At 41.5% G+C, this 423656-nt stretch overlaps 6 protein-coding genes and 2 long non-coding RNA genes across 21 annotated transcripts; 6 read left to right on the forward strand and 2 right to left on the reverse strand.

The window, feature by feature from the left end:
* Positions 1-61005: 61005 nt before the first annotated feature.
* Positions 61006-130839, reverse strand: AKAP1 (A-kinase anchoring protein 1). Of its 9 annotated transcripts, XM_087957008.1 has the most exons (13): positions 130610-130839; positions 125805-125854; positions 123429-123549; positions 100443-102078; positions 95352-95485; positions 84366-84492; positions 83148-83275; positions 79959-80136; positions 73072-73222; positions 71189-71256; positions 67795-67868; positions 65832-65897; positions 61006-62582 (listed from the first exon to the last, which is right to left on the reverse strand). In XM_087957008.1, exons 4-13 carry the CDS (start codon positions 102052-102054, stop codon positions 62520-62522), a joined length of 2601 nt encoding a protein of 866 aa, XP_087813134.1. In that variant the 5' UTR covers positions 102055-102078; positions 123429-123549; positions 125805-125854; positions 130610-130839; the 3' UTR covers positions 61006-62519. The 9 variants fall into 9 exon arrangements, with proteins under 9 accessions (XP_087813134.1, XP_087813162.1, XP_087813139.1 ...); XM_087957036.1 differs by lacking the exon at positions 125805-125854 and having other exon boundaries at positions 123490-123549; positions 130730-130839; XM_087957013.1 differs by lacking the exon at positions 125805-125854 and having other exon boundaries at positions 123490-123549.
* Positions 130840-155700: 24861 nt separating this feature from the next.
* Positions 155701-356982, reverse strand: NF1 (neurofibromin 1). Of its 5 annotated transcripts, none has more exons than XM_087957081.1 (59): positions 356548-356982; positions 343597-343740; positions 340752-340835; positions 332018-332208; positions 327565-327671; positions 327195-327262; positions 323980-324055; positions 322987-323144; positions 320267-320440; positions 319436-319558; positions 319037-319111; positions 318004-318135; positions 316345-316479; positions 314818-314931; positions 314343-314422; positions 307238-307361; positions 305663-305818; positions 303477-303723; positions 302981-303054; positions 302797-302880; positions 301315-301755; positions 300146-300285; positions 297828-297950; positions 296369-296452; positions 295484-295600; positions 294714-294895; positions 294412-294623; positions 292244-292405; positions 291487-291590; positions 289726-289861; positions 284048-284110; positions 279729-279887; positions 278078-278175; positions 277077-277223; positions 275674-275820; positions 274724-274834; positions 213782-214214; positions 211135-211475; positions 208947-209149; positions 205739-205932; positions 203986-204126; positions 200805-201084; positions 192818-193032; positions 188869-188930; positions 188650-188764; positions 185934-186035; positions 183483-183623; positions 181354-181480; positions 179773-179904; positions 178487-178622; positions 176775-176932; positions 175705-175827; positions 174822-174949; positions 173544-173644; positions 169913-170055; positions 167923-167969; positions 165573-165789; positions 162788-162839; positions 155701-156372 (listed from the first exon to the last, which is right to left on the reverse strand). In XM_087957081.1, the coding sequence occupies exons 1-59, from the start codon at positions 356605-356607 to the stop codon at positions 156294-156296; spliced, it is 8502 nt and encodes a 2833-aa protein (XP_087813207.1). In that variant the 5' UTR covers positions 356608-356982; the 3' UTR covers positions 155701-156293. The 5 variants fall into 5 exon arrangements, with proteins under 5 accessions (XP_087813207.1, XP_087813198.1, XP_026536219.1 ...); XM_087957072.1 differs by lacking the exon at positions 162788-162839 and adding an exon at positions 165245-165286; XM_026680434.2 differs by lacking the exon at positions 162788-162839.
* On the forward strand, positions 215192-222530 carry EVI2A (ecotropic viral integration site 2A). Its single transcript, XM_087954608.1, has 2 exons — positions 215192-215284; positions 220927-222530. Exons 1-2 carry the CDS (start codon positions 215192-215194, stop codon positions 221710-221712), a joined length of 879 nt encoding a protein of 292 aa, XP_087810734.1. The 3' UTR covers positions 221713-222530.
* EVI2B (ecotropic viral integration site 2B) lies at positions 232795-237404 on the forward strand. 2 transcript variants are annotated; one of them, XM_087957055.1, is made up of 3 exons: positions 232814-232926; positions 235182-235252; positions 235642-237404. In XM_087957055.1, the coding sequence occupies exon 3, from the start codon at positions 235662-235664 to the stop codon at positions 236511-236513; it is 852 nt and encodes a 283-aa protein (XP_087813181.1). In that variant the 5' UTR covers positions 232814-232926; positions 235182-235252; positions 235642-235661; the 3' UTR covers positions 236514-237404. The 2 variants fall into 2 exon arrangements, with proteins under 2 accessions (XP_026536222.2, XP_087813181.1); XM_026680437.2 differs by lacking the exon at positions 235182-235252 and having other exon boundaries at positions 232795-232926.
* Positions 250861-253767, forward strand: OMG (oligodendrocyte myelin glycoprotein). Its single transcript, XM_026680436.2, has 2 exons — positions 250861-251041; positions 252031-253767. Exon 2 carries the CDS (start codon positions 252037-252039, stop codon positions 253378-253380), a length of 1344 nt encoding a protein of 447 aa, XP_026536221.2. The 5' UTR covers positions 250861-251041; positions 252031-252036; the 3' UTR covers positions 253381-253767.
* LOC113420503 (uncharacterized) lies at positions 259676-265296 on the forward strand. The gene is made up of 2 exons (XR_015747902.1): positions 259676-259816; positions 263414-265296. It is a non-coding gene; the product is annotated as an uncharacterized LOC113420503 (long non-coding RNA).
* A 41-nt stretch (positions 356983-357023) lies between the features above and the next one.
* LOC113420504 (uncharacterized) lies at positions 357024-369469 on the forward strand. The gene is made up of 3 exons (XR_003372061.2): positions 357024-357261; positions 365213-365421; positions 369077-369469. It is a non-coding gene; the product is annotated as an uncharacterized LOC113420504 (long non-coding RNA).
* An 8644-nt stretch (positions 369470-378113) lies between these two features.
* WSB1 (WD repeat and SOCS box containing 1) lies at positions 378114-394421 on the forward strand. The gene is made up of 9 exons (XM_026680433.2): positions 378114-378266; positions 381330-381498; positions 382465-382733; positions 385273-385404; positions 386138-386238; positions 389074-389246; positions 390330-390443; positions 392502-392609; positions 393847-394421. The coding sequence occupies exons 1-9, from the start codon at positions 378227-378229 to the stop codon at positions 394004-394006; spliced, it is 1266 nt and encodes a 421-aa protein (XP_026536218.1). The 5' UTR covers positions 378114-378226; the 3' UTR covers positions 394007-394421.
* The last annotated feature ends 29235 nt before the right edge of the window (positions 394422-423656 follow it).

A 423656-nucleotide genomic window follows, 5' to 3' on the forward strand; every position in this document is an offset into this window, starting at 1 on the left:
GCACTTGAGCTTCCTGTTCCTGTGCAAGAACATGTATTCTATTGGCTGTTGTCAGATTCCCATGGGGACATGTAGGGGTCATAGCTGGCTCTATAGGCAAAGGACAAATCTTAGGTGTTTGTCTGAGCTAACTTTGGTTGAAGTTTGGGCTGCACTGAGGGTGATGCAATAAAGGCTTGTGTTCTGAAAGGGTGCTGGGCAATTCCTACTGTGGCTTAATGTCTTTTTCCTGTAGGATAATCCCATTATCCTGGAGCTGAAGGTCTTTTGTTTTGCAAATAGGCTGGCCCAGTCTTTCTTCATGGGCACAAAATATCTGCTGTGGGCTATTAAGACTGAGTCTGCTTCCTGCCTCTTTAAAAACATGTTTCTCCATTTCTCATTTAGGGAAATATAATATTCTGCCTTTTTTAATATTCCTCAAAACATTTCATTCTTCTAGGAGAGTGGGTGCTGACTTTCTACACTGTAGCAAGGCAGCAGAAGGTGTGACAAGGCCTTGTGTGACAAGGGTGACGTCACTGCACAAGCACCTCCTTTACCTGCCTGTGCACTGATGCCACTGTGGGGCAGCACCGCCTAGTGATGTCGCTGTACATTCTCAGGTCTTTTAAAAGCACATCTTGTTCCTTGTTCACCCACATCAAACAGTCCCATCTGCCCAAGCCTTGGCTTGGGTTTTTTTTTCCTGCAATTTGCCAATTACTGACCGAGAACAAATCAGCTACAGCCTCCTACTGGTCTGTTTGTGAGCAAGGAATAAAGGTAGCCCTCAATTTACAACCATTCTTTTAGTGGCTATTCAAAGTTACAGTGGTGCTAAAAAAAAAGTGACTAAAAACCGGTTCTTACCCTTAGGACCGTTGCAGCATCCCCACAGTCATCAATCAAAATTCAGGCAACTGGCATCTATTTATGACGACTGTGGTGTCCCAGGATCACGTGAGCGCCATTTGCAAATGTCCTAGTCAGCTTCCAACAAGCAAAATCAATGGCAGAATCCAGATTCATTTACCAACCATGAGAGTCACTCGACAACTGTGGGGATTTGTTTAACGATAGAAGCAAAATAGTCCTAAAATTGGGCATGACTCACTAAACAACCACCCCGCTTAGTGATAGAACTGTGGTCATAAGTTGAGCACAACCTGTAAAATTATTCCCCCCAACCCACCCACCCCAGCATTTTTATAAATTATTTTCTGGGAATCAAATTCTATGCATTGATTTCATTCACTGGCTATCACGGAGATACCCTTGTGTGATTATATATTTGTGTATACAGGTAGTCCTCGACTTACAATCATTCTTTTATTGACTATTCAAAGTTACAACAGCACATTAAAAAGTGACTTATGACAGTCCACTGTCAACACTGTCCAACTATTTGCAAATCCTGCACTACTATTACTATTAATCTTCTCATCACTCCTTATCACCCATCCCCTCCCACTTGTGACTGTATGGCTGTAACTTTGTCACTTGTATCCTTATGATTTCTACCGACTATTTCCTAGCATGATTTGATTGCTTATTGTACCCTATGACTATCACTAAGTGTTGTACCTTATGATTCTTGACTCTTGACAAATGTATCTTTTCTTTTATGTACACTGAGAGCATTTGCACCAAGATAAATTCCCTGTGTGTCCAATCATACTTAGCCAATAAAGAATTCTAGTCTAGTCTAGTCTAGTCTATTCCAAGCAGACAGTGGAAGTCCAACCTTTCTTTAACAGGACACACATATAGGAATTCAAAGCTAAAGTTTTCCTCATGGTGAAATTTAATCTAATTATATATTGCACATGACCACAATTGAGCCCAAAATTTTCTGTAAGTGAATTTTCTCTCATTATACAACCTTTGTTGCCACAGTGGTGAAGTGAATTATTGCAGCTGTTAAGTTAGTAACATGGTTCTTAAGTGAATCTGTGTCCCCCATTAACTTTGCTTCTCAGAGGTTCACAAAAGGAGATCACGTGACCCCAGGACACTGTAACCGTCATAAATACATGCCAGTTGCCAAGCATCCGAATTTTGTTCCTGTTAGGATGCTGCAATGGTCTTAAGTGTGAAAACCGGTCATAAGTCACTTGTTTCAGTGCTGTTATAACTTCAAACAGTCACTGAACAAATAGTTGTATGTCAAGGACTACCTGTAATCCAGATCTCCTCCTACAACTAGGAGGTGGTCAATAGAACTAAGTTAAGTTTTTGGGGTTTGCACTTTAAGAGCCGGTAGAGTTTCAACTTGACCCTCCAGGAAGTTCCTGCAATCAAGTTTGGTCGCTTTGGTCGCCTGTGTTATGGAGCTGAATTCATTGGTGGACTTGCAAGCCACCCGAGGTTTTCTAGTTTTAGGTTAAAGTCCACAAGTACTTAAAGTTTGAACACTCTTCTTGTAAGTTGGACACCCCTGCCCTACAAAATGAGAGTGGGTAAATAAATTTAGAGAGACGTGGGGAACAGAATGCAAGATAAAGAGCCATATTAACATCTGTAGGCTTCACAAACTTTCAGTTCACATGCCACATCAGAGAAATTCTACACAAAAAGAACAGTTTGAAGATGCGCCTTCCGTGTTTATCTCACATCTCTCCATACACCTGTAGGAAACATACATCAAGCAATCCTCCAAATCACACTAATGTCAATCGACTTCTCCTGGCTTCCCATTTTCAACCTCAGTGAATTGGCTGAAGTGGTTGTGGAGGGGGGGTGGAGGGCCATTTTTACAAAGAAGTGTGGGGGGGGGAGGAAATGGAAGGGAAATCTCTGAAATGGCTTGATCCCCATCTGCCACACCGCGGGATTCGCACTTTATTCTCCACAGGGCAGTTTTTCTCTCAGGTGATTCTGCCAATGAAAAAAACTTAAAAGGGGCTCTCATGCTTTAATAAAAAAAAAACCTTCTTTTGTTTCCCCTTAAAATCTAATTGCGTTCATCACCTTCCCCCTGCCCCTAAATAAAATAATAAAAATAAAAATAAAAATAAAACTTGCTGGATTGGAGACAGTTTTCTTCAAATGAGCAGAGGGGGAGACAGAGAGAAAGAGAGAGAGAAAGGAAGGGGGGATATTTGTAATACCTCCAACCGAATGCCATTTCAAGGTCATGATAGGACATTCAGAAACAAGCTGCAAATTCTCCTTTTCTTCAATTGAGATGATACCTGTTTGTTCACACCTCCTCTGCAAATATTTTACACAATATGAATTACCTTATGAATTTTGTGAAGGAGGGGAGGGTATCTTGCAAGGCTATGTTGATTATCCATTAAGGGAATTAACACAGTAAACAATTTAAGGATGGAAGTCTAACCTATATTTAATGAGAAAATGAGTGTCACTAAATATAACAGGATTTACAGTAGTACCTCAGTATTGTTAAGCATGATGACTACCAAAATCTATGAGTACCAAACCATTTTTTCCCATACAGAGTAATGTAGTAAGTCACAAGGAGCTGACAGTGACAAGTTCTAGCTTATCCGTTGAGACCAAACAAACAATGAGTACCGGGACAAAATTTTCACATCAGAATGCATTGAGTACCGAATTTAATGAGTTTCAAAGCCAACTGCTTTGAAACACATTGAATTAGGTACTCAATGCATTCTGATGTGAAAAGTATCAAGATATCACTATACTTTGGAGTAAATATTAGAGGATTCTTTTGAAAATATAGCCAGAAATATCTCTCTCTCTCTCTCTCTCTCTCACACACACACACACACACACACACACCGATGTATGGAATAGCAGGTCCACATATTCCACCATACAAAATTTCACTTTTTTTCACGTTCCATTGATTTAAGACTGGTTTTACATAGCATGCTAATTGAGCAAACTTCAATTGGCTGGGTTTACAAAACACACTACACCAATAAACAATGGAATGCAGACCACAAAGGATGACTTCACACAACATTGTAATTTGATTAGCCTTTGGGGACCACTAATAATCTCTGAAGATAATGCAGGTGTAATTAATCTTTAGCATAAAAAAAACAATTGGAGAGCCCTATACTTCATATTGTTGAGCCCAGGTTTATGTAATTGTTTACAGTAACACTGTTGACACTTCCCATTTATTTTATGCTAATGACTTGAATGACTTTTAGCCATTTTTGGATTCCAGGCAACTGCCTTCAATTTTCTTGGTAAGAATTAATAAGTGGTTTACCATTGCTTCCTTCCTAGGGTTGAGAGCAAGTAGCTGGCCCAACGTCACCCAGCTGCTTCATTCCTAAGACAAGAGTAGAACTCACCAACTTCTGAGTGCTAGTCTGATGCCTTAACCACTGTGTTGGGAAAAAAAAATCTTGCCTGGTTCCAAGCCGGGAGAAAGGCACTGGAAATAAAATGGAGGCTGATTGGAAAGAAGGGCTCTATTTATTGATGAGCAGAACCAACAACAGCATGTAGTTCTGGGACAGCTGACAAATTGGTTTGATGAGTACATGGACTTTTAAAGGGTTCTGAGATACTCCTGCGGGTTGTGCAAAGTAGTGAGCCTGTGCCTTTTGCTATTCTAATGGTGATGGGCTAATTCTGTTATGTCCTAAAGGTCATGTCCTGTTCTTAGAATTTGGGTGGGATGTAAATTTTAATCCCATCAGCTGGAGCTGAATGTGTTTTGTTTATGAATAGGTTGGCCCAGTCTTTCTTAATGGGCACAAAATATCCATCTCTAAAGATTTCAGGCATCAGCTGGAGGTTGTTGGTGCTGCTTTCTGCCTTTGGTAATATTTTTTTCTCCATTCCTCCTTTGGGAAAATATAATATTCTGCCTCTTTTAATATTCCCAAAATATTTCATTCTCTAGAGCAGCGGGGGTAGGGGGCTTCCCACAACTGTATTAAATTGCGGGGGCAGGGGGCTTCCCACAACTGTATTAAATTGGAGGCCTTAAAATAATGACTTGAGGAAGCCATAATATCTTTCGTCTGGTTTGGCATACTGTCTGGACTCAGCAATTGTGATGTGTGTGAATTCAGATAATTGACTGAGGCACAATTGGGTTAGAAGTTCCGTTGCTAATTTTGCATCCTTCCCCCCCCCCCACAGTTGTCAAGTAAATAACTGCAGTTAAGTTGTTAAGTGAGTCACATAGTCACTAAGCAAATCCAGGTTCCCTCATTGATTTTTCTTGTTGGAGGCCAGCTGGAAAAGTTGTAGATAACAATTATATGACCCTTCCAAGTCTCTGCAATGATCATAAATACATGCCAGTTGCCAAGTAACCAAATTTTGATCATGTGACCCCCATAGGGATGCTATGACGGTTGTAAGTGCGAGTGCCAGTTATAAATCACTTTCTTTTTTAGTGCATTGTAACTTTGAACAGTTGCTCAATGAATGGTTGTAAATTCGAGGACTATCTGTATGGATATTACTACATTTGTCCTAATAAACTAGGAAAGCAAACTAGTAACCCCAAGTAGTTATGGTTTATTCATAATTTCGCATGATCACAATGCAAAGTGTAAATCAGGTCTTAATTCTGGTAGTCTTTCTGAAGCCTACAGTACCTGAAGGACCAATCCAGACAAAAGTTCAAGAGACGTTTGGGGCACAGTCCCTTTTGTCTGCTACATATCCCTATTTTGCCCATGGTTTCCAGAGACTAAGTCCTGCTGAAGTAGATTTAATTCAGAACTTATTTAGGATTCAGCTGCAATTTGAAAACTTGCTCTGGTATTTAAGGAACAGAACCGAAAGTCAGGAAAAAAAATATCAAAGGTTTTCATTTTATAGTTTTTAAAAGTATTTTAATAGATACCCTGCTCTCGTTAGAGAAAAACAAGTGACAAAACAACTAGTAATAAAAACTATAATGAAAGCGTTACAAATAAAACAAATTACACAATTAATTAAATTGTTTCTGCAACCAGAAAACCCACAAAAATAGACAGGAAAAAGCTGTCAACCATTGCTAAAAAGCTAAGTGTTATTTTGCAATCAAAAGTTAGGCTGCCACATTTAATCGAATAATTGGTTAATCTTCTTTTTAAAGATCTCTTAATTGACTCTAAAGGTACTGCAGTTAATTGGGCCACACATTTCCTGTAAAGACTTTATTATTTAATACAAGTGCTTTAAAAACTGTAGATGGCAAGGGTTTTGAAAGGTCTTTTGTACAAGGAAATGTCCTTTTCAGGTTGATGTCCCTCTTGATGAGTGAAGGCACTTTTCAAGAACAAATAATTACCCTGCTTGATTCAGAAATAATATTTTTACCCAAATGCAAATTTAATGGGAGACTAATGGATGACCTGTGCTGAAGAATTCATTGATTGCAATGTTCATAATCAAGAATGGCTCTAGGAAGAAGCCAACAGACAAAACTTTGGGTAAGACCATTGTGCATTATGGTGGCAACAGGATTAAGAGACATTGTTTCCCCATCCTTCTGAACCAATTTTAGATTAGATTAGAAGAAAATTGGTATTAACCTAAAGCAGAGGTGGCACCTTTTTACCCCGAGCCAATTTGGCCTCAATCAATGTTTCTCAACCTTGGCATGTTTAAAACATGTGGACTTCAACTCCCAGAATTCCCCAGCCAATCATGCTGGCAAATATGAAGAACAGTTGCAGGAACTGGGTTTGTCTAGTGAAAAGAAGGACTGGGGGGGGGGGGTGACATGACAGCAATATTTGAGGGGCTGCCACAAAGAAGAGGAGGTCAACCTATTTTCCAAAGCACCAGAAAGCAAAACAAGAAGCCATGGATGGAAACTAATCAAGGAGAGAGAAGCAACCTGGAACTAAGAAGGAATGTCCTAACAGTGAGAACAATTAATCAGTGGATTAATTGCCTTCAGAAGTTGTGGATGCTCCATCACTGGAAGCTTTGAAGAAGACACTGGACAGCCATTTGTATGGAATGGCATAGGGTTTCCTGCCTGAGCAAGGGGCTGGACTAGAAGACCTCCAGGGTCCCTTCCAACTCTGTTATTCTGTTATGTATCTGCACAATTTAGTATAAGATGTATCTGAACAATTTAATAAAAGATGGAGGAACCTGTTGCTTTCCAGATGTTGTAGGATTCAAGCTGCCATCCGTTCAGCATGAGCAATGATTAGGACACAGGGAGTGGTAGCCCACCATCTGGAAGGTTAAAGACTACCACCAATTAAGAAAATAAAGATACTAACCAGGCATGCCAAAATCTGATGTGATTTGTATTCAGGATATAGAAACCAGATAAAGTAGAATCACCTTCAAGCGAAGGACGATTCCCAGAAACTAATATGGCCATATCCATCTTTACACAATAGAGATCAGCCCAATTTTACGAGCTTTTTCGGGCCAGTCAATAATCAAATGAGTGGTCATAAAGCCACTATCACGGTCATTAAGTGAACCCATAGTTCGCTATGGGGCTGCTGTCAGGATTCCTGCAGTTATCCCTATTTAAATCATGAGTCTCGAGCCAAACTTCAAAAACTTAAAAAAGATTTATTGAGAGTTAACATGTCGGCGCTGCCTGGGTGTAGCCAACTCTGAGACACATCATTCATTGTCACCCTTGACCCTGGTTTTTACCCCACCCCCTGGGTGTATCGTAATTCATATTCTCCAATGGGACACATCCATAGCCAAGAGTCATCAACCATACTCTCCAGTTAGAATTTTGCATGGAAGAAACTTCGCTTTTATTTTCTGTGGGAAACGGATCCAGATGACTCTTTGAGTATTTAAGGTTGCAGAAACAGGCAGCCAAGCTAAGTGCCTGAAGGACCCCATCCTATCATTGAGAGTCCAGGCACTTCAGCGAGCGGCATGCTGGATTCATATTAGTGGTCTGCGGGATTTAAAATTATGAATTTGGTGGTGCCTGAGGTCCAAAAGGTTGGAGACCTCTGACCTAGTTACTATCTTTGAAAACATTTATGGAATGCAGTTTTGGTTTCGCAAGCTGCTGCACTGTTCCCCCCTCCCTTTCTATTGGCAATTCTAAAAAGGCCAGATAAATATTTTATGAGTTGACAGCCAGTTTTGCTGAAAATAGTAACTGCCAGTTTGGGGCAAAACTGCTGTAAAACACGGTAAAGTGACTGCGGGACACTACAACCAGCCATAAGTGTGGTCCATTTGTCTGGTGCTCAGAGTGGGAGTTCAGGTAACTGCAAAGTGCGGGGACAGAGCTACCATCAGAATCCAGGTCACAAGTAGCCCCCAGGTAGAGCCTTGAGAACTTGGAACAGTTGCTAAGCAACCAGTCATAAGTTGAGGACTATCTGTACTCTTTACCTGCAGTCAGACAAAATGTTTAACCTTACTGACTAGCATTTATCCTCTACCTTTGGTGTGTACACAAGACATCCTTACATTGATCAAATAGTGAGGTCTGCAGTGATTCCATACCACCAAAACCAACCAGCCAAGCCTTAATTGAGGTTACCGGGTTGTGCTACTAGCTCTTTACTTGATCTAGTTAAGCAAATTGTACAAACACAGCCTTTCTGTTTCCCCAAGAGAATATATAACAGGATTTCTCAAGTGACTCTACATTTCATGGATACTCATTTCAGAAGGCCTAGTGTCTACATTCATTAAAATCAGCCGGTACATCTTTTCCTAGACTGTGCCTAGGGAGGAACAGAATTAACTTATTTTACATAGAAAAATAGGACATCAGCCAAGATTGAAATGTTTTCTCAGCACAGTCTTTTTCCTTCCTTAGACAGAGCTGCTTCTTTACCTTTCCTTTATATAGCACCCTCAGAAGGATGGCTACTTAGATGTTCTTTGTCCCCCTCCCCACACAAAGGAGGCCACCTATAAACAACTGTCACTGGTTGACACAACATGGGTGTACACTGATGTATATGAACACCGATTTATTATTCAATCAGTCAATCAACCAATGCAGATGCCTGCCCATTTACCAAAGGAATTCTGGGCAATAAACAAGAACAAAAACACAATAGAAATATATATATTTAGAACATAGATTCATAGGGCTGGAAGGGATCTCAGAGGTCCTCTAATCCAACCCCCTGCTCAAAGAGTTACACCATCCCAGTCAAATGGTTGAGTCTCTCTTTGAAAACCTTCGGTGATGGAACACCCACAACTCTGGGAGGCAAGCTATTAAGTGTTCTCACTGTCAGAAAATTTCTCCTTACTTCTAGGTTGGATTTCCCTTTCTACCTGTTACTTCTTGTCCTGCCTTCAGGTGCTTTAGAGAACAAATCAACCTCCTCCTCTCCACGACAGCCCCTCACATATTGGAAGACTGCTATCAAGTCACCCCTGGTCCTTTTCTTCCATAGGCTAGGCATACCTAGCTCCCTCAACCATTCCTCGTACAATTTTGCAGGCCCCTTATCCTCTTCGTTGTTCTTCGTTGTAACCTTCCCGTTCGCTTAACAACCCTCATGAAAATAGTCATAACTTTGAATACAGTCATGTGATGCCTCAAATCACATAAAGTTATGATCATAATTCTAGGCTCAGCTAAGTCAAGGATTATTTGTAATGAGCAGCATTTCTCACTTTTCCCTCTGATTTCCATTCAAGAGTTAATCTTGAATTATTTCCCCACCAACCATGGGATAAAATTCTGCCTGTTTTTTTTTTTTTTTACACGCACACCCTTACACTTCCAAAAGCAAATAGGTACAAACATACCTTTAAAAAGGATAAATGTCAGAAACTGATTTGAAATGTACAACACAGAATCATTGCATAACATGCTGGATTGGTTTGTTTGTCTATTTATTCTCAAATTTATATCACTACTTGTCTCACTTGAAGTCACTCCGGGTTGCATGCAGTAAAGGAATTTCTCCCTTGTTCCTATTGATTTATTAAATAAAACAGAGCTGGCAAAACGTGGTTTATGTCATAAAGGGGAGGATCACACAAGCCACATTGCATTTTAGACAAAATATGAACCTTGCCACAGAACCTAGAATACATAGGTCATGCCAGGACTATTGAGAGGGGCAATGCCAAAAAGCCAAGATGGCGGCCACAACTAGAATGGCTATGGTTGCTATCTTGACATTTCTGTTCCTATTGCAGAAGGGATCTTGGAGGACTTCTAATCCAATTAAAAAAAGGACTAATCAAAATTAAAAAATAAAAGCAAGCAATCATGTGCTTGCAACCCTATGGCCAAGCCCCACCAGATGGCAATCATGTTGGGAGGAATTGGTCCTCTTCAATCAGTTGGATGGACAGATAAATATGGGATGGGAGTTTCTCAGCTGATCAAGTCTCGAGCCATGTAGAACTTTGAATGTGACAGTCAGTACCTTGAACCAGTGGTGGGATGCTGCCGGTTCGGACCGGTTCAGGTAAACCAGTAGTTCCAACGATCAGCTGACTCCACCCCTGACCTATCCTGTCCTTTATTTCCTGCTTTGTAGCTCATCTCAATCACGTGGCACAGCTGATTTCACCCCCACCCCTCGCTGTTCTGCTTACTGAGCTTCTAAAAATGCTCCATTTTCAGCGCTGCGTGCAAGCATCTTAGGCATGCACGCTCACCAAACGGGTTGTGAAACCAGCAGCATCCCACCACTGCCTTGAACCACACCAAGAAACTGGCCAGCAGTCAGTGCATCTCCTTAAGCAGTGAGGTCATCATGAAATATCCATAGATATATCCCCTTACTGCTTGGGAAGCTGCGTTCTGTACCAGATGTAGCTTCTGAATGCTCTACAGGGGCAGCTTCATGGAGAATGCATGACTGTGATCCAGTTGGAAGTGACAAGGGAGTGACTGTGCCACCATGTACCCTGGTCTCTGATCTGACTACTAGAGATCTCTCTAATTTGCTTAACAGAATAAGAGAGTTGGAAGGGAGGTCTTCTAGTCCAACCCCCTGCTCAGGCAGGAAACCCTATAACATTTCAGGCAAATGGTCGTCCAATCTCTTCTTAACAATTTCCAGTGTTGGAGCATCCACAACTTCAGGAGGCAAGTTGTTCCACTGATTAATTGTTCTAACTATCAGGATAATCTTTCATCTCCTTCTCTCTAACATAAGTTGACTTAATACATCCATTCCAGGTTGAATTTCCTGATGAGCCATGTTCTTGTGTAAAGATGGGATATGTTTCCTTTATGTCAGCAGATCTCAGTGATTAAAGATTTATCTCGAGGTATGAATTGCTGATGATGCTGTCCTGATAGCTGAAAATGTTATCATACTTTATTTTAAACCGAGAAATGTTTAAGCTCTCAATTTTAGTACTGGTTTCATCTTAACTTAATTTTCTTAAGGGCAACTTCTTTATTATTCTGTTCTTCCTTTCTCTTTTTCTTATCCTTACTAATTGCTTTATTTCTTTTATCCTCTGTAATTTGGTTGTAACCTATGGTCACAACAACAATAAATCTATTGATTGATGGTGCTTGTGGTTTTTATGTTTAGAAGTCATGGCCCTGTTTTTATTATGCTCATGTTGATCATGTTTTAATGAACTTACACTTGTGAACTTTTGCTTTCATTGTTGTGAGCCACCAAGAATGTAAATATAAATATATAAAATTCAAATAAAATCTGTAGGGACTGGATTCCACGTTTTACAAAATGATTGTAGGATTGTGATACAAATTATTACATAAAGGTGATCTTCGGCGGGGGGTTGGACTAGATGACCTGCAAAGTCCCTTCCAACTCTGATTATCTGTTATTTATTTATCTGTTATTTATCTGTATCAGCAATTCCTTGGGCAATCTGAGTCATCTAAAATGTACACTATGGACATGAAGCAAACACATGGACATTAAGTGAAACATTGTTCACTATGGGGCGTTTTTTGCTGGAAATGGGAAGTATATGCCAGCTTCCAGAAAAAAATGTCATAAATCATAGTCACATGACTATAAATACCATAAATACAGGCCAGTTGCAAAGCCCCCAAATTGCAGTTGTGTTCTATTGTACAGATATTGGAGTGCTATAACTTCGACTCTGGGTGGTAAGTAGCTTTTTAAAGATCTGTTGTAATTTCTAACGGTCACTAAGCAACTGGTTGCAAATCGAGACTACTTGTACTCAACAGGGCCTAGTCAGAAGAAAGAAACATTACTCACAGTTCCAGGAAGTTTCAACTAACTCTATTCATGCCACACTTAAAACTTTGGGAGGGGGGATGAGAAGCTTTCTAGCTTTTAATTAATTAAATTTGCTTCATTCTCTTTCATTGTTTGTTTAATCTGAGTTTTCTGTCTTACTCGGAGTGCTGGAAGGATGGAGGGATTCAATAGTTAAATTGGAAAAAAAACAAAAAACCCTGTGCTTCTAATAGCAGCCTGAGGTAGCCAAGTACCTTTCAAATGAAACGAAATAAAAGTGAGAGAATCTTTTTCAAAAACAACACCTAGAGGAAACATCGAGACACACAGGAGTACATCAGTCTGTGATTTACACCAACAGCTCACAAGGATGGAGGCGATAGATAAATTGCATAACTAAATAAATAAAATAAACCCCATGACAAGGTCCTGTCTGCTTGCAGCCTTTTCAGTAGCAGTGGAGAGAAAAGATTTAAAAGGCAAGGAAATGAAAAAAACGGAGAGATGTTTAAGTTAGTCTCGGTCATATGTCTCAACGTGCTACCTAATTAGCTATGGGTAGTTCTTAGGGAACAGGTTTAAACCTACTTTAATAAATGATTGATTCATTTTTTTAGGCTTGATTTTAACATGACAATGGCCGATTATTTTATATTCATGTATGTATTTTTTTTAATTCCAAGAAAGCAGTGCCTTAGCATCTTGATGAAGCTTTGTGCTTTTCAAATTGCAGTGACTGCCATCTGAACTCTCCCAGAAAAGGAAAAAGAGCTCCACTCAGTAATTTAATTGTGTTTACATCTAAATTACAGCTACATATCTTCTTACTACGGGGAATGAACTTTTTTTTTCCTCCTTAACTTCATATCACAATATGAAAGAAATGCATCTTCATAAAAGCGTGTGCTTTTCCCCCACTTCCTTTTCACAGCTATAGCACTGACCCTGAAGGCAGTTTCTACCTCAAGAATAATTCAGAGGAAATATCTTCTAAATTGTGGGACTCACTACAGGGTGGTTTTTTTTGTTTTTGTTTTTTTGCAATCTTGGAGCCTTGAAGATGTTGTGGACTTCAACTCCCAATATTACTTAACCAGCTTGCTGGAACAGATAAAATGTGCAAAAGTAACTTTTATCCTATCCTTTCTTATAAAACAGGATTTGTTAGTTTTAATTTTTTTTAAAGTGAAAAAAGTTTGTCCCTCCCAAAAAATTGGTGGCTTTACACCAAATTTTAGAGGTAGGTTCTGGCAGACCTGAATTGCCCAGCCCAGCTTACTGTATACTATTTAACAAACTCTGGAAAATATGGAACTGAAGAAGCTTCTTGGATAAGAAGCAAAACATCTTTAAAGAAAAAACAGAAAGTCCAGTTGCCTTTTGAAAAAGCACTTTTGGGTCTGGCAAATATTGCTTACACAGTAAAATATAGTTAAAAAAAAAAAAAAACCTTAGCATTCTAGTGCTGAATCTAGTGAATGTGGTGAAATCTGAAATGATTTTATTTATTTATTTATATCCTGCCTTTATTATTTTTACAAATAACTCAAGGCGGATGAATCTAGAAAGAGTGCAGAAAAAAGCAACAAAGATGATTAGGGGACTGGAGGATAAAATATACAAAGAATAGTTGCAGGAACTGGGTAGTGTAATGAAAAGAAGGACTCTAGGGGATGACATGTTCCAATATCTCTTGCCACAAAGAAGAGGGAAGTCAACCAATTCTCCAAGGCACCTGAAGGCAGGACAAGAAACAATGGATGGAAATTAATCAAGAAGAGAACCAACCTAGAACTAAGGAGAAATTTCCTGACAATTAAAACAATTAATCAGGGGAAAGACTAGCCTCCAGAAGTTGTGGGTGCTCTAGCAATGGAGATTTTTAAAAAAGAGATTGGACAACCATTTGTCTGAAATGGTATAGGGCCATGATGGCAAACCTATGGCACGCCTGCCACAGGTGGCACGCAGACCCATTTGTGCCAGCACTTGAGCCGCAGGCAAACTTACCTCACTGCGCATGAGCACCCCTCTCCGCTGATTTTCGGCCTGTTTGAGGTCTTTTTCAGCCTCCCAGAGGTCTGAGGAAAGCCTCTGCAGCCCGAAAAATAGGCCCATTTCATCACTTCCTGTATTTCCGGAAATAACGGAAGTGATGAAACGGGCCTATTTTTTGGGCTGCAGAGGCTGCAGAAGCTTTCATCAAGCCTCTGGGAGGCCGAAAAAGGCCTCAGATGGTCCAAAAATCAGCTGGGAGGCGCAGTGCAGGTAAGGGGGTGGGGGGGAGAGGGAATTGCGCATGCATGTGCAGGGGGTGTGGAGGGGCACGCATTGCCTTCTAGGTGCTGGCACGTGAGCGTGCAAGTGCAAGTGCACGCACAATTTTTGGTACAGGAGCCCAAAAAGGTTAGCCACTACTGGTATAGGGTTTCCTGCTTGAGCATGGCGTTGGATTAAAGAACTCCAAGCTCCCTTCCCATTCTGTTATTCTGTTATATTCAACACATCTTCCTCCTCCTATTGTCTCCACAACAACAACCTCATGCGGTGAGTTGGGCTGAAACAGAGTGACTTGCTCAAGGTCACCCCGATGGCTTTCTTGGTTAAGGTGGGAGTAGAGCAAAACAATCTGTTGTGCCCACGCAACACAAGCGAACCACGGGGTTCCGATGATGGTATCGATCTGGATGGGTTGCGATTCCAATGCACGTTGTCATGGCTGCACACAGCTGGCATTGCGGGGTGACAAATCACCAGCAAAGATCCTGGAGTGTACATACGAGGACTGTATGAATGGAGGGCCGTTTCGTTGCGGACATATTGGTGGAAATGTTGTGGTGGTGGATTTCATTGTATACTGGTTAAATATAACATAGTAAATGTAGATAATTATGGATTAATTAAGCTACGGGTAGTACCTACAATGCCTGTGATTGGATAATGAGGGGTAATAATGGATAATACCAGGTAATAATGGGAAGTCTTCATAAATACAGTGTTCCGTTAAACTCAGTTTAGAGCTGACTTTATTTATGTTGCTTGACTGTGTTCTTGGTGTCCTTGCACGAGAAGGAATTAAAACCTTTTATTTTTCAAACAACAAAGAGCCTCGGTTTTCCTTTATCCACGCATTTGACCCATAGGGCGGTTGAGAGGAAAGTCAGCTCTAAACTGAGTTTAACGGAACACTGTATTTATGAAGACTTCCCATTTTTGTTTTCTAGGAGAAATTTCCTGACAGTGAGAGCAACAAATTCATGGAATTGCTTTTCTCCTGGAGTTGTGCATGCTCTATCGCTGGAGGTTTTCAAAAATAGACTGGACGACTGTTGGACTAATTGATAGTACAAAGTTCTCCTGCCTGAACACCTCTGAAGACCCTTCCAGGCCTATGACTCTATGTTCAGATTTGTCTATGGTTCTAGCCTTACATTCATGTACAGAGGAATTTCCAGATAGCACCATTCCTCTCCCCCCCCCCCCACCAAATAATCCCCATTGTAGGACAGGGATTTTTCTGATTACATTGCTGGAAGTCGCATTCTTCCCGCCACCAGCTTACCCTTCCCTCCCCCTGCACATTTTTCTATATGGGAACTCAACCATCTTCCAGCCTAAAGGGTTGGGGATCCACAGACAACATAAAATCCGCCTGGAAGCTTTTCATTAGCAAAAGGGAAAGTAAACAAACCAATCAAGTATCTAAGGTCAGTCAATAAACACCAGCAATTATGAGTTGTCATTTGCATAGCATCACCAAGAAGCACCCACCGCCCCTTGCATGCAGAACGCAACCGGCGAGGTTGCCTGCCTGCAGGATCTTACAGCATGAGGCACAGTCGCGTTGAGACAGCCTTTGAAACTTGGGGGAAGGTTGGGAACCAAGCAAGTTTCTCCATTAAGCCTCAGGCTTACAAATTAAAATTCTGGAATAGTGCTTAGTCACTGGGTTTCACCCTGAACACTCAGTGATTTCTACAGAAAGAGGCTTATTATTGGGGGCAATTTAAACTGATTATACAGCTCTTTTACCAAAGCACAAAGCTCTTAAAGCCAATATCCCTGGTCAAGCCATATCAGTACAATCTTTTCCTTGCTCACCATTCACCATTGTGACCTTGAGACCAATGAATTGGAATCCACAATCGAGCCCAGAACTGATGTTTGCTAAGTAAGAAATGTGTTAGGTGAGTTTTGTCCCATTTTACGACTTTGCTTGCCTCATTTGTTAAGTGAATCTGGCTTCCCCATTGACCCTGAGACATTGCAACCTTCATAAATATGAGACAATGGTCAAGCATGTGTATTTTGATGATGCAGGGGTCATAAGTGTGAAATGGTCATAAGTCACTTTTTTCAGGACTGTTGTTAACTTCAAACAGTCACCAATTGAACTGTTGTAAATCAAGGACCAAATGTAATAGCAATAGCATTTAGACTTATATACCTCTTTATAGCCCTCTCTAAGCGGTTTACAGAGTCAGCAAATTGCCCCCAACAATCTGGGTCCTCATTTTACCCACCTTGGAAAGGATGGAAGGCTGAGTCAACCTTGAGCCTGGTGGGATTTGAACTGCCAAATTGTAGGCAGCTGGCTGCAGAAGTAGCTTGCAGTACTACACTCTAACCACTGTGCCACAGAGGCTCCCTAATGCTTTGTCCCTACTATTTTCATTTCATTCCCCTTAAATTTCTCCCAGGCTGGCACAGGAAAGAGTTGTCCAAAGGGAAGTCTACAAAAAATACCAAGATGGTGGCTGTGTGATAAAAGCCCAACTTTTTTATATAGCAATATCTCTTAGACTTATATACATCTTCATTGTGCTTTACAGCCCTCTCTAAGTGATTTATAGAGTCATCCTATTGCCTCCAATAATCTGGGTCCTCATTTTACCAACCTCAGAAGGATGGAAGGCTGAGTCAACCTTGAGCCTGGTGAGATCCTATTATACATGATAAACAAACATTTATCTCACTCCTTAACACAAGAAGGCTGGGTGGGCCATCAAAGGAAACTGAATGAGGGGGAAATTCGGGGGAATAGAAAGACAGAATTCTTTGCACAGCCCAACAAAATGGGATTATTTATTGTCTGGTATCAATAATATTCAAATGATAGGCTACACCATATTGTGGTTTGTCTTATCATGTTCTCCAGACTCAAAAACACAATTATTTCCTGGGAGATGGTTAATCACAATCACAGTAGTGTGCTCAGGATATGGTAAAATATGTCAAGATGGTAGTTGTGATAGTGTGATTGAAGCTGGTTTTTTTTATGTTTGTTAACTTTTGTTAAACCACAACAGGTGGATATCCTTGTACAATCAGAAATTAGAATGTTCTCCTTGGCTTGGATAACTAGTATCCTGTACAGCGGTGGGATTCAAAAAAATTTACTACTGGTTCTGTTGACGTGGTTGATGGACATGGCAGGGGAAGAATATACTGCAAAATCTCCATTCCCTCCCCATCCCACTAACCTGCTTTCCAGCTCCGTTCTCCTGTGCAGGGCAACAAAAGAAGACCCAGCCAATCAGCTGGGACTCGGGAGGCAGAGAAGAGATGGGGGTGGGGCCAGTCAGAAGAGGTGTTTGCCGGTTCTCCGAACTACTCAAAATTTCCACTACCGGTTCTCCAGAACTGGTCAGAACCTGCTGAATTCAACACCTCTGATCCCGTATATCTTACTATCCAAATGAATCGGAAGTTTACAGTGAAAAGGTCATTAATCATCCAGGAAATTGATGTAAAGACAGAAACGCCTGTAAAGGAGATGTGTGCAGGTAGTCCTTGTCTTACAACCACAGTTAGGACCAGATTTTCCATTGCTAAGCAATTCGGTTGTTAATTAAGTTACACTCTTTTGCAACGATTATTAAGCGGATAATGGCAATTGTTATATGGGGCTCAATTGTGTTTGTAAGTCAAGGAAACAATGCATGGAAACTAATCAAGGAGAGAAGCAACCTGGAATTGAGGAGAAACAGTGAGGGCAATTAACCAGTAGAACAGCTTCCCTTCAGATGTTGTGGGTGCTCCATCACTGGAGGTTTTTAAGAAGAGACTGGACAGCCACCTGTCTGAAATGGTATAGAACTTGAGCAGGGGGGGGGTTGGACTAGAAGACCTCCAAGGTCCCTTCCAGCTCTATTCTGATTCTGACTACCTGTATGTTGTTGCTAGCATGCCTAAGTAACTGGGTCTTGTCCAAAAGTCCTCAATTGATGTTCTTATGATTTAATTCACATTTGAGTTGCCTAGGTTTAATGCTTTTTAATTGTGTTTTATTGTCATTGTTTGTCATCTCTCACGATCACCACTTGGTGGGAAGATGGAATAGAGATATAAATCAAAAAAGCAAGCGCGTAAGGATTTAAACTCCTTTGGGCACCGTTCTATAATGCTGCAGGCTGAGTAAGAAAGCGAGTCTTGCCATCTGGTTTAAATTCCATCACAAAAGGGATAATTGAGACAGACTTTTATCAAGGAACCCAAGCAGGTTAGATCCACAGCCATTCATTTCTCCAGGCCCCCCAAAAAAAGGCTGTCCATGGAGGGAAAATTAATATATCACGGAAGAGGCTGTACATTTTCAATGCCACACGCATACCGGGCCTGGGAGAATAAACACCATCAGTCTTTATTTTGGGGCTATTCCAGCTTAGGTTTATCATCATAATGGATTGGAAGCATCAAAGTCAGCGGTCTTAATACAGAAAAAAGAATTTGGAAAAATGTCTTCTCTTGGGCATTCAAGCAGCCGTTCTGCTTAAAAACTTGGCTGAACGAACGCCTCTTGTTTGTCAAAAGCCGGGGTATCAAGGATGGTTTAGCAAGCTAGCCGCAATGATGTATTTATTTATTTATTTATTTATTTGTTTGTTTTATCCACTCAGGGACTATTTAGCCACAGTTGCTCCTGGAATTGTAGGCTGACATGGGATGGCTGAACCCAACAAGGAAGCGAAGTAAAAAGTATCTTTCTGAAAGAAGTTTAAAAAGAATTCCAGTGAGACCCAGTATGTTCAGATCTTAAGCCCAATCTCTCAGAGGTTTCTAACTTTTTCAAGATAAACTGCTAGGTTTAATAGAGTAAACCCACTAGATCAGGGGTCACCAACCTTTTGGACCTCAGGGACCACCAAACTCATAATTTTAAATCCCGCGGACCAGAGACCCTGGGAAAATCCCCGAAGAAGTCTGCAGGAAAATTTTCCATCTGTTTTCCTACCGATCGATTATTCTTTATTTGGGATCTCAGGATACCGTCTCCAGCTCCGTTCTCAGGGGGAGAGAGAGAGAGAGAAAGACTTTTGGCTTCATGCAAGGAAAGCAGCAGAAGTCTGTGTTTCTCTCCCCCAAACTCTGCTAGAAATGAGTCTTTGCCGGCGCAGCCTCTTGGAGCAGGATGCCTTGCAGGGGCCCAAAGACTCATTTCTGGCGGAGTTTGGGGGAGAGAAAGAAAGACTTTTGCTGCTTTCCTTGCGTGCAGCCAAAAGCAGAAGAAGCAGAAAGAAGCATCCCAGTGGCCAGGTGAGGCACATGGGGTGAGTGGGGCAAGTTCCCCACCGCCCTTTCCCTCCTCCCTTCACTACCCCTTGTGTTGTTCACAATGCAAGTGACGCAATCCTTATGTTCCCACGCAGTCTGGATTAATTGCTTTGGGAGGTGCTTTGCGGGCAACATTTCCCTGCGGACCACCAAAATTTTCTCAAAGACCAACAGTGGTCCCCGGCCCACTGGTTGGCAACCACTGCACTAGATGTCCTATAACAGGGGTGTCAAACTCAAGGCCCAGGGGCCAGATCCAGCATGCAGGGTGCTTAGATCTGGCCCGGGGGCGCCCTGGAAACAGCAAAGGTTCGGCCCGCGGTGCCTCTGCCAGCAAAAACAGAGCTCTGTTTTTGCTGGCAGAGGGTTGCAGGAGGCCATTGCAGCCAAACTTGGAGCTCACGAGAACCATGGGTGGCCCTCCTGAGCTCCGCTTTCGCTGGCAGAGGGTTGCAGGAAGCCGTCTCAGCCCAAAATGGAGCTTGAGAGCCCTCTTTCACTGGGAGAGCACTCGAGCTGCCACAAGCGCCCCTGACATGAATGATGTTGAGTTGACCATGCCCACCCCAGCCCCCTGAAGTCAAACACAACCCTGATGTGTCCCTCAATGAAATGGAGTTTGACATCCCTGACCTACAAGGTCCCTTCCAACTGTATCTGTATCTGCCTTGGCTGGATAGACTTTGGGTAGACCTTTTTCCCCCCAGCTTCACAGTCCTCAACTTATGACCAGTCCTCAACTTATGATGATAATTGAGCCCCAAATTTCTTTTCCTGAGTGAGACATTTGTTAAGTGAGTTTTGCCCTGGCTTTTCTTGCTGCAGTTGTTAAGTGAATCACTGCAGTTGTTAAGTTAGTCACACGGTTGTTAAATGAATGACTTCCACAGTTGACTTTGCTTGTCAGAAGGTCGCAAAAGGGGATCACCTGATCCTGAAACACTGAAACAGTCATAAATATGAGCCAAGTGGCTGAATTTTGATCACGTGACCATGGTGATGCTGCAATGGTCGTAAGCGTGAAAAACAGTCATAGGTCACTTTTTTCAGTGCTGTTGTAACCTTGAATGGTCGCTAAACAAACTGTTTTAAGTGGAGAACTACCTGTATTGCAAACTAATATCTATTTGTTTGTTAAACTTAAGGCCTCCTATGAAATGACAGGAGGTTGACTTTGGGCACTAATCAATACTTTGTTGAATCAAAAGTTTCTCTCCCTCTTCAATAAACTGTTGCTCAGTGGTGGGATTCAATTTTTTTACTACTGGTTCTGTGGTGTGGCTTGGTGGGCATGGATGGATTGGTGGTGTGGCTTGGTGGGCATGGCATGGCTTGGTGGGTTGGCTTGGTGGCATGGCATGGCTTGGTGGGTGTGGCTGGTGGGCATGGCATGGATTGGTGGTGTGGCTTGGTGGGCATGGCATGGATTGGTGGGTGTGGCTTGGTGGGCATGGCATGGATTGGTGGGTGTGGCTTGTGGCATGGCATGGCTTGGTGGCGTGGCTTGGTGGGCATGGCATGGCTTGGTGGCGTGGCTGTGGGCATGGCATGGATTGGTGGCGTGGCTTGGTGGGCATGGCATGGATTGGTGGGTGTGGCTTGGTGGGCATGGCATGGATTGGTGGGTGTGGCTTGGTGGGCATGGCATGGATTGGTGGGTGTGGCTTGGTGGGCATGGCATGGATTGGTGGGCGTGGCTTGGTGGGCATGGCATGGATTGGTGGGCGTGGCTTGGTGGGCATGGCATGGATTGGTGGTGGGCTTGGTGGGCATGGCATGGATTGGTGGTGTGGCTTGGTGGGCATGGTGGCTGGTGGGTGTGGCTTGGTGGGCATGGCATGGTTTGGTGGGTGTAGCTTGTGGGCATGGCATGGCTTGGTGGCGGGCTTGGTGGCTGGCTTGGTGGGCATGGCAGGGGAAAAATACTGCAAAATCTCCATTCCCACCCCCCACTCCAGGGGAAAGTTACCACCGGTTCTCTGAACTACTCAAAATTTCCACCACTGGTTCTCCAGAACTGGTCAGAACTTGCTGAATACCACCTCTGCTCTTGCTTGATCAGGCAGCTCTAGATATTTCAGATTTTTCTCCAACCTTTTCTTTCTAGGAAATGTTGTAGACAAAATGGGTGGTGACGGATTTCCAGAGAGATCTAGAAGAAGTGTTAATACTACTCTATAATGCCTTGGGAAGACAAAACTTGGAATACTGCATCCGGTTTTGGTTGCAACAATGTAAAAAAGATGCTGAGATTCTAGAAAGAGTACTGAGAAAAGCAACAAAGATGATTAGGGGACTGGAGGCTAAAACTTATCAAGAACTATTGCTGGAATTGGATATGTCTAGTTTGATGAAAAGAAGGACCAGAGGTGACATGATACCAGTCTTCCAATATCTCAGGGGCTGCCACAAAGAAGAGGGAGTCGAGCTATTCTCCAAAGCACCTGAGGGTAGAATAAGAAGCAATGGATGGAAACTGATCAAGGAGAGAAGCAACCTAAAACTAAGGAGAAATTTCCTCGCAGTTAGAACAATTAATCAGTGGAATTACTTGCCTCCAGAAGTTGTGGATGCTCCAACACTGGAAATTGTTAAGAAAAGATTGGACGACCATTTGTCTAAAATGTTATAGAGTTTCCTGCCTGAGCAGGGGGTTGGACTAGAAGACCTCCAAGGTCCCTTCCAACTCTCTTATTCTGTTCAGCAAATTAGAGAGATCCCTAGTAGTCAGGGTACATGGTGGCACTTGTGGATGATCCATGGTACTTCTTATAGTCACTCATTCCCTTGTCACTTCCAACTGGATCACAGTCATGCATTCTCCATGAAGCTGCCCCTGTAGAGAATTCAGAAGCTACATCTGGTACAGAACGCAGCTTCCCAAGCAGTAAGGGGATATATCTATGGATATTTCATGATGACCTCACTGCTTAAGGAGATGCACTGACTGCTGGCCAGTTTCTTGATGTGGTTCAAGGTGCTGACTGTCACATTCAAAGTTCTGCATGGCTCGAGATTGGATCAGCTGAGAAACCCCCATCCCATATTTATCTGTCCATCCAACCGATCAAAGAGGACCAATTCCTCCCAACATGATTGCCATCTGGTGGGGCTTTATCTGATGCCGGAGGAAGGGACAGCTTGATTGCCCATAGGGTTGTAAGCATGTGATTTCTTGTTTTTATTTTTTAATTTTGATTAGTCCTTTTTTAGTTTTTAACATCTTTTTCTTTTTATTTCTGTTTTTATTTATTTTACAACAACATTATTAGATAAGTAGACCCTTCCAAGATTGGGCAGCATAATATACACACACAAATAAATCCAGGTTTTCCTCCAAACGATGCCATTTATGTCTAAGCAGTGATTTCAAAATGTTTAAAATTAAAACTATCTTTTTGTTCAAATTAAAGCCAACCAACTGGTTGCACAAAGGTAAAAATTAAGATATAATTTGGTAGAAAAGAGAAAATACAGCACAACCATATTAAATAGATTCTTCCTATATTAAAGGTAATTTTAATAGTTCTTTGTATGAAAGCAGAAGCCCAATCATTTTTTTTCCTTAAATAAGGTCAAGCTGTAATTTACCACTGAGCTAGTTCTGAAGCCTGCCAGAAACTTATTTTTCTCAAAGAATATAAAAGCTGGGCTTTATAGGAATTGATCCATGCTATATTATGAACATGCAAAAAGAAGAAAAGTTTGTTTTAAAAGACATCAGCAGACAAAATACAGAGTCCAAAATAAAAATAACTACACAATTACTTCCACTCAGTGCAGGAAATGTTGGACCTTCTTAAATAGCGACTCCAGCTGCATAGAAAATGGCTTTGAAATTAAATTTAAAAGAAATTAAAAAGCTATTTGCAATAGGTGAGAGAGTTTTGCTATAGAAAGACAGAGAGAGGGCACTGCTTATGTCTTAATTCCAGAGACAAACGTAAGAAGAATCCCGCAGGATTATACCACATGTTCGGGTGCCTAGTAATCCATCACCAACTATGGGAAGACCTCGCCAAAAATAAAAAGAGGACCCCTTGCTGAATAACAAATAGGATAACCTAAATTCATTGCTGGAAATTTAAACTGTAATTTAAACACAAGGATCTCTCTTTAGGATAGAAATTTGTGTTTGGGTTCTTCTCACAGTCATTCACTACCTAATGACTGTAACCCTTACAAGGTAGTCCAGAGCACAATCAGAAGTATTAACTCTGTCTTTATTGTAAGGTTACATTAACAGAATCTTGCAAGACTGAAAGAGCATCTCTCTCCCCTCACCTTTACAATCCAAGAAACTAGGGGGGGGGGTCTCTTCTGAGAGGTTTCCCATGCTCTCATTTCTTAAGGAATACCTCATTTAATGACCACAGTGATTTGCTGTGACAAGAAAAGGCTTAAAATCAGGTGTGGTCACACGACACTTCACTTAATGACCAAACCACAAATTTCCAGTCCCTGTTGTGGTCATAATTTGAGGACTACCCATAGGTAATTTTTTTCCTATAAAGATCTACCCTTAATTTGGTCTTTCAAGTTTTCCAACAGCGAAGATTAGATAAGGTAGGTAAGGTAAGGTAAGATGATCAGATGAGAGGAGAGTTAAGAGGTCCTTAGGATCAGAGGTGGTATTCAGCCAGTTCTGACCAGTTCTGGAGAACTGGTAGCGGAAATTTTGAGTACTTCAGAGAACTGGCAAATGCCACCTCTGACTAGCCCCGCCCCCATCTCTTCTCTGCCTCCCGAGTCCCAGCTGATTGGCTGGGTCTTCTTTGGTTGCCCTGCACAGGAGAATGGAGCTGGAAAGCAGGTTACTGGGGTGGGGAGGGAATGGGATTTTGCAGTATCCTTCCCCTGCCATGCCCACCAAGCCACACCACGCCAACCAAGCCACACCCACAGAACTGGTAGTAAAAAAATTTGAATCCCACCACAGGACAGGACAGGACAGGACAGGATAGGAAGGAAAGGAGGAGAGAGGAGAGGAGAGGAGAGGAAGGAGAAGAGAGAGAGAGAAGAGAGGAGAGAGAGAGAAGAGAAGAGAAGAGAAGAGAAGAGAAGAGAAGAGAAGAATCTTTATTGGGAAGACAAGAGAAGAGAAGAGAAGAGAAGAGAAGAGAAGAGAAGAGAAGAGAAGAGAAGAGAAGAGAAGAGAAGAGAAGAGAAGAGAAGAGAAGAGAAGAGAAGAGAAGAGAAGACTTTCTTGTCATTTTTTACTGTGAACACACTGGCACACATTAAAAACAAAATTCTGTTGATCCTGACCATACTACAGACCCTGCTCAAGCATCCGTATATGCCCTGCCCTGGATAGAAGGAAGTGAAGTTCCAATAATCTTTTCTGCCGTCCTTACCACTCTCTGCCCTGCCTTCCTGTCCGAAGCAACATCACCACTGCTGGGGGCGGGGGGAATCCTCAAAGTATCATTAGGAGGCCAACTGTGGCTTGCACCTCTGGAGTTGAGAATCCCAGACGGACCAGTCATTCTGGGGAAGAAAGTTTGAGAAAGCTCTGGATGAAAAGCTCCAGATACTTTGAGGCTGCTCTTCCGTTGTTTCCCAGCCCTCTGCGTTCACTTGCACTCCACAAATGGAGTCGTGTGGCATCCAACCTCGTCCTCTCCATTATCTACATCAGCATGACCAATTGCTCAGAAAAATAATCATGGCATTTAATAAAATAAAAATACCCCCCTATTCCATTTCCCCTGCAGCTCCTGGCTGTACTTCTCCTTAATAACAGCACTCACTGAACATTTGTCAGGTGCAAACCGGAGCTGAGTACGAGAGCAAGCAGGGAACAAGACTCTGCAGACCTACCAGCCAATCAATCTTAAGAAGTTGCTAAGTGAGAGATGGGATATAATGTAAGCCATTATTTCTTCCTTATGCATGAAAATGAATTATTCAGTAAAGATTTAGACTCCTTTTTATTACCATGTTGAATTTATGCCGCATACAAACCGTAAAGGCAGGCTGGAAATTGCTTTGTGCCTCCTCCTTCTCCTGCCGCTGAGCTTGGCCATGGCTTGCTCTTCTTTTGCACCTGTCTGAGTGCCTGGCCAGGATCAGGGAGGGCCTGCAAGGGGGTCAAAAAAGTCAAGATGGTGGTTACCATTGAGCAATCTAAGACCCACCCTTTCTTACAGGGGTTTAATTCCTTCCTTTGCAGGTACACCTGCAGAATTGAGGGCCATTCCCATACTACACCCAGAACGAGATTAACCCTTGCCCACCTGAGTACCTGTTTACTCCTCTTCAGGGATCAATGCCTGCTTTCATCTGACACCTCTGATCCCACCCCCCATTTTATGGATGGATTACTGAGTTTGCATTCTCTTATACCCAGTGAAATATCATGAGCTCAAAACAATTGTATTTTCCAGGCTTACTGAACTTCCTTTTTAAGAAAAAAATCATTGCAGTTTATTATAAGATAAAAATATAAAATGAAACAAAAGTTTGAAAGCTAAGAGAAGGAAGAAGAGAAGAGAAGGAAGGAAGGAAGGAAGGAAGGAAGGAAGGAAGGAAGGAAGGAAGGAAGGAAGGAAGGAAGGAAGGAAGGAAGGAAAAAGAGGAGGAGAAGGGAGGGAGGGAGGGAGAGAAGGAAGGAAAAAGGAAGGAAGGAAGGAAAGAAGGAAGGAAGGGAGGGAGGGGGGGGGGAGAGAAGGAAGGAAAAAGGAAGGAAGGAAGGAAAGAAGGAAAGGACTTCCAATTTTCTTCACTGCGGTAGAATACAAACAAAAATTAGAACCCTAATCTTTCGCTTTATATTTCTGAACTTTTCAAGTGTTTAGAAATCATTTTAACCATCCATTCTTCAATTGTGGGAACAGGCTGACTCAAATTTCTGACCCTATGCCTGGGTGAAAATCCTTCTTTCAGATTATTACAAGTAAAGAGTCCTCCAATAAAACTGGTTTATGCATTGTGGTTTAAGGTTTGGGCTGTGGTCTGAACCCAGCTGATGGTAGCTTACTCAATAAATCACAACAAAGGCTGCTGTATACTAATGCAACCATGGATTCAGGACCGGGGTCAAGGTGTGAGAAATTTGGAGAATTTCTTAAGAAATTTCTAGAGACTTATATTTTAGAAGGATATGTTGGGTCTAGACTGGCCCACAGCCCCACTATTTAATGTGGCTTGAATTTGGAGCAAGAATTGGTCAGGTATAGCAGAAGATTACTTCTGCTTTGGGATGACCATTCCAGAATCAAAGTAACGTTCAGCAAGCTACGCACCTTTTGGAAATAAAAATCTGCCTCAGTTACCCATTTGCAGGAATTAAAGTAGAATTGGGTATAAATTTGCTCAGAAAAAATTCCCTTGCTTCAACCAGGCCCTTCCATTCCCTTCTCTTCCCTCGCAATGTTTGAATGACTAATGCCCAGTACAGTGGTTTTGTGTTAACTTATTGAGTCCCAAATTTCTGTTGCTAAGTGAGGTAGTTGTTAAGTGAGTTTTACAACCTTTCTTGCAGTTGTTAAGTGAATCACGGCAGGTATTATGTTAGTAACACGGTTGTTAAGTGAATCTGGCTCCCTCATTGACTTTGCTCATCAGATGGTCATAAAAAGTGATCTCATGACCCCGGGACACTGCAACCGTCATAAATATCAGAGTTGCCAAGCATCTGGATTTTAATCTTGTGACCATGAGGATGCTGCAATGGTCATAAGTATGAAAAATGGTCATAAGTCACCTTTTTCAGTGCCACTGTAATTTCAAGCGAACTGTTGTAGGACGAGAACTACCTGTATGAAGGTGCCACTGCATCTCTTCTGAAGCTTTAAAGCCAGATTAATGGGTGAACATATTTCCTTGACTGGCATGAAGAATGTAGAACAATCCTTGCGAAATCCATGCCTCCAAATCCATAGACTTCTTCATCTCTTTCTTTCTCCTCAGACCCCGCCAAATCATCCTGATAGCCATAAAAAGCCAGGGAAATCTGACTGGAGAGATATTTAAAATGCCGGTAAAGTGAAATAATAAAATCAAATAAATCAAATTCCTCATTGTGCCTGAGCATGCCAACGGAGCTAGGACATAAATCCTGTTTTTCAAAACCACAGTGTCTGCATTCCTCCATTTTGTTAAACTAAACACGCAGGATGGCTTAAGAGTAGCTTTATTAGGCTGGCGTCCATGTCCTTTGGTAGTTGTCCTTTGGGAGGGCAAAGGTTATTTCCAACCAAACAGACATCTCTACCTGTCCTGAATATTCATAAAATATCTCTGTCAGACTTTTGCTGAGGCCCCCTTGGCCAGAGTTAATGAATCAGAGTTTTAATTCATTATATAGTTCATTATATAGAACCCAGCCCTGGGTTCTCCAGATTCTTTCTGGTGAATTGGGACCAGAACAGAAGTGGTATTCCGGCAGTTCTGACAGGTTCTGGAGAACTGGTAGTGGAAATTTTGAGTAGTTCGGAGAACCTGTAAATACCACCTCTGGTTGGCCCCATCCCCATTTATTCACTGCCTCCTGAGTCCCAGCAGATTGGCTGGGTCTTCTTTTGTTGCCCTGTACAGGAGAACGGAGCTGGAAAGCAGGTTAGTTGGGTGGGGAGGGAATGGGGATTTTGCAGTATATCCTTCCCCTGGAGTGGGGTGGAAATAGGGATTTTACAGTATCCTTCCCCCGCCATGCCCACCAAGCCACACTGCACCCACCAAGCCACATCACACCCAGCAAGCCACGCCCACAGAACCGGTAGTAAAAAAAAAATTGAATACTATCACTGGACCAGAACCTTCATTGTTAAATAATGCCCTCATTAAGTGAGTCAGTATATGATTGCACCCAATTTTACAACCTTTTCGCAGTGGTCATTAAGCAAATCAAGCAGTTCTTAAGTGAATCTGGCTTCCACCATTGACTTTACTTGTCAGAAGGTGGCTGGAAAGGCCACAAAAGGTGATCATATGACCCCAGGATGCTGCAACTGTCATAAATACATGGAATGGAAGCTGCTTCTTTATCACTTTTTTATTTCTCTTTCTTTGTACCTGTTTTCCTTTATTCCTTTTTTAAAACTTTTTTTCTTTCCAAATGTATTGTTTTTATTGCCTTAAATTTTTTTATGTAGGTGGAATCATTTGTTCGTGGAGCAGCTGGTGGTTGATTTGGCAATTTGAAGGATGCTAAAATGTATTTCCAAGAATTCTCTAGGAACTGAAGGACTTGCCACTCTTCTGAGACAGAACATTTAAGCTTGTCTGGTATTAATCCAGGTATTTTTTTTAAAAAAAGATATGTATTGACATGTTACCAGTTTCATTACAGTAGATAATGCATTATATGAGTCCCTCCAAAAAGGTAATTTGGTATTCAGAATAAATCTGGTTCTGTATGAATGCCAACACAGAGGCTGTTATTACATGTGACTTGATAAAATCTCTTTTGAATTAAGCTGAGCTTGGCATGTTATGGACACACCATGCATTTTTCTAGGCAATAATAAAAAAAATAGTTTGCCATAACCTTCCTTAACAGTTTTTTTAAACCCTTTTTAGTCTACCAATTACCATTCTGATATTAGTGTAGGTTTGCCATCCAAGGACTAACCAGATCTGGCTCTGCTTTAGTTTTTGAAGTCAGCCAAAGCAGTCTAGGGACTGCTACCTGGGTGGGCATTGCAGTTCATACTAGATTTAAAATGAATTCGCAAGCTGTGTGAATTTTAAAAACAATCCATTTGTTATACATATTCTTGCAAGCCACTGAATGTATAATATGGTTTTGATCACCATATTATAAAAAAGGTGTTGAAACTCTGGAAAGAGTGCAGAGAAGAGCGACAAAAATGATTACAGGGCTGGAGGCTAAAACATACAAACAATGGTTGCAGGAGTTGGGAATGTCTGGTTTAATGGAAAGAAGGACTAGCAGTGACATGTTAACAGTGTTCCAATATTTTAGAGGCTGACACAAAGAAAAGGGGAATCAGCCTAGTTTCCAGAGCACCAGAAAGCAAGACAAGAAACAATTTATGGAAACTAATCAAGGAGAAAAGCAACCTAAAACCAAGGAGAAATTTCCTAACAGTGAGAATAATCGCCAGTGGAATGACTTACCTCCAGACAGAGGTGGTATTCATCAGGTTCTGACCAGTTCTGGAGAGCCAGTAGTGGAAATTTTGAGTGGTTCTGAGAACCAGCATATACCATCTCTGACTGGCCCCATCAACCCCATCTCTTCTCTGTCTCCCAAGTCCCAGCTGATTGGCTGGGTCTTCTTTTGTTGCCCTGCACAGGAGAACGGAGCTGGAAAGCAGGTTACTGGGGTGGGGAGGGAATGGGATTTTGCAGTAACCTTCCCCCAAGAGTGGGGAGATGTTAGGAATGTAAGTCACCTAACAGCTATTTGGGTTGGACAATATATAAACCAGGATAGACATTTTAATACTGTCTCTTTAAGAGAATCCTAAAAGTGTAATTGGGTGTGGTTACTCAAACGGCCATAAGATGGAGCCAGAAACCTGGGTTGTTTTAGTCTTAGTCTCAGAAGAAGTCTCAGTGAGTCTGTTTTCCTTCTGTTGGAGAGTTTTGCCGTTCCTAATAATTGACTGCTATTCCTGGGTTTGATGTAAGTCTGATACTGAACTGTTTTTGACACTGGACTTTGTTATTGGATTATACCTGGATGAAAACTGACTGATTTTACCTGTGAATGACTTTGGACTGTGTTTGAACTTTGGTTAAACATTTCTGGAAGTAAAAACCTACATTTACTGTACAGTGTATCTGTGTGCTGTGTGTGTATTATTCAAATACTACTCTCAATGCGTCTCCCTGTATGCGCTCATTCTCCTAACGGGGAATTACCTCAACAGGAGGAAATGAGGATTTTACAGTATCCTTCCCCTGCCACGCCACCAAGCCATGCCCAGCAAGCCACGCCATGCCCACAGAACCTGAGGTAATTTTTTTTTAATCCCATCGTGTGGAGCCATCCTGGAAACAGCGAAGGACCAGCCTGCAGTGCCTCTGCCAGTGAAAACAGAGCTCGGGAGGGGCCCTCCCCAGCTCTGTTTTCGCTGGCAGGGGGTTGCAGGAGGCCATCTCAGCCGAAAACAGAGCCCAGGTGCCCCGACACAGGTGACGTCAATCTGGCCACGCCCTCCCTGGCCATGGCCCTCCAGTCCCCCCCCAAGGTCAAACACAACCCTGATGCGGCCCTCAATGAAATCAGGTTTGACAGCCCTGATACAGGACTTCTGAGAAAATACATTCTGCATTATAAATTTGCAGATGTGTAGGTAGTCCTCAAAGTACAGTTCATTTAGTAACCATTCAAAGTTACAGCATCACTGGAAAAAGTGACAGGCCCATTTTTTCACACTTACAACCGTTACAGCCTCCCCATGGTCACATGATCAAAATTCAAATGCATGGCAACTGACTCATATTTATGATGGTTGGAGCGTCCCAAGATCATTGGATCAATGTGGGGAACCCGGATTCACTTAACAACCATGTTACTAACTTGACACCTGCAGTGATTCACTTAACAACCGTAGCAAGAAAGGTCGTAAAATGGGGCAAAATTCACTTAGCAAAAGTTTCGCTTAGCAGCAGAAATATTGGGTTCAAAGTCATAAGTCAAGGACTACCTGTGTCAGATTTAACCTTTTCTTGCAAGCTGGAGGCCCCCATCAAAAGTGCTTTGTGTCTGTTGAAATGAAACACACATTTTTTGGATTAAAAGGGCGTGTTTATTTATTGTTTTCTTTTTTTCATATCCCCTCTTCGTTCTAAGATGCCTGAGAAGCAAAATGAGAATCTTCCCTTATTTTATCCTTGGAGCAAGAACCCCACAAGAAAAGTATGGCTGTGAGAAAGTGTCCAAACTTACACAATAAACGCCAGGGTCAAGTGGAGACCTAAATCTGCATTTCTTTGTCCTATTAGAATGTGGAAACACTTGCAGGGAGAAGCACGCAGCCCGCAGATAAATCAGCACCGAGCCGAACACGGCTGCCTGGTGCAGATTACGTGGTTTCACAGTGCAAAAATATACTAGAAAATGCACGTCCCTAAGATATCGTGATGGGCCTACAGCCTTTAAAAAGGAGAAGAAACGATTCAATGGTAGAAGAAGATAAAATTACAACATGATTCCTTTAGCATCAAAGCAATATGCTCTTCTTAATGGAGTTGCAAGAATACTTTCACCCTTCCAGTTTCCTCTTTGGGAAGAGAGTAGATTAAACAGGACTTTGATCTGCTCTTCCTAGGCACTCTCCAGAACTATTTTTCAACAAATATAGCTCAAACTTTCATCACCGGAAAGTAAAATTAGCTCTTTGCAGAATTCTCCTGGATGTTTCTCATCTGTGCTTCTGAGGCAAGCCTACAAAATATTCCGGACTTATTTCAAATTATAGTCTGAACCTAGAGTACGGCTTTCTGAATAATCTTATTTGATTTTACAATCCTTGTTTCCTATGTTTCTGAAAACAGATATGTAGAGTTGTAGAGATGTGTAGAGATCAGCCAAATAAACTTTTAGAATGTCTTAATGCAGACAGAAAAACATGAAAAGGGAATACAATTCTAGTTTATCTGGGTAAGATTTTAAATCTTCTTGAATCTGGTAGCCTTCAGATACAACTCCCATTAGCAACTCCCATTAGCTGGGTGGCAAAATAACTGAATTTTAGCAGCAAAAATTTCTTTTTGCCTCCTCCACCATCATCACGAGCCTAAATTAGGGTGGAAATGGGAGAAGCTCCCCGAGAAGCAGTTACCCCTATTATACCAGCCCTGAATCTGATATCCCTTACACTGCCATATTTAAAAAAAAAATTAAATCCCAGCTTTATTATTTTCATAAATAACTTAAGGCATGAACATATCTAATATTTCTCACTCCTCTTATTTTCCCTATAACAACCACCCTGGGAGGTGGGATGGGCTGAGAAGGAGTGACTGCCCCAGTCGGTTTTCATGGCTTAGGTGATGCTAGAATTTACAGTCTTCTAGTGATTGATCCAAAGCCACCCATCTTTAGACCAATCACGCCTAAGGCGAGACTACAACTCACAGTCTCTCTGGTTTCTAACTGGGTACCTTAACCACTGGACCAAACTGCGTCTTGTGCCATTACTGTATCACTGGATAGCCAGCTGATCAGATAACTGAGTTGCTGCCCTGTTAGGCAATACCTATCTATGATATCTATATATATAAAAGCAAAATACCACTCACGCGTCATCACAAAATCTCCAGAACCGTAAAGCCTATAAACTTGAAATTTGGCATGTATGTTCCTCTTGGCTTCTAGGTGCTTACTAAGAAAGGATTTTTCGAAACGACTATCGGAGCATTAGTATTTCCTATATTATTATTAACACGCTCTGATGCTAAGGAGTTCTACTCCCCTTTCCCACCTGAAAAGAAATCTGTTCCAAATGCAAAATACAAGCAGAGGAGAGGAGTTTCAGTTTCAGTTTCACAGCAGCAACTAACTGTTACTTTACTAGCTTGTTACTTTAGTACAGAACAATTGAGTGAAGCCACCCCCAGGCTCCTTGCTATCTCCTTCTCCCTCACACAGCCAATACTGCTTCAGTTTCCAAACAGCACTCAACTCTTTCACACACTGACAGGATGCTTGTAGGCAGAATTTTTCCCCTTATTTTCCTCCCCCAAAAGTAAGCCCAATCACATAATTTCGTAGCAAAGCACGGGTATCGAGCTAGTACTGAATAAACCACGATTGATTCAGTTTGTATACTATGTGGATCATATGCTATGTTTAAGAAGCCAGTACAACTGGGTTTGCACAACACCCAGTCCAAAACAATGGGTGACTATGACTGCATGTGAAAGGGGACATCCAGCCAATAAACACTGTATAGTTCAGCCTTTGGGTACATGTGAATTGAGCCCAAGACTAAGACAGTTTTTTTTTTTTTTACACATAGATTTATTTAAATTTGTATCCTACCTTTTTCTCAGAAACAAAAGGCATTTGCCATCTGTTGCCACAATTTGTTTGCTGATAGAGCGTGGAAAGTTGCAAAATACGGCTTGGCCTTGTGGGATGGGGTTCCCCTTGAGATCCCCATGGTTCCCCATCCTGTTAGCTTGGGTGGCCCTTTCACTGATATCATTCATTGGTTGGATGTTTGCAGGATTTCCGTATTCACTTTTCCTCCTCCCCATCTTCCAGCAGGATGTTATCCATGACCTCCCCACCAAAATGACAAGGATGCCCACAAATTTTTTATGTCAAATTTTTACAACTTGCTGCCTCACCTCCCATTCATTTCTGGTTGTTCTTTTCCATTTTAATTACTTTCCCATCACCGAGTGCGGCATGCCAAACTTATTGGGACAGTTCCTTCTCTGACAGTTATATTTTCATAGCAGGACGCAAAAACCACATCAGTTCGGTTTTCGCATTTCAGCATATTCTTCCAATTTGAAGCGCAGAGATACAGAAATTGCTATAACTATTCTGGCTTCCAAAATATCTGATGCCAGGGCTTCATATTATACTGCAATGTTGCAACCATAGACCCACTCACACCCACCGCTTTTATCACTCTGCAACGTGCAGCTATTTCCTCACCTTTGACTTGCAGATTTCATGGCCAGGAAAATAGCAAGTTATTGCCATTCCTGATGGACTTTTTCCTTCTGGTTGTAAAAAATGTTAATTAATTGTTGTGAAGTACTCATCCTACTTCTGCTAAACCTCCATACAAGTTTCCCTGTTTTGCAAATATTGTCTCTTTGGGTAGTAAGCAACTTTTTTGTTTTCCTGGGCTTGTTTGTTTATCCAGAAAAATCAAAACAATACCGATAACCTCCTGCGAACTGCCATTATTGTTCTAAGAAGTAACAAGGGAATGAATTTAGGTCAATATCTGTGTCTGATAAGATTGTCTTTTTTTTTTTTTTCCTGGTAGACTTTGGCTTTAGCAACTATTTTGGGCTCTGTCAAGTAATAGGCTAATGGCAAACAAGGGATGGAGCTGCAGTTATGGTCTCTGTGTTCCAGTGATGCTTTTTTTTTTAAATTTAAACATATTATAATAGCCGTCTTTTTAGTCCACTTTGAATTTTGAGGCTCTAAACTTGTGGGAATAAAGCCATGAAGATCAAAGCAGACTAGAAATGCTAGGTGATAGTTGGGCTGTCTAATCTTTGTGCTCTGTAATAATTTGGCAGCTTTTATAACACTGAAATCTTGACTTCACAAATCATGGGGAGGAAAGGCCCATTATTAAAGCCCCCTTATTGGCTACATCCAAATTGGTGCTGCTCCAACATTTGCATCCCTTTAGATCCATTCCGATGCAAATAACATAAAAATGTCAATTACTTCATTCCACAAATTATGCAAACAACAGGATTACATCAATTATTTGGCCGGCTTCAGGGACAACAGACCTTTCTTTGCTTTAGAGCAGGGGTGTCAAACTGGGTTTTTTCCAGGGCTGGAGCAGCATTGTAGTTCTCCTCCGAGGGCCAGTCGGGGGAGGGGGGAGATGGGATGGATGCCACCTGCAGCACCCTGCCAGCCAAAAAGGGGTGCAGGGGGGGCACCCCCCATTTTGGCCAGCAGAGCAGAGGTGGTATTCATCAGGTTTTGACCAGTTCTAGAGAACCGGTAGCGGAAATTTTGAGTAGTTCAGAGAACCGGCAAATGCCACCTCTGACTGGCCCCGCCCCCATCTCTTCTCTCCCTCCCAAGTCCCAGCTGATTGGCTGGGTCTTCTTTTGTTGCCCTGCACAGGAGAACGGAGCTGGAAAGCAGGTTAGTGGGGTGGGGAGGGAATGGGGATTTTACAGTATCCTTCCCCTGCCACCCCACCAAGCTACGCCCACAGAACCGGTAGTAAAAAAAATTTGAATCCCACCACTGCAGCAGAGTGCTGCAGGAGGCCATCCAGGCTGAAAATGGGGCGCGGTGAGGCTATGCGTGGCTTCCCTGCACTCCGTTTTGGCCGGCAGAGGTACCACAGGCCAGTCCTTTGCTATTTCCAGGCCGGCCCCGCAAGCCATATTTAAGCACCCCACAGTCCGGATCTGGCCCGTGGGCCTTGAATTTGACACCCTTGGTCTAGCAGAAAGTTCTACTTGCTTGTTGGCCTCTCTTGATAGATCTGTTCTTGGAATGACTTTGTAGGAGTTTTGACACCTGGAGTAGACGAGAGCAGAATTATTATTTATATGTTGCTGTTTGGGGTGGACGGAGAACGAGAAAGCTTGGGCTGCGAAAGGAAGAAGGATTAATGAATCATGCAATAATTTTTTCAGATGAAGGGGGAAGAAAGAAACTTACCCCCCAATATATCATGTTATTTTTAGCTCCTTTTCAGAATGGAATATCCCATTTGCGAAGAAATAGCTTTGGCAATTTGTGTGCGTTTGTGGGTACACACACACTTTTTCTTTTTTTACATGCGGAGCATATTTATATATAAATAGGCCTGTAAGAATCGTAGATTAAGGAATCTATTCATCCAAAAAAAGAGTTATGTTCCTGTCATCCTGCATAATGGCTGCCTGGTTCAGGGAGAAAAATGCCTTTTATGAGGATGTGCCAAGTGTCACATGGCGAAGGCATTAGCCAAGGGTTCTCTCCAAAGTTTCGGAGCTGTTTTCGAAGTCAGTCTTGTGAAATTGAGTAAAGGGAGATTGACTTTCCCCTTGAGAAAAACTGCAGAAAGACTACAGCAATAACAGACCTTGAAGTTTTTCCTAACCTCAGCAAGCTGAAGATGCGTGGACTTCATGCTGGCTGGGGAATTCTGGGAGTTGAAGTCCACACATTTTCAAGTTGTTATAGTTGAAAACATTTATCTGTATGCAGCCTCCGGCTTCCTCTGCATGCCTGTTTCTCAGAAACATCATAAAATTAATCCTGATTATTACAGAGCATAAAAAGTAGATCCCATAAATGCTTTTTAGTTACCCATCCTCCCTTTGAAATCTTTAGTATAGAGATAGATACTGTTTTGGGCACAAGGGTACCTGGAATTGGGGAAGGATTGATGGGTATTCTCACAAATGGCTGATGATAGAGGGCATTGCAGCAATATAAATTTTAAAATACTCCATAAAACAGCCCATAATAAACTTTACATTGGGCACTTCTTGATTGCACGCAGAAATGTGTCTGCAGGCAAGTAACAGTTTAATCATATTTTAATGCAGTAAATACAAGAGTAGACTACTGCACCCCTTGGAGTTCCCTATACAATGAACTGTGGTTTTACAATTAATTATTTTTTTCTCTTCTTTCTCCTCTTCAACTTCTTCTTGCCTTCTTCCTCCACTTCCTCCTCCTCCTCCTCACCTCCTCCTCTTCCTCCTTCTGTTCTTCACCTCTTCCTCGTTATTTTCCTTCTCTTTCTCTTTTTCCCCTTCTTCCTCCTCCTTTTTCTCCTGCTCCTTCTTCTTCTCTTCTTCCCCCTCTTTCTCTTTCCCTCCTCTTCCTACTCCTTCCCCTTCACTCTCCCCTCCTCCCCACTCCTCTTCTTCTCCTCCTCCTTCACTTCTTCCTCCTACTTTCCCTACTCTTCCTTCCCCTCTTCCCCCTTCTCTTCTTCCCTTCTTCCACCTTTCTTCCTCTTCTTCCTTCTCTTCTTCTTCTTCCTCCTCTCCTCCTCCTGGTGTCTGGTTTGTTTTCTATTATTTATTTACTAACCTATCTGATTTCTACAGCTGTCCAACTCAACCAAGTGACTCTGGTTATGTTGCTTTTAATGTTATTGTATCAATGCTGAGCATCCAGTCAAATAAATAGTTAAAAAATGAAAGCCCCCTCTCCTTTCCAGCAATTTTAGAACTGTTAAATATTTCTTTCTCAATCGGATTTAATTAATTACCTTGGCTCACTGCAGATGACCAAAAACAGAGCTGCTGCCTTTGAGCTGTCTTTTCATTTGAAGTTCCTGTTTGCTATTTCTGTATTACACTCTGAGTTCAGAAAAGACTCAAACGGCAGCCAGCAATGCTGTGAATTGCAGCCCCCTCTCTTCCTGTGATACATATCTTGTTTTACAGTTGCTTCTCCTTTGATAGTGGGACTAAAACCCAGGGAAAAACGAATTACCTGCTGAAACTGAAAGACCGCAGAGCCTCACAGCCTAATTGAGATTCTCCCCACCCCTCCCTTAGCCCTGAAAATTATCTTTCTCCCTATTCCTTCCAAGATTTCAGAAATTATTATTTGAGAAAGAGGGGCCTATAGTTTTGTTTGGTGAGAAGAAGAAGAAGAAAAGAAACAAAACTTTTCACGGAAAGATCCGAATGCCATTCTCACCCGGTTCCCCTTAGCCAATGATGCAGAACAGGAGACTTGATTTGATAAAGCGATGAATATAAAATTTGGAACACCAGGGCGATGCTGATCGAGGGACCGGCAAAGGCCTGGCATGAGATGGGAATACAGGGGAAACAGCTGTGCTCAAGGAGAGACATATGAGGTGTTAGGGGAAAAACAGAAGGTCATCATGATCCATGAAAGTCTCAAAGAAATAATGACTGTAAGAGAAAAGAGCAGAATTGCTGAAGAGACCAGATGTTTCGACACCAAGACAATGATAGAACAGTAATTACCGAAAGACAGAGCATCCTTCAGATTCACAGAGCGGGAGAAGGAAAGAGATGCATGGCAGGAAGCTGAGGCCAAACAGGCCATAATAAGTACATATCCTGGGCTATTTATTTCACAAGCAACAGGTCATCCAGGGGAGAAAAAAAACATTTTTTTTTTTAAAAAAAAACTGAATGGCAATGTTACTAGGTTAACATGGTTACTACAAGTAGTTCTCGACTTACGGCCACAATTGAGCCCAGTATTTTCTGTTGTTTAGTGAGACAATTGTTTAAGAGAGTTTTGCTCCATTTTACAGCCTTTCTAGCCACAGTTGTTAAAGTGAATCGCTGCAGTTGATAAGTTAGTAACTGGGTTGTTAAATAAATATGGCTTCCCCACTGACTTGTCAGAAGGTGGCAAAAGGGGATCACAATGACCCCGGGACACTGCAACCATCATAAATATGATAACAGATAACAGATCATCAGAGTTGGAAGGGACTTTGTAGGTCATCTAGTCCAACCCCCTAGCAGGAGACCCTACACCATTTCTGACAGATGGGAGTCCAATCTCTTCTTGAAAATCTCAAGTGATGAAGCTCCCACAACTTCTGAAGGCAACTTCTGTTCCATTGGTTGATTGTCCTCACTGTCAGAAAGTTTCTCCTTATTTCCAGGTTGAATCTCTCCTTGTTCAGTTTCCATCCATTGTTCCTTGTCTGGCTTTCAGGTGCTTTGGAGAATAGTTTGACCCCTTCCTCTCTGTGGCAGTCCCTCAAATATTGGAAGACTGCTCTCATGTCTCCCCTGGTCCTTCTCTTCACTAACTAGCCAAGCCCAGTTCCTGTAACCATTCTTCATATGTTTTAGTCTCCAGTCTCCTAATCATCCTGGTTGCTCTTCTCTGGACTTTTTCGAGAGTCTCTTGAGTCAGTTGCCAAGCATCTGAATTTTGATCAAATGACCCCATGGGGATGCTATACAAGGTTGTAAGTGTAATAAATGGTCCTAAGTCATTTTTTTCAGTGCTGTTGTAACTTCGAACACTCACTAAATGAATGGTTATAAGTCGAGGACTACCTGTACAAGGATCAAAAGTCCTGTAAAACTCGATCAGTGGGTAAGTACATATCATCTTCATCATTCTGGGTCTGGCGTGATTTTTCCATACAGGTAGTCCTCGATTTAACAACCCCAACTGGGACCAGAATTTCCATTGCTAAGCCAGGCGGTTGTTAAGTGAGTTGCACCCAACTTTACAATCGTTAAGGGTTGTGTTGATAAGGGAATCAATGTAGTTGTTAAGTGAGTCACACTGTTAAGTGAATCCAGCTTCTCCCACATTGACTTTGCTTCTCGGAAAGCTGGCTGGGAAGGTCACAAATAAGGATCATGTGCAGGGGTGGGATTCAAATTTTTTAACAACCGGTTCTGTGGCCATGGCTAGGTGGCTATGGCTAGGTGGCTGTGGCTAGGTGGCTGTGGCCATGTGGCCGGGTAGGTGTGGTTTTTTTTTTGGCAGCACTCCCCCTCCCATTTTTTTGCCTCCTGGACCTCAGGGAAGCCTCCCTGGGGCCCAGGAAGACAGCGAGGGGGATCCTGGCATAGTTGATCATGGGAACAGCTGATCGTTGGGAGGGGAAAAATACCTTAAGGAGCGACTGGGTGGGGGTGAATGCAGTCAGCAATGTTGGGCATGCACACGATGTCATGCATGCGCGATAAGGACTGACTGGGCAGGGAGAGGAGGGGCAGGCATGGAGGGGAGGGGCCAACCAGGGGCACGATTTGCCAGTTCTCCGAACTGCGCAGAATCATAACAACCGGTTCTATAGAACCAGTCCAAACCGGTAGAATACCACCTCTGATCACGTGTTCCTGGGACATGGCAACCATTGGAAATACACACCAGTTGCCAAATGGCTGGACTGTGATCACGTGACTGTGGGGATGCTGTGATGGTTGCAAGTCACTTTTTCAATCACTAAATGAATGGTTGTAAGTCGAGGAGCACCTGTTAGTCAAACCATGAATGAATTCATTCAGTGCCCCCAGCTGTCAAGAAGTTTATTTAGCTTTGATCTGCCCCGTTGAATACACTCAGTCATTCTTGTTTACAAACATGGATTATAATTTAGCACCATTTATTGGTTTATAATTAAATGTTTATCTTGTTTTCCTGTTTGGTCCAATGCTCAAGGCAGCTTGTGACAATTTTAAATTGAGACTAAAATTCATAGAAATTTAAAAGAACAAAATTAAAAACTGGTCATTACCATGCTTGGCTTTTAAGGTGTTTTGACCATCTTCCTAAATGACCCAGACAATGGTGGTCCACACAACAAACCATGGTTAAGTGAACTGTGGCTTAACACAATTAAACTGGATTCATCTGGGCAGGTTTCCAGACTGGGCCATTTCCCAGGTCCTTCTGTTACATAGAATAAACATCATTTCTGGCTCCTGATGATAGATGAGGATCACATGAAGATAGCCGAAAACCCAAGATTGCTTTCTCCTTTGAAAGCCACTACAGAATCTTATGCTAATCTTTCTATTATGGTTGGTCTCATAATCAGCCAGATGTTCTGACTGGATATGCCATTTTGTCGACATATTGAGTAGCTGACCACATAGAGTTGAGAGTGGGGAGTATTTATACCTTCTCTTGGGCTTTGAACTTGAGCTTCCTGTTCCTGGGCAAGAACATGTATTCTATTGGCTGTTGTCAGACTCCCATGGGGCCATGTACAAATCCTAGGAGTTTGTCTGAGCTAAGTTTGGTTAAAGTTTGGGCTGATGCAATGAAGGGGCTTGTTGGGTAATTCCTATTGTGGCTGAGGGCTAATCCTATCTTTGTTCAGACCTTGCTGCATGGAATTTGCTTATGAATAGAGCTATCTATCTCTTTATCTCTTAAGTGCTGATATCTGCTGAGAGCTATTAAGAAAGGTGGTGGCTGCTTTCCAAGAGCATGTTTCTCCATTTCTCATCCAGGGAAATATAATATTCTGCCTTTTTAATATTACCTAAAATATTTCATTCTTCTAGGAGAGAGGTGGGTGCTAACTTTCTACAGGCTGAAATAACCAAAGGGGCCTTTCTTTGGGACTGTTTATGCTAGTTACCAAAAGGCATGATTTAAGGAACTATGCAAAGTTCTCCATTCTTTTGTTATAGGTATTTAAATACAGTACATTCTTGCCTGTGGTTTATGTGTTACTCTGCCTGTTTTTGACTGCATTTTATTCAGTTTTTGCCAGTTAACACTTTCAGATATTTGTTGATGTTTAATAAATAAGAACCCAGCTCTATTTTTTCCTAGCTGCATGGGAAAGTGTCTGGGCTCGTTCTGATTTGGAAATAGGGACTGACTGGGAATGTGCTGATGCAAACTAAACTGGAAATTATTCGCCATAATTTTTCCAACATTGCATTGTACTGTTCATGCTCAAATAGATTTTCAAGCTGGCTGTTTGAAAAGGAGAAATTAAACCCAGCCGTTTCTTGAAATCCGCTTTGCTTTGAAAAAGATTTCTCCGATAGCTTAACAGAGAAGTGATTGGATATCGCAAATCTGCTGAAGAAAACAGAAGGAAATTTGGTTCTTGGATGAAAACACTGCATTAAGAAGCTAAGGGCCATTAGCCCAACATGCTAAGCCTGGCTTAGTTAAGCCAAAGTTACATATAAGCCTGGATTGGTGATTATGTGCCATTAAATCCATGCCAACTCTTAGCAAGCAAACAGGATTTCTCCAGAATGATCTGGAGAACTTGGTCTACAGTGGCATCATCACCATTGTAACTGAATCCCTCTCTCCCCCTGGTCACCTTCTTCTTCCCTTTGTCTGGGGATGGGTAAAGATAAAGGTAAAGACTTCCCCTGTCCAGTTGTATCTGACTAAGAGGGTGGTGCTCATCTCTGTTTCTTATCCAAGAGAACCAGCTTTGTCCAAAGACATTTCTGTGGTTATGTAGCCAGCACGACAATACACCGAGGCTCACAGAATGCTGCTACCTTCCCACTGAAGTGGTACCTATTTATCTACTCGCATTTCAATGCTTTCGAACTGCTAGATGAACAAGAGCTGTGGTAAGGAATGGGAGCTGACCCCATTGTGCAGAACTCGGGTCTCAAACCCATATTGTCAGCTTTGCAGCATCTTTAACCACTGAATCATCATCCCTCCTGGAGATGGCTAAAACTGCAGATTAAATGCAGTCCCTTCTGCTTACCTTAGCTAAACATTTGTCCCTTTCTAGGTCAAATTGTCTTATGTGAAACACAGAAAAGGAGTAAAAGACAGTGAGCCAAAAATGTCAGAAGCATGAGATAAGAAATGGAAATATCGATAAATCTAGATTGGCACCAACACCATTCACTGTTCACCTAACTTAATGCTTCCCAATCTCAGCAACATTAAAATATGTGGACTTCAACTCCCAGAATTCATGCTGGCTGGGGGAAGTCTGGGAGTTGAAATCTTTTCAATCATAATATTTTTCCAACCAATCTTTTTTTTTAAACACATATTCTAGTGATAATGTAAAACCAACAGTGGCACGTTTTTCAAATTGCACCATAGAAACATTTGACAGACTCCTGAGATCAAAAATTTGAAGTGGCTGGATTGAAGCTGAATTTTGGAATCAAGAAACAAATGAAATGATGTAAATGTAGTCCCTCAAGTCTGTTGATGGACAAGGGAAGAAAGAAGCAGACAATTTTGAGAACCAGTTTGGACCAATGGCCTAGAAACCAGGAGATTGAATTCTAGTCTATATAAAATCATACATTGCAATGTCCTACCTGTCAATGAATACTTCAGCTTCAACCATAACAACACAAGAGCACACAATAGATACAAACTCAAAGTTAACCGCACCAAACTTGATTGCAGGAAATACGACTTCAGCAATAGAGTGGTCAATGTCTGGAATACTCTACCCGACTCTGTAGTTTCTTCCCCAAACCCCAAAAACTTTAACCTTAGACTGTCTACTATTGACCTCACCCCTTTCCTAAGAGGTCTGTAGGGGGCGTGCATAAGCGCACCAACGTGCCTACCGTCCCTGTCCTATTGTTTCTCTTATTCTTCTTTTATTTTTCTTATATGTACCCATTTCATGTATTCACAACTATGTATACACTTATACTTATTATCTTGTAAACAATTGGCAAATAAAATAAATAAATAAATAAATAAATAAATAAATAAAAATAAATAGTCTCACCTTAGGTACAAAAGCCAACTGGGTGACTTTGGGCCAATCACCAGGAGACTGTGAGTTCTAGTCCCACCTTATGCATGAAAGCCAGTCACTTTGAGCCCAACCCACCTCACAGGATAGTTGTTGCAGGGAAAATAGGTGGAGGAAGGAATATTAAGTATGTTCGCTAGCTTAAGTTAAAAACAATAAAGGCAGGATATAAGTAAATCTATATATATAAAAGTGAAATACCACTCATGTATCATCACAAAATCTCCAGAACTGTAAAGCCTACAAACTTGACATTTGGCATGTGTGTTCCTCTTGACTTCTAGGTGCTCACTAAGAAAGGATTTTTCAAAATGACCATCAGAACTTTAGTATTTTGTATATTATTATTAATACACTCTGATGCTAAGGAGTTCTACTCCCCTTCACCACCTGAAAAGAAATCTGTTCCAAATTCAAAATACAAGCAGAGGAGAGGAGTTTCAGTTTTAGTTTCACAGCAGCCACTAACTGTTACTTTACTAGCTTGTTACTTTAGTACAGAACAATTGAGCGAAGCCACTCCCAGGCTCCTTGCTATCTCCTTCTCGCTCATACAGCAAATACTGCTTCAGTTTCCAAACAGCCCTCAACTCTCTCACACACTGACAGGATGCTAGCCAGATGAATACCGATGGATGCTTGTAGGCACAATTCCCCCCACCTCTTATTTTCCTTCCCCAAAACTAAGCTCGATCACATAGTTTCGTAGCGAAGCATGGGTATCGAGCTAGTACATAAATAAATAAATGTACAAGGTCACCATACACAACCGTTTGAATGATTTCTGTTGTGAAAATAGTCCAGAAAAAAGCACACCCCAGAACCCTTAAAAAGCAGGACAATATTTGATTTTAGGGTTATGCCTGCCAGGCAGAGGGAGGAGGTAAGGACGAAAAAGAAGGCACGTAGGGGACTTTGAAAGTAGGCTTCCTTACCCAGCTGAAAAACTTTGCGTAGTTTCACTCCTTGCAAAGTTGCTCAGGCACAAGGTCTCCATTTTTTTCTGGTTTGAAGGAGAGGGACAAAATGAATTGTTTTGCCTGCATAAGGGGAAAACAATAGTGGCTTGGGGACAGACGGGACAATGCCTTTGCAAGCAACAACCAATATTTGCTTGCACTGCTTAATCAAAGGAAACTGGTACATTGATTTAAGACCTTTAAAATATCCTGTCTATCGAGCGAGTGCAATATTTGCTTTATCTTGATTAATTCGTCAATTAAAAGCAGGGCACAATCTGCTTCAGGGGACAAAAGAATTGGTCAAGAGACAGAAAAACAAAGCCAAGGAAAGGGCTGGTTTTTAACCAGGAATGGAGAGTAATGACGGGTTAATCAAACAACAGCTCACTCTTGGCGTTTTCATGATATGTGGGGCGAACTATGTGCAAGATAGACATAAAATATGTCGGTTGAATTCTTCCAATAAGTAAAAATGCAAGGAGCATTTGGGGAACGTGTGAAAGGAAGAGTTGGCATTTTGCTTCCATAAGTGGACTCAAATTGCCTGTATGTATAGCTGAGATATAGAAATGCTGACATTCTAGCTATTTGAGAGGCAATTTGGTGTAGTGGTCAAAGAATCAGGCTAGATACCAGGAGACGTGAGTTCTAGTCCTGTTTTAGATGTCAAGCTACTTAGGTGACCTTGGATGAATCCTCCCCCCTCTCTCTCAACACTAGGAAGGAGGTACAGATAGTCCTCAACTTACAACCATTTATTTAGTGATTGACGTTACAACGGCACTGAAAAAAAGTAACTTGCGACCACTTTTCATACTTAGACCATCGCAACAACCCCATGGTCACATGATCAAAATTGGGAGATTTGGCACCTGGTTCGTATATATGACGGTTGCAGTGTCCCAGGGTCAAGTGATGCCCTTTTGTTACTTTCTCACAAGCAAAGAAAATGGGGAAGCCAGAATCACTTAACAACTGTATTAATCACTGAAGGGTTGACGCCACTTTGTAAGGCCCTGGTAAGGCCACACTTGGAATACTGCATTCAGTTTTGGTCACCACGATGTAAAAAAGATGTGGAGACTCTAGAACGGATCTCCAACCTTGGCGACTTTAAGCCTGGTGGACTTCAACTCCCAGAATTCTAGAACGGATCTCCAACCTTGGCAGCTTTAAGCCTGGTGGACTTCAACTCCCAGAATTCCCCAGCCAGCAAAGCTGGCTGGGGAATTCTGGGAGTTGAAGTCCTCCAGGCTTAAAGTCGCTAAGGTTGGAGACCCTGCTCTAGAAAGAGTGCAGAGAAGAGCAACAGAGAGGATTAGGGGACTGGACAGAGGTAGGATTCTACCAGTTCGGATAGGTTCTATAGAACCGGTTGTTATGATTCTGTGCAGTTCAGAGAACTGGCAAACTGTGCCCTTGGCTAGCTCAACCCTTCTCCACCCACCCCCTCCCCTCCCCGCCCAGTCAGTCCTTATTGTGCATGCGCGACATCGCTGACTGCGTTTTGTATTTTTCCCCCTCCCGACGATCAGCTGTTCTGATGATCAGCTGCACTGGGATCCCTCTCGCTATCTTACTGCTTTGCCCCTTTTTGCTTCCTGGACCTCAGGGAAGCCTCCTGAGGCGGCGTTTTTGCTCCCAGGAAGCTTCCCTGAGGCCTAGGAGGCAAAAAGGGGTGTGTGGGGGAGGGCTGTGCCTCCCTCCTGCGGTGCTCTATTTTTTTTGCCTTCCTGGGCCCCAGGAAAAGTTCCTGGGAGCAAAAACACCCCCCCGGGAGGCTTCCCTGAGACCCAGGAGACAAAAAAAAAACCTGGGGAGCAGGGGTGGGATTCTACCAGTTCGCACCTATTCGCTAGAACCGGGTGTTAACTTTCTAAGCAGTTTGGAGAACCGGTGGTTAGAAGAAATTACTGGCCTAATCCTGTAAGGAAGGCAGGAAGGAAACATTCTGGTGTTGCTTACAGAAACTGCCTCTGCGTTAACCCTTATTACATTCTTGGCAGGACTAGACTTCGTCTCAAGAACTTCTCTGGAGTTTTTTCCCCCTCCTTTGCTGCTACTTTGCTTGTGTGGAGTGACCATTCAAAGTTACAATGGCACTGAAAAAGTGACTTATGACCATTTTTCACACTTACGACTGTTGCAGCATCCCCACAGTCATGAGAGGCCAGGCGAGGAGATGTGTGCCTCAATGTGAATGATATTGAGTTGGCCATGCCCAGCAAATAACATGACCACCAAGCCACGTCCACCCAGACACATGACCACCAAGCCATGCCCACCACCTAAGCCATGCCCATAGAACCGGTTGTTAAAAATTTGAATCCCACCCCTGCGGGGGAGGGTGCTGCAAAACAAAGAGAAGCCACGCCCACCCAGTCCCATGGCTATGCCCACCTAGCCATGCCCACAGAACCAGTTGTTAAAAAATTTGAATCCCACCCCTGGGACTGGAGGCTAAAACAGTTGCTGGAATTGGGTATGTCTAGTCCAGTGCTGGATAACCTTTTTTGGCTCCCATGTTGATAATTGCACATGCGCTCGCTTGCGCCTGCTCACGTGCCAGCACCCAGAAGGCAATGCATGCTGGGGGGGGGCCACGCCCCGTGCATGCACAAGAGAACACTCCTTGCGTGCCGCACATCTGTGCATGCATGCGCAATTCCCCCCACGCATGCACTCATACACGTAAACCTCAACTTACAGCCATTCATTTAGCAAGCATTCAAAGTTACAGTGGCACTGAAAAAGTGACTTATGACTCGCACTTATGACTGTGTAGTCATGTATGTGCTCATGATTTCAAGCACTTGGCAACTGGCATGTATTTATGACAGTGGCAGCATCTTTGGGTCATGTGTTCACCATTTGTGACCTTCCCAGCCAACTTCCAATAAACAAGGTCAATGGGGAAGCTGAATTTGCTTAATAACTATGGGATTCACTTAACAACTGTAGCAAAAAAGATTGTAATTTCAGGCATAACTCATTTAATAGCTATGTTGCTTTCGCAAGGAAAATTCAATTGAGGTCATAACTTGAGGATTACCTTTATATAGTATATATATGTATCTATCTATATCTGTCTCTCTGTCTCTGTCTGTCTCTGTCTCTCTCTCTCTGTGTCTCTGTCTCTGTCTATCTATCTATCTACAGGTAAAACTCAAAAAATTAGAATATTGTGCAAAAGTTCAATTATTTCAGTAATGCAACTTAAAAGCTGAACCTAATATATGAGATAGACTCATTACATGCAAAGCAAGATAGTTCAAGCCGTGATGTGTCATAATTGTGATCATTATGGCTTACAGCTCATGAAAACCCCAAATCCACAATCTCAGAAAATTAAAATATTGTGAAAAGGTTCAATATTCTAGGCTCAAAGTGTCCCACTCTAATCAGCTAATTAAGCGATAACACCTGCAAAGGATTCCTGAGCCTTTAAATGGTCTCTCAGTCTGATTCAGTAGGAATCACAATCAGGGGAAAGACTGCTGACCTGACAGTTGTGCAGAAAACCATCATTGACACCCTCCATAAGGAGGGAAAGCCTCAAAAGGTAATTGCAAAAGAAGTTAGATGTTCCCAAAGTGCTGTAACAAAGCACATTAATAGAAAGTTATGTGGAAGGGAAGAGTGTGGAAGAAAAAGGTGCACAAGCAGCAGGGATGACCGCAGCCTGGATTTTCCTGATTGTCAGGAAAAGGCCATTCAAAAGTGTTGGGGACTTTCACAAGGAGTGGACTGAGACTGGAGTCAGTGCATCAAGAGCCACCACACACAGACGGATCCTGGACATGGGCTTCAAATGTTGTATTCCTCTTGTCAAGCTGCTCCTGAACAACAAACGTCAGAAGCGTCTTACCTGGGCTAAAGAAAAAAAGAACCGGTCTGTTGCTCAGTGGTCCAAAGTCCTCTTTTCTGATGAGAGCAACTTTTGCATCTCATTTGGAAACCAAGGACCCAGAGTCTGGAGGAAGAATGGAGAGGCACACACTGCAAGATGCTTGAAGTCCAGTGTGAAGTTTCTACAGTCTGTGTTGATTTGGGGAGCCATGTCATCTGCTGGTGTTGGTCCACTGTGCTTCATTAAGTCCAGGGTCAACGCAGCCGTCTACCAGGAGATTTTGAAGCACTTCATGCTTCCTTCTGCAGATAAGCTTTTATGGGGATGCTGACTTCATTTTCCAGCAGAACTTGGCATCTGCCCACACTGACAAAAGCACCAAACCCTGGTTCAATGACCGTGGGATTACTGTGCTTGATTGGCCAGCAAACTCGCCTGACCTGAACCCCATAGAGAATCTGTGGAGCATTGCTAAGAGAAAGATGAGAGACATGAGACCGAACAATGCAGAAGAACTGAAGGCCACTATTGAAGCACTCTGGTCTTCCATAACACCTCAGCAGTGCCACAGGCTGATAGCTTCCATGCCATGCCGCATTGAGGTAGTAATTGCCGCAAAAGGGGCCCAAACCAAATACTGAGTACATATGCATGCTTATACTTTCAGAGGTCCGATATTGTTCTATGTACAATCCTTGTTTTATTGATTGCATGTAATATTCTAATTTTCCGAGATTGTGGATTTGGGGTTTTCATTAGTTGTAAGCCATAATCATCACAATTATGACAAATCACGGCTTGAACGATCTTGCTTTGCATGTAATGAGTCTATCTCATATATTAGTTTCACCTTTTAAGTTGCATTATTGAAATAAATGAACTTTTGCACGATATTCTAATTTTTCGAGTTTCACCTGTATATCTAATCTATCTATCATCAATCTATCTATCATCTATATCATCTATCTATCTCTATCTATCTATCTATCTATCTATCTATCTATCTATCTATCTATCTATCTATCATCTATCTATCTATCTATTCTATCATCTATCTACAGTATCTTTCATCTATCATCTATTTATCTCCATCTATCATCATCTATCTATGTTAGTATTTGTATGTCAGTATCTATATAAAAATGGAGAGAAGCTGGAGAGAGAAGACTTAACTTTCTTTCCTCATTGTCTTGAAACTTTTCCAATCATCCTGTACTGGTGATTTATCAACACTAGAACATGTTTTGTATAAGTGTGGATTAGCAATGTTTGGCTGACTCTAGATGATCTCAAAACTCTAATCTGATTCAGACCCAGTTAATACAGTACTTGCAGTAAAGATCACGAGGAGATCCCAGGGCTAGAGACTAAACTTGAATTTTAAAAAAAGAAACAAAACATCAGAAGTCAGTCAAGTACTTCTACTGCCAATAAAAGAACCATGAATATGACTGTGAAATCACCAGGAATCATATTCAATTCAAAGGCAATCTCATTTCACATGTACGTATTATTTTAGTTATTTCTTTCTTTCTATTCAGCTTGACTGCAAAACAACTCTGAGCATTTTGACTGTTTTGAACAAGCCTAGCTGGAAGTCAGACATTTCTATGGGAGGTAGATATAGATATACACACATACATACAGTACATACACAGTATATTTTTCATATACATATACAAATACATATATACATCTATACATAAAAAGGTAAAGGAGTCCCTGAAGATTTTACTCCACTAGCCAGCGCTGTCCAAAGACATTTCCATGGTAATGTGGCAAGCATGACATCACGGAGCGGGGTTACCTTCCCAGCAAAGTGGTACCTATTTATCTAGTTCCATTTGCATGCTTTTGAATTGCTAGGTTGGCAGGCGAGGATGGAAGCTCACTCCATCACGTGTTGGGTCTTAAACCCAGACTCTCAGCGTTCCAGCCAACAATCCCAGCATCTTAACCCCTGAGGCATCTTGACACCCATATTATTATTATTATTATTATTATTATTATTATTATTATTATTATTATTATTATTATTCACTATATATGTTAATAGATATATGGCGTCTGTGTATTTATACACACACACACACATAAAATTAGAGAGAGAGAGAGAGGAGAGAGAGAGATGTTAGATAGATAGATTGATAGAGAGATAGATGATAGAGAGATAGAAACAGAGACAGAAATAGAGATACGAAGATATAGATATGAATATAGTATAGTATACTTTCCCACCTAGCTGGGATGCTCCTTTCTACTTTTCTTCTTAGCTGACACATATAAATCAAGTGAGCCTATACATGTCACAGTGCAAAATTTGGGTGATGCATTATGCCTTCACAGCATCAGTAGCTTCCCAACAAGCAGAGTTTCTGTCAGTGTCAAAACTGGGAGGCAAAAAAACCTCCTAGAATCTGCCCTATGTCTAAGATATAAATAGGCCGGGGACGGAAAGGAAAAAGGCAGCCTTTAATTTATCATTACTGTTATTTTATGACATTTTGAAAGCATCGGAATGCAGGATCTTTTTGAGTTTTTGAAAGCATCAGAATGCAGGATCTTTTTGAGTTTTTGATGGCTCTGCGTGTCTTTTGAAAAGCATAAATGCAGCCCGTTGGTCTTTCTCAGCAGAGGGAAAGAATATACGTACTTCTTGATTTACAACCAATTCATTTAGTGACTGCTCAAAGTTATGACGGTCCTGAAAAAGTGACTTACTATTAGTCCTTGCACTTATACCCGGCATCCTCACATTACATGATCAAAATTTGGACACATTTTATTTATTTATTTATTTATTTATTTATTTGATTTGATTTGTCAATCGCTGACAAGATAATAGGTATAAGAATTCTTTGTATGGAAATGAGAAAACCTGGAATCACGCTGTTCACTAAAAAAAGATGTTTCTAAAATGTGGAAAACTGAAATAAAACTTTTTACAAAAAAAAAAAAAGAATAAACATGAGTATGAATACAGGAAATAGGTACGAATAAATGGGGACAATAGGAGAGGGACAGCAGGCGTGATTGTGCACTTATGCACGCCCCTTACAGACCTCTTAGGAATGGGGTGAGGTCAATAGTAAATAGTTTAAGGTTAAAGGAGTGGGGGTTTGAGGATGTAACAACAGAGTCAGGTAGTGCATTGTATTGTTGTAATACTCTTGTATTGTTACAGTTGAAGCTGAAGTAGTCATTGACTGGTAGGACATTGTAGCCGATAATTTTGTGTACTACACTAAAGTCCAACTGTAGGCGGTGTAGTTCTAGGTTGTCCAAGCTCAAAATTTCTAGTCTGGTCGTGTAGGGTATTCTGTTGCGAGCAGATGAGTGTAGTACTCTTCTCGTGAAACACTTCTGGACCCGCTCAATTGTATTAATGTCCGATACACAGTGAGTATTCCAGACAGATGAGCTATATTTGAGTATTGGTCTAGCAAAGGTTTTGTATGCCTTAGTTAGCAATTCTATATTACCGGAGGAGAAGCTTCGTAAGATTATATTTGCAAGTCTTAATGCCTTTTTGGCAATGCTGTTACAGTAAACTCTGGCGCTTAGGTCGCTTAATATGAGTATTCCAAGGTCTTTGTCATCCACGGGGTCATAACTGCTTACAACAGTTGCAACATACCGGGGCCATGGGATTACCATTTGCGACCTTCCCAACTGGTTTCTGACAAGCAAAGTCAATGGGGGAAGCTGAATTTTCTTAACAACTGCATGAATCGCTTAACTGTGATTTGCTTAACAACCTCAGCAAAAGAAGATTGTAAAATTGGACACCACCCACTTCAAAACTGTCTTGCTTAGCAACTGAAATTCCAATCCCAAATTGTGATCATAAGTCATCATAACCATGGGGCATGGTTGGCAACTTTAAGCTGCATGGATTATAATGTCCAGAATTCCCTGCCAGTACACAGTATCCTGCCTTCCAGGGATATGTTGGAAAAAAAGCCATACGAGGGTCTTTGGGCCAATCACCAGGAGACTGTGAGTTCTAGTCCCACCTTAGGCATGAAAGCCAGTTGTGTGACTTTGGGCCAATCACCAGGTGACTGTGAGTTCTAGTCCCGCCTTAGGCATGAAAGCCAGTTGTGTGACTTTGGGCCAATCACCAGGAGACTGAGAGTTCTAGTCCCGCCTTAGGCATGAAAGCCAGTTGTGTGACTTTGGGCCAATCACCAGGAGACTGAGAGTTCTAGTCCCGCTTTAGGCATGAAAGACAGCTAAGGGCCAATCACTAGGAGACTGTGAGTTCTAGTCCTGCCTTTGGTGTGAAAGACAGCTAAGTGACTTGGGGCTGGTCATTCTCTCTCAAACCTTTGTATCACTGTCACTGATATAAAAACACACCCTTCCCAAACTCAAGAGGGAAGTCCTTTGCTTAAACCTGTGTTATATTTTGAGATCTTTAAAGTCTGAACTTCACCCCATCTCTCTTGATGCCCCCTCCCCAAAACCATACAATGTCATAGTTTCCACTTTGACTTTTGGGCCAGTTCCTGCAGACCCCTTTGCAATCCTGTCAAGCATAAAATGGATTTGATCCAGCAGGCCAAGAGATTTGTGTATTCACTGATCAGCGTTGCCAATAGGTTTTGCAAAAGAGTTGTCAATTGCTTCTTGTGAAATATTTTTTTTATTGCATCTTTATGCTATGGCTACTGTGACCATGTGCCTTTTATTATAAAGGACAGCCCTTTCTTTCCTAAAGCTGCCCTTTAGATTTCTTTATTTTTCAAAAACTCACTTTTGCCCTTTATTTTAGTCTTTTAATTTTTACTGCACAAAGGGCACCCCTTCATGTGCAGTCTTTCGCATTCATGTAATTCATGAATTCACTCAATGCATAGAAACTGAGTGGCCTTTTAAAAATAAAATTATATTCAGGTAGTCCTCAACTCAACACCACGACTGAGATTAGAATTTCCATTGCTGAGCAAGGCAGTTGTTAAGTGAGCCGTGCCTGATTTTACATCCTTTCTTTAGCCATGGTTGTTAAGAGAATCATTGCAGTCATTAAGGGAATCATGTGGTCATTAAGTGAGTTGATTTTCCCCATTGATTTTGCTTAAAACCCGGCTGGGAGAATCACAAACAGCACTTTTCAGCAAAACTATGCCATAGTGAAAAATGGGTTCACACTTACGACTGACACATTTACTTAATGACTGCTGCAGAAATGTCATAAAATGACCCTGGGATGTTGCAACTATCATTAATCCTTGCCAATTGCCCAAATTTGACTACGTGACTGAGGATGCTATGATGATTGTAACTCTGTGGCCCAATTATTAGTTTTTTGTTTTTTTGTGTGCTGTTGAAATGTTATTAAACGTTATTAAACCAATGGTGGTAAGTCTTTGGGGTTTTAGATATTTTTATTAGCATGTGCATTTTTGTAAAGGTTTTCTTGGCTTTTTTTATTATAATTTCTTTCATATTTGCCTTTTTTCAGCTTTGTCCTTTATCCTTTCCAAGAAAATATGGTCAGTGTGGCAACAGCAGATCCTGTATTGGGATATTCCACTCAGATGGGGTTGATGAATCCCCACAAGAGCATTCAGCCTAAAAAGTTTGCCCTTTCTGGGTTCATAACATAGCACGTTGTGTGGACCCACTTAGAGGGACTTGGCCACCGTAGATACTTCAACCATTGCTGTTTATGAGTTAAGCCTCCATTGCTCATAACAATGGACCCGGCTGGCTGGAGTGTGAAAGTTTTGCTCTCCTCTGTGCCTTCCTGGGACATTCAAAGTTTAGCTGCATTTTGAAGGGTGTTTTTTTTTCTGATTCTTCCATGTTTCTGAGGGCACAATAGCTTAAGTACTGGTAAATGAGGATTATTTTATTTTATTTTTATTTTGTTATTTATTTGTACCCCACCTTAATCATTTTTACACATAACTCAAGATGGCATACATATCCAACGTGTCTTCCCCTTCTTATTTTCCTCACAACAACAACCCTGTGAGGTGAGTTGGGCTAAGAGAGAGTGACTGGCTCAAATTCACCCAGCTGGATTTCCTAGCTAAAACGGGACTAGAACTCACAGTCTCCCGTTTTCTAGCCTGGTGCCTTAATTGTTAGTCCATACTGGTTATGGGAAACTGGTCGTTTTTGAGGTATAGGAGAATTGCCTAATTTGAAGTCCCTTCTCCTCTAATAAACAGGAAGAGAATCAAAAAAGGCAAGATGGTAGCCACAGCCAATTCAGTGGAAGCTCTGCTGCTTTTTGCATGCAGAGGGACGCACATAAGAAAGGGCAGAAATCAAAGAAGACTAGCGAAAAATAATAAACATGTGAATAAGAATTAAATATATTAAGAAGGGGATTGTTATAATAATTAGATATATTATGCATCAGAGGTGGTATTCAGCAGGTTCTGACCAGTTCTTGAGAACTGGTAGCAGACATTTTGAGTTCAGAGAACCGGCATATACCACCTCTGACTGGCCCCGCCCCCATCTATTCTCTGCCTCCCGAGTCTCAGCTGATTGGCTGGGTCTTCTTTGGTTGCCCTGCACTGGAGAACGGAGCTGGAAAGCAGGTTAGTGGGGTGGGGAGGGAATGGGATTTTGCAGTAACCTTCTCCCAGGAGTGGGGAGGGAATGGAGATTTTGCAGTATCCTTCCCCTGCCATGCCCACCAAGCCACGCCCAAGCCACATTATGCCCACCAAGCCACACCCACCAAGCCACGCCCACAGAACCCGTAGTAAAAAAAAAATGATTCCCACCACTGTTATGCATAGTAGTATAAAGTAAATATGCTGATATTATAGTAATGAATATGTATTAATTGCAATTGTTATTGCACAGGGTATTTGTACCCAGATGTCACACTGTTTAAACGGAAGATGGATTGTTCGTATAAAACAAAATAAAAAATTATTGCAAGAAAAAAGAAAGGTCAGGGCTCCAAATTGCCTTTTTTTGCCCACCCCACATGGCTACATCACCCTCTGAGTACAAGATGTCCTGTCCCTTGATACGTTTGTGGGTCCATTGGTGGATTTCAGATGCTAGTTTTCCAAATTCCAAGAGTTCCACATTTCGCATAAGGTATTTAACAAGGTTAAGTGTTAATCATTCCTTTAAAAATGTTTCAGTGCAACTTGTAAAAGAAATAATATACTCTCCCTTTGATGGATGTCAATCTGTGGGGAGTCGAGGATCAGGTAGTGTGATCTTCTGTGTGGTTTTCTAAATTGGCTTCCCCCCTTTCTAAGGTAGCCTCTTTCAGTGGTATGTCTAGTAGTCCCAGGCCTGATCCTGCTTAACTCTTTTTGTGGTCAGCCAAGGTCAAGCCTGAAAAGTCTTGGAAAATTAAAATTAAATTAGTGTGAAATAGACAGCTACCACAGAGCAATTTTGCAGTGACAAGAAGCTCGTTTGCTCATCCATCTCTGTCTGTTTCATAATCGCACTCAAGGACAGTCAAACAAGATGAAACTGTGCTGCTAAAACCATTGATTTGGGGAAACTTACTAACTTTGGTTTTAAAAAAGCCAGATCTTCAGCTTCCCAGGTTTGCAGATGGGTGCCTCTAAATTAGGCATGCCAATCTCACAGAATAACAGAGTTGGAAGGGACCTTGGGAGTCTTTTAGTCCAACTCCGTACTCAAGCAGAAAACCTTATACCATTTCAGACAAATCACTGTCCAGTTTCTTCTTAAAAACCTCCAGTGCCGGAGCATCTTCTGGAGGCAAGCCATTCCCCTGGAACCCCGTCTATGATTAAATGAATCATGGTTTATTGAATGAAACTGATCCCATTCTACACCCATAAAACACAGAGCCATAAGTAACCTCACTGTACACCTCTGCACATTAGACTGATCCTCAAACTATCCTGTTTCATTTTGGCTTTAAAAATGCATCTAGGCCAGACCTGGTCATTTTATGCCCCCACCTAGGCCACATCTGTCTCTTTAGCTGTTTCTGCACAGCCCACATGAGGTCAGTTGGAAATTAGAAATCAAATGGAAATAACATTTTCTTGTAATTTTTAAAAATAGTTTTTAAATAGTTTTTTTTTAAATTTTAGTACCTAGAGCCTGGAAACAAGTCTTCACACTGAATCCACATGAGAGATCATACTGAATATTTCACCTATCCCAAGATGTCACTTGAAAAAAGTGGTTCCCAGATGACAAGCCAGCCCCTTCAGGATGCTTGAAAAGTGGGCCTTCTCCTTGCCTAGTTTGGAAGACGACATAAACATAAAGACGCCCTTCTAGCACTGATGATGTTATCTAGTTGGGCCATGAAATGTCTGAAAGAAAACAACCAAACTCAGAGAACACCAAGTTCAACTCCATGCTATAGACATTCCCTTCTGTGGCAGCTTGGAATCCGACCGATTATACAGGGTTGTCCAATCAAAAGACAGCAACTGCGACAGTGTAATTGAAGCAATGGCCATTTTTTGTGTCATTAAAAATAGAACTTGGATCACACCACAGTGGCTTCCATCTTGACTATTTTTTTAAATTATAATGTGAAGACATTGATATAATAACATGTACTGTTATGCACAGATTCAGAGACTTTGCTTTTTCTATGACCTCCAAACCACCAAGAATCTTTGGATGAGATGCTCTACAAATCTCTGTAAAAACACATAAATATATGAATATTGACCATTGAAGAGTTAAGACAAAGTAAGGCAAAAAGACACCAGAAGGGGCATTTAAAAGTTTAATATTTGTGTCATTACACAGAAAGCATTTTTAACACAATTTATCCAATATATATTTGGATAATAATTTTTAAAATGTTGAAAAATCATTACTAGTCAGTTTCTCACTGAATTTTCTTGCTGGAAGTTGGCTGGGAAGGTCACAGAGGGCAAACACTTAATCCTGAGATGCTCCAACCATCCTATAAATACATGCTGGTTACCAAGTACCCAAATTTTGATCAGGGGAGGCTGCAACGTTCGTAAGTATGAGGACCAGTTGTAAGTCACATTTTTCAGTACTGTCATAACTTTGAACGCTCACTAAACGAATAATTATAAGTTGGGGTCTTCCTGTAATTAAGAACCCAATTTTGTTTCGGAGCTGATGGTGAAATGCATTTCCAGATGCTCCATTTACTTTTGTGAGACTTGGAAAACTCAGCAAAAGAAATAGAGTTTGATCTCTTAGGCTGTATTGCCATCTACTGACTGTTTCCTTTTAGTGCTTCAAATTGTCCAAATTCTTCCATTGGAAAGTGTTGTTTAGACCCGAGACTTTGCTACTGGTTTTCACAGGACTTTAAAGTCTAGTGAGGATTTGGTGGGCTTCCCTGAAAGACCCCAAAAATGAAGTCCACTCAAATCTAGACAATTTTCTTTCATTAGAATTTTGAAATTCCTTGGTGTAGGGCAGAATATCTCAACCTTGGTGACTTTAAAATGTCTGGACTTCAACTCCCAGAATTCTGGGAGCTGAAGTCCAGATATCTTAAGGTCTCCAAGGTCGAGAAACGTCGGTGTAAGCTATTGAATGTGACTTCCTGTCAATGCAAATCTCAATGCAAGTAACTGTGATGGATAGCTAGCCAACCTCTGCTTGAAAATACAGGAAAGCACATTTTTCTCCAGTACTCGGTTATTTTGCAAATCTGCTCTTACTATTAGGAATAACATTGGACATCAGTCTTGCTCTGATTCCAAACCACTCTTTTGTGTCTTTTGCAATCTTTCCATCCTTCCACCCTTTAAGTCTGTGTTTATACAGTATGTCTATATGGTTACTGAATTAATATTCTCTGTATCGAAAAATTAAATGAAGAGAGATGTGTTTTTGAGTTAAATTGATAGGCACAAATTAATAAGAGAGAAAATCATATATAGGCAGTCCTCAACTTATGGATACAATTAAGCCCAACATTTCTATTACTAAGCGAGACAATTTTAAGTGAGTTTTGCCCCATTTTAGAGCCATTCTTGCCACAGGGGTTAAGTGAATCACTGCAGTTGTTAACATGGTTGTGAAGTGAATCTGGCTTCCCCATTGACTTTGCTTGTCAGAAGGTTGCAAAAAGGGATCACATGACCCCAGGACACTGTAACCATCATAAATATGAGCCAGTTGCCAAGCATCCAAATTTTGATCACGTGATGCAACAGCCGTGTGAAAACCAGTTGTGTCGTTTTTTTCAGTGCTGTTGTATTAATGTTACTCTTGTGTGCAAAAGTAGGTTTCTGGGAGAGAGTTCTGCTGACCCCAATCGTTTAAATAACTAATTATTCAAATAATTACTTTTACACGATCTTGCCTTTGAGGGTCTCTTTGGCTAGAGAGACAAAATGCTACTACCACACTTGTTCTTTCTCTAGAGAAAATCAGAGACTTTCTCCAGATGAAGGCCTTATCACAAGCTGGCTCACTCATTTGACTAAAGCACACTATCAATTACTTTATTTTAAAAAACAGGCATGGAGTTAACTAAGTCTTGGAAGAGGAATACTGTATTCACCATGTTTCATTGATTACATGCCATCCAGTCACTGTCAACTCTTAGCAACCACATAGGTTTTCTCAGTTATGACCTGCCCCCAACCTGGTCTTTCAGATAGCCCATCATTGCCTCTGTGAGGGTCCCTCCTCCCCCACACTGGTGACCCTCTTATTGCCTTACCTTCCATCTTTCCCAGCATCCCAGCCTTCTTCAGAAAGCTCGGTCTTTGCACTGAGTCCAAAATAGGACGATTTCAGTCTGACCCTCAATTGAGAACTCTGGGATTGATTTCACCCAGTTCCAAACGCTCCTTTTGTGCACCAAAGCCTTCGACTTCTGCACAACACTGATCCTAGAGTGTGAAACCAGGCTGTTTTTGAAATCATGATTTTGTTGTTGAGGTGGTCTGAACTTGACATCAATTTTGTTCTGAAATCAGCTCACACTCCCTACGGGTCCAAAATGATCAATGTCAGTTGCAGAGGTGGTATTCGGCAGGTTCTGACCAGTTCTGGTGAACCGGTAGCAGAAATTTTGAATAGTTCTGAGAACCAGCAAATACCACCTCTGACTGTCCCCGCCCCCATCTATTCTATGCCTCCCACTGAGTCCCAGCTGATTGGCTGGGTCTTCTTTTGTTGTCCTGCCCAGGAGAACGGAGCTGGTAAGCAGGTTAGTGGGGTGGGGAGGGAATGGGGATTTTGCAGTATAACCTTCTCCTGCCATGCCATGCCCACCAAACCATGCCCAGAGTCGGTAGTAAAAAAAATTTGAATCCCACCACTGGTCAGTTGATCAGTTTGTCCACTTGTCTGGACTGGTATAGGATCTCCTGCTCATGCAGGGGGTTGGACTAGAAGACCTCCAAGATCCCTTCCAACTCTGCTATTCTGTCAACCTTATTTTGCACTTGAAATAGAAGTTGAATGCAGAGCTGAAGGTTTATCTGGAAGATAATCCCCATCTTTTAAGCCTAATAATTTTTGCTTGCTGGCATTTTCTCCTATGCACAAAAGCTCATAAATCAGATCCTTAAAGAGTTTAACTAGCATCATTTTGGCTATACAGGTAGTCCTCGACTTACAACTATTCCTTTAGCACCATCTGAAGTTACAATGAATGAAAAAGTGACATATGACCCAGGTCCTCTTAAGTCATAACATCCCCCTAGTCACGTGTTCAAAATTCAGGAGTTTGGTAATTAGTGTTTATGAGAGTTGCATCATCCTGGGGTCATGTGATCATCTTTTGCGGCTCTCCCAGCTGGCTTTTGACAAGCCATGGGGAAGTTAATTTGCTTAATAACCCTGTGGTTCATTTAACAACAGCAGTGGCTCACTTAAGAGGGCCTAAAAGGTAGTAAAATCAGGCACGACTGACTTAAGTATCTTGCATAGCAACAGAAATTCTGGTCCCGTTTCTGATGGTAAGTGGAGGGCCATCTATAGCAGAGGTCTCCAACCTTGGCAATTTTAAGCCTGGCGGACTTCAACTCCCAGAATTCCACAGCCAGCAACTGGCTGTGGAATTCTGGGAGTTGAAGTCCGCCAGGCTTAAAGTTGCCATGGTTGGAGACCCCTTGATCTATGTTCTCTCTGGCTCTTCTCAACCTTTCCTGATTAACCATTAGTGAAGGCCGGGGTAGCAAAACAAATAGGAAGGCTTTATACAATCTTACCCCTTTCCTTTCTGGTTCTTCGGCGACTCACTTCATGGCAGCCATTTTGTGACTGCACTTGCTGCTGTAAGTTTACTTACAGTTTACATATTCGTAATGGTTGCAGTATGTCATGGATATTTATACCCACTGATCTTGTGATTCTTTTTGTACACCTTTGAGTTGCAGTTGTGGCAATTAAAAAAAAACCAAAATAAAGACCTAAACTCTGTTATTAGGTCAATGTTTCTCAACCTCATCACCTTTAAGATATGTGAATATGTGGAAATGAGGTAGGTAGTATTGCAGGCTACTTCTGCTGACTGCCAGCTGCCTGCAATTTGGCAGTTAAAATCTCACCAGGCTCCAGGTCGACTCGGCCTTCCATCCTCCTGAGGTTGGTAAAATGAGGACCCAGAATGTTGCTGATTCTGTAAACTGCTTAGAGAGGGCTGTAAAAGCACCATGAAGCGGTATAAAAGTCTAAGTGCTATTGCTATTTCAACTCCCAGAAGTCCCCAGCCAGGGAACTTTCACAAAGAAATGAAAAATTAGTTCCCTTACAAAATTTGGCCAAGTTTTTAAATCAAGCACCTTAATCATACAAAAGAAATCCATGACACTAGTCCCTCACATTTAGAGGCATTTAATTGCTGAAAATCTTAAAGGTCGACTGATTCACACAATACTTTTTTTTTTCTACATCTTTTGAGGAAAAAGGTTTTGCCATACACTCCATCTTCTATATAAGATCAATATTTCAAAAAATCTGTAATAGAATTGACATACATACAAGACATTTTTACATTCTCTCCCTTCGGTAATAACTCCCAACTCAGCAACCATGTTTTAAATTCATTTATATTTTAATAGTATTAAATTAGCTTAAATTACTTGATTCTTTTTTTTTTTAAATTCCACATTTGAAACCAATCTAAAAAGGAGCAAAAAGAGAAAAAAAAGACGTCACTGCAATATTAATTCCAAATGTTACTCGTTTTTCCCCATTCAGTCAGATCTGTACAGCGAAAAAGCAATAAGAATTTGCTGATTACTCTTCCTACCATACAGCAAGCAGGGGAAAGAATCATGCTATACAAAGATCAGAAAATTTTTCACGCATTCTAGTGTTTTAAGATGTGTAATGATACATCCTGAACTATTTCTCTACAGAGGACATTTTGGTATGGAAAAAAAAAATCATTTCATTTGAAGTTCCCTTTTTTAATTCTCCAGTATTTTTTTTTTCTCTTGTACAAAATATTACAATGATTTTTATATATATTTACATAGGTTTTTTTTTTCCAAACAGCTAGAAAACAGTGATGTCTTACAATCAGGCTTGGCGATCCATTTTTCTTTTCTCTGTGTATTCAACATGACTGAGAATTTTAAAAACGCCGCAGCTGTAGTGGTTGAAGTCAAATTCATTGTTTCAGGTGGTCTGCAAAACGTATCCTGGTTTCTTGCACAAACCAAGCCTTAATTAAAAGTGAAGTCACAATCAAACAAGGGGCATTGTGGCTTTCCCTAGAACCAAAGGGAAGGCAGCTAGCTTTTGCGGTTAGAAACATGGATATGCCTATTATATCGGATGTGCTCCCAAGTTTCAAATATTTTATTCATTTTTTTGGGGGGGGGGGATTTCTGAATCAAATTTATCTCCTATATTTCAAGTCAGTTTAATGTCAAGGCAGCAGTCACTTTAGGAAATTCAACACATGCCTTAAACCATACACAGCCAACCTGGTACAATTACAACCTGGTATTATTACAATTATTATTTTCTTCTCTCTCTCTCTCTCTCTCTTTTTTTTAACAACTTGACATTTAACCAGAAGGGAAGAGCCAAGTTTTAAAGCTGTGGTTTGTTTCTGTTTAATGGCTTATGGTACAACTCCCTGCCTTTTCAACAAAATGAGGTATGCAATACAAACTGTGGTCAGTCAGATGAATTCATCACAAATCGCTGGTGGGAATAATGACTGATTTGTGTGTGGGGGGGGGGAGGTGGGGGGAGGGGGGAGGGGCAGGAAGAGGGACTACAAAATCCTAATTTTGAAACAGTGCCAAAAACAGGAAAGAAAGTCAAAGGGACAAGGGAAAAGAAGAGAAACAGTCCAGAAGATGGGTTAAGGGGTTTGCTAGTAGCTTTCCACCCACTGAGCAAATCCTCGTTCCACCAGTGTTCGGTTGATGGACACCAACTGGAAAAGAAGACAAAGAGAAACTTTAGTGAGTGATGCCAGCAACAGTAGAGGAAATGAAGTGATCTTGCACCGTCAGATGTCAGCATTCCAAGTGATACGCCCATAGAAAGCAGAACTTTGAGGCAGGTAGATTCCTCAAAGAACACATTTATTGGATACATCATATTGGCACAACTGGTGAAAACCGACTCTGATAAGTTCCCGCAGTTTTCATCTAATTAAAAAGTGAAAGTATCCCCTTCCCCCCAGGTCAACAATCACATTGTCCAATAGAGGTGCTGGCAGGTTGTTTGGTTACTTCACTCCTCCTCTTCTCAGCCACCTGCTAGAATGATCTTGGTTCCCACAAGAAAACTTCTTACAGTGGAACCTCGGGTCGTGACCGTAATCTGTTCCAGGACTACGGTCGCCATCCGATTTGGTCGTAACTGGAAACACACCCATCTGTGCATGCGCAGACCAAAAAAAAAAATGGCACCGAAGGAGAAATCGCTTCTTCGCAGGAAATCGCAGCGATTTTCAGGTTTACTTGGTCACCACCGGAAGATCTGTTTGTGACCAGAAGCAAAACAGAAGCAAAAATTCTGGTCGTTACCAGATTTGGTTGCGAACAGAAGCGTTCGTGACCCGAAGTTCCAGTGTATTTTGACTGCAAAGCCGAGCTATCTAATTTCCCCGCTCCCTTTCTCCCCCTCTGCCTTGTGGCAACCATGTAGCCTCGAAGATGGCCTCAGCCAGGTTCGCTTCAGGGTTGACATCAGATACATCATGGCTACATGTCTATGGAGAATCTCAATCATCTAGGTCAGTGTTTCTCAACCTAGGGCCTCTTGAAGATGGGTGGATTTCAACTCCCAGAATTCCCTAGCCAGCATGCCTAACTAGGGAATTCTGGGAGTTGAAGTCCACATGACGCCAAAGTTAAGAAACACTGATCTAGGTCATGGTTGTTGCAAAGGTGCTTTTCCAAAAGCCAACTGGACTTTGTTTTTTGTTTTTTTCCTTTGAAAACCTTTCACCTTTCATCTAAGAAGCTTCTTCAGTTCTTACTTGGTGGGGAATGGAAGGATTTATATTCTTTGCAGTCATCTGGTCATTACCGCTCTGAGTGTCAGTCGTTAGGTCTCTGACAGATTCTCGAAGACAGACTCCCTAAGCCACCAGGGTCTTATTTTGGGGGGATGTCATCCACTGACTATCCTCACTTGCGTGCGTCACCCCGGCCTCCTTTTCGCTGTCAGAGGCCTTCAGGAACTTCTTCTTCTGCGGCCGGCAAGGCTTTCCTGAAGGCCTCTGCAGCCGATAACAGAGCTCCGGATCGACCCGGAGGTTTGTTATCAGGGGCATTGCCAGCCTAGCCAGCTGCAGAAGAAATGGGCCAGCAAGGCAGGTGTTGGGGTGTGAGATGCCTCACCACAACTGTCCAAAGGTAAGTAGTAGGGCAGCTCCACCCCCTCATCCCCATCCTAGCTTAATTTTTACCCATGCACTCTGGAGTGGGTGGGATCTTAATTAGGGCTTATTTTAGGGGTAGGGCCAATATAAGCCCTACCCCTAAAACAAGCCCTAATTAAGATCAAGCTAGGACTTACTTTCAGGGTAGGTTGTATTTTCAGGGAAACAGGGTATCTTAAGTGGAAGGACAGCACAGGTAGCCCTTGCTTACTAACCACTCACTTAGTGTCTGTTCAAAGTTATGACAGCACTGAACAAGAAGACTTATGACTGGTCCTTGAACTTATGGCTGTTCCCCCCAGCCATGTGATCACCATTCAGGGTGCTTTGAAGCCCCCATACTTGTACGACAGTTGACCTGTCCCATTATCACGTGATCGCCATCTGTACACACCTGATAAGCAACATCACTGGGAAGCCAGCCGGAGGTCACAAGGCACAGTTATAAGTTGACTCACTGAACAACTGCAATAATTCACTTAATAACCGCAGGGGAAAGTGACACAAGTTCAGCAGTCACACAATGTCTTGTTTAATGACCATGTTGCTTAGCAACAGAGTTTCCAGTCTATGGAGGTTAAGGGAGGACTACTTAGGTATACATGCATTTCATAAAAAGTGCGGTTTATATTTTAAACCAAGTCTCTCTAATTTAAATTAAAAAAAAATTCCCCATCCTTTTTGCCTATGCATAATTGACGTGCTCTTCCACCAAAGAATACTGGTAATTTTTTAAAAAAATATTACTAAATTTATCTCTAGCAATAAAAATTCCATGGCAGGCAGCTTTAACATGCTACACACTTAGCAGCTGATTTCACTCAAAAAGGATACGTTCTCAGTTCAATAAATAATCTCATTGTAAATAAAAGATTTTGTATTTTGATTAAAAGTCCATTAAGTTAATGTTAGAGTAACTCTCACCTGGAAATACTAATCTCCTTTGCGGGAGCGTCTAAAATCTGGAAATTGCCACTCAATTCCTGCCAAACATGCGCCATTTGAAGGATGAACAGAAAGACTTATCTTTGTACCTCCTGATAGAGCACTAATTTGTGGATTTTCTCTGTTTTAGCTTTTGGACAGGGAGGAATTTGAAGAAACCCCAAAATGGGATCTATCATTCCTGAGTGTGACGAGCAGATGGATTTCTGTATGTGTGTGCACGAACAATATATTTTTTTTCCAATTGGGCTGGCCCGGTTGCTTTCCTTTCTTTTATGTTTTGCAAAAATGTAATAAGAAAGAATTCCAAGAAAGGCATCAGTCAGGCTCCATCAAAGCAGCTGGGACCCTGAAGAGTGAAACAAAGCTGGCTTAGTTTTCCCCACATTGTTTGGTGCTGTCTGCGTGGATAAGGTGGCTTGGCATATCCTGTGAAGGGGCTTACAGACTCTGTTGCTGTCCACCTAAAGAGATGCAACTAAAGAGGAGACCATCTGTCCATACACCAAGCTGGACTGAAGGCTGCAGAAAAAAGTTGGTGATGTCCACCTGCACTCTGGATGATTGGAACAAGGCCAACCAAGAGCAGGCGGGACATTTGACTGAGATCCAACATCTCTCTGGAGTACGAAGTCTCGTTGTTACTCTTTCTATATCTACGCAACATCCCCAAAGAAGAGCACCCTACTAGGAAGTCTACTAATGCACATTTTATGAAGGACCTCTCCTGCTTTCAGTTCAAAATCACCCAGGTCATCATAACAAGTGCACTGGTGATTCAATTCCGGGATCACTGTGGCACATTATGGGCCTGTTCTCCCAAAATTGATTGGATAGTCCACATACCTCATCTCCTATCATGCTCCACAGTTGTATTAGTGGCAAGCCCGTTGCACTGTCGTAATTTGTAACCTACAAATAGAAAAGTCAGTTAATACCTACCAACAGTGAATGCATGACTGATGTCAGACACAAAGAATCAGGATCATTTGTGAGATGGCAGCATAGAAGATTACTTCAAGCCTCTACTGAAGAATTTGGTCAACTAAAGTTTGATACTAAATTGGCACAAGTTAAGGGTCAATGGAATTCAGGAGAGGTTGGACTTGGGAGTGCTTGTGGGAATGCCACAACTCTAAGCTGATGACGCATTTAATTCCGCCTCCCCTCAGCTCTGCCTGCTCTTCTCCTACAGGTGTCTCCTTGAGCCACAATGTTAGACAGGTTGCAAAGGATCTAAAATCTTCCTAGATTGTCACTAACAAGGCCACTAAGATCTTTTCACTGAGCTCTGGACAAGAATTTGCCTAGCTTATAATTTATTTATTTATCGTATTTAAGAAGCGCCCATCTCCCTCACAGAGAGACTGTATACTGAAAGCACAAAACACAGGACTTAAAATTTTAAAGCAGGAAAGAATGTTAAACATTAATTAAAAGACGAGAGGAGGGCTTTCAGGGTGCTAACTAGCCCCATGACTGCATGTTCCTCTGCACGACCAAGCAAGGTTGTAGGGGCCTTCCACTTTTCGGAAGGCCAAAAGGGTGGGAACCCACCTCACCTCTGGAAAGAGAGCGGTCCACAAATTGGGGGCAACGGTGGAGAGGCCCATTTCCTGGATCCCAGTCAAAATTCTTTAACTGATAGAGTCTATACCAGGGGTCAGCCACCTTAAATACTCAAAGAGCCACAAAGGTCCTAACCGGAAGCCCACCGTTCAATTCTGGAGCTGACCGGAGTCCGGTTCCCCCACCATAGTGTCTCCTCTCAGCACAGCGTCCTTTTTGCTCTGCTGACTGGAAGTCCGGTTCTCCCATCCTAGAGTCTCCTAGCGCTGCATCCTTTTTCCTCCACCTGTCCTAACCAAAAGCCCTATCAATTGTGGGACCAACTGGCGACAGGGAGCTGCAGCAGAGGGATGAAAGAGTCACATGCGGCTCCAGAGCCATGGGCTGCCGACCCCTGGTCTATACCTTTCCCAACTGACCAGGTGGATTGGTGTAATGGATTGAAGATGGTTCATAGTCCGTAGATAACCATATCATATAGGGCTTTATAGGTCACAACTCACACCTTGAATTGGACCCCGAATCAAACTGGCAGCCAACACAGCTCATACAGCAAAGGTGTTATAATGCGCCATTTTTTGGGCACCCAAGATTGCCCACACTGAAACTTCCAGATACTTTTCAAGGGTAGAATACATTGCCATAGTCCAAGTAGTAGTTTTGTGAAGAATAGCTTATTTATTTATTTGTTTCCTCCTCCTATTTTCCTCACAACAATGACTCTGTGTGGTGAATTGGGCTCAGAGAGAGAGGGACTGGATCAAAGTCACTTAGCCAGCTTTCATGGCTAAAGTGGGACTAGAACTCATCGTCTCCCACTTTCTATCCTGGTGCCTTAACCATTTAGGACAGAGGTCTCCAACCTTGGCAACTCTAAGGCTTGTAGACTTCAACTCCCAGCCAACTCGAAGCTGGCTGAGGAACTCTGGGAGTTGAAGTCCACAAGCCTTAAAGTTGCAGTGGTTGGAGACCCCTGAAAGTTTAAAGTTTAGAGTAAACTTTATCAACATCAAGCTGAGTTTGAACAAGCCAAGGGCAGGCTTAATGGCAAATGCTGTGGAACATCAACTCTGATGACTGAGAAATCAAGAAATCTGGAGTCTACACAATTTCTTATTTGTTTGACATTCACTTCCTCACTCATTAATGGGGAGAAAAAGGGTTTCTCACCACAAACACTTTTTCCCAGGTTTCATCAAATCAAAGCAGCTCTAAGCAACCCACCAGATGTTGCACTTACCTGTGCAAGTAAGGGTGTGCCCCTGGTCATTTCACTAACAGCCGTGTCAGCTTCAGATGAGAAGTTATCATCATCTTTCATAGAAAAGGAGAAGGAATAATTATTCAAAGAACAAAATCAAGCAATACAGAAACTCTTCCTGAAATCTTTTTACTGGGTTTCATGCCTTTTATTTGGGGGTAGGGAGGGGAGAAGGGAAGAGAGGGAGGAACAAGAAAGAAACAGCTTTAAAAAATTACCCAAAGAATGAAAATCCCTGAAGAAAGCAGAAAAGGTGTTACACAGAGCGTACGGTGCTTGCATGTAAGCCCATCTGTGCATAATCTGAGCCTCAACATTTTCATATGCTTTAATTTTCATAATTGGCTCGGTGGTGGCTAATTGGATTTTCATAGCATTTTGGTTAAAAACTCGAGGGTCAGCTTATGCATGGATGGGCTTATATGCAAGTAAATGCAGGTACTTTTAAAAAGTATTACCAAATACACTTGCAGGTTAGCAAAACCCAATTTTGGGGGTATATTTTGGCACCTAAAATTCTCAGTTCATCTTCAAGTATATATGGTAAGTTCTTGAGTTCCTCTAACTCTTAAGTCTGAGCAGAATCCGAACTTAGTCCCTCCTATCATTCTCTACCAATGCACTTTATTGATTGGCTGGATGAATGGAGTTGCGTTTCAGTTGTTGGGTTATGGTGCTTGGTTGCCACTTTAAATTTTGTGTCCTGTACAGCTAGTTGTTGCGTTATGACGGTAATGAAGCTTGCCAATCACAATTGTAACCCATGATTGGTCATAAAGCACTCAATTACATGACCAACTGGAATTTTTTTTACTGTAGTCATTAAGCAAATCGATGGTTTGCTATAGGCCCAGTTTTGCTAAAACCTGGAAGTAAATGCCAATTTTCAAGAAAAACATTGTAAAATAGCAGTAGGAATAGCACTTAGACTTATTACCACTGTATAGTGCTTTACAGCCTTTTCTAAGCCGTTTACGGAGTCAGCCTATTGACCCCGACAATTTTGGGTCCTCATTTTATCCAACTCGGAAGGATGGAAGAGGCTGAGTCAACCTTGAGCCAGTGAGATTCGAACTGCCAATTTGCAGGCAGCCGGCAGGCAGCCGAAGTAGCCTGCAGTACTACACTCTAACCACTGCGCCACCATGGCTCATAAAATGCGATCATGTGACTGCAAGATGCTGCAAATGGCCCTAAATGCTGTTTCTAAACACCTAAACTGCAGTCTTGTGATCACCAGGGGGACAACAACTGTCATATCCTCAAATCCAGTTCATAAATCCTCCCTCAAGGTAAATCCGTTATAACTGAATAGTCGCTAGGTGACTGGTCGTAAGTCAAGGACTACCTGTATGATATATTATGTCTATTTTAACCTTATGTGGGGGGGGGGTGTTTATTATCTGGGTCTACTTTTGGTATGCCGGCCACACTAATTGAGTTGGGCAGCTTTAGTAAACTAGTTGATCAATAAACCAATGGGGAACAGAATGTAGAAGGACAAGCACAGCCTGGGGGGTGGAGTCAAGACAGTAATCAGCCCAGAGTCCTTACATTCTCACAAACTATGTCCAACCCCCTCCTGAATTCCATTGACTTTTATCTAGTGCCAATTTAATGCTAAACCATTTGTTGACTAGCTTCTTGTTTATAGGCATTAGCAATAAATCAGCTTAACTAGAGCTTAACGTGCCTGACACAGATATATAATCACTTAAAAAAGGACTTCTTCTCTTGTGGCTTTCTCACTTCTTCTACCTGCATGTCTGAATGTTGTCCTGCCCAACACCCAAGTTTTCCTTGCATGCAGAAACAAGTAGAGATGCACTGGGAAAACCCTCTTTCAGAGGGTTTTAAGGTGACTGTACTCCTGTTCCCCATTTGTTTATTTATTAACTAGTTTCATAAGGCTGCCCAACTCAAACAATGTAACTGTGGGCCTTGTACCACACCAGAGGGGGTGAATTCAGCAGGTTCTGACCACTTCTGGAGAACCGGTAGTGGAAATTGTGAGTAGTTCGGAGAACCAGCAAATACCACCTCCGACTGGAGATTTTACAGTACCCTTCCCCTGCCACACCCACCAAGCCACGCCCACAGAACTGGTAGTAAAAAAAAATTGAATCCCACCACTGTACCACAACCCAAAATCAAATAACGAACCCAAAAACCCACATAACATGTAACCATATATAATAAATACAGGAGAAAAAATTAAAAATTGTGACTAAATGTCCCTATAACCTAAGCAGCTCCATATCCAACTTTGTGTTATATAGAAATATGACCACTACATCATTTTTCTGTTCAGAGACCTCACTGCAGGATACATTATCTCTGGAAGTATCTGCCAGACTTTAGAAACATAGAAAACTGATGGCAGAAAAAGGCCCAGTGGCCCATCGAGTCTGCCCTTGGAGTTGTTTTCTTTTTTAAAATGTTGAATTTGTATTTACCACCAAAGAAATAAAGGGAGACTAGTATAGATCTATTTCAAGTTATTTAGCTCGTCAGCTAGCCATACCCCTCTGGGATTCGAACCCGGGCTACTTATATATTAGGTAGATGTATTAACATGGGCTCTCCTTTCTTTGTCGGCTATAACAGGTGAGAAATTAAGTGCTTTTTATCAGGGCAACCTGGTCTACCCAAATATGGGACAAAGCATACTGGAAAAAGCAGAAGCAGTATGCTCCATCCCATATTTGGGTAGACCAGGGTGCCTTGATGAAAAACACTTAATCTCTCCCCTGGTATAGCTGACAAAGCTAGGGGAGCCCATGTCATGCCCCTGTCGGAGTCTGAATCAGAGGAGGAAGACGAACAGCTGACAGGGAGTGGGAGTGTGGCTCCGTTGGCTGTGGAGGAAACTGGGGAAGGGCAAAGTCCGGCTGGGCGGAGCAGGGGAGATGTAGAACAAGGGAGAGGGAATTCAGAGGAGGACCTAGGCCCATCCCCTCTTCATCCTAGGGACGCAGGGAGGAACGGAGAAGAGAGCAATGACAGTTGCATGGCTTACGGGGGAGGATAGGGCCCTGATTCCCATCTTTCCAACCATGTTGAGTTTTGCCATGCCTTCACGTCTGGAATTCTTGCTCCTGCTTTGCCAAACTAATTACCTCAATTTGCCTTGATTGGACATATAGTTACAGTTTTTGTTGATCATGTTTTGCACTTGATTCTCTGCCGTCAAAGGCTGTTCCTAGGGGAGTTTTTCTCCAGCCAGAAGGTAACCAGGACATTGGAGGCACAGCTGGAGCTAATAAAGGGACTCCTCCTGATAATCTGATTGTTTTGCCTTTGTGCCATGCCCCGGGTCATCACAGCCCATGGCTTAGAGGTTAATGCATCTTAGGTTTCTAGGGGGTATTACCTGGAAGTGGCACCACGTTGTCCAAAAGAACCTCAGCTCCTTGGAACGGCAGGGTTACAAAGTCAGACCTTTAAAAAAAAAAGATAATAAGGTAATGAATTAGAAGAACACAGAAATGTCTATGTTTACAATCTGAGACCCAAACCTTCCTTCTCTCTAGTTCCTTTGGGCAAAAAAAATGAGAATATTTTGGGCAGCAAACTACTGGGCTTTGACCAGAGTTCCCCAAAAATGACTAATACTAACCCTCAAAGTCCAATTGGACTATCTAAGGAGTCAATGTTATTTTTGCCAGGAGTCCTTCATTTACAAACTCAGTTGAACCCAGAATTTTGCTTCCCATTGCAGTTGTTAAGCAAGTCATTGCATGATCTGACTCAATTTTACAGCTGTTTTTACAGTGGTTATTAAATGAGTCATTGTTGTCATTAAGGGGATCATGGGGTTGTTAAGCAAACCATGTGACTGTTAAGTGAAACCAGCATAACCTGTGACCAGCTCTTGGTTCAATGCGGCCTTAAACTTGGTCCCCTGACTACTTTTAGCTGTGTCTGTGTGTCTGCCCAACTTAAGAATTTTTTGTATTATCAGAAAGATATTTATTGCGAATACAGCAATGTACCAGAATTTTGGAAGTTGGCCAAGCAGTTTTCAAGATCAACTAACACTTAGCATGACTAAGCTAGAGTTCATTTATTTAGCTATTTATTTTTTTATTCCAAGATCAAGTCACAGAATTTAAAATTCCTATATATATATGTAGTGTCAAACCCTTGGTGGAGACTGACTCTCAGGGAGAGGAGGAGGGAATGGAAGTGTGGCTCCGGAGGTTGTGGAGGATGAAGGGCAGAGGCTGGCTGGTCTACTGGGGAGGAGAGGGCCTTGATCCTCTTCATGGGCTGCAGTTGTGACAACTGGATAAGAGGACGGACATGCGTAAGGGTGAATGCTGGAAACAAAGCATGGAAATATCTCTAGTTTATTGTTCCTCCTTATTTATTGCCAGGAGTTTGGCATCCTTCCAGTGTGTGTTCTGATATCTGTAGATGTCTTCAAGCCCTTATCTTGCCTGGTTTGTGTTGCTTTTTACTCTTTATAAATTAAATGGCATTTCCTCCTCCTTGTAACTGCTTGTGTGGGAGTTTTTTGTCTCCAGTCAAGGATATTTGGAGCTTGGAAGTAAAGTGAAGGAATGAAAGGGGCTTCATCTGTTTTTTGTGACTGTGTTTATTTTGTATCCCACCCTGGGCCATCACATGTAGGAATACATACAGGTATTCCTCACTTAACAACCACAACTGGGAGCAGCAATGATGTTGCTAAGCAATATGGTCATTAAGAGAGATATCAGGTAACCATGCCTGGCAATTTTATTGCTGGCTTCTCCATCGACTCTGCGTGTCGAGACATGGCTGCGAAGCATGCGAATGGCAATCACTTGAGTAGGGGGTGCTGTGAGTTATAAACATCTGCCAATTGTGAACCCTTCGAATTTCAATCACATAATTGTAAGGATGGTTCAGCCAAACTACCCACCCAATGAAAGCCAATGTTCTAACCACTACACTGTGTTACAATTGACTCTTTCCAGCTGATTCTTCCAGACCAATGATGTTCATCTATAATTCAGGTATGTCCAACACTGGCACTTTTAAGACCTATGGAGTTCAACTCCCAGAATTCCCCAGCCAGCCATGCTGGCTGGGGAATTCTGGGAGTTGAAGTCCACAGGTCTTAAAGTGGCTAATGTTGGACACTCCTGCCTTAATTGCAAGTTGGAGAACCTGGAAAGAGTCTGCAAGGATGAACCCAGGCCCATCTATTCCAGCATTCATAGCATTCAGGATGCCAACCACTCAGAGAAGAACTCCTGGTCACCTCACCTGATTTGTCTGAGCGTGTCAATCTTGACTCGTTCGTATCCACCATAATCCACATATCTGATTTCCACTTCGCTGGCATCTTTGAAGTAGCCAATCACTTGTGCCCGCCACCATGCGCCTTCCACCCCCGGTGCGGCACAGACAACGCCAACTGCAAAGCAGAGAAATGGGGAACAAATCAGGTTGGAATGCAACAACTTTTTGAAAATTAAGAAGAAAAAAAAGGTGGTGGTTGCTGTAGAATAGTGGTGGGGAACAACGACCCCTTTATGACTTGTGGACTTCCAGAATTCCTGAGCCAACCAGGAATTCTGGGAGTTGAACTCCACCAGTCATAAAGGGGCAATGCATTGTTCTCCATCTCTACTCTAGAACAGTCTGCCTTAAGTCTTTCTTTTACTAAGTCTTTCAAATTACAGGTAGTTCTTGACTTATGGCCATAATGGAGCATGCCCAGTATGATTTTAAGTTGTGATGGTCATAAAGTGAGTCATCATGTGACCCACCCAATTTTACAATTTTTTTCGCAGTGGTCATCCAACAAATTGTTATAATAGTTCAATGAATCTCTGGTCATTATACAAACCCATTGCTTGCTATGGGGTGTCTTGGGTGAAAACCGGAAACAAATGACAGTTTGGGGCCAGAACAGTGTAAATTCCAATCCCATGATCGCAGGACACTGCAAATGGCCATAAATGCCGGCCAATGGCCGACCATCCAAAATTCAGTCTCCATAACCATGGGGGAGAAGATGTCAAAAACTTTTAAAACCAGGTCATAAATACCGTCTGGTAAGGGACCATCAGAATTTTGGAAGGTTATTAAGCCACCTTTGAAAGGTTGCTAAGTGACCTAAAAGTTACTAAATCGTAATTCAAGGACTACCTGTAACAACTCCAAATAGTATTCCTTTCTTTTTTCAGAAATAATCTAACCTTGTACGTGGTTAAGACAGTCTCTGCCCCAAATGGAATCTGAAGAGATGTGCTCAACGTTTCATCGAATGGATGCCAATGCCATGGACTCCATGCCAATTAGCAACATTTGTTCAATGATGCCCTTAGGCAAGTTACGGCTATGATTACCCCAAGGACATGTATCAGCGAAACTGGGACTTATGGGTGGGAATGTTGTAAACCAGGGGTGTCCAACCTTGGCAACTTTAAGACTTGTGGACTTCAACTCCCAGAATTCCTCAGCCAGCAAAGCTGGCTGAGGAATTCTGGGAGTTGAAGTCCACAAGTCTTAAAGTTGCCAAGGTTGGACACCCCTGTTGTAAACTGTTCCCACCATCATTGGGAGATTAAATAATGTGCTTCCTGCGTTAATGTTATTGATGTATTCTGTACTTTATCTAGGTAGTCCTCGACTTACAACCACAATTGAGCCCAATTGTTGCTCAGTGAGAAATGTGTTAAGTGAGTTTTGCCCCATTTTACGACCTTTCTTGCCACACTTGTTAAGTGAATCACCAGAGTTGTTAAATGAGTAACATGGTTGTTAAGTGAATATGGCTTCCCCGGGGAAATGAAACAAAACGTTAAGAAGTTATATTTATGTAGTTACTTACCAAACATATCTAAACTATATTAAAAGTAACCAAAATATATTTCTATATATTAGAAATATGAACTGGCTGTCAAGCATCCAAGTGTAAATCACGTGACCATGGTAACAGTCCTGAGTGTGAAAAATGGTCATAAATCATTTTTTCAGTGCTGTTTTAACTTCAAAACAGTCACAAAACAAACTGTTTTAAGTCACAGACTACCTGTAATCTTATTTACATAAATCAGGCATGATATTCCCCTCTGAAAAAAAATAATCTGAAAAGTAGCCAGGGGTGCAGGGGTTGCCTCATCACCCACCGCGGTCCGCGCAGCGCCCCGGTGGGAATTAAATTGGCAACGCCCCCTTGAAGCTTTAGCAGAGTAAAGTAATCAAAAGTGATTTTTCAAGGTGAGTCTGCATGATAGTTTTATTATTTGACAAAAAAATAATAATAAAAAGCACCATGAGAATGCTCTCGGGCAAAGGATTTCACATTTAAAAAATAAAACAAGCAAACAAAAACAACAAACAAACCCTGCTTAACAGACAGAAAAACAGCCACAATGCTTCATCTCTAATTGGACTTTCTCTTTGTTCCCTTTCCTTTGATCAGCATTGCTTCTCTATGCTTCTTTCTAGCTAGCTGAGCTGATAGCATAACTTTGAGTCTGGCCTGTCTTTTGGCTACAGTTGTCTTCCTCTTCAGTTCCAGATTGGCCCTCTTTGCTGCAAGCTTCTGTTTTATTGTCTTCAGTTCTTCCATGTACGATTTATGTGCCCTTCTCATATTTCTTACAAGACTTGGATTCACTGGGTCATGTTCAAGGTCCTTCCTTGGATACTGCTGTACAGCAGACTTCCCTGAAGCCTTCAATGAGTAAATTTAACACTTTGAAGAGCATCAAATGTCCTTATGCCAAGGCGAGATGTCTTGGAAGTTATAATGTTACCCATTAGGCTGAAAGAACTCTCAACTTGGGGTCCATGGAAGCAGCTCGTGATTGCTTTCATCATCTTGAAGAGGCAAGGATACTTTCCTGCTGAAGCAATCCCAGTCCACCAGTTGTCTATCATTGCTTGGTCTGCTGCACTAGGTATCCTGGCATCGCTGTGATACCGGTGAACCTCTAGTATGTAGGGCTCTACCCCTGAAGCTTCCAAGACATTTGGTAGAAGCTGTGGAAGTGCCTTCATGCACTTCAGTGCTTGGGAGTGTCCTCTCACAATGGGGTCTGTTGCTGAGAAATGAGCAAGTAATTTGTTCTTGATAGGCAGTTTTTCCTGCAAGCATTTTCCAGCTGAAACATAGGCAGACCTTGACCTAGTAAGGAATCCGTTCTTCACCTCTTTCTTCTCTTTCTTGAGAATCTCTTTCGCTTCAGGCCCAACAAACATGTCTATACATGGTAACAAAGAAGTCTCAGCTTGGACATCTACTGCACTCACTTTACAGTCACGAAGTACTTCTGGCTTCACAAAGCATGCCAAGAAGTTCTTTGTCAACTTCATCATGCAGTTTGTGGATTTTTGTTTCCTTCTTCTGAAACACCAGAACAAACTTCTTCAGTAGAGGCAAGGAAGCACAGTAGAAATGAAGGAGCAATCTTTTGTAGTTGCGATTCACAAACAGCTTCTGTGTGATTCTTTCTTTTCGTTCTTTCCCCTCTCCTATCATCTTCTTCTCTCTGAGCTTGACTTGAATTGCTCTGATAGCCCTGACAGCTTCGTCTCCAATATCCTTTGTGTTGAAGATACCCTTGCACAAGAAGAAAAAATGCTGACGATCGAATGAAGGTAGGAAGGAGAAGTAGAAGATAGTGTATACTTCAAACAATCTTAGAGTGTCAACTGCTACATCATACACACTAAGCCACCTGGTGGGAACGTATCTCTCTGGCATGGTGAACTTTACTCCAAGAATGATGCTCAGCTCCTCCAGGTACTGCTGAAGATCCGTAGACCATTTGAAATCATTGTAGATGGAGGTGAATAGCTCTTCTAAATAATGTTCAAAAGCACTTGAGAACTTCTTGCAAGAATTGTGTACATGATGATACACATCTCCATCAATGTCCAGGAGATGAGGAGCATGCTTTGTCCTTACCCGTGTCTCCAATCCAGCCTTTGAGCCCCTCATAACATTGCAGAAATCCATGAGAATAGACATGACATTTTCCCACGGTATGTTGTGTTGTTTTAGCAATGCATCGATTTCTTTTTCAAGATTCTCACTGTTCACCACTATCAAACTAAGTGAGGCAAAGTGCTGAATTATAACCTTCTTCAGAGAATCAGAGTAGTACCTCACCAGGACAGTCAAAATTTTCTTGTTGCTGTCAGAGGTTGCCTCATCAATGTTCATTGAGAACTTGCTGCTTTGCAGGTCCTTCACTAAGTCATCTTTGATAGTCTTCGCAAGGCCATGTTGCATTTTATATGATGCAGTATTTCTGTCCATGGAGAGTTGACTTAGGACCTTGGGATCTCCAGCAAGAGCCTGTGACAAGCTGATCAAATCTGGTGCCAAGCTGAATGGAAGCGATTTCTCTGCAAGAAATGCCAACAGCATGGCCTCGTGGTTAGTAACTCTGTCCACGAGAGGAACCGAGGCTTGAAGAGGTGGACAAGATGGTGCTACGTTTGACTTGAAGGAAGGACGCAAGCCATACGTTGAGCTGGAGGTTGATGTTGAGGGAGCAAATGCAGCTGTAAAAAGAGAGAGGGAGAGGTAAAACAAAGTAATATGACATCATAATAATGATGATGGTGATGGTGATAATAATAACTACAATTATAATTATATTATTATTAATAACAATGTACTACTATAAAATTCATGATACTATGTACTGACATTTCCTATATAATTAATTATTACAGGAAAGAAATAATTTTTGAAGATATTGTGAGATTTGTCACGCTTTAAAACATTTTTAGAAGTACAATTTATGACGCATTTATTTCATGTTTCAATACCAAAATACCTTGAAATTATTTACAAATTTATCTTCCCTAAAGTCATAAATTTCCTCTGAGGCAGATGTTGAATTGGAGGCATGATTTTTCTCCTGATCTAAACTTGCTGAGTTCACAATGGGTTATTTACATGTTGTTTATTCAAAATTGTTTGTGATCAAGTCTAATTATATGTTTATTCAATTATTTTTTGTTTGTGATGCTATATTAATTAATATGCAGGGCCTTCACGTACAGTAAACCAGTTTATAATAACCACTGATAAAGCTACCCTGGGTAAAAAAAAAGACTAAATAAATAGAATAAATAAATAAATTGAAAAATAAGTTTGGATGCATTCACTAAACACTCCTTCAATCACTTAATCTCTAATTAAATTTCATCAAATAAATCAAACCAGCATAAAAACCCCATTCATAAAATATAAAATAAATGAGATCACGGATGAAACTTACCACTAAGGCTGTAATTTGTCTTCCTAAGTTTCTTCACGACCATGTGTTTCTTCTTTGTCATATGCCGCTTTATCACAACGAGGCCACCCTTTGCATAGGTGATAACACTTTCACACCAGACACAAAATGCTTTCCCTGGTTCCGCGACTTTTCTGATGCATTCAGATATCATGGTGCCATCAACAGTTCTCTGGGTCCATTCCCAATTCCACTTGTCACGGACAGTTCCATCAATTTTCCTGACAAGGGCTTCATCCTTTCTTTCCAAAATTTTCCACCGAGAAGCCATGCTGTTTTTGCTGTCTTTAGGTACGGGAGGCCAAATCCAGCATGTGCATAAAGCAACGGCGATACACGGCGTGTTGTAAAAGTAGATATTTTCGCGCTAACTGTCTGGCGTGAAATGCGTGAAAATTTCCACACCTCGACTTTTGGGCATGCGTATGACTGATTGCAGGCCGGTACACACGCCACCAGCACGCGCCCCAGCGCTCGTACACTAGTTCGCTCTCAGCCTGGCTGGCGCGGCTCATGGCCGTGGAGCTAGCTCTGATCGGATCGGATTTTTTTTTTTGTTTATGGCAAAAACGAAAAAAAGTAGGAATCACTGTTCGGAAAAGAAAAAAATCAGAATTCCGATTTTAGTCGGAAGAATATCATGCTTGATAAATACAGTAGGTAAACTGTTGGTGGGTATGTAAATCCTATGAAGAAATGAATAAAATGAGTAGGTAACAAAAATTATGCTGAGGGCATGTTTTTGTAATTTTATTGGTTTTAATGCTTTTTAACAATTTCTTCCTCTTTTTTTGTGGTTGTCTCTGTGTTTTGCATTTTTAATTCTGTAGGCCACCCAGAGTTAGAGCAGTGAATTGGATGGCTATATAAATTTAATAAATAAATAAATAAATATACAAGGAGTTCTTGGCTTACAACCGGTCATTTAACAAACGTCTCAGAAAGGGTGCTTTATGGAGTGTAAAGCCCTTTTGACCATTATAAAATGTCAATGCCCCTCCCCCCACATAGCCACATTTTGGGGGCTTGGCAACTGGCTCTCATTTATAATCGATTTCAGTGTCCCACAGTCATGTCACCATGATTTATGACACTTTTCTGATAGCTTGTCTAATAATTAAAAAAACCCATTTGGGAGAAAGAATTCAGACATATGACAACATGATATACTTCACCACCACCCTAAAAACGGTGGTAACATTGGATCTAGTCATGTGGATGCCTTGACTTATGACTGTAATTTCAGTCCCAATTGTGGTAAGTCAAGGATTACCTATAAAAATCACCAGAGGTGACTTACTCTCCAATTTAGCAGTATTTCAGTAATAATGAATATCTTCCCTTTCACAAGATTTCACTGTTGGTCTAAAATTGTTTAACTGCAGGAACAGTGAATATTTTTTTTAACAGTACTCACACCACCCAACAGCTTCTCACATTCCCCCCCAAAAAAATATTGGAAGAAAGATGCTAAGTTTCAGGCAGTCACTCACTGCACTGACTAGAACTCACCGTCTCCTGGCTCAAAGTCACCCACCTGGCTTTCATGCTAAGGCGGGACCAAAACTCACCATCTCCTGATGTTTGGCTCAAACCAGCCAGCCAGCTTTCATACCTAAAGTGGGACTAGAATTCACCATCCCCTGGTGAATGGCCCAAAGTCACCCACCTGGCCTTCATGCCTAAGGCAGAACTAGAATTCACATTCTCCTGGTTTCTAGTGTGATGTCTTAACCACTTAAACCAAACTGGCTCTCCTAATAATAGCAAAAAGCTAGAAGGCTGAAGAATGATTCTTTTCTGGTTCCATTTTGGTAATAAAACCAACATTATCGCTCGACCTGTGGTGCAAAGGTGCATGGAGCCAAATCGGAGAAGACTTACCCTCTACTGGGGTTGGCATCGTAGGAATCCCAGGTTGGGAATAGCAGAGATACATCTGCTGATCTAGGCTACGAAGGACGTGGAAAGTGGGATGCGTATGTTGTTGTACGAATAAGTGCCCGGCGTTGACTTGATTAACCACAATAACTTCTACTGTAACTCCATCAGGAAGCATGAGCTGCCACAGAAGGATGAAGAGAGAAGTATTTCCATGCACAAGTAATGGCATTTAATTTCCAAACTACAGATTATAACAGTGTATGGAAATGAGAACAGAGTTAAGCAACTTGCTACCCATTGTAGTGCATAGATTACAACATCCTAAGTTAGCATAGTAACTTGGCTCAAGGGAAAGAGATACTGAACATTGTGTAAATCACTTCAAGGAGACAAAAGTTGCTCATCCCCCTAAATACACTGATCTTATCACCTGGCACCTTATGCTTGCTTGTGCTTCGCTTTTATGTGGTGGCAGACTGGGATGAATTGGGGGAGAAGAAATGAAGAGGAAGAATGCTTGGGGAGTTGAAAGTAAGTGCTGTATCTCCTCTAGAAGCTACCTCAAGGTCACCCAGCTGGAAGGAGGAGGGAGCTGCATACCAGACTACACTTGGAGTGATCACGATGAAAACATCTTGCTTCTAATTGGTTACACTGGGATGTGGGTAATGAGAGATAGTTAAGGAGGAAAAAGTTGAACTTAAGAGACGTTGGCACACAATTCTCAGTTCTGGTTTTGCAATACTGCAATACGCTTGCCTTCTAATAAAACTATGGAGCTAAGGATCATTTCTCTTTAGAGGTTTAAATTGTGGCAGGTCTGACGGATCTAATATTTCTCAAAATGAGCAACTTTGAAACGTGTAGACTTGAATGCCCAGAATCCCCCCTTGCCAACAAGCCATTGCTAGGAATTCTGGGAGCTGAAGTCCATATGCTTCAAAGTGGCCCAGGTTCAGAAGCTCTGATTTATAAGACCGTGGGACACAAATCATCTTTCAGCCTAGGCTATTTCTTACAATTGTTATGAAAGTATGTAGACCCCTTTGGAAAACGCAACGATTTCTCTTTATAGTGGCTTGCATTGGATCACTTTAATAAGCTCAGTTAGAAAGATTCTGCTTGAAATACTTTGCTGTGTATCAGTATCAGTTCCGAGTTGCTTCTCAGGAAACCCGAAGATAATTTCACAACTGTGCAAAGTATGATTGTTGATTAGGCGTGAGAAACCTTTGTTCAACCAAGAAATACCTTTTCCAGGGCTGCACCTTATAGAGGGAGCATAGATTCAAGCAGGCTTTCAAAGGCTGGTGGGGACCTCCTTTTTCTGTGGAGTCCTTGGTACTCTCTGAGTTTGGTTGTTTACACTACCTAAGTAGGCAACATCATCAGTACTATGCTGATGATGCTACCTAGTTGGATAAGGAAACATCTGCAAGAAAACAACTAGGCTCAGAGAGCACCAAGGACTCCATAGTTCAACCCTAACCTATCTTCTGTTAATACCACATATGGGTGTCAAACATTTCAGAAAGTACGCAAATAGGAGAAATTTATATACAGGCAAACGTTCACTAAGGAACAACTATTCTTTCTGTATGAATGTGTACGGAAGAAACAAACCTCCAACCAACACTGATGATGTTACCTAGTTGGGTAATGAAACACCTACAAAAACAACGATCACCAAGCTCAAAGAGCAGTTCTCTTGTTTTCTCTCTGATCGTTTTATTCCCTCTCTTTCTTCCCACTTCAACAGAACAGGCTGTTCATGCTGTGGGTCTACACCCTGGCAGAGTGTTTCTGAAAACAGGTCGTGGGTGGCTGTTAAGACTACAAGTTCCCAACCTCTGCTATGCAGAGAAAAACTTTCCAAATCTGCATAAATGCATTATAATCTTAAGATCAGGAGCTCTCAAAGATACAGGTCAACCCATGACAGGTGAAATCTGTCATGCCCCTGGTGGAGACTGACTCTGAGGAAGAGGAGGAACAGCCAACAGGGAGTGGGAGTGTGGCTCCAGAGGTGGTGGAGGAGGCTGGGGAAGGGCAGAGGCCGGCTGAGCAGTCAGAGGAGGATCCAGGCCCATCCCTTATCCATCCTAGGTCACGCAGGGAAGAGAGGATCAGGGAAAAGCGAGGTCTACTCAAAAGGAGGTTACCATGATCCTCCTCGTGGCTTGCAGCTGGGAGCTATGTATATAAGTTTGTAACTGCGCAGTCAGAATTGCTGGAGTCAAAGTTTAATGTTTTTCTTTGAAAGAAGTTTATCTTTGCTGGCGTTCTTCCCATGGACTCTCCTCGGTTATTTTCCTGGAATGTATGATTAATTATCTTGGCTTGCTTTGGAACTTTCGTCAATGCGGTTTGTTTTGGTTTTCTTTTTGCCTCATGATTTACTTTTGTGACTTTAAATTGTGCCTAATAAAACAGTGAAGTTAAGTTTAAGGCATTACCGGACTTTAATGTATGTTTTGGGTTATTTTGAGAGACTACAGGTCATCACAAAATCAGTGTTGGAACAGATGCTCGAGCTCCTTTAGTACACGTGTCTAACTTTACACACGTGTTCAAACCAGTTGGAGATTGTTTCTGTATCAACCTTTTGACCAAAGCTCTGGATCCTGCAGATGCTTCCACCTCCAAGAAAAAAACAACTACCACCAAGAAGACATCAGGCTAAGATGCTTTGAAATGGTCATTAGAGAGATGGTGGCAAGAAAGCAAGGGACCACATCCTAGTGCAAGGGTGTCAAACCCAAGGCCCTGGGGATGGATCCGGCCCACGAGGTGCTTACATCTGGCCGGCAGAGCTGCCCTGAAAACAGCAAAGGACCGGCCCATGGTGCCTCTGCCAGCGAAAACGGAGCTTGGAAGGGCTGCTCCGTTTTCGCTGGCTGAGGGTTGCAGGAGGTCTTCACAGCCGAAAACAGAGCTCGGGAGCCCGTTTTCACTGGCAGGCTGCTTGGGCCACCATAGGCGCCCCCGACATGAGTGATGTCAAGCTGGCCACGCCTACCCAGCCACACCCACCCCAGCCCCCTGAGGTCAAACATAAACCTGATGCAGCCCTCAATGAAATCCAGTTTGACACCCGTGTCCTAGTGCAACCCAACAACTGATGAATCAAAGTCAGCAATTTCTCCAGTTCTACTAAGACGAGACCCAGATTTTTGACTTTGTGCTTACCCAGGAGGTCATGGGAAGGGAATGCAATGGCAACGGTGGGGGTGGGGGAGAGTAGATATTGGTGAGACTCAAATCCTTGAACTTCTTTCCAATCAGGGTCAGTGCTTTGTCAACGCTTTGCTGAGAGCCTGCGGGGAAGGCAGGGGGAAGAAAACACAGATTTTAGAAAAGCAAGAGACGAATGATTGTGCTTTGCATCCTGTAAAGGAGCAGCCAGGACAATATCTACGTGAAAGGAAGAATTCAATCCATCATAATCACGACAAACCCAACCGTTTTCCATCTGGACCAATGTTTCTCAACCTCAACAATTTCAAGATGGGTGGACTTCAAGTCCCAGAATTCCTCAAAACCAGTATGGCTGGCTGGGGAAATCTGAGACTTGAAGTCCACCCATCATAAAGTTGCTCAGGTTATAAAATATGGATCTGGACCATTCTTAGCAATAGCAGTTAGACTTATATACAACTCCATAGTGCTTTACAGCACTATCTAGGCCAGTAGTAGCTAACCTTTTCAGCACAGAGTGCTGAAATGGGAATGCGTGCGCCGAAAATCAGAAGAGCAGCTCCCCGACGCATGCATGCGGGAGTGCCGGAAACCGGAAGCTTAACTTCCTGGCATTCACATGCATGCCCCACCTGGTCTTCCGGTTTCTAATGCGCACACGCAGATCAGCTGGCCGGCGCACACATGTGCACTTGGGAGCTGCTCTTTGGGTTTCTGGCACTCCGTATGCGCTAAGACAAGCTGGCCAGCATGCATGCGCATGCCGGAACCCACAAGAGCAACGGGTGATGGCTGGCATGCCAGGAGAGATTGCTCTGCGTGCCACTTCTGGCATGCATGGCATAGGTTCGCCATCATGGATCTAGGCAGTTTACTAATATCAGCATATTGCTCCCAACAATCTGGGTTCTCATTTTAACAACCTCGGAAAGATGGAAGGCTGTGAGTCAACCTTGAGCTGGTCAGGATCGAACTCCAGGCTGTGGGCAGAGTTTGCCTGCAAATCCTGCATTCTAATCACTGCGCCACCACGGCCCCACTCTTCCACAAAGTCTTACTTTGAGTGTCACTCCTTATCCAATCGATGTGGAAGGGAGCACCATAAGGGTGGAGAATTCTCAGATTCAGTAAATCAAAATCAAATGGGCCATATTTTAAACTTGGGGTGAACTATCCATTCAACATAGCCGTCCAGCAGGTTCCACTCACCTTCTATATGGCAGATCTGGAAGTCCTGGGTGTAAGGTAGTGTAGAAATGTAGATTTTGGCACCAGACACTTGCTTCAGGAAGCTCACATATCTCCCTTGTTTGCCTATCAGCCGTCCTACTAAGTGCTACGGGGAAAAGAACAAGGGAAAAAAAACAATAATAAATGGAGGGACACATTTGCACATTTCTGTAGATCAGAAAGCACCAAGTGTATCAACTCTGGAACTGCGTCAACTTATTTTTCAAATTAATGTCCAGTAACTTTTTGGGCAGCATTGACAATGAATATTTGCACTGTGTTGTTGCCTGGCTGCTATTTTATGTTACGTATGCATGTAGTCCTCGACTTATGGCCAGTTGCTTAGCAACCAAAGTTATGAAGAATCCCCCAAAGGTACTTCTTATGACCAAAGATCTGATGGCTGCCCATCTGGTCACAGGATGACATTTTGGATACCTGGCAACTGATCTGCATCTAAAGCCGTTTGCAGTGTCCCACAGTCACATGACTGCAATTATTGTGGTTCGCCAGCAGCCTGTGCAGACGGCAGCGGAATCGGACAGTGGGGAAGAACAGGGACCAGTCTGGGAGTCTGGGGAGGACTCGGACAAAGGTCCTGCATCCGATGCAGAGATGGGGCCAGCACCATCTGGGAGTGGGGTGCTGATTCCGGCGCCTCCGGAGTCTGGCAGCAGTGAGGCCGAAGTACAAGGTGACCCTGTTCCCAGTGCGAGTGTGTGCAGAGCTGCTAGAAGGCAAGAGCAGCTGAGACAAAAGAGGCGACTCGGGAGTAAGGCTTGGAGGTGATTGCCCCTCCCATAAGGTATAAAGGAAATGCAAAGGTAGGGAAACCTTTGCAGGAAGCAAAGTCGTTCGTTCTGTTCAGATTAAACCTTAAAGCTCTGTGTGGACTTTGTACTTCGGTTGGTTTTTTATAGTTACTTTGGCACTTTAGTTGTTGGCAGCAATTCAAAGGCGAGAAAGGTGGGTGCTTATCTTGAGGGACTGTTTGGGACTCATTACAGGCTGGGAATGAACATAATTCCCAGCATTTTAATAAAACAAGAGTTATTTTAACTAAGTTTGCATAATTACGGTCTCAGGATGCCTTGGTCAGAACAGCAATTTATGTTTTTTTACTGCAAAGTGGTGTTTACTTGTGTTTTTTTTTAGCAAAAATGTCCCATAAGCAAACACTAGGTGTGCTTAATGACCACTGGGGGTGGGGGGAAACATTGTAAAATCAGGCTGGTGACATGATGACCCACTTTATGACTGTCACAACTTACAACCACAATAGGCAGGCTCCATTACAGTCATAACTCAAGGACTATTACATGAGTTGTAGCACTGTTTTTATTTTAATCTGTTAGCCACCCAGAGTCATGCACTTAAATTGGGCAGCCCTGCAAATGTAATAAATAAATAAATAACGCTGGCTTGCAGCAGTTTGCAAAGCTAAATAATAATAAAACCTTTAGTTCAGGGGTGTCAAATTCAAGGCCCACAAGCCACATCTGGCCCGCGATGTGGTCGGATCTGGCCCACGGGGCCATCCTGGTCTACCCAGTGTGAAGAGGAAAGATCGGGTCAGCCTGGCTTCGGCCTAGTCTACCCGATGCGAAGAGGAAACATGCCAGCAGTTTGGGGAGTGGTGTCAAGTTGGCCATGCCCACCCAGTTGGCCACATCCAGTCGACCACGCCTGGCCAGCCCCCTGAGGTCAACCACAGCCCTGATGCGGCCCTCAATGAAATTGAGTTTGACTTTAGTTAAAACAAGTGCACTTAGCAGATAAGTAAGAACAGAACTTATGAAAACCTTAAAAAGACATCCAGGAGGATATAACACAAGTTACAAAACCAGTTTTTAGATTTCATTAAAAATGAGGGCAAAGAGTGTACATCAATGGGTAGGGAAGAGGCTACACTGGAGAAGGCCCTGACTAATTCCAACTGGTGACACCTTCCAATGACTCTTGATTGCTGAGAGGAACTCTTGGTGAGGAATACATGGGAATAATTCCTTTAGGTAAACTGCCTCTTGAGACGTAAACTAATTTATCTATTAAAACAAAAATCTTGAATTTATCTCAGAAAACAATACAGAGTCAATGTAGTTAAGTCACCACACTACAAAAAAAAAAAAAAAATGCTGAGAGTTTGGAAAAAGTTCAGAGAAGAGCAACTAAAATGATCAAAGGCCTGGAGAATAAGCCATATGAAGAACGGTTGCAGGATTTGGGTTTGGCTAGTCTAGAGAAAAGAAGAATTAGGGGTGGCATGATAGCAGTATTCCAATATTTGTGGGGCTGCCACAAAGAAGAGGGGGTCAAATTATTCTCCAAAGCACCAGAAGGCAGGACAAGAAAAAATGGTTGGAAACTAATCAAAGAGAGAAGCAACTTGGAATTAAGGAGAAACTTCCTAACAGTGAGGACAATTAACCAGTGGAACAGCTGGCCTCCAGAAATATGGGACACTCCATCACTGGAGGTTTATAAGAAGAGACTGGACAGCCACCTGTCTGAAATGGTATAGGATCTCCTGCCAGAGCAGGGGGCTGGACTAGAAGACCTCCAAGGTCCCTTCCAGCTCTATTCTATTCTAGTATTCTATTCTACTGTCCTGTGGTACCACAGGTTCTTAACGAGGGATATACCATAATTAAGCAGCAGTTTGGTCTTGTGATTAAGGCACCTGGCTAGAAACCCGGAGACTGTGAGTTCTAGTTCCACCCTAGGTTTGAAAGCTACTTCGGGAAACCTTTGAGTCAATCACCTGGAAGCACTGAGTTCTAATCCTGCCTTAAACATGGGAGCTAGTTTGGCTGACTTTGGGCCAGTCCCTCTCTCTCAGCCCAATCTACCTCATAGGGTTGTTGCTATAGGGAAAATAAGAGGAGGAAGGAATATTATGTTTACCCACTTTGAATTATTTATAAAATAATAAAAGTGGATTAAAAAAAGATCTTTCAAAATCCCCTTGCCATTCTTTAGACAACTGTCAGTTAAGACCAGCTCTTCTAATAGCTTGACACTTTCCCAGAAAAAACTTTTTCTGTGGGGGATGAGTCTTCTTGCCACAATTCAGGGACAAGGAATATGATGCCAGCGGCTACATTGGCTGGGTTCCTTGGTTCTTTTATTAAAATAAATAAAACAAGCTGACGTAAGTAAATGCCCTCCAGTTAAGCTCTACTCCTACGAGACACACCCTATGTAGTTGCTTGGCATCCAGACAAAAGTAGTTTGCCACTGTCTCCTCTTCGGAATTTTTTGATTCCAAATCTGGCTACAGTTCTGGGATTATCTGGCTAACTCCTCTCTAACTACAGGTAGTCCTCAACTTACAACAGCTCATTCAGTGACCATTCGAAGTTACAACGGCACTTTAAAAAGTGGCTTCAGGCCGTCTTTCATACTTATGACCATTGTAGTATCCCCCACAGTCACATGATCAAAATTCAGATGCTTGGAAACTGACTCAAATTTATGACGGTTGCTGTGTCCTGAAGTCACATGATCCACCTTTTGTGACCGTCTGACAAGCAAAGTCAATGGGGAAGCCAGCACTGATGATGTTACCTAGTTTGGGTAATGAAACGTCCGCTAGAAAACAAGCAAGCTCAGAGAGCACCAAGGATCCCACAAGCCAGATTCATTTAACCGTGTTACTAACTGAACAGCTGCAGTGTGGTTCACTTAACAACTGTGGCAAGAGAGGTCATAAAATAGGGCAACACATGACTCACTTAGCAAACAAATTTTGGGCTCTCAACTGTGGCCGTAAGTCAAATGACCTGTAGTAACTAGCAGAGCTCCTGCTTAACATTTTTTGTTTGAGCGGGATGTTCATCCAAGATCAGCCAGACGGATTACAATTATGCAGTCACCTTATAGCGAATACAGGTGGAGAAAGAAAGAAAGAAAGAAAGAAAGAAAGAAAGAAAGAAAGAAAGAAAGAAAGAAAGAAAGAAAGAAAGAAAGAAAGAAAGAAAGAAAGAAAGAAAGAAAGAAAGAAAAGAAAGAAAGAAAGAAAGAAAGAAAGAAAGAAAGAAAGAAAGAAAGAAAGAAAGAAAGAAAAGAAAAGAAAAGAAAAGAAAAGAAAAGAAAAGAAGACAAGTGGTAAATGTCTATGGAAATTCCCAGTCATCCAGCTCGTGGTTGTCCCAAAGGTCCTTCTTTTTTCCCCAAAGGGAAACTGGATTTTCTGGTTTTTCTTTAACGACGTTTCACTTCTCATCCAAGAAGTTTCTCCAGCTCTGACTGGATGGTGGGGAATGGAAAGGTTTATTTATTTATGTATTGAAAAAGCATCTTTGGGACAGACAACTGGTAACTTCCAACCTCATTTTCATATCCAAAATATCTCTCGGCACCAAATTTTATTTTTTTGTTTTACTTTTTTACCTAAAAAGTTTTTTTTTATTCATATCCTACTGCATAGGAAACCACAATGGTAAATCCCTATTTTGCTAAGAAAACCACATGGAGAGACAAGATACAGATAGTCCCTGACTATATTTATTTAGTGACTGTTCATAGTTACACCAGCACTGAAAAAAGTGATTTATAACAGTTTTTCACAGTTACAACCTTTACAGCATCCCCATGCTCACGTGATCAAAATTGGGAACCAGCATGCATTATATGACGCTTTTACTTTCTGAGGTAATGATCACCACTTCAAACCTTCCCAGCCGGCTTCTGACAAATAAAGTCAAGTTAAGCCAAATTCGCTTAACAACTGCATGATTCAATTAACAACTGCAGTGGTTCACTTAACAACTGGGCCAAAAAAGTTCTATAATGGGGCATAACTTAACAACTGCCTTGCTCAGCAACCGAAATTTTGAGGCTCAACTGTGGTTGTAAGTCAAGGACTATCTATGCTATTTGCTACTCAGGACATAAAAACCAAATATGCAACGCAGCTACTTTCATGCAATGCAGCTACGGAAGGAAAGATTCAGTAATGACAGCATTTGGATACAAGTTAATGACTAACTAATATAAATCAGATTTCACACACAATCCTTTAATACTATAGGACGGTATGTTTGTGTTTATGCTCCAACCACTGGTGCAAAAAGAGGAAGTTTGATGGGTTTTATGATATAGTTCTGTGATGGCGAACCTATGGCACGCATGCCACAAGTGGCATGTAGAGCCATTTGTGCTGGCACGCGATCTGCAGGCAAACTTACCTCACTGAGCATGCGCGCGCCTCACAGCTGATTTTTTTCAGTTGGTTTGAGGCCTTTCCCGGCCTCCCAGAGGCTTGGAAAAAGCCTCTGCAAGTCTTTTCAGGACGAATGATAGGCCCATTTCATCACTTCCTGTAATACTGGAAGTGACGAAACAGGCCTATAATTCATCCTGAAAAGCCTCGCAGAGGCTTTTTCCAAGCCTCTGGGAGGCTGAAAAAGGCCTCAAAGCAGCTGAAAAATCACCTGTGCGGTGCAGAGCAGGTAAGGGGGTGGTGGTGGGGATTGTGCATGCATGCACAGGGGGCGTGGGGAGGGGGGCGCACACACAATTTTTTGCACAGGAGCCCCAAAAGGTTATCCACCACTAATATAGTTCAATCAAAAAATCAACATCATGCGTGCAAGATGTGCAACACATGAAGAACACGGAAACCCTTTCCAAAATATCGCTGAACTCCGAAGGAGGATCAAACTCAAAACTGATGTGCATGGACAGATAGTAACGGATTCTAAGTAATCCAACAAAAATGGAACAAGTATTCTGACATTTGACACAGCAGAGATGTTAACTTCTAAAATACTTTATAACAGCACTTATCAACCTTAGCAATTTTAAGATGTCTGGACTTCAACTCCCAGAATTCCGCAGCTGGGAGTTGAAGTCCAGACATCTTAAAGTTTCCAAAGTTGAGATACACTGCTTTGGAAAATATTCCTTACTTACAAGAATCTCTAGAACCAGATTATTACAAAAATGGAAGGCTATAGGAGTGGCAAGCAAGATAAATAAATATGGCAAAAATACAAAAATGTGGCAAGGAAGAGAAGAAAAATCAGTAAGAGTTCGAATTAAGCTATGACAGCAAATCTGGAGATGACACAGTGGACAATAGGCTGGAAGAGGTCAGTCTGCACACTACACCCCAATACCAAAGAAAGGGGATTTAACAGAATACTAGACAACCCAAGATCCCGTGGGTCATTGTTTCAGAGATATTTCCACATCAGATTCCTCCAAGACTTCAACAATGGCAGAACCTCTAATGTGCTACCTTCATGGGAAAAGCTGGGATATATACAGAAATGTATTTGCCTTGAAAATACATTGGATTGTATAGCACAAACATCAGCACAGGAAATGTTTTGTGACATTAGGTATTTTTATCCTTTACTTTTACAAATAACTGAAGCAGGAGAACATATTCCTTCCTCCACCTATTTTCTCCACAACAACCACCCTGTGAGATGAGTTGGGTTGAGAGAGTGTGTGACTGGGCCAAAGTCATCCAGCTGGCTTTCATGGCTGAGGCAAGACTTGAACTCATGGTCTCCTGCTTTCTAAGGCCTGTGATGGTGAACCTAGAGCACGCATGCCACCTGAGAGCCATTTGTGCGGGCACAAGCCCCAGGCAAACTTACCTCACTGCGCATGTGCATGCCTCCCAGCTGATTTTCGAGCCTTTTTCGGCTTCCCAACCTTTGGAGGTTGAAAAACAGGCCCGTTTTGTCATTTCCTGTATTTCCAGAAATACCAGAAGTGATGAAACAGGCCCATTTTTCGGCCTCCAATGGCTGCAGAGGCTTCCCTCAAACCTCTGGGAGGCTGAAAAAGGCCCGAAAATCAGCTGGGAGGCATGTGCATGTGCAGTGCAGGTGAGGGGGCGGCAGGGGGAGAAATCACGCACGCATTCACCGGGGGCATGGGGGGAGCCGCGTGCATTGCCTTCTGGGTGCAAGCGCGCGCACAATTTTCGGTACAGGAGCCCAAAATGGTTAACCACCACTGTTCTAGGCTGATGTCATAAACTATTTTATGATGACTATTATGTCATAAAACATTTTATAAAATTTGTTAAATTTCAATTCCATGGAAAGTTTTTGGATGCATTCTGTAAGTTAGCCCATAGCTAACCTTAGTTCAAAGGTTGTTGCCCTAAGACGTACCGCTTTGCCCAGTTAATGGTTACAAAAATGAGGGTATATAGATACAAACCATCACACGATAGCCTTGATTTCATATGCTAGCAAAACATTGCTTAGAATCATTATTCCAGCCAGATTGGAACCCTACGTGGAAAAGGAGGATGACAGATGTTCAAGTTGGCCTTAGAAAAAGGGTAAGGAACAAGAGGCACAACTGAGAAAGCGGGAGAAGAACAAAAATAGGTCAATATGTGCTTCATCAATTATAGAAAGGTCAACGATTGTGTCAACCATGTCAAGCTGTGGAATATGCTTAGAAAATGAAGAGCTCAGAATAACTCATTGTCTGCATGCAAAACCTATCCACAGGACATAGATTCCGTCAGGATGGAAGATGGTGAAACTCCAGAGATCTGCAAAGGGAGTAAGAGAAGCTGTATATTCTCTCTTCTTATTTCTTCAACCTTTATGAAAAATACAGGGAAGCTGGAAGAAGATGGCCTGCAGATAAAGGAGAATATTCGTAGCTCAGCGTTGAAATGAGATTCCCTGGGTGCTCTTGGTTGTTGAGCTTGTTTTCTTGCAAATGTTTCATTATCCTAACTAGGTAACATCATCAGTGCTAATAGGGAGTAGGGTCTGCTCTCAATTGATATTCTAGTGCAGGGGTCTTCAAACTTGACAGCTTTAAGACTTGTGGACTTCAACTCCCAGAATTCCCGAGTTAACATGACTGGAGGAGGAATTTTGGGAGTTGAAGTCCACAAGTCTTAAAGCTGTCAAGTTTGAAGACCCCTGTTCTAGTGGCTTGCCCTATCAAATGTTGGTGGGGATGGTTCTTTGGTGCTTTATTGTAAGCTTGTTTGGAAGTTCCTTGATTGAGGTATTGTTTATTTCTTGATTGTTGCTCTAATGTTAAACTTGGTGTTAACCTATGCTCATCTGAGTGTTGAAGATGGGTTAGTTAAAACTGAAGGAAGAAATATCATTACCCTGGGCTATGCTGATGACTCTGCAGCAGGGGTGTTAAACTCAAGGCCCGGAGGCCAAATCCGGCCCGTGGGGTGCTTAGATCTGGCCTGCAGGCCCATCCTGGAATAGCGAAGGACCGGCCCGTGGTGCCAGAGCTCAGGGAGGTCGTGCGCAGATTTTCGCTGGCTGAGGGCTGCAGGAGGCCGTCGTGACCGAAAACAGAACCCGAGAGGGCCGTCGTGGTCGAAAATGGAGCCTTGATGAGTGACAGAGCTGGCCACGCCCCCCCTCAAGTCAAACACAACCCTGATGCGGCCCTCAATGAAATCGAGTTTGACACCCCTGGTCTACAGATAGCTTAAAAAAGAAGCCCAGGATGCGTAAGCTGTGGCAATAAAGTCAAAGACCATGGTGAAACGAAAATAGGATTAAGATTATAAGGAAGGAAGACCAAAGTGATGACACCAGACATAGGCCTTAGAAATGACAATGAAAAGTGGGGAATTGGCATCTGCCTTTGAGGATCCACTGTCAAGGAATCGGCAGACAAGAAATACACCACAAATTAGCTGTCAACTCATAAAATATTTCTCTGGTCTTTTTAGAGTTGCCAACAGAAAGGAAGGGGGGAGCAGTGCAGCAGCTTGCAAAGCAAAACTGCATTCCATAAATGTTTTCAAAGATAGGAACTGGGTGACCGAAGTTTCTACTGCACAAAATTCTAATTGGAGAGCATGATTGATGACTCTTGGCTATGGATGTGCCTCATTGGAGAATATGAATTACGATACACCCAGGGGTGGGGAAAAACCAGGGTCAAGGGTGACAATGAATTATGTCTATCAGAGTCAGCTACACCCAGGCAGTGCCGGACAGTTTAACTCCCAATAAATCCTTTTGAAGTTTGGCTCGAGACTCATGATTTAAACTGCCGGAATCCTGACGCTACCGTTTGGTAGAGCCACCATGAAGGCCGTGGAAAAGACATTCAAATGCTGTGATGTGTCTAGAGCTACAAAGATCAGAATTGTGCGAAACCTTAGTAAAAGTAGTCCTCGACGTACGAAAATTGGGCAGAAAATTTATGTCATCTAAGCAAGACAGTTCTTGACTGATTTTCCCAATTTATGACCTTTTTTGACACAGTTGTTAAGCGAATTACTGTAGCCCTTAACTTAGTAACACGGTTTAGTGATTCTGGTTTCCCCATTGACTTTCCTGGTTGCAAAAGGGAATCACATGACCCCCCAGGACACTGCAATCGTCATAAATACACGCCGATTGCCAAGCGGATGAATTTTGATCACGTGACCACAGGGATGCAGCAATGGTCATAGGTACAGTCATAAACACTTTTTTCACTGCTGTTGTAACTTCAAATACTCATTGAACAAATTGGCTGTAAGTTGAGGACTACCTACTTATTCTAGTCTGCCTCAAAAGGGTGACACAAACGGTTCACAGAACAAATCTATCTTGAGTCCTATGATTTTTTTTCCTGCTAAACGTTTCCTGCTAAAACGTTTTAATTCATTACTACTATTATAGTGGCGAAATGTTTCATTCAGTGGTGGGATTTTTTTTACTACCGGTTATGTGGGCGTGGCTTGATGGGTGTGGCGTGGCTTGATGAGCATGGCTTGATGGGCGTGGCAGGGGAAGAATATCGCAAAATCCCCATTCCGTCCCCACCCCACTAACCTGCTTTCCAGCTCCCTTCTCCTTGTGCAGGGCAACCAAAGAAGACCCAGCCAATCAACTGGGACTCGGGAGGCAGAGAAGAGATGGGGGTGGGACCAGTCAGAGGTGAGATTTGCCGGTTCTCTGAGCTACTCAAAATTTCAGCTACCGGTTCTCCAGAACTAGTCAGAACCGGCTGAATACCACCTCTGGTTTCATTGTTATCTTAACGTTCAGGAAGCTCTCAGCTGCACTGCATAGAATGGCAGCGTTTTAGGGCTGGAAATGACCACAAAGATGATCTAGTCCAACCCTCTGCAATGTGCAGGAAAGCAATTTAAACCATTCTCAAAAAGTGGCTGTCCAACCTTTTTATAAAACATATCGGAGAACCCACAAATTCCATAAATAGCCTTTCCCACTCTTATTTGTCTCTTGCCATCAAGGAAGCATTTCTTTATATTTATTTTACTTGCAGGCGGTTCTGGCTAGTCTGCCCTGTTTAGCAACCGTTTGAAGTTCTGACAGTCCTGAAATGCTCATACTTATGACAGTCGCAATGCCCTGAAGTCATATGACTGTCTTCAGGCACTTCACAACTGGCTTTTGACAAGCAGGGTCAACAGAAAAGTTGGCAGTGAAATCACAAGTTGTGATCATGTGATGTCTCACTTAATGACCAAATGGGAAGTAAGGTTATAAGCCCAACAGAATCACATGATGCTTCACTTAGTGACTTCCTTGCTTAGCAACAGAACTGTCAGTTCCAACTGAGGTTGCTAAGCGAGGACTACTTGTATTTAGATGTCACTTTTATAGACCCAATTTTGAACGACTCAGGATGGTGTACAAGTAGACACAAATACAATGTAAAAAGAAGGCCTACAACAAGGAGGCTTAACATAATCAGCATCATAACAGAATAACAAAACTGGAAGGGACCTTGGGGGTCTTCTAGTCCAACCCCCTGGACTGGATTTTATCTTAATTTTATCTTTAAATGTATCTTAATAAAATTCCCATAAAGCCACCATCCCAGGAAAAGATCCCAGTTTCTAAACCACGTATGAAGATCAGGAGAATGTTGACATTGGAGGACTCAGATTAAAGGGCAGGCACTAGGACCAAGAAGGTGCACAACTGAAAAAGTTGGGAATTCCCCATTGAAGCAAAATCAAGACAATTTTCTGGACCTTACCTTTGGTATTTCAATTTCCCAGATAACAAGCTCTGCCTTATTGCAGTCTGTTCCCATCTTAGCACTCAGGCAGCTGTCATTCTTGCGGAGGGCACAACCGCTGTCCACTGAGTCCATGCTGTTCACGTCAGAGCCTAAAAAAGAAAACCAGCCACGTTCCTTCACTTACAGGGTGCTGAAATGCTGGGCAACGGGGCTGCAGCAAACTCACTTTCCGAAGCCCTATCATTCCACTTTCTCCACTTACATAAGGAGCTACAGAAGTGGGCAGAACAAACTCCTCTAGCCAGGTGATGCCTCCCAGTCAATCAATCACTCAGTCAGTTTTTCAGTCATCTTTATCATCTAATCTAATCTAATCTCCTATCTATCTATCTATCTATCTATCTATCTATCTATCTATCTATCTATCTATCTATCTATCTACACCCACACATACTATCTAATCTATCTAATCTAATCTATCTAATCCAGGTCTCCGTTCCCACTAATCTAATCTAATCTATCTATCTATCTATCTATCTATCTATCTATCTACACACATACACCCACACCCACACCCACAATCTAATCTATCTAATCTAATCTATCTAATCCAGAGGTCTCCGTTCTTATCTATCTATCTATCTATCTATCTATCATCTATCTATCTATCTATACACACATACATACACACATATATAATCTAATCTATCTAATCTAATCTAATCTAATCTAATCTAATCTAAACTAATCTAATCTAATCTATCTAATCCAGAGGTCTCCGATTTAATCTGTCTATCTATCTATCTATCTATCTATCTATCTATCTATCTATCATCTATCTATCTATCATCATCATCTAATCAATCTACCTACCTACCAATCATCAAATCTATCATTAAATCTAATCTCTCTCTCTCTCCCACACACACACACACACACACACTCATCAAATCTAATCTAATTTATAGGTCGTCCTTAATTTATGATCGTAAAGGAGCCTGCCCACTACGGTCATAAGTAATGATGGTCGTAAAGCAGGTTACCACCCAGTTTTTCAACTTTTTTTTTTTGCAACGGTCATTATTCAAATGCCACAGCTGTTAAGCAAGCCCGTCATTCAATATGGGTTTGTCTTAACTTCATTCATAAATCAAGGACTATCAGTATGTTGATTTATGACTGTTTTTTGCACTTATGTGTTGCAGCAACCCCATGGTCATGTGATCAAAATTTGGCTATTTGTCAACTGGCATGTATTTACGATGGTTGCAATGTCCCTGAGGCATGTGTTCACCTGGTTTGACTGTCTGACAAGCAAAGTCAACAGGGAAACCAGATTCACTTAACAACTGCAGTGTTTCACTTAACAACGACAGCAAAAAAAGGTCATAAAATGGGGCAAACTCACTTAACAATGGCCTTGCTTAGAAATAGCAATTTTGGGCTCAAGTGTAGTTTGAGGACTACCTGTATAAAGCCAGATGTCTGGAAGGTACTAGATTCAGAAAGGTGCCAATAGAAGCTCAGGGGAGAAATAACTTGGATAAGAAGCATGCAGGAATAATTCTTTCTCATGTGGAATCTAGGCCAGGAAATCTCTCTAGGACCCTCCTACCTCAAAGGGTTGTCACTGGGGGGAAAAGTGGGAAGAATAACTATGTCTGCTCTCCTTGACCTTCTAACTGAAAGTTGAATATAAATCTGATAAAGAAATGCATAGACTTGGCCAGTTTGTTAATCTTCCAAAAAGGAACATTTGTCGGCCCACAAGAACCATAATTTATTAAATGTATATATTGCCCATCTTGCTATCCAAAGCAACAGAGGTAGCTTGAGATAGAAAATACTGACACTCTTCTCATTATTACAGTACAAGATGATAAATTCTCTAGAATGTATCTAGTTACTATCTCTATCAAGATCCTTCTTTCTTCCTTCCTTCCTTCCTTCCTCTCTTTCTCTCTCTCTTTCTCTCTCTCTTTCTTTCTTTCTTTCTTTCTTTTTCTTTCTTTTTCTTTCCTTCTTTATTTCCTTCCTTCCTTCCTTGCTTCCTTCCTTTCTTTCTTTTCTTTCTTTCTTTCTTTCTTTCTTTCTTTCTTTCTTTCTTTCTTTCTTTCTTTCTTTCTTTCTTTCTTTCTTTCTTTCTTTCTTTCTTTCTTTCTTTCTTTTTCTCTCTCTCTCTCTCTCTCTCTCTCTCTCTCTCTCCTTCCTTCCTTCCTTCCTTCCTTCCTTCCTTCCTTCCTTCCTTCCTTCTCTTTATTTTTCTTTCTGTCTTTCCTTCCTTCCTTTTTCTTTCTATCTCCATCCATCCATCCATCAAAGAGGGTCTCTGGGCAGGGTACAGTAAAATATTAAAACTCAGAAAAGTATATAAAAATCAAAATTGAAAAAGAGACAAAGATGATTAAAAGCCATGTTAAAATTAATTAAGAAATGAAGGGAGGGCTTTCACTTCCACGGTTGCATGTTCCTCTGCGCTCCCCAAGCAAGACTGCAGAGCCATGTTTTCACTCCTTTCTGGGAGATTTGGAGACTGGGGACCTGCCTCGCCTCTAGGGGGTAAATATTATGAGCCTTAGGAGGAAAGTTGGGGGGAAAAAACTCTCCATTTTTCCTATCACAATTCCTTAATCCAAGCACCTAGTTCTCATTGGGGCAGCAGAAATTAGAAAAATTGGTACGTTCCAAAAAGACAGAAAATTCATAGTTTAGGCTTCTCTAAAGCCAACTTTAATGCTTTGCCTGGATTCACATTTCATATTTTAATTTGTAGACCACCTGACTCCCAACAGCTTTGATTGGTTTTTAGTTTTTAGTACCTATCATTATATGTTTTGTATATTTATAACTTATTTATATAATATTTACATGGAAATTATAGATTTATATTTAGTGGATGTTAGGGTTGTTATCAGGGGTGGGATTCAAAATTTTTAACAACCGGTTCTGTGGGCATGGCTTAGGTGGTAGGCGTGGCTTGGTGGTCATGTGACTGGGTGGACGTGGCTTGGTGGTCATGTGATTGGCTGGGTGTGGCCAACTCAATATCACTCACATCGAGGCACGCATCTCCTTGCCTGGCCTCTCGTGACTGTGGGGATGCTGCAACAGTCGTAAGTGTGAAAAATGATCATAAGTCACTTTTTTCAGTGCCGTTGTAACTTTGAATGGTCACTCCACACAAGCAAAGTACCAGCAAAAGAGGGGGAAAAAACTCCAGAGATGTTCCTGAGACTTCCAGGAAGTCTAGTCCTGCCAAGAATGTAATAAGGGTTAACAGAGAGGCAGTTTCTGTAAGCAACACCAGAATGTTTCCTTCCTGCCTTTCTTACAGGATTAGGCCAGTAATTTCTTCTAACAACCGGTTCTCCGAACTGCTTAGAATGTTTACCGGTCTAGTGAATAGGTGCGAATCTGTAGAATCCCAGCCCTGGTTGTTAGTAAGTATTCTATTAAACCATAGTTTAATTAATAAATCATACTGACAGCACATGTACCACTCACGTCTGAGCTATAAACTCCAGTTTATAAGCCACAAGGACTCAGTTCATAATTGTATCAAGCCAAAATTAAAGAAACCTAATTATGACTTAAAAAAAAAACCCTGGCCTATAGTTTTCGACTTACATCCATTCATTTAGTGACCATTTGAAATTACAACAGCACTGAAAAAAAAAAAGACTTATGCCTCTGGCCAAGTGCCTAAATTATGATCATGTGACTATGGCAATGCTGTGTTGGTCATAAGTGGGAGGACCAATCATAAATCTTTTTTCAGTGCCATTGCAACTTTGAACTGCCACTAAACAAATGGTTGTAAGCTGAGAACTACCTGCAGTTCCAATTTCCTCCTTTCTCCACTCCCCACAAAGACAAGTTTGATGCTTACTCAAAAGGATCAAATCCAGAATCAAGGCGCTTTGACTCTGGCTCAAAATGGGTTTGCTTGGATTTTTAATTCTGGCTTATAAGCATTAGTCTTAACAATATCTGGGTTTGTTTTTTTTAAGGTAAAGGTAAAGGTTCCCCTCACGCAAATATGCTAGTCGTTTCCGGCTCTAGGGGGCGGTGCTCATCTCCGTTACAAAGCCGAAGAGCCAGCGCTGTCCGAAGACATCTCCGTGGTCATATGGCCAGCATGACTAAATGCCTAAAGGCGCACGGAATGCTGTTATCTTCCCACCAAAGGGGTCCCTATTTTTCTACTTGCATTTTTACATGCTTTCAAACTGCTAGGTTGGCAGAAAGCTGGGACAAGTAACGGGAGCTCACTCTGTTACGCAGTGCTAGGGATTCGAACCGCCGAACTGCCAACCGACAACAATCGACAAACTCAACCTCTTAGCCACTGAGCCACCACGTCCCTGTTGTTTTCCTTTAAAAGCCCCCAAATCAAAGGGGTCAAGATGTGTTTGAAGTCACTCCTTTTTTCTGTCAAAAAAAAATCACGATGGTGGCATATGACTGAAGTTCCTTTTTAATATGCATTTACAACTGGGGGCGGTTTGACCATCCCAATTTTTTTGACACATACATACACCCAAGCTTCCATTTCCCTGAACTTCACTATAGGTTTATTGGTGCTCAGATCGTAATATTTCAAAAAGTAAAAAAAGAAATATCTCCTAAGTGCTCTGAGGAAGTTACTCCACCTTTTACCACAGAAAAATAACAGCAGGACCTACAGTTAGTCCTTGACGTATGACCATAATTGAGCCCAAAACATCAGTTGCTAAACAAGATGGTTGTTAAGTGAGGTTTGCCCCAGTTTATGACCTCCCATGTTGTTAAGTGAATCACTGCAGTTGTTAAGATAGCAATACAGTCATTAAATGAATCTGGCTCCCTCCTCATTGCCTTGGCTCCTCAGAAAGCCGCAAAAGGTGATCACATGACCCCAGGACCCTCCAACCGTCATACATACATGCCAATTGCCAAGCATCCAAATTTTAATCATGTGACCATGGGAATGCTGCAATAGTCGTGTGAAAAATGGTCATAAGTCACTTGTAATCTACAGTGCCCTTGTAATTTGAGAGGTCACTAAGTGAATGGTTGTAAGTTGAGGACTACCTTTACCTAGTTAAGGTGAAAGAGAATCCTCACCTCCTGAGTGGTCTGTATCGGTTTCCGTGGGCCACGGCTGTTCATGGCTCAGAGGCGGAAAGTCCTCCTTCAGCACGCCATTGCTGTAGGGCACCCTGTTTTCCGTTGTCATGGAGGAAGGTGGCTTCTGGATCGATGCGGACTTGTTCTCTGAGTCTTTGATGGTGGATGCATTCAACAGATCCAGGTGTTGCGGAGGTGGAGATGAAGCACTTTTCAAGAGATCCTCGGCACTAGCCCCATCTTCTGAGGTGCAGGCGCTGCACCCAGAATCTTCCATCACTATGTGGCCATCCTCAAACTCCTCCTCGTGGTTCATACGCGGTGTCAGGCTGCCAACTGACCGCCTGGTGGGACAACTGGAGTCCCTGAGCCGGGTGTGACTTCGGTTGACCAGTAGGCCGTGCGTCAAACAACTTGAATACGTAGCGTGACGGTTGACGTTCTCCTCCAGGAGGGGAGATACTTCGACAGTAGCAACATTCTGGCTCACACAGTCATCACCCTGGCTGGATTCTGCTTGGCCAACACCTCCAGTGGACACCTTCTCACGTGGACTATCCACCCGGCTTGCTATTTGGCATATCCTCTCTGACACATCACTGACCGACCCTGATAAAACTTCTTCAGTGGCTGCCCGGATGACATTGGAAATGATTTGCATGGCCACCTGCTCAATCTTCTCTACTTCTTGCTTGTCCAAACTAATGGCTCCTATCCTCTCTTTTTCCACACCACCCTTGTACCCAACTTCTCTGCATACATTGTGCTTCGACATGCTACCAGTCTTTGAACTGGACGTCATCCCTTCCTCAACCATCTCCGATCTAGCAGGTTCAACACACTTGGTCAGTGTCCCCACTGCAGTCTCTCCTTCGCCACTGTTACTATCACTCCCTTCTTCCACTTCAACAGGATCCTTAGGGATCCCATCTGGAACTTCTTCAGTTATCTTTCTGGAGCAGGTGGCGGGGACAGAATCCGTAGAGGTGGGTGCAGAACACTGGTCTTCTTCCAAAGACCTCTCGGATGAACCGATCTGGACCATCACATCTTTGCTACTGTCCTCCCACTTTTCAGAACCAGGAGATGCCAACAGCCCTTGGTTTGATGCTTGATTGGAATCAGGCTTCCCTTCATGGAGTGCCTCATCAGTTTGGGAGTCATCAACTCTTTGTACATCCAGAAGAGAGGTCTTGGGTGAAGGGGAACCAACGACACCTTGAGGCCCCACCACTTCTATGTCTCCGCTGTCGTCCTGAAGTGAATCCGGGTGGAGGGTTGGTATTGCCCCAACGGGAAGGTCTTCCCTCAATGTTTCTAAGCTTTGGGCTCCGTCTTCTGTCAGAGGTATCTGCTGTTCTTGAAAGGGTGAATCGCTATGCTGCTTGACCTGAAGAGATGGAGAAAGTTCACTGTTCGACTGTTCAGTTTCCCAAGAGCTGGGCTCTTTCGGAGGAGAACATTTCTGGCGCTCTTCCAAGCTGGGAAGATCTTGCCTGTCATGGTTACTGACACGCTCCTTTTTACGCGAAGAAAACCACCACCAGCCGATGAGTGCCAGCACCCCGGGGATGGAGAATGGCAGCAAATTGCGGAAGTGCAACGCCATTTCATGCACCCTCAGAAATTAAATCTGAAAGAGAGAGAGAGAGAAAAAAGGGCCATATTAAGACTTCAGTTGCCTAACAATGTTTAGAAAAGGTAGCTTTCCACGTCCTATTCAAAATAAACCACTTTTTCTCAACGTTGGCAGCTAGAAGAAGATGGCTGGGGAATTCTGGGAATACAACTTCAAGGCACCCATGTTGAGAAACACTGACAAACAAAAAATTAATACACCACGCCATTTCCATCAAGAATCTCATCTTTAAATTATCCCTTAATTCCTATCAGTCCTGGTAACCATAATAAAATTCATACCCATTTGAATAATTACTTAATTTATATCCTGTTTTTCCTTCTAAAAGCAACCTCTAGCCCTGCCTTCTTCAACAAATCTTAGTTAAAACAAGCCACAGTGTAACACAAGGAAGTAAGGGAGAGTGAGGAGAGAAAGAAAAGGAGACAACTAATAGAAGGTAGTCCTCATTTAGTGAACACAGTTGGGACCAGCAACTTGGTTATTAAATTGGACACTAAGTGAAACTGCTTACATCCTCACTTCAGCTTTCCTTGGCTTTACAGACCTGCAAAGGTTGTAAATGCGAGGAATGAGTTATAAAGTTACTTTTTCACCGTTACTTTTTCACACTAAATGGGGCATTCACTAAATGAGGACTCCCTGAATTCTCATAGTCAAATACAAAACCATCTTGGTAGAGAAAGTAATAAAATGCAATGTGAAAGCAAATCTAAATTGCATTAGAAAACAGAAACCAAAGGCAGGGCGTTACTGAGTTTGGTATCAATACTTAGGGAAAATTAAGATTGTTTGCAAACTGCATATAAGCCAAAAATCAGATGGGACATCAAACATTTCAAACATTTCCAAATGACAATAAATAATGGTTTGACTGTGTTTTGCTTCCCACATTCAGTCCTTTGCTCACTTCTCGACTTAAAGGAGGATTTATTTCAGAGAAACTGGAACAGGTTCAAAGAAAGGAAATCAGGATGATCAGAGGATTATGAACTAAGTCAGAGAGGAGAGAGACAGACAGAAGTGGGTTTAATTTAACCTTGAGGAATGATTGAAGGAGAACACAATAGGCTCTCTTCAAATACATGACTGGATTTCATATCAGAGGTCCAGACCTTTCTCTTGTTCCAGAATATGAGATATTGGATAGCAGATTTAAATTACAGGAAGCTACATTCCCAGTGAATATCAGAAAAACCTGAGCAGTAAAAAAAAATCCCTTGGTCTTCTCTTTACTGAATGTGTTCGGGTAGAGCAGAGGTGGGGAACTATGGCCCTTTTATGACTTATGGCAGTGATGGGTAACCTTTTTGTTGTGTGCCGAAAGTGTGTGCATGCACCCGCTTCTGCACACTTGCCTGCACCCATAATGCAATGTGCATGCGCCTCCCCCCCGTGCCTCACGCATGCGCAGTGGATCTGATCTGGGGCGATGGCTCGCGTGCCGACAGAGATGGCTCTGCATGCCACTTCAGGCAGCGTGCCATAGGTTCACGGACATGTGGACTTCAATTCCCAGAATTCCCGAGCGGTGGGCTGGCGTCCATGTGCATGCACATACAGCTTGACTGCAAGTGGAGCTGCACATACATGCACGCTGGCCTGTCACTCGTATGAGTTGAGTCGTGCGCAGGGGTGGGATCTGACAGGGTTAACTACCGGTTCGGTGATTTACAAGGTTTGGTGATTTACGAAGTGCTTCCCTGCATGCTGCATGCTCGCCTGTAAATCGTCATCAGCTTGGTGCCTGGACAGCTGAGCAGTGCTGCGTGCAGAGAAGCAGCCTTTGAAAAAGTCCTTTTTTCCTGCTTTTTTAACTGCAGCTGTGCCTCGCACGGCAGCTGAAGTTGAAAAAAAGCAGGAAATAAAGGTCAGATAAGAGCCGGGGTGGGCGGGTAGGCAAAAACATCAGCAGACATAGAACCGATTCTATGTCTGGTGCTCTTCAGGGCTACCGGTTCTACAGAGGTGGACAGAACCGGTAGAAACTCACCCCTGGTCGTGCATGTATGTCCATGCATGCCAGCCCACTTCTCAGGTTAAGGACCCCTGTTCTAAAATATATTCAAAAATTCCTGTTAATATAGAACTTGATGAAATTACCAATGGCAATTGGTTGAAATGACATAAAAATCACTCAATGGTAATATTGTTTTCATAATACAGATAGTCCTCAAGTTATGGTCATTCATTCAGCAACAGTTTGAAGTTACAATTGGGCACAAAGCCAGCTGGGTGACCTTGGCCCAGTCACTCTCTCCCAGCTTTAGGAAGAAGATCACATCAACTGCTTTTTAAAGTCTTGCTAAGAAAACTCCAGCAACTGGTCCAGAAAGTAGCCAAGAGTCAGACACTGACTCAAAGGTAAGTCTTTGACTTATGACCACAATTGAGCCCAAAATTTCCACTGCTAAGTAAGACAGTTGAATCTTACCCCATTTTACAAACTTTCTTGCCCGGAGTCGTTAAGTGAATCACTGCAATTGTTAAGTGAGTAACACGGTTGTTAAGTGAATCTGGCTTCCCCACTGACTTTGCATCTCAAAAGGGAATCACAAGAACCTGGGACGCTGCAACGGTCATAAATACATGGCCGACTGCAAAGGGGTCAAATTTTGATCCGGTGACCACAACGGTTGTTAAGTGTGAAAATAGAAATAGACTTATATACCACTTCATAGTGTTTTACAGCCTTCTTTAAGCCAGAGTTCCCCAACCTTTCTGGCTTTGTGGACCGGAATGGCAGGGGAGAGGTAAAGGTTCCATGTGAGCGGCTAGCAAATGTGCACACGCCCATTGCTTGCACAAATGGAATGCATGTGGACGTACTTGCCCACTGCTTGATGCTTCTGTGGACCAGTTCGGAACAGTTCATGGCCGGGGGACTGGGGACCCCTGCTCCAAGCGGTTCACAGACTCAGCATATTGCCATCAGTGGTGGGATTCAAAAATTTTTTACTACTGGTTCTGTGGATGTGGCTTGGTGGGCGTGGCGGGGAAAGATACTGCAAAATCTCCATTCCCTCCTCACTCCTGAGGGAAGGTTACTTCAAAATCCTCATTCTCTCCCCACTCCACTAACCTGCTTTCCAGGACCATTCTCCTGTGCAGGGCAACAAAAGAAGACCCATCTGATCAGCTGGGACTCGGGAGGCAGAGAATAGAGGGGGCAGGGCTGGTTAGAGGTGGTATTGGCCAGTTCTCCAAACTACTCAAAATTGCCACTACCGCTTCCCCAGAACTGGTCAGAACCTGCTGAATACCACCTCTGATTGCTACCAACAATGTGGGTCCTCATTTTACCAACCTCTGAAAGATGGAAAGCTGAGTCAACCTTGAAGAGGTTAGGATTGAACTGCTGGCAGTCGGCAGAGATAACGTGCAATGCTGCATTCTAACCACTGGGCCACCATGGCTCATGAAAAATGGTCCTAAGTCACTTTTTTTCAGTGCCATTGTAACTTTGAACAATCATTAAACGAATGGTTGTAAGTCAAGGACCATCTGAAAATGTATCTATTTATAAATAATATACAAGTATTATTGAGCATGTGCTAAAAAATTAAAATGGACAAGCGTTTGCAATCAAAAAAGTTTGGAGACCACGGATTTAAAATCAAAAGAAAAACATACTTTTATTTTGCAGGACACGCTTTTTCTAACAACTGCACGGAATGAAGAAGGATGTGCAATGCAGCGACCGGCTTATTGCATATTTGCCAGAAGTCCAATCAGTATCAGGAAAATGTGCGAGCTTCAGGGAGGTGCGTGTTTTATCCACGCACCCTGCACCAAATGTGGTTTTTCAGTTCTGGACAAAATTAAGGCCCATTTCTCCAGATCTACAGTCAAGTCCAAGATGAACAAAAGGAGGTTCCTACAGCCTTCTTTCTGCCCAACAGTCACTGCTTGTGCACAACTCCCTTTGAGTTATAAAAAGACAAGGCTGGCATTCCTTTCCTTGTGGAGAATAGATGGGGGCCTTTTTTGGAATGTTGGAATAAACAGCTGTCCATTCTGACAGCAGCTTGTTGCAGAACATGCTCCCAAACCCAGCCAAGGTTAGAGAGGCTCTCTAGGAACTCTTCACAACCTAGTTCTTGCATCTCACTAGCAGAAGGAAGACGCCCATTACACTAGGTTCACCACAAAAAACCCCGAACCCTCCTTGTAGAAAAAATAGCAATTGAGGTGGGAAGGGTAAACCTTTCGTCTGCATCTGCTACTTGTCCAACATTCAGGGAATCGTGACGCCCTCCCTCCTGGAATAATTCGAGTGGAATAGCGTAAATACCATTTGCCCTACGTGAGAGCGGGCAGAAATGATGACCCGAGGCTTGCGAAGAGAAACACAAACACGCATTAAGTAATATTGGGAAACCAAAATGCAGCTAGTCCTCAAGTTACGATCACAATTTGAGCCCAAAAATTTACGTTGCTAAGTTCTAGTAAGGCTCTGCATGGTATAAAGTTCCTAGAGTTTGCTTTTTCCTAGCGTCATGCAATTATAGCTGATCCTCAACCTTCGACCACAAGTGAGACCAAAATGTGTGTTACTAAGAGAGACGGTTGTTAAGTGAGTTTTGCCACATTGTATGACCTTTCTTGCCACAGGGGTTAAGTGAATCGCTGTATTTGCTAAGTTGGCAACATGGATGGGACGTGAGTCTGGCTTCTCCATTGACTTTGTTTGTCAAAAGGTTGCCAAAGGTGATCAGGTGACCCTGGGACACTGCAGCCGTCACAAATACGAGTCAATGGCCAAGCATCTGAATTTTGATCATGTGACCATGGGGATGCTACAATGATCGTGTGAAAAACGATCAAAAGTCACTTTTTTCAGTGCCGTTGTAAACGAACTGTTGTAACTTTAGGACTACCTGGCTATGCATGGTGGCGGAGGTAGTCCTTGACTTGCGAACACAATTGGGATCAGAATTTCCATCGCTAAGCATGGCTGTTATTAAGTGAATCACACCCAATTTATGACCTTTTATCCCACAGTCAAAAAACAAATCACTGTAGTTGTTAAATGAACCATGCAGCCATTAAACAAATCCAGCTTCTCCCAATGACTTTGCTTGCGGGAAGGGAAGATTGCAAATGGCGGCCAAGTGACCCTGGGACACTGCAGACATCGTAAATGCATGCCTGGGGCCAAGAGCCTGAATTTTCATCACATGACCCTGGGGATGCTACGACAGCCGTTCAGTGCAAGGACAGGCCACGAGTCACTTTTTTCAGTGCGCCTGAAACTTCCAATGGTCGCTAAATGAATCGTTGTAAATTGAGGACTGCATGTATTTTGCAAGAAATGGCTGCATCAAAAAAGGCTGTGAACATTTTAAAAAATGATCTGGAAAAAAGGAGGTTCATGAAGCGCTAGCGCCACATTATAATACCTTAGGGTAAGGCCACACTTGGAATATTGCATCCAGGTTGGCTGCCACAACATAAAAAAAGATGTGGAGACTCTAGAACAGGGGTCTCAAATACAAGGCCAGAAAATGTAAGAGGCCGCTCCGTGTCGCTTTGGCCCGGTCTACCCAAAGTAAAGTGGAAACATTGGGCCAGCGTGGCTTCGGCCTGGTCTACCCAATGCGAAGAAGAAATCTGCCAGCAGTTTGGGGAGTGGCATCAAGCTGGCCACACCCACTCAGTCTGCCATGCCCACCCAGGTGGCCACGCCCAATGAGTGGCATCAAGATGGCCACACCCACCCCGTTGGTCCCGCCCACCCCGTTGGCCACGTCCCCTCCCCCCTCCTGCCCTGATGCGGCCCTCAATGAAATTGAATTTGACACCCCTGGTCTAGACTGAAAAGAAAAGAAGGACTAGGAACGACATGACAGCAGTCTTCCAATATCTAAGGGGCTGCCACAAAGCACCTGAGGACAGGACAAGAAGCAATGGATAGAAACTAATCAAGAAGAGAACCAATCTAGAACTGAAGAGAAATTTCCTGACAGAACAATTCGTCAGTGGAACGTCTTACCTTCAGAAGTTGTGGGCGCTACAACACCAGAGGTTTTCAAAGAGAGATTGGATAACTCTTAGTCTGAAATTGTATAGCGTCTCCTGCTTGAGCAGGGGGTTGGATTGGAAGACCTCTAAGGTCCCTTCCAACTCTGTTATTCTCTCACCTGAGGGTGAAATGAGAGCAGGAACAAATTTGGGCTGCTTAAATGAAAGAGTGGGAAAGTAGTTCACTCACACTAGATCCAAAATCCTTCCTTTTCGATCATTTTCAAAGCATACCCAGCCCTAATATTTATGATTTTTTAAAAAGAGAACCCAGGATGGCAATCTGACACCATGGAATGAAAAATTAAATTAAAAAAAAAAAAAACTTCACAAGCTGCAATATGTTTAAAGCTAAGAATTTAGCTGCTGGGGTTATCTATTTAAAGCTTTCAATATTGGCATCTACCTGTTCCTTTCAAGTTTTTCTGTGAAAAAGGAAGACACAGAAATTGTTAAGGCTGAAAAGCTTTCAAAGTCACTGATCCTCTATGGTAACTTTGGGGTGGGGTGGGCGTTACCTCTGCGCCTTTAACAAATGCAGAATGCAGAATTGTTCTGAAATAAAATGAATCTTGGAAGTGCAAATTGCTTTCATGTGTGATGAAAAGCCATAATTAGCTGGATTGGCTAGATTGGTGGTTTAAGGCGGTATTTCTCAACCTTGGAACTTTAAAATGTCTGGACTTCAACTCCCAGAATTCTCTAGCCAGCATACCCAGAAACTTCTGGGAGTTGAAGTCCAGACATTTTAAAGTTGAGGGGGTTGCATAATGCTGCCTCTTAAGCCTCTAATCCTGCTTTACAAATCAGAATGGCTGGGTTTTAATGATTTAACTAAGCCAAAACCCAACCTTAGTGTGATGAACTCACGCTGTAAGAAGGGGTTCAGTCATGTCTAGTCCTACACCAATTATTACTTTAATTAAGAACATAAATATATGCTACAGCAAAGTGTTCTTTAAAAACAAATTGGCCCCTGAAACTCCAAAGCTGGTAATAATGGCAAAGTTATCTAGAACCGTTTGCCATACAGGTAGACCTCAACTGATGACCAAAATTGAGAGCCCTGACTTTTGGTTGTAAGTCAAGTCACCACATGACAAGACTCGATTTTATGCCTGTATTTATGATGGTCATTGAGTCACCACAGTCATTAAGCAAGTCATGTAGTCGTAAGTTTGAATCCAGTTTATCTAATGGACTTTTTTTCCTTGGGAAAACAGCACAAAAATAACAAAAGCTTGATCATATGGACCACGGGAAACTGCACCGGATCATAAATGGCAGCTGGTTGCCAATGATTAAACTGTGATTAAATGACCAAGGGGATGGTACAAGCAGATCAACGATGGGGCGTTAAGTACCTTTTTTTGACTCTGTTGTAACTTCAAATGGTCATTAAATGACTGGTCGTGAATAAACAGGGATTGTTGTGCATGCCAGGGCAAGCTTACTTTTACAGCTGAAACTTTCCATCTTCATCTGAAATGACTATCGGCAGTCCTTGACTTACAGCCATTAGTTTAGTGACCAGTCAAAGTTACAACGGCACTGGAAAAAAAGTGACTTATAACAACCACATGATTCATTGAACTGGGATGATTCATTTAACATCCTTGGCAAAAAAAGGTCGTAGAACTGATCTCGAACTACTAAACAATCACTTCGTTTAACAACAGAGGTCCCCATCCCAATTGTGGTTGTAAATCGAGGACTATGAGCCGTGGTGGTGCAGTGGTTAGAGTGCAGTACTGCAGGCTACTTCTGCTGACTGCTGGCTTGCCTGCAATTTGGCAGTTCGATCCTGACCGGCTCAAGGTTGACTCAGCCTTCCATCCTTCCGGTGTGGGTTAAATGAGGGTCCAGATTGTTGGGGGAAAGAGGCTGACTGTGTAAACCACTTAGAGAAGGCTGTAATAGCATTGTGAAGCGGTATATAAGTTTAAATGCTACTGCTATTGCTACCTGAATGGACAGCTTCAGTAAGCAGAATAAAGAACGTCTCCATTCTTGAAAGTTGAGAAATCTTGAATGGCGCAGAGGTCCTTCGAAGAAAAAGCCAGGAGACAAATCTGCCTTAAGTGAGGATCCTGTTTACTGTAACTAGCTTACAGAATGCATATATAATATTCTCAAGCAAGTTAGAGTTTTGCACGTTGGCAGCAACCTTTTGGAATCCTTGATGTGACTGCAGGTAATTTAGTGATTAAATGAATCTCTGCTTGGCAATCTTGGTCCTGGGAAGCCAGAGGCATTTGCTGGCCTGTCTTTTCTTCTGGGAAAAATCAAGTTGCTAAATCATTTCACTCTTCCTCCAAAACTCTCTCAACAGTTAAACCAAACCCAGAAGTTTGGGGGATTCCCTTAAGAAGCACTCTTTGCTATTTGGCTTTTATTTCAGAAATGAGATTTAAAATCTACCCTGACCTGAGTTTTAAAAAAAAAATTTTTCCCCAGAAATTACACAATGTAATTTCAAGGTGCAAGGTAGTCCCTGACTTGCAACTATTCATTTAGTGACTGTTCGAAGTTAAAACAGCACTGAAAAAAAGTAACTGGCAACTGTTTTTCATACTTACAACCATTGCAGCATCCCTTGGGATCCCAAGATCAAAATTCAGATGCTTGGCAACTGACTCATATTTATGACGGTTGCTGTGTGATAAGATCTTTTGCAACCTTTTGATCAGCAGAGTCAATGGGGAAGCCAGATTCACTTCACAACCATATTACTAACTTCATCACTGCAGTGATTCACCTAACAATCTTGGCAAGAAAGGTCGTAAAATGGGGCAAAACTCACTTAACAACTGTCTCACTTAGCAACATACATTTTGGGCTCAGTTGTGGTCGTAAGTTGAGGACCACCTGTAATTGTACATGTTACATTTGTGTGCTGACAAATGCCCATTATTGGTGTGGTATAAACAAATTCATTTATTTCTTCCCTTGAGTAGAGAGTTGCTTGCTGGGGGGGCTTTTTCATTCTTGCATCTTTTATTTCATGACATCAAGCTGTCCAAATTTCTTGTCGATGCCAAGCTTATACCAGGCAATGAAAGCTGGGCCACCAAGGTTGTGGGGTACCAAGATATAACTAAATGGGATGCCCCCAATAAAAATGCACAGCCTCTCATCCCAACACAGCAATATCATTGCATAATACAGCAGAATAAGAAATATGGAATTAGGATAGGCAGCCAGCCTAGCGAGGAAGCACCCTGGGCAGGACCTGGTTGCTTTAAATCCTAAATCAAAGAGGCCCAAGGAATTTTTTTCCAAGCTAAAAATAGATACCGTAAAAGGCACAGGAGCTGCCTTATAAGCCCACACAGAAGGCTGGTGATTTCGAAAGAGAGAAGCCACTAGCCTACTCAGAATTAAAAAACAGGGTACTCTGATTTAGTCTATAAAGAAATCCAGCTTAAAGTTCAGGTCAAGGCTTGAGCTAAAGATTCTCCCTCTCCCATAACGCAGCTAAATTTAAAATTTGGAATTCAACTGTTTGATCCTATAGGAAACATTAGTAAACACAGCTGGTGAGAAACAGTTTTTCCCCCAATCTATCCCCCAACAGACTTCAGTTCCCAGAAGTCCATAGTAGTGTTAGTCTAGGCTAGGGCTCTTCAAACTTGACAGTTTTAAGACTTGTGGACTTCAACTCCCAGAATTCCTCCTCCAGTCATGTTAGCTCAGGAATTCTGGGAGTTGAAGTCCACAAGTCTTAACTTGCCAAGTTTGAAGACCCCTTGGTCTAAGCTCTAGAGATTCTGGGCAGTTAAAGTTTAATGGAGCTGAAGGACTCAAGTGTAGGAGAAAGCAGACTGAACAGGAAGAAAGAAACTGAACATAAACAAATCAAGAGAACTGCATATGACAGCAATTACAAATTAAAACACAGCATGCTAAAATGTTGACAAACTTTGCAGTTGGTTTTCAACTTAGCACCATAGGTAGGATTGGAACATTTATTGCTAAGCAATACTGTTAAGTAAGTTGCACCCGATTTTAGGATCTTTTTCCTGTGGTTGTTAAGCAAATCACTGGTCATTAAGTAAATCATGTGGCCGCTAAGCGAACCATGCATGTTAAGTGAATCTGGTCATTGTCCCCCAACTGACTTTGCTTGTTGAAAGCTCCCTAGGAAGGTCATAAATGGTGACCACATGACACCAGGACGTTGCAATCATAGAGCAACTATTTATATAAATATATCATAATTAATTAATAAACCGTCATAAATATATGCCAGTTGCCAAGCTCCCAAATTTTGACCACCTGATTGCAGGGACTCTGTGATGGTCATAAGGGAGAGCATCAGTTGTAAGTCACTTTTTTCAGTACTATCATAACTTCGTCAATAAACGAATAGGGGTTAAGTCAAGGACTACCTGTACATCAAAAACATTTCCACAAAATAAAATTCTGTACAATCCCTCCCTCACCTGAGTTTATACAGCCTTGTAACCCTCGTGGAGATAACCTGGAAATGGATAAATTCCAATCTCAAAAATAGTTTTTTTTTCCAGATCCCTCATCAAGCAACACCAAATGAAGAGATTTGTAGGCAGAAAAAGTGAATCTGGACTCAAGTTCCTGAATTCTCTCACTTTACACAGTTTAGTAACAGTATCTTATGAATGCCACCATTATGATCCTCAAAAGATGGCTTATAGTTCCATCGGTTTCATGAATCTAGCCAAATGGGGTTTGATCAGTAAACTATGGTTTAGAGCAGGGGTCAGCTCTAAACGTGACAGCTTTAAGACTCGTGGACTTCAATTCCCAGAATTCCCCAGCCAGCTTTGAAGTCCATGAGTCTTCAAGTTGCCACGTTTGGAGCCGACCCCTGCTTTAGAGTGGAGCCCTAAAAAGCTCCTCTACAATCAGGCTATTCATCCACTGGCCCCAATGTTTTTCATTCAAAAGGTCTCTAATCTAGTTCCCTTCAAACATGTTCAAATTACAAATCCCAGAATCCCCAGCCATGCCCATAATTGTAAAAAAATCGTGCAGGAAACACAATGTAATGGTACCAGGTTGGGGAAAGATTATTCTACACTCATTCAGTTCAGCTGTCGCTCGATTTTAACCAGTAAAGACAAGAGATTTGAACTCGGGATTTTCTGCATGTAGAACAGGTATCCAACCTCTAAACTACGCTGCCAAGGGTCTAACTCAGATCTTTTACCTCACTTTAAAGTAGCAATGCTTCCAGCCTTTACGAGCCAGAGACAAAGAATGAGATACCAGTGAAATTCTGCATGCATTGTGTAAACCAGAAAGGATGACAAATTTCTGGTCTTGAGAATTGGATCCAGTGTGTAAACATGATTTTAAGGTGCTGGAGAAACTCATGTTAAAGTCCACCCCCAGGCATGGAAACTCACTGATTGACTTCTGCATAGCCAGTCAGTTTAACATAGATGTTATGGGGGGAAATTGGAAGTATGCTACATGCTGCCTTTTGCTCCTGTGAAAAAAGGCAAGGTATCAATTTTAATAAATAAACAAACTAGAGATATAGAAAAACAGATTGATTTGAGAGCTCACTCTCCTAGAAACTCCAGAACTTTTGTTTTGTTCCAAACCATGGTGAACCTCCTCCGTACTACAGGTAGTCCCCGGACTTGTGACCACATTTGGGTCGGGAATTTCTGCCTTTTAAGTCTTTGCGATCGTAAGTCAAGTCAGGCCCAGCTTTATGAAATGTTTACCTCAGTCGTTATGGAAATCCAGCTTTCTCAAAGGCCTTGTAAATGTGGATGGGTTTCCACAGGGGTGGGATTCAAATTTTTTAACAACCGGTTCTGTGGTTATGGCTTAGTTGGTGGGCGTGGCTTGGTGGTCATGTTATTGGCTGGCCATGGCCAACTCAATATCACTCACATCGAGGCACGCATCTCCTCGCCTGGCCTCTCATGACTGCGGGGATGCTGCAACAATCGTAAGTGTGAAAAATGGTCATAAGTCACTTTTTTCAGTGCCATTGTAACTTTGAATGGTCATTCCACACAAAGTACCAGCAAAGGAGGGGAAAAAACTCCAGAGAGGTTCCTGAGACAGGAAGTCTAGTCCTGCCAAGAATGTAATAAGGGTTAACAGAGAGGCAGTTTCTGTAAGCAACACCAGAATGTTTCCTTCCTGCCTTCCTTACAGGATTAGGCCAGTAATTTCTTCTAACAACCGGTTCTCCGAACTGCTTAGAATGTTAACAACCGGTTCTAGCGAATAGGTGCGAACTGGTAGAATTCCACCCCTGGGTTTCCAGGCACCCAAATTGTGATCACGTGACCATAAGGGTGTGGCGGATGGTTGTAAGTACAAGTACTTTTTCAGAGGCCATCGTAAATTTGAACTGCTGTTAAATGAATAGTCGAGAACTACCTGTATAACATTCTAGGACCCTGATGGCAAACCTATGGCACACATGCTGGAAGTAGCACACAGAGCCATTTCTGCCGGCACATGAGCTGCTGCCCAGAAGAGATGCACTGCGCATGCGCCTCCCAACAGCCAACTGATTGTCGGGTATCTGCCGTGCATGGGTGGGGGGGCGGGGCATGTGTGCAAGTCACATGTGCATGTGCAGGTGTGCGGTGCACACAGGGGGGTTGCATGCGCATGCAGAGGTACATGGTACATGCGCAGGGGTCATGGGCGCATGCACAGGGGGCGGGGTGTGCGCGCACACACTGCATTATGGGTGCAGGTACATGCACATGCACTTTTGGCACGTGAGGAAGAAAAGGTTAGCCATCACTGTTCTAGAAGTTGGGTGATAATTTCTAGAAATAAATCTAGAAGTGGCTCCATGTGCACTGAACGCGCTGTTGCAGAACAAACAGGTATGCTTCATGAATGAACCATTCCAAGACGACTTCAAATCACACCTGGCTCAGGGGAGGTACAGGTAGTCCTCAACTTACAGAAGTTCATTTAGTGACCATTCAAAGTTTACAACAGCACAGAAAAAAGTGACTTATGACCATTTTTCACACTTACAACCACTGGGGCATCCCCATGGTCATGTGATCAAAATTCAGATGCTTAGCAACTGGCTCATATCTCTGACGCTTGCTGTGTCCTGGAATCATGTGATCACTTTTTGCCACCTTTCTGACAAGCAAACTCAGTGAGGAAGCCAGATTCATTTAACAACCATGTTACTAACTTCACAACTGAAGTGATTCAGTTGTGGCAAGAAAGGTCGTAAGATGGGGCAAAGCTCACTTCACCCATGTCTCGCTCAGCAACAGGAATTATGGCTCAATTGTGGTCATAAGTCGAGGACTACCGATACTCGATACCACAAGTTACCAAGTTAAAACACTGAAAGGTTTAGGGTGGTCCAGAAAAAAAAAATGGAGCATTCTGTAATTCTCCAAAACTGTAGTTCCCTAATTGCCACATCTGTCCCTTCCTCAAAAAAGGACAATATAGGACAAGGGAGAGGAACCATTGCCCTTTTATGGCTTGTGGACTTCAACTCCCAGAATTCCTGAGCCATCAGAAATGGCTTGAGCCATAACTGGCTCAGGAATTCTGGGAGTTGAAGTCCACAAATCATAAAGGGCCATGGGGGATAATGGTGCATTTTTTTAAACCTCTTTCCAACCACCCCCAACTTCAGCATTTAAACAATGAATAAATCTTTCAATTAAGGCTAGTTTTAGCCACCCAGTTCCACTGATCATTAACAGTTCTAAGTATTCTACAAATATATTTACTCAGGCTCTTAGCCAAATAAGTTTTGTAAATGCAACCTTTGAATATTGCTTTGAATAGAAAACCCTCCTTTGACGATGAGCTTTGTCAATCTCAGGCTGAAGTTATTTTTTAAAAAATAATAATAAAAGGCTTACCCAATGACTCAATTGTGCCTCAGATGCACTTTGTCCTGAATTATATAAATGAAACCCCAGGCAATGAACAAATATGGCAGAGGAGAGGAGGCAGGAAGTAGACAAGCAAAATGCTTTAATAAATCAGCATGCTTTAATAAATCAGCATAAATAAGAGTTTGGGATGTGGCAGGAGGGAAATGCAAAAAATTAAAAGTAAGTAAATTTAAACCCAAGGGAAAATTCCTTTTCCACTCCCATCCCCTTCTCATTGGAAATAAAAACATTCCAACTGTAAGTGCCTCAAAATGATCTACAATTCCTAGATTTTCTGATGTGCTGAGTTGCCACACCCCTAATCCCCAGCCAGGACAACTTATCACCCCAAAGAAGTGGAATGAAAATCCCACAGGGCAACCTCTATGGCAGTGATTCCCAGACTTCACAACTTTCAGGAAGGTGGACTTCAACTCCCAGAATTCCCCTAACCAGCTAGGAAATTCTGGGAGTTAAAATCCATACACCTGATTAGGGAATTGTCAGGCACAAAGAATCAGGACCATATCTTAAGCAAAAGTCAGAAGATTTATTGCTCAAGCATCTAGTCAACTAAAGTTCAATGCTAAATTGGCACCAGATAAGAAATTCAGACCATTTGTGGAAACATAATAATTCTAGGCTGATGACTCGTTTAACTCTGCCTTTCCAGCTCTGTCTGTTCTCTCCTGTAGGGATTTTGGAAACGTGGCTGCGGAATTCTGGGAGTTGAAGTCCACCTGCCTTAGAACTACCAAGGTTGGGAAACACTGCACTATGGGAAATACATGTTAGGTTCGATCAATGGACTAAGCCAGACACTCACTGTTGTGTGAACCCAATCGTGCTGTTAATCTCTGGATTATGGCTGGGCATGTGACGCACACAGAATGGTCTTCTTTGCCAAGTGCCTCTTTGGGAGATATATTACTCATCCAGGGAGAAACCAATTCAATCTATTAAATGCACAAACCCCTAATTGGGTTACTACAATGACACCCATTTAAGCGAGTAAAATCAGCTCTACTACCTGTACGTTCAAACTGAGTGTGTATAGACAAATTGCACTCTGTACTGGTGGACTGAACCACATGGTTTCACATGGTCAGAGTTTCCTTTCTAATTTAAAAACTGAACTGTAAAACTTTATATGAATGCTATAGAATAGTGCCACTCGATAGCAAAGAATTGTGATGGGGTTTTTTCTTCTTCTTCTTTTTTCTAATTTTATTCATTCTCTCCCCCCCCCCCCAATATGAAATACAAAATATACTGGGGGGAGGGGGAGAGACTCCTGCCCCCCCCCCTGCAAAAAACTGAAAAATCCACCCTCTACATGATGGATTTTTTTCAAGTTTTTTTTTGGAGGGGGAGGCAGGAGCTTCTGTTTCACCCCACACCCTTTTAAAATTTGCACTGCAGTTTAATTTTTATTATGTAGCCTATTTAATAATATTTTAAGTGCAATGAAATGTATTGGAAATATAGGGGGAGGGGAGAGAAGACTAGCAGCTTCTCTGTCCAACTACCACTTTGATTATTATCACCTGATAATATAATCAATCCCAAATGCCCATATTCTTAAAAAGTGGATTCTCCTTCACGTTCAACTCAACATCTGGTCATTTGGGCAACACTCTGGAAGCTCTCAGCCTCAACTAAATCTGAAGATATCCCCCCCTCCCCCCAGTTTTTCACTCTCATCTAGCCCTGGGATTTAATAGTGGTCTCCTGTTCAATACCAGGTCCAACCTGCTTATCTGCTACTGCCCCAGTGGAGGGATTCAATTTTTTTTACTACCGGTTCTGTGGGCGTGGCTTGGTGGGCGTGGCTTGGTGGGCATGGCAGAAGGAGGATAGTGCAAAATCGCCATTCCCTCCCCAGCCCACTAACCTGCTTTCCAGCTCCGTTCTCCTGTGCAGGGCAACCAAAGAAGACCCAGCCAATCAGCTGGGACTTGGGAGGCAGGGAATAGATGGGGGCGGGGCCAGTCAGAGGTGGCATTTGCCGGTTCTCCGAAGTATTCAAAATTTCTGTTACCAGTTCTCCAGAACCGGTCAGAACCTGCTAAATACCACCACCTCTGTACTGCCTCCACAAGGGGCACGTTATTGGAGGGACTGTGTTGCTCCAATTAAGTTTACACGTCACACCAGATCCAGCAGGAGAGGCCTGCTTTAGCTATCTACAGGTAATGCTCATTTAGTGACTGCCTCATTTAGCAACCGTTTACAGTGATGGAAAGTAATTGTAATCCAATCCTTGCATTTACAACCTTTGCAGGTTTGTAAAGCAAAGATAAGCGTACATTGATAGCTTGGTTTTTAACCTTTGCTACCATTTATAAATTTATTGGGGTGTTATTTTGTTTTTTAATCTGCTATTCGCTGCTTAAAGTCACAACGTTGAGATAGGATGGTATAGGAACTGAAATAGAGGCACAGCTACAGTTACCTATTAACGTCTGGCTGTACTCCCCAAATCTTACTCCAATGCTTTATGTCTGGGCTCCACTGAAAGCAAAGATACAGCTAAAAAACTTACGGCTGATTTTTAAAGAACTAGCTGGATACCCGTGCTTCGCTATGAAACTTTGTGATCGGGCTTAGTTTTTTGCGGAGGAAGATAAGGGGGAAAAATTGTGCCTCTGCCTACCAGCATCCATCAGTATTCATCTGGCTAGCGTCTCGTCAGTGTGAGAGAGAGTTGAGGGCTGTTTGGAAAGTGAAAGAGTATTTGCTGTGTGAGCAAGAAGGAGATAGTAAGGAGCCTGGGCGTGACTTAGCTCAACTGTTCTGTACTAAAGCTGGTTGCTGCTGTGAAACTAAAATTGAAACCGAAACTCCTCTCCTCTTCTTGTGTTTTGCATTTGGAACAGATTTCTTTTCAGATGGGGAAGGGAAGTAGAACTCCTTAGCATCAGAGCTATATTATATATATTATATTATATTAATAGTATAGGAAATACTAATGCTCTGATGGTCATTTTGAAAAATCATTTCTTAGTGAGCACCTAGAAACCAAGAGGAACATATGTGCCAAATTTCTAGTTTGTAGGCTTTACAGTTCTGGAGATTTTGTGATGATGTCTGAATGATATTTCGCTTTTATATATATAGTTGACCATCCACATGTTCACAACTTAATAAAACCCCCTACATGCCACTTTTCCCTAAATTGAGCTCACCTCAACCACAAATCAAAATAAATAAAGACCACATGGAATTCCAACCTGAAGTAAAAAAAAACAAAAAAAAACCACCATGCAGGAATTCCTTTCTAATGCCCAGAAGAATAGTATTTTCACTGAATTAACGAAAGAGCGTGTCCTTAGGATGCAGAAGATTAGGAGTATAACTTCCATCTGCAAATAAGACTTGGAAAAGCACTAACTTGAAATCTGGAAAAGTGGTGCCAGTTGGCAACTAAGTTTGTAAAACATGCTTTGTTTAAAACAGGGATGTCAAACTCAAGGCCCGTGGGCCAAATCCGGCCTGCAGGGTGGTTAGATCTGGCTCGCGGAGCCACCCTGGAAACAGCGAAGGACTGGCCTGCAGTGCCTTGGCCCAGGCCAGGCTGACCAGGTGCTGATCTACGACCTGGTGGCAGCTGGCCCCAACATCATAGATGAAAATGGAGCTCGTGGTGGGTGGGGGCGCAGCCCTTCCAAACTCCATTTTTGCTGGCAGCATACTGGAGGATGCTGTCGCAGCCGAAAACACCATGAGCAACCTGGCCAAGGAGAGCGAGCATAGCAGCAGCAGCCTCGAGGAGGTAAGGGCAGCCGGGCACCCCCTCAGGGAAGACGGGCTGGGCTGGGCTGTGGGGTCCCGGTGCCCTGGGAGCTTGAGGGCTGGGCTGGCCCTCCTCTACCTAGGGCTCTGGACAGCCTGTGCCGCCATCCAGGAGTCCTCCACGTGGCCCGAGAGGGATGGCAAGGCTCCTCTGGAGGACAAGGGTTTGGCCCTCTTCCAGGTCTCGCCTTCCTCCGCTGGAGACAATGGATCCCCGTAGCCCCATCCAGGCTGCCACAAGTGCCCCTCACATGAGTGACATCGAGCTGGACACGCCTACCCCAGCCACACCCACCTGACCTGAGGTCAAACACAACCCACATGCGGCCCTCAATGAAATCGAGTTTGACACCCCTGGTTTAAAGGAAACTAGCTAGTCTGCAACTCAATGCAATCCAAATATATTAGTTCTTAGTATTTTATGCTATATTTTATGCTACCTCAGCCATTGCTATGTTTCCTCCTAGGAAGAGATACAGCTGCTTTAAAGAGCTGGAGGGCAGCTCACATACTCCTGTGATTCATATACTTCTGTGCAACAAAGTACAGTCTTCGTATCTAATCCTAGCACTGCACAGCTTACAATTTGGCTAATCATGGCTTAGTACTACCCGTATTTGCACAACTCTCTGAGTGACTAACGAAGTAACCAACCACATTGAAGCTCAGTGTGAGGTGGGTAGCTTATTGTATTGCAAAAATGTAGGCAACTGTCTTGACTCAGTGAAACATAGTTTATTTAAAGCATGGGGTGTGATGACTCAGCAGTTAAGATAGTGGGCTTGTCTGCCTTTGGAGTCGGACAGTAGTGAGGCAGGGGAGCAGCAAGAGCTGGTTCCTAGCCTGTGCATGCGCAGAGCTGCCAAAAGAAAAGAACGATTATGAACTAAGGGTTGACGTGGGAGTAAAGCCACAAGTGGATGGTGAATGGCCCCTCTCATAGGGATTAAAAGAGGAGCAAAAGGGGAGGGGCCTTTTGCAGGAAACCATTCGTTCATTGCAGCAGTGTGAAGATCTATCTGTACATCTCAGATACTCTGTGCTGAATCCTTCCTTGTCAGCACTGCGTTTGAAAATATTTACTTGGCAGCTCTCCAAGCTAGATAAGGTCTGTGCTCCTAATTACACCCTTGAAAGGCTGTTTGCCAGGCCTTTGGCTGAATGTGAATGCAAGCAATTCACCTTCGTTTAACAAAAAGGGTTTTGCCAGGACAAAGAGTCTGCTTAGTGCTTTTTGGGGAAGCCTAGGTCAGAACAATAGTACCACTTTGGTGGAAAGGAAACAGTGTTCCATGCACCTCTGGCGTATAGCCATGTGGGCCACATGATCATGGAAATGTCTTCAGGCAATGCGGCTCCTCTGGCTAAGAAACAAGAGATGAGCATCACCGCCTAGAGTCAGACACAACACTTTACTTTTACCTTTATTTAAAGCATGGACAGATTTGCTGGATGGACATGCACCACAATCATATTTTTAGGCAACCCAAGGACCTGGCCCAGGAAAAGTTTTTGAAGTGCAATATTTCTCCCTAGAAATATTTTTAATTGGATGTAGTTTGCATGCCAGCATTACTATATACAGGTAGTCCCCAGCTTACAACTGTAAAGGAGTCTGCCCGTTATGACTATAAGTCATTATAGCCGTAAAGCACGGCTGACCCAAGTTTATGACGTTTTTTAAACAGCAGTCATTAAACAAATCATGATGGTTAAGTGAGTCCACAGTCATTAAGTGAACCCATCATTTGCTATAGGGAATTTTTGCAGAAAAGCAGATATAAACACCAGTTTACATTATAAATTGCGGTTATGTGATGTAGGATGCTGTAAAGTGCTATAAATCAGGGTTGGTCACCAAGTGCCCAAAATGTAGTTATGTGACTGAGGGGAGGGGAGGAATGGTGACAATCAGCCACTGGAACTTAGGAACCACATCATACATACACTTTTTGGGTGGGTGGGGGAGTGTTCATCTACCTTCAAACAGTCAGTAAACAACTGATTGTAATTTGAGGACTACTTATACATTTGTTTTCTCTAGGTCCGTGATGGCGAACCTATGGCACACACGCCAGAGGTGACACGCAGAACCCCCTCTGCAGGCATGCGAGCCATCACCCCAGCTTGGCTCTGCCGCGCATGAGCACACGACTCCCACTGGCCAGCTGGTCTTTGGGTCTCTGCCGCGCATGCACAGGGGACGTATGGACATTGCATTTTGGGGGTTTGCACGCATGTGTTTTGGGCACTCAGTGCCGAAAAGGTTAGCCATCACTGCTCTAGGTAATGCTAATAAATCACAATTCCTGCAACAAAATACATTTCTCCTCTTAGACATGGGAAACTGGAGGAAGATGATTTGTTTTAAGGGTTTTTTTAAAAAAAGGTAAAGGAGCCCCTGCAGATTTAACTCTGCTAGTTGTTGCCAATTACAAGGGGCAGTGCTCATCTCCATTTCAAGGCCATTGAGTTAGCACTGTCCAAAGACATTTCCGCAACCATATGGCCAGCATGATGTCACGAAGCACTGTTCCTTCCCACCAGTGGTACCTATTTATTTACTCGCATCTGCATGCTTTCGAGCTGCTAGGTTGGCAGGAGCTGAGGTAAGGACAGGAGCTCACTCTGTCGTGTGGCACTCAGCTCTCAAACCTGCACTGCCAGCTTTCCAGCCAACAAAAACCAGTGAGCCACTGCCATTAACCACTGCCATTAACTGCACCACCTAGTATTTGTTTTAATCCAAATTATACAATATATGTGGGAGTTGTACACCACTCCAAGTTCATTGATTGGAGTGGCCTCTAAGTCCTGTACAGAAATAAAATAAGAAAAGTTTGCTAAGCTGTCAGCACCACGAAAAGCTGAATCTTCAACACCGAAAAACATCATCAGCTATTCTGGGCAACAGTGATTTACTGACATCATTCATCTTTGTTATAATCTTAAACCTTACATCACCAATAAAGACACACAACTTCACCAGGCTGGAAACCATAAAGCTCTGTCATGTTTTGTCACAGATACATGAGTATTAATTAAGTTGGCTGGGGATAATAGGAACTGTAGTCAAACCCCCCCTCCCCTCAGAAGAAACTGGGGAGAAGATGGATATTTATTAAGCTTCTACAAAGCCAAGAATAAGGAAATGTTAACCTCAGCAGTTTAGATATGTAGTCATTTATAAGATGTCCAGTTTTGAAATTCAAATCCATTTACAATGAACATTATTATTTTTTATATACTGTAGGTTAGTAAACCAAATCAAATAAAAACACTTGGCCTCATCCATTCATGACCAAATGTTTGCTGGAAGAGGATTCTCTTCAAAATTTTGAAGAGCTTCCTATTGTTTGAAAAATCAGCCAAGATCCAATCAGCCTTGCAAATTAAAATTAAACCAGATCAACACATCATAGGTTTCACTGATAGTCAAAACTAGCTGAACTGAAAGTTTTGATTATTAAAAAAAACTTCATATAAATAATATTGCAACCTATTACACAAGGGCATATTAAGATTAAAGAGTTGTGCCCCCATACTCAAATTAATATGTATGTTTAATATACTGTTTAAGACAGCCAGTTTGGTCTAGTGATTAAGGCATCAGGCTAGAAAGCTGATTCCGAGTTCTAGTCCTACCTTAGCCATGAAAGCCAGCTGGGGGACCTTGGGCCAGTCAGTCTCTCTCAGCCCAACTCACCTCACAGGACTGTTGTTGTAGGTAAAATAGGAGGAGGAAGTATGTGGACATGTTCGCCATCTTGAGTTATTTGTAAAAAGACAGAATATAAATAAATAAAATAAATATAGAATTGCAATGACAAGGTGGATTATTTGTATACTAAAACAATTCAAAGTTTGGAAACTATTCTTTTCTGAAATAGCTATAAACAATTTTAGGCATATCAACTAGACATATTTTTATTTTTTCTCCCCAAAGTCAAATGTAAAACCAGAGATGCCACTTGTGTATTGAGCATGCCTAAAAATCTATATACTTCACTTTTCCAGTGGATTCATAGAAACGCTTGAAAAAAGTTTGTACATTGTATTTCTAGTTTCCAGAACTGCTACCTATCTATTTTGCATAGCACAGATGCATCCTGTTAAACTACATCTTACGCGTGTTTCTAAAAATGAGAACATCTTGTAGAAAAATGTAATGAAAAATATTATGGAATAGAGTTTGTTTTTTTGGGGGGAAATGCAATCCCCCTCTTTTCTTCATCAACTCACCAACAAACTGGCATTCAACTTAAAGACCACCTCTAAAAATATAACTTTGGGCCACACCACACAGATTTTATTTCTCTTTCCCATCCAGTTGAAAAAAACAAGGCAGTTACACTGCCAAAAAAAACCATGAGTAGTAAATAACAGATAAACTGATTAAAGCATTTGGAACTTTTGTATGCTTTCTTGCATTAGAAAGCTGGCAGGGGAAAGGGCTTAGCTTTATCTGTTGAGATCATAATAGATTAAAAACTAAAACCAAATTTGCATTTTCATACCGTACCATGGCACAATTTCCTTAATTATAGTTGACTGTAAGAATTAGGCCTGGTCAAGTTCATACAATACACCAGTCCCAAATGGAACAAAACGTATTATGGTTTAACCACAGAATGCCTGTTCTGTGCAAACTCAGTCCACGTGGCTATTTTAAGATTCTGCCTGTTGTGGGAAGCCAAAAAATCTGGTTGTGTAAACCACAGCAACGTTAACAGTGGATAACAGAGGATAAGCATATTGTACAACCTTCAGACTAATATACTGAGTGCAGCACATTGCATAAAATCTAACTTTCATGTAATAGTACAATCAAGGAAGCATTAATCAGAGAAACAAGCAACATAGTTGCCCGTCTAGGATTCTGCATGGAAGGAGAACATGCACAACAAAACAGACCAGGGATTCCTGCCCTGAATTTTAACCAGGATTTCAGCATTTCCCATTCTAGCTAAAAGTAAGTAAATTACACTACAGCTTCCTGCAATGTTTCTCAAGCTTGGCAACTTTAAGATGTGTGGACTTCAATTCCCAGAATACCTCAGCCAGCAACGGCTGGCTGAGGAATTCTGGGAATTGAAGTCCACATGTCTTAAAATTGTCAAGCTTGAGAAATACTGGCTTATTGTAATGTTTCAACCCTGACCCCTGGTCACGAGTGGGATTCAGATCTCAATAATAAAAAGGATCTGCCTATCCAGAAGATCAAAAGAGGACCACGGAAGTCCTGTATCCATGGAATTCCATTTGCAGTGATGAATATATTCAGGCCTTCCCTGTGGCCTTAATCTCCTTTGGAACAACCTGGCCTGTAGCAACAGACAGCCATTCTTCTGGTGGACTCCCCACATGTTCATTCTGGGTACAGCATTTGGAGGATGTCACGTTTGGCCCTGCCTCAGTGGATGGTACTATTATTCCAATGTTGTTATTTGGATTTTAATTCCTTTTACAAAATATTACACTACAGGTAGTCCTTGATTTACAACCACAATTGAGCCCAACATTTCTGTTGCTAAGCAAGACAATTGTTAAGTGAATTTTGCCTCATTTGACAATTTTTCTTGTCACAAGTTGTTCAGTGAATCACTGCAACTGTTAGGTTAGTAACTTGGTTGTTAAGTGAATCTGGCTTCCCCATTGACTGTGCTTGTCAGAAGGTCGCAAAAATGGATTGCATGACCTTGGGACATTGCAACTGTCATAAACACAAGCATCCAACTTTTGATCACGTGACCATGAGAAAGCTGCAACAGTCACAAGTATGAAAAAAAATATTTTATTTATCAAATTTATCAGCCGCTTAGCTCACCTCAGGGTAACTGAAAATGCTTATAAGTCACTTTTTTCAGTGCTGCGTAACTTCAAATGGTCACTAAGCAAATGGTTGTCAAGCCGAGGACTACCTATACTCTGAACTGGCTGGACTGCAGAAAAATGGATATGTTAATATAACCGATAAAAACCAAGTTTTCTTAGCAGAAAATTAGGAGGAAATTCACCTACAGGTCACAGAATCCAGCATGTTGGCACACTGGGGCACAACTTGATCCAGACTTGAGATTACAAATGAGAGCAAGAGTCAGCCAAGAACCAATGTGTACTGAATCATGTTTTACAAAATAAACTTTTCCACCCATCTTAGCTGCAGAGGAGAGAGGCCTGCTCACTCTCCTGTAAAAGCAGGGGTCTCCAACCTTGGCAACTTTAAGACTTGTGGACTTCAACTCCCAGAGTTCCTCAGCCAGCTGGCTGAGGAACTCTGGGAGTTGAAGTCCACAAGTCTTAAAGTTGCCAAGGTTGGAGACCCCTGCTAAAGCACTCTGGTAACTTTATTTGCTACAGAGGCAAAGAACCTGTTTGGTGGAGCAGATAGTTATCTGGGCTACTGAACGTCCATTTTTGCAGAAGGGAGCCAAGACTGCCCCGTCTGGACCAAGGGAAAGGAAGACATGTGTGGTTCACTGCCCATGACTTCCCACAAGTCTTTGCATTCAACAAAACACACACCCTTGTCCAAGGTGAATCAATGTCACTTTCTCCCTATCTTAGACAGATGAAACTGCAAATTAGCCAAGTGAATGTGTGTTAGAGAGAAAAGATTTGCATTTCTCTGCTAGCTTCTTGATCCCACTGGCTAACCTATTTACAAAATACTCAATAAAACAAACAACCACCCACTCTGACAAACAATCAAATAATAAGTAATAGACTTATCAAGGAACTCTAATAAGAAAACAACATGCACCAACACTGACAGGGCAAGACATTTGTATGTAAACAGGGAGCAAATCCTACTTCCTTCTAGTACTGATGTTGTTATCCAGTTGGGTAATGAAATGTCTCCAAGAAAACAACCAAGCTCAAAGAGCACCAAGGGCTCCATTAATACAAAATTATAGGAGAAATGTGGTTTTTCTCTCCAACCACTACATTCCTGGCCCTATCCCAGGACCAATCTAAACCCAGAAAATAGCCTCAGCATAACAGTGTCTCTAATTCTGATTGGTCAGATGTCACAGAGCTGAGCAATCCTTACCCAGGAGTGAGAATGAAGATTAAAGCCCAAGAAAGTGTTTCTGTCCAGTTGGGGAAACAGTTTTGCTGTCTTTTGCTCTCAAACATAAGGCAAGATATAAATGTAATAGATAAATAACAACAGCCACAATGTGAGACACAGATTTGCAACCACTTCCAACCAAAGTTATTTCCAAATATATTTAATAATCTAATACACCTGCATCTAAGGTTAAAACCAGAACAGAAATCCTAAAACCTATATTCAAAAACTCAAAACTTTCCCCCCTCAAAAATGGACATTGACATGTTGTAATGCAAAGATTTCCAAATTTGGCAACTTTAAGACTTGTGGACTTCAACTCCCAGAATTCCTCAGTCAGGAAGACCATTGGTATATAGTGGATTCATGAATAACTCAGATTGGAGACCTAGGTTCAAATCCTTACCTGGCTAAATAAATCACTTTGGGTCCAAAAACTAAGCCTGATATGTCCTACAGAATAGTTGTGTAGCTACAATGGGACAGTGATATAAAGTTTTGATCCACCCTGAAGAAACCTTCAAAAATCTGTACAACGCAACCTATTGCTTTTAAAACCTGGATCACTTAAAAGAGCACCGTGCTTATAGAAAGCAATAGCTAAAGCTGATGCTTTTGAAAGACAACTATCCAAATCCTGAAACAACTGTGCTGTTTCTAGTTATCAGTCTAAAATGCATCCTCAGTCTGTAAAATGGAATAATTTATAGCATAAAATGATAAGCCTAACATACTACTCTTTTGTAACTATCAAAGTTTGCCTACTAACTTTATATGGACATCAGTGACCTCATTTTTTTCTCCCACAATCTGTAAAATGGGAATAGCAGTCGGTTACATTAAAAGAATGAGGACAGGTGGAGAATTAGAGAGCAGAAAAACTTTGAATATTCACTGTGTAAGAGCAACTGTCTTTTAGAGAGCCTGTCTTTCAGGTGTCTAGAATAGTAGTTACAGCTGGATTTGACCCTGGCCAACTCAGTTCTAAAATAGATCCCCTTGGGCCAGTAACTATCTTTCAATCAAGTCAACTCAACAGGATTGATGTGAAGCATATACTGTGGACATAACATGATGAAAAAAATAAACATGTTGCATTGTTAAGCATACATGCTAAATTTAGCACAGAAGCTTGGTTCACACATACTACTAAAACACAATGTGGTTTATTTTGGTTTAATACACATTATGTGAATCTAGCCACTGTTATTTTATGCCTAACAAGATGCACAAAATATGCCAGATGCCTCCACAAACCCCGGATTAGCAGAATATATAAATACAGCAGGCAAATCAACACCCAGAATTTCCTTCTCCGATGGCATTATTCTCCCTAAAGCCTGGGAAAACAAGTAATCACCATTGAGCTGTGCCTACTAGGAGGTGATTATAATATGCACATTGAACACACCTGGAGGTTGGGGGGGAGGCATACCAAAGCACCATTCCTTAGCACAGCCCTTCAAACATTGTCATTAGTGTCTTAAAGGAACCTTGCTCTTTGCACACCCAGAGAGAGCAGGCGCATGGTTAAGACTTAATCAAATCCACCAAATGCAACTGTTGTTGTGTTGTTTTTTTGCTATGAGTTCATTTAAAGGAAGGGGAACAGGGAGGGAGGTTACCAAAGCAGCAAAACTTGCTCAGCCAAATCAAACCGAGGCTTTCCTCTCCTCCACCTCCCCTCCCATGCCTTCACGTCACCGCTGTGCCCTTGCAAGATGAATCAGGCACATGGCAAAACGGATGGGCTCTCCAAAAGGAAACTGCCTTTCTCAGCCCCAGGCTTGCTCAAGAGAAAGAGAGCACCCAGCTGGCGTGGAGAGGATGACCTCTACCCACCACGGAATCCCACTTCCACAGGACGCTTTGAGGGAGCAAGAGTAAACTAGGCCTAGCTGGAGGACCCAGGATCCGCCTCTTTCTAGCCGCCGAAGGCTGAGTGCCAGATCCTCTTGAAAGAGAAACCGACAAGGTGGTGTGTGACCTTGTTGCAAGGAAGTTTTAGCTTTCTCACTGTAGAGGTGGCCTCTGGCTTTAAGATGGGGGCAAAAGGCAATTTAACTGCAGCTGGACACCCAGCAGCATTAGCTGAAAAAACGACCTCAATGGGGTTTTTGCAAGGACATCAATCCAAGCACACGCTCCCTAACATTATACATTTCAGACATGAATAAGCAGCTTGCAAATGTCTGGGTACCTTTCAAATGCAGTTCTAGCCCACACCTGACACATTGAAAGAACAAACCAGGGAGTGGCCTTTACTCAGAGAAATTAGCACATCTGTAGTGAACTCTAGCATTATTACCCACTTCAAAACACAGCCATGCCCATACGAGTTTCTTCCCAAGCAGAGATGCTTTGCAGCCATAAAGTTTTCCAACTCTCATTCCTCAGTCCTAATATTCATCTCACATCAGATTGAGTCACTATCAACCAGCTTCTGTGCATCTCTTGACAACTCTGCACTACCTGCCCTGTCTCTTCCACACACAACAACCCTGGGGATAAGCCAACATTAAGTTTACAGTAGTATACTTTACATGGAAGAACCAGGGGAGGGAAAGCCTTTTAAACACAAGCTAAACAGCAAATTATACTCTTTCCTTGATTGGTAACACATGTTCTGAGGCCTCTCCAATATGCCACAGCCTCCCCATACCACAACTCTCAGAATTTGCAAGCCAGGTTGTTTGTAACCTTAATACATCTGAAGGCTGATCTGGTGGGGAAGGGTTACAGTCCTAAAGCCTGAACTTTAAGCAAGGAAATCTTGGGCTGTTCCTGGCATTTGAAGGTGTTTTTCAAATGTCTTAGAAAAACAAGGACCAACATGGCTCAAACAAACATCAACCTCCCTTCACAAGCCCACAACTCCTTAACCACCTGACAGCTTCAGCTTTTGGGGTTGTGTGTCTTCCAGAGTGACAGGTAGGCCTTCACAGCCTCCAACTTTCTCCCCATGGGCAAAGGGGCACTTGCCTAGCTGAGAATCTTGAAACTTGTACAGCACTCCATTTGGGGTGCAAATGCAAAAAAAAAAAAAAGCACCAAATAGTCCGGCTGTGCAAAAAAAAAGGGGGGGGGGGAAGGGCAGGTATCCGGAGAAAGTGGCAGGAAGAAACATGTTCGCAGAGGCAGACGCGTCGAAAACGCCATAAAAGTGCAAGTACAAGGCACGTGGAAAGTAAAGGACGGGTAAATGACAAGAGTTAAAGGGGGTTGAGAGGGAAGGACGGAACCGCCGCTACTTCGAGCCCCTCCGGAGCCCTAAGTCGTACACAGAAGGGTCCAGCAGCCTCTCCGTCGCTGCTAGGGAATGGGGAGCCCCCGTTCGGGGTCCAAGAGCCGCTTTAAAGTCGAAGACAAGCGAGGGAGGTCAGATGCAAGCCGGAGGGGAGGAGGGGGGTGGTCTGTCATCGGACCCGGGAGCTGCGTCCTTACCTGCCGATTACTGTTAGAGAGCAAGCCTCGGCAGGCTAGTCAAGCAAAGCTTCGGGGAGGTGGGCTAGCAAGTTCGCAAACATATGCGCGGGAGGAGGAAAGAGAAACCCCCCCCCCCGCGCTCCTTTGGAAACAACAGACCGGGGCTGGGGGGGGTTGGATACGATCCGCCGGAAGCGGCAGCAACCAATTGTCACCCTCACCCACCGCTGCCCACGCCGCTGGCCTCTCCGGAAAGCCCCTCCCTCGCAAACTTGGCGCAATGAGGACTGGCATCTTAAGCCAACCCGTCAAATCCGCTACTCACGATGCGTCCGGTGGAGCCGGCTCTTCCCAGCTGGTTGCGGCCGCCTCTCCTCGCCGTCCCACCCCCGATGCCGGTGCCAAGCCCCCGTGCGCTACCTCCGTGCCCAGCCCTGCCACCCGCCGCGGGCTTGCTGAATTGTCCCCCCACGTGCTGCCGGACCGGGCCTTTTGGAACGCTGAGACATTCGACCGATATACACAACGCTCCACTCGCCCCGCCCACCGCTCGCTGAGCGTTTCCCTCGGCCCCGCCCCTCCGGCCGCCGTCTCGGCCGCAGCTCGCGCGAGAAGGCTAAGGAGGCCACGCCCCCTTCGCTCAGTCGGGAGGGGAGAAGGGGGGGAAAAGCTTCTCCGGCGCAGGCGCAGACAAACAAATCCGTTTCTCCGGTTCGCAACGAAATAGGTTTCTGTAAAAGCAGAGATTGCCAACCTTCGCAACGTTGAATACTTTTATAGACTTCAACTCCCAGAATCCCTCAGCCAGCCAGCCAGCGTTGGTATCCAACCTGCCGCATGGCTGGCTGAGGAATCCTGGGAGTTGAAGTCCATAAGTCTTGAAGTTTCCAAGGTTGGGGGATCCCTGCTGTAAAGGGAGGGCCCGCGAACTGGAGTTTTGTTTATAAACAATCCAAGTCCAACCAGACCAATTTTTGCAAATTATACTTGTAAATAAATGAAGGAAAGGAGGCCGTCACCCCGACGGATGGAATGCTTTTAAAATGCGCTCGTATATTTGTTTATTGCGTAAAAGTGCAAGTGCAATTCGAAGAACAATTGAGCTGCTTGGATCTTAAAGGATGAATTCACGGGTGGCAGATTGTAACTTCCCATAAGAGAGTTCCTTCGATTCAAATTTTTTAAAAAGACCCTAAAAATCTCGATCCCTTGAAGGCTGAAGCATCGAGAAAGGTAGCCATTCTTGCAAACTTCCGAATGACCCGCCGCATTTTACTTTGCAAAGAGTATCTGCATTTAACGTTCATTATCTGGTTCTCTTAAAGATCAGCGGGGCTAAACGTTTTCCTGCACAGGTGAGGTTTAATTTGCTAACATTTGGCAGCCAAAAAAACCTTGTGCAAATCTAAAACGATAAAATTGTACGAGTCAAAAACAGGCTAATGGCAGATTTGTAAGCAATTGACAAATCAAATATTTAAAGGATATTTAAATATTTAAAGAGAGAAAGAGAGAGAGAGAGAGAGAGATAATATATAAAATTTGATAAAAAATACAGGGAAAGAAAAACAGGTTTTCATATATGATAAGCCTATTCTACTCGTTTGTAACAGGTAAGTCTTCCACTGATGACCACAGTTGAGCCCAAATTTTTTATTGCTAAGTGAAACATTTGTTAAATAAGTTTTGCCCCATTTTATGACCTTCCTTGCGTCACTTGTTCAGTAAATCACTGCACTTGTTAAACTAGTTACATGGTTGTTAAGTAAATCTGGCTTCCCCAATGACTTTGCTTGTCAGAAGGTCACAAAAAGTGATTCCTTGGGACTCTGCAACTATCATAAATATGAGTCAGTTGCCAAGCATGTGTGTGAACAATGGTCATAAGTTACGTTTTTCAGTGCTGTTATAACTGAACAGTCACTAATAGAACTGCTGTAAGTCAAAGACTATCTGTATTGCCTTTTCTAAGCACGAAGGAAAGGTCAGCCTTATCTTTTAAGATGAAGAAATTGCATCCTTTAATGTAGATCTTGTAAAACCTTTGAACATCTTTCTCATCCTGGCCTATCTTACAGGGTCCTTGGGTGATGAAGCAGTAGCTCATTGGCTATCTAGGTGGGACACAGAGTGAACCACTGAATTTTAAACAAGCCTGATCACCAAAGATAAATATATAAGCAGCCTTTTTGGAAAAAGAGGCCTTTTTATGCTGGATCGGACCCTGGTTCTTTGTCAGAGTAATTGGTGGGATCTGAAATCAAAGACTAAAAAGCAGATTGTTACCAAGGACAGAAACCCTGCCTGGAATACACTACCTGACTCTGTTGTTACATCCTCTAACCCCCACTCCTTTAACTTTATAAACAATCCACTGCTGATCTTACCCCAATTCCTAAGAGGTTTCTCAGGGGCGTGCATAAGTGCACAATCGTACCTACCGTCCCTGTCCTATTGTCCCCATTTATTTGTACCTATTTCCTGTATTCTTACTCATGTTTGTACTTATACCTATTATCTTGTAAGCGATTGACAAATCAAATAAATAAATTTATCTATCAATCTTGTTTAATTCAAAATCAGGTTACTTTTAAGTCTGATTTAAACATACCTGAATTATTAATTGCTTAACCACAAAATAGACACCTGTGAAGATAGAGAAGAGATAGATGATAGATAAATGATAGATAGATAGATAGATAGATAGATAGATAGATAGATAGATAGATAGATAAATTTAAAATCCATACAGAAGCCAAACCACAATTCATAGCATGGGACTGTATAACATAAATACAAATAGTCCTCAAATTCTGATGATTTGTTTAGCGACCATTTGAAGTTATGGTAGTGCTGAACGAATGGTACTTCCATCCAGTCCCTGTAGTTATGGCTGATACAATCATCATCTTCTTCTTTTTCTTTTATCGACCCCATAATCCCTTGCGGGGTGGAATCTGGACAACTGAATGGAGCTAGCAGAGTGTTTTAATGGCCAGATGCCCTTCCTGTCACCAATGCAGTTTCGTTCAGTAGATATATTCTCAGTGTGCCGAGAGAGAGGAATATCTGCCTCTACCTAGGATTGAACTCACTGCCACCTGATTGTGAGGCGAGAGCTCCACCACTAGGCCACCGTACCACTCTTTATGGCTGATACAATCACGATTAAAATTTGGATACTTAGCAACCTGCCCTCCCACCTGCCTATCCCGCCCCGCATCTCTGTCCTTTTGGCCGCTATGCACAGTGGCCCTCCTAGGCAGTAGTGGGTTAAAATAGGAGCCTGGGGCCTTCAGTCTCATCCAGTCACCCACTCACCTCTGACCTTTACATCATCCCCACCACCACTGACTTCCTCCTCAGGTCCCGCACCGCAGCCGGCCCCCACAACACAAAGCCACAGCCACCCTTCTTTGGGCAAGTCTTGCTACAGCCAGCTGACCTTTGCAGCCTTCCACTGCTGACGAGGCAGGCCCGACTTGTCCCTGTAAGTTTATAAAGTCCTAAACCTACACTGTAAACTTGATATCTCTGCCTCTAATCTTGCTGAGAAGATTTACACATGGGCCTTGTTTAGCGATGTCTCATTTAATGACCATTTGCGATTACAGCGGTGATGGAAAAATAACTTTGCACCCCACCTCACACTGATGCCTTCATCATTCTGTAAAGCAAAGCAAAAAAAAAAGCTGAAGATCATAAACAAAATCATAATTTTACTGAGTTGCCAGTCCCAATTGTGGCCACTAACCAAGGACTACTTGGATATCATTTCTTTCCAATATTTCATTAGGTTGGAAGGAATAGCAAGGTAAGGAAAGCTAGTTGAACTGGGATCTTCGTCAAATTCTTTCTGGGCCCAGATACAAGTAGACTTCGACTTACAATCACAATTGAGCCCAAAGCTTCTGTTAACACTTAACAGCAAGACAGTTGTTAAGCGAGTTTTGCACCATTTTGTGATCTTTCTTGCCACAAATGTTAAGTGATTCACTGCAATTGTTAACTTAGTAACACGGTTATTAAATGAATGGCCTCCCCATTGACTTTGCTTGTAGGAAGGTCGCAAAAGGTGACCACATGACCCTGGGATACTGAAACCGTCATAAATACATGCCAGTTGCCCAAATTTTGATCATGTGATCAGGGGGATGCTGCAGTGGTCATGTGAAAAATGGTCACAACTCACTTTTTTCAGTGCCGTTGTGACTACAAATGGCCACTAAATGAATGGTTGTAAGTCAAGGCCTTTTTTTTTTTTTTAACTCTTGAGTCCCATGGCCAGGAGACAGGTTGATGGTCCAAGCCATTCTCATCTGCTGTCCCATAAAAAAAATGCATTGAGGAATTTTTTCACAATGTTATTTTTTCTCCTCAGCCTCCATCCTGGCCAAGTCAATTTTGGTACTGTACTCTGTTAAGTTAAATTGAACAAAATAATATTTAATCAAAACACTCTTCAAGGTTTTCTGGCTGGGTTAATTTTTCAACTTATGTTATTTCCCTGACTTTTAAAATACCATTGATGCAAATAAGGGTGTCATTGTGAATCTGGCAGCTAACAGCATAAACAGAATTAGCTTATTGTGTTTCACCTTAAAAATTGTTAGTACACATTAGTAATGAAATGGCTGAGGTAGAAACTGGTACCAATTTGATAATAAGTCCTCCAACACAACTGAGAAATACTTTGGCTGATATATTACAATTTTAAAGGCATATACAGGTAGTCCTCAACTTATAGCAGTTTGTTTAGTGACCGTTCAAAGTTACAACAGCCCAGAAAAAAGTGACTTATTACCATTGCAGCATCCTCATGACCATGTGATCAAAATTCGGATGGTTGGCAATTATACTTATGACAGTTCCTCTTTCCGGAGGTCATGTGATCCCCTTTTATGACTTCTGACAAGCAAAGTCAATGGAGAAGCCAGATTCACTTAACAGCCGTGTTACTAACTTAAACAACTGCAATTATTCACTTAACAACTGTGGCAAGAAAGGTCGTAAAATGGGGCAAAACTCACTTAACATATGTCTCACTTAGCAACATAAACTTTGGGTTCAATTGTGGTTGTAAGTTGAGGACTACCTGTATAGTAGTGCTGTGGACGATTTAATGCAGTGTTTCTCAACTTTGGCAGTTTGAAGATATGTGGACTTCAACTCCCAGAATTCTCTAACCAGCCTTGAATTCTGGGAGTTGAAGTCCACGCATCTTAAAGCTGCCAATGTTGAGAAACACTGATTTATAACGGTCGATTCTTGATGACTTGCTGAAATAGATTTTAAATGAATTTCTATACCATCAGGATGACTTAATGCAATCACCTTCCAAATCTCTTCCCATACTTTTTTAAAGATTTTCAAAGCAGCCAAATGCATTTGATATTACAATTTGTTAAATCTTGAGGAAGGATTTTTTTTTCAGTTTTAAAAGGGCAAAGGTTTGGTTGAGGATGGCAGCAGACATCAACTGGAGACAATTCCTGGGTTCAGGAGGTTTTATTACAGAGGGTTTATGGAATATAGTAATAACAATAACACTTAGACTTATATACTGCTTCACAGTGCTATTATAGCCCTCCCTAAGCGGTTTACAGAGTCAGCATATTGGCCCCAACAATCTGGGTCCTCATTTTACCGATCTCGGAAGGATGGAAGGCCGAGTCAACCTTGAGTCTGGTGAGATTCGATCTGACAAACTGCTGCCGGCCGGCAGTCAGCAGAAGTAGCCTACAGTACTGCACTGTGCCACTGCGGTTTATATTCAACAGCGGAATATAAACACATTACCTTGTTGTCCTTGACTTACAACAGCAATTGAACCCAACATTTCTGTTACTGAGACATTTGTTAAGTGAGTTTTTGCCCCATTTTATGACTCTTCTTGCCACAGTTGTTAAGTGAATCACTGCAGTTGTTAAGTTAGTAATATGGTTGTTAAGTGAATCTGGCTTCCTCAATGACTTTGCTTGTCAGAAGGGTGCAAAAACACTGATATAACTGATATAAATATGAGGCAGTTGCCAGGCCTCTGAATTTTGATCACATGACCATGGAACTCATAAATGTGAAAAATGGTCCTGTCACTTTTTTTTAGTGCTGTTGTAACTTCAAACAGTCACTAAACGAACTGTTGTAAGTCGAGGACTACCTGTAGTACAAATTGGAAGTCTGGATTTCTTTTGTTCAAAACAAGTATTTCATTTTCCCTCTGTATCTTTGATAAATATGTAATGGTTGCTCTGTTTCTTACTTTGCTTAATTTATCTATGCCTAAGATACGACAGTACTGTATGCCTCATTTTTACAGTTTTTTTTTTCCTTTTGTATATAGCTTTATACCAGTATTTTCCAACTCCTTAGTATTGGACAGAATTCTGGGAGTTGAAGTCCACACATGTTAAAAGTTGTTGAGTTTGAGAAATGCTGGCATAGAGCTATACAAAAGAAAAAAGCTATGAGCACTTTGGTCTTCTTGCTGTTGGTTTCTTGCACAATTCTGCTCCACCCCACGTTTGACCCAGCCCACCACCAAACTAATCCATATATCGAGAGTATGGCTTTATGCAATCTTATCTACTAAATAAAAAAATTACTCCTGGGGAATAGAGTCCAGGGGTGGGATTCTACTGGTTCGCAACGGTTCAGGTGAACCAGATGTTAAATTTGCATCTGGTTCACCGAACCAGTATTTGAACCAACTGGGTGGCCCTGCCCACCCTGCACCTCCCCGCCCAGGAGTCTCCACACGGCCCATTTTCAGTGCAAGTGCAGGATCCGTGTGAAGGCTCTTGGGGGGTAAAAACGGGCCTTCCGGAAGTCCGGAAACTCCAGAGCCTGGGGGAGGCCGTTTTTGCCCTCCCAGAGGCCCGAGGGAAGCCCTCTGGACCCTTGAGAAGGCAAAAAATGTCCCTTCCGGAAGTTCCAATAGGCCACGCCCACCATGGCCAAGCCCACCCAGCAACTGGGCAGCGAACCGTTTGCTGGGATTTTTTAAACCCACCCCTGACAGAGTCTTTGCCAACTTCTCTAGGAAGAGCCTGGTATCCCATAAGCCCTTGTGCAAAAGAGATTAGTGGTAGTCCTTTCCCCATTTGTTAGCTGGATGTGGGGGCTGGATGAGGGGGGGTGTTCTCTGCTGCCAAACCTTGTCAATGCGTTCGGTGGTTCTTTTTCAGCCACTCTAGCCTGTCTGCCTCTTTTTCTTGGAGGACTAAGTATACAAAAAATGAGGTGTTTGATTACGCATGTTCCTACATGACGATTGACTTTGTGGATAATTTAACCCACAAAGCTGAGTGCATGAATGCATCTATTTAGGACTAAATGAACTCCATAAGATTATCTGTGTTTAATTTACCTGTATTTGGTGTTCCCATAAAAAGTCCTACTTCTCGGGGGTTACACCCAGTTATGGTGAGGTCCTTGGTGCTCTCAGAGCATGGTTTTCTTGCAGACAGTTCATTCCCAAGCTAGGTAACATCATCAGTGATATTACCTAATTTGGTAATGAAATGTCTGCAAGAAAACCACCAAGCTGAGAGAGCACCAAGCAGCCTACAACTCAACCCTGAGCTACACATATTTTATTCTGTTTGTACCAGTTGAAGTGTTTTGCAGAAATAGGGCCACACAGTGTAGGTATGGTGTTCAGCTAGCTTTACAGCATATGACTGCTATTTTGGATACCATGTTTTGCAAATCACAATTGTTGGGGGGAAAAAATATCCATCTGATTCAGTTCCAAGCTGGGAAAAAGGCACTGGAGACAAAATGGAGGCTGGAGGCTAATTGGAAAGAGGGTCCATTTATTGATGAAGCAGAACCACCAAGCATGTGGGATTCGGGTGCAGCTGACCACATGGAGTTGAGAGTGAGGGGTTTTTATACCTCCTCTTGGGCTTTGCACTTGAGCTTCCTGTTCCTGTGCAAGAACATGTATTCTATTGGTTGTTGTCAGACTCCTATGGGGCCATGTAAGGGTTACGTAGGGGTCATAGCTGGCTCTATAGGCAAAGTACAAATCCTAGGTGTTTGTCTGAGCTACGTTTGGTTGAAGTTTGGGATGATGCAATGAAGAGGCGTTGGACAATTCCTATTGTGGCTAAGAGCTAATCCTACCTTTGTTGGATCTTGGTGAGGGTATTTGCTTATGAATAGAGCTATCTATCTCTTTATCTCTTAAGTGCTGACATCTGCTGTGGGTGATTAAAAAAACTGGAGGCTGCTTTCACCCTCTAAAAAAACTTCTCATCGGGGGAAATATAATATTCTGCCTTTTAAATATTTCTCAAAACATTTCATTCTTCTAGGAGAGGGTTGGGTGCTAACTTGATTGTTTCACCCAGCACACTAAAGCAGAAAAAAACAACCTAAGTATTTTGGTTTAACACTAAAGGCAGCCATTGACTCTTCACTTTGGAAAGACTTAAGTCAGGGTTTTTCCTGCATTATCAATTACTGGATCCTAATTCAGTATCTGGCATTTCATTTGCTCACAAGTAATGAAATATCTGAGCTGCTGCCTTGGTTTTATTTATTTGCTTGTTTGGGAATGATATTGATATCCTGCCAAACCAAACTGATTCACAATATTGTACAGTGCAAAAAACCCCCACAACATTCAGTAAAATCTAAAACAGCATAAAATCAATAAACCAAAAGCAGCAATGTTAATAGGGCAATAAAATATTAATAAAGATACCCCAGACACCAACCCTCATCTACTTAGCAGAAAATTAAAAATTGAAGACTCTTCAAAACAGTTCCTTTTGAACTGCTGTTCAAAATAATGCATCTTAATTGAGCTTCTGGGATGGGGTCCAGAATGGAGAAACCCTGATTTAAGGAATTTTCTGTGTTCAAACAATATCAAACATGTCAGGCTGTCTATTAACCTTAGTTTGTATTAAACTTGATTTCCTTTTCTGACTTAACATGCTAGAGTACAGTAAGGCTGTTGGGTTGGTTTGCAATTCAGAAAATCATGTTGTATGATTTACATGTACAAGTATGTGGTATGAATGTTCCTTCTCTTGGCTCCTGTCAGGTGCACACTGCCTAGGAATATACTTTGCACTGGACCATTGTTAGATTAACTGTGGTTGACTGATTGGGTTTTTTGGTTCATTCAGCAGACTAAGCCAGTGAAGTCTAGACATCAAATCAATTTGTGATCCCCCCCCCCCAATTCTTCTATTATTATTATTATGGTTGATCACACAGTCAGCCAGATGTTTAGATTGGATTTGATATTTTTATTTACCTATTGAGTCCTTCCCAAGGACCTGGGAATAAGGGACGTTGTTGGTTGATGATGTTATAGGCAGCATCACAGGAGGTAAGCTGTATTTTAAAAATAACAAAATTCAAAGACCTATAAATAGAAGTAGAACGAGAATGGCAAAACAAAACAAAGACAGTGCCAATAGGTGCCTTGGGTGCACTCTCCAAACATCTGGAGCACCACTTCAATACCATCAGCACTGACAAAATTCCTGTCAGTCAATTGCAAAGGACCATTTTCCTTGGAATAGTTTGCAACAATACCTTTAACAACCATCAAATAACAACATCTACCCATCCCAGGTACTCGGGAAAGATACAATAGGTAGACAAACATGTCAAATCCACGGTAAACATCTGTTGACTATACCACAATAATAATAATAATGAGAAATTTGAGCCACAGCTGTCTGGCTTTGCCAAGCAACCTCTACAGAAGATCTGGAACACTGAACTGGACAAAGCAAGAGAGTGTTTGTGTCAAAGTGTGCAAATGAAGGCTTTGGCACTCCATAACTAATCTATTCATGCACCAGTAGCAGGAGCATGGTTTGAACAGTTGATAAGATTGGGTAAAAAAAACATGTTTGTCCATTTCCTTGGTCATTTTCAAATGCTTTCTTCTTGTGTTTATTAACAGAAGGTTAATAGCAATAGCACTTAAGATTTACATACCGCTTTGTAATGCTTTACAGCCCTCTCTAAACAGTTTACAGAGTCAAAATATTGTCCCCAACAGTCTGGGTCCTCATTTCACCGACCTCGGAAGGATGGAACGCTGAGTCAACCTTGAGCCGGTCAGAATCGAACTGCTGGTAGTTAACTGGCAGAATTAGCCTGCAATACTGCATTGTAACCACTGTGCTCATTTAGTGGTGACCCCTGTGGGGGTGAATGAAGTATGGCCACACAGAATTGGCATAGATGGTGGCTGAGTTCATGCAACACATCAAGGCTTGATACTTTCATTTATGTCAGCCTCACGTCCAAATCTAGCCATTGGTGATTTAATTAAAATGCCACAGTTTTAAACAAATGGCTTGAACAAAATTTGCATTCAAGTGTTTGAAACAATAGGGTTTTGTTGGCTTTGACCTAATATCTCAATTTAGACCAATGTGGTTAATTTCAGCAGTTCTTGGGGTAGTGATTATGTAGATTCAAAGTTCTGACAGCCACTTGCCACACATACACATACACACACACACAAACACTGCAATCACATGATTACACTTCAGACAATCGGCAGCCAGGTGGCAAATACAGATACCTGCAGCATCCAAATCAATCAGAATAGAGCTGGAAGGGACCTTATGGAGTTATGGAATGCCAAAGCCTTCATTTGCACACTTTGACACAAACACTCTCTTGCTTTGTCCAGTTCAGTGTTCCAGATCTTCTGTAGAGGTTGCCCACTACCCTTGGTTTCAGGATCTTTCCATTCTTAAAATCGATTGAAGACTTCAAAGAGTCTTTTGGTTTAAGTGGATTATATCAAATGATACTGACCGTATTAGAAATTTAAAACTGAGAAATTTAAAAATAACGTGACATCGTTGACTTCCTAAAAGGTTCTCTCAAACTTGGAGAATGGCTGATTTATTCTAGTCGCAATTAAAGAAATCTGCAGGCAAAGAAGCAGATTTGACCGCACAGAATTCATTTGGTTTGATTCCCGAGTTCATGGAACCTACCCATTGTAACTCGTGGATGGTCCTAAATCAGGTCGCACAGGTGACCAACCTGATTTTATGACCTTTTTTCGAATGGTTGTTAAGTGAATGATGCGGTCATTAAGCAAACCAATGGTTCCCTATGGGCCCAGTTTTGCTGAAAACGTGATGTAAATAGAGGTTTTTGGCAAAACGGTTGCAAAACACACACATGTGACCATGGGATTGAGCAGGGGGTTGGACTAGAAGACCTCAAAGGTCCCTTCCAGCTCTATTCTGATTGATTTGGATGCTGCAGGTATCTGTATTTGCCACCTGGCTGCCGATTGTCTGAAGTGTAACCATGTGATTGCGGTGTTTGTGTGTGTGTGTATGTGTGGCAAGTGGCTGTCAGAACTTTGAATCTACATAATCACTACCCCAAGGGAGGTCCATTGTAACTTTGAGCGGTTGCTAAGTGACTCATCATAAGTCGAGGACTACTGTTTTTCAGCACTAAAGAGGTGCCTTTCACTTTACTTGTATGGGGGACCCTCTCTCTCCTTTTCGAGTCTCTTCTTGATCACGGAACCCCTGAAAAACTTTGGGTCCCCATTTTCACTGCCCAACCTACCTTGTAAAGTCGTCGCTGCTGGGATACTACAAAGGAAGACGGAGAAATTGTGGCAGTTAAATGCAAGAAATACATCAAATAAAATAATATTTTGCTTCTGTCCATTAAACAGCTTGGCAGGAGAAGCAAAACCTCGTATCTGATCCAGTCTTTCCAGCTGGGGTGTATGTGTGGTGAAGCTCACATTTGACTTCCTTCTATCCCAGCTTTTTATGTATTTATTTGTTAAATTTATCTCCCACCCATCTTACCACAAGGCGACTTTTACTGGCTCTCCCTGGGATTATTATTTTTTTTTTAAAGTCAGCCACTTTTGATCTCAACTTGCTAGCTGGGGGAGGAAAAAAAAGATTACAAAAGAAACAGGCAGAGGGTTTTTCCCCAGGGCAACTTGGGAAAATATGTGCCAGCAACTCTGTGGTGAATTAAAATGGTCTCCTTCGCATCTGTAAGAACACGACAGCAAATCATCTTTGCACTCCTGCCAAGGAACCAAGATGGATGTCTCTGTAGAGACACCAGGGGCTGACGGAGATTTTACCTGACAAGAGGTGAACAGGGTGTAGCTGGTGGTAGAAGACAAACTGTCTGAAACTGCAGAGATCTGTCAGCAGCCCTAATGGCTATTGCTGAGCTGAATGATGGGAAGATGCAGCTCCTATGGCAGGGGTAGGGGAACAATGGCGCCTTGTGGACTTCAACTCCCAGAATTCCTGAGCCAGCATGGCTGGCTCAGGAATTCTGGGAGTTGAAGTCCACAGGTCATAAAGGCGCCATAGTTCCCCCCCGCTTTCCTATGGTGTTGGTTATGCACTTACAAAGTTCGCATTGCAGAAATATTGCATTTTTCACATCGGGGAAAAAACCTGAAGGTTGTTGTGGGTGAATTTGGTACATTCCAACAACTTTCTGGCTAGTTCACTTACTCTGACTGATGAAGCTGCTGGATGAGCAGCGAAACATCTCAAACCAACAAGAAAATAAGTCCAGTTGCCATGACTCAACCTTCACCTGGAGTCTTTGATTCACATGTTCATATTGCATGCTTCAACTGAAAAGGCTTCCAGGGTGACTTAAATGGGGGGGGGGAGGCCTTGCCCAGGGTTGGGATTCAACTTTCTTAATCGGTTCTGTGGGCATGGCCTAATTTGTGGGTGTGGCTTGGTCACGTGAATGGCTGGGTATGGCCTGTGTGTAAATAGTGTAAATATTTATGTAAATATTGAAGTTTTTATTTAAAAAAGAGTAACTTTTACCCAAAAATCAGGCAAAGCAGGCAGGCAGATTGAGTTGCTCACAGAATGACAGATTCACTTAGAGATCTATCTATCTGCAATCTGCTACTTGAGTCTGCACTGAAAAATAGAAGCTTCAGTCTTAAGGAAGGTTCAGTTCTACTTTTAGATTAGTTAGAAAGCAAGAAATTCAATGATTTTCTGCTTTCTAGCTAATCTAAATCTCATGGCATAGCAGAACAGCTGATGGTCGAGGGAAAAAAAAGGAAAAATAGCAACTTAGCAGGCAAGTTTGATGGTGCACATGCCAGGTAAGGAATGAGTTGGTGCAGCAGGGCGCAGCAGGGCACAGCCAGCCAGTGGCGCAATTTGCCGGTTCTCCGAACTGGGCAGAATCATAACAACTGGTTCTATAGAACCGGTCTGACCAGATGGAATCCCACCCCTGGCCTTGCCTACAGGTCTACAATCTGAAAGGCAGGATGCAGGAAAACAACTCCTGAGTCATAATGTCTAGACTACTGTTAATGTGCTGTATGCGGGGCTGTCCTTGGGAGACCAAAGGCAATAAACCTGGACTGGAACAGCCCAATTCTTGACAGGCTGTAGCCAAAACAACTCAGCCCTGCATTGGGGTTCCTATTAACCTCCAAAGTTTTGACTGATTATTTAAGTTTCTGAACTTTAGCAGCCTACAAGCCACTGAAGGACTCCCAAGATCCCAGCATCGCCTTTCTCTACAGGAGCTTGGGGTCACCATAAATTTGTTGTTAGTTGCAGAACATTTTACTTCCTTCAGGTACTTCTCAACTTTCAACAGTTCATTTAGTGACCATTCAGAGTTACAACGGTACTGAAAAATGTGACATGATGGTTTTTCATACAACTGTTGTGGCACCCCATGATCACGTTATTAAAATTCAGATGCTTGGCATCCGACTCATATTTATGACTGTTGCAGTGTCTTGGAGTCATGTGATCACCTTTTGCAACCTTCTAACAAGCAAAGCCAATGGGGAAGACAGATTCACTTAATAGCCATGTTATGTAATGTAACAATGGCAGGGATTCACTTAACAACTATGGAAAGAATGTTAGTAAAATGGGGCAAAATTCACTTAACAAATGTCTCATGTAACAACATAAATTCTGGGCTCAATTGTAAATCGAAGACTACCTGTAAAAACTCACTTATCCAGGGTACGTGTCGGGGTGGGATGCAAATATTTTTACTACTGGTTCTGGGCGTGGCTAGGTGGGGGGCCATGTGACTGGGTGGGCATGGCTTCTTTTTTTGCAGCACCCCCCTACTCTGCTTCTTTTTTGCCTCCTGGGCCTCAGGGAAGCCTCCTGGGCGAAGCAGTAAGACAGTGAGGGGGATCATGGCACAGTTGATCGTTGGAACAGCTGATCGTCGGGAGGAAGAAAAAAAAAGAGATACCGTAAGGAGTGACTGGGCAGGGCGGGCAGGTGAGGATGCAGTCAGCGATGTTGCACATGCGCGATAAGGACTGACTGGGAGGGGAGTGGTGGGCAGAGAGGGGCAGAGCCAGCCAGGGGCACGATTTGCTGGTTCTCCAAACTGCGCAGAATTGTAACAACCAGTTCTACTGAACCAGTCCAAACCGGTAGAATACCATCCCTGGTATGTGTGTGTCATACGATGCATTAAAAGTATAAAAAAAAAGGGTGGGTCTCGTGGCAGCTGTTCTCTGAGGGCACCCACCCCAAGGTGTTACTGTTTGAAATGTGCCCACCACGTTGGCTTGCCAAGGATTAAGTCCCAATTCCAGTTCAGTGAGAATCTGACTTCCGAGTAGACATCTTTGGTGGTCTGCTTTTAAATCTATTTTTTTCACCTGAAGGCTGCAAAAAGGAATAATGAAAAGAAATGGGGATGTTCTCAGGCCACTCTCACCTCTTCCAGGGGCTGGTAAGCATATTGCCAAACAAGATGCTTGGCTGCAAGTCTAGCTGGGTGTAATAGGCAAAAATGGCCCTGGGCTTTGTGGGTGGACCAGAAGCTCTGCATGACAGGATGGTCTAATGGTTAAGATATCCAGTTAGAAAGCAGCAGACCATGAGCTCAAGTCTTGCCTTAGCCATGAAAGTCAGCTGGGCAACTTTGAGCCAGTCACTGCCTCTCAATCCAACACAACAACACAGAGTTGTGGTGGTGGAAGATCTATTGGATATATTTGCTGCCTTGCATTATTTGTAAAAATGAATAAAAACGGGCTAATAAACTCTGCAAGTCAGAGGCTTGAGGCTGCTCAGCAGTATATGTTCCTTATAATTAATTGATTAATTAACTAATCAGATTGAGTAAAGAGTCTGGCTGGCAGTTAGGTTGGCAGGGGACATTAGCATTCTGTTGGAGAGTGGGGTTGATATGTTTGTCTCTTATTCAACTTCGTTAGCTTATGACTAATATTTCTTTTAAAAACTTGGTCATTTGTGGCATTATGTATAAAGCAAATAGCAATAGAGCTACTGCGTTCTTATGTTCTTTATTATAAAGGGTGGCCCTTTAATTAATTTTCTTTGCTTTGCTCTTGAATTGTCCTTTGTAAAGCAGTAACAAGCAGATTCTTTTTAATCCCTACGGACTTCTTTCACATTTGCCCTTCTTCAGGGTTGTCCTTAATTTTTTCCCAAGAAAATGTGGTCAATTTAAATAGATCTAATAACATAATTTAAAAAAACTACAGTATTTTTTTTAAACACTAAGCTGATACCTCTTTTAAAAAAGCTACAGGGTGAAGAAAAAGGGACATAGACTTCTGGCAACCAGTAGAGGGCACTGCAGCATTGCAGTTTGTTTATCACAAGTATTCAATGCTTTGCTAAATCTGTCTTTCAACTTCAACCCACTTGCTCACAAGGAATCCCAAATCCCCGCTTTGGAAGATTCCGTAGTAGACTTGAGAGACTGCAGATCCATTGCTGGCTACAACGGATCCTCTCGGCAACATGCTAGACTTTCAGAAAGCTGACTCTATCCTATCTATCCTTTAAGCCAGGGGTCTCCAACCTTGGCAACTTTAAGCCTGGAGGACTTCAACTCCCAGAATTCCCCAGCCAGCAAAGCTGGCTGGGGAATTCTGGGAGTTGAAGTCCTCTAGGCTTAAAGTTGCCAAGGTTGGAGACCCCTGCTTTAAGCGTGTTAAGTAGAACATCTCTGCCAGAAACTGAAGCTGGAGGCCAGGGAGACATGTGTTGGAAGCCTGTTTCTCCAAAGCATGCCCAGTTGAAGAGTTTCAGAAGAAAACGGGCCTGAACTTCAGATCTCAACTCTGAACCTTGTAGCCTGCAATTAACACTACAACTTTCCCTATTGTTGTTTTTTTTAAAGGGAGTTGAATGTTCATTCTGCTCTTTCTTACAAAGGCTTCCAGGGTAACTTACTTGCAGGATTAGCAAACACAGCAGTTGTGGGAGAGATTGTAGAATGCTCTCCATATTGAAAGGATAGGCAGAATTTACATCTCCAGGTGTCTGATTAATAGCGTAGCTGCACAAGATGGTGGGTAATTCAGTGTTTCTCCACTTTCAGGTGTGTGGACTTGAACTCCCAGAATTCAAGGCTGGCTGGGGAATTCTGGGAGTTGAAATCCACACATCTGGTCAAGGTTGAAAAACACTGGTTTATCCATCATCTTGTGCAGCTGTGCTATTAGTCAGGCAGCTCCTTTCCATATAGAGAAAGTGTTCTACAATCTATGTGTTTGCTAATCCTGCAGGTAAATTACCTTGGAAGCCTTTGTAACAAAGAGCAGAATAAACATTCAACTCCCTTTAAAAAAGCATCATAAAATAGCAAGGAAAGTTGTAGTGTTAATTGCAGGCTACAAGGTTCAGTGTTTCCTATTTCCTTCTAAAACCACCAGACTCTTCAGTTCCAAGTGTATCTCGTTATTAGACTTTTAATCCTGAATTTATTTCAATACTCAACAGTCTACCTTATCTCCCTACTGAACTTCATGGAGTTTAGAGTGCTTAACAATGAAAACAAGAGTGATTTAAGAAATAAAATAAACAATTCTTTTAAAAGGGTAAAAATCAATCTACAAAATCCATAAACCCACCTCAAAGTCCTGTGGGGAAAATAGGGACAAGTATTAGGTATGTTCATTACCTGCTTATTTTTAAACATCATAAAGTGTGATAAAATAGATAAACAGCCTCTGATTATGTCAAATGTTTTAGTACATGCAGCTATAATTCAGCCTTTGTTGGTCTCCAAGTAAGATAGGGGTTATACTACTGAGAACTGTGTATCTGTGAGACTTCTACACCCCTACCGCATCTGAAGGGTGCTAGAGAGAAGCTCTCTTTATTCCTTGTCTGAGTGAGAAATAGGCACTTGTCCAATTGCAGTAATAATTACTGTTATTTAATATGCTAAATAAATTAAATGGCTCATTTGATTTGCTGTTGCGTGGCTGGGGTGTGTGTTATTTTTTATTTTACTATACTTTATTAATTTACTAGTTGATAACTCAGTGGTTATTTATTTATCCTAATCCTAGACAGGAAAATCCTGTAGTCTCTTGTGTAGCATTGCAATTCTTCTATTCCTCCACAAGAGGGAGCCCCCTTGTGGAGTACTGTGAAGCCGTTACCATGGCAACTCCACTGTGCTGTACAGTAGAAGCCGTTTTAAGGCGCGCGCACCCACACCCACACACTGAGGGTATTTGTTTCCAGAGGGGAAGTCATCTGTGTACCAAATTTGGTTGAAATTGTTCTAGGCGACCCAGAGTTATGCTGGAACATACACACATAATATAATATAGAACAGTGGTTGCCAACCGGTGGGCCATGAGAAAATTTTGGTGGTCCACAGAGCATCCCCCAAAGCAATTAATCCAGGCTGCACAGGAACACAAGGCTGCACCACCCACATGGCCCGCGGGAACCCTCCTCGCCCACTCACTCCTTACCTGGCAAATTTGCCTGCTAAGTTGCCATTTTTCCTCCCCCCCACACCCATCAGCTGTTCTGCTCTACTGGGAGATTTAGATTAGCTAGAAAGTAGGAAATTGTTGGATTTCTTGCTTTCTAGCTAATATTTAGATCTTCGGTTCTGCCGAAGTTCCTTAGGACTGAAGCTTCTATTATTCAGTGCAGGTAGCCGATGGCAGAAAGACAGATCTCTGAATGAATCTGTGATTCTGTGAGCAACTCAATCTGCCTGCCTACTTTGCCTGATTTTGGGTAAAAGTTGCTTTTTTAAAAAAATAAATTCAATATTTACATACATAGTATGTTGTGAGTTAATTTTGTGAGTTTGCTTGCTAGCAAATTTTATGAATTTGCTTGCAAACAAATTTTATGTGACAGACTCAGGTAGCCAATTGCAGAATCTCTAAGTGAACCTGTGATTCTGTGAGCAACTCAATCTGCCTGCCTGCTTTGCCTGATTTTGGGTAAAAGTTACTCTTTTTTAAATAAAAACTTCAATATTTACATAAATATTTATATTTACATACTAGCCATGCTCAGCCAGTCACATGCGCAAGCCACACCCACAAATAAGGCCATGCTCACAGAACCAGTTAAGAAATTTGAACCCCACCCCTGCCTTTGTGTGTGTGAGAGAGAGAGAGAGAGAGGGAGAGGGATAGGTCAGATCAGATCCCTCTTCTACCAATGTCAGCAAGACACCATCAGCCAAAATTCATATTAGTGGTGCCCGGGATTTAAAATTATGAGTTTGGTGGTCCCTGAAGTCCAAAAGGCTGGCGACCCCTGATATAAGAAGGTAGCTCGATACCCGTGCTTCACTACGAAACTATGTGGCCAGACTTAGTTTTTGGGTAGGAAAATAAGGGGGAAAAATTGTGCCTCTGCCTACCAGCATCTATCGATATTCATCTGGCTAGCGTCTCGTCAGTGTGAGAGTTGAGGGCTGTTTGGAAAGTGAAACAGTATTTGCTGTGTGAGCAAGGAGATAGCAAGGAGCCTGGGCGTGGTTTAGCTCAACTGTTCTGTACTTAAGCTGCTTGGTGCTGTGAAACTAAAATGGAAACTCCTCTCCTCTGCTTGTGTTTTGCATTTGGAACACCTAGAAGCCAAGAGGAACATACATGCCAAATTTCAAGTTTGTAGGCTTTACGGTTCTGGAGATTTTGTGATGATGCGTGAGTGGTATTTCGCTTTTATATAGAGAGATTTGATGATTCTTTTTATTAGTTTTATTGTTTTAATTTTTTTTTATTCTGTAAGACGCCTCAAATCGCCATGGGCGAATAGGCGGCAATATAAATTAAATAAATAAATAAAGCTATCCCTTCAAATTCAGAACTGAATTGTAGGAGTATTGTAGGTGCTGTAGGATTAAAAAGGAGGAGGAAGGAGCATTGTGTGTGTTTGCCTCCTTGAATTATTTATAAAAATAAAAATAAGGTGGGATATAAATAAAAAAAATGAAGCATATGCATGAAGTGCGTGTGGGTACTGTGCATGTGATGGGAAGGACACTGTTTAGAGAACATGGTCTCTACGTGATCTATGTCTAGACAAATGTAGGCAGTGATACCCATTCTTCTGGTCACCCAATCATTAACCTTCCAATCTGCAGAGGTCATACATGCATTGCCTTACAGGAGTACAGGATTGTAGACACTGGGAGGGGAAAAAATATATCCAGTTTTCAAGACAGAGTCTTGGAATGGGAAGTAGTAAGGTTTATAATACATGGTGTTAAGTTTATAGTACACAGCATTGCTTCCTTTAAATGACAGAATGCAACAGTGGGAAAGAAGGATGTCGTACATTAACCGTTACTAAACACTAAAGATCATCAAATCTTGTTATGTTATACATGTACAGCAACTAACTGCTTTACAAAAAGCAAAATAATACAATATATTGTCACATGTATTTACAGTATAGTAAATATACTTTTTTTTCTGTCAAATTTTACACAAAAATATTTACAGGGTGAATATACGGCATTAAAAAAAGGATGTGGCAAATGCAAAAAAGTGAGTTCTGTTAAAGTCTGTTGCATAACATTAAGACGTGCTTCATGGGGGAAGACAAAATTAAAGCAGAAACGATGTTGGGGTGTGGTAGGGAGAGAATGTCTCTAATCCTCCCACAAACAGATCAAGAGAAAGAGCACCAGCCGTATCCTCAAATATTCCATCCTGTAAGCCCATGGGTTTTCAAATGTTCCCTGCTTATGGAAAATAAAAGGATGCACATCCGAGTGGAAAGCACAGATGGTTTTAAAAGGATCTTTTTTTATGCACACAGGCACACGTTTAAAAAAAAAAGCATGTTTTAAATTCAAAATCAAGGAAAGATGGCAGAAAAGCACGAGGAAAAAAAACCTGCAACCTGCTAAATATTTACAGTATTTTAACAAGGAGTGTCAAAAGTTAACTTTTTATTTCCCCCCTTGAAGTTCTGACAGTTCTATACTGCAGGACAAAACTAGCTTTTCATGATACTGAAATCCCACTGGGATTGGTCAGTTGTAATACAGTCAAGTTTCTAGCCCTCTGCCAACACCTGCTGATAACCAGAAGTTGAGACATGCTGGTTGAGAAGTGCAAATCCACACTAGGCTTGCACAGACAGGAAATCACTCTACTCTCCAGCAAGTTACATTACGCAGGAAAGCTTTGTTTCATGGATCTATCCTTTAAAAAGAGAAGGCACATGGATACTCACCAGCCGACCCCTCCGCTCAGCAAAAGACACACTTTTCCCCTCTCCCGTGCTTGTCATATTTTTGGAGACAATTTTGATTGGTTGAAGTATCTTGGCTCCCCCCCATGCTCCCTCCAACTTAAAAAAAAGGAAAAGCAGGGATGTACAACTTTGGCAACTTTTAAGATCTGTGGACCTTAACTCCCAGAATTCCTCAGCCAACACTGTTGCTTAAGGTTGCCAAGGTTGGACACCTGTTTAAAGCAAGGGGGCATTTGAAGGTCCGCTGTCCACTGTGGGAGATACCAAGAAGGGAGAAGACAAGAAGAAAATGGGGGGAGGGGAGAAAGGACCTCAGCTGGGGGGGCAAAGGAGAGGGTGCTCCCCTCCCCCACAAAAATAAAAGGAAGCAACAGTTAAGGCACTGAGCAACTTAGCCAGAAGGGGTAACAGATTAACAGAGTTAGAAGGGACCTTGTAGGTCATCTAGTCCAACCTCCCGCCCAAGCAGGTAGTTTTAAAATAGGGGGCGCATCACTTCTGCCCTCTGGTGGAGGGAACAAGCATTTCCAGGCTGATTGAGAAGGCAATGTAGGGACATTGCTGAGACACAATTTAGATGGACATCTTGTTAAACTACCAATTGTGATCTCAGGGGCTCTCAAGTGGTTCAGTTTTTTAGTCCAAACTATCTCAGGCACAACTTTTCCGTCAGTCTTACTGAAATAAGCATTGTTGAAATTTGAAAATCTGCACTATTTTGCAGGCCTGAAAAATTGGAGAGGGTCATACATTTTATCACAACCTGGGTTAACTTTACCATACCCAAAGGTCTCGTAGCATTTTGGAAAGGAAGAGATAGGCTGGGACCCAAAGTTCTCTGGCTCGGCTCAGAGAAATGGTCAGGCTGAAAGAAGTCACACTTTGGACTGTCTTCATACAACACGCTCAATCAGATTAAGAAAACATGGTGGCTGTCTTGCCATTAAAGGCTCAAGCAAATACGTATACAGGTAGGTAGGTACTTCTTGACTTAAAACAGTTTGTTTAGTGACTGTTCAAAGTTACAATGGCACTGAACAATGTGACTTATGACCATTTTTCAGTTATGACCTTTGTAGCATTCGCATCATCTTGTCATATTTATGACCGTTGCTGTGTCACAAGGTTATGTGATCACCTTTTACAACCTTCTCACAAGCAAAATCAATGGGAAGCCAGATTCACTGAGCAACCGGGTTACTAGTGTATCAAGTGTTGTGATTCACTTAACAATGGTGGCAAGAAAGGTTGTAAAATGGGATAAAACTCGTTTAACAAATGTCTCACTTAACAACAGAAATTTTGGGCTCAATTGTGGTCCTAATAGAATAGAATAACAGAGTTGGAAGGGACCTTGGAGGTCTTCTAGTCCAACCCCCTGCTTAGGCAGGAAATCCTACACCACTTCAGACAAATGGTTATCCAATCTCTTCTTAAAAACTTCCAGTGTTGGGGCATTTACAACGTCTGGAGGAAAGTTGTTCCACTGATTAATTGTTGAGGACTACCTGTAGTTTAAAGCAGGGGTCGCCAACCTTTTGGACCTCAGGGACCACCAAACTCATAATTTTAAATCTCGCGGACCAGAGACCCTGGGAAAATCCCCAAAAAAGTCTGCAGGAAAATTCCACACCCCGTTTTCCTACCGATCGATCATTCATTATTTGGGATCACAGGATACCGTCTCCAGCTCCGTTCTCAGGGAGAGAGAGAGAGAGACTTTTGGCTTCATGCAAGGAAAGCAGCAGAAGTCTTTCTTTCTCTCTCCCAAACTCCACCAGAAATGAGTCTTTGTGAAACTTGTCGCGCCAGTGCAGCCTCTTGGAGCAGGATGCCTTGCAGGGTCCTGAAGACTCATTTCTGGCAGAGTTTGGGGGAGAGAAAGAAATATTTTTGCTGCTTTCCTTGCATGCAGCCAAAAGCAGAAGAAGAAAGGAGCGGAAAGAAGCAGCCCGGTGGACAGGACAGGCGCGTGGGGCAAGTGGGGCAAGTTCCCCCCTCTGCCCTTTCCCTCCTCCCCTCACTAACTCGTGTTGTTTGCAATGCAAGCCTTGTGTTCCCACAGGCCATGTGGGCGGCGCAGCCTTGTGTTCCTGCGCAGCCTGGATTAATTGCTTTGGGGGGTGACATTTCTTGCGGACAACCAAAATTTTTCTCACGGACCACCAGTGGTCCCCGGCCCACTGGTTGGCGACCACTGGTTTAAAGCAGGGGTATCCAATCTTGGCAACTTTTAAGACTTGTGGACTTCAACTCCCAGAATTCCCCAGCCAGCAACTGAAATCCCCAAGTCTAAAAAAGTTGCCAAAGTTGGATACCCCTGCTTTAAAGTGTTGTCCAAGCTCACCCAACATGGCTGGGTTTCTGAACCACAAACTGCCCAGCCTTACTTCAGCTCGGATTTGATGTGTGAACCTATCCTGATGGTTTCTTATAAGGGGAGACTTAACCACATACTATGGGGAGCACATCTGGGTGCATTCATACTGCTATTCCTGGGCCATACCTGTCCTCCCCACAAAACCCCTCTACCACCCCCCCCCTTTTCTTTGTAAAGCTGAGCCCACCAAGGGCTTCAAAAGGTCCCCTAATACCCAGAAAAAGGCAACTCTTCTTCCTCCTGCAGGTGAAAAACTTTCCAGCTGTGGTGCTGCACAGGGGACCACAAAGATGCTGCAATGAAACCAATTCTAAAATGGAATTTAAAACGTTCTTACAATTAGTCTGAATCCATGCCTCTTAAAAGTTCTCTGGGCGAAGAAAACCAGTTTCAGCAACTCAAAAATGCTAACTTGGCTGGAGATTCTTTTTTTTTTTTTTTTGGATTAGCAAAGAGGAGGAGGACACAAAGCAGAGGGCTTCTTCTCAAAACCACCTGAAGTAGGACATTGACTAATCCCAAGGTCAACAAGTAACCTAGAGGTTGTTATCAGCTTTCTCCAGCTTGGTGTCCTCTAGAACAGGAACTTCCAAACCTGGCAACTTTACGACTTGTGGACTTCAACTCCCAGAATTCCTCAGCCAGCATGGCTAGCTAAAGAATCCTGGGAGCTGAAGTCCGTAAGTGTTAAAACTTCCAGGTTTGGAGAGCCCTGCTCTAAAGACGTTGGACAACATCTCTCAAAATCCCTAACCAATACCGCCAGCATGTCTCATTCTACAGGGAGACCAGTTTGGCCTCCTTTAACTGATTGATATAAGTACAATCTGGTTTCCTAGTTTCCAGGCAAGACCAAACATCCCATTGGATGGAAATTTTAGGAGCAGCCGCCTTCCTACATCTAGAAAAGGCCAGTCTAGAATGAACAGGCTTGTTTGGAATAAGATGTTTGGCTCTTAGATGGAGCCACCTCTCCAGGTGTGGTTTAAGTTACCGAACAGATGCAGGTAACCAGACAGAAGTCAAAAAGATTTGGGGCCCTTTTTGAAGAGCCTTCCTTGACTGCCAGGGAAATTTCCCCAACTCACCCACGTTTGTTGGCACTCAGTGATAATCCGCTGGGCTTCCACCTTTCCACACCACTGATTTTTAGCATGTGGTTGTGTCATCTGTGTGGCACATGGAGCAATTTTGGCAGAGTAGGTGTAACTTCTCCAAAACATCGGATTTGGCACAACAATATATATCACAAAGAGACCAGGAAAGAACCTGAGTCTTGGGACAGTGCTGGGCCTCCTCTGAGTACAGAAATCTTCACTTAAAAACTGAAGGAACTTCCTCTTCTTCCATCTTTTCCACTCATGCTTCAATTAAATTCATTTCAGCTACAGATCCAATGGTTCAAGGGAATCCTCTCTTTCCCCATCAACTTCTTTGTGACTTTCCTTGGTTTGGCAGACAGTTGGCATCTGACACTGTATTCGCAGCCTGCCTCCCCTGACGTAACAAAATTAAACAGTTCTTCTCCGTACTGATACAATAAAAGCAATTATTTTTATATATACAAAAACACAACTACGCTTTGAATGAATTGCTAATATCACATGCTACCTGACAGTAATAAATCTGGACCTTCATTGTACCATCTCTGAAAGATTTAGCTGTGGAATTTCACTTACTGAAAATCACATTGAAAGTTCATTACAGGGGTTTTAGGGGTAGTTTGGTTACTTGTGGAGGTGTGGGAGTATAGTTTTCAACAATTCATTTTTAATTATTTCCCTGTTTAAAATCAAATTCAGACAGATGGAGCCTTTTTGGACAAAGTCAGCATGGTAAGGTTAGTTTATTCTGTTGTTTTGTCAGCTGAGGCTTCTCAAACCTTGGTGGGAAGCAAGTGTCAAAATGTCAGAGAAAACAGCAAATCCAGGATATTCCACCTCCTTTTGGCCATAAAATTCAGGGGGTGGACATGGGTCAGTGATTTTTCTCTGTTTATTACTTTACTGTGAAGTGTATGCAGCATAGCAATCAAAAAATATTCTATAAAAGCACTTACCATAATTTAGGTCAGCCAGAGGGATGTATATGTGTGTATGAGTGTGTGTGTGTGCGCATGCAGGTATCCATGCAGTTTGTCTAGGGAATCTAAAAAACAAAGTGGTGGAAAGTTTAACAAAACTCAAAAGAGTTTGTTCACTCTTGTACAAGGTGCTATTTTTGGAAGCATCAAGGGATACACCATCTCCTCAAATATCTAGATCAGTATTTCTCAACCATGGCAATTTCTGAGGGAGTGGACTTCAACTCCCAGAATTCCACAGCTAGCATGGCCATTGAGGAGAATTCTGTATGTCAAAGTCCACACACCTGGAAACTGCCAAGGTTAGGAAACACTGGCTAAATGATTACATAAAGGAGTATCTTGACAACCTAAACTGTGTGTTCCCCTTACAACTTGTAACCTTCAGAACTGGGCTCAGAGGACCAGTAAAAGGAAGTCCACAGCTAAAGAGGACACTACGCTATGCAAGTTTATTGGCCCGAAAAAATTATCACTAGTGTGCAAACAAGATTGAATATTAACACTTTAAAAAAAGTAGACACAAAATAAGCTGTAAAAAACAAACAATCCCCCCAATCAAAATAATCCCTCAACGTAAAAAAAAAAAGAAAAAAAATGAAGCTATCCGAAGTAAGATGACCATGATTTCTGTGTCTTCGGATACAATTATCATCACTTCTGCCTATTATTCTTTTTTTTTTTTTCCAGTTCCTCACGTAGTCCCACTCATCAGCTTTGAAATCACTGGTTTGAAAATGATCAGAGGAGGAGCAAGTCTTAAAAAAAAGGCAGCTGTATGAAATCGAAGTGAAAATCCAAAATAAATGTACAAGAACTGTTTTAAAAGTTAATTGCCTGGCACCATGTCGGACAGGGGTGAGAAGGTGGGAGGATCAAATTTAAGTGCGGCATGATTGTTTTGGGGACACGGGGCCAGAGGGAATAAGTCAGGGTTGTTGTTTTTAAAAAGAAAAAGCTTCACACCATCTTCTTAACACTGTGGCGCTTGAAACTGCCGGTGCTCCGTTGCTTCTGCACTTGGCTAGCTGAGCCATGGCGAGTCCTTCCACTGTTGGAGTGTGCGGCCGTTGGAGAAAGTTCCACATTCTCTTTGTCGATTCCTTGAAAAAAATGAAATGCATCAAGAAAGAAAGAGCCACCGATAGGCAAATTAATGTAAAATCTTTGGCAGTCGATTATACAAATCTTAAAATAAGGTAACTGGCTGCATCAAGGGAATTTCAAAAAGGGATAAGAGAGAGGAAGGAAGAAAAGGAAGGAAGGAAGGAAGGAAGGAAGGAAGGAAGGAAGGAAGGAAGGAAGGAAGGAAGGAAGGAAGGAAGGAAGGAAGGAAGGAAGGAAGGAAGGAAGGAAGGAAGGAAGCTAGAAGTGCATATGGAGCTGAATTGAATTGGAAGGCAGCAGAGACCTAAGCACTCCCCACATGCTTGGGATCCAACCTCACCATCCTGCTGGCTACCAAACAGGTAGCTCAGGCTCCCGGTACCACTCAGTTCCAGGGAAATGGACTGCATAACTTTTACATTTATATATATATAGACGAATAATCCTTGTGCAAGCCACAAGATCAGGCACTGTGAGAGGAGCAAAGAGGCAACCTGGGTGCTTCTTGAACTTAAAGTCCACCATATCCCCTAAGATGGAGAGAGGTACCCTATTTTTCAGAGATTTAAAGACCAGGGTTTTGGATAGGTTTGTACCTATTTCCACCTTTCCAAAGCTCTTCTCCCCCTAAAACAGGGGAATACCTATCCAATTTAGGGAGGAATTTAAAAGTGAAATGAGTACCCTGCCAAAACTTCAGAAACCCTGACAAGGAAAAAAGAAAACACAAAGTTCAGTTGCTGTTTGGAAAAGCACCTTTTGGGACTACCATGGCTTGGATGATTGAGCATCTCCATAGATATCTGTCAGGTCAACATTTATGACAAGGGAAGTCACAGAATACAAAATGCAGGCCTGAAGGTTTGTGGGGTGTGGGCTAAGGACTGAAAATGCTGACTCAAAACCTTTCCACCAAAAAGTATTTCAAATTTTTTAAAAAGAGGGACCATCTAGTTCCAGCCCATTTTGTGATTCAACAAGAGGTCGTGATCCCTCCATTTCTGGACTGCAGTTTGCCTGTGCTCCAGCTAACCCCCATTTCTCTGTCCCCCCCACTTTTTCAGTATAAGGGTGTGAACTGAATCTTACCCAAAGGATATGTAACTTGCATCTCTTTCTGAAGAGAGAGTATTTTTGAGATTTTAAATCAGGGACATCCCACCTTGGAACTTTTACGATTTGTAGACTTCTACTCCCAGAATTTTCCAACAAAGCCAAAGTCGCCAAGGTGGGCCATCCCTGTTTAAAATCAAATTAATGGGTGGGGCGGGGGTAAAAAAATGGTTTAGAAGGTAAGAGAGAAATGGGTCAGAAAAATGAGAAAAAGAAGGATAATGGAAAGAGAAGGACAAGAAGATGTAAGCTAGCATTCATGGGGAGGAAATTACAGAAACAGTTCAAAGGACTTAAGTATTCTCTAAAGCAGGGGTCCCAACCAGTAGTCCGCGGAGTGCAGTCCGTGGAACAAGTCCTACCGGGCCGCTGCCTGTTGGCAATTCAAATAGGCCGCTCATCCTTTGATGAAAAAGTGCTTCCGGTGAGCTTTTCGGGGCAAAGCTCACCGGAAGCACTTTTTCATCAAAAAGATGGCTGGGCAGTTAGTCCCCGTGAGCTTTTCCGGTCCCAGAAAGCCATTTCTACCGTGGAAAATTTCACCGGCTGCCGGTTTGCTGGCGCCGCCATCTTTTTTGATGAAAACGTGCTTCCGGTGAGGTCACTGGAAGCACTTTTTCATCAAAAAGATGGCGGCGCCCAGCATCGGGATGCTTGAACAAAACTGAGGTGCGAGGATCTTTCAGGCGCCCAGCTGATGCCGGTACTGGGCCGCGGCATAAAAAGGTTGGGCATCACGAAGCTCCATCGACACAGGTACAAAGGAGGAGTTGAAGGTGGCAGGAGAAGCTGGGGACGGCTGGCTGGCCGGTCACTCGGCGACTCATCCTTCTGAGGTGAGTAAAATGAGGACCCAGATTGTTGGGGGCAATATGCTGACTCTGTAAACCGTTTGGAGAGGGCTGTAAAGCACTGTTAAAGCAGTATATAAGTCTAAGTGCTATTGCTATAAAGTACTGACAGATTTTGGGAGCAGAATTTTTTTAAAACTCAACTAAGGGATTAAGATAGAACATACCGGTATATGCAGATATGGGAAAGAACCCAGAATTATTTCCTTTTTTCTCCTGTCACTTTAAAACTGGAGACCATCCAAACATAGTCTATTTAAGAAGATTTGGAGCAGATAGTGGAATGTCCCTAATATAACTGATAAGAATCTCCTAGGGGAGATCCATTTAGTATTTATCTGTAACCTGAATTTCACGGTCAGATCTTCAATCTCCAGGGCTAATATAGGTAGCCCTTGACTTACAACCACGAATGACACCAAAATTTTTGTTGCTATGCAAGACAGTTGTTAAGTGAATTTTGCCCCATTTTACGATCTTTCTTGCCATGGTTGTTAAGTGAATCTGGCTTCCCCATTGGCTGCTTGTCAGAAGGTTGCAAAAGGTGATCACACATGACCCAGGACATTGCAACCGTCATAAATATGAGCCAGTTGCCAAGTGTCTGAATTTTGATTCCATGACCCTGGGGATGCTGTTGTGTGAAAACTGGTCATAGTTCACCTTTTTCAGTGCTGTTGTAACTTTGAACAGTTCCTAAACAAATGGTTGTAAGTCAAGGATTACCTGTACATTGTCTTCACAAAAATGGGGAGGAAGCAGGGAGGAAGAATGAGGTTTGCCAATGCTTAAGAAGAAATTTATCATTCAGTCCCATCCTAGAGTTGGAATTACCTGGTATAATCATTTTCGAACTTGGGTATAGAGTTATCAGTTTGGAAAGCGGTTCTTGAAGGTGATTTGAGAAATGCAGGGTGGGGGAGAGGTACACTGATTACAGGTGAGACTTATCTTTGGTCTTTTGGACTTAGGTTTGTGGATGTTTCACTCCCCAACAGTGCACTGAGGATGCTACCTAGTTGGATAATGAAATGTCTACAAACAAACAATCAAGCTCTGAGAGCATCAAGAACTCCACCAAAGAAACAGGTTCCAGACAGATTCAAACAGTAATTTCTCAGATGGACTTCCACCACTGCCAAAGCTTCTCAGATGGACTTCCACCACATGGACTTTCACCGCTGCTAAAGCTTCTCAGATGGACTTCCAACCGCTGCTAAAGCTTCTCAGATGGACTTCCACCGCTGCTAAAGCTTCTCAGATGGACTTCCACCGCTGCTAAAGCTTCTCAGATGGACTTCCACCGCTGCTAAAGCTTCTCAGATGGACTTCCACCGCTGCTAAAGCTTCTCAGATGGACTTCCACCACAGCTAAAGCTTCTCAGATGGACTTCCACCGCTGCTAAAGCTTCTCAGATGGACTTCCACCGCTGCTAAAGCTTCTCAGATGGACTTCCACCACAGCTAAAGCTTCTCAGATGGACTTCCACCGCTGCTAAAGCTTCTCAGATGGACTTCCACCGCTGCTAAAGCTTCTCAGATAGACTTCCACCGCTGCTAAAGCTTCTCAGATGGACTTCCACCGCTGCTAAAGCTTCTCAGATGGACTTCCACCGCTGCTAAAGCTTCTCAGATGGACTTCCACCGCTGCTAAAGCTTCTCAGATAGACTTCCACCGCTGCTAAAGCTTCTCAAATGGACTTCCACCGCAGCTAAAGCTTCTCAGATGGACTTCCACCACTGCTAAAGTTTCTCAGATGGACTTCCACCACTGCTAAAGCTTCTCAGATGAACTTCCACCACTGCTGAAGCAACATGGTTCATACTAACATTTCCTATTACCCAACCTTCTTATAAAGACAAAACTGGAGCTGGCGTTGTGATTCAACAATGGCAGACTCCAGAATTCACTACACTTATACCTTGCCTCGCTCCAATCTCCAAAGTAGAAAGATTAACATGCATGAAGGACTCTAAATAGAATTAGCAGAACAGGATCAGTCTTTCCTAGAAATGAAAGCAAAATTGACTGTTGACTCTGTAACATCAATTCGAAACTAATATCCTGCCTCGAATATGGACAAACAAGGGAATAAAGGAGAGATTGGGTTGTCAGGGTGTAGCACGGAGTCCTTGCAGAATTGTGTAAGGATGGACAGTTTCTATAACACTTTGGCCAGCTTCCCCAGGCATCACTTGAATTATTATGTCCTGCAGCAGGAATATATACCCATTATATTCTTGGCAGCAATTGTGTCAGTTGCCACTTATTCTGCATGTAAATAAGTCTGCCCAGAGGCAAAGTTTTTTTGATGGATAATCTGAAAATCTCAAAGAAATGGGGGACAATAGTAGAATTAAGAAACAAAGCAATTCTGATTAAATCAAGGTTCTGTGAAAACCTCTCAGAACAGACATGTATGTCCCTGAGTGAAAAGCTTCCTCTCCGCTACCATTCTCCTGAGAGATTGCAATGATTTGAACAGTTACAAGTAGGCAAGACATATTTGTGGCATATGAAAGTGATCTGGCAGCTAATTATGTGCTAAACCACATCTCTCATAATCCCCAGGGCCATGCTGCCTCAGAATTATGGCAGTTGCACTCCAACATCCTTGGAATGCCCTACATCCAATAATGGTTTGGACCTGGGACTCCATTGTGAGAGAGATCCAACCAATGTCACCCTCTTAAACGTCAAAATTTTGTAGAGGAAGATCACAGAATAAGGTGAGCAACGCTAGCAAAGAAAAACAGTGAAGAATACATCTATTAAAATTGGTAACCCAAAGAACCAAAGGGAACTTCTTATTCAGGAGCCCTGGTGGCGCAGTGGTTAAAATGTAGTACTGCAGGCTGACTCTGCCCACAGCCTGGAGTTCGATCCTGACGGGGCTCAAGGTTGACTCAGCCTCCAGCCTTCTGAGGTTGGTAACATGAGAACCCAGATTGTTAGGAGCAAGATGCTGATGCTATAAACCATTTAGAGAATGCTGTAAAGCATCAGGGGACAGTATGTAAGTCTGCCTCCTACAGAACAATGGCCAGAAACAATTTCCTTCAGTTGGGCCCTTCTGGGAAACAGGCTGCAGGACTCAACTGGGATCCTTGTCTTTTTCAAACCTCATCAATGGGACGGGATTTCATTTTTTTTCTAAGACTCTGCTCTTCCTGTTACAACGACACTATTTGTTAAAATCCAAGACGCCAGTCCAAAATGAACTCCGAATCTATAGCTCGGAGGCGCACCAACATTTTCGGGATGAAGGTTGCATGTAGCACTCTAGGGAAACACTCCCAAAAGTGAACAGGGCAAGGCAGAAACCAAATTTGATGTAAACTTAAGTAACATTAAATCACCTAAATTTGTGTTCTCTCCTTGTGTATTTAATAATTTATTTGTTCTACCACATTTAGTCTGGAGTTTATTGATGTGATGCATTCCACAGGAATAAGAGGCAGGTCAATGCAGATGTGTTGTGTGAGAGAAAGAGGGTGAAAGCAGTTCCTCCGTAATAGTTCCCAGGGTTTTATATGGTAGATGCAGACAGTAGAGTGCTTGGGCTGGCAAGCTTCTATTTATAGGTGTGGAGCAATAAATAATTCACTACATGTCTTTCTTGGTTCTGGGGTCTTACATCAATCTTGCCAACCTCAAGCATATCTGCCGTATACTCTCACCCTCTTTCTCTCATATCATGTATCAGGACTGGGCTGCCTCTTATTGCCCTGGCATGCATGCCCCCTTCCTCCTGGGAATCCAATCTACTACATTCCATCATAACTGGCAACTTTGGAAGAAAGGATGGGGAAATGCCTGCGAGGCTTGGGAAGGGAATAGAACCAGATCTCCATCAGAGATGGAGTAGGACATCCACTCAAGGCCCAATCCATCCTGTTGCTCCTGAACGTGTCCTGTCTCTCCAGCATGGGAGCAGAAGCATTGGGCTCAGGCACTGGAGACCTGCACTCCCCTTTGCCAAAGGAATCATAGAATAGTAGGGCCAGAAGGGACCTTGGAGGTCTTCTAGTCCAATCTCTTGCCCAAGGCAGGAGTCCTTATATCATTCCACACAAATGTTTGTCCAATCTTTTTTTGAAATCAACAGAGCATCTACAACTCTCGGAGACAAGCTGTTCCACTGATCGACTGTTCTCACGGACAGAAATTTCCTCCTATTTCCAGGTTGAATCTCCCTCTGATGAGCTTCCACTCATTGCCTCGTGTCCTGCCCTCAAGTCCTATGGAGAATAAGTGGACACCCTCTTCCCTGTGACAAGCCCTTCAAGTGGGTAGACATCTTTTGACTAGCCATGTTACCCACCTATAAATAAATAAATAAATAAATAAATAAATAAATAAATAAATCCTTTCGTTTTCTAAAAGCAATAGCTCATGCAAGTAGAATGGAAAAGATGGAGGGGGAGAAAGAGAGAGAACGTGTACCTGGGCGAGGAAGGTTGGATGAAAACGGCTGATTTAGAGCAAGGCAGAGATGCTTCACACACACAAGATGAGGGAGGTAAGATGAGCGATCAACCGTCAGGATTGGGGGAAAGATACAAAACATTTACTGGACAGGGATAATATGTACGTCTCTTTGTCCCTCCCGGTGTCCTTCCCCTGCCCAACTTATGCAATCATTCTTACTTCTACACAAATCGGGTATACAGAGAGCCCTCAACACGTTTTTGTTTGAATGGTGCACTTTTCAAGAGAACATTGGAGAACGCCTGACTCTGGTCGCAGGGCCTGTTTCAGTGCAGAAGGAAGAGGCAAGCAAAACCACTCCTTGATGCAGCTATCATACCGTATGTCAAAAGGAGACCGGTTGTTTTTTTTAAAAAAACTCCTTTTTGATGTCTCTAGCTCACTCTCTCTCAATCTTGACAACTTTTAAGATGTGGGGACTTCAACTCCTGGAATTCTCCAGTTAGCATGGTGGTTTAGGAACTCTGGGAGTTGAAGTCCACGCATCTTAAAGTTGCCAAGGTGAAGAAACCCTCTTCTAGCCTAAAGCAGAGTGTCTTATTGGAACTTCCAAAGAAACCTCAACTAGAAGAAGTAGACACTATTATACACTGAAAGAATAGAAAATATTGATAGCTCGGGCTTTAGATTGTGGCAGTGGTTTGTTCTCCAAGCTTGTTTCGATTGAGTTTCTGAACATTTCATTACCAGACTAGGTAACATCATTAGCAAGATTTTCTTGTCCTATTCTCCTTTGCTTATAAAATGTATTCTGTGCCAGTTTGGTCAGTTGGTCGTGTGATTGGTTGTTTGTTTGGAGCTATATTTAAATTCTGAGCAGCAACAGGAGAACCAATCAGCTCCTCAGAATTTAAATATAGCTCCAAATGAACAAACAATCACAAGACCAACTGACCCAACTTGCCACACTAGACATTTTATAAGCAAAGGAGAACGGGACAAGAAAATCCTGAGGACGGTGTCACCTAGTCTGATAATGAAACGTTCAGAAACGAAATTGAAACAAGCTTGGAGAGCAAACCACTGCCAAAATTATTATACATTCTCCAAAAACTTCCAGAACTCTCAAAACTGTTCATATAATTGCTTCTCTGACTGAAGCAATCCTGCTTGGACAAATCAAGAGATTTGCCCAGCGTCTTTGAGTAAAAGTTCTCCCTCTGCTTCCGATGTAACTTCAGGAAGTGCAGAAGAACAAATACTTGGTCCTGCTTCTCTCAGCTGTGGCTCTGAAACTGCCTTCTGGCCATTATTGCTTCAGATATTCACTCTGTCGGTCAAAGATCTGGCAAATTCCTGCTTTCTCGGTTTTTGCTTTTCATAGAAAACTCACTGCCCTCGCCCATGAAGAGGAATGAAATAGGAATTAATACACAGAAACAAAAGGTAAGTCAGGGAGGGTTGAAAACCAATTTCTACATTTTTCTTTACAGTAATTCCATGAATGCTTTCAAGTAACGGAGCACTGTATTTTACATGGAACAGGAGAGAAACCATGCAGCCACTTCTCACATTAAAGTAGAAATAGGAAGTACAAAACTATTTTGGTATAGGCCGTGTTCATATAACATGAGGGAACAGCAATAATAAAAATGCAACAGTGAAACGATCTGTCAAACAAACAAGAAAAGCCTAGTTCCAAATCAGCAACGTGTATTGAACTACACAATCCCTTGCTATCCCTCTACCTGGGAGAAAAGCCGGCTCTTGCCAGCTTTCTAGAAAGCAAAAAGATTGCAAGTTTGTTGGATGCCAGGAAAGGATGTTTCACAGCACAGGAGCCGCTACAGAAAAGACATGCTTCCTAGTTACCACTAAAGGGTGATATTTGAGGGAAGAAAGGGACCTGGAAGGTGATTATCACTCTTTAGTTGGCTGCTAGGGCCTATCCAAAGATGCTTTTTCAGGAGGCAAGTGGACTTTGTTGTTTTTTCTTTCGGAGACTAACAGAATAGTAGGGAGCTGAAGTAGCTTCTTGGATGAGAAGCAAAACATCTTTGAAAGAAAAAAAACAACGAAGTCCAGTTGCCTTCTGAAAAAGCACCTTTGGGACAACCATGACCTGGATGATTGAGAATCTCTACAGATTGCTAGGGCCTAATTAAGGAACTTCCAAGAAAAAAACAACACCCCTATCAACACTGACAGGGCAAGCCACTAGTACACTGTATAAATAGAGAACAAACCCTATTCCTTTCTAGCATTGAAGATATTATCTGGTTGGGTAATGAAATGTCTGCAAGAAAACTACCAAGCTCAGAGAGCACCAAGGGCTCCACAACTGCCTCATTCACCTGGATAATGGCATTGCAAGGCTTATTTTGTATGGTAATGGGTGTGAGTTAGGAACAAGCCACAATTTGTTTTAGGCAAGAATATTTTTGAAGGTAAAAATAATCTGTGACTCTGTACCTGTGTGCAACCAGCTGATCCTTCCTCCAATTATCACACAACCTTTAAAAATATAAATAAGGGAAAGATGAAGAATAGCATGGGAACACCATCAATTCTGATGTTCTGGCTATGTATTCACCGGAAGCTAAACATATTAGTTGATTCTTCAATCCAAGCTCATGGGTCTCCTTAAGTAAGTAGAAGTGGCAAACCTACTGAAGATGGGGACTTCTGGTGCAATGGGTGAGGAGAGAAAGGGTCTCCACCACCCACCACCCAAGGAAGATGGCCAAAACCAGAATTGGAATGGGATGACCTCAGATTGAGAAATGGATGGCAAACTGACCTGGGGAATGCTGGGAAGTTGCAAGTGAGGTCATGGAATTTGAAAGGTTCAGGTTTGCAGTGATGCTGAGCTGGCTCTGCACTGCAGGAGGGTAAGGAGATGTTGGGGTTAGAAGGGACTCTTCGCTGATTTCCTCGTCCATTCCAGGCAAGTAGGTATCGATCAAGGCGTCAAGGAACTTCACAATAAGCTCAGCGTAGTCGGGTATTTGACTTTGCTAGAAGAAAATGAAAAAAAGAACTGAACTTACTATTTCTTTGTTTGTTTTTGGTGGTGTCCTTGGTGGTCTCTGAGCTTGGTTGTTTTCTTGCAGATGTTATGTTACCCAACTAGGTAACATAATCAGTGCTGGAAGAGGGTGGCTTCTATTCTCTGTTTATTTATAAGTAGCCTGCCCTGTTGATATGGGTGGGAACTGTCTTGGTGGCGCTTGGTTAGGCTGTTGGTTCAAGGAACCATCAAGAAAACTTCCACCAACTAACAGAGCAGGCCATTAGACTAGAATATAAGCCCTACTCCCTTCTAGAACTGATGATGTTATCTAGTTGAATAATGAAACTTGTACAAGAAAACAACCAAGTTCAGAGATCACCAAGGACCCCATAAGTTAAATGCTGAGCTACAAATATTTTATCAGAATCATTGCCCCCCTTATCTTAATCAATGGATCCCACACTCCTCAAGAGGTCTTCTCCAACTGGGACAACTCCTTTTACCCTTTGCCAGTGTCAAAGTACTCCAGATCTAAGGCCAAATATCCTCCAGCTAATAAAGCAAACGGTCAGTCAGAAACTATGTGCTTTGAATCAAATTCTCTGAAAAAAGTCAACTGGATTGCATGTGGTTAAGTTCTTAACTATTTGATTTTTCCACAAAATAGGAAAAAAGCCCAACATTCAACTACTTTTTATATATTTCTGATGGTACTTTTGACTACCTGTGTCAATTTTTTTAGGCTACCAAAGCTTCATGCGTTAAGAAATATATAGTTGGACTTCAGGTGCATGGGTCATAATGGACAGAACCCCTCAGTTAAAATAAGATTTTTTTAAAAAAAATAGGAATATGATTACCTAACACCACCCACTTCTGAAATCATGTTTCTTTGTTTCTACCGATTCAAAGTCAATTTGAGGTTGTGTCCATCCAATGTCACCTTGGTAACAAAACAATTTCTAATGTAGCATGTTAAGCTAATGCAAAATTGCTCATTTGGTTCATGGCTCAGTAATTCTAGATGGCTGTGAAGGAGAATCTCTGGAGAAAGGGGTGCCTGGTTTCAGCTGTGACTAGATATTTATCATCTGGCATAACAGGAGGCCAAGAAAAGGAAAGAGAGGCCTGGCGTTATGAAGAGTGAATGAGAACTAGCAACCCACAAGGCAAAGGGTGGCACAATGGACTGGACCTAGATGCAGAACAGACTGGCTAACAGTGCTTGAGGCGTCCATCTTGGCTTAATGGCTAACAGTGCTTGAGGCATCCATCTTGGCTTAATGGCTAGCAATGCTTGAGGCATCCATCTTGGCTTAGTTTCTTGACCTGAAGTATTTGGAGGTTCTTAGTCTAAAAGCACTTATTACACTGGAACCATTCAGGGAGGAAGGGTACAGCTACAGTAGAACCTCTGGTTGCGAACTCTTCCATTCCCGACCAAAGGGTGGCGATTTCCCCTTCTGCGCCATTTTTATTTTTACGTGCATGTGCTTCCGGTGCCGAGTAAATCAGGTGATGACCAAATTTTCAGAACGGATTAAGGTCATCACCGGAAGTTCCACTGTCTTCTTATCAGCATAGTTCTAGGACTGACTTTAGAGAGTTGGAAGTACAGAGGCTTCCAGTTTGTGTAAATTCAACAGAATTCTAGGAGAGAGAAACCTAGCTCCATAGAATCCCAGAATTGTCAAGTTGGAAGGGACCACGAGAATCATCTAAGTCCAACCCTCTGCCCTACAAGTAATCTTCGACTTACAAACATTCATTTAGTGACTATTTGAAGTTACAGCAGCACTGATCAAAGTGGCTTATGACCAGTCCTTGCACTTACAATTATTGCAGCATCCACAGGGTCATATGATCAAAATTCACAATATACGAATAGGATATCGTATGATATATATGACTGTAAAATATTTCAAGACTGAAAACATCCAAATCAGAAACATCCATTCCAAGATGGTTTGTTTGTCCCTCCCCCTCCAGCCCCAGAACTGCTCTGAGATTAGGCTGTTTCTAGTGACTACTGATAATTTCCTTATTAACCCTCCAGTGGGACCCACTCTCACATCCACCCTGATTTTACCAAGGCCACCATGTGGCATTCGATCGGAAAGAAGCCCAAATCACTCACCTTAGAAAATGGTCCTGCAAACCTCCACAAACCGTTAAATCCAAAACCTGCAAATCATCATCATCAGCAACAAAGAGAGAGTAGTTTTATTAGGAAAACGATGAGAGAAAGCTAACTGCCACATAACCCGCAATCATTCCTTCTTATTCTTCGGTTGAAGCCTGGTCTACACATCCTGATTAATCACTTTGATGTCTGTACCACCCCAGGAACCCATCAAGGGACTCACCCTTACGGCCATAAGCACAATTGTCCTATCACCTCAGGTCCTAGAACTCCATTCTATACCTGGAGGTTAGTGAACAGGTACAGATAATTGAATGTATAGCAGACAAGGGAGATTTAATTCACACTTCTAAACCAGGCTGGGTGTGCAAAATGTAACGTATTTTTTCACTCTCTGAAGTGTTATGCTTGTTTAACATTCTTTAATGGTTCAGCTATCTATACATTTATCATCAAAATCATAACTAATACTCCAACAATGTCTCAAAAGCAGACATTTCCAATACATGTGCAATAAAATACATACAGTAGTCTAATGCCTAAGGCAGGATCCATACAATTGTTACAAATGCAATTGTTAAGGCATAAACCCTATATTTAAATTAGCCCCGAATTTGCTTTCTTGCAGTTCACCCATTAAAATGGGAGGGAAGGAACAACTTAAAACAAAGAGAATTGAATTGAGACTGTGTGTGTATGGGAGAGAAATTCTTCTGAAATCCGCACTGAAGGGAGATGGCTTTACTTCGTGAGTGAGTGGCATTTGTGTTGCTTTAAAACCAGAAGTGGGATTCAGCCGGTACGGAGTGGTTTGGGTGAACCGGTAGTTCCGGTAATTATTTGGCCCTGCCCACCAGCCCCTGTGCTATCCTGTCCTATATTTCCTTTGTTTAAAGCCCAGCTGATAGGCATGGTAGCACCAGTTGTCGTGCCTCAGCTTTTTTTACTCACCGGGGCTGCAGTAAAAGGTAAGTTTTCTTGCTATTTTCAAATGCAACGCACACTCTCTCGCTCACCGAACTGGTTGTTACACCGGCTGAATCCCACCACTGTTTAAAAACTTTCGTTACCTTTTTGTAGTTTTTACCAACCTTTCTTATAAGAAATCTGCATGAAGGACAGTCATCATGAGGGAGTAAGTACCCAAAGGGCATTATTTTTAAATGTAAAATAAAATAGAATTAGTACTCTTGGCCATTACTTTTAAGATAAGGCAATCCCTTTGCATCCCTCTGCAAACCTTTCAGATGAAATTGTGTGTGTCTTTTTGCAAGAGAAGTCAGAAAAGGTTTGGCACAGTATTCCTTTAAGCCAAGGCACACAGAACTGAAATGGACCATACAGACCATGGATTCCAATTCTCAGTGGAGCCTTTTCAAGAGGTGACTGTCTGCCCTTCAGTGAAAGGGAGCCACAAGCTCCCAGGATCAGGTGTTCCACTACAGTATCAAACTTCCTTCCCCCTCTCAAGAGGTAGAAGGGAGCAGGGGAGGGAAATGTTAAAAAATGCTGTGCTGTTTCAATGGAGAATGAAAAAAATCCATCCCTCAAACAGCCTTTTGGTGTTTTACTACAATTCACTTTACTATACAGTTTTCTTTTGAAAGTAGCCTAAGGTATCTACGAAAGAGGGTTTTTTTAATATACATTTTAAAACGTTTACATTTTTTATATTTCTACATTATATTTATTACATTTATATGCCACCCAACTCACTGTTTTGAATGACTCTAGGCCTCTAAATCGCAATGTTTCTCCACTTTGGCCACTTCAAGATGTGTGGACTTCATCTCCCAGAATTCCCTGTCCAGTCTTGCTGGCTGGAGAATTCTGGGAATTGAAGTCCACAAAGTGACCAAGGTTGAGAAACACTGGCTTATATGCTATAAAAGATAAATATTGTGGGGAATACCTAAAATTATATACTCTATATCTGAGCAGACCTTTTCCCACCCAGTTCTTGAAAGAGTTGGAAGATACATACTCTGCAGGTAAGACGTCTGGTATTGTGGTGGAGATTCTTCGTGGTAAACCACACTCTGAACAATCCCATGAATGGGATTCAATAAATTTGGATCCTGACATTGCGATAAGAGAGTATTTATCTTGAAGTCCAATAAATTGTGCCTAGACAACAAAATATATGCAATGTTCAATCAGGTTATCCCATTCAAGTTTTTACTGCAGCAAATAATTGGGTTTTCAAGGGTGTTTATCCATCAAGGTTTTTATTACAATATAGAAATGAGTATTGACATAAAAATGGCTGTAAAAGTCAATTATTCTTGCCAGGGAATTTCACTCCCAGTGCTAGTTAGACAACTCATTCTTCAACACAGTGACTAAATTAGTAGACCAGCAAAATACTGTGGACATAATACACTGCTCAAAACAATAATAAACACAAAGATAAGACATCCTAGATCTGAATGAATGAAATATTCTTATTAAATACTTTGTTCATTACATAGTTGAATGTGCTGACAACAAAATCACACAAAAATTATCAATGGAAATCAAATTTAGCAACCCATGGAGGTCTGGATTTGGAGTTACGCTCAAAATTAAGGTGGAAAAAAACACTATAGGCTGATGCAACTCTGATGTAATGTCCTTAAAACAAGTCAAAATGAGGCTCAATAGTGTGTGTGGCCTCCACGTGCCTGTATGACCTCCCTACAACGCCTGGGCATGCTCCTGATGAGGTGGCGGATGGTCTCCTGAGGGATCTCCTCCCACACCTGGACTAAAGCATCCCCCAACTCCTGGACAGTCTGTGGTGCAATGTGGCGTTGGTGGATGGAGCAAGACATGATGTCCCAGATGTACTCAATTGGATTCAGGTCTGGGGAACGGGTGGGCCAGTCCATGGCATCAATGCCTTCATCTTGCAGGAACTGATGACACACTCCAGCCACATGAGGTCTATTATTGTCGTGCATTAGGAGGAGCCCAGGGCCAACCGCACCAGCATATGGTCTCACAAGGGGTCCGAGGATCTCATCTCGGTACCTAAGGGCAGTCAGGCTACCTCTGGCGAGCACACAGAGGGCTGTGCGACCCCCTAAAGAAATGCCACCCCACACCATTACTGACCCACTGCCAAACCGGTCATGCTGGAGGATGTTGCAGGCAGCAGAACGTTCTCCACAGCGTCTCCAGACCCTGTCACATCTGTCACATGTGCTCAGTGTGAACCTGCTTTCATCTATGAAGAGCACAGGGAGCCAGTGGCGAATTTGCCAATCTTGGTGTTCTCTGTCAAAAGCCAAACGTCCTGCACGGTGTTGGGCTGTAAGCACAACCCCCACCTGTGGACATCGGGCCTTCATACCACCCTCATGGAGTCTGTTTCCGACAGTTTGAGCAGCCACATGCACATTTGTGGCCTGCTGAGGGTCATTTTGCAGGGCTCTGGCAATGCTCCTCCTGTCCCTCTTTGCACAAAGGCGGAGGTAGTGGTCCCGATGCTGGATTGTTGCCTTCCTACGGCCTCCTCCACGTCTCCTGATGTACTGGCCAATCTCCTGGTAGTGCCTCCATGATCTGGACACTATGCTGACAGACACAGCAAACCTTCTTGCCACAGCTTGCATTGATGTGCCATCCTGGATGAGCTGCACTACCTGAGCCACTTGTGTGGGTTGTAGACTCCATTTCATGCTACCACTAGAGCGAAAGCACCACCAGCATTCAAAAGTGACTAAACCATCAGCCAGAAAGCATAGGAACTGAGAAGTGCTCTGTGGTCACCACCGGCAGAACCACTCCTTTATTGGGGATGTCTTGCTAACTGCCTATGCTTTCCACCTGTTGTCTATTCCATTTGCACAACAGCATGTGAAATTGATTGTCAATCTGTGTTGCTACCTAAGTGGACAGTTTGATTTCACAGAAGTGGGATTGACTTGGAGTTACATTGTGTTGTTTAAGTGTTCCCTTTATTTTTTTGAGCAGTGTATATTTAGATTTCAGCAAGGCATTCGACAAAGTAGACTACAACCTACTTCTTAGTAAGCTAGAAAAAAAAGTGGAATAGATAGCACCACCACTAGATGGACTTGCAACTGGCTGGCAAACTGTACTCGACGAGTAGTCCTTAATGGGTCTAAGTCTACATGGAGGGAAGTAAGCAGTGGGGTGCCACAAGGTTCCGTCTTAGGCCCTTAGAATCTTCAATATCTTCATTAACGACTTAGATGAGGGAATAGAAGGGGAACTTACCAAATTTGCAGATGATACTAAGCTGGCAGGAATAGCTAACACCCCAAAAGATAGGCTCAAGATCCAGATGGATCTTGACAGAGTAGAACACTGGGCCATATCTAACAAAATGAAATTCAATGTAGAGAAAAGTAAAGTCCTACACTTAGGCAAGAAAAACCAAAAGTACACATATAAACTGGGTGAAACCAGGCTCAATAGCAGTAACTGTGAGAGGGATCTTGGAGTCTTAGTGGACAACCAGCTAAATATGAGCCAGCAGTGTGCAGCAGCAGCCAAAAAAGCTAATGCAATCCTAAATTGTATTAACAGAGGGATCAATCAATCAAGATCAGGGGAAGTACTAATACCACTCTATAAAGCCTTAGTAAGATCACACCTAGAGTACTGCATCCAGTTTTGTTCACCACATTATAAAAAAGATGTTGAGACTCTAAAAAAAGTACAGAGAAGAGCAACCAGGATGATTAGGGGACTGGAGGCTAAAACATACAATGAACGGTTGCAGGAACTGGGCTTGGCTAGTCTAGTAAAGAGAAGGACCAGGGGAGACATGATAGCAGTCTTCCAATATGTGAGGAGCTGCCACAGGGAGGAAGGGGTTAAGCTATTTTCTAAAGCGCCTGTAGGCCAAACAAAGAATAATGGATGGAAACTGAACAAGGAGAGATTTAACCTGGAAATAAGGAGAAACTTTCTGACAGTGAGAACAATCAACCACTGGAACAGCTTGCCCTCGGAAGTTGTGGGAGTGCCATCACTTGAGACTTTCGAGAAGAGATTGGACTGCCATTTGTCAGAAATGGTGTAGGGTCTCCCGCCTGGGCGAGGGGTTGGACTAGATGACCTACAAGGTCCCTTCCAACTCTGATTATCTGTTATCTGTTAACTCCATAAAACCTTTTAAGCACCATATCAAAGTATAATCACTACCAGAATTCTAGGGTGCAGATGTAGGTAGATAAACCCACAATTATCATGTTCATCTCGAAAGCCAACTCTTGTTTTTATAAATCTATAATCCCATCAGCTATACTATACTCTTGGAAACTGCATGACAAATTTGGGTGGGTTTTGGGAGGATCACACAGATGTTGGGCTGGGGAATTCTGCGAGCTGAAGTCCATCCATGGCTTAAAATGGCTAAAGTTGAGAAATGCTGTTTTAAAGGCTGCTTCAGACATCACACAATTTTAAACTTGAGCAAGTTTGCAGGAACTTCTTTAATATTTATGTCCCACCAAATATATTCATCACATTCTTTCTTTCTGCCTGCATGATTTCAAGCGAACTCCTCCAGAGCCGGAGTACACAGGGAGATGTTCAAAAATCACGTCTTGCAGATTAGATTTGGCAAGGAAATTACTTCCTTTAAAAAACTCAACACTTACACAACAGGAAAGACCTTTGGGAAAACCACACTGGCTTCTGCTAAATACTCATACAGGATTCGCTGGTCAAACTCATCTGCTGTGTACTTTACCAACGTTGCCTGTCCAAAGACAAAAGTGGGAGAGGGAAGAGGAGGAATGAGAAACATCAATTTGCAATTTCTAATGAGCTATTAAGCTTAAATCAACTCTAGTTACACACAGCACATAGTCAAAATGGGTAGAGCTTTGGTCTTACACACAGAACATAGAACCACAATGCTGGAAGGGAATTTGGAGGTCTTCTGTTTCATCCAACCCTGTTTAAGGCAAGAGACCCTGTACCATCCCAGACAAATAGTTGTCCAGTCTATTTTTGAGAACCTCCGGCGATGGAGCACCCAGAAGCTATTCCACTGATTCATTGTTTTCACTATCAGGAATTTCTCCTTACTTCTAGGTTGGACCTCTCTTTAACAAGCTTCCACTCGTTACTTCTTGTCCTGCCTTCTGGTGCTTTGGAGAATAGACCAATCCTCTTCTATGTGACAGCCCCTCAAGTTTTGGAAGACAGGCAACCATCTCCCCCAAATTCTTCTCTTCAATAGGCTAGATGTATCTAGTTCCCTCAACCACTCATCATATGATTTAGTTTTCAAGATCCTTTATCATCTCTGTTGCTCTTCTCTGCAAACTTTCTAGAGCAGGGATGTCAAACTCAATTTCATTGAGTGACCTATCTGGGTTCTGTTTGACCTCCAAGGTGGGCGTGGCCAGGCTCGACATCACTCATGTCGGGGGCGCCTGTGGTGGCCCAAGCACTCTGCCAGCAAAAACAGGCTCCCAAGCTCCGTTTTCGGCTGTGACGGCCTCCTGCAACCCTCTGCCAGTGAAAACAGACCTCAGGAGGGCCGCATGCAGTCCTCCCGAGCTCCATTTTCACTGGCAGAGGCACCGTAGAGCGGTCCTTCACTGTTTCCAGGACAACCTTGCAGGTCAGATCTAAGCATTCTGTGGGCCGGATCTGGCTCTCGGGCCTTGAGTTTGACACACCTGTTCTAGAGCATCTTTTTTGTATTGAATATGTATGCCATCCTGACATGTTTTGTTCCTCAGCCTACCCTGTTTTGTGCAGAAATGCTTGGTTAGGATTGGTGTACTTTCCTTTCCATAAGTACCCAAATTAAGGACTTTCTGGAACAGGTCTCCTTAGGAAAGGGACCACCTATCATTGCAGTTGTTATTCTTCAAGCAGTATTTCCAGGAAGGATCGTCATGTGATCTGGATTATATACTTACAAGGACAGTCAGCAGCAGAGCTTGGATTTTGGGATCGGTGAGGACTTCCTCATCTAGGAGGACGTTAGACTCGGACACAGATACTTTACGGAGATGGGGGTGCTGTTGGGGTGATATCCTTTGTGTTTCTGCAGGAAGGAACCCATGTGTTATAACCAGGGATAGCAACAGCTCTTATGTTCTAGGTAAGGCTCACTCAATAACTATGAGACACAATGAAGTTTCAAATGAAAGAGCTGGGAGGATGACTGAGGATTCAATTCCAATCTTATCTCAACCATGGAACATCTCTGTAGTCAGACCAACAGTCATTGCTGTAACTAGACTGGCAAAAGGGCCTTTTTTCTGTGAGTGTCTTTCACACAGTTTTATTTATTTGTTAAATTTATTTGTCATCTCTCTTGCCATGGAGCTTCCCCAGGCAGCTTACAACAACAAAAAGGAAGAAATAGGTAAACTGAAGTAAGATAGCAGAACAATAAAATAAACAATGATAACATCTCATAGCATGCAAATGTTTTTGTTCTCATTGAAACATTTCAATTAGCGAGATCTATTTTATACTTCTGTAAGGTCCCAATTTTGGGCAGAAGCCAATGAACAATTTCTACTGCATGGTTCTCTCTCATGAAACGGGAGGAAGAAATTCTCCAATGTACCCTTAGAATCTTTTCAGAAGGTGCTATTCCGGGGAGATTCAGGGTGTGAGGTCCATTGCACAAACTAATTCCAACCCTGGGAAACTTTGCTATATTGTGTATTGGTAGATTTTATTGTATTCTAGCATACCAAGTGAGCAACACCAAAATAAATAATTGTACAAAGCATTTTAATTAAATAAACACAGCAACTAGTTCTTAGGCCATTCTGCTTAAAGTCTTACCCATTTCATAATCATTTTCTGCTACTCTCCTCATTTTTGGAGGTGTGGTGATCCCGGATTCCATTTCTTGTCTTTTAGGGGCTTTTGTGTCCGACACTAAGTGGTCAAAACTTTTTCGGGTACCTATGAAAATGAAACCAGTTAAACTTGCTTGTTCCTGTAAGCCGTTCCTGTGCAGTCCTTGGTGTTTCCTGAGCATGGTTGTATGCTTGCAAATGCTTCATTACCCAACTAGGTAACACCATCAGTGAACACCAAGCAGAGAGGACTAAGGACTCCACAGTTCAATCCTGAACTACACATATTTTCTTCTATTGGAATCCACTTTGCAACCTGGATTAAACAGAGATTGCAAATAATAGTTTGTGATTCAAAGAATACTGGCAAGAAATTAAGCAGGATTTCCTGTTTTTTCACCAACAGTAGCATCCATAGTCTGCAAAGTCGCAGCCTGGTGGAACTGAAGGGAGTATGAGATAACATGATTCTAGATTCTATCAACGTTCCACCTCTCCTCTATTTAATACAGGTAGTCCTCGACTTACACCCGTCCACTTAACAACGGTTCAATGTTACAATGGCCTTGGAAAAAGTGATCTAATGACCTGAACTTGCACTTATGATGGTCGCACCACCCCACAACCACGTGATCGCAATTGGGGCGCTTGGCAACTGGCTTGCATTTATGACTGGTTGTAGCGCCCTACGGTCATGTGATTGTGATTTGCAACCTTTTTTGTTGATTTTCAGCAAAAAAAAAAAAAGCCCATTGGGTAAGCTGGATTTGTTAACGACTGTGTGATTCACTTAATGTCTGCGGTGATTCACTTAACAACTGCCGTAAAAACTGTCGTAAAATCGGGTCCAACTCGATTTACGACTGCAACAACTTACAACGGGAATTCCGATCCCAATTGTGGTTGTAAGTCGAGGAATACCTGTACAGAAAACAAAAGGTATATTTGATGAGAATGTCTAAAGAAAGTTTGCAAATGGGCCTTTGTCTGTTCTGGTTGTGTTAATGCCTGGCCCAAATCTTTGTGGCTAAAAGATTGACACATCCAACCAACCTAGCAGCTTTTTAGTGTTGGCTTGAGAAGGCTGTCCCATATCCAGGCTCATGGATTTTCTTGTGCGGGGACTGATCTGCCCAACAGTTGGGTAACTAGCAGCGAGATGTCTGTCAGAGTTCTTGGGAGAAGACCAGGGCTGGTTTTCTCTTAGTGTCCTAAAGAGAAAAAAGAAAGCCGTCATTTCAAAAACAAACCATCTCCACACAGCCAGTCATTGGTCAGACAACGTGAGCTTTCTTCCTTTTACCAAATCGAGTGCAAGTACCTTACGCCTAGTGCTTTGGCTGTCTCTTGCTTTGGCCCAAAGCTGGGATGATTCAATGCCACAATGGATCTGAGCATTTTCCCAAGACATAACTGGAATTAATATACTGATGCTGTGGACTTAATGATGCCATCACACAAGTGATGATGGATTTCATGGTTTGCTCGATGGTATCACGACACATGTCACGTCATTTACTCTCTTACACCTCAGCGGATGCCCAGGTTCTACTGCTGCTTCTTTAGTGTCCGTTCTACTAGACTCCCCCAGAAGGAGACATAAGTAATGCGGCAGTGTATTTGGCGCCTAGACAATGAATGAATGTCATATCTTGTTTTAGGGTAATTTGAAAGCAGTTTGTTGAAAATTTATTCAGTGAAACTATGGGTTAATGTGAATGTGTCATAATGGTTTGTTCAGGACAAGCTTCTAACCTTCAAGGAAGAGGAATTCGGAAAGATACAAAGCAAGCTATATCTGTTTCCAAGTCTGACTCTGGCTTGTTCAAACAAACAGCAACTTCACACAATGGCTGTATACACATGAATCGTTAAACCACAATCACATCTTACCAGTATTTGAATATTCAGTCTTTCTAATTCTGAATATTCAGTCTTTCTGATTCTGCGACTGGGGTTATACAACCCCAGTCGCAGAGTTCTTGGTGTTTGCTTGCAACTGTTTTATTATCTGTATTATTAGCTAGATGGCATCAGCATCAGAACTGATGATATTCCCTAGTTGGGTCATAAAAGGCCTGCAAGCAAATAACCAAGCTCAGAGACAACCAAGAAGCCCACAATTCATCCCCAAACTATAGATATTCTCTTCTATTGAAACATGTGGATTAACTAGAATGATTTATGGTTTAGCATATTATGAGAACTAGCCAGATTACTCTGTGAACCAGGCTCTCATCCATAATTTATTTCAGTATAGCATGTCTCGTAAATAACAGCTGTTAGATTATGTTAAAAATATTCCGTAAAGTCAGCCCAGGAAACTGAATTCAGTTACCCTGGTTAATCTAACTATCATTTAGCATGTTGTGTGAATGCAGCCAGTGTATGAATCTAGCTAGTGAAACACCATGCTTGAGCCTTCCAGGGTCAAGTCCTTTACAGCTCTTTTTTTCCCCAGAATAATTTTAGTTGCAAGTAATTTTGTCTTTTGCCTCCCACCTTTCCCCATTTTTTTCCCCTATGCCATAAATCATTTAGCCATAAATTATAAACTGTCTTTAGTAATTTGCAAAAACAAATTCTCTCCCAGCTGGAGAATAACACGTGGGTTGAAGTGTCTTTCCAGGACCCTTCTTAAATGTCATTTTGCACCAAAGAACAGCATCAAGGGACAGATGTCTGAATTTAACACACAATTCTATTAAGATAGAACATTATAGAACTGTCCGTATCCTTAATAAAGTTTTCAAAAGTCCACTGACCTACAACTGGCTTCATTGTGGTGTATGGGGTATGTCTCCATTGGAACGTTTTCCATTGAAATATCTGTCAAGAGGAGCGATTTCCTATGCTTTAAGCTGCACCGGCTCCTAACTTCCTCAGACATAGTCAGCAGAGCTGAACAGACAAAAAGAAAGAACATAAAAGTTCAAAGGGTATTTTATGTATTTCACATTCTTCTTCCAAAAGCAGAGATAGCATTCTTCTTTTAGAATTTAGTGAAAACTCACTAACAACTATTACATCAAGAACTCAGAATCTTGAGAAAGTCAGTTCTGTTCATTTTCATTTTAAAGAAATAAAAATAAAATTCAGGGGGGTGGCATTGCACTGCCCGTTCTCCACTGTGACAAAATTCTAGTCTCCAAAATTCTAAAGCATGATATGACTCTTGTTCAATCCTCAACAAAAGATACCCATCCCCCAACATTTCTATTCCCTTTACATCTTGGCAAACCCTCCAAATGATTTTGGCAATCTGGGTTTCCACGTGATGACAATGCCTACATAAGGAACCCCAAAGGAATACTGAACTCTCACAAGATTTTGGATATTTCATAACATTTCAGTCTGCATCTTTATATTATTATTTCAACGGAGGGTTGCAGGTAGTGTTTTAGGATCACTGGATGCTATGATGATGATGATCCTTGTCTTAAAGAAAAGGCTTATGGTCTTAAATGGGTATGGCTCGTTCTTGACTTAATGCCACAATTGAGCCCAAAATGTATGCTGCTAAATGAGACAGTTGTTAAGTGAATTTTGCCCCATTTTACGACCTTTCTTGGCATAGTTGTTAAGCGAATCACTGCAGTTGTTACGTTAGTAACATGATTGTTAAAGGAATCTGGCTTCCTCATTGATTTTACTGGTCAGAAGGTGGCAAAAATTGATCACATGATGCTGGGACTCTGCAACTGTCATAAATATGAACCAGTTGCCAAGCATCTGAATTTTAATCACGTGGCCCTGGGGCAGCTGGACGTTGAAGTCCACCTACCTTAAAGTTTCCAAGACTGAGAACCTGGCAATTATAGTGAAAATATTCAAAGAGGGTCTCTAAGTGTTATAGCTGGGAATGGGGAGACTGAGTAAGGATTGAGATCAAGCCTTTCCATTTTAGGCAGTGTTATTACTATTATATATAGATGGCTATGGTTACAGCTCACATTTTGTTATGAATTGAGAGGAACACTTTCATGCTGTGCATTACCCAGTTTGGGTTGGACTGGAATGGATACAAACCTCATAGATTTGGGGTTTTTACCTGCAAGGTAAGCCACACTCTGGGTATTCACCTCAAACTTATCACAGTTCCTATGTTTGTTAACCAGAGCCAGGAGTGTATGCAGAATCCTTACTGTTCTTGCTACTATGGTCGGAGATGGGTGCCGGTAACCTAGTGAAATAAACAGTGTGTTAAACAATCAGGTATCTGCAAAGAAAGAAAAGCGACAGTTGAAAAGTGGGGAAATGTCTTAAAGAGATGATGCATAAACTTAAACGGGCACTCAGAAACTGGGGTAGGAGTTGAACAGGTTTACCCATCCAGTGAAAACTGGACTTCAGTAATCTGCACAGCACATGGCTGATTCTCATAACTAAAAGGTTTGTGCAAAGTTAGTAATACTAACCACTACTTTTTAGTGGTTTCCAAAGTGACTGCGAATCTCCAGAAAGACAGCAAGAATGTACTGCAAGTAATCAAGCCTTAGAATCTGGGATTCTGGAGGAAAAAAGATGGAGAGATGGGCGGCATATAAATTTAATAAATAAATAAAATGTGATGCATTTTTGAGGCTTTTGCTCAAAAGGAAGAAGCACTGTTGACTCGAATTTAAAATCCCAAGTTTGAATGAAGGGACACTGAAAGGGATTGTGTTGTTTCTTGTCAGGAGTATTGACACATCAATCCCTCAAAAATGCTAGGCCTAATTTACACAGAAAGGTAACGATAGAACAAACATTACAAGATGGGAAAACCAGAATGATTTCTAAGCATAATTGCTCCTTGGATGCAGAAAACTAGCAGTTCAGGAAGGGGGAAATTCAACTATGGCCAGCATCTTGTGCTGCTACTTCTTTACTTACACTTACATATATATTTTTTCACTAATTTGTTTTTCTATATGTAATCGGAAAGAGTGAGGGCCAGGTTTGATATAAGGTTTGGTTAAGGCATCAAGCTAGAATTTGGGAGACTGTGAGTTCTAGTCCTGCTTTAAGCAAAAGCCAGATGGGTGATCTTGGCCAGTCACTCCCTCTTGGCCCTAGGAAAGAGGCAATGGCAAACTACCTCTGAAAAACCTTGCCAAGAACATTGCAAGGGCTTGCTGAAGCAGTCTTTGAGAATCGGACACAATTGAATGGAAGAATTTTTTTTTGAAAGAGGATAATCTATTCAACCATCTTGAATTCTGAAGCAAGGCACAAAGAGAAGAAAAGTGGGCAGCCACTTTGGCCTCTAACACATAGCAACAATTTCCCTTTGTCATCCAGAAACAATTCTTGAACAATAAACAGATCTTCCCTTTGCACCAATGACCCAAGTCTCAAATCAGGGCTTTGTCTGTGGAAACTGTGTCTTTTCCTGAAGTGCATCTCAGTTTCTATCACAACCGTTCCTTTCAGCCTATTAAGTCTAGATATATTTTTTTCTCTTTCCCCCTCCCGTCTCTCTCTTCAGTATCTTCTGTTCCCCTTCAAGGATCTCTAAAGATCCTCTTCTGATGCAATTCATAGGCACAGTATACAGAATACAGAATTCCTACAATTCTGGACACAATTGTTGTGTACAGTTGACTGGGCCTTACAGCAAGAAAATTAAGCCACCACATTGCCTTCCTACCTTTTAGCAGATGTCCCACAAGTGCAAAGTTGAAATTGGAGTTGAAATTGAGTCCTACAAAGTGGTCCATCTGCTTACAGTGCCACTCTAGAGGCCTCCTGATCTCCATGAAGACTTCCTCGGGGCTCTGTCCGGGAAGAAGCCAACGTGCAGGCATCAGACACTCAGTCAGAAAAAGACCCCACACTTACTCAATTCATTCCATGTAGACACATTCAACAGTCAACTCACGGAAGAAGAAAATATTTGTAGCTCAGGTCTGAACTGTGGAGATCTTGGTATTCTCTGAGCTTGGTTGCTTGCTTACAGATATTTCATTACTCAGTTAAGTGACATCAGCGGACACCAAGCAGAGAGAAGACCAAGGACTCCACAGTTCAGCCCCAAGCTACTTACATTTGCTTCTTTTTGGAATTCACTCTATATCCTGGATAAACAAAGACTGCTAATAACAGTTTATGGTCGAAGAACACTGGCAAGTAATTAAATTAAGTAGGGTTTCCTTTTTCAGCAGCATCTGTGGGCTGCAAAGTGCTCAAGATTGAACTGAGGAGTACTTGCTTCTCTCTAAGCTTGGTGGTTTCCTTGCAGACACTTCATTACCCAACCAGTATTGGCTGGGAGTGTTCTTGGTGATTCCTGGAAGAGATTGTGTAAACATATCCACTATGTTTTATTTTATAAATCAGGATTTTTAAAAAATAACAAGAACTTTGAACAGTCTTTGGTCGGATTCACAGATAAGACCAACAGATTTTTAAACTGTGGCTTCATGTCTATGGAGATTCACAGTCATGCAGATCATGGTTGTCCCAAAGATGCTTTTTCAAGAGGCAACTGGACTTTTTTGTTTTTCTTTGAAGATGTTTCACTTCTCATCCAAAAAGCTTCTTCAGCTCTGACTGGATGATGGGGAATAGAATGTTTTATACTCCTTGCAGACAGCTGGTCATTTGTATTCTTTTAGAATACATTCCATATGTTGCAGGAATATCTGAAACATTCAGGATGATTTTCAACCAACACAACATGCATGCACACTTTCAATCCAAGAATACACGAAAGCAGAAGCTTGTCTCCCCCAAGGATACCCCAGACACAATGTGCAAATCTGCGCATTGGAGAAACAAAACAACCACTTCACAAACGCATGGCAAAACATACGAGAACAAACCCATCAGGACAAGATTCAGCAGTCCACCTGCATTTTAGAGACAAAGGCCACTGTTTTGAAAACAGCAAAGTCTACATTTTGGACAGAGAGGACCACTGGTTTGAAAGAGGGGTCCAAGAAGACAAGTATGTCAAAATTAACGGCCCTTTCTCAACCGGGGAGAGGGGGGAGATACAACATCATCTATCTCCAGTCTACAACACAGTCCTTTCAGCAGTTCCAAGAAGGCTCCACACCCATTTGCACTTCTCAGGTGACCCCAAGGACACAGATAAACTTCCAAGTGGACTCAATGACTCTCTAAAAGAATGCAAATGACCAGCTGTTTGTGAGGGGTATAAATCCTTCCATTCCCCACCATCCAGTCAGAGCTGGAGAAGCTTCTTGGATGAGAAGGGAAATGTCTTCAAAGAAAAACAAAGTACAGTTGCCTCTTGAAAAAGCACCTTGGGATAAACTGTGGCTTGTTGAACAAGACAAGTTGGCCTTGGTAGTATATAAAAAGTGAGCTAAAGTGATTGGAATTATATCTCACAAGAAACCAAAAGCAAAGAGGCAGTCTAAAAATACCTCTGGGGGAAAAAAACCAGCATAAGGTGGGTGCGTCCTAGATCTATTTGTCTTTGCTTTTGTCTTCCACGTTCTATTTTGGTCTGCAGCCCTACTGGTCAATTTTAGTATGCATCACTTAATCTTATGACGGCGCTTGGAATATTGCTGGGATATTAAAAATAACCCTGGGCGCGATAAGATAAAAATCTCATTTCTTGAAACTCAAGGAACGTCAAACAACATTACATCCCTAAAACTCAAGCTACTTTTCAACAAGGAAGAAGCTCACTTTTTTTCAAAACTGATTCACCACTGGTGAAAAGATGACGCATATTACAACAACACTAAAAGAACATTCAGGTTTTCTTTTGTTCTTGTGTGTTCTGGGAAATGTTTTGCTTACTTTATCATTAAATACCCGGAGGTTGTCCAGAGTGTGAAGGTTCTGCTCAAGTAAAGCTGTGCCTGCAGAATACAGATTGACCTCGTCCAGCTGTAGAACTGCCATGGCCACCCAAAACAGTACCTTGTGCATAGGTGAGTCCTAAACAGAAACAGAGGAACAAAATGACAGAATTGGAGCACATCATTTTGATAGAAGGGAATACTTGTAATTTAGGGTTAAACTGTGGGGTCTTTGGTGCTCTCTTGAGCTTGGTGATTTGCAGCTTGCAGACGTTTCATTACCACACTAAGTAACATAATCAGTGAGCACTGATCCTCTGAAAATAACAACTTTGGGCAGATGGAGTGGGAATATATGAACAGGCTGCCCCTTCATATTGCCCATGAAACTGCGTCAAACATATTTATTTTAGGAAAACTGACATGGCTATCCAATTTACTTGTGGTAACTCCAGGCGGCTTACAGAAATAAAACCTCAAATACAAAACCCAATAAACCCCCATGTAACAACAATCAATCCAACCAATTGATGGGCTCCACTTGATTAGACAAGAAAAACCAAAAGTACACAGATAGACTGGGTGAAACCAGGCTCAATAGCAGAAACTGTGAGAGGGATCTTGGAGTCCTAGTGGACAACCAGCTAAATATGAGCCAGCAGTGTGCAGCAGTCGCCAACAAAGCTAATGCAATCCTAAATTGTATTAACAGAGGGATACAATCAAGATCAAGGGAAGTACTAATGCCACTCTATAAAGCCTTAGTAAGACCACACCTAGAGTACTGCATCCAGTTTTGGTCACCACATTATAAAAAAGATGTTGAGACTCTAGAAAAAGTACAGAGAAGAGCATCCAGGATGATTAGGGGACTGGAGACTAAAACATACAATGAACGGTTGCAGGAACTGGGCTTAGCTAGTCTAGAAAAGAGAAGGACCAGGGGAGAGGTCTTCCAATATTTGAGGGGCTGCCACAGGGAGGAAGGGGTCAAGCTATTTTCTAAAGTGCCCGTAGGCCAGACAAGGAATAATGGATGGAAACTGAACAAGGAGAGATTTAACCTGGAGGAACTTTCTGGCAGTGAGCACAATCAACCAATGGAACAGAAGTTGCCCTCGGAAGTTGTGGGAGCGCCATCACTTGAGACTTTCAAGAAGAGATTGGACTGCCATCTGTCAGAAATGGTGTAGGGTCTCCCGCTTGGGCGGGGGTTGGACTAGATGACCTACAAGGTCCTTTCCAACTCTGAATATTTGTTATCTGTTATATCACCCTGGGATCCCCAGGCCTGCTGGCAGAACCATGTCTTCAGGGCCTTTGACAGAATATCAAGGTGGAGGCCAATCTTATCTCCATGGGGATGATGCTCCAAGAGGTTCAAGGGAAGGAGCCACCACTGAGAAGGATCTTCTTCTTGGTCTCACTAGATGGGACTCCTTGAGAGAGGAATCATCTTACAGTCTGCCTCCCACTCTTTTGGGGTAGATATAACTTCTTGTCCACGGAGATTCTCAGTCATCCAGGTCAAGAGTGCTTTGCCTTCACTGACATGTGAAGGCATTGTTCAAAGCTCCTTTCCCCCCAAAAGGAAACTGGACTTTCTTGGTTTTTTTCTCTGAAAACATTTCACTTCTCTTCCAAGACACTTCTTGGCAGGGGTGGGATCCTACTGGTTCAGTCCAGTTCTATAGAACCGGTAGCTCCGAAGAGCAGCTGACACTGAACCAGTTCACTGGGACGAGCTTTTGGTCTGCTGTTTGGCCCTCCCGCCTGGCTGGGCTCTAGGCTGACCTTTAGGGGTTGCGTTTTCATCCTCTGCTGCTTTGCGTGGCACAACTGAGTGCCGCTCACCAGCTGGAGAAGGTAAATGTTTGCCGGTGCTGGTAGCGCCCATGTGCGTGCAGCACACGTTTGATGCACATGCGCACACTCCCCGAACCGGTTGTTACGCCAGTCGGATCCCACCCCTGCTTCTTGGATGAAAAGCTAAATGTTTTCAAAGATACAAACCAAGAAAGTCCAGTAGAAAATAAAACATCTTTGGGACAAACCTCCCTTCTTCCCCTCCCACTTCTTTCTCTGAATATGGCCAAATCAATCACAGGTCAATGAAAGCAAATTACTCCTGACTCTAAACAGAATTGGAAACTGTGGTTTGGACCGAATTTGCTGAGAACCAGGAAGCGATCAAGAGGCTGAAGGGAAGGAGGGGGGAACAGACACACCAAAACGATACCTCCAATCCTTCAGGATCTCCAGTAATCTAATAGATCATTGCAAAGATTTTCAAGATTTGCTAGTGAGCAGGTTAAAACAGGTTAAACAGGTTAAAAAAAAAATGCAAGCATCGGCTTCCAAACATCCCCTCACCTGGAACATTCTAACACCCACTTTTTCTGCCCAGTGAGTCACACAGAACGACCTGCTGGAGACCCTACCAGTTTACCTTATTAAGGAGTGGCTGGAGCTTAGTCAGGGCTATGACGGTGGCCTCTATCAGAACTTGGCTGTTGTAGTTGTCTGGCCCTTTCAAGCAGCTCTCCAAGCCCTGTCATTGGTTTAAAAAAAAATATCAAAGTAATATCAGCTTATTTACACTGATTTTTAATCCCTGCAGATATGGGTTCTCCTTTCTTGTTTCCTCGTGCCTCAGTCAATCCAGAATGCCTCTGATAAAAGGAGTCATTTTGTTCTGCCTTGCTTTTCCTGGAACTGAGCCATTAAAACTATAGATGTTTCACTTTCTGCGTTCTCTAGCCTCGGCTTTTATCTCCTTCTGTGCTGATTTTTTTAAAAAAATTACTTGCACTTCACTTCTGCCTTGATTCTTCTCCATGACACATTTCTTCCTAGTTAACCAAAAGCTCCAATCCCATGATGAGGAACTTTCATCCTCTTTTTTAGTTGATCTGTTCTACCAATATATTCCTGGCTAGCACATTCCCACTTGTGTACAGCTGTAGCATTAGCTCAGGGAATGAAAAACATTACGAGTGGATCCATATAAAACACAATTAGAAAAAAACAATCCCTCTCTCTCCCCCCACATAAAACGAGGAAAAGATCAAGTATTTTAGTATCTAATGGTCTCTCTGTGTGTGCATGCAGCATGTGTGAAATGAGATTCAGTACATGGTATCAAAGATGACTAGCACTGCATATTTATTAAAAGCTCATTAGGTTTTACTTCCAACTGTGAGTTGATCTGATTACGTAATTGGCATTTGTGGGCCCCAAAAAGTTTCATGTGATGCTATACAGGTAGTCCTCAACATGACCACAATTGAGCCCAAAATTTTTGTTGCTCAGTGAGACATTTGATAAGTGAGTTTTGCCCCATTTTACGATCATTCTTGCAGGGGTCATTTAGCGAATCTGGCTTCGACATTGTCTTTGGTTGTCAGAAAGGTCACAAAAGGTGATCATATGACCCTGGGACACTGCAGCCATCATAAATACGAGTCAGTTGCCAAGCGTCCAAATTTTGATCACATCATCATGGAGACCCTGAATTGATGTAAGTATGAAAAACGGTCAGAAGTTTTTTTTTCAAGTGTCGTCATAACTTCGGACAGTCATTAAATGAACTGTGATTACCTGCACAAGAGGCAGCCTCAATGATTGGAGGAAAAGGCAGAGTTGCAGGAAACCAGCCTTCTCTATGATAGACCTGATAATTCCTTACTTTTCTCACTAGCCCTTTATTATTTGAGTAGCAAAAGGCCAAGGTGACTGTGGGGGACACTTCCTAAAACTGCCTGTCCCCAAAGGTTTGCTTTAACTTCACCCTGGTGTATTTACCGTACTGCACTGACATTGCCTTGAGGACTGGATCTAGATGTACAATAATTTCTCAATCCTTTGGCCTTCAAGGGACTGTCCAACAATGGATGGAAACTAATCAAGGAGAGAAGCAACCTGGAACTAAGGAGAAATTTCCTAATAGGACAATTAACCAGTGGAACAGCTTGCCTCCAGAAGTTGTGGATGCTTCATATCACTGGAGGTTTTTAAGAAGAGACTGGACAGTCACTTGTCTGAAATGGTATAGGGTCTCCTGCTTGAGCAGGGGGCTAGACTAGAAGACCTCCAAGGTCCCTTCCAGCTCTATTCTGAACTGAACTGAATTTAAGGGATAGGAGAGAAAGGCTTTTGGCCCAGTACAGCTTTGCATGTTATAAAAACCAGACATTTTATGGTGGTATTGCGGTTTAATTTTCTACAATACAGCCTACTAAAATTTCTGGTTCTCTGCAGCATAAAGAAAAGAGAAACAGTTGTTCCACTCAGTGTAAAATTCAGTACAGAAGCATTCGTTTAGTGACCATTCAAAGTTATAATGACACTGAAAAAAATGACTTACAATCAGTCCTTGCGCTTATGACTGTTGCTGCATCCCCTAGTCACATAATCAAAATTGGGGTGCTTGGTAACTGGCACGTATTTAGGATGGTTATAGCACATAGAGGTCATGTGGCCGCCATTTGCAACTTTCCAATCCGGCTTTTGCCAAGCAAAGTCAATGGGGGGAAGTCGGTGTCAACTTTGGAAGCCGTATTAGCACCAGAAGCTTCTACGCTGCTGCATTCTTGAGCCTGGGAAAATGGGAGGGGGGAATTTCGTGGCGCGTATGTGGTTAGACATAATAGCATTCTTCTTTAAAATCAAGGTCATGTTATTTCTGCACCTGGCTGAGGAATGGTTGAGGGAATGTCTCAAGTTGGGACAGATGGTGGTTGGGGCATGTGATGGAATGATGGGTGCAGGGGGTGGATTTGTAATTTTTTACGTATTGGAGGGAAATCCGGAACTTTCATATTCCCAGATGTGCCACTTTACTACTCTAATAAAAGGAACCTTTAAAAAGATGTCTGCCTCAGAGTTATTGATTGTAGTTGAGGTTTTCTGGAACACTGACAGTTGGATTCATTTAACAACCACATGATTCACTTAACTAGTACAACGACCTGTTTAACAGTGGCCAAAAAAAAAAAAAACTCATAAAATTGGGCATGACTCACTTAACTGTGTTGCATAGTAATGGAAGTTCTGGTCCCAACTGTGATCATAAGTCAAGGACTACCTGTATGCAAATGCAAGAGGAAGAAAAAAAAAAGAAAGAGAGAGAGAAAGTTCTGGAAAGTCAAAACTGAAAGACACACCTTGCTCAGAATCCGGATGATCTGCTTTATCTGTCCGTGTGACACCCGTTTGCTAATGCAACCGAACACCACAAGGGCTCGTGGCTGGAGGGATGGATTATACTGGAATGCAAACCTGTCAAGGAAGAAAGCCGGTCAACACCACCGATGAAAATGCCTCAAACAGAAATAGAAAGTAACAAAGTGACCCAGGCAAAGTCTGAAGGCAACATGACTTACTTCTGAGCTAGTTCCGTCCACTGGTCAAGCCATTTGCAGGTTGGGATATCTCTCATGCACGCCTGCAGGAAAATCAAAAGGTCAGTTTAACTGATTATGTCATATTAAAGCATTTACTCAACCAAAAGTGAGCATTTCTGGAACAGGGACAATTGTGGTTTTGTATTTTTACATGCTCCGGGAACTGAAAAATAACACCCATTTTCTCTTTATTTTTCTCTGCTGGCAGCCTTAAACAATGGAAACAGTCCTCACTTAATGTCCATTCATTCAGAGATCGTTCAAAATTACAATCGCATCGGAGGGACTTATGACCTGTGCCCAAAGTTACAACTGTTACAGCACCCCACCTCCCATCGGTTTTGCGATTCCAATTTGGGCATTGGGCAACCTGTTTCCACTTATGGTGGTTTGCCAAGAGCCCTGCGATCATATGTGATCTCACATGTGCCATTTTCCCTGCTGGCTTCCCCAGAGGTGGCTAGAGGGCTCCCTCTGGGTCTTGAGGTGGTGGTGACTGAAAGTGGAAGGAATTTCAGGAGAGGCTTTTTCACACCCAGCCTCTATGAGACCAAAAGCACGGCCTGACAGGTATTCTGCAAGTGTTTGTGCTCTCAAGGAGGGAGTCCCTGCAGATTTTACTCTGCTAGCCATTGTTGACTACAAGAGATAGCGCTCATCCCCGTTTCAAGGGCCATTGAGATAGCACTGTCTAAAGATGTTTCCATGGTCACATGGCCAGCGTGATGTTGCAGAGCATTGTTTACCTTCCCACTGAAGTGGTACCTATTTATCTACTTGCATTTGCATGTTTTCAAACTGCTAGTTGAGTAGGAGCTAAGGTGAGGATGGGAGCTCACCCCGTTGCGCAACGCTCAGGTCTCGAACCTGGACTGTTGGCTTTCCAGCCGATAAGCCCAGCATCTTAACTGCTTAGCCACTGCGCTGCCTTCCCCAAGGAGACTGGGTGGAAAAAAAAATACCTCCCGAAATATTTCAGAACAAAATGTCTGCAGCACAGGGCATTTGCAGCCAGTCCCCAGAAATGAGAGAACTTCCTCCTGTTTCTAGTGACTGGCCCAAACACCCAATGATGGAAATATTCCATCCTGCATGGATTTCTGGTCAATGTTCTTTACTGCCATGGAAGGGAGGGGAACTTCAGCGCTCGGCTGGAGAAGAGAAACTTGGACCTTGAAGATCTGAACTTCTTCTCTCCAGTCCAGCACTGCAGTTGCCTTCGGCACATGGTGGGGAGCTGCCTGACCCACTTCTGCAATCACTGAATGATTGCAATGGGGAGAGCTGAGATTGCAGTTGTTGAGCCAGATGATCACCTGAGCAACTCACTTAATGACTGCAACAACTTATGACCTAATTGCTGAATTGTTTGTTTATCAGAGAGCACCAAGGATCCCTCAATTGTTGTTCTAGTGAGCCATGGTGGTGCAGTGGTTAGAATGCAGTACTGCAGGCTACTTCTGTTGGCTGCCAATTGCCAGCAGTTTGGCTGTTCAAATCTCACCAGGTGACTCAGCCTTCCATGGTCAGCCAAATGAGGACCCAGATTTTTGGGGGCAATAGGCCGACTCTGTAAACCACTTAGAGAGAGAGCTGTAAAGCACTGTGAAGTGGTATATAAGTCTAAGTGCTATTGCTAAGCTGAGGACTATCGATACGTACTCACTCTGTAGATGCAGTACATACTTAAGTTGTGTCTATTCTCTGACCGCCAGAGATAGAAAATAATTTATAGATTTCCTCCCACTCTCTTTCTCTATTTCTCATACACACACACACACACACACAACTTTTACTTAGCCATGCATACATAATAGCCATCTATTTCAGCAAGAGGAAATGACAGTTGAATTTTAAGATAGAAAAATAGAACACACTGCATTAAGTGTGGGAAAGGCTCATTTTTGAATGTTCTACTACATGAAAACAACAACCTAATCCACGTTTATACACTGCTCAAAAAAATAAAGGGAACACAAAAATAAGACATTCTAGATCTGAATGAATGAAATATTCTTATTAAATACGTTGTTCATTACATAGTTGAATGTGCTGACAACAAAATCACACAAAAATTATCAATGGAAATCAAATTTAGCAACCCAGGGAGGTATGGATTTGGAGTTACACTTAAAATTAAAGAGGAAAAAAACACTACAGGCCGATCCAACTTTGATGTAATGTCCTTAAAACACGTCAAAATGAGGCTCAGTAGTGTGTGTGGCCTCCATGTGCCTGTATGACCTCCCTACAACGCCTGGGCATGCTCCTGATGAGGTGGCGGATGGTCTCCTGAGGGATCTCCTCCCACACCTGGACTAAAGCATCCCCCAACTTCTGGACAGTCTGTGGTGCAACATGGCGTTGGTGGATGGAGTGAGACATGATGTCCCAGATGTGCTCAATTGGGTTCAGGTCTGGGGAACGGGCGGGCCAGTCCATAGCATCAATGCCTTCGTCTTGCAGGAACTGCTGACACACTCCAGCCACATGAGGTCTAGCATTGTCGTGCATTAGGAGGAACCCAGGGCCAACCACACCAGCATATGGTCTCACAAGGGGTCTGAGGATCTCATCTCGGTACCTAATGGCAGTCAGGCTACCTCTGGCGAGCACATGGAGGGCTGGGCAGCCCCCTAAAGAAATGCCACCCCACACCATTACTGACCCACTGCCAAACCGGTCATGCTGGAGGATGTTGCAGGCAGCAGAACGTTCTCCATGGCATCTCCAGACCCTGTCACATCTGTCACATGTGCTCAGTGTGAACCTGCTTCCATCTGTGAAGAGCACAGGGCCCCAGTGGCAAATTTGCCAATCTTGGTGTTCTCTAGCAAATGCCAAATGTCCTGCACGGTGTTGGGCTGTAAGCACAACCCCCACCTGTGGACGTCAGGCCCTCATACCACCCTCATGGAGTCTGTTTCTGACCATTTGAGCAGCCTCATGCACATTTGTGGCCCACTGGAGGTCATTTTGCAGGGCTCTGGCAGTGCAACTCCTGTCCCTCCTTGCACAAAGGCGGAGGTAGCGGTCCTGATGCTGGGTTGTTGCCTTCCTACGGCCTCCTCCACGTCTCCTGATGAACTGGCCTGTCTCCTGGTAGTGCCTCCATGCTCTGGACACTACGCTGACAGACACTGCAAACCTTCTTGCCACACCTCACATTGATGTGCCATCCTGGATGAGCTGCTTGTGTGGGTTGTAGACTCCATTTCATGCTACCACTAGAGCGAAAGCACCACCAGCATTCAAAAGTGACTAAACCATCAGCCAGAAAGCATAGGAACTGAGAAGTGGTCTGTGGTCACCACCTGCAGAACCATTCCTTTATTGGGGATGTGTTGCTAACTGCCTATGCTTTCCACCTGTTGTCTATTCCATTTGCACAACATGTGAAATTGATTGTCAATGTGTGTTGCTACCTAAGTGGACAGTTTGATTTCACAGAAGTGTGATTGATTTGGAGTTACATTGTGTTGTTTAAGTGTTCCCTTTATTTTTTTGAGCAGCGTACATTCAGCATATGTATCAGGAAACAGACTGGGCTAAATCCTTTTTCTTTTTGTATATTTGTTTTACTTGCAAGGCATTTGTTTAAAATCTTAAAAATATTATCCATTTCTTGATGTGTAAAATCCATTCCACCACTTTATTCTGCTATAAAGATTGTAAGCACAAATTCTCAATCAGATTAATTTAATATTTTCTTTTTTATTTCCTATCATAAAAACATCATACATCAGACTAAAACCCATCTTAAAACTTGTCAATGTATCTTAACCCTAATCTCTGCTGTGTAAAATATGCCCTTGCCATAATCAATGTACTAAAGTGCTCATACTTGAATTATCTACAAATGACATATTTTGCAACCCTAATATCTTACTCATGCTTGTACACTCATATCGTGATGTCCTTGTCATACCTCCATAATTTCCAGCAATGCTTCTGTGACTGTTTCCAGAGATGTCAGTGCAAACGTTTCTCTCTCATAGGAACCAGGAGAGAATGACCGGTCCCGATAGCTGGATCGGAATGCAATGACTGCTGCCGATTTCACTTTGCTAATTCCAAACAGCAAGTAGAATTTGGGTAGTGAGAACTCCGTTAAACTCAGCCTCAAAACCTGCTTCGTTTCCTCTGTTGACAAAAAAAAAAAAAGGAACAGACATTAAAGACTTTGATGTCAGTTCCACCTTTGAAAATTGAAATGCTTCAATCTCCACAATGGATGAATGGCTGCAAAAGTGGATGGAGTTAGCAGAGATAGCCCAATTGACTGCTTTGATCAAAGAAAAAAACACAAGTACGTTTCTTTCTACTTGGAAACCAGTTCTGAACTTTGTGCTTGGGATGGAAAAAAAATAAAACTTTAGAAATATAGGAATCGCTAATTTAGACTATTGTGTAAAAGTAAAAAGTTGAGATTTGATGTTACTGTCTTATTCTACTGCACCAAAGGGAATCTGAAGTCAATGCCTTTTTTTTTCTTTTTTCCTTTCTCTTCTATATTTCTCCCTTCCCTTTTCCTCCCCTTTCCCTCCTACTATTTGCTTTTGTATATTTGTATTTTATGTCACAAACTAATAAAAAATGAAAATTGAAATGCTAACACAAGTGTCTGGGAACTAGCTTATATTAATGTCTATTTATGAAAATTAATCCAATGTTTTTAGACTTTATATATAGACATTGTTCTGTTGGCTTTGGGAGTCACCCACCAGCCACTCCATCATTCAGACATGCAAGCCCACAATGCACAAGCAAGTTGTAAAGTTTGCATGACCACACTCGGTACCACCAGTGGCAGAGGAGCTGTGGAGAAGCAAAGTTCACCGGTTGTAAAGAGATGAATGCCTCTTTTTATTATGTCAAATATGTACCTCCTCAGGTGAATGGGGATACTGCACATGAGGTATAAGTATATAACATCATATATAATGCTGAGCGCCATCAGCACATTGAAGATACCTCTCCCCCAACTTCTGGAGGAACTCTTAGCAGTGGGGAAAAGATGACCTCTGTGGGCCTCCACATGACAGCCATCACTGGCTTGATCTGTATCCTTCTTCCAAAACTGAAGTTATCCATCGAGGAAGGCATAGAACCCACTGTAAGCACCTCATCCCCTAACTCTTGTGGGTAATCAATAGCTCTGAAGGCCAAGGAAAGGTCCCCAAAGGATGAGGAAGTGTGTTCTACTCTCTTCTAGGTCCTAAGGAAGATTCTCACTTCGAGCAACCAATGCTGTCTTGGTTCCACGTTCAGGCTGAAAACCAGACTTTTTTCATGTCTTTTAGGCTACTTTGCAGCTAAATCCCACCCTTGATGGCTTTCCTTATTTTGTTGTTGACAGTCCTTCTTCAAAGCAATGGGGGAAATCAACTGTGATTGGGGGAAAGGCTCCAGGGACAAAAATAGGGGCTAAGAAGCACATTTGGCCATCCTGGCTTTTGACACATACTGTAGTAGAATCACTGGCTAGAATTGAGGGGGTAGAATAGAGGGGGAGTAAAGAAGGGATCTAGTTTGGAATCTCTCCGTGGCAGAGGGCAGCAGGAGCCAGACTCTTGAAGTCTTTATCTGCCGGTTCTCAAGAGAATGCAGTTAGTCTGGCATGATCCTTGTAAATAGGTGATCAATAATAAAGAAACTGTTTTGGCCTATTCATGGTACCTTGCACTAAGTAGACATTTGGTGATTCTTGCCTTTATTGGTCTATTTTTTATTGATCAACTTTAAATCACTCTCTTAACCTAAACTGCTTCTGCCTTCAAGACGTTGGGAAAATTATGAAACACAGTGCAATTAATCAATATATGATTGCAACAAGGACCCTACGCTTCTATGGATTTGAAATCAGTGGCAAATACATTTTGTTTCAGAAACTTCTGTTTGAAAGCCAGGGATGCTTCCTCGTTTCTGCAAGAGGAATTTTGACATATTGAATGACATAATGAAACAAAAGGCCTTTTGACATTGTGAACGATTTGGTAATCTGAGTCACACGAACACAAGGCATGTTTATATTTTCTAGGCATACTAAAATGAGTGTGTTACTTCTCAGGAATCAAATCTGAACAGGTGGAATATTCCTCTGTATCATTAGATGCATGGATTTGGGTAACATGGAGATTTCATTTTTCAACTATAGCTTTAAGAAGATTTCTACACGTTCAGTTGTAGGGAAGCTAACATTCCTATAACTAACATGTTAAATTTAATATGAAATCCAGCACTGCCGTCAGAGGAAGCTCCAGTGGAGCTTAAAAAAATGTGTAATATGCATATACTTTACTCCTTGGGCCACACACAGAAGATATTCAAGGTATTGTCTTGTTCAACATATTTTCCAAATTATTTTCCCAGTTATTCTGTATTATTTCACTTAAAAGAACTCTGTGTGTATGTGTGTGTGTGTGTGTGTTTGTGTAGGAGAAGAACATACAGGTAGTCCTTGATTTACGACCACAATTGAGCCCAGAAGTTCTGTAGTTAAGCGCAACATTTGTTAAGGGAATTTCTCCCCATTTTACAACCTTTCTTGCCACAATTGCTAAGTGAATGGCTGCATTTGTTAAGTTAGTAACAAGGTTGTTAAGTGAACCTGGCTTCCCCACTGACTTTGCTTGGTCAGAAGGTCACAAAAGGTGATCACATGACCCCAGGACACTGCAGTTGTCATAAATATGAGTCAGATGTCAAGCGTCTGAATTTTGATCATGTGACCACAGGGATGCTACAACGGTGAGTAAGTTTGAAAAATGGTCACAAGTCCTTTTTTTCCAGTGCCATTGTAACTTTGAATGGTAACTAAATGCACTGTTGTAAATTGAGAACTATCTGTATATATATTTAACCTATAGCACATAATCTTTAAAGAAATAAAAGCACTCTGTTATTTCAATTCTGAAGGGGACTACACCTTTATTATGAAAGCAATCATCTGCACTGCTTTCGTAATTTCGTTATATGTTCTAATTATATTTCCACAATCTCCTGTTTGGAAATGTTACCTACTTCTCAAGAAATGCTGTCTAGCTCTTTGAGAGACTTAACTTCTAAAGGTGGACTGGGTAACTTTGGGGAAATTTCAGAGGCTGCACTTTATTAAAATCATTAGAAACTGGGCCATTATTAGGTAATTAACTGGGCATCAAATCTTAGAAGTAAAAAAAATATGAGGGGTTAGCAAAAAAAACCCCACCCCAGCTATGCTGGCTACCTGTATAGGAAATATATTATAAAAACTTTCCGAGTTATTATTTTATTTCATCTTTCAAAATTTAATTTCCTTCTACAGAGATAAAAGGGTAGGACTGAGGGGCAAGGAAGGCTAAGCAACCTTGTCATAAGTGTCGCAGAGGCTTGTAACAGATCCCGTTACACTAAAGACTGACGGCCACCTGCCCTACACCCTATTGTCTTCCTGCTTTTATATTCAATAAACGTGTGTTCACATGACACGTTAATGATTAATCATAGTTTTCTGGATATTTACTTCTAATCCATTTTTTTCTGTTTGCTGGGTTCACTTAATATGCTGTCTAAAATGTGCCAATCTTTGGTTCGGTATGTGGTTCAGTTTGGTCCACAATCAGTTCTGGATGACCACATCCCATTTGTTGGCATGGAAAAGGTGTGCCACCAGGAGTCGCGGTGTGAGTTGTGTGGCCATATAAATCTATTTAATAAACAAATATTCCTATCTCTCTACGACAGTAACTGAGCCTGCAATTACAGTCCTAAATTGTGATGGTCATTAAGCAGGTCACCACACAACTCTATGACCTTATTTGCAAGTCATTAAGCAAATGAAATGGTTGTTAAGTGAACTCATTGTACCCAATGAGGCGGGGGGGGTGTTTTCTTGCCAGAAACTGGAAGTAAACTCCAAGGCAGGAGTCCTTTTACCATCCCAGACAAATGATTATCCAATCTCTTCTTGAAATCCTCCAGTGATGGAGCACCCACAACTCTGAGACAAGCTGTTCTACTGATTAATCGTTTTTGTTGTCGGGAAATTTCTCTTTATTTCCAGGTTGGATTCTCCCTCTGAGGAGCTTCCACCTGTTGCTTCTTGACCTGCCCGCGGGTACTTTCGAAGATAAATCGCGCCCTCTTCTCTGTGACAGCCCTTGAAGGTATCATGTCTCTTCCTAATCCTTCTCTTTGATAGGCTAAAACATAGTTCCCTGGTAATTTCATCACCCAATTTCAACAGTGAAATGTCAGGTTAACAAAAGGCTGCATAAGGGACATTTTAGTTTATTTTATTGTCATTGCACCTCGTACAACGAAATCAAACACCATCTTCAGTGCACATCATGACCATGACCATGAAAATAAACACAAACACACATCCTTCACCCTTCACACATTGAATCGGAAACCCCTGACACCGCACCAACACTGCACTATACAGCAGAATTCAAAAGAGCAACTGCCCTGGGATAGAAGCTGTTTTTCAGCCTATTTGTTCTTGTTTTTATTATTCTGTACCGTTTGCCAGGTGGTAATAGTTCAAAATAAGGGTGCCCAGGATGAGATGGATCTTTGAGAATGTTTTGAACGTTCTTAAGGCAGCGGGAGCTATGAAGCTCTTCCAAAGTGGGGAGAGGGCAACCAATGATCTTCTGGGCAATGACATTAACCCTCTGGAGTGCTTTCCTATCTGCCACTGTGCAATTGGCAAACCTTACAGAGGTGCAGTATGTTAAAATGCTTTCTATGGTGCAGTGGTAGAAGGTCACCAGCAGTTTTTCATTCAGTTGTTGTTTTCTGATAAGTCTCAGGTAGTATAATTTTTGCTGGGCCCTTTTGACCAGGGTTGCAATGTGGGCACCCCAGGTCAGGTCCTCTTTTAGGGTAACACCCAGAAACTTAAAACTGGCCACTTGCTCCACTTGGTCTCCATTGATAAGCAAGGGCTGGATGTCTGATCTGTTCCTTCTATAGTCTACTATAAGCTCCTTGGTCTTATTGGTGTTGAGGACCAAGTTGTTGTCTCCACACCACGAAAACAACCGGTCCACCTCATCTCGGTAGGCAGACTCATCCCCCCCGGAGATAAGTCCTACCACTGTTGTATCAGTTAGCAGCAATTTCAACAGTGAAATGTCAAGTTAACAAAAGGCTGCACAAGGGACATATGGTGCCCTTGTGCATCTATCTCAATGTGATGTAATATTTTCCCTATGCTAAATAATGCTTATGTTGCTCTTCCACAAAATGAGATTAAAAATTGCTTAATTGCTTCACATTTTCTCCACTACTGATCTCTGCAGCACTGTACTGTTACTTAACCACAGGCACAAGCCCTTGTCTACCATTCTACTTTTAAATGTTGCGAATGTTACATGTGTTCCTAATTTAAAGCCATGGCAGGCTCTAAATTGTACTTGACAGTGCTAATTTGTAGAGTTGAGCCTGGATCGATCCTGTACTCTTTAAGAGCTTGTTCAGGGACTTTAAAGATCCCATTAAAATGTCGCTTACTGAAAAGAACAAAATATATACATATATATCACCTGCATCTAAACATGAGACTTGAATATTTAAACATTACGGGTAAGTTATAAGGAGGCTGGAATCACCAGAAAATATGAGGCGAAGGATTCCATAGCTCTCTTCATACAATGAAATGATAAAAGCTTGGTTGGAAATGATTTGTGGCAAGATCACTAGAGGCACTGGATCTTAAATCATGACTGATGAATTTAAAAAGACATCTGTGACATGTAACATCCTCTTCTCACGTGTAAGAATTTATACCTTCTGGCTCAGTGGCTAATAAGGACTCCCAGTTTAATTTGTGGTTCTTTTGATGTCTTCACTTTATTTTAAGCAGGGCTAAAGTGAGGATAGAATTAACTTATTGTCTGAGTTTTAGCTTCAGTATCATTATGTCCCTAGTGCTCTTTTCACTATTCATGCTGGTGCTCTCTGAGTCTGGTTGTTTTCTTGCAGACGTTGCATTGCCCAAACTAGGTAACGTCATCAGCACTGAAGAGGTCACCTAATTGGGCAATGAAATGTCTGCAAGGAAACAACCAAACTCAGAGAGAGCCCAGGACCCCTCATTTCCAATCCGAGCTAAAAGCTTTTCTCTCCTATCAGTACTATTAATTATCTGAAATTTTAAAGGAGCGTTTTACCTTTTTTTATTTTATTACGTTATAACCCCCTTGAAATTTCTTGGCCCAGGATAGCCTAAATTAATATTTTCCTATTGTAAAACTATCAACCCACAATCTGCCACTAGGGGATGGTAGCTTAGTAATGATTCAAAACTGAACTATTTGTGGTTTTTGAGCACTGGAGGGTCTATATGGGTTCATCCCATCCAGTGAACACAGCCAGGCACCCCAGCAGCTTGTGACACCATAAAAGTTATCCTCGCCTTTCTCATATTAGCATCAGACCCATTTGAAAGAAAATAAACTGCTAAGCACAAGGTTACCCCATTAGTTCTCTTGTTATTTTAATATTATACATGCCGACAAACTCACACACACCAGAAAGATAGACTGGATACAGACTAAATCAGCTGAACCCGCTTCACACCCAAAGCAGTAAACTATGCTTTAACTCCGCTTGATTTGAACTGGAACTAAATACAGGTACTTACGACCTACGACCACAATTGAACCCAAAATGTTTGTTGCTCGGTGACACATTTGTTAAATGAGTTTTGCCCCATTTTATGACCTTTCCTGCCACAGTTGTTAAGTGAATCACTGCAGCTCTTACGTTAGTAACCCAACTGTTAAGTGAAACTGGCTTCCCCATTGATTTTGCTTGTCAGAAGGTCGCAATAGGGGACCACAGGACCTTGGGACACAGCCATGTTCATAAATATGAACCAGTTGCCAAGCATCTGAATTTTGATCACATGATGCTGGGGATGCTGCAAAGGTCGTAAGTGTGAAAATGGTCATAAGTTACTTTTCCTGTGCCATTGTACCTTTGAATGGTCACTAAACAAATTTAAATCAAGGACTACCTGTACAATTAATTTTATTGGGATTCAACTGGCATGCTCCATTCCTAGATTATGATAAAGTAGCATAAATTGGTGATTTCTTGAACAAGCCATCATGGCTTGGTGGGCACATCCATACATGTATAGAATAGAATAGAATAGAATAGAATAGAATAGAATAGAATAGAATAGAATAGAATAGAATAGAATTCTTTATTGGCCAAGAGTGATTGGACACACAAGGAATTGGTCTTGGTGTAAATACTCTCAGTATAAAGAAAAGGTACATTCGTTAATAATCAAGAATCATAACGTACAACACTTAATGATAGTCATAGGGTACAATCAACAATCAAATCATACTAGGATGACAACTGGATGAGTTATACTATATGACAAGTGGATGAGTTATATTCCACCCAGGTCAATGGTTGGGGCTCTGGCAGTCATTGTGGCCAACAAAGAGAAATGAAACAAGGAAGAAAATGAACCAAAAGGGAGCAATGGACCATCAGAGTTGTGCAATGAGGCACTGCTAATCTGGGTTACCCTTCTAAAGATTAGTATTAGGTATTAAAATTTCAATTTTCAGGTCTCTTAACACACGAAGAAGCCATCAAACTGAGGAAAGCTGAGCTTCTTGTCCAAAGCAAGATTCCTTTTGTTACTTAAATTAATAATCTAAAAGGTCCAGAATTGAGGAATGATTCTGGGAATGCACCTTCCCACAGAGATATGGGGAAGTGTGCTAACCACTGAAATCTACCTTGAGTCTCATTAGACCAGAGGTCTCCAAACTAGCTATGCTGGCTGAGGAATTCTGGGAGTTGAAGTCCACCAGTTTTAAAGTTGCCAATTTTGGGGACCCCTGCATTAGACAAAAGGAGATGTGTCTTAGGTTTAAAAATAAATATAAATAAAGACTTACCACTAAAGTGAAGTTGTGAACATGTGCACAGAGAATGAATGATGTTGATGACCAGGCCGTGGGTGGAAGCTCTGAGAGAAAGAGGACCGGTGGCCACCAACAGAGTAACAACGTGGAAGAGGTAGGGGAGATGTGTGGCCACATCGAGGGAATTGTTAAAAGACAGCATCAGCATGTAACGGGCTAGAATGGCAATGTCATCCCACATGAGGTGCTGCTCTAACGTAGCTGTTGGAGAGAGACAGGTCTTGTCGATTATCTTGCACATCCGTCCAATAACCTGGAAGGGAACAACCAGTCATGTGGAGTTAGAAGGTGTGTGCTTTAGAGTAGACACCAGAACAAAAAGCTGACTTTAGGAACACCAGGATCCTATGTGACCATCTCTAATCAAGGAAGAAATGAGGTGGAAGAATTAATCTAGGCCTTCGCAGGGGAGAAAGCATCACAGAAATTTTGGTGCATTTTGATAAGGACTCTCAAGTTATCTTGAGGGCTGGTTTTCTTTCTCATTATTAATATGGACATAATAAAATCCTACAAAAGGTAGGATTAAGTACCACTTCTCATTCCTTTGAGCCATCTCCCAATACTCGCTTCTTCCAGGAAGCCTTTGGGCTTCAATTGTAAGCTTTATAAATATATATATGTATAGGATTTAATATATGGGAAAAAGAGTTTGTTCTCAGTGGGAAAATCTTGATCTGTTCCTCATTACACACACACACACACATATATAAATAAATAAAAATAAAGGTTCCCCTCGCACATGCTCGTCATTTCCGGCTCTAGGGGGCGGTGCTCATCTCCGTTACAAAGCCGAAGAGCCAGCGCTGTCCGAAGGTGTCTCCGTGGTCATGTGGCCGGCATGACTAAACGCCAAAGGCACACAGAACACTGTTACCTTCCCACTAAAATGGTCCCTATTTTTCTACTTGCATTTTTGCAACCTTTTGAACTGATAGGTTGGCAGAAGCTGAATGGGAGCTCACTCTTACGCGGTGCTAGGGATTCGAACCGCCAAACTGCCAACCTTATTGATTGACAAGCTCAGCGTCTTAGCCACTGAGCCACTACGTCCCTATATATACATACATACATACATACAAAAACATACACACAAACACACACATGTATGTATGTATGTATGTATGTATGTATGAATGAATGAATGAATGAATGTATGTAATGAGGAACAGAACAAGATTTTCCCACCAAAGAACAAATTCTTTTCCCCATATATTAAATCCTATCTATATTGGTCAAACAAAGAGCTCAGAACTTTAGGAAGATCGTATGTCCTTGACCTATGACTGCAATGGACCCTGCCCATTATGATTGCATGTCATAATGGTCATGTGACTGACCTAACTTTACCACCATTTTTGTGGTGGTTCTCAAGCGAATCGCTGTGATTCTCTCCCCCCAGCCCCCAGGAATCACCCCAGTCAAGCGAATCCAGTCATTAAGCAAACCAATGGTTTGCTATGAGGCATAGTTTTGACAAAAATCGGAAGTGCCCATTTTAGGCAAAACCGTCACAAAATGCAGCCACATGAGCACCAGATGTTGCAAACGGTTCTATGGCTGAATGCCCAGAGTTCTGTCATATGACTGCAGAGGGGGCCTGACTGAAGTTCGAATCCAGGGTGTAAGTCCCCCTTTTTGGGTCAGTCATAACTTCGAACAGTTGCCAAGTAACCAGTCACAGGTTGAGGACTTACTGTAATCCTGTCACTTGCTGTCCTATTTCATCCCTGTTAAACTTGTGTGCTACCCAGAGTGGTCAAGAGGCTATGTAGCTTTAGAAATGGGAAATTAAAATGAACAATCAATCAAATAAGCTGTTTGGAAAAGTTTGCGAAGAACATAGATATTACTGTATTGTGACTGGCTGAAGGGCCAACGAAACAGTATTTCAAGAGCTACCACATCAACAGCCTGGAAATCCAGTTTCAGTTTACAGAGAACAATATATTTCTTTGAAGCTGTTCTTGTGGAGAAGGGTAACCAGATAAAAAAAAATCCAGTGAATGTGATCGACAATATTGAAATTGAATACTTTTACTAACGCCTTAAAGCTGTGCTTCTGAGCTTCCCAGAATTATATAACAGTAACTGCCTGGCTACAGTGCACTGACCAGCAGGCTCATATTATTTTTGCTGTATTATAAAGGTAGTCCTTGACTTACGACCACTATTGAGCCCAAAATTTATGTTGCTAAGCGAGACAATTGTTAAGTGAGTTTTGCCCCATTTTACGACCTTTCTTGCCACAGTTGTTAAGTGAATCACTGCAGTTGCTAAGTTAGTACCGTGTTTCTCCAACAATACGGCCTCCACCAATAGGAAGCCCCACCATGTTTTAACATCGTTGTTAAGTGAATGGCTTCCTCATTGACTATGGTTTTTTAAAATAAACTTTATTAGTCTTTTATATTTTTAAAAACCAAACAAAAAATGTAAATATTATGACATTAACAATGTGTGACATCTATCTCATATACTTCTATTTTGTGCTTATGTACAAATATATACAATTTATGTGAATATGAAAATTTAATCTATAAGTTGCTTATCATTGATTCTTTCATCACCCATCTGTCTTAATTCAATCCAATCATACCATTTCCCCCAAATTCTATAATATTCAGACTCCTCTTTCTCTCGTAACATCAGGGATAACTTATCCATCTCAGCACACGCCATTATTTTTTGAATGATCAATTCATCTGATGGTATACAATTGTGCTTCCAACACTGAGCACAGGCAATTCTAGCTGCTGTTAAAATTGACTGTTTGTCAGAAGGTCGCAAAATATGACCCCAGGATTTTGCAACTATCATAAATATGAGTCAGCTGCCAAAGCGTCTGAATTTTGATCATATGACCATGGGGATGCCGCAACGGTTGTAAGTGTGAAAAACAATTGTAAGTCACTTTTTGTCCAGTGCTGTTATAACCCTGAATGGTCACTAAGCAAACCATAGTAAGTTGAGGACTAATTGTAACATTTTTCGATATGGACATTGCTTAGTACCATCCGGTTAATATTTTTCCTGCTATCTGACAAAAGAAGGACAGAGGACAAGTGAAGGAGGAGAAAGAAATACCATTCACTGATTTCCATCCACATGTGAAGAGATTAACTATAGTTAAATTCAAGAGGAGAATGCTTACTTTGCTGGAAACCAGCTTCACGTTTCCAGAAGCAAGAGCAACAGCTGTATCTGCCATGACCTCTGCTTTGATGGACCCCAGTCCTCCTGTGGCACTGGTTTTGATAAAACTGTCCAACACCACATCAAGTAGATCAGTTATCTGTCGAAAAGGCAAGAAAACAGCCGTGCTCAAGAACAGAACAACAGAACAGAATAATAGAATAACAGAGTTGGAAGGGACCTTGGGAGGTCATCTAACCCAACCCCCTGCTCAAGCATGAAACCCTATGCCATTTCAGACAAACGGTTGCCCAGTCTCTTCTTAAAAACTTTTGCTTTTGATGATAATAATGATGGTTTTGATTATTATCATTTTGTTGATGATAATCTTGGTGTTAATCTATGCTCATATCAGTCTTGTAAGTAGCTTCTTGCTAGCATCATTCAGTATTAAATGCCTATCAAAAGGTTGAATAACATATACAGTAAGCCACCTAGAGTCACCTCAGCGAGATTGGTGGCATAAAAGTTTGATAATAAATAAATACATAAATAATCTGGTGTTCTGAAGGTTTAATTATATAGAAACATTCCTTGGGTTAAAATTAAGCTTGAATGTAGACAATTTTACTTTTCTAAATGTTTTTATCACTTTCATCATAAGAAAATGGTTAAGTGCCGAGAGCCTTCTAAAATAATGAGATAAAATGAGTACATTCTTTAATCAGATAGCTTAACCCAGATCTCTGTGAATTTTGCCCTTGAAAATAATATGGTAATAATAATAATAATAATAATAATAATAATAATAATAATAATAATAATAATAATAATAATAATAAATCTTTCCACAACTGTGTGACGCTGGAAGGTTGATTTTGACAGAAATGCCAATTTTTCTGCACATGAAAATTGATTCATTTACCAGCTTATTATCAACAAAAGTCCTGAAAGACAAATCCAAATAAACACCATAGTAATGTTTAAAAGATATTTAATAGTTTACTCGGAACAGGGGAAAAAAGGACAGTGTGGGGTAATGGTTATGGACTTGAGAAGTCCCAAATCCTGCCGTAGGCATGGAAACCTGAGCTACTTCCTTAAGAGCCAGTGTGGTTAATATAGTAGACAGAGTGGGAAGAGGGATATAGGGAATGACCAGGCTGAGCCCAAGGGAAGAGTCAAATGCATCATCAATCTTGAGTCTCTTCCCATCCACAAGAGATCCAAGTCCAGCCCACCTTGCATTCCACCTTAAATTCCTATCTACCACCAATCTGCTTTTACTGTTAGTAGTTCCGATTCTTGTAGAGAGCATTAGCACAGAATAAACCTATATTTATTTGAACTGCCTGGGCTCCTGATTTCCTGTGCTCCCTTATGCACAGAAGCTGGCTGGGTCACCTTGGTCCAATCCTTTCCTTTTGGCCCAAGTCAGTGTCAGGCTCTGCAACCAGCCGGTTCATAAATAAGAGCACTTATCTTATCGGGTAATGTTAGCTTTGTTGAAAAAACTAGGTGACACTGCAGAAACCAGCAGACCCTATAACCACAGGGAAGAAATTGTAAAAAAAAATAAATCTCTGAACATAGAACACTTGGATTTTAGCAAATGTCCTTTCAATAACTTCACCAGGACATGGCAGAAATGGCTTTTGGGGAGGATATGTAAGTATAGTCTTGCATTGAATAGTACTGGATATAGCAGAAAACATATAGTTTATTCTTCAACCAAAAACTGAAAGGGGGGGACGGACAATCAAAACCAGTACCTGTCCCAAACTACCCCATATCTTGGCTTGAATGGAAGGATACATCTGTTTCTCATTTATTGTCATTGTGATAAGCTTATCAAGAATTGCTGTGACTCGCTGGCGCCGAGCATCATCATTATGTTTGCAGAAGCGGACCAGATTCAGTAACCAGGGGGTCATATATTCTAGGCAGAGATGTTTTAGTTCAATACCTGAAATTCGAATAAACAAAGAGACAGATGAGAAAATAGTCTTGCGCAAATGTTTTGCCCAATTATCTTTTGGAACAAAGCTTGGTAGTTATGAAAAAAAAAAAAAGTAAAGTGTACTAGAAAGACAGCAAAAAAAGGATTTCTCTGTGTCAAGAGGCCCTGGATTGGTGATGTCCAGGCCCCCATTCTTGAAAGGCAAGTTGTCTTTGGCCCCAAAAGTAGTGTGAGATATGATGCTGAATATCAAAAGAAACTAACAACATCTCTAGGTGTTCTGTAATGTACCCAAATGGGCCTTGGATGGCAAATCAAAGGCAGGGCACCTTCAAATACAACAACGCATATATCAGGCTTCATGGATAAGACTCTCCAAATATTAGCAGAGCTGACAGCACTCTCTTGACTTTGTAATCTGTGTTGAATTCCTTCAGCAAGTCATGGTCATTTCCCAACAGAGAATTGTTTTGAGTGGGGAGATATGCCCAGGGCAAAGGAATCTTGGTTCTTCCCCTTAATTTGGACCATATCAAACCATTTCCTCAACAATACCAGGAAAACAGGCCAGACAGTTTTTTAAAAAAAAATTTTATCACACCTATTCCATGAACCTCTAAAGTTCCGTCTTCTTGGTGACTCTGACTTGTAAGACCCGGGGAAGAGAGTTCTTTTCCTTTTCCACCCACGCTTCCCACTGGAAAAGCAGAAGGGATGTCAGGTGGGTGGGTTGGAATTTATTTTGAGCTTACAGACTCATGCTTGCTGGGAGGAAGTGGGAAGAGAGGGAGAGAAAGAGAGGGAGAGAGAGAGGGAGGCTTCTTCTACAACTTGGGCCAGAAGAAGAAAATGAGCAGGTGATTAGTTCATTATCTTCCCAATGAAAGCAGCAGGCATCATGACTTCTCAAATTTCATATCCTGGGTTGAGGAATGCAAATTTTCAGCAATGTATTTCCTTGGGTGTTGGCCCAGCCTGAATACGATTCAAAACGTGTAGCCCAAGACTTAGGTTCAGCCCCCACCAAGATGACATTTCTGAACATCGTCGCGTCACTTCTTTTATTTCACCTCTTATTGTATTTATTTATTGAGAAATTTTATATGTCTGCCCAACTCACAGCGGCCACAGGTGACTTGCAGAAATAAAACCCAAGGAAGATCAAGACCACCTCATGGGTTCACCAGGGAGACCACGCTTAAGGACTACTTAAATAAAGGATTTAGGAGCAACAATTTTTAACGATCACTGCCTACTAACGAGCCTATTCAGATTAGGTGAGAAATGAAACCACTCTGGAGACATATATGGGTTCCCCTAACCAATTTGAAGAAGCTACTAGGATAAGCAGTGAAATGTTTCAAACAAAAAAGAAAGGAAGTTGCCCTGACTCAACTTCCAGACTCTTTTAAAGAAACAGATCATTAAGAAACTGTAAGTTCTTTCTGCTACACTTGAGTCAGCATGCCTTTTGCCATCCTGACGAGGGAATTCTGGGAGTTGAAGTCCACATATCCTCAAGTGGCCAAGGCTGAGGAACACTGTATTATATGTAGCATTTCAATAATTCTGGCTATCCATAGATTTTTTTTTAACGAGAGCTGAGATTACATTTGCATATATACTGTAAAAGAGATGGAGCCTATTTTATTTTTAATATGGTGCTAGATTTGTAGAATTAATTCAGGGTTCCTAAAAGTGTATTTTGCTCTACATATTCAGGTTTTTTTAAAAGAACAATTCTCATATTTCAATGTAAATCTGCCTTTTACTAATTGCTGCACTCTTGGATTCACTAAAACTCTTAAATGTACTGAGTATGTGCTTGGGTAGTTTGCCTACATACACACTTCTCTAACTCTACAACTGTACATTTTTTCATGTAATGCCTTCATTTTTGATGCATTATTGCCACGGTGGCCCCTGCTACACCCTCTGGCACCTGGCAGTAACCCCCCCTTGGTTACTCAAGGCAGTAACCCCCCTTGGTCCCACCACACTTGTGCTGCAACAGCTCCTTACACACTTACTGGCCTGCTTGAGAACTGCCTGCGGCTTGTGACTTCGTGCTGGCTTTCCCATCGACTTTGCTTGCTGGAAGCTGTCAAGAAGTTGCCCGGAGGTCATTCCTTAATGACTCATGATCCCCGCTTAATGACAACAATGGAATTGCTGGGATTGCCATTGCTAAGCAAGGTGGTTGTATGTTCTGACCTAGGTTTCCCAAGACCATGAAGAAGACTCTTCATCCCGATAAAACCCCTTTTATTTAGGTTAAAGGGAATTCCTCTCCATCAAAGTCCAAGCAAACAGTCTTTCATGAGATTTCACAACTACAGACCTTTATCAGGCTTGGAGAGTTGCCAGGCTGGTATCTTCCAAACGCCACACTATAGCAGCAATTACTTGGCAAGAAGTGAGGAACAGATCTTCAGTCTAATGAATTGAACTAATTGTCTCCTGCAAATACCACTCCCCTTTTGCTTCTCTTTATTCCCTATGGGAGGAGCCATTCACCTTCCACCTGAGCCTTTATTCACGAGTCAATCCTTGTTCCTTAACTGTTTCCTTCTCCTGGCAGCTCTGTGCATGCACACACTGAGAACAGGCTCCAGCTGTTCTTCTGCCCCACTGATCTCCGACTCCGAAGGCAGCTGATAACTGTCAGACGGCCCTGGCCCCATCTCTGATTCTGATGCAGAGCACTCATCAGAGCCTTCCCCAGACTCCAAGACTGGCCCATGTTCCTCCCCAACCTCCTCACTATCCGAGTCTGCTACCAGCTCTGCTGGTGGGCCACAACATCATATGACCTCATACTTTTTGACCACATTTGCTTAGTGACAGAAATTCTGGATCCAAATACCATTGTTAAGTGAGGATTCCCTGTATGATTAACTATTATTTAATATAGCCACAGCTCCATTTATCCCCAATATCTGCGCTGCTGACTTCCTCATTGGAGCTGTCAAGCCATCTTTGCCTTATATAAACAGGAAAAGTGAAGTAATATTACTTACTAGACTTGCTAAATCCAGAAATGCATTCTTCCAAAAACTCTAGGGTAAGGTGGGGTTCATTAGCTGCCAGAGTCTTACTAATGGAGACAATGAAAAGAGTGTTGTTTGCAGGGATACAAAGACCTGATGTTTCCAGTAATTGGCCTTCAATCTTTAAATTAAAAGTACAAGTTAAGGCACAGAGAAGATTATAGGCCGCAGACCTGTAACAAAAAATAAGGAATGCGTTAAGAAAACGTTTCCTTGGGGAAGGTCCAGAAAGTCTAGTTCAGAAGCCTATTTCTTTCTTTCTTTTTTCTTTCTTTCTTTCTTTTCTTTCTTTCTTTCTTTCTTTCTTTCTTTCTTTCTTTCTTTCTTTCTTTCTTTCTTTCTTTCTTCCATCCATTCATTCAATTTCTATAGCTGTCCAACTCAACCAAGTGATTTCTTAGATATCAGCATATTTGGCCTCTGACCCTCCCAAATCGACTCAAGAATCTTATTTTGTCAGCCATAGAGAGCTCTCTCTATTAGGTGATGATGAAATCTACATAAAACTAACCTGTGAGAGATTACAGGTAGTCCTCAACTTACAACAGTTCATTTAGTGGCCATTCAAAGTCTCAATGGCACTGAAAAAAGTGACTTATCACTATTTTTCATGCTTACAACCATTGCAGCGTCCCCGAGGTCACGTGATCCAAATTCAGGCACTTGGCAACTGACTCATATTTATGACGGTTGCAGTGTCCAGGTTCATGTGATCACCTTTTGTGACCTTCCCTTAACCAGATTCACTTAACAACCGTGGCAAGAAAAGTTGTAACATAGAGCAAAACTGAACTGTCTCCCATAGCAACAGAAATTCTGGGCTCAACTGTGGTCGTAAGTCGAGGACTACCTATCATAACATTCTAAGAAAAACTGCATGCTCTATTTTAGATGATATAAACAAGCACTTTTCTTGGCTTTACCTTAAAACAGGCATTCCCTCCTGGGAGATGAAAGAGTGAGGAGGGGGGGGATGAGAAATGTCTCTTTTGAAGGGTGCCAGTAAACCTACCTGCTTTTTTTTTAAAGTATTTGTATTCAGTAGAATAAATACTTTTAAAAACATACTAATCGATTAATCAGAGCCAGCCTTGCAGTTCATCACAATGCTTCCAAACTGGGCAATCTGACTTGAGTCATAAAAATCAATGAAGGCATGAATTGGATGCATGTCCTCCCTCCCACCCTCCCAAAATACACTTTACAGAAACAGTAGTCAGTGAAAGGAAAACAAATTACGCACAGGTAGTCCTCGACTTACAGCAGTTCGCTTAGTGACCATTCAAAAGTTACAGTGGCACTGAAAAAAGTGAGTTACGAACCATTTTTCGCACTTATGACCATTGCAGCATCCCCATGGTCACGGGATTTACATTTGGATGCTTGACAACTGACTCACATTTATGACGGTGGCAGTGTCCAGGGTTGTGTGTGATCCCCTTTTACGACCTTCTGAGAAGCAAAGTGAATGGGAAAGCCAGATTCACTTAACATTGCAAAAAAAAAAAAAAAAGTAGAACAGGGCTAGACTAAATTTCTCACTTAGCAACTTTAAATTTTGGGCTCAATTGTGGTCATAAGTTGAGGACTATCTGTAATAGGGGGAAAAAGGCAGGGGAAAATAATCAGCCTCCATACTGAGTTAAGGAAAGCAAAGAATTTGGAGGAGGAAGAAATTCCGACTATGCAGAGCAACACACCTCTAGTTTTTATTCAGGTAGTTCTCGACTTACAACTGTTCACTTAATGCCCATTCAAACTTACGAGGGGACTGAACAGTGACTTATGACCAGTTCTCACACCCATGACCATTGCAGCATCCCCACAGTTATGTGATCAAACTTTGGGGGCTTCATAACTGGCGTATATTAAAAGATGATCCCAGCATGTTTTGGGATCATTATTTTCAACCTTCCTAGGGAGCTTCTGATAAGCAAAGTTGATGGGGAAAGCCAGATTGGCTTTACATGTATGATTCACTTAACAGCTGTAGCGATTCGCTTAACAACCATGGCACAAAGGTCATAAAACGGGGCACAACTCACCTACCAACTACCATTGCTTAGCAATGGAAATTTTGGGCTCAATTGTTGTCGTAAGTCGAGGACTACCTGCAGCTGGACTCAAAATCCCTCCACAAATTGAAAGTGAGACGTACCGTAGACTTGGGTCCGAGCTCCCTAGATTAAGCAGCGCAATGTTCAGCAGCGTTCCTGGCACATCCTTGGGACGGATTTTCGTATGTTGCGGTATAGAGTCGGGCTGGGATAGTTCCCATCGTGTCCGTATATGAATGATGGACTGTACAATAGCTTCGCACTCCTGGTGCATGAAAGTCAGAGGTGTGCCTTGGTTGGCAATGGTTAAGGTGAACTGGTTTTCATCCACAAGGCAGATTTCTTCTATTTCAGAAGCATAGTAAATGTCATTCAGGAACACGGTCTGGCCCAGGACTCTGGTGCGCTCAGCTGAAGTCACTTGGACAGCGGTGGAGCCAACCTGTGGAAGGCATTGAGTTTGGGTGGGAGAAAAGAAAATCAAGGCACCCCAAATAGCGCCAGCTAGGGCAGGGGTGTCCAATGTGGCGACTTTAAGATGTGTGGACTTCAATGCCTGGAATTCTGGGAATTGAAGTCCACCCATCTTAAAGTTGCCAAGGTTGGACACGCCTAAGTAATGGTACTCCCTTACAAAGATAAAAAGGTATCTCTCCCCTGCAATAGGCTTTCATATTCTTTCGAAATGTTTTGAAAATGGCATCGCAATCATTACATCATTTTGTTACAAGATTCATGATCGCCTGGAATCCAAATCCAATCATTCTTAAGCAGGGGTTTCAAACTCGATCCTGTCATGGGCCACATCAGGATTTTGTTTGCCTTTGGGGGAGGGCTAGGGGGGGGGCATAGCCTTGGTATCGCAGCCAACTAGGTAGGTATGGCTGGGGCCGGTCCCTCGTCATCTCTGGCACAGCCCTTGGGCCAATGCCATGGCCTATCGCAGGCCAGATTCAGCCTGTGAGCCACGTCTTTGACACTCCTGTTCTTAAGGGTCAACTTTTTTCAAGTAGAAAATACACGACTATTTCATCTGACTTAGTACAGCTAGCTAGTTAGTTAAAGCAGTAGCCACTGAAAGTTATGCAAAAAGTGGGCAAAGAACTTCGTGTATAATATTAGGTCAAGTCTACCCCAATGTGTCCAACTCTAAGGCACAGTGTTCATCTCTGGTTCTTGGCTGAGGGAGCCAGCATTGTCTGAAGACATTTGCTGTGGTCATGTGGTCAGTATGGTATATGCCAAAAGTGCACAGTTTGCTGTTACCTTCCCACCAAAGTGATACTTATTTATCCACTTGCATTTGCATGCTTTTAGACTGCTAGGTGGGCAGGAGCTGGGGCAAGGAACAGGAGCTCACCACATTGTGTGGCACTCGGGTCTCGAACCTGGGCTTTCCAGCTGACATGCTCAGTGTCTTTAACCACTGAGTCTTCACACCCACTCTCAGATATAATATTGTGTTTGATTAAATATGAGCCAGCTGTGTGCTGCAGCTGCCAAAAAAGTCAACACAGTTCTAGGCTGCATTAACAGAGGGATAGAATCACGATCACATGAAGTGCTAATACACTTTATAATGCCTTGGTGAGGCCACACTTGGAATACTGCATCCAATTTTGATCGCAACAATGTAAAAAAGATGTTGACACTCTAGAAAGAGTGCAGAGAAGAGCAACAAAGAGGATTCAGGTACTGGAGGCTAAAACATACGAAGAATGGTTGCAGGAACTGGGTATGTCTAGTCTAATGAAAAGAAGGACTAGGGGAGACATGATAGCAATGTTCCAATATCTAAGGGGTTGCCACAAAGAAGAGGAAGTCAAGCTATTCTCCAAAACACCTGAAGGGCAGGACAAGAAGCAATGAATGGAAACTAATCAAGGAGTGAAACAACCTAGAATTAAGAAGAAATTTCCTGACAGTTAAAACAATTAACCAGTGGTACAACTTGCCTCTAGAGATTGTGAATGCTCCAACCCTGGAAGTTTTTAAGAAGAGATTGGACAACCATTTGTCTGAAATTGTTGTGGTTAGCTGGCAGCAGGTACGGACGGATGAGGAGAGCGAGGACTCAGATGAGGGGCCAGGACCATTAGAAAGTAGACTGCTGCCTTCAGAGATTGTGGGGGCTGGCAGCAGCGATGAGGAGGTTCCTGAGGAGCCTATGCCAAGTGCGCATGTGTGCAGGATTGCTCGCAGGAAGCAGCTGTTGTAGCTGTACCTTGTTGTAGCAAGGTAATGGCCCCTCCTTCAAGAAGATAAAAGCCAGCTGTGAAATGAACACTCTTTGCAGAAGGCAAAGATGTTTTGAAACTCCAGACTCGTGGACATTCCAGTATCCTGAGTTTGTATTTGAAGATTCTTGTATTGCAAATTATTTCTTATCTGTTATCTTTTGGCAAGTCTTGCACAGTTTGGCAAGTCTTGTGCTTACCACTGCTAATTATTTTGCAGAAGCATTAAAGGGTTTCTGTTCCCTTGGATTGTGTTTGATTTGTTGGAAAAGGCATGGGTCAGAACAATAATGGCATGAGCAGAGGGTCGCCTGAGCAGGGGGTTGAACTAGAAGACCTCCAAGGTCCCTTCCAACTCTGTTACTCTATTCTATTCTAATCCTGGATTTGAGTTCACTCATCTTACAGTGGCCGTGGTTGAGAAGCATTTACTGCAAGATACCAGATTGGGAAAACACTGCTGTAAATGCCAAAAATACAGTAAACTGCAGATCAAAAGCACACAACTTACTTTAATGGAAACTTTGGTGTCTTTGTGGGCCAGTTTGAGGGCATTGTGGAAAACCTTCAGGTCTTCTTCCAAAGCCAAAGTGGCTGCTGGAAGTTTCTGCTGGTCATGGTCTATGTGCTCGGCCAATTTCCCAGGCGAGTCAATGAAAATGAGCCTCTTGCTGCCTTTCAGACCCGTCAGGAGTCGCTCATGGTACTTGGTGTATTCCCTCACCCACGAGTTGCAGTTGTAGATGAAGACGGCAGAGACGTTTTCGTAAGCGAATCCCGGGAAAACTACAAACCACTTGGACAGGAAGTCTGTTTTGAAACGGTTGCTGGGCCCGGCGTGAGTGAGGTCAACTACGATCTCATATGGCTTGGCATAGTAAGGCTTCAGCGTCAACAAAACATGATATATCAACAGGTCACCATTGATTTGGCCGGTCTTAAACCTAGATGGGGGAAAATAAATCACAATTATACAATATACAAAAATAACGGAAAATAAATAACAAATTAGCTGTCATGATTTATTTATAGGTGAATTTAGTCAAGTGATTGTAAGAGGTATGTAGGATACAACACAATAGTCCATCCTTTTGGCATGCCTGGGCTGCGATGAAGAGAATTGTCTTGGACCACATAAAATATATATAATATACAGTAGTCGATGTATATAAATCACATAATGTTAGAAGTTTATAAATCTTGTGGGGCCATATTTACTAGCTTTTCAGGGTCACATGTGGCCTATAGGTTGTGGGTTGGATACATTTGCGCTAGAACCAAAACAACAATAATACAATCATATACACTAAAATCTAACACAACATGTACATATGGCACAATTGATCCCAGAAGTAGTAATTGATCCCAGAAGCAAATGCCTGGTGCTGAGAAACACACACATTCATGTTCCAAGCTGTCTGGAAAACTAAATTCTTAGGAGTGTCTAGGAGGCTATAAATAAAGGTAACTATCAGTAAGAAGTTACATACTCCAGAAATAGCATTCCTCACATCCCCAGCCAATATAGGTAGTCCTCAATTTACAACCGTTCATTTACTGATTGTTCAAAGTTACAATGGCACTGTAACCATTTTTCACACTTACAACCATTGCAGCATTCAGAGGCTTGGCGACTGACTCATACTTACGACAGTTTCAGTATCTCGTGGTCATGTGATCCCCTTTGGCGACCTTCTGACAAACAAAGACGGGGGGGGGGGGAATCCAGACTCACGTAACAACCGTGTTACTAACTTAACAACTGCAGTGATTCACTTAACAACTGTGGCAAGAAAGGTTGTAAAATGGGGCAAAACTCACTTACCAACTGTCTTTGGATTGAGATGGGCGGCTATAGAACAATTTATTGAACAAATAAATAAATAAAATACATGACGGACAGCGATAGGCATTCGCAAACATGGATTTCAAACCTTTTATTAAACAGATGGGAATCCGTAATAAGAACATGCTTGAAGAACACGCAATCCAAATTCAGTCTTTCGAAAGCAAGGTGGAAAATAGGTATAGGTTGTATTGCAAAAGATCCATATATGTTAGGCTTTATTGCAGCTTTCTCCAAGCACATGCCATCTATATGCACTGAGCTACAACCCCACAATTCCGAGCAATTGACCATTTGGTCAATGAGGTTCTTCTCCATCTTGGGGAATGCCATTAAAACAGTATTAAAATATGCAGATCTATGAATTAGAAAGGATTATTATTGACCCTATAAAAAAAATAAGGGTGTCCCTGCGGATTTTACTCCACTAGTGGTTACTGAGTGTGTGTGGGGGGGAAGTGTTTACTCTGTTTCAAGGCCATTGAGCCAACGTTGTCTGAAGACATTTCTGTGATCACGTGGCCAGCATTACGTCACAGAGTGCTGTTACCTTCTCATTGAAGTGGTACCTATTTATCTACTTGCATTTGCATGCTGTTGAACTGCTAGGCTGGCAGGAGCTTGGGTGAGGACGGGAGCTCACCCCATAGTGTGGCACTCAGGTCTCGAACCTGGGCTGCTGAGTTTCCAGTTGACAAGCCCAGCATCTTAACTGCTGAGTCACTGCGCCCCCATTATTGATCTTATAATCTCAACACATTACTTCACTATTGGTCTGAAAATCTCTATGATGACGGAAGTGGCTTCAACGATCACACACACACGCACACACACACACACACACACACACACACACACACAGTTTTTCCACAAAATTCAATGATGAACACAGAACTCCGTCCAGAAGAAATAGCAACAAAAGAATGATTCCATCAATGATTCAAAAAATTGGGCCCATTGGACATTGACAAACAAACCGGAAACTATCTCTCAGAACGAGTTCCACATGAAATCCCTATTGAATTGTGTAGTCTGCAAGTGTTCACATTACGCCCATGCTTAAACATGAGAATGAGGTCACTTATAAGAGCAGTGCTGTTGTAATTAATTTAACTACTGGCACTTCACTTACAAGCCCGGCTATTTAATGAGATAATAATTCAGATGCTTAATTTGCTGGGAGCTGAAATGTGGTGTCGTGCTACTTAATTGGATGTGTCCAAAAGCATCCAAATGATTAGAAGGAGATGAGCAGAAATATTTAGATACCTTCAGGATATCAACAAGTTCATTTAAAGCAGTTCTTCTAACCTAGTTTTAAAAGTTCACTGTTTTCAGGAGGAAGATAAGATCTTAAAGATATTTAATGCAACAGGTATTTGCAGATATTAACCAAATCTGGAGATAGAAATAGTACATTAACACTGGAATAGTTGAGGGTCTCCTGGATTTTTCTTCTTCTTACAGTTTAAATAATGCACTCAGAATCTGAAACAGTTCTAGGATTAGAAAAATACTGTCTTCTAACTAGTCACAACTGGGGTGGAACACTTTTAAATGTACTTTTGCTGCTACAGCTGCATAAGATCAGAAATTTGTTTGGAAAGATTATTATCATTAATAAGATTCAGAGAGCTCATCTGATAAAAATGTACTCTCATCTTTCCCTGACTCTTTCAAAAGTATTATTCAGAGGATGCTAAGATTTAGGATCTTGTGGTGTGCACATATATTTGTCTCGGTATGTACGGGCCATCTCTATGTTTGCCCACATGGCAAAGGTAGATAACATGGTGTGTATGTGTAGGTGTGTAGACAAACATAGTTTATATCCACTGTATGCAAAATTACCATTATTAGTGTCCAACCAGCTGGTAGCCCCTGGCTAAGCAGGATTAGGTCTGGTTAATACTTGGATGGGACAAGCCAAAGTGTCCCCTTGGAGGGGGGAGAGGGGGGCAATGAGTTAACCCCTTGTTGTGTTTTGCTTGTTGTATTTTTTAGGATGTGATTTTTTCAAGGGGGGACGCCTGTCAGCTTTGAAAGCCATACTGAGATCAGATGCTCCCACATTGCCACATTTTGAGCCTGGGAAAATGGGAGGGGGGGAATTTCTTGGAGTGTATGAAGTTAGACATAACATTCTTTTTCAATGTCATGCTAGTTTACACATAAGTGAGAGGAAGTCTCAAGTTGGGACGGATGGTGATTGGGGCATGTGATGTGATGATGGGTGCAGGGGATGGATTTGTAGTTTTTGCTTATTGCAAGGAAGCCCAGAACTTTTAGATTCGGGATTCCCCAGATGTGCTAGTTTACTATCCAATTAAAACAGAACTTTTGAGAAGATGTCTATCTCCGAGTTATTTGTTGGAGTGGCGATTTTCTGGAACACTGACAATACCATTGAAAATACTAATGCTGTAAAGTAGATTGGGAAGTAAAAAATAAAATAAAAAATCCCAAGAGAGATGGCAAACCACTTCCATGTTGTTGCCAGGAGAACTAGAGAGCCATGTTCATCAAATTACCGGAAGTCAAGCTGACTCAAATAAGACTTTCATTTGGCCCAGCTAAGTAACTGATTTCAAAAATGAAATAGAGTAAGACCTGGACAGACCGTGGTTAGGAAACCACCAGGAAATCCCAAGACGGCTAGACCAGAAATTGAGGGCAACAACAAAACATTTCCTCATTTTTGCCAAGAAAATTACATGAAGATGTTCATGAAGTCAGGAGTTGAACATGATTCATGTGGAGACTTTATTCTGAATCTTGGTTCTGAATGGTTACAACAGAGTAGGTGATTTCTAACTGTATTTGCTCTTCTTACCCAGAGCAAAGTATCCATAAATGGTCACTACAGTACTGATGAAATTCAATCCCACTCAATCTAGCTACAATCTTGTGACATAAAACAAACAAAAAACCCCAATATTCTGAATCGATAGCCTATATTCTACCGGTCTTTTCTTAGGGAGGCTATTTCTAACAGTCACCCCAAAGATCCTACATTTCTTTTTCTCCTTCCATGTAACAGCTGGACAATTTGTTGGTCTAAATATAATGCTGTTGGTTTACCTTGCACTGGGTGCCACATATTCAATACCCCCATCTATCCAGATCAATTCTACTTAGGCAAGGAAACTAATTAAGTATCATTGAGAACCACTTTGGTATAGTGGTTAAGGTGCTGGCCTAGAAATAGGGAGACACTGAGTTTTAGTTCTGCCTTAGGCATGAAAGCCAACTGGGTGATTTTGGGCCAATCATCAGGAGACTGTGAGTTCTAGTCCCACCTTAGTCATGAAAGACAACTTGTTAACTTTGGGCCAGGTGCTCTGTCTTAGTCCAACCCACCGCACAGGGTTGTTGTTGTGGGGAAAATAGGAGGGAGGAGTATTGTGTGTATGTTGAATTATTTAGAAAAATAATAAAGGCAGGATAAAAACCAACAAACAAATAAAATATATGAGAAGGGCAAGGTGACATGCAGAATTCTTCAAAACCTAACATTTCTTGGCCTCAAGTTAGTGGAATGTGTATAAACTATAGCATGCTATAGGGACAGCCACATTTATCCATTTAACTGCTTAGAATCTGAATAGCAAAAGAGAAAGAGACCTGGTGTCAAACAAATGCAACTAAAACTGAGCAAAAGAAAGGCCTTTGACACAATCCCTGAGATGTTTTTGTGCTTTATTCTGCAATCTTGACAGCAAATTTGGGCAGAATGGTGATGGTTCCTCCTCCACCCCTTCCCTTTTTCCTCTAACACATCACATTATGCTTAGAGCAGAAAGGAAATGTGTCATCTTTGTGGTTTAGTTTTCTAAATGGAGAACTAAACCCCGTGTTTCAGACGCACATTCACTTTTAATATATAAAAACAACTCCAACATCCAGGCGGTGCCACGGTAAAACAGAGAAAAAATATCTCTGGGTTAGATTATCACCAATTTGCACAACAATACTTTCTGCTGGTGTCTCCTTCAGGTAAGTCTGCATTACTTTTGACATGACAGCAGTGTTCCAATATTTATTTATTTATTTATTTGGGGGGGGGGGCTGCCACAAAGAAGGGAGGGGCAACCTATTTTTCCAAAGCACCAGAAGGCAGAAGAAAAAGCAATGGGTGGAAACTAATCAAGGACGGAACCAACCTGGAACTAAGGAGAAATTTCCTGACAGAACAATTAAGTGGACTGACTTTCCTCCAGAAGTTGTGGATGCTCCATCACTGGAGGTTTTGAAGAAGAGATTGGTCAACCATTTGTCTGGAATGCATGGGGTCTTGTGCTTCAGCAGGGGGTTGGACTAGACGACCTCCAAGTTCCCTTCCAACTCTGTTATCCTGTCTTCTGTTATGTTTCCTTCTATACCTTTTAACTTGCTCTGTACCATGGCTTACAGTACAAAAGAACCGAAAGTCTCCTACTGAGATTGGCTTGGACTCAATGCAGGAAGCTTGTGGAAAAAAGAAAACAGGGCATGCTCCTAATTGTATCTTAAAGGTTATTAACACAGGAAAAGAGGGAGGGAGAGACGGAGAAAAATGCTTGGAAATTGGAAAGCTATCAGGAACCCGTCAAAGTAACTAGGGCAAACCCAACAAAACATTTTCTCAACAAAACAGACATGCAGTCCGAGGGAGCTTCAGTGGATGAGGGGTTCTGCCTTGGCTTTTGTCTGCTTAGGGTGAAATTCTGAACTCTACTATCAAGCACCACAATTAACAGTGGGAGCTTTGTGCTGGCAGTGGCAGTACTATACACAGACAGCTCTGTAATAATCAAGGCATGGTAAGGTTAGACATCTGCAGATGCTCTCAGTACCATGTTAATGATCCAACATCTTTGCAGCTCAGTGCTGGAGGGAAAAAAAATCAGCCACCCAAAATTGGAGTTAACTCAGTGGCAAATGTATACCAATTTATCACATGGTATTATTCTGCTCCTCCTTGTGATATACAAATGGGATGGGGTTTTAGGTGGGGTAGGGAGGAAAAACAGCAAGGCTTCTACATGCTTTGACTGTATAAAACCTCACATTTAATCCACAGTATCTTCATCTTGAAGAGCATTTTAAAGAAGGTCTAATACTAGCCACCTCATCCAATCTTTTGAGACTTCTAGCATTTGCCCAGAATTTCGATCAGCAGGATTATGGGTGGTAAGAGAGACTGGACAACCATTTGTGTGAAATGGTACAGGGTTTCCTGCTTGATCAGAGGGTTGGACTAGAAGGTCTCTGAGGTCCCTTCCAACTCTATTATTCTGTAGGGTGAGCACTTTAATTCATCTTCTCTGGTCTTTAGGAATGAACTTCTGTAGAAACACTTTTCAATGCATAGGGAGAAACAGTCACAACATTCATTCCAATTTTATCAAAACCTAAGACACAACAAATAATCTCCATTGACTTTCCTCCCAAATATCTGCAATGACTGAAAGCTAGAATTTGAATTGTGTACAATCAAATCTTACATCTTGTGCTATTTGCATAGATCTTCCTTCGCCTCAAAACATATAGAAATGTTCATTCAATTCTGAATTGTCAGGGTCAAGAAGACCGTAATGTATGAAGCTTGGGGAATTCTTGGTGAAAGCCACTGTTTCCCAGTCTCAAATCAGGATGAACTTCAATCTGTTCTAGACAGCAGCAGTCCCCTACCTTTTAACTTTCTCTATAAACATGTAAATTAAACATACCGCAGGCTACTATGTGATTTATACATGCTTATAGTAAAAGGTTATCTTCAGAGATTGTTATAAATCTAAAGCCAGTTCTATCATTTTGTCTTTTTGCAGGGGATAAGATACCTCATAAACATGAGGCTGTTGGATCACATAGGCTTAGGATTTCTTCTGGGGATCATCCTTCCATCCTGCTCACAAGTAAGAGTGATGGCTGATTTGATGACAATTATATATTCTTCTGTTCCTACTTCTCAGCCTTCAACATATCCAAAACCAAGTCTTGTGACACTGGAATCACAGGAGACAACCGCTGACACAACATACACTTCCACTTCCGAATCTATTGCCACTGTCAGTTCCAAACAACTAACAGAGACACCCACCTCTACAGCCCTACAATTATCTTCAACACTTCCAACAGAGGGGCTGCCTTCTTCCTCTGCTCTTGCTAGTACAGATCCTGAACTCTCAACTCTTGGGGGCGATCCAACTAAAAGCAAACCCTGTGAAGAAAATTACAAACAACAAATGCTGATTTTCCTGATCATAATTGGGGTGCTTGCATTCATTTGTGTGGTCCTGCTCTTGGTCATCGTTGTTACGGCAAGCAAACTGTCTTACGACAAGAGAAAACAGCCTAACAAGCGTTTTCCGAGGAGTAATGGTGATTTTCTAAGTACCAACAGCCTGTGGCCAATTGGATTAGATACACTACAGAGGTTATCCACCGAGAACCCAAAGCCCCGAGGCCTAAGCCTGGAGAGACCAATAGAAGGGCAAGGACAGAATGGGGATGAAATCAACAAAAAGCTGGTTAGTGAAATAGCAGATCGACAGAAGGAGAAGGAGATATCAGCAAACACATGCAAAACAATCATTACCACTGTTGAAATTTAAGCCTCACTTAAGACTTCTTATTTGGGAGAGAAGAAGAGGCATGGAAAAATCTGTGGGTAGTTATACTGGTTCCTGGTAATTTTTCAGGTATTATACATAGTAAGATAGCATCATCTCAACCCTGTCAGGGTCCATGTTAACATCAGAGGCCAAATCATCTTCACTACTACTCAAGGATGAGGATGGTTTCATTTCAACCAATGTCTGACATGCAGGAAGAGAGCAGACTGGGGGAAACAGAGCAAATGGTTCCCACCTCTATTTACACCTAACCTCGCCTTTTCAGTATGGCTGAAAAGGCGAGACTACCTTTATAAATACAGTCTTAAATATGCAATGTCCTCAGATGTTCATTCTTCCTCCGTTGCTAATGAAAGCTGGACCTCAGAGATGCTGCAAGCATATCTATCCACCACTATTCGCCTCACCTTAGCAGCATGGACACCAATTGGACTAGGAGACAAAATGCCTCCCTTACCTGTTCTTGCATGAAATTCTGGGAGGCAGATTAAGCCTTTGTGTTGTTTATCAGAGCCCTGCAGGGTCACTGGGTCCTTTCCTGGCCAACTTCTCCAAAACCTTTGTGGGAGGACATGATTTCAACTCCTTGTGATCTCCGTCTGTTGAACTGAACGCATATGTTCCAAGCAAGGAAGCAAGCCTTTCCAAATCAATCTCACCTTCTCCTTTGTCCTGTCTGTTGCTTAGAGAGAAACTTGAGCAGGACTAGTAAAAATACACAATGTAGTTGCCTTGACACAGGCCAACTGAAAATTTGATTTGCATCTACATAATAAACTAAACTTGTTTTGTTTTAATTTTAGATTATTCTTGTGGCTTAGAGCAGTGCTTCTCAACCTGGCTGGCTGAGGAATTTTGAGAGATGAAGTCCGCCCATCTTCAAGTGGTCATAGTTGAGAAACACTGACTTAGAAGGTTATGTCATCCCATCACCTGGGTTTATGATTTTGTCTCTGTTGGGATTCCGAAAGCTAATTCTTTCTGTAAACCGGTTAAATGTACTATTTAAGCAGAGCTACTTTTTCCCTAAGGTAAGAAAACTACAGATCTCTCTCCTCAACCACACCCATCATTATAGCCTTATTACAGTAAAATATGTATGCAGTTTCTATGTCCTTCTTTGAGAATAATTTGAAATCGGGAAACTCTATGGAGACTTGCATATACAAAGAAAGGACCTAATAAGTCCTTCCACATATATAACGTTACACTAACCCTTTCAGCAGTAGTTATTTTACAAGACACTCTGGAAAAGTCAACAAACTAAAACTACTAATTGCTAGTGTCTAATAAAATCCTTGATTTCTTCCAAACAGAAGCTCTCATGTTTAAACAGGTTCTTCTTTCATTTTTTTTAATTTCTTCATTTATGAATCCCAGGGATAAAATTTTTCCTCTAGGATAGGAGCTAAGCATAGATCTAAGCAGTATACACATTGCTAATAATTCCAAAGGGACCTAAAGTAGTAATTAATGGTGAAAATGAATTTGGAATGGGGAGGATTGGAAAAAATAAACTCCTCCATTTCACGAATTTTCTTTCCTCCTAGAAACCAAGAATAAACCTTTCCAAATATGGGCAATGCAAAACATCCAGCATCTGTCCAGAATACTTCATTCAGTCTGTGTTGAATGGAATTTGGGAAGGGGTGTCACAGGTGTCCCAGAATCTGCCTTTCGTTCTGCCAAGATTCAGGCAGCAGAGAAGACCCCACCCTATTGCCTCACTCCCACCTGCTTTTCAGTTTTCCATACTCAAGTTTCTATTCTGAAGAGCAACAGAGATGATCAGGGAACTGAAGGCTAAAACGTAAGAAGAACTTTGCAGTAATGGGGTATGTCTAGTTTAATGAAAAGAAGGACTTAGGGTGACGTGAGATCAGTGTTCTATTATCTCAGGGGCTGCCACAAAGAAGAGGAAATCAAGCTATTCTCCAAAGCACCTGAGGGCAGGACAAGAAGCAAGGGATGGAAACTAATCAGGGAAAGAAGCAACCTAGGACTAAGGAGAAATTTCCTGACAGATAGAACTATTAATCAATAGAATGGGTGCTCCAACACCAGAAGTTGTGGGTGCTCCAACACCAGAGGTTTTTAAGAAGAGATTGGGCAACCATTTATCTGAAATGGTATAAGGTTTCCTGCCTGAGCATGGGGTTGGACTAGAAGACCTCCAAGGTCCCTTCCAACTCTGTTTTTCTATGAAAGGATCCTTCTCCATTTGTGGCTGTGGAGAGTCCTTCCATAGCATGGTGATTACTTTGTTTGTTTAATGAAGATTGAAAATCCCAATTTCCCTAGATGAATCAATCTGGGGAGTCAACAACAATGAGTTCTCCCGGTTGTTTTGTCTCCAACTAAACAAAATTTTGCAGACTGGAGAAGTGGGGATGCTTTTTTTGTAAGCACTGCAGCAGTTTCAGACAAGAGGCTCTCTTTACGAATGATGGAGTCAAGTGCAAGTAATCTATGGAGATGCTCAGTCATCCAGGCCTTGGTGCTCCCAAAGGTGCTTTTTTCTTTTTTTCCCAAAAGGTAACTGGATTTTCTTGTTTTTCTTGAAGGAAAACATTCTCAAGAAAAAAACAAAGAAAGTCCAGATGCCTTTTGGGGAAAAAAGCCCCTTTGGGACAGTCAAATGCAAAATTCTGAGGTTGGGCTAAAGTCCTTAGTAGTCCAACCTATTTTCCCTTGTACTATGTTTCTTTGCTTTGAGAGAGGGACAGGCAACACCTTTTGGTGACCATCTTTCAAATATCTGGGAGGAGACAAAGATGCAAAGTAGTTGGGAATACCTCACTTAATGAATGGAATCAGCAGTGTCAATTTTATATTTCAGGTTTTCAGAAATATAAATGGAAACTGCCCAAATGTCTGAGTCATTCATCTGCGAAACTCAAACATTAAGGGCTTTTTATCTGAAAAACATAGCTAAGATTACTTTGGTATGATTTCCAAATCTAACTGGGGTTTCTTTCTGTTACTTCCTTCACCTAATGAGCAATCAGTCCTTTGAATGTACTTGGCACAGCAGAGCACAACGTAAGAGAATTTCAACATGCTGGGCCATTGGGTGATGTCAGTTTTGGCCAATGTTTGAGAAAGCAGTTCTATTGTAGGTGATTTTCCTTGTTACAGATTACTCTTATCATAATTTTTAAATTTGAAGGTCAGGCTTACCAGACCTTCCAAATTTCACAATAGATGGACAGACTTAACCATAGTTTCAGCTGAAAATCTATGACTATCCTAGACCAAAACGTGCTATAGAATTCCTGGAATTTTCTGGCACGCTGACAAATCGGCCATCAATAAGCACCCAGACATCAACAGCAACAACATACCATTCAAAAGAGACTATCAACAAGCCAAAAAAGGAACAAAAAGACCAAAACACCCCCTACCATCAATAGTTAGCACCCAGATGACCACAGATTAACACCAAAATTTACCTCAGACCAACAATCAAGAAGTAAATACCTCAATTTGCTAAATAAGCTAATAGTAAACAGGCTTTCAAGAAGAGATTGGACTACTATTTGTCAGAAATGGTGTGTAGTCTCCTGTTTGGGCGGGGGTTGGACTAGATGACCTATAAGGTCCCTTCCAACTCTGATTACCTCTTATCTGGAAGATAGCAAAATAATCAAGATGTATATCAATATTAATGTTTAAAAGGCCAATCAAAGAACCCAAGGCCATTCCTACACCAACACTGACAGGGCAAATCCCACTCCCTACTAGCACTGATGATGTTACCTAGTTTGGGTAATGGAATATCTATAAGAAAACAACCAAGTTCACCAAAGACCACGCACCACAAAAATCTGGACACCTTAAGAAGGGAACAAAGAAGAACAGAAAAAAACAACTCTGTTATTACTAGTTTCTGCAGCCTCAGTCTTTGGCTGTCACTCTATAAAAGACATATTTAATTCTGTCCATCTCACAGATGATAGACACTTGGGGTGGGGTAAAGTAAGTTTGTTAATGGACATATTTTTGGGAGTGTTCAGGGTTGGTTGGAGGATGGGCAGCTAAATGTTTCAAATAAATAAATACATATTATAAAGCTTTAATCAAGCATCACCTAGAGGAAGAACAGATGTTAGTAAAGCAGTTGGGGAGGGAAGGGTTTCAACAAAATTTGTCTTCTTAGTTTCAGAGAATCTGAAAGTTCTCCCCAAAGGGCGGATAACTAATGCAGCTGCCTCAACCCAGTTTTACTGAAATGCACGTACAGGATTTCCAAGTGCGTCTGTCGAAGGACAGAGGATTCCAAGTTGAGGAGAAAACACCCTTTTCAGCTGCCTCGCAATGATTCCCAGCAATGATTCCCAGCAATCTCATGTGTAACTGGGGAAGAAACATGTTTAAAAACCCAGGGAAACCACTGCTAGACAAGATGATGTAATCCTCCTGATGAGATGGACTATAACTTCTGTCATTCCTAGCCAGCATGTTATTTCTGGAAAGATTGAAAAAATGAGTTGAGTGGACCAGTGAATCTGATTTAGTAGAAGACACCTTTAAGTGTTTTTATGGTGGGACTGAAAGTACTGTGGGAAGGAATTTTATCAGCTCATTTCAGCCGGCCAGGATCTGTTTATGAAAAAAAATATCCAAAAATAGCTGGGATTAGAAGTAGGATCTATGGTAGTCCTTTAAAACAAAAGTTGTTGTACAAAGGGAGCACCCAACAGAGGACATCCCAAGTCATGTGATAAAAAGAAGTGGAGATGTAGACAAGACTCACACATGAAGCTAAAAAGTACATAGTATCTTCTAAGTAAATCAACCTGGAAATATAGAAAATCTTAGCTTGGAGGAACAGCTTCACTGGCCCATCCATTGACCACTATGATATTACCAGTTTTATATTATCCAAAGCCTGCCTTGGTCCACATAGGGATGATCCCTATTTTCAAGAAGGAACCATTTGGGGAATATAATTGCCATGTAAGAATAACAGCCTTTCAAAGAGCACTCACTGTTCCTAATAGATGTTCTTGCTGTTGGTGAACTTTCCCTTTATTTTATTCCAACGTGATTCATGAAGTTCCTGTCCAGTCCTGCAAGGAAGAATTCTTCTTGTTCATTTCTAATTTTCTTCCCATTCACTCAGTCATCTACTTCCACAAACGTGAGAGCCAGGATTCACATGGTTAGAAGCAAACAGCCTGATCTGGCCCCAAACAAGGCACAGATGGAGGCTGTTTTTCCTTTAAAAAAGAACCGATGCTAGTCTTTAACGTAAGAGTAGGTGGGAGAATGCAAAAATATCAATGGACCACAGTATAAAGAGAACTCATATTTGAGGACCAGGAAATTTCTTATTAAGCAGTTTGGTCATTAAGGGAGACATCACTTGGCTGCAATTTGTGACCTTCCCTGCCGACTACCCTATTGATTTTTTCTATGAGAAGCCAGCTAAGAAAGTCACAAAAGGTAATCACAAAAACCCCAGGATGCTGCAACTATTGTCAATTCAAGCCAATTGCCAAGAACTCCAATTCTGATCATGTGGGAAACTGCAATGGTTAAGTGCTAGAGTTAGTCGTAAATCACTGTTGTTGAATACCACTATAACTTTGAAAGGTCATTAAATGAATGATCCTATGTAGAAAACCACTGATACAAAGTCATCTTTGGCATTCCCTCCTAATGGTTTCTCTGCTATTCTACAACAAATTAAAAATTCTTGGTACCATTATATGCCTGTTTACTGATTCTATTGTAGCTGCTAGCAGAAGCCTAACACCAAAATCCAATCACTTACCTCTTTATGACCTTATCTTGAGATTACAACTTCTCTCATCTAGCTTAAGAGGAGTACCTAGTCCCTAGGTAGAGTCAAACCACCCCTCTGCCACTAACACAATACTTCCCCAGCTTGTTATCTCCTCAATTCTCTTGGGAATAAACAACGTTGAAGCCAACAAGCTAATGTCAATGGGTGACTGAATGGGTATAACTTTTCATAGGAATGTAGTTAAGTGAAAGCTTGCAACAAGCACTATCAGTGTACGCTCAAATCAAGAGAGCAAGGAAGCAGAGAAAAGTAAAAGAGCCTGAATTGAGGGGTAACATCATCAGTGATAGCACTGATGATGTTACCTAGTTTGGGTAATGAAAGGTCTGCGAGAAAAGAACCAAGCTCAGAGAGCACCAAGGACCCCTCGTTTCAAACCTGAGCTACAAATATTCTCCTTTATTAGAGCCTGAATTGTATTTAAATGGCATGACAGCAACCACTCTCATTGGACAGGCTTTGCAGTGAAGAATGAAAATGAAAGATAATTTTGAACAAGTAAGCTGTGTTCCAATATTTGAGGGGCTGCCACAAAGAAGAGGGGTCAGCCTATCCTCCAAATTACCTGAAGGCAGGAGAAGAAGCAATGGAGGGAAACTAATCAAGGATAGAACCAATCCAGAACCAAGCAGAAATTTCCTGACAGGGAGAGCAATTAAAACCAGTGGGACGGCTTGCCTCCAGAAGTAGTGCTCCAACACTGGAGATTTTAAAGAAGAGATTGGACAACCATCTGTCTGAAATGAGTTTCCTGCCTGAGCAGGGAGTTGGACTAGAAGACCTCCACGTCCCTTCCAACTCTGTTATTCTGTTAATCTTTAAGATAGGCAGTTTTGCAATGCTTTGGGTAGCCTTCTTCATCAAGTATCTTCCAAACGTCTTGGATTACTAGCATGGGGGTGGTTGGAATTGTAGTTCAATCGCTCTAAGAAGCGTATTGAACAGGCTTTCCTCTCCCTTACCAAAAAAGAAGCATCTGTTGCAAAGAGCCCCAAAGGTCTACTATCATTTGCCAAATGGAAGAGGTCTTCTTCCTATTTGGCAGGAGCTTCCAGGAGGTCAAAGTGCTGAAGAACAAATAGCTCATTCCCAGATTGACAAGGAGGATGAGGCAGCCAAGTATATACCACAGGTGAACTATCATGCTGAATCCTTAGAAGCTTCCCTACTTAGCTGAAAGGGTTAGATAGGGGGGCAAGGAGACCCCACCATCACCTCTTTGTTACCCTTAGCTGCTTAAGAATTACCACAATGAAGTCTCATCGCTTTGAGCACCTCAAGCAATCTGGCGCCTGCAGTAATTCTCCAGTAAGGAACAAAACACCAAGCAGCCAAGCAGACTCTCCTAGGAAACAAAACATCACTTAGTTAACTGTGGAGGAAGATGTCTGAGCTGTGCAGCACCCACACACGCAACCACAAAGGAACACAGCGCTTCCTGCTCACAGCTCCCTCCATTGCTAACAGCCATACAAAAATTGCTCATCAGGAAATCTATCCAGGCAAGGGCTTAATGACAGCCATATCAGCCTCTCTCTCCACCAAGCACAATTGTTTCATTACAGGTAGTCCACGACTTATGACCACAATTGAGCCCAAAATATCTCTTGCTAAGCAAGACATGTGTTAAGTGAGTTTTGCCCCATTTTATGATCTTTCTTGCCACGGTTGTTAAGGAAATCACTGCCGTTGTTAAGTTAGTCACACGATTGTTACATGAATCTGGATTCCCCACTGACTTTGCTTGTCAGAAGGTCACAAAAAGTGGTCACATGACCCCGGGGCACTGTAACTGTCATAAATACCTGCCAAGTGTCCTAGTTTTGATCACGTGACCATGGTGACACCGCAACACTGCAAGTATGAAAAATGGTCATAACTCACTTTTTCCAGTGAATGGCTGTAAGACAATGACTATCTGTAATGATTTGGGTTCTTGTTCCTGCCATCGCTGCTTGTAACATATCATTCTGCTAGTGCAGTGATGGCAAACCTTCTAGGCTTGGCAATTCAAAAATGCAGAAAATGCCTACCTTGAATCTACCAGTGTATCGTATCATACACACACACACACACACACACACACACACCTCCCCTGGATAAAGGAGACCTCTCCGGACCTCTTCTTCAGACCTCTGGAAGTCTCATGGAGCCTCTGGAAATCACATGAGAATGTTCACACAATTTCCAGACACCTGAGAGGCCCATAGCTATAGGAACCCTGATCACCCAACACCTCTTTTGCTTCCAGTTAAAACTTCCAAATGTCCATTTTGAGCATCTTATAGAAGTGTCAAATCAACCACAGCTTCCATTTGTAGCCCTCTTCTCCCTCCCCCTTGACATCTTCAATGTTGTGTTTACAAAACAAAATCCATTATGGTTGACGGATGCCATAGCTTCATAGTAGTTCTTTTTTAAACAGCAATGCTGTGAACAGCTCATCAAAAAACATCCAGAGGGAGAAAGCTTTAGGACCAGAAGCACCTTTGAAGCATGTGATGGGTGTCAAGCATCAGGGAAATCAGGAAATCCAGGCAGTTCAAATGGGTATAAAGATTTATTGTAAGCTTAAGGTCTCTGTAAGAATCTGAAGTACTAACACTCAAAGCAATTTGGTGGGTAGATAAACAATTCACGGTGGGCTGGAATTAGATCTCTTGTGGGTGCAAAGGGACCCATGACTGATGACATGTTTGACCCTTCCCTCAGGATCAGCCTGGTTATCTCCTACAATGAGATACTCACAAAATGGTTGACTCTCAAGAAGATTGCCAGGGAGGCACGGACAGTAACAAGACAACCAGAAGGCAAAACAGTCTCCTAGATGTTGTCACCATTTCAATGGGACCCTTATGGATCCTGAAGATACCCCTGCCCAAAACTACAATGCCAATGGCTGATACTTTGCTTTCAAATATGCTTTATTAAAAACCAAAGGGAACATTTGGGCACCCAGATTCCTGCAGGTGCTACCTTACCTACCTCTACTTTAGGGAAGCTTGTAGCATTTGATCACAGCCATCGCACTAGCTAAATAACACAGTAAGAACTTCAGTCAATACTCTGTCCAACTCTTCACGACCCCATGGACCATAGCAGCTACCACACACTCCCTCCAGTCTTCCACTCTCTCCCTGAATCTGTTGGAAGCTAAAACATATAAATGGCGGCTAAAATGTATAAAGAATGGTTGCTGGAATTGAATATGTCTAGTTGAATGAAAAGAAGGACTGGGGTGACATGATAGAAGTCTTCCAATATCTCAAGGGCTGCCACAAAGAAGAGGCAGTCAAGCTATTCTCCAAAGCACCTGAGGGCAAGACAAGAAGCAGTGGATGGAAACTAATCAAATGTAGAAACAAGGAGAAATTTCCTGACAGTTAAAACAATTAAACAGGGGACAACTTGTCTTCCAACAGTGGAAGTTTTTAAGAAGAGATTGGACAACCATTTGTCTGAAATGGTATAAGGTTTCCTGTCTGAGCTGGGGGTTGGACTAGAAGATCTCCAAGGTCCCTTCCAACTCTGTTATTCAATTCAATTCAATTCAATTCTAATCTCCCCAAACTCATGCCCACTGTGTCGATGATCTAACCATTTCATCCTCTGCAGTCCTTTTCTCCTTTTGCTGTCCATCTTTCCCAATACCATCAGGATCTTTTCTAATGTGTTCCCTCTTCTCATTTGGGGATCAAAGTATCTGAACTTCAGCTAAAGTATCTGTCCTTTGGAAGGGGCTGGTTTCCTTTAAGACTGATATAGTGAGAAACACTGGTTTTAATGATAGCTCAGCAAATGTGTGGATTGTGTATTCCCCTTCTTTTCTTTCTAACATGAATTCCTTCAGTCCTTAATAGTTTTATTATTTTCAGTGCTAATTAATTCTGGCTTGCTTTGGTAACTGTGTATTGTGTATTTCCTTCAAGAACTTCAGTTATACATGGCTTGCTCCAACACGCCCAGTCTTATTACTTACTACAATCACCCACCAGACAACCTCAAGGTCATAGGTGCAAGATCACACAAAGATTGTCAAAGCTGATTAGCTCCAAGCTAGGCCACCCTGGGTTTTGCTCATGGTTGCCATGACACTAAGCCACAAAGTGGTTGATTTCATCTTTCGGTTTGGTGTAATAATCTACCCATTATGGCTTTGTATTATCTCTAATCAGATCACTATGGCTTCTTTAGCAAATTGTAGCAAAAAATAGAAACAATAAGGATCTAGATGCATTAGTATTGGATATATCCCTTTGAAATTATAATTAGGAAAGTGTAAAGCATGGCTGAAGCTATTAGTCATAATTGATTAAGTCCTGATTTAATAAGCAAAGATATGTGTTTTCTTTAAATGCTAATACACAGCTTCTACGCTTCACAATTCTCATGAGAAAGTAACAAATCTAGGAGGAAGTAGTAATAATATCCAAAGCTATAATGTCCAAAGCTATGATGTATAGCTTGCAAACAAATTAAGTTACTCTTTTTCAGAAATCATTAGCCATGGTTCCTTATTCTTATACAACCAGAATCTATATTTAACTGCAATTTCCTAGGTTCTCCAACTCGGATAAAAGGAGAAGTAATGGGCTTGCAGGCTCATGCAAAAGGCTCATGCCTGTTTGACTTTACAAAGTAGGACTGGAAAAAGTACTAGAGAATTCCTAGAAGCCTGGCACTTAAGACAAATTGGCCATCAATGATACATAGAGATAAACAACATCTACATACTATTCAAAAGAGACAATCAAAAAGCTAAAAGACCACAACACTTCCTGGCCTATATACAATGACAGCAAATCCCTCTCCCTTCTAGCACTGATGATGTTACCTAGTTTGGCAATCAAATGCCTGCAACAAAATAAACCCCACAGAACTATGATCATCAAAACCAGATCAATACAGAAACACACACACACTTTATTAAGACTCCTGAGAGAAAGCTGTGAGAGATGAATGATATTCTCATAAGAAGTGGTGCAAGGAAATAGTGCAAGTAAGCAAGTAGGAAACCTTTTGCCTTGTAAGAGAAAAAAAAAATAGTGGAAAATGTATAGTTATGCCAATATTTTTCACTCAACTTTGTAATAGCCTCTTGATTCCTCCTGCTGTTGTTAACTTTTTGGCAGGAGTTTTGGTGTTCTCTCCCTCATCTACGGAAACAGCTATACTGACATATTTAAATATTTCTTAATTTGAGGGGCTTCCGGCATTGTTCACTGATAAACTTCCTCTTTATGTCAAGACTAAGATCCTTTTGCAATATGCAAACCATCATACCATTTAAAGTATTTTGCTGCATTCTCACTTCCCTGATGTGTAACAGTAAAAGTTATGCTATAAACAAGAGATTGAGTAGTGCAGGAGAAATCTGAAAGGTAAGACAGATTTAATTGTACTTTTTGTTTAAAAAAATCCTCAAAACAAACAAGAAATGACAATGAACTAATATGAAAAAAATAGGAATAGGTTGGATCTCAAATGATCTTCACTCTTTACTCATCCAAATAGCAATTTAACTGTCATGTGCTTCCTGCCGTATGTAAAATATATTAAAATAAGTTACTTTCTCAAAATTTCATACCAAAGTCTGTTTTGTGACTTGGACTTTCAATTGGTTAAATTCTAGTACTAGGATCCAAATTAGAGAATTAATTCTGTGGTTAGATCTGTTTGTACGTAATGTTCAGCGCAAACAGGAGCCCAAAATTGGATAGTAAAAAATTCATAATTTTTGAAGTCAACCATCTCTTCAAATTTCACCTTGTTCTGCAGAGCGGGTTACAAATGCAATTTTAATTTTTTAATGAGTCTGAGCAGAAATTCAATAGTTTCTATATGTGGTGTTCCTTTAACTGCAAGCCACAACATTTATGGCAGAATTTTATACATGTTTATTCAAAAGAGTGTCCAGAGTTCAGTTTTGGAAATACCAGGATTAGTTGCTTTGAAAGGCAGACAAACTGCAGGAAAAAAAAGACCCGGTGTAGATGGCTCACTAATACAAGCTTAAAAATATAAATAAATAAATGTGATTTTACACATTTATGTATATGTTTGTGGTTTCATTTTAATGTTGTAAGCCGCCCAGAATTGTCATGCATCCATCTCATTCCTGAATGAATCTAAGTACTGGAGCCATCTATTTTTAATTAAGCTCTGGTATAAGGCATTAATTGTTTCAATCTTTGCACTAGTTTGTTGTAAATGGCAAATTACCCCCAATGCAAGAAAAAAATGACTCTCAGTAAAAGTCCTGCTCTATTCTTATACTTATTTTGCACCCCATTCAGGGGGGGGAAAGGCAACTTTCATGCCTAAAGTGGGACTAGAACTCACAATCTCCTAGTTTTCTAGTCCAGCACCCTCACCACTGGTCAAATTGCCTCTCAAACAATCAAGTCTTTTTGTTCTTTTACTGAACAAGTACAAGATGGGGCCTACACCTGTTTATTTGTAGAATAAGAGCATTGGAAGGGACCTTTGAGGTCTTCTAGTCCAACCCCCTGGCTCAAGCAAGAGACCCTATAGAATTAATTCAAGTTTCTTAAAAATATATGTAGCTTTATCTCTTCAGGTTTTTCTTTTTTAAAGAGAAATTCTCATTTCAGTGTAAATTTGCCTTTTACTAATAGTTGTACTTTTGGATCCATTAAAACTATTAAACATATGCAGTATATTGCCTGGGTATGTTGCCCGTACACACATTTTCCCACCCCTACAAATGTACTTTTTCCCCCCCTGTAAAGCCTTCATTTTTATTGCATTATATTCATTTAAGGACATCGTTTCCTTAACTTATATTTATACTGTACATTTGGTTTTATTGTTTTGTTCCCCAGCATGAAGGATGGCTAAAAAAAGGTGTTCATAAATTAATACGTTGTACACCAAAATACATTTTTAAAACAGATAGCCTTAAAAGCAGCAAACTAGTTGAAGCTAAAATTTGTTTCCTCAGAAATTTACTAAATTCTGGCTATTCTATCATGTACAGTGGTACCTTGGTACTCAACTGCTTTGAAACTCATCAAATTTGGTACTCAACACATTTTGATCATCCTGGTACTTTCATTTGTTTGGTATTCAACATGCAAGCTAGAATTTGTCAGTGTTGGTTGCCTTGTGACTCACTATCCTTTCTGGGCAAAACAAATGATAACGTGTTAGTCTTGCCCTGTGCACATTCCCTATCTTTGCTTTATGCTCATTTTACATATTTTTATGCTTTTTTTTCTTATCAGTACAGGTAAAATGAAGTTTTTACTTTATTTAATCCAAGTACTTATTTATTTTTAGGTTTATTTCACATGTAAGGTAATGATATACAACCCTATCTTTTTATGCATTGCCTTAAAAATGTGCATTGTCTTTGGTTTGAGAATGCATTAAATTTATTTACATTATTCCCTATGGGAAGAATTTGTTTAGTACTCATAGTTTTTTATGCTCATTGTACCACCCGCAACCAATTAAATAAGTACCGAGATACCACAGTATCACCTAGTACAGGGGTTCCCAACCAGAGGTGGGATTCTACTGGTTTGGACCGATTTGGGTAAACTGGTAATTCGGGTGATCATTTGGCCCCGCCCACCTGCCCTAGTCTGTTCTTTATTTCTGTGTTTTGCAGCTCAGTTGATTCGTGCGGCACAGCAAATTGCCGTGCCTCAGCTGTTTTACTCACCGGGACTGCAGCAGAAGGTAAGTATTAGAGCTGAAATGATGAGTTTGCAAACGCTGTGTGCGCGCTCACCAAACCAGTTGTTAACACTGGTTGAATCCCACCCCTGGTCCCAACCCCTGGTCCCTGGACCGGCATTGGGCTGCTGGCATGCCAGAGAGCATGCCGTGCAAACATGTGAAGCCCCATCCCATGGGATGCAGGCAGCACGTGAAACCACACCCCTTCTGGTTCACAGAAAAACCTCTCTCCCCGGAATGGCTCCCTGGTGCCCAAAAGCTTGGGGGAGGGGGGTGTTGATCTAGTACAAGGGTTGGTTTATAAGTGTTTATTGTTGCTAGGCCTTCAATAGGCAAAATGTGGTGCTGTTATTAATCCCTACCTTTTTATCTTCTTCATGCCACGAAAGAGATCCCCAGTATTTTGACAATGGCGACCAAGGCTGTCGTTCTAATGTTCATCTATGGACAACTGTGGTGGAACCAAACTACTGGAAAGACAGAAGGGCCTGCAGGCTTGTTGCTCGATGCTGAACCCCACAGCTTTCCATCTCAAGGAAGTCAATCAAAAGTCCCTACCAAAAATGAACAGCAAACACCATCCAGCAAGCCCCTGCTTCCTACCACAACAACAAAAGAACCTAAACTTGCAGATGAACATTTAATAGTCGCCGTGATTATTGGGGTCGTCTTGCTGCTCATGATTGTTATTATCGTTGCCATCTTCCTTTGGAGGCAACGGAAAAGGTCAAATGTACCTCTACCCCACTGGGCAGGACGCTCCCCGTTTGCTGATGGAGACGTGCCCGAACTTATTGTAGATAAGGAACCGGTACAAGGCATAAAACGGATGTCCGTTCTCTCTCTTTTGCCATGGAAATTTAGCAAGGACACACAACTGCTGGACAATGCAGAAGGACAACTGTCTGAATCAAGGAAGACCTTGGACGTTCCACAGGGATCTGGTGAGGCAGGTACAGAGAGCGAGTCAAGCCACACTGCCACGGCAACCTTGGATTCTTCAGACAGCAGCCAACCCCAAATTTCCGAGGAACCAAACAACTTAACTGACATTTCCCTCCAGCCTGAGAGTCCAAAGCTACAAGATCCTCCTTCGACCAGCTGGCCCAGTGGAGTCAATGGGGATATTTTTATCCCTGAATCTCTTCCTATGGAACAACACGTAGAAATCCAGGGTTCTACACTGCCAGATATGGCCCAACAAAGTGTTGATGAAGCAGTGCTACTTCCTCCACCGCCAGAAGATTTTTTGTGTCATTGATTTTTATAGATGTTGGCGCAAGTAATTGCTTCCTTCTGGGTTTATTTTTTTAAAATATGCTGAAAAAAATGGAATACATCCATTTACCTTCATCTTTTCATGCAGGTACTACTCGACTTATGACCACAATTGGCACAATTTCTCTTGCTAAACAAGGTGGTTGTTAAATGAGTCATGCCCAATTTTATGACCTTTTTTGCCACCATTATTAACCAAATTTATCCATTTATCTAACCATATTTATTTAACCATGTGTCTGAAATAGTATAGGGTCTTCCTGTCAGAGCAGGGGGTTGGATTAGAAGGCCTCCAAGGTTCCTTCCAACTCTGTTATTCTATGTTCTGAATCATCACAGTTAACTGATTCACATGATCATTAAGTTAATTCAGCTTCTCCCATTGCTTTTGCTTGTCAGAAACCATCTGGGAACATCCAAAATAGTGATCACATGACCCTGGGACACCACAACTATTGTACATACCATACATGCCAGTTCCCAAGTGCTGGAATTTTGATCGTGGGACTGTGGGGAATGCTGCGACTGTCATAAGTGTGAGGACTGGTTGTAAATCACTTTTTTCAGTGCTGTTATAACTTCAAACGGTCAATAAATGAATGATGGTAAGTTGAGGAATACATGTACTTCCAAAGATGCTTTCAGGAAGATTCATTCCTCAGCCAAACATTCTCTCGGTCTCTGATATTCCAGAGTGAGCTTTGGTTGCAAAGACAGATTTCAAGATCATCTACCCCATGGATTTGTTCCTCCTAAATTCTTATGCTTGGAAAAGACTCATTTTTTTTATGAGGGTTTTTTTTTAAAGCCTTTATCACCCTGGAATCCTTTTAATCTGGTGTGAACTTTTTCTAATCAAAAAACCTGCACTTAACGTGACCATTTAGTGCTTTTAAGTAATCACTCAGCAATGTAGAAGTTTGACATTGGTGCCCGCACTTTGAAGTTGACCCTTTTGAGAAATTTTCTCTTTTGAAATTACAGCACCACTTCTGGCTTAAACAGTCATTTTGAATTTCATAATTCTTTTCCTTCCCTTAATTATTACCCTTAGATGTTTGGCTGTGTCCTGTGTATCCACAAAGTTATCAAGAATTTATTCTCTCCTAGTTTCCATTTTGCTTGAAAGCCTATTTATATCTTATCTAAAAAGCTGTGCCCCCCCACTCCTTTTTTTTTGGCCCAAAAAAGCACCTGGCCACAAACTGAGCTATTCTCAGTTTCCAAATGCCTATATGTTGGCCTATTGCGATACATGGTATTCTATTACACACATTAGGTGGCAATGATAAGAATATATATTAGCTGCAGCTTTAGTGTGTGATGGGCTTACAGGTTGCAGAAAACTATGTATTTGTGCAATTGCATTTCGATTCATACATAGAGAAGCATGCCAATTATTCTAAGTTATTAATGAGAAGGGATCAGATTATTAACTTTCAAGAGATCAGGATTTATTTCACTACTAAAAAGAGCCACCACTTTATTCTCTCACAAGGACAATAATTTCTACATGCACTTCAGGAAAGATTTTAGCCCAGTTGTCACAAAGCATTAGAAACTTTAAAGCCAGCTTTCCTCAAGTTGGCTGGCAAATTGTAGGAGCGGTCATCCCAAAATATTTGAAGGATATCAAATTGGAGAAGACTGGATGCTATAAATTAAGAACCATAAAGAGATTTTCCCTTAATGTTGTTCAACAAATGTTTGCAATTATTTTGTTAAGCTAGCCTGGGAAGTATTTTGTTTGGGAGAATTTTTACTAAAGGAATGCTACAGGTGATCAGAAGCAAAATTTGGGAAGTCTGGTCTTTAGCCAGGCAGGAGATACAGAGACCAAATTGTTGTCTTCAGTAGGTCACTGAGAAATGTATGAATGACACAGGAAAGAAGATGGTATGTTTCTTGCTACAGACAAAGTGCACAATAAAATGAATAAGCCTGGATGATTAAATGTTTTATGGAGACACAAAGTTGAAAGTTGATGGCTGAATGAGATAAGAGGGGAATATGATGGAAGGAAACCCAGTGTGAGAATAAATAGCATATTTGGTTCAACATTGAGCAGAAGGTAAGAGACAAAACTGATATTCCATTGCTTCTTTAATATAGTTATCAAGAATGTTTTTTGTGACATTAGAAATATATTGGGCAGGAAAATGAAAACACAGTACAGCTAATCCTGTGTTCTTGGAACAGTTGATAGTAACATTTAAAACAGCAATGAATAGACGAATCTGTTTACTTAAGACAGGAAAATGGATGGAGAAATATTAAGACATGCAAATACTGGTAAAAAGATACAGGCAGTCCTCAACTTATGACCACAGTTGAGCCCAACATTTCTGTTGCTCAGTGCTAAGACATTTAAGTGAGTTTTGCTACATTTTACAACCTTTCTCACCACAGTTGTTAAGTGAATCACTGCAGTTAAGTTAATAACACAGTTGTTAAAATGAATCTGGCTTCCCCATTGACTTTGCTTGCCAGAAATTACAAAAAGTCATCACAAGACCCTGGGAGTCTGCAACGGTCATAAATATGAGTCAGTTGTCAAGCATCTGAATTTTGATCATGTGACCCTGGAGATGTTGTAACGTTCGTAAATGTGAAAAACAGTCATAAGTTATTTTTTTTCCAGTGCTGTTACGGTCAGAACACGAACTGCTGTAAGTTGAGGATTACCTGTAGTTGTAAGCAATGAGTAACAAGAAATTAAAATGCCTTGTTTAGGAGCATGTTTTTGGCCATTCTGCTATGGTTAGGCCAAGAGAAACAAACATTTTTGCAATGGAAATGGGACTCTTAAGTGCACACAAGGACAAGAAGTGATAATGTCTAGAATAAGTATGGACCAACTATGACAGTGAGGAAGTAACACACTGGGGTGGTTTGGAAAAAGAATAAACGAGGATTCAATCACAAAATAGATGCATGAAGGAAGAGTAAATAGGCTGAGAGAACACGAGAAAGTAGCAATTGGGTAGCATTAAGAAAGTCCTGATTTTTCCTCTCATGCCTTCAATTATTATTCAATAGTATTGAAATATTATTCCTTGTTTTTTTCCTGTGCTCTGAATAACCCTGCTTGTTTTGAAAGGGAATAGCTTGATGCGGTATGCATATATGCAAAAAAAGAGGTTTAAACAGTATCATGACCTAGAGGACTTGCCATCATTGACAGAAATATAAATTAAGTGTCATATCACAGAATGCTGCAGCGGAATATCAGGCCATCTATCGGTCAAAATGAAGTATCAGTGGGCTATACAGTGAAAATAACCCCAAACATACAAGGGAGTGAAGAACAATAAATGCAATGGTTTGGTCTAGATCTAAACTTGTGGCAGGATCTGAATCAAAGCCAGCAAAGAGAGATGGCAAAATCCTCAAATGTTACTACGGTAAGTCGAAATAACTGGCCATGGAGGAATGGGCTAAAATTCTTACCCAAGGATGTGAAAGACTGATCCTAAATCAGAAGGGGCACCTAGTGCACTTATCGCAACTGCAAGGAAAGGCCATACAACCAGTTACTGAACCTAAGGAAGTAATTGTTGTTTCACAGTGGTATGTCCCAGGCTGGATAATTTTGTAAAGAAATGTATGAAGCAAGCCCTGAATGATGGTGGTGCTTGTTTACTCAGACTTCCTTTACATATCAGCAGGACCCCTATAAACCTCTGATAACATCTGGTGATAAAGATCGGGGAGGGGGGTGGTGAGAGAAAATGGAAAGAGGGCAGCTACTCTTCCCTAAAACTGTACATTAGAGCAGGTCTCCAACCTTGGCAGTTTAAGCCTGGAGGACTTCCCAGAATTCCCAGCCAGCTTTGCTGGCTGAGAATTCTGGGAGTTGAAGTCCTCCAGGCTTAAACTTGCCAAGGTTGGAGACCCTGCATTAGAGTACCAATTGCTACAGGTGAAAAGAGACTCAACCTCTCATGGTATTTAAACTCAGTGAAGTTTGAGGGTGAAGGTTTGCTCTCAGAGCTTGTGGGAGGGTTTCCAAACATTTTGTTACCAGGCTAGGTGCCATCTTCTGTTTGTAAGGGCTTCGGGTGCGAGTGAGGGTGACGTGATGGATCAGCTGTGGGTCATCAATGAGTGTTGTGATGGATCTTGTGATGGGGAGGTCAGATCAGATCAGGGTCCTTGGGAGGTGAACTGGGGGGAGGGTTTCCATGGATTGGTTGAGGGTCAGTGCTGCCTCTGGTTGGCTGTGCAGTTGATTTGGATTCTGAGGGCTTTGTAGGCTGGTTGCAGGTCAATGTGTCTGTTGATGGAATTGCTTGTCAAGTGCCAGGCTTAGAGGAATTCACAAGCATGTGGTGAGTGGTAGCGTGGCCAGTGATTTTTGTGCTGCTCTGTTTAGTTTTCCAGGGAGTCTTGAGTAGCTGGGTAAACATGTTTAGATCCACTGTGTACTAACCCTACATCAGATCTCTGCAGGAATTTTAGAGAAGTAAGCCTTGCTTATATTTCAAAAGCATTTTCCTGTTTGAGATGATTCATCTCACAAAAAGAATGGCCTGGCTTGCTTGGATAATGCTTGTATAATTTTCTTGTTTTTACTTAACTAAGATTTTCCCCAGGATCCGTAAATATCTTGCATCACGGGGCTTTAGTTCCTCAAAGTAACTTTATGGTAATTTCAGATGTAACAAATAGATGTACTGCTAATAAACTACATCTGTATAATGTCTGCTGTTAATCTGCACATTTCCAATTGTTAAGTAATGGAAATAACCAGATAGGAAAGCTATTTCCTGATAGAAAAATTTCTGATTTATTCTGTCCTCCGGGGAATTCATGTGTTTGAGTGAATACATGAATCCAGACAACTTCTCATAAAATATTCCATGCTTGTTTCAAACACACGCTGAGTTGATACTGAACGTAATTCTTGAGTTAACACATTGCAGTAAATAATTCTTTAATTATTTATTGAATAAACTGCTATTGGCTGGGTTCACACAACAGTCTAAGCTAAAATCAAACAGAATATATGAACTGGCCTTGTGATATATGAAGAGAGAGAAAGGGAATGAATATGAGAATAAACAACAGACAGGGTTTGTGAGCTCACATAACATGAAAAACTTAACATGCTATATAATATATGATCTGCTTAACTATGATTTATTGAATTAACAATAAACCCCAGTTTATAAATAACTCTTCCATAAAAAAAATCATACAAGCTAATCCTCAAACAAGTAAGCCACTTTATAGGTTTATATGTTGTGTGAACCCAGTCAAGATCTCTATAATTCCATCCATAAAATGGGGTTAGAGCAAATAGTACTTGATTACTTGGGTCATGGAGCGTGTTTATGAGGAATTACATTTAATTAAAAGCTGAATTAATTAAAATTGGAGGGTGAAATACTAATGGTAGGGAAAGAGTAGAACAGTGTTTAGAACTGAGCCAAACCACCAGCCTACCACATGCAAGAATACACAACCATATGTTGGTCCAGATACACTATTAGTTAAACAAAAACTGTTGTGTATTGTTCTTAAAGGACTTGTAAAACAGAAAATTAGCATTTCAGATGTGGCTAATTTCTTGTCAAATATGCAAAGAGCGTGCTACTTACTTTCCTTCCACCCAACCATCACTGTACTTGTTCACACTCTCCACGTATTCACACAAAAACTAGAATTGTGAGTCCTGCACTGATCCTACAATCATAAAAAGGTTCTTCCTGGTCTGGTTTTGCAAGTGTCATGTATGCCATCCACCTGTCCAAGATCTTCCCAGACACCAACAACGCCGGCGACTAAGAAATAGAAACTCTGACTAGAGTACAGGTAGTGGTAAAATTACAACCACAATTGAGTCCAAAATTTCTGTTGCTAAGCAAGACAGTTGTAAAGTGAATTTTGCCCAATTTTACAGTGAATCACTGCAGTTCTTAAATGAGTAACAGATTTGTTAAGTGAATCGGGTTTCCCCACTGACTTTGCTTGTCAGAAGGTTGAAAATTGTGATCACATGACACCCCTGCCCCCCCTGGGACACTGCAGCCATCATAAATATGAGCCAGTTGCCAAGTGTCTGAATCTTGATCACAGAACCCTTGGTTTGGCCTTGAAATGTCAATACTACCCTGTTTCCCTGGAAACAGGATCTACCCTGAAAGTAAGCCCTAGCTTGATTTTTACACGTGCCCAATATAAGCCCTATCCCCAAAATAAGCCCTAATTAAGATCCCATCCATGGGTAAAAATTAAGCTAGGGTGGGGATGGGGGCGTGGAGCTGCCCTACAGGCCTCGCACGTGAGTCAGTGAAGACAACTGACAAAAACCTTCTTCATAGGTTTGAGAGATGAGTGCAGCAGCATCAATGCTGGTTTATGCAACAAAAGGGCGCGTCTCTGCATTGCGCCAATGTGACTGCAGTATAAATTGATCCATTTCTAGGCAACAGCAATAGCACTTAGACTTATATACCGCTTTAGAGTGCTTTATAATATAAATATATTGTATTTATAACACAAGCAACTGTGAGAGGGATCTTGGAGTCTTAGTGGACAACCAGTTAAATATGAGCCAGCAGTGTGCAGCAGCAGCCAAAAAAGCCAATGCAACCCTAAACTGCATTAACAGAGGGATACAATCAAGATCAAGTGAGGTACTAATACCACTCTATGAAGCCTTAGTAAGACCACACCTATACTACATCCAGTTTTGATCACCACACTATAAAAAAGATGTTGAGACTCTAGAAAGAGTGCAGAGAAGAGCAACCAAGATGATTAGGAGACTGGAGGCTAAAACATACGATGAACAGTTACAGGAACTGAACATGGCTAGTCTAGTGAAGAGAAGGAGCAGGGAAGACATGATAGAAGTGAGGGACTGTCACAGAGAGAATAATGGATGGAAGCTGATCAAGGAGAGATTTAATCTGGAAATAAGGAGAAATGTTCTGACAATGAGAACTATCAACCCATGGAACAGAAGTTGCCTTTGGAAGTTATGGGAGCTTCATCACTGGAAGTTTTCAGGAAGAGACTGGACTGCCAGCTGTCAGAAATGGTGTAGGGTCTCCCGCTTGGGTGGAGAGTTGGACTAGATGACCTACAAGGTGCCCTCCAACTCTGTTATGCACTCAAAATTCAATTCTATTCTTGTTCCAAAAGGCTCTCCTTGATTCCACCACATTTGCCAATGTTCTTTGTCAAACGCAATTCCTATAGTGGTGTAGAGTTTTTATGGGTGGCTGGGTGGAGTACAGTTAGTCCTTGACTTACAATAGTTCATTTAGTGACTGTTTAAAGTTACAACAGCACTGAAAAAAGTGATTTATGACCATTTTTCACACTTACGACTGTAGCAGTGTCCCCATAGTCATGTGATCAAAATTTGGATGTTCAACTAACTCATATTTACAATGGCTTGCCGTGTCCTGGGGGGGGTCACATGATCCCCTTTTTCTGACCTTCTGACAAGCAAAGTCAACAGGGAAGCCACATTCACTTAACAACTGTGTTACTAACTTAATAACGGCAGTGATTCACTTAACAACTGTGGCACAAAAGATCGTAAAAGGGGGCAACATTCACTTTAAAAATGTTTCACTTCGGCCTCAAAAATTCTGGGCTCAATTGTGGTCTTAAGTCGAGGACCACTGGTATTTAAATATTTTAAAATATTTTTTTACATACTTGCAAACCTCTGGTTTGTCTATCCCCCCACCTCACCCGATGGATACATGATGTCTCCTTGTTTATACAGACAAATTAAGGTTCCCAAAATAGTTATCAGAAACAGGAGGAGTTCCATTGTGCTGGATCTTCTCACCGGGAAACTTTTTTTTTTTTCTCCTAACCAGAAGCCACACCGTCTCTGCTATCTGGGTGTGCAACTAAAAAAAGGGTAACGGAGGATTGCAATGCAAGCCGATAATTATTGAGGCAGCGTCTGCCAGAAAAGAATCCAGCAATGCAGAGCCAGGAGTAGCCAAAAACTGTAAAATAAGTAGTACTTTCAATGCTGCAAAGTACATAAAAGACCATAGACTGAAATAGACAAAACCAAACTTGTTCTTGGACCGAGAAGGATCTTCCCAGTTTAATCAAACAGAGAACTGTCCATAATGCAGACTATGTCCTAACCCCACGCAAGCAAGCTGCAAGCACACCACTAAAAGTGAGTCTGCAATCATCTGTACCTGAGGCAAAGGTGAAGGAATTAGCATTGGTACAAAAAATGGGCACAGATAGTCCTCGACTTACGACCACAACGGAGAGCAAAATTTCTGTTGCGTTGTTACTTGAATTTTCTCCCATTTAATGACCTTTCTTGCCACAGCTGTTAAGTGAATCGCTGCAATTGTTAAGTTAGTAACTTGGTTGTTAAGTGAATCTGGCTTCCCCCACTGATCTTGCCTATAAAGAGGAGGTTGCAAAATTTTATCACATGAACCTGGGACACTGCAGCCGTCATAAATATCAGTCAGTTGCCAAGCATCCAAATTTTGATCATGTGACCATGGGGATGCTGAAATGGTCGAAAGTGTGAAAAATGGTCATAAGTACTTTTTTCAGCGGCGTTGTAACTTTCAAACAGTCACTAAATGAACTGTTGTAGGTCGAGGACTATCTGTATCTCTAAACAGGACCAAGTTATATAAAAGAAGGCGCTCGTTTTCAGGGTCCTAGTTGAGATGATCTAATCTTTTGTGCAAGGTGAACATGTGTCCTTAGCAAGATGATTTAGTACTAGTTCAGATTTTTATTGTATTGGCAATTTATGAAGTAGGAGGAGGGGGGATGGGAGAAGAGGAGGAGGAGGTGGGGTGGAGGAGGAGGAAGAGGAGATGGGGTGGAGGAGGAAGAGGAAGAAGACATGGTGGTGGTGGTGGTGAAGGAGGAGGTGGAGGGAGGGAGAAGAGGACAACAGAGGAGGTGGTGGTGGTGATGGAGGAGGAAGAGGAGGGGGGAGGAGGAAGAGGTGGTGGTGGTGGAGGAAGAGGAGGGGGAGGAAGAGGTGGGGAGGAGGAAGAGGAAGAGGAGGAGATGGGGAAGAGGAAGAGGAGGAGGGGGTGGAGGAGGAGGAAGAGGAGGAAGGATGGTGGAAGAGGTGGTAGTGGAGGAGGAAGAGGAGGGGGGAGGAGGGGAAGAAGAGGTGGTGGAGGAGGTGGGGAGAGGAGGAAGGGGTGGTGGAAGAGGAGGAGGAGGTGGAGGAGGAAGAGGGGGGAGGAGGTAGGGGGAGGAGGAAGGGGTGGTGGAAAGGAGGGGAGGAGGAAGAGGGGGAGGAGGTAGGGGAGGAGGAAGAGGTGGTGGTGGAGGAGGAAGAGGAGGGGGAAGAGGAGGGGGAGAAGAGGTGGTGGAGGAGGTGGGGAGAGGAGGAAGAGGAGGAAATGGGGAAAGAGGGTGGAGGAGGAAGAGGAGGAAGGGGTGGTGGGAAGAGATGGTGGAGGAGGAAGAGGGGGAGGCTACAACCACAGATAATCTAGGGGAGGTTTGCCATGGATACCCAATGGGTGTTGGACTGCAGTAAATCCAAGCTGATCTCATCCAGAGTGCAGGCCTTGATCAGTATGGGGATGTGCACCTCCCATTCAGCATCACATTGCTGACTCCTGCTTCCAAAAACCTCAAGAGAATTGCCTGCTAGGATGAAACCCCAGCACTGGAAGCGATTACTCCAATTTTATGACTCACTCAAATGTGTCCGGTATTTATACCTACATCAATATTTTTCCACTTATTAAACGTAGGGCTTTTCATCTTGGTTTGCAATGCAGGAATCAGTTTGATCTACCCTTGACATCCCGAACTGAAAGATTCCTTCAAACCTTACCCTGGCAAGTGCCTCCAACAATCTCGAAGCACACAAGCTATACACCTTGCAAAAAAAAACAACCCAGTGACATAACTCCTAGCCAGAATATCTGAGATAAACTCCACTGCAGGGATCATCCACTTTTTCAGGCCACAAACAAATAAATTTGAAGAAAAAGAGAGAATACGAAATTTCAGCTGCTTTTAAACATAGCATAGGGTTGAAAGAGACCATGGAGATCTAGAATCTAGCCTAACCAACTGCCCAGGGCAGAAATCCCCAGACTAGATCAGGCAAATAGCTGTCTGAATTTTGCTTGAAAACCTCCAGTGATGGGAGGACCCATGACTTCAGGCTGTTCCACTGCTTAACAGCTCTCACAATCAGGAAATTCCTCCTTATTCTAAATTGGAATCTTTCCGTGTAAAGCAGGGGTGTCCAACCTTGGCAACTTTAAGACTTGTGGACTTCAACTCCCAGATTCCTCAGCCAGCTTTGCTGGCTGAGGAATTCTGGGAGCTGAAGTCCACAAGTCTTAAAGTTGCCAAGGTTGGACACCTGGTGTAAAGCTTTCACCCACTGAGCCTTTAGTTGTTGTCCTACCTGGAAGCCCTACGAGAATAATTCATTTCCTCTTCCCTGGGAAAGCCCTACAACTATTGGGACAGGCCACCATGTTTCTGCTTGTGTTTTTCTACTTGTGCTAAGGGTAAAATGTTACCAAGTCCCTGTTAATTAATCTTGATTACGGATAAATAACAAGTTCTTATTTCTGGTGATGCTGATTGGTTAACTGGTTTGAATAGAATTTATTTCTGGAAATATCTAATAGGGTAAGGGATTAGCTTTAATAGCTAAATAAAAGGTTATTATTTCAGATAATGTTTATTGGTTTTTAATCTGGGGGGCAATATTTAATTGTTTAGAGAAAGATGAGGGGAACTTTCCCCTAATGGAAAGGGGACTCTGTATTTATGTCATTAGGTACTTTTGTTCATTTTTACCAGATCTTTGCTGACTGATAAGAGCTGAAGATTTAGAATTGAATTTATCTGGAATAAAGAGTTATTTGGTTGTATTTTAAGAGACAGTGGTAAATTGCTAATGTTGAATATACCTGTTGGAGGATAAAGAGGGAAGTTTCTTCCTTCCTTCCTTCCTCCCCTCCCCTCCCTCGGGTTCTCTACTCTCTTAATATTTTTTCCGTATAAGCTGTTTGTATCTGTTTAATAGGTTTAATACAATTGTGCTAAAAAAAGAAATGAAGGCCAATTAATCATCTCCACCCACACTCCCTCACTACACCAATTCTTCCTGTAAAATGGCAATTTCAAATTATTTATAAGTGATAACTTTTGAAAAAGAAAATTTCAAAAGAATCATCAACCGCACTTGAAAAAGCTCACTTTGCAGTCAACAATAGGAATTTACAAACAGTTCACTAGAGTTCTAAAGTAAACCAAGGAATTTTCCTGCCTAAAGAAAAATATGTTGGCCTATCTTTTACCAGAAACGTTAAGCTTTCACAGCAAATGCAGAAAACTCGGGGAAAAAATCATGTTCCAGTCCAGAGGATTTAATTCATTATCACACGCTCAATTTACTGAAGCCCCTGCCATGATGCAGAGATGGCGACTAGATTAAATGACTTCATAATAATTTCATGAAGGGCAGTATCAACAGCTGCCATCACAGAGGCTTTATGAAACTCGTATATTCAGACATGATTTCTCTCTCTCTCTTCCTCTCTGAATGTTAGAGGCTGTCTAGAGAAGGTTTCATTTCCTATGGGCTTCCCAAAAAGGAGAGTTCTGATTTAGATGGACCCCTTCAATCCAATCTAAACATTATATAACTTTGTTCTGATGAGAGTGTCAGTGTGCCTCATCGATTAAATAAAGATTAACACTCACCTCTTCTTTGTCCCTTCCTAGTTATATTTATTTATTTATTTATATTTTATTTATTTATTTTAGTTTGTCAGGCATGTCTGAGAAATTAAGCGTAAGTATGAACATAACACAAACATATAAGTACAAACGGGTATAAGTATATACATAATAAATGAGTACGAATAAATGGGAACAGTAGGACAGGGACGGTAGGCACATGGATGCGCTTATGCATGTCCCCTTACAGTCCTCTTAGGAATGGAGTGAGGTCCACAGGAGACAGTTTAAGGTTAAAGTTTTTGGGGTTTGAGGATGTAACAACAGAGTCAGGTAGTGACTCTTCCAGGCATTGGCCACTCTGTTGCTGAAGTCGTATTTTCTGCAATCGAGTTTGGAGTGGTTTACTTTGAGTTTGTATCTATTGTTTGCCCATGTGTTATTGCATTTTTATTGGGTTATTTTTATTGTGTTATTGTATTACTGTATTGTTATTGTGTCATTGTATTTATTATTATTTTTAATATTATTTATTATTGTATTATTATATTTACCCTGTTGTGGTTTTTCTGAAGACCTTATATAAGATGTAGAATTCTATCAGTCACGAGAACACAGTCATGCGCTCCCATGAGTAACTATGGTCATGACACTCGCAAGAAGAGACTGGTTTTCCATAAAGTCTAGTAACCACAGAGCCCTCTCATACATTCCTGCATATTCCATGGCCATTGGGAAGCTTCAGGGAAATCAGTACAGGTAGTCCTCGACTTACAACAGTTCATTTAGTGATTGTTCAGTTACAACCGTACTGAAAAAAGTGACTTATGACCGGTTTTCACATTCACAACTGTTGCAGCAACCCCATGGTCACATGATCAAAATTCAAACATGTGGGAAACTGGCTCACATTTATGATGGTTGCAGGGTCTTTAGGTCATGTGATCCCGTTTGGCCACCTTCTGACAAGCAAAGTCAACGGGAAAGCCAGATTCACTTAACTGAAGTGTTACTAATTTAACAACTGCAGTGATTCACTTTACAACTGTGGCAAGAATAGTCGTAAAATGGGGCAAAATCCACTTAGAAAATGTCTCACTTAGCAACAAAACTTTTGGGGTCAATTGTGGTCGTAAGTTGAAGGTTGTGTGTAGAATGCAAGTACTGTGCACTGATAGGATAAAGGAAAACTGAGCTCAAAACAGGCTTAAGATCCAGATGGATCTCGACAGACTCGAACTGGAGATTCAATGGAGAGAAAAATAATCTTTACCCTCAGGCAAGAAAAACCAAATGTACAGGTACAGATTAAGTGAAATTTGGCTCAATAGCAATAACTGTGAGAAGAATCTTTTGAGGAGCCCACCTACCTGAAAATAATTATTGTACTCTATGACTATCATTAAGTGTTCTACCTTATGATTCTCGACTCTTGACGAATGTATCTTTTCTTTTATGTATACTTAGAGTATTTACACCAAGACAAATTCCTTGTGTGTCCAATCACACTTGTCCAATAAAGTATTCTATAACCAAGGTTGGGGAAAAACTGATCTACATCCTTAGGCTCTACACATACAAGCAAAGTCTTTCTCTGAAACAACACATTATTTTGGACCATGAAAGAGGACATTAACAAAGGAAGGTTTTGGAAAAGAGAAAAGAGTTTGACAGGAGCTGAACCTTACATTAAGCTACAAGAGATATTTAAACCTCTTCACAGAAGGAAAAAACAAAACCACTGTTGGCTATGATAGTAAAATTTAGCCATATTCTTAATCTAGATTAAAGCTACTATCAGGTTTAGTTACCCACTCTCAGTAGCCCAGTCTGGTCAAAATAAGCCAAAAATATAAAGCATGCTAAAAATATAGCTAAGTACATATCATTATGGCAGTGTATTTTTAAAGCAGCTACTGAAATAGGATAAAGTAAGGAAATATTGCTGAAAAAATGAGATTTTACTGATTCTTTTTATGTACACATGGGCTTTCCAAAATTCCTATGCATCAATCACTAATTTCCAATTTGTCTAAATGTTATTTTAACAAATATGCCATTGGAACCGCCTGCTTCACTCTGGATAGCAAGTTTTAATAAACTTGTTTCTTAAAAATGCTAGGAATTTTCTGGTTTTTTTTTCCATGAAAACGGAAGGGACAATGGGAGATGAAACGAATTAAGGCTGAGTGGTGATTCACATGAGCTTCTGAAAGAGAAGATGAGGCTGGACGAAATAATCCTTGGGTCCTTGTGAAATAAATTTCATTTAAAACTGCCAGTCTTTTTTTTTTTTTTTTAAGAGTCTCCATTTGGAAATGTAGGATGATTTCAGAAAGACAAAATGCTTAAACACAAATGCAGGAGGAAAGAGCTGAAGGCTGATGGAGCTTAAAGCCCTAATTTTAAAACAAAACAAAACACACACATGCAGATAACAAGGTGGAACTGGATGCAATTTGCACAAAGTATGCACGCTGCATCTTAACGCCCCGAGAGACATCCCAGAAGAAGAGCCAGAGGGGGGAACATAATGTAAGAAGTTTAGAAACTTGGCTTTCCCCATCAAAAAAGGGGACTGCCCATTCTGTTGAGAGTGCACCCCTTGCAATAAATTTGAGTCAGCACAACAACAGCTCTGCAGTCTTCTGAAGGGAAGCTGATCAGGTGGTTGCAGAGCCCCTGGAAACGGCAGTACGATGCAGCTGAAGAGGCAACGCACAACCCACAGACAAACTGTGGCTCGGCTGGAGAGCAAACCGACCTTTGCATTTGAATCTTCCAGGGAAATGATGCACTAAAGGCTACAGTGGAGAGAGTGAGGTAAGTTGCTTTGGCCGTTCCCTTTGCCTCCTTTTATGACCCAATCCTCTTGCCAGAGAACGAGGTATGTGCGCGCTGGTGTGTTATGTGCCTAAAATAAGAAAAAATATAAAAAATCGAGAGAGACAGGGGAAAATACGGGGGGTGGGGGGCGAAACTGTCGTCTAACTTGGCAGTTCCCTGCACCGGCAATCTGCTGCAGTGACAGCTACAAAATCGCCACTTAAATGTTTGATTTGGTCCTGAAACTGTTTCTATCTTGGAAAAAGGGGCTTAGGGCTTAGGGTAAGAATGGAGAAGAAGCACCTCAAGAAGAAACCCAGGCAGGGAAGTGTGCTTTAATAGTCTCCGAATGCATATTTGAGAATTGTTGAGAATATTCTCAGCGATTTCTAAGCATGCCTCAAATTGCTCCGAGTGCATTTTGGAACCATGGACGCCGTTTGCTCTTGCGTGCCTTACAGCTACGGCATGGCTAAAGGGAGCTGCTATAACGACTGCTGGCATTTTAAGACCTAACGCTTACATCCAGCTCAGTCTGCCTGCCACCTTCGCACAGAAGCATCATTTTATAACAGAAAGAATATCTGACAGACAAACCGGGGATTCAGACTGAGAGAGAGAGAGAGAGAGAGAGAAAGCAGACATTGTACAACGTTTGGAAGAGCCTAGCAGTTTGGGAAGAATGCTACCATTAGGAGCTGGAGGAGGATGGGAGAGTGGAAAAGGGAAGGGAGAGAGATGAGGTGGAAACAGATCAGGCTGTTTTGACAGACAGCAAGACAGGACGATGGAGAGTTTCCCTGGAAATAAGCATGTTTTTTCGGCACCGTTAAGGGATATGCCACAGGGGTGAGGGTATGTCTGACTTTATTAAAATGCAACTCTACTGGCAAGGGGTAAGTGCTTTCCCCCCCACCCCAACAAAAAAACAACCAGCCTTCTAAAATTTGTGATAAACTGGGCATGTGTTACATGTTTGCTTCTAGGCAACAATGGAGACCCGGATCTTGAAGGCAATGCTTGGCATCCTGGCTCTTCTCGTCTTTATACCAGCCATTCAGGGTATTTGTCCTTCTTTGTGTTCATGCTCAGGAAATGATAGAAACGTGGACTGTTCTGGCAGAAACCTGACCACGCTGCCCTATGGACTTCAGGACAACATTACCTATTTGAATTTGTCGTATAATCATTTTGTGGACCTCAACCACCAGCTGACTCAGTTTGCGAATCTGAGAACCCTGGATGTTTCCAACAATTGGCTTCGGAGCCTCCCAGCTCAACTGCCCAGGTCTCTGTGGGAAATATATGCCACGCACAACAGCATCAGGGTTCTCCAAAAGCTTGACACGGCTTACCAGTGGAATCTTAAAGTCCTTGACGTGTCCAGGAATATGGTGGAAAGGGCTGTGCTTATTAACAACACAATGAGCAGCCTCGTGTTCCTCAACCTCAGCAGCAACAAGCTTTGGACTGTCCCCACCAACATTCCCATCCATGTGGAGATCGTGGATCTATCCAACAACTTCTTGTCACAAATCCTTCACGGCACGCTGAGGAGGCTCACCCATCTTTCCCAACTTTATCTGCACAACAATAAGTTCACCTACATCCCTGACAAAGCATTTGACCAGCTGGCTCAGCTACAACTCATCACACTTTACAACAATCCCTGGGCATGCAAGGATAAACCACCAGCCCTCTCTTATTTGCAGAATTGGGTAGGTAAAACACAAGCCACAATCTTTGGGGTGCCGTGCCCGGAGGAGGAGAAGGAGGAGGAGGTGTCATGGGAAGGCTCCGGGCCATTCTCAGCTACTCCAACCCTGGCGCAGAACCACCTCTTCGTGAAAGCCCTAAAGGCAGTGGATACAACTGACTCTGCAGAAGCAACTGAACAGAGTGAATTAGCGTATGAACAACAGTCCGGAATGACGGACATCAATGTAAACAGCACTGATGACCCAACAATAGCATTCACCAGCACTGACAGGCCACTGGTTCCCTACCCCCAAAATCTCAGCACAGAGAACCTTAATTCTTTCGAAGTGGCTGCAGCCACGCACAGGGTCTACATCCAAGATACCACCTCTGCGAAGTCCAGAACAAAAGGTCTGGCCGAAGTCCCCACAATTCCTATGACCTTGAGGATCACCAGCGGGGTGCCTACAAACTACCCAACAAAACAACAAAGCACAACAACAAAGAAAGAAGAACGCACCACAAAAATGAGCCCTCGCGCACCCTCTAAAGCAAATGTGCCCAGGGGGTATTTGTTCTCTACTGTCATGCTTGCTGTGGTGGCCCTGGCAACTGGCAGTGAATTTGTGTTTAAATGAATGAATTGCTTCATTATTCTATATTAATAACATGTCTGGGGAGGGGGAGGGGAAGAGATATGTTCCTGTTCCACAATGAATTACTGTAGATGCAAGAAGAAATGCCTGTTTTTAAGATTCTGAAATATGACTGAAGAATATAATAACTCCTCTTGGATGGCAGGGCTGCAGAAAATCACGTCTTGGTAACCAAGCTGCTACTTAAATTATGTCTTACTGAATTAAGAAAATAAAAAATGAAGAAAATTATACCCAATAATACGATTGTTTTTATGAAATGTGTTATTTTGTATTTACATTTTTAATTTTCTTTCACAAAAATATTTAAAAATGTCAGTATTTTCTGTATTGATTATGAATAGTTTTGTCATTAAACATCTCAAAACAAAAACATTCAAAGGCCTGTGTTATACATCTACTGGCTGAGTTGCCAGGCAGAGAACCTTGGAATATATAAATGCTAATTCTTTATCAAAGATGACAATGCACAGAGGGGGGGGAAAAGAGAGGGCGGGATAAAGATATCTAAAATACAACTACCTCTAACCGTGGTTTGTTGCCATAACTCTTACTAACATCCTACAGGAGATGGCACACAGGGTTATTTGCCAGCTCCCATCAAGTTTTCATTCAGTATTAATGTCTAATTACTGTTTAAATGGCCAAGATGCTGAGCTTGTCGATCAGAAAGGTTGGCAGTTTGGCGGTTCGAATCCCTAGCACTGCGTAACGGAGTGAGCTCCCGTTACTTATCCCACCTTCTGCCAGCCTAGAAGTTCGAAAGCATGTAAAAAAGGCAAGTAGAAAAATAGGGACCCCTTTGGTGGGAAAGTAACAGTGTCCAGTGACTCTTCGGGCGTTTAGTCATGCTGGCCACATGAGCACAGAGATCTCTTCGGCTTTGTAATGGAGATGAGCACCACCCCCTCAGAGCCAGAAATGGCTAGCACGTATGTGCGAGTGGAACCTTTACCTTTACTGTTTAAGTAGGCCTGGGAGCCTGAAGTCCTTAAGATGTTGCAGAAAGATTCCACTTATTCATTAGAGTTATGTCATATTTCCCTTTCATTCGGAGCTGAAGGTAGTACAACGAAGTGTTGTCCTCTCATTTTCCCCACAACAATCTTGAAAGGTAGGCTGGCCCGAGAATGAATGACTGGCTCAATGTCACCTCAATGTTCCCATCCCTAGGTCTCTCCTGGGCCAGCGAGTACCCTGACTGCTACTCACAGCAAACAAACAATGGTTTAAGTATTTCAAACCTAGCCCATAGCTCTCTTAATGTCATAATCCTCCACATAGGTTGAAAGTCAACATCAATGGCCCCATGCTCACTCAGCCTCAGGTTGGGGAGAGGAGACCTACTGTATTTGATTTCTTTCATCAAATTTCTACCCAACGGTCAGCCCTGCGAGGCAGGCAAGGTCAACCACACAAGCATAGCATGGATTCAGGTAATGCTTTTGACTGCTGTAGAGTAGAACAATAGAATCTTGCAAGCCCAGTTGAGTTTCTCTCTGACCCAGCTAGTACTAAACAGAATCCAGGGGTCATTTTGAGTTTCTTTCATGTGCTTCCCTCTTTGTAGAGCAGAATAATATTTTCTGAAAGTTCCCTCTGCAACGGTTTGCTCACTCCCTCCTCATTCCTAAGGCCAGCTTTCCATTCTTCCACAGTACAGGAACCATTTTTCATTGATAAATGAACACAGTGACTTAGTAGTCTGGAAACTAACCGCAAAGTTTAAGGTGAGCCAATGTTGCATTTTTGAGGGCTTAACAGAGGTGGGGAACTATGGCCCTTTTATGACTTGCGGACTTCAACTCCCAGAATTCCTGACCCAGCCATGCTGGCTCAGGAATTCTGGGAATTGAAGTCCCCAAGTCATAAAGGGGCCATAGTTCCTCACCCTTGGCTTAGAACCACAAACTGAGATAAATATGTTTGCATCATTTAATCAGGTGAATATGGCATATAATAAAATGCCCTGACGTGCCATGCAGGTGTGGGCACACAGGAACTGTCTACCTAGCTCTGGATGGAGCCCCATCTCTGAAGGCGTCCATTATTGCTTAATGGATGCCTTCAGAAGGTTCAGCCTTGAATGATTACCTAAACTCAAGCCTCCTTTGTTTAAGTTTAATGCAGTTTCTATTCAAAAAGCAGGGGGGGGGGGTGTTCATTATGAGAGTCTAACAAAAGAGGTCGGGTACAAGTGGAATTGCCATGAAGTTTCATTGATGAGAACCTGGCTGGCTGGAAGAAGTCCAAGCCTTAGTATCTCCAGATTGAAAAGGATCTGGGAAGCAAAGGATGGGAAACACCCTTCTCTGCAAACCCATCCTGGAGTGCCATCAATCTGGAGTGCTACTGCTATCGCTACTACTCCCAAACTTCCTGCCCAGCAATGCCAATGGCCATACCAACTGGGGAATCTGGGAGATTGCAATCTTAATGTTTAGGAAAGGTTGGCATGAACCACACTGAATAGTGCAATATACACTATCCCAGTGTTTTTCAACCTTGCCAACTTGAAATAATGTGGACTTCAACTCCCAGAATTCCCCAACCAGCAAAGTTAAAGAGTGTTGACATCCACATCTCTTTTAAGTTGTCGAGGTTGTGTGTCTCAGGGTCTTTTCCGTATACCCAAGTCAGTGGGCTCCAAAACCCAAGAGAACCAACACAACCATTATCTTGGGCAACATATCCAGATATTATAGAATCAGCTTGAAGAAGTCTGGGCTAATCAGAGATGTCACCAATAAGAATGATGGGCAGGTAATCTTTGACTTACAACCACAATTTAGACCTGCATTTCTATTGCTAAATAAGGGAGTTAAGTGAATTGCACCCAATGTTATGACCTTTTTTGCCATGGTTAAGCAAATCACTGTAGGTGTTAAGTAAAACATGTGGTCGTTAAATGAAGCCAGTTTCTCTCATTGACTTTGCTGATTGTAAGCTGGCTGAGAAGGTTGCAAGCATTGATCACATGACCCTAGGACAGTTCATCGCAAATACATGCCTATTGTCAAGCACCCAGGTCATGAGCACGAGGACTGGTTGTAAGTCACTTTTTCTCAGTGCAGCTGAACTCTGAACAGGCGAGGATTGTAAGGCGAGGATGGCCTGTAATTGATATGTGGGCAGGAAGTTAGGAAGAGCCACAAAATACTTGTAGGATGCAGCTACTGCAAGTGTTTCTCAACTTTAAGGCATGTGGACTTCAACTCCCAGAATACCTTGCTGGCTGGGGTATTCTGGGAATTGAAGTCCACGTGCCTTAAAGTTGTCCAGCTTGAAAAACATAGACTTGCTGAAGAACAGAGAAGCTGCAGGAAGTTCCTACTTGGTGAATACAGTGAGGATGCTGCTCCAAGGAGCAATTATTTTGGTTCTGCTCTCTTTTCTCTTTGCTACTGCAGCTTCCAAGCAATGAAGGCTGCAAAGAAATCCACGCCCGTTTCCCTTTGGAGAGGCTGTGGACAGCAGCTCCCTGACCAGAATGTAAATTGTTTGAGCTGGATGCAAGAGGTAGAGGGGCAGGATTGGCATAACTGCCTGTTCTTCTGCCTATTCCTCCTCTGCAGCTTCCCCAACAGGTTACATATTGCAGCAGCCATTTCCATGGTTACCTGAAGCAGAGGGTTCAGAAAAAGGAGGTCTGCTCTCCTCATTAGAAAACCGTATATTTTCCCCACTGTGGATCAAGGGAAGAGAGAATGGCAAAACAATGAAGGCAGGAGAATTGACAAGCTCGGTGCATTGTTAGAGAAATGCAGCACGGCAATTTCATTAAGACTAGTTGCAATGGGGTCAGCTCAGGGAAAGGAACAGCCAAGGGGTCTGGTGCGGCTCACCTGTGCCAAGGCCAGAAAGACAAAGTGAAAACAAGATACAACATACACACACACACACGCATCCAAGTCCTTTTAGCAACCTCTTCTGAGTCAGAATAGGAATAAACAGATTAACAGAGTTGGAAGGGACCTTGTAGGTCATCTAGTCCATCCACCCACCCCGCCCAAGCAGGAGACCCTACACCATTTCTGACAGATGGCAGTCCAGTCTCTTCTTGAAAGCAAGAGCTTAAAGAGGAATAAGCAATAGCACTTAAGACTTATATGCCGCTTCACAGTGCTTTACAGCCCTCTCTAAGCGGTTTAGAGAGTTTTCACCATGAAGTTTCCGGATGGAATTCAAAGTGCTGGTTTTGACTTAAAATATCCTGTGGCACTTACAGGTCTGCCACACAGAAGCAGCCTCCGAACTCGGCCAATAGGGACTTGCTGCCAACTTCCCTCAGACAGATGGGGCAAAGGGGCAGTCTTGTTTGGTGGCAGCCTCCATATTACGAAACAGCCTCTGGACATTAGGTTGGCACCGGTACTATTGGCTTTCTAGAAATCCTTAAGACAGAATGTTTGAGAGGGCTTTTGGGTGTACACAATCCCCATTGCATTAAGTATTTTTCTTTTCTTTATTTTTTTATGTGTTCACATCCAAGAGTCCTTGTCATCTACTGACTTCTGGTTTCTTGTTAATCTTTCTTCAAGTTAGCAGTATTTTGAAGGGAAGGGAGTGCTGATCATTTAATTGAATACAGAATAACAGATTTGGAAAAGGCCTCAGAGGTCTTCTAGTCCAACCCACTGCTCAAGTAGGAGACCGTACTGTCAACTCATAAAACATTTCTATGGTGTTCCCCATGGCCATAGGTGTCTCAGAGTCAGCTACATCCAGGCAATGCTGGACAATTTAATTCCCAATAAATCCTTTTTAAGTTTTGGAAGTTTGGCTCGAGACTCATGATTTAAATGGGAGTAACTGCCGGAATCCTGACACGTACTATGTCAGACAAGTGACCATCTAGTCTCTTCTTAGAAAACCTCCAGTAATAGAGCACCCACAAGTTCTGGAGGTGAATAACTCCACTGATTAATTGGTCTCACTGAAAGGAAATTTCTCCTTAGTTTTAGGTTGGATCTCTCTTCAACAAGTTTCCAGCCATTACTCCGTGTTCTCCCCTCAGGTGCAATCGAGAGTAGACCCCTCTCTTCTTTGTGGCAGCCCCTCAAGTATTGAAAGACTGCTAGCATGTCACCCCTAGTCCTTCTTTTTGTTAGAATTTTTTACACATCTACTGTAAATCTTTCAGCGATGTGTTAAATCAGGGGGTCCTCAAACTTGGCAACTTAAAGACTTGTGGACTTCAACCCCCAGAATTCCTCAGCCAGCTTTGCAATATCCAACTTCCTTCAGTAGAATATGTTGTATAACCTGATTATGTCTAGCTTTTTTGCTGCAACATTTACCAGCGGTTCATTTTCAGTTTTGCACACCGAATTCCAAAAAAAGACTACAGAGTCAGGAAATGTTGGTCTCACCGTATCATTACAAACTTAAGAGATCAGCAGTCCAGTGCCCTGGTTTCTGCAAAACACACATGGGCTGCCCTACAAAGGTCAAAACCTTTCACACCAAAGAAAAAAAAGGCACATGCTACTTTTTAAAAAGGCAGGGGCATCCAAATTTACCGCCACCCACTCTCCTTTCTAAAACGGAGTAACCGTCAAAGAGAGAGAGGGGGAGTGAATGCACACCTAAAACTTGGGTGTTTTGAAAAAGGTTTAGAATATAATGCTGGGAGGGATCCTTTTGGTGGGCAAGGTCCACAATGAACTTTTTTCTTTTTTTCTTTTTGGCGGGATGAAGTATTGCAGTACAAAGGGAAACAGTGAAAGCTTCCAGGGCTGGGATTTCCCTCTCCCTAAAAAAAATTTAGGAGAGGCTCTGGTTTTTGTTTTTTTAAGTGTTATCGTATCTATTTTGAGATTTGTGTTACTGTTTTTATATGCTTCCTCCATCAATATTGCAGGGTGGCCTTAGTATTATAAGCTATCTCTCTGCCATAATAAATTATCAAGGATTTTCGTTAATCAGGCTGCAAAAGTTAACAAAGTGCAACATATGACTGTCAACATTAAAATAGTTATGCTCCTAAGCCATCTGTAGTTTTAACCGATGCTTATGATCAAAACCTTGTTGCCAATTTCTCTTGGGATACTTTAATCTCGTTCAGGGGCATTCAATGTTAATCCATCAATTCATGGAATAAAGCAGCTGTAGATAATAAGGTGCATTGTTACTGTGCAAGCAGTAGAGGTGAAATATGCTTTGAACATTTTTAAAAATACTTCCCGAACCATACAGATAGTCTTTCTATTTAAAACAATATTGACTTTGGATTTTGGTTTGCAAACAAGGAAATGAGTCCTTTGTTAGCTGTGTGCTTACATCACTCTTGACATAAATTGCCACCCTTGATATTCTGGGACAGCTATTTCGAAGTCTGGATAGTAGTAGTTAAGCTAAGGAAGAGCTTTCCATCTTCCAAGACGACATTCAGAAGGAAAAGAGAAGGCAGAAAGAGGTATGGAATTTGATACAGTTGTGTAATTGCATCATTTCTGTAAATGATGGTAACTGATCCCTTGATTTTTGCCTGCTGTCCCACTTTATCCCAAGGACACAGGAATTGCAAGTTTAGTGTTGGTAGTTTAGCTGGTTATTTATTTATTTATTGTCTCAATGTGTTAGGTTATCAGGTGCAGAACATGTACAGGTTTTGCTTTGCCTGGGTGGTTGGCTTTGGAGTGAGTGATCTTAATTTTAAAGGAGAATATTCGTAGCTCAGGGTTGAAACGAGGGGTCCTTGGTGCTCTCTGAGCTTGGTTGTTTTCTTGCAGACGGTTTTTTTATCCCAAACTAGGTAACGCCATCAGTGCTAGCTAGCACTGATGATGTTACCTAATTTGGTTGGCGAAATGTCTGCAAGGAAAAAACCAAGCTCAGAGAGCACTAAAGACACCTGATCCTAATTATATATTTGTGGGAGAAAGAGTGATCCGGATTTTAGATGGCAAATCTTGAAACTTTTTCCCATTCCTGTGTGTGTTCCTTTGCTCAAGGAGCAAAAGCAGAATCATAGGAATAGGAGGAGAAGCTGGGCTGTAAGAAGAATGTCAGACCAGCAAGCTTCTTTTAAATACGAAGATGTTTTATGCTTAATTCTTGACAAGAAACAGAAGAAGCAAAGGACCACTATATATATATATATATATATATATATACCTGTAAAATCATGTTTTTAGAATGGATTAACAGGGGTTTTTGCTGCTTTTGTTTAATTTGGATTGGGAATCTGCCAACTACTGCAAATTATTCTATTCTGGATCCCCACTTCCATGTAATGCTGGCAAGCAGCAGTATGGAGAATGAGAATGTTAATCTATATCAGTGTTTCTCAACCTTGATGTTTTTAAGATGTGTGGACCAACTCTCAGGATTCTCCAGCGAGAACATTCAGGGGGAGGAAGTCCATACATCTTACAGTTGTCAAGGTTGGGAAACACGGGTCTCAATGGATGAATTTCTGATAGCACAGAAAACAGATTCCAATCCTTAAGAACTGACAAGCAAGGTTCAGTTCTCCAAATATATCTACCATGCTTGATTTCATCACTAGGAACCAAAATTGAATGTATTATTGTCTTTAAAATACTGGAGGGTCACATATGAGGGTCACTATAATCATACACATCTTAGAATGAGCATAGAAAGGGGCATTAGGAAAGCACAGTTCAGTATAATGATCAAATGTGAAAAATATGTGAAAGTATAATGTGCAAAATAATTGTTAAAACATCTGAACTTGCAAACAAAGAAGCATATGGAGAGAGAAATCCGTACATGGACCTGTCTGTCTTATGTTGACTTACAAGAGACAGGGACACTGGAGAGAATGACACGGATTTCTATTGAACATTTCAGTTGTAAACATCTGATGATCTTTCTAAATAGACTGCAGCCTAACATACAACTGTCTCACCAGATGTGCTCTGCAAGAGATCTTTCTCTCATAAGTCATCCAGACACAAATAAAGACACACAAACCAAAAGGGCAAAGCAAGAAACTCCCATTTTCTTAACTTGCATCCTCTCCATACAATTCTCAGGAATTTGTAATGGATCAATCTGACTAAGGGGAAATGCTTTCCACTGCACCAGTACAGTAGAAAGAGTTTTCATTAACTGAATTGAATACTTTATGTGGCCAAGTGTGATTAGACACACAGGGAATTCATCTCTGGAGCAGAAGCTCTCAGTGTACATGCAAAGCAACAGAACAATGACAACCATCATCATCATGATACCAATAAAGAGGGGGGATAAAGAAGATAATTTGTATCATCTTTAATCTGTATCACTGGGAATTTTGGGAGTTGTAATTGTAATCCCAGGAAGTCTGAGAAAAACCAAGGACAATATAATCATCATAGACCGCTTGGCATCTGTTGAGCTAGGAAATAAACAAACAAAAATCCATTTATACCTCACAATATTTAATACAGAAATGGTATTTTTAGGGCTTCCAGGCTCAATAAAGAGCCAATCCACTTCTTGCTGGAAGAGTGAAAAAGGCAACTTCATTGCAATGCAGCTTTTCCTTTACAGGTAGTCCTTGACTTACAACCACAATACAGCCCAAAATTGCTGTTGCTAAGTGAGACATTTGTTAAGTGACTTTTGCCCCATTTCTTGCCCCATTTGTTAAGTGAATCCCTGCAGTGGTTATGTTAGTAATCCGGTTGCTAAATGAATCTGGTTTCCCCATTGTCAGAAAGTCGTAACAAGGGATCACATGACCCCGGGACACTCTAACCATCATAAATAGGAACCAGCTGACAAGCATCTGGATTTTGTTCACATGCTGCGGAAGTTGTAATTGTGAAAAATGGTTATAAGTCACTTTTTTCAATGCTGAATGGTCACTAAATGAACTGTTGTAAGTCGAGGGCTACCTGTATTAGCTGAGCCCTAAATAGCATCAGAAGCTATGGGTGTTAATCCCTTTAGATCATTGGTCGCCAACCAGTGGGCCGGGGACCACTGGTGGTCCGCGAGAAAATTTGGGAGAAATGTCCCCCCCCCCCCAAAGCAATTAATCCAGGCTGTGCGGGAACACAAGGCTGCGCCACCCACATGGCCCATGGGAACACAAGGCTTGCATTGCTTGCACTGCGAACAACACGAGTTAGTGAGGTGGGGGAAGGGCGGAGGGGGGGAACTTGCCCCACTCGTCCCACACGCCTGGCCTGGCCCGGTACCGGGCTGCTTCTTTCTGCTTCTTTCTTCTTCTGCTTTTGGCTGCATGCAAGGAAAGCAGCAGAAGTCTTTCTTTCCCTACCCCCAAAATGAGTCTTTGGGACCCTGCAAGGCCTCCTGCTCCAACAGGCTGCGCTGGCAAAGACTCATTTCTGGCGGAGTTTGGGGGAGGGAAAGAAAGACTTCTGCTGCTTCTGCTGCTTTCCTTGCATGAAGCCAAAAGTCTCTCTCTCTTTCTCCCCCTGAGAACGGAGCAAGAGACTGTATCATGCGATCCCAAATAAAAAATGATCGATCAGTAGAAAACAGGGTGGGGAATTTTCCTGCAGACTTCTTCGGGATTTTCCCAGGGTCTCTGGTCCATGGGATTTAAAATTATGAGTTTAGTGGTCCCTGAGGTCCAAAAGGTTGGCGACCCCTGCTTTAGATTATACCTTTTATTAAGAGCATAAACTGGACATGCACAACTATTAAGCTCTGATTGATGCTGGTCCAAGGATAAATTCAGCTTTTAATCTACAAAATGCCCTCTAGGCCACATTGAAAGAAATCTTGGCTGGCACTCAGAGACATCAGGAAAACGTATAGCATGAACGTATAGCATGAACCTATCCCTGATGTTGGATAACCATTTTGTCTGAAGTGGTGTAGGGCTTCCTGCTTAGGCAGGGGGTTGGACTAGAAGACCTCCAAGGTCCCTTCCAACTCTATTATTCTATACTAACATAGGCAATATCAAGCTCAGGCAAAATCCCATGAATTTGACTTTTGGAAAGGAAATAAGATTGTTGGGCTGGTCATCAGTGGAGAGCAATCCTCCAAAGTCTGAAATGAATGTTCTTTTGTTTTTTGTCTACTGTAGAGGTGCATGATGAAGCCCCAACTGTACTCCATCATTATTCTACTGCTTGCCAGGGTTACCTACATGCAAGACACAAAAAATTCTACCCAAGATGCTACAACTTCTAGCACACAACTGTCTCTGATTCCTAACACCACCTCTGTTGCTAAAACCCCTGAGGAAAGTGTCACATCTACTACCAAAGCTCCCGATGACCACAAAACCTCTGCCCCCGAGAACAACGTCACATCTGTTACCAAAGCCCCCAAGGGCAACACCACCTCTGTTGCCAAAACCTCTCATGAAACCACTAACAAGATCACGGTTCTTTCTGAAGCCCCCAACAGCAAGGCCAGCCTGGCCCCCAACGTGTCACCCAGCCTGGCCCCCAATGTGTCATCACTTCGCACCACCAAAGAATTTACAATGACAACCAGGAGTGACAGCATACCGAGGGCAACTGGGAGTACCAGCATATCGATAGGAAAGGAGACATCGAATCCTACACCTGCTCCCAGCCTGGCCCCCAACGTGTCACCCAGCCTGGCCCCCAACGTGTCATCAGTTCACACCACCAAAGAATTTACAATGACAACCAGGAGTGACGGCATACCGAGGGCAACCGGGAGCACCAGCATATCGATAGGAAAGCAGACATCGAATCCTACACTGGCTGGAAATGCAACCACACAACGGATCAACAAAGTCACTAACACAGTCCGTAAGACAACAAGGCCCACTTCAACCAAATCAACTACTGCTAAAGCCACTGGGAACAGAACCAGCACCTTCCAAGTGCCTTTGTTGTTTGCAATCGTATTGCTTGTCGTTTCTGTACTCTGTTTTTAAGAAAGCATTGTTCTGTTGCACACTGCCATTCTGGGTGAAAGGGGAGGGCTTTTTTTTTTCTTTTTCGCTGTTAATAAATTTTCCATAGTCGGTTCTCTTATAAGTCCTCCAGGGCATTTGGCAATATCTTCTCTCTCACCAGCCTTCAATGGAAAAACTGCCAATTTTCTAACCCAAGGAGTATGCCGTTTTGCTTCAGTTAGGTCAGACTGAGCTATGGCTATGACTCTTTAATCAAAATCACAGCTAATATTATAAACAAGGCAAACACTAACAGCTTAACTGTGCTGCTGGGTATGTAAATGGCTAATCTTTAGCCACTGCTTTTTAGCATATCCACTAGTCTTCCTGTATGTACATAGTCTTCTGTTTCTAAAAGCAAGAGCCAACATCTCTCCACCATTCCCTCCAGTTTGCTTTATTTATATTTGCACTGCAGTAAGTGGAGGAAATGTCTGAATTGGGAAGACTTCCAGCTGTCTCTGAAATCCGTGATTTCTACCATTGTTTGAGAAGCAGCAGAAAAAGTCCTGAAATCAGTTGGGAATATCTCCCTCAATGCCCTCAAAAGCTTTCAACCAACCCAGATTTTATTTGTCAGGTCTACAACAGCTAGGATAGTACTTTGGGTCTACCATAGCTCATGACCACCCCATAATTCGCAACACGCAACCAAGAAGCACTCTCCAAAAAGAGGCAGGTACTCACACCCTCAAGATTCAAAAAAGGTTTGCAATCAAGTCACACCATGAGGAAAGCTGGCCTTTCTTGTTGGAGATCCCTGAAAGGACCTACAAGGACAGACAGTTGAGCAGAATGCAACTGAAAGACACTTCATGGGTCAAGACCAAATGTGTGGAAATCCCTCCAGAGACTCAAATTTTGCTTTGGCAATCAACAAAATTTCCTTCTGACCAAGACTTCTGACTACAGATGTTACCTGCATATATATTTATGTACAGGAGGGTATAATGTGCTTTCTACTGTTGTGTTTATTAAAAGCAAACGGAATTAAGGTACCAATAATGCAAATTAAAATGGCTTCATAAAACTCAGACATCATCATGGCAACAACCAATAGTTTTTTCCAAACGTTTGTTTTCTACCGCTCTTGAGATTCCAAAGCGCTGCCCACCCATGAATTATGGATAAACATTGCCTTTTTAAAAAAACGTTCATATGAGGAGAATGGGGAGGGAGGGCTCGATGGCTTAGTGGGTAAAGACTCTGAATTTGTCAGTTGGAATGCTGACATCCCGGTTTGAGACCTGAGCGCTGTAAGACAGGGTGAGCTCCCATTCCTTGCCCCAGCTCCTGCCCACCTAGTTGCTCAAAAACACACAAATGTGAATAGATAAATAGGTACCACTTTAGTGGGAGAATAACAGCATTCCATGCGCCTCGGCGTAAATGCCGGTCACATGACCATGGAAACATTTTTGGATAAAGCTGGCTCCCCTGGTAAAGAAACGGAGATGAGCAGCGCCTTCTAGAGTTGGACATGACTGGACAGGTGAAACCTTTACCTTTTGGTAGAGAATATTTAATCACTCAGGGACATTGTAGCTGTATTGGGCCATTCCTTTCTCCAAGCAGCCTTACACCTTGCCCCAGGAACACTTTGATTGCAATAACTGCTAGATAATGAATTGGTGGGGTCATTTGTAAGGCACAACCTGTTCTATATGTTTGCTTAGCTAACAAAAAAAAAAAAACCACTTCCCCATTCAGAGGAAACTAATACATCAGTCCTTCATTTGCTGATACCTGATCTGTGCAACATTTAATACTGCATTTTTTTTTCCTATGTTGATTGACTATACTTATTTCCATGTACTCTCAGGCTTTTAATTTTGTGGACACATTGCTTTTTGTGTGTGTGTTTTTTTTTCTTTTGTCCTCCTTTCACAAACATTCTCTGTAGGAAAACCTATAACATCCAAAGTGGCATTAACCATAAACAAATCACAGCTCAAAATCAGAGACAAACCTTTCCCTTCCCTCCCTTTCATTTTTCTGCTAAATAGAGCAATTTACTTGCATGGTTTAGAACATGATTAAATCAGGGTGGAGAAAACACCTAAAACTGGACCTCCCTTCAGCTTCTCCCTAAAGCAGTAAGCCTCTACTTTTACATACCGTTCAACTTTACTAAGAGGACAGCCACTGTTTGAAGTTTATACAAAGTAGAAAACAAACTGTCCTTCCCTAATATAAAATATTCTTCACATTTAGTGAGATTATTCCCTGGGTAATCATTTAACTGCTGTGGTCTTCAAGGAGTGTCCCACACATTTTTCACCACAAAAAAAGATGTATGTTAATAAATAAGGGCAATATGAGTTGAAAACAGAGCAAAGGAACCTGTTTGGTCTGGGTGGGGGAGGAGATACCATGCTAGAAACCAGGAGACTGAGAGTTCTAGTCCCACCTTAAGGATGACAGTCTGTTTGGGGACTTTGGGCCAATCACTCAGCTCAGCTCAAAGGGTTTGCTGCCTTGAGTTGTTTATTAAAAAGGAATAAAGTTGGGATTTAAAAAGATATTTAAAAAGGAAGAGAAATACAACCAAAACAAAATCAAAAACCCATTTTATATCCCTAAAGAGCCAGGTGACAAGAACTCAGTATCTTTTCCTTCATAGATGATTGTGAAGGATAACGAAGAGGCAATGGGGCATGTCTTCAGCCTGGAACTGACAAGGCAAACAGAATCTTAATACAGACAGTCCTCAACTTACAGCAATTCATTTAGTGACCGTTCAAAGTAACAACCGCACTTTAAAAAGGGACTTATGACCTGTTTTCATACTTCCAACCACTGCGGCATCCCTGTGGTCATGTGATCAAAATTCAGACGTTTGACAAATGACTCATATTGATGACGGTTGAAGTATCCCGGGGTCATGTGATCACATTTTGTGATCTTCAGTCAGGCAAAATCAACGGGGAAGCCAGATTCACTTAACAACCATGTTACTAACTTACCGACTGCAGTGAGTCACCGTACAACTGTGACAAGAGAGATGGGAAATTGGGGCAAAATTCACTTAACGAATGTCTCACTTAACAACAGACATTTGGGGCTCAATCGTGGTCATAAATCAAGGACTAACTGCACCAGAGAAATGGGATGGTTCTATTAGTTGCTTCCTTTGCAACTGTTTGAAATCTTAGCACTGGGACAGTCTGGCTCAACACAGATGGAACAATATCAGGGAGGAAATGGCTGTCTGTTAGTCTTGTTTTCTAACATGAGGGACTTCAAAAAATGTGATGGCTTGCTTGCCAGTTCTAAACCATGCCAAAACCAAAACTTTTCAAATTCTTTTGACTTCCTTGGTGATTCAGTGCAAATGTATCTTTAAATAGAAATGCTTTGTAAGCTTTCTCCTCCTCAGAGGGTTAACAGAACATACTTTTAACAGTCGCCAAGATAATTCAAGTTCATTGTTCTGTTAAACCATAGGTGTCCAACCTTTTGGCTTACCTGGGCCACACTGAGTGAAGAGGAACTCTCCTGGGCTGTATATAAAATACAGGTAGTCCTCGACTTATGACCACCATTTCTGTTGCTAAGTGAGCAATTCGTTAAGTGAATTTTGCCCTATTTACGACCTTTCTTGCCACAATTGTTAAGAAAATCACTGAAGTTGTCAAGTCAGTGACATAGTTCAGTGAATCTGGCTTCCCTGTTTGATTTTGCTTGTTGGAAGATCTCAAAAGGGGATCATGTGACCCCGGGACACTGCAACCATCATAAATATGAGTCAGTTGACAAGTGTCTAAACTTTGATCGCTTGACTATAGGGATGCTGCAACGGTCGTAAGTGTAAAAAACAGTCATAACTCACTTTTTTCAGTGCCGTTGTAACTTTGAACAGTCATTAAATGAACTGTTGTAAGTCATGGACTATCTGTATTATCATATAGCTAATGTACGTAAATAACAAACATCCTCTATTTATCTTGTGGGGCTGCATTACTAGCCGTCCAGGGCTGCATGCAGCCCGCACACAACAGGTTGGACATGCCTGTGTTAAACAAATAATAATAAAATGTGTTTTCCCTCACTCTCCTAGGGAACCAAAACATCTGACTTACAGGCTTCAAACAGAAAGTGGTGCTTAACAGATTGTCCTGGAAAGCCGCCACCAGAGGCTCCATTTTATCAGAACTCAGTCCAACTCAGGAGACCAAAGCCCGATAACATTTAGGTGACCTGCAGTTGGAAGGATGATGACCAGGGAGCGGGGAAAGCAAGTGCCAGTTTCTGAACAATAGCAGGAAACCTTCAAAACTCAGAGACCGTAACCCTGATAACATTAAACTAAACAATGCTTCCGCCTACGGCGAAGGAAAAAGTGGCACGTAGCCCTTAAGACGGCAAGTGAGCCTCCTGACTGCTGAAATCATGCCCTCCAAAGGATAAGTGCACAACAAAAACAGAACTTGATTGTTACATGCAAGGGACATGTACAGTACAGTACATGTACATGTCAGTAATGTAGATGTACTGGACTTTTACAGTACAGGACTTTTACCAGGTTCAGCAAGAGAGACACACTTTGGGAAGCTTACTAACACAACTATGGCTAAATCAACTCCCCCCCACCCCAAATTCAGCTGCAGCAGAAAATTATATCCTATGACAACGAAGGTTCAGCCTTCATATTACTTTTCATGCTTAGGTTTCAGGTGCATCCTTGAACGATAGGGAAATACATGTTCATTGTCCATAAGGACAACTGTTGTAAAAGAAAGTGAGGGCAGGGTCATTGTTGTTGTTTTTTTACAAAGCCGCAGTTCTTAATTACTGAGCAATAGCAAAAGGACAGAGGCCAACTTTCTGTTGATGCCCAGATTACAACTCTTGGGAGTTCCGAGTGAGCAAAACCAATGGAGCTGGAATTGACTGATTTGGGTAGTACTACTTTTTTTGTCAATCTGTCTATGCTTCTAGACTCTCTTATCTAACTTTTCTCTCTCTCTCTCTCTCTCTCTCCCTCCTTCCTTCCTTCCTCCTTCCCTTCCTCACTTTTCTTTTTTGGTTGCCCTATCTATCTATCTATCTATCTATCTATCTATCTATCTATCCATCCATCCATCCATCCATCCCCATCCCTCCATCTCCATCCATCCATCCATCCATCTACATTTGCTGACTGCTCAATTCCAGGGACAGATTTAACCCAAAAGATGGATTTGAGTAACATTGCTCATTTACAAATCCTAAAAAACAGAAGCCCCCTTTAAACTAAATGCAATCCAATAAACAGGTAGCTACAAAAAGAAGAAAAAGTGCTATAGGAACTAGCAAAAGCAATTCTTTAAAGGAAACACTGAAGGAAGAAATATGAAGAAGTTCTAAACATTAAATCACAAGTTACATGTCATCCTAAATGGAGGGAAGAGCAGGAGCCAACACTAACGAAGGAGCGCACGGTGCACATGCCCCCTCTGGTGGCCACATTGGGAAAGCATCTGTGCTTATTTGTTGAGAAGGACTAACCCTGATTGTGCATTGCATCATTGTAGGCAGTGTAGAAGTAACTTCATTTTCAGCATTTCTGAAAAGTGATTTTGGTAAAGGCTGGAGTCAGATGTTTTGCTCTAGGGCTAGACCATGATTTGCTTTATTCGTGGCTTACTGAATAAGCTATAAACCATAATTTGTTATCTACTATGGCGTATAATGGTTTCTATTAGACAGTTTGAAGTAGTGGTTAAGGTGCTAGTCTAGAAATCAAGAGATTGGGAATTCTAGTCCCACCTTAGGCATGAAAGCCAGAAGAGGAGAAAGAGTGAGTAAACAATTAAATAAGTAAATAAATATACAATGGCATATACATTAGTGCAGTCAAAAACCAACCATCAAATGGCTTATTCATTAAATTTATTCCTCACCCTTATTATTTTTACAAACAATTCAAGATAATGAACATACTCCTCCCGCCACCTATTTGCTCCACAACAACCACCCTGTGAGGTGGATCTGGCCGAGAAAGAATAACTGGCCTAAAGTCACCGAGCTAGTTTTCATGTTTAAGGCAGAACTAGAACTTGGTGTCTCCTATTGACTGGCCTAACCTAAGGCAAGAACAGAGCTCTCAGTCCCTAGGTGTCTAAACTGCAGTGGTGGTTAGGATAATATTGTGGGGCAATTTTGTCAGAAATATGAAGTAAATGCCAGTTTTCAGCAAAATCATTGAAGAACATGGTCATATGACCATGGGACACTGCAAATAGCCATGAATGTGACTCTATTACTGAATTCCTACAGTTTGGTTAAATGACCGCAGAGGAGACCTGACCATCGGAACTTCAAATCCAGGTCATGTTCCCTTTTTCAGGTCAGTAGTAACTTCCTGCAGATAGATAGTCAAAAATCATCTGTACTTCCAAAGAAAGCAACTAGAAAATCTGCCAATTCCTTTTTGCCATACCAGTTGCCTTATCAACCTCCACAAAATTCAAATTTCTTGTGATTTAATTCTGTGGGGAGTCGTTTTCATAATATCAGTATCAACAAAGCAAAGGACTACAAACCTTATCTTTTAATACCATAATATGAATTATATCTATCATTTCACATATAGCATGTCTCAAGTTTCCTTCTTCAGCCACCTGATTAATTTTTCTATTATAGCATTTCAGGAAATGCTTTCTTAAAGGTTGTTTAGATCAGGGCTGGCTTGTTCACACAACACTGAACCTTTTGCTATATCTCTGCAACAAGCTAAAAAGTAAATCATATGATGTCTTAATGCTTACAGCTCAGTTCACACAACACGCTACGGCAATGGCTGCATTTCTACAACATACTGAACACAAATGACCCCATTTTGTCCTAGTTTACAGGTAAGTCCCTCAACTTACAAAAGTTCATTTAGTGACCATTCAAAGTTACAACAGAACTGAAAAAAGTAACTTATGACCATTTTTCACAGTAACCTTTGCAGGATCCCAATGGTCACATTTTCAAAATTTAGATGTTTGGCAACTAGTTCGTTATGATGGTTGCTATGTCCCAGACTCACCTTTCGTGACCTTCTGGCAAGCAAAGTTGATGGGAAAGCCACATTCACTTAACATCTGGGTTACTAGCTTAATAGCTGTGACAAGAAATGTTGTAAAATGGGGCAAAACTCACTTAAGAAATGTCTCACTTAATGATGGAAACTTTGGGCTCAATTGTGGTCGTAAGTCGAAGACCACCTGTATTGTGATTTGTAAATTCAGCCATTGAACATTATCTTTAAAAAAAAAAATTAAAAAAATTGTTGAAGTCTGGTTGCCTAGATGAAAGTGAAACTAAAGGATCCCTGCAAAGATACGAAGTAGAAGAAAGATGGCCTAATCTTCTAGACAGATTTCACCAGCTGCATTGCCATCTGCTTTGGAGACAAATGATGCCATAGCTACTGATGCTTTTGGAAAATAACCACTGTTTCTTTGTTCTCACCATGAAACCACAAATCCAAAAAAAAAACCACTTTGGTGTTCCATTCCTCATTCATCTTATTTTGGGCAAGGGTTAGCCTGCTATTGTAAAGAGCCAACCATTCTAGGAAAGGTTATACATAACCATCATTCCCCTATAGTAACATTGTTACTATTGACACTATTAATCCATGGAATGGTTTGCCTTCACAAGATGGAGTATTCCACATCACCGGAGACGTTAAAGAAGAGATTGGACAGCCATTTGTCGGAATGGGATGGGGAGGTCTCCTGCTTGAGCAAGGGGTGGACTAGATATCCTAGATCCCTTCTAACTCTGCTATTCTGTATCATGTGGGCCCTTTTCAGTTGGATTTCAGGCCAAGATATGAAAGGGAAACAGCACTGGTTGCGTTTTTAGATGACCTCTGGGAAGAGAGGGATGGGGGAAGTGCATCTAGTCGGCCTCCTGCACCACAGCGGGGGAGAGGGGGCCTTTTTTTGCCTTCCCTGGGCTCCGGAGGCTTTCCTCGAGCCTCCAGGAAGGCGAAAATGGCTCCAAAGGCTCTCTGGAAGCCAGAAATTGGGCCCATTTCCGGCCTTCTCGAACTTCTGGGAGGCCCGCATCCAAAACGGGTCGCTTGGGGACTCCTGGGAGGAGCGGGATGGGGAGGCAGCCAGGGGTGGGTTTCAGTTGGCCAAGAAACAGAAACGATACGAATCAGCAAGAAGCTGCTTCTCTTCTCCTCAGCATTCAGCAATTCAGAAATTAACATCAAATCACAACTTTTTGCTTTTTCATAATAATATGAACCAGTCATTTCTGTATAGATCTATCAATCTACTCAGTAAAACCCAAAATCAAAGTTTCATTCTTTGAATGAAAGGGGGGAGAAGAAGGGTCTGCTGTAACTTCAAACAAGCAACCGATCGTTAAGTGAGGGCTACCTGAAAATAAAACTGGTTTTGACACTGATGATAATTTTTCTTTTAAATTATACCACCACCAAAGCAGTTAGGTTTTCCCCTTGCTCCAGATATTATGTGTACCTTTCATCACAAAAAGTACAAGTAGTCCTCAACTTACGACCACAATTGAGGCCAAAATTTCTGCTGCTAAGTAAGACATTTGTTAAGTGAATTTAGCCCCATTTTACGGCCTTTCTTGCCTCAGTGGTTAAGTGACTCACTGCAGTTGATAAGTTAGTAACCCGGTTGTTAAGTGAATCTGGCTTCCCCTTGACTTTGCTTGCCAGAAGGGGATCACATGACCTCGGGACACAGCAATGGTCATAAGTATGAACCAGTTGCCAAGCGGCTGAATTTTGATGACAAGTTCATGGGGATGCTGCAAAGGTCAAAACTGTGAAGAAAGGTCAAAGGTCACTTTTTTGAGTGCTGTTGTAACTCTGAATGGTCACTAAATGAACTTTTTAAAGTCGAGGTCTACCTGTACAATCTAACCCAGTGGTCGCCAACCAGTGGGCCAAGGACCACTGGTGGTCCTCAGAGAAAATTTTGGTGGTCCGCAGAGAAATGTCACCCCCAGAGCAATCCCCCAAAGCAATTAATCCAGGCTACATGGGAACACAAGGCTGTGCCACCCACATGGCCTGCAGGAACACAAGGCTTGTGTCACTTGCATTGCGAACAACACAAGGTAGTGAGGGAAGAGGGGAAAGGGCGGAGGGGGATAACTTGCCCCAGTCGCCTGGCCTAGCCGCCGGGCTGCTTCTTCCTTCTGCTATTGGCTGCACGCAAGGAAAGCAGCAAAAGTCTTTCTCTCCTCCAAGCTCCGCCAGAAATGAGTCTTTGGGACTCTGCAAGGCCTCCTGCTCCAAGAGGCTGCGCTGGCTCGACAAGTCTCATAGAGACTAATTTCTGGCAGAGTTTGGGGGAGAGAAAGAAAGCCTTCTGCTGCTTTCCTTGCATGAATCCAAAAGTGTGTCTCTCTCCCCCTGAGAACGGAGCTGGAGACGGTATCCTGAGATCCCAAATAAAGAATGATCGAGCGGTAGGAAAACGGTGTGGGGAATTTTCCTGCAGACTTTTTGGGGGATTTTCCCAGGGTCTCTGGTCCACGGGATTTAAAATTATGAGTTTGGTGGTCCCTGAGGTCCAAAAGGTTGGCAACCCCTGATCTAACCAGTCCACAGCATGCCAGCAACCAGTCTGCACAAACAAACGAAGCCCCATCTGTGGGATGCAGGCAGCACGCGAAACCACCCCCCCTCTGATCTGCAGAAAAACCTTCCTCCATGGAACCGGTCTGATGCCCCAAAGATTGGGGGCAGCTGATCTAAGGGGCATATGTTGTTGTTTTGAAAGAAACTTACTGCCCCGTCGTAGACATGGAGAATCCCTCAAACAAAATATGCGCTTGGGCAAAACAACCACCAGATAATGGCAAACCTTGTCCCTCACGGCCAATATTACAAACACTTGACGGGGCACTTTTGTGTACAAACATATTGGGAGTCCTCGACTTATGACCACAATCTGGACCAGAATTTTCATTGCTAAGCAAAGCGGTTATTAAGTGAGTTGTGCCCAATTTTTTTTTTGCCAAAAAAAGAAAAAAAGAAAAAGAAAGAATCCTTCCAGTTGTTAAGAGAATCATGTGATTGTTAAGTGAAAACAGCTTCCCCCATTTGACTTTGCTTGTTGGAAGGGGCCAGAAAAGTTGCAAATAGCGATCACATGACCCTGGGATTCTGCAGCCATTCTAAACACAGGATGGTTGACAAGCACCCCAAATTTTGATCATGTGACCCATGGGGATGCTCACAAATACGAAGACCATTTATAAGTCACTTTTTTTCAGTGTCGCTGTAAATTCAAACAGGTTGCTAAATGAATGGCTGTTGAGTCGAGGATTACCATTATGTCCACCTTCTCTGGCTAACCCTTTCAGAGTACGAAGAAAACACCACCAAATGGCAAATCGAACGTCCCTGTTCAAAACGAAACAAAAGCTGGGCCTGCAAATCTCACCAATCCTCAGTAGTCTGGTTTAAGGAGGAAGAGAAAACTGTCTTACCGGCGAGCAATGTAATAGAAGACGGGGTTGCCAGCTTTTGTCGTCCCAGCTTGGTAAAAAATGTTGAGGGTTTTCAAGGCTTTGAACTCTTCTTTCTCGTGGACCTGGTGCCTAAGGACACAAAGATAGGCAGGAAAGCAGCAATTTATCCTGGTTGTGACCGTATCAGACATTCCCTAAATTTTGTGGCTAGTGGATCTATTTGGAATTACAAGTCACTGAAGATCCCACAAAATGGTACCCACGGCAAGCATAGCATAGCAGAGTTGGAAGGGACCTTGGAGGCCTTCTGGTCCAACTCCTTATTCAGGCAGGAAACCCTATAGCACTTCAGACAAAATGGCTGCCCAACCTCTTCTTAAAAACCCCCAATGTTGGAGCACCCACAACTTCTGGAGACAAGTTGTTCCACTGATTAATTGTTCTCACTGTCAGGAAATTTCTCCTTAATTCTGGGTTGCTTCTCTCCTTGATTAGTTTCCCTCCTTTGCTTCTTGTCCTGCCCTCATAGATCAGAAGGCTTCTGCTGATGCTGCTTCTTGCCACTCAAGTTTTCCAAGATGCATCCTTCCTCTCCTTCCCCCCCCCAAAAAAAATCCTGGTTGCAGCCAATGACCCTTTTTTACTTTCTAAGAATTCTGCTAGGGCCTGATTCCCAAAGGATCCTTGGAATTAAAGATGCTTGCTGGCTTTGCAGCACACTAGCTTCCCATTTAATGGTTAAGAATCTAAATAAAATCACAATAGATTTTCAGTTTAATATAGCGTTCAAGGAGAGAAGAGTAGGTTAATATGTTGAATCTATAAAAGATATTAATTGCATCCATTTATATCCATTTGCGTTATGGGAGCCTTGGCTGTTGAGAGTTCAAATTTAACATCTGGGAGGAAATACTTTGCCCATCCCTCAAGAGTTCACAACAGGCCAGCAAACATTTGGTTTCATTTACCTTGTCATAAATTCTTCAAACTTGGAACTAGTGAGGTTTATACTGGACCACTGTGTGTCTGCCACCGGCTTGTGCTCAGGAGGACCCAGGTATGCAAGCAAAGTTGCCATCTTGTCAAATGGTCGCCTTCCAACAGCCTTATGGTCCCTAGAGGATGATCATAATTTAGGGATATAAGAAGCTTGAGGGATATAATGTTTTTCAAACTGCAAGTTGCTATAAACAACTTCATGCTATATAGGTAATCCTTGACTTGTAACATTTTTTTTTTTTTTTTGGTGGGATGGGGGTTGACACAGTCGTATGTCTAGGACTACCTATACGGTAAGTCATGGTTTCTCAGTCTTAGAATTTTTAAGTTGTGTGGATTTCAACTCCTAGAATTCCCCAGCCAGCATGGAGTTCTGGGAGCTAAAGTCCACATATCTTAAAAGTTGCTAAGACTAAAAAACACAGCATGAAAAATACTATTTATATAGTTTAAAAAAACATTAAAAACCTGCTTGTTCACTACACCTAAAGGCCACATCTTTTGTATTAAATGGCAACTCTTCCTTCTCCATTCCAAGATTTACTGATGTGTAGGAACAACTAAGTCCTATTCCATGTTACATTTTTATAGCAAATAAGCAAATGTTTTCCCTCTCAATTAAAGATTCTCAAACCTCCCACAAGGTACAATCTACTCCATCTTATCTACACTTTGGGTCTGCTCTATGCTCAATACTATTGGGTAATTAATTGAATTTGTTTGCCTCCCATCTTGTAAGGAAATGGCCCTGGGAGGCTTCCAGTTTAGCACTTTGTAAGTATATATATATATAATTATTTCTCAAGATGATATAAGGAATTTTAGTTGTATATATTCTTTTTTATTATTATTATTTTATTAATTTCAAAAATACATATTCATTTACATTTTAACAGTACTGTGTCAAGCGTTACTTATATTTACAATTCTTTTTCATATCAAGCCTTATATCTCTTCTCTCACCATATATACATTAGTTGTATATATTCAATTCATCAATGAAACAATTAATTTTAATGTTATCACAACTGTAAATTCTCTGTTGATTTAATGAACTTTTATTTTTACACGCATTATGTCCTTTCTTGTGCCCATGAGCCATGGTGGCGTAATGGCTAGAATACACTACTGCAGGCTAATTGTGCTGACTTCTGGCTGCTTGCAGTTCGGCAATTCGAATCTCACCAGGCTCAAGGTTAGCTCGGCCTTCCATCCTTCCGAGGTCAATGAAATGAGGGCCCAAACTGTTGGGGGCAAACTGCTGATTCTGTAAACTGCTTAGAGAGGGCTGTAAGGCGCTTTTGAAGCAGTATATAGGTCTAAGTATTGCTGCTATTTCTCAGCCTTTTTACCCCTAGTCAGGCACTATTACCTGTTGCTGGAAAGGTACTGCCCGATCTTCTCTTGATTGTTCCACAGCAAACGATGTAGTGCAAGTACATTGCCATCACTGATGAAAGAGAGGCTGTGATTGACTGTATCACTAGCTGGACAATCTGAGGCAATGTCAAGGAAAAACCTATATGGAAAGAGAAGATATTGTGCCCTTTCTTATCAAAGCATCTACAAAAAAATGCGGATATGGATGACTAGGACTCAAATTGGCTTCAGCATCAAGAACTTTCCAACAGAGGTTAATAATGTGAACTAACAAATCTAACTTCTTTTTAACAGAACAACAGAGTTGGAAGGGACCTGGAAGAACTTCTAGTCCACCCCCCTGCTCAAGCAGAGACCCTATACCATTTTTGAATAATGTAAAAGCACCTGTGTTAGACCAAAATATTCATCTATTAATCATCATCGTGCTTCCTAAAAAAAAACTACAGATATCTCCAGGAAGCACATAAGAAAGCTCTGAAGGTAAAGCTCTCCAACACAGTAGTTCTTTCCCTGCATCTAATTTTAGGGCCACCTGGATATCCCATTGACCAATAGCACTGAGAAGAATTTTCCCTCTTCACCAATGTTTGAAATCTCCCTTTAAACCTATCACAGCTAAAGAATTCTGTAGACTAGATCGTCCACATATGTTTTGGGTCTATTTATTATTATAATGGTTGGTTGCACTGTCAGCTAGATGTTTAGAGTGGATTTGGCATTTTTATTTGCCTATCGAGTCCTTCCCAAAGACCCTGGGAGAGGCAGGTATTATTTGATGGTATTAAAGGTATCCTCCTAAGATGGAAGCTGTTCCAAGTAAAGCTGCCCTTTGCTCTGGACTGGTGGTGATTTTGTCAACCTCAGTTTGTATTCAAGTGGTGTATGCTGGGACTCATTACCTGCCTCTAGCCTATGCTCTCTAACTCTGGCTTGAAAAACTGGAGAGGCAAAACTTGCTTCAAAAAAATCAAAACACTCTTACTGGCTTACCTTCTTGCAGCATCAAAGTTGCTTTTCACAAAGTCGTTAAAAGGCCGCATGTGCTCCTCCTTTGTAAACAAGACATGGTTAGCGATGCTCTGAAGTACCTGAGCAAAAGAGACCAACCGAGTGAGTGAGTCATGCAAACCACATTTGAAGAAGTTTCCTTTCTAGAATTACATGCCAAGTATTGTAGAAGATTTGTTCTAATCTAAGATATTTGGTAGTATGAATGTAATGTAATGCGTTGGCATGTAATGTAATGTGTTGGCATACAGTGAAATTCCATCAAATGCCCATTCCCTCTAAAATATCTTCAGGCTAGGAATAAATTCACTGGTAGTTAAAAGCAGCCTTCCCCAATCTGATGCTTATCTCACGTATTGGATTCCCAGCATCACCTGTCAGCAGGGAAGTTAAGCACCTGCTTAAGGGAAAGTTCTACACAATGGAGTCTGTACTAGATTGGTGAAGGTTTGATTAAGCAGGCGGGTCTTAAAATTGGAGTGTTTTATTTGAGCAAAGAAGTATACTTCAGCGCATGCCAGGGTTCTAAAGGCAATCCTCAGGTTATGACAGCAACTGGGACAAGGGTTTCCATCACTAAGTGAGGTGGTTGTAAAATATAATATCATTGGAATGGAACGTTTTGCGATGGCAATCTCTGCAGCCCCTTTTGTCATTGTTAGGCAAGGACCTCATGTGACTGCAAGATGGGAAGAGGTACTGAAACTGCACCAAGGGCAAGCAAGCTAACAGACAAGAACTACAGGTGGGTGGGTGCTGTGGGCAAGTCCTGTAAAGTTCAAGCAGGAGCCGTGGTGGCACAGTGGTTATCATGCAGTATTGCAGGCTGACTCTGCCCAATGCCAGGAGTTTGTTCCTGGCTGGCTCAAGGTTGACTCAGCTTTATAAAGTCGTTAAACCTTCCATGGTTTATAACCTTCCATGGTTGGTAAAATGAGGACCCAGATTGTTGGGAGCAATATGCTGACTCTGTACACCGCTTAGAGAGTGCTGCTACAGTAGGTAGGCAGGTACTGCAGGCTGATGCTACGGAGGGTGTACAACTAGGTGGCATGAGCAGGTACTATGGAGTATGAGATCCCCATGGCTCCTTGGGAGAAAAAGAGGGACCACAAGGAACAATTAACAGTTTCCTGCCAGCTTCCCCACTGACTTTGCTGATGAGAAGCCAACAGGGAAGGTTGTAAATGATGATAATGTGACCAAAGGATGTTGCAATGGCCAAAACTTCAAGGGCCAGTTGTAAGTCCCCATCGTTCAGTGCCATCATAACTTTGAATAGATACTTAGTGGACAGTCATAACCTGAAGACTACCTGTAATCCAAACCTCAGGCTTGTGGCAAACTATATTTGAATTTAATTTCTGTTGAATTAACTATTGTTTATATAACAATATATAACATAATCAATCCTATATTTAATAATTTTTCACCTCTGCTACCTATTACAATTACACTCTGTGTCAACGTTTGGAAGGGCTTCAAGAATCATATCCAAATCCTCAGAGCTGCAAGCAGATTGCCATCTCTTGAGCTCTTTTAGCCCTTCCATAAAAACAAGATGCCCAATTCCACCACCATCACTTCCCTGCTATTCCCTCCCATCCAGCATAAAAGAGACACTGTTTCTCACCTTTGACATTAACTTCAGACCCCTTTCGATTCTCGGTGGAGGCTTCTTATCCAATATACCAGCTTCATATGGGGACACAATAGCCGGATTAATGAATCTCAAGAACATGGCACTCCCAACCGCTCCAATGCTGTTCTGAGGAAACCGCTGGCTGACCACCTAAACAGCACAGGGTGGAAATTAAGAAAGCCATCATTTAAATGTAGGATAAAAAGCTAGTTCAATAGGAGAAGAACACTTGGGCCATCTCTTCCTTACATGTCATTGTTTCAGAATGACACTAGACAAGTAACCAAATGGTTTCTATGTTAAGCAGGTTCCAGAGGCAAGAGCCAAATTGTTATAAGGAGGAAATGAAGAAAGAGTTATTGAAAATAGTATAGAGAAGGCATGATTTAACAACAGGGGTTACATTCACTTTCATACAGACAAACATCTTACTGTGAAGCCAGCGTGTGAGCAATTCGTATCTCCTAAAATAAAACTAAAAAGATATTTCAAAATATACTAATTAGGAACAAAAGAGTTTACTCTATATTGAGCCCAACATTTAAACAATTCTGATTTAAAAAATCAATAATATACCCAATTGATTCACTCATTCAGTTCATAACAATTAATGCACCAGAGAATGATTCTCATAGCAACAACTTTCCATAAAACATGAATGGAAATCATCCATTCATTTGAAAAATCATACATAACCTCTGTGGGGAAAAAATAGCCACACAAAATGGTAGTCACTCATGTAGGAGAATAACTGCATTTACTATACAGGCAAGAAAAGCTGTCTGTCTGTCTCTGTCTCTGTCTCTGTCTGTCTCTGTCTGTCTCTCTGTCTCTCTCTCTCTCTCAATATTTGTAACTCACGATTAAAAAGAGGGGTCTTTGGTGCTCTCAGAACTTGGTTGTTGTTGTTTTGCAGACGTTTCATTACCAAACTAGGTAACATCATCAGCCATTTATGATGTTACTTAGTTTGGTAATGAAACATCTGCAAGAAAACAACCAAGCTCAGAGAACACCAAGGACCCCTCATTAATTTATTAAACTTCTATGCCGCTAATACAGCGAGACTCTGAGTGGCTTTACTTTAGAGAAGGACGAGGAGGGAAGGGGAAAGGATCAGAACAAATATATTCAAACGATTTTCTTCTGCCCTGAACACTTTGGGTTTCAAAAGAGCCATTCCAATCAAAGGTGATTTGGAAAGGCATCAATGTCCTTCAAGCTTAAGAACTTGCTACTCACTTAGGATAGGATTCTGGTTTCTGATCTTAGTTTCTAAGAGTCCCTGTAGGTAAGTAATCAGGATCAAAGCCTACCCCACCCCAATTCCCATTAAAGGTCTTCGGATCTGCTATACATCCTAACAAGATGAAGAATGCTTATGCAAAAACAGACTTTATGCAGATTGGATAGCCCATGTTAGTTGCAATTTATGCAAAGAATGTAGAGTCCGCATTAGTTGCAATTTCAGCGCATACAAAGAAGGTCCTGTAGACACATTACTATCTATCACTGCATTTCTTTCCATGCCCAAAGTCGAGGTGGCACACTTTCTGTGTAATTTCCTATCCAAAGTCCGGCTGGACTGAGAATTCTTCAAATCTAATAAAAGTGTAGAACTGCTCTCCTAATTCAGAGAACAAATGAACTCAATAACTCAAACAGAATTCAAAACACTTATCCAAAGTCTTGGGAATTTCAAATGGTGGGTGTGATGCTAGGGAACAGAGCTTTGTTTTGACAGAAAAGAATAAGTCCTAAAAATATGGACTGGCATGTTTCAGCAAGGGGGAATCTCTAGGCCACCACCTGACAATTCATAAAGGGTTAGAGAAGATGACCCACACCGTAAAAATTGACCTAGAAGTCAAAAGGCAAATTGTGGACCTTATACAACCCAGAGAACATTTGGGCAAGCAAACAACATGGGCTAAATTGGCAACACACTTTTCCTACCTTGACTGACTGAACTGGAGCACAGGAAGAACCACAGGAAGAAAATTAATCAACAAACTCAGAATCCATGATACTAATGAGGACCTACCAGAAGTGGCATTGAGGAACCTCCTCCATGCAAAGAATCCAGATGGTCATGTGGTTGCGCCCCTTTCCACACTCCTCAAAAGCCAAACTCCTGTTGCATCTTCCATATCATCACTCATCTATGGAGATTCTCAGTCATCCAAGTCATGGTTGTTCCAAAGGTGCTTTTTCAAAAGGCAACTGGACTTTGATTTTCCTCGAAGATGTCTCATATCTCATCCAAGAAGCTTCTTCAGTTCAGAACTGAACTGAAGAAGCTCTGAACTGAACTGAACAAGTTTCTCGGATGAGAAGTGAAACGTCTTCAAGGAAAAACAAAGAAAATCCAGTTGGCTTTTGAAAAAGCATCTTTGTGACATATCATCATTCAAATCTCATCAGATACCAGACTTTTAAGAGAGAGAGAGAGAGAAATGGAGGAAGCTGACAATACTCTTATGAAGGGGTCTCCAATCTTGGCAACTTTAAGAACTGTGAACTTCAACTCCCACAATTCCTTCTGGAATTGAAATCCACAAGTCTTAAAGTTGCGAAGGTTGGGGACCCCTGCTCTTATGGATGATCTGGTCCACTCAGTTGCCATGGACCTACCCCTCAGAGAAGAAGGGAGACCCTTTCATTCCCCAAAGAGAATGGCACATAATCAACAAATCTCCTTAGGTCAAAACTGCAAAAACAAGGCACTCTTAAACTATCAGACCATCCGCATATATTCACTGCATATGTAGTCAAACGTTTAATCTTATTAGGCAGCAGAAGGAATACAAAATACATTTTTAAAATGGAGAAAACAATTTCAGCATTTTGCTTAGCAACCTCTCTTTAAAAATCCAGGCAAAGCAAACCAGCCTCTCTGCAAAGACCCCAGGCCACTTCTCTTTGCTTGACCAAGGAGGGAAAGTTAGACAGTAAGTTCACTCCATTTAGCAACCATATTCCCTACTCTACCTCCAAACTGATGCAGAAAAAAAACGAGTATAGGTGGCCTTCGACTTACAACCGTTCGTTTAGCAACTGTTCAAAGTTATGACAGCACTAAACAAAATGACATGCAACTGGTCCTCGCACTTACTACAACAGTTGTAGCATCTCCATGGGCCAGTGAACAAAATTTGGCTCTTGGCAACCAACATTTATAATGGTTGTGGCATCCCAGGGTGCGTCATTGCCATCTGAGACTCTCCCACCGAGCTTCCAATAAGCAAAGTCAACAGAGGAAGCCAGATTCACTCAATGACCTCATGATTTATTTAACAGCAGCAGCGATTCGCTTAACAACCGTGGCAAAAAACATCATAAAATCAGGCACGGCTCCCTTAACAATTACTTTGCTTAGCAATGAAAATTCTGGTCCCTGTGTGTTCTTAAGTCGAGGACTGACCATATTTGACAGTCATGCTTTTATTACTGCGGTGTTCTCCCTCACTCCTTTCCAGCTTTGAAAACTGGCTCCATTAGAAAAGATGAACTTCGAAACATGCACTAACTGTGCAGCCACACAGCTCTCATCACAACAACGAGGTCCTCTTTATCTGACACACACTTCCAAATCAACATTCCCCTCCCCACATGCTGCTGCTAACATTTTGATAAGTTTTATAAAACCCCTGTGGTTTCCTGAGAGGCTTCTTCAATGCCATCAAGGGAAAATGAAAGGATACGGAGATCTCTTTAGAATAGGTGGAGGAGGGAGGGGCTTTCCTCTCCCCCCCCGCCCCGACCAGAGGTCTCCAAACTTGGCAACTTTAAGACTTGTGGACTTCAACTCCCAGAATTCCTCAGGTTGGAGACCCCTGCATAAGAGTATTGTCAGCTATGCTGGCTGAGGAATTCTGGGAGTTGAAGTCCACAAGTCTTAAAGTTGCCAAGTTTGGGGACCCCTGTCCTAGACAGTCCAACTAATACAAAAGCAACCACACTCCTGTCTTTCATTTCTGAGTTTTCCCTTAGTTTCTTTAGCATGCAACTGTTGGCAAAGAGGGAAAGCTGTTGTGGAGCGGCAGAGATTTCCTTCCGAAGGGAAAAAGAAAAAAGAAAGAGGCACATTCAGGTTTTGTTTTTTTTTAAACCAGCCATCACTTCAACTGAGTGTTAATTCAATTTAAAAGCATCTTTAGTGCCAGAATTAGTAGAACGATTTGACAATGAGTGTCAAAGAAGGTTGGAAGGAAAGAGTTTTGGGAACAAAGAGCAAAAGCAGAAAGTGGGGAAGAGGATGTTTGTGTGCTTTGAAAGAAATGGCTTAATAAAACTTCTCCAAAACTTACTGCTTTTTTGTTTTCCTTTTTTTCTTTTACGGTAGCTTTATTCAGGAGAGAGTGGCAAGTTGCCTACAGAACAGAGATGAGCACAAACAAGTCACAGCACCAACTACATACAGCAAAAAGAAAAATGTTGTTCTGAACATGAAATCACACAATCAAATGTAACAGAATGAAACAAAAACAAAAAAAGTGAAGTGCGCACACTAGCGCTGGATGAAACTTCTATTCCATGTTGGCGACCACCATCTAGTCACAAGTAGTAAGCAAGCAAATGTTGTTCCAATCATTTCTACTATTTCTGGCTAGGTTAAGTACAGTAGTTCAAAAAGAGCATTTGCTAATGAGGCACTTACAAGATCTGCATTGTTCTGAACACGTTCCAGCAAAAAATCAAATATATTCTTCCCAAAAGCATTTCCAGCTTAACAGTGATCGGTGACATTTAATTCTGTCTCTTGTGGGTTTATCTACTTTTCCCAAACAGCAGTACCACATACATTTATGGATTTCATTTTACAAACTCATGCTGAAGTGGTCTCCAAAGACAAATCTTAATAGAGGTAGTCCTCAATTTACAAGTTCATTTAGTGACCCTTCAAAGTTACAATGGCACTAAAAAGTGACTTATGGCCATTTTTCACATTTACGACCACAGCAGCATTCTCATGATCATGTGATCAAAATCCTGACGCTTGGCAACTGACTCATATTTATGACGGTTGCAGTGTCCCGGGGTCATGTGATCCCCTTCTGTGACCATCTGACAAGCCAAGTCAACAGGGAAGCCGGATTCACCGAACAACCACGTTCTTAACTTAACAACTGCAGTGTTTCACTTAACAAATGTTGGGAAGAAAGGTTGTAGAATGGGGCAAAGCTCATTTAACAAATGTTTTGCTTAGCAACATAAATCTGGGGTTCAATTGTGGCCTTAAGTCGAGGACTATCTGTGAAGATTAATGTCCCCAAATTGCAAAGGCTTGTGAAGGTGCTACTTCTCTTCTATCCATTTACAATGGTGCACAACAGGCTTTGGCAAGCTCTCTCAAAGGGTGTGATGCCCAAGAGTTATGGTTCTGCAGTGTCTTTTACTGAAACATCCGTTGAGGCAGCAGAATAAGCTCAGCTGAGTAATAAACAACAATAAAAAAGATGATTACCAAAGTCATTTTCCAGCCAGTTACAAAACTGACTGTGAGCCCAAAGTATTTTCCAAACCTTGAGAGACATTATTTTAACCTTAATAAATAAGGCTGCTTCGGTGTATTTTTCATACCATTTCATACATACAGATTGTATGGTACAAAGCCAAAAAAAAATATGAATGCAGATCCTATCATATCTTCAGATATTATCATCTTTATTCCAGCATTCAGACAAGGATTGGGAGACAGACTCACTACACACACCAAAAAAAAAATTCAACGATCAAGATGTATTTTTATTATTTGTAGCTCTATTCCCACACCCTTACACTTCAGGTCTCATTGAATTTTGTAGATACTGAAATAGGGACTTCTATGGAAATATTTTTGAAAACGAACTGGAAGTTGCAGTTGTACAAAATAACAAAAAATGTAATGCTGCTTAGGAAGCTCAACTTAAATCATCGGTACTGATCTTCAAAGCCCTCAGTTGGCTTAAGGCTGAGGAACACGCTCCTTGTAGGAAAGAATCTGGTTTTCAAGACATACAGAAGAAGTCCTCCCTATCAAAGGGCCTGCCAAGAGGAACTACACCTATGTTTTCCCTGCCTATAGAATGCACCTCCTGGTTGACTTTAGAATTTACATCACTAATTTTAATGGGCACTTTTAAATTTAACATTCTGCTTCTGTTTTTAAATGCTGTTAATTGCTTTGAGCGCTTGCTAGAGTCAAAAGGCTTGTGCTGACTAAATAAGGAAAAATATCAGCTTCAAACTTCTGGCTACAACCATGTAGCGATTCTGATCTCTCTTTTCACCCTTTCCCCTGGCTCTGCCAGTCCTTCTCCTGCACAAAGTTGTGTTTCAGTATTTGGAGACTGTGGTGGGGGTAACAAGCTTTTTCCAGACCTACAGATAGATATCTTGCCAAACTGAAGCAGAAATCCAGATAGTCCTGGATTTACAACCTTTCATTTAGTGACTGTTATAACGGCACTGAACAAAGTGACTTATGCCTTTTTCACATGACTGTTGCAGCATCCCCATGGTCATGTGATCAAAATTCAGATTCCTATTTATGAAGGTTGCAGTATCCCAGGGCCATTTGATCACCTTGTGCAACCTTCTGACAATCAAAATCAATTGGGGAGCCAGATTCACTTAACAGCCATGTTACTAGCTTAAGAACTGCAGTGACTCACTTAACAACTGTGGCAAGAAAGGTCATAAAATGGGGCAAAATTCACTTAACAACTATCTCTTTTAGTCACAGAAATCTGGGGTCCCATTGTGGTTGAAAAGCGGAGGACTACCTCTATATCCAGGATGGATGGGGTAGAGGCAGGGAAAAAGAGAGATGACATAATTTATCATCCAAGTACTGTATATCATGTTGTGTTCTCTTCCTTTCCGTGCTGGGTTACTGTGCTCAGAAGAATCACATAATACCATCCATGGCTGTGTGCCCTCTGAATGAAAGGCAGAGACCACCTGTTTTAAGTCTCTGCTTCTGAACCAAAAACATCATGCCCAGCTATACGGAAAAGCTGTAGTCCAAGAAACCATGGAATTTTTGTTTTTATGTATGACAACAGCAGTGAGACTTTTGCACGCAGAGGTACAGAGGCCTACAAATTCCTACAAATGGAAGAATGGATGGTGAAATGAATGGAATGGACAAAATTGTTTCCTCTGATTGAAGAAAAGACCTTGTGTACCTTGGAAATCATTTTTGGAACTTTTTGCATGACATGGAAAGAAAGTGTAATTTTGGGGATTTGATCAAAACTGGATCAAATGGAAACACTGTGTTTTATGGTTGATTTTCCATACAGCTTAATCTGTACCAAAGAAAATTGGAAGTTATTCCTTTTCTATTGCCTTTTTTCTGCACTAATTTTGCTTTTTTTTTCTGAACTTTTCTAATTCCTATTTTTCAGTTTCTTTGTATTTTATCTTTTGTTGAAATTTAACAGTTTTTTTTTAAACACTCTACTTAAGCCTATTATTAGACCTTCCATTTTCTGAGAGGGAAGCGTTTATGAAGAGAAGTGTTCAATTATGCCATGTCCTACTTAGATGGGATAATCCCATTATCCTATGATCCCCCTGAGCAAACTATTTCTGCTTCACACATATAAAACTTTGGGGAGGAACAAACACAGAAGCTCCCGCATCCTGTATAGGAGCTTTCGTTGTGCACAAAACATGTAGAACAATAAGGGAGCCTTCTTTTTCCAAGCTGTAAACAGAACTACATAGAACAATGTGCCATTTTTTGGTCCAAAATGGACCACTTTTTCCCAAAGCATGAAACAAAATTATGAAAGGAAGAATGTTTGTTCCATATCCAGAATACTGGAAATTTCCCTTCGGTACTTTGAACATTTTACATGCTTTAAACTTTAAAGTTCACCTCAGCACAAAGGTGACATTTGACACATCCAAAGTACAACCCAGGATCCATCCCACTTTGGTGATTCTAATAAAGCAGCTAGTTGACAACCGAACAAGGAATTTTCTTGCTGGAAAACAAAAATAAAAAAACCAACCAAGCATAACAAAAACTAGAGAAAAAATTACCACTGCTATTTTGAAATGCCAAAAAGGCTGTAAGACAAAACCATCATTGAATTTTAAATTGTCCCCCCCCTTTTTTTTAACACAAATTTTGGGTCAAGGTAGGCAACTTGTTGACCAAAAAATTGCATGTGCCCCCCCAAACAAAATCTCATTCCTGTGATACCAGATTATACTGTCAAGCTTGACACTGGTTTGCCATTTTTCAACTGCATGTTTTTCTTTTAAAAAATGGCAGATATAAATTAGCTGCATTCCATCTCCAGTTTGAATTAACCTAATAGTCTTGCCTTAAAGCACACAAACAAAAAAGGAACCAAATAGTTTGACCTCAAAGGGGCATGATGGCTCAGTGGTTAAAGATGCTGAGCTTGTCAGCTGGAAAGTGACAGCTCGGGTTTGAGACCCGAGCGCCATGTGACTGAGTGAGCTTCTGTGACTCACCCCAGCTCCTGACAACCTAGCCGTTCAAAAGCATGCAAATGTGAGTAGATAAACAGGTACCACTTTGATGGGAAGGTAACAGCATTCTGTGCACTTTTGGCATACAGCAATGTGGGTCACATGACCACAGAAATGTCTTCGGACAATGCTGGCTCCCTCTGCTAAGAAGCCGAGATAAATATCATCTCCTAGAGTCAGACATGACTGGACAAAGGAAACCTTTACCTTTAGTTTGACTTCAAATGTCTACTGAATCTCTCATCCCAAACAGCCTCCAGGTACAGTATATAAAAGATTGCTAGTCCCCAGGAGTTTACATCCTGCTATTTATGTGTCAGCCATATCCCTCTCAATGCAAAAGGCTGGGTTCCAGGTGATTCTTCCTAGACTTGGCTTCAAGGAATGAATGACTTCCCCACAGTTTTGGAACTCAAATATTCAGAAAAATAGTGAAAATTCTTTTTTTTTTTTAAATATATGGGAGATTGTGCAATGCCTGGAAGAAACACTGACCTGGAGAAAGGAAACCACTGTTGATATATGGCACACCCCAAAATCTGCACAAGTTCTTCTTGTTTTCTAAGCATCCCGGAAAATCTTAGGAAGTCTCACCCCTCTGCCTTCCAAAGGGGAGAGCAGGAAAGTCTGCTCTTATAAAAACATTTAGGAATTGGGCAAAGGTCCACCCATTTTTTGAATACATCCAAAACCAGAGCATTATGAAGGGGAATCTTTGCTCCTTGAGGTTTGGGAACAGTGAGAACTACAGGGAAGGCTAAATGTTCTCCATCATCGGATTTGGCTCGAACGTCTCTCCCCAGAAAGCCATAAATTTGACTCATCAGGTCTTAAACATGACAGTATCTGAGAAGACGGAACACAGCCTACATTACTAACATTATAGTGTAGATCAAAACAAGAGGCAGATGATCGGTGGCATTCCACAGTGCTCAACAATTTCGATTAATGCTTTGGAGAATATATTGAGGGAATTTTACATTTAATAATATCTGGGAAGTTCAGAAATAAGTGGCCACAGCCACAGGTGACTTATGCCTAAATTAAAAAAAAAAAAAAAAAAAGCAAAAGAATGATGAGCAATGAATAAGCATTTCCTTGAGCCAGCTGCTTGTTCTCCAGGGAGTCATGGATAGGCGAATAGAAGTGTCCCAGGATAATGTTGCAGGATCCAATCTGGTTCAGTCACTGGGTTTAGAGGTTTTATCTTCCAATCTTTCGGACTCATGCTGGAGCCCATCCACAGGGAAATTCACCACATAGAAAACAACCCAGAGCGCACAGACACGTTCCCTGAGGATGGGCTCCAGCATGAGTCCGAAAGCTCGGAAGACAAAATATCTGATCCCGGTGACTGACCTGGATCGGATCCTGCAGTCCTGGATAGGCTTCCTAAGTTTCACTGTCTCCTGTTTATTCTAAAAGTAACAGCACAGTGCTTTTAGTCTTTCCCCACTTTCCAATGTAACAACGGTGGCGGACTGTTTCATACCTGATAGAGACAGTGGCAGACACTCCTCAGCTGGGGTGGGAACTCAGTGGAAGAGTTGATGATGGCATGGAAGAACTTCTCGGTCATCTGAAGAAGGCTCCGCTGGTTACTATCGAGGCTTTCACTGGATTCCAACCTGTAAGACAAGCCTGTGATAGCTCTCCCAAGCTCCCTCGCTTCCGTTTAAAAAAATGGGTCAGGTGTGTGGTTTCCGCAAGAGCCACATTGCAGCTATGGTTCTCTCCTGTTTAGGGCTACCAACAAAGAAGGAAGGCAGACTTCCCCAACTTGGAAATTCCCAAGTGAATTAGAGTAGAAATTAACAACAGAATTGCCATGCTGCTGAATTGTCTGGGAGTTGCCATTCCAACACGAGGTAGAAACTCTATCAGTGATGGCGAACATTTTGAGCTTGACATGTCAAAAATCCAGAAAATGCCTGCCTTGACTCTGCTGGTATGTCACACAGACACAGATATACACACCCCGGACAAACAAGGCCACTTCAGACCCTCTGAAAGTCATGCAAGTCAGCTCTGCTCTCAGAAGGCCCCTTGGAGCCTCCGAAAATCATGTAAAAATGCTCACATGACTTTTGGAGGTTTCAGAGGACCCACAAGGACAAGGCCCTCTTGCAGGATTTCCAGGGGGTCCAGAGGCCACAGGTGTCAAAAGTTCACCATCACCAGTCTACATTCAAGATTCCAACTGTATCTTCGATAATCAGTTGATTGAGTCTTCACCATTAGCTCTTCATAATCATCACTGCCTGCCTGCAACTATTTTCCCATGGTGAATGGAAAAGGTTGGCTTCTGAACTTTATTACCATCTGCCTATGTCCAGGAGAAAAAAACATTGCAAATATTAAAACTGACTCCTAATTATATTGTATCTATGTAATGATATGCTTACATTTTTATTATTTATCTGCCTTATCAAATGTGGGTACCGCCCATCTCATTCTCAGCTATAAAACTGCTCTGAGAACCAGATGAAAAACAGAATGTGCATATAAGAAAAAACAAAAGAATTGAGTTCTTAGCAAGAGTAATTTCATTTCAGTATCTCATCACCTGCTACACTCCAAAGTATACATATCTAAAGTTGGTAACAAAAAATTCAACAATGACGGTAAAGGAATGAGTGCATTCCCCACTGCTCCAAGAAAAAGGCTATTTTTCTCTGTTTCTACCCATCCCATTATAAATAGGAGAGGGAGGCTCCAGATGTTGATTAGAGAATGTAAAGATCAGCCTTTCTCAAACTTGCCACCTTTAAAATGTGTGGACTTCAACTCCCAGAATTCCAAGAGCAGGCGTCCACACGTCTCAAAGTTGCCAAGGCCAAAAAACATTGATCCAGACCAGCGTTTCTCAATCTTGATGACTTTTAAGATGTATGGAGTTCAACTCTCAGAATACCCAGCCAGCCATGCTGGCTTAGGTATTCTGGGAGTTGAAGTCCACAAATCGTAAAGTTGTTATGGTTGATAGACAGACTTATCTCTTATTTTTCCCCACAACAATCCTACTGGTCTTTTTAAAAAACCCTCAAGTCCTGGCTCTTTTGCTGGTATTAAAAAAAATGTTGAGAAAAAAAAATAGTCTTGAAAGAAAGCTCCTGTCTTGCCTTTTTTCAACAAAGATCCAGGGATAAGACCCTTATTATGCAAACTTCAAAACCAGGGAGAAAAAAAAAAAGAGGAGGAAAAATAAGAAAAAGAGTAGAAACTTCGCCCCATCACAACTCCAAAATCAAACCTTGTAGGGTCCACTTCGAAGCTCACAGGCTGCCATTCTGGGGATGTAATTACAGTTCTTAATAAAGGCTCCAAAAGCTTCTGTAGATAGGTTGCACCATACACCTGCATGACAGAATTTACCCCATTCAAATTAGTTTCAGCCAAGGGGGAGGGGAGTGTACGTTTGTTCCCACCATTAGCTTCTTACTGCCTGATCATTTTGTTTCTTTTCATACTTTTGTACATAACACCTGCTCGGAGTCAGCATGGTCGGCCACCTGCCTGAACCAACACCTCTTTTCGGGGTCAGGGATCTTTTCCCTATGCAAGTTTTCAATAATGTACAGTTTTCCTATTGGCACACAAAGAAAAGAGGCTGACTGGGAGATCCAGCAAGCAGAGCTGAGAACAAAAAGGAAGGGGATATCCCGAAACACGAGGTCCACAGGCAATCCAAAATCTGAAAGTGCTGCAGCAAAAAATATTGACAGCTGTCACTTAAGACATTTAAAAAGTCAGCATGTCACCCTAAACTAGATTTTTAAAAGATCTGCATGCATCCTTAATAACTGCTATCCTGGGAATTCTGTGGATTGGTGTAAAATCAGCATACAGAATCATTTTACTGTGATTTTATTCAGACAACAGCTACAACTTCAAACCTGCATCTTAAGAGGGAAGGCCAAATTTTTCTAAGTCCATCTGGTTTGGTGTGTCTTAACCTTTTGGCCCCAAATCTCTCCGCACCGCAAACCAGATTCGAAGGTCAAATGTACCTTAAAGCAGAAAGTCATTATTTTGCTAGCCAGACTGTTTCCCCTGAAGAGCGTCTGCATGGAATCAGCCAGCTCCACTTCTTTAGAAAACATGTTCCAGAGCAGTTGGTAAAGCAAATGCCTTGAGTCAAAAAGGGTGACGAGAACACGAGCTAGTTCATCCTTCGGGGGAAAAGAAGAAGAAGAAAACAGAGAGAGTTTTAAATTAGGTTTTGTTCTTGATTTGTTGAATAAGCCACGGTTGGTTGGGTTTGTGCAGCACTCAAAACTACAAGCCAACACAGTTAACAAGACTGGACTTACAATTACAATATACAGGCAGTCCTTGTTTAATGACCATTCACTTAGCAGCCATTTGAAGCTCCAATAGTCCTCCCCAAAGCTACTTATTACCTGTTTTTGAAGTTCTGATGGCCAGGCACACACACTCTGCAGTCAGAGGATTCCCATTTGGGGTGCTTGGCAACCAGCTTGCATTTATGGCCATTTTCAGTATCCTGCAGTCACCCAAAGGTGCTTTTTCAGGAGGCACCTGGACTTTCTTATTTTTTCTTTGAAGACGTTTTACTTCTCATCCAAGAAGCTTCTTCAGTTCTGAGCTAAAGAAGCTTCTTAGAGGAAAAGCGAAATGTCTTCAAAGAAAAAAAACCTTTGGGACAACTATGACCTGGATGACTGAGAATCTCCATAGACATTTATTTTTCTTATATGTATCCGTGTATTAATAACTATGTTTTTACTTATACCTATTATTCTGTAAGCAATTGACAAAAATAAATAAATAAATGAAACCATTCTGCAGTCACATGACCACGATTTTCAGCCTTTTTTTTGCATGTTTCCAGCATTTAATTCTGCTTTTCGGCAGAAAAAAGCTGTTGGGAAAATGGGTTCACTTGATGACTGAGATGTTTGCTTATCAACTGTGGAGTTCACTTAATAACCGCCACAAAAAAATAAAATAAAATCGGAGGCAGTTATGCAGTGAACCAATTAACAAATGTCACAAGTGACAAGTTACAGCCATAATTCCAGGGTCAATTACAGTTGTAAATCAACGACTACTCTAATGAAAAAGTGTATAACTCATTTCAGAATGAGCTCAAATATATCCAATATATCCAGGTCAAGTTCCTTTTAAACTGCTTCTTAAAATAAGACCTTGCAGATATTCCTTTTATTAAGTTGTTGAGAAAGAAAAAAAACGTCATTGGAGTGTAGACCTCCTAAAGCAGGGGTGTCGAACTCAATGCCCGCAGGCTGGATCCAGTCCGTAGGGTGCTTAGATCTGGCCCATGGGGCCGGCCTGGAAACAGAAAAGGACCGGCCTGCGGTGCCTCTGCTAGCGAAAATGGAGCTGGGGGGAGGGCACAGGCTCTGTTTTTGCTGGCAGAGGGCTGCAGGAGCTGTCCAGGCCAAAAACGGATCTGGGGAGGGCATGTTGCCCCCCCCACCCCCGAGCTCCCTTTTTGCTGGCAGAGAACTATCAAAACAAACTAAAAACAAAACGAGAAATGTTTCCCCTTTTGCATTTGAGCATGCAAGAAGGGAAAGGAAAGGAGAAAGGGAAAGAGGAAAGCCAAAGAAAAAGGAAAGAGAAGAGAAGAAGAAGAAGAAGAAGAAGAAGAAGAAGAAGAAGAAGAAGAAGAAGAAGAAGAAGAAGAAGAAGAAGAAGAAGAAGAAGAAGAAGAAGAAGAAGAAGAAGAAGAAGAAGAAGAAGAAGAAGAAGAAGAAGAAGAAAAAGAAGAAGGGAAAATGAAGAGGGAAGGAAAAAGAAGGAAAAAGAAGGAAGGAAGGAAGGAAGGAAGGAAGGAAGGAAGGAAGGAAGGAAGGAAGGAAGGAAGGAAGGAAGGAAGGAAGGAAGGAAGGAAGGAAGGAAGATTATAATGAGAGTGAAGAAAGGTCTCAGGGAAGTCCTGCTTTAGCACTTGGCCACAAATGCCCCCGACACAAGTTCTATGTCATGCCCACCTGGCCCTCTGAGGTCAAACACAGCCCTGATGTGGCCCTCAATGAAATCGAGTTTGATACCCCTGTCCTAAAGGAAACCAGTAGATTGTGATCTCCCTTTTGTCTGTCCTCATTGTATATACCCCAACTGTAACTCAAATTTAGCATTCACCAATGTAAAGGCATATAGGAGCAACCCACAGTGAGATTCATCTTACCCATTGGGAACAAGGCACCACGTTTGCCAAGGCCATGGCAATGGGCAATTCTCCCTGGTCACCCATCATGGTGACCAACTCCACCAATCTCTCAAACCGATCCGCCAGCACAGTTTCCGCCAGGGTGTCGAACTCAGTGCCCTGTTGCAGAATTTTGGTGAGGACCTCCATGAACGTAGCTCTTGTCTGGAGATCTTTGTGATATCCTAACCCTACCAACCAACAACAAAAAGATAAGAGTTTGGGTATCGTTTTGCACTTCCAATGTCCACAAAGTAAAGGAGAAACTCATCCGTTTTTACCTATAGAGTGCATAAGGCCGCTATCCACGTTTGCATTGAGCAAGTTTGACATAGCCAGAACGGTGCAGTGCCGCAAGGAAGCCAACCTTCGAGACATCCCACGTTTCCGCCCGCCTGTTTGGGCACTCTCATCTTCCACTTCACTGCAGTCATTAAGGAGGTTCATAAACAGGGTGAAGTACCTAAATGTATATTAAAAAAAGGTTTGCATCTCTCCAGGAAGATCTTCTTATAATCAATAAAAGTGGTCACCTCAAACATTTTATCTGCAAAATAATTTTATCTGCAAAATAGATGCCTTTCTTCATGACATATTCAGTGTTCAGGCATACATTCTTCCCAAGTTCATTTGCAGGATATCTGCTCTTACAGTGGATATAAAAAGTCTATATTTTTATTGTTGTTTTTCTTATTCTTCAGTTCTTCTTGGATGAGAAGTGAAATTTTTTCAAAGAAAACACCAAAAAAGTCCAGGTGCCTTTTGGAAAAGGACCTTTGGGATAACCATGACCTGATTGAGAATCTTCACAGTCATTACAGTTTGTTTTTCAACTGAATTGCGGAGTTTATATCTTATATTAGAGGTAGAAAACATTCTGAAGTGATTTATCTTAGTCTAATCTTGTTACATCTCAAAAACTTGGCATTTTAACAGGGGTGTTTAGACCATATAGCCACTGTATACATTCATGCCCAGACAATGCTTATTGACCAAGTAGAATAGAAGTTTGGCTATTTCAATTATCAAGTGCTAAAAAATAGGCCTTTACTTGAGAAATAACTGGGATTTAGCTTCCATCAATTCAACTCCATCTCCTTCTTCTGGTTGAAGTGGAAGCCCGGCCAGAAGAGAGACAACAGCTTCCATGCTTGCCTGGTCCAAGTCTCTGAACAGTAAAACAATGAATGGAATGAATCAATGAAAAGTGCATTTTTCACATGATTTTCACATGGGAAGCATGGGGTCTAAAGCAACCAAGAGTCTTAAGCCTGCTCATCTTGAGCTGAGAAGTAGGGGCCTGATTAAAGTCACACTGGACTTTCCATAGCTAGGGGTGGACTTGAACTTGAGTTTCTTCTTTTCTAAACCAGCACTTTCATCACTACCCAGCTTCTGGGTGACAGGAAGGAGCTGACCCAAAGTTGCCATGGATTCCATGCCTAAGAGAGGATTAGAGCCTGGGTCTTCCCAGGTCCAACACTTGGACCTCTGTATCACACTGGTTCTTGAGAGAGAAGTGATGGCCTGAAGCAACACCTCCCCACCTTTCCAGGAAGATCTTGTAGATGGGGAGGACTAGAACCAGGGCCTCCCCACTTCTATTCCTGCACTTAATTAGCAGTATATCAGACTGTCTCTTGGTCTGGGAATGATGAGTCCACAATGACCCATGGAGCTTCTGTGGCTGAAGGTGGATTAAAATCAGACTCTTCCACTTCTAGTCCAAATATACCAGACTGATTCTTGTAAACATAAACACAATGAACTCAATGTGCAGTTGCTGAAATTTCTTTTCTATTCCCTCCACCATTCATTAATTAATTCATTCATTCATAGCATTCAACCTCAAGCCAATGAATTCCATCTGTTATTAATCAACCACTCTATAAATTATTTTTAACAACCTGTTGCATAATCAGTGTATTCTTTTTACCTTGTCAGACATTTCACATCCTCATCTGTAGCCTGGTTGGATGTTCCCATAACCCAGTCTGTCAAATATTCCACCATCTTGTTCCTGGAGTTCAGAATTAGAGAACAAAATGTATAGAAACAACATCTGACAAAATCCAAATGAAAGAGACTATGTGGAACATTTTCCAAATGCTAGATAAAATGCTATCTTGGAAATCTTATATTGAGCCCTCCCTCACCACAGAATCAATACAATTACCGTATTTGCCGGCGTATAAGACGACTTTTTTGCCCTGAAAAAGATGCCTCCAATTGGGGGGGTCGTCTTATATGCCGGGTCGTCTTATACGCCGGAAAATAGTAATTGGGAAGCACTGCGGCTGCCCGCGGCTGAGGCACTTTTGCGCACCGTGGAAGCGAATCCCGTGAAGCCGAAGGAGCAGCCAGCCTTCTCCCAGCTCCCAAGGAAGCGAGGCTCGCACCGCCCGAGCTCCGCTGAGGTATCCGGCTGGGGCTGTCAGGAGTTGTTACCGCTGGCGCGGCTCGCGCGGCTCCAGTCCAGCGTTGCCTCGGGAAGGGAAAGGCAAAACCAGGAGCCACTGCTGCCATTGCAAAGCGCCGCCACGGCTCTTCCTTTTTGCCTTTCCCTTCCCGAGAAACGCGGACTGGAGCCGCAGCGAGCCGTGCCAGCGGTAACAACTCCTGACAGCCCCAGCCGGATACCTCAGCAGAGCCCGGTGGTGCGAGCCTCGTTCTGGGAGCTGGAAGAAGGCTGGCTGCTCCTTTCGCTCACGGATCGTTCCACGGTAGACAAAAGTGCCTCAAAAAAAAAAAAAAGTGCAAAAGTGGAAGGCGTGCGGAAGAGGGCGAGTATATAACAAACTATATTTTGAGTGGAAATGTTGGGGGGTCGTCTTATACGCCGGGTCGTCTTATACACCGGCATATACGGTACATTCTTTTCTCTTACAGCAACCATGCCTATTTTCTGCCACTAGCTAAATAAGGTATTAGTAGCTATCACATCATAAAACAGCCAGGCAGCATTAGCTAACCAACTTTGGCTAACATGAAAAAGTTGAGGTGGTTTGCGACTGGCTAGTACATAGATGGCATCCACTAGAAAATCTTATAGATCTCTTGAGTATGGGAAACTGAAGTAAAAAGTTTGTGAAAATATTAGAACTTGAGTTTAATCTGGAGGAGATTTTATTTTTATTTATTAAAATATGTTTTTAATTGTTACTTCTGGGACTTATGCTCCTCTTTCTCTTAAATTCCAAGAATTCTGTTGTTTTCACTTTCTCCTCTCTCCTAAATTTATTTACTATCTGCCCACTAAATTTGTTTGCATGCCCTCACCATTCCTATTCCAAAACCAAACCTTGTAGGGTCCACTTCAATGCTAATAGGCTGCCATTTTGAAGATGTAATCATAGTTCTTAATAAAGGCTCCAAAAGTTTCAAACAAATCTCACCTGAATTTCATTTCTTGGCAGAAGGACAGATCATCTCGCCTCTCCATCATTACCTTCACAAGTTGGCAGAGTTTGGTTTTGATCTGAATTGCATGCACCAGATTCCCGAGGACACGCACGTACCTGTCAGGTGATATGAGATAAGGCCTCTCAATTAATGAAACTTCCGACAACTGCCAACATCCTCTGAGCATCTCCTCCAAAGCCATCACAGGCCAAAACTGGATTTTCCCTAATAAATCAGCATTCCCATACTGGTACCTGGGTTGGACTATACTATTGTGGGGGAATCTGATGTTGGGTTGCAGGAAGGAGGGGGTCTTTCCCCAAAAACGTAAAAAAAAAAAAATCAGCCTTGAGTTCCTGGTATGCAGAAGGAAGTCAGAAGGGATAGGTTTTATCTGATAGTTATGCAGATTGTGCTTTAGTCTGGCAAGATTCCTGTCTATGGGTGAACAGCAATAAAGAAACTACTCGGAGTAATTAATTGTGTCATTCTTGGTTCCTTGTGCTGATAGCTATCTGGGGATTATAAAGGTTGAACTTCAACCTATCCATAGGACATCCAGTTTCAAGGCATGGATAGATTTTATCTGTTGAACCAAGCCATCATAACATATATGAATGAAAATATATGAATGGTACAGCACAAAAAACAAACAAACAAAAGCTTTCAATGGATCCTCTTATCCATGAAATAACAATGGTATCTTTGGAGGTGGTTCAGCTTTGACAGCCCATGAATTAACAGTTAAAAAAAAAAAGAAATGGTTGCATATTAGAAAGGATTGCTGAAAAAATTTCAAGAAGTTTTTAGGATTTTAATTTTTAGGAGTTTCCTTTCCTCCCAGTTGTTCTTTTCTATTGTAAAGCCTTTGACAGATTTTTACAAATAGAAATCACACGAGAATAAAGATACAAAAAGGGAAGTAAGATGATAAAAATAAAACATAAATAAAAACCTTATAAAAACATTTAAGGACTTTTTTTTTATAATGGTTATGATTTTTCAAACATGTACATTAAGCACAGAAAATACCTTTGTTTTGTTTCTCAATCTGGAGGAGTTTCACAAGAGAGATTCAGGGAAACATAGGTAGTCTATTGGTTATAAGTTACCTATTCTTTCTCTTAGATAGGTTGCCTATTCTTTTTATACGGTCTCCTAAATATGAATCAGAGGCTGAAAGGCATGATTCAACCAGCTGTGATTCTTAGGAGCTGGTAGGAGGTCAACTCCCTGAAGCAGACCAAGGAGATTATGACCAGGAGAATATGAGATCAGATTCTGGAAGGGATACTAGGTCTAGGACAAGTGGTCACTCTGAAGGACAGAATGAAGGATCATTTATTTGGGAAGCAATGAGAATGCCTCTTATTAATTCATGCCCACAACCGAGCCTTGTTAGGAGCAGCTACCAGCACATTACTCTCTGTTAGACTGGTGTTCTAGGGCAGTGGCCCCCAACCTTTTGGGCACCAGGACTGGTTCCATGGAGACAAGTTTTTCTGCAGATCAGAGGGAGCGTGGTTGCATGTGCTGCCTCCATCCCATGGATGGGGCTTCGCTTATTCGTGCAGCCCAGTTTCTGGCATGCTGCGGCCCAGTACCAGTCCATGGATTGGGGATCCCTGTTCTAAGAGACCAGTTAGTGGACCTCCCTGTTGTTTTGAACCCTACATGGACAGACTAGTCTTATTACTCTACTGCTGCTTCATCCCTCTTCCGAGACTCATGTGATCTTAGTTACTTACTTTCTGGATCTGCCATATGTCTCTTTTGGCTATGACTTTGGGTAGACTCTGCAGGCTCTGAATGCCTGAACTCTCAGCTTCAATCTCCACTGGCACTACCAGCATTGCGCCCAGGGTATCAGGCAAGATCTATGATACCAGGAGCCATGGTGGCACAGTGGTTAGAATGCAGTATTGCAGGCTAACTCTGTCCATAGCCAGGAGTTCGATCTTGACCAGCTCAAGGTTGTGTCAGCCTTCCACTCTTCTAAGGTCAGTAAAATGAGGACTCAGAATTTTGGGGAACATACGATGACTTTGTAAGCTGCCTAGACAGTGCTATAAAACACTATATATAGTGGCATCTGCTATTGCTATCTTGCCTTCCTGGTATTTTTTCTGGAACTTGGGTGCAACTGCTCAGCCAAGCGCTCTACTTGCCCTTTTGTTATCTAAATTACAGTCCCATCATTCAACAAAATTCAGCTTGCTTCTGCGTGATTGTTGGGTCTAAAAGCAGACACCCTCGCTCTGCAATAAACACACAGGCCACAGGGGAGAATCAGAGGAGTGAACTGACTTGCCTAACTAGATTCAGCATCATGGTCTCAATCCTGGCTTGCCCAAGGTGTTCTGAGCTGCCTTCAGTGTGGTTATCAAGCAGGTTCTTCATGATCGCGATGGTCTGCTCCACAAACTGCGTATTGGTGTCATTTAACAAGACCTGCGCAGGAGCAAAACATGCTGTTGGTTATAAATTTTCACCATATTTCCTTTTGAAATTCTTCTAATTTTCTGCTTTGTGTGTCAGCAATTTTTTCAGACCCTTGAGAAATTTCTGATAGCCCACCTGTGCTGTCAAATCCCATCTGAGAACATAGTTATTTTGCAAGATTTGGGTATCCCATAATATCTCAATGGTTAACATATGCTAACTATAATATATACTATAACTTCTGCTGTAACTTTTTAAGTAGTATTTCAAGGAGCTATGACATCATCTAACCATAATAAAGGCATCATATTTACACTTCTTTTGATAGAAAAAAGATAAAGTGATTGATGTCTATGGAAATTTTCAATCATCCAGATCATGGTTGTCCCAAAGGTGCTTTTTCCAAAGGCAAATGGATTTTGTTTTTCCTTGAAGAAAACTGAAGAAGCTTCTTGGATTACAAGCAAAACGTCTTCAAGGAAAAGCAAAGGTCAGTTGCCTTTTGAGAAAGCATCAACAGGACCAAATGACTGATAGTATCTTAATAAAGAAAGGCAAAGCAAAAACATCTAGATATTGAGGATGGAAAACCAGCTAGTACTTCTACAAAGTTCTGCTGACAACAAATTACTCCCCAATATTAATTTCCTATGTAGAAATCTCCAGAATCAGCCAACTACCTAATCAACCAACCAATGAATGAATCAATCAGGGCGTCTGTCAATTAAACAAACTGAGTCCAAGAGCAAAAGATGGCTTATACGGACATCCAGCCAGTTACCATGGCTGAAGGTAGATCTGACTCTTGAGTTATTTTGTTTCTGAGTAATACCCTTATCCCAATCATCAATCTGATTTGTCTTCTAAATACAGGAATGTGGTAGAAAGGAGGAATCCTTCACTTGGGTAGTCCTGCACTTACAACCACAATTGAGCCCAAAATTCCATTGCTATGCAAGGCAATTGTTGAGTTTTGGCCCAGTTTACAACTTTCCTTGCCACGGCTGCTAAGTGAATTAAATGAAACTGAACATTTACCTGCCCTTGCGAGTCGAAGAACTTGCTGATGATGTTCTTTAATTTGTTGAAAAGCATTGGATAAAGGGCGGGGCTCAGCTCCAGGCCTATGAGGTCCTTAATGTTAGTTCGTATCTGCAGACCCACTTTCTCGTGGGTACAGACCATCAGGGACAACAAGCGGTCCATGAACTTGCTCACAGGAGTCTCGGTGTTGCCGTCAGTCGACAGCATGGAGATCATGGAGCCTTTCCTCTCGCTCACGGGGCCCATGGGGGGACTATAGGATGGAAAGGGTGTATTGCCGCGATACTGCAAGCACACTCCACCAAGGGCGCACAGAAAGCCGGTCATGTTGATCCACTCTTGCAAAGAGTCTGTGTCTGACAGATCAATGGAACCTCCACCACTGACATGGGACATCCGCCTCTTGACTATGGTCTTGTGAAGACTTTCAGCAACCTGCAGAGAGTGACATACAAGAAGGTGGGGTGAGGACAGCGGCCGGAATTCTATAAGTGCAAAAGTGGAAAGATATGTGAATTCTCACAATGGAACTAAGAATGGAAAAAGTGGAGTTGGTGGAGATGGCAAAGCTAACAGTTTTAATTAAAGAGAATTAGCCAGTTTGGTTTCCACTTTGGAAACCACTTCTGGTTTCATGCCACACACACACACAAACTGTGATCTTAGGTGCAGCACAAGCAAACTGTCAACTCATAAAACATTTCTATGCCTGTTTTAGAGTTGCCATGAACAGAAGGGGGAGAAATTTGAAAGAGCAGTGCAGCACTTTGGAACCGAAAGTGTATTCCATTCTTATCTTGCAAAGATTATAACTAAGCTATTGGAATTTCTGCCTGGCAAATCTCTAATTGGAGAACGTGATTGATGACTCTTGGCTATGAACATGATACACGCAGAGGGGTGGGGGGAAACCAGGGTCAAGGGTGACAGTGAATTACGTGTCTCAGAATCGGCTTCATACAGGTCGTGCCGATATGTTCGCTCTTAATAAATCCTTTGAAGTTTTTGAAGCTTAGCTCGAGGCCCATGATTTAATTAGGGCAACTGCCGGAATCCTGACACAAACAACAGCCCACAATGTAATAGCTAAGTCATCAACACCCCAATCAACCAATAAGAAGCCACATCCAATCAGACACCACATAAATACAATGCACAGAATAGTCCAAAGCACACATTCTGGCAGAGAGAAGCTCCCTGAGGATGGGCTCCGGGACAAGTCCGAAAGCTCAGAAGATAAACCTCTGGTCCCGGTGACTGACCCAAATTGGACCCTGCAACATTATCCCGGGATACGTATATTTGTCTCCTTTTGAGCATTAGAAGTTCCACTCAAACAGAAATGAACTTGCTTTCATTTTTCAAATGCAAAATGAAGTGGAATTTTCTGGAGTAGCAACAGAAGATTAAGGATAAGTTGGAAATTGTAACCCAACATTCCTAGAGGTGATGTTCCTCTAAGAGCCTTGGTCTTACCTGGCCATCTTCCATCTTAGTCTTTGGATAGTTGAGGATCAATTTTGTAGCCGCCTCCCATTTAAAATGTGTATCTTCCCAAGCCTACAACAAATCAGAAAAGATATTGGTTGATCACACAGCATAAACAACAGTTGGTGACTGCTAAAACTAACTTTTTTTCTAAGAAAAGGAAAAAGCCTACCTCGGTGTTACCTGCTGTTGGATGTTCAATACGCCTGAGCAGGGCCATCACTCTCTTCTGAAGAGCTGTTCTTCCTACAAAGAGTTGCAGTCAGAAACTGAGAATATTTTCTGTTTTGTTAACAGCAGAATAAAACTCAGTTTTATTAACATCCGAATCTTAAATACCCCCATAATTTTGCTGAGTGACTGGTCATAAGTCAAAAACTATTTATATGACATAAACTCTTGTATTATCGTTGCTGTGGTCACTCAGACCAAGTCCATATTCTGAAAGTGAACTTTTGAGTTTCTAAGGCATCAATGTTACATGGAAACCGAAGCAATAGGCATCAAGATACATGAACCTGTACACACCTATGGCTCCAGTTGCAAAAGATTAAGAATTTAAAGAAGCGCCTGATGTTTATCTATTGAAAATATGGTGAATATACTGAAAAGAAATCTTATGTTTAATAGTTCAGGTTTATGTGTACTGCAATGAGACCTCCTCTTACCTGTAGACATCATATTGCTCACAGAAGCAAACTCCATGAAGGTATTATAGTTGGGCAAGAAGTTGTGAACGGACACTTCATCTACCCCACACCTGATGTCTGCTTCCTCACAGAGATGTCGGAAACAGGACATTGCCACAAGCACTGCCTCAGTGTCGGGGCTCCAGAGAGACATATACAAGGCAACCTCTAACTTGGTTTGGGCTTGGCGACATATTGGTGTCCCACTGCAACCGACAGTGCTTTCCTTTGGAGACAAAACATTGGAAAAGCGGTGGTCGTTTTTCATATACAGTATTTCAAGCCTAATATATGTTCAGTGAATCCTCAATTTGCAACAATTATTTTAGCTAACATCCAGTGTTATAATGGCAAGTTACAATGGAAAAAGTAACTTACAACTTATGACCATCACAGCATCCTCATGTCACATGATCAACATGTGGACACTTGTCAACCAATAGGTATTTATGAAGGCTGCAGCATCCCAAGGTCATGTGTTTGCCATTGGGGGGGTGATTCACTTAACAACCATATTGATTTACTTAACAACTGCAGAAACCTGCTTAACAACCATGACCAAAAAGATCATTAAATTGAGCGTGACTGACTTAACAACCATCTTGCTTACCAACAGAAATTCTGATTCTGGTCATAAGTCAAGGATTACCATTTTCTAGCACTTTAGATACTGAATAGTCCTGGAGTTCCCATCCAAAATAGGTTTTTATGACAAATTTGCAAGACCAAAAGGAAGTTTCTTTAACGGAAGAGACCATTATGCCACCAAGAAGCAAACTAGTGGTTTTTTTTTTCCTTTGGATAATTCCCCATTCACCTGCTTGGGTGTCTACAGAGGTTGGGATTGCATAGCAGGCTTAGTTAAACGTTAAGAGTTTGGAGGAGACCACTCCTTGGGAATTTCATGTCTATACAGGTAGTCCTCAACTTACAAGCATAACTGAACCCCAAATTTCTGTTACTAAGTGATACAGTTCTTAAGTGAGTTTTGTCCCATCTTACGACTAATGGTGCCATAGCTGTTAAGTGAATCACTGCAGCTGTTAAGTTAGTAACATGATGAAGTGAATCTGGTTTCCCCCTCCCTGTATAGTTTATTGAACATGCTACCAATATTGGGTTCACTCAAAAAAACATCACACAGAAAAAAATCCAGACCGAGCAGGAAGATTTTTATATTGTAACCATAATCTTAAAAATCACAGGGTGTGTGAGACAAATCCAGCCAGGCATATGATTCAAGGTGACATTTTTCATCACACATCACATAGCCAGTTACTGGTGACACTAAAGACTGCTGCTTCCCTACTCAGCAGCCTCTGAAAGGACAGGAAGTATTTCTGTAGCAAGACCAAAGGTCAGAAAATAGAATTAAAGCATAGAGTTACAACACTGCACTTACAGATATCAGACCATTCCCTGTAACACTAAAAGTCACCTACCCTTTAGAAATTTAAATTAAATCAAACTACATTGGCCAACAATTCAGAAGACGTGTTTTTTTTTTCCATACAAGATTTCACGAGGCTGCTGAGAAGCAATCTCTTGGGTGGAGGAAGAAGGGATCAAGTCAAAGAAGATTGCCAGGTCCTAAACGGGCATAATCTGAGTAGATGGACATGCAGGCAGAAAAAGAAAACTCAGGCACAAAAAGCTAAGTGACTATTAGGCTTGTAACACCACATACAGGTTAGTCCTCGACTTACAACAGTTTGCTTAGTGACCATTCAAGGTTACATCGGCACTGAAAAAAGTGACTTATGACCATTTTTCACATTTATGATCATTGCCAACATCCCCATGGGCGCATGATCAAAATTCAGACACTTGGCAACTGATTCATATTTACGACATTTGCCGTGTCCGGGGGGCGGGGAATCATGTGATCACCTTTTGTAACTTTCTGATAAGCCAAGTCAATGGGGAAACCAGATTCACTTAACAACCCTGTCACTTACTTAACAACCGCAGTGATTCACAAAACTATGGCAAAAAAGATCGTCAAGGTCTTTCCAGCCACAGTGTTAAGGCAAAATTTACTTGACAACTGTCTCACTTAGCAGCATAAATTTTGGGGCTCTATTGTGGTCGTAAGTCAAGGACTGCTTGTAGCCCAGGCAAGAAATTTTAGGGTTAAATAGCATTCCATGGAGCCCTTTACTCACCATGCAGAAACTCCCTTTGCCCTTCCTGAGCGGAGCTCCCGGGATACAGCGCATCATCTCTTCGTGGTCAAGAGAAATTGGATTAGCTCCACCCCCAGAGACATCACATCCTACCCCATAAAGGAAGAGAAAAGGGCAGGAACTCCTATCTGATTGCTACAAAGAGAAGGAAGAAGAATTTAAGAGTCATCCAACTTTTGAAAGGAGCGAAAAATATCAAAGAAAAATGGGAGGGAAAGAAAGGTGGGTGATGGTCCTACATTTATGAAAGGAGAGAAAACACTTGTAATATGAGTAAAAGCATCATGAACGACACTTGACAAATTGATCTCCCCCTCCCCCTTCTTCACAAAAGAGGAGTCCTCAAATGAGAGGATTGGAAATTTAACACCCACATAAGGGACTCTTTTTCAGGGAACTGGTTCATTTATCTTTTGAGAAAAGCTCATATAGTACTCGCTGTAATTCTATGGTAGTCATTTTATACCATCTGAAACAAATCCCACTGCTAATCCTCTGTGCTTGCATGCAACACACGCAGTCCTCAAGTTACAGCTGTATTTGAGCCCAGAATTACGGTCACAAGTTGTGCTGGTTATCGAGTGGATAACCACGTGACTGTGACTGATTTTATTACCTTTTTTGCAGCAGTTATTAGGTGAATACCACACCTAATTTACCTACACAGAGGAGGCTGAGAAATGCTAACTGATCCAAGATTGAACTTTACCCTCCTAGTAGGGATATGAGCTGTTCAAAGCTGAAATTCTTCCCCATAAAATCAAACTGGTCCCTGATACAATCGGCAAAATGCTTTCTCCCTGGGTGACCGCCAATTCCTAAACCAAGAGCTGTCCTAAAGGTGCTTTTCAAAAGGCAAATGGATTTCCTTATTTTTTTCCTGGAAAACATTTGGTTTCTTATCCAAGATGTTTCTTCCGTTTCTTCTTCTGAACTGAAGAAGCTTCTTGGATAAGAAGCGAAACGTTTTCAAGGAAAAAAATCCAAGAAAGTACAATTGCCTTTTGAAAATCAGCTTTGGGACAACCATGATCCGGATGATTGACAATTTCCACACACAACTAGCCCAAGAGCTGTTCACCTAAAGAATAGTGTATGAAACCCTTACAGAAGTGCTGAATTAAATGCGTAAATGTCCAATAGGATCATACACCAAAAGACACTAATAGACAAATAGTGTGCTTTGATACATGGGATTACTCAAAATTCAAACTCCCCAAGCAGATGTAGAAGAGATAAACAGTAGCAATAATATCTTGAGCAACAAAAGAAATAAAGATTTTAGAAAAGGTTTTCATTTTCTTGCCAAGGAGATAAAATCTAGTTCACAATGTTAAGAAAACTGTTATGGTACATTTTCACTTCCTTTACTGAGCAACAATGTTACAAATAGCTGGAGCTAGTCAAATTTTCTTTCCATGAACTTCTAAGCTTCCAGTAAGTAGACAAACCAGCAACAAGTTCTAACTTCAAGCCTCCCTAAGATTTAGTTTAGTTTACTTTATTGTCATTGCACCTTGTATAATGAAATTAAACAAATAGGTTTTCACTTACTTTGTTTTTCAGAAGAAATTTGTTCCTGCAGATCAAAATTTCTCGCAACCACTTGAGGATTTCTGTGCTGCTGAGAATCTGATTGCTTGTTAGTCTCTTGCATATACAAAACAGCATTTGTGAACTTCAGGAATATGCAAATAAGAAAATAGCCACAATCAGTTATCAATCAGAGCATTCTATAGCATCCAAGGCAACGTTTTAAGGATGTTGTTCACTGCAATAGTCATGACAATTTACAATTTCCCTAATTCTGCACACTCGTCTGCCTCCCCTCCAAATCCCACAAACTGCAACACTATCCCAGGAAAATACTTAATTTGCCCAATCCTCGGGGCTCAAAGTTCTGAGTAGAAAATGATAAGATCTTCACAAATGTATAAATGTTTATACAAAACACTAGAAGGAAGCAGTTTTATCCATAATTCACACCAACGTGTCAAGGGTTGAGAATTGTTTCTGATAAGTTTAAGAGGTGAAAGCACAAAACATATACCTTACAACTTTGAGTGTCTGAAAAGCATCCCCATTTATTTTTATTTATTTTTTATTTATTTTATTTGGTTTGTCAATTGCTTACAAGATAATAGGTATAAGCAAAAACATAGTTATGAATACATGGATAAATATAAGAAAAATAAAAGAAACAATAGGACAGGGACGGTAGGCACGTTGGTGCGCTTATGCATGCCCCCTACAGACCTCTTAGGAAAGGGGTGAGGTCAATAGTATAAAGTCTATGGTTAAAGTTTTGGGGGTTTGGAGAACAAACCACAGAGTCAGGTAGAGTATTCCAGACATTGACAACTCTGTTGCTGAAGTCGTATTTCTTGCAATCAAGTTTGGTGGGATTAACCTTGAGTTTGTATCTATTGTTTGCTCTTGTGTTGTTATGGTTGAAGCTGAAGTATTCATTAACAGGTAGGACATTGCAATGTATGATTTTATATACTATACTTAGATCGGACTGAAGGCAGCGTAGTTCTAGGTTTTCTAGGTCTAGAATTTCAAGTCTGGTGGCATAATTTATTCTGCAAAGAGTAGAGGAGTGGAGAACTTTTCTTGTGAAATATTTCTGGACTTTCTCAACTGTGCTAATATCAGATACATAATGTGGGTTCCAGACTGATGAACTGTATTGGTCTAGCAAATGTTTTGTATGCTCTAGTTAGGAGTGTGATATTACCAGAGAAAAAGCTCCGTAGGATTAGGTTAACAACTCTTAATGCCTTTTTGGCTATGTATTTACAGTGGGCTCTAGCACTTAGATCATTAGAGATGAGTATTCCAAGGTCCTTTACAGAGCTTGGATCATCAACAAGGTCTTGACTATTCAGCTTGTATTTTATTTTCTGATTTTTTTTGCCAATATGTAAGACAGAGCATTTATTTGTTGAGATTTGAAGTTGCCATTTGATTGACCATTGTGATACATAGTTGAGGTCTTTTTGGAGGGTAGTAGTATTGTCTGTGGTGTTGAACAGCTTTACATCATCAGCGAAGAGAACGCAGTTGCTCTTAATATGATCACAGAGGTCATTTATGTAGAGTATGAAGAGAGTTGGTCCTAGAACACTGCCTTGGGGGACACCATTGTTGATAGGTACAGAATTTGATAGGGCACTCCCAATTTTGACCATTTGTTGCCTGTTTGACAGGAATTCTTCTATCCAGTTATGCAGGTGTCCAGAGATACCATAAGATTTTAGTTTTAGGAGTAGTTTGTCGTGTACCACGTGAATCAAAGGCTTTACAGAAGTCTATGTAGATTGCGTCTATTGCTTTGCCCTGATCGAGTTTTTGCCCTGATCGAGTTCTTCCCTCACCCTTCTCCTTTCCCACTGTTCCCTTTTCTCATTCCCTTTCCTCCTCTCCTCTTTCTCTCTCACTCTCCGACACAGCATTTACTTTTATAACTGGAAATCAGGTATGGTTTACTGCTCTTTGACTGTCCTTGAACACACACACACACACACACACACACACACACACAGGAAGAAAGAAATGGAAGCTCCTGCTGGCCATTGCCAGCTTTTCCTTCCACACTACTTAATGACTCACCCAAATACAGTATGATGCTGCAAAAGCCCAAGTCTGAGTACTTTGTTTTGTGTTTGGAACTCTACAAATCTTTTCAGAAACCTCAACTCTTCTCTCAAAGCGATGATGCTAACCGTATTGCCAATAATTTTGTCTCATTTCAGCTTGGACTGGAATAAGACTCCCTCCCCCCCCATTTTCTGGTGAGTTTTACTTCTGCTGACAATTCTCTTGACTTGGTTGCTATTTAATTTGTCTATTGCTTTGCCCTGATCCAGTTGTGTAGTCCATATGTTTTTGCAGTGTAAGAGTTGCAGATTGCAGGATAGTTTTTTTCTGAAACCAAATTGTTTATTGGAGAGTAGGTTGTTTGTCTCTAAGTGGAGGATAATGGATTGGTTAATAATTGATTCCATGACTTTACAGGTGACACAGCATAAAGAGATTGGTCTGTAATTTTCAACTAGGCTGGGGTCTCCCTTTTTGGAGATGGGGATGACTGTGGCTTGTGACCATAGTTTTGGAAAGGAGCTGGTCCTGAAAGATTTTTCAAAGATTATGCTTATAGGTTCGTCTATGGCAGTGGATAGCTTTTTTAAGAAGTAGGCACATATTCCATCCAGTACAATAGATAGAGATGGTTTTAGATTGCGTAGTGCTTTTTCAACATTATCTACTGTAAAATCAATATGTATTAGATCATTGTAGTTTCTGTGGTTCGACTAGGAAATACTGGGCATGATCCATTGCTGTTTACAAATACTGAGCCAAAGAATGTGTTAAAGAGGTTGGCTTTAATAGTGTCATTGTTGCAGTCTTTACCATTAGGTCCTTTCAGGGGTGGGATGGACCTTGAGTCTTTTAGTTCATTGTTTACATTCTTTGTTGTTATGAAAAATTGGCAGGAGTAGCCATTAGATAAATATTGGGTGCATGTAATTTTGCAGATTTTTAATCTCAAAAACATCCTTGTCAGCACCTTAAAATGTGAGAAGAAAAAAAAAAGTAGGAGAGGGGGAAAATGGTAATAAAGGTACTCCCTATTTTTCTTCTACAAGTTTGGAGTTCTCATGGATCCACATTTGTAACACTTTTTAAAATTAATTTAACTTGTTAAAAGAAATAAAGTCTACAAAATATGTTATTTTGTTAAAAGAAAATAAGTACAACCCCAATCCCCAATTAGCATTGAAGTATTCCATATAATATATAAATACCTACATGAAATTAATTCAGTTGCTAAGCTTGATGTTAAATCTATAGCAAAGTACTTTGACATCTTCTCATTTTTAGAACATAAAGACTTTTCAAAAACAAGTAACCTGCAAAGCAATACATAGCTGTCCTCATAACATAGCTGTGTAGTATTGCAACCCACACACCCCAGATCTAACATCAGCACTCCATAGGGAGAAAAGTATAATGAAGAACATTACAACTGGTACACAGGTTTGATGGTCTTAGAGTGAGAAAAACATACACTGCTCAAAAAAATAAAGGGAACACAAAAATAAGACATCCTAGATCTGAATGAATGAAATATTCTTATTAAATACTTTGTTCATTACATAGTTGAATGTGCTGACAACAAAGTCACACAAAAATTATCAATGGAAATCAAATTTAGCAACCCATAGAGGTCTGGATTTGGAGTTACACTCAAAATTAAAAGTGGAAAAAAACACTACAGGCTGATCCAACTTTGATGTAATGTCCTTAAAACAAGTCAAAATGAGGCTCAATAGTGTGTGTGGCCTCCACGTGCCTGTATGACCTCCCTACAACGCCTGGGCATGCTCCTGATGAGGTGGCGGATGGTCTCCTGAGGGATCTCCTCCCACACTTGGACTAAAGCATCCCCCAACTCCTGGACAGTCTGTGGTGCAATGTGGCGTTGGTGGATGGAGTGAGACATGATGTCCCAGATGTGCTCAATTGGATTCATGTCTGGGGAACGGGCGGACCAGTCCATAGCACCAATGCCTTCGTCTTGCAGGAACTTGCAGGAGTGTGTCAGCCACATGAGGTCTAGCATTGTCGTGCATTAGGAGGAACCCAGGGCCAACCGCACCAGCATATGGTCTCACAAGGGGTCTGAGGATCTCATCTCGGTACCTAAGGACAGTCAGGCTACCTCTTGCGAGCACATGGAGGGCTGTGAGGCTCCCTAAAGAAATGCCACCCCACACCATGACCCACTGCCAAACCAGTCATGCTGGAGGATGTTGCAGGCAGCAGAACGTTCTCCACAGCGTCTCCAGACCCTGTCACGTCTGTCACATGTGCTCAGTGTGAACCTGCTTTCATCTGTGAAGAGCACAGGGCGCCAGTGGCGAATTGGCCAATCTTGGTGTTCTCTGGCAAATGCCAAACGTCCTGCACGGTGCTGGGCTGTAAGCACAACCCCCACCTGTGGACGTTGGGCCCTCATACCACCCTCATGGAGTCTGTTTCTGACCGTTTGAGCAGCCACATGCACATTTGTGGCCCGCTGGGGGTCATTTTGCAGGGCTCTGGCAGTGCTCCTCCTGTCCCTCCTTGCACAAAGGCGGAGGTAGAGGTCCTGATGCTGGGTTGTTGCCCTCCTACGGCCTCCTCCACGTCTCCTGATGTACTTGCCTGTCTCCTGGTAGCGCCTCCATGCTCTGGACACTATGCTGACAGACACAGCAAACCTTCTTGCCACAGCTCGCATTGATGTGCCATCCTGGATGAGCTGCACTACCTGAGCCACTTGTGTGGGTTGTAGACTCCGTCTCATGCTACCACTAGAGCGAAAGCACTGCCAGCATTCAAAAGTGACCAAACCATCAGCCAGAAAGCATAGGAACTGAGAAGTGGTCTGTGGTCACCACCTGCAGAACCACTCCTTTACTGGGGATGTCTTGCTAACTGCCTATGCTTTCCACCTGTTGTCTATTCCATTTGCACAACAGCATGTGAAATTGTCAATCAGTGTTGCTACCTAAGTGGACAGTTTGATTTCACAGAAGTGTGACTGACTTGGACTTAGTTACATTGTGTTGTTTAAGTGTTCCCTTTATTTTTTTGAGCAGTGTATTACAGGTAGTCTTTGACTTACAACCATTTGTTTAGTGACTGGTGAAAGTTACAACAGCAGTGGAAAAGTGAGTTATGACAGTTTTTCATACTTATGTCTGTTGCAGCATCCTCATGGTCATGTGATCAAAATTTGGATATTTGGCAATTGACATGTGTTTATGATGGTAGCAGTATCCCAATGGCATGTGATCACCTTTCTGACAAGCAGAATTAATGGGGAAGCCAGATTCACTTAGCAACCATGTTACTATTTTAACAACTGCGTGATTCACTTAATAGCTGTGGGGAGAAAGATCTTAAAATGGGGCAAAATTCACTTAACAACCATCTTGCTTAGCCACAGAAAATTTGAGCTCACTCGTGATCATAAGTTGAGAACTACCTGTACACTTGTTCTAAAACACTGCTTTGGTTAGCATGCAGAATTTTGCCTTTGTCCATGAAAGATAAATGTTTGGTCTGGATCCCAAATATTCTGATGGAGTTCTTGTCTCATGCAAAATTCCAGGATCCTAAGCTCTGTTTTTGGTTTTCTGTCTTTAGGGAGATGGGGCAGATATCTATCAGGATCTTCAAAAAACAGCTTCTTTTAACAAAGTATCTAATTCAGTTTTTTGGGGGAGATAATCTACGTTAACAGGAATGTGTTTATCCCCAAATGTGACTCTCCCCCAAAGCAATCAGGTTCATGATCTAGAAATTCCTAGACTCAGCCTAACAGCAGATCTTCAAGCATTGGCATGACTACCCTTCTATAACTGGGACAGCAACTGAATCTCTTCCCCAACAACATCACACTTGTCCACTATTGCAACTATATACCTTACAGATTATAATTGTTGCTGTGTGCTCTACTTAGTGGTCCCTTTGAGGAATGCTCAGAAACTCCAATATGACCAAAGAATAGCAGGAATGGCATTAATAGACATAGGCCTGCCTTGTAACACTGCCCTGGTCCCTTATCTATCTCAAAGCACAAATGGGTGGCAACGTTCAAAAGCCCCAATGCAGAATATTTTAGAGATCCATCTTCCTGGACCCAGGAACTGATGGAGGGGCCTTAGAAAGGAAGCAGCTCCCTGGCTGTCCTCAAATTGTGGAATGGGTTGCTTCATAAAGCTCAACTGATACCCATTTGTTGCTTGTCTTGCAACAAAAACATTTAAAATTGATTGGTTACTTTGCAACAAATAGATTTTAAAAAAAATTACGCAGTCCTTTGTTTCGGCAGACAATCTTTTTTCTGTGGGGTTTTTGGTGCTCGTTACCCAACTGGGTAACATATCATTTGTAGTTTGCTAGTTTGAGCAAACCCCACCCCTTCTAGCACTGGTGTTGTTACCTAGTTGGGTAATGAAATGTCTGCAAGAAAACAAACATGCTCAAAGAGGACCAAGGACCCCACAGGCCAACACTGAGCTACAAATATTCTCTTCCGTTAATCTTTTACCTGCCATTGTCAGGGCTCCAACAAATCCCCCTCATTCAAAGCAAAAGTCTCTAGCCGCATCTCAGAAAAAGTAAATTGGTTTATTAGAAATTGCCATGTTGGTGCGTGGCTGGATGCAGCCGGTACTAAATCACATCATACATTTCCTCCTTGATCCTGATCTTTCCACCACCCGCTGGACGTGACTTCTCCAGTCTCTCTCTTGAAGAGTCATCCATCGTGCTCTCCAATAAGCTTCTTATGCTCCAACAACTTTGGTCTGCTGAGTTAATATCTAAGCATTTCAAGAATGCCTTGTTTTCCCCCACTCCCTTTTTCTGGCGGCTAAAAAGACCAAAGGAGTATCTTTTTAGTTGACAGCCATCTTGTTTCGTCTGCTGAATCAATACTGCTTTATTGTCCTGCTATTCTAGGGAAATATCATTTAGCTGCAATCCATCTTAACCACTTCAATGGGATGATTAGTGACTCAGCTGCTATTTTTCTATGCTTAAGAATTCTAGCTGTGATACAAGGTCCAGGAAAAGGAGTCAGTGGTAAGTCTGAACTGACCTGATTTCCCAGAATGTTTCGATGGGTGCATCAGGGTTCCATAAGTCAATGCTGTCTAATTGATGAAGCACAAGCAAGGCCTGGAAGCATAAACGTAGAAAAAAGAATCTGCATGAACATAACCCTAAACGGAAGATTTCTGCATCATGGGAATAAAAAGATTAGACCATCCTTCTTGCCCTGCCCTCAGGTGCTTTGGAGAATAGATGGACTCTCTCTTCTTTGTGGCAGCCCCTGAGATATCGGAACACTGTTATCATGTCTCTCCCTAGTCCTTCTTTTCATTAAACTAGACATACCCAATTCCTGCAATCATTCTTCACATGTTTTAGGTTCCAGTTCCCTAATCATCTTTGTTGCTCTTCTCTGCACTCTTTCTAGAATCTCAACATCTTTTTTATATCATGGTGATCAAAACTGGATGCAGTATTCCAAGTGTGGTCTTATACTGTAAATACTAATTCAGTTTCCTTACCTCCATGGCCTCTTGTGCTATTTCTGGCATGCTGGCCTGGGGAACAAGCTGGACAAGGCCTGTTATGAGTTCAGCTGTGCTGCCTTGTGTTTCAGGCCCCTGTTTCTTTGGATTCTGTATGAAAAGACAGAAACGATGACACATTTGTTCCTCAGTGAGAATTGCCTCCTGGATTCTACAAACATGAAAAGAGCCACACAAAATACAGCCAAATTGGTTGTATTGGTTTTGCATGAGGTTTGTGATTAGTAGGAATCTCTTCAGATACTGTGACTTAAAAGTTTTAATTCAATATAGTCTACTGCTAAAACTTGGTCACTGGAAATCAGAAAACCTAGACGGCTTGAATGTAAAGACTAGGGACAGGTCTCAGGATTTATATGGAATTGCTGCAATTTGTCTCAGATGGGACGCTACATCCCATATGTACCACAAATTAAAAGAAATGTTGCAAATCAAAAGGCAAGTATTACGTGTTTTGTAACCTCCACTTCTGGAATACATATTTGTTCCTTTTGATATTTTTAAAATCTGGATTGATTGATTTATTCCATTTTTTTTTTTTTTGAGTCTATGAATCTTTTGCCAACGACTGTTTTAAGAACTTTGCGTGGATCTACATAAGAAGCTGGAATAAATAGGTAGGAATAAAGTTGGTGCTTATTTTATTTGGAAAAACAAAGTCCTCCAACATGTGTGAAGTAATTTAGGTTCAATAGATGATTGTACCGTTTTCAGCTACAATAACGCTTTCCTGCAACTGTAGGTCCGAAGGGACATACACAAAACAAAAGGACATTTTGTCCAGTTCTAAAACAAACCATCCTCTTCCAGATCCTTTCCTCAGAGTCACTTTCCATGAAGTGGGTGGATTGATTAATTTCAGATTAGCTGCAAAATCTAAAACCCAGAACTTTTGGGTTGTTCGAGGTTTCAGTTGAAACAAAATCTGGAGTGATTTTACGAGGAGGGGAGGGTTAGGTTGGTGCATGTCAAATTTTCTTTCCTCTCTTACTCTGAAAAGTTTGGGCCCAGACTACTTGTCTTCTATAACCAATCCAGCACCTTTCCTTCCCTGCTTCGCCTCAGCAGCTCCTCTGCAGCATAGCGTATCCCACTATCACACCCACAGCCTAATTCAATGCCTTCCCTTCAATTTCTGTCCCTCAAAATGATTCTCACAGTCCATTAAAATTTTCACTGACCAAAATACATAGCTTATTTAGGTGGGATTCAAACACATTTAAACTTTTTCATTAATTTGTATAAAATGTTTCAACTGTTACTGTTTTTCTAATTATTCCAAGGGTCAAGACGATTTTTATTCAGCACTTTCTGGATTTTGCACACTTTCCAGATCAGGTAGCAACAAATATCAATCTAAAATAGCTGTCAAGTTTTAAAAGTCCTTCAGCTGCTTTAACATCTGCATGTTATATTATGTTTATAGAAATGAATATTTTTGGCAGAAGGACCGTTAAAAAAGCAATTCGCAATCTTTAAAAAAAAAAACAGGTTTTCACTTACATAGAGTAAGAGTTTTGGGTCAGCATGGATCAGTTTCACAATAGATAACAACAAAACTTTATAACTTCTGGTTTCAACGTCTGTAGGTTTTTCTTTAAACTTCAGGCTTGTCATTTTCTCTTTAAACGTAAGGCTCTAAGAAAAATAAAACAAAGTAATAAATATTCCAAACATGGAACTCATTTCAAACAGCAGTTTATCAACTATTGGTTCTAACACGTCTATTGCTGAAATATGAGTTGTACAGCTGATCTCTTTTATCAGTCTTTTTTTAATCAGTCTTGGATTGGAATTTCCATGGAGTCTTCCATTATGATGCAATATTCTCTTTACCTGATCCTTTTCATTACTAAAGAGAAGGGTTCTGAGGACACCTGAACAGGCTGAAAGCAACAAGTCAGCTATACTAACAAGGCACACAGCATGGACAATTGTTGTATGAGAAAGGAGGAAACTAGCACAGAATCACAAATGGAAAGGGCCATCGAGACTACTGTATCATATCAACCTGCTCAATGCAGAAATTAAAATATTTCAGAAAGACTGAGAAAGGAAGACTCACCAGTGTGTAGAAACCAAATTCCACTGCTCTGTTGTTTTTATTTGCTGAGACTTTTTCTAAGATTAAATCAGTATTTTCCAACCTTGAGAATTTCCAGGAATCTGGACTTCCAGATTTCTCATTGTTAGGTATAACATTGATACCAAATATGGTTTGGGTGAATAAATATATAAAACTTAGATATCATGGTTTAAGTGCTTATCACTTTAAGCACAATGTTGCAGGCAATTAGCCGATTAAGGGTGCGGTTAGAAGTTACAATATAAGGAAGCATTAGAAGCTGGAAAACTTACTGTGACTAACTGTGAATACTGTTTGTACTGTGCCTGTGACCGAGATGATCCTGTCTGCTACTGTTTGCTGATTTACTGCGGAATTCAACTGTTCTACTGTTTGAGCGTCTTGCTGAATATCCAGCGTTTGTTTCTCTGGAGAGAGGCACCGGAGGAGGAGAAGATATCTTTATCGGCTGATAAAGATATTGTAAGGACTCTTAACTTGGACTGTAATAGTGAGTCTTACTGGATGGAAATATAGTGAATGACAAATGGACTGAATGACAATGCTTTAAACTCTAAATGGATTAAAAACTATTTAAACTACAAACAGTGTTTGTGTTCAGTGTGTGTATACTCTGGGGCCCTTCCACTCTCGTTTGGCTGCCTGGCTTGACTACTGCTGCAATACTCTGCTAGGGGTTAATCCCCAAACACTAACACTCATCAAGGATCATGCTGGCTGTGGAACTCTGGGAGTTGAAGTCCGCTCCTGGAAATTCCCATGGTTAGAAAATCCTGCCTTACAGTTTAATCCCTTGTAGGTTACCAAATTGCCTAGCAGTATTCATGCCAGTCTGACAGCCATGGAATGTTTGGCTTTTCTTGCCTATGATCTGAGAACACCACCACCACCACATGCTAAGATTTTTGACCTTAGGTTTTACATTGGAAAGATCACTAGGGAAAAAGGGAGAAACTTTTTTTTTTTAATGGCCACCAAATGGGTACTGCTGGATGCAACATTAGAACCTCAAAAGGGGAACAAGTGCATTTCCTCAATATTCTGTACCAACTAATTAACAAAAAGCAAAGCCTCACCGGGGTCATGCGGATTGGGGTATGCACACCAGAGCCCTGTAAAGCTTTGTGGAGAGTTTCACTGAACATGCTGCGGAGTTCCACGGAGTGGCAATAGACAGCATCGATCTTGGGCCACCAATCTAATGCAGACTAGAGGAGGAAGAAGATCAAAGGTCAGCGGAGATTAGACAACAGGAGGATTCCAAAGAGCATACAGTCTAGCAAGGAATTCACAATGAAGTGGCCCGAGTATGACTGTGTCACTGCTTTTAGCAGATTTCCTAAAGCAAGTCACAATGGTTTTGATAGTGACATCATCCTGCATCACAGATATCATAAGAAGGCATGGTGGCTTAGTGGCTTAAAGACACTGGAGATGGTCTTTGCTCCAGCAGTTCAAGTCCCAGCATTGAGTGGCAAAGTGAGCTCCCATCACTTGCCTCAGCTTCTGCCCACCTAGCAGTTCGAAAGCATGCTACGTGCAAATAGATAAATAGGTACCACTTCAGTGGGAAAATAATGTTTTGTATAGTAGCATGAACCCAGCCAGTGCCAGACTTTCCCCAATTCAACACCCAAGCATGAGGCGACATCAGGAGAGAGAGAAGCCCGGATCATGCTGCAGAATGCTGTTGGAACTTTTCTGAATGTGGCAATAGTCCACCCCCTGTGGTGCACTCTGGATAGGGCTGTGAATTAAATGGACTAGCAATTGTCAGCAGCCAAACAATTATTTTGTACTAACACTATAATCTCCTGGTTAATTAACATCACCATACACTAAATAAATAACAGACATCATAAGTGATACCAGTTTACCAGTCCTTTAACACCTTGCTCCTCTGACAAAAAGGATGCAGCTGATAAGAATAAATTTAGAGAATGGACAAACTATTCTATTTGTGGCATACATAAGCCTTTAAAGATCAACATGCTGGCCCAGACAAACTTTATGTATACCCCCCATCTTCCTCACTCCCATCTTTCTTTCTTGTTAGATTGCCACTAACTTGGGAAATTACCCAGGGATCATAATGACTTAAAAACTTACATTTGTAATTATACGGTGGAGTGAATTTACCAGCACGTAATGAAACGTGGATGGGGAATTCTGTGCCAGGCAAGTCTAGAAAAGACAAGGGGGAGGGGTTAAGTTTCCTTCAGAAACAAACCTGGAAATCCAAAGTACAAACCCACCAGCAACATCTCTACTGCAAGCAAATGAACAGGACCAGGACAAGGGGGCACCACTGTGAGGCATGAATGAACACAGACCCGCCTACAAGGCAGGGATTTCATCAGCATTTCATCAAAAATTTCAGAAGAACAAACGCTGGGCCACAGAGTTCTTGATTCTTCTTGAATCCTGGCCATTTGACTCATCTGTCCAATCCCATTCTCAGGACCAACTTTAGCTAGGGAGCGGAGACCCAAGGAGCCACATCCTTACCTTGAAGTGTTGGTTATTGTGGGGGTTGATTCGGAAGCAGGACACTAAGCAGTCGATCATGAGGTCTATGTCTGCATTCTGGTTGCCTCTGGAGAAAGGCTTGTTTGGGTTGAAGAGCAGGTTCTTTAAGACAACAAACATAGGTCGTTGTTAATACAATCACCCCTAGGCCATGTTGAAAGAGATGGGGAACCAACAAAAGGTGGCTGAGCAAAGATTGTGATAAATCCCTTGTAGGCGAAAGTAGGAAAAATAATATTGCCACCATACTAGTTTAAGCCAGATATCCATGTATCTCATGGACGTCCTAAAGGTGCTTTTTCAATAGTCAACTGGACTTTGTTTTTTCTTGAAGATGTTTCACTTCTCATCCAAGAAGCTCCTTCAGTCTGAAGCTTTTTGGATCAGAAGTGAAATGTCTTCAAGGAAAAACAGTTGCCTTTTGAAAAAGCACTTTTGGGATAACCATGACCTGGATGACTGAGAATCACCATAGACAATTATCTCATGGACAGTCATAAGCCCAGCATATCATCCCAGATGCAGAGATAGGCAACCGTAGAACAATCCATGCAATGGTTCTAAAACTCTTGAGATTTACTTCCCCATCCAGCCTTTTCTTGAACCATTAAGAGTGAGGATTTTTTTCAACAGAAAAGGCAGGACTCTCATAAGGTGAAGCAATGGCTGTTAACTACCATTAATCAACTTAGACACAATACCAAGCCAGGATCTGACAGGCTGCCCTCAAAGAATAATTAAAGGTTCAGAGTTCAAAATCTCACACATACAAAGCAGTGTATATTGTTTGAGTTCCTTTTACTATTTTACCTTGAGATCTACTACCATGGACTGCACTAGAAGAAAAATAACTGAATTGTCTTCCCAGCTGATGTATGTTGATGCTTTGCACAATTTTACACAAGCGATGGCTGCACTATCGGTTAGCTGCCTACTTCCACTGTGGCCCGCCAGAGCCTTCCTGAGGTTGTCCAAGAATTGTTTCTGTAGTGTCCAAAACATAAGAATTAGAAAATAAGTTAAAATTGTATCTAAATTCAAATTTCATGACAGACACTGTTCTGCCTGAAGAAGATCACCATTTACTTGTCAAGCGTGGGAAATCAGGAGTCCAGCCAGTTCAAATGAATATAAAGGTTTATTGCAAGCTTAAGCTCTCTACAAGAATCTGAACTACTAACAATCAAAGCAAATTGGTGGTAGCTAAGAGTCAATGGATTTCAAGGTGGGCTGAACTTAGAACTCTTGTGGGTGCTAAGGGACTCAAGACTGATGCCGCATTTGACCCCTCCCTCAGGTTCAGTCTTGTCATATTCTACAGTACTGATGCAAAAGATGTTTGTTAAGGTTAAGGTCCTACAATATTCTGAGTCCAAACCACTTTTGGAATGCAAAACCACTTTTGCATTGTCATACTCCAGTAGAAAAATCAAAATTTGGAGGCAGAGGATTAAAGGCTAATGTCCTAATATCATATTAGATGATTAGATTAGTTTGCTCAAGAGCTGTGGTGGTGCAGTGGTTAGAATGCAGGCTAATTCACAGCTCACTGCCAGGAGTTCGATTATGGTCAGCTCAAGGTTGACTCAGCCTTCTATCCTTCCGAGGTTGGTAAAATGAGGATCCAGATTGTTGGGGGCAATATGCTGACTCTGTAAACTTCTTAGAGAGAGCTGTGAAGCATTATAGAGCGATATATAAGTCTAAATGCTATTACTACTGCTGTATCACTTAGTAGTAAAAGTGGGCTGGAAATCCCTTAATAGAAATATAATCCTGCGCTTAAAAAAATTTAGCATGTTGAAAAGATGGACTGCTCACCAACATATAGTACAGGTAGTTAGACCATTCTAAGCTACAATGGACCCCACCAAAAGCTACTTATGACCTGGTCCTGGAGTTCCCACAGCTGCACACGGCCTCACATTTTAGGTGCTTGGCAACCGGCTCACCTTTATGGCCAATTGCCATAAAGTGTTCCTTGGACACATGAGTACAACTTATGACTTTTTTGCCAGTTTCTGACATTTTTGGCCAGCTTGCAACAAAAAACATCCATAGGAATACATGGATTCATTTAACAATCATCGTGTTTTCTCAACGATCATGACATTTGCTTAATGAGCACTGCAAATTTTTTTATAAAATTGTATCCAGTCATGTAGGTTCCTCGACTTACAATCCTCATGACTTTCAACAGAAATTCCAGGCTCCGTTCTAGACATAAGTCAAAGGCAACCTAAATGCATTCATGAATTGCATGTTTTGAATATGGCTTTAATTAAAAATCATATCTGGTTGTTTTTTAATGTTGCCGAAATTCTCTTTTTTTCCCCCAACCATTATTTGCTTACTGGGGTTAAACAGAGAAGAAACCAGAAATGGGATGGAAAACAATATATTGAGTAGAAAGCTGAAGAATGAAAAAATACACATGTTCATATCTACACCTTGTAAAGAAATAAAGGTCACAAAAGAGGATTCACAGGAAAAACTATTTTTTAAAAAACTTAACAAACGGACCACAAAAGAAACAGGGGAAAAAGAATGTTGGGAGGATCCTTCCATTTTACCAGGAAATCAAATTGGCCCCAACCCTGCTGGCCTTTTGCGAGGATCTGAAAACATGGTTTTTGCCAAGGGCCATCGGGACAAGGGAATGGAATTGAGCCGCCTCAGTGGTGGTACTGTTATTGGAGGATGTAATTACCTTGACTTTTTAGTGTATTTTATTATAGTTTTATGTGTCTTTTTATGTTATTTGTTCTGTGTTTTTAAGACTACTATATTGGTTTGCTGTTTGTTTGTAAGCCACTCAGGGTCATATATATGATATGGGTGGAGAAAGGAAGAGAGAAAGAGAAAGAGAGAGAAAGAGACGAAGAAAGAGAGGAAGAAAGAGAGAAAGAGAGAAAGAGAGAAAGAAAGAAAGAAAGAAAGAAAGAAAGAAAGAAAGAAAGAAAGAAAGAAAGAAAGAAAGAAAGAAAGAAAGAAAGAAAGAAAGAAAGAAAGTCAAAGGGCAAGCAGTCCATTAGAATGCTTCCCAATGTTCGGTATGTATTTTGTAAATAGTCTGAGAGATAGAAAGACTAAAAAGATAGGCAGTACTGCAGAAAACAAAAACTGTAGAAAAAAACAGAAGTATAAAAATAACTTCCACAAAAAAGATAAAGCTTAATTTCAACCTTTATTTTAGGATTATTCTATAGTATCCATTTTACAAATGGTCAGCAGTTTTCACCAATCATCCTATCCATATGTTTGGTCCTTGATGGGCTATTTACCACCACAATGCAGGCAGCATCCTTTACATACCAGCTGCTGGAGAAGAGTGGGAGATTGCCCTCTTCATTAAACCATTAAACGGACAAGCTTCCCAAAGGGACCTCTTGAAACAGACCGATGCAGAAGATTACAGTAGCTTGCTCCAACAGGACTGCACTTATATTTCTCGCTTTTGCATTTGTTTTAAAATAAACCAACTCTCCATATAAAACCCCCTGATTGGAAGGTATTTCGGCTTTCTTTACCTTGTTCATTTTGTTTTCCTCTACTATGTCCTTCGCAATGTCTTGGATGATTTCTGGACAAAGGACGAGGAGGATAATTTGCAAGGGCCAAACAGCTGCTTTGCGTTTCGTGCTTTCAGCAAATCCATCTACCAGATCAAACAGCTTCTCTGCACAATCTGAATCAAAGAAATGAGAAGATATAAAATGTGCTGAGTTCCAGGAGGATAAATGCTAAAATCCCTCCCAGGTTTAACACAATATCAATAATTAACAGTACTCCAATGATATGACTCCTGGACGAGGGAGGAAAGACAGAATAAAAGGCAAAAAGGCAGGAAGGAGGGAGGGAGGGAGGGAGGGAAGGGAGGGGAGGGGAGGGGGAGAGGGAGGGGGGGAGGAGAGAGGAGGGAGGGAGGGAGGAAGGAAGGAAGGAAGGAAGGAAGGAAGGAAGGAAGGAAGGAAGGAAGGGCCTAAATAATTATGACCTTCAAGGAGAAAACATAACACAACCTAAACATTCATCCTGCCTTTTTCCCCCAAGTACAGGATGAAGAACATCTTGAGAAGTACAAACATTTTCTCTAAAAAAAAACCATTGCGTAGAATCAGTTTGAGATCTGCAGGCCAGATGTTAACACAGAAGACCATTTTTGCCTTAGTGACCACAAGCTTAAATGTCATTTTTTTTCCAGAAAGATGCTGGGTAATCACAAACGGTTAAAACAAAATGCAATGACTATGAACATTTTGGCTGAGATTAAGAGGAACTGGAGTCCTGGCAACTACAGAGCCACAAATTCATCAAGGTAATGAGGTGAGGGATGAGGTCTTGGTGAGAGGCGAATCTTCAGGGTTGCTTTCAATTTGGGACTCACATCCAGAGACCATGTTCAAAACAAGTCACTTTAGAAGATTAACATGGTTGATTTGCAATTATATGAGCCTAGCCATGCAGGGAGACTCTCTTGGATGTAACAAGAAAATTTATTTGGCAATAAAATAAACCCTTACCTGATAGATCTGTCTGTGGTGTCTGGTATAGCTTAGTAAATTCATCCGGATAGTTTTCCACCCAGTTCCAAAATGCCTAGACAATATTTGTCAGAAAGCACAATTAAATTAGAATACCTTATGCCACCAGACTTGAAATTCTAAAACTAGAAAACCTTGAATTACGCCGTCTTCGGTCTGACTTAAGCATGGTATATAAAATCATACATTGCAATGTCCTACCTGTCAATGAATACTTCAGCTTCAACCATAACAACACAAGAGCACACAATAGATACAAACTCAAAGTAAACCGCACCAAACTTGATTGCAGGAAATACGACTTCAGCAATAGAGTGGTCAATGTCTGGAATACTCTACCCGACTCTGTAGTTTCTTCCCCAAACCCCAAAAACTTTAACCTTAGACTGTCTACTATTGACCTCACCCTTTCCTAAGAGGTCTGTAGGGGCGTGCATAAGCGCACCATCGTGCCTACCGTCCCTGTCCTATTGTTTCTCTTATTCTTTTATTTTTCTTATATGTACCCATTTCATGTATTCACAACTATGTATACACTTATACTTATTATCTTGTAAACAATTGGCAAATCAAATAAATAAAATAAAAATAAATAAATAAATAAATAAATAAATAAAACAAAGAATACATTTTGTATAGGAGCTACATTTCTAGATAAATGATGCAATCATGTCCTTTCTGATTTCACATGAGAAAGCAAATACAGAAAAGCAAACACATAAAATGTTCCGCTCTTTCTCTGTAATGCATAAATCAACTCAGAATGTAACTAAATGTACTACTGTACTTACTAAGTTACCATTATGATGTGTATGACAGAAAAGAACATCATCTAACCTCATAATTCTGGCTTTTTGCTTATTTTAAACTAAAAGGTTCTTTTAGTTCTTTTCTTAGGGCTCGTGTATGTTCAATTAGCATGGCAAACTAAGAGACGCTTAAAACCAACCTACATAAAATTCCAATAGTAAATAACATACATCTCAAAAGAAATAAATTAAAAATGCAAAACACTTTCTTTGTTTGGTAAAACACAAACAGCATATTGTAGTGTTTTTCAACCTTGGCTATTTGAAGACTCCAATTCCCAGAATTCCTCAGCCAGCATGACTGGCTGGGGAATTCTGGGAGTTGAAGTCCACACATCTTCTAGTTGCCAATGCTGAGAAACACCAGCATAGTGTAAGCGAGTCGATCAATTCTTTCTTAACAGTCAATTATTTCTTCATCTTCCCTTAACTTAATAAAGGATGGAGAAACAGCTTATCTAGTATTTATATTGCTAGACTAGGAACAGGGAGGCTGTATTTTAGGTACTGAGGCCAGCTGAATGACTTTGGGCCTGTCACTCCCTTTCAGCTCTTGGAAAAAAGGCAATGGCAAACCACTTTTGAAAATACTGCCAAGAAAGCTGCAAAGACGTGTCCACTAGGACCCACTTAATTCAGGCAACTACTCCAGTGTCCCAAAGGTGCTTTTCAGGAGGCAACTGGACTTTCTTCTTTTTCCTTTGAAGATGTTTCACTTCTCCTCCAAGAAGCTTCTTCAGCTCTGACTGGATCACCACCAAAAGAAAAACAAGGAAGTTCAATTGCCCCCTGAAAAAGCACCTTTGAGACAAACATGACCTAGATGACTGAGAATCTCCATAGACGTTTAACTACTCCAGTGAACAAATGCTGGTAAATCAGCCACAGGAAGTCTACAAAAGTCAGACTAGGCACAGACCAGCCAAAATATCAGTTTTCTGCTCCAATCCAACTGAACTCTTACTTCTGCTCTCTTTCCCTTAAATGAAATGTGGGTCCCCTTCCGGCTACAGATTCAAAATTGGAACAAGGGGAGGGGGCGGTGCTTCCATACTTAGTGAGACTACAGACTCCATTTCAATTCAGAGGCACTTTGGCCAAATAAAGCCAGGGAGAAAAGGCTACAAGGTAGGTGCTGTCTTGGGGGGGAAAAAGCACCTGAACCAAACATGTTTCTGAGAAAATGGTAAAGATTATTCTTCTGCCCAATTAAATTCTTCTTCAAGTACAGGTAGTCCTCGACTTACGACCACAATTGAGCCCAGTATTTCCCTTGCTAAGGAAGACACTTAAGTGAGTTTTGCTCCGGTTTATGACCTTTCTTGCCACAGTTGTTAAGTGAATCACTGCAGATGTTAAGTTAGTAACACAGCTGTTAAGTGAATGAGGCTTCCCCCACTGACTTTACTTGTCAGAAGGTGGCAAAAGGGGATCACTGCAACGGCATAGTTACGGCTCCCAAGAATCCAAATGTTGATTTGCATGATAATGGGGGATGCTGCCACAGTTGTAAATGTGAAAAATAATCATAAGTCACTTTTTTCAGTGCCGTTATAACTTTGAAGGATTACTAAACAAATTGTTTTAAGTCAGGGACTACCTGTAACTTTTTTAATTCACTTGTTCAGCAACCCCACCTTACCAAGGTGACTCTAGGCAGTGAATATAATTTATAAAACATCACCAACGAAAATGTATGAACACAATGATCAAAATATAATTTTAAAAAGAAAAAAAAATGCAGCTGAGGATAATTCCTCAACAACTGTTGTCAACAACTCTCTTGAGTCCCACTAAGATCGTCCGTGAGATACTAAAACTTTAGGCGATCTCATGAAGGGTCAAAGATGGATTCAGGCCAGACAAAATAAAGGAGTTAACTTCAACTCTACAAATCCCAGACATGCACAATGCTCACAAATGTGAATGACATAAAACTGACAAAGACTGACAAAAGTCAACAGTGAAATATGCTCTTAAAAGAAGTGAGCATGGCTCCCAATAAAATTTAGACTAGTTTTCTGCAGAGCAGACAGTCCACAGCAACTAGTCAAGAGAGCTCTACTGATGATGATTGCAGTTTATCATTTAATACCATTTGGTCAAGCAGAAGGATGCTATTATTTTTCCATCCTTCTCTAGGTAGCCACTGCAGGGCAGAATACTGGATTCAGAGACTCCTTTAATCCTTGGAATTTTTTTTTCTTACTATATATTCACTCAATTTGGCTACCATTTCTGGGCATAAAACAAAACTGGGCATGCACTGAAGATGACAGAAACATGTAAACACATCCATAGGCTTCTCTAATTGCACTGTTGGGAAACTCTACTTCTCTGCTCAAAGACAACCTGAAAAAGTTACAAGCAAGGGAAATAACATACCTTTTCAAGACTATTGATAACTGCCAGTTGTGCTGCTTTCTTGAGAGTTTTGAACTTAAAGACAGTGTCTGTAAAAATCAGAAAATGGGGAGTTCATATTGTAAATCAGACTTCACTTATCTGGTATCCTTGGAATATAGTCCCCATCATCTGCACGTAGCATTGTTAGGTGTGGAGGGGATGAAATAATTTACAGCCCAGCCTATGTGGAAAGTATTAACTGAGGAAAGCTTAGACCGGGATAAACAAAAAACAAAAATAGCCATTTGCTTTTATACATGTGGGCTTCCAATTTCAACCGTATCTTTTCAAAACATATAATCAGATGCACAGCTTTAAACTTTAAACTATCAAGAGCTTCGTTGCATACCTTGTAGTATCCGCTTTAATTTAATACAGTCCACACTGATGTATTGCAATAACTCAATATCATGGACATCAGCATTGTCTTCAGAGCACACTGTCAATTCCTGCAATCTGCAAAAATAAACACCCTTCTTAAAATAGAGGAGAAAGCTTGGGTGGTAAAGTGGAGAGAGATATTATAAGTGATTTTGAATCCACGAATGCAAAGGAATTGAAGATAACTCTTCAACCTCTAGAATTATGTTGAAAATGTACAGATGATGCAACAGAGTTAGGAACTCAGGATTTGAAATGATTCAATACAGGCAGTCCCCTGTAACTCTGTCTTTAACTTGAATTTGTATGCAAGTCAGAATGTGTACTTACAAATGAACTGCATGTTATTAAAATTGGCAATTGGGGTTGTCCTTCTGCGAGCCAACAAAACACAGAAGCCCCCCCAATGCTTTCAGGAACCATTGAAAATAGGCTGTATATTAAAAACATGCAGCTTCAGCAGTTCCTGAAAGTTCATCACCTTGAGAAAAAAGAATGCCACCCACCATTTTTAGTAATTGGCAGTTCAGTTGTATTTAGGGGTTGTCCTTAAGTCAGACTTTCTTAACTTGGGGACTGAGTGTATTTCCTTTTTCTATAAAGCTGCTGATCACACATCCCTACTTGAATGGAATTGCCTATTGATTTGACTCTAAGCCGCTCTACCATAAAACCATTTCTTGATTAAAAACTGGTAACGTTTCTATAAAGTTGTTTTAATCCCACCAATTTTATAAAGTGTAGTGAGAAATTTTACTGTGTCCACTACTCCATGTATGCTATGCTCTCCCCCTGCACAGACTATGTACTATATAGAAAATACTATGTAAATTACTTCTACTTTTTGACATACAAGGGCAACTAGACCAACACTTTGGCCTATGGCATAGAGCCACTACTTCACCATATAATGAAGTATCTGAATCAAACCTTTGCTCTATAAATATGAAGAGGAAAAGTATAATCAATTAACAGAAATTGTAATGGCATGCGGGAAAGACCTTGGGAGAAAAGATAAAGGGATGGTGCCAAAGGAATGGTCAGCTAAAAGGGAGCTTAGCCCACAGCTGCATAGTGGGTGCATCTAGAAGCTCAAAAGAGACCTTCCCTAACTTCTCAGAATGTAAAGGAAAAGGCAAGAGAATTGTACTTTCAGACTAGCAAGTTTCTGTTAATATAGCCTTACAATAAAAAAGAATGAGCTCATCGGGTAATGATTCCTATCCGGTTAACCCAGTAAGGCCGACAGCAATACAGTGTTAAGATAAAAGTAAAGGTTTCTCCTGCCTAGTTGTGTCTGACTCTAGGAGGTGGTGTTCATCTCCGCTTCTTAGCCAAGGGAGCCAGCGTTTCCAAAGAACTTTCTGTGGTCTTGTGACCAGCATGACTACCATAATGGCGAATCTATGGCACACGTGCTGGAAGTGGCACACAGAGCCATCTCTCTGGGCATGCCAGCCGTCATCTGTTGGTCTTCCAGGCTCCGGCGCCTGCAAGCACGCCAGCCAGCTGGTCTTCACATGTATGGGAGCGCGGGAAACTCTAAGAGCATCTCGGGAAGCTGAGTTTCTGGTTTTTGGCGTGCATCTGGTCTTTGCACGTGCATGCGTGCCAGAAACTGGAAGACCAGGTGGCTGGTGTGCATGTGTGTGCCAGAAACAGGAAGCTCAGCTTCCCCGAGCACACATGAGCACCGGGAAGCTGCTCTTCCGGTTTCCAGTGCTCCCTCACACACACGCTCCCATTTCAGCACTCAGTGCCGAAAAGGTTCGCCAACACTGCCATATACCAAGGTGCACAGAGCGCTATTTCCTTCCCACCAAAGTGGTACCTTTTTATCTACTTGCATTACATGCTAGGCTGGCAAGAGCTGGACCATATTAGCATCATGCAGCACTCGGCTCTGGAACCTGGGCTGTGAAGGCTTCAGCATCTTTAAACGCTGAGCATCCCCTCAGTGTTTGTATCCCCTACAGCGTTACGTATATGCTATTAATTTATATGCAATAAAGTCACTAATGAATTTTCCATGAGTACAGTTCCTTGATATCATTCACAGCTCCAGAATGAAGTCTGCCAAAAAACAAAACTTCCAACCGTTTATGCCCTGACCCCAATTCAATTATTTGTATAATTAAATTTACATGTCTATTTTCTTATTTTCTAAATGACTCGTGTTCTGGCCAGGGAGCTGCAAATAACTGAATCAGGTATTCAATGAAAGTTTGAGGGTGGGGGAACCCTGGTTGCCCATGTTTCAAATCTATAGAAGCATATCTGAAAACAGAAAGACTAAGGGAGTTGTTCATTTCATCCAGGCACAAAAATATTTAATTACTCCAACCTGTCATGGGAATGTGATGGAAACCCCTCTGTTTAAAGCAAAAGCAGGGCTCTCCAGAGAAGCAGCAGCAATATTACACTTGCAGATGGGAGTCAAATGGCCACCTCTTTAATGCCTGTGCAACTGAGATCACAAATTAGAAGCATCAATTGAAATCAGCCCCTACCCATCTTCCCAACCAATACAGCTAAGATGAGGAAAGAGGGTGCCGAATGAAATGGTTCAAGAAGCATTATTGTTGTCTCCTGTCTCATGGCCCCCTCCTATGAATATCGGGTGACATGATAGTAGTGTTCCAATATCTAAGGGGCTGCCACAAAGAAGAGGGGGTCAACTTATTCTCCAAAGCTCCTGAAGGCAGGATGAGAAGGAATGGATGGGAACTAATCTAGGAGAGAAGCAACCTAGAACTACAAAAAATTTTTTTCCTGACAGTTAGAACAATTAATCAGTGGAGCAGCTTGCCCCCAGAAGTTGTGGGTTCCCTCCTCACTGGAGGTTTTAAGAAGAGATTGAACAACCATTTGTCTGAAATGGTATAGGGTTTTCTGCCTGAGGAGAGAGTTGGACTAGATACTAGTAGACCTCCAAGGTCTCTTCCCTCTGTTATTTTGAATGAGACGTCATCTATCCTAGACACAAGCTGTCATTAAGACATTTAGTAGAAAAGAAAAAGTCCACTTCCTTCAAAGCTAGATGCATGAAACAACTCTTTGGAACAGATGTTACAAAAGGTTTTCAAAGTTTAACTGACACAGCCTTTAATCATAGATCTGTCACTGTGATGACTAGGGCCCGAAGCTTTTCCTATCCAGAACATATTTCCACTCAAAAACTTGGCCTAATCCCATGCCTTTTCGGTGCACTGGAGGCTACATTTCCCAGAATTTTCAGTCAACATGGCCAATTGTGTAGATACAAAATGTGGAAGCTTTCCGACAAGTGGCATGTTTTGAATGCACCTGGTCTTGAAAGCTCATATTTTAAAGAAAATACTAGTGAGAATGCTTCTCACCATCATATCTATAACCTAGGATGCCCAGTCAATTTTTCCTTTTTTTTTTTTTTTTTTGCTTTCCTAGGCAGATAGGCATACTTTCAAATAAAGGATTGCCTTGTGATCACCAACCACTTTAATTTCCTTAGGAAAAACATAAGCGTAGAACTATTCTCAGCAGTAGTTTATTTAATGTATTAAATATAAATTTTAAGAGGGTGGCAACTTGCCACATTATTTTCAGTTAAAAACAGACCTTTGCCCGTTTTCTATATTTATAATAGTTTAAATGGAATCTCCAGCTCAACACTATTGCTGGTCAAAAAAGATACAACAAAGCAGTCTCCCTCAGATCAGGAGGCTTGTCTGCCACGATCTTCTAATTTAAATACGGCGCTCAAATACAGGAAGTTCTTGACTTGTGTATCATAATGGAGCCTGGGATTTCCATCATAAACCATGACAGTCATTAGTCGAGGTATCGATATGACCAGGCCCTATTTTGACTTTTTTTACAGCAATTTTTAAGCAAATCAATGTACCCCTATGGGCGAGTTTGAAGGAGACTTTAAGTATAGAGTAGTTTGTCTCTCAGCAATCTTTCCACTTTTATTTTAGAAAGAGAAAAGAAATCACACCAAAACTTGGCTGTTGACCATCAGATCTTAATGGTGCAATCTTGAAATGGGCCATACAAAGCCCAAAGGCTGTCAGTCTTTTTCAAGGACAGACAGCATGGGACGGAACTGGGATCGAAGTAACAATGGCCTCTGTGTCAGAAATCAAATTATGCTAGTGAGATCTATTATTTTCATTGCTGCACATCTTTTTACCCATCTTCATGTGCGCTCTTTCAAATGACAAAATTAATGTAAACCTTCACTGATAATTGAAATCCAAGCAAACAGCATACTATAAATAGATTACAAGGGCACAGGAGACAGGCTATCTTGGGTAGCAATATTTCATTCAACAATGTCTTTATCTTACAGTAAAGTATCCTACAGTCAGAGGGTGCCAGCACAACTTCAATGACATTTTAAAGAATGGCCCGGAAGTAAGACCTCCTCAAGCACTCACCTGGTAGAGATACGGCTGAACACCGCATTAAAATTGTTGCAGCTGAGAGAAAAGAGAACCCCAGAGGCAGAATTGCGTAACTCTGTAGCATGTTGATTCCCTTCACGGTAGGTGTGGATAAAATGGCAGATCTCTGGCAACAGTTGCTTGACCAACATTGTCTCATCCAGCCGCATGGTGTCTTTGGGTTGCTGGAAGACAAATGTTGAGATGGAATTGCCATGAGGCATTTCCATGGCTCTGATATTCCAGAGACCAAGGAAGTATCCTTTACTCGTTAGGCATCCAAGTATTTTTCTGTAAGGAAACTACAGAAATGTTCAAAAGCACAGCTGATTAAAACCTCCACTCTTCTGGTTATTTACCTAACTATGTGTGCTTCTAGGACCCAGTTGGGAATGTCTTTGTTTACCATGTGGTTTAGCCAGTGGTGGTATTCAAATAAAGTTGCCACTGGTTCAGTGGGCGTGGCTTGGTGGCCGCGCTTTGCGCGCATGCACACACCAAACATGCACTTTGTGTAGGTGCAGAGGCGTTCTAACTTGCCTCCTGCAAGCCTGCACGATGCTGGTTGCTGCTGCAGCTGCCGCGCGGCGCTATTTTGTGCCGTGCAAAGCAGCTGCGCTTTGAATTCTGGCCATAAAAGTGAGTATGGGAGCCCGGGCAGGCAGGTGGGCCAAACACAGAGCAGCAAAGAGAACCGGTTCGGTCTCCACTGCTCATCGCCGCTACCGGCTCTCCAGAACCAGGCAGAACTGGTCGAATACCACCACTGGGTTTAGCCGTTAACAGCCGTTCCATACCCCACAAAAGAGTCTGGAAGGTCAATACTTTTCATGGAGGATATAAGTGAGTGAAAAGCTAGAGAGAGTTCCTAGAGAGGACTCTAGGAAGAAAAGAGGTCATTTAAATCCCCAGTCAGCTGTTTCATTGACACAGCTAATTCATTTGCTTACTTATAGGGCAGAGATTGTACACTGTTTCAATCCAGGGGAATCATTGATTGGGAAAAATATTTTAATAACACACATGTCTATGGAGATTTTCAACCATCCAGATCATGATTGTCTCAAAGCTGATGTTTAAAAGGCAACTGAGGTTTTTTTTCCCCTTGAAAGCATTTCACAAGGCTTCTCGGATGTGAAGCAAAACATTTTCAAGGGAAAAAAAAAACACAAGAAAATCCAGCTGCCTTTTGAACAGCACCTTTGGGTTAATTGCAAACACAGCAGGAGCTATCTGAAGCTAAATCTAAATTAGGATTAGTTGACTGGCTCCACTGACCTTGTTTCTTTATTCACACAATGTGCTGGCCACATCCGGCAAGCACCAATTAGGCATGATATATGAACAAGGCCACCCTATGTCTGAAATATTGGGAAATATGTTAGTTAATTGTGGAAAAATACAGTACATTGGCCACCCTCACAGTCAGGCTAATTTGCTGCAGGGATTGATGCCGTTTCTTCAGAAATTTTTAAGACGGCTAAGCAAAGCAAAACAAGACACTGTGATCCTTTTTAGCATAGTATTCCACTGTAGAGGAAACTGTACGTTTCTCTCTTTTTCTGCATAAGGACTATTCTTCTACAGCAAGTCAGACTGAGCTAAAATGGAATCAGCCAGCTTGTAATTCAACGTTTTAGAAGATACTCATTCACTTCTTTAGTATGCTATGTGAATAAGACCACTGTGCTAAGTTAATCTGAGGAGCATAGCATTTTACGTGAAAGCAATAGTGACTTGTGTTAATGCAGTACATATTTAGGATTAATAATGTTGTATACCTTTGTAGGAATCCTTAAGACTATGAACTTAAAAACAGATGTCTCAATTCCCTTCAGATATTGGTTGTATCCCTAAATTATGCAGTACCTTTCTATCAATTAACTTTGCAATCTCTTTGAGAAAAAAAAAAGATTGATCATAAAGGATAACAGCAAAATGAAGCATAGAATTTAGAGAAGGAGTGGGAAAACTATGGCTACTTAACAACATGTGGACTTCAAAGCTCAGAATTCCTGAGCCAGCCATGCTAGCTCAGGAATTCTGGGAGTTGAAATCCACAGGTTGCAAAATTAAAATAGTTGACCACCCATTTTAGAACATCTGTCTGTCTGCCTGGAAGCATTTCTGCTTCTTGAGGGAAGGAACAAGACTGATAGAGACACTAACAAGCAAGAGAATACAGATAGTCCTCAACTTATGACCGATTGCTTAGCAACTACCTGAAGTCACGACCGGTTTCCCAAAAAAGTGCTTACAACACAGTTCCAAAGTTACAACATCTACCTAACGCTGGTCACATGACTGCATTTTTGGCACATGGCAACAAACCTCCCCTTAAAGGCAATTGTGGTCACACGACCACAATTAGCATCCCACCCCTTGAAACTGGTGTTTATATTCATTTTCTTGGGTGGGTGGGTGGGGAATGCCCCATTGCAAACTTAAATCCTGTAGAAAAAGACTGTAAAATTGGGTGTGATCATGGCCATCACAAATTTAAGACCTTAATTATCAAGCTCAATTATGGTTGCAAGTCAAGAACTACCTGTAGTCAGCTCAATGCCGATGGAACCATATCGCTCCGGTCACCATCTTTATATTTAAGTTTATTCATCTTGAATTTGCAGGCTAAAATAAGGCAATGTTGAACATTAGGTAGTCCTTGACTTACAACCATTCATTTAGTGACCGTTCAAAGTTACAACAGCACTGAGTGTCAGAAGGCTCCTTGGGGTGCTACCCTACAGGGCCAGAGAGCGGGTTAATGGCAACTAAAGCAAACAAAAGGCTTTTCAGTGGTAACCCCTTCCCAGCAGAACTCTCTTCCCAGGGATGCTCAGACAATGCCAAGTCTGGGCAGAAGACTAAGCTTCTGCGTGCCCGGATTTTCAAAGTGCTTCCTTTTTATGGAAATTTAATGCTTCACATCAATTCTACTTGCACTTGGTTCTTTTACTGTGGTTTTATTTTTTTCCCCCTTTGGAAATTCTACTGTAAATAATTAATTCAAGCCCTTTGCAGCACACCGGGTGGAGCCGGGCTGAAGCCTGGTGGAAAAGTGTAATGCAATTAAAGAACTAGAAAGGGCATGCTAGGTTGCTCTGTTCTTCAGAGAAAGGTGCAATTTAGTTTCACAACACTATTTACAATTACTGGTAACACCCTTTCTATGCCAGCCTCCACCCCCTCCCAAATTAAATAGCAACCAAGTCAAGAGAATTGTCAGCAGAAGTAAAACTCACCAGAAAAGGGGGAAAAAAGTCTTATTCCAGTCCAAGCTGAAATGAGACAAAATTATTGGCAATACAGTTAGCATCATCGTTTTGAGAGAAGAGTTGAGGTTTCTGAAAAGATTTGTAGAGTTCCAAACACAAAGTACTCAGACTTGGGCTTTTGCAGCATCATACTGTATTTGGGTGAATCATTAAGTAGTGTGGAAGGAAAAGCTGGCAATGGCCAGCAGGAGCTTCCATTTCTTTCTTCCCGTGTGTGTGTGTGTGTGTGTGTGTGTGTGTGTGTGTGTGTGTGTGTGTGTGTGTTCAAGGACAGTCAAAGAGCAGTAAACCATACCTGATTTCCAGTTATAAAAGTAAATGCTGTGTCGGAGAGTGAGAAAGAGAAAGAGGAGAGGAGGAAAGGGAATGAGAAAAGGGAACAGTGGGAAAGGAGAAGGGTGAGGGAAGAACTCGATCAGGGCAAAAACTCAATCAGGGCAAAGCAATAGACACAATCTACATAGACTTCTGTAAAGCCTTTGAGTCAGTGGTACACGACAAACTACTCCTAAAACTAAAATCTTAGGGTATCTCTGGACAACTGCATAACTGGATAGAAGAATTCCTGTCAAACGGACAACAAATGGTCAAAATTGGGAGTGCCCTATCAAATTCTGTACCTATCAACAATGGTGTCCCCCAAGGCAGTGTTCTAGGACCAGCTCTCTTCATACTCTACATAAATGACCTCTGTGATCATATTAAGAGCAACTGCGTTCTCTTCGCTGATGATGTAAAGCTGTTCAACACCACAGACAATACTGCTACCCTCCAAAAAGACCTCGACTATGTATCAGAATGGTCAATCAAATGGCAACTTCAAATCTCAACAAATAAATGCTCTGTCTTACATATTGGCAAAAAAAATCAGAAAATAAAATACAAGCTGAATAGTCAAGACCTTGTTGATGATCCAAGCTCTGTAAAGGACCTTGGAATACTCATCTCTAATGATCTAAGTGCTAGAGCCCACTGTAACTACCTAGACAAAAAGGCATTAAGAGTTGTTAACCTAATCCTACGGAGCTTTTTCTCTGGTAATATCACACTCCTAACTAGAGCATACAAAACATTTGCTAGACCAATACTCGAATACAGCTCATCAGTCTGGAACCCATATTACGTATCTGATATTAGCACAGTTGAGAAAGTCCAGAAATATTTCACAAGAAGAGTTCTCCACTCCTCTACTCTACTCTTTGCAGAATAAATTATGCCACCAGACTTGAAATTCTAGACCTAGAAAACCTTGAATTACGCTGCCTTCGGTCTGATCTAAGTATGGTATATAAAATCATACATTGCAATGACTTACCTGTCAATGAATACTTCAGCTTCAGCCATAACAACACAAGAGCATACAATAGATACAAAGTCAAGGTTAATCGCACCAAACTTGATTGCAGGAAATACGACATCAGCAACAGAGTGGTCAATGTCTGGAATACTGTACCTGACTCTGTGGTTTCTTCCCCAAACCCCAAAAACTTTAACCATAGACTTTCTACTATTGACCTCACTCCTTTCCTAAAAGGTTTGTAGGGGGCGTGCATAAGCGCACCAATGTGCCTACCGTCCCTGTCCTATTGTTTCTTTTTATTTTTCTTATAGGTATCCATTTCATGTATTCATAATTGTGTTTATACTTATACCTGTTATCTTGTAAGCGATTGACAAACCAAGATAGATAGATAGATAGATAGATAGATAGATAGATAGATAGATAGATAGATAGATAGATAGATAGATAGATAGATAGATAGATAGATAGATAGATAGATAGATAGATAGATAGATAGATAGATAGATAGATAGATAGATAGATAGATAGATAAGATAGATAAGATAGATAAGATAGATAGATAGATAGATAGATAGATAGATAGATAGATAGATAGATAGATAGATAGATAGATAGATAGAGAAGACGAAGGGAAAACCAAAAGGAAGGAAGGGGAAAGGAAGGAAGGGGAAAGGAAGGAAGGGGAAAGGAAGGAAGGGGAAGGGAAAGCAAAAGGAGAAGGGGAAGGGAATGGGGAGAGGAAGGAAGTCGAAAGGAAAGTAAAAGGGAAAGAGAAGGGGAAGGGGAAGCAAAAAAGAAGAAAGGGAAGAAAGGGGGAAAGGGAAGAAAGGGAAAGCAAAAAGGAAGGAAGGGGAATGAGAACGGAAGGAAGGGGAAGGGAAAACAAAAGGGAAGAAAAGGGATGGGGAAGGGAAGAAAGGGAAGGAAGGGGAAGGGGATGCAAAAGGGAAAGGGAATAGAGAAAGGGAAAGTGAGGACTCTTGCAGTCTGTAGGATGCCCAGCTGCTGGTAAAGCATCTTCCTTCAACCACCACTTCCAAAAAACAGTGACAGACTGAGGGACCATACAAAACCAATGCTTCAGCAGCAGGTCAGAATATCATCTGATAGCAAGAGAGGCCAACTAACTTGAAGATGACTAAACAATGGCTCAAGACTTGGTCATGAGCTTGGGCAACAAAGAAGTACGGAACTGTTAAGATGTCTTAGGAATCATGCATAAGTGTAGACATTAATGTAAGTATAGCACAGATATGTAATAAGTTAATTTAGGTAAGTTTGTTAAGCTTTTCGTATAACAAAAGCCTCTGGGGACACTGCAGCCATCTTAAATACATGCCAGTTGCCAACCATCTGAATTTTGATCATGTGACCATCACATGACCATGGGGATGCTGCAACGGTCATAAGTCACTTTTTCAGTGCCATTGTAACTCCAAACAGTCACTAAACAAATGGTTGGAATTTGAGGACTATTTTTATATACTGAACAAACTCCATGAGGATTGGACTATAGTCATCCTTTCAGTTTAAATAATATTGCATCAGCAGTTTCAATTACTTTTTTTCTTTTCTTTTCTTGATTTTCTATAATTAACACAACAGTGGGTTTTGTTCTTCTAAGTAGTTGTCATTCAGGACAAATCCAACAATATTGGCTGACCTCTTGGTTCTTCCTTGCCAATGAAAATCTATCCAGGATTCAATGTAAAATTCTATACCTAAATGTTCAGCTAATGGCCTTTCAATAAGCCAAATGAAGGGTGTCTTTTTTATATCTGTGGGAAACAATGAATTCTTTCAGGGTCTCCTTAGTGTTAAAATAGTTGGCCTCATAGGATTGGAAGCAACCATCAGGATAAAGTGCAGCTTAGCAGGCACCTGATGTTGAAGAAAGAGCAGACTTCACAAAGGAAAAAGGAAATCAGAGCCTACACACAGGAAGAGACCAGGAGTTTCCAACCTTGGCAACTTTAAGACTTGTAAACTTCAATTCCCAGTATTCTGGCTGGGGAATTCTGGGAGTTGAAGTCCACAAGTCTTCAAGTTGCCATGGTTGAACACTCCAGCAATAGACCATCAGAACAGAGCCAACACAGGTCACCTGATTCTTACAGCCAGTTTAGTCAATGTGCAAATATTCTCAACTGGACCAACCTACTCCAAGATGTTTTGACATGCAGCCATGCCAACCCACATATCCCTCCCTACTAGTTGTTTATGGTGAAGTTACTGTAAGGTGGGTAGATGAGGCTTGGGTTTGGATTCTCAATTTTTGGCAGCAAAGCAATTCTTATAAGTATCTATCTCATGTATTCAAAACTATATTTATTCTTATACCTGTCTCTTGTAAGCGATTGACAAATCAAATAAATACTAAAATACTAAATACTAAATAAAGATCATTATTGATAGGCTCAACCTCTCTATATCTGTTCTCTTCAGTGCCTCATCTTGTTTTTCCTAACAGTATCTTATCTGAGTATTCACAAGCCACTGGGAAGACATTTTCCCAAACATGAATGCTCCAAATGTGTTGGGCTAGAATTCACTTCACAAGGGAATGATAGAAAGTTGTGTCCAACATATACAATGAGATCAGAAAGAGGTAATATAGAATGTTGTTTATACAAGCGTCAAATAACCCAAGTCTTCTGTCTGCTGTGGCTTGGAACTCAATCTTTCAAAACCATTTGTGGAGAATCACAGGCAGCTTATGGAAGATCTGATTACATTAAACTTGGAACTGCATTGAGGAAACCTTCAGGAATAAACATATATTCTTCAATTTCACAAAGCCCAGGTTTAGCTTTACAATTCTGCTTCATACAAGACACTAACTAATGAGTGACATTCCCAAAGAAACAAGGGTGGGGGCAAGGGGAGTGAGAGCTGACTATCTCCGAGAACAGAACCAAATAAAAATTGGATTTTTTTCCCCCAGAAAGTACAAGATGACATTCCCTCTGGAAGTTTAACAAACCAAAGAAATATAAACTAAGAAGCACCTGCAAAAGTCATCTTTAACAATGGGACAGATGTTTCATGAGTACAGTGCAGAACTGAATCAACCTGAAATAAAACCAGAAAGTCAAAGGAGAACACTAAACTTATTTTGCAGTCACTAAACTGGAGTGCTCCTCATATGATATTACGGTATACATGACCCTCGATTTACGATCAGTATTGGGTCTGGAATATCCACTGCTAGTTGTTAAGGTAGTTGTTAAGAAGTCGTGCCCGATTTTATGACCTTTTTGCCACAATGAAGTGAATCATCCGGTTAAGTGAATCATGAGCTCATTAAGCAAATCCAGCTTCCCCCACTGACTTTGTCAGAAAGGAGGTCAAAGATTGCAATCACATGACACTGCAACCATCATAAATACATGCCTGTTGCCATGAGCCCTGAATTGTGATGTGACTGTGGAAATGCTGCAACAGTTATATGTGTGAGAACCATTGTAAGCCACTTTTTTCAGTGCCATTGTAACTTAGAACAGTTGCTAAACCAATGGTTGCAATTCAAGGACTACCCATATACAGTGCCTATCACATTCTTTAAACTTTGATAATACTATCTGGGAGCACCGTCAGTTTGAAGTTTCTCTTATAATAGTCAAATGTATTTTTTTTTATCCATCTGGGGCATATCAGAGGCTTGAAGTGTAAATTTCCAATTTACAAAAAAACAAAACGAAATGAAAAAACTATTCCATTTAAAGGGCATAAGAAAACCCACGCAGAGCTGAGCCATACAGACATTGAAAATAAATGCACAACGCTTCACAACTAAGCTGAGGTATATATCATATTTGTTTATTTATTTAACAGATTTTTGTTCCATATTTTAAAATCCTCACTTTTTACAAGCAACTTTGTACTTCAACTTCAGGAAAGCAACAAAACAAGATTGGAAGTTTACTAAAAGTAACCTCCAGATTTGTTCTGCTTACAATTCTCAGAATTCCCACAATTCAATTACAATTCTCAGCATTCACAGAATGCACTTTAGAAGTTGCAGCCAAACATATCTGGAGGGCACCTAGTTGACCAATGCTGTATTAAAACAATAAAAAAACATTACACGCATAAACTAACTGGTGTTGATGTCAACATCTTGTTAAGAAAATTACAGGCTACTCACCCCAGCAAGACACTTTTCCAGTGTATCCAAAATAATCAACTGAGAAAGATACAAGTTCTTTTCAGCAGCTTCACTAAATATTCTCTATAAGAAAAAAAAATCAAAATATTAGTTTAGTTTTTGGTAACAAAGCTGACTTATACTGTCACCCACCCCAATCAGCACGCTACTTCCAAAAGAACATAACCTCCCTGATACCCTCTATATCTTTTGAATGAGCAACTTTATTACACTTCACAGATCCTCCAAACGTAACAAAATAAAAACAATAAGATAAAATATAGAGCAAAATAAAGTAAGAACAATCTATCCTCTACACAATAATCGGTAATCAATCCCAAAGTACCATTTCTGCAAGACTGCAAAAATAAATTCAATGACAACTTTGTGTTGTTTTAGTGTCTTTGTCTGCCAGAGTTTTACATAAAATTCTTCTGGTTATTCGGGAAGTTACCTAATGAGGGGGTGTTAGAAACTTACTATGAGATGAAAGATTACAGAAATTACAATACCGATGGGCCTGTAGCTGTTAAATATTCTTTTCGAGAGCTTATTATGGTTTCTCTTCTGTCCTGTCACATCCCAATCCTCTGATAAGCTCACACATACTAAATCCTTATATAACTTTCAAAACACGGTGCTATTATTCTCCTAACATTAAATGCCGAAGTCTAGAGCAGTGGTCTCCAACCAGTGGTCCGGGGACCACTGGTGCTCTGCGAGAAAATGTTGGTGGTCCGCAGAGAAATGGCCATGTAGGGGGCTGATTTAGCATCCACAATGGACAGCATAGCTAGGGTTGACTCCTGCTGCTTCTCTCCATTAACAGGCGGCCAAGCTATCTGCAAACTCTCATTTCTCGAGGAGCGCTCGCTGAAGTGGCGTGGGAAACTTTGGTCGGGCTTGAGAGATGAGAGTGACTCCGGCTGCTTCTTTCCAGGGTCCGGGAAGCATAACAAGCGGAGAGAAGCAGCTGGAGTCACTCCCATCTCTCAAGGAGCCCAGTCGAAGTTTCCCACGCCGCTTCAGCGAACACTCCTTGAGAGACAAGAGTGACTCTGGCTGCTTCTCTCTGCACTACGGACGCTTTTTAGCGAGGCCCAAGCGGTAGGAGACGGGGGCTCCCTTGGCGCCACCAGCTGCTGCAAATATACCACGGCAAATGCAGAATGCTGATTCCGCACAAATGTGAGTAGCGCTTTGCTCCTGCACCTTCCAGCCACCGCTTTGCAATGTTTGCACCGCCCGCCCCACCACCGCCGCAACAGCACCATTACCTCGTTCCGGCCAGCGAGGGCTGCACTCCTTTTTGTACATTGCACCACCTGCAAAGTTGTACATTCCACGTGCCATCCCCCTATGGCGGGGATTTTCAGCCCCACCACAGGCCGGTCCCATATTCCAGAGCTGTAGTAGTCACAGGACTGGCCCTTTGGTCATCCTGGAGCAGCTCCTTTATGGCAGGCTGGTGCACCCAGGTGGAGGAGCTGCTCCGGGACGACCAAAGGGCCAGTCCTGTGACTACCAAAGCTCTGGAATATGGGACCAACTTTCCCACCAACGTCAGCAAGCCACCGTCAGTCTGCCCATCTTCATTTTCCTTCACTCAGATTGACCATTGTTTTGTAATAATTACACTAACTTTAATAATTTTGTGATGATTAAACAACCTTTAAAGATTTTGTTATGATTAAATAAGCATTCGTGATTTTGTTATAATTAAATAAGCATTTATAATGTTGTTATATTAAATAGGTGCATTTCATATTAATAAAATGGAAGTTCTCTGATCATTATTTTACAAATGTGTTTATTTTTTTTAAAAAAAAATCATATTAGTGGTCCGCAGGATTTAAAATTATGAATTTGGTGGTCCCTGAAGTCCAAAAGGTTGGAGAACCCTGGTCTAGAGAGACCTACTATTTCCAGCAAGAAGACCCTAATTTCAGTTTTTCCTCAGCAAAGGACAGAGACAGAAGGACAAAATAAGACATACATCAATACACAAGCAGTTCTTTTCCCAAAAGAAACACTAGCTACAGAATCAAATATTTAATCATTTTTCCACCATGGCTTCAGAAGCTGATGGAGTTGGCAGAAATGCCCAAATTGACTGTTTTGATCACAGAAAAGAATATAAGTACTTTTGTTGGTACATGAAGGTCACTTCTGGACTTTGTGCTTGAGGTGTGGGGGGGGGATGAAACTTTGACTTGGGGTTTTACTGATTATACTGATTTGTTTTTATAAACGACTAGTTTATATTATTATGGAAAAGTAAAAAGTTGAGGTTTCTTCTTTTTTCCTTCCCCCCATTTCTCTTTCTCCTCCCCCCACTGTATTTTCTATTTGCTTTTGTATTTTTGTATCTTATTCTATAATCTAATAAAATGTTTAAATAATAATTAATAATAATCAATCAAATAAGCATTTCCACTGGTTTTAATCACAAACTGCAGCCATCTTATTCTATGTCACATACACTTCAGATATCCAATGTTTTATATAAAATTACACTTTATGGGTTGTTGTTTTTTTGCTTTTTTGCTTTATATAAGGTTCCATTATATAGACATGAACAATGTTATTTATCCTGGTTTTACCAAGGATAGAATTGATCTGTATTTAGCCTGTCTTCATCGGTGGGGGGAATCTTTGTCATATAACTTTACAGATAGGAAATGAATGTAATGTATTTTCTCAGAGCTTCTAATTATAATAGGCATCCAATTCTCATAAAAATAAAACAAGCCAATATATATTTATCTATCTACGTAGACTTAAAAAAATATTTCTCTTGCTCCACATCAAAAGAAGTTTAAGTCAATGAGAAAATATCTCTTACCATGTTGTTAACATTTTTTAAGATATTTGTGAGGCCACTAATAACCAGAGAGAACTTATACTTGGAAATGTTGATGAGACATTCCTTGTTATGTTCCGTGCTGACTTTGGTGTGAGTATTCTGCTGGCTAGTTTTGATCGGAAGCTGCAATAAAAGGAAGTTTGGAAAGCTGTTATACAGAAGAAAATTTACAGTATAGTACAGTTTATTATGTAAGAATTAGAGAGCAAGTTTGGCCTAATGGCTAGGGTGCTGTCCTAGTAACCAGGAGACTGCGAGTTCTAGTCCTACCTTAGGCATGAAAGCCGGATGGGCAACTTTGGACCAACCCATTTCACTGGGTTTTTCGTGGGAAAAAATAGGAAAAGGAAGGAGTATTATGTAAGTTCACTGCCCTGAGTTACTTACAAAGTAATAAGGGCAGGATAAAAAAGCAAATCAAATCAAATCAGTCATTCAATAAAATAAATGCATCATAGGTCAACAATCAGCATTTTCTGATTGTTACCACCATTTTCATTTTCTTAAAATTTTGTAAAAATCAAAACATATCAGAAAAAGGCAGCAGCAACCACTTCCAAACTGGCCAGAAACAAAACCAACATGTCCACATTGCACCAAAAATCAATCTCAACTTCAAGGACATTTTATTTAATTAACATGGTTTAACTTTTATTTAATTACAGCTCTGAGCAAACAAGTCCCAGGTCTCCCCTCCATCTTTGGAGTCACACCAAGGACTGCAATACTGTTTCTCTCAAGAGTAAAGGCAATTTTAATGAATATTTGACCCCCTTGTGACAGCCAGACAACAGCTAAATTATTATCTAACATAGGGGCAGGGGGCCACAGCCACTCCAAGATTTACTTTAGTAACCAATGGCTTTTTTTAAAAAAAAAAAAATGAAGAACCTTGATTTAACTATATCCGATATTTTACTCCCACTCAAAAATAGGCTTATTGGACTCAATAGGACTTTTGGACAAATATATACAATAAAAGTGGACAACAATGTGCCTTATCAGTTTCTTTTTTATTATTTTTTATTGTTCTTTTTCACATTTTACAAATCTTGAACTTAACAACTGGACATGACATCATTATTACATATATCGATCACATACATATATACATTTATATACATTTGTCTACAATTTTCTTATCTCTAACATTCTTATTTCTATTGTTCAACCATTTGTACCACTTGTCCCAAACTTCATAATACTCTGACTCTTCTTTATCTGTTAATTTTAACGTACGTTTATCCATTTCAGTACAATCTAAAATTTTCTGAATTACTAATTCCTCTCACGGCATGTTATTTTGTTTCCAACATTGTGCAAATGCTATTCTTGGTGCTGTCAATATATGTAGTAGAATATATTTAATCGTGCCTTATCAGTTTCACAGGATTCTACTCTCTCCCACCTCTATTTATCATCGACATCAGGGTTTCCCGATCCCCAGGCTGTGGCAAGCCAGCAGCCAGTCCGGGCAAACAGGCAAATCCCCATCTGTGGGATGCAAGCAGCTTGTGAAAAACCACGTCCCCTCCGGTCCATGGAAAACTCTCTCTCCACACAAACAGTCCCTAGTGCCCAAAAGATGGTGGGGGTCACTGATCTACATGAAGCTATTAGGTGACAGAACCCATTAACATCAGGTTAGGTATCATTACTATCTCTGCCCCAGGTCACTAAATGATTCCATCTAAATGCTTTCCCAATGCCCGAAGATTTGGGATCTGGATGGGGAAAAAATTGACTTCAGCTCAACCTTGACAAGACTAAATAGCTGTAGGATTTAAGGCTCCTCATAACTAGTATTTTTCCATCACTGACTCTGGATGGAGTAATACTCCCTCAGACAGAGTTGGTATGCAATCTAGGGTCATCCTAGAGTCACAAGTGATAGTTACTGCCTATTCCAGATGAAGGAGCAAGCTTCGGACCCTATCAGTGAAGAATGTCCCACAGTGGGTTCCAGGAAACATCATTTCTGTACGTAGTCCTCAACCTACAACAGTTTGCTTAGTGACTATTTGAAGTTACAACAGTGCTGAAAAAAAAGTGACATATTACCATTTTTCACACTTATGACCACTGCAGCATCCCCATGGTCATTTGACTTACATTTGGATGCTTGACAACTGAGTCACATTTATGAACTGATTCATAATTATGACCACTGCAGTGTCCCAAGGTCATGTGATCCCCTTTTGCAACTTTCTGACAAGCAAAGTCAATGGGGAAGCCAGATTCCCTTAATAACCATATTACTAACTGAGCAACTGCAGTGATTCACTTAACAATTGTGGCAAGAAAAATGGGACAAAACCCACTTAACATTCTCACTGAGCAACATTAATTTTGGGCTCAAATTTGGTCATAAGTTGAGGGCTTGTATTGTGCTACCTGTCTTGTTACCATCCTGCCTTCTGATATGGACAGCCCCCCACCCCTTACTGGCCTTTTCAAAGACTGTGAAGACTTAGCTAATCCCAGGGTGGGGCCAGAGTGTTAATAGAGGTCTGACTTGCATGCAGCTGTCCTTGACATGTTGTTAATGTGATTCTTTATGGGTTTCAACCTAATTAAATTGACTGGGAAATTGATTTTGTTTTCTCCTCTTTGCTGCCTTCGATGATGAGCTGTCATGTAAATATACTAAAAATAAAAGCTTCTAAGATGTAGCATGTCAACATACTAACCAAAGGGGAGTTGACAGCTGCAGTCTAACACACCTGGAAACATCAAGTTGAAGAAAACTGATCTCCTCTGATGTGGGAGTAACCAATGATTAAGTTAGTAACATGATTGTTAAGTGAATCTGGTTTCCCACTTACTTTGCTTGTCAGGTCACAAAAGGGGATTACATGACCCCGGGACACTGTAACTATTATGAATGAGTCAGTTGCCAAGCGTCTGAATTTTGTTTGCTTGAGCAAGGGGATGCTGCAACAGTTCATGTGAAAAATGGACTTTTTTCAGTGCCATTGCAACTTCGAACAGTCACTAAATGGAGTGTCGTAAGTCAAGGATCACATGTACTGAAGCTGAATGTTAATTTTCCTTACCCCATATACCCTATGGTATATTCCCCATCTTATATGCAAAAAGGAATGAAAAACATACAACTCCTATCATTCCTCTCCTGATTTTTTATTGGGAATAGTCACATCTCCATAACTGTGTACTAGGAGTAAGAATACAGTAAATGTTCTCTGAAAGATCTCCAGATGAGTGGTAGCACCCTTGACTGTTTTTAAGGGAAAATGTTCAAAGAGTTCATGAATTCAGAGCAGGATGAGGATGGTGCGTTTAACGTATTTCTGGAAAACTACCTGCTGACACAAAATCTACTTTTCACAATTTCTGCTAGTTTGGAACGATGCAGAAACTGGTTATGGCTGCTATCCCCAGGCCAACACATCCTTGTTCTACATCTCAAATCCTGTTCCTACAAGGTGAATCTGCTGCAAAATTCAAGATGCAGAGAAAAAGTGGGAATTTCAATCTAAAACTACCCAACCTCAAGGATGATGAAGAGATGCCACTGAATTGCAGAGGGCCCATAAGCCCCTGAAGTTTTGTGGCCCAATTCAGTACAGGTAGTCCTCGACTTACAACCACAATTGATCCCAAAATTTCTGTTGTTAAACTCACTTAATTGTTATGTGAGTTTTGCCCCATTTTACGACCTTTCTTGCTACAGTTGTTAAGTGAATCACTGCAGTTGATAAGTTAGTAACCCGGTTAAGTGAATCTGGCTTCCCCAATGACTCTGCTTGTCAGAAGTTTGCAAAAGGGGATTGTGTGCCTCTAGGACACTGTAACCATCAATATATATGAACCAATTGCCAAGAATCTGAATTTGGATCACATGGCCATGGGGATGCTGCAAAGGTTGTAACTTTGAAAAAGGGTCATAAATCACATTTTTCAATGCCATTGTAACTTTGGTCACTAAACAAACTGTTGTAAGTCAAGGACTACCTGTATAAGGAATGAGCCCAGTAAGACCTTAAGCTTATATGGAAGCACTCCTGTCTTCTCTATGAACATAACCATGAAGAGACTTTGCAAGATTTTAATTTCAGTTTTTGCTTAACTGAAACTTAGGTAAGCAAATTTGAAATTATAGTTTGTTTGCTCTAACCCCCCTTAAAACAACAGTTTGAAAATTAAATGGAGCTTAAACCCAAACTATAATTTAGTGCAAGAAAGCAAAAAAATGTGACCCTAATGACATAAATAGCCAGTCTGCAACACCTTTGGGACTTCCAGAGCTCCAAAGATTACAAATAGCCAAAATTCATTTCCAGATTCTCTTTTACATTTTTACCATGGTTTATATTTACTACAAAGGTAGTGATATTTTTTCCTGAGCTGTACATTTTTTTCCTGTTCTCTTGGGGAACAAGATAGCTGCAGAGCCCACATATGCAGGAACAAATCTGCAACTTTTTTTGAAATTATTTTTGGGATGTTGGGAGGGAATTCACTCAAAATAACTGGTTTTAACTTGCCAGATACTTGGGACATCGATTTCGAGTATTGCATCAGTTAAATAAAAGCATAACAGTTGCAAAAATGAGCAATTTGCCATCAAATTTCAGGAGCACAATTTTGGAGAGTGCAAAACCTGGGCTGCATGCTACAGGCTACTCAGGCCTCGTTTAGGGAACCAACTACATTTGGTTGTGTTTGCACAAATACATGCTACTAAAACAAAACAAACTTCATTACCATAAAATCAGACTACACTCTGTGGCATCTAAGCGGGGTGGATAAAAACTGATGTTTTTTTTTAAAAAAATGGGTTTTTTTTAAAATTTAAATCAGATTTTTAATTTTTTTTATCAAATTTATTTTAATAAAATGCTTTTGGAGGAAAAATCTATCTAAAGGTTGTTTTCTATTTAAGATATATCAATAATGTAGTTTATTCAGCATGAAATAGAGCTTAGTTATGTAGAATGAGGCTGTATATTCTGCAATATTGGGACTGTTGGTAAGTCAACAGTGGGTCGGAGGAGGAGCTGCTGCGGGACAGAGATGACAGTTGTTCTTTAAAAGTTATGATTTAAATTGAGTTAATTAAAATCAAGCCTTTTTACTAGTGATTTAAATCATGATTTAAATCAACGATCTAAATCAAATCCAGCTTGCATCTAACGAAGAGACTATCATTGTTAAAACTTTTCATACCTGGAATATCTGAAATTTAACTCGTTATATTCATCATCTATCTTTCATATAAGAGATTGTAGAACTGTTCAGTTTTTAAAAACTCCAATCCTGTGATTCACGAAAGAATTCTATATGATCCTCTTGTGTCAAAACTCAAAGTTTGGAGAAGTATGTGGTAGTAGAGATAAGATGTGCAATGATTCCACAGACCCAAGACACTAATCCTCTTCCATGAACACTAGTCACTTTGTTGCAAGCTGCATCCCCACATTCTTAAAAAGGTCACAGACCAATCATTTCCCTTATGCGTCATGTACCAGTCAATTGGTTGCAAGTAACCGTCAACTCTAATAAAATTCTTTTCAAAAGTCCACTTTGAGGAAGTTGGATTTTGGATTAAAGTCAACAGCTTTGGATCAGAGCAATATATGACCCATGCAGCTGTACCTAATACACACACACACACACACACACACACACACACACACACACAATTTGACAGGAAATATGGATGATTTTTAGTGGCAGGAACCTCATGGCAATACTTTCCTCTCATTCCTTAACAAAAATTCTGAACACTCCAGTCTACACACAGGAACTCTGTGCCATTGAACAAAGCAATTATGTCCAACTGTTAAGTCTCAGAACACAGGCAGTCCTCGACTTAGAACAGTTCATTTAGTGACTGTTCAAAGTTATGTCACTGAAAAAAAGTGACATGACCATTTTTCTCCCTTGGAGTCATGAACAAAATTCAGACACTTGGCAATTGACTCATAGTTATGACAGTTGCGGTGTCCCGGGGTTGTGATCCCCTTTTGTGACCTTCTAACAAGGTCAATGGGGAAGGCAGATTTACTTAACAACCATGTTACTAACTTAACAACTGCAGCGATTCACTTAACAGCTGTGCTGAGAAAGGTTGTAAAATGGGGCAAAACTCACTTCTCACTTAGCAAATTGCTTAGCAACATAAATTGCTTAGCAAAATAAATTATGGGCTCAATTTTGGTCATAAATCGAGGACTACCTGTACTGTGGCATAATTTTAGTTAGACAGTCAATGATCAACTCAGCTAGCACTCTTGTTTCACAGATATACATATTTATATAGGCCAGGAGAAATTGTTTTACTCCACCACCTATAAATTCTACTTGGAAATCTGAGTTTTTCTCCAAGTCACCCCCATTTTATTTTATTAAACCACAACCATGCCAATCCAACAACCTATAGGTAGTCCTCAACTTACGATCACAGTTGACCAGAATTTCTATTGCTGAGCAAGATGGTTGTTGTTAAGGGAGTCACATTCAATTTTACAACTTTTTGCCATAGTTGTTGAATCCAGCTTCCCTCATTGACCTTGTTTGTTGGAAGCCAGCTGGGAATGTCACAAATGGCAAATCACATGACTCCACAATGCTGCAATCATCATAAATACAAATTTTGATCAAATGACTGTGGGGATGCTACAACAGTCATAAATGTGAGAACTGACTGTCACTTTTTTCAGTGCCATTGTAACTTTGAATGGCTGCTAAACAAATAGTTGTAAGTCAAGGACTACCTATAGTAAATTGCCATTTTTTAGAAACATAGCATATGTTCCACATCTTTGTCCATCTGAACCAGATGACCTGCTCTAACCAGCCTTCAAAAGTTTTTACAAATGTCAGGCCAATGTTTTTCTTCTTAATCATGGCTTTAGAAAAAAGAACATGAAAATGCCAGAGATTACACCTGAGGCCTGTTTGCCTGCAAGCCATAAGCGCTATTGTGCCTCCACAAATATATATTACAAATAAGACAGATGGGGCAAACTAATTGCATTCAGATAAAACTATAAGCCAGAATTTCAGAGAACCCTGCATAATTTTTTAAGCTGTTCTGCTGTCTATTCCTACCTACCTCGTTCTGTTTTGTTTTGTTCACTAGATGATACACAAGACTTCTTGACCATTTTTTTTCAAGTTTGTCTTTTTGTGTGTACAATACAATAAAACATAACAAAACAATAACATAATATAACATAGAGCCAGTTTAATGTAGTGGTTACTACAGGAGACTGAGTTCTCATCTCATCTCTATGAAAGCTGGCTGGGTGACTTTGTGCCAATCACCAGGAAGCTGTGAATTCTAGTTCTGCCTTAGGCATGAAAAACAGTTGGGTAACTTCTTAGCCCAACCAATTCATAAGGTTGTTGTTGTGAGGAAAATAGGAGGAGGAAGAAATATTATGTATGTTCACCACCTTGAATTACTTATAAAGTAATAAAGATGGGATAAAAATCTAATGAGTAAATATTTTGTTAAAACAAGATGCTCAGGCTTATTCACTCAACTTGCTAAGATACTGAACACCCTACAAACATTCACCTATTACACACGTTTCTACAAAAACTGAACATCTGGGTAAGTTTCACCCAAAACTCAGTACCAGTACCAGCAGGTACATTTCAAAAACAGATGTGGGACCAGAACAAATGATACATTTGATTTCATTTATTTTTAGCTGAACTACAATTAAATGTAGCTGACATGGTTATATTCTAGCAATATAGTTCATAAAGTTCATAATATTCACTTTCTATCATAACAAAAACAGTAATTTGGTAAACACTTTGGAGATCACAGATAGCTTGATCTAAGGTTTCCAAGGGCTAAATGTAACCCTGGATGCTAAGAATGTGCCTTTCTCTTCAAGACAAGAAATATGAAACCTGGAATATACATTTAGGACAAGAAATGCTGACCAATTTATTTTTAAACTCCAAATTTTATTAGTTCTCCCTAGAAATGAAGTAGAAATGCTTTCTAAACTGCTATACTACATATATAGTCTACAAAATCCTGCCTGCTAAAATTAGGCTCAGAATTAAAAATTCTGGCATTTGGCAAACCCAACTTGGGAGCATAGCTTTTACCTCTCAAAGACCAGCCAAGTCCTTCTAGCAGAATTCAGAAGAAAGACATTGGAAAGACATCCCTCTGCTGAGCTAAAAGTCCTATTCCATTGAACTCTTTCTCTCCCTCAATGTCTTTAACTGCACAATACAAAGTTTATTTAACTTTGAAAATTTGTACCTAGAACTGATATTTTTCATCTTTCCCATCCTTTTTTTCTCTTTTGTGTTCTGTTTTTTATAGTAAACCTATGAATAGGGAATGTCTTGTTCTCATTGACTGTACTTTCACACCGAACAGTGGCATAAAAATTCATTGAGCAAATAAGAGTGGTCTCTAAATACTCTTATTGTTGTTACAAAACACAAGCAAATTAGATTTTTAATTTGGGGGTAGCAACAAGGAGGTACTTCCAAAGACACCATCAATAGTCATAATCTACCACTGTACACAATGTACATTTCATTAGAACATTTAGGGCAAAAGGCTATTTTTTTTTAAAGTGAATTTAAGGCTATTTTCCAAATAAGCAACCATTATTAAACCAATCTATTATAAACAAAGGCAGTAAAACATCTTGGTCCCCAATCATTTCCCAGAGTCTGTAATTAAACAATTGAATCACTCAGAGAAGCTGTATTGTTTCTTCTTTCATATTCACAGGAACAATTCTCATTTTAACAAGAATTAATGTTGGGGGGGAAAGGTTGGATTGCTCAGTCACTAAGAGAATGGATTCACATAGTGTAATGTCATAATATGCTTTGTGCCATGTGAGAAATAAGCTACTGTATATTATCAATCATGTATCATGGTATTACTTGGGTAATAGGTAACTGACATATTAAACCATGACTTAGATTAAAAGTGTTACATTATACTTACAAAATACACCTACTGCTACCTTATCCAGAGCATCATTACATTTCATTTTGACTGCTGCAGATAGTTAAATAAACCATGTCCCATTATTGTTCTATCTTGGCTGAATAATTTAAGTGCATTTAAAAGTTTCTCTGAATCCTGTCTTGATGACTGTCATCCTCCTCCTCACCCAACATAAATATTAATTTTAATTTTTTTTTACATTAACAAGGAAAATAGTTGATCCTTGCAATAGACCTAAAACATTTTAACTCAGGTGAACAATTATAAGCCTATACATGCCATATGGTACTCAGCATCCTCCTTATTTAGGATATTGACCGCCTCCAATTTTAGAAAAATCTTATTTAGGATAAATAAAATTTGCTCTCTATTTAAATACACAAACACATATGCTCAAACAGTGTGTGTGTGTGTGTGTTTGTAGATTTTCATGGGTACAGGTATGTAGGTCTAGGTGTGTTTGGGTCTTTTCCCGTGTAAGATTAAGATACTCTTAATCTTGCATGGGAAAAGACCCGAACACACCTAGACCTACATATATATGTACGGTATGTATATATATGTGTGCACACACGCAATTTTCTAAATTTGCTTGACCACACGGCAGCAGTCTAATCTGTGCATAAACCCTATAGATCCACCCATTACAGCAAAATGAAATAAGAATGTATCACATTTCTTCTCAAACATCAAAAACGATGGGATTGAGGATCTCCATGGGAACAATCTAAGAGGGGAACAATCTAAGCACCTATTTTCCTTCCAAGGCAGTTTTTAGTTTTCCCAACCAGAAAAGTTTCCTGCATCTCTCCCCAAAGTAACAAAGACCAAGCACTTTCAATATTTCTTAAAAGAAAAATAACTACAAAATAAGTTGACTGAAAAATAGTTCCCCAGTTCTCTTATAGGCTAACAATATCACTCCTGATCACTCCTTTCTAAATCTTTAAAAGTTATTTTAAAAACCCTCTCTTGTGACAGGTGGGGGAAATTCTTCAATCTCCCCCGCTTAAAGGACCCTAAAGGACCCCTAGAATGGTTAAGCAATAGACAACTTGTTTCTTCCAATCTCACTTTAGACAGTTTGTATTTTATTCTTCTTCATACAAGGGAACCCTATCGAGATGCTACAAGAATGGAGTTCAAACATATCCACAATTATAACTTTATTCCACAGAGAATTCCTGCATCCTATAAGTAAATAGTGGCAGCAACGTCTTTTCCCATGTTATCTATGGAAACTCCAAATTTGACCAACAACAGGATTATATGTTCTTAACCCACCAAATTTAAGACAGATTATATTTACTTTCTTAATACATTCCCTATAATGAGAGTCCAGAAGAATCTTCAACTTTTTATCCCAGTGCCACCATACTCAAAGACAAATATAAGTGGTCCTCAACTTATGACCACAGTTTAATACAAAATTTGTTGCTAAGCAAGACAGTTGAGTGAGGTTTGCTCCATTAAGTGAATCACTGCGTTAAGTTAGTATCGCAGTTGTTAAATGAATCTGGCTTCCCCATTGACTTTGCTTGTCAAAAGGTGATTAAATGACCCCTGGGGCACTTGCAACTATCATAAACATGAGTAAGTTGTCAAGTGTTTGAATTTTGCTCATGTGACCAATGGGCTGCTGAAACAATGGTAAGTGTGAAAAACTATCATGTCACTTTTTTCAATGCCACTGTAACTTGAAGCAAGCCTCAGCAAACTGTTGTTAAATCAAGGACTGCCTGTACTCCTCTCATTGTGAGGAGGGGAGGAGGAGAAGGAGAAGGAGGAACAACTACCACCATAACAAAAGTACAAGAAACTATATTATATCCAGGTATTTTTCCATCTCCCTCAGAAGAAATATATTCAATATTTGTTTGGCTTTCCCACACAAAGACTCATTTTGAGAAACCCCTTTCTGTGGAATTCAGCAACCACCTATTCCAGACTATTTAAAAAGAAAATAGTTCAAGTGGCATTGGGAGACTTAAAGTAACCAACATTCTTAAGATTTTCAACAAAGCTTTCCTCTCTAAAGTCTTCCTCATAGAGAGGAACTGTAGAACATCACTTAGCTACCCACAGGCCATCTCAAAACTTCATGAAGAAAAAAACGACAGATCATTTGCTTTCTTCTGTCATCCCAGGCATCCTTCAATAATGACAGCATGCTATCAACAAAAAAGAGAGGAGTGGGATCATTGCTTTAGAGTTAAGACCCCCTGCAATCCACATTTTAATAGCCTGACTATAACTTTGTTGCTTGTATCTTATGATTTAAATTGTTTAATTAGTATCCTAACATGATTTATGTTGCTTGCTTATTTAGTATCCATGACTATCACTAAGTGTTGTAGCTAATGTATTATGATGAATATATTTTTACAATGACTACGATAATGATCTATCACTATTGTTGTATGTACACTGAGAGTTTATGCACCGTGTGTGTCTGATCACATTTGGCTAATAAAGAATTCTAATTCTCATGAAAGAATGGCATATTCCTATATAACTAAATATCTATTTCTCCCCACAGGAGATGAAGAAACTATCACATACATAAAGTCATCACATAAATTGGCTAATTTAATGCTAACTAGAAAAGAACCAAAAATATATATTTCAGCTCTTTTTGCCTCTATTCAAACTTAATGGGGTTTTTTTTTGTCCTGTTGAGGTGAACTCCACCCATTTTGGCCATGCCATTACTGTATACAGAATCACAGAATAACAGAGTTGGAAGGGGCCTTGGAGGTCTTCTAGTCCAACCCCCTCCCTGCTCAGGCAGGAAACCCTATACCATTTCAGACAAATGGTTGTCCAATCTATTCTTAAAAACCTCCAATGTTGGAGCATCCACAACTTTTGGAGGCAATCGTTCCACTAATTAATTGTTCTGTCAGAAAATTTCTCCTTAGTTCTAAGTTGCTTCTCTCCTTTCCTCAAAAGAAAACGAAATATTCCAGCAGCCTTCTCCAAACTTGAATGCTGCCATTCCTGTGCAATTTGGGTGCAAGGTGGGTACAGCTTTCCCTCAACCCGATGCCTCTAATCAACTGAACATTGGAGTGCAGATAGTCCTCGACTTACAACCGTTTGCTTAGTGACCATTCAAAGTTACAACGGCTCTGAAGAAAGTGACTTATGACCATTTTTCACACATGACCATTGCAGTATCCCCCCCCCCCCCATGGTAAGGTGATCAGAATTCAGCTGCTTGGCAACCAACTCATATTTTTGACCTTTGATGTATCCCAGGGTCATGCAATCCCCTTTTGTGACCTCTTGACCAGCAAACTCAAGGGGGGGGAGCCAAATTCACTGAACAACTGCATTACTAATTCAACAACTGCAGAGATTCACTGAACAAGGGAGTCAAGGAAGGTCATAAAAATAGGACAACCTTCACTAAACAAACCCCTCCCTCAGCAACAGAAATGTGTGGCTCAATTTCGGTCGCCCATTCGAGGACTACCTGTCGTACCTAACCAGTCTGCAGAACTCCGGCTTAGGAAATCCTGCTTCCATCCTAATAATAATCCCCATCAAAATTACATTTAAAGAGCCCTCTCTATTTTACACCCTCCTCCCTGGCGTGAAAGTCGGCCCCACTTTCCTCCCACAAGAGCCCGCAAGGGGTGAAAGAACACACCCACACGGAGGCCTTCCACCCCCCCACTCCTCCTCCCCGCCCAGCTCCTTCCTACCACTCTCAAGCCAAGAAGCCCGGCTGGGCTCGTCCTCACCAGAGCTGGCCTGCAAGCTATCTATCCTTCGGCCGCTTCCCAGCCCTTGGCGCGGAAAGCACCGCTCCGGCTGAGGAAAGGAGGAAAGGCGGCGACCCCCGTCCTCGCACCCTCTTGTTACCAAGCCTCCCCCGAGCTTCTTTCTTCTCCCTCCCCGCCTCTCTAGAGAAGCCCATTTGCCCTGAGTGCCCCTCCTCACAGCCCAGGCCAGTTTACCTGCTCGTCGAAGCGGTTCACTACAGCCTGCACCCATTCCACCGGCTTGTGGGCCGCCATCTCCCGCCGCCCGCCAGGCCGAGGGGGAGACGGGGACAAGAAGGGTCCGGCGCCCCCTTCCCTTCGGCTCAGTGCAGCCACCGAGCTCTCAGCTCCCCTCCTCCTCCTTCTCAGCCATCAAAGCCCACCGGCCACCATGACACCACACCGGAAGCGGGAAACCGAGTCCGCCCCCAACACCAGCCCGGGCCGCCAGAGGGGAGAGACAAGTGGGAAGGGGTGGAAGGGAAGGGGGGAAAGAGACGAAAAAGCAAAAGCGCATGCGTGACGAGCTCGGCCAAAAAAAAAGAGAGAGAGGGGGGACGGGCAGACGTGAGGCCAGGCGCACGCGCGCCGGTGCACGGAGGCTAAGGAAACCCTCGGCCAGCAACGCGCATGAGCGGGAGGGGAGGAGTGGCGCTTGCGCAACGGGCTAGGAAAAAGGCGGGGCCAGGTTCGCGGCATGCCCGCGGGTAGTACGGCATCAGCTCGCGGAAAGTGTAAGAACTGCGCGTGTGCAACAAACTAAGACGAGATCCGGAAGAAAAGGAAATGCGGAGAAAAAGCCAATGAACTGCGCGCGCCGGGGAAGGCGATGACAGCCAGTGCGCACGCGTTGACTCGCTCGTAATGCAGCCAGGTGTAGAAGTACTGCGCACGCGCAAAAGCAAAGTGGTATCTTCCAGGTGTTAACAAACCCGGAATTATTAAATTACTTAACTCATATTTCAGCAGAAATGAAATAACGTTGGGGGGAAAATTATTTAAGCTGCTCTGAAGGTTCTAGGATAAATAAAAGATACATCAAATATAAAATGAGTGTTATGGTTATATCTTTATTAAACCAGTTCTAGGACAAAACTGAAAATGTCTACATTTTCCTAAGCATTTTCTCAGTTAAAAGAGTAAAAAAATGGTTTTAGAATGGATTTTGCATTTTATTACTGCCTTAAAATAATGCAGTAGCTTCCAAAACCTGGTTAACAGCAAAAAAAAAAAAAAAAAGTTCAGATGATTCAAATACTAATCCACAGGTCATGAAGGCTGCTTTATTATGGGCTATGTTCCAATCAGATGATTTAGAAGTAAACAAGGATCCTTGGAAATTTATGTTATGTTGACCTTGTGGTATTTCGCACTTCATTTGTGGGTTTTGTTTTTGTTTTGTTTTTAAGAAATGGAATAGAAGGTAGCAGATACTCCACTGAGTACTGAAATTGCTTTGCACTGCATCCAAATCTCCATTGTTACATCAGATATTTTCCTCCTTCCTCATGTTCCAATTTGCTTACCATTTTGCCTGCCCCAGTTCCCAAAAACTCAGAAGGTTGCATAATATACAGATGGATGATGTAGGTGCTGCAAGTCACAAAAAGTTATGCCTGTTGATAAATTTTATTAATTAGAAAAGATGCTATGAGGTCCCTGATGTTTCACTATCAGACTAATTTGGATCTCCAATTATAACAAATATATCTATGTAATCTTTTGAACACAACACTGAAGAGCATTGTAACTGCCTTCTTCATATACATATTTCCTAATCCAACCTACAACCGTGAAATTTCCTAATGGTTTCTCAGCCAAATGTTAGTCAGGTCCAACTCTGACTAGATTTTGACCTCTGAAGTTTATCCCTTATCAACTCTGCCTTAGATGGAACTGTATCCTAATAACCAACTATTACTTGTTTTATGCAGAGATGGGAACTCTTCCCATTTACATCCACAAACAGAATTTAAAGCTGAAACTGAACATTTATGTTAAAGTCCTTCCAAATGCCTAGTTTTAGAATTGGCAGTCATTCCAATTTCAAAACTAGCACCCTTAATCTTGATATTTCTGTCAATTTAGCAGCAAATTTCTGTAGTGACTTTGTCCGCTAGAGGTCACCAAAACTTTTTTCACCCTGGAAATAATGAGGAAGAAATGTGGGGAGGGTGTCTTTTATCTGTTTAAAAGTACTGAAATGCTGCATTTTAAAAATTTCCTTCATGTTATTCATCCTTCTGCTCTGAGGCAACCTAATTGCTTAATGCAAATGTGTATCCCGTCTTTTCTAAATTTAAGCCATGAATTGCAACTGGATTGTATTGTAGAAATTGCCATTAAAATTTTTAAATGTAAAGCTGAGTAGCAGACTAAAAGGAGAACTATTCTCCATGAAAATTTGTTCCTTTCCATTTATGGATTCATATCCAGAGATAGATAAAAATAAAGAAATAAAAAAGAACAAAAAATACATTACATTGAGTTAAGAAAAATCAAGGTAACAAGCATATGCAATATTATTTTTGATCTTTTTAATACAGATGATTTAACCAATAAGAAATCTAAATATAAGTCTCAAATTTTCTCCAATTAGCTGCTGGAAAACAATCTGGAGAATACCATGAATAGCCAGGACAACAAATTGATTATCAAACAAATCAATCTGGACTTCTTACTTGAGGCATAAATAATTAAGCTCATATTTTGAATTCATGACAGATAATCCTCGATTTGCAACCACAATTGAGCCCAAAATTCCTGTTGCTATGTGAGACATTTGTTAGGTGAGTTTGTTCCATTTTACAACTTTTCTTGCCAAAGTTGTTAAGTGAATTACTGCAGTTGTCAAGTTAGTAACATGTTGTTAAGTGAATCTGGCTTCCCCATTGACTTTGCTTGACCCCAGGACACTGTAACCATCATAAATACAAGTTACTTGCCCAAGCATCTGAATTTTGACAACGTGACAATGGGGATGCTATAATAGTCATAAGTATGAAAAATGTCATAAGTTGCTTTTTTCAGTGCCGTAACTTTGGTCACTAAATGAGCTATTGTAAGTCGAGGACTTTTCCCTCTGAGAAAACTGGAAGGAAAGAGAATGGGAGAACGAGCAGCAGCAAAGTGGATTGACTCATAGAAGGGAATATTTGTAGCTCGGAGTTGAAATGATGGCTTGGTGTTCTCTGAGCTTAGTGGTTTTCTTGCAGATATCTCATTACCAAATTAGGTAACGTCATCACTGCACACAGTTAGGAGACCTGAAGAACCAGACCAGAAATAGATCATACTGGAGAATGTCTGTCTAATCAGTGGTTCTCAACCTTGGCAACTTCAAGATGTTTAACATTTCAAATCATGGTATTACCTACTCTGTATTTCAGCATTGATGCTACAACTCATGTTCTTCAAAAAAAGTATACCTGCACAGATGTTTCTGTTCCTATCATTATTTCCACTATGAATCAAATGTAATACAGTATAATATAATGTAAAATAATGTAATGTAATTTAAAGAGCTACCTGATGTAGTGGTTTGGGGCACCAGCTTAGAATACAGAAAACTGAGGCATGAAAGCAGTAGGTAACTTTGGCAGGTCACCAGAGGTGGTATTCAGCAGGTTCTGACCAGTTCTGGAGAACCGGTAGCGGAAATTTTGAGTAGTTTGGCAAACCGGTAATGGAAATTTTGAATAGTTTGGAGAACCGGTGGTGGAAATTTTGAGTAGTTCAGAGAACCGGTAGCGGAAATTTTGAGTAGTTCGGAATATCCCCTCTGACTAGCCCCACCCTCATCTATTCTCTGCTTTCCAAGTCCCAGCTGATCGGCTGGGTCTTCTTTTGTTGCCCTGTACAGGAGAACGGAGCTGGAAAGCAGGTTAGTGGTGGGGAGGGAATGGGATTTTGCTGTAACCTTCCCCCAGGAGTGGGGAGGGAATGGGGATTTTACAGTATCCTTCCCCCGCCACGCCCAACAAGCCATGCCCACCAAGCCAAGCCACACCCACTAAGCCACACCCTCCAAGCCACGCCCACAGAACTGGTAGTAAAAAAAAAATGAATCCCACCCCTGCAGGTCACTCTCCCTTAGGCCTTCAGGAAAAGGGTAGGGCAAATCACTTCTGAAACTGTATTAATAAAATTGCAAGGCTTCATGTAAATCCTCAAGAGTCAAAACTTACTAAAAGCCCCCCTCCTTCAAATATATATGCCCGCCTCCCTCAAATGCATTGTAACCTGAGAGTACGTGGTTTGTTAGGATTAGGATAGGAAAACATTTGTATATGTGTCAATGTGGATCCTATATTATTACAACTATTCATTTAAGTGACCATTCAAAGTTACAAAGGCCCTGAAAAAAGTGACTTATGACCAATTTGCACATTTACAACTGCTGGTCAAGTGATCACAATTTGGCAACAGTGTCTTGGGGTCGTGTGATCCCCTTTTGCGAACTTCTGACAAGCAAACTCAATGGGGAAGCCAAATTCAATTGGCAACTGTGTTAACTTAATAACTGCAATGATTCACTTAAAGAGCATGACAACAAGTTCATAAAATGAGACTGTCTTGCTTAGCAATGGAAATTTTAAGCTCAATTGTGATCATGAGTTCAGTACTACCAGTACATTCATCATGATGCAATATTCAGGTTCAGACTAAGAACAATTACAGGTAGGAAAGAACTTGGAAACCAGACAGGTTGTATGATTAAGAACCTTGTGACTTACAATACAATCAGCAAAGAGCTGGAAGAAATGTTTGAGGTTTTCTAATCCAATCCTTGCTCAAGCAGGAAACCTATACCATTTCAGATTTTAAAAACTTGTTCAGCCACCTCTTAAAAACTTCCAGTAATGAATTACCCACAACTTCTGATGGCAAGTTGTTCCACTGGTTAATTGTTCTCATTGTTAGGATGTTTCTCCTTCATTCCAGGTTGCTTTACTCCTTGATTAGTTTCCATCCATTGTTTCTTTTCTTGCCTTCTGGTGCTTTGGAAAATAAGTTGACCCCCTCCTCTTTGTGGCAACCTCTTAAATACTAGAATATTGCTATCATATCCTCCCCCCGGCCCAGTGCTTCTTCTCTCTAGATCAGCCAACCCCATTCTATGGACTTGAACATTCCATAATGATGAAGTCGATTCGTTGTGTATTCACATTACGATAAATAACGCTGTGATGATACGTCACGTGACGACGTGAGTTTGACACCCCTGGTTTAGAAGATTAAAGTATCAGGTAACAAACATGAAAAACAAATTTTCACATTTTCAGTCACAAATTGACTTCCGTGGACCTTACTTCATACATAAGTGGTCAGTAGGCAGGGTGTGCATAAGTGCACTAACGTGCCTGTTGTCCCTGTCATTGTACTTTTGTTCTCTTGTTCTCGACAAATTCCAATAAATAAATAAATAAAATGGTTGCCCTACACTTCAAAACTCTGGTGAGATGTGGCCCATTCTGGACTGAATGGACAATGGGGTTTCCTGCACAGCTAATGCCTGCCCAATGGAAGCTACTTGGGCTGTGTTTGCCATACTGATAGAGAGGTAGTCCTTGACTTACGACTACAACTGAGTTCAAAATATGTTGCTAAGTGAGACATTTACTGAACTTTTGCCCCATTTTACACCCTTTCTTGCCACATTTGTTAAGTAAAACACTGCAGTTATTAAATTAGTTGCGCGGTTGTTAAGTGTGTCTGGCTTCCGCATTGTCTTTGCTTGTCAGAAGGTTTTAAGAGGGAAATTGCGTGGATAATGCAACCATCACAAATATGAACCAGTGGCTGAGCATGTGAATTTTGACCTGGTGGCCATGGGGATGCTTGCAACGGTCATAAGGGTGAAAAATGGTCATAAGTCACTTTTTTCAGGGCCATTGTAACTTCAGATGGTCACTAAACGAATTGTTGTAAGTCGAGGACTACCTGTAGCCAACAACAACAACAACAACAACACACACACATACACACACGTACACAATGACCACCCACCCACCCAGTACAGCCTTCACTGATCTGTTGAAAGTTGTGTGAATACAGCTGGTAACTTGCAGCTGTATTTGTGTCCACAGTAGCCTCTTTTCCCTCCTACTTTTTCTCACCAAACCTGTCTTTGGCATTTTTATATACTTCCAGGCTCGATCCCACATTGCATTCCATACATTCTACTGGAGGCTATGGCTGACTCTCTGCCAAGCAGGTTGCAAAGTCCAGACAGATCAGAGTCTGACTGTTTGCTCTGAAAATCAAAACATAAAATAACCGTCACAGGACTCAAGGTTTCTTAAGCAAGAACAACGTCCCATAAACACAGAGCTTGTTTTTCCACAAATTCTCAATCTTGTTAACTTAGCACCCTAGAAAAGGTGTACAGGGTTTACTTTTTAGCATCTCCTGTTTTAACTGCCTCAGTTTTCACATTGACAACAGTTGTTATTCATCAGAGGCGTTAGCAGGGTGAAGCGGGATACAGCTGCCAGCATCTTACATACTTACATTTAAATGGTTATTGCAAACAGAAAAGTTCTTATTGCTCCATCACAGACTGAGGGTTTTCTTTGAAGTCTTTGCAAGGTTTTGCAATGTGAAATATCTTGCATATTTTTCCAAATACGTGCTTGTGTGCCTGCATGTGCACATAAGGCTGTGGGTGTGGCTCTGTCAATATATATTTATATGTCTATGTGCATGTATAATTTCTGCGATAGAGAAATTATAGAATCTGTGGCCTCCCAAATGTTCTCTCTCCATGGAACCTATTGATTAAAAAAATGTCTACAGTGAACTTCACTTTTTCTTCTTTTCTTATTCCAAGCCTGCCTGCCTGCCTGCCTGCCTGCCTGCCTGCCTGCCTGCCTGCCTGCCTGCCTGCCTGCCTGCCTGCCTGCCTGCCTTTATTTGCAAGCTTTTGCAAACCTGGTCCCAGGTTTGTAAAACCGTAGCCCAAACAAACCTAGATAAGGAATCATGGGCCAATAATTATGGAAAATGTACAGATAGTCCTTGACTTATGACCACAATTGAGCCCAAAATTTCTGTTGGTGAGACATTTGTTAAGTGAATTTTGCCCCATTTTATGACCTTTCTTGCCACTGCTGTTACGTGAATCACTGCAGTTGATAAATTCGTAACACAGTTGTTCAGTGAATCTGGCTTCCCCATTAATTTTGCTTGTCAAAAGGTTGCAAAAGGTGGATCATGTGACCTTGGGACACAGCAACGGTCATAAGTATGAACCAGTTGCCAAGCATCTGAGTTTTGATCTCCTGATCATGGGGATGCTACAAAGGTTATAAGTGTGAAAAATGGTCGTCAGTCACTTTTTTCAGTGCTGTTGTAAATGAACTGTTGTGTAAGATGAGTACTATCTATACTTAGCTCTTCAGAACAGTTGCAGTAACATCAGCTGAAATGGTGTCACATTAGCCCGTCTTCCCATTGCAAAGAACAGAGAATGGGCTAGAAAAAAAGACTTTTCTGAATCCTTCAGATAGCTTGCACAGTGGGAGGTTTCAAATAGCAACATTATCTAGGTTAGGTACATTCAACCGACACACTCCACAGAACTCACCCTTAAAGGACCTTGAATTCTGGTGCATCTTCTACTAAACTTATTTTTGCTAACTTTGAAGGCCTGGTACCTTCAATTTACCAAAACATCAAAACAACAACTGATCTAACTCTGGCTAGGTCTCTGTGTTTCCATAGTGAATCGTTGCTATTTTTTTCTTGGTCTAGTCTGCCAGAACAACAATAAAAATAAAAATATTTTGTTTTGTTATATCATTGGTTGGAAAACAGCAGTCCTACTTCAATGGGGCAGGAAAGTATCCTATGCCCTCAACTATAATGGTAAGAACAGAGCACAGTATATTAATTCTCCCATATTTGGACCCACTAACTAACACAATAGGCTTGGATCCCTTATAGCAGAAGGTCTCCAAAACTTGGAAGCTTGATAACTCATGGACTGGCTGGAGAATTCTGGGTGTTGAAGTCCACAAGTCTTAAAGTTACCAACTTTGGAGACCCCTGCGTTATAGTATATAGGTAATCTAGAGATTCTCAGTCATCCAAGTCATGGTTGTCCCAAAAGTGCTTTTTCAGGAGGCAACTGGACTTTCTAATTTTTTTCTTTGAAGACATTTAGCTTCTTATCCAAGAAGCTTCTTCAGCTCTGACAGGATATCCTTCCATTCCCCACTATCCAGTCAGAGCTGAAGAAGCTTCTTGGATGAGAAGCAAAACATCTTCAAAGAAAAAAACAAGAAAGTCCAGTTGCCTCCTGAAAAAGCACCTTTGGGGACAGTGTAGGTAGTCCTCAACTTACAACCAAAACTGGGACCAGAATTTCCATTGCTGTGGAAGGTAACAGTTGTTAAGTGACTTGTGCCCAATTTTACAACTGTTTTTCCTAGACTAGTTAACCAAATTAACTGCACTTAAATAAATCATGTGGTCATTAAGTGCATCCAATTTCCCCCATTGATGTTCTTCGGAAGCTGACTTGCAAGGTTGCAAATGGTGACACGTGACCCCAATGGGCATTGCAACTCTTGTAGATGCATGTCACTTGCCATGCAACCCGATTTTGACCACATGACTTTGGCGATGCTGTAACAATCGTAATGCAAGGATCGGTTCTACGTCACACTTTTTCAGGGACGTTGTAACTTTGAACAATCACTAAATGGATGTCTGTAAGTCAAGGATTCGTTTATGTCAAGTCACCCTTCGCATAACTTCACACTGAACAAAATTCTCCTTGCTTGTATCATGCAACATTGCACAAGTATGTCATCTGATACATTCTTTTCTTCTTTCCTTGTTTGTCTGAAATTAGACTGAAGGTGATAAACAAGACACAGACACTTTTCTCGTAGTCCATCCAGTTTGCATAAAAGACTTTCAGCTGTCCTTTGGCGACATGCTTCTGACATCAGCTATGATGTCACTCTGGATCCAGTTATGCAAAATTTGAGCCAATGAGCACACCTTGGAATATTGAGAGCACTTGTGGCTACGCTTTCCATATATCACTTCTGAGTCATTGTGAGTGAATGGGGCGGCTATATAAATTTCTTTCACACATAAATAAAAAATAAAATGGCTGCCATGATACCAGTGCGAGGTTCAAAAAATGGTTGCCAGAATGAGCAGGGCCAGGGGGACAAAAAAAACATTGAACAGGAAATAAACTGGTGAAGTGACACCCCGCCATTCAGTCTAAACCTCTAGGATATACAATACAGAATACAGTGGTAACTCAGTACTCATCATTAATTGGTTCTGGGAGGTGCAATAAATACCAAAAACAATAAGTACCAAACAATTTTTCCCCCAGTAAGGAATAATGTTGTGAGTCACAAGGCAGCCAACATCAACAAGTTCTTGCTTGTGCATTGAGTATCAAACAAATGATGAGGATCGGGACAAAATGTTTGCATCAAAATGCACTGAGTTCCAAATTCAGTGAGTCTCAAAGCAGTTGAGTACCAAGGCTCCATTGTATTTGTAGTTCAGGGTTGAACGCAGAGTTTTTGATACTCTGATCTTAGTTGTTTGCCCTGGTGCAGCAGTTAAGATACAGTATTGCAGGCAAACTCTGTCCACAGCCTGGAGTTCGATCCTGACTGGGCTCAAGGTTGACTTGGCCTTCCATTTTTCTGAGGTCAGTAAAATGAGGGCCCAAGTTGTTGGGGGCAATATGCTGACACTGCATTGTAAAGAATTGGAATTGTATGTAAGTTTAAATGCTATTGCTATTGCTTACAAATGCTTCATGACCCAAGTGGGTAACATCATCAATGCCACCGATGGTGCACTGATCATTACGATTGAGTAAATTTACCTACTTGGATCATGAAACATCTGTACAAGCAGCCAAACTCAGAGAGCACCAGGGACTCCATATTTCTAGAATATTATCTAATATAAGGGTGACAAACTCGATTTCATTGAGGGCCACATCAGGGTTGTGTTTGAACTTGTGGGGGAGGGGGTGGCCAGCTCAACATCACTCATGTCGGGGGCATCTGTTATGGCCCGAGCACTCCGCCAGCGAAAACGGGCTCCCGAGCTCCGTTTTCACTGGCAGAAGTACTGCGGGCTGATCCTTCGCTGTTTTCAGGGTGGCCCCGCAAGCCATATCCAAGCACCCCGTGGGCCGGATTCGGCCCTTGAGTTTCACACCCCTGATCTAATACCCCAGCTAACTTCTTTCTTTTCTTTTTCTAAGTGAACACATTTCAAAATACTCTTTTTGTTTTGTACAATGCCAGGAACCTCTGTATGGGTTTATGACCGTGATAGGACATCTCTCTCTTTTTTTTAAACAGGATGCCAGGTTTTGCTCTTTTAAAAAAAATTAAATGTCCAGGTAGTCCTCAACTTACAACCATTTGTTCAATGATCATTCAAAGTTAAACAATAGGGAAAAAATGACTTAAAACCAGCCCCTTGCACCTGAGGCAGTTGCAGCATTCCCCATGGGTCATGTCAGAGGTGGGATTCAGCAGGTTCTGACTAGTTCTGGAGAACCAGTAGCGGAAATTTTGAGTAGTTTGGAGAACCGGCAAATACCACCTCTGACTGGAGATTTTACAGTATCCTTCCCCTGCTACGTCCACCAGGCCACGCCCACAGAACCGGTAGTAAAAAAAAATTGAATCCCACCACTGGGTAATGTGGTCAAAATTCAGGCCCTTGGCAACTGGCATGTATTTACAATGATTGCAGCATCCTGGGGTCACGTGATTGCGATTTGTGACCTTCCCTGCCAGCTTTCAAAAAAGCAAAATCAATGGGGGAAGCCAGATTCTTCTAATAAGCATATGATTCAGTGGTGGGATTAAAAAAAAATTACTACTGGTTTTGTGAGCGTGACTTGGTGGGCATGGTGTGGCTTGGTGGGCATGGCAGGGTGGGCGTGGGCATGGCAGGGGAAGGATACTTCAAAATCCCCATTCCCTCCCCATCCCACTAACCTGCTTTCCAGCTCCGTTCTCCTGTGCAGGGCAACCAAAGAAGACCCAGCCAATCAGCTGGGACTCAGTGGGAGACAGAGAATAGATGGGGGAGGGACCAGTCAGAGGTGGTATTCCAAACTACTCAAAATTTCCACTACTGGTTCTCCAAAACTGGTCAGAACCTGCTGAATACCACCTCTGGTATGATTCGCTTTTTTAAAAATGCAAGGATTCACTTAACAACTGGGCAGAAAAAGATATAAAACAAGGTGCAACCCATGTAATAGCCACCTTGCTTAGCAACAAAAATTCCACTTAGAATAGAATAGAATAACAGAGTTGGAAGGGACATTGGAGGTCTTCTAGTCCAACCTCCTGCTTAGGCAGGAAACCCTACACCACTTCAGACAAATGGTTATCTCTTCTTAAAAACTTCCAGTGTTGGAGCAAGTTGTTCCTCCAACACTGGAGCAACAGTGAAGGCAAGTCGTTCTTCCACTTCCAAATGTGGTCATAAGTTAAGGACTATCTGTACCTTAAAACTACTGTATGTAGTACCAAAGATGGCATATGTCACCATACAGTATTACCGACACAGATATTGAGATCATTTTCAACATTTCTGTATGCGTATGTCTATTAGTGGGAGATCCAATGTGATTTATTGGGGAAGGTGCTTGGCTAAAAGAATGGAGACCCAGATTCCAAGTTTTTTTTTTCCTTTGGCACAGAAGGCCTCTGGGTGACCTTGGTTCAGGGTTCTTCTTTCTCAAGCAACTGAAAAACAAACTCCTTGTTGAATTTTGATGTCTTCCCCATGTGAATTATGCAAGTGGAATGCAAACATGCAGGTGTTGCAAATAAGTGGGACAAAAGCTAAGAAAAATTAATTAGTGGAATGGCTTACCTCTAGAAGTTGTAAATATATCACTGGAGGTTTTCAAGAAGAGACTGGACGGCCATTTGTCCCAAATGGAATAGGGTAGGGGTGTCAAATTCATGTCATCATGGCAGCATCACGTGACATATCAGGACTTTCCCTCCCTTTGCTAAACTGGGCATAGGCGTGGCCAGTGTGTGACACATCTGGCCCATAGAATAGAATAGAATAGAATAGAATAGAATAGAATAGAATAGAATAGAATAGAATAGAATAGAATAGAATAGAATAACAGAGTTGGAAGGGACCTTGGAGGTCTTCTAATCCAACCCTCTGCTTAGTTAGGAAGCCCTACACCACAAATGGTTATCCAATATCTTTTTAAAAACTTTCAGTGTTAGAGCATTCACAGCTTCTGAGACAACTTGTTCCACTGATTAATTGTTCTGTCAGGAAATTTCCCCTTAGTTTTAGGTTGCTTCTCTCAATTAGTTTCCTTTCCTTTCCTTTCATTTCATTTCATCTTGTCCTGCCTTCAGGTGCTCTGGAGAATAGCTTGACTCCCTCTTCTTTGTGGCAGCCCCTGAGATATTGGAACACTGCTATCACGTCAACCCTAGTCTCTTCTTTTCATTAAACTAGACATACCCAGTTCCTGCAACCGTTCTTCATATGTTTTAGCCTCCAGTCCCCTAATCATCTTTGTTGTTCTTCTCTGCACTCTTTCCAGCATTACAATGATATGGCTAAAGGATATCGCAGCCACATAGACTTCTTACTTTTTAAAAAATGTAATTTGCATACAAGTGCTTAACCCTTAGCCTAAAAATCTTGTTTTGTCCCGGATTCCTTATTGCAGATAATAGAGCCTCTATTACAGGGAAGAAAAATATAGAATACAGAATAACAGAGTTGGAAGGGACCTTGGAGGTCTTCCAGTCCAACCCCCTGCTCAAACAGCAAATCCTATACCATTCTGGACCAGTCTCTACTTGAAAACCTCTAGTGATAGAGCACCCACAACTTCTGGAGACAAGTCGTTCCACTGATTGTTCTGACTGTCAGGAAATTCCTCCTAACTTCCAGGTTGGATCTCTCTCTAACCAGCTTCCACCCATTGTTTCTTGTCCTGCCTTCAGGTGTTTTGGAGAATTGGTCAACCCCCTCTTCTTTTTGGCGGCTCCTCAAATATTGGATGGCTGCTATCTTGTCATCTCTCATGGTTCTCTTCGTTAGACAAGACATATTCCGTTCCTGCAACTGTTTATTGTATGTTTTAGCCTCCGGTCCCCTAATCATTTAAATAATTTTTAGAAACCTCAGGATTCACAAAAAAGGGAAACATTTGGTTCTTCCTCTTCCAATGCATACTGAACAAAACAAAAGGGTGAGTACCCACATATGCACGTACTATACACATGCACAAAATGAGGAAGTTGCTAATTGTATGAATTGCCAACAAAAAATGTGATAGGGTATAATGGGTTTGCTTAACTACCTCAACGTTCACATGAATGCAGAAAAAGGTTAAAATTGGGTGCAGTCCCAGGGTGAGCTGCTTAACTGCCATAACTTGCGACCATAATTCCGAGCTCATTCACAGTCGTAAGTCAAGGACTAACTACCTGTATTCAGTTCCTTAGTGCCTCTTCACAGGACTTCTTGTCTACAGATCCATCTGTATTGGTCTCAAACTGTTCCTGCATAGTAGCTTTTTACAAAAGAGATATCATACATTAATCAGCCAAAGGTCACTGCAGATAAAGTTTAATCCATGTGTTTGGGAGACAAACATAGTCATTATACAAAGTTGTCTGCTAAAGGAGCCTGTGAAATACAAACAAATATAAAGGGTTTCTTTTTTTCCCCCAGCTGTTTCTTACCGCTGCACAGCATTTCACACTTCTTGGAAAGGCTGCTATAAAAAGCCTTTGAAACTTGCAAATGTATGTAATCTTTATGAAAATTTTGCAATCTCCCACCTTTCCTACTGTTAATAAATTACCAGATTCAATTCTAGATCCAGGGCAAAGAGCTTGCAAACTGGGGGTTGAGGGTGGATGGAAAAACTGGCTGGGAACAAATCCAGTGATTTTCCATTCTGTTCATATTTGGAAAGAGGAGAATGATACTTTAGCTGTGGGGTGAGTTAGCATTTGACCTCAACAGTCAAGCCAAGCAGGCATTTTCATTTTAACCCAACCACAAAAATGTTAGTGCTTTGCAGATATAAATATTTTGTAACTGATATGTCAACCTAATATCTTCTGAATGCTATAATCTGCAAACATGAATGGCCAAGTGTGATCTTTCTAGCATTGGAAACATTTTTAATGGGTTTTTTTTCCTTTCCATTTTAAAATTTTAATTTCAGTCTCCCTCTCAAAGAAACAACTAGTCTTGGGCTACTTTTGCTGTTAAAAAACTTTCCTAGAAAAACTTGATTTCTATTAAAGGACCTGCATCCTGTTGTTCTTCCGTTATAGAAATGGAGAAGTCCTGCATTGCTACAGGTAGCCTCAATTTACACGCACAACTGGGATCAGAATTTCTGTCGCTAAGCAATGTGGTCATAAATCAGTTGCGCCTGATTTTACAAACTTTTTTGCCTTAATCATTGAGCAAATCACCGTGGTCATTCAGTGAATCACATGGTTGTTATGCGAATCTATCTTCCCCATTGACATTGCTTGTCAGAAGCATTCTGGGATTGGAAGGTTGCAAATGGCAACCTTGTGACTCCAGCACACTGCAAATATATAAATACATGCCAGTTACCAAGCGCCTGAATTTTGATCATGTGGGAACGTTGTCATGCCCCTGTCAGAATCTGATTCTGAGGGGGAGGCCTAGCAGCTGGCAGGGAGTGGGAGTGTGGCTTTGTTGGCTGTGGAAGAAACTGGGGAAGGGCAAAGTCTGGCTGGGCAGAGCAGGGAAGAGATAGAGCAAGGCAGAGGGAATTCAGAGGAAGATCCAGGCCCACCCCCTCTTCATCCTAGGGCACGCAGGGAGGAACAGAGAAGGAAGCAACATGAGTTGCATGGCTTATGGGGGAGGAAAGGGCCCTGATTCCCTTCATTAGCTGCAGCTGGGAAAACAGTGTTTAAAAAGGGAGTTTGTGTATAGCAACTTGTTGGAAACAAATTGTGTATTATTTTATTTTGTTGAGGCTTATCTGGGTTCCTGGCATCTTCCCAACTGTGTGTGTTTTGTTGGCCTTTGAAGTCTGCAATTCCTTATCCTGCCCTGTCCAGTTAGTTGTTGCAGTGTGGTTTGTGTGGATTTTTAGTTACAGTTTGTTTTTGGACTGAATTTCTTCCACTTAAAGTCTGTTATTGGAAGAATTTTTTCTCCAGATGAAGGTAACTGGATATTGGGGGCAAAGTTGGAGGTATTAAAGGGAAATTTCTGTGTTGCCTTTGTGCCACGCCCCGGGTCATCACAATTGTGAAGAGTACTGAAAATATCACATGGGTAGTAAATGATGCCAGATACATGGCACACCTGACATTACTTCTGATGAGTTGCATTGGTTACCAAGGTACCATTGATTAGAGTCCTGGTGGCCCTATGGTTAAAGAGCCTAACTATAGTCAAACCCTGCCCACAACCTGGAGTTCGATCCTGACTGGCTCAAGGTCGACTCAGCCTTCCATCCTTCCGAAGTTGATAAAATGAAGACCCAGATTGTTAGGGGCAATATACAAATCATTCTTCTACAATGTAAACTACCCAGATAGTGTTCTAAAGTGCCACGGGGCAGTATATAAGCTAAAATGCTATTGCTATCTCTATGGCCACCAGTGTGTTTCCAGGTGCAATTCAAGATCCTAGTGGTTGGCATGCACTAATTGCAGGCTAATTCTGCCAACTGCCAGCAGTTCCATTCTCACTGGCTCAAGGTTGATTCAGCCTTCCGAGGTCGGTAAAATGAGGAATCAGACTGTTGCAGCAGTACTGTGAAGCGGTATATAAGTCCAAGTGCTATTGCTATTGCTAGTAGTTACCTTTAAAGCCCTACATGGCTTTGGACTGGGGTATCTGAGCAATTGCGTTTCCCCGAGAGTTTCTATCCATACAACCAGGTTAAGTAGAATGGGGAAGCTGCAGATCCCATCAGCCAAAGAGTCTTCTAGCAGTGACCAGAAAATGAGCTTTTTCTGCAGTGACCTCTGCTCTATGGAACATCCTCCCTTTGGATATCAGAATGGCCCCCAACCCTGTTAGCTTTCCATAAGACCCTAAAAACCTGACTTTTTCTTCCCTTGCTTAGGGTACTTAATGTATTAAAGGGCCATTTCTTAACTGTATTGTTAACTGGTAAATATCTTGCTCCTAGGCATAGTTAAAATATTTTATATTTTATTGTTTAAAAATGTTTTTAGTATTTTTAATTAAATATTTTTTCTGTTTGAACTGTAAGCCATCCAGACTCATTGACTGTGATGGGCAGCTATAGGAAATAAATAAGTAAATAAATAAATATAGAAAACCATTCCTCAACTGCAAAAATATGGATTACCATCAGATGATAGCAAATAGACTCAGAAAGGCTCAGCTTTTGCAGTGGCTCAGAGTTTTGCAGCCCAGATATAGCAGCCTAAGTTACTTTACAGGCAGTCTTTAATTTATGTCTATAATTGGGACTGGATTGTTCATCACTAAGCAAAGTGGTTGTTAAATGAGTTGCGTCTAATTTTATGATTTTTTTTTTTGCTATGATCAAATCAAAATGGTCATTAAACAAATCTGGTTTGCATCACTGACTTTATTGGAAAGCTGCTGGGAAGGTCACAAATGTTGATTATGGGACTCTGCAACCATCATAAATGCTAGCTGGTTTCTAAGCACTCAAATGTTGACTGGTCATAAGTCACTTTTTCAGTACCATTGTACCTTCAAACAGTCATTAAATAAATGATTGTATGTTGAGGCCTACCAATGGGTGAAGGAGAAACAGTTCAGGCAAGACTAAGAAATCGTGGGATAAGAAAATTCTAATGCTGCTTGTGGATTTAAGCCAAGCTACAGATCTCTAGTCATTTATAAGATTCCAGACCAGGCAGTATAAGTATTACAATTGTTCCATGCTAATTATGGGACTCATCCTTGCTCCAAAATCATCCTCCACGATGCCCTGATTTTCCCAGGCTGTAAGCTTCTGTTTCTGTGAATCCTCCAACAAATCCTCAGCCTCCATCAAAACAAACAAATTCATTAACCATTCAAAGGTTTAGGCTATAGATCCAAAATACTGAGGGAGGAAGGAAGGAAGGAAGGAAGGGCTGCAGTTAGTTGTGGCTTATGCTGACATACCCTTGCCTCGTATTTCTTTAATGTTCTCTCCTTTGTTGCAGTGTGCTTATTTTAAGATTGTAAGCTCCAAGGTATGGTTTCATATAGGTCAGTTTTCTCATAATTTCATTGTCTTCCTAATGTTTCAAGTTAATTTCTGCCAACTGCTCAACTTTTCCAGCCTCTGCTTTACCAGTTCCCCTTTCAAGAACATTGACAGAAAGATATTTAGCATGTATAAGAAAGTTTTGTAATCATTTGTCTTTTAACCACATGATTACTACAGGACAGATGACTGTGGTTTCACAACATTAACAACTTCTCTTTTGATTTGAGTTGGATACTTAATGATTACTTGGTCATGCCTGTACAATTTTCTTGGAAATAATACAAATGTTTATTGCTTCTTTCTGGGACGGTAGCGTCCCATCTAATAATTTAGCTTTGGGGGAATGAGCCAAAATTGGCTAATTGCTGCTACCTTCTTCCTCCCAAGTTTAGATTAGGCAGAAATAGGTTTGTATACTTTGGGATTCAGCATATTGTGAATACCAGGTGTTGCCTTCATAAGGTCATCACATTAACTCATTATATGCTTTATTTGGCTATAGCATGTGTGGCACCTGAATTGTGTTTTCTGAATCCAGGTTTAGAAGGTTGTTTGAACACAGCCTATGTGCATTATAAACAGGAAACAGCCACCAATAGAAAAATGGATAGAAGTTGGACAGATCAGTGCAATGCAATGCAATACAATACTACAAACAGTACATGTTTTTTTTCAGTTCATGTAAACTTGAATTTCAAACAAATTAGGAAAGATTACTCCAAACACACCTTCTGGTTATCTAGTTTGCTTTCAGAATAAGTAATTTTTAGGTAATCCTCAACTTACAAGCACAATTGAGCTCAAATTTTCCATTGCTAAACAAGACAGTTGTTAAGTGAGTTTTGCCTCATTTTATGACCTTTCTTGCCACAGTTGTTAAGTGAACCACTGCAGTTATTAAGTTAGTAATATGGTTGTTAAGTAAATCTGGCTTCCCCCACTGACTTTGCTTGTTAGAAGGTAAAGTTGCAAAAGGTGATCACATGACCCTGGGACACTGCAACCATTATAAATATATTCCAGTTGCCAAGCGGCTGAATTTTGATCATGTGATCATGAGTATGCTACAGCAGCCATGTGAAAAACAGCTATAAGTCACTTTTCTCCATGCTGCTGTAATTTCAAATGTCACTGAACAAATGGTTATAAATAGAAGACTACATGTACTTGCTAATGGCAGATCATCATCAATGATATTTTTATTTCCTTTTTTGGCATAATGTGCTTGGACAACGTGACATTGACTTTTATTATCTTATGGCCAAAGCATTTTAGGGATGAGTGGGCCAATCTGTACTTGAAAGCAAAATGATGTTATTGTATGCCAATAATAACAATCAGGAAGAAAAACTCTGATTTATTTTCATGGCCGTTCAAATTCAACCAATGTGGAAGTTTTACTTATCAGTTCTCTTACTGTGCAGCAGCTCTTCCTTCAGTCTCTCAAGGTTATTCCTGTTGAGGTAATTCCTCGTTAGGAGAATGAGTGCACACAGGGAGTCGTAGTGAGAGTGATGTTGAATAACATTGAATAACAACAACACTCTCAGAATTCCTCCTCCAGTCATGTTAGTTCAGGAATTCTGGAAGTTGAAGTTCACAAGTCTTAAAGCTGTCAAGTTTGAAGACCCTTGCTCTAGTCTAGACTATCCATGATGACAGGGTGCCCACTGATGTGTGGTTTCGTGTGTCAAGCATAAATTTTTTCACACTTTTATCTCTTAGTTTTAAAATTAAGGCATGAGATTGCCAGGGTAGAATCAAAAGCACAAACTGGGTCATCCCCATCTATGCAGGGGAAAGTATATTTGAATCGCTCTTTTGAACAAATGTAAGACTGAATTTCTGATTGTTACAGTTCATTCCTAATCTTGTTAACTAAGACATTTTTCCCAGCCAGCAACCAAAGATTGAAATGTTACTCTTGTATGCAAAAAAAACGGGGTGGGGAATAACTGAATTACAGCCTCGATGGTTTTTGTTGTTTGTTGTTTAAGGAATATCAAGAGCAAAGGCATATTCTTTTTGTTGGGCCTGAAACATTGTGAGGACGTGCAACAAGTCATTCAGCTCTGAAGGACATTGTTTTCCACGTGACGCTTTCTGAGACTGACTATTGAGTGGCTGGGATGAATCATTTCCCAAGCATGCTCTTGCTGATACAGTCAAGAATTTTAATAATAACTATTCTAGTTCATTGGGGAAGGCTTTTTAGCTAATATCAGAATGAGAAATAAGTCAGTCATGCCATCAACCGTTTGTTTAGCAACTGTTCCAGAGGTGGTATTCAGCAGGTTCTGACCAGTTCTGGAGAATCGGTAGCGGAAATTTTGAGTAGTTTAGAGAACCGGCAAATACCACCTCTGACTGGCCCTGCCTCCATCTTCTCTCTGCCTCCTAAGTCCCAGCTGATCAGCTGGGTCTTCTTTTGTTGCCCTGCACAGGAGAACGGAGCTGGAAAGCAGGGAGGGAATGGAGATTTTACAGTATCCTTCTCCTGCCATGCTCACCAAGCCACGCCACGCCCACAGAACCGGTAGTAAAAAAAATTGAATCCCACCACTGGACTGTTTGAAGTTATAAAAGCATTGGAAAAAGTGACTTAAGATCAGGCCTCGAACTTACGACCATCACAGCATCCCTACGATGTGATCAAAATTCTGGCACTTGGCAACCAGCACTGTCCCAGGTTCATGAGATTATAATTTGCAATCTTCTCAGCTGGCTTCCAACAAGCAAAATCAATGGAAGAAGCTGAATTTGCTTAATGACTGCATGCTTAACAACAGTGACAAAAAGGCCATAAAATCAGGTGTAATTCACTTAGCAACTACTTTGCTTAGCAATGGAAATTCTGGTCCCAATTGTAGTCATATGTCAAGGACTACCTGCAATTAATACAAGTACTATATCAAGACAGTATTTTGGAATCAGAGTTTGATGGTTGGGGAGAGAGTAAAAACACTTAAATGGAAGCATGTGTTAATTTTATTTCTAAATACAATACAATGAGAAGCTCTGCTGGATTCAGGAGTCCAGATATCCATTCTGCAGAACCAGTTTATCTGCTTGAAAGTCAAAGTCTCATCCTGTGATAGCATCCTGCACAGTTCCTGCATAAATTTTGGCTACCTTAAGTTCTAAAAACAGCATTCCTTGTTTCTGGGATAGCTAAGGCTTATCTTCATTTCATAAGCACTTCTTACTCAATCAACATTAGTGTCAGCAAATAAACTTCACCACTGCTGTTTAAACCATTTCATATAGGCATTTTGAACACAATAGGAGCCTGAGAGATTGTAATTTGGTGCATTGTCAAAATGGTTTCCCTTGTGAAATTAGGAATGACGGAAGTTGCTTTTTAAAATGGGGCTCTTTCACAAGAATTTGCTGCGTGCTTCATTTTCAACGTCAGGCAGCTAAAGCTACATCTGCTTGCTGCAACTTTCTCAACGGCTGGGAGTTCATATTTGGAGTACTTTTCGACAGCCATAAATCTTAACGGAACAGAGACATATTGAAAAAGTTTCCAGATCTCCAATTATTTCATATTTAGCAAATGCCAAGAAAAGGGTGCGGTTAAACTCCATCTTGGCATAATGAAAAAGTTATTTTAAGGCATTTGAGGCACATCCCCCCCTTGGGCCTCTACTGTTAGGACCAAAACATTAGAATCATAGAATAATAGGGACTTTGGAAGTCTTCATTAAAAGCAAAACAATATGTGGGAGGAAACAAAGAGATAATTCTGTGTTGGTCAAAATGAAAGTGTAATCTCTGAACAGTGTTAGAACAGACTGAAACATCTGATCACAACTGACAGATTAAAATATTAATATTCCCACAGCAAATTTACTGGGTGATCTTGGGCCAGCCCACTCTCTCAGCCCAACCAGCCTCACAGGGTGGTGGTTGTTGTTGGGATAAAATGAAGGGAAGATATGCAGTGGGTGAATCTAAAGCATTTTTCACTTTTTGCATATGAAAATTACAGTACACCTTTGTACAAAATCCCATGTAAATTGTCTTGCATTCTTGGAGGAAAAGGAAGATACAAATAAGTGAGTGGTTGTTTCTTTATTTATTAAATGTTATCCACCTTTCATACTTTTCAAGTTCTTTCCTTTTCTTTTTCCCCACAACAACCACCTTAAGTTACTTGACTGCTACAGGTTTTAATTTAACAAGTCATATCCCAATAGAAATATATTGGGTTGTAATTTTAAGAAAGCCTCTATTCCTCCTTTTCTTCACATAATGGATTCTTCCAACGGACCATCTTCCCTGGTGGGCCTATCGTATTCTAACTAAAAAAAGGGGGGGCCTAAAAAAAACAAAGAGATTTCACCCCCGTTAAGGGGCTGAAAAAAAGACAGAACGAGCGTCTTCCCCCAAGCCGCTTCACCGCCCTTCACGCAGGGGCGTGGCTTGGCGGATCCCCGCCAAGCCACGCCCCCTCTTTATAATGCTTCCTGCGCCGGCCATTTTGTCTGTCTTTCTTTGGCTGCGAGTGGGAGAGGTTGACAGTTGTGTCCTTCTTTCCTTCCTTCGTTTACTTTTTTTAAAAACCCTTGTTCAGAGCCGGAGTGAAGGGCCGCTCCGTAGATGGCCAGCTTTCCTCCGAGTGTTAACGAGAATCTCATTGGTAAGAAAGAGCCCGTTCACGTTTTTTTTTTTTTAAAGAGAATGTTTCGTTGCCAGGCTTATGGTTAATAAACGGCGGGACGGTTGAGAGAAATCCGTTGGGTATGTATAGGTCGACCTGTTTGAGGGGCGGGGGAAAGTAGCTTTATGTTGTGCATGCTTGCTTAAAAAAATTCATTGGGGACGGTCTTACTCCCAGGTAAGTAAGCTCGATTTCCTCCGTCTCGCATTTTCCCGATTATTTGGTTTGCAGCTGATGTTGGTCTCGGTCACTTTTTGTTTCTGGGGAGACAAATAATGAGAGCCTCTAATAAGTCTGGAGGGCGCCAGGTTGGGGAAGGGCAGTCTATTTAAGCTAGCCTTTTAAAAGCCACTTTTTTACAAAAGCAAAATTTTAAATGCCTGGGTATGCTGCCTTAAGAAGCGAAAGCTTCGTTTTCCTGCAAAGAATAATGGTGCACAGTAGGAATTGTTGGGGCATATGTGTATTTGTATAATATAAATGCAGATGTCAATACTTCGGTGTCTCAAAAGGAATACAGGTAGTCCTCAACTTACAACAGTTCAGTGACAGTTTGACATTACGCCTACACTGAAAAAAGTGACATGACTGGTTTTCATACTTAAGACTGTTTGTAGTATCCCTATGGTCATGTGATTTACATTCGGATGCTTGACCGCTAACTCACGTTTACGATGGTTGCAGTCTCCCTGAATCATGAGATCCCCTTTTGTGCCCTTCCGGCAAGCGAAGTCAATGGGGAAACCAAATTCACTTTTAACAACCATGTTACCAATTTTACAATTTCAGTGACTTCACAAATCTGGCCAAAAAATAAAAAAAGTAAAATAGGACAAAACTCACTTTACAAATTTCTCACAACAGAAATTTTGGCCTCAATTATGGTCGTAAGTTGAGGACTACCAGTGGTCGTGTACAGGGAAAGAAAGCAAAGCCATTTGCAAGCAAAAGAAGAGGAACTTGATGTCAGCTTCCAGAAGTGGGGGGGGATGTCAGTCTGCTTCTGCCTTAATAGGAATGATCCAACCCATTTCAGAGAAATTGCATCTGGGTGGATATTGGAAGCAGCCCTACATTTATAGGGAGAAAGGTTATGGTGACCCTAATAACTCCACCGTAAGAGAATCTTTTGCTTTGCCTTTAGCATCCCTGCCAATCTAAAAATAGTGGCTAAGGAGATGACTCCTGACCCCTCAGTTATTTGAAGGATGTGGGTGGGTGTGATGATTGAAGGGGAGGTTGGGCACGTTGACAGTAGAGCCTTTGTGGTCAGAGTCAAGGGCTTGTAGTGTCCGCAGTTATAGAAGAGTAGTTCACACCATTCCCACTTTGCACACTAAAAAGGAGATGACGTGGACTGTAGTTCCAACACGTCTGGAGGAGAGACGGTCATGCTGGCTGTTGAGCAAATGTAATTCTTGAATAATGTTTTTCAGCTGGCAGGAGGCATCTGGAGAATGAGTTGATGGTGGCCCTATTTTTGGATTGGTGGTTTAGTCCATCTGGACAAACCAGGGCTGAAGAAAACGAAATTAGCTGCGGTTTATAAGTTGGGTTCCAAATTGAAATGGAGGTGGGTGGGAGTGGACTTAGAGCCCAATCACAAGACAAGAAACATGGGAGTTGGAGGTAAGGGTGAAGAAGAGGCTGGCGTCAGGGATTTGATCAAATGGGAATAAGTATCAGAAGGTTAAAAGAGTTTTTATCTTTGCATCTACAGATAATGGCAAAGCATAAAATGCTACCTTAGCCTGCAGAATAGCCAATAACGTGTTGATCGCTATACCATGTTCCAAAGGCAACTGGACTTTGGTTTTTTTCCATGAGGACATTTTGCTTCTCATCCAAGAAGTTCTTTCAGTTCTGAAGAAGAGAATTAAATAAGCTTCTTGGATGAGAAGGGAAACATTCCAAGAAGAAAACAAAGTCCAGTTTCCTGTAGAAAATTACCTTTGGAACAACCATGACCTGGATGGCTGAAAATCTCCATAGACATTTGATATATTGTGGATGTTCTTCCTTTCATGAACATGATTTCAATTTTCCTTTTCTGACAATTTATGTGTTCTCCATAATGGCCCTTCCCAGGAAATTATAGCATATAGTACACATAAAAACACTCAGATATAAGAATTCAACTGAAATACGAATTGTGATACGTTAAAGGTGAACAAATTGATTGTATCCTAGCTTTTTGATAATTTTGTTAATCTTTAAGCTACCCAGAGAGTATTTAGAGCTGCTGCAGCAAACTAATAATTTCAGGGAGTATGGGTGAATTATCTCAGTATAGAAACAATTACTAAAACATCCATGTCCAATTTCATAAGTCCTTTGAAGGAACAAGACTGTTTGAAAACCTCAAGCACATACAGGATGCAAATTGTTTGCTTTTGTAAAATGATCTGCAAAATGATATGACTTTTTATTGATACTAACATTGCTTAAATTGTTCGTATTTTGAATAAATAGTGCAATAAATTATTTCCCAATTGCTACATCTAGTAGGTCCAATGGTCTAGGAGCAGGGAAACCTGGGTTCAGGTCCTCCCTTAGGCATGAAGCCACCTGGCTAGGTGACTGGGCTAGTCCCAGTTGCTCTGTCTTTGGAAGATGACATGGGCAAGCCACTTCCAAAAATGCTACCCAAAACCTTCATGGATTTTTCTATGTAATCATCACAATTCTCATCTGACTCAAAACAGCAACAACAATAAAAAAAACCCACACATAGTTTCTAATCCTCAATTGTAGTATCTAAATTGTCTTGCATGTGGCAGCAGGAGGAATTACAACTTTTTGTCCCTTATAATTTTTGAAATGACAAGCCATTTTCTTTTTGATGTGCTTAGATTCTGTTCAGATTTATGTTGTTTATCATGTTTCTGACTTTGAAATTGTGTGTTTATATATTTTTTATATTCTGTTGTGGGGAATTGAAAGCGGAATCAGGTTACACATGCACAATTGTTCAAAACATTTAACTTCTGTATGAAGTTATACTATTGAATGCCTGACAAAAGATGAACTTTATTTTTTTAGGAAGGTCACGGACAGTAGGAGAACTCTTAGCTCCAGTTTCTCCTTTCGATAAGAAGTGTGGCCGTGAAAACTGGACAGTTGCTTTTGCTCCAGATGGCTCCTACTTTGCTTGGTCACAAGGCCATCGCATAGTAAAGCTTGTTCCCTGGTCTCAGTGCCTTAAGAACTTGTGAGTATGGCTGGCTTAGAAAAGTCTATTTGTCTATTTGTTTGAGACCTTTCTACAGTCTTCCTATTATGGATTTTTTTAAAATTTAAATTAAGTACAATATCAGAGAAAGATTGCAGATTAAACTCGGTTATATTTTGCCTGAATATATACATTGTGCTCGATTATGGTTTGCTTAAATATAGCATATGTCATGACACATTAAGTGTAACTTAAATGCCACCGTATAGTTTGCATAACACACTACTGCACTTACCAAGCAGCTGCGTTGTGTCTTACCACAGTGTTAAACAGTAGTAAAAATATGGTTTAAGTTTGTTGTGTCTTTTCTCATTGGCTTCATGGGAATTGCCCATTCTAACTTTTTCTACCTTTTGGTCTTCTAACTAATATTGGATAAATTCCCCAAATCCCTCATGTTAGGAAAGGCTGCTCTGTTCTAAACAGAAGAGAATATTTAACCCAATAAGAGAGTGATTTCTCAAAGGATTGTGGGAACTAAAGATGTAGTTCTTCAGTTTAATCATACTTCCTCGTGATGAAGCAAACTAGTTGTAGCTCAGTGGGTTGACATTTAGATTTGAATCTAGAAGACATGGATAAATTCTACTTTGGCCTTGGTATGCCCTCTGCTTTGTTTCTGTCCCAAGAAGTAGCCTGTTTCTTAGGAATAGAGAGAAAATGCTTTCTTCTAGCTAGAACTGATCATCTTTCTTCATGTATTGAATACTAGATTGCAAATATGAGGTGATCGATGTTAGTATTGTCTACTGACCACCTCCATAAAGAAATGTTTACTAGAAAACCAGAATCCCTTGTCGGTGATGATCCTTCTTGATGTTCTTGGGACCTAAAGACCAAAGGGCTGGGATGTGATAACAGTTTATAACAGGCTATTTAAATAAACTGGCATGCCTTTGGATCTTGCTTTTGCAGAATATTTACCCTTAATTTTTTCACCCACAGCTCTTTGCACGGTGGAAAGAATTTTGCCAACTTAAATCATTCCAAGCTTTTAAGGCAGAGCAGTGATGGCGACCAGAAAAACAAGCCTTGTGAGCAGGTCATAGATTGTGGCGACATAGTCTGGAGTCTTGCATTTGGATCATCAGTACCTGAGAAACAGAGTCGTTGTGTGAATATAGAATGGCACCGTTTCAGATTTGGTCAAGACCAGCTTCTATTAGCAACAGGCTTAGCCAATGGACGCATCAAAATATGGGATGCCTATACAGGTAAGGAAGGACATTTTGCCAGAACTCATGTGTCTTGCTTTCCTTCTAAAATAACAATGAGTTTAGCCCCCTTCAGATGTTGCCATAGTACAGCTTCTACCAGTCTTGCACCTACATGACTTGGGACCGGGTTATTTGAAGGACCACCTTTCTATTACTTCTATTCAGCCCACCAGAACAGAAAGACAGGGCATGTTATAGGTCCCACTGATTGGAAATTATAATCTGGTGGGACCATGTTAAAGGGCCTTCTTGGTGATGGCCCATTCTTTATGGAACATTCTCCCTGAGGAGAATTTGTGCGCCCACTCCCTGCGCTGCTTTTCTGAAAGGCCCTAAAAGGTAGATTTGTCAGCAGGCCTGGGCATCACGGATGGTGATGGAGCTAATCAAATGGCAAATTTGATTGTGTTGTCATTACCATTGGAAGTGGTTGGGTGGAGGTTTTGTAATGGATTTCTAAATTTTTATAGGCTGCCAGGATTCACCTATATGTGACTTGGGTGGCTATATAAATTTATTTAATAAATAAGTAATACAGTCTTGTTGGTTGGAATTGAGAGGAAGCTAGTGATATCTGGAGAAGCATTCCTATTTTTTTATTTAGAAGATGAGCAAGAATGGCATACAATAAGTGAAAAGACTCTTGTTACTTGTGAGCCACTGTTTTATGTGTTCATTTAGTATAAATTATTTCACTTCCTGAAAGTGTATTTACAACTGTAATTTTCATCTAGTTTAACTTTTATTTAGTCTGAATACAAGTTGATGCCCAATTCTTCAAAACTGAAATACAAACAGCATTGTGCTGCATAAACATTAAATGTTGATCCAGTGTCTTTTGTATTAAAATCTGGAAACTGCTTGGGAGATATGTTATCATGGCACTTTTTTATAAAGTTTATCCAGTAGATAACTCAAGTATATTGACTTAAAGGAGGTCTATTTGGGATCAAAGGTTTCTTTAAAAAAAACCAAAATAAACATAAGTGTATATGTAATACCTCATTAGTTCAATATAGGACCTAGAGATTAAAAGGGCTATTGAAAGACCTGGATTTGTTTAGCATCAGAAAAAGACAACCAGGGGTGGTACAATAACTGCCTTTGAATATTTGAAGGACTGCCATGAAGGTCAGGGACAAGCAACACACAGAAAGCGTGCAAAATAATGTGTGCACAATGTGTTCTGTACAAGCACAGCTGGTTTTGGGTGGTTCACATAAAAGCTGTAATATGCATGTTTGGTCGGGAAACGAGAGAAAGGGGGATGGGGATTGTTCCAGATACAGACTGAACTGGAATTGTCCAGGTGGGAGTGTTCATAGGGGAAGGTAGAGAGAGAGGTAACTCCAAAGACATGGCAGGTTGCTAGATGGTGGAGGAAAGAAATTATGCTGGGAAAATTAGAGATGAGGATAAACCAATGAGGGATATATGGGTGCACCAGCCTTCTACATTGTAAAATAATTCTGGGATTCCTGTGAGTGTGTTTTTTCCCAGTCCAAATCTGGAATCACTGTAACATTTTTTATGCTGAACGATAGCCAACCCTGAATGGTTCGGCAGGTCTTCTTACACTGATTTGTCCCATTTTGTGCACATCCTTGGGATATTAAATTCACTGATTATCTTTCTATCCACCAATCTCTCTGCTCCTCCTGATTATTTAAATAGCAAACTCTTTCCAATAGGGGAAACCTATTTATGGGTGGTGTTGGGCCCACAAAGACCCATTATAACAGTAGGGAATATCTTTGTGTTCTACTTCACCCTCTGATAAATGGCTGTTTTGTAACTGGCTATGGCTAACCTGTCAGCCATTTTATGAATAAGCAAGTTTTCCCAGGCAGACATTTTATGAAAATGCCCACCTCATGCTAACAGAACTCAAAAGTGCATGTAAGAATGGCCATCCCATCCCTGCTGGAGCAAACTTGTCTGGCAATATGGATGGACAGTCTTTTGGGGGGGTCAAGTCTGTATTTTAACTATAAAATTTTGGTAATTCTCCAAAGGTTCCAGGCCTATTTTGTGGAGTGAGAATTCTGGAGACTGGGAGTAAAATAGATACATTTTATTTCTCAAAAGCTCAGTACAATAATTTATTTCTTATTTTGGCTAAAGAATGTGAAAACCTATACCACCTAAAATGTTCTTTTTTGCCACAAAGAATTTACAGGGCATTTGAGCTGTTATGTAGAAGTTGTGGGTAATGTTGTATATGCATTTGATTTAAAATTTCCTATATTAATATTACAAAATATAAAATAGCACTCAATTGCTTGCAAGCAGAGACAATATAAAAATTTGGGTTTCATGGCATTGGATACCACACTTTTCAAGATTTATAAATGTATATGAATTACATGTTCAAAATAATAATAGAGATGGGAAAGCTCTTACAGCTTCTCAATTTAAAACTATCTCAAGAGCTGCAATATTTCATAGGATGATCTTTGTCCTCTGCCTTAACTATGGAATATCAAGCACATAAAGATAAGTGCAATTGGAAGACTAAAATGCATTATTCCTACAGGAAAGCTCCTCCTTAACTTAATGGACCATACTGAAGTTGTCAGACACTTGACTTTTGCCCCTGATGGCAGCCTGATACTAGTATCGGCCTCAAGAGACAAAACATTACGAGTGTGGGACCTAAAGGATGATGGTATGTTTTCGGGAAAGGGACAACTGTGTTATAGAGCCTACTGTCACCAAAATCTTAGGTGTTCTAATTATCCTAGAAGCCACCACTGTTGTAATATCACAAATATACCACAAATGGCTATACTATGTTAAATTAAAATTAAGGCATATAAAAGGCCTAGTCCTTCGTATCTTGTAGCACGCTTCTTAAAGATTACATGTGGTCCTTGGCAGAAAATACATTACAGATCCTTTTACTACAAAGGATGATAAAAGACCAGGGAGCCATTTATTCAGTAGCAGCAGCATGTTCTAAATAAATTGAATGGAATTTTGAAATGATGTTCTTTTCCTGTGAAACCCACCCTGGTTCAACCTCAAATGTATTGAAATTTGATTCCCTACTTGTAAGGAAGTTGCTACAATTCATTTTTAAAAGTTGTTGCTGCTTATTTAATGGCACCACCTTCTTGAGAAGATGGAAAGCTGATTTTGTTTTCTATTCACTTTAAAGAACAACCAATGTCCTGCTACCATCAGGAACACGATAAGATCTGGGCTAGTATATTCACCAATAATATAACACTTTTTTGGATTTTTCATAATTTTTCTTGGTGTTGTTAACATCTTTTTAAGTTGGCAACTGGTTTAACTTCATGCAGGCAAAGAACAGTGGGTATTACATAGACTAAATGCCAATCACTATAACCCAGAGAGTGATTGATACCAATCCATTTTCTTCTCTAATTTTCCAGGAAATATGATGAAAGTATTAAGAGGACACCCAAACTGGGTGTATAGCTGTGCTTTTTCTCCTGATTCTTCCATCCTCTGCTCTGTGGGAACCAATAAAACAGTAGGTATCAAAGTTTCATAATCTTCAGCTTGTATTTCAATTGTGAGCAAAGAATAATTTGGAATATTAAAATAAAATATGTTTGTGCTTGGTGTCATGCTGCTTTGATGATGATGTGAGGATTTGCATGACCAAAATATTTACAGTAATTAGCATAAGGTTGCTAAGTTATGTGTTACTGAGCTGACACTGCGTTGCTTTTAGATTCAGAGGAAATGAATCTTTGCATGTCTCCATCTGTTCCATAATTCTTTACAAATAAATACAAATTGCAGTTTAAGAATAAATGGTTTAATATTAGTAGAAATATATGTTTTGTTCTTGGTGCCTCTTATATTTTCCTCCTAAAGCCTGGGCTGCTCTCCTATTTAATAATACAGTAGCATTCCTGGTTGGTATTTAACTACAAGCAACCCTTGTGCCTTGTAAAGAGCTACTATGATATGTTAGTTTTAAATAAAATTGCAATGCCCTGCTGCAAAGTTCAGAATTAAGTTAATTTTCAACATAAAGGGCCTTCTCCAACCTGATTCTCTCCAGATGTTCTTTAACATGGGATAGTTCAATTAAGATGGCAAATGGACAGTGATGCTATTGGAAAAACATCTTGAAAGACTCAGGTTGTGAAGACTGGAAGTTGTAGAACTACTTTGGGAGGGAAGCCATTGGTTTTAATCAGTGGGACTAAGTTTTGGGAAGCATATGTGAGACTTTCTTATATATACCATAATAAATTTCACATTGAACTCGTATACGGGTGGGCAACTTGTGTCTCCTGAGGCTTATTTCTATGGAGTCAAGAGTTTTGTTGGGATCGGGAATTCTACATTTCCTGCAAAAAGTTAAATTTCTAGCATAAATGGTTGGCTGTAAGCCTGGAAAAATAATGAGCAAAATCCAAGGTTTGCAATGCGCTGGGAGGATGGCCCAGATTCACCGTTGTAAAGCTTTTGGGTTAAAGATTTCTTTTAAAAAATAGATCCTCTTTAAAACAAAAATAAAAAAATAATTTGGGGTGTGGTTTTGTATCTTCCTTCAGAGCCACCACTTCAGAATTGATTTTATGGCATTGCAATTGCACAGCTCTTAATTACAGACTTAGCCCAGCCAAATTCTTGCAAGAAGAATATTTCGGCTTTTGGTGGGTGCTGCGGCTATTAGTCAGTTTTTAAATTCTTCTGCAGTGGCCTTCAGCGTTGACCAAGTTGTCCATCCTATGGGTTAGCAAGAATCCTGGCTTCAGCTTAGCAGGTTAGCCAGGTTAGCATGGTTGGGGATTGGGGGAGAACATATTTTTAAAATTACGAAGCAGCGGCATAGAGAGGGCAGACTAGTCAGTAATTAAACAGAACAGATGTGGATGTATGCCTTGATCTTTTAGGCTGTGTGTTTTCCATAAGCTTCTTGCTTTCCCTGTCACAGGTGGTGGCAGCAATATTGGTGTGATTGAGGGTAAGCTGGCACCACTCAGACAAGCGCACAATGGTGTTAGCTGGGCAGAAAGATTGGCACCTCCGGCTACCAGGCTGGAGGCGAACTTTACCATAGGACGAAGTAACCTTGCATTCGGCTGCAGGGTGTACTGTACGTACGCAGGTGCTGGTTGATGTCCACCTTCTGCTTTTTTTTCCCTTTCTTTTCTTTTTTATTTTCTCATTGGTGAGAGCCACAGACTCCTTTTTAAAGAAAAAAAAACCCTATCAACTTTAATATTTTAGTTTTCCATTCCTGTGGAATGTTGGGAGTCTTATAAACTTTGAGGCAATTGTCAGTTTACTGTAGCTGATTTAACAAAGTTTTGTTATAGTAACCTAACAGAGACTTAACTTACTTGCTCTACATATTATGCACAAATTCAGTGTTGTGCACACATTCATGTTGTGCGACCGTATGTTTAAAAGCTCTGCCTAGTGTTAAGGCTCAGAGTGATTTACTATACAGAGATGTATATATTTTTTAAAAACTTTGTTATTAAAATAACAGCCACAACCTATCTTCTGTGCAGATTTGTTTTCATTGCTAGACTATTGATAATACACAGAAGTATGTAGTATGAATTTGATAGTTTCTCCCAGACGTGCTTTAAAATTGACCGCAATGTGACAAAGCATTTAAATGCATGTGAACTGTATTAAAGCCATGCCTGCCAGTAGAAATGCTTACTTATTGAAACCTTATTTAAGGAAAGAGCCTGGCAATAAGTTTGATTTTTATACTTAAAAGTAAGCTTAAAATGTGCATACTTTTAATAACTTGGATTAATTTTTATTTTTGCCAAGTGTCATGTCATTTGGCTGTGACAATACCTGTTTTTGCTTGCAGTATCTGTTTCTCTTCCTAGGCTGTCGTTGGAGATCCAAGCCTCTTGTAAACAAGTGGTCTTAAACTCACAGGGAATTCCACGGGAGTAACAATATGTTAACCTTCCTTTTTTTTTTTTCTGTCTGTATATTTCTTAAATTTGGGGTAGATAATTGAACAGAACGGGGACGTTAGTACTTTAACCCTATTACGGTTATTTTAAAAGTAGATAAATATTACATGCCTTTCAGTTAAGAACCCTACACCGTTAAATTTCTACTTGACATCTTTAAATATTATTGGCTTACATTACGAATAACACTTAACATGTTAGCACTGCATGTATACTTTTAATTTCTGTAATTCTGAGTATGACACTGAGCATATTCTTTAATTGTAGTAGTTCATCATGCTTGGCCTTTAATTTTAATTCCAAGTACTAGTACAAAGATCTGGGGTGGGGGAGGGGTTGGGTGTGAAAATGTTTCCCCTGGAATTGAACAGAACTGTAACATGGCCTTGTTTTGATTACAGGTATTCCTTTGGAATATGGATAAATACACCCTCATCCGAAAACTGGTGGGGCATCACAACGATGTTGTAGCCTGTGAGTTTTCCCCTGATGGAGCCTTGCTGGCTACTGCATCTTACGACACCCGCGTCTACATCTGGGACCCCCATATTGGAGCAATATTGATGGAGTTTGGGTAAGCCTGTGCCCTGGTCTGATCCACTCGTTCTTAAGTTTGGCAACTTCAAGATGCACGAACTTCAACACCCAGCAAAGCAATGACAGCAGGGGAGCAATAGGGTGGTTTCAATTTTGTTCATGCAGAATGGATTTCCCCCTTCTTTTTCCATCTGGAGATTCTCTGTACCTCAGGCTCTTCTCCCCTCCTCCCCCCAAAAAATAAACCCCACCCTCTCCCCGGGCAATTTGGAAATACCTGTAAGCACTGATGGATGCTTCTAATGGGGCAGCAGTGGGAAGCATTTTTGAGATCAAAAGAATATAGGAAGCTCTGGCCCATTTTGGAAACCTAGGATTCTGCAGACTGTTGATTCTGGTGGTAATTTATTGACTGCTTCACATCAATACAGGTGATCCTCAACTTACAACAGTTCATTTAGTGACTATTTGAAGTTACAATGGCACTGAAAAAAGCGGACCTTTTTTTCACACTTACGAATGTTGCAGCATCGCTGTGATCACATGATCAAAATGCTTGGCAAGTGACTCATTTATGATGGTCACAGTGTCCCAGGGTCATGTGATCACCTTCTGCAAAGTTAATGGAGAACTTAGATTCACTTTACAATCGTGCTTCTAATTTAACAACGAAAGGGATTCACTTAACAACTGTGGCAAAAGTAAAATGGGGCAAAACTGACTTAACAAATGTCTTGCTTAGCAACATAAATTTTATAACTGGACTCAGTTATTGCTCTAAGTCAAGGACTACCTGTATTGTCATTCAGTGCTTTGCTTTAAACTAGTTATACCTTGTAGGTTGTTAAGTAGCCCTAAGATGCTTTTGACAAAGTCTCTTCCTATTTGAAAGAAAACAGAAAGAATGCTAATTTAAATGTTGGCTTCTGTCCAAGCAAATTGAAAAGGAGAGATTTTGGAAGGGATCTTCTGCGACTGAAGCTGGGAGAGTTGCACAGATCTTCCTTCGTTCTCTGGCACTTGGTCACAGATCCCAAGGACCTCTGTTGTAGATCTTAAAGATTAAATAAATTGCAACTGCTTCCAAAGCTTTGATAGAACGTTTCATTTTTGTTGCCAGGCATCTGTTTCCCCCTCCAACTCCAATATTTGCTGGAGGAGCAAATGACCGCTGGGTCAGATCTGTATCTTTCAGTCATGACGGACTGCATATTGCAACACTTGCTGATGACAAGTACGTATAACAAAGCATGCTGGATTTTGCTAGTTCTTGCTGGTTGAGAAAATAATCTTGTTCGTTAAACCCTTGCACTGGTTCATGTAGGTGGATGAGAAAAATATGGCCCTAACTGCCATTAAAGATCCATGATAATCAGATTAAAATATAATCATTTATTTACAATTTCAGTTTTCTACAGTGGCTGCCTGAGCAGTAACTGAGCCAGAAGCAAGATAATGTCTAAGTATAATCATCAAGAGAGGCAAATATCTCAAATGATTTTTTTAAAAAAAGCCAAAGTTGGGTTTTAAAAATACTTCGAAAGCTCTCTTAAAAATCAAGAAAGGGTGTCAGCTGTTATGTTCAAGGACAGGATTTAACAAATGTTGCTGCTTGCTGTCATAGAATGGATTAGCCTTGCATCCTAATCAGACATGCCTGAGAAAGTTGTGGGATAATCTAGGTCAGGGGTGGGGAACTCTGGCCCCTTTATGACCTTTGGACGTCAACTCCCAGAATTCCTGAGCATGCTTTCTATCAGAAAGTGCAGCCCATTCAGGAAATAAAATAGAACTGTGATGACTCAGTGACTATGGTCAGCCCTGAGTAATCATTTAAGTGTCAAAGGTTAATTCATATTAGAAAGAAAAAGGAAAAAACTGTCAAAAGTTTAATGAAGTGCAACACATAATGTAGCAGCTTTAATTTATGTGTCGGACATTTCTGTCTGATAACAGATGCTCAAAAATAGTCAGTGCCCTCTAGAGTTCAGCTAGTAAGAAAACCATAAAATAACCTGCCATTTTAGTAAGAGCAGATGAGAAAGATGGGCCTGAAAGATCTGGTTCATCACACCTGAAAGTATAATTGCAATCTTTCACTGGGATTTGTGCTGGTTGGCAACACATTAGAGCATGCCAAGGAGAATGCTCTCAATGTCATGGTCTCCAGTGAAGAAAAGATAAGTCAGAGCCTGTAAGGCTTTCCAGAGATACAGCTGAATACGAGTCCCAAAGGTGCTTTTTCCAAAAGGCATTGGGACTCAGTTTTTTTCCTTTCTTGAACATTTTTTTTTGCGTCTCATCCAAGCTTTTCAGTTCTAACTGACTGGTCATTTAGAATTGAAGAAGCTTCTTAGATGAGGAGCAAAACGTTAAGAAAGGAAAAAACCCAAGAAAATCTAGTTGCCTTTTGAAAAAAGCACCTTCTGGACAACCATGACTTAAATGATTGAGAATCTCCATAGAGTCTAGACAGCTGAGTAGAAGATGCATAAAGTGGATAAGGCAAGATTTGGGTATGAACATACTGAAGTCCAGAATGCTATTCTTAAATAAGACAATTGCGTACTGCAAAATTTGGCAGTGGCCAATTGTAGTTGCATACTTCACAAAATGACACTTAAATTGGTTTGGGGTACAAGTGGACAGTCCCCTGCCCACCTCTAAAACTCTGTGGAAGTATGAGACTTCAAGCACAGAACCAAAAACAAGCCACAATATTCTGTTTCAGCAAGAAATATAATTTTCCCTTTGCTCCTATAAAGGGTGTGCGTTACTTTGGATTGCTGCTGAGTTACAATGGTTGCATTTGCATGTTACACAAAGCCAATTTTTGTTTGTCTGCCTTTGGATGAATATTTTGCATAGACCAGTTACTGTGGTTTAAATATCATGGTTTGTTGCTTATCAGGCATCAGCCCCCATCAGGTAGACCAGACTAGGAAAACAAAGTAGGCAAGTTAATACCAGCTTTATTATAAGGTTTTAATGAACAAAATCTTGCAAGTCTTGAATATGTTTCCTCCCTTCCTGCCTTTATTAGAACTAGGAAGGGTCTTGTCTGAGGCGCTTCCTTGGGTTACAGTCCTGGCTTGGACTCAGAATTATTTTTAAAGTTTGCATCCAGTTGGCTGATCCAAAACCACACCCAAACTCTGTATTTATGTTCTTTCACGGATCCTCCGTTCCTTCGAGAATCCTCTGGAAGCCATCTCACGCATGGGATAAGCAAAACACTTTGCAAGCGACATCTCCATCAGGCCTCTAATTTGTCTGCTGCTGTTTCTTTCAGGCTGGTTCGGTTCTGGAGAATTGATGAGGATTACCCTGTGCAAGTTGCACCTTTAAAGAATGGACTTTGCTGTGCCTTTTCTACTGATGGCAGTGTTTTAGCTGCTGGGTAAGGAGACTTTGCAAGAGAAAATATTATACATTTACAATTACTTACTTTTACTCTGTCTATTCATTTGATTTATCCACCTTTTGTTTACAAGTAATTCAAGGTGGCAAACATACATGATATTCCTTCTTCTTCCCCACAACAACAACTCAGTGGGTTGAGAGTGAGTTACTGGACCAGCAGTCTTTCATGCCTAAGACAGGACTAGAACTCAGCATATCCTGGTTTCTAGGCTGGCACCTTAACCGTTGTACAAACTGCCTCTCTCCGAATAGCCTTCCTTTTTGCAGTGATATGGCCTCTGCCCTTTACCTTCCAAGCAGCATATGTATGTCACAATGCTGGAGCAAGGCAGCTCAGTGCATAAAATTTAAACTCTCAAAAGAAGAGCTACTCTTTTTATTTATTTGTTAGCTTTAGATCCCACCTTTATACCCTCCAGGAAACCAGTGCAGAATACACAGCGTGCCCATCTGCCAGGTCCTTTTATGATCCCATACAATCAAACAGGCTCTGTTGTGCCTTCGCAAAGTTTGAAGGGCGTCCTACAGTTAGCCAAGATTGGCAACCTCTCAAGATTTGGCTATTTTTTAAAAAAGTATTTTGGTATCACAAAAATTGCATAATCATTAGCTGGGGGGTATTAATAACCTTGGCAGCAGATGAGTTAGATGGGTTTTTCTGGATCCAACTCATTGTCTTCTAGAAAATCATATCTGTATCTATATATTTAATATTTTGTATTTCTAGATTGCCCTTCTCCCTCAAAGAGGAGCAGCCCTGAGTGCTGCACAGTATAGTACAAAATAACATAACATTAAAATATTGAAGTTAATTTAGGATTTAAAAACTTAAAATTATAAGATTATAAAACTACAGCCATTTCAGTGGGTCACAAAATTCCAAGAAGGCAATTTAACTGTTAAAATTGATCAATAAATGCAGAGACTCTCATGGCACCAAGCAGCCCCATGATTGGATGGTCTTTTGTGCCTCCCATGCAAGTCCGCAGAGCCAAATATTGGCTGGCGAATACTGGTTGGCAAATTCTGGGAGATGAAGTCCAACATCTTAAACTTGCCAGGGTCAAGAAACATTGCTCTGTAGAGCTTGGATTCCATCCCCTCCAGCTGAAGATGAGGATTGCAGTCTGTATGACAGCTAGTATTCCTTGGAGAAAAAGCAAGTGCACGGCACTTAATTTATTCCTGTATATATTTTTTTCCTCCCCGCACAGAACACAGGATGGAAGCGTGTATTTCTGGACCTCTCCCAAACACATTCCCAGCCTCCAGCATTTGTGTCGGATGGCTGTCAGACGGGTGATGCCTACAAGAAAAGTGGAGAACTTGCCTGTTCCTTCAGCCACCATCTCTTTCCTTTCCTACCGGAGTTAGAAAAACAATTAGAAACGAATAAAAGAGCATCAGGCTTTTTAAAGCCCTTTGTGCTTCGGTGATCCACAGGTTTTAACATGGCTTTATTTCCTGAGACTAGATAATCAAGTTCCCAAATATGGACCACTTTGAATTTGTAAAGGTATTATTTATAGAAAAACATCAAAGTAGGTGTGTTTCCCGAAGTTGTGGAATAGCTTTTTCAAAAGCAAGCTCTTAACTGTGAAACTTTGTACGTAATTGGATGTAAGCTGCTATGTGCTATCCATGTATATCGTTTGAGATTGCGTTTCTTAATTAGTGTGTAGCGTGCATGCACAGACAGGAGTCCACGTGTATATAAGTGTGTGCATGAGGGTATATTCACAGTACAAAAGCCTCTTAAGATTCACCAGTATTTGCCTCTTTTCCTCCACATGTAAGAACCATTATACCAACTTGCACAATACATCCAGCACATACATTCATGTGTCTGTTGTCTCCAGAGCCATCAGCAAAATGGATATATATAGCTGTGTAAAATAACTAGACAGTATCATGTTAGATAAATGCTGGCAAAATCTTGAGCATCTTTTGTCGTGTAAATTAAGTGAGCTATACAAAGCTGATCTTGTGTTGTTCATCTTACAATGGGGTTGGGCAGCTATGGCCCCTTTATGGCCTATGAATTTCAATTCCCAGAATTCCTGAGCCAGCATAACTCAAGAACACCATCTGGCTCAGGAATTCTGGGAATTTAAGTTCACAGGCCATAAAGGGGCCATAGCTGCCCATCCTTGATCTTACAAGGCAGAAGCAGGGAATTTTCTTGAACCCCCCAACACAGGGTGATTTAGCAGGGATATATCTCCTTTCCCAAGGAGGCCTTAATTTTGCAGCAAAAGTTTGGGAGCATGTGAAGTCAAACTCTTGAATTCCTGCCTGAAGACTTCCAATAAATGAGCTATCCACAAGCTTTTTCATTATCCTGTGAGGTTTTATTATATCAATGCAAAATGCTAGGTGAACTACCAAAGACAAACAACTTAGTTTTTCCTGGCTTTTGCCTTCAGTTTATCTGGACATGCAGATTCAAAAAATGTATGCATTGCTTAAAATGCCTGACTATATTTTGTTTGAATTTTTTTATATGTATATTAAATCATTGTACAAAAAAATCAGAATTCAAAGGCTGGTTATTTACACATGGAGAGAACAAGGAAGGATTTAAAGATACGTGCAATGTGTGTTACAACCAAAGTTAATGACTCTGAAGGCACCACCATTATGTGTTTTTAAAGGACAAATGCTATTTTAGACTGGATAAACAGAAATGTAATTTCCAAATCCTCCTAAGGATTGATTCTTCCACTTCTTTATCTGTCGGTCAAATGGTATATGATATCCCATTCTGGGCATCACTTTCCATTCTCCAGATTTGGAGAGGGCACTGAGGATGATCAGAAGATTAGTTCTTAAGCCCTGTGAAAAGAGTTTGGAGGAGCTGGATATATATAGCCAAGAGAGGACAAAGGAGGTTGGCAGAGAGCAGTTCAGGCAACAAGAAAATAAATAAACAAGAAAGGAATTGGGGAGGAGAGTTGTTTGTGCCTTGTGCCCTTTCTATATCAATAATATTAAATAATTATCTTGAATCCAACCTCTCATTTTTAATCCTGAAGAATTCTTTTTTTTTTTTTTAATTTCAGCACAAAATTCTACTCAATTATTATTTCTAATTTGACTTGTTTTAATTATTTTTTGGCTGCCCAGGATATCTCTGGTAAGCAGGCAACTGTATAAATTCATAACATCCCACAAAAAGTGGCATACAAAAAGAATCCACCACTTGATCTCCAGAAAGTAGGCCACGGAAAAATAGTTCTAAATTGCAAAAGACAAGTTTTCATTTGATTGGTAGGTAATGCACAATATTTCAGTAATAGAACAACTGACCCTGCTGTCTTAACTTTGACCGAGAACTGCATAATCTTGAGTTTGGCAATTATTTTGATACTCATGTTCCATAAATTTTCATGAGAGGTAGTGAGACAAAGCAACCAGAAAAGTTTCAACAGTTAGTTGCTATGTTTACAAGGATCTGCTCAGACTGGCTACATTCCCTTGGGAATGACGCGATATGGCTTCAAGGATTCCAGGAGAGGTCCAGCTAGGTCCACTTACTGCAGTACAATGATTCTAAACATGGGCCCTTTTTGACCCCTCTAATCTAGCTGGAGATTCCACTGCATAGACAACTTGATGGCATTCAGAGTTGGAGAAGTATAGACAGTCCTCTACTAAAATAGTCCATTTAGTGACCATTAAAAGTTACCAAAAAGTGACATGACCATTCACAATTACGACCTTTGCAGCATCCCCAGGATCATGTGATCAGATGCTTGGCAACTGGTTCATATTTATGATGGTTGCTGTGTCCCAGGGTCACGTGATCACCTTTTGCAACCTGAGAAACAACGTCAATGGGGAGGCCAGATTCACTTAACCAGGTTATTAACTTAAATCAGCTGCATTGCTAAGTTTTCTTGTCACAGTTGCCCTTAACAACTGTGGCAAGAAAAGGCGTAAAATGGGGCAAAACTCACTTAACAAATGCAACAGAAATTTTGAGCTCATTTGTGGTCGTACTTCGAGGACTCCTTGTACCAATCTTTATATACCCTCCTAGCTTGGAGAAGAATGGCATATATATAGGATGGAAGAAAAAGAAATAGAAACCACAATTTTGTGTGGGATGATGGGCCTGCTAAATAAATTGGAACAGGAGAACAAAAACAATGGAAATCTTCCAAGCCTGGAAGGATGATTCAAGAAGCATTTCCTGAAAAACGAAGAAAAAACAAGCAAGGCAGGAAGTGCCTGCTTTGTGGTCAGGGACTTGGTTCTTCCTGCCCCCAGTAACGGAGGGATCCTCCCCTCCTATAATAACAGATGGAAATCAGAAATCCCCAGAAGAGTGTATGTACACAAGCTGCTGTACCCATAAATTAGTAGCTGTATTGCATATTTGTGAATTATGATGGTTCTGCTTCCTTTGCAAAAGTGCTTTGTCTAGGATTTAATGTCCAATAAATGTTTGCCTAAGGCAATTCTCTGTCAATGATTAATAAAGTATTGTGGTTTAATATTTTCTGGTGATGAGTGAACCAACAGCAAATCCAAGAGAAGTAGAAACGAATTTCCACAGACATTGGTTATTTTCTATGCCTCTTTTTGCTGCTTTCTATTGGACCATAAATTGTTTCCATGAATTTTCCATAAATTGTTTCAAGAATCAGGATTTTCTTTTTGCAAGTTTATTTTGAGCTACTTTGCTTTAAACTTTACACATTTTTCAAACATGCACTGATCAACAATGCTGGACATTAAATTGAAAAATATGCATCAACAAGAAAGTAAGCAAACCAGAAATTACACAAAAGCAAAAAGCCAGCATCATGGAGAGCTTTATATAAACACAGATAACTCTTGACAACTGGCAGCAGCTGCTTAAGCTTGGCTGGACTTGGAAACCAGACAAGGTTAGCTCCACTTAATAGGCGAAAGGGATTGTACCAGGGCGGTAAAGATGAGCTTTAGTTATACTAGCAAAATGAGCTGATGAGCTGAGCATTATCAAAGAATGATGCAACAACTAAGTGGAAAACCTGGCTTATACCTTCATTATACTTTTATACATTATACTTCATTGAGCCATGGTGGCACAGTGGTTAGAATGCAGTATTGCAGGCTAATTCTGCTCACCGCCGGCTGCCAATAGTTTGGCAATTCGAATCTCACCTTCCGAGGTTGGTAAAATGAGGACCCAGATTGTTGGGGAGGAGAGGCTGACTCTTTAAGCTGCTTAGAGAGGGCTGTAAAAGCACTGTGAAGCAGTATACATAAGTCCAAATGCTATTGCTAAGTTCTATTAAGTATCTGCCTTAGTACCTAATGATTAACTAAATGGATATTTCCCTTCATATTCTTTGAATATTGTGCCCCAATTAATTTGCTGCAGCAAAAAAAGTAAAAAGAAAAGAAAACTTAGCATCTTACACACTTTGCGGTATGTATTTGTGGTATGTTTAACTAGGCATGAGTAGCTTAAATAAACATCTGGTTTGCAAAAGTTTCTAAGCCAACAAACGAGTAAGGGCAACTTTAGGTTATCAATCCAAAGAAAATTCTATTAAGTGCAGTGCACCCTCTTGGCCAACTATTGATAACGAGTCTCTGAATTGGACCTGGTTTTTGCAAAGGTTGCACGCATGGAAGCTTCTTAACAACTCAGTGACTTTCTCAACAAGCTGAACTGGGTCAGTGAAAAGGGGTAGCTCAATGTGTTGTGTGAGAATACTAAAAAGGGATTGGTTGACCTAAGCAATTAACCTCCAAAGTCATTCACAGGATGATTAATGTTGTAAACTGAGAAGCTGTTCCCCTGGTTTAGTCCTCCAAGGCAAAGAGCTGGAGATGTAGACCAGTTAGAAAAGGAAGTTTTTTCCCTTTATTTATTTATTTATTTTTATTTATTTATTTATTTTGTCAAGCGATTATAAGATAACAGGTATAAGTATAAACATAGTTACAAATACATGAAATGGATACATATAAGAAAAATAAAAAGAAACAATAGGACAGGGGACGGTAGGCACGTTGGTGCGCTTATGCACGCCCCCTACAAACCTCTTAGGAAAGGGGTGAGGTCAATAGTAGACAGTCTAAGGCTAAAGTTTTTGGGGTTTGGGGAAGAAACCACAGGGTCAGGTAGAGTATTCCAGACATTGACCAACTCTGTTGCTGAAGTCGTATTTCCTGCAATCAAGTTTGGTGCAGTTAACCTTGAGTTTGTATCTATTGTTTGCTCTTGTGTTGTTATGGTTGAAACTGAAGTATTCATTGACAGGTAGGACATTGCAATGTATGATTTTATATACTATACTTAGATCGGACCAAAGGCGGCGTAGTTCTAGGTTTTCTAGGTCTAGAATTTCAAGTCTGGTGGCATAAGGTATTTTGCAACAAGTAGAGGAGTGGAGAACTCTTTTTGTGAAATATTTCTGGACTTTCTCAACTATGTTAATATCAGATATGTAATGCGGGTTCCAGACTGATGAGCTGTATTCAAGTATTGGTCTAGCAAATGTTTTGTATGCTCTAGTTAGTAGTGTGATATTACCAGAGAAAAAGCTATGCAGGATTAGGTCCAAAAAGAGATCACTCTGGCGGAAAAACAAATCTGGTCACGTTGCCAATTTCAAAAACCGATACAAAAATTTATGCCACCAGATAAAGACCGAATGCACCAATTATCACATTAAACAAGAGGAAAACCTTCTAAGCACCAATTCCACCCGTGCTTTTTACAGTTTTGTAAACAACAAACTAAAAGACTCAAGGTCCATCCCTCCCTTGATAGGACCTGATGGTAAAGACTGCAACGACGACACCATTAAATCCAACATCTTTAACACATTATTCGGCTCAGTATTTGTAAACAGCAATGGATCATACCCAGTATTTCCTAGCCGTACCACAGATAACAACAATGATCTAATACATATCGATTTCACAGAAGACAATGTTGAAAAATCACTACGCAATCTAAAACCATCTCTATCTATTGGACCGGATGGAATATGTGCCTACTTCTTAAGAAAGCTATCCACTGCCATAGCCAAACCTCTAAGCATAATCTTTGAAAAATCTTTCAGGACCAGCTCCTTGCCTAACCTATGGTCACAAGCCACAGTCATCCCCATCTTCAAAAAGGGAGACCCAAGCCTAGTTGAAAATTACAGGCCAATCTCCTTATGCTGCGTCACCTGTAAAGTCATGGAATCAATTATTAACCAATCCATTATCCTCCACTTAGAGACAAACAACCTACTCTCCAATAAACAATTTGGTTTCAGAAAAAAACTATCCTGTAATCTGCAACTCTTACACTGCAAAAACATATGGACGACACAACTCGACCAGGGCAAAGCAATAGACGCAATCTACATAGACTTCTGTAAAGCCTTTGATTCAGTGGTACACGACAAACTACTCCTAAAAAATAAAATCCTATGGTATCTCTGGACAACTGAATAACTGGATAGAAGCATTCCTGTCAAACAGACAACAAATGGTCAAAATCGGGAGCGTCCTATCAAATCCAGTACCTGTCAATAGTGGTGTCCCCCAGGGCAGTGTTCTAGGACCAACTCTCTTCATACTCTACATAAATGACCTCTGCGATCATATTAAGAGCAATTGCGTTCTTTTCGCTGATGATGTAAAGCTGTTCAATACCACAGACAATACTGCTACCCTTCAAAAAAGATCTCGACTATGTATCTGAATGGTCAAACAAATGGCAACTTCAAATCTCAACAAATAAATGCTCTGTCTTACATATTGGCAAAAAAATCAGAAAATAAAATACAAGCTGAATAGTCAAGAACTTGTTGATGACCCAAGCTCTGTAAAGGACCTTGGAATACTCACCTCTAATGATCTAAGTGCTAGAGCCCACTGCAACTACATAGCCAAAAAGGCATTAAGAGTTGTTAACCTAATCCTACGTAGCTTTTTCTCTGGTAATATCACACTACTAACCAGAGCATACAAAACATTTGCTAGACCAATACTCGAATACAGTTCATCAGTCTGGAACCCTCATTACGTATCTGATATTAGCACAATTGAGAAAGTCCAGAAATATTTCACAAGGAGAGTTCTCCACTCTTCTACTCGTTGTAGAATACCTTATGCCACCAGACTTGAAATTCTAGAACTAGAAAACCTTGAATTACGCCGTCTTCGGTCTGACTTAAGCATGGTATATAAAATCATACATTGCAATGTCCTACCTGTCAATGAATACTTCAGCTTCAACCATAACAACACAAGAGCACACAATAGATACAAACTCAAAGTAAACCGCACCAAACTTGATTGCAGGAAATACGACTTCAGCAACAGAGTGGTCAACGTCTGGAATACTCTACCCGACTCTGTAGTCTCTTCCCCAAACCCCAAAAACTTTAACCTTAGACTGTCTACTATTGACCTCACCCCTTTCCTAAGAGGTCTGTAGGGGGCGTGCATAAGCGCACCAACGTGCCTACCGTCCCTGTCCTATTGTTTCTTTTTATTTTTCTTATATGTATCCATTTCATGTATTCACAACTATGTATACGCTTATACTTATTATCTTGTAAACAATTGGCAAATCAAATAAATAAAATAAATAAATAAAACAACTCTTAATGCCTTTTTGGCTATGTAATTACAGAACTTACCAACAAGTCCTGGTAGTACAGGTAGTCCTTGACTTACAAGCACAATTGAGCCCCAAAATTTCTGCTGCTAAGGGAGACGTGTGCTAAGTGAATTTTGTCCCATTTTACGACCTTTCTTGCCACAGTTCTTAAGTGAATCATTGCAGTTGTTAAGTTAGTAACACGGTTGTTAAGTGAATCTGGCTTCCCCATTGACTTTGCTTGCCAGAAGGTCGCACAAGGGGATCATATGCAACCGTCATAAATATAAGTCACTGCCAAGTGTCTGAATTTTCATCACATGACCATGAAGATGCTGCAGTGGTTGTAAGTGTGAAAAATGGTCATTTTCTTTACTACAGTTGTAACTCTGAATGGTCGCTAAATGAACTGTTGTAAGTTGAGGACTACCTGAACAGAATACACATCCAAAATATCTACTATAACTACGATACAGGTAGTCCTTGACTTATGACAAGTTGCTTCGTGATCACAGGGGCAACACACTTTACCACCATCATGACTTACCATCATGATTAGTAACTTCCATTACAGTTATAAGTCGAGGACTACCTGTAGCCCAGATCAGCTTAGTGCTGATTGCCAGGCTAATGGAGGAGGAGCTAGGGAAGTGCCTTGTCCCTTCAGTTCTTGCTCAGGGGCTTATGGGATACCTAGTCCTCCTTTAAGAAAGTAAATTGTATTTTTCCCATTTTAAAAAATCCATTCAATGCACAATTAATCAGTGGAACAATTTGCCTCCAGAAGTTGTGAATGCTCCAACACTGGAAGTTTTCAAGAAGAGATTGGATAACCATTTGTCTGAAGTGGTGTAGGGTTTCCTGCCTAAGCAGGGGGTTGGACTGGAAGACCTCCAAGGTCCCTTCCAACTGTCTTATTCTATTCTATTCTAAATGGAGGAATAACAATAATGAAATGTTACGGCATGCTCCCTGGGTTGGTGGCTACTGTTGGCTTCCCATACACAATGTTTGATTGCCTCGCCACGAGGGAACAACCAGTTTGCCTAATTAAATTGAATATTGGCAGGTCCTGAGCTCCAATACAGGTAGTCCTTGACTTACAACAGTTCATTTAGTGACTGTGCAAAGTTACATCACTGAAAAAAAGTGGCTTATGACTTATTCTTCACACTTAGAACCACCCTTATGGTCACGTGGTCAAAATTCAGACTGTTGGCAACTGTCTCAAATTTATGACCATTGTAGTGTCCTGGGATCCTGGGATTCCCTTCTGCGACCTTCTGACAAGCAATAAAAAAGCCAAATTTACTTAACAAACTTGTTCCTCACTTAACAACTGCAATGGTTCACTTAACAACTGCGACCAGAAAACAATCGCGAAATGGGGCAAATATCATTTAACAAATGTCTCACTTAGCAACATAAATTTGGGGCTCCATTGTGGTCATAAGTCGGGTACTACCTGTAAGTTCAGAGCACATTTTGCCAATTAGATTACAAGCTCTGTTAATGGATTATTTTGATGATTCGTCCTTTCACAGCTTTGGACAATTAATGGCCGAAATGTGAATGGCCCGGGGCCTTTGCTGACGGGCAAGAATGCCAAAGGCTTCACTATTGATCCAATCCAACATCACAAAACTAGGCATGCACACCCCTAACTACCTCTATTCCAACCACAACTGGCCTTAAATGCAAGCTACTCAATGCAAGAAGCCCTGTAAATAAAATACCTGAAATTCTAGACCTAGAAAATCTAGAACTACGCTGCCTTCGGTTCAAATCTAAGTATAGCATATAAAATCATACATTGCAATGTCCTACCTGTCAATGAATACTTCAGCTTCAACCATAACAATACAAGAGCAAACAACAGATACAAACTCAAACTAAACTGCACCAAACTTGATTGCAGGAAATACGAATTCAGCAACAGAGGGGTCAATCTCTGAAATACTCTACCTGACTCTGTGGTTTCTTCCCCAAACCCCAAAAACTTTAACCTTAGACTGTCTACTATTGACCTCACCCCTTTCCTAAGAGGTCTGTAAGGGGCGTGCATAAGCGCACCAACATGCCTACCGTCCCTGTCCAACTGTTTCTTTTATTTATTTTATTTTTCTTATATGCATCCATGTATTCATAACTATGTTTTTACTTAAACCTATTATCTTGTATGCAGTTGACAAATAAATAAAATAAAATAAAACTAAATAAACAAATAAAATATTGAAGGGCTGCTTATGGTTAGGGTTAGGGTACATACAGGGGTAGGATTCTATCAGTTCGGACCGGTTCAGGCGCACCCCTTGCTCCGAAGATCAGCTGGCAGCGAACCGGTTCGCTGAGACAAGCATGTGGGCTCACCCACTCGCCCTGCTCTTTCCTGTGCTTTATTTCCTTTTGTTAGAGCACAGCTGGGCCACGCGGCAGAGATATTTGCCACGCCTCAGCTGTTTTATTCACAGGGACTGCAGTAGAAGGTAAGTATTAGAGCTTTTTGAAACACGGAGTGCAGTGGTGGTATTCTACCGGTTCAGCCCGGTTCTGCCGAGCCAGTAGTGGCAATGAGCAGTGAAGACTCAAACCGATTCCCTCCGCCACTCTGCTGTTGGGCCCGGCCACCCGCCCGGGCTCCTTAGTCACCTTTATCCTCTGCTTTGGAAGCGCAGCTGCTTTGCGCGGCACAGAATAGTGTTGCGCGGCAGCTGCTGAAGCAACCAGGAGAGTTCAGGCTTGCAGGAGGTGAGTTGGAATGCCTCTGCGCCTGCCCAAAGTGCGCATTTGGCCCGTGTGCGCATGCAAAGCCATGCCTACCAAACTGGTAGTGAAACTTTTTGAATCCCACCACTGGCGGGGCGCATGTGCGATGTGTGCGTTTGGCACGCCTTCGTGCGATCACCAAACCATTTGTTATACCGGTGGAATCCCACCCCTGGGTACATATAACTCTACAACAATTTTGGGCTCGATTGTGGTGATAAGTTGAGCACTTACCTGTAAACCGTTTATAAAGCATTGACACTTCAATATATCTCGGGTTGGGTAAGTGTGAATCTCATTATCAGTATGGATAATAGGTCCAGAGTATCACATCTGCAAATCTCCACCCTTCCAACCCCATTTTTGACATCCTCCCTCATTAAGAGTTTTCAAAGAGTCTGATTTTAATTTACAAACTCTCAATTGTATCACCTAATATAGTAAAGCAGGGGTGTCAGACTCAAGGCCTGGGGGCCAGAACCAGCCCATGGACTGCTTAGATCTGGCCCACTCGGGCTGCCCTGGAAACAGCAAAGGACCGGTGCTACGGTGCCTCTGCCAGGGAAAATGGAGCTCAGTAAGGCTGCATGCCCCCCCTCCCAGATCTTTTTTTTGCCGGCAGAGGGCTGCAGGAGGCCATCATGGCCAAAAACGGAGCCTGGGAAGGTCACATGTGGGCCCACCCACCCCCTGAGCCCCGTTTTTGCCGGCAGAGGGCTGCAGGAGACCATCGCAGCTGAAAACAGAGCTCAGGAGCCCGATTTCACTGGGCCACCACAGGTGCCTCTGACACGAGTGACCTCAAGCTGGTCACGCCCACCAAGGCCACACCCCCAGACCCCCCCCCCTCCCGGGTCAAACACAACCCTGATGCAGCCCTCAATGAAATCGTGTTTGACACCCCTGTAGTAAAGGAATTGCCTTACTATCAATTCAACGATTCTGGATTATCATTTTAGTCATTAGTGCCCTCTGGTGGTTATGCATTGACATGAAGGATCTGTTTTCACAAAAAGCAGCCTTACACAGCAAACATTCAGTTTTGCAGGATCCAATCTGGGTCGGGAACAGAGTTTTTGTCTTCCGAGCTTTCGGACTCTAACTGGAGCCTACCCTCAGATAAGTTCCCTGAGGATGGGTTCCAGCACGAGTCCGTTAGACATCAGATCACAAAACCTCTGGTCCCAGTGTTTATGGAGATTCTGAGTCAGCCCGGTCATGGTTTACCCAAAGGTGCTTTTTCAGGAGGCAACTGGACTTTCTTGTTTTTCTTTGAACATTTTTCGCTTCTTATCCAAGAAGCTTCTTCAGTTTTGACTGGATGGTGGGGAAATGGAAGGACTTACATTTCTTGCAGAAGAAATATGTAAAAGAACCTTTGGGACAACCATGACCTGGATGACTGAGAATCTCCATAAAGATTTAGCTGTGCAATTTGGGATGAACACCTTTCGAATGGTGTGCAAGTATGAATGGATTTCCAGAAAAATTGCAGACTACAGGAACCATTTGTGCTTCAGTTTGAGATGCAGACAACACAGGCTCATCCCCAACAGCCTGAGCCTGTCTTCAACAGGGAAGGGACACAGGACATCCTGCAGCCAAGAAGACTTCATACCCATTTGCACTACTCAGGTGACCCTGAGGACACAGATAAACTTCCAAGTGTCCTCAATGTCTCTCTAAAAAGAATGCAAATGACCAGCTGTCTGCAAGGAGCATAAATCCTTCCATTCCTCACCATCCAGTCAGAGCTGAAGAAGCTTCTTGGATGAGAAGCAAAACATTTTCAACAAAAAGCAAAGAAGTCCAGTTGCCTCCTGAAAAAGCAGCTTTGGGACACTCTAGTCCCCGTGACTGAACCTGACTGGATCCTGCAATATTATCCTGGGACACATACATTCGCCTTTGTTCCAGTGGTGGGATTCAAAAAATTTTATTACTGGTTCTGTGGGCGTGGCTTGGTGGGTATGGCGTGGCTTGGTGGGTGTGATGTGGCTTGGTGGGCATGGCTTGGTAGGCGTGGCAGGGGAAGGGCACTGTAAAATCTCTATTCTCACCCCACTCCAGGGGAAGGTCACTGCAAAATCCTCATTCCCTCCCCACCCCACTAACCTGATTTCCAGCTCCGTTCTCCTGTGCAGGGCAACAAAAGAAAGCCCAGCCAATCAGCTGGGTCTTGGGAGGCAGAGAATAGGTGGGGGCAGGGCCAGTCAGAGGTGGTATTTGCCGGTTCTCCAAACTATTCAAAATTTCCGCTAGCGGTTCTCCAGAACTGGTCAGAACCTGCTGAATACCACCTCTGCTTTGTTCATTCAAATTTGCAGCTACTAAAATTGTTGGACGAGCAGGCACAAAAACAGCCAGGGAAGTGATTTGAAACCTGGGAAACGGACCCCTTCGTGAGTCAACAGGAGTGCTGATTTACCCCCAGCTTCTCAAGTCCTTAGGAGGTGAGGGCTTGGCAGCAGAAACATACAATAGCCAACAACCTAATAGTCAGCCATCAACACCCCAATCAGCATCTAAAAAGCCACATATAAGAGGTGCCATATAAACACCACGCACAGAATAGCACACACTCTCTGCTAGAGAGAAGATCCCTGAAAATGGGCTCCAGCACAAGCCCAAAAGCTTGGAATACAAAACCTCTGGTCCCGGGGACCGACCCAGATTGGATCCCTAACCAACTGTGCCCCAAATGATTTAATTACATAGAAATCTAGGTAAAATCTGCTTTGAGTCAAACTCTGAGCTGAGGATGAATAAATGGATCAGTTCTTCTCTCTTTCTTTGCAACAATGCACATGACAGTTGTACCTGACAGTTTCCCAAATCCAAATCTTTTCCAAGAACAATTCTCTTTTTTCCCCAAAAAAAGTTTTTTATTTTTATTTTTTTTAAAAAACCACATCCATCTTTCAGTTCTACAGTGTGTCGATTGGGTACATATATCTTGTGCACATATTGATATTTGTATAAATTTCTTAGTAAATTTATATTCATATTACAGCATATTCAACATTATATATCATTATAACAATATCGTTTAATTTCTTACTTTATTTTCCAACCATTTATAAAATAAACCCCAAATCATATAATACTTCATTTCTTCTTGTTCTCTAATTGCCAATGTGAACCTACTCATTTCTACACATTCCAATATTTTTTGAATCACCTCCTCCTCCATCGGAACCTTTTCATTTTTCCCATTTTGAGCAAATGCAGTTCTAGCTGCTGTTAATATATGTATAATTAAATAATGTTTTTCTTTACTATAATTCTCGGGTAGGATCCCTAATGGAAATATCTCAGGCTTTAAATCTATATGTTGTTTTATCATCTTTTCCAACCATGTATGTATTTTTGTCCAATATCTTTTAGCTTCTGTGCATGTCCATCACATATGGTAATATGATCCAGGTATCTGATGACATTTCAAACTTTTCGCTGATTTGTCTTTAAACTTCTTTACTAGGGCAAAGTGCCATCTGTAAAACATCTTATGCAAATTTTCTTTATAAGCTGTTGAGATTGTTAATTTATAGTTTCTTATAGTTTCTGCCATTTATCCAAGTCTATCACATAACCAAAATTTTTCCCCCAGGCTATCATCGTCTCCATGACTTGTTCTTCTTCTAATTTCACTCCTAGAAAATAAACATACAATTTTATAATAATCTTTTCTTCTGCAAGAACAACTCATAATAAAGACTCTAAGGTAGGACCAGAAGTCACCATCTCCCATTTTTACCCACAGATAGGAAGATCTAGTTCTGTGAGAATTTTCTCTCTACACTTTTGAGTTGAAAGTCATTTGTTATGTTTCAAAAAACAAACAAACCACCCACCACCTTTACAGATAATCCTTGACTTAAAACCACAACTGAGACCAATGTTTCTGTTGGTAAGCAAGACATTTAAGTGAGTGGCACTCCATTTTACGACCTTTTTGCTACCGTGGTTAAGCAAGTCATTGCAATTTTTAAGTGAATCATGCAATCGTTAAGCAAATCTGGCTTTTACATTGCTGTAAAAGTCGCAAATGGTAATCACACGACCCACGGACAGAGACCAATTGAAAAATAATTATTCCATAGTAAGGTACTCTTTAATATACAGGTAGTCCTCGACTTATGACCATTGAGCCCCAAATTTCTGTTGTTAAGTGAGACATTTGTTCAGGGAGCTTTGCCCCATTTTACGACCTTTCTTGCCATAGCTGTTCAGTGAATCACTGCAGTAGGTAAGCTAGTAATCTGGTTATTAAGTGGATCTGGCTTCCCCATTGACTTTGCTTGTCAGAAGGTCGTGAAAGGGGACCACAAGTCCTTGGGACACTGTAACGGTCCTAAGTATGAACCAGTTGCCAAGCATCTGAATTTTGATCTCATGTTCCTGGGGATTCTACTAAGATCATAATTGTGAAAAATGGTCATAAGCAGAAGTGGTATGCAGCAGGTTCTCACCAGTTCTGGAGAACCGGTAGTGGAAAGTTTGAGTAGTTCAGAGAACCGGCAAATCCCACCTCTGACTGGCTTCGCCCCCATCTCTTCTCTGCCTCCCGAATCCCAGATGGTCGGCTGGGTCTTCTTTTGTTGCCCTGCACAGGAGAACAGAGCTGGAAAGCAGGTTAGTGGGGTGGGGAGGGAATGGGGATTTTGCAGTAACCTTCTCCCTCAGTGGGGTGGGAATGGAGAATTTATAGTATCTGTTCTATATTAGCATACTCCAAACCCTGAATCCTGATTGGTCCACACGGACCGCAACCTGATTGGCCAACTAAACGGCCGTGATTGGTGCGCTAAGAATCACCCGCGATTGGCCGAGCCGATCGCGGGAGATTCAAAGCCCTGTCATTGGCCGCCGAGCCACGAGCAATTCCTATATGAAGGGTTGCCGCGGCTCGCAGGTCTTGTACTGGTCTATATACACAATAAAGAGCTGAATGATCACTTTTGGTCTCGCGTCTCTGTGGGAACCGATCTACCTGATCTAACAGTATCCTTCCCCTGCCATACCCACCAAGCCACACCCACCAAGTCACACCATGCCCACCAAGCCACGGCCACAGAACCAGTAGTAAAAAAATTTGAATCCCACCATTGGATCAAAGGCAAATAAATATGTATCCCAGGATAATATTGAAGGATCCAGTCAGGTTCAGTCATGGGGACTAGTGTCCCAAAGCTGCTTTTTCAGGAGGCAACTGGACTTCCTTGTTTTTTGTTGAAAATGTTTTGCTTGAAAATGTTTTGTCACGGCCACAGAACCGGTAGTAAAAAAAATTGAATCCCACCACTGGATAAGTCACTTTTTTCAGTGTCGTTGTAACTTTGAACGGTCACAAAATGGATTGTGGTGAGTTGAGGACTACTTGTAGTCTAGTACAGGAAATGGGGATAATGTGATCGCAGTCTTCCAATATCTAAGGGGTTGCCACAAAGAAGAGGGAGTCAAGCTATTCTCCAAAGCACCTGAAGGCAGGACAAGAAGCAACAAATGGAAACTAATCAAGGAGAGAAGCAATCTGGAACTAAGAAGAAATTTCCTGACAGTTAGAACAATTAACCGGTGGAACGGTTGTGAGTGCTCCATTACTAGAGGTCTCTAAGAAGAGACTGGGTAGCCATTTGTCTGGAATAGTATAGGGTCTCCTGCTTGAGTAAGGGGTTAGACTAGAAGACCTTTAACCCTGTTATTCTGTAGAGCCAAATTCTTTAGATATGAAAAAAAAAATCTAACTAGTGGGTATGGATGGGGCTACATCTTTTATATTGTCCTTTGCATCCTGACCCCCTTTGATCTTCAGAACGTTTATGACGAAGATATTCAAGGGCAGCGTTTCAAAAATGCAAGGAATTGCCAATAGGCATTTACCCTACAAGGCTGCTTTCTCCTCTCCCATCACAGCCATTTCCGACTATTGTTTTGGATTCCTGTTTCACAGTTCGACACAATAGCCATTCCCCTACTGCCTGCTGGCTGACTCACTTCCTGCGCTGCGGTCTTGGCTTGTGGCCCAGCCTCTTGGAAAAACTAGCTTTCAAGAGAGAGAAATAAAAAGAATTGTTTCTGCTCTTCCGAACGTTCTCTTGAAATTCTCCTCAAAGCTGTTGGCTGTAGATGGCACCAGAAGATAAGGAGAGAAATGTTAATGGGCCATCACAACACCAAAGTCTCACTTGAGGCTTTGACAGATGAGGAATAATAGAGTTGTAAGGGATCTTGGAGGTCTTCTAGTCCAGCCTCCCTGCTCAGGCAGGAGACCTTTTCAGACAAATGGTTCTCCAATCTCTTCTTAAAAACTTCCAGTGTTAGAGCATTTACAACTTCTGGAGGCAAGTTGTTCCACTGATTAATTGTTCTAACTGTCAAGAAATTTCTCTTTAATCCTAGCTTGCTTCTCTCCTTGATTAGTTTCCACCAATTGTTTCTTGTCCTGCCTTCTGGTGTTTTGGGGGATAGGCTGACCCCCTCTTCTGTGTGGTAATTTCTTAGATATTGGAAGACTGGTATCATGTCATTTTCATTAAACTAGACATACCCAATTCCTGCAATCATTCTCCATATGAGTTAGCCTCTAGTCCCCTAATCATCTTTGTTGCTTTTTTCTGCATTCTATAGTCTCAATATTTTTTTTTCATATCGTGGCAACTAAAATTAAATGCAGTTAAAATTAGATGCAAGCATGGCCTTACCAAGGCATTATAAAGTGGTATTAACACTTCTCATTATCTTGACTCTATCTCTCTGTTAATGCAGCCTAGAACTATGTTGGCTTTTTTGGCAGCTGCAGTCAATTGCTGGCTCATATTTAAGTGATTGTCCACTAGAACTCCAAGATTACTACTGAGCCAGGTCCTACCTGTTCTATACCTGTGCATTGAGATAGCTTCAAATATTTCTTTAGCTTCAAATATTTCTCAGATCTAAAAAGCAGACATGACCCCCTTTATGGTTCCATTCACAAGAGACATCGATCCAGAGTCTGTTTTGTCAAGGTTTACTGAATAAAGTAGATGCCAACCAGGATGCAGAAGCCACAAAATCTAGCTTTGGACAATGCAACGTGGAGTACACTGACAAACACATTGCGTAGATGGTTTGGTGTGATAGTGGGTGATTGTTCTGTCTTCTCACTAGGAAAATTTCTGGCTTGTGGCAAGGAAATTATATCACACCAATCTTCCCCCAAAGACATGGTCTCTTGAGGACCATTTATTGTCTTCTAAATTACAGATGACATAGAATTTAGTGTCAGGAAAAACGCATTGGGCAAAATGTATTTTCTGGTCCTGCATCTCAGCGCACTGATCTCCTCGGAGAAATCCGGCAGAAGGGGGTGACCGACTCAAAGGAACGTCGCTTCAGGCACTCAGACCTGGCAAACAGCCGAGGCTGGCTGAGACTCTTGGTCTGGTGCCAAGAAATGACATCAGAAAGGCAACCCTAGGCTGAGGTTCATGCTGCCTGGTCCAGAGAGAGGAAAAATAAAATGCACTTTTTCAACTTTCCCCAAAGTAGCTATTATGTTTGAAAACAATGGCTTAATGTCTGCCTTCTCTGCCTCTGTGAAACTGGGGGTTGGGTTGGGAGTAGAAACAAGCTGTATCGAGTGGACTCTTTTGTTGGTTTTAATATTGCCCTGGCATAAAGTTTCTATCCTACTTTCGATTTTCCCATGGGAAAAAAACGACCAGCCTATCATGAAGTCCGGTAGTCCTCGACTTACAACCATTCGTTTAGTGACTGTTTGAAGGTTAACATGGCACTGAAACAAAATGAAAACTGCCGCAGCATCCCCATGGTCATGTGATCAACATTCAAGCAACTGGCATGTATTGATGACAATTGCAGTGTCCCGGGGTCAGGTCATGTGATTGCCATAAGTGACCTTCCCAGCCAGCTTCCAACAAGTAAAGTCAATGGAGTGAGCTGGAGTTGCTTAATGACTGTGTGATTCACTTAATAACCATGGCGAAACAGGTTGCAAAAACTGGGTGGGGCTCACTTAACAATCCCCTTGCTTAGCAATGAAAGTTTTGGTTCCAATTGTGGCTGTAAGCCAAGTTATCTGTAGCCCTACCAAATTTGGCTGCAAATTTAGGAGGATTTGACCTTGGAGGGCAGCAAAGAGTCATCCAAACCAAACTGCTGCCTCTAGCGGTCGTCTGAAATTTCAGATCTGGTAGCCCTAAAGCAGGGTTTCAAATTCAGTTTCATCGAGGACCACATCAGAGTTGTGTTTGACCTGGAGGGGAAGGGGGTTGGCATGGGTGTGGCCAGAATGGGCACGGCCAGCTCGAAGTCACTCATGTTGGGGGCATCTGTGGCAGCCCAAGCACTCTGCCAGTGAAAACGGGCTCCCGAGCTCCATTTCTGGTGCAATGGCCTCCTGGCAGCGGGCCTTTCACTCCCTCTGCCAGTGAAAATGGAGCTCGGGAGGACCACATGCACGGCAGAGTTGCAGGAGGCCGTTGCTTGCAGAAACGGAGCTTGGGAGCCTGTTTTCTCTGACAGAGCAGTGGTGGTATGCTACCGGTTTGGATGCCTCCGATCAGCTGACATCCGCTGACAGGATAAAAGGCTGACAAGCACCTGGGTGGGCTGGAGGGTCATTCCTAGCTTTTCATTTCTTCATCCTCTCAGCTGATTGGCTTGTTGGGCGGGGCGCACGTTATCATTAGGAAAATTCAAACCTTGGAAACCTCTGTGATTGGGAAAGATATTTCCCCATTTGCTTTTGATAAAATGGATTTCTTTTGATAAAATGGATTTCAAACAGAATAGAAAAGTCTAAAGTTGAAGGAAGTTGAAATTTTGAATGATTAATGAAATGATATAAATAGATTAAATCAGGGGTGTCCAACCTTGGCAACTTTAAGCCTGGAGAACTTCAACTCCCAGAATTCCCCAGCCAGCTTTGCTCTCCAGGCTTAAAGTTGCCAAGGTTGGACACCCCTGGATTAAATTGTAAATATGTAGAATATATGAATAAGGAAGGTAGAGAATGAATAAAAATAAAGAGGCTGATACAAAGTAACTTATGAGAATATAAAGATGAAAAATGATAATGGATAATGTAGCGATGTTGGAAAGTTGTATTTGTGATTACGGACATTATTGATTTAAAATGTAAAACACCTGGAACCACACTGTTCTCGCAAAGATGTATTTAAACAATTAAAAAATAAAAAAACTTTCTGACAAAAAAAAAGAGAATCTCCATAGACCAAAAAAAAAAGGATAAAAAACACTGACCTGGGTTTTTCTTAGCTTGGGAATGACTCAAGCAGCCCACAACAATTTCCCCCTAAAATCCAGTAAAAGCCATTTCTGCAAATAAACGCCCCACCAGACGGAGCAATCTGCTGTGATGACAACTCTGCAGGCAGCAGAGGCATGCACAGCTTGTAAACCCAGACAGTGCAAAGAAGCCAGGACATTTTCCTTATCAGCGAGGCTGAAGAAAGCCAGAACTTGGTGAAGTGGTTTCAAAGAACTTGTTTCCTCCAATTGAGCTGGAGACTCTGATAACAGGGCAGGCTTAAAACAATTCTTTGTGCGAGATCTTCTCTCCACCTCCTGCCATGGTTTAAAAAACCCGAAACTTACGTTTTGTTTTGAAGCATTTGTTTGAATGTTGAACCCTAATAAAGGCATTCTTAACGAAGTTTTTTTTGTGAACCAACACACCCATCTCTATTGTTTTCATATATGCAAGACTGACTGGTAAGCCTAAGAAATTGGATACGTTTTCTTGAATTGCACTAGCCGAATGGAACGGAGCGTGTGAGAGCATGAATGCCATGCCGTTCCCATCCGTGGCACCTTAAGGCAGAATCCTCCACACTTCATAACCTCTTTTGGAGGTTGAAAATGCAGCACTGCAAAAATCCAACAGCCAGTTGTGTTTTGTTCAACAAGCCACACTTAAGCAAGGAACAGCTTATCACAATATCATGGTTTTATTTGCCAGGATGCACTGAACAAGCTGACATTGGCTAGGTACATCAAAGGTTGTTAAGCCATAATGATTGGATTCACAGAATATGCTTAGAAGTGCAATTAAAGCCATCAGATGTAATAGGTAATCCTCAAATTAAGACAATAATGGAGCCTGCCCCATCATGGTTGTAAGTTGTGGTGGTCATGTGACCAACCTGATTTTACGACTTTTTTGGCAGAGGTTGGAATGCGGTAGCTGTAAAGCAGCCATTGTGATTGTTAAGCAAACAAAGCTAGGGTGCAGTTTCACTAAAAAAAAAAAAAACCAGAAGTAAATGCTTACAAATGAAGGCAAATGCTGGGTTTTGGCAAAATCGTTGTAAAACGTGGTCACACAACCACAGGCGCTGCAAATGACTGTAAACAGAGGTCAGTCGTGAATTGTCCAAACTGCTGACTGCTGGAACTTTGAATCCAGGTCGTAAGTAGCCCCTGGTAAGTCCGTCATAATTTCAAATGGTTGTTAAATCATCAGTCATAAGTTGAGAACTACCAGCATAGTCAGCTTGGTTAATTAGGTGATGAAACTTCATCTTTATCCTCTATGGTAGTTTTTCTCAACCGTGGCAACTTTAAAGTGTGTGAACTTCAATTCCCAGAATTCACGTTGACTGGAGAATTTTGGGTGTTGAAGTCCACACATCTTAAAGTAACTGAATTGAAAGACTCTGATTAATAGAATCCAATGCTATACTTAAAAATAAGGAGCTGATTGTATTATTGGACAGTTAGTTATTGTTGAAAATTGGCAATTGCTTGAAATTTAAAATTAGCATCCAGATAGAGAAGAAACAGAGATAGCCATAAATTGACTCCTGCCATATTAACAGACCCCTCATATCCTGGACATAAATTGTTTCAACTCCTACCCTCAAAACGATGCTATAGAGCCCTGCACACCACAACAACTAGACACAAGGACAGTTTTTCCCAAACGCCATTACTCTGCTAAACAAATAATTCCCTCAACACTGTTGAACTATTTCCAAATCTGCACTACTATTACTATTAATCTTCTCATCTTTCCTTTGACCCATCTCCTCCCACTTGTGACTGTATGACTGTAACTTTGTAGCTTGTATCCTTACAATTTATATTGACTATTTCCTAGTATGATTTGATTGCTTATTGTACCCTATGACTATCATTAATTGTACCTGATGATTCTTGACTCTCGACGAATGTATCTTTTCTTTTATGTACACTGAAAGCATTTGCACCAAGACAAATTCCTTGTTTGTCCAATCACACTTGGCCAATAAAGAATTCTATTCTATTCTATTCTATTCTATTCTATTCTATTCTATTCTATTCTATTCTATTTGTTGACTGTGGAATTCTGGGAGTTGAAGTCCACACATCTTCAAGTGGCCAAGGTTGAGAAACACTAGCCTAGACCTTAATAACAGAATCTTGAAATCTTCACAGCAGTTCTCCTTCCTTCCAACTTATACAAATAATCTTCATCTTAAAAATAGTTCATTTTGTGACTGTTCAAAGTTACAACGGCACTGAAAAAAGTGACTTTTGACTGCTTTTCACACTAACTACTGTTCCAGCATCTCTGTAGTCATGTGATCAAAATTCAGGTGCTTGACAACCGACTCATAACTGTTGCTGTGTCCCAAGGTCATGTGATCACTTTCTGCAACCTTCTGACAAGCAAAAATGAAGGGGAAGCCAGGTTCACTTAACATCGGGGTCCCCAAACTTGGCAACTTTAAGACTTGTGGACTTCAACTCCCAGAATTCTCCAGCCAGCTATGTTACCGAACCGGTAATAACACCGTTTGAATCCCACTCCAGCCAAAGGTGCTTTTTTCAAGAGACAACTGGACCTTAGAAAAGGGACCTCATATCATTGCAGTTGTTACTCTTGAAGCAGTATTGCAGGAGGGATCTTCATGTGACATACGGATTATATACTGCTGACCACCCAAGTTTTCTTCTCATTCCAACTCCCGGAACAATAGACTTAAAGTGCTTCCCACATATGTTTGTCTCGGCAGCAGCAAAGGAGCCATTTTTGTCCTAACACAGCACATTTTTCCTCCCTTCCCTCTGCTCTGCAGAGGATGCACAGATTGTACATGTTCCCTGAAAGACAGATTTCAAGAACAGACTTGGAGCAAAACAAGCTCCTGGCTCTGCCAATTTCTGTTCTTTGTGGCAGATTCAAATGGTCCCAAACAGATGGGAGAGGAATAGTTTGCCCTTGGTTAGTCACAGAAACTCCTGCAAGCAACTTGTCCAAAGTGATCCCCACAGGCTCTGGTTAAGAAAATAAAAAAGTCAAATTTGTAGTGGGATCAAAGCTGTGCCTGGTTGTTGTTTTTTTTAGGTTGGTTATGTGAATTCACCAGAATAGAACAGAACAGAACAGAATAGAATAGAATTCTTTATTGGCCAAGTGTGATTGGACAAACAAGGAATTTGTCTTGGTGCAAATGCTTTCAGTGTACATAAAAGAAAAGATACATTCATCGAGAGTCAAGTATCATCAGGTACAACACTTAATGATAGTCATAGGGTACAATAAGCAATCAAGTCATACTAGGAAACAGTCAATATAAATTGTAAGGATACAAGCTGCAAAGTTACAGTCATACAGTCACAAGTGAGAGGGGATAGGTGATAAGAATGTAATTCACCCAACAAATTTCAACTGAGGAACATGATGGGTAAAGCGAATCAGGGAGAATTAAGTTTTTAAGGCCTCAGTGTGGCTCCTGCGGGCATTGAGGGGGTCAAGAAGAGACAAATGGCTTCGTACCCCACAACATCATTTGCAAAAGACGGGAAGGATCTCATTTGCAAATTATACAATTCACACCATTTGCACTGTGACTTACATAGCACATAGGACAGCCTCGAGGCTTATAACAGACGCCTTTGGTTGTGATTTAGCATGTTTTGTGAATCTAACCAGTTTGGTTTGCCAATGTGTGTAACCTTGAGGAACAGGAAAAAGAGTCTCACAGAGACATAGATCAGATAAAAGACATTGATCAGATAAAAGAAACTCGAGTCTAAAGCAGAAATGTAATTTGAGCAAAAGTCCCAGACTAGCTCCTCCCTAGCGCCCTCTAGGGGAGGAATAATAATACAAATTACATGATTTAGGTTAGCCCTAAGAATAGTTTAGAGCAGGAATTTATTTATTTATTTTATTTATTTATATATTTTGTCAAGCAATTATAAGATAACAGGTATAAGTATAAACATAGTTATGGATACATGAAATGGATACATATAAGAAAAATAAAACAAATAAAAATAAAAAAGAAACAATTGGGCAGGGACGGTAGGCACGTTGGTGCGCTTATGCACGCCCCCTACAGACCTCTTAGGAAAGGGGTGAGGTTAATAGTAGACAGTCTAAGGTTAAAGTTTTGGGGATTTGGGGAAGAAACCACAGAGTCAGGTAGAGTATTCCAGACATTGACCACTCTGTTGCTGAAGTGGTATTTCCTGCAATCAAGTTTGGTGCGGTTTACCTTGAGTTTGTATCTATTGTGTGCTGTTGTATTGTTATGGTTGAAGCTGAAGTATTCATTGACAGGTAGGATATTGCAATGTATGATTTTATATACTGTATATATAAAATTATATATATATAAAATTATATATGTATGGTATTCAGCTTTGTTCGGGTATTTTCCCATGTCGTTATAGTTGTGCTTTTAAAGTTGTAGCAACATTTTGGCAGAATCTTATCTGCCATCATCAGGCTTCTGTACTGTGTTCGTCTGTGATTCAGACTTTCACAGCCTTTTCTGTTTTAAATTTGGGGCTAGCCTACTGCTGTGCCAGAATGGTTTTTTCTTCATCCTGATTAGTTGGGAGTCTTGGTCTGTGTTTATTGGTCTTGGAGTTTGCTGTGTTCTGCTTGATTGGTGTTTCTAATATCTTCTGTCTGTTTTCTAGCTTTTTTTGTCTTGATTGGCTGGCAACAGTGTGTTTCCTGTATTGGAGGCTTTTAGTGCGGCTTGGCTCCGAGTAAACGGACGGCTATCATTTATTAGGAAGCTAGGTTTCATCAGGGTGCCTGGTTGGGGTGTGTTTGAGCTGGAGGTTTGAGCCAGCCAATCAAGACAAAAAAAGCTACAAAACAGAATAATTTTATATCCTGGAGGACTTCAACTCCCAGAATTCCCCAGCCAGAAAAGCTGCAGGCTTAAAGTTGCCAAGGTTGGAGACCCCTGATTTAGAGCAGGGGTGTCAAACTGGATTTCTTCGAGGGCTAGATCAGCATTGTAGTCCTCCTCTATGGGCTCATGGAGGGGTTTGTGTGGTGGTGGGGAGGCGGGATGGATGCCTCCTGCAGCACCCTGCTGACCAAAACATGATTTAACAGATTTAACAGATAATCAGAGTTGGAAAGGACCTTGTAGGTCATCTAGTCCAACCCGCTGCCCAAGCGGGAGACCCTACACCATTTCTGACAAATGGCAGTCCAATCTCTTCTTGAAAGTCTCAAGTGATGGCGTTCCCACAACTTCCGAGGGCAACTTCTGTTCCATTGGTTGATTGTTCTCACTGTTAGAAAGTTTCTCCCTATTTTCAGGTTAAATCTCTCCTTGTTCAGTTTTCCATCCATTATTCCTTGTCTGGCCTACAGGCGCTTTAGAAAATAGCTTGACCCCTTCCTCCTCTCTGTGGCAGGCCCTCAAATATTGGAAGACCGCTATCATGTCTCCCCTGGTCCTTCTCTTTACTAGACTAGCCAAGCCCAGTTCCTGCAACCGTTCTTCATATGTTTTATTTATTTATTTATTTAGCCTCCAGTCCCCTAATCATCCTGGTTGATCTTCTCTGTACTTTTTCTAGAGTCTCAACATCTTTTTATTTGATGCAAGGGGTCCACTCATGTCTCCCACACCCCATGGCCTCCTGCAACACAGCCAGCCAAAACAGGGTGCGAGGGGTCTGTGCATGCCCCATGCCTTGTTTTCACCCTCCATGGCCTCCTGCAGCACTCTGCCAGCCAATAACGGGCCACGTGGCCCATTTTCGGCCCATTTTTCAGCCTTTGGGGGCATTTTTGGCCCATGTTGAGTTCATTTTTGGCCCAGTTTTGGCCTGTTTTTGGTTGGCAGAGTGCTGCAGGAGGCCACGGAAGGTGAAAATGAGGCACGCAGCCCATTTTAGCCACCAGAGGCAACACGGGCCGGTCCTTTGATAGTTCCAGGCCGGACCCGCAGGCCTTGAGCTTGACACCCCTGGTTTAGAGTAAAAAACCAAAATTATGAACATTAATATTTTTATTATAAGGTTTCTGTCAGGATTCTGATACTTAGCCCCATTTAAATCATGAGTCTCGAGGCAAACTTCCAAAACATCAAAAAGATTTATTGGGAGTTAAAAGGCGAGGCACTGCCTGGGTGTAGCCGACTCTGAGACACATCGTTCATTGTCACCCTTGACCCAGGTTTTCCCCCACCCCCTGTGTGTATCATAATTCATATTCTCCAATGGGACACATCCATAGCCAAGAGTCATCAATCATGCTCTCCAATTAGAATCTTGCACGGCAGAAACTTCGGTCACCTAGTTACTATCTTTGAAAATATTTATGGAATGCAGTTTCGGTTTGGGAACTGTCACACTGCTCCCCCCTTCCTTTTTGTTGGCAACTCTAAAAGACCATAGAAATATTTTATGAGTTGACAGTAACAGTGACTTGTAGAGAATAAAGAAGAAGTTGACATATATGCAAAAGCTACATTTATGACTGATTGGAAACCCCTTATGGGCTTTTTGCACATAGTAGAGAAAAATGCAGTTAGAAATTGTGGTTTTGATGATCGAAAACAAAAGTAGATAATAGAAGATTTTCCTGTAATCATAGAGTAAAAGGTAATTTTGTAATTGTACTTATATTTGCTGCAAAGAAAAACAGAAGCTTCATAGTTTTATTTCTTTTTACATCTTTTTGCTTTCTTATTCCTTTCTTTCTTTACTGCTTTTATTTATTAGTTGGGCTTAGTTTTTAATGTTCTTTGTACAAAATCAGATGCCTTGAAAAAAAAAGCATTTTGAAGTCAGAACATCCAGCTAATATTTGGAAGTGAATCGGATAGATGCCTCCCTAACTGATTGATTGAATTATTTCAGATCTGAAAGATTCTTATAGCCAATCTCAACAAAAATAGTTTTAGCCTTGAGCTGATTTCCTGATCTGGTCTACCTAGTGGACCTGACAGATTTATAAACCATTATACATGGTTAAGTGTTTTGTGTGATTCTGTCCACCCTCAACAAACTATTATTAAGCCACCAATGGCTCAACTTTGCTGAATAAACCTGGCCAGAAAGTTTATTTTTCCCCCTAAGATTCCTCCTCGGAAGTCAGATTTATCCTGTTCTGTGGGATTTGCTTGCAGACAAATATGCAATTGCCAAGATGAATGGCATTGATTAGAAACTGCCATTAACACATCTAAAAATAAGAACCCTTTCTTAAAATAATTGCAGTCAGCACTGCAGACTCGCAACTCAGGCTTATTGTACTGTGAGGCAGCCACAGAGCAGAGAAAAAAGGTACCTTAAGTGAATATGTGGGAGGCAGCTTTTCAAAGAAAATTGTAAATTTAAGAAAAGAGACATTGATCTTTCTTTGAAAACAATTAACATCCCAGCTCTTGAAATCCTGCTGCTCTACAGCTTCTCAAAACAATGTTACAGCTGCATGTGTTTAAACAGATCACATTTAATGACTGTTTTTTTTAAATATTATGATTCCAGCTCCAGGTAAATAAACTAAAAGGCAATAGAGGAATTTGGTACAGCCTGGTGTGAAGCACAGCTGACTTGTTCTCTCGCATTGTCTATATGGGTTTTTCCTGTAGAGAGGGTAGGGAGGTCTATAGGAGATCAAAAATCCTGACAATGGATACAACTGTGCAATTTAAGCCCTGCCCACCTTTTATATGAATTGGGTGTGCAATATACATTTGGGACTAGACTTTAATTACACAATCACAGACGCCACCTCTCCCCCACCTTCTTCAGGTACCAAACAGTTTTAGATACTAAACAGACAAATATCGATGTTAGGCTAATCCTAGGTGCTTGACTTACGGCTCAGCAAATGGGTTTCCCTAACATGGGTTTTTTTTTTGGGGGGAGAGGAGAGGATTACTGAATGAATTTAGTTGGGTGTGTGTGTGTCACACAATCTGTTAAATCATAAATCAATCAGATAGACTAAAAATTTGCCCAACATACAGGTAGTCCTCAACTTACGACCGCAATCGAACCCAAAATTTCTGTTGCTGAGCAAGCGTTGTTAAGTGAATTTTGCTCCAGTTTACGACCTTTCTTGCCACAGTTGTTAAGGGAATCACTGCAGTTGTTAACAGAGCAACACGGTTGTTAAGTGAATCTGGCTCCCCCATTGACTTTGTTTGTCAGAAGTTTGCAAAAGGGATCACATGACCCCAGGATGCTGCAACCGTCATAAACATGAGTCGGTGGCCAAGCATCTGAATTTTGATCGCGAGATGCTACAATAGTTATTAAGTGTGAAAAATGGTAATAAGTCAGCTTTTTCAGTGCTGTTTTACTTCGGTCACTAAATGAATGGTTGTATGTTGAGGATTACCCGGTAGTCAAATTCCCAAGAACAAAATGCAAAGGTTTAAGGCTAACCCTATCCCAGTTTATGAGTTGTACAAATGAAGTTCCAAAGCAAGGGTCTTCCAACTTGGCAAGTTTAAGACTTGTGGACTTCAACTCCCAGAATTCCTGAGCTAACATGACTTGAGGAGGAATTCTGGGAATTGAAGTCCACAAGTCTTAAAACTGTCAAGATTGAAGGCCCCTGTTCCAGAGTCTTCAAATGAGTCCCCATTGAGCTTGTTCTGTAAATGCAGCAAAAGTGTTGTGTGAACTCAGCCAAGGTGCCTGGAAGGCCTCACAGAAATCAAGATGGTGGCCAGGAGGACCCCATTAAAAAAAGGGCGGGAGTTCAGCCACAGCCATCATCTTAACTTTGACAGAAGTGGTTTGATGATGATCCCCAGAAGCACAAACTAGCTAATCATGTTTCAACCAGGCTATGATGAAATGTGTTTTGACTCAGAGAAGGAGGAATGCTTAGCCATTACAAAACATATGATTGATTCCCAGTAAAGAATAAGAACCTCAAAACAATTCTGGCTTGATTGTATTCGGTACGTGTTGAAATAGAGAAGTGCTTTCAATAAGCTTTAAAGATTTTCTCCTACTACAACATCAAAGTTCACTTAAATCACATTCGTGACTCCTAAACAACTCTTGGTCCCTAATCTTGCCTACCTTGCAGGTCTGATGCAAGCATTTCACTGTTTGCAAATTGCACATTGGGCAATGTTTTGGCAAAACGCCAGGTAGAGAACATTATGGTCTGGATAAGGAATCCAGAGCCAGATTTAAATCTAATGAGACCCTAAACCAGTTTTTCTCAGCCTTGGCATCTTTAAGATGCATAAACTTCGATTCCCAGAATCTGCCAGGCTGGGGAATTCTGGGAGTCGAAAGTCCACGCATCTGAAAGATGTCACGGTTGAGAAGCACTACCTTTAACTATGGAAAGCTGTAGAAATTCCCCTTGTGGAATATTAACAGACAACAAAACATTAGAATGATTGAGGACGGCAAGAAGGCCACCACAATATTTAGCAAACTGTATTGAGATGGGGAAGAGTCCTCTTTGAACGGAAGGCATGGATGCCAGGCACAAAAGAGCAGCCATTCAATTAGTAACTGTTTAAAGCAGGGGTGTCCAACCTTGGCAACTTTAAGACTTGTGGACTTCAACTCCCAGAATTCCTCAGCCAGCTTAGCTAGTTTGTGCTTCTGGGGATCATCATCAAACCACTTCTGTCAAAGTTAAGATGATGGCTGTGACTGAACTCCGCCCTTTTTTAATGGGGTCCTCCTGGCCACCATCTTGATTTCTGTGAGGCCTTCCAGGCACCTTGGCTGAGTTCACACAACACTTTTGCTGCATTTACAGAATAAGCTCAATGGGGACTCATTTGAAGACTCTCGAACAGGGGCCTTCAAACTTGACAGTTTAAGACTTGTGGACTTCAATTCCCAGAATTCCTCCTCAAGTCATGTTAGCTCAGGAATTCTGGGAGTTGAAGTCCACAAGTCTTAAAGTTGCCAAGGTTGGACACCCCTGCTTTAAAGTTAAAACAGCACTGAAAAAAAGTGATTACGACCGTTTTTCACACTTACAACTGGGGCAAAACTCACTTGGCAATTACCTTGCTTAGCTACAGAAATTTCGGGCTACCTGTATTTATTTTCATGAACGAAGGTTTTGCACATCACATCATCCTGATTATCCTACTCCTGTCATGTCCTCCCCTTAGTGACCATTCAAAGTTACATCACTGAAAACAGTGACTTATGATCATAACCGCAGAGTCCCAAAATCATGCGATCCTTTTGATGAGCAAAATCAATAGGGAAGGCAGATTCACTCAACAGCCTGTGTTACTAAATAACTGCAGTGATTCACTTAACAACAGTGGCAAGAAAGGCCATTAAAAAGGGACAAAACTCACTCAATGCCTCGCTTAGCAGCATAAATTTTGGGCTCAATTGTGGGCGTAAGCCAAGGACTGCCTGTACTGTCCTTCTGTC

This window comes from Notechis scutatus, chromosome 1 (assembly GCF_049901735.1).
Source record: "Notechis scutatus isolate UNSWTSFEM ecotype Mainland chromosome 1, rNotScu1.2, whole genome shotgun sequence".
In the NCBI taxonomy this organism is placed as follows: Eukaryota; Metazoa; Chordata; class Lepidosauria; order Squamata; family Elapidae; genus Notechis; species Notechis scutatus.

Bases quoted from the DNA above. Each gene is read 5' to 3' on its own strand.
- AKAP1 (XM_087957025.1), bottom strand. From the start codon at position 102,054: ATGGCGTTGCACTTCCGCAATTTGCTGCCATTCTCCATCCCCGGGGTG. The intron at 83,276-84,365 runs GTGAGTGGAACC...CCTTCCCCGCAG, and splicing joins CCAGATCTGCCATATAGAAG to GCTCTCAGCAAAGCGTTGAC. The intron at 62,583-65,831 runs GTATGTGGACTA...CTTCTTTTCCAG, and splicing joins GGAGCATGATAGGAGATGAG to TTGGTGTCCATCAACCGAAC.
- EVI2A (XM_087954608.1), top strand. From the start codon at position 215,192: ATGGATTTCAAACCTTTTATTAAACAGATGGGAATCCGTAATAAGAAC. The intron at 215,285-220,926 runs GTGGAAAATAGG...GTCTTTTTGCAG, and splicing joins TTCAGTCTTTCGAAAGCAAG to GGGATAAGATACCTCATAAA.
- EVI2B (XM_026680437.2), top strand. From the start codon at position 235,662: ATGGCGACCAAGGCTGTCGTTCTAATGTTCATCTATGGACAACTGTGG.
- OMG (XM_026680436.2), top strand. From the start codon at position 252,037: ATGGAGACCCGGATCTTGAAGGCAATGCTTGGCATCCTGGCTCTTCTC.
- NF1 (XM_087957072.1), bottom strand. From the start codon at position 356,607: ATGGCGGCCCACAAGCCGGTGGAATGGGTGCAGGCTGTAGTGAACCGC. The intron at 294,624-294,713 runs GTAAAAACGGAT...GTTGGTTGGTAG, and splicing joins CGGCCTTATGCACTCTATAG to GGTTAGGATATCACAAAGAT. The intron at 214,215-274,723 runs GTAAGACAGTTT...TCCCCCATCTAG, and splicing joins TTCTATTACATTGCTCGCCG to GTTTAAGACCGGCCAAATCA.
- WSB1 (XM_026680433.2), top strand. From the start codon at position 378,227: ATGGCCAGCTTTCCTCCGAGTGTTAACGAGAATCTCATTG. The intron at 381,499-382,464 runs GTGAGTATGGCT...TTTCACCCACAG, and splicing joins TCTCAGTGCCTTAAGAACTT to CTCTTTGCACGGTGGAAAGA. The intron at 386,239-389,073 runs GTAGGTATCAAA...TTTTGATTACAG, and splicing joins CTGTGGGAACCAATAAAACA to GTATTCCTTTGGAATATGGA.